Source organism: Corvus hawaiiensis, chromosome 1 (genome assembly GCF_020740725.1).
Source record: "Corvus hawaiiensis isolate bCorHaw1 chromosome 1, bCorHaw1.pri.cur, whole genome shotgun sequence".
Taxonomy (NCBI): Eukaryota; Metazoa; Chordata; class Aves; order Passeriformes; family Corvidae; genus Corvus; species Corvus hawaiiensis.
The window spans coordinates 70314377-70891092 of NC_063213.1; the positions used below are offsets into that span (position 1 = coordinate 70314377).

Genomic DNA, 576716 nt, shown 5'->3' on the forward strand with positions numbered 1-576716 from the left:
TATCTGGAAACAGGAGTAGAAAAAATCATTAGTTATATTAGCAGTTGATACACAGACTGGGGGAGACGAAAGAAAACAAGAAATTTATAGGGAAAATGGAAATCAGTTGGGAAGGATTTGAGAATTAGGTAAGTATTATCCAAATTATACAGATTTATAATTACATATGTCAACAAGCAGACTGGTTACTTATCATGTCGGGATAGCCTAACGCTGCCTTGGAAGATACTTTGCCTGGAACGACAATGGTAATATCTTCTACCCAGAAAATGGATTGTCCATTCTTTATATGCTATTTCAAATGCCGCAGAAATTCATAGAGACATGGGAATCACAGCAGGGGAAAAGCACCTACCAATGAACAGGAAAGAACACAAATGATGGAGAGACTTACAGCACTATTGCATGTGCATTTTGCCTCTCCAGCCTAATGACAAGAATTTAGTTCAACTACTTAATGACCACAAATCATCTGCAATGCTCTGTGCTGCTCTATTGTGTACATAATTTATGGCTTTCTGAACTAAATTTATGACTTTCTGTATATAAAGTATGGTTCACTGCAACCCAGATTTATTTACATGTTTTAGTGGTTTGGTTCAAAATATCTTTTACTTACACTTATTACTTACACTTATTACTTACATTTCAACCCACTACACATGTGCAAAAGAAGAGGAGATAGCTAGGCAAAGGTAGCTGTCGTGCACGAGGTAACTCAGGGGCATCACTCCGTGGTGGAGTCCGTGTGTGTTACAGACTGGGCTGTGTATGTGCTGGATGCAGAACTGAGCCTCCCTCCTGGAAAAGCTTTCCTCAGCACTGTGAGGTCTTGCACTGTGAGTCATTGCAAAGTCCCAGAGACCTGCAGAGGCTGAGTAAGAGGCAGTGAGCACTGTGAGCCACTGCCTAGCTGGAGAGAATCCAGCATCTCAAGCTGGTGTGCATGGGCAATGGGCTCTGTCCCATATCCAGCTTGAAGGCCACCAGACAGGCATCAAATGAATATCTGAGCCATAAATTGCCTATGAAACTTCCTTACTCTGGCTGCAGTCTACTATTTGTCCCTGGCTCACCCTCATCAGCTCATAGTCCCCTGTCTTCCCTGTCCTCCCTTTCCAGTGCCAATGCTGCAGTGGCTCCTGCCCCACACTTATTCCCTTTGCCTCTTGTTTCACCCTCACAGGGTCTCTGCCTCTATCACAATCCTTGGGCACATCCTGATCTTTCCTTTCTGCTCTCTGAGTCTGCAGGACAAAAGTAATTACAAAGCCTCATTTTTTACCAAAACACTCCCAGATCCCTGTCCCAGACATTCACTTCACAATCAGCCAAGCACTCCTGGAAACCATCACACCTCTGAATCCTACATGGGTTTTTATCTTGCAGCCGTAAAGATACTCTGTACAGCAAATATTGCAATACAATTCTGGAGATGTTAAGACGATGAAGGTACAAAAATCATGTCAAAATCTCAGAATGCTACCATAAGGGTCAAGGCATGATTCAAGTGCCTCAGCACATTTTGGACAGAAGTCTTGAGCTTAACCTTCCTTGGTGGATATTCTCCACAAGCTGTCCTGAGTTGCTTAAGCAGAGGTGACACAGTCAAGCCTCCAACTTGTGTCATGGGCAAAGTATTCCATGCCTGGAGAAAAACCACTAGGAATGAGATGGTACCATGGAAAACTCACCTGTTTGTGATTTCCCCTTCTCATAGTTCAGTGAATCAGTTAGGATTTGTACTCATTTGCAAGGATCCTAGGTTGGCAAGGGACAACTGAACACACTGGGCCTTTGGGCACATCTACCCTCACCCTGTTAATGTGTTCCCAAGACACACCTCAGCAGGATTTGCCCCCCTTGTCTCATTTTTTTCTCCTCCAAGGTAAGAAAGCATGAATATTCAGGAGCTTTACTGAGGTATCTGCACAGGCCATCAAATAGCTAACATGCTCCATGCTGAATTCCAGTATGGCACATGTACACCCCGTGCTGGGTTATAGTCAGGCCGTGTCCACAACAGTGTCCCAATTACGGCATTGGGACCAAACCTCCAGGACAGCTGGAAAGAGGCTGGAGAACAGTGTGCTAGTGAATAAGCCTCCTAAATGAGGTGGCAGTCGGCAAACCATCCATTGGGTATGGTCCCTGGCACACTCCTGTTGGCAGACCAGACCCAAAAATTGTTCAGACAGAGTATCAGTTGCAATGTGCTAGCAGTGTACTAGCACGGACTGTCATCTTCCAGGGCCAAAGAAGCCTGCCAGGCATGCTTGGATTCACTAGCATAGACTGAGTCTCAGCATCTGACTTTTCTCCATCTGAATAATTATAAAACATCATCCCAAAATCTGTCAGCCACAGAACTAGAAAAAGTTTGGTTTGCATCTTCTCTCTGGGAAGGTGGAAAGATATATACTGAGTATTTCCTTCCCACTTGATCTCCCCAAGGTGAGATGAAATCCATCAGCACTTTTGCCTTCATCCAGTCTGCTTGGGGTAGGTGTGAAAATATACCTGATTACTTTCGTCAGTAAAATTTCTTTGGTTTTAAGGTTACTTTTGAAGTTTGCTCAGATTCTGCAAGACTGCTTCACCCACTGATCTTTCCCAGTGTAAATGTGTTTTTCCTAAGATGCTAAATGACACTCAGAATTTGCTTCCCTAACCCCACTGAAGTTTAGAAGCAGCTGAATGCAGCTTTGGATATATATATATATGGTAAGGAAAAAAGCTTTTCTCTCACATCTGCAGAGTTACACAGGGAACAAAATATATGGCAGATAGAAATGACTGGCCTCATCTTCCTCGCTTCATTATAATCCATCAGTGATTCTCTTGAAACCAGAGTTGTCTACCCATATAAGACTGGTATCACAAGAGGAGCTGTAGATCCATAACTGAGTCTGACTTTACAGCCAGTCTGGCCAAATGCCCTCTTCCAGACCCAACTGTGCCATCCACAAAAGGTGCAATCTCCACCTCCCTAACCTACATGTCACTCCTACCAGCCACAGGTCTTTTAGTTCAAGAGATTCCTCAGGCGTCCTTAGCACACTGCACCCAAGTAGCTCAAATGATTTAAATTGCGGGGTTTTTCTACACCAGCTCATTTGAATTGAATGGTTCAAGAAGTTTTTACTTCAGCAAATCTTCCAGGAGATTGAGAGGGACATTCAGAAGGTAGTTAGCAATCTGCAGTTGAAAATTGAAATATCTCCCATAGATCTAGTTCTTTGCTCAGCATCCTGGTTATTAACACAGTATGTCCCCAGCTGCAGGACAGCTTTCCTGGGCACCACCTCCTGCACCTTCCCACCACGTGTGGCTGGAGGTTGCAAGGAGAGGAAATGCAGGGCAGGCAGCTATGCCTGAACCCTGTCACTCTCACACATCTCCTCTGCCACTTTTTAGAGCCTCATCTGGCTTTTCAGAGAGGCTGCTAACCTTACTTCCCACTATTGAGCCTCCTTAGGCTACTGCGGCTGCTCCCAAAGGAGCTGAGGCTGTGAGGCACGTGGGAAAGACAAGAGCAGACCCCAGAAGAACAGGGCTCATCCTTCCCCTTCCTCCCTGTTCCTGCCCAGGACTGGTAGCACTTGGCAGCACAAATAACGCAGTCCTGACCTGCTCGTTCCTGCAGTTGGAGTAGTGGCTCAGGGGATGGCAATGACTGAAGAAAAGGCTTTAAGGCAGATGGGGGAGAAGGAAAATGCACCTAGGATCTGACACTTTCTGCATCCAACTCAGACTGTCCTCAGGTTGCTCACAGCAGTCCTGGCATCTACTCAGCCTGGCAGGGAAAGGGAGGCACACAGAGGCAGTGGCAATGGGGACAGGGGATATACCCTCTTTTAAGAGACCCAAAGAAACAGGAAAGGAGAAGATGAGCAAGCTTGAGACCTCCAGCAGCACCTGACACATCTGACTTCTCCTTTATTTACATTTATTTCCAAACATTGTCCTTGAGCTGAGCTCACCCCTCAGAGAGGGAAGTGGCTGAGCTAAGTGTGAAGTGCCCATGCTACAGCTGGGGCTCTACCACTTCTTTCCCCCTGCAGTACATCTATGCACTCACTGCTTTGCCACTTATTGTTATTGCACCATTTACAGTTCAGGATATCTCCATCACTCTCCTGACCTATAAGCTCAGGAAAGCTGTTGCTGTGCTGCCAGGACCCTATTTTCTTGTCTTTATCCACCACTATTTCCAATACAACTTGCATGAATGAATAAAGAGAAATGCCTCAATACTCCTAGTCACTGATGTCCTTTCCTGCTGAAGATCACTGCATATCTTTAGGTGATGGATGACATTTTGGTATCTGAAACAGAGTCACATTCATCTGTATTTCAGACTAACATGACATCAGTGAAATCACAGCCCAGACTGCAAGGTCTGGGTTTGTCTGCTTGCTGCTGGCAACAGGATCAGTGAATAGTTACCTAACCATGGGTCAAAAGCTGCACTGCTGACTCAGACACAGAATGGGGTTTTCAAAGTGCTCAGGGAACTTGTGTTCCAAATGAAAATAGCACTTGTACCCACAGCCTCACTGCCTCATTCAGAGTTGTCTTTGGCTTCAATAGCAGATAGGGACACCAAGTCCTTGCGTTCTCTGACTCACGTGTCTGTCCTGTCCCATAGACACCCTAATGAAGGAAAAAGTCACCCAGAGCCCTAACATGCAACCAAAAGCAGACAATACTTTACAACCACAGACTAGTCACTCTGACTCCTGAGCAGCTCACAAAGGTAACTATATTTTTCTTAACAGAGGTCTCAAGAGATAGGGGAGGTATTATCAAAAGATGGGTTCCTAAAGCACAGACAAACACCTAATGTATCAGACTGTCAGATCCCAGCCCACCTGGGGTTTTATGGGTGAAAAGCAGAAAATAATAGGGGGGGCGGGGGGGGGACCAGCAGGTACAAGTGAGCACAGCTCCATTAAATTATCACTAGATACCTTATCTGTAGACTTGACCCAGCTGGAAAATGACCTACAACTTGTCTATGAAGTTTAAAAAATCTTAATCCATCTGTTTTAATAAATGAAGCTGAAAATGCTTTCCTCCTATTCTTTGTGTATCAAAATTGATGTATACTTTGAACTATCATTCAAACTATGAATTCAAAGTTGACAAGAGACTGAACAAAAGCCAAAGATGTTCAGCCATGAAATCAAGTCCTATAAGATTACTGAAAAGAGTAGGACTAGAGGGTTGGCTGTAGCAAAGTGCCTTCAATCCTTTGAAGCTACTGACTTCCACTTTCTGAGGCAGTTCTTGTTCAAACCCCTCGTCAACACTTTGGAACCTTACTGCCAAGATCACAAAAAGTTCTAGGCCTAACTGGAACTCAAATGAAGCATTGAAAAACCAAACAAATAAAAGGTAGAGGAAACTTGCTTTGTCCTGGGAAATGCAGACAAGCCAGAGGAAGGGAATCAGAAACAGCTTTTTTTCACCACCAAGAAAGAAGGCTGAGACCTCCACTCGTGTGACAGCTGAAGACTCTAGGATATGTAAAGTAGCTTGTGGCAACAGCCTGAAAGTGTCTTGCAATATCGTATCCTCATTTAGCCTGGGCAGATGATGAAACCGCATTGCATTAACCCGGCAGCTCACTGCGGGCATTGTGCTACAGCTCCAGAGGCTATTATGTGGGGTGCTGCCTCCTGCCTCTGCTGCCCACATCTTCAGGGCTGAGTACAAGGCACAGGCAAGGGCCAAACTTTCAACAGGTGTAAAATGGCAGAGCCCCACCGGCTTCCCTGAGACTTCATTGATTTACAGCCGCTGAAACTATGGCCCCTGCTATGCTTAAAGTCTGAGACAGGTTTTCATTGGACACAAAAGAATATGCTTTGGGACACTTTGAAACCTGTGCTGTGTGCAAGCAAGGAGCTAAATGATTCCCAAGATTTTCTGTGAGACATGTACAAGCACACATTGTGCACCAAGTGAGAGCAGGCTTCACCAGACACACAGACACAGAATACGCTTCCTGGGATGTGCCAGGGTGAAGAAGAGTTTTCTAAGTCACTTCATTTTTACTGGAAACTCTGCGCCAGTCCTCCCACATACAACGCACTGTGCACTCCTCGTAACCAGAATTGTCTGAACTTGTGGTATTTTAATAAACCTTCCTGCCAAGCCAAAGACGCTCTAAGACACATCACCTTTGTCCAGAGGAGGATCCCAGCTGCAGCAAAGTCCAGAGAGTGAGAGCTCTGCTACAAACCAACACATAGGTATGTTAAATGAGTTCTGTTAAAAATAACTTCTCTCCGTACTGCCTGGAGTGGAAGGGGGCACAGGCTGTTTTGAGAGTGCACACGAGAGTGACAGATTGCAACAGAAAATCCTTTCACTGTACACAGAGGAAAATGAGGCAGTACAAATGAATGCCTCTTTTTTATTTCATAGGGACAGGTTGGCAAAAGTAGATTATTGGGATTGGGCTGCACAGAAGAGAACAATTTTCTTTTTTTACTGGAATCACAATTCATTTTCATTATTCAGTCACTCAAACTTCCTTGGAAACAGAGTGCCACTGAGTTATGGCAGTCATAGATTAATTCAGCAGAAAAATATACGTATAATAATGAAATAAAGTAAAACTGGTCTTCTTGTGCAGCCCTACCAAGAGACAGCCAGACAAAAGCATGAAAAAATTGACTGTCTGGCCAAGACTGAAATTGTTGGCAAGTCTGGTTTCAACCCTGCTATTAGCTTTCTTGCAGCTGCTTCAACTACCCAAGCAGTACTGAGATAAGTGCATTGTCTGAAGTCCTTTTTCTTTCTAATTGGGGGCAGTATATTTATTTGCAGATACCCGATTTCTGATTAAAACTTCATTTGAAGGAACTTAGGAGCTAACAGTCAGCCACCTTAAACAAAACAAAACAAAAATGAAACAAAATCCAAGGGTTTGATTCTGAACAAGACACTCAGAAGAGTTCCTGCATTTCAGGATGAGCGTCGTGCTTCCTCTGTGGGCAGAGCCCTCTCTGGCTGCATTGTACATGGGGCAATTCTGCAGTGCCAAAGGGGCAGGACACAGGCGGCCGCACGGGGAGGTGGCTGGGGCAGGCAATGTGCTCTTGCAATCTTGTTCCCTTGTGCAACAGAGGAATGGGCAGAAAAGAGTGGCAGGGGTGGATCTGCATCCCCGATACTCCTGTCCTGGCATTGCAGCCACCTCCATGACACAAGGAGCTCGAGCATAAGCGTTATGTGTTTCTCGGGGGAGAGGGGGGACAGGGGTAAAGGCTGGCTGGCACCTTGCCCCTGTCCCAGGAAGATCGCGACTGAATGCTGCTGGATCGGGTCAAGGGAGGTCGTGCTCAGGGTGTGGACCTCAGGGATGTATTTCGGACCTGATCCAATGATAAGGTGTGACATTATGCCAGCCTTCAGGCTCACTCAGCTCACAGGCATGCCATTAAGGTTTCCTCTCTTCGGAGGTGTAAAGCACTTCTGTTGCAAGCCCAGTAAAAGAAGGTACTGTCTCAGGGTGGAACAGAAAAGGTTATGGAAGATTTGCCAAGAAAGTGCCTGTGCTCTTCTCGTTCCAAAACACGGCAGGGCTTAAAAAAAAAAAAAGAAAAGTTTCAAAAGGCATCCAGCGATTGTTTTTTAGGAAACAAAAGAAGCACTTATGGGTTAGGTTTTCCAAGTTAACTGCATTAGTAGATACACTAAACAGACAGCTTGATCTGGATGAGTCACACAGCAGAAGAGGAACAATGACCTGAGTGTTCCTCCAGTAAAAATCTTTCATTTTTTTGCTGTCAGGAAAGACTTTTTTTAATATAATTGCATTTGGGCGGCCAATCGGGAGGGTGTGGCTATCAGAAGATCACCCCCTCCCCCAGGGAGTCAAGTATTTGGCAGGGTGTCAGAATTTCAGGATACCCTAAGGCAGGCCACAGCACCTTAAAATAACTTCAACACACCTCATATCATGCCTGGATGTTGAATCAGCCCAGAGATGTCAATCACATACTGCCATTCATGGCAGAATCACCTCAGTTGCTCTGAACCTCTCTTCTGAACTCACAACTTCCCTTCACAGGAATCAGAGGAGGTGTGAGTATTATGTGTGTGTGCCTGTGTGTGTGTGATTCCCCAGTCTTCACAATAGCAATTCCACCCTTTCAGCCTCCTTGCTGGGAAACAGACCTTGTAGAACAGCAAGTTCCTCTTTCACAACAGCTGCTGAAAGGAGGCAGCACAGCTTGGCAACGGCAGTAGGAGACAGCAAACCTGAGCCTTCCCCTTAGAAGTTTATAGGGCTTTTGCTACCGACAGGCCTGCCAGTGTGATTTAACCCCACCTAGTAATCCTCAACTTGGCCTCTTTAACTTGTTCAGAAGTATCTGTTCATGAGATGAGCAGGTGTCAGTTCCCTGAGAGCTTGGCTTGAGACACTAGGTCTGACTTTTAGAGGGTCTGAGGCTCCTCTGGTATTACACTGTGCTCTGCTGTGGTGGTTATTTATCTGCACTGGAACACTATCCCACAGACCAGGATTCTGCCATGCTCCCTCCATATGTGCTCTAAATCCTTACTGACTTTGGTTCACTCCTCATCTTTCCTGGAGAACAGTATCCACATGCAGCACCCAAAAACAAGGATACAAAAGAGATAGTATTTGTTGAAGTATCTGCCATACTCCCTCATGTCTTGCTTTCTCCAGCTGTAAAGTAAGGGTGACTACAGATGTGTAAAGTGCTGTGGGATGCACAGGTGGGTGCCCAGCACTTTGTAACCACAGCACATTATGCACTGCATTGCTCTTCAGTTTGGGAACACATGATTTTCCTTGCTTCAGCTTGCTGTCACCCCATTCCTGAAGTTGTGATCTAACAAATCACATCGGTTCCCATGGAACTAAGTCCAAGAAATGACTAGCACATACAAATAAAACCCGGATTACTGTGTTATTCTTTCTGGAATTTAAATAACCCACTGCTTCGTATTAGGGCAAGATTCACGGTTTCAGAGATTAACTTCAAGATTTTGTTGCGGACTTAGAAGTCCCGAGGGTGGAGAAATTGCCTTAATTTGTGCAGACCACTAGGTGGAAGTGCTGCTCCACCTCAGCCTTGACATCCTCAAGGCCTCTGGAAGCAGCAGCCAGGGCTAGAGCAGCCCTTGACAAAACCTTTTTCATAAGGAAGCGAAAGATGAGGAACCAGAAGCCTCGGTCCTCCTTTATTCCAAAGCAGAGATTCGGTTCCGGTGCACCCAAGCATCTCAGGAAACATATATCAAAATCAACATATAATGAAATCATAACAACAAGGCTTGTGACAGCATAAAACCTAGAATGTGCCTTCAGAAGAAGAGACAGATGAAATTATCAAGTGTGCCATGACACAAGCCATTTATGAATTATTAGTAAATTATAATGCATTTTTAGGGGAGTGGGCAGAACCTGGGGAAATGAATGGGCTTTCTTGGCTTTTCTCTAGAATAACAAATGTCTTTTCTGTCCCATTTGCCCTCTCCCAATTCCCAGCTTCTAGCCTCTGCCTATAAGCCTGCTTAGTGTGAGGTAACACCATACCTCCTCCTTCTGCTTTCCCCAAAATGAATTATCTCTTATAGCAGCTGGCCAGGGCAGCGACTGCCAGAAGGCAAGTCCCAGGGGTCAAGTCCTGCCCTAAGTTTGTCTGTTCAAAGCCATGTACCCTGCAGTCTCACTCGAGGCTGACCTAGTAAAACCGGACAAACAACTCACTGCATCTCCCCGATCCCTGCTGCCTTCTCCCCCTGCTGCCTCCTCTCTATCTGCCTTCTGTGCTCTCACTCTCTCACCTCAGCAATTTCTTTTTGCTCACTCTGAAATCCTGGGACCACCAGGCACTTCATATGTCCCTCACAGGCCAAAGGCAGAGCAGAGTAATCCTGAAGGGAAAGACAAGAAAAACGGCAACACAGGAGGGTTAAAGTCAGGCTGAACCTAGCAAGCATTGTCTAGACTTTCAGTCTCATGATTCAGTGTGTCTGATGTAAAAGTATTTAAATAAGAGTTACGTAAATAACATGGCAGACAGATAGATTATTTAATATAATCAAAGTGAGATAAGGCCCAGGCCCCAATCCTTCCCTGAAGTAAGGCTGCTTTGTGCCATCCTCACAATGCAAACAGCCCTGAGGCTGGGAGACACAGCCAAGGGAGGATCACCCCAGTGCAAGGAGATCATCTCCTGGCCTGCCACCAGCACAACAGCTCCTGCACAGCTCTTCCATCCCTAAAGCCAAGCAAAGGGGCATTCGTGAGAAACCTCCATATCCAGCTGGTCTCCACTGCCATCCTAGCACCTTGGAGACATCCAAGGGATTGGATTTGGGATCATTTGGAGCAGACTTCCTCTGAGCTACACTGGAGGCTTTTGTCTGCAACTGAGTCAGCTGGAGACTGTGACCAGTGATAATAAAATGAGCAAACTTATTCCTCACCTCTTCACCTTCCAGCAGGGTTAGCCTCAAAAATAGAGTTGAAAATGCCCTATCAGGTAGAATAGAACTTCCCTCTCATTATCCTGTTACCATCTTTAGCATATTCATCTGACTTTTACCTACTTTTTAATGTCCCAGGTCATGTCTGCACCACAGAAGTTGCATGTAGGATGGGCCCTGCTGAGCTAGCTTCTAATCCCCTTACTGGGGGACTGGTGGCAGTGTAAACACAGGAGCACAGGGTTGCTGTGGTCTGCAAAACCTGCTGGAGGAGCCAGCCCTGTGCACAAGCAGCAGGGGCCCACAGCATCGCACACAAGTACGAGGCTTGCTCAAGTTTGCTGACAATGAGCAGGAGCTGCTGCAGTGCAAATGTGCCCTCGTGTGATGTAATTGCCACCAGCTCCCCTAGGACACAAGGCTTCCCACTAACTTGGTTTGTTTTATTTGCACAGTAAGGTGATGCCATTTCCTTGCCCCTCTCTTTCCCATTAAATGTATAGGCCTGACTTGACTGTCCCTACACTAAAACAGGCACACACAGGCAAGTCTAAGTAAAGTTTAAGTAAGGACTGTGCTGCTGGCACTTCCACAGTACCACACCCTCTTACATCTTCTTCCCATTCAGGTCACTCCTAACTCTTCTGACTACATCTTTTTTTCCTTTTTCTTAAGTTACTTGGTATCTACTCCATCTTATCTTCTCATCCACTTTGAATGAGACCAACCAGTTCTGCTTCCAGACACAGCCTGACCCACAGATAATCCTTGCAGTTGCATGATTATGTCAGTTAAAGACAGTTTATTTGTTTTTTTAAGACAGGAGAGTTAAACCTATCAGGGACAGGTGTACTGAGGCATAAACGTGCTTTGTGCAGGTACCCCGTAGTCTCTGTCTCACAGGGAATGGGGGAGTTGAAGCAATGCAGTGGAAGCCAGTGCTGGTCTTTTTTACAGATGCACACCCAGCATGCATGGCTTTTGCACACACACAAAACAGGATGAGCGCTTGTGGGGCCTCTCCCATTCTCCACAGTCACTCAATGGTGGGCAACAATTTAATGCATCTTCTTTCAGCCTGCAGACAACGGTAACCCTCTAAAGGCAGTTTGAACGAGGAACAGCTTTGCTCAGACTTCCTCCACTCCTACCTTCTCCCCAAATTAATGTTGGAGTAGATAAGGCTGGAGAGCACTTCCCTTCCCTTTTTTAAACCTTTCCTTAGTTTAAATGGTCTGACTCATCAACAACACAAAGATGACAAAATGTCTATTCTCCCTCTCTGGCACCCCCCCCCCCTCCCCCCCCCAAATATTTTGGCATGATTTTGCTGTCAAATTAGGGTACTCAATCCATGCCAGTTGGAAAAAAAATAGATATGGGCTCCCAGCACACTCATTGTATATGATTAGGATTTGGGGAGGGTGCGGAGCATAACATCATCATAGGCAGAAAGTGAAAACAGCCAAAGGAAACGCCTACACTCTTCCTTTACAAAAGCTGCTTGTTGTGTCTGTCTGAACAATTGTTAAAAATCCTGGAGGGGAATTAGGAGGAAAAAGATAACCTGCTTTATTAAGAGCAAAAGATTGATTGAGCAATTGATTGCACTTAATTGGAATGGTGCGAGCAAGGGAGATGATTTCAGGGTTGGTTTTTTTTTTTTTCCTCATCTTGCAGACAGTCCTGCCCCAGAACTGTACAGGCAGGAGACTGAGTTACCAAGCTGAGAGCTTAGGTCTGCTCCTTCTCCCAAGGCATTGCTTGCCTGGAAGCAGCTGTCTGGAAGAGCTACCCCTTCCACAGCATTGCCAATTGCAGTAGTTGAGGCCTCAGAAAGAAGGAGGAACTTTAGAGTCACATGGTTAAACTACAGAGGTTGGTTTGTTCATGTGTTTCTTCCCAGGGCTTTTTTTTTTGCTTCCGAGGTATGCTCACACTCATAGGATGCTTTCCTCTCTAACAACAAGGTCTAGAAACTCTTTTTTTAAAGAGAATGGAAAGATTCTCTTCTCATCAATCCACTTCAGGAGTGGAATTCCTAGAAGAAAAAAATTTTATTTAATTCATAGTAATAAAACCCAGAAAAAATATATTACTAACACCTCACTAACCAAAGGGACAGAGACAAAATTCTTATGGGGAATATTTTCATGAAGTAGAGACTTCATTTTCTGGGGCTATGCACATATTAATGAAGCTGCAGCACAAGAGAGAACTAGCTCAGTGTTTCACAATCTTTTCCCCAAAACAATCCTCAGGGGGAAAATGATAATATGCATGAACAGCTAAAATAAAAGCAAACCCTGAGCTAAAGTCTTTGAATGAACCAATTCCTGTTAATGTATTGTTATTACCTTACTATATATCACCTTCATTTTCCTCTAAAGCATCAGGAAGGACAGACATTCATACTGCACAGATAAGAGTGTGATTTCCAGTGAAAACAAAGGTTCCAGCAGTTAGGTTTGTATTTGCTTTGTTTAAAATCAAATTACAAGGTACATGGGCCCCCAACTTATCTAAACAGTGCAGTCACTACACAGACTCACAGGGTCACTGAAGTTGGAAGGGACCAGATCAACACCATCTTGTTTTGCAAGAGTGATCGCCTCACACTAATAAATACAAAACCTTCTTGCCTGTGAAGGAAGGGAGTAGAACTGGATGGTCAGGATGCCCTGTGTAAGGCTGTGCTCTGCCTTCCCAGGTGCTGGCAGCTGGTACCCTGTAGAGCTGCATGCTCTGATGATGCATTTCACATCTACCAATCTCATTTGCCTACTCTAAGCAACAACAGAGGCATTACCCAAGTACTTAGATGAGAAATCTCAGTAAGAAAGCAAAACAAGAAAGAACGGAGGGGCACCATTTCAAGAGCAAATGGCTGATGTTGTAGACAGAGGCAGTAATGGGTGGACAGATGGCCATAAAAATGGTAGGACTGAACAACTGTCTTGTGACCTTCCTGCTCACAAAAAGACTGAAAAGCTCTGTCCTTCTGCTTCACAAAAAAACCCCCAAACATCTGAAAGCAAAAAACATTAAAAGGAGCACCGATTTCTCCACTACCCTTTCTTGTTTTCCACTGTGAGCCAAGAGCCACATGGATACAGCAAAAAGACTAGGGAAATAAATAATGCCTTTTACAGTGACGTTTTTCATATCAAATTGACTGAGACAAACCAAAATGGGGAGGAACCAGCATGGGCTCATCTCTCTTGGTCAGGCACACATCTCCTGTGCCAGCTGCCACAGTTGCCAGCCTCCTACAGGCCTCCTACAAGCCTCTCCACAGTCACCTTCTTTTCTGTCCATCTGCCAGGAGTTACCATTTTCCCATGTCTGATGGCTGAGCTGCTCATCCAAGTACTCCCTCATCCATTCCAGTGAAAACATGCCAGGTCAGCTAACATGGTTTACCATATAGTCTTTCCTAACCAAATTTGTTGGGACTGAGAGGGGTTGGGAAACCGTGAGTGATTCCACCAACAGACCTGAGAAGTCAGTGACTTCTGGCAGGGGGACAGTGATCGGTGATAGGAAAAAATCAACCCTGACAGCCAAGAGAGTTTGTGTCATTGGGCCTTTTCAGCCCTATTTGCTCTGTGCCCACCCTGCACAGGACCACTGGAGCACTCATGCACACAATTCTCTTTTTCTTGCAAACGGCCACATCACTCCGCAGCTACAATTACCTGTACCTAGTGCTCGTTAAGTGCTTTGAAGATTAAAAGCACAGATACAAGTGTTAAATATTGTAATTATTCGTACTACGTAACATTGCTGCACTGAAAGTAGGGAGGGGTTGTTTTTTTGTGTTTGTATGTGGGAATACCATGACAGCTGCTCCTTTCTGTATGTGAATTGCTGCCAAGGACCTTGATAAGGGATTGTGCTTGAAGGAAAAGAACTGAGTCTGGGAGTTTTCTTGGAGTGCTGCATACCACAGTGAAATTAAACTGTGCTCTTACCAGGCTTCTACTGTCAGAGCTTATTTCTGTACGTGCTGATTAACCTGAGCTGCCTCTGGCTCCAGGAGGAGCAAGAGGTGACTCTGCAGCACAGCAGGGCTTGGTCCTACAAGCAGCATGCAGAGGGAAACACACTCACCTCAGACAAACAACTTAGGAGCAGCCCTGCAAGCACCAAATCCTGAAGTCCGTGTTTCTGGTGTATTCAGTTCACACTCAGAGCTTTAGGGAAGAGCTATCCCTGGATGAGTCCAGGGCAGACAGGAGTCTAGTCTCTTCTTTTTGTTAAAGACACCTTCTAGCATGGCAAAAAAGGCTTGAGCCTGACCGTGGCTTTCTCACACCCTGCTCTCTTCTCCTGCACTGTCTTCCTGGCACTGACTCACCGAGCCCAAATGCCCGGGGGGAGCAGCCAGGGTAAAAGCCCCCGGCTTTATCTCATTCTTCATTATTGTCAGAAACAGGTGGGAGGATGAGGTTGTGAGAGCAGCACGTAGTTCATTACCACCTTGCTGCTTCTCCAGATTATGTCAGGAGCTGGGCTTACACCTACCTGGCTCTCTGTAGCCAAATACAAACAAGACTGGGCTGAATTTGGGTCATGTCTGAGGACAAAGCCATGAGTGACCTCTTCAGTCTGTGGCATGGTGTTAAGTGTATTTCTGTGCACTTCTGGTCTCTGTGACACAGCACATACAGCCAAAGGCTGTAGCATTTAATCAGGCAGTGCTTCTCTACATGCACTGAGCTAAGATTGAAAAGAAATCTTAGGAACTGCTGTTTATATCCCTCATACCTTCCCTTCCCTGTTCTGCAACAGCCTTGACCAGATCTGAGCCTCTCTGCATGAGGAGGCAAGTAGATCCCATGGCCCAAGATGAAATGATACTATGACCCATCTCCTTCACACTGTCAGGCACCTTTTGGGAAGAGATGGGAACTCTGAAAGGCTGGGGAACAAGGACCCCCCTTGCCTCCCCTTTCTGCACTCTCACCCGCATATACACAATTCTGAAGACATAAAGCCACAAAAAGGATGGGCTGTTCCCATCGTAAGAGAAAATATCAAAGTGAAGTAAGCACCTGAAAACTTATCCTCTCAAAGAGGATAAGCATGAGGACAGGCAACTGCTGATGGTATGGGCAGGCACACAGTTTAAGAGGTGTTCAAGAGCCTGCAGCTTCCCCTTACTCCCACAGGGCTTGAAGGTGCTCTGGGAAATCTGCCGTCCTGTTTCAGTCCCACAAAAAGCCCATGTTTTAATCAGAAACCTACTGACAGCAGCAGCACTGGATTCGGGATTAGAGATTTGGGATTGTACCTTCAGTGTTTTGCACAGAAAGTAGATTTGTCTGTCTTTTAAAAGAGGTGAGGAGGACAAAAAAAAGTATTAAAATATATATTCACTTTAGAATACTTTTAAGCTCATGTGGCAGCTTGGGAGAAGGCAGGAAGGCAGCAGAGGATGAAGGGCCAGCAAAAAAGAAGCCTGGGTGTGTCACAGGGGAAGGGAAAGGTTGTAGGAGGAAGCGTGGGAGGCAATGCAGACAAGCTTACTAAATTGCAAGGCAAAATGTGGATTTTGTCCCCAAGCAAAACACCTCGGTACTGCTGTCAGGTCAAGCTAATAAAGCCAGCTCTTCAGAGACTCCTCCGTGTGTCTGTATTTCCTCTCTCACTGAGAGGAAAAATAATTAATAAGCACCTTCTGTCTGGCAATCAGCAACTATTTACATCACCCGATGTGAAGATGGCAGCCTTCCTGATCACAAAGCACACCTTCTCTTTAGCAGTGCAGCTCCTGCTCTTTCAGCCCTGTACGTAGCTGCAATCTGAAACACTGCACCTGACTCGGAAGAAGCCCCGTTCAGAAGGGGCTGAAGGTGGGCAGCACCCCCTGTAGAGGCTATAAAGAGAACTCACCTAAGAGGTTTCTAAAGTCTCAGGAGGATGTCTGCAGGCATGAAAGCCAAGCTCCAGTATTGGCAGAGTCTTTACAACAGAAGATTTGCAGTAAAGTATAAGCGTTGCTGTCAAGATGCAAAATTCACAGTGAATTCAGTAACTATTAGCACAACTTCTTTTGTTTACTATGCAGAGGACACAAGAAAATTAACCTAATCTGGTGCTTGTCCAAGCCACTGTTAAAAACATTTTTGACAAAAGCTGACCTCTTTGCTCCTGAATAAATATTAGCAATTTGTTTGCACATTGTGCAGCCAGTTTGGTAGACAGGCAAGAAAAAACGAGCAAAGAATTTATTCGGTCATTTTTTTTCCTGCACCAATTGTCAAATAAATTATTCACAAATACAAGCTTCCATCATTCATCCAGCACTAGACTAAACACTTTCTACTAAACTTAGTTTTCAGCATCATGTTTCAGTTTATAGTTACATTTTTCCCTGGGCAAAGCGAGCCAGTCATTAGACAACTATCATAGGTTTCCACTAAACATGCTTGATTAAGTCTTTTAAGAAGGAGTAGGTGGAGGAAATTGTGCTTTAAAGTCAATGGGAACATTTCCATTCACTTCAATGGGAAATGCGCTGGAAGAGATAACATTATTTTGAAGAGTTAATGAGCATATTTAAGCCTGCACAAAAAAAAAATAACGATGCCACTGCTGCACACTGCACTTTGCGAGGGACAGCTTCCAGAGTAAGAGACCAATTTCAGTGCTGGGGCTGCCTAAACCAGCAGTTTTCCCTAACACCACTGCATGGTTCTTCCTGGCACATAATGTACACACTTGAAATCCAGCAGCATCACCCAAGCTCTAGCCTTGCTCGCTCTTCCGTGGCTGAACTTCCGTGAGTGCATTCAGTGTGGTGGTGCTGAGCTGGTACAGGTGCTCGCCTTTAATTTCTCCAAGCCAGAGCCACAACTGATGCAATTCAGTTTAATGGCTTGAGGAGCTGGCCTCATTTGAAAGGGAAAGCAGAATATGAAAAGAAAAAATAAAATAGAATATTTCAAACATTAATTTCAAGCATTAATTCAAATAATAATTTCTGGACTGATTTACTGCGATGCCACACAGCCATGCAAGGTCAGGATGACACACAAGCAAGAGACCTCTGAGACAAAATAACTACGTGAAACTACTACATTTGGAATTTTTATGGGTAGGCAAATTGAAAAACAGGCACACATCAAGAGCACACCTTTGCTTCAGGTCAGCAAGAAAATTCCGTGTCATCATTTTCTTCGAAGACATTTAGACAGATGCTGCCATTCTCCTAACTTTAGGAGAAAGAGGGACACGATGTGCTACTCAGTCTATGCAAATCCATGATGAACACTACTGAGTGCAACAGCTGTGTTCACCTCTGCAGAAAGTGATCGTTTTACTGGAGTGGTTATCATAAGCCTTTCTCTTCCAAAGGAAATGTTCTGTTTTATCCCCAGTCCAATCAGTTCCAGATGAATCCTTGAAGAGTATCCCCCAAGAAAATTATGCTTATTCATTATTAGCACATCAGCTCAAGATCCCAGGCACAGTCAGCGTATAAATGTAGAACACAAGGCAGTCCCTACCCTGCTGAGATTACAATCTCAAAAGTCATAGGTGAAAACAAAACAAAACAAAACAAAACAGAACCAAAATAGACAAACAGGCTCAGCAAATGTTGAAAGCTAGAGGTGTGGTGGAGGGCTCACATTCCTTCCCTTATTGTGTAGATGCAAGACATGCCCAGCCTCTGGAGGGAAACAGATGCATGGAGAGACATGAAACTGTTCCCATGGCCCAGGCTGGCCATCCCTATCACTGCAACCTTCTTTTGCAGAGCTCTCTCCTATACAGAACAGTTGTTCCAGTTGTAGCTGTGCCCATGGTGAATATTAAGTGCAACGTATCTAGATGTAAGCCTCATAACCTTCTCTCCTTCACTCAGCACACTTGGCAGGTTCAGCTCAGAGCTTTCTAAAGGGCCAGTGTTTGGAAGTCTTGCTGTCTGCATTTTTTTTTCCAGAACCTGTGCTTTAGACCTTCAAGCTCAAGGCCTGAGTAACAAGGAGAGGCAATAACATAAAAAGCTATGTGACTCCTGCCAGAATGTGTCACTTCAAGTCACTCCATCCAAAAGCCATGAGGATCTGGCCTGAGTTGAGACCTGTAAAATACAGAGATATGTAGTGCAGAGGTGATAAGAACCTTCCCTTCAAATTTGTCCCAAAGCCCAAGACATTATCTATTGAATCAGACCCTGCGGGTACTTAGACGCCACTCTGCCTACTTTTTGGATCCCACTGGGATTTAGGCTGAAAGCAGGTGCCAAGATGCTCTGACTCAGGCGGTTGCAGGCATGCCCAGCAGCAGAGCTACCAGTGCTTGGGGAACACGCAGGTAAGAGACGGAGGCACCGACAGAGGCTGGATGCCTTCAAGGTTAGATGGTTGCCTAGCATGGGGCAAAGGGGCATTGCTGTGATTTTGGGCTACGTGGCCTGAACTCCACTTATGCCCTGTTGCAAGTGACAAATCTCCTCTCTGAAGCTGGCCCTTATAAAAAGCCATCCGGGTTTCCTCCACGCTGTTCTCTCCACTTAATTTAAGTGCGCCTAATCAGGAAATCTACTTAATTGGAATATCTCTGTTAAAAATCAGGGGTGCTTACTAACAATGACTGCATCTTGATCAGGATGGTAATATCACTTAATTGGGATGCCTTCAGGTATCTTAGTGGTTTGGGTTTTTTATGTCTCAAGCTCAAGCTAGTTTTGTCTGTCTGCTCCTCATAAAACAGCTTTCAGTTCCTCCTTAGTAATGATACAGGCAAACGATGATGTAAGTTACTTTAACATTTTTTGCTTCTGGCTGTTAGTTGGTGTGGGAGGGGCAAATTACCTGTTTCTGTGGGTGTTCTTGCCACAGGGACGGTTACGGTAGTTGCAGTCTCCATCCCATGCAAACACTTCTGCCTCCGACAGCCTCCCTGTCACACAGCACCTCTCCAAAAGGCTCTAGTGAATAGAGAAGTGCTGTTTTCTGCTACCTGGCAAGATCATCTAAACTGCAGGAAATATCAGCCAGAGTGTCCTGTACCGAGTGTTCCCTTTGTAACTTACTGTTTCAATGTTTGCAGTCTACAACTCTTGAGAGCAAAAGTGTGTGCTAAAGGAAAGCTGTGTATCTGCCTTCTACCTAACAAACCGCACTTATACCCCACAGTTATACATGTGCAATTATTTTTAAATGTAATCCTTGGCTAAGAATCTCTGCCTCTATTTTAGGAGTTATCAAGTTAAATAGAAAACTTTTTTTTCATGAACTATCGAGGGTCCTTTTCTTCATGCTGCACAATCTTAAAATACCTACTTGCGTTTATCAAGTGTAGCACCTCTGAATTGGTCGTCTGCCACTGAGTGTAGTCTGCCAACCTCTTCTGTTTTGCAAGACGGGAGAACTGACCTTGCCTGGCTTGGCTGATGCCATCCTCACATGCAAACATTAGCCGTGTTGCTGTCACAGTTGGCCAGCCGGTCTCACTGGGGCAGGAATTGGGGCATGAGCTGAGCAGGTGAGGTGGTGACATGCCAGAGCCATGCATCCAACACACAGCGATCTAATGAAGGGGGCTAATGCCACCTGGATAAAAAAGAAAGGCTGAAAGCTTTGGTTTTATTTAGTCAAAGAAGGGACTCCGGGGAGCCACTGAAATACATACTGACAAAGCTCTTTTCTTCTTCAGTACAACTTTTCTGTTTACATCATGCCTACCAGTCTGTTTACAGATTGGCAGAAATGGAACTGCATGTGGCCTTATGCAGTTGTAACACACTCAGGAACTGAATGATGACTTCTTTTACCTTTAAATGGCATGCTGCTTCATTTTGAGGGCAGAGACCTACTAGAAAGTGGGGCTCACCTGGGGTCACAGCCCATGGAACTCCCGCAGCTGTAAGTTTCAAGGGCTTGTTACACAAGGTGCATTTAAAACACCACTTCTTCTGTGCATTCCCTGTGGTCTGTGGAAAATAATACTTACGTCTTGAGAGCTCTACTTTTTAAACTATTCTTTCACCTCTTTTTATTGTACTTTGCTTTTTGCAGAGTGACACATTGTTTTCTGTCTGTAAACAAGCAGGGGTTACTTCCAGCAGTGCTCAAATAACTGCAAAGAGAGCATCTGTGGCTTCATAAAAGTGCATGTACAGATATCTAAGTTTTATTACTTATATTACCATAGCTCCTAGGAGCCTTAGAGGAGACTAGTTCTTTGGTGTGATTGTACTTAATAACCATAAATGCCTTGTAAAACCCTTGAAATGCCTTGAAAACCGTGCGTGCATGTAGCTGTGTATGTGCGTGTGTATATATGTGTGTGTACATTTACACATCTCTGTGGCAACTCTTCGAAGGCATCTGCCTCTGGGTTTACCAGACAGTTTTACGAAGCTGTTCCTCGGAGGTTGAACACATCAGTAATTGGACAGCAAGGGGGAGGTTAAAAAACAGAAGTACTTTTCCTGGAAACCAACGCTTTTTCACTCGCAAGTTTTATTGGCAAGCCTGGCAACCAGTAAAGACATTCCTTGGCAGAGGGAAGAATATAATGGCCTGGACACAGCTGGCATCGCTCTAGTGCTCACCTCCGACGCCGAGGTGCGCCCCGCGAAACCCGCCCCGCGCGGCCGCGGCTCCGCAGCCCGGCGGCGGGAAGGGTTTGCGTGGAGTGCCGAACCCCGCGTGTGCCGGGGGACAGAGGGCGCGGCCGAGCCGCGGGGAGCCGCCGCGGGCGGGCAGGGCGCGGGCAGGTGCCCGGCGGGGCTCGGCGGCCCAGGCGGGCGGGCGGCGGTGGCGCGGGCGGCCCGGGAGGGGGAGCCCGCGGCCCGCGCAGTGCCCGCCCGCCGCGCAGGTGGCCGCCGGGGCGGCGCGGAGCGGAGCGGAGCGGAGCGCGGCAACGTCGTCGCTTCTTCCCCGGGGGGAAGCGGCTCTGCGACTTCCCTTGCTTGTCCGCTGTCCCCCACGCAGGCACCGGCGGCTTGAGGGCCGGCCTCCCCCCGCAGCCCTTCGCGGGGGGCGAGGGACTTTGGACTTGCCCCCGCCAAGCGCCGCCCGCAGCGGGGCAGCGCCCGGTCGCGGCTCTCAGCAGGGCTCAGCGGACTGCCCCCCACTCCGCACCCCGAGTTCTTCTGCTGCAAACCCTCCCGAGAAAGCTCCCAGCCCTCAAAAACGAGTATGGGAAAGGCAGGCAATTATGTATCCAGGGGCTGATCTCTATCTGCTACCTAATGACTTGCCAAGTACTTATCACTTCCCAGACTAGGAACTGTCGCTTCATTCTAATGCAAATAAACCCTTTATACAAATAAGTCTCCCTCTCCTCTCGTCTGCTAAAGCAATAGGTGGAGATGGAGCAGGACGGGGCTGCTAAGGTTCATGCTCCCAGCTTCGTTGCTCCCTGTGTGTTTTCATTTCTATGAATCCAGAGAATCCAATGGATTCAGCCCCCCTCCGCCCTCGCTGCCCCTCCCAGAGAAAGGAAGGAAATAAGGGAGGAAAAGGAACACAAAAGGGACGGAGGACCTTGGAAAGTAAAAGAAAAAAAAATTTAAAAGTTCCATGTCTGGCTATCCTCTTGTCAGTCTAGGAGTGAATTTTTAACACCCTCAGCCACTCAGATGATGGTGTTTTACCACGGGATGCCAAAGCTAGAGAACCTACCAAATAATTAAAGGTTTCTTATGCAATTGAGGGTTTTTCTCTCTCTGTGTATTTGTGAATGATAGTACTTTAAAGAAAGTCCTTTCCAGCAGAAACAATACAAATAGTTTCCCACAGCCTGGTTTTTGTCTTTATTCTTGGTACCGCGACATCTCTGGCGCACAACCTGTGCCACAGAGACGAATTATATGTACGACCGCGATAATTATCGTGGGAAGATGAAATGCGCGGGCTCCGAACTCTTGATGGTCTCGGTTCTTCTTTGTAAACTAAATGCAAAATTCGCTTTTAGATATCGAACGTGAAATTAAGGTATTTCTCTCGTGAATGGCACGACGTTGTTGACTGCTGCCTCATTTACTGCAGAGGATAATTTATTTCTCAGCCAAGAACGAGAGGCTAAAGATGCCACGGGGAATGGAGTGCTCATTTTCGTATTAAGTTGTGTTATTTATGTCTCAAGATAAAAGACGCCCTGGATTGGAAAACTACCTCGGCATATTTATGGAATTGTTAACCCACGTTAATAAAATAACAATCACGCCTGTTTGCTTAACTAAGTGCCACGCAAAACAGACCTTGCATTTAGAGCTCGGCTTAATTGCACAGGCTTGAGATGGCAGAGGTGCTGGCACAAGGACGAGAGGGAGGGAGGGAGGTATTGCTGTCACCCATGTCCAGCTGCTGCAAACAGAGAGGAGACTTTCGGCACAATAGATTTTTCTATTGGTGAACCACAGATTTGATGCGATCACTTCCCTCCCTGCCCCTCGAGAGGATGTCAGCGGTTTTCTCCTGTGGTGTCGCCCGCTGTTTAAAGAACATGGAAAGCTGCATCCTGAGATGCAGAGAGCCGGGCTGGATGGGTGGTTTCGGAGTTACAGGGACACGTCTATGATGTTGAAGCCAAAAGAAAGGGAGAGAAGCGAAGCTCTGACTACGACTGAACATAAACAGCCCGGGGCTGGAAAGCAGTTCACCTCCAGGTCTTTGAGAAGAGCGAGGAGGACAACGCACAGCGAGTTGTTTGGGTCCACCTGGGCTTTGCCCAGGTCAAATGGTAGTCCCTCCGCCTACCGCTCCGGTGTCATCTTTCTTTCTGACATTTTTCTAAATAAAGTTGCAAATGACCACACACGCGAATCCTCGGAGGGTTTCAAGACCAACGCGGCTCCCCTGGCCTGGGGCTGCCCGTCGGGGCTCCCGCCCGGCTTCGGGGAGAGGCGGCAGCGGCCGTGTCTGCCGCCCGGGGGCCTGCGGGAGAGGGGGGCCACGGAGGCCGAGGCTGCTGCCGTCCTGCTCCGTTCCTGCGGCAGACCCAGGCGGGGCACCTCCAAAGCGGCTGTCCCTCACGGAGGCCAGGCTGCCTAAGGCGGCAGAGGTAGGGCGCCTGGGAGAGGTGGCTCTGCCGTACGACCGGGTGGGTGAAGACCAAGCGCCAAGGACTCTTTCTGGGTGGTGTCCAAAAACAGCAGGGGGAAAACTGATCTTTCTGCCTCCCTAAACCCGTTGCTTCCCCCCAACACGCACGCACACAAGCCCCAAATTCCACTATGAACCTTCACAATGGTGACTTTTGTGCCTCGAGTAGAGAAATCAAAGTCCTGCTGGGTTGAGGTCTGTAACTTAACACACGTTTGTTGCGTCAGTTCGCAATTATAGCATCAGAGAGGCTATTGCAAAATATATTAGATGCAAAATACTTCGGATTAGTGCCCCCCCACCCCACCCCCTTTCATTGCACTGAAATTTCTCGGTGTTACTCCAACCTTTGCCCGTGAAACAGCTTCGCTACCGTCAACATTGTCCAGATAAAATGAAAAAAGCCAGTGAAGGCTCCGGGTCTCGGAGCGGCACATTACGGACGCTCAAGGGAGCGAGCGGGAAGCCCACGGAAGTTGTTTTTAACGGCAGGTAATACCGTGGGAAAACCGGATGACCTGGGCTGCATGGAAACGTGCTAAAATGCCCTTCTTCTTTCTCTTTCTCCTTTTTTTTTCTTTCTTTTTTTCTTCCTCAGCAAAACAAGAAAGAGGTTTTGAAAACATAAAGTATTGGAATTGACATCTAGTCCAGTGCTTGCACATTTATTAATTCTGCCGTGGTAGGAGGAAAGGGGGGAAAAGTGTAATTAGGCAGGAGCAGGTGAAAGATTCCAGACGATGAAATACAACAGGCTAAACGGGATAATGTATTCACCATTAAAGAACTGACATTTATCACCAAAAAGAGACCCGTTATGTTTGAATATGAAAAGGAGCAGATATTAAGCTACATAAATTACCTTATTCACATGACTTGAGTCTCATTTTAAATACTTTTTTTTTTTTTAATAACCAACAGATCGGTGTTTCAGAGGAAAAGTCATATCTGCTAAAATACCACCAAGCAGATGATGCACTTTTAGCACGCTCCAAAGGCATGATCCCCTAAGCAATCGATCACAGTAGAAAGTGTGGAAAGAGGGTTTCAAATCAGTGAAGCCAAAAGGGTCTTTTAACGTATTTGTAGTGTCACAAGATCAGGATGGATAATTCGTCTCACAAACGCAACACACACACGTCTTTCCCGTACAAATTCCACCCCTTAAAATAGGTGTGATCCCTTTAGCTGATCTATTATTAACACTAATGAAGTTTCAGAGGTATGGGCTACAAAGCGAATGAAGAGTACTGGGTCGTATTTCGAATATCTGAAGTATTGGTAAAATAGACTACTGTGAAACAAGGTATACTAATTTTCCCCGTGTTTAAAGTACGAAAAGAAATTCTTCATTTTTCAAATATAAGAGACAATTGATAGCAAAATTTAAAAAATAAATAACCAAACCCTCACTCTCTCTTCTCTCTGAGCTCCCGTTAAAGTCTTATTAGAGCCCAAATGTTATTTCAGATAGTTAGACAAAGGCAAAGCAAATCAAATCTTCATAGCAGAACCGGCCAAGCAGTTTAAGGAACATTAATTTTGTTCTTCTTTTTCTGTCCCTTTTTTTTTTTTTTTTTTCTTTTGACACACCTGACATACCACGGAATCCACTCTGAAGCAGGCTAGGAACAAAATTGTGCCCTCTCCGTCTCAAATGAGTAAAGAGTTAAAGTAAGGGTCCTCTCTCCGTATCACATCCCACATCACATAAAGATTACCTGAAGGGGCGAGCTACAGACCCCGTTCAGAGAAACGCGCCCGTGTTTATAAACAGCAGAGGCAGCGGGCACTTCATTTGCAGACAGACGGAGGAAAGCCATTGGTGCCTGATTAATAAAAAGGAGCTTTGGAGGACTCGTCAAACCCTTGTCAGCCGGAGGAATGCAATCTCTTCAGAAGCGTTTGGTCAGGCAGGCAGCTGGTTGCAGGCAGGGTGGTGCTGCTGGGGCAGGGGCATCCCACCACACACACACACACACACACACACACACTTTCCTCGCTGTCCCCGCGGGCGTGGGGGGTGGGTGGAAGGCAGCTGGGGTGAGCTTCTGGCCGGGGCAGGCAGGGACCGAGTCGGCACACCGGCATGAAGCCGGCCCGCCGACACGAGCGGCAGCCTGGAGGGAATGGGAGGAGAGAGCCCGACCGGAACGTGAGGAGAAAATAGACCGAGGAGCTTACACACGCCAAAAAAAAAAAAAAAAAAAAAAAAACCCAAAAAAAAAAACCCGAGAAGTAACATTCGTGGGGAAACACGCGTGGCAGAGCGCGGGGTGCGCGCGTGGGTGGAAAGAGCTCCGGGGGAAGCATAGAGCATATACATATATATTGGTGAGGGCATGCACACGGTGCGTGTGCCCGGGGTGCGTGTGCGAGAGCGACCGCGAGCGTGAGGACGCGGGTGGGTGGGTGGGCGAGCGACCGAGGCGTGGGGGAGTGGGGATCGGGCGGGGTCGTCGCGCAAAACGCGCGGGCGCTGGAGTATCCCCGCGGGTGCGCAGAGGCCCGCGCGAACGTGGGGCTCCGCGGCGCTCAAGGCGTCCGCGTGTGCCGGCGAGTGTGTGTGGCCGGTCCCCGAGCGCTACAACTCCCGGAGCTGCTGCGGGGATTTTTTTTCCTTCTTTTTTTTTTTTTCCTCCCTCGCTCTCTCCTTTTTTTTTTTTTTTTTTCCCTCCTCATTCAGAGCCCGGGGTGTCTCCCGGCCCTCATTGGCCAGCCCAGCTCGGCGGGGCGGAGCTGAGCCGCCTGCAAAAGGAGGAAAAGAAAAAAAAAGAGAGGAAAAAAAAAAAAAAAGGGAGACCGAGAGAGTAGAGGGAGGAAAAAAAAAGGAGAAAACTGTAAGTGCGTAAAAAAGTTCTCGCCGTGGTGACGGATGCTCAAAAGTTCAGGAGTTTTTCCGATGCTTCCCAAAGCAGCCTGCGACTGAAAAAGAGACTGAAAAAAGGCGAGAGGGAGAGAGAGAGGGAGACTTTGCACTGGGAGATCGGGAAGGTGGATTTTTTTCTTCTTCTGCTCGCTTAAAAAAAGCCAACAAAACACATCCCTCTACTTTTGTCCCTCCTTTGCAGACAACTTGTTGCAGATCCCCGTGGAACAAGGAACTGGGAGCGTGGGAGCCTCTTTGCAAAGGTTTTATTTTCTTAATACTCTTTCTGCGTTTGGAAGTTGCTTTCTCCGCTGCGATTACTTTTTTTTTCCTCCGCCGTTTTCTTTTTTAAAACATTTTTCCCCCTTTTTTGTCCCCCTCCTTTTTCCCCCCCTTTTTTGATTTTTTTTTTCCCCTCCGCGTGGAGCGCGGGAGCTCGCCGGTGGGCTTTCCTGGGCGAAGAAGAGGAGGCTTTCGGCGCTGCCGTCGTTATTCTTCCTCCCTTTATCCGCGCTCCGCCGGGGGGGTGGGGGGGGTGGGGGTTGCCCGGCCGCCCGGTCCAGCTCGGTCCGCGGAGCGGCGGAGGGGTGGAGGGGGAAGGGACGCGCTGTTTGGTCCGGCGGGGAGGGTGGGGGAAAGCTGACGGGAGGACATGCAGGCTCGCTACTCCGTGTCCAGTCCCAACTCCCTAGGAGTGGTGCCGTACCTCGGCGGAGAGCAGAGCTACTACCGCGCCGCTGCGGCGGCGGCCGGCGGGGGCTACACGGCCATGCCGGCCCCGATGAGCATGTACTCGCACCCGGCCCACGAGCAGTACCCAGCCGGCATGGCCCGAGCCTACGGGCCCTACACGCCACCGCCGCAGCCCAAGGATATGGTGAAGCCGCCCTACAGCTACATCGCCCTCATCACCATGGCCATCCAGAACGCTCCCGATAAGAAGATCACCTTGAACGGGATCTACCAGTTCATCATGGAGCGGTTCCCTTTCTACCGGGACAACAAGCAGGGCTGGCAGAACAGCATCCGCCACAACCTCTCCCTCAACGAGTGCTTCGTCAAGGTGCCCCGCGACGACAAGAAGCCCGGAAAGGGCAGCTACTGGACCCTCGACCCCGACTCCTACAACATGTTCGAGAACGGCAGCTTCCTCCGCCGCCGCCGCCGCTTCAAGAAGAAGGACGCCGTCAAGGACAAGGAGGAGAAGGACCGCCTGCACCTCAAGGACCATGCCCCGCCGCGACCGCCGCCGCCCGCTGCCGCCGCCGAGCCCGAGGGCGGCCCCGCCGGGGGCAGCGCTGCGCCGCCGCCGCCGCCCGTCCGCATCCAGGACATCAAGACAGAGAACGGCACGGCCTCGCCGCCGCAGGCCGTGTCCCCCCCGGGCGCCGCGCCGCCGCTCGGCGCCGTGCCCAAGATCGAGAGCCCCGACAGCAGCAGCAGCCTCTCCAGCGGCGGCAGCCCCCGCAGCACCCTCCCCTCCAGCCGCTCCCTCAGCCTGGAGGCCCCCGAGCCCCCGCCGCCCCCACCGCCGCCCCCGCCACCGCCCCACCACCACGGCCCGGGCTTCAGCGTGGACAACATCATGACCTCGCTGCGGGGCTCGCCGCAGGCCGCCGCCGAGTTGGGCGCCGGCCTCCTGGCCCCCGCCGCCGCCGCCCCGCGCACCGGCATCCCGCCCGCCCTGTCCCTCGGCGGATACTCGCCGGGACACAGCTCCGTCTACGGCTCGCCCTGCGGCCAGGCGGCCGCTGGCGCCGCTGCCGGCACCTACCACTGCAACATGCAGGCCATGAGCCTCTACGCGGCGGCGGGCGGCGCCGACCGGCCCGGCCACCTGCCCGCCGCCGCCGCCAGCCCCGCCGAGGACCCGCTGCCCGAGTACGCGATGCCCTCGGGCGGCGGCGGCGGCGGCGGCGGCGGCGGTGGGGCGGGGGGCGGCGGCGGCGGGGCGCTGGGGCACGGCGGGCTGGGCGGCGCGGCGGGCGGCCACCAGGAGGGGCACCACCCGCACCCGCACCAGGGCCGCCTGGCCTCCTGGTACCTCAACCAGGCGGCGGCGGCCGCGGCGGCGGCGGCGGCGGCGGCGGGGGAGCTGGGCCCGCTGGCGGGCGCGGCGGGCTACGCGGGGCCGCAGCAGGGCTTCGCCGCCGCCCCTCGAGAGGTCTTCGAGGCGCCGCGGCTGGGGCTCAGCGCCTCGCCGGGAGGCGGCGGCGGCGGAGGCGGCGGGGCAGGGGGCGGCGGCGGCGGCGGCGGGGCGGGGGGCGGCGGGAGCTGTCAGATGGCCTTCCCCGGCAGCCAGCCGCTCTACCGCACCTCCGGGGCCTTCGTCTACGACTGCGGCAAGTTCTGAGCGCGCCCCGTCGCGGGGACACCGCGGGAACTCCGCTCCGGTCCGCACCGCGCCGCCGGCCCCCGCAGCGCCCGCGGAGGGAAGCGAGCGCATCGCGAAAAGCTTTTGTACAGAGACAGCCCCAAAGCATGTCTTGGTTTGTTAAAGGACAGTGTTACTCCAATAACACGTAAGTTTTTTTTTTTCTAATTGCTTTGAGAAATACTTTTTTTTCCCGCCCCCCACCCCGCGCTCTTCCCCGTCCCTTAAGGTATTGTCATGCCCCGTGTTTAAAAGGGAGCGAAAAGTCCAGCATAGAGTACCAGCTTCTTTCCCCCTCCCCTTGCTCTTCTACAAGGACTTGTTTTAAAATGTAAATTGCGACATAGTAATTTATTTTTAATTTGTAGTTGGATGTTGAGGACCAAACGCCAGAAAGTGTTTCCCCCTTTCCTGAAAAGTGACGTTAAAATTGACTGAAACGCTGATTTTTTTTCACTATATATAAAAAGGGAAACTGTATTAATCTTATTCTATCAATATTTTTCTTTTTTTTTTTTTGTTGAAAATATTCTGAAGGTATTGCATTGTTTGTTTATTAATAAATTACCATTCAGTTGGAATGATCCTTTACACGTCTGTATATTTTAATACTTTCATTTAGAGAGAGAGAAAGAGAGGGAAAAGGGATTTCATAACTAACTTTGTCGCTGGAACAGCTTGTTCCTCTCCGCACAAATTCCAAAGACCATTTAGGAACTGCTAGGTCAAAAAATCCCTTTTCAGTCTCTTCTGCAATATGTTCCACTTAGTCAGCTCGCCTTATCCACTAGGAAAAAAATACTTTCCCATGGCAGCTCTGAGTTGGCAAATAAACAAACACGTTTTCTTAGCAATTAATGGGCAAGACCTGGAAACATTTGACCATACACAGTAGTATGGCAACATTACGTTGTTTTAAATAATATGCCTATGTAAGGATATATTAAGTGATAACTCCGAGGTAGAAGTGCATGCACTAAATTCCAGACCATGTGTAACTGTGTATGTCGAGCTATCGATCGCTCTGTGTGTGTTTCAAATGTATTTATATCCAGGATTTACATATGTACCTATATTTAAAGAAGGATTACGTATTTATTTATAGTTTCATATACGCATTGCATATTTTTCTAAACTCCACAGTGTATAGCAGATGCCAAATAATCTGTAGTACGTGTACTCTTAAATATAATGCGAGCATATAAATCACTGCTTCTTAGAATTGATAGCAAAGCGTGCAATCACATCTGTGAAGCCGCTTCTGTAACACGTAGATTTAAAGTACTATTTTATTTCGGGGGGGAAAAAAGTAGTTGGATTAAAGGGTACTTATACAGTCTACCCTTACACCTTTATAGCTCTGCATTACTCCCGTCCTTCAGGGACTTCACTGGTCTGTGTCTCAATTGCTCGGACTGAAATTATTTTTAAAATATTTTGTGTGGGTGAATTTTTCTTATTAGTTGTTTGGGTGCTGTTTTGGTTTGGTTTGTTTGTTTGTTTGTTTGTTTTTGGTTTTTTTTCTCCTTACCTCCCTCATTTTTCCTCAAATCGGAAAAAAAGTATATATTACCAGGGTAGCAAATGAGTGCTGCACAGAGTGGCGTCTTGTCATATCAAGAATCTTACCTTCTGGACAATTTACTATTAAGAACCTACGGGCAATGGGGATCACCTTCCCCTTTTGTAAGTAACCACCAAAATGCAATAAATTCATTAACTTAAATGAATCAGCCTTGTCAGTCAGACTTGGAAATAGGTTTATTTGATTACAGATATTTAAGGCCTAAAATTTGCTTTCAAGATAATACAGTTTCCTATCAGAATCTCTTATCTAAAGGCAACACTTAGCAGTAATTGCTGTTGCATTGTTAAGGGTTACGCTGTAAATAAATACAAAGGTATTTACAGTTCAACCTTATTACCTCGCTTTTGAGCTGTGCTTCCCTTCCAAAGCAGTAGTCTAATGTTTAGAAAACACCTTCAGCAGAAGGAATGAACTGGAGGGAGTGTGTCATCTTAGAACGCGTTGGCTTAGGATACGTTTTTTTAAGTCTTTGCTTTTTCGTGCTACTACCTCTACAAAGATTACCGGCCTTATTTACATTTATTTGTTTGCTGAGTTGGGTACGAGAAACTCAAACACTCCATCGCCCGGTTGTGGTAAAGCTGATGAGGAGAACGAGCAAAGCTGAGCGCCTTCGCTCCAGGGACATGTTTTAATTGCTGCTCCCCGTTTTTCACCAGTAAAGGGAAATAAAATGCTACCTATTTTCGGTCGGGCTCACTTTCTGCTCCCCATGGTGCCTCTCCCAGTACCGAGTGGGGCAGCTAAACTGGCGGCTCCCGCCCACCGCTGCCTCCGTGGGAGCGGGACTGCCGGGCCAGAGGCACGGCGAGGCTTTCACTGCCTCACGCCCCCGCTCCCCCTCGCTGGAGAGGAGACCCTCGGTGGGGCAGACCCCTCTGCCCCGGCAAATGGGTTTGCCAGCGGGGCGGCAGCATAATAAGACCATCCTGCCCCCCGTCATGTATTTTAAATAAAATTTAAAGAAGGCGGAGGGTAGAGGAGATTGAGTGTGCTATTTGCCTGTTATTTTTGTTGAGATCAGGCGCCGGCTTTCCTGTAGTTTGGGTTTTCTCAGCGGTCTCCAGCGGTAGGGTGTTTGTGGCAAAAATAAATAGGGAGGAAAGCAGTTATTAGCCCGGCTTGTTTAATAACCCGTTGCATTGTCAGTGGTGCTGCTCGGTGAGGGAAGCTGGGGGGGCTGTGCGTAGCTTAAACAAGTGCCGTGTGTAATTACTGCTAATGCTTGGGGCGGTCCGCGGCCCTCTGCCGCGGGGCGGCCGCGCAACTTGCGCTACCCGTGGCCCTGGCTGCAAAAGGGGCGGGTGGAGTGGGCTCGTCGAGCCGGGAGGGTGGTTCGCAGTCAGGGAGGAGGCGAAGGGAAACTTCCCGCTCGGTCTCAGGTAGGTCGTGTCGGGATCTTCTGCCCCCGGAGGGGATCCCTTTCCTGCAATGACGTGCGTGGTGGCGGCGGAGGTCACCTCCTGCTTCTCAGTGCGACGAGCTGGCTCACCGCACACGCGAGCTTCGTCTTGAGTTTTAAAAACACTATTTTATTTTTGTTATTAACATAACCATAATGGGTTTTTTTTCTCCCCCTCTGCACAGAAATTGATCACAACGAAAATAAGATTAGCAGTGCTGGCGGTCCCCGCGGTAGGCAGTGAAAAGTGCGGGCTCAGCCGCGGGAGGCGGCCCGCCGGGCGCGCAGTCCCGTGCCGCGGGTCCCTGCGCGACATTGCACAGATGGGGAGTCGGCAACTCCGGGCTCCGCCGGGCCGGAGCCGTCGGCGTGAGGCATTGCGGCTGCAGCTGGGATGGGGAAAGGCCGAGCGGGCTCGCTAGAAACCTTCCCGGGCTGGGGCAGTGCAACGAGGGGGCACGGAGTGAGGCGTCTGCCCACGGGACGTCATGAATTGAGAGCAGCGGGGCCCCACGCACCCTTGTTCCTCTTGTGCTTCCCTCCTCTTGAGCACAGGAGGCAAACCCGAGCGTCCCTTCTGACCTGTGATTGTCTCCCAGCAGAACTGGGCCTGCCCTGAACGCCAAAAGAGATGCGGTACGACCTTGTGCAGCGGTGGGCACAGGACATGCGCCCGGGCAGCAGCTGAGAGGTGTCCCCGTAAGGCCTCGACATCTGTGGTGGCAGCCCCTACAGCAAACGGGGACACTTGGCCCCAGCCATGCCTGCGGAGAGGTCATTTAGGCGCCAGGTTAGCACGGCGCTTTGTGGGGTTTTTTTCGCTAAAACTGATTTTTTCCAAACTGTAGCTTTGCTTTTCGCCTATGAAAAAACAAACAAACAAACAAAAACAATTTAAAAAAATCAATTTGAGGCACCATTCAATTTAGGTGGTGGTTCTGGTGGTTTCTTACTTGTACTTGCTCATCTGTCACTCAAACTGTGGAAAACGTGCAGAGGAGGAATATTCTCCTTTCTAAGTTTCCTTCTTAGAATTTCTTCTTAAAGCAATTACAGGTCCTATTATGTTCTGCAAAGGTCATAACAAAAATAGCAGAGAAGTGCATGCAAATAGTCGAGAGGACATGGATTAAAACCCTTTCCCTACCTCCACAGGCCAGGTCAGGTGGAGAACATGGTGGGGCTGTGTTGTGGATGGAGACATTTAAGGGAGTGGTTCCAAACCGCCGTTTTACGATTTCTGGGTCCCTTTCTGACAGCCACGAAATTCGGGAAAGACGTTTCGAAGTTAGCGGCTGTTTTCATAGCCGGGTTCAACTTTGTAACACTGTTGGTAACTCTGGGGCTGCAGTGTGTTGACCAGCTGTCTGTACGCTGCTCTGACCTCCCCAAAACTACGCTGCTGGAGCAGGACGAGCTTAGAGTTTCGCCCTGGCCTCTGGAGACTTGGGTTGGATGTTTCGGGCGAGTCACGCACGGGTACGTGAAAGCCGGTGCGGGTTGTGCGGGTTTTGCGCGTGGCAGCGCGGCAGTGCCGCTGCGCGGAAAGGAGCGGTGGCCCACAGTCGGGGGCTGCGCGCCTCTCCGCGCCCACGTGAAGGTGAGCGTGAGGTAAGGGTGTGCAGTCTTTATTACGTCGTTTGACTGCGTAGGCAGAAGCGTGCAGCGCCGAGGCGCGCACATGGCTCCCCCGCACAGCACAGGAGAGCTGCGGTGCTGCCCCTGGAAGCTCTCCCCTGTCCACTTCCCGAAATCACCCATTTCAATAGCGACGGTTAATTGAACATTAGCTTTCAATTAATTTCACTCGTAAAGTAATTTCAACTCCTCCGCGTACTCAGTCCATTTTTTTTCCCCGTCTCCGTGTGCTGGGATCGGGCGTGTTGACCAAATTCACCCGTACTTCGAGATGCGCTGATCTCCTGATTTTTTTCTTTTTTTTTTTTTTTGGCGGGGGTGGGGGGTGTTGGGGTGGTTTTTGTTTTGTGGTTTTGGGGTTTTGCTTTGTTTTTTGCTAGGAGGGAGATGAGGAGCACGGTGGTGGGCACTGTCAGGGCGTCCGAGGCCGAGTTGTCGCTGCGCGGGCGCACAGGTAGCGCGCCGCCGGGTTAGCGCGGAGGGCGAGCTCAGGTTTACGCGGCAAGCTGCGCAAGAGGCTGGCGGGCCTGAAGTGCGGTGTAGGGGAACTGCTCGGGGTTCCCCGGGGACGCGCGCGAGTTTCATTCCGGTATCTCGGTCACAAGATCACGAGCTGGGAGGGTACCACTCACCCTTCCCGTATAGGTTTCCCCCCACCATTTTTTTCCCTTTTCCCTTCTGCCTCGCCTCCCCGGCGTCTTGTCTGTTGTGAATCCGCCCCAAAGGTGGTGCGGTGCCGCGGAGAACCTAGCCCTCCTGGTTTAATTACGCTGAGGCTCATAAAGCCATTCGCTTCTTTCCAAAGTAATAAACAAACGTCGCGTTAGGTCAAGATTGATGGTGTCCATGCAATAAAAACGGGCCAGGTCAGGAAGGAATAAAATTCAATCAGAGCTCGCGGAATCATTTTTCAGGGGACAGAAAGACAGAAAAGGAGACGGGGGTCAAGGGAGACGATGTCGCCATTCACAACACACCAGCCAGGAGGGAGGAGGGCGAGGGTTAACGAGCGATTGTTTTTTATCAAGCGGAGCCTAATTGAACGAAACAATAGCCGTATGGCGGGGGGGAGGGCCGGCTCCTTACCCGGTAGTTGCGAGGCCGGGCGGCAGCCCCGTACCCTGGTGGAGGCAGCGGGGACCCCTCGCAGCCCTGCTGCGCCCCCCGTTCTCCCTTAAAATGATACACACGCACCTGGGGCAGCGAGCAGGCCTTGTCCTAGGCCGGGGCTGGCAGTGCAGGGAGCGGTAGCGAGCGGTCGGGTGCCTGCGGGCCGAGAGTGGGACACCCCCTCATTTCCTAAGGAGGCGCCCTAAAAGGCCTGCTTGGACGGCCGGAGGAGTAAGCCCCAGATCTTCCAAGGGTAACTCCGGCTGGTCCGTCCGGAGCGGGAGCCCTCGGTGTCATTTGGAACTGATTCCTTGAGTGTAGTTCGGTGGTAACGCTGCTGGTGCCCAGCAACTTGGCAAGCGGCTACAAGGTGGTGTTCCCCGGACAGCCGACGGCCGGGGGGCGTCGGGCTCGGCGGAACAGGCCCGTCGGAGAGTCGCGGTGTTCAGGGAAGAGACAGCAGCACCGCACCGCGGGCAAGTCCCTGCGGTCCGAGGGACATTTTTTCGCCCCGGCCTGCTTCGCCAGTGTTTTGTGCTTCACGGGCCGGGAAAGCAGCCGGCAAAGACTCCCTCCCCCCGTTCAGCAGGAAGGGTCTTTTTGGGGGGTGGGGGGGGATTTCTTCCTCGCCCCCCAAGCCAACGCATCTGTTGCACACGCCTACGCGACCATCTAGGCCCGTGACTTGCGCCTTGCTTGGTCTGCGTGTGCCATAAAATAATAGCTGTTACAAAGCACTGGGATGGAGAGAGGAGGGAAGGCAGCCTGAGCTACCGGTGAGAGCTCACAAGCTCTCCGGCTCAAAGAGAATTGGGTGTTCGGCAATTTTTTTTTTTTTTTTTTTTTTGCCCCCTAAACAAACACAGCTTGAAACGACTTGGGTGGGCAGAAGGGAACAATTTGTGAGCCAGAGAGCAAGTGAGCTGGGCAGGCAGCCGGCCCACAACTTACCTGCTGGAGACTTTCACCTGACCTTTAGGTGTCAGGGGGCTTGGTTGTGCCGTGTATCACCCCACGTTCAGGTCAGCTGTTTTAGATTGCGTTCAGCAGAATTAAAACAACAACAATGAAAACCCCAACCTGGAATCCCCCCTCCTTTCCAGCCCCCATCACCTCTGGGGAGAATCCAGGAAAACCAACACATTTAGAACCATTAACTCTTAAAATAGCTGAATTTCCTCCAGTAGAAAAAACGCAAATTATTACACTCATGAGTTCAGGATATTTATATATTATATGAATCGATGAATAAACAGGTCATATCACTACAACCATCATCCCTCGGAAGGCAAGTACTCGGATCAGAAAAAAAAAATGCCATAAACCTTTTTCCCAAAACGTTCCTGGAATTTATTTACTTGCCAGAACATTTAAGTGCCAAGTTTAATTTTTTTTCCTTTTTATAAATTTTTAAAATAAATATTTTAAATAGGAAAAAGAAGAATATTTTCCATTGAACGATAATGTAAAAGTACTGATAATGTCATCCATAGCAGAAGAGAATTGTTTAAACAATGTCGGTGCTTGCAAGATTGCGCAGTATAAATACATTCTCAATGCCGTTTTGACGCGAGTTTCGAGCGGAACTCTTTTTTCTGTATGTGTTCTGTATGTGCATTTCCCCCGGTCCGATCGTGTGAAGTCAGGCTAAAGCAGTGAGCGGCGGAGGGGCACGTCGCCCTGCCAGCCCCGCGGCCCCGGGCCGGGCATGCCCGGCTGCCCGCGGCGGGGGACGGGGCGCAGGCGGGGACGGGGCCGGGCGCTCGCACGCACCTCTCCCCTGCCAGCGAGGAGCTGCCCGCCGTTTTCCCCAAGCGAGGATTTATGAAAGTGCTGGCGACCAGCGCTTCTAACCTCGCCTCTCAAGGATGGGATGGATTTAAAACCGAATAACGAATTGCAGAAAAATTACGACTTTCTCCCGACGCCATTTCCCACCCCCCAAGCCCTCCGCCGGGGGGGGGGAGGTGGGACGGTGATGGAGCGCGGAATGCACCGGTGCGAGCTCATTAGCAAAGCAAAGGTTGCAATTAGCGTCTGCTGCTGCGAAGCAACCTCTCCCCCGCCCGCCTCTCCTTAGCCCCCATCACCAAATAATTGCAAAGTATCTGTTGATGTTTTTCTTCCACCCGTCAAAACGTTGGAGCCCTGCCTGCTCCAGGGCTCCGTCCTGGTTTTGTTGTGTCTGGAGACAATGCTCCGCCAGCGAACCATCAGAGGTGAAGGGGGGTCACAAGGGGAGGCAGGAGCGCGGCCCTGCGAGCCGACGGGGGCCTCCCCTTGCCACCCACCCCTGCAAACCTGCCACCCACAGGCGGGAGGGGTGGCGACCCCCGTCCGGTGCCCCTCTCCCTGCGCTGCTCCGGGGCAGCCCCGAGCACGCCTTCCCGGCCGGGCGAGCAGCGGGAAGAGGATGTGACCCTCATGTCCGCTCGGGAGGGACGTGGCTGCTTTATGTGCAAGGCGTCGGGGAGAGGTGGTGGCGGCGGCGGCAGCAGACTCTTCCATTCCCCTAGTTTACATCTAAATTTTATTTTTCTAAATACCCTTGCAGCACTCGAGCGCGACCAGAGCCGGCCGCAGAACCTCTTCCCACCATCACCCTAAGCTGGCGTGTTCGTGCCCGAGGAGCGGGGCTGCGCCCCCTTCAGCCCCTGTTTGCTTTTACCCTTCGGGCTGGCGCTCCAAGCTTCGAGGTGTATTTTTAGATGGCGCTGGAGGTTTTAGCTCCGCGACCCCGAGGAAAACCCCGTCACTTTGTCTCGCCGGCCTTCCGCACCGGGGCCGGGGAGGAGGGCGGCGGGCGGGCCGGTTGTGTCGCCGGCTGGCCCTGGGGCAGCGCTGACCCCCGTCCTGGCCCGCTTGCAGAAGTGGCAGGGGCTTATGCTCCCGTGGGACCACCCCACCTCAGGCCGCCGCCGCGCTCCTTGCTGTCTGCAAGCCCACGAGTGGCCGGTAGCCCCTGAAAGGCCTCAAGAGAAAGAAAAAAAATTAAAAAGGGGCTCTTGCGGTACTTTTTCCGTTGTCAAGACAGATTCTGGGGGAGGGCAGCGGCCCGCCTGGCCGAGGCGAGGGGCTGAGTTATGGCTAAGAGACGTGGGACGGCGGCGGCGGCGCTGACAGGCGGCGGGCGCGGGGGAGCGAGCCCGGCCGACGCTGCTCGTAATTCCTGGCGCTGCCGGGCAGGGAGCAGCAGGCAGGGCCAGGCCGGCCTTCCCCACCGGGCCCTAGCCCTCTGCCGCCCGCTGGGCAGGAGCTGGGCCCCCTCTCTTCTCCCTGCCCGCCGGAGTCCCCTCTCCTGACGGGGCGTACTCCCGGGCAGCCCCCACAACCCAGCGCTGCCACTACTATCCCGCTTCTCCCCGTAGCAGCGGCGCAGGGTGAACCTCTCTGTCTGCCCACGACACAGTGGAACAGGCTGCCCGGGCGGGGACTCCCGGCAGGGTCCAGGGCCCATATTCCCGGTCCTGGGCAGCGCAGAGTGTCAGTAGTCTGGCCCCGGCCACCAACCGGCCTTTCCCCTTCGGTGCCACAGCGGTTCCTGGAAAGGTTAAACCCACCTTGTCGTTTGCTTTGTTCGGTGCTGCTGCTGCTGCGGATGGCTGGAAGCTTGCGAAAGGCGCGAGAGACTGGGGCCTGCTCGGTTATTTACTACTGGAGCTGCTGTTTTCCACTAACGAAGCTGCAGTGTCTCCATAGGGGACCAGGGACAGGCAGAGGGGGATATATCTTCCGAACCTGCGTGCACAAAACGCTTGACATGCACGCGAAACTGATGTAGAGAACACAAGTCTATAACTGGTGTATCAGCTACATATACAATATAATCTAAGTCCCAGCTTATTAGTGGTTTGTTTTGTTTTCCTTTTAAGTTATTATTTATTTCGTTTTCAAGATGTGATCCCGTGGTCAAAAAGCAGTACTTTAGGAGCAGTTAATAATGAGGCAGGAAGGCAGTATTGGGGGAACCGAAAAGCAGTTCTGACCTTTGCCAAATGGTAAAAAGCAGTGGAGCAGTGTGAATTTTGTCCTGTCATGACCAGTACCTTCGTTTTTTTTTTTCCCTACAAAGGCAAAAAGACACCCAGCACTAGGCCACCACGAGGGACCGCTTGGTCTAGAATCAGTTTTCGCTTTCTCATCCTTTTCCTAACTTGTTCCACAGTATAGAGAGAGAAACCAGAGAATAAAAATACTTCTCTGGAGTGTGCTACAGTGAGAGATGCCAAAGAAAAAACTCTGAAGTCCAAGTTCCCAGTCCTCGGCAGAGATGTGCAAACTAATATTTAGATATACCACCAAGCCTCTTCAAGTGAATCACTGTAAGCGAAAAAAATAATTCGCAGCAATGCAAAAATGCCTCGTCATAAAAGAATTATTATTATTATTATTATTATTATTATTGTTGTTGTTATTGTTATTATTATTATTATTATTCCGTTCGCCACCCAAGACCCGCCACCCGCAGCCTGTGACCGCCGGGCCGAGGCGCTGCGGAGGGGGCAGCCCTCGGTGCGGCGGGGCAGCCGGAGCTCGCTCCCTCCCCTCCACCACCCGCCGCGGCCCCAGGGAGGGGGAGCCACCGCTGGGCACGGGGCCGTGCGGCCCTGGCGAGTGCGCGATGGCAGCCGCAGAGCACAGCCGCAGCCCTGCGGCCGCACACGGGTGGGTGCCCAGGGCACAGCGGCGAGCGCGTCCTGCAGGGGCTGTGTAGCGGTGCGAACGCTGCGGGAGAGCGCAGCTAATGCAAGGACATGAACCCACGGGAAGGAGGTTTAGTGTTATTTTACTCTAAAAAAAAAAAAATAATAAGACGCAGCAGTGGAGTCGTACTCGTTCGGGGAGAAAAACGCCCAAGGAAGCTTTTTATAAATATACCCGCGTGTGGAGGTGTGCACACGCGGGGTGAGTGGCACTGCGTGCGTGCTGCTGCCGTGGGGAGCTCCAGGCCTCCGGACTGAGTCTCCACGACTCGGCATTGGTCTGTGCTGGAAGAGCCCCGACGTGCCGCGGAAACTGCGTGCGGGTTGCAGACCCTCACACGCGTGGGGAGATGCTTGGAGGGAGAGCAACAGGGACATCCTTCTCTCTCCGCTGCTCCCTCTCCTCCCCGCCCTACGAGGGCTCGTACTCTGTGCACCTGTAGGAAGGGTCTCAAGCAGCGGCTGGGTTCCCACGTTTCTCTTTCCCCACGTGCGCTTTCGAAGAAACAGCCCCAAAGGAAGCGGCTGCTCCGGCTGCCCGGCCGCGGTCCACTCCGCTCCCCTCCGCGCTGCGCAGTTCCCACGGCACCTCCGGCAAATGCCGCCCTTGGACACCGGTGCACGGAGCACCCTCCTGGCTCCTCCTAGGCTGCTCTCGAGCCCCCTCCTGTCACCCCGCATCACTTCCATCATGGGACCGCTTCCGGGTACAGCTACCCTCCCCCTCCCCCCTTACTTTCCTCCTTTTAACATGGGGGTCCCCCCATATGAAGTTAAAAAGAAGGAGACGCACTTCAAGAAAGTGTATCTCCTGTGTGTCTCCCTCCTGTGTATCTTGCTCTTTGCTCATTTCCAGGCATAAAGTTAAAAATGATGGGAGTAATTGGTGGGTGGAAGATCCTAAACCAACGGGAAATGTATGGGCTTGACGACCTCTGGATAACCCAGGTACCTTGGCACAAAAAGCAAAAAAATATTTACTCACCTTGAAGTTTCTATTTTTTTTAAGCTTTTTTATTTATTTTGTTTTTATTTCTTAAGTCTTCTTTTGAAATGGTTCACGCTCCCGTCTGAGGTTTAATTATAGTAAGCAGGAAGAGGGTGGAAGGGGAACGGGCTGATTCTTGGGGGAGGGGGTCAAAAACCAAAACACCCTGATCTCCCCGGATTGAGAAGGTGCTGGACAAAAAGGCTTTCTGTGACTCATGCACACTCTGAAATGAAGATCTGAAAAACATATACAAGCCCCGACTTGACTGGTTTGAAAGCAATTCCAGCAATTAGGAATTAATTCGGCATGGTCAAAAGGCGATTTAGCTGCAAGTTATATCAAGTTATCCAAACTTTTACAGAGTTCAGGTACTGGAAATGGGCTGCTGGGGTGGACATAAGGCTGCAGGAAAGAAAAATAAGGAGTGTTCAGGAAAGGCAGAAGAGGGGAAGCTGTGGAGCAAGGTCTGGAGGCATGGCGAGCCCATGTTTGCACCAAAGGCCTGCTGATGTGGAGAGGGGAGGAGTGGAGGGTAGGAAATGCTTTGTTTCTCATATGGTATTAAATAAAAATATGTTGGAGCTCCCAGATAATAGAAAGATGAGTCTCAATTAAAAATTAAATCAGTGGCTTTGCTAGCTGGTCAATTTTTCAGGTACAGTATGATCCTTCCCCAGTTAATGGCAGAAGACAGAATTAGCCCAGGCAGAGCTAACCCTGGGATGATGTGTGGGGCAAGAGGCACTGGGAGGATGTAGAGGGTGGAGGCAGGAATAAAACCGGTCTTTTACGCACAGGCAGGCCAACAATAAAACCATCACAGGGAGGGGCAGCTGCCCACCCTGGTGGCTCATGGCAGTGCTGGCCATGGGCTGCATCCGTGGCATGGGTCCTGTGACGCCTGCTGGGTCCAGCCAGGGCTCAGGCATTGGGATTGTTCCTCATGAGCTCCACGTCAGCGTCCACCATCTCCCTCACCAGCTCCTGAAGGAGGGAGAGAGACAGATGAGAGTCCCAGTGCAGGAACAAATGAGCAGCATGTCAGGAAGGCCCCAGAGCATGAGAAGCCCCCCTGGCCCCCCAGAGCAGAACAGGGAGTGGATGGGGCTTTGCTGGGCCCAGCATCCCTGGCCCAGGCCCCCGTGTGTGTCAGGGGGCCGCAGTGCGCTGGGGTGCCCATTGCTGCCACAGTGTCTGCTTTCTTCAAAGCAAGGATCCACGAGAGGCACCGAAAATGGGGATTCTCAGTGTGCCCAGGTCACCCCACACACATGTGTCCCCCCTCCTTTCCCCTCCCTGCGAATTGTTTTTAGAGGACATGAACACCCATCAGGTACAAAGCATGCCAGAAAGGCCACTCACATCAAAGGTGACTCTCGGCTTCCAGTTCAGCTTTTGCCTGGCTTTGGTACAGTCCCCTTGCAGAAAATCCTGCGGAAAAGAAGACAGAGGTGCTGCATGGACCATTACCTTCCCCACCCTCATGGCCTCCCCATTGCTCCTGCTTCCCTGTGAACTGAACGTGGGCCAGGCCCACCGCTGGACTCTTCCAAGGGCAAACTACTTCTCTTGAAGATGCAATTTTAGTGGAAGCTCACATGCCTATTAAATCACCAGGAGGCAGCATCCTTTCACCAGGCTGTTTCAGATGGAGAGTTATTCTTTCTTTGTGTGTACACAGAGGGCTTGAACTCCAGCCTTACAGCCATATAACGGTGAACATTTTATAAGAAGTTATTGTACATCTTAGTCATTCTAGTGAATGAGCTGATTCAAATTCTTTTCCCCCCCATTTGTTTAAATAATGTAAATCACAGAGCAAACATGACAACTAGTCTCTTTCAAATAAAAACATGAGCACAGAAAAATGGTGCTGAAAGACTGTTTGGATATGGGTAACCATATGCAACAGTACTAAACATCCAGCTGTTGAATGCGTACATATTTTTTTCCTAGAGTATTTTGAGTATCCACATGCAAATGAAAGTCTAAATATCTCATAAATGAAAAGAAATTAACTTGAAACCATTACAGAAACCAAGACTTTGGTCATGTTCACCTTACTATTCAAGTATCCTTAAAAGTGCTACCATACCAAAACAATCCCACAACCAGTCATCAAAAATAATGTAACAAAATTAAACAAAGACAAAAGCTCCTTTAACTGCATTTCTAATTGAATGCAAAAACTGACTGTATCTTTGTTTAAAACTGGAAGACAGTGTTTAAACAGTTAGCTTTTTCCAAATGTATGTATGTTGATTGAATAAAATATATCATCTCTCTTCACAAGCTGTGTGTCTTAGTAGCAATAAATATTAAAATTATGTCTGTCTAGGTTTAAGGAAACCCAAACAAACCCAGCTTTGTTACAGAACAACAAAGCTAAGGCTGAATTCTCCTCTTGCATTTGACTTCATGGTGGTAACACAGCAGGCTTTCCAGAAAAATGCATGGACTGCCTTTCTTCTCCCTCTTCCACCAGCGGTGGAGCTAAGGAGCATTTTGTGAATGTAGATTTTTTTAACTTGTAATGCTGCATGCTACATTTTTCAGATGCTCTCTGTTGATCATATGTGGTTCAGGTCACGTTAACTTCCAAAATCACCTCATCCTGTGCAGTAAAATGTAGGAAATTCTCCTTCATAATTGTGCACAAGAAAGCTAGACAGCTTTCTTTCAGGAGCAGAGGAAATCCACCAAAGGAAATATGGCACTGAAGAAGGGGATGTGGAACAAACACGTCTGCTGAGACTTTTTCCAGGCAGCAGTTTTACTAGGTCAATCTTTAGGCTAAAAAACATTTCATCCTGCCTTCAGAAGAGAGTAAACAGATGGATTAGAACAAAACGATATGAAAATAAAAAAACGCCATGATTTCCTTAAATTAGACTAAATGATTTCCTACTGCAGCCGTATAATGGGCTTTTGAAACTGCAGCAGACATATGAGGCCAAGTCATGCAAAACCGCATCAACTTGAGGGATCCCCTGGAGGGTCGTGTGAATATGGATTGCAAAATCTGGTTTAAAATGGGAAAGATGCCCACTAACTTTGATAAAATTTGGATCAGACTCTAATGTGCTCATGGAGGTATGTCTTTTATCTGGAGTTCCGTTTAATTTACATATGCGTGTATATATATGTGTCTGGAAACAAGGAAATCCTTCATAAAATAATAATTTCAGTATAAAAACAATTGCCTTTTATTCAGCCCTAATTCAAGCCATTAGCTAGAACTGAAGTCTTTTTATATCACCTAGTTTTAAGTCATAAAAGCTATATCATAAAACTTAGATTTTCATGTTTATAAATGCTGTGTAAGTAAAACTTTTACATCCACAATCTTTACATAAAAACATACTTTGAAACTAAGCCTTATCTAAGATACTGGCTTCCCATTAAAAAAAAAAATCGACTGGGAAGTATAGAATGAATTGCCATGGCCTGCTGTATGTAGCTGCATTCTGCTTTTGAACAGCTTGGGAGCAGTCTTTTAACTGTCTTGGACAAACGCATTTTGTTAAAACAGATTATCTAAAATAACACTTTACCTAATTCCAGCCCTTTATTCAAAAACATAAACATCCATCTAATGAGTAGGCCAAAACAAGGTTAGGGGTAGGCTGCAAATCAGTAAAAGTGAAGTATTTGAAGTTCTGGATTCTATGTAGAGATCACACAAACAACTAGTATATTGAATCCATCTAGGTATAAAAAAAACCTCATATTTTTTCCTTTAAAAGTTCACAAGCTTTAACAATGATGCAGTAAAGGTATTATATCTGTGAGAAAAAAAAAAAAAAAGAGGAAAATAATGGAAGGTTTAAGATATATGATAATACAAATTCCCCAGCTGACTTGAGTTGAAAGATTTTAAGTGGCTCTCCTGAAGATGTTTGTGTCCTTTTGAGAAACACAACTTTGTTAATTTACTTGAAAATAGATTACAGACAAAATGTCTCCTAGGCACTTTCAAAAAGGTTCACTTACAGAAGCTACTTGGTACAGAGGCCAAATGAAACCATAATATTAAACCATATTACACCTAAACTCAAGGTTTGATTGCATTCTTATTAGCCAAAGTTTCAACACTGAATGGAAATGATGACTAGAACAAAGCTATTCCTGATTAAAAGATTGTATTGCACTCATGTTTCCTGTATTTTTCTACAAGTAGCTCATAATATGAAAACAATAAGGTAATTACAATAAAATAAGAATATTAAAAAAAAAGCTTCTCTTGGAACAGAATGACGGCTTGTTTATATTGTTTAAGTCTTTCACTGAAACCAGAGATGCATCTGTCAGGCTTCCAAAAGGAAAAAATCCACAAAAAAAACACCATCCAAAAAACCCCTCTTGTATGTTCATAATTAAAGTGTATTAATTTTTCAATACCAGGGCATCACTTTCTGGAACTACAATCAGATCAGAAAGCAAGGAAAGAAGAAGGAGATTCCACTGGAGAAAACCTGGAATTTTTTTTTTTTTTTGGGGGGGAGAAGGGTAGGGAGGTAGTTTGGTGAAATGGGGGTGGTTCTTGAAAAAGAGCTGCTGCTGAATATAAACGGCCCCACATCCCTGCTCCTGATGGAAAAGCATCTGATGAAATGACACCACTTCACGTTTTGTATTCCTGCAGGATTACTTTTTCTGTGCCATTGTGCTTTACATACTGACAGGAAAACAAAGCCCTTTGACTCCCTGAAAACTCTGAGGATTTAGACACTGAGCTAAGAGTCTATAACCCTGAAAACACTGATTAAGGCTTTCTGTTGCTTTTACAGCCCCCAGATCATGAACATAAAATTAAGTCTTTGCTTCTAGTTATCCATTTTGTAAGGAACAAGTCCTTCTTTTCCATGCGAACAGTTGACATAAGTGACTAGTAATGACAAGTTTTAACAGCAAGCTAGGAGTCAGAAACAATACCCAGGTAAATATTTAAAGGGAAGGAAGACGGAAAAGACAGCAGTCAAATTCTCTGTTGCCATTTAATATGAGCACGTAAATTCTCCTATGGCTTTATATGCAGCTCACTGTCATATGACTGCCTCTCAGAGAACAGAATGAGCTCCTATGGTGTGAGTTTTTCTATTTTACATTTTCTGCAATTGAGGCTGTGTAACTGTGTAGAAAATACCCCATTATTACTAAATTTGCTTTTATGATTATTCAATTTTGTTGTCCAAATGCACACACACTAATGCATACAGATAAGCAGAGAGAAATTTGTTATGCAATGTGGTAAGGCATTTTTAAATTTGATTCTTAAACCATGAGACAAAAATGTGAAATATTTTAATGTAAATATCACATTTCCCAAGCTCTTGTCCTGAGTGACATTGTGACTCCTATTTTGTCTCGTGCAGTGATTGATCTGGTTTCACTGTGCACTGTATCACTGTCTCATTCAATTAACTTTAACTGAAAATTTAAAGCCTCAAGACAATGTAAGAAAAAGGAGATAGTGTGGCCTGAAAGAAGGCCAAGGCTTCCTTTATTACTACAGCTCAGCTGATTCCCTTTCAAATGTGCCTTTACTGAAGTCAGCACCCAGTGCCAGCTTTTGCTTTCTCTTACAGAAGAATAAAACTGAGATCAAGTCCTCAGTAAAACACCTGTGATGGAATTGTGCCCAGCTCTGCTTGCTGAAGCACAGACAAGGCTTTACCTCTAAAAATAAACAAACTTGATCTAAGCACACAACAGTGTAACTGCATCTGAAAAGCAGCCAGGGTTACGTTCACAATCAGTGCAACTGCTTGGAAGATGATTTATTACATCAGAGCTCCCATAAGCAAAGAGCAACGACCCAGCTTGGTGGAGGCTCTGGCTTGAGTGTTTAGTCTTGCACTCTTTTGCTCAAGATGTTTTGCCACTAAAGATTTCAAGAATAGAGGGGCCAAAGTTCCCTGCAAACTCCACTTGTGTTTGATTTTCCTTATTTCCTTCTTAAAACTGTCAATTTTTAGCTTTAACTTATCCCATTAAAAGAAAAAAAACTAAACATAGATACTTGATTAGACTGCAGTTTTGTGTTTTCATCATTATCACAGAATCCTATAATGGTTTGGGTTGGAAGGCACCTTTAAACTTCAAGCTCGTATAGTCCAACCCTTCTGCACTGAGTAGGGGCATCTTCAACTAGGTCAGTTACTCAGAGCCCCATCCAACCTGACCTCGAAGGTTTCCAGGGACGGGGCATCTTCCACCTCTCAGGGCAATTTCCTTTAGATGCTTCAGTGTTTCACCACTCTCATCATTAAAAGTTTCTGCGTCATATTTTGTCTAAATCTACCCTCTTTCAGTTTAAAATGATTACCCTATTACCCTTTGTCCTATCACAACAGGCCCTACTAAAAAGTTATATCACAGTAATGTATACACTAAGGTCTATATTATGAAATAATTTCCCCTTTTGTGTACTTCTTGAAGCATTTTACATAGCATTTTTTAACGAGTAGTAAATCTCAGTGGTAGCACCAGGCCCCACAGTATAGATGTGCATCTGCTGCAGCTTATTGCTTGGAGAACAGCCTTGTTGAAGTGTTGCAAACAGTCAGGAGACTGCATGCATTGCTCATTAGGCAGTTCTTTCACCATCAGCCTTATGCCCCGTTCCCCTGTGTTCTGCCACACTTGCCACCAGGCCCAGGGAGGTCACATCTTAACCCAGATGTAACATTGGAAAACAGTTACTGTGACTTCTTCTGATCACTCTGCTAAGAAAAGTAGAAGTATCTCACTAAACCAGAGCTGTAGAGCCTGTAAACATGCGCCTTACTGGTGCAAAATTCAATGCATGGCTCGGCTGAGCTTGGATCAAACCCCAGAAGGAGTCACAGTAATGAGCACTGTGTCTCCTGTGCGCTGCTCTGCGTGTTCTTGTGGAGATCCACGGGACAGAGAACACTGGCTTGGCTTCTTTGCAGAGGGTAATGTTTGTTATATATATAATAGTAACAGGGATGAAAACCCAGTATAATTATAAAGCAAGAGACTCCTATCTCCATAGTAAATATAAGGAGACTGAAGATAAAACATATTGAAAAGCGAAGCCCAAGCCTAACAAGAAGCACAGTAAACATCTCCAGGAATTTAAGATGAGCCAAAATTTGTTGTCACTCAGTTTTTATTTTTTCTTTTCACTGTTCTTAGAAAAGCAAAGTTGCGGAGCAGTTGGGGTACCAAGGGAATAGAAGAATGCCAGTGAATTTGGTTCCTGATCTAAATTTGTTTTAATGCAGCATGAACAGACTGCTTTCCACTCTTGGGTCAGCAGTCTTTTGCAGAAAGACAGTATTGTTCGCAAAGAACCACAGGAAAAGGCAAAAGGCAAAAGCAACCAATAGGCTGAAACTCACTTATAACTAAATGCCATTGAAAATAAGAGGCATAATGTTTTTTTTTTCCCCTAGCATGTTTTCCTATGCAAATTCCCTCCCTATTCAGAAAGTTTAATCTTTACTAAAATCATGTTGAGGAGGAATGGAAGGGGAAAGAATGATTTGAAAGGACTGATTCTGCACGGCGCTGAGCCCCTGTACATCTGATGGACCTTGGCAGGCTGCGAGTGCTGGGCATCTTTAGGGTAAGGTCTTATCTCGGGACCCTACTGTACTCCAGCAATAAGGCATTAACACAAACCACACAGTCAATAAAACCTCAGCACAATCTTCGCTTTTCCGCCAGGAACCAGGGGCGTTAGAACAGCGGCTTTATCTTATCAGTTTGATAATCTTTAATTTGACCAGCTTCCAAAGGGTTAAGGCAAATGAACTCGGAACAGTAATAAACATTAGGGCGATAATAACAGTAATGGAGCTCCTCTCCCCTCTCCTCCTCCTCTTCCCCTCCCTCCCCTGCGCCTTTTCCACTTCGCTGCTGCCTATCAGCCCCAACCGAAGCCGAAGCCAGACCTCTCTTTCAATGACAGGGGGTGATAAGAGACTCGAAGAAAACAGCAAGCTGTCTGGTCTGCTCAGGAAGTCGGGGACGGGTGGTATTGTCCATCAGCGGGGCCACGCGGCGGCCGGAGGCCGGGAACAATGCTCCGCTCCGGGGAAATGGGCTCACTCAGCGCCAGTCCTGGCAGCCCCACCGCCAGCACCGATAAAGCGCTGAGGCAGGGGGAGCTGGCCCCAGGTGTCTCCGGGGCCCGCAGCCGGACCCGAATCGCTGAGCCGGAGGCGGCGCTCCCGCTCATGGGCGCGGGGCTGCGGCCTGGGGGGAGAGACCTCGGCCCCGGAGCAAGCACCGGCGGGGCTGCAGGCACAAGAGCCCCTCGCAGGGCTGAGCATTATTCACATCTGTCCATTTGCCAAGCGAAGCCTGAGAAAACATCTTGGCCAGTGCCGTCCCTCGAGCCAGATAAAATTCCTCCCGACTTACAGCCCGATATCCCCGAAGCCAGTGCTGAATTTCACTCGCTTTGGATGCGGAGCTCAGCTCACTCATCAGGAGCCGTCCCGCATAGCTCTGTGCCAGGGCATCCCGCTGCAAGGGGAACCATGGCTGCTTTTCAGGTTGCCGTGCATGAGGCAGTCCGAAGAGTGTTCCCCCCGCAGCAGGGAAAGCCCTGCTGCTGCAAACAGCAAAATTCCCGCAGCTGGCTGCAGTGAGGCGGGTGCTTCCATCCCTCGTAGTTTGCCCTGAGGCCCAATTTTGCACGCCTGGGAAGACCTGGAAGTTGTTCCCCAGCTTGGATGTAAGTGCAATTGTAACCCAGCTCATGGCCCTGCAAAGTGCCAAAGAGGCTTCCGAACGGCAAGATCATTTCTAGTTCACAGGAATCCTTCTCCTAAATAAAACAGGGAACTTTTGGAGGAGAGGAAGAAAATTAAACCCACTCCATTTGCCATATACAGACCATAATTATGATAGTTCAGGTATTAGGGCTGGACACAGTCCCAGAATCATAGAAAGGTCTGGGTTGGAAGGGAATTTAAAGATAATCTAGTTCCAATCCCCCTTCCACTCAACACCTTCCAGTAGACATGGTTGCTTGAAGACCAATCTAACACGGCCTTGAACACTTCCAGGGATGCGGCATCCACAGCTTCTCTGGGCAACCTGTGCCAGTGCCTCACCACCCTCACAGTAAAGAATTTCTTCCTAATATCTAATCTGAACCCTCTTTCAGTTTAGAGCTATCCCCCCTTGTCCTCTCACTACATGCTTTTGTATAAAGTCTCTCTCCAGTTCTCTTGTGGGTCCCCCACAGGTACTGGAAGGCTGCTCTATTGTCTCCCCAGAGCCTTCTTCAGGCTGAATAACCTCTCAGCCTGTCTTCATGGGAGGTGTGCTCCAGCCCTCTGACCATCTTTCCAGCCCTCCTCTGGCCTCGCTCCAGCAGAAACACCTTCTTTCTGATATGTTGTACCAGGTCATCCAAACACACACATCACAGCTAAAATCTTTAGCATATTTCCTAAAATGCAAACGAATAATTATCAAAGTAAGATTTTCCTACTCTTATAACAAAATATAAATGCTCTTTGCAAATTCTGGTTACACGTGCTACCACCCCCACTGACTTCCACTGCCCTGTAGCCTGGCTGCTGATGTGTCAATGGACCATTCCATGTTTCAAACTAACCTGGGCATTAAGAATTGTTTGAATAATGTAGATTTTGCATGACATGGGTTGGAAGCATTTGTGAATTTTCCTTTTAGAGCAGAGGTTTTGGGGAGATTGCATATTAGCATGTTTCTTCAGGCTCCCTGGACAAATGTGTCACTGGCACACCACTAAAAATCAAGATCCTGCGAGAGATGAACCTCTTTCATATGGATGGAGATCAGCTGTAGTATAGGAAAGAAAACAGGTTTCTCCTCTTTTCACTGGTACCTTCAAGTCCTACTTTTGCTCACTATCAGTGTGTTTTCTTCTTGCTTTATCTATTCTCCACTCTGACAACTATTTTGGGAGGGAGAGTAAGATAATAATGTCCTCATCATATGTGGTTTTATTGCTGCATTATGTATTATTTAGGTGAGGGCATGGTACCTTTAAAATTATTACATATAACTATCACCTTTTTTTTATTCACTCTGATTAGTTTTGTCATCACTCCCTACTCTTCACATTTTCTGCAACGATCAGGAAATCACTTTGTGAAGTTTTTTGATTTCAGCTGGGTTTATTGTGCAGGAATGTCTTTTTCACTGGAAATGGAACACAGACCCTGGTGTTAGCTGTCTTGGCTGACTGACATGTCAAGATGAATAGGAAAAGTGATAACCCCAGCAACCCATGATGCAAGCCTACTTAATTTCTTCTCTTATTCCACTAAAAATTACTTGATTTATAGTAACTTATATTGGAAATGTAAACAAATTCAGTTATCGTCACTGGTCAAATACAAATGATAAGCAACAAAACAGTAAACATTAGGACAGCTATCTTGCATTCTACTTCTAGATATTTATCTATCTATTTTTAGATATTAAAATCTAAATTTTAGCATTAAGCAGCAATTTAATGAATACAGATGTATGAACTCAGGACATTACTTCTTCATAGAGTTATTCTTTTTCTTATACAGGATACATAGTTTGTGGTGATTTTGCTACCCATGGACATTCACATTTCTGAAAAAATCATGGCATTTGTTATGTTAACATCAAAATTATATTAGTATATTTTTTGGAACAGTGTGCTGTTATACTTGCCCTAATAAAAAATATTAATTTATTCAAAATGGAATTTTTTTCACCTAAAGAGCATGTAATTGAAAAACTGACTAAACCACCTATAACAGCAGTTGCTGTCTTTGCCCTGTGTTCACCTCACCACCCTGAAGTTGGGCAGGAGAGATGACACCCCCGTCCTTACCTCTTACAGTGTTACATGAACCTCTGTCTCTGAAGCTTGTGCTAAGACTTGTGGGAAGAGGACAGAGAGGAGATGGATATTTCTCTCTTCCTGCCTTTCCCCCCTGCTATGGATTAGCTAGTACATAAGACTTAGCATAGAGGATGTTCAGTCATTTCTCAGGGTTCGAAAAGCAGTTGTAAAATACTCCCCCCCTGCAGTATGGGGGATGAAGAAGGGAGCTGCTGCTTCTCTGGACAAAGTCACAATCTGCCTTTTACTGCTGGCTGTTTTTTTAGAAGCAGCCTTCCTCTACACAGTCATAAACCCGACCTAATTTATGGGATGCATCACCTTATCCCCCACCCCTCACTGCATTCCAATTTCTCAATAAAACCCCCATCCAATTTGAAAAGCCTTTTCAAGACAAGATATGTGGAGAGAGTTTAAGCTGTGAAAAGCTTAAAGGGAGATCAAGAACTGAGATCTTTTTACCCAAGGGGAAAAAAAAATTCCAAGTCCCCATATGGAGGGGACTCAGAACATGATACTGTGGGGCTCCTGTCTGCAAAAATGAAGCTATCCTTGCCTGAACACAGTTACAAGACAAGTAAGAGTCCACAAAAGGGTTAAAATAAAACAAGGTAGGATAATTTCTGATGCTGGGTACGTCCCAAATGTATTCTCCGGTGCACTTGATAGAGAAGGAAGTCCAAGCAGCGGCCTTTCACATGACATCATAAAAGCCTAATTTATCACCAGCCACCAAACATCTAGAAAATCATAACATCCTTTCAGGAAAGCCATGTGCAAAATAATCAGACTTGCTTTGATGAAAGGTTTAGTGCTTGAGTCCAAGTAGGACACTACAAAGAAGAACCCTTAGCAGGTAGTAGCACACAACAATGCATGTCACATTTAATGCTTCAAGTTCACACTTTATTTATTAAAAAGCTTGTGCATTTCCTGCCCATAAACAAATATTTTTTTACTCTGCATGCGTGTTCAACCAAACCTGTTAAGATAAAACACAAGTCACTGGTTAAGTCCAGACAAGGCAGACAGCTGAATATCTCTTCTACAGGTGAAACACATGCTATTGCTGCAAATAAAGGCACTGTGCTCCTCATTCCATCATCTCACAGTCCCTTGCAAGTGTGTTATGGATGTGGGCTGAGTATTGCCACAGCTTGTCATAGCTTTTGAAAGGATCGAGTCCTCCCAGCACACTCAGCATCACAGCTACGCTGAACCGAGGGGTGCATTCCCCCTGACAAATTCCAAAACATTCTGCCAAAGACCTTGCCTCTCTATCCAAGGCTCTCACTGTTCTGGCTCATTGGTTTTTGGTGAGTGGTGTAACCTGACTGTCTTGGTGGAAAAATACTCCTCAGCAAACTGTATATTGCCGTAAAATCAATTGGTTTCACATTTGCAAATGAAATCAAACAAGTCTACTGTTTGTGTTGATTAGGCAGACAAAACAGAGCACAAAGCAATTAATGAATGCCTACAAATACCAGCTACACGCTGTTCAAGATTTCTTTTTTGGCTATGATGTAAGTTTGTTGGTGCGTATTTAAAGATGCAGAGATTCCAATTGCCATGCAGTTCACTGATCCTGCTGCTTAATAATCTGAGCCTTAGGCTCCTGCTGGTCAATGGCCACAGGTTCTTCTGGTCTGACTGGAAAAATAACCGGATTTTCCACACAATTCTTGGTAGTTTGTTGTTGCATATTCTCTGATCTTCGTTAATAAAAATAACTTCCTATTACATTTCCTGCACAGGAAAACCTGAGGAAAAAAAATCATAGTTTTTCCTATGACATCTTTCACTTTCAGGGCAGACATTAAAATCACCTCACAATCTTCCAATAAATCAATAAAATGAATACAACTATTTTATTTTCTTTTTAAAGACCAGTATTTTGTTTTCTTCCATCCTTCCATTACTTTGGTATTTAATTCCTCTCACTTTCTCTGTTGTTTAAATCTTTCCTACGTTTTGGTGAATTTACTTTCCTGTAAAATCCCATTTATCTCTTTTTATTGTAAGATATTTCCTTCCCAATTTGATGTGTCTCACAGTATTTTTCTTTCATTCACGCTTGTCCCATTTCTCTTTTGAGCATCAATCTCCTGCTCACAAACATCTTATATAATCTTAAACTTGGCCTTATTTTCCTATTTCTCCTTCATCCTCAAAACATGTCACCCCACACCGAGATTTTGTTCTCTTCTCCTCATTTCTACTGTAGTGCACTTTTCCCTTGAATATTTTAAAAATTTCTTCTCCCCAGGTATTCTTTCTGTATCATCATAGATTTGTTCCTTTTTCTTTTCCAGTGGTACTCCATCACACACCAGTCCCAGCTTTCAGGATTTTGTGTGGAACACTGCAGGGTTCTGGGAGACAACGCATATTACTGGTAACACAGCAGAGATTTGCTTACAGGGCTGAAACTATGTCGAAACAAGTTTTAAAGAAGCAATAAGATCCCCTAAAGCTGAAAGTACCAGTATAAGTAGGGGTAAAAAGCAGATTCATTGACTGCTATTACTATTCACAGTAGCTGCCTATAAAATTCCACAGGTTTGGCAGTGCATTAGTCATATACACTTTAAAAGCATGGCTAATATGCTCTGTTTCTTTCCAAAGCATCACCAAATGTGTATACCACTTCTTGAAATCTGTCCTCTCAATGACCTTCTTCTCTTAAATACTTTCAATTAAAGAAGAAAGGAATTTTGGATCTGTTACCAAAAACTTCATTACTTCACCCTGCAGTGGTCAAACATGAAAAGCGTCATTACAGAAGGAAAACAGTTAGCATTTTCTAATGGTCCTGCTCTACTTACCAAACCTTCATTAGTTCCACAATTAAAAAGCAAGCAAACTGTTCAGGCACACACAGCAGCAGGCAAGGGCTCAGAATACTCCAATATTTTCACCTGTATATTGTTTAAAATGTGAGATGCCTCATCAATCACTTGACTCCTTTACAAGGAAAGTGTCTCTTGAGACCACTCACACAAGAATCATTTATTGCTGAGTTTCAATGTGAAAGACAGAGCTGTTCCTCAGACAAGTAATCCTATTTTTCATTCACGTTTTGGCAGGGCAGAGATGCCAGGTAAGGGTTCCATTATGCATTGTACAAACACAGAAATGGCAGCCCTTTCTCCAAAAATTTATCAAAGTCAAATATCACCTCCTGGAATATTCTGTTAGAATTCACCTACAGCTTGCATCTCCTTTTCAGTGCAGGTCACCGGTGAAACCTCCTGGCTTGGTTTACCTTCTTTGATGTATTCCAGTGTAATGGCAATACATATGAACACACAAAGCCATGAATTACAGAACTTACATGTATCTACCGAAAATCTCAAAAGCAGACGAAGAAAGCTAGACAAACATCTTGGCAGTTTCATTCCACTTGTAACCTGAGCAAGACTTCAGCTAGATGTATGACCACTCAGACAAAACAGAACTGCTTCACAGCAGCACTACAGTGACAATGAAGGGCCACCAGAGAAGATATGGATTTTATATAATTAAGCAACAATAATGACATTATAAATGGGAAGAAAGCACTGTCACCCCCATTTTATGAAGCTAGGAGGCAGGATGATTTAGGGATTTGACCAACACCTTGGAATGAGAGGGAGGAGCAAGAAGAGAATGCAGGCTGCATCCCACCACTTCCCTCTGATGTGTAGCTTACTACAGATGAAGGAGCCAAGCATTCACATCACATTGCATCTGGCAAAATTTGCCCTGAGTGAGTCCTTGCCATTGATCTGTAGTGAGCAGCCCCCCAGAAGCAAACTGCTCCAAGGATGAGTGATCATATAGCACCTTGATGCAGCAGGTGACTTATTTAACCACATATTTCTCATTTGTGTACAGTTTCAATTCCATTTCTGCCCCATGATTTTCTTTTATACTGTCTTTCACATAAAAATCAAATACTCATCCTAGCAATACTAAAAAATGGCCATTGCTTGCTCAACTTTTCCACCCCAGGCTCCTACGATTGACTTGAGAGTAACAGAACTTAGGAGTTTATTGGGTTGTTTTTCTCCTCTAAAGACTTAATTTTCAGATGAAAAACATCCAAATAGACCAACTGTGTCTTTTACAACTAAACCAGTACACATTTTAACTGCATATACTGCAGTAAAGTCCCATGAACTTACTATTCCATACAGGCAGTGAACTGAGAGAGCTCTCACTTTTCATAGCATCTTTTGGCATAGTTTATATTTAAATAATAACAGACAGGATCATTTTCATCAACATGAGAAAAAAAGAAGCTCAGATCTAATCAAGAGACAGTTGTCTCCTGACACTGCCTGCTCTATGCTTGCTTGAGCACGTAGGCAGCAGCTGGCACTTCCACAGCTTGATCATTACTACTGCTCTTCAAATTATGCCTGTCACACAGGTTAGGAGAACATGAGTAATTAAACATAAACAGTGTCATAAAATAATAGTAAGAAAAAAATTAATAATCATCCAAAAGAGTGTTTGGGGCAACTCCCTACAGCACCTTGGATTTCTGCCCCTTCTGCTCAGACAGTTTTCCTCTGTGTACTTTTTAATTATTTCCTTCATGAATCCTTTAAGGCAAAGAGGTTTGTACAGGTGGGAAAAAAACATGTTCTAGAACCGATGAGAACAGTGATATGCGAAAAAGAGAAATGCCAATTAAGTATTCCTCAGCTACTGCAGGCTGACTCTAAATTGCTTATGGCAAGGACTTTATGCCTCACTACGAAACTGATAGTTGGAGACGCATGGATTTTAAAGGATCTTAAATGCAAAATTTCAGGAGCTGCTTGTTCCTCATTTGAGCCGTGCACTACAGCTGGTCACCTGGTGCAGTATCTCTCTTCTGGCGCATCAGCTCCTTATACCAAGTTCAGTATGTAAACCATATGCAGCTCACTGCAGAAATTCTGCAGTCCTGCAGCCATACACGTAGATGTATGCCTGCTTTTGCTTGTATAGTCAACAACCGAACAAATTCCTAGCTCAGTTCTCTTAAAAAACAGCATAAAACAACAAAACAATAAAGACTTAGACTTTGGACCATGCTATTAACAACCCTAAGCAGGCTGTTGTAGCCTATTTTTGTGCACATGGTTACTGGAACTGAGCATGCAATTCTGGTAATTGCATACAAAAATGACCAGCTACATGAGTAACGGGACATTTGTCATCTCCAATTCCTACTGTGTAGGAACTGTGTGCAATGTGTGATCCTTCATGATAGCAGACATGCAAATGCTATGTAAGAGCAGCACTGTTTTCAGCTGCTTTACATCCAGAATAGTTATTCACATATTTAACTAGAAGGTGCAACCAACCCAATTTACTCCCACTCGGTGTGTGTTTTGCGTGGGTATGAATTAGACAAAGTACAATGTAGGGAAGACTCGTGCCTGTCTACATAAGAAGAAAAATAAGTGTAGCAACATACATAATGTTGAACACATTCAAATCCACATATTAAAAGAACATTTAGAGATGGCTCCTGTTCTCATTAGGTAATTTTTGCTCGTGTGTGCCTCAAGTTACATATTTTCATACAAACTTCAGCATCTCTCCGAAATAAAGCTCTTCTTCCCACAAACCCTAAGCACTTCAACTTCTATATTCAAGGCTGAAATTGTTTAACTGACCTCATCAGAGGTGCTAACTAGCGTACTAAAAGTATGCCAGCAATTCAATACACCTGCTCATGCTACCTAACAGAATATTTTTTGGGAGAAATGCTATTTCTGGGGAGGAGGGACTTGCACATTCTCATGCAATCTCCCACTGAAATCATCAGGAGCCTGGCCAAGAAGTGACTGAGTGGGCTAAATACAGCCCAGGCTTGTAATGTTCATCATCACTGCTGGTAGCATCCCACCAGGCTAAACTCATAAATTTGACAGTAGGAAGAAATGAACTGTCCCCATGTGCCAATATTCTTGCTCTTTATATGCCTGCTGGATTTAGTCCTTTTTCCACTAACATGAGGGAAAGACCACTTAACAGCAGATTCTCCTCTTGGCTTCAGGGCTTGGTTTAAGCTTTTTCTTTCTCAGGATCAACAGGTAGCATAGGAGGCATATCCACCTTGGCTCCTCCTTGGGTAAAGTGTCGTTGGACATTCCCAGTATCTCCAATTGCGGTTATTTTTATCTTCCATTTGATGTTTTGCTACTACACCTTTCTTCCTTTTCCACCATTACCTTCCTCCCCATCTCCATAAAGGCTCCATCCATTGTCTTCCTATTTCTCAGCCCAGTGCAATCCCCACCTTCTGCTTTCCTAAGGTTTTCTACCTTTGACATATATGAGTATACTTCAATCTCTGGCCACATTTCTGAAGAGGGCATTCAGTTAAGTTGACTTCCTTCACTAATCAGCTTTTCAGCAGAGTTTGCTTGACAGGACTGGGGCAAATTATACTCAGATTCATTAATTAAGATATAATAAACTCCATGTACTATTCAGCAATGTGCCATATGTGGCAATAATAAAAAACAAAAAAGGTAGATGAAACCAGGAGACCCTCTGGTTGATTTGTGGACTCAAAGTATTTCTGGGAAGGTCACAAATCTCCAAGATATCTCCACAAATTAGGTTTTGCACTCGCATTTCTAATTTAGCTGAAAGATGTGTAAAAACATATGCAGCCAGACAGCTCCTTGGCTATACATCTAAGGAAGCTCAAAGCATAAGTTATTACTTCCAAAGTCACTTGTAACTTATGCTCACTAAATTGGCTCCAGATCCACCCTTTTCAGACAGTAGTATAGGAATAATTTATTCTTCTGGTGAAAAGCACCCATTTTAGCTAAACCACACCCCCATCTGGGAATCTCACCAGCAGAAGTGCCAAAGGCAGAGGGATTCAGAGGTGCAAAAGGGCTATTGGAGGCCGGTGAAACAAGGGTGAATAAAGCACAGTATGTAATAGTGTCTGTCAGCACACTGAAACATATAACCTCTCCCTAACACAGGGGGTCCGCAACACAAATCCGAGAGGAAAATTTGTTCCTGTGGTTCAATCATCACATTAGATGAAGAGGTTTCCTTGCTTTTAACATCCATTTGATTTATACCAGAAGTCCTATGGATAGTGGTGAAATCATTGCAACTTTCTGCGTGTTTTGATCTATGTCCTCAATGTGTATCTTGTTTTCTCCCATTGAGAACGTGCTGTACATAAATATGGTACAAGAGGTTTGAGAGCTCTAATTCTACACATCTACTCCAAATGCCAAGTTACCTGCCTAGCCAGTGCAGATAAAAAACCTACATAAGCTAGGGGCTTTTCTCTCACCTCTTGCACTGGAAACCCGAGTTGAATGAGGTACATGAGTCCAGCCCCTTGCAGTAGCAGCAGTGACTTGAAGCGATCTGTGCCACAAGAGAGTTAACATTCCCACGAGAGATTGCTTCACTAGCCATCTACAGAAACACTGACCTACATACAAGGCTTTTCTTTCCCCAGATGAACTCCTGCATCAGCAGCTACCCAACAGGAACCTCCTCTTGGGAGATCTTTAATAGCAGTAGCTGCTGAACGAAAGGAAACTGCAGAAACACACTTGTTGCCAAACTGTGCGTTTAGTTGGAAGGAGGAGAAACAGGTGGGGAAATCACTCTTCAAACAGTGTTTACTAGCACAATCAGCACCTGAGGCAGCACTTATTCAGGTGCTGAAATTACAGAGAAGTTTTATGATGAGAAATCTATTCCTCATATGACAGCTATATTTCTCATCATGGATCATAAAAAGCAGATGATCCATCGGATAACTACTTGATTGTAACGTGCATCACAGTAAAACCATCAACCTTCTGTTTTGTTTTATGACCCCAGTTACATCTGGAATGCTTTCAAGAAGGATGCTGATGTTCGCTTTGGGTACAAACTGACTCAGGGAACTTACTGATTTGCTACTTATATGGTAGTAGATAATAAGAATAAGGAGGAATGATAGCAGGAATACCTCCTATTTTCCGACCAGGAAGACCACTTTATTACTACCAATATAATTTTATTGAATATCCTTCTTGGACCGGACCATAAAGAAGGTTCTTAATTGTCCAACACTTTTCTTTTTCAGTCTAACAAACTATTCCTTTCAGTTGTCTATTTCCTCTAACATTAGAGATCTTTTCCACAACTACTTATTCAATAATAGTAAGGATACTAATAAAGCCAGTATTTGTAGAACTCACACAGTTCCGCATTTCTATAATAACAACAGTGATTTCTTATCTTTACACAGTATTTGTTGTCAGATAATTTCTAATTCTTGTCCCCTTAGACGCAGAAAAAAAGATGAAACTACTATTCTAAGGTTGCAGAGCAAGCCACAAATGAAATTTCTGATTTATCTAAGAGTATGTAGTAGAAATATGAGCTGTGTTGTAAGGAAACACCCCAAAGAGTCATGTAACCAAAACCAATTTTTTGCAAAAACTTAAAGATCTGCTCTTGGAGATGGTTGTGATCTCAGCAGAGTGCAAAAATTGGAAAAAAAAGTTGTCCTTACTAATGTGCAGTCTGTCTCTTTGCTTGGCAAGATTACAACTCCTTAAACAAAAAAACCCCAAACTAACCCTCCGGTCTTACACAACTCTGCCAGGAGAGCTTGCAATTTCACTGGACAACTGAGGTTGCTCTTGAAGTGTGGTGTTGATACACCAAATATTGAAATCAACGACACTGAGCCATAGCTCAATATTCAAATCAGTTCTCCATGCAGGAACAGCATGTCTGTAACAAGCCAGGACATTGACTAACTTCATTCTTGAGCTTAACCAAATGGTTTAAAGCAATATATATTTCATACTGCCCTGCAAAAGCTCATCTGTGCTAGGTATCATCAAATAATTTCATTCATTCCAAGTACCAGACTTCAGTCGTTTTTTTTCCTGACTGAATGATAAAATTCAGATGTTTTAAAAAATCCTTCTTCCCTACATGTGCCCACCCAAGCAGTAACAGCAGGCCTTCTGCTAAACCTGACAATGAAATTTGGTTTTGGAGAAAGACCAAACACAGAGAACTTCAGTGTAAACAATAATTGTTTTGGAAAATTATGAGTGTACCAGCCTGGGGTAGGGGAGTTGTAAAGAAACACATTTTTGCCAGCTCAACAGACCGTATCAAGCTCCTACCTTCTTAATGGACCATGAGTCCCTTAAGCCTCTTATTGTACAGTGCAGACCTCCTCCACTGCACTTACGGTGGTCTGAGCAGCCCTTCACCTCAAATCTCAGCCTTCCTTCAAGTGGCTGCAGAGATCTCATTAACCTGCATCTATAATCTCGTTTCTGCCCCAATTGATGGGGAATCCAATCCATTCCTTCGTGAGACTAATGAACCCATACATCCTGAACTGAGCACCAAACCCTCCCACTATGTTTTGCGCAGTCACACAAATGCATTTTCCTTTTGCAATAATTCCCGTAGAGATCCAGCTGGATCCTAAGGGGTCTCTGAGTGGCAGATACCTGTCAGCAAAGCCAGCTATGCCTCTGTGTCTGCCGACTCACTGAGCTGGGTAGCAAGAAACAGAGATGAAGGGACTTATCTTTTTACTTTGCTTACGCTACAGATATTGGGGAGGAGCACGGATGAAGAGAAACAAAGATTAAGTGATGGAGGAAAGTGCTTTGCTCTACATCCATAAGGACAAAATGAGCAGGAATAGGGACTACACTTAGGAAATAGATGGGTTGTCTCTCTGTTGAGAAGTAGGTGTGCTCATTGAAGGCCCTAGAGAACCTTATGTGTCATTAAGATGATGAAAGGAACTTCAACACCTGCTTGTCTGTGTGCAAACAATGCCCCTTCAAGACCTAGATCATGCTGCATGTAATAAAGTACTAATGGGATGGAAACAATGCACTGGCAGGGATGAAGTAGGGCCTGAATTACAGAATGGAAAGGAGACAGCAAGCAATACATTGTCTTTCACTCTTTTGTTTTTTATCATAATTACTGAATTTAAGCTTAGGGGTATAAATAGAAACTGGGAGTTTAAAATAAGCAATGAATATCTTGCCTGTATCCACAGAAAGTAAGCCAGATGCTTTCAAGTGTTGCCACTGTTCCTACAATATTTAAGTTATCTAAGAGAACTGTTATTTCACTCTGCAGAGGAGACACTGCTATTTCAAGTATTTCTATTTAAAAATTCATATTTCATTGTAAAAATATAAGACCTCTGAAAAACAGGCCTGTATCTACAAAATCAAGAAATACATTGGAAGCACGTGGTTTTAGATGCTCCTGTTACTGCAAGCACCAGAAAAAAAAAAGAAGACATGAGCCACCTTTCTTCTTCTTCCACCTGGTTATTAACTACTTTTATTCCAGTTGTTCTGTACAGTAAGCAGTGTCCTCACATGTAGGAAGACAGAAGCTTCTGTTTTATAAGGAAAAATTCCTTTTGTCAGATAATCAAACTGGTAATTGACGGTTTTTCCACAGTGCTTTTAAGGAGCTAGCCTCCATTCATCTGCTTATGTCTTCTATTGTTAATACAATAAAAGTTTGGATAGTCTCTGATGAAGGCTAAGAAAAGTGAAAGAAATGTACATGTTTTGTTTTTTTTTAAAGTCAGGATATTACATTATACTGTTTGTATCTGGGGAGGGTCCATCCTGCACCTTTCTTTTAGTACAATGTTAAAAATATGTCTTTCATGATAGCGAATTTCAGTAACAAGACATACATTTCAGTTTTTCAAGATTCTGCTCTAGGGCTTATTACTATACTTTCTCCTTGAAGGCCCTGTCCCCACCCCTGCTGCAATATCTCTCTGCCAAACCAGCCCAATGTTCTCACATTTTAATTGAGGCTAACTGGATCCATCTGCCGCATGACTCGGGGGTTACTCTGAACCTTGAATTCCATTCTTATGCCAGATCACTGAGATTCGAGTCCTCTTTTAAGAGAATGCTGTTTTCTCTTTAAATTCTATATGAGGGAAGTTTAAATTTTAGCACAGATGTTTGCACAGCAGTGAAGAGCTGAACGAGACACTTGACACATCTCTGCCAAGCATTCTAAAGTCAAAGGTGATGAACATATCTGCTATGAGGCTGCTACTCTGCCTCATAGCCTGCTTGCTCTTATTCATGATGCTCAAAGGCCACATTTTTACAACTTGCTTTTTTTGAGGCCTGGACCTGAAAGTGTGCTTTGGCTGTCACAGAGACCATTTCTGTCCTTAAGCATTATGATGGGCAATGCTTACAAACACCTGCAAACAGAGACGAGAAATACTTCTGCCAAGTAAGTGTCTAAAATGGACACTAATGTAAGGAGGCACTTCTACTTTCATTGCTGGCAGCCAAAGAGAAGGCAGCATTTCAAAAGTAGTTCCTGTGAGTGGGTGAGTGTGTGCATGGGGAACAATGCTCACACAAATTGGAGCGTATGATTACTTTCTCATTGGCAATTGAAGAATCACAGTATCATTTTGACACAGCTTGGCCATGGGCTGAGTTTTAACTGAGTAATAAACACATATCATATTACTACAAATGCTATTATAATATTGCATAGAAGTAACTCCTGCTGATTTAACAGTGCTTGGAAAAAATAACACAGCATTTGTCTCCATGGAATAAAATTCTTCAAGATCCTGGCAATTAGTTGAATGAAGCAACAGAAGCAACAAAAATACTAGAAGTGCTAAATAACTAATGGGAACCAAACTTGAGCAGCTTTCCCTATGCCAAGAACTGTAGAAACCTGATTTTGATTCTTGGCAGTTCTGTGTTTAACAGAGCTCCTAGTGGTTTATATTGGTCTAAAAATTAGGATCTCTTTCCATGAGTTCAGTCTTGTCACTCTTCCCAAAATTCGGTTTGAAGCAGCAATGAATCAAAATAAATTGTATACAAATTGAACAAATTACTATAAGTGCAAAAAGTATTTGGTATGTCTTGCTAAATGCTTTGGTCTGGACAAATCTTGGGCGAAGAATTTTGAAGTCACTGTCAAGTGCTGAACTATTCCACTAGAGATTTGTCTTCTGTGCTCTCCAAAAGGCTGAAGGGCAATAGCAAAACATGACACACCTCTCCAAATATTTAAGCAACAACGAACAATGGTATGAGACAATACTGCAAGATAGTGTTGCATGCAGGGAGTGTTGCTGGCCTTGAAGTCACCTCTTGAAGTGTGGTAACACCCTAGGGTGTCTCCTGTCATTGCATCACTTAAATATGAGCTGGAAGAAAGAAACTTTAGACCTTTAAAGAAACCTATTTTAAGAGAGAAATTATTAGCAGATGGAAGCTGGTGGAGAAAGGACTTTGATTTCTGCTGGCTTAATCCCCACCAGGGTTTCATGTATGTTCAAAACAGTGGCACCTCCTGAAGGAAAGGCAATATGTTAGGTCATTGCTGCCTTTAGAGCCATTTCATCTTCCCAGTGAGCATGTCCTATTTTGAGGGCCATCTGCCAACAACTCGACAACAGAGGCAAAGTGGGCTTTGGTCACTGTTCTCCTGCACTGCTTGGTCCTGTGGAATACTTGGATACTACTTGGCAGAAATATCCATGGCTCTGATTCACCGTGAAGTTTGCACAAGAGCTAGTATAAACTCTAAGGTGGATCTACCCAAGTATTTCAATGTCTTCATCTCACTGAGCAAATATTTTCAGGTATCATTCTAACTCAAAGGTTTTCCATGTTTGGTTCCAAACGAACCTTTTCTATAATGTTGTTTATATTTGGCTACCTGCTGAATGAAACTCATGGGCTTCTATGAAGCTATGCTGGGAAGGAATTTGGCCTACTTGTTTTAAAACAGAATGTGCTTGAAAAGATGGGACATGGGATGCAAACTGGTTGTATTTTATCTTGGGTTGTTTCAGATAAATAGGGTCTGTTTTCTAGTAGGCTGAAGTGCATCCATGTGACCACTGCTTCACAGGAAGTAAAAAGGAAATACCTCCCTTTCAACTGCAGCCATCTTACTGTGTTGAAATCCAAACATTCAGAATAGCACCATAATCAGAAACAGGAGATGCACGAGTTTAAATTACGTCAAATTCGACATAGATGTGCAGTGGGTCACCTTGATTAAGAGCATCATGTTTCACCTGCTAGAAACTGAGGACTGTGATTCCCATTCTTTGCAAAGACAACTCTGCCCACGCCTTATGTTTGCTGAAATCATTACTGACAACACTTACTCTGCAAGTGGAATATTGCATGTGAGCAGGGAAGTAAACTCCTGCTTAATCGTGGGTGTCCGCTGCTATACACTTTGAGAGGCACACAGCATGATGGCCCCAGGATGGCGAATAGCTCTGTTATTGGATACAGCAAGCCATGATGCAGGGAATAATGTTTCACCAAACAGCCTAAGTACACCTAATAAAAGCAAACGCTGGGATGTCGGTTTAAGTGTGATTTTGAAGTCAGGCTTTCAAGAATGTGATGAGCTAGCCTTGTTTTGCTGACATCACTGGACTTCCAAGAGGTGCAGGTTGGCGTTTTTGTCCAAAGTCAACGTCTACAGGACTTGTGGATTTTGCTGTGTCACCTTCATGCAACCACACAGGTCTGACATAGTGCTCCACAGAACCAGAGCTGAACACCATGAGTTTATCAAGTCAGGATGCTGGCTTAATTTCAAATACAAAGCTTGGTGCACTTTCAGGTGTTTCAGAGATATTGTACACTGATCTTACATGATATGCAAATTCATGAGTGCTAGCAGTGAATGGATGCACTAACTTCCTTCCCTAAAACTGAAACAAAATTATATAGAAACTCTTCATGGTACAGATTGGCTTTTTGAAGTCCTAAACATGTTTAAATTGATGTAATTTTTGTTTGCCTTAAAAAACCCCTCAACCCACAAACCAGTAGATCTTCCTTTTAGCAGACTACATGCACACCTATATGAGTGAAAGAAGAAATACACCCTGTATCAGCGTCAGGTGAGGATACAGTCATGCACAGAGATACAATCAAAGTAATAAAATGATACAAGCATGTTTTAACATATTTCTGTTTCACTTTTCATGTTTACTTAACATCAGCACCATAAATAATGAAAAGGAATTGCCTGGCTTCAGTCTTGGTTAGCTAATGAAGTATGCTACAGTGATACAAAGTTGTTGGAATGTGTGAAATACAGATACTTTGTACTACATACAGACACAGCAACAAGACAGGAAGAGATAACTAAGCAACATTTATACAGTAAGTGTAGCAGTAAGAAAAGATTTGTTATTGACCTGAAGTTGTAATAGCTCAATATCATTCTTACAAGGAGTCCCTAGGCAGAGCTGAACGGTAACTTTTCATTTGCAAATGTATAGAGAGTTGATAGAAAATAATTTCCCATGATAAATCTTTTTATGATTCTTCCATTGTAATTTGTAAATAATTAATAAATACAAGCTTGCAACAGGCAGGTATCTGTGGACTCTATTAGCAGTTAACAGATAAAGGCAGAGGCATTTCTATTTACAGGTAAAGTTCTTGGAGAAAATGGACCTGAATTATTCAATCATCTTTGGCATGAGAAAAAAAAGATTGTCATGAATTCTAACATTTATTTGCATACATTCAGGCAGTCCTGTATGGTTATTATGTATATGATGTCATTGTGCTTTTAAATTGTAGAAGATATGAATGACTTAGCATATAAAAGAATCCCTAGATGTCATTAGGAAGCTGTGACAGTCATTCCCCCTTTAATTTTCCACAGAAACCACCAACAGCCAAAGTGGTTCTGGAGCAGACGGCTAAGAAAACAGAGAGGCAGTGGGAAAGCCCTGCTTTTGAACTCAGGTGAGATGAAAGATAATTATACTGGCTGCACTGCTGGGTTTTTTTTAACTGCTTGCTTAGCATACAAGTGGTGCAGCTGGAATGCTGCTTGCTGTCACCCCAGTAGGCAGACAGGTACCTTGGGTGCAGAAAACGCAGAGTTCCTGGTGCGTCTGCTTGCACTGCGCTGGCTCCGTGCTTGTTGGGACCTGCACGGTCTGTAGGACACACGGCCTTTGTGTCAGTGCCAAGGGTGGCAATATGGTCCATTTCATGCAAATGTGATACAGCTCTTGGGTTTCTGGCAGGCTGCCAGGGCAGCCCACAGCTCTCTTATGAAGATAATACCTCTGTGATACTTTACAGAGATCAATTAAAATGCTGCAGCCACTTCAATGTTGAAGCATGTGGGATCCCCTAACTCAGAATTCTTAAGTATGAGAAAGATTTATGTAGTTATTGTAGCCACATGCATGTGTGCACAAAAGAGCTGGAGCACAGTCAGTAACTTTTAACTGAAAGTTCTAAAAATGAGAAGATGAATACACATACACAGAATTGGATTTTAATATACTCTGCAACAGGTCAGTGGGACCATTTCCACTCCTGACAAAAGAATGCAGCCCTGCAAATCTATCTTGCTCACTACAGTTTTCTTCTTGTACCATATTCTGCCTTTTCTCCAGGAGAAGCCATAATTTTCTCTAATATCATAGTGGGTTTTCGTGGAAATTAGCATACTACAAAATGAGAATGGCAAATGACTCCATTTCCAAATGCTATGTTCAGCAGCCAGATTTATTAGTGGATTTGGCAGCATTTGCCAACTCCTTTGCACATGAATAACTCTACTCACATTGTTTAAACAAATGAAACTAGGATAAATGAGATTAATTTGCCAATAGCAAATTACTTTCTATTTAAAAATAAGAATTAGCCTGTACCAAATCCACATGCTTTTGTTTATTTCCCATATAATTTATGCACAGAAACACTATAATAGACTATCTGAGAGGATAGGTTTCAGTGCACTCAAGTAGCAGAAAATTAGACTAGTGTCCTACAACAGGGGTACTTTTCCAAGAGCCTGGTGACCACAGAAGGACCTGGCACATGGAGATAAAGCAACCCTGAACTTCTCACAGAGCTTGTGCCACTTTGAGGAGAAAAGAAATGTGTGTTACAGTTGTCTTAGTTAACATGCCCAGCTCAGACTGAGGGAACATAAAGCTGGATTAACCTACCCTTGCAGATAATGCTACGTATCCAGCCATAGCTGGGGATACTGGTTACGCTACCTAGTGGAAGGCAGAGTCTGCTGTAAACATGACATGAAACCTAACCAGATTACCTGTCTTATTTTTTCCTTTGTACATCACATATTCAAACTGGTCCTCCAAGCTCCATTTTGTTCTCAATTATTGCATTCCTCAGTTTGGTATATAAAGTTGATGTAAGTATGGCACTCCAGCTCTCACTGATGGACCGTGAAAATTTTTTGATTAATACGACTTTGTACTTTAGTGCCACAATACTTTTAAAAATGTTCCCTATACCCTTCCTAAGTTTCTTTCCTTTTAAGAAATCATGATCTCTCTTCATTTCCCGGTGGCTGTTTCTGCTTCCTTCAGTGAACACTTCTTTTCCACTTGCCCTGTTCCCCTCTAAATCACCAGCATTTATCTACCTTTCTTCCTCATACGCCTTTCCTTAACATATATTCCATTCATTTGTCCTACTGGTGTTTTCAGACTTTTGCTGCTTCTTCCCTTCCCCACTTCTCTGAAGGCGTTTTTCATTCTCACTTATCCACTGGGGCTTCTCCTCCCACTCTGTTATTGACCATGTGCTAGCTGATCCCTCGTCCAAGTACCTTCAAGATGGGGTCTAATGCCAGTGGTGGAAGAGGGAGCATGAAGGATGCCTTCTGTCCTTGGTCTTTCACCTGGGAAGAGATACTTGGAGCATGACATAAGAAAAGAATGAAGAGGTCTCCTTACTTGGAGATGACACCATGGGTTAGGCCACCCTTCCAGCCGATAGGTCCATTCACCATTGCAAGACCATTCGTCACAAGCTCTGAATAGGGAGAAGAACACAACTGCCTCTAGTGATTAATCCTTCCACACCTTTCAGGGGTGGCAAGGTTTGGGGAGGGATGGTTACTTCCCTTGATAAAGTCCCCTAACTTGGAGGTGGGATGAAAGCATCTTTGCCTTTCATCAAGGTCATCACTTGTCACCAGGAAAATTACATGCTGGCAATTTTAAAGACTTTTTCTTGAAAAGTAATAAAAATAACTAGCAGAAAAGTGATGCCATTTCTGACATTGTCTGTGTGGAAGCCTCCGATAGGAAGTACTGTAAACAATTTCCCAATCTGATTTTACACAGGCCTAGGAATTAAAAAGAAAATTTAAGTGTTTAATGCTTAAACCAAATGTTTAATTTTCAACATCCCCATAGAGTCACACTGCAATGTGGAGGTTGCAGTTAAAAGCCCAGATTCCTTCATCTTCCTGACACTGAATCTACACTATAACAAAAACATTTTGAAATTAATGTAGAAATAGTTCTAACTGGAGCATTAACATAATTTACTTCAGTCACGTTCATCAGGATCATTTATATCTTACACATGTGATGTGTAAGTATTCACTCTGCCTATACATATACAGTTGGATTTTATATATTATATATAAAAAACAGTCCTTTACAAAGTATGATTCATTGGTTTAGCAGTTGGTATTTTAGCTTTTCCAGTATGTTCAAAAGCAGTTTATACATTTAGAAGTATGGTGTATATAATCATTACCACTTTAAGTAGGGCTTCATCCCATCCATATGAGAAGACACACTACATGTGCTAAGCTGAGCACTGAAACCTACTGAGACAATTCAAAGCTGTGGAAGAATTGTGAGCCACACTTTGGCTGTTTTCTGTGCCACTAGAAAGTGGCTTACTATCTGATTTATAATTACTCACAGAAAATATACTTATCAAGACAAAAGAGTGCAAAATGCTACACTTTATCATGATCAAGAGCTGATCTTACAATAGGGTGTGCCTTGGCCCAGGAGCAGAACTATGCTTTCTCATGATTAGAAAGCAGATCCCATGGTCTGTCCTGCCACTGATCTGTAGCAAGTTGAATGGTGTCCCTGGGTTTTGGCTCCTCAAAAGGAATGGCAAATCTTACCAACCTAAGCTGTATGTTGAATTTTCTTACCTAATGAATGTCAGATAAACACAGAGATCTGCTGACTGCCAAGAATGGTCCTACACTCATCTGACATGAATGACAGGCATCCCCACCTGAATATCAGCAAACCCAATGTAAACACATCATAAGGAACATCCTTATGGAAACAGTTCGCATGCATGTGCAGAGAAAATGGAAAAAATGCATGCCCCCATCTAGAGTAAAGCTTGTGCCATATGTGATTACAAAGACTTGTAGGCTGAAACGAGGCTGGGTATATCCAACATTTGGGTCCCACATTGGCTGTTACGGATCTTCTTAATGTTGTCAGTCACAGACAGCCCACCCACACATGCTCTTTGAGACAAAGGAGAGTACACTCCTTTTTTGGGTGACAGATGTAACTGAGAACCTGCTTCCCTGTTTTGTTTGCAACCCAAGGAAATTTAATTGGACCTTTGCTGAAAACAGTTAGGTCAGATAATCACTAACCTTGCAGGCTTTGAGGTCTGTGTTGCCTCAGTGTAAGCAATGCAGCATAAGCAAACTTGGGAAGAGAGACAATGTTGATCTTCTGTACCAAGTCGTTCCTCTAACCACAAAAAATGCCATGTGTTGGCTCAGATTCATTCAGTTCAACTTGATGGTAGGATGGAGGGAGCATGCTTGATGATTCTCAGAAATAATGCATCCCATTTACCACCATCAGAAGGCCGAATATGTTGAATATGAATTAAATACTCTGATATTTTACCCAGAAAAATTAAAGACTTTCTGCTAAATGTGTGCAAATTGTGGGTTTTTTTTCTAAATCTCATAACATACAGTGATTTTCACAGGAAAAAAAGACGTATGTCAGTGACATACAAATCACAGCATCATCGGATTTCAAGTCCTTGCCTCAAAGCAGAATGTTACCAATGTCAATTGGCAACAAGCCATTTAAATTTCTTTTTCTGTAATGATGATTGGAAATTATTTTGACTGAAATTTCCCAAATTCTTCACCTGGGGATGGACATTTAACAAAAGTCCAGCCAGGGTGGAGCCAAATGTAAAGACCTATTCACAAAAGAAATTTAAATTATATGATAGGAAATTTTAAATATAGTACAGATAACGCAAAGAAGGCAATACCTATTTGTTGACAATCCTATTTGGCCAGCAAACCCAGATATATTCTGTATGAAAACGTCTGTCTTAGGGTCTGAATTAGGATCAGCAGACCAGACTTGCCTGTGATTAAAATCCCTCAGGATGTCTTGGGTATCTACATTCTCCTAATGAGTATATATTTTGGGGTCTGCCTGGCAGTAATCTCGAATATTTAAATTGCCACACACCAACTTGGATAGCACAAGGCAGGAAATATGTAATTGAGCATTATGCTGTCTCACGTCAGGAGGGCAGCCCAATCCGTTATTCTGTCTAGCATATTTCCTCAGCGCTGTCCTGGGTCACTCAGCACTCGCTCAAAGTAACGCCTGGCCAGCAATCAGCCACACACGTATGCGCTTGGAAACCACCAAGTGCTGTCCTGGCCCTGACATCCCCCTTCCCGAGCCTTTTCAGTGGACCACACTCCTCACTCCAAGGAAGACATCTCCATCCAGGTTATATTGGAGAAAGGCTCTTCATCAAGTGAATTGATAGCAGGGGTGATCAAAGTCTGGCAGTTGTACCTTATCTATTGGGGATCACAAATCAGGAATGGAGCTGCCCTTCAGTTTGCTCCTCCCCACCATTAAATTACATTCAATCACTGCACAGAGAATGCAGCCCATGCGCTCACAGCCAGATGTTATCATTACAGGCCTTTTCTTATAAACTGATGCTGAAACCCGAGTGGTTGATGAGACTAGCTAAGCAGTTGTACCTTTGACCTGATTGCATTAAACTTGCCCTATCAATTTAAGCTTAGTATAAACACCATTTCCCAGAGTCCCTCATGACTTCAGTAGTGAGAAGAAGCTGACTAAGCCTAAACATTTTTTAACAGCAATCTTGTCTTACAACACCAAGGGGATTTGCCATGTATCTGGGGCTTTATAAAACCATATGAACATGCTGAAAGAATTAAAGTCCTTTAAAAAAGCAAAATTGATGGTGACAGTCCTCTTAGAAAATCAGTTTGTAGAATGTCAGCACAAGAGGAGTTGGAAACAGGACTAAAATAGTTTTTAAAAATACAACAGATTTGTGTTTGTTTCACACTGTTGTTCCTGAATACTGAGATTTAGAGTTAAAAAACAAAACAAATGAAAAAAAATCTCAAGCAGAATTCACCCTCTACGAAAAAGAACTCCTCCCCAGCTCTTCCAGATAAATCACCTGAGATCTCCCATAAAATATCAGCATCTTTACCCTGGCCTTTCAGATTTATTTTTAATAAAGTTTGGTCTATTTCACATTGAGGATAATTCAGATAATCCTATCAAAAGTTTCTATGCAGCAGCACATGAGCTATAGCATATGGTACAACACATGGCCAACAAAGCTTGGCTAGGCTGAATAAAGGGGAACATGCTTGTAACTGTAAGGATAAGAATGAAAGCAACATCATGCTTGACTCAGCTTGACTAATATTGCCTTCCATGGAATGCTAAATCAGTGGTTTGGTACTGCAAATGTTGATAAAACAATGGGACATAAACCAGCAGAACATGCATCTTCACCTTGCTAGGTTGCAAGTGCTCTGGCCCCGATGCAGAAAAACACACTTGAAGTTGAGCAGATTCCTGCTAATTTTAGCATAAGTATAGAAGTAGTCAAAGCTCTGCAAGGCCAAACCTCTGATCCAGATTTGGAAAAAAATTGAAGAAATATCCAGGAGTGGTATGACTCATTTTAAAACAGAAGTTTTGTGCTGTCTGTTGGTTATACTAGTGTAACAAACCAGGCAGTGTAACTGCTGCCAGAAGTGCAAAGAAGAAGAAGAAGCAGCACATTAAGCAAAATGTGATGGTTCCATGACAATAGAAAACATGCTTCAGAGCACTGAAACATTAAGGCACAAAAAGCCAACAAGACTACTAACTTGTTTTACTGTTTTGAAATCTAATAAAACAAGAATATGCATGTAAAAAAAAATTCAGACAACAAAAAACAACCCGAAAACTAACATAAAAACCCAATCCAACCAACAACTACTGTTACTAAAATAATAATGGAGAAGCTTATTTAAGAACTAATTTACCTGAGTCCCTACCTTGATTACTCTTAGAAGCATCAGCATCTGAATTTTGTTAAACAAATGCCACTGCAGGAAGGAAATGCAGGTAAGGAAAAGAAAATAACCTGGTGTACAATTTACATAATACAGATGCACAAAGCAATCTAGAACATAATGTAGAGTTCCTTTGTGTTCAAATTAAAGCAGGGTCCTTTTCTGCAAATAAGTAAAGTACACATTTAAATGACAAAACTGAAACTCAACATTAAAAGAAGATTTGCACAAATTGCTTGCCTTGCAGAAAGCATTTCTGTTTCTCTCCTTTTGGGATCAGATGAGACAGAACAAACCCAATGACCTTGACTATGAATTCAGAGAGGAAAAAAAGAAAAAAAAGATGTCAACTATTTACTTCAAACTTGCTAAACTAATGTTGATTTACCTAGCCATGCCCTGTCATTACAAAAGGTACTTCTGTCTCATAGCTTACGGCACAATATGGAAGCATCCGAGTAGCTTTTGCCCTACATTTGCTAGTAAGAGTGATCTAGCTGTGGCATGACAGGGAACAATACAGGCTGATTTGGCTAATCATGGAGTGGATGGATTCTGGGTAAAAAGCTAACTGGATGGCTGAGCCCAGAGTGTGGAATTAAATCCAGCTGGCAGCTGGTCACAAGTGGCGTTCCCCTGCGGTGCGTGTTTTGGGCCAGTCCTGTTTAACATCTTTATCTATGATCTGGATGAGGGGATCGAGTGCACCCTCATCCAGTTTGCAGGTGACACCAGCTTGGGTGTGAGTGTTTATCTACTGGGGGGTAGGAAGACTGCAGAGGGATAGACAGGCTGGATTGATGGACCAAGGCCAATTGTATGAGATACAATAAGCGCCGAGTCCTGCCCTTGGATCACAACAACCCAATGCAGAGGGACAGGCTGAGAGAAGACTGGCTGGAAAGCTGATCAGGGAAAATGACCTGGGAGTGTCATTTGACAGCAGCTGAACATGAGCCAGGAGTGTGCCCAGGTGACCTTGGCCAGGTGCCATCCTGGCCTGTATCAGCAGTAGTGTGGCCAGCAGGAGCAGGGCAGTGATTGTCCTCCTGTGCTCAGCGCTGGTGAGGCCACACCTCAAATCCTGTGTCCAGTTCTGGGCCCCTCACAGCAAGAAGGATATTGAGGTGCTGAAGCATGTTGAGAGAAGGGAAATGGAGCTGGTGAAGGGTCTGGAACACAAGTCTGATGAGAAGTGGCTCAGGGTGCTGGGGTTGTTTAGCTTGGAGAAAGGGAGGCTCAGGGGAGACTTTACTGTTCTCCACAACTACCCAAAAGGAGAGTGTAGCAAAGCAGGGCTTGGTCTCTTCTCCCTGGCAACAAGTGACAGCGTGAGAGAAAATGGCCTCAGGTTCCACCAAGGGAAGGTTTAGATCAGATATCAGGAGAAATGTCTTCACTAAAGGGGTGGTGAGGCACTGGAATGAGCTACCCAGGGAAGTAGTGGAGTCACTATCCCTGGAAGTGCTCAAAAAATGAGCAGACATGGCACTTGGGGACATGGTTTAGTGGTCACCATGGCACTGATGGGTTAATGCCTGGACTCAGTGATCCTAGATGTCATTTCCAACCTAAACTATTCTAATTCTATGATTTATCTTCTAGTAACTGCAGTAACAGCTAAGCTGGAGAAGATGAGGTACAGCAGGGGAATAATAACATGTAAAAGGGGTGGCAACGGGTCAGAAAAGGGGAAGTCTTTGGCTGGCATGAATCTGTTGGTTGGATTTGTCACTATCAGCCTTAACAATCTTTACAGGCACTTTCTATTAAGTCAAAAATATTACAAACAAGCTAAAGAAGGTGGATGATGACTTAAATTTGAGGAAAATTTGTACAGGGAGGCTCAGGTTAGAAAGAAAAAACTGTCTCAACTTGAAGTCTGCCACCATGGAAGAGTTGAGAGTCGAGAGGAAAAAGCTTGAGATAATTCACTTAGAGACTGAAAACAAAAGGCTCACTGTATTCTGAAACAGCTGGTGTAAAGAAGAACCTGCAGGTATGAGTTCATCACAGGTGACTGTGAATCAGAAGTGTGATGCAACCATGAAGGGAAACATAGTCTTAGTATGTCTAGGATGACCTGTTTCCAGCCAAAGTAGGGGAGCATTACTGCTAGTGTATGAGACACCAATTGATGTGTCTTTTATTTCAAATACTGTGTAGCATTCAAAAACTACTCTTGGTAGTGTTGTCAAAAGAAAACAAACTGGATTTGGGGCAGACAAAGAGAAAAGTTGTAAGGATGGTCAAAGGGTGCGGAAACATCCTATAACAACACAAGGACAAATTTTGTTTCTTTAGTCAACCATACAAAAACCTGGGAGGTGAAACAGCTACACGTTATACCATCACTTGGGGGAAGATGTTACAGCATCATCAAAGGACAGAACTATTTAAGTGAAGGACAGTGGTATAAAAGCAGAGGGTTGTAAGCGTGCAAAAAATGCCAGTACAATGTGAGGTTAGAAGAAAATTCCTAGCTGTAAGATCAGGCAAGTTCTGGACTGCTGTACAGTGGGATTAGCTGGGGCTAAACAGCCTCATGACTTTTAATGTGCAGTTAATGAAAAGGGTTTTGCGATGTGATACCTGCTACAGAGACAAAGTGTAAGTGTCTCCCAACTTGTTAACAGCATGGCTATAACATGAGCATCAGCATCTGGTAATGCTCTTTTTCTTCTTAACGATTTAATATCTTAAATTCATATCATACTTTTCAACCCAAAGGATCCCAAAGCACTTAAAAAATTGCAATTGATGTGCAGTCTGTGAAGAGAGGGCTTAATTCACTGCAGAAACAGAGCTGCAGCACAGGTGAGAGGCAGCAGCTGTTTAAAGCGTGGTTATACTTAAACTATAAAAAAGTGTTTACATTTTATAATAGGAAGACCAAAGTGGTCTTTTGGGGGAGAAAGTATTTTCACTGGAAAAATTTAAGTACTCTGTATTTCCTATTTTCTTCTCCAGGCAGGAGCTCTGCTGTTGATGTCATGGAGGGACCAAGGTGCAGGAGTCCTAGCAGAATGAAGGCAAAAATATTTCCCCTGTTCATGCTTCTACTACTCATGAAAATAAATTTGCTATGTGTAATGTTGCAAAGTCATCACTACCTTTTTATTTTGAAGAGTTTCCTGCCTTCCTCAGGGGATATTATCTGGGGAGATTCATTAGGACTTGTTCAAACTAATCCCTCTAAATCAAGGCGGATACTGAAATATGCTTGTGCAGGATCCATGGGTGGGACAAGTTCAGGCTACCTTCCCTGCAATGCATGAAAATCCTGAAAAATCAGAATGGACCTTTGCAGACTACATACAAAGGCGATCAGCTGTCAAACCCAAACCTTCAAAAATCATGATACTGACTTACGAGTAGAATACTGCTGTGTTCCTTCTACCTTGACTTTGGGATTGTTTTGATTTGCCTGTTTTAATAAAAACCAAGAAATCTTTTTTTTTTTTTCCCCACTGAAGGCATGACATAATCACACTATGTAAAATACAGCCATGACTTTTAAGGACTGTCCTGTGGCTATCCTTCACCAAAAGTGACTGCAAAGGAATGTGTGAGCTTATAAGGCCACCAGTGTAGGAGTTAAAACTTCACATCTTCAGGTTCTGTTTGGCTTTTGAAAACAATCAGGAGAGTACACTGGTCATCCCATTACCATGCACAAGTGAAAAGCGATATATTAAAGTCAGTTTTCTGTAAAAAGAAATCCCAGTGCAACTGTGATTCTTTACAGCTATAAAGCAGGAATAACATATGGAAACTGAAGAGAGAAGAATATTATTACTGGTAACACCTCACCAATGGGTAAATTACTAGTTATCACAAGCTCAAGAAGGTCTATTGCTCTAGAAGCTGCAAAATGAGCTCTTCTTGAAGGATTTTCAGTAAAAACTCAGCATACTTAAATGGTCAGAGCAATCTGAAATCCAGGTAAGGAGAAATCAATGTTGTGTCAAGCTTAGAAAGAACTTTTTAAAAATAATCCAAATTAGGAAATTCCCTTTTAATTGTAAGGAATGAAAGTTTCTCTAGAGAAGACATGAATTAGTCATAGAGGTATCTCTTGCATGGCTTTTTTCTTTTTTTCCCCCCTTTCTTCTACATTCCATAGTTATGAATGGAGAAGTCATCTACAGGTCACACCGCTGCCTCTGGTGCTACTTAAACATTTTCTAAAAATGTATCTTCACACCAGCAACACGCACAACCCATGTAGGTTGGATTTGCATGAGCAGTTGTTATCTGAGCCCCCAGTTGCCACCCCAACCTCCCATCTACTTCCTCCTCCTAGCTGCCCTGTTCCCAAGGCTGGCTGGGCTCAGCTGCCTGGCTGTCACAGAACCGCTGTGGGGCTTTGGAAAATTTGAGACAAGCTCACTCCTTTCCAGGAGGCTCTCCTCCCAGTGAACACATACCCCTGAGATGACTTTAGGCCACTGGCTCGCCTGAACTATCCAACAAGGGCTTCCTTCTAAGCAGCAGTAGCTGATAGGAGACCAGTAAGAATGCTCCTAACCAGTGCGTCACTGAGCAGATTACCAAGAAAATGGCTCACAGGAAAAATACTTCCTTGTTTTGGGCGGCTGGTGGGCTCAGCTTTCTCCCATTACAGAGCTGCCAGGGCCTTATCCAGCCTTTAACAAAGGCTTCCCAGTGGTGTTCCAGCAGCCCTGGAGCTTGTGTGTCCACCTGCACCTCCTTTTTCTCTTCATCTCAGGACAGTGCTGAGAAGCTGTATCCTGTGACTTTGTGTGTTGGAGAGGTTCCTCTTGCCCCCAGTCCCTTTTGGTATGAGTTTGAGTGGAATGGAGGAAGAATGGGACCTGGAGGCTCCATCCCTGGCTCCTGGGTGTCGCTCCTGGGTGCTATTTCGCCATCATGTCTCAGCTACTGTCAAAAGAAAACTGTGGACAGTTTAGAATGCTCTAGTCTTACTGTGTTTTATAGCTGAGACTCAAAACAAGCAGATTTTTTCAGCTTTGCCACATGGATGTGTTCTGCCATTCTGGCGAAAGTTCACCCCAGCCTGGTCAACTCTTGTGCCTTTAAAAAACCAAAAATGTGGCAGTTTGCACCTGCCCAGCACAGATCTGCTGAGGATGGATAGCTTAAGTTTCTGTGCAGTCCAACATCCCTGAAACATCTCACATGCTCACATGGGTATTGGCTAGACAAAGCAAGCAGGTAATCCCTGAAAACTAAGATCTTGTAATGCTTGCATTACCAAGCTTCAAGGTATTTCACCTTGTATCTTAATAAGGTTCCTTTAACTCATGTATGGATTCTGGTTTTTAAATGTTTTTCTGGTGTATTTTCTAGTGTATTTTTGTTTCTCTGTGTACACAGACAGATAAATAGACAGGCAGTTTCTGTTTTGCAAAGCAGGAGATTCCTGCATGCTCTGCTTGCATTAAGAAGAATCTATATTCAAGAATGAACTGGCAGACAACTCTGTTTGTTGGTTCATAATACTGTAAGGGGAAGATAGGAAGTCAGTGATTTTGCCTAAGGGAGCAACTTAAGTATAAAAAGAAGAGAGGGGAAAACCAGACTAAAAACCTTTACAAAATCTTAATTTTGAACTAGAAACAGAAAAGTAATCCCAAGCCATCAATTACTGTGAATACTATTTAGAACACATTTTAAAAATTAAAACTGAAATACCTTGGACTTAATTTTAAACAGGTTTTGCATGGTGTAACACCATTGATGTCAGCAGAATAATTTCCAAGTTATAAATTTGTTAACATAAGGTTAGTACAAGGTTGCAGCACAGTGGATGAGAGTTGCTTTGAAAGTGCTGTACAAGAGGGAAGGCTGTGTGCTGATGTTGAATAACCTGCTAGGAGATTGTTTGCTTTCTGCCTACACAGCCAAGCTACACGTTAATTAATGCTACCACAGAGACTGTCATCTCCTAAGGCATAGAGCAAAACAGTAATATTCTAACATTAATAATAATTAATATTCTCTCTTATGAATATTGTTCAAATAAAAGGATGTTGTATTTTAATACACATTTACCCAGACCATGTAAAACACAAAGCACCTGTTTTATTTGCTGCTCTTCTGCCAAACACAGGTAATGATTAGTAAATAACTTTGAGCTGATGAACAAAGATAGGGGGTTATGTCTTTAGAAAGCAATAGCAGCCTCCTCAGAAATTTAATTTGGCTGTGGTTCAACAAGCCAATGTAAACAGCCTAGACAACCATATTAAACACAGGTTATTCACACTTTCGGCCCACAAGAGTCAATGAAACAGTGTTCAACAGTCTGTTTCTGCCTCCTCAGATACACAGGCACACATGCAGTGCCAACTGTTACACATACAGCACAAGCCTTGGATGAGGCAGGGTTAGAGAGCATCTCTGAACCATTGACATCAACCTGGCATATATTTTACAGGCTCCCTAACTCCTTCAGGACTTTGGGTAGCTGCAGAAATACTTCCAGCTCTTGCAGATTCCCACACTGAGCCAATGAAACAGCATCCAAAATACAACCTCAGCACCAAAACTGAACACTCCAGAGTCGAGCTGGACCGTGACTCAGCTCCAGAGCTGTGAGGTGATGGCTGAGATGGGACAAATACTAGGTCATAGAAACCAAATTAAGAATGGAAAGTGGAACAGAGGCTCAAAGCTCAGTTGTTACATATGTAAACTAGGGCTGCATTTATTACTTGGGAATGAGGAAGAAGGTGGAAAGGCTGTGTTTCCATTGGTTCAGCAACAAGCAGAATTAGGGAAAAGCATACTGAACTTGTAGGGTAAAACAGCCACAGGAGCATGGAGCAGAGTAGGCTGGAGAGCTCACGGAAATAGTGCAGGAATTAAAAACACAAAGCAAAGGAATCACTAGCTTATGCAAAGTGAGAGGGCAAAGCAAAAGAACAAATACTTCATGCTGATACCATGGGAGTAAACAGTAAACCCTGGAAGAGTTGCATGGCAAGATAAACTGAAGAAAAGCCAGGCTTTTATGACATTTTATATAATAGTTTTTGAATGGTGACAATGGCATTTAAAATAAAAGATAGTTGTATTTACAACTGGGCATGCAAATGTAGTGCATTGAGAAAAGCAGGGGACTTTTAAACAAAGGACATCTTAAGAAACAAAACTAGTGCATGTGACATACCAATAATGTTACAGAGTTCAGAAGGCTGGAATACGATAAAATGAAAAGACATTGCCTGAAAAAAATAATTCAGAGAAATATAGAGGATTCAAAAACATAGGAAAAATAATTAATAAATAAAAGAAGGACTAGGAAAAAAACCCCATAGTTTCATAGATTTGAAAAGACAATAGTGTTCTTGGATCAAGAGTACTACAACGCCCAGTGTAATATATTAGAATCTCAGGAATGAAAAATAAAGGGAGATGCAAGTAGTACTGGAAAAAATATCATGAAGAATTGCAAAGATTCAGAGAGGAAAAAAGTTCCAAATCTGATAGATGTTAGAAAGCAGTGGCAAGATTTCATTTCCACCCACTGCTACCACAAACAGTAATTGAAGTAAACAAACAAACAAACCCCTTGTTCAATTATTCAGGCCAGTTAATTTAGAGTTGTTTGTTTGTGGCAGGAGACTGAGATCTTTTGTTGATATAACTGAAATCATGCCAGTTAAAAGTTAAATCCTGCCTGCTAGACATAACTTGGGGTTTGGAGAATCATGTTACATGTCTCAGAGAAAACAACCAGCCCAAACAGCCCTCAAGGATGCCACGGCTGGTGAGGGAAACTCATATCCTCTGCTGCACTTTCTTTCTGAATTCATGCTGCAGTCCTTGTTTCAAGAACACCACAATCCAAATCTTTCTGAAGCCTCAAGATCTCATATCCTTTGTAGTACAGGGACTCTAGTTTCCTGTAGCATTTTGATGTGTAAATAACATTTATTTTTTCATTTCCTCCAGTGTATTTTAGTGTGGCCCTAAATTACCATCCTGACTTATTTTCTCTCTTCCTCATCTATTCTTTAGGTAACTGTACACTGCATATGCTGCACACTGGCTAAAAATAAACATAATGTCAGAATTATATTCAACACTGTCTTTGATTGAAGCACCATGCCCTGCCTTATCAAAGACATCAAGTTCCTACTCCGTAATGTCCCATTTCTAGTTACAGCCTTCTGATGCATATCTCCTTTTTGCACCGAGGCATAATTCGGAGAATACACCTCAGTTTTCTTGCAAGTTGCTAAAAATAGCAAAGAGTCTGTCTACAAGACACACCCCATTCTGGCGAAATTTCCCTGAAGACAAAAGAACAACTCCCATATTTTCACGATGGACTTGTTAGTGGGCGTGGTTGACCATTTCCCCATTCCATCTTTATGCCAGTGTAATTAAGTCAATGGGGCTTACATCAAGATAAAACTGAAGAGCATAATGCAAAGATGAGTCAGAATCCACATGCTACAAAATGTAAGAGAACCGTTTCATAGCAGGATGATGAGAATTTGGAACTTGCTTATCAGAAAACACATGCTTCAAAGTGATTCCTGATCATTTTGGAATTGCCATTACAAAACCAGCATAGGTTTGTTTTTGGAACTTGCTTATCAGAAAACATGTGCTTCAAAGTGATTCCTGATCATTTTGGAATTGACATTACAAAATCAGCATAGGTTTGTTCTATTGTTAGTCAGATCACAACTGGGGAGGAAACATGCCAATGCAAACCTCCTGAAAGATACTTCATATTTACTCTTGAACAATGTCCTGGTCTTCAAGAGGGAAAAAAAAAATTACAAGATTGACAATGGACTACATTGTTCTTTGATGTTGCAGCATGGACAAATCACAGGTGTATTACGTAAATACCTGTCAAACTGACAATTAATATCAATTAGGCTTTAATCTGACATATTACATTGGGCGCAGCAAATGCAAAATCTGTTCAAAGTAGATTGTAGATATGTACCCTTCAATTAGATATGAGGGAGGAGGAAATTCTACTCTCTGGGAAAGCACAGAATTTAACTCCTGACTTGCTAGAGATCTGTGTGGATGAAATTCATCCTTGTGAAGGTGGGCAGTCCAAAACTTTTTTGAACCCTTGCAATTTCAAAAGTGTAAGCAGCATTTAAGTATTTAAGTGAGAAGGAGCTGGTCCTCCTCTCTCTGTGTATACACAGTCTCGAGTGTGCAGTGTTTAGCAGCTTCTTTCTTTGACACATAAAAAGGCCAGTGTAGAGGAAATAAGAGAGGCATCTCTCTGGATAAGACCTCCTGAAGCAATCACTTTGGAGTTGGGAAGTAAGAGAGTATTCACAAAGCTACACAGGAGATGGAAAAGGCACTTTCATGGTGTGCCTCAGAGCTGGAAACTGGACTAGAAGAACACACATCTCTTCATTTACGCAGGTAAGACCTACTGATACAAGCTCCTCAGATTTGGTATGTATGTGTGAACAGCTCTCTGTGTTCAATATACCTCTGGGAATTTTTTCAGGCTTCACAACATCAGACAGATCCCTAAATCACTACAGTCAAGATGGTGATACGATAATTTCTCCTCAAAGTGAGAAACTGCAAATATATGACCAAAACTGAACCAAAAAGTTTATGCTACAATGAATTGTCCTGGGGTTAATGAGACAGAGAAGTAAAACACTCAGTAGACAGATTCTCAGCAAGATTCTCAAGCAAGCCGCAACTGCTGTTATGACTAAATATGTTCAAACCTCAAAAGAAAGCAGACATGACTGCAATATTTTGTGGCATATGAAGAATACATAAATAAGGCCAAAAGCATAACATTTGTCCTCCTTCTAGAGAAAGCATCTAACCTGTTTCATAGCTTCCTTCATATACTATGAACCTGCTTCCCCATTTTAAATTAACCATTTAATTTTATTTATAATCTCATGTATTGCCTCCAAAAGAGGATGCTGACTAAATTTTTATACAGCACTATTTTTAATGCTGTGAAAGTTCTTCTTATCCATGGACTTTTTAGAGAGCTGGCTGAAAGAAAATACACAGCTTCTCAATAGTCCTAAAATATGAAGACAGAATCCTGACTCTTGCCAGCCATCAACATAAGCTAAAATTTTCATTCATCTGACATCCCACCAGCCATGCCTCAAATTCATATGAGGTTTGGAAATGCAAACCTTCAGCAGGATGCCTTTAAATCAGCAGGTATGCTCTGTTAACAGAGATTTGCAAAACAATTACACTTTTAAATAACTCTACTCTCATTTAATAAACATTAAATATAATCTCAATAATTTTAATCAGGGCTGAATGAATGAATATTATTGAAAATATCCCCTTTCATTTGAGAATACTAACACCTACTCTTCCATCCAGTGATTTCATACCCTGAGATGATGCTACACATGGCTTTCTGAACTCAAGGATGGGAATGACTTTCTACCTCTCAGCTCAGAAAGAGTGAAAGGGAAAGTACCAGGGAAATATATAATAGCTTTATTTTCAATTTAAAAGAAGAAGGCAAAAAAAAAAAAAAAAAAGTGTATCCTGGTAATTAACTTATAGTATTTAATAAAAAAAAACTAGATTGGAAAAAAAGGAGTAAAATAAGAACTTCCCACTTGAACAAGAAAGCCACTGCTATATAAGAATATGGAACTCATATTTTCGGTTTTCTGTTTCTACAACAGGTGCTAAGTTCTGCTCTCTTTTTTCTGTGCAATGAGGTATTGTTCACTTTGGTGAATTTCTTATGTGAAAGAAAGAAAGGAGAATTCAACAATTCCCATCATTGTCTCTGGAGATGTTCAGCTCATGCCATGCATGGCTAACACAGTCTCTGTTGGAACAATGGTTATCTATGCTAAAAATGTTATCTCGTGGAATCTTGTTCCACTGTTTTAGTACATAGAGGCTTTCATTCACCTTTACAATAAGCCTTTGACTGCTATCATACAGCACTAGGATTTTTTGACAAAACATTCAGAAACAAGAAAATCCCTCTTCCTTCTTCAACCTGGCATTCCTAACTTCCTTGTTGACTTTCAGTATGGTAGAAAACTTACTGATATTATTTTCCCCTCATTTTAGGAGGTGGACCTCTGGAATATCCACACAACTGCAAATGGAGCATGCCTGTGCCCCTTGAACTTTTGAACAGCACCAGAGTAATCCCTGGTATCACAGAATCACAGAATCACCAGGTTGGAAGAGACCTCCAAGATCACCAAGTCCAACCCATGCCCTAACACCACCTCAACTAAACCATGGCACTGAGTGCCACTTCCAATCCTTTTTTAAACACATCCAGGGATGGTGACTCCACCACCTCCCCGGGCAGACGATTCCAGTACTTTATCACTCTTTCAGTAAAAAACTTTTTCCTAACCTTCTGGAGGCATCTCTCCTGCAGCCTCTGGATAGCAGTGGGAGAAGCTTTTCATTTCACTATTTTCACAAAGCATTTCAAGCTGCTGTCCTGACACGTCTGAGTGAAGCAGGAGGAGGCCTCTTGCCAGACAGCCACCCCATGGTATGCAGCTGCCTGCCGCTCCCTGCTCCGAGGCCACAATTACACAGCCGGGTGGCAACTGCTGCCAGTGGTGTGCATGACTCCCAGAGCACAGAGACCAGGGTGAGGGCAAGCAAGGAGAACCAGGCCATCACTGAGCTCTGCTGTAAATTCATATGAATAAGGAAAAGGAGGAAAAAAAGAAAACAAGAAGAAAAAAAGAAAAAAAGGAAGAAAGAGAAAAAAGAAGAAAGAGAAAAGAAAAAAGGACTTTATTTAGAATCCATGTGTCTTAAGAGTCTTTTTAAAATAAAAATCCCATTCAAATAAACAGGGAGCCACCTAACTAGCTAATCTCAGGGGCTCAGAGCTGGTCACCAGCTGAAGCTAATTAGCTGAAGCTAATCACCGTATTCCAAGTATGAGTAGTAGCGACTATGTCTGTACTATTCCCGCAATCCTTATTTTCTCAAAACCAGCATTATTTCTCTTTCTGTCCTCTGTCTCTCAGTATTATTTTCCAGTATAATGACTGCTGTCACTGATCAAAGTTACAGTAAAAAATAAGCTAACTCACATATATTTTATGACCTTTAGATGTTAAATGAAGAGAAGTTACATGACACTACACTGTGATAGCAGGAGGAGAGAAAGAAAACTCAAAGCTTTGCTACATTTGTTAGAGCAACGTACAGCATCATCTGTTATTACTGTGTAGCTCCATGGCCAAAAAGTAACCTGAGGAGGGTTCATACCACACACTTCACATGAAATATAAGCACAAGTCTAGGTAATGTCCACCCTTCCACTTCATGAAGAGCAGAAATTCTGGGATTCATAAAGGCTCTTGAGCTTTGCTAGTGAGCCGAGAGCCCAAAGCAAATGGCATTCCCAGGAAAAACCCACAACACAGGACAGGCAGTCTGGCTTGCTGCTGTTTCCTACCAGCAAGAGGAAACAGAGCCACGGCAGAGCCATGGTGGTTCAGGTATGAGACTGTGGTTCAGGTATGCCATACAACAGTGACCTAGAAAGAGCAGCGTGAAGGCCTGTCACAGGAAGGAAAGAGGGGATTTAATAAGTTTGGGGAGGAGAAGAAAGGGATTCTTCAAGGCAGAACAGATCAGGGTCCACCTATCATCAATCTACCAAAACTACAGCCAGATCCTGGGATCAGCTCTGTCATACTTCAGGGCCACTGGCCATTGTTACATTATCAGTATGTGACAATACAATGCAAGGTCATGAACAACACACTGCACCTGAGTGGCCTCATCTTAATGTAAATAATTGCATTTATCTGACTTTTTTTGGCCGTGGTGCTCATATTTCAAGTCCATCACCCACTGTGTCAAGTATGAACAACATTTTAAAACAGTTCATCAAAAAAATCAACAGTCCAGTGCAGATATTCTTTTATGTACCTTTCCACAAACTATGACATATATGTCAGCTGGGTTACTTTGCAGATCTCTGCTATTTGGCTTATTTTAATCCTTGCTCCACAAGGTACTCATAACTTCATAGTTGGTTTTCCCAGTTTAGTGAGGGAAAACTGCAAGAGCTTCTCTTCCGTGTTTTGAACAAGGGATGTTTTCTGTTTAACTTGGGATTCCCCAAGAGCAGTCAGCACTGCTTCTGCAGAGATCTGCTGCACCTAAAGGCAAGGTGGTCGCCTTATTGGACACAAAGCTGTATTTTCCCTTTGAGGTGTCTTTTCCTTCAAAGAATTCAGAGGACGAATTGTAACATTCTTAGCATCCAGTGCCAAGACTATTGATTTTCTTACAGCTAACCAATAAACTAACCAAACTATTATATAATTTTTGACTGTACAGATCTAAAGACATGACCCAAACTGATGGATTTAAAGTAGTTCATGGATAGCCATCAACTAAGCTGAGCAGTGATTATGAATAATGGATCCTACCCCCCATCAGTAGCTGAACTGAAATACGTTCACCTAAACCACTTTTGCATTCTAGAAAGGAATTGCAAAGGAAACATTGTTAAGGTTACTATAATTAAGTTCCCTTTTAGCATATCTAAAATATACTAGGCAGGCAATCTTGGGTTACTTAACTGGTACCACCAGTTCAGACTATCACCTATTCTGTGGTTTTGCATGCATATCCCACATCCCTCCAAAGCTTTGAATCCATTACTAGTTATTATTTTGGAGGAATGTGATACATAAATTTAAACATGTCAGACACAGCGTTCAACACTTCTAATGGTCTATTACCCTCATATTATTGAAGTCCCTGAGGAACTTTGGCAGATGTCATTCAATCATCAAACTATCATTACTATGTTCTAGCTTTAATCTAAAGTGCCTAAGAGCTTCATGCTTCTTAATTCATTTTCTATCTCTCTTAAGGAAAAAAAAGGGGTGGGGAGAATGGATGGAAATAGTTCACCTTAAGTGGCCTAGAGTTTGTCATATTTGGGGAACACATTTTCATTTTCCAAACTAGATCACTTTTTCTTGTTTTAGTTATAAATCTATTTCCTCTAAAGTTCTAGTGATATCTCAATAATTTAGTTAGTATTCATCTAGAATATGTTATGACAAAAAAAAAAATACTATGGCAACACAAACAATTTCAAAAAGCAGGAGTTGTTGATCCAAATCTTCCCAATATATAAAAAGAAGTGCAAAGTTAACAGTTTGTGCACAAACATGTTATTACTTAGGGCTCTGTCTTGCTGTGCTGCCTATTTATCTCATTTTCTGATGACCTCTCCCAGGAAATTCAGAGGCATAAAATTATTAAGTAACAGTACCGCTTTATGAATACCTCACTGTTTGGGTACTTTGCTGCCTCTGTTGAAGACAAGATTGAGACTGTTTGTTGTAGGCAGTAATACCTCAAGCAGTGATTCAGGACGTCTGTTTCCCAGAGTTCTAAATTAATCTGGGCCACCGCGGATGTGTATGAGCCCAGTTGCAATTCTGTGGGCTGGAACCCATCCAATCCACAATGAAACTCCATTTCAAGACAGGTAAATGCCTAAACACAGAGACCCTATGGCTTATACACAGCGTGGGCAAAAGCTGCCCAACTTGAAACCAGCACATAGCAGGTGCTGGCTGTGGCCACAAGAGATGATAGCCAGATTTTGTACAACAGCTGAACAGTTACAACATACATTAGAAGACATGGGAAACCTGGGTCCAGTTCCCTTTGTTTCCCAGTCAACCTTGTGGTGGGCAGCATTTTTTTCATATCTAATGTATACCATTTTTTTCTGCAATTTAGGCTTTTATTTTTTGTCCCATTCAATCAATACAGAGAATAGGCCACTCACTCCCCCCTTGTAGCGTCCTTCTATTGAAAGTCTCATCATGCTTCCTCTCTGTACTAAACATACCACCAACCACATCTTTCTTTAAAACCTATGTTTTCTAAAATTCTAATTGGTTTTGTTGCTTTTCCCTGGGTCAAAACCTTCTGCAATGTGGTGTGCAAAACCAGACACCATCCTGTTGTTGCAAAACCAGACACCATCCTGCGCCTTGCCAGCACCGAGTTAGAAGAAACATTTTGTGTTTTAGACACAATGTTCCTGCTCATCAGTTTCAGTAGGATACCTGCTTTTCCACAATACCCTGACAACACTGACAAGTTTTAGATGGCGATTCCCTTATGATCTCTCTAAACTACTTTGTGGAAAATGGCTTTGTATCTCTTGTTTTTCATCCCATATGGCAGATTTGGAATCTCCTCCTTAAGTGCAGTATTCTATGTGTGTTCTCATTGAGTCATACCCTATTCATGTCAGACTATTTCTCCAACAGTCAAGATCACTTTGAACTCTGAGCCTTTCCTCCCACCTTGCTATCAGGTGGCTTTCTGTCCTTGAATGTTAAGATAATCTCATCTAATGCTCTTCAGATTCAACAACTATGCTGCCTGTCCCATCACTCTGAAAATACTGGAGAGACCTTTGTAAAGCCCCATTTGAAACTTGTTTGTAGGTTGATACTCTACACAAAGGCAGAGTAATTGCTCAAATACTTCTTTGTATAGATCTATTTTAAGATAATACAAGTTCTTCAGTAAATCCTCTTCCAACCTACACCCTACCCTAATCACAAATGAGTCAGGATACCACTTAGTCAATAAAAAAACCAGATTCTAGCCAAGAGACAGGATTTATTTTCTCTGGATGGAGAACATTCCTATGAAGGGTAGAAAGCTAAGTCAACAAAATAGTACAAAGGCTCAGCTCTTGCCCACAACTATCCTTTTTATGCAGACAATTGACACCAGGGTGTGATTCTTGGGAACGGCCTGCTGGATGTGGCTCCCAGCCCAGCCCAAGGAGGTACAGGCACTGTTCATGCACCCCATCTTCCAGAGCAGCACACCAACAGGCTTCACAGATCCTCTCTTGCCACCATCACTTCCTTTCAAACAACTGTCTCTCTTTGCTCTTGTAACAGGTATATCCTGCCTGCTATACACGCTTCTAAGAAAATGAGAAAATAATGTGTTGAGTGTGGAAGATCTCTTCCCATTCCCATGGCAGATAATGACAGGGTTCACCTGACAGAGAAGTTCACAGGGCCCTGTAAAGTTAGCTTTCATTTTAAAATTGCAATCCAAAGGGAAATAATAACACTGATTGTGTGTTAAAGACCAGCTTGAACTCTACCTGCAGCAACTGGAAAGGGTACATTGCAAAGGAAAAAGAGGAAAATCCAAACACAAGCTGCTTTCTAGCAGCAAAATGTCACAAGAATCCTTGGGGTTTTACAGTTTCCAGTACTCTTTATAATTATTTAATTAATTGGAAATTAGAGGTAATGGAGACCTGTTGTTTGACTTATTGAAAGTCATAGAAAAGAAATGAAAAGAGTGAGTTGGATTTTTTTTCCTTAGGTTGATCAGTCTGAGGCAGGGTCTTTTAAGGTTGCTTCCGACATCCAGCCCCTTTCAAATTTGGTGTGTGTGGGGGGTGTGTGTGTGTGTGTGTGTGTGTGTTTGAGTTAAAGTACTGAATTTCTATTTTCAAACCAATTAGAATGTATTATAGTATTAGATTGTTGGGAGATGAGGCCTCTCTGGGGCCATAGAGAATTTATGCACACAGATTGTCATTTTACCCTGAAGGAAAATACTTTACATTTAACTACAACACCTCCCATGTGTCCCTTCACATGTCGCCTTACCTTTGTCTGCTTTCACACCACAGGTTCTTTAGGATGAAGACATTATTTATTTTTGCCTTGTATGGTGCCAAATATGTTGCTGGTACTTAAAATAAATAGCAGTAATACAGGCTCATTATCATGCAATTTAAGCCCTGGCAATCTATACTTGACCCAGGAAAGCCAGTTTTTTTTCCTGACACTATCTGTGCTATCTGAGGAGGGATTGTGCTAATACCTTCCATGTGTGTGAAAACAGCCCTTGCTAAGAAGGTTTTCATGCTGGCTCTGAATCTGATTTCACATACCCTGTTTCACACTGATGTAACTGTTTTCTTCAGTACAGTCGCACTTCATACAGAACCTTCTCCCAGTGACCCTCCATGAGCCAGAGGGGAGATATGAACCATTGTTTCTTGAGCCAATGTGAACAAAACCTATGTGACTTTATTTTAAATATTTTTTTAATAATAGATGCTGCAGTTTTGTGATTACTTTCCAAACACCAGCTTCATATTTCCCCTGGTGCCTGAAGAAATTTGTGATTTTCTATTATTCTGTTTCCTACCCAGTACATTAGCAATTTAGGCAAATTTTGCCTTAGTTGTAATTAATTTAAACAACTGGAAATGGGTCTGTGCTGTGTGGATTGTGCTGGAGCACAAACAAGTTTGCAAGAAAACAGGCTTTACAGTACTTTCTGTGCCCTGCAGCCACAGACTCCTGAGACAGGAAATCACAGCATTAACCTGATGATCAAGCTACAGACAGCAGCATCTATGTGCCACAGACTTCTGGTATTCTAAGTAAAAGGCAAAGGCAATGAAAACAGATTAAAACACAAAAATCTGGCAAGCCAGAAGAAATTTGTCTCATGCCTCTCTGTCTATATGCACATGTAGAGACATATACAGACAGAAGTAGCCTCTTCTGTCTATATAAACTAATAGGATGATAAAGACACAAACAGGTTTCCAACTTCTCACAGAAAAAGAAATGCATTCTGAAATGATTCATATTACCTTGTGGCATGGCAACATATTATTTAATAGCAGTATAAAGTGATACATGCTCTGAAGGGGCTACGCTCACAAGAGAAGCTTCTTTTGGAGTCAGTTGCCTGCATTACATCACTCGTGGCCACATGTGAATGTTATTTGTGTATGTACTCTGAAACAAAATAAGGGGGAATAGACAAAGAGAGATTCCTCCCACACCCTGCATGCCAGAATCTCGTTTCCTACCCTCAGCTGGTGCTCAAGAGTCTGACTCCAGCAATAACAGTCCCCCACTGAGATTAAAGCACTGGCAAACACAGCTTATCTTGGTTAATGTATACTTAAGTTTTGTGTGTATTATACATACATATATTTACATATATAGACACACACACATATGTATATATTTATATCTCTCTCTCCCTCTACTGATACACATATTGTGTTTATACACATCCATAAATATGATATATAGGACATCTTTTGCGGAGACGAAATAGTCCCCGGATGGAAAAACACTCGTAGATGTGAGCCCAAGCAGAGATGGTATTTCACTTCAGCAGCTGCCCCCTGCTCCTCTGCACCTCAATAGACACAACCACTCTCAGAGACCTCTGTCTCCTTTCCCCAGGGAATGCGGGGCTCCACTCCTGCTGCAGAGGTGTGGCTCAGACCTGGCCAGTCACCAGTAGTGTTGTTCTCCCACCTCATATGAACTGCATCAAAATTGTCATAAAGCCCAAAGGCTCAGAGACCTATGACAACCAAAGCACCAGACCATGTTTTTGTGGCATCATTGAGCAAATGTGCCTGAAGTAAGCAGCACAGACCCTGAAGAGGCTGCTTACTGACTAGTTTGTTCAGCATTTCTTGAGGCATTGCAGCATTTACCAGATTTCCCCATGGGGACAGTCATATTGGTAAATGCGGTTCACTTGATGATCCTCTCTAAGTTTAAATTAGTCTGGGCAGACACACTTAGCAAGGGAAAAGATGAGAGAAAGTGATCCAGATTTTGTGGACCATAAACAAACACTCTTGTGGACTGTGACCAGGAGAAGATTTACTGGGACATAAACAGCACTTACTTACTCCAGGGTAAAACAACAATAATGTCTCTGAAATAAAGCATAAAACATCTTGGCTAGCAAATGATAGCTCATTAGGAGTGTAAAAATACAGGCATATATGACTATACACATATAGTTGCCAGAAATTAAGGGTTTGTACTTCAGATTTATGTGACATCTCTTCATTATCAGAGTAAATTAATTTACCCTGAAAACTAAATGGATCTGTAAAATGCATGTATGCTGGTGCTTAGAAGATACAAACAAGCCTGCAGGAACCTTCATACAAGGGAAATGCTAAAACTGCCAATATTTACTATTGCATCATTTTGGAAAAAAAAAAAAAGGTAAGGACGGGATGTCCATAAATAAAAGCTGTTATTTTAAATCTACTGAGAAACTTAGGTATAAATAAATACCAGTGAGTCAGAAAGTGAGAGGGAAATAGGTGGAGTTTGATCATGCCCTGTTTTAGGTGGATACAAATGAGACGGAAAAGGGAATTAAAGCCTTTAAGTGCCTGAAATTCCAAGACCAGGATTCAGACCTGTAAAGCACTAAGCCAAAGAAACTACGCTAGCGTATCTGCTGGAAAGAAACAGCAAACAGCAAAAGTACCTCTATGCTAGGATCAGCAAAGGTGGAAAAGTTGTGAAGGACACACACTAAAAAGGAAATACAGTGGATAGGTATAGATAAAAGAAAAAAAGAGATTAAGGCAAACAATTGCTCTTTAACATCAACAAATGAAAACAAGTCTATGAAAAGCTGGGGTTCCTCTGACTTTGCAATACCAAATGCAACTAGAATTCCTTGGGGGTAAATATCTGCACATGAAGCACTGCTATCAAAAATAGCAAAAAATTTTGGCAGGTGAAATACCTCCATAATACCATACATATATATGTGCATAATATATTTTGGAAAGAAGCATCCACATAGTCTGAGAACATTTAACATGAATAGCATCAGATGCACTCGTACAGAACAAGAAAAGAAAAGGAGGGGGAACCTCGGGCTCAAGTCTGCCACTCTCTTCTTAGCAGATAGTCACTCTGCTCCCACCTTCTTCAGATGTTTCCCTAAACTCAGACAGTAAGTGAAATATCATTTTACTCAACCAACCATTTCATCCTGGCAACAGTATGTACACTTCAATGGATATGTCTTGGCTTAAGCACACCATAGTCCACTGCTTAGAATGCATCTTTGGAATGAAACTTATGTTTCCACAGTAGTCCTCACCACTCACCAAAGTTACTGATTCCAAAAACTTTTTCAACAGAATTTATATATCTAAGATCTTGTTTTCTGTGGTGGACTTAATAGTATTAGGCTAATGGTTGGACTGAAGGATCTTAAGGGTCCTTTCCAACCTAAATTATTCTATGATTCTACTTATTTGGGACATTCAGGAGAGATTTTCTGAGGGTGCCATCTGAGCAGCTCCTTAACTGATACGACTTTCTACAATAAGCACCAGCAGAGATGTCTTCCCCTCATTCACTGGCTGGATTTGTTTTCTTCCACCTTGCCATAAAACAGATTTTTCTCCATTAGTCTGCAAAGGTGAACAGCTATTGCAAAATTTTGCAATTCACAGTTTTTCAGTGTGCTCATGATACCACCTCAAAACGGCTGGGAAATGCTGATGGAAAAAGGGATCCCTTACCTGTAAGTCTCAGTTTTAGTCAACCTTGCTGCTTACAAGCCCTACAACTTTTCCATCCTTTAGGATGTCCACAACCTACAGTTTATGAAGTCATCTCTTTACACAGTTTTTTCACAGGGTTTCTTTAAGGTTCTGGTTCTTCAAGTGATAAAGTGAAGATTCTAAGAAAGGCCACATTGCATTGGAAATCACAGCAAAGACGTGAAAGAGATGAATGACTTACATACACGGAAACTGAATGGCAAGCATGGCACTCAGAAGCAGATGTGCTTGGTTGCACTTTCTGAATGCAGGTGGTGTGTTAAACACAGCCAGCCCTCACAGTCAGAGCTCCCTGCTGCAGTCAGATCTGAATTTACCAGCACAGTGCAGTTGAAGTAAAGCAGAGCCTTAATTTTCTTTCTTGAAATTTGTGTTGCCTCTTGAACAGCACTTCACTTCAGGCTGAAAATGCATTCTATAAACTGGAAATCTGAGCCTATTAGCACATTTAAAGAAATAATTGGATTAAAGCAGCACGGGCCAGCAGGGACGGAAATTATCTCTCCTTTAAATACATCTGAGTGACAAAAGTAAAATGTGTGAAAAACATTTAATGCTGCTCCTTCAGTGCAGCCTAGCCATATGAAAGGCAACTTTCAAATTTGCAATGGGCTTTGTGCCACCAGAGATATGACAGAAGGGAGTGGGAGGGAGAAATGAAGCTTAGCTAACTAATGAGTTGGGACTATCCGCTGTTTTTGGCTGCAGAGCTGTTGCTCGGTTAAATATAGCAGTTATTCTCCTGGCAGTGCAGAGATGAACACCTCATGAAATGAATTAGTGACATTCCTCTGGTTTGATTTCTCATGATCTGTAAAATTTTAAAACTGATCCTAATTCCCAGATCTTAGTTTCTGTGCCAGATTCACCAGACAGGAATATATTAATCCGCTGGGATTTTTCAAGGAATTTTCTACATCTAGAAATGCTGAGAACATGTTCCTCCAAAATCAAGTAACAGCTATGCTGCTCTCCTCCTTGCTTTCAAAATTACTTTTAACTTCTGCAAGAATACAATGCCTGTACCACTCCAGTGATTTTTGAAAGACAGAAGAGGAGGTAAAGCTATTCCACTTTTTTCCATGAACCCAGTTCTTCTTGGTACTCAATCTAGCATTGGAAAAGCATTGCCTTCACAGAGTAGGGCCACTGCAATTTCATAAAGATCCCATCTGAGTCCTGCCTGGGACTTTGTGTCACTGCTTTGACTGCCACTTCCCTGGGCCTGCTTTGCACCAGGGAGAAATTAAAACACATTAAAGCTCAGCACGTGTCTCTGCAGGCCAGGACTTCAAGACAAGTACTCACAGGACATGAAGGACAAGGTGGAGGCAACACAAACTACTGAATAACAGGGGGACAGACTGAGCTCTCACTTCTGCGCTCAGAATCTGTATCAGAAAGCATGAAAAGCAAATGTCTGTGACTGTAGCTGTGGCAATCTCCCTTAACCCATGGCTACTTTGGATTCCAAATACACTAGTTTGATTTTCCTACATCATACAAAAAGAAAAAAAATATAAATCATTATAAATGTGGAAGAAATTGATGTCTGAATTGCAAGGTCAGAACATCCAATACAACCAAGTGACATTTGTGCAACTGGGAGGAGGCATAAAGCGTTTAATGACAAGGTTCACAAAGCTTGCTCAGTCTGCGGATATTTTCCAGGAAGAGAAGATCTGAAAGGGTTGTGTCAACAAAACTGTCCCAAATCCTTATGCCTGCCTTTAAAACTGCATTGCAAAACAAGTCAAAGAAGGTACAGCTATTAATAACAGTTAAAGATCATCAGATCTTTTCAAACTGTGATTCTTACCTTGCTTATTTATACATAAGGCGATACGTAAATGCTGATGTCCATGAAATGTTGAGAATTGATGCAGAGCAGTAGCCAAGCTGGCTTTTGAGTTAAATATGCCCATCTGAAAATAATACACAGAACTAGCTAAAGGTTAATACTGATAACAACATTTTGCCTCCTCAAGGCAGACATGATGTTATAAATGTAAAATTTCCAAGTTTTGTGGGGCGTGGGGGATTCCTTAAAACTGACGCATCCCTTCCCTTGGGCATTGTCAAATCTCAAACTGAACTGGGAAGCTAACACTTCTCTTCCTACACTAGACAGACTCAAAAGAGAGAAAACTCTGCTGGAAACATCTATGTTAAGTTCTGCCAAGAAAGCGTGTTTTCTCAAAAAGAGGTGACTCTCTCTACTTGCTTTGTCTCAGACATGTAAACAAATTATTAACTCAACTATTTCACATTTTGGACATAGCACTAATCACAATTTGATAATGAAACTCCCTTCCACTTTGGAGCTTACAGCTTGAGGAGCCCCATGAAATGCATAATAAAATACTTGAGAACCCATTGAGGGAATTCAGCACAACAAATACCTGGAGGAAAGATTATAATCTATTTCCTTTCCACAGAGTCAACAAGACTAAAGACTGCCCACTTGATTGTGTCCCTTTCCTCAGGGCGAGTCAGAGATGCAAGTCAAAGTTACTTTCTTGACAGAAAACACAGGAAGAAAGAAAAAAAAAAAAAAGCAAAAAAAGCCTGAATTTGCAGTCTGGATGGGTCATCTGGTGGCAGATGTGGTAGACTGGTGGTACACAGCATTTCTTGCTGTCTGGCTTTGCATGTGTTCAGCCTAAGTGCCCGGAGCCTGGACCTTTTTCTGAGCAAGCCAAATTACCCTTAACCACATAACCACACCACCCTATCTGTGACCTCTCCTCCTGGATCTGGAAGGACCCACCCTCTCCGTGAAAGACAGTTAATTGCATCTCCATGATAATTTAGCCCAAAGACTTCTAGTTAGTAGAGGCTATCAATTGTGTTGAAGTATGACTTCTGCTTTTTGTGTTCCAGATTACTATCCACCAAGGATTTCCTAAAGCTGTTGGACTTTAGCCCACATATGCAAAGACAATCTGAAGTGTTAAATGAGATGCTGAGTTGTAGCTCTTGTTATGGCCAATGCAGATTTCCACTGAGGAAACCACCTCCTTTCTTAATTGCAGGGAAGTGTTTCACTTGCTCATTTTACAGCCAGTGTTTGCATCGCACACAGAGATAGCTGTGAAGTGTAAAGTGAGAATTAAAAAGTTTCCAAGATTGCAAAGAGCACAGTAACTTAATAAAAACTTGTTTAGGAAGCCAAGCATAATGTGTGTTATATTACACCAATCCCAGATCGAGAGCTTAGGACTGAAAACACAGAGAGAATTTAAAGTCACAAAAAGCTTCTGAAGTTGAAAATCTTGCTGAAACAACAATTATTGTTTTGTTTTTCCAAAGAAAAACTTTTATTTTGAAACTTTTATTTTGGAGAACTATTAACCCTTTCACCTCAAAATGCAAGTAACTTAGACACTAAAAATCTTCAGTTTAATCCTAAAGTGTTCAATGCCTCTTCTGCTTGTCTGCACGGATGTCACATTTCTCCAGCCTATGGTCAGAGCTGTCACTGAATGCATGCAAAATTTTGTACTTGTACTACTTTGTGTCAGCTAAGTAAAACTTTTTATTCTCAGCTCATAGCACCCCCAATTAAAAGAACAGCATTTTATCTGAAGGTAACTGAATATGGAAATCAACAGAAAACACCACTTAGTTGCCACCTCAGCCACTATTGAAGACAATTATGCTTGGGCAAGATTAGTTGCAGTAAATATACTGCTTTTCTTTATCATGTCAACAATGCCTGTCAGTCAGTGTTAGCTGATTTGGAAAATTGAGGTCACTTCTGAGATGCTTATATTAAGAACCTTTGAATTGGGTATGACTGGTGAAATAAAATACTTGTTTTCCAAAGGATGAACATTTACAGCTGAAGTAAGCCTTCCCTCAGTGTCTCTGTCTTTCCACTGCTCCTGGCTGCAGAGGTGTATTTATACCACAGTGCTGCTGAACTGCAGACCTTTTCATAGAGATCCAGCTTTGCTGGCAAGAATTTCAAGCCTATGGGCCAAGACACTGGCCATCCCTTCCTTCCTCTGTGAGTAACCCTGGAGGGGATGTCTCACTTACAAATTCTACCCTGAAGCAGGACTTCAGATCCCAGGGAACTGCCTGCAGTGTCCCTCTAGGCCTCTATCTAATAGCAGTGTGATTACTGTCAGTTATTAATGTGGGACTGAGTTTGGGAGTGAATTAAGCATGCTATCACTGTTTTTTTTTTCTTCAAAGCTGACTTTCTTAATGATCATAGCGAGTAAGTGAAAGCATCTGAGTGGCAATGGAGCTGCAGTACAAGGCCTTCTAATTACAGCATTTCATCAAAGAAAAAGCAGAAGGAAAGAGGCAAAGGTTTCCAAACTGTCAGGACAGAGTGTTTGTGTGTATATGTGTGCATGTGTGTTTCTTTAAATTACCAAAACAAAAGAAAATAATTGTAACTGCAATTCCCATTCTTACACTGCCCAGGCTTAGGGCAGGATCACCATTCCCTCCCCTTGCAGTCATCCCATCAAAAACCCTCACTGAGAGGCATAAAGCATTTTATTGAATGCATGCACTCCCCAGGAAGTAGGATCCCTTCTGTGAAAACACACCATGCAAATGAGACCTGGGCTCCACTGAAGGCTGCTGTGGTCAGGATTTCAACCTCCACCCGACTGATCATTTCCATACTTCACCTCTTCGGCCACTGTATGCTGCAAGATGGTCTACAACAGGCACCAGCACCACAGTACATTAAAATTAATTTCACCCAAAGAATGAATGGCTCCATTTGTAGTGTATGTCAAATGTTAAGAGATCTGTTTCACAGCCCACAACTTACAACCACTTCAATTCAATGTGATCCTAAGAGGATCTATGCAGTTTGTAAGGCTACCTTCTCATTCTCCACTAACAACAGTTCCTAAGGTTCTCATTTCACTAACCTTTTAGTGTGCTGCTTTGGCAGACAATTACAAGCAGGAAGGGTGGGATGTACTTAATCTGAAGATCCCCAAGTCCAAATACCCTTGTAGCCAGAATATTTGTTCTAACTAATACCATCATCAAATATTCTCAAGATCTGCTCTTCTACAACACAGGTATAAATTACTTTGCTATTTTTGAGCATAACACCAAGGAAGCCAGGCAGGAAGCTCAGTAATAGCAATTATGATATCTTTACCACTCAGGAATATCTGTTGTCATTTGTAATTTCTACTGCTGAAGCCATCACTACTTAGCATCTTTTTCTAATGTTCCACTCATTAGCCAACACCCATAAATAGAGGTATTTATTTTTAATAGTGCTCCCTGGTAAAATTCCCTTATAAAATTCTGCAGTTTTCTACACTAACAGTCCCTAGTGCTTTGTTTTACAGAAGTGTTAGGATAGTGCTCTGGGCAATTACTCAATAGTATTGGAGTACAAGAGTTGTTAACCTATGGCTCTGGATCAGCAAAGCTATAAATATACCCTAACACGTTATTTAATTAAAAGAATGGTAAATTTCCAAACATCTGTGTTTCTTCAGATAACCTTCTACAAATGCATCCAAACTGGGACTTTAATGAAAACATCTATCAGGAGTAAAGAACCAAACAGAAATATTCACAACTGTTCCTAATTCTGTCAGGGGAAAAAAAGTTTCCTTCAATAAAAAGAAAAAAAAATTGTTTTTCTTTCTATGTAGTAAACAGCAGGTTTTCTGTAGGTGCTTTCAGTCTACTCTGAAGCTGTGTGAAATACCTTGTCAAACAAATCTGAGAAAGTACCAATTTGGCTGTGAAGTTCTGTCATTTTCTGTTATGTAATCTTGTCCCTGGCTAAGCACAAGAAACTGTACAAGATACAGACTTTGCAGCTCTTAAGAGAGTGTAAGAAACACTTTCCAAAAGGCACTGCTTGAGTTCTCATGAACCCCTTTTTCCCTTTTTTATGGCTCCTCAGCAACTCAACTGGTTGCAGACTGTAGAGCCGTCCCTCCAGCTGGTGTTTGCCTCATGACAGAGCTGCACATGGATTACAACTCCCAGCCGTCACTGAGCACTGTTTAAATGGGATTTAAACAGAGAAGAAAGAGAGAGAAAGCACATGTATACGCACGACACATGCATTTCATCAAGAATGAACACCAAATCAAGTTCTGTTTCACTTACCAATATCTGGGAAAAAAAACCTGACAACAACCTACACCAAGAAGCTGGACTCTTTCCCTTCTTTTCGCCAGTAGAATATTTCCAGGCATGTGCTTTTTTTGTTTTTGCTCTGTGATTCTTGGAGATGTTTTTAAAAGGTGTCTCCTAGAATATAACCTGAAGTTCTGTTTCTGCAAAAAGATTGATAAGACACTTGCATGTTCAGCCAGCTGGGCAGCAAAAACTGAGAGCAGTACAGATGCTGGGCTGTAATAAAAGTGGGGAATTAGTGTTCTGGGACAAGAGTCTCATATTTCTTTTGAGAAAAAGAAAAAGCAATAAGTAAACCAGAATTATTTTAGCTCTGAAAAGATGTAACAGTAAAAATGCAATGTCTAAAATACATTTAAAAGGAGTGGTAACAGACATTTGGGGGGAAAGAAGAAGGAAAATAGTGGAATGACTAATGACGCTATTGGAAAATGGTTCATTAGGCGATCAAAATGCAGAGAATTAAGTGTAAGGCTAGGGAGAGTAATAAAGTATGGAGACAATGTTTCTCAACAGAGAGGTATAAGTCACACAGTGCACCAGCACATACTGAAAAGAAAAAGGACAGGAGACAAGGCTCAGCCCTGTGAAAATAGTGTACATTCTCCACATGACATTGCCATTAGCAGAAATAAGCTGATACCTCAGCCTTCACTCAAGTAGTTTGGTAATAATAAACTTCCCTTGTAAAGCCCATTTTCTTGTAGAAGTATAGGAACGCCACAGTTTAAATGACAATGAGTTCCCAAGCACTCTGCACAAAACTTTCTGAGTCTAGCATCAGAAATCTTATAAAACTCCCCAAGGATCACAGCAAATCAACGACAAACTGATCCTTAACACTGAATTTTCAATTTTTAGTAGAAAAACGACAGGATAGGTGTATTTGGATGTATTAGGTACTTGATGTACAAATTGGGGAATGAGAGGCTGGAGAGCAGCACCGTGGAAAAGGACCTGGGGGTTCTTCTGGCAAGCTGAACACGAGTCAGCAGTGTCCTGGCAGCCAGCAGGGCCAGTGCTGTCCTGGGGGGCATCAGGCACAGCATCGCCAGCCAGGCAAAGGAGGGGATTGTCCCACTCTGCTCTGCACTGGGGCGGCCTCACCTCGAGTGCTGGGGGCAGTTTTGGGTGCCTCAATAGAAGAAAGACATTAAACTATTAGAGAGCATCCAAAGGAGATAACAAAGATGGTGAAGTGTCTGGAGAGGAAACAGTATGAGGAGCAGCTGAGGTCACTTGGTCTGTTCAGCCTGGAGAAGAGAAGACTGAAGGGAGATCTTACTGCATTCTACAACTTCCCAGCATAGGAAAGTGGAGGGGCAGGCACTGATCTCTTCTCTGTGGTGACCAGTGACAGGAACTGAGGGAATGGCCTGAAGCTGTGTCAGGGGAGGTTTAGTTTGGCTATCAGGAAAAGGTTCTTCACTCAGAGGATGGTCAGGCACTGGAACAGGCTCCCCAGGGAAATGACCACAGCACCAAGCCTAACAGAGTTCAAAAAGTGTTTGGAAAACGCCCTCAGGCACAGTGTGTGACTCTTGGGGTGTCCTGTACAGGGCCAGGAGTTGGACTTTGATGATCCTTACGGGTCCCTCCCAATTCAGGATATTCTATGATTCTAGGCTATGATTCTAACTGCATCTTTTTGAAAGAGGAAAAAGCCAGGTACTGTACAATCCATATAAGGGCTGGATGAAATCACATTTACTGCCTACAATGTTTCCAGCATTTTGAATCTAAAATATGTCTTACTAAAGTGCGCCACCAGAACCGTTTGTGAAGATACCTTGCAACTGCTGAAAATATGCACTGGTTTGAAATTTATAGTAACACAGTTACCAGTGTAACTTCTATGATACAGCCAACAAGCCAATACGTCACAACATTTTTTCCACATGAAGAATAAATTTGCAGAATCGGCTAATGAGCTGATAGTGGAGACTGGAGTGCCAGACATTCTCATTTTCTTTGGATCTTCCTTTAACTGCAGGAACATGAGAGCTTTATATTTAAAAAATGTGTCAGTACAACTATGTAAGTTTACAGTTGCAGACCATTAATTTGAAACGCTAATGCAAAGAAAGAAGTGCCTAAAATTTCAGAACAGACTTCCATTGATCCACCAAAGAGTGGAAAGTACTAATAAAAATACTGTAAAACATTTAAAGATGGTATCCAAAGAATTTCCAGCAAGAGGACGAGCTGCTTGGGTCTCAGTGAACTGAAAAGCTGTCTTGTTACCCAAACACCTATCTAGGCTTGGTATCCTTCCTTCAACTTTTGCATGCAGATGAAAGTCAGCATTTATGGAGCAGAATCTTAAAAGATGTAAAAAATAGTTTCCCACACATGTTTATCTAAAATCTTTACAAAGATATAATGGTGATTATTATAGCCTGTTTCTGAAAATCTCTGCCATCACCCAGGATCTTCCTACTCTAGCTGTGCTGCAAATCAGAACCGAAAGAAATTTTCCTGCACAAAACGTTCATAATCCAAGGCCATGCTGCACATTACTGAACCAGCTAACAACATGAAGTCATACTGCTACCATGAAAAACAGGCTTTTATATGAGCTAATTTACTCTGTTTCTGCTGCACTGAAGCGTTTCACACTGTTGCGACTCCATTTTTCTCCTTTGCTCAGCCTAAATCTTTAGATCAAGTTGCATTCCCATGCCCACAGTACAGGAAAGGGAGCACAAATAAGTAGAGACACAGTGCAAGAAGACAACAACAAACAACAGCCATCATCGAGAGGCTCTAGAAGTTACAGCACATCACCACGAGTGTGCAGTGATTTTTGAAGGCAACGAGAGTTTTCAGGAGGGATCTGAGGGTACAGACAGGGGAATCTGCTTTCTTTGTAGCAGCATTCAGTGGGATGTTTTGTGGAGGGGGCAAAAAAGAAGCAACAAAACAGGATGCTTGTAAGCTCCCTCTTCACAAAGCACCACCTTTGTAGGCAAAATAAAAATTAATTTGGGGTATGTGAACAAACCAAAGCAAAACACTCTATGGGACATGAGGAAATGATTTTGTCAGCATGCCTGGAACTTGGTTTTGGAGGGAGTCATCCCTGTATCTATGCCTAAGGCCATGAGAATATTCAAAGGCACTTCATATTCAAAAACATGATACTCAATGGGATTATTTCAGTTCAGGTCCACATGAGGTCTATCAGGCTCAAGGCCCTACATATTCTATTCTTTTGAAGAAGCCTAAATTCGAAGCTGAAATATACTCGATTTGACACAAAAGCAACACAGGAAGAGTTTATCAAAAGAGGGTATTAGTCCTTTTCACAGTGCTAGGCTTAACTGTACAAAGTTTCTGGAAATGTTTAATAGAACAAAAGTATGTAAAAAAAAAAAGAAAAATGAAAAAGCTGCAGGCACAGCTGATGTAAATGTTTGAGTTGTCTTTTTTTTTTTTTTTAATAATAATTTTTATATTGCCTAAATCCCTAAAGTCAGAGTCTGGACCCTGTCTGGAGACTTCCCTAAAATCACTGCTTGTCAACACCCTTTTCACAGAAATGAGTCTGTTTACCTCCACCAGTGCATTGTCAAGTCATCCCTTCCCATTAGCATTACTGTTTAAATTAGTATCCTTACAGAAATGTCTAAACCTCCCTTCCCTTATTCAGGAATTTCTCTAATATCCAAAGTCCATGTTAAAATAATTTACATCAACAGAATGCTTTTCTTCAAGGTGCATTTCTACAGAGATCACTGTAATTGGTTAGATGGTACTTTTTATGAGAAGGCAAAAATATGGCAAGTTGACAGCAAAGACTAAAAGGGAAATGCAAAAAATTCTAATTGGATATTCCTTCACTTTGAACCCTGATACAAAATGAACATTTTCTTGTAGAGGAACTTGGTATAAAGTTCATTTCTCTGCCTTAAGAATCTCCTTATGGCTTTTGGAAGTGACACACAGGTGTGATACATCTATTGGAGCACACCAATCTCCTGAACTGTCTTTAACAGGTTACACAGGAACCCTGAGACAGCCTTTACATCACCCAGTGTTTGAGGACTCTCTAGAGGTTTTGAGGTTTTGCTCTGCAAACACTGTCTCTCTGAGTTCTTGGCAGTTAAAAAAGACATTGCGGGACAACACAGATTCTGCAGGTTTTACAGGAAAAAAGGTAGTTAGCAACAGGGGAAAAATTGGTATACAAACCAAGGAGGCATTCACATCTAATGCATTTAGCTCTTTCTGTCTCTAGCTGTCATTCATTGGCATTCCTTGGTTGGTGTGTGGAAAAAGAGTTATTGATTACATTCCCCTGACCACTTCAGCAGGCCCTTTCCTCTTTCTGTGATAAATAGGAGAATACTTGGTAGTCCCAGCCAAAAGCAACAACGACTCCAGCCACTTTGTCACATTTCTTAATGGGCCCTCCCAGCTCAAAGTCCTGGTAAGTCATAAGTTGTCTGCATGCCAGTGTACAAAATGCCCATTTGATGAACTCTGGTATATAATGCTGATCCTCACAAAACCCACAGCAAGTGCACAAGCTGTCACATACCTGCACGTACGTTTTTCACCCAGCAAGCATGGCCCTGAAACCTGCTTTCTCTGAAAGTATATCCCAGCTGAAGGGGCCGCTGGATGCAGATGTTTGCATCCATGGTATTCTCAGTCATAGCAAGTTATGTTATCAAGGGTATCAAAGATAATTGTCCAGGCATTACTCTGGAGTAGGAAATCCTTCACAAGGCCATATTTAAGATCTTAATGAAGTCAATCTTTTTTTTTCCTTTATTCCGTTCAGCAGTTAAGCCAAAGTAGAATTAATTGTGGTTGCTAATACTAGAAGGCAAAATTAAGAATATTTCTTGTGAGCTTTCCAGCACACAAACTGCCTGTCATCCATCACCAACTCCCTTTGGCTGTTTTTCAAGTGCTCATAAGTTTTCCCTGCCGTGGATCTCTACTGTGGTGAAAAGGGCATCTTCCTGTGTTTTTGTTTTTACTCTTGTGTCCCCCTTCTCCTTGCATTTATTTATGCCACACAGCTATTGAATTATTATAGAGGTGGGTGGTTTACCTATAGGGCTAGTCACATTCTAGTCATGACAACTTCTTGTTTATAATACCTGAGCTATCTCACTCCTGGGATTTATTTCATCAGTCAAGATTAATTTTGGCCTTTATTTTAAGCCCGGAAGCCATCCAGAAGGCATGTAACAAATATGTAAAATACAAAGATAATAACAATAAGCACCTTGGGGAGGAGACAGAGAAAGGAAGGTCAGGAAAAACACCTAAATACTACCTTGGATACTCATCTGCAAGCCCTTTCAGCCAACTATGTGCAGGATAAAAGACTGTGGTAATTTTATAGGATTAGCCCTACAGAAGAATTGTTTTGAGTGAGGAGCAAATGTCACAATGCGTGATCAGTGGTGACACTGCAGTACAAGAAAAGGCCCCAGTAGGCTTCGTTTCACAGCTATGAAAACAGTGGACAGAGCAAACTTGGCCCTACCTGAGCTTTTCCTAAAACCTCACATTTCCTCTGGTTCCAATTTCACCTTCATAACCCACTTTTTAATCTCCACCAACACACGGAAACAGAAACTTGGATCAAGAGGAAAATGCTGCCAAAGATTAGTGGTTTGGAAATTTACAACTGTTATCTAAGGAAAAACTATAGTGGCAGCCAATTACTTTAGTCAGAAGTCTTTGTTATTGTAAAGAAGCTTCAATATATGGGTTTGCTTTCAAAATCAGAAAGTAAAAGTGTAGTATTCTATGGGTCAAACAGAATTAAAAGTAAGCACAAAAGCAATTAAACTCCTAGTTACCCGGTCTGGAAATTTTTAAAACTAAGGTCTGTAACCACTAACTCGGTAACAGATGTAGTGAATTAAAAACATGAACTTGTCATAGATCACTGCAAAAAACCAGGCAGGTGTCCTATTTTAAACCATATTTTTTTGTTTTCATTATTGTTATTCCCCCTTTTCCTTTACGGCTAATCAATACAAAGCATGACTGCAAAGTAGTTCCTGTTCAGCAGTTTGGAAGAAGTAATAAAAAGTAAGAGTGCTTTCAAAAATTACAGAATGGTGCTCCAAAGAGAAAATCTGATTTAAAAACCCATTTCTGTTCAGCAGTTGAGTGGTCTGTTTTGAATTTCAATGGCTAGCTGTAGCACTGAGGTTTCTGTGTCATTGCACACAGAAAAGTTGACAAGGAATGGTGCTGTCTTACTCTACTCCTAACCACAACCTGGTAGATAAAGTCTGAAGTCACAAGGCAGCTGAGAGCTCTACGAAGACTATTAAAATGTACTGGCAAAGCTGGAAGGAAGAAATTCAAATGAGGCCAGGTTAGAGGTTTCAAAGGGATGAGTGACCCTGTTTCATGTTATGCCAGACAATGCTAATAGTTTAAACACTAGCTCTGTCAAACAAGAAATAGATGTATTATTGTCTGTGAATTATTAAAATTGACTTCACCTACTCACCTTTAGAATTTTCTGACTGAAAAAAAAAAAGAAATCAAGAAAGAAAAAGTCTCACAAGAGAGGCATGCACTCTTAATCTATTACTAATGTCTTCTTGAATCCTGTTAATATTTTTCATATTGTCTGCTTTGGTGAGCTCAGAGACTATATGTGAGGAATGAGCAAAAAATTCCAGCTGATCCTAGGCATAAAGCTCTTAATGTTTAAGTCTCTCCTGCCCTGCAGATAATTACTGTCTCCTCTTTCACCCATCCAGCTGGGACATCAGACAATTTGGGGAACATCCAAGATGGGCAAGAAGAACCATTTCCTGGTTCATGACAAATACTGTAGATGTTTATGACACAGAAATAATTATTCTCAGGTTTTATTCAGCAACAACAATTCTTCTTCCCCTCCCCGCACCCCCCCTCTCCCCCCCCAGTTTTAAAAAAGTTGTTTATATCTACAAGGCTCAATTTCCCCTGCTATTCAACCATACAAGGTCTTCTTGAACACCAGGGAAACATTAAGGATACTAAAAAATAATTAATAATGTAAAAGGTTTTTAAGTTCTGATATGGTCCGAATTACTGCTATGGTTTTTTTCTGGAATACAAATATGAGACAAGAAGGTATGGAAGGTGATCCTCAACATCACTCAACAAGCACTCCTCAACATCATCATCATCACAGGGTAGCAATAATAGCAAAGGTCCCACCTCTTCATGCCTCCATCATGAAGTTGTTAATTTACAAATGATGACTCTAAAAGTGATAGAGGGGAAAGGTGAAGATTTATTTTTTTAAACAACCACTTCCAAACTTCCACCTCCTTTCAACTATTTTCCCTCTTGAGAGAAATTGTAAATGGTGAAGGACAGGGATGGGTCTGAAGAAAAACTCCTTGTTGACATTTTGGCGGAGACAGAAGACTTCTAGGACTAAATTAAAATAAACTCTGACTCCCCTAGAAAAGTACCTTCCTCCCCCGCAAATCAGGATTTCCTTAGAAAAACTGAAGGGACAATTTTGATTTTTTTTAAGCAGAATATTTTTTGACTTTTTTTCCCCACAGGTGAAGTTAAAACATCCCACAGTTTCTAGGGGAATAAACTTCAGATAACTAAAGAAATAAAAGAAATTGATAGATGTCTACTGTCATTTTTGGACTGTGAAACACCTGAAAAATCATGAAATGAAAGCTTTTGGAGACAAAACCCCACACCCTCCTCCTTCCTAAGAACTTACTGTGCCTTTATGCATTTCTCCTAACCTGGTCCAAATGGCCCTTTCACACTGCCCTGGACTGTCCCTCAGAGGGACAACTGCACTCATTCTCATATAAAATTGATAAATATATTGCAAGAGGGCATGGGATTTGAGAATCAGTGGCTTGAAGTACTATCTTTCAAGAAGAAAAATATTAGGTGCCATGGCATACCCAGGCTGGAGACACCTATTTCCGCAGCAAACCCCTGACTGGAGGACTCCATGCTGAAAAGGCTGATGGCAAGGCCTCTGCTGACCCAAACCCAGCAGAAACTACTTTTGCCAACTCTACAACCATCTCATGGCTTCTCAGATGAAACACATGAACACTCTGGGGCTGTCATTTTCCTTTGTACACCCACTCACTCATAAAATAAAATACAAACAGCTGAAGGCAAGCAAGCTCCGGCTAAGGCTGGAGAAATTAGAACTAAGCCTAGCCCTTAATTCCAGATTTTCTGAAGGAAACCTTACCTCTGTCTCATATCCTCTGCATTCAAAAGTCATTTTTATTTTTATATAAATCATGTCATTTACAGTTCTCTGCTGCCATTCTAAAACTGTTGCAAGGGTTGAATTGGCATGGCACACTCGAAAGAAAAGGTTACAACGACATGGGAAACACAGTCAAAATGAGAACAGTATTGTTAACATATTGCTTGACTTCTAAAAACCCATTGTAAAATAAAATAAACAGCATCTGAAAGTGAGACAGATCTTCAGACATGCTCCCACTTTTGAATGTGAACAGTAATCAGGTGTGTAAGTGACCTCAAGCACCTCTGACACTAAGGTCTTCAGAAAAGCCTGATGGGAACAGATTTGTGCTGCGCCACTCTGCCAGTCTCACTGGACACTCCAAAATGTGGTCTGAGGCACAGTTTGGCTCTTTTGAATGTCTGATCTCACACAGAAAATGGGGAATAGGCTGTAGGTGGTAGAGATTGCTGGCAGGAGGGAAAACCTAGCAGTTGTGACAAATGTGTCTTGGTGCTGCCTGAGCCTTCTGTCATGGCTTTTGCCTGCTCCAGGCTCTCTCCCACCCTCATGACTTCCCTTCAGAGTCTTTGCATTTCCCACCACATCTGCTGGAGTGTTTGTATGGGACAGGCATAGGATAGGCAGTGATAAGAAAACAAGGGATGGTCCAAATGAGGGTGAGACAACAGAGAGAGATAACAAGGGGGAGGAGGAGGCCAAATGGCAGGCCAAGAGAAGGGGGAGGCAAGGGGATAAGAGGTGAGATTAAAAGAGACTTTCTGTGCATGAATAAACATGAATAAGTGAAGAGGTGGCAGTAAGACCCCCCACTGTCGGGAAGGCAGAGAAGAATTACGGGCTGGAGCAGTTGATTAAAACTACAAACTACATGGACTTGGTATAATTCCTTCTTGCCTACCTACTAAAAGCTACCCTAAAAGAACCTGACTAAAGAAAGTGTCTTGAGCTATTTCAGCATCTCTGCTCCCAGGCACTGTACAATGGAGCAGGCAAACAAGAATAATCAGCTGGCACCTCCTGAGCTCCCACAGTGTTTGGGCTGGCCTTCTCAGTTCCCATTACAGATAAATTGCTGTCCTTCATATTAAGATGCAGCAATGCACATAAGCACACTCTTAGCTACTCGTATGGAAACTGTCCCTATTAACTATTCATGCCCTTGAAGTGAAGCACTTGCTTGGATGCCTGGCTGAATCAGGTAGGGTCTAATTAAGGAGGTAGACAGCCTTCCATCCTCACTCACCTCTCCCTCAGCCTTAATCCTCCAGTCACCTAAGTTTAATTTAAAAATCTGTTTTCAGGAGTTGAGCAGAGATCTGTCACATCTAAGACTGCCACTAATTGCTATGTGTCAACAGCATTTAGAAAAATGAGCAATGAATCAAAACCACCAACCCTTCTGCCTGGATGACAGCTTTATCTTTACACACCAGCTTTTCAATGGAGTTGCAATCTCTTTATGCACCCAGATCGGAAAATTGCATTGCCCAAAATCAGTCAGAGATTTCTTCATCCAGTCTGAACATTTCCAAAGAAAAACTATTTGTCTTGTAAATGAACATATGGTGTAACACCCAAGGTGCAAAAGCACTCCAACCTAGACCCCAGGTGGTAAGGACACCCTCTTCCTCTGGCCAGTCTTGTCAGATGGTTGTGGCATTAGGGGATGGGAAAGAAGACACAGAGAGTCTCAGGAAGATCAGTGAAGATGCGAAGGTCACAGATGACACATCGCTGGTTTCAAAACCACAGGAATGACAGCAGGGAAAGAGGTGGTGAAGGAAGAAGGGGAACAGAGCCAGCTGTAGAAGTTGCCAGAGAAATGTTTTGTTGGAGGCACAGCAGAGGAGGAGCAGGATGACGCAAAGAGAGTAACTGAGTAAAGCACAGTGGATGAGCAGTGGTGTCCAGAGGGATTCCTTTACTGGATGTGCTGGTCTAATACTGATGTAATGAGCTAATTATGAAGGAAAAAGCCAGAATTTGTGTGGGAGAGCTGGAGGGGCACTTGTTAGGTATCTGCTCCCGCTAGAAAGGAGGTAAGCTAGGGCTCCTGCTATGAGTCTGGTAAGAGGATTAAATAAGACACAGAGCAAGACTGGACATGAGCCTGCTGAAGCTTCTCCGGTTTGGTGACCTATTGAGAGGAAAACTTGATAGCTATAATGATCTTCCTTCCTCCTAAGGAAGAACTAAGATGAACAAAATCAGGATAAGATTAAAAAAAATAGAAAGCTACCTGTTCAAGGACGGTTGCATCCCCAGGAATGACAGCAGAACACAATGCCATCAGGCTCTCCCCCAGCTTTGCTGCCACTTCATGATATCACTCGAGCTGTGCTGTCTGCTCTGCCATACACATGTTTGAGAGGCAGACACACAGTGGTACTATTTTTTTAAAAACCCTTTTTCACGTGCTTGTTGAGAAATATTTAGAATATGTTAAGTGCCTCTTAGATGCTATAGAGACAAGTTACTACTAATCATTATTTTACTTGGCTGAATTTGACATGTATATTTTCAGAGATACCTCTGAAATGCCTGATATGTAAGGCCTTAACTAAAACAAACAAACAGTCTACTGCAGGTTTTACTAGCAGGAGGGACAAATAAAAGGAAGAGGATGGCAAAGCAATGCAGAGATAATGCTGAGATTAAAGTAAGGAAAATATAAACATTTCGGCTGAGACAGAAGCAAAGTCAGCTTGGAGAAGAATTAAGGACAGCAGAGGCAATAGTTTTCAGATGTTGACATACATTTTCAGAAGGAAAGAAAACAGATAAGAGAAGACTGTCAGTTTTATGACAATTCACAACTTCATTACCTGACTGCTAGAGGAAAATAGACAGGAAAATCATCTGAAGATTATTCTTCCTTGAATGTTCCCATTTCATTTTCATGAGTATTAATAAAGGCCATATATTGACATTGATGAGCAAAAAGATCCTTGAGGAAGGGAAGCACGTGTTTCCTCATGCAGATATTGGAACAGTTTACAGTCACAGGCAGCTCTGAACTTAAGAGTAGGAAATGAAGCTTGTATGAAAACTAAAGTGGAAGTGTGGGGCATTTAGGAGTTTGTGATCATGGTTTCATTAGACTCTAAATGCTCTTAAGGGCAGGAACACTTAGAGGAGTTCAGAAATGTTTTTGACTTGAAGAAAGCTGACTTTGGGAGAATGTGATATGCCCCAAGGAATTTTTACTGGAATCCTATGAAACATGGGAAACACAGAGCTGAATTTTTAAAAAAACATCTGAAGGAACTGAAATTTAAAGCCATCCTGCTTAATTCTAAGGAGGAAAAAGGGTAACTGAGGCCAAACACAGTTAAGCAAAAATGCAAAATTTAGTATAAGTGACACACATAAGACTTGAGAAATCACATATATATATATGTATATATATATATTTCATTTATATCAGTGCTAGAAAGAATTGGGAGAAAAATGCTTAATTGCTTAAGTCATATAACAAAAGGAAGAAGTTAGCATGCCCTTTTTCCTTTGAAGAAGAATAATAAGAGGCCAGATGACTACTTAAATATTAGCATCACATTGTGACAGTTTCCAGGCTTGCTTAAAAGAAGGAAATTTGCATTGATGATGTATGTACATCCTCAGTTACAGCCATGCCAGCCCATAACAAATCTGATGCATGGATACAACCTGCAGTTCCTATGCTAGGCAAGCTGTAGGACAACTGCAGAAACAGGTGGGAGGAAAGGGGAGGAATTGCCCGTAACACATGCAGAACATTAGATTTGGAGAAAAAACAACATTTACATATGGTTGGGAGGCTTCTTTTATTTTCCCCTTTCAAAAAGTGACGTAAACTCCTAACTGAGAGATATATACATCTAACTTCTGTGATGACACAACAGACCAGTGAGACCTGGAGTTAATCTTCATTGTTGCAGGAAAAGGCAATGAAATGAAGCAAGCTCCTATAAAACTGTTAGCTTAATATCTGCCATGCAAAAATAATAGAAGCACTTTTACTCAAACACCTTAATGTGCAAAATTTAATTAGAAGCAATTGTGCAATTCTTGGGGGAAAATTCATGCATACAAATTAAAAGTAATTGTCCTGCTGAAAGATAAGAAAATTAAAGACAGACCCTAACTCTGTAAAAGTTACCCAACTTCAAGGGTTGAGAGACCTGGTGCCTACGACATTATGTGCTGCAGGACTGCTTGTTTCCAACTCACTGAGGCAGCTCATTGAACTTCAGTTTTGACTTTTGAAAGAAATTTAAAATTATTTTAACATTGTTTTTGTGAATGCCAAATAGGTTATTTAAATCCAAGTATAAACTAAGTTGCCCACCTACAACGTGAACATTCTGATTGTAAGTAGAAAAGACTAGTGAGGTAATTTCTGAAGTACCTACATTTCACTGGTGAGTAAATCTTAGTGGAAACTGATCTTTGCACACCTAGAGCAGAAGATGAATGTAAAGCATGACTTTTCTAGCCATGTGCTTTAAAAGCTTGTAAAAAAAGCTTTATTGTAAAATAAGTGAAAGCACCTTTCATAGTATATCCTCCAGTATAGAAAGCAAACCTGCCATGAAGCTCCTGTGAAAATTGTTCATTTTAAGAAAAGCAGAATCAAAAATTTTTCCCCAATCCTTACAGCAGGTTAGCCTCCAAAAACATTTTTAAAAGGGTCAGAAAATATACTGACAGGAATTTGACAAAAACTGAAAGAAATGATACTGATAGGTTTGCATTTGGCAAGACATGAGGAAGGAAGGAGAGAGACAGGCATTAGAAGCATTAGCAGGAACAATTCCCAAGGCCAGTAAATATCAAGGGGCCCCACAGCAGTCAAAAGAAGAGTGAAAAGATTTAGAGCCAAGGCATTCAAAGGGTCTACTTAGTTTGACCAGAAGACTGTCTCACATTTCAAGGTTTCTTCTTCAGTACAGCTAAGCTTTTCAATGGGAGGCCTTGACCCCAGGGATCACTAACTGAAGAAAACAAATGTGTTTTCAAATAAATGTATTGGCACTGTCAGAACTGACAGTACACAAGATTAAATTATGTTTATTTTCAATTTCCAGAATACCATGTTAAATTTTAGAAAGACAGACAGAAATGTTTCTAAATAAGGCATGAGAATCTGAGCATCAGATTTTCTGTGTCAGCTGTGATTCAACAGCAGAATTCCTGTTAAATGATCTGGCTAAGATCCCTCCCAAAATGTCAACCTCAGGCTTTCTTGCTTTCAGCAGTATGGTACAAGTGGCAGGAGGGGACAGGTGCCATGAGTCCATTTTAGTTATTTCATTGCTTTTCCTTGCTTTCTTGTGACAGATTGGTTTTCGGTCTAGTATTTTGAATTGCACAGATGTGATTCCCTGAATGAAACAAACAGTAGTTTGCCTGCCTTCGACAAGGAATGGAAAACAAATTAGAATTTAAAAAGAAGGAGGAAGTGATTCTGGGTATCCATTCTGAGACGATCGAAAAAGGAAACTGATTGCAAAAAAAGGATATCACATCTCTTCATAGAGGAGTTGCCTCACAGTTCCTCTGCATGCTCCTTAAGACAAAGGTACTTCATTTTGTGCTTCTACCTTGATCATGCTTGAGCAGCTTCACAGCCTTCCTGGGTTCCACAGGAACCAAGTCGGGACTGTATTAAAAGCAAGGCAGGATGGGGGTACTGGAATACAGAGATGGAGAAGGTGGCCTATGACAAACCAGATAATTTCAGATAAGCATCAGACTTCTAATGTGTTTATTTCAAGGCCACATTCCACTCTGTAGTTGAATACCTCCCTATTCTTGTGTATGGACCCACTAGAAATTACAAGTATTCCTGAGGGATGTGTGCTTATGCACTGTCCCAAAACAGTATGTATAATGAACTGAATTTAAAATCCAGAGACCATGTTCCCAAAAGGAGACCAAAAGGGACAGAGACGAAGAAGACCATGGGCAGCACTATTTCAGCAGAATATGTCTGAGCACATGAATAGTGTAAAACTACAGCAAGGACTTCCAAAGAGCTACACACTAGCTATGAATTTTGAGGAGTGAATACGTACTTGTTAGTAAGAGGTATGACAAAGCAGGAAAGTGGGTCTCACAAAGCACAGACTTGTTGGGTCAAGTGTCCTTTTCCTGTTTGGCAAGTCCTTTTGTCTCTGTCCTCCTTATCACCCTGACACCTTACCACAGCACAGAATGACAGACAGCTCTTAATGACTTCCTAGCATTTGATTCCAATGCACAGGTCCAGCCTTTTTAACGTAACATGAAAGTCTCTATTCCCCTCGGAATTTCAGTTTTAGAATCCATGCCCACTTCCACACATGCAGCCCCCCACTCCCACCCTGCAATCTGTGTCAACAACACAAAGGTGCTCTTGTCACCCCCTTGCTTGAATCAGACATCTCTTCTGAATGGACACACTGACAGATGATGCTGTGTCAGCAGCCAGTGGGGCTCCTATCACTTTCCCCAGGAGAGGAGGAATCCTCTCCTGGGTACACCCACTCCCACGTAGCACAACTGGGGCTACTGTTCCCTGTGTCCAGAAACCAGGCTTCATCCTGCACCATCTCAGTGCATTGCCACCATCCTGCCTGACCTGGAAATACTGTTGGTTTTTTCCCTCTCCTAGAATTCGCATTAGGTGATTGGAGCACAGTAGTGATTTGGTCCTGCCAGCAGCACGTGCTGGTTTAGCACCCCTGGTAGATTTCACTGAGGCATTCCTGGGAGTAAAGATGTGTCCTGCAAATGAGCATGTGCTGAGTGGGACCCTGCAAAGCACACAAGCACATCTAAACCAGCATTTTGCAGCACCCACAGTTACAGAGATGTAAGCTGGACAGGGGATACTCAGTGGCTGGAGATGAAATACTACCGTGAAACACAGAAGGTGGTACTTTATAATCAAGCCCATCAGTGCCTACCTTCTGCTTTCCCTACTTGCAGCTGGAGAAGAGATGACCATATTCCCATTCACAACGAGCTGTTTTATGCTTTGTTTTGTTTCCCATATGATGTTTTAGCCCCCCCAGCACTGCCTCTCCCACTCAGGGAGGGTGACCAAAGTGGAGCAGTGTCTCCGTGAGAGGGCCACCCGCTCCTCCCGCCTGCTGCTTGTTTCTTCCCAGGTAGCTGGCTGTGAGGGGCCAACAAGCAGGCTAATTTAGAGGTCTAAAAGCTGGCAGCGGGAGTGCAATTAAGCCGTTTTCACAGACTGCTGGCCAAATGCAGCAATTTATTGGCTGAGTGATTGGATTATTCATTTGCAAAGCTAAGAGAGGGCATTTTCTTACCACTTCAGTTGGCCTGTAGTACTTGTGATTGACTGTCACATGAATCTTGCCAGTCTCTTTGCATCGTCCCACTTCATTTTCATTCTTCCCTTCCCACCTGTAAAGAAGATAAACATTTAATCAACCCATAATTACTTTAGTGCTCTGATCTTACCAACGTTTGGCCTGCTTTCATTTACTTGAGGCTGGTGTCAATTCTCCCTGCAGGACAGTATAAACTCATTAGCTAAAGGAACAAAGGGAGAGTTTAGACTTGAATGGAGTAACAATGGCTTTTGAAGTCTCTTTGTTTTGGTTTTTGATTCAGTGGAAGGTCTAAAATACAGGACTTCCAAATTAAACACACAATGCTAAGGGAAAATAAAATGCCCTGATTTCAGAATGTCTCATGTATCTGCAAATAAATATGACAGTGAGGATTTTCATTTGTGGATTGGTTCAAAGCTGTTTTCTTAAAATATTTTTAATTCTTGTATTTTGGCCAATACTTTCAGGAACTCTTTAATCTGTTAATTTTATAAACGTGAAGGTCTGTTCGAATAGCATTAAGCTGCATAATTTAATTTGTGCTTAACTAGAAAAAAACAAAACAAAAACAGTTCTTTGGGTTTTCGCTCCTACCTTGACATGGCACTCCACATACATGTAAACTCTACTTACTACCTGTGAGCTGAAAGCCAGTTCCCTTCATCCAAATCAGTTTCATATGTGTTGAACAGCCTGCAATTTGCTGTAATTTATGTGATCTGGTTGCATTGTGAACTATTTACCTAGAGACTGTCCTGGTTTCAGGAGCAGCAGAAGAGGAATGGTTTGGTGGGTGACCAGCTCTGCCTTCAGGGAGGTCAGGCTGAAGCTTGGAGGCCTGGGCAATGCTCCCACTCAAAAGAAATGTTTCAGATGACACATGTAGGAACGTACATCGATGCATCAAACTTCATCCATTGAATATACAAAATCCAGAGTTATGATTGAAATTCTATCCTCTCTTTGCTTTTGCTTTTAAGTATATACCATGGGGCTCTGAACCAGCTTGGCTTAAAAATGTGATGATGAAATCCACTCGCTTTTTTTTTTAATGTTTAAGTAAAATCTATATAAATTAAGTCAGCACTGTGATTTACACTCTTTAGCCTCAGTCATCAGCAAGGAAAGAAAAGCATCCCTTGCCTCCCACTTACTAATTTTTCTGCCAGCTCTTGGGATTTTGTCACCGATATGATTTCTCCTTGCTCCCCTGCTCCCTCAAGCTCTAGAAGAATTTGATTCTTTGACAATCTCGCCTTCATTTTCAAGTTTCTAGCCCTGAGGTCTAAGGAGAAAAGTCTGAAAATGTGACCTTTGTGTACCCATGCAGGTTTAAACATTGAAAGGCAGAAGGAAATACCAAATATGCATTATTGCAAGTTTTTAAATCTCACAAATTTTTAAGCACAACTCATGATTCTTCAAGGACTAGCAAAGACTGTAGGATGCTTGATACTGGGAACATTTCACATGGAAATAATTTCCTACAGATAATAGTGACAGTGAAGTCAGCTGTTAATGGGCATGCCATGATGCTAAAGATGATTTATAATTTAAATTTTCTTTCTTTTTTTGCAATTGCTCTGTTGTGAGCTTGAACAGCAAAGTTTTCATTCAGAAGCCAAAACTAACATTAGACCCTCCCTTTAAAGGGCAGAGGGTAAAAATGTGCAGGACTCAAATGAGCTTAATAGAAAACTAACCGTCACCAGTAAAACAACAGGAAGGGCTTAGATCAGGAGACGTCAGTTGTTGTTGGAAGTCACTGAGCAGAGAACCCCATTTAACACCCAACAGGCTCCAGAAGGCTCAGCCGAGCCAGTAAAGACTCACTTAATGTCGCTATCAAAGTTATATAACAATAGAAATAGCTTAAGAAGAAATCTCCACCCATTTTGTTCAGCCCAGTAATGTGAAAAGTTCACAAGGAGGGGGGAAAAAAAAAAAAAGTACTTCTCATTGTGAACAAAGTAACATTTGATAGCTGCACTTCTAATTACTCCTGGCACCTCGATGCTCACAGCTGGGATCATCATACCGCTGAGAAAAGGGACTGTGCGGGGGCCAGCCTGACACCAGGACCAAGACATCCATTTTGCCAACCAACTCCCCCTCCCCTCTCCCTCAAACCACAAGGCAGGAGAAAAAAATCCACCAAAACCATAGTCAAATTGCAGTCAGAATTGTTAACTGGAAAATGTCATGACAAATTATCCTGAAGCACAAGCATGGTGGAAGGGGCACGGGGAACCCTCATGTTGTGCTGTGGTTTCAGCCAGCTCCAGCCACTAAGACTACCCAGCTTCCTGCTCCTCAGGGCAGATGCCCACCTAGGCAAGAAAACAGCCTTGTGTAATTTGGGGGAGACACAAAGAACCCCTGGCTGAAGAAAGTCTAGCTCATCAGGACTGGGCTAAATTTACAGAGGACGGGGAGTGGATGTCCCCAAGCCCAGAAGGTGTCAAAGCCCAGAGCTCCCACGCAGGTACCTGCTGGCCTAGTGCAGGCTGCGCACAAAACGCTGCTCCTCGAGCCTGCAGACAACGAGCCTCGGCAGCAAGGCCACTGCCTGCCCCACATTGTGCAGCTTCACCCTCCTACTGAAGCAAAGGATGTGTATGCTGTCACAGCTGATGGCATCAGCCGTGTTCTGCACCTGGAGAAGAATGGGTGACACCACGGAACTGCTCCGGACAGAGCAGGTTTGATGCCCTTTGCATCTACACTTCCATGTCGAGAGCCTCACTGCTGGAGATGGGAGCTTTGGGATTGCTCAGGACGACAGTCAGTTGTCAGCTCTGGTGGATTCCATTGCTATCAATGACCTCACAATTTTCCATAAAACTAAGATTCAAATGCATGAGAAAGTTTACTTGCTTGTAAAGTTCTTCAGATCAGAAGCTTTTAAACTCTGGGTTTACAGCAGGATGGACTGCATTTAATTTAAGGCTAATTTCGTATCTGGAGATCACTATTGTTACAATACTTATTATCAGTGTTGATGAATGCTCCTTTGGCTTTTTTATCTTTGGAGGTTCCAATTATTTTTCATTTCTTATAACTATTCAGTAAGACAGCAAGCTTCAAGCAATGAAAACTTCCACAGGTATAGAGGATTTAATGAGGATGACAAGCTGGGGTACCCACCTGGTAGGGCGTGAGTTGGGCAGGGAAGGAAACAGGGGAGCCAGGATAATTGAGGAAGGGTGGGAATAGCACTGCCATGGACCAAATGGTCTGGCTGTAATTGAGGAGCAAACAAGTCAAAGTACATTTATTTTTGAGGTGGTTAAGAAATCAAATAAATATGAAATTTTTCACAGAAGCACAGATAAACTGAACAAGTATATGCATTTCACTTCCTTGCTCGATCTTTACATAGAAACACAACCCATAAACATTTAAAAAAAACAATTCAAAACCACTAGAAGCTACAGCTGCTCAGCTTCTTTATCAAAAATAAAACTATCAAGTACACCTTTATAATGAAATAAAAGCAAATAGAAAATATTTTCACATTTGAAAATGAACAATAAAGTAAATAAAAATAAAATTGTATGAAGATTTTGCTTTTCCTCCACAGGTAATATGACATAGAGCTTGTGTAGATTTCTCAGATCTGTGGCCTGATTTCTGCTACACACAAAATTAAGCCAAAGCACTTCATTCTGTCCTGGCACTTTATAAACAGCAAAACTGACACCATGTAACAGACCATTAATATCTTTTGCAACTAATATTTTGTAGGGAAACTTTAAATACGACTCTTCATATGCTCCTTTGCCACCAACTCAACCACAAACTTGCCAGCAGCTCTGATACATCAAAGCAATCATAGATACAGGGATTGCTTACCCATGACCTTGTGCTTAAATCAAAAACATGCTACCATAAAGGAATGTATTAATTTTTTTTTCAAAAGCTCTGATGAATCAGGTTTACAGTGGGTTTTTTTTGTCACTACTCAAATAGTCGAAGCATTGTCAAGCTCAGATTTAAAAAATTTAATTGTGACTCCGTATTACAAGACAATAAAAAGAATACTTGCTAGTCTCCCTATTTTTTGTTTATTTTTTTTCCTTCTTCTTTGCAGTTCCTTGGAAAGCTTTTGAAGATCTATCCCTTTGCTCCAATTTGTGAAAGTTGGTGCTGGGAAGAAAATATTTCTTCAAAGAATACTAATGTTCCTATGAAAATCAAAGCATTATGGAAAGAAAAGTTTCAGTTTCGGGGAAGTTCCATTAGTATCACCTGATACATAATTATATTAATAATACCTAAAAGAGAGGCTTTTACATTTTCAGAATGGATTTTCTTTTCTTTCAGAGTGGCTTAACAAATTCTACATAATTTATTCTTTCTTTAAGTGGAGGTTAGGAAAAAACAAAAGAAGTCCAGCTGGCCTGAAATCAGGTATTTTTCCAAATTGCAATTGTGAAAAATATTTTAATTTAATTTCAGGGGTTCAAAATATGGAATTTCCCATGAAACACCATATTTCATTCTAACCCAGTTGTTCTATAGGAGAAACTCTCATACCTCTTATGTATGCAATCAGATAATTAGATTATTATAGTCTTCAAGCCTTAATTTCAATTCTGAAACAGTTATTGGGTCTGCCTGCAGATAAAACCTTGTACCAATAAGAAAGTAATGAAAGCCAGCTCAGCTGAAAGAATTAATTCTCCAGTTGAGGTGGGTTAAATGCCTCTAAAATATATACTCTATTTTGAGAATGGTGATTTTTGAGAATGGTGATAAAACTGATGGAGTCCTAAGTGAGGATCGCTTGTGTGGGTTCACCCAGGCCACTGACATGGCTGGGCTCCTTTCAACTACCTCTCTTCAAAATGCCTCCAGTTGCTGTATGAGATTCTGTTCCCTTCCTCTTCATCTTCTCATTTTCTTTTCTCATTTAAATACAACACATATCTCTGGCCAGCCAGCAATTTTTGGTGGGCAAAAGCCAGATCTGGAAATAGCAGCTGTTTAGCTGATGACTACTGATGTCTCCTCCTCCATGTCCCCACATGCTTTCCATTCCTACAGCAATCCTTCAAAGCTCATGTGTTTCTGTAACTCAGCCTTCCATTTTAAGATAGAAAGAAAAAAACAAACAAACAAAAAAACCCCAACAAACAAACCAGAAAAACTCTTCTCCCTCAGTTCAATCTCAGTTCAACCTTCCCTGTCACTGAAGAGGCCACAGTAATTCACCTCAGAAGACCTTATAGATTATCTGCAAACTTCTCTGGTTTAGGCTGATCTTTTATAAGACCAGCTAGCATGTTAGTTAAGATAAAATTTGTATGTAGAACCAAATGACTAAAGTAAAATATTCATTTTTTCTGAATTACTTCTAATCCTGGAAGCAATGAATATTTCTGTAACAAATGTGCATGCATTTTTATATTAATAAAAGCCACAATAAATCTTTCTGCAGCTTGAACAGGTTTTTTTTTTCTTTTCTATTTTTTTTTTTTTTTTTTTTTTTTTAGTTTCCACATTTGCAGACAGCATTCTTTGTAGCAGTCTGCAAAGAACTCTGAGTGCTGTAGTGGTTTCAGGCTATCTTTGCAATCCTGTTCTAATTTAATAAGATTAATGGCAGAAAATTAGTCAAGACAAGCGTTTGCCTGTTTCGTTTACCCTGCTGTAGTTCAAATTATAGGCGGGAAGTGTTTCCCCCAAGTACTACTTAATTAGTAATAAGTAGAAGGGAAAGTAAAAGAAAAAAATGTAATCCTTACAGGGGAAAAATATTTGTAGCTCTGAGGCTTTCCTGTTAGTACAAAGGACTGAATTTGAATGATTCAGAGGACTATATAAATATAATTTGAAATTTGTCCCTTGAAAAAGAAATGTAAGAGGAAAAAAGCCACACAAGGTAGATAAATTTCTATGAACACTTTACAGTCCATTTCAGAGAGAGAATCAGTCTCATTGCAGCTGTACATTTCATTAGTTACAAAAATGTAGTAAAATTTCTCTCTCTCTTATTTTGGCTAGAAGACATAGTCCTGACATGTGCTAATGACTGGTTAGGACAAAATATTATGTTATGTTCTTGGAAAGACTTTTTAGGCTGTCCTGGATTTTCAGCTGTACAAGTTAATGTGAATTGTGAGGAAGACAAAAAAACCTAAAAAAATAAAATTAATATTTTGAGTTGGTTGATGAGGCAGCCAGGATTGCTCTTCTTCCTGTTCTCTACTGCAATATCATGATGTGACAGCTAAGATTTTACATTTGCAACTTTTTCTGACAAAGCCCAAAGTGGGGATGGTTAAGAGCCCCTGCACATGTGCCCAGTGTTCTCAGATGTGGTATGAGCTCTGCCAACTTCTGTTTGCCATGACATCTATCCTAGACATTTACTCCACCATTTCACCAATTTTGAAAGGCACATTGTACAGCAGCACCGGGAAGCTGTGCCATCCCTTTTAGCAGTGGAAAAGGCTGGAAATCTCCCAGATAACTTTTTGAGGTTGAAAAATTTCATAATACCTGCAATCCTGCAAAAACCCCCCAGAAACATCAGATAACTCAACCAAACTTTGAGGAACAGTAATAGGAAGAAAGCAGCCATCCTTGTGAGAACTTGTTTAGCAACTGCACTCTGGTGCACCAGTTCTGAGGTGCCTCATAAACTGTAAAGTAACAGATCAACGGGACTCACCAGTGGGGTCTCACAATGATAAAAGGGAGGATTTTTCTGCCAGGCTACTCCTTGAAGAAGATATATTCAGACTGGAGGAGGTGGGAGTAGAAAGTCATTGGGGCTTTCAAGGAAAGCCAGAGGTTACCAGACGGCTGGCTAAGGAGAGTGTGTGTGTGCTGCAAAAGCATGGGTCAGGCTGACACCTGGAAAAGTTATGGAGGTTCTTAACAAAACTTCCCAAATCCTGAGAAATATTTTACAGCTAGTGCAATTTGAAAGATGAGCAATGGCTACAGGATGAGTAGTGGGTATGCTGTAATGTTATTCTCACCTTGGGAGCAGGGGGAAAGAATGGTTGGCTTATCTGAACAGCCTGCATGCAAAATGTTCAGAGTTACGCCATTGTCAAAATGATCAGCAACAAAATTATCGTTAGCACTTAAAATGTCAACTCAGTCCCCATATGTATAGTTATTTATATATCACTTGTAAATGGCTTAAGGAATTAAAAATTTATTCACAGGAAAGAAATATTTCGGAAGAACCAGGGGGACTAGAAACCCAAGCCACCAATTCTAAAGCAATTTATGTTCCTAAAAATCCATGTCACTAGGTATCATGTGAGTTCTTATACAATTTTTAAAAATTATTTTTATTGATTAGTAGTTAAAAAAGGCAACTATGCCTTTGTACACACAAAGTACCTGCTCTACCTTATCGTTTGGAGTTATACCGTGAAGTTTTTCTGAGAGAGTAACTTGTGACTCATTGATTCAATCCAAATACTGACTGCATAAAGCATCAAGATAAATGATACACAGTCCACCATATGGATCCATATGTCAGCACAAATTAAACTAACAGGACACAAAATTATGAGCATTAGGAACAACTAAATTTAAAGTAATCCTTTAATATCCCTTCTATAACAAGCTATTCATAAAAGTACTTTCACTTTTATTTCTGGACTTGTTATTTCCTTCAGGTTTTCTTGAGGGCTTAATTTGCTTTCTGAAAAACGCACCCTGATTTGTCACTCTTCAGAAATGCTGAGACTTCTTAGACCAACACCAAAGTAGGGAGTTCAGTTTTAAACTGATGGATAAATTTAGTGACATCAAAAGAGACTGTGATGTGGGGAACATCTGCAAATAAAGATATCCAGCTAGGTACTGACCTTTACATATCAGTCTCTAATTGTTAGTAATCAAAATTTAAAAAACGACAAAGTTTTTCACCAACACTGCCTCATCAAAGCAACCATTGCTGCTTTGGCAAACAATATTAGACAGGGACAAAGTAGTTCTCAAAATCATCAGAATTTTTACTTATACGGAGCAATTTAATCTACAGCATTTTCCTATCCATTCTTACTAGGGAGAATTAGCTGATAAACACAAGAAATGAAAGTACAAAAAGAGGAGAAAAATTAAGAAAGACAAAGAAATTACTAGAGCTCCTACTATCTCCCCTTAAGCCTCCCAAAACTCACTACTGTTACGGTATATGGGACAATGTGTTATCACAGGGACATCTTGTAATAAAGAAATGCTAAAAATATGGAGAGAAACTTATTCCCCAAACTGAGCTTTTGGGTTAGAAATACTATTTATACGGTCTCTCTCTCCCTCATCAGAATTTTTTTCTGGAAGTTGATGCCAAAAATTGAAACCAGACTAAAAACTCATTGAGGAGAAAATGTTATTAGCTCCCCAGCCACCCACTGGCTGTTCAAATAATATTGTATATATCTGTGCACTTCTGCATATTTATTGAATTTGTCAAGTTTTTGTTCCCAAGTAAAACTTATTGGCCCTGTCAAAAGTTCACCAGCTGCACAAGTGACTTTGATGGCCTGAGGAACAGCCCTGGCGCTAGCGTCATGGAAGAGCCTGTGGCTTTCCTCTCCCTTTTCCAGCTGAGATTGGTATGTTGATGCATGGGGCCCAGAGAAGATACAGAAGGAGGGAAATTGAAAAAATAATAAACAATAAAAATATAAATTACAGAAAGCGCTCACCAAGCCATCCTGATTTTATTATATGGCCTTGAGAAGGAATTTTGTATTTTCAATCAAACTATGTGGAATATGCCTTGTAAACATTCTGCACCCACTGCTCAACATTTCTATGGCTTAGTAGGAGGAGAGCTAATAGGAATGTAGAGGGCTTTGATACATAAGCCTTGTAGTGTGGCTGATGGTCTGTCACCTGGAAAGAACAGGGTTGGTAGGTGTCACCTCCAGACCGCAGAAGATGGGAGCAGGACCATAGGGATCTGGGGCACAAAATATTGGACAGAAAAGCCCCTCTTGCAGGAAGGTGATATCAGCACCCTGATACTAACATCTTTGAAGGTGTTTCTCTGCCCCAAGACAGGGAGTAAACGGGAGAACAGAGAATGAAGATTTTGATTAGAAAATTAAGACTAACCCATCTACATTTTTAACTTATGGTCTAGAGGGCAACGCTAAATGTATCTGCTGTGGCAGTCATTCATGCCTGGAAGGTCTCACATGCTACATGTAGAAAGTGAAGGTAGGAAAAAAAGAAGAATGTAGACAAACAATACTCTGTTTTGTGACACCAAATGCGAGAGGCTAGAAATGTTCAACCCATGGCTGCTCTCTCATCCTCATACTTACACAATGGTTTTCCCAATGTGCTTAAATGACTTCTCCACAAATTCACGGACACTGTGGACCTCCCCAGTGGCTATGACAAAGTCCTCAGGCTCATCTGTTTGCAACATCAACCACATGGCCTGCAGAAAGATAAACAAAGTCAGATTCAGTGCACATGTAAGTGGCCTCTTTGGTACCTGATATTGTATTACAGCATTTTTTGATTTGGAAATAACTACGCGTACACACACATACCCCAAGCCAGAGAAATTAGCACTTTCTTTACACAGTGGCTATTAACCAGTTCAATGCAACTCTGAAAAGAGTTCAATTATTTCTTATTACAGAAAACAATGCTGTATTTGATTTTCAATTTGTTTCACAGCAGGAGTTTCTGCAGGGGAGACTTTAATATGTTTACTTTTGAACACTGAGACTTGGTTTAGTGCTCAAGAGCATGGATTCACTTGTTTAAAGCACTGCATGAATTGACATCGATATGGGGAAAAGAGCAAAATTTTGTCATGTTTCAGTCCAGAGTGCTGTTGCCTGTCTGCTACAGAATGATGTCAAACATACTGAAGCATGAAAATATGGATCCTTTTGGCTGTTTCTTCTGTCACAATTGTTTTGCCTGAGATTTTAATTAAGAGTAAGTATTTAAAAAGGTATTTAACCAAGTTAATCCAGTTTCCCTGCTGAATATGTGCTGAATGTTATATATTAAAGCACTGTAGAAGAAACTTTTTCTTTTGACACAGGAGTAGAGAAAACACTGGTGGAAAAGCGAGACAACCATTAACATCACTTTCAGAGGACTGTCCGTGCAGCAAGAGTTTCGCAGTATCTTTTGAAGCAAAACTTCATCAGATTGTCAACATATTTGCATTTCATGGCAGCAGCTTTTAATTCCCACAGCAATGTCTTTTGCAGAGTCCTCTCCCACAAACAAGTAATGATGGGTAGGCGCCATCTCAGAGGGTTGGCCAGATAAGTCAGCATGAAAGCCGGAAAGCAGATGGAAAAGAGGTACTCCAAGACATGTCTGAGATATCACTGCAGGTATGTTTCAATTTTCTGACATGCAAGGCACTGCTCTAGTGACTGGACTGTTTGACTGCATAGGAGCTGTAGGTGGACAGAATAATTATTACTTTAGATCAATCAAGTTGATGCAAATGCTTCATTTCCTTTGGAGAGGAAAAGGGAATACCTGTATGGCATGATCCTCATTTAATAAATAACCAGAAAAGGGAAACAAAATAGTTCAACTCTCTCTCCATATGGTAAAAAGTACTGTCATCCTCTCACATTGTACTCCACGATGCTATTTGCATTGACCTCTTCACATCAGCTTTAAAGAAAACAACTTTAGTAGGTCCCTTGATGGTAGTGGATATTCTGCAAATCAGATTAATAAAAGCTTTGGGATAGCTCAGTTTCTCTTGGTAAATACCACCTGAAATATTCAATTTTTCCTCTCTATTTTCAATAAATCAGTGTCCTGCATAGAAAGGCAATACATTCAACTTAAATGGTTCTATTTGCGAGCCATTTTTCTTTATTATTTTATGCATCTTCCAAAGTTTTGACAAAATTTTATTAACATGTTCTTTTTGAACCTTTTTACTTCTTGAGTGTGCATGGAGGGCTGGGTTTTGGGCAACTGCAGTGTAAGTCCTTGACATAAATTATGAATTGTGCTTTAGGGAGATGACCTGCTGGGCAGGACAATGGCAGCAACTTTATTTTTCCTTTCCAGGATTGAACATCCTAGCCAATGACGCAGAAATACCCAACTGCCTGATGAAACTCATCTTGTGGGGAGGAGATGTCTTAACTTGTATCTCTCATATGAGCTTTTTTGGAACACTGGGGTTTCCCTGCTGATTTGAGAGGTCACCGTTAATCACTAACTCCTGTTTCTTCATGACTGGACAAGCTTGCAAGACTCACAGTAGTAGCAGCTGCATAGAAAGGTAACAGGAATATCCAAAATAAGCGGTTGACATTTTTTGTTCTCCCAGCCTAGTCCCCGATTTCACAGACCTTCAGGTTTCCTCAAGCAGCCCAGCTGAAAACAACATGCTTCCTCATATGAGAGGCCACTATTTGAGCAAATAAGGATTTCCAACATTAGACAATCAGTCAATCAGGGGCAGTGATTCTCCTCCTGACTTTAGTGGATGTTTGCTGTACATAATGAACTCCTTTTCTTGCCTTGACACTGTAGTGTCAGTTACATTGGAGACAGATGCAACGACAAAACCTCATTTATTGGTAAAAATCACCCCTTTCCCAGAAATGCTACATTGGTTGACCGAATACACAATATTAGCATAAGCATGTGCTATTTGACCTTTGGTAAAGTAATATTAATATGTCTAAGCAGAAGCAGGATCAGACTTCCACCAATTTTTTGCCACCCCTCCACTTTTAAACACCTCAGTATTGTAATTCCTTTGACATAGATATAGTGCAGGCACTTATGCCAAGACATTCAACAATCCAGTGAGTATTTAGAATATTTACACATTACTTTTTGTATTAATATGAAATAGAGTTGAAAGTTTTGCTTTACTTTATACCTACATTGAAGGAGACAGCTGCAAAACACTAACAAAAACCCAGCCTTTGACAGTGGGCCCAAAGAGCATTTGGATGTATCAGCTCTTGTCTACCATTTCAAAAAGCAAGCAATCACTGCCTTAGCAATGAGACTTAAAATGCAGTAAATTTCAACAGGATCAACTTAGAAATGATCAAGCAATGCAGATAGAGTTGCTAAGAGCAATTTTTGCTTCAAACCCTACCAGGAAAGAATGTTTAGATTAATGGTTACTTGAGAATCTATCACAGTGGGTTCTTTTATTTTTTCTGGCATTCAGAATTATTGGCACTTACAGTTACCTCAATCCAATCAGGTATGAAAAAAATTAACATGCTACAAATTACAAAGTAAGTGATAGCTCTGTTTTGCTTTGAGGAAGGAGACCAAATGCTGTTGCTTTGAATGGGTCTGCATGAACAGTGTGTAACAAAATGCCGAGGTGAGCCATAAGAGAGAAAAAACTTTGAATGAGTTCCATAGTCAAAACTACATTTCCTCTAGTACAGCCCATGACAACCAATAAGACATCCATGTACAGGCAGTAGCTATATCCTTTCCCTACACCAAGCGCCAGGAATGTGATTCTCCTCACATCGGACTAATAAAGGTCCTTGACCTATGAATTTCTAGGCATTTCCTTTAAGAATTCATATCGTACCAGACTCCAGGCTGAGAACAAGAGGAAAAGGGGTGATACAGCTCCAGGTTTATTTGTCATTACTGAATGGCTTACTGGTTTTAACAGAGGGGAAAAGCTTTGTTTAAATTTCCACTGAAAGTAATTAATGGTTATTGACTGGCAAATGAAGAACAGGTGACACTCTGAATTAGAAGATAAATGATCTCATGTTCTAGCGTGATAATGGGTTAGTAATTGCTACAAAGCCTCAGACTAGTGCGTCCCATCATAATGCTAGATCATGTCCAGAACACAAAGGCCCCTGTGTGAGAGGTATTCAGCCGTTCACCTCCTGATCCAGCTGCAGAGTGATTTGCTCCATTTATTCTCTGATGGACTGCACAACTGAGGCAAAAGTTCACCCATTCTCACCTTCCTGTTCACATGCTGAACCACATGACCCATGACATGGCTGAACTGGGATAAAAACATTGCCCAGCTTTGGCTCTTGGCTATCTTTTAACCGTTGCAAGGTCATATATTTTAGGAATTTTTCTGGTGCAGGAACTGAGAATTGTGGATTTTCCTGTATTTCTTTGTAAAGGCTTTTATGGACAGGCTGACAGCAAGTAAAGAAATTACTTGTGTTCAGTTCTGCCAGCATTTCCTGAATTTTTTGCTCAGTCCAGGTAACAAAATATGGGCAGATGTTGAAAAGGAGGAGAAAACTACCATGGAAACAATTCAGGCTTCGACTGTCTTAGAATAAGACTGCTCCCTTAATGGCAAAAGTGACAAAACATATTTTTCATATTTGAACTCTTTTTGGCTCTGGTCTAGCGAGCCACAAAGTCTAAAGGCACTTCTATGTCATTTACTTTTAAAGACAGAAACCTAACAGGAGATACACAGCTAGTCTAGCAAGCAGACACACTTTTATGATTATGTGGACTAGGATATCTGTTCTGCATGCCTGAACTCCAGCCTCTGCCAAAATCTTTCCTCTTTCATCTTTCCCCTCTACCCTTTCCTCTATATAAACCCCTGCCAGTAGTAAGCACCATTTTCAAGCAACATATCCAAAACATGAACAGTCTTCTCCCTGCCCAAATTTCTTTGCTTACATGGTGTTTACACTTGGGCTAGTGAGTGGGAAACCCCAAGTTTGACTAACACAACCCCCCTATAGATACATTTTGTGCATGCCACTGCCATTATGGTTGTGATGTGTCTGCTTGTCTCGAGAATCTAGAGTATGTTGTAGATGTGTTTCACCATTAACTTCCAGTCTAGCACCCCAGTAAGAAAACATTTATTAACTGGGCTGTCATCCATGGATAACAAAGACCCGGTAGTTGAGGTTATGTTTAACTCTATAAATTTGAGACTTTTGTTTCACAGTCTGCTCTAGCACTGTGTATTGTTAAAATGGGCTCATAATCAGGTATCTTCCTATTCAAGAGCAAAAATAAGTCCAACTTCTTAAGATTTTAAAGTACAGCTGATGATTTCTGCTCTAGAAATAAAAGACAATTTTTTCAAAAGAATAAGTAAAGCCATTTCATATGTCTCATCCAATTCAAGACCCAAACCAGATATAACTAAACAGGTCCCCCAATGGGATAAATAGGAAGTGCTCCTGTTGGTACTGGTTACTATTGCCCTGCACTGCTACAGAGTAGTTTTTTCCAAGCCCTATACTGTCAAAAAAACCCACTTTCATATGTATTTCTATGTGTTATGCAGAGAAATTCTGACTTCATTGTATTTGCCACACATGGAGGAAAAAAATCAAACCAAATCAGTAATGTTTACTTTAGGAGATGGAACAGATAGTTGCAGCCTGATGCATGGTGCATTGTCTGTGAGTTTTGGAGGCAAAGAAGCAGAGACTGGTGAATGTCTTGCTCTACTTACTTATCGCTGCGGAAGGAATGGGTTACCTCAAGGCTGTCAACAATCAGGGAGCAATTTCTGACTAAGTCAGAAAACATCACCACCTGGAGAGACCCAACAGTACATAATCACCATTTATAGAAATTCCGTCTTTACGGTATTCCATACTCTATTGTCTAGAAGTGGGCAGAAGCATTCAGTGGGTTGGATATGGTACTCTGGAGATCCCAAACATAGCTATCCTGCTGGGGTCACCACTGGAAGGAGAATTGAGCATTTTGGGCCAAAGATGATGAGCCTTTACAGGGATGTGGGAGCAAAGGAGAGCCTTCTCCCCATATGGCAAGCACAAAGGCTTGGCATGACTGCTGTTCCTGTGTGCATCATGAGGGACTGTGCCACAAAAGACAAGACTATTGTACCACCTCCCTCTCTGCATTGTCCCAACTCCACGGCACTGGCATGGAAAGAGGCTGCTTGGCATCTCTCGTGCTGAGCGATGTGTGGAGATGTCATGCCCACGCACTTCCTGCCTGCCTGGGATGCGAAGCAGTTCCAGATGCCATCACCCAGCTCCTCCTGACACAACCCAGCTGACTGGCTGTGGTTTCTCAAGCTGCTACAGAACTGACCACAACTGATGTTCGTGCCTTTGAAAAGTGAGACGGGACATTGACTCAGAGATCTGAACCCAAACTGACTCCCAGTTTATCTATTTACTCACTTTTGGAGGGGCAGGGAAGGAAGAAAAGGTGCTGCACTGAGGGCTGAGTCACCCACACCTCATTGACTTCTGCGACTGTTAAAAGAGTAGGTGTGTCCTGGGTGTACCCAGTAGGCATCAGAGCGTGTTATATAAGGAAATTATATAAAGACACAGTGAGACATATGTATAACACACAACAGAAGGGGGAAAAAAACCTCCTCACACATGTTTTGCACATAACAGGGGCAAAGCACACATGGCTGAAAAACACCAATGAAGCTGAAGTGCAGCACAAAAGTATTGTGATCAGAGTAAATTGCGAGCTGCCTCTGCCTGACAGCCAACACACAAAAGTGTTGGGCATGATCCCATGCTCCCTGCCACAATGGGAGCTCAGTCTAGAGTAATGACTATTGCTTTACTACTTGTTTCTGACAATGTTATAGGTCAAGGCAAGCACAGCAGGGAGACTCTTGCCAAAGGAAACCACAGGGATGTGCTGCCAGGCATGTCGATACTCCCAAGAAGCCAGTGACAGCAGGAATATGGCAGTATGCATAATCAATGTACTGCTACGCTTTTTTCCCCTCTAAATTACAACTCTTCTTGCTCAGCTACTTAAAAACAAGGGTGCACACCCAATAAGTAAGAACCTTACTGGGCTGTCACAGTTTGTATTTGGAAGGCAAACTGAAGTTCAGGATTAAGGTCATTGTCTGTCATTGCCATTGGTGACTTTTCACATGCTCAACCCTTTCTCAAAACCTCCAGCAAAAGAGGTACTTCCCAAGAAGGGCAGGACACATGCCTCTTCCTTTCCTCGAAAGAGTCATCATCCTGTTTTGTCAGATTACCAAAAATCACAGCATTGGTGCAAGATCTGTTGCTCAAGGAGCCTCCATTCATGGAGAAACACTTCTGAATGCCATTTAAGTATCTATCAGATCTCATCAGTTTAAATGCATTTTGATATGCTTCTTCCTTAACTGTGTAATGCTGAACATAAGGACTCCAAAATCTGTGTACAAAGTTTTTCCTTTAGCACTGTCTTTTCTGCTCCCACACAGGAGACATTGAGTACTTATGACATGGCAGCTGCTTCTATTCAGAAGAGCAACATTTGCAAACCATAGACATCGCTGACACAAAAAGTATAAAATGGGAACAGATTTGAGATGAAAACATTTTTCTCTGAGAGAAAAAACACATAATTTCATAAGAAACAATGGAAAATTTACCTTAAGAATCCCAAGAAAGCAAACAAACAGCAAGTCTCCCAGGATATAGTTACGGAGATAGTATGAGATAGGGATTCATTTTATAAACTTTCTCAGAGATTTTTAAAGTTACAGTTGAGAAATTGCCACAGAAGCAACTTGATGCTTGGTGATTTAGTCAAATCTTATGGTTTGGCTCTAGAGGTGAACTTGTGTTTAGGTCCGTGATTTTTTTCTTTCAAGTTGAAAGAGTATAGTTGATACATTGAAAGATAATAATCCAACAATTATAAAGTTACTAAGATAATAAAATACCTGGTAATCTTTGTGGACCATCTCAAGTGAAAACAATATCAATGTCTTCTGAAACAAAAGCCCTCACATCTGTAGGAAATACTAGGAAATACTGTCTAACTTCTCTCTTGTAAGCAGATAGGCCAATTGTTTCACAGATCTCAGGGAGGACTCGTGAAACTTTAGTAGGCACTTTTATTAATAAAAACCACAAGAATTATAATCCAGATAAACCTTAAAGGTCAACCTTCCCTGTTAACGCAACATGATGTTTCTCACATGGACCTCAGGTGAACACAAAGTTCTCATTGTGTTATCAAAAACTAGATTGCTCCTTTTCTTTTTTCCTTGTGTCACTGAATGTCAAAATACTGTTCTTTCAATGCGTGGAAGTATTTGTATACAGTTTTATAGCTGGTCTTTAGTTGTTAGCTGGAGGCAAAAAAGAAACAGTAAAGCTGCTTGTTGGGAAACTTCAACCAACAATGAAAATTAATATAGTCCTTTTTTCCTGCCAAAAAATTTTTGAACAGATTTTTAGGTCCACAATGGTTTGTTTATTCTTCAAATGGTTAGATTGGAAGTGACATGTGTGACACAAAGTAAATTAATGAAAAAATACAGAAAGGATGCACATATGCTCTGTTTCTTTTATTTTAATTTTGGAGGATATTGTCGCAATTGCTAACAAAGTGCTTCCTTAAATTCTGTTTAAGAGAAAAGGGAAAGAAATTCAAAGCTAAAGAGAGAGAGAAAAAGAAAAATCTGAATTGTAGAAAGTATGTGTGAGTTTTAACCATTCAGATTTGTATTACAGAGACAAGAGTATAGAACAAATACATGTTTCCCAGGCTCCACCTAGCAGACAATTCGGAAAGATATTTGACCCGCTTCCCCCTCCCTTTTTACCCTTCCAGAATTAATTTTCCCTGCTATTTTTATATGAGTGTAAGACAAAATACCTCTTCACAAAGAAACAGACTCCATTTTGACAGGATTACTCACCACTAAAATAAAGGGTTGTACCCAGGTTGTGGTGAGGGCAGAGCAGTCTTAGGGACCCATGCCAGGAAGGGCTGGTTGGGGCCACGATCTAACCACAAGAAAACAGATGAGGCTTTCAAGTCAAGTACTGGCATGTTCACTGGAGCAAAACTATCAGCCCCAGAATAATGATCACAATGTAGATATTGATCACAAAATGTTTACAGTGCAACATTTGACTATAAAAAGATCCTGGTTCCTGCTTCTAACACCTGTACACCTCCTATTTCTTTCCTGGATTGCTTAAACACTTACAGCTAAGCACAAGCTGACATATTCCTTTTGATGGATGTCAGAGGAAGAGCGTGATCTGTGGGCCAAAGAACTACTGATCTCCACAGAAACAAAAATGCTCTTATCCATACCATGATTCAGAAAATTATTTTCCCTCTTCAAATCTTCCTTTCTTTCCCTCTCATCTGTCAAAACTGCTTCTGCAGCTTGCTAGCTACTCTGCTCCGGGTTTGTAGGTCTGCCCAGTGCCTATCCAGTAACGGGCCCTGACTCAGGTTAAACCACTAGCTGTATGGTAAAAAAATTGCTAAGAGCAGCAGAGACTGCCAGAGCAGAGGCAGATAGGCTCAGAGATAATAAATCAGCACTTCATAATGTTTATACATGTTTGAGGGTATAATTGGGAAGGAAGAAGAGCAATCCTCTAAGACAGTAAGAGTAACAAAGCAAGAGCACTGAGATAAAATTTATGAACAGTGTTATTGATAAAAAATGAAGGGAGAAAGAGTGAGTTAATAACATAAAATTTAACTGAAATTTATTTTACAATTTACATTTCCCCCTCAAATTTCCAGAGTTCTTGCTTCACACTTTTGAACTTCATGCATTTTCTCCTCAGACTCTTACAAGTTTCCAAATAATGTTACATTCCTGAATATTAATCTAAAATAATTGAATTGAAATGTTAATTTACATCTCTTGAGAAAAATATGTATTATTGATTGGGTTCTTAAAAATTAGAGTAATCCTTGTCTGAATAATCTGTGTAAATAAAGAGCCTGCTATCTTAAACACATCACGGAGCTTCACTTTTTGGTTTTATTGCAGTTTTCAGTGCACTGGAGTTGGAAGTAAGAAAGATTTTCACCATTAAATCATTATTCCTTATGAGACAGTGATAAAATTGCACATCAGGCACCATTTAACTAACTAGAAAAAGCAAGAAGACACCTGAAAAAAAAAAAAAAAAAAAAAAGGATGCTAAAGTAATCTCATTCCTGGTAAAACGGATTTTTTTTCTTTTCCTTTACCAGAACATTTCAGGTGACAACATTTTGGAATTTGATGCTAAATTCTCTTGGCTGAGTACAGACTGAGACAAGCGCACAGCTTTGATGCCTCGGGGATACGGTAATGCAATACAGAGGGATTTATTTTCTTTTTTATTTTTACCTCATGTCACAAGTTCAATTTTAGGCCAACAGTACCCAAAACGGCCACCATGTGATATAGCAGCTTATGCAAAGAGTCTGGTGGTTTTAACCCAAGCCCTAGGACAGAGGAATCTGCCTCACAGACTTGCTGTCTCAGTGTTAACGCTACAGTTGCTCTGACCGAGTTCCTCCGTGCTCAGGTTGGGTACCAGCTCATGGTCTCTGCCATCCCAAATTGAGGCATGGAAATTTCAGCTAGAAAAAGGCAGCAGTAAAATGATCCCAGAAACCAAAGGACGTGTTTTAGAAGTCTGGCTGTGCAGCGCAGATGTGAAAAAGCAATGTGAAGATTACTTTCGAGCATGCTCAAAAATACATTTGGAGGGCATTTTGCATTGACCTTCCCTTGGCTTGCTCTGGTCATTCTGATTCCACCGTCATTAGCAATTACTGCTCCTGCAACAGCAGTCAGTCCTGCATCAGGGAAAGGGAAGGATCTGCATTGAAACCATAGATGTGGCTGCTCTCCACGGGCTAGTGTCAGAACGGAATAGAAAATTTTATTCAGTTTGTTCCCAGCAATAAATACAATCCTGGCATCCTGGATAAATCCTTCACATAACAGCATGTGTTCTTTTATGCACCCTGGGAGCGATTCTATTTAAAGCCATGGAATTGTGGGTGTGAGACTGTAAGCACATCCACTTACCCAAAACAAAATTAAAACCTGTCTTATATTAGAGTCAGGAGAGCTGTTACAAAAAATGCAAACCATATGAAGTTTTAAGTATACTTATGTTTTTTATCTGTCTCTGTGTAGCATATACAATTGACTTTCACTGCCTGAGATGAAGTGATGACAAGTGTTTTACCATATTATTACAGAATACCCCAGTAGCATTATCACACTTCAACTTTTGCTCGCAATAAATCTCTGCTACAGGCATGTCAGAAGTCATTGCTCATATCACATCCAGACAAAGTAAGGGCCCTCCCTCCCCAATGGACATGAACGAGACTCCACACACACTAGGTATCCTGCCATTAAGGCTGCAATAACTCCCGCAGGTCAGACACCGGGAACAACATTCCCACACGCATTACTTGGCAAGGGCCAGAGGTCTGTTCTCAGGCAAATAACAGTGGCACAGGCATGAGTCATTGCAGAATGCAATGGATTTATCACCACAATGACACCATCATCCCTTATATGCTGGTTTCCATATGCAAGTCTCATTCAATTTTTTTTATTCTTCTTCTCAGAGATTTATAACTCAACTGCTGAAACATATTTCACATGAACACAATTCTCTGTTCTGTATGTTTTTTGTAATAGCTATACCATAAACCATATTCTAATTACAGGGATCCAGCTTTACATCCAGCCTGCTTACTGGTTTCTGTTTGGTCCAACCAAATGATGAGCAGTGTTCCAATCTCAGCAGTGTTAATGACTCTCTTTGGGGCCTTCACTAAAGCATTTGATCTTAAAGCCCAAATTCTGCTGTCTATGAAGCTGGAGTCATAATATTTATGCAACTAGAGTGCTCTAAGAAAGTTAAGGGTAGCACAGACATTTCATGATGAAGTGCATTATTTATTGTAGAATTATATTTACTTTTGCACTTTTATAGTGAAAGGTGGGAATTCAAACATTCTTCCTTAATACTGACTAGCTCTGGACTAATTAAAGAAAAATTAAAGGAACAAAGAAATGTAAGGATGAGAGCACACAGAAATCATTATTAGATTACATACTCCAAAACTCAACAAAATAGACATTTCTTGAGATCGTGCACATTTTTGTTATGATGGAAGAAATAAGTGAGATAACTACAAAGGTGATCAAGATACTAATAACCAAGCTACAGTGGTTTCCTGGTGTCTTTTGCTCTCTTGCCTAAACTTCAGCAAATTTATTTTTTCCCTTTTTGCAAAGTAATTGAAGGAAACTTGGAAATTAACTCTTTGAATATTTTCTCAGAGAAATATTCCATCTGCAAATCATGCCTAATTCTGGCTTCATGTGAAATTAATTTCATTAATTTCTACAGCCTACCAGTATAAAAGAGAGGAAAGTGGGGTGTGCAGTTCATGTCAGTGTAAGTAGCTCTCTGATGCTACAGTGTTTTCTGCATTTGACCCAAGAACTAGTTGTAAAACCAGGTATGAAACAAACTGTTGCATCACATGGTGAAGCAATAACTAAACTTAGCATTAAACCTCCTCACTTAGTATTCTTCCCTTTTTCAGCACAAAGAAATTACCAAAGCATGAGACCATGTGGGAAGGAAAGGAAATAAAACCATCTTGCTGCACATCCTGGAGAAGCATCTAAAGCCTGAGACTGCTGTAGTCAGACCTCCCTTGAATCCTGCCCTCTTTAGCTGCCACCTCTCCTCAGTCCCTGTGCTGACCCCCTGAATCAAGCCAGATGGGACTGGCAGAGACATGTCAAGGAAGTGCTGAAAAGGTGACTTGGGTCTCTGGCAGCTAGTCTGGAGCTCATTTCTTTGCAAAATCTCTGGGGGCTGCTGCTTTGCAATTTCTCAGGAATGTTTAATTCTCCTCATCCCTTTGCCGAGTCTCTCTCTGGAGAGGTCATGGAGGCCTGTGACATCCCTGGAGGGCACTGCCTAACTAAATTAGCATGAGATAACTTTGGACTCTCTTCCAAACAAGAAAATACAAGGGAGAGAATTTCATTAAAAGCAGAAGACTAGGTGATCCAAGTTAATCCCAGCCCAGAGCTGCTGCAGAAATGTTCTCTGTTTATATTTTGACTTTACTCTCTGTTACAGAGTTCACTGACTATAATGGAAGCTGTGTTAAGTGCACAACTTGACCTCAGTTGACCAAATCTTAGTTTCATAATAAAGACAAAAAGTGGGTTAGGCGGCTCTAAAAGGTCTGCTTAGTTACTGTTCTGCCTGTTTGTGTGTGACTATGTAGGGCACTGAGTGAATGGTAGAAGATAAGCACCGATGTACTTTATTCTTTAGATGAGCTTTTTAATGAAGAACCATGAACACTTTAACACACAACACTACTACAACACATAGGTGTGTAGGCTTAGCAAATACAACCAAGCCCCAAACTTGCATTTTGGGTTTTTTTTAATGACTTGTGTACATGGAGTTTTATTTAGGTTCCTCCAATGGGTGCTGGAAAAAAATACAACTTGGAGAAGAGGGAATGGCAACCTCTGCACCCTGTCCTGCAATAGTGTTTCCCAGGCAACTCAAGGGCAGGGTGAGACAAAAAGGTAGATTGACACAGCCAGCAATATCCCACCTCATCTTCCAGCAGTGAAGCGATCCCAGCAAACACCACAGCAAATAGCTCCAAAACAAGGATTTGATTATTTGTATACAAGCAGGATGGAGAACAAATTAGAATTTTTTTTTACTTGGGCTGAGGTTGTAACAGCTGTCTCCAGGGAAACAGGAGATGAAATAAAAATGTTCCCAAAAAACCTCATTGCCTGAGCTTCATCTATTGGAAAAACTGAGCTGGTGAGACCCAGGAATTCACACTTCAAAGTACTGTTAAATATATTGGTAGTAATAAAGTGAGACCACCCAACTTAGTACAATACGAATGAAAACCACAATATTCTTACAAACATGAGATTAGAAAGGGAAATCTTTATTAAATGCTGTTTGTAAGCCAGTCCTGCATAACAGCATGCTTTGGCTATATTGGGACAAATCCTTCTCCTTCTGAGAAGACAAGAAGAAAAGGAAAAGGTACAAAAGTTCATGCAGTTCACATTAAGGACAACCCAATGTGCTCTCTCCCTTCAGGAAGGAAATATTAGTATGGCCCCTTAGCTACACTCTGAGGGCAGTGATCTGCTGGGAAACATGATTTCAAGTCAGCAGATCGTGGGGCACCAGCAGGCTAAACCAGGCTTCTTACTCCTGTCTTAATTGTGTCTTTTTCACAGAAGGACTGCTGCTTTGCCACCAAGTTTGTACACACGCAGTTAAAAAGTGAATTTTCCCACTGAGCTTTTCCAGAAGAACTGAGTGTCTGTTTAGTAAGTGCTTTTTCTAGTCTCCCTCAGAAAGATGAAATGATACACCAAAGGAGAAAGTTATTCCAGCATGGGAGAGAGCCTGGAGAAACCACATGAAAATAACTTCCTTCCACAGTGAATATTCTTTACCCACTCCTTAAAGCTTGCTTCATCACCAAAATCACACCCTGAAATCAGGCATGTGGGCCCAAATCCAGCCCCCCTGGAGTCAGTCAAATCTTTGCTATAGACTTCTGTGAGGATGGAATTTCATTCTGTATGTAGGAGCCTGTCACGGCCAAAGGCGAAAAAGAAAGGGTGTTTTCCACGCAGGCTCTGCTTTTCTACTTTTGTGCCCCTTGGGAAACTGGTGCAATTAGATCCCTATTATTATATACTGGAAAGGCATATTTGGCACTGCATGTGAGTTTATGTACTTAAAAAACAGAGGGAAATTTTAAATATAACTTACTCTCTTTCAAACACCAGACTTTATATATAAACAGTTCAAGGCTGCTACAGTCTGGCAAGTGAATAATTAGGGGAAAATAAGCATGTAAAATATATGATTAGCTGGCGGAGAAAGAGTGCTAAATAAGATTCTAACCCCTTTTAAATGCCAAAACAAGGGATAAAAATTCATATTTGTGTCCAAAAAAATAATCAAACTAACTTCAAATATTTGAATCAGAACCACAAGGAAGGAGACTGTAAACCTATAGGCTTTTGCCTTTATTGTTGGGCTTCCTGCAAATAGGAAAATTAATCCAAAGAGACTAAAGGTGTGATCTCAATGAGTCTACTTATATATGCATTAAACACATCCTTTGTCGCAATTAGAGTCACCCTTTTCATCTACCTAAATTCAGAACTCTCTGGTCCTAAATACAAGCCCACATTGGGGTTTAATGCAACTGAATTGATTTACTGTACTATTTCATCCAGGCTGATTTTCCTGGACCAGACCCATCAGCGTACTGCACTGTGAGGAACAATATGTAAGGTGAGTGATAGACTCTTGGAGTTCTTACTGTAAACATTGAATTTTCTTACTTTTTTTTTGATCTACAGACAGCTCAGTTTGTGTTCTGTTTCCTTAAAAATGTACTTTCTCCTTCTTGAGTTTTAACTGGATACATTATTCTGCATTGTCCTCAATTATCAGCAACAGTATTTTGAAGTATTTATCAAATAATCTGTTTTATCTCTTGAGAAAGCAGCAAGTCAATGGTGAAGAAAATCCTTTTTCAAATTCATCATGCAGAGGAGGGCACATCCTCAGATGTCATATGCATATCCTGGTATGTCAATTAGTCTGTAATGTCTTTCAGATATTTCTGGGTAAAAGTATCACAGAAACCCAAATAATTTTCATCACATCTGAACTTTTATATGCCTCACCAGAACACACTCAGATAGGGAGGAAGGATTTTGTCTTTATGTTGCAGGGTAAGAAAGGAAGATGCCTTTTTTTCCAACTCCCCCAGCAATTCAATGCCTGGAGGAGAAACAGGAAAGAAACCATGGTGACCTCTCTGAACTTAGGGAAGCAGCTGCCAGCTCAGCAGGAGTAGCATTGCTGATGGACTCTAGTACCTACCGCTGGAAGAAGCCTTCAAGCCTTTCTCTCTCTCCCTCCCTCCCTCCCCTCTCTCTTTCTTTTTGTCTCTTTGACATCTTCTACCTCTAAGTTATACAAATGGAAGAACAAGAGAGAACTTTCAGAAACCTCAGGAGTCAACTTGTTGTTAGACTGGATAAAGAAGTCATAAAGTTTCCAATTATCCATACAAAATCAAAACAATGTAATTGCTGTATTGAACAAGCAAAGCATAACTTTGTTTAAGGAATGATTTATGTATCATTTCTACTTTCTTGAACACTTTGTCTCTTGAAATATTAATATTATTGCTCTCCAAATTCAAATTCTAAAAAAATGTTTATGCTTCTAAAAAAGATTTAAACTTGGCAGATGTGAAACAAACCTACATCTTGTATGTAGGGAAAAATTTCACACAAAAGGAAAATGCTGACTTTTCTAATTCTAGATTTAAAGGTACCTTCGAAAGTTTCTAGCCAGTTATCACAATGAAGTTCAGCAACAGCTTATTTCCTCTACCTTTGAGAAAAAGAAGTTATTAAAAGAACAGAAAGCAAAATAAACAGATACGGTGAGAGGAATTTTTATTTTTTAAGATTAAAAGTGTGAGAATGTCAGGGAAATCAGAACACAGTTGACATCCCGATCCTGAATATTTTATTACACATATTTAACCTTAGGCATCCAAAGGGGACTTATGCACATATATGAGGGAGAAATACATCCATTTTCCAGTACCAACACCACACAGAGATGCCACATGACACTGAAACATGACAGCTGGTCAGTTAAGGTTTCTTTTTGTTTTCCCTGTTGTGAAGCCAAAGTAAATATATCATCTTAAGACTGTGTATGAAGAGCATTAAGAGCAAGCACTTACACTTGTGATGGGTTAAGTGCACACAGTGAATCTGCTACCTTGGATCAGCTACACAAGGCAATATGCAACTCTGCCTTAAGAGTCTGTTCTTCTTCTGGTTTATTTTCCTTTTTTATTTCTGTTGTTTGGTTTTCCTTCCCCGCCCATTCCCCCCCTTCCCCCAGCCCAAAATCTAGGAGAGTCAAGCACAGGCCTTGATTTCACCAATACTCCACAGGGTGTACACTAAATGGGGCTCTGGCCAGAAGCTTCATCAAGCTCAGACCTTTAAAGAAGTAGTTTAGGCCCTGCAGTTAAAGGAAAGAGTTGATACGGGGCTCAGAGAAAAAGGCAGATGAAGAGGAAGGGGGAGGAGAGGAGAACGTTTTCTGGCTTCTGACCCAGGTTTAAAATCATGTTTCATTTTCTTAAACAAAACCAAAACACTCCTCCAACTTTGGGAAATCCTTAGAAAAACAACAAAAACATTGTTTCAGAAGGCAATTATGGTTGCTAAAATGACACATCATTTATGAATGGAAGTACTTAGAAGAGAGTAAACTAATTCTTAAGGACAATAGCAAACACACATTGGACCTAAATTTGCTGTTTCCTTGGCACTGTTACATCGACAATTAAATTATTCAAGATTTGCACTACTGTAACAAAAAGCAGAGCCAAGACCATTATTTCCATCGCTGACAAAGAAATACTTATATCCTAACTGTGTAAAAGTCTTAATAAAACCACAGAAGGAATGATTTAATCAGTAAATGAAACCCAGATTGATCAGAAAATTCCTATTAGTAGTAGAGGGGTAATAGTAGTAGTAGGAATGGTAGGAATAGTAATAATAATAATAATAATAATAATAGTGATAAGACTGTGGCCATACATTACAGACATACACTAGGTTCAAAAGAATGCCTCTATCAGGTGTGTAAGTCAAGAATTTTATTGCCTTGTCCTGTTAAATGTTATCTACAAAACTTAGAGCTCAACAACTGAATATATGCTTTGAAAAACTCCTGTTGTTAATTACTAAATTTGCATAGGCTAATGTGTCCAGTTTACAGCATCTCAGTAGTACTGACACAGAAATCAAAATAGTAGCCACTAACAATCAGCCATTTCACAAGTCACACTTAGGACTGTATATTGTAATGAAAAGTCCAATTTTTATTATCTGGTAAGAGTAATATGCTTTTTTATCACCAAGATCACATTTAAGGCTTTCCAATGATGTCACTTTTAAGGACTCCAGTTTTGAAAGAAAGTGGATAAATGCTTCCAATTGCATTTCCCCCTAGTCTCCTCTACTGTAGAGCCAACCAAGTTCACAACAGAAAACTTTTCCCCTCCTCTTACATATTTAGTGTAAAACAGACAGATGGATGTTACTAGGTTTTTTGTCTTGTTTACTAATGAAACAAGGCTTATGCACTTCATGTGCACTTGGTTGTCTGTCCAATAACTCTTGATTTCCTACTGCCTTATTTCCACCAAAAGTTGGCAAAGGAACAGCAGTACCAAAAATATTAAATTACTGCAAGTCCAGCCAAAATAGGAGTTGACAAAGGGAGAGATACCCTGTTGGATCACTGAGGAAATGTAATAGCTCCTTCCTGTGTGCATGTAACCAGGGAATGCACACAGGAAGGAGCTATTACAAAGGATCAGAATGTATGGGAAACGTCAAGCAGAGGTTGCAGTTCATATGATACTAGACACCCAGCCATGTGTTATAAAATGAATGGTTTGTTTACAGAGCTGCATCTTCAAAAAATGAAGTTCAGACTTGCCAGCTTTGGAGAAAGATTGTGCAGGAGCACAGGCTCTGGAGTTTTAGAATTTGTTTCCTTTTAAATGTTGCTGGCCTTGCATAAGAACTACACATAATAATTACAAATGGACAGGCTGACCACACCTTGCTCAACACACCTGACCAGCAGTATGAAATTTTGTGTGAGCTTCCCTACCAACTGCTCCAGTCCTACCAAGGGAAGTGCATGGGATGCTGGCATGGAAACCCTTTGCCCCTTCCAGTCAGCTGGATACTTCAGCGTCAGTGTCCCCAAGAGCAGACTAATCTGGGAGAGGCTTAGAGTAGACCATGGCTGGTCTGGTGGGCCACAACAATTGCACATTGCTTTCTGCAAGGGTTAAGCCAGGAAACATCTCCTGTCTTATCACTGCAGTGCATGCCCAGCTCTGCTGATAGCATCTGCTTGCTCACCCCTAATTCTAGGCAGCTTTACACATCAATGGTGTAAATATGACACCAAGGGGGGCACCCACTACCCTTCTGTTTTAAGTGGATTGACATACTGAGGTTATTTTGATCAAGCAGATGAGAAAATGCAAACAAGAAAATGTTGTCTGTTCAAACCGGCTTTCATTTCGTAGTGCTCTCTGACAAAATTAGTTGGGAGAGATTACTTACTTCCCTTGTCCTCCCCACCTCAGCCCAGAAAGATCTCAGTCTCGACAGCCCTAGAGGTTGTACCCACGGCTCTGTCTGTAGAGGCTGGACAGTGGGAGTCTTTAACATTCTGCAACCACAAGGGAAGAACAAATATCTGCCAAAGAGCCATATAAGCTGTCATCAAGGCACTTGGATCAGCCCTGATCTCACCAGCAGGCATTGCTGCTCAACTGGAACACAAATTCTCTGTACATGTGCCAAGACATTTCGTCTCTTAATTGAAGTAAAAAAGTAATATATCTGGGTCTCTAAAGGAAGCCATTCTTCCCTTGTGCAATCCCAACAGACTCCTTTCTAAACACACTGCTTCAATCCTGACTCAGACCTGGGAATGCCACTGAGGAAGAGGAAGGATGCACTGCAGCACAAACACTTGCTAATCCAGCCAGATTACTGTGGGCTATTGGGCAGGCAGTTAGAGGTACACTGGAGAGTGTATCCTGTCTCTGGGGAAAGAGAACGCTTGCAGGTCTTCTATTTTATATCACATTGTGGTATCTGCCAAAATCCCTTAGAAAATTTTTACAACTAGACACTATATAGCATTTTTCCATACATCAACAATGGGAGGAGAAAGTACTCATAGCTATTTGGAACAGTAAGCTATATTAGTGTCCTATAAAACACATTAAGCCATCATCTTTCCATAATAATTTCACAAGTAGGATTTTTTTTCATAAGTATTTTTCTTCAGGTGTTGTCTGTGTGCGTTCAGTTTGCAGCTCTGTGCCATCAGAAGCATACAGAGGTTCTTGTCTCTTGGTAAATACTATGTAAATTTGTTCCTATGATTACAGCACTTGCTAAAATGAGCACAGTAATTAGGAGGCAATCCTTACTTTATGAATTTTCCATAGTAGGTTTGATGCTCCAAGATAAATCCCCAGTTCATCAAAATAGCTGTGCTTGAGCTTAATTTCAAACATACCTTTACTCCATGACAATTAAGCAAAAGACTTGAATACATGCTTGTTGCTTGAAGGGGATTAAATCTGTTGACTTTAATTAGATTTATGCCCAGACTGAAGTTCTTCCCTGAACTGAGGCCTGTGAAGTACAGTGTTTTGAAAGAGGAAGTACTGAATGAAAACTGAGAGAGATTATTCAGATTATCATTTGAATATGAAATAATACTTCATATTTTTCATATTCTGTATGAATTAGCTATTAAAGACATATGCCATCATCCATAAGGAAGACAGTAAATGCTTTTAATTTATTTAATACTATCCAACTCCGTTGTAAAAAATCTCACACTTATATCAAGCCTCATAAATAGCAAGTCAAACTACACAAATCAAACACTTTTCCTTGTGAATTAGTTCTAGGAGAGGATACAGAAAGGCTGTTATAGATAAAATGATATATGTTTCTTAGGCAATTACTTGTGACACTTCAGGACAATGTCTTGATGGACACATGAATCTATTTTAAAAGGTTTGGTGGTAACTTTTCTAAGCACATACTGTATTAAGTATCTAAAAAAATTTCTTTTAAAGATACTTTTTGAATAATGATACGTGAAGTAACCTCCATAAGAGAACTAGATACTAATCATAATTTGAAATCAGACAGACAGGAAATTGCCGCACCCTACATTAGTGAATGCATGCAGGTCCCATGGTAGTCTTTACAGTGAGTTTAGATTGTCTATGGGAAATGAAATCATGTGCCAAAGGCCAAGTAAACCCAAAATTAAAATTCACAGTTATGTCTCCCTGTTGCATTCATAATCCTGCTTATTGCCTCTTACATCATTACAAAGTGTTCTCCAGAAGAGAACAACCCACTGCTGTGCTATGCATACCACTACATGCTATAGGCTGTCCAAGTTCTGCTCCAAAGGCCAAATATCACCCACTCAGTTTTAAAAATCATGCTCAGGATCATCATTCATGTCCATGTAGTGGTCAGACTCTGGGATACTGCGTGCCCCAGAATCATTCCCAGGTTTGTTTTACCACAAGCCCTCTAATTTACTTTTGGATATTATATGCTATACGATGACAACAGCACTTACACTCTACACACTATTACAGAAATAAAAAGTGTCTCTTCAATTCCCCAAAAGTTATCACCACAATCACTTGTAATGACATTTCTGGACAATGTCTTTGTGGACACGTGCACATATTTTAAATATATGCTAACTTTCCTTTTACACATATTTGTAATACCTACCATCTCTCCGAAGTTCACATTCAGTGGTCTCAATTCCCTTCACTGTTGTTTGCAAGAATGGGAATTAGAAACTTTGATGACCTGGTGAAATCACTCACTCAAGAAATTAAACCAAACAATAAAACTAAGTAGCCTAAATATTGTTTAGCAGAAATGTGGCACCTGCAATCCATTACTGAAAGAACTCAGTACAATAAAATATAGCGATCAAGATTTCAGATAGCACAAAAGATGTTAGTAGAGAATGAAAATAGAGTAAGTTTATTTTCTTCTGGTTCTAACTTCATTTAGATTTTGTAGTTGGCAGCATGTCAGGACCAACAGGCTTCCGGCAGGAGATCATTATTTTAAAACATTAACTCCCATGTTAATGTTTGATTTTGCTAATGTTTAAATTGGGATGTATTTCTGAGCAGGAGAACAGAGGGATAAAAAGATCACACACGATGCTTTTTCTCCAGTAAAAGTAGCCAGAGGTGGGTTACAGTAAAAAAAATAAGCTAACATCATGTAACAGATATAATACAATTCACACAGGTAACTGCTAAATCCAAGGTGCAGGAAAGACAAGAAAATACAAAGAAAGAGCTTAGTGATAACAGAAACAATTTATTTGGCATAGGAACCTCTGCCAGATTTCTGCTATCCCACTATTTGAGTGAGGGCTCCTGCAGAGCATCAGCCTCGAAGCTGTGTGTCATTGGAGAAGCAGTGTTCCGGGAGAGACCTAAACCTCCGAGCCTGACTATGGGAAGTCATCAGAGATCCCACCACACTTTTAACGAATGAAGAGGTATCAGAACCTGGTCAAGTAGCACCTGGGTTAAATAACTGGCAAGCTAGCATGGAGAGTGTGAGAGTGGAAAGTCAGAGATGAATCACAAATAAAAACAGATCGTAGAAACAAATATTCTTGCCTCTTGAGTTACTCTCAAACTTAACTCCAAAAAATAGCTGATGATCTCACATAAGTTCACTAATGCACTAGTCAGAACAAGAGAGTAAATTTAAAAAAAAAAACCCTACTGATTTTAGTCACAGGGCACCAAGGGACTCTAAAGTATATGAGCTAACTCTGAGTTGGATACCTCAGACATCAGAGTACACAGGACCTGCTGTGTGTAGTTCCCCACCGTGCCATCCACTCCTGCAGCCACACTTGTCCCCATCCTCCTCGCACTTCTGACTGCATCACATATATTTCACTCTCTATTGATAGCTTTGTGTAATACTGCAGCCATGCTTTAAAATTCAGCTCACAGCTCATCTAGTTTCCAAGTTTTTTCATAACAGGAAACGTGATTCATACATATCTTTAATTACATGTATCAATGTAAAACACTAAGCTGTTGCAATAGAAAAGCCTGGGTACCAAAACTTTTCCAAAATTTCAGGGTGGTTTCATGGAAGAAAGGATTTCATGCCATGATCTTCCAATGCCACTTTATGTCCGCTTCATGAAGACCATGTCTCCAATATTGATAGCCTGCTACGAGCAATCATGGACCTTTTGTCCTCTGCAAGGAGAACTCTGACCAGAATTTCATACTTCTCTTTACATAACAAAGCACCCTGCAGAGAGATACTAAATTCAGATACAAATGAGGCTTCATCCATATTTCAGAGGGCTGATGTTGCTTAGTCATGCTTACGGGCAACCTAACCAATAAGAGACGGTAGAAAACAGTAAACTAGAACAACTACTTCTGAGATGACATGGACTATTCCCATAAGTTTAGTCAGCATGGTGCAAAACACAGACTTTCGTTACACTGCATCAGGAGCAAGAGTAAATATTATAATTTCCTTTCTTGGCATCAAAAAGTACTGATGCAGATTTTCATTCCCGTTGTGCCTTTGCAATATGAAATGACTGGTTATTTGTTGAACAAACTGGTGTGAAATTAAAAAAAAAAATTAAAACATAGTAATCACACAAATACAGAATACTGCAATTTTTGAGGACTTTAATTGCCAGAGGTATAACATTAGCAAGCTGTTTCTACTATAAAATAACTGGTTTGCATAAATGCATTGTGTTAGCTAGTCAGTAGCTCAATTATTACTTTGTTGTCTTGGGTCTAAATATTGGAAGTAGAAGTGTAACTTAAAACAAGAAATATCTGTCAAGCAGGAAAGCTCAAGATACCTTTTAATAACATACCAGAGAGCTGCTTTATTGTGTTGCTGCTGCTGCTTCTTTTGAACTCCTAGATAATATCAGATGAGGAACATTATACTGTTCTATGCACATTTCCCTCATCACCACAGTATCTGAAAAGCTTCCAGTAGTTCATTAAGCAACATGACTAACCTCCCTCATTTGTGGTTTCTCCATTCTCTCTCTCATCCTCTCTCAAAGGGAAGATCTCTGTGCGCATGTGTGTGTGCGCACAGTGTTTTGGTGTATCGTGTTGGTTTGGTTATTTTCAATTTTATTATGTGCATGCTACCCTTCATTTGTAACAAAGACTTTATCTCACTTAACTTCTGCATTTGTATTTGTGTGTTACTGAGTGGAGCCTGCATTCCTTGCCCTACCTCTTTGCTTCAGCACACGCTCTCTTGCTGTTCTTCCACATGCCTCAAGGGCACGCAGCAAAGTGGATGCATAGCATTGAAAAGACCAGCTAAGTCAGAGGAAGAGAGTGGAAGGGTGGGAGAAAGGTCTCATAAATTATGCAGGCCATGACATCACAGCTGCTGACAGGTTTTGCATTTTGTAAGATGAGCAACTACAAAAGTCTCCCTCTCTGCTGTTAAAGTGGATAGTGAGCATTTGAGAGTCCCCCATAAGGGTGCATATGAAGTTGCAAAATCTGCCTACCGTGCGCAAGGCGCAATACGTAGGGGTTTTGTTGCCATTACACAACTGTGTGGACGAAGATGGCTTTCCACATATAAAATGCAGATCGGAAAAACTTCAAAAAGCCAAGCCCGACTCTTCCCCTCCAATATGCTAGCATAGTTATGCAGAGCATAACTTCACTAACTCAGCATATTCCTGCACAAGAAGAGACCACATCTTGGTAGCATATGTGTAATTTTTTTAAAGCCCAGAGTGAAAGACATTATGATAGGCAAAGTATTTAAGTTAGAGTGCTGTAAGGATTGTGCAAAGCTATTGCAATTTTTATGCATTTGTCAAATTTGGTATCAAAACACTGCAGACAGTCTCAGTTCCCCCAGCCAAGATTTCTGGTATCATCACGTCTCTCAATTCAAATTCATACGCATGTCTACCTGTAATAAGCAATATAAAAATTCCCTCAGTTTCTGCAATTTCTTCCCCCAGTACATCTTGAAATGGCTCAAGTAAAAGCAATATTTTTTATTATTTTTTTGATGGTGAAAATGAGAGAAAGAAACAGGAGATGACTCTTCAAAGTTAGTCAACAGATCAAGCCCTAGTCCACAGTGAAACTTCAGGGCTCATACACCAGTCTGCTCCCAAAGCAACATAGTTCTAACCCTAACAGAACCTGCTTTAGGATGAAAGGAAAAATTACTCTAATGTTCACTGGTGTAGATACAAAATTGGCTTAATTTCTTTTTTTTTTTTTCTAAGGACAAATTTCTGTGCAACATATTGGAGATGTAGCCCAGGATTTTCTGCTGTTTGATTGCTGCCCTCCAGAATAGTTGCAGGAGGATAGGAGACCTTATCCTCTCATCCAGAAGGAGACAGCTAATGAACAAGTGAATCTTTAATTGTGTGTTGAGGATACTTCTGGGAGATTTTAGTATCCCAACATTTAAAAAACAGGAAAGCCATAGTAAGGGCTAGTATCCCTTAATATGAAAAAGGCTGGGAATGGAGTTAAGACGCGTGGCTGACGAGCAGGAGCCCTACGTCTTGTGAGACTCTGAGCAGAATCTTCAGGGTTTGCCGGCTGCCTTCAGGCATCAACGCCAGAAATGACACAGAGACCTGCATGTCAGCTGTCACTGCAAAGATCTCACTGAACATTAAAATACTTCTTGCATTGGGCAAATGCAATTTCTGGTGTAAAACCAGCCACTCACAGGTCACCTCAATTTCCCTTCAGCTTACTGCTGCCAGTGAGAGCAAATGGGGATTAAAAATAGGGGCCAATCTTTCCCCCTCATGGTGGCTCTCTTGCTTGGGACGCCACAAACTGCAGTACAGATGTCAACAAGTGCCACAATAAACTAGAGCTTCCTCTTTCCCAAAAGCCAGCAAAGTCATTCTGATGTTGCCTACTTTAGAAGTGTTGTTTAACCCCAGCCAGCAACCATCATGAGAAGAAAATCAATAAATGAGATATTTTGAGACAAGTTTCTTAATTACTTAGGGGTTTTTAGCTAAGCCTTCTAATAATTTGGATTACTTTTCACCTTGAAGCAGTGTTGCCTCTGAAATACCTCTGAAATACTCTTCTGGTCATAACTTATTTTGTCAAGTTGGCTTTTTATTTAAGAAGTTTCCTTGGCCAAAATATTTTTTATGGATTTAAGCTGCTACCAATTGCCTGAAAATTAAAGTGTGGGTAAAATTCAAGATAGATATTTCTTACGACAAATATGGAGTTTGATATCCAGCAGATATGATGGAGACTTTCACAATTGTTTTGGGACCTGAGAAATACTTTCTTTTTTTTTTTTTTTTTGGAACAATAGGGACACAGTTATTTTTCCCACAGGATATAACATCTCAGCCACTTACACCTTCTTTTGGTCTGCACATATTGTAGAGGGTAGGCCAATCCTGTCCTCCTATTCATGGATCAGACTTTTGCACCTAATGGAAAACAAAGCACTGCCTCCACCAAAAGTATCAGGAAAGGATGTTACAAAGATGACAAAGAAAGTACAAGCACAACTTCTTGAGTGGGAAATGTGTGTTGCTATAAAGCAATACAATAATAGATGCAGGAACAATTGTTTTCATAAATAAGTAGGGAGAGAAAGGCCCAAAGTAACCTGAGGTTTCTTGTGGGTTGTTTTTTCTTTTCTTTTTCTTAAAAAAGAAAGACTAAGTTACATATTCTCCAGACATTTTCTGGCTTAAGCTTAAAGGGCCTGCGTGCAGAGTATTCACACTGGGACTCTGCTCTTTTCTCTCAAAAACATTATTTCAACTATTGAGTCGTGTTGCCACTGGGAAAATATGAACATTTCAACAAAGAAAAATAAATTGCATTTGTGTTCTCACTTCAGCTCCCAGATTTTTGCTGGAGAGGAGCCAGGACAGTGTTTGAAGGTGCTGACTATCTCCTTCCAGCAAAACAGAACAGATGGGATGGAGCTAGGCTGGGACCCTGCAGCTAGATGCAAACACATATAAGTCTTGTATCAGAGTAAGGCTCGTTCCTCTCCTTACCCTCTCTCCTTGGAGTACCTTGGGTTTCAGAATATGGACATCTAAACACAGCAGCTAGGAGGGAGCAATGGCACATCTGGCTTGTGCAGCGCACCATGTGCTGCTGCAGTTCAGACACTCTCAGGAAAGGCAAGGTTTGCTTCCCTCCTTTGCCACCTTCAACCTCAGAAAAATCCCTCCAACATTCTCAGATGCAGTTTCCTTCCAATGCAAGAGGAATACCCCCTCTTCCTGGGATACAGCTGTATACCAAAGGCTCCACAATGACCTGACACTAATACTTCAGGGCCATGCAAATGAGGGGGCTCTACAATTTGCTCCCATACAGTTGGTGTCAGTGGGCCCTGCCACTCTGCCAGCTTCTGCAAGATGTGCACAACCACCACATTTGTAAATACAACCCTAGTGCATATCCACACAAACTATTCACAGCAGCTAGTTAAATAAAACATGGCATTTGTTGGCTGTAAGCAGTGGAGGGAGAGAGGGCATGAAACATGAGCCTAATCGGAACTGGGGAGCTGGGGTGAAGAGGGTTACAATCCACATTTACAGAACACTTTTTGAATACCAAAAGTTTTCCTCTTTATAATACAAAAACTTCGTTCACTTCAGTTCACTCACTATGAATAATGAACTGGGGAATTAAAAGCTTTAAACCTGTTAAAGAAGGAATATTAACTTAGGTATAAATATAGCTGAAATAATCCAGACAGTTTTATGACCTTACACCCCCAAATGAAGGTGAAATGCAGAATTCTTTCCCCAGGAATAGTGGTAAACACAGCGAACAGATGGAAGAGCTGAATGGAAATTTCAATAAAGTAGGCCACAAAGAAGCATTTGTAAGTGCAGGGGTGCTCACTTAAAAAAAGGGGGAAAAAAAAAGAAGGTTAAAAAATGGAACTTTGTTTTATTTTGATAGAGTGCCAAAACAGTACTGCATTCCTTAAAGAGCAGAATAAAGGAATGAGTTAGACTGGCCTTCTCAACACCTCAGCAAAAGCCCCCATGGGTCTCATTTTGCTAGGATGACTATTTATATGACAGGTAAGGGAATAATTTTGTTGGATTCAGTTACACTAGGCCTCCCTGACCTCTGGGTCAAAAGAGCAAATGCAAAAGTGACAATGTGGATAATTGCCTGTTTAGGATAATGGAATACTGATTGAGGGTCAATTATTATAACACCTGAAAGATAAATGAGCTGATGTGAAAGGTTCAGCAGAGGTAGCAAACAAGAACTGTCTGCGTGCACCATGCCATGGCTAATAATGCAGAGTACAGACTGCTGCATTTGATAGCAGGGAAGCACATTTCCTCAGCTGAACTACTAAAGCCAAGCAGTTTCCAAGCCCTAAAATATTTTAGTTTGTAAAACATGCCATAAAACAGAAATTCAGCTCCACTGCCCAAAGCTTCAGGATTAAGGTGATATTATTTAACATGCTACACAATTAATTTCCATTATAACCCTTGTCTGTGCCACATATCCCAGACTTATTCTTCTGTCTCCTGAGTGAACTCTCTTCCATTGCTATGCAATTAAAGAAAAACAGGTTTGACATTTGTATTTCTAAATCCAAGCAAAGGGGAAACACCATTCATGCTGTTACTACAGAGAGCCACTGTGGTTCATAGGTTTTTTTAAAAAATGAATTTTGTCCATAAAATGTTTTGAAACTTCTGTGCATGTGACTGTCCTGGTTGTGTTGTTGTGCATTGCTTTTGCATGGTATGATTCTTGAAATGCTTGTTCCTCACTTTGGTCTTCTTCCTATTTCCTGTGTCCCACAAAAACCAAAGATTCTTCTTTCCTCCTCTACACATCAGGATGGTATAGGGTTTAGGCTATTTTCAAGGGGAAAGCACAACTGACCCCTCTTTGGGGTTACAGTCCAAGTAGAGGTCAGTCACTATTCTCTCCACTGAGTGTTTTGTCTAGAGAAAAGGAGGCTCAGAGGAGACCTTCACTCTCTACAACTACCTGAAAGGAGATTGTGGCAAGGTGATGGTCAGTCTCCTCTCCCAGGTAACAAGAGACAGGATGAGAGGAAATGGCCAGGTAAGGTTAAGGTTGCCTATTAGGACAAATTTCTTCACTGAAAGAGTTGCTAAGCATTGGAACAGGCTTCCTAGGGAAGTGGTGGAGTCACTATCCCTGGAAATGTTAAAAAAATGAGTAGATGTGGCACTTTGCAGTATGGTTTAGTGGGCATGGTGGTATTAGGTTGAGGGTTGGACTTGAAGATCTTGGAAGTCTTTTCCAACCTTACTGATTCGAGTAAGCAGACAGAGAGAGTTCAGATACCTAGATACACACACTTTGGTGTGCAAAAAGTGTTTCCAGATAATTTGAAATGTCCATCTTCTTGTAGCATGAGATGAATGAGCAATAAGAAACACATCTCTATGAACAGTGGAGCTCTGATAAAATGCTCTCAATGTGAATATTCATGTCTCAAAAGTATGCCACAGCAAAAAGCATTAGGTAGAAAATATTTCACTCAAGTGAGATGAAAAGGACTCAGGAGATCTGCTGCAATGAACCCACAACTCAATGTAAGCCTCTCCCGGTGCTTTTCCATAGTGGCATAAGAGGATCTTGCCTGCTTTTTCTCCTCAGCCTCTCTGTGAACAGGGATCTTGGAAAGAGCAGGAATGAGCACATCTGGATCTCTGTGACACAGTCAACAGAATACATTAGAATAAAACAGGCTATCAAGAAAGTGAATATATGAAATTATAGCACCTTCAAAGGGACTTGAAGGTGACCACTGCGTGAGTATAGAGGGAGGGAAGGGACATTGCCCAGTTTGGCTAAAACAGTGTGAGTCACTGCTGCCTGTGCCTTTATGCTAGATATGATTTTTCCTTTGGTTGTTACATGAATGTTAATCTTCCAAACTTGTAATCCTGTATTTTAGCACAAATCTATCTTTTAAAAAATTCCAGCTATAATGACTATAATGCAGTAGCAAATTAATTTCTCCCCCTGTCTCTCCAGCTGGCATATCACACTCCTATACTTCATTTATACTCATCATGTAAGCTGGAAAAAGATGAATGACCAGACCATGAGAGGAACTTGCAGTTGGTTCTCATCTCTATTTTATTTGATGAGAATGTCAGTACCTCATTCAATACCATCAGATGCAGGAAGAGTAATTTTGATGCCAAGCAGGAGTTTCAAATCCACAATGAAACTCCCTTTTCTATAAGGCAAAGGATTAAAACTAATCAACTTCATAACAAGCCAAGTGTCCTTCTAGAACTGCTAGAAACACCCCCTGGTAGGAACAACAAGTATGGAGAGAAAGTCACATGATTTCGGGTAAGAAAACAAAACAAAAAATCCCAACCCTGGGCCACCGATCAAACACTGTCTCACAGTGACTAATTTCTGACTAGAACCCTACTGCTTTGGTTTTCCTTTCCCTCAGACGAGATGAATCATTGCATGCAGGCTGACAGAAACAGAAGGCATCCTTTTCCTTCAGCTGCCAAACCCCTCATGATTTTCCTGTATGACAAAAGCCCATCCAGCAGTGATGAGAGATTTCTGAAACTAGTTGAAGTCTTCAAGGCTTAAAAGATTATTGAAATCTCTTCCACTGTGGGGATGAGCTAGCTCTTATTTCAAATATGATGTATTTTCTATTCCACTGCATTCAACTTCTGCAGGGAGCATATTCCTCAAATGTTCCACAGTTCAGAAATGTCTCTCCTTTTACTCTCAAAGCTATTTATCTTCCTTGAAAATTTCCTACCTCTGTGCTTTTGTTATTTAAAACTCCTTGTAGCAGTAAAACCGAAACAAACCCAAACCTCTATAAGATGAGCTTACAGAAAGAGACACACAGTTAAAGAAATAAATCCCATGATGTTTCCAGTTCTCATGCTAACATGGTGCTTTTTGTCTCTTTGTCCCACACTTGGGTGCTGGCATTCTGAGAGGCATCTAGCAAAGAGATGCAGTGCAAGTTTCATGGAGACCTAAAAGTTCAAAGCAAGGCCCCTTCTTTCTTCCCACCTATGTATGAGGCACTTGTGTTGCTACTTAGGCTGTCCTAACAAAGCATCCACAAACAAAACTTGTTCCTGAAAATAATTGTGAAGAACACGCTGGATATTTCAAATTTTCATAAACTGTGATAACTCTTAAACATGGGCTGAATTCTCAGAAATTACAGGAATTGATTACTAGAGCAAAACAGCAGAGAGCCCTCTGGAAAGCACCATTATGTTTTTGTTCTATAAAAGTCCCACAGGGGATTCTTGTTCTGAGGCTTCTTGTACAACGCAATCAAGTCTCCAAGAGTAGCTCTGCATGACTACTGTGTAACATCCACCAGGTAAAACTGGAAAGTGACAGTTAAGATTACATCTGTCTCTTGAAAGAAATGCTGCTGCTGAATGACTAGAGAACGAAGTGCGGAGCCAACTGATTCATTAGCCCAACTCCACAGATTGCAAAGCAAACTTTCCTGCAATAGTGAGACAAATAGCTTAGCCCCAAGAGACCAGCAGTGATTTTGCAAAGTGTGAAAGGGTTGTCGGTGCTCTGATTTGGTGCTGCTCCCTTTTAAACAGCCATGCTACCTCCCAGCCTGTTCTAAAAGGCCACTGTCCTGGAGAAGTAGGATGTGCGGGTAGTTTGCAAAACCGTAAATTTGAATGGTTTTCTCAGAGCAAATGTCATACCAGATTCCACTCTTCATGTTTTGGGAATGTTAGATTCTGCCTTCTTACTTCTTAGTTACTACCTGATTAACTTAAGGGGGATGCTCCTTATGCTGAGGGCCTCTATAACATAGATCTGGGGCCACAGGAGCTGCCTCTGAGTGCTGGCATTTTGGCTGATGTTTATTCCTCGATCAACTGTTCTTTTGCATGGTACAGATGTTACAAATGAACCACTGGCTAATGTCAGTCTGCTTGCACAGCACAAGCCTCACCAGTCTGGGCAATCTTGGACCTATGGGCTCTTCACTCCTTCTCAACAGATGGCCACAAATTCCCTTCCACAGGAGGAAATCTCATCAAGTCCAAATGTCAAAAAACTTCTCCATTTTATTGGGGAAAAAAAAAAATCCCTGAAGGTATCTTTAAAGAGATTCCATAGAGAAAACAGCCCTCCAGAGCAAAGGAGAGAAAATCTGGAGTGACAGCAAACTATAAACCTAATGTATGGACAGTTAAGGAAGCAAATGAACCCTTGAGTGTTTCAAATAGAAAAGAATACCTGCCCTTTAATTAAGAATGAAGGATGAATATGATCTGTTGTATACAAGATACAGCTCGAGTGAGTAACTTTGGAAGAGGTTGATAGCAAACATATCTTCAGTAATAGCCAATGTAACTAAGGCAGACCAAGTGCTGAAAAAACCAACAGGAAGAAACACCAGATTTTCTGCAAAACAGAAATAAATTCTTAACATTATCCCATCTTCAGATAACTTACATGGCTTGAAAGATGGGCATAAATCAAAGTCAAACAGTTCTTTATCAATAAAGAAATTGATAAGTCTACTCTGTAAGCTGGCAAAATTTTGAAGATCACTCATGAGAACTTTACGTAATTTTAAGTAGCCTCAAATTTTGGGGTTTGCTGAGTATGCTGCAAAAGACAATTGATTAGTGTATTTTTAGAGAAGACTTTGCAGAATTATAGAAAAGTAAAAGGGGCTTTTTTCTTTGGTCACGGGCTGGGAAAATTCCTTCCCTATAATTATTTTGATGCTGTTTGGCTTCATGGTAATTATAATGGTGGCAGGAGCTAGGGATTTTTTGCTTGGATGTTTCATTTGGCTCCTTCTTTTTTTCATTTTTTAACTGAGTTGTCTCATTTACATTTCAGTAAACGGAAACATCGTTCTACATTAAAGTTGAGATGTCAAAAACAACATTCCACTAATTAGCCTGAACTCCAAAGTAAACTTTCTGGAAGGAACCTAGAAGAAGAAGCTAAGAACTGATCAGGTTATGTACAAGAAAATGAGAGAAAAAAATTGAAAAACATTTATTTTTTCCTGTAGTTTTTGTCACTGATGCTTTTTCTCCTGGAAAGAAGAGTTTTGTAAGCAGCATCAATGTTATTGAAGACATAACTGAAACTTCACAGTCTGTGTTATTAAAAGTAGACTTACAAGCAGATTCCTAAACAAAAAACATGCTGCATTTATTAAAAAGGACTTAAGTCAAAGGAGCATCCAGACTGTTTTTAGAATTGCTACCAATATTCTACACTTTTTTTCTTTGTGAACAGTTTGATGCTGTTGTGCTAAACTACTTAAAAAACCATGATAATAATGACAGAGGAGAGATACGTGACTGACTCAAATGATTCTCAAAGACACCCTCCCATGCCTTATGTGAAACCAAAACGTCCACTTGTAGGCTGCCTTCAACCATGAGAATTCTCAGTCAACACCACCATAGACTGCAAATGTACTCCAACACCTCTCTAAAGCTTCATCATAAAAAACCCAGATATATGAATAAAGAGAGACATCTGGAACAGCATCCCAATTTAGCTTGGCCACTGCACCTTAATATTTGGCATGACTACTGTCCCCAGGCTCATTTTATATGAGAGATATCCCTTCTCATTCTGAGTCTTAAAATTATACATCCCACACCCTCATACCCCTCCATCTTCTTCCAAGCCTGCCTTCCGTGATCCTTGCATCAACAAGGATCCCAGAAGGCAGGATGGACAAATGTGACCTAGAAAGGAGGCTTTGCCATCCCATGCTTGAGAGACATCAAGAGAATAAACTTGAATGTGATCTGCTGCAGAAGGAAACAAGATTTTCTGCTGTTTTGTGACATCTTATGGGTTTAGGGGTTATGGTGATTAGGAGAGGAAGAAGTAAGGAGCATGAAACATCACATTTCAGAGGAAGAACTAAAATTAACATCAGTAAGCAAACTCCCTGATTAAAGGGAGACTTACAAGAAGAAAAGTTAATTAGCAGTTATAGTGAGCGCTTGAGACTTTCAAGTTTTTAATATACAGATTACAATGAAGACATCTTTCCTGTTGTTCTCCATAAGGTTTATATTCACAGAGTTTTAAAGAAATGGTAACCTGCTCCTGCTTGGATGTGCCATGCATATTCTGAGAATGTGCAGGAGAGGGAAAAATTAATTAGCAATGAACTGACAGCAATAGAAAAGTCTTCTGGAGCATAGGCTTAAGCTTTCACTGAGAAAAGATCAGGGCTGTTTTCATCTATTGTTTCCAAAACAGTATCTTTAAATGGTTTCTATAATAAATAGGATATTGTAACATCTGAGATGTGGCTAGTACACACTCTCTGTTGAAGTATCTAAAATGGACAGGAAACTTGAAAATGATTGGCATGGGCTCCCCAGACATGCCACAAACCATTTTAAAACCAGCATGTCGACAGGGAGCAAGGTAGACAGCAACATACTAATTTATACTTCACATGTAGCTTAATCTGCCATACCAGAAAATAGATGTTCAGTTTTCCCCTAGGGGTAAAAACATTTATTTTAACAATAGTCATTTACTTCAACAGGTCTGTATCAATCCCTTTCCTTATTTACAGAGAAATAAACTGCTTGCTGCTTAGATAACATTCTCTTCAGGGCAGGCGCAGCTTATCGGAGCTGCCTGCTGCGAGCCCAGTCCAGGCTGCAAACAATACACTTTTACCAACTCTACTGCCTTGAAATCTGACAACATAAAGTAAAGCACAAATTGCTTTCTGAGACTTTCTTCAACTTTCCTCGGCACAGCTGGGAGAGACTCGGCCCATTTATAGCAAAAGTGAGACAGATTGAAAGTATGTGTGTGTCAACTGGCTCCTGCAGGGAAAATCCTGGCCATGGGCTGGGCATCCTGTCTAGGAATTTAACCAGCCTCTCACTGAGGTGTGACATATTCTTCCAATGGACTTTTAATCCATTCACTCAATAAAATGCACAGAGATAAAACCAGCAGAAGCCAGGAGAAAGAAACCAGTACTTTGTGCCACTCTGTTCTTTCATCACTTTCCATTCACTCACCTCTAACTTACCCTCTCCTGCAGACTTAACTCCATCACTGTGATCAAGCTCAGTGAGCTCTTGGGACAGGCAAAACAGCTTTTCTCAGTTGCTCTGTCTTTTCATAGACATGAAAACCTGCTGACGTGGTCAGCCTGCCCTAGAGGAGCTGCCCTCCGGGCCTATCCATGTCCGGCAGGAATGGCAGCAGCAGTGAGCGGCAGTGTCCCACCTCCAGCACCTCCAGCTGCCACCAGTCACTGCAAACATGCCACGGATGAACTCCATGCTAGGTGAACTGTCTGGTCTGCCTGTCTTTTTTCTATACCATGACCTGAGCCAGGCTGGCAGCTTTAATTATCATCTTCCCTTCCAGCTGGCCTATATCCACTTACGTTTGAGGCATCATTCTGGAGCAGTATCCAGGTTTTGAGAAGCCAAACTCTTGCCATGGCTGACACCTCTGTAAGGTGTCTCAGAAAAAGATCCCTGGGTTGAAATTCTGCCAGGGCAATGAAGAAGGAGTTGGCCAGGTGGTTTCTAGTTGCACTGGTATTAAATAAATAAATTAAAAAAATTAAAAGAAAAGAAATCACCTTTTCTTTTAGAGAAATTAACCTCAAAAGCCCTTGGAAGTCCTGCAGCAAGAGACTCTGCTTCAGGGCAAGGGCAGACACTCTGTAGAGCTCTCCTCTCTGCTTCGATAAACAGCCTGGTCTTTGCACCTCCTGTACAAGACTAATAAATTCTATAAAATATCAAAATTACAATTACCAGGGGATGCATCAATAATCCAGGGATTTCACTGTTGGCTGTGTAGTGGCTTGGTGTGCTGTGACCCACTGCCTTCAAAATTGTAATCCCTTCACTGAATGAGACACAATTAAAAATAATATAATATTTCAAAGGACTAAGTGCTCCCATATGGAGATCAGTTCTTTAACTGTTGTAATTTGCCAACTCTTAATATGCTGGAATTGTTTTAATGAAATATCCTGTGCTATTATGTAAGTACAGTATTGTTTCCATTCACACTTCTGTTCTACACAACTATTCCAGATGTTCTACCCACCAACTCGAGATGGAAAAAAAAAAGTATATACACATGCATTCATATTTAGAGATGTATGTATGTAAGTAAATATATATGTGCATAAAAATCAATTTAATAAAATAAAACCTAAAATTAAATGGTTTTGCATTTGAAAGAAGTTCTCTGGGCATGACTTAATCTTCTTTTAACAAACCTGCCATCATATAACTCAAACCCTTAAATTTTCACAATCCTAAGTTGTAATAAAAACAAGAATAAAAGTTTACTAGAAGGTCAAAAACTGTCAAGTATGAGCAAAAGAAAATACAGAGATGCAGAAGCAGGAGAAAGGTCAAGTGCTTCTGAAAATATTCAGGTACGGTACCTCCAAGTATATTGCAGCAGTAGGTGACTGGTTACTGCTGTTTTATTTAATAAGGCTTCACATAAATTCCAGCTGCTAACCATGTGATAAGTCCATCTCAGAACAGAAGGACTTCTATTCTCCTGCCACACTGTGATCCAGACTTCCACCCACCTCACTGGGAATTACAGTCGTACTGAGGGCTGATCCCATGGACCGTTTTCCTGTGTTCACATTTGATTATAATGCGTGAGCTGTGTGAACGAACAATCTTAGGATTTAAGGAAAAAAACACCTCATTTCATGTAACTCTATATGTGGTATGGTAATAATTCTGGGGCTTGACTGCACAGCAATTTTCTCAGTGCTTTAATGCAGTGATGGCACTTTTTCTAAAACAAGGAGGGGGGAAAAAGAAAGAAAATGCACACAGGAAGAAGAAGAATTAGATTAAAAGATTATTCATAATTTCTGACTTTTTCTCCTCTTGTTCCTTCCCTCAATCTCTTTTTTCACTGTATTCCAGTTATCCTGCTGCTTAATACACAACTCCTCAATCTGTATTAAGGGTTCAATACTTTGCAAAATGCTGAGGGCCCTAAACTTTCAGCTTTTTCCATCCATTTTACAAAGGAAAAATACTTCTTTTTTTTTTTTTTTTCTGGGCAGACTGCAGCTGTTCTGTAACTCCTGTAGCAGTGTCAAGTTGTGGTGGGTTCTGCCATACAAAAAAAGTATTTTTCTGTGTGAGGAGGAGGAGGAGGTGGACTGGAAGACCCACATGGCATATTTCTGTCCAGCTTTGGCACTATGCGACTAATAGGTACATCAACTAAACAGGAATGGGGAAAAAGACACAATGCAGATGCTGATTGATTAGCAAAAAATTGCTACTTTTTTCCCCTAAAAAAAGGGTACTTTTGTTTTTGTCTCTTCAATTCTCTGTTTTTCCTCTTCTATGTGCAGTTTTTGTACTTTTTGATAGTTAGAAATAAAATATTTACACATGAGAAAATAAGGAGATACTTCCTGTTTTATAGTGGAGGTTTTTGAAGATAAAGGCAGTAACATAGTTTTAGTTACATTTTTCCCCATAAAAATTGTATTTTAAAAATGACAATTCTGATGATGGAAAAAATAGTCTATAAAATATTTAGTTGTGAAAAAAGATTGAAATGAAATATTTACTATTAGTGGATGCTTCTTTCAGAACAAAGTAAAGGTATAAAGTGAACGCCACATTTCGTTTTACTCTTAAAAAGTATACAGACAGTGTTCTATATCAAAGTGGTATGCAGTGCTTTTTCACTTTAACATTTTTAATCTCTTTGCAATGTTCCTCTTAAAGGAAAAGTTAATTATTCCTCACACAGTCTATAAGCTTTCCTCTGGAGACCTACACCAAATATCTGTAACACAAGCTGAAACTACATTTAATAACGTCCACTATGCCAAATTCACTCTTTAAAAAGTAAGAACTTTGAAACCATTACAGCTTTTGTGTTTAAAAAAACATGTGTATTAATGGTAGGCTTTTTAAAACATTGGAAGTGCAACTTGTCAAGAGAGACTGTGACGGCCTGGGAGGGTGGGGAAGACACCCCTGACCAGTGACCACAAGGTCACAAAGAAATCCAGACCTGGAGATTCATCTGTAGCCAGCTAAATGAAGCACACCAAACATGCAGGCACGAACTAAACCATCAAAAACATTCGACCCAGCTATTTGTAGAAATAAAAATAAAATTAAATAAAACAAACCCCAGGTGCTGTTCCAAATTCATATTTCTCTGCTGCAAGCTGAGTTAAGCTCCAGCTGCAGCCCTTCTGCCTGGAGTCAGCAGCCAGGCAGCCCAGCTTTCACTCAGGTGCAGCCTCCACTTGATGCTCTCAGCGTCTCCGAGCATGGGACATTTTTGTCAGGCATGATGCTGGTTTTGCATTTTTTTCCAGGGTCTGCACAGTGAGCAACTGCAGACCATGCAGTGACCTGGTGTAGAGTCATGCAGGGAAAGGGTGGGAAAACCGAAGGAGGCTTGCTGAAAGGGTGACCACAGTAGTTTGGGATGATTATACAAATGGCTCTGCATCTTTTGATGTTTCCTCTTTTCTAATAATAAGATGGTCATCTGCACGCTTTGCTTTCTGAGAAACACTGCTTCATTTCTCTCCCATAAAAATGGTCTGTTTCCTCTCAGTGAACAAATTAGAGGAAGAGACCTATAATAACTTACAGTATGTTAGACTGTTATTACTGTGCAATGATATAAAATCGTGATTATACTAAGTGAGAACTTTAGTATAATCTGGAAACAGAAGAGTAAATTGAGGTTTGGTACTGCATGTCTGAACTCAAACCATCCCAGGCGACATATAAATTCCAAATCCCAATCAACTTACTCATTCATGTAGTTTCATCATGATTATTCAAGCACTGAAAGTGTGTTCAGTCCATAACAAATAAAGAAGATGAGAAATTAAAAGGCTGGCTTATGTGACTGTGACAGGCACCATTTGGCCTCCTGGGCCAGTGCATCATAGTAAGACTCTGGGTCTTGCTATCGTGGCCTTTGCACACACTGAACATTTCTTAGTACAGCTTAGAACAGGAAAATAGGAGAGATAACTTGTTAGTTCCTGCTTACTACCAAAACATGAGAGGCAGAGCTCTGTTAAATGGGACCTGCTTCACAGAGATGATAAAATTCAAGAGTTCAACAGTGTCATAGCCTGGCATCCACATTAAAACTTATTTTTTATTAGTTAATGCATGTGCTACATTTTAATGGATGCTAATGTAAATAGATGTGCTTATTATGACTTTAGTGCACTCACAACAGCTTAATAAAGCATTTTTATTGTCATCATTTATTGCCACATTCTTTTCGCACTTAGAGTGATGCAAGTCCAAAATAGCCCCCTAGAAGTCATGGGTTTACCTAGGTGTAAATCTGTGGTTACTTTAGATGTTTATTGGCCTGAAAGGAGACTCTGGCTCATAGAATCTAAATATCACTTTGATTTAAGCCCTGCTGAGTTTAAGCAGACTGTAACCAGATACTGAAGAATCACTCTAGCTCAGGAGGAGAGAAGTAATAATTTTAAGTAGGGAAGAACTCTATTCCTTTATATAGCTTTTTAAAAAATTATTTTTAATTAAGATGTCTTGCTTGGACTATGAAATAGCTATGAAAGAAAATTAACTTTGAAAAGGTTATCAAATCGTTTGGCATCAGCTTGCAGCTCCTCAGTGCCTTTTACTTACTTTACCATTGAGAAAGCAGAGTCTGCCACAGACCCTTTTCTCCTCCTCATTTTTCAGATCAACTGTTGATGTTAATAGCCCAACACATTGAAAAAAAATGAGAATTTGCATCCCAATAAGGGTTTGTACACAAGAATATGTAATGAAGGTTTTGGGACCACACAAAGCACTGCTGAAATGCAACTGTGCCTTAAATGAGCACAGCCATGTTTAAGAGGGCAAGCTGCTGTCAGAGGGCATGTTATGGCCAGAAGAGAGAAATAAGGGGACCTCTCAGATGCGTGGGGAAGACCAACAGAAGAACATAAAGCATGGGAGGTCACACACAACTCCAACCACAGCTGCAGAAACAAAACTGGCCTGACGTTTTACAAAAAGTAATCAGATTGTGAGCACTCAAAAAATGCTATTAACACATCACAGAAAACAAATAACAATAAAAAAGAAGCAACTCTAGGAATGCTGTTCCCCTGAGCCAGAGTTGGTGCACTGACTAAAAAGTTGGTACCAGAAGATCAGATGCTACAAAAGATGACACCTAACTGAATGCATGACTCCACTACCACAGAACGTGTTTCTGGAAGGACACAGAGGAGCATGAGAGACCTGAGAGGACATGCACTCACACTGCCAACGTTCTTAGTAGTATATAGGGACACAGATGCTGGAACAAATCACCCCAGCACAAATAAGGGCATGGCTCCATGACATGCCGGCGGCACCCTGGCAACAGCACACACACAAAACCACACAGAAAACACTGCGTTGCAGTTATCACAACAAAAAACCCCTACATGGAGGCATTTACCACAGAGTAGCTGAAATGCCGTGGGTATCTTCTGGTAATGCACTCTATATCCAAGACTGGTGCTTTCCACAAACAGTTTTTCCTTGTGTCAGCAAGCTCAGACAGGAGAGCATGTTTTCACTCTAACCAGTCAGGGGTGCTTCTTGCTTTTCTTCTACCCAAGCTTGCTCGATTTAATAGCTCTTTCTTACAAGACTTTGCCATGACTCAAAATTTATGAAGGAAGTTTTCTAAAGTAAAGGGATGAGCAGGTGCATGGTTTTCACTGACTACCACCAGCACCTGGCTCCTACATGTGCTGTTGAACATCTCCCCAAACTAGCTTTGTTAAGTGCCTGTGAAAAGGAGGCTGGAGAACAAGCAATCCAGCTGGCACCTGCTGCAGCCAATATGCCCACAGAGCTGTGAGAAACTTTTGCAGTGAACTCCCAAATATCCTATGGATTTCAGCTTCATTACAAATATGAATTTCAATCCAAGTTTGCCGAAACATCTGCAGAGATCCATGTATCTTTTTGCAGACTTAGCTGAAATGATGACTTCAGGTAAAAGCCACAAGAAAAATACGTGGTTGCTGTTTCTTCCCAAAGCCAGGCAACTGCTGGCAGTTTGGCACCAAACCCACAAGTCGAATATAAAATGCAAGACAGGAAAAGTAAATGAAGGAATATTTCCTATCAGCCTCAGTCCAGAGCTGCATATTGTTACATGCCTAGGAACACCAATTTGAAAGGTGGGGAAATAATGAAATACGAAAGAAAGACAGGAAGCTGAGGTGAGAATCTTCTGATGTGCTAATTAATTCTTGATTCATTCTTCTGCTGTAGGCGAATAAGAAACTATTAAAAAATTGCACAAATGTTTGTGCAAGCTGTGGGCCCAAATTCTGGTTTCTGTTAATCAGGCAGAAACCATTTATGCTGACTGTAGCAGAAATAAATTATTCAAAGTGACGTAAGCGCATGAGGCACAAACATGCCTTACCCCTGACAGAGAAGAACACACCAAATTTTTCCTATTTTTTTAAAGTTTAGAATCCTGAATTTGAATTAATGCAAAACAAGGGGGAAAAAAGCCTGCTTTCAAGAACACCCTCATCAGACTAATCTTTTAAGCAAGCTAACATTGTAACCAGACTGAACTTAACTTTCTCTCTCAGCTTTTTTTCAAAGGGAATGCAGGAATATTGGACAGAGAGGGAATGTAGCAAATCCTCCAGTGTGAGAAGAGCAGTTTGGGGAGCTACACTCAGACCCTTTTCTTCTTGGTGGACTGGGGCTGCACATCTCATCAAAGCACTCATATTGATTACAAGGTCTTATCACCCCCCTGCAGTCAGTTATCTGTCAACAACACAGAAGGTCACACCTCTCATCTGTCAGTAAGTGATGAGACTGAGGATTTCCTCAAATGAGGGATCTCCAGTGCCAGATGGAAGCAGCAACCCAGCACTGCTTTGAACAGGCTGTTTTGCTTGCATTTCTTGTGCTGCCCCACCAGCTTCTCACTCCTGGAGTGCCACAGCACCCCGGTTTGGAAGTAGTTCTGAATTCAAGTCTAGACCTACCACTGACAGCAGGACTTGAAAACTGCCCCAGCCTCAATGCACATTGCAACTACACATGCAAATGGTCTCTCTGGCAGAATACCTAAATGCCACTCTCCCACAGCACAACTAAAAAACCTAAGGTGAAAAAGTTGTATTGATTCCTCGCTCTCACACCTACACAAATCTTTTGTGGCCATAGCTATTGAAGGTCTGCCTCTTCAAGGAAATACTTTGTGCCTGAAACCTATGCTGCCTAAGAGGCACATTTTGTTTCCTCAAAGCCAGCTTAGTTACTCCTACACAAAGCTACAAACATTCCCTAAGTCTTTGGAAATCCCAGCCTTGGTTTGGCTTTGTAGGGACATTCTTGAGAAGGCTGCCATTAAAATGGAGCATTCCCTTTTCGGAGACCCAGGCTGGGACCTGGAGAAACACAGGTCTTTGTGGCCAGGTGGAGAACTGAATATGACCTCTACATTTCATACTACATACGCACAGCTCTCACTCCACAGTACCATTTTGCTCACAAAACAAAGAAAACACATGCCATTCATTCACAGATTTTGCACTAATAATTTCCCAGAAGCACATTTTGCCCTAGGCAAAACACAATACATTTTTCCTGCAAAGAGGCTGTCATGAGCTGCATCATTGGAGACCTTTTCTGAATTGCTTACTTCTTTTAAAAATACTTCTTTTATGCAGTCACATGTTTTCAAACCCAGTTTTAGGGATGCTTTCTGAAATTAATTCTAACAGCAAAAGCAAGTTGGTGTGATGTCTATCACTTTCAAGATAAAAAAGGGGTTTGCCAGATGTGGAGCCATTTAACACAGAAATCTCTTGCATTTAAAATTTTACGAGCATGCATGTTTACTGAATCACACCTACGTAAAATTGAGCTGCAGAAAAAAATTACTTTTTTCACCTCCCAACTATCTCATAAATAGGAAAAAATCTGACCAAACTCACAACCAAAAGCCTAAAACTACTGAAGCTAATCACCCCTCAAACCCCTGCAGTGCACAGATTTCACCAAGAAGAACCTAATTTTGAGTAATTTTTTATCCCTATGGTTCAGCAGTAAGAATTCAACCAAATGTTCTGGTTTTCTTCCATGTCTGGGCAACTTTCCAGAACTTCTAAGCCCAGGAGGCAACTTCTAGTTCTATCTAGGTTGCATTCCTTTGTGCTACTCACCTGATTCCTCCTTGATGCCTTTTGCACAAAATACAATGGCAGTTGCAATGAGAGATTCCTTCACAATAATGGTGCTGCAGTGCTATCTTTAAAAAAAATGAAAATCTTACAAAGAAACTGAGAAAGCATGACAGTACTCGAGGAATCTAGAAAACAGTTACAGGATTTTGCACACTTCATACACATATGCCTTTGCTGAACCAACTGATCCCCCATTTAAAATAACTTCCTCTAGTCAAAACAGTTTCAACACCTCCTCAGCTGACCAGACAGAAGGATGCAAAACATCATTCTACCAAACTTTACCTCCTTGTCATCCGATTATTCTAGGATCTAATTAGCCCTTGTGTGCATATCAAAAGGGTAACATGCACATAAGATGGCAAAAGTCAGAAAAAAGGAATGATCTTGTTTTTAAAAGGGGTCAGACAACCTAAGCAGCTCAAATGAAGACAATATGTAAAATCAGTGCTCTACTTTTGAGCACCTCTAGAATTTTTGAGACAACCAAGACCTGCACAGAACCCTAACACAGCTAAGGAATTTTCTTCATCTCATGATTCACCTATTTTTTTACTCCTCCAGCTTCTTTATCAGGTTTCCATGTGCCTGTTTCACTTTTTAAAACTCTTGTTGTTCCAATAAACAGCTTTCTGTTTACATACCATATGCCTCAAAATCTTTTCTTATGGCATGAAAAAAAATTACCAACAGAAAAAAATACTTTTCCCTATATCCATTTGCTTCTAAGATATTTCATCTTAATCTTTGTAATGGTTCTCTTCTAATCCAAAACCCTTGAGGCATTTTAGAAGGTAAAGAGTGATTAGAGGCATTCCTGCTGTAATTTATATGCTTTGTAAACCCTAATTGTTCTGAGCCAAAGATTTCTTTTTTTCTGAAGTGCCAAGTTTAGTAGGTTTCAAGGTGTATAGCAAGATGTATCCAATAGGTTAGACTTGAATAGATGCTGACCTATCTGTGTGTGTGCGTGTTATGCTTCATAATTCGAAATACAGAGATTTAAGTGGTTGGGGGAAAAAAAAATTCAATTGATAACTGAAAAATGCTTTTCATCAAAATGAAAATTATATTTTGAATTTACAAAAATCTTGACCAGCTCTAATGTTAAGTAATTTCCCTGAGGTCACTTTAGAGGCAAAGACGAAAGAATACAGATATTAGATCTTGTACTTTGCTATTAAATTGTAAAGCAAACAAACCAAAACCAAAACCAAAACATAAAATGAATGTTGCAGATTCAATGACTGCACAATGGAGCAGCATAACATGGGATTTTCGGTGGCACTTGTTTGGAATGATCCATAAGAGCTCACATATTGCTACTCATGTATAATAGGGACATTTTAAACCCTAATTGTTCTGAGCCAAAGATTTTAAACCCTGAACTAATAAAAATCTTTGTACTTTGTCAATGTGCACTCTACATATTCACACACGTGACTAAGGAGAAAACTCTGCAGGCATGATAAAACCATGCAAATCAGCAACACTAGGTGGTGGCTGTATGGCAAGAAGAAATCAGTTTGCATGGAAATGTACACATAATTTATGTGCATGAGCACACACTATGTGTAGAGATGGAATATATCAAACTAACACGCAGGAAATTGAAATAATTTATGTTTTTGCTATAGATACAATATACTTATCTTTCTAACTAGTGAGCAGCTGAAATCTTGTTTCCTCAGCCCAACATAATTTCATGCTTAATTTACAGAAAGAGAATACCCAATGATTGTCTGAAGGGAGAGAAAACATGGGTAGTATAACAGTACAGGACCTGCTACTCTGCTGTTTGGCAACCAGAGGGGCCTGTGTAGTTTCTACCCTTCAGTGCATCAGAGTAAGATTCCAGCAAAACCACATGTTAAGGGGGGGAAGAAGGGAGGGCTGGGTGTTCAGCTGAATGAACTTACTGTTACCTTTTTTTTTCTAACATAAGTCTTCTTTTTCCTGATACTGTCTGAATTTGAAACATCTAATTTAATACATTGAAGGGCCCCGTCTTCCTTTTATTTCCTGTCTGTACTGGAGCAGTCGCCTGTTTCAATTATGACTTTCTCCAGCTCCTACATTTTTCGTGCTCCAGCTGGCTCAAAGTGCACTTCCTTGGAAGGTAAAATGCACTAACTGTGCTGATCAGAGACTGATAGCTGGAAAGTCACAATATTTAATAGCTGAGCTGATAAGTGGAGGGGCTAACAAAAAAAAAAAAAAAAAGATAAAAAAGCCCCAACCCCCCCAACAAAATTTTGAGCCTAAACAAAAGGATATTATATAGCAGCATGTTCAATTAAGGTCCCATATATATATATATATGTGTGTATATATAATATATATATATACACACACATAGAACTGCAGACTGCTTACATAAATTCATACTTTTATGGTAGATTTCACCCACTTCTATGCTTGTGTGTTAAATGTTTCTTTCCTGCTTTTCAGTCAGTTAGTGCTGACTGGGGACTAACTCAGTGCAATTATTTTAAAGCAAAGGATTGTGGGATTGATAGGGCACTACTACAAAACCCTGTCCAGCTAAAAATAAGATTGTTTTGTAGTCAAGATGGAGGGGGAAAAAAAAGTCTCTGAGCTGTAAACACCAGTGAATGTATTTTTTTCTGCTTTATGAAAACCACAAATCTTTTTTTTCCCTTTTCCTTCTTACTCATAGGGCAGTTTAATTACAGTTTAATCTCTTTCAGTAAGCACCCCTTGAGACCTTATTGTCAAAGTACTGTATTATCAAGGCTACAGCTACAATTTACTGCAGTAGGTGGGGGCTCCCTTTAGAAAGGCTAGAAGGTACCAAAGAAGTCAAAAGGAAAAAAAAAAAGAAAATAGAAAAGGAGTAGTTCACTTACTTTATTATTAACTAAGAGTGCAAAGCTTTACTGGACCCTAGAGGTCCTAGTTCAATAATTAGAGAAACTCTGTAAAGGCGATGGCCAACACTCCCCCTCTGTAACACTCTTGTGTCAGTACATCTGAATGAAAACGTGGAGGTAACAAAGTTGTTCAGTGCTCCATTTGCTGGGGCACCTTAGGAACATGGGCCTGGGGAGGCAGGGGAAGACGTTAATGAAGCGTGCTGTGAGGTGTGAAATGCAAAGCAGAGATATGTTGGTTTATAGGGCAATACTGAAAATAAGCAGGAACTAGTAATTTAAATTAAAAAATAATCTACAGATCTTTGCCAGTTTTGTTTTTAAACGAACTTGAAAGTATTTCCCTGAGATGTGAGAATGACTTTGTGTGTAGAAAACCAAACTTAATTCAAGCTAGCAACACAGAGGATGTTGCATCAGCTATTTTCTCCTGCTGTTTATACTGGTACAAGTACTAAGAAACAAATGCAGCTGAGAAGAGAAATGGTCCAGTATGAAATTACTTGTGTTATTAAGGAGAGCACGGCTACCTGATCTTTCAGGTATGGTTTAATTGTATATTTGCATAGGCAATCAAATTATAAGCCATGCACACAGGACATAAACATGGTGTAGTGAAATCTAAGTGATGCGTTACTAATATCCAGGAATGATATTTTTCCAACCACTTTTTGTTAAAAAACCCAACTCTACCTTTCCCCGTCTGCTCTCTCACAAGTGTTTACTGCACATGGCAGGAACTTGTTGCCAAGCACACAGATATGATACGGTATGCAGACAGTGACCTAAAGGGAATATTTATTTCTGTGCAGTGTAGCAGGTTATGGTTACAGCTATCAAGCTGTTTCAGTCACTGATTTATTCACCCAGAAGAATAGAAACAATATTTTGCTAAATCTGTTTCCTATTAACTTTTCCTCCCCCCTGCCACGGCCACCCCCCTTCAAGATTCCTAAAATGGATGAAGTCTCTTCTCAGCCACAAACCAAGGTATACTGTATATAAGAATTCCCTCATCCTTGAGGCGATGATCAAGGAACAGGATATCCTGGTTAATACTAATGCAGGAAGAAGGTTTGCTCATTCTCACAGACTTTTCAACCCACTGGTGCCTTCTGAACCAGCCTAAGGCATGCTTTCCTTTTTGTCTCTGGGAAGGAAAAAAAAAGGGGGGAGGGGGCAGAGATTATTTCAAAAGCTAAATCTGCCATGTGACAAGGTAGAATGGCACTGCAAAGCCATGCTCTGTGACAGAGCACACCATATTTGACGGCAGCAAGGAGACACCTGAGTGCTGCCTGTTTTCCAAGAGCCATATGCATTGGTATGGTGGCCTACCCCTAAAAGTGCTGAAGGCCAGGCTGGATGGGGCTCTCAGAACCCTGGTCTAGTGGAAGGTTCCCTACCCACGGCAGGGAGCTGGAACTAGAGGATCTTTAAGGTCCCTTCTTACCCAAGGCATTCTATGATTGTATGGTTCTTTGATTGTATGATTCTATGAGCTGTGCTCCCATAGCCTGCACCACTTCTGGACAGAACTGCGTCTTGAGGCAAATATTGCTAAAAGTAATAACAGCAGCCTTGACAACAGAAAATGTTCCAATATCTGGCTGCAGAACATGGAGAAACAACCAAACAACCTGCAACTGTGGGTGACAAAAAAACCCCAACAAACCCCCCAAAAAACCCATCCACAAAAAACCCCCATAGAAATAGTAAGACATCTTCTAGTCCCTCTGGTATTTCACAGAGTTGGCCTCTTAAGAACAGAAAAGCAACCCATACAAAGAAAACTCAGTAGTACAAACCAGTGCAAACTATCCATTTTAACACATGCAAACACATACCTCACCATTTCAATATCCACTATCTTCTTGTTTCCTCCCTCCTGTTAAATTGCCATCAATTAACACAGACGTTGAGGAGATAAGGTTTTTAATAACTGCCTTTATTTTCCAAAGCAAATGTTAATGCCAGTAGCACAACACCTTGTTATTTTAATCCATTCAAAGGCATTATGCAAATATCAAGATCTAATCAAGTGACAAATGTTTAGCCACATGAACAACCGAGAAGCTTTTTGGTCTTACTCCTCTTTAACACAGATGATGCAGGGGGGCTTTGGTTATGCTTGTTTTATATTGGTATAATCTCACTAATTGAAGGGGAAATAATCCTGATTTATATCCATATGAGTCATGAGAGCAACAAGAACCACAATCATTTAGGCTTTTAAAAAAACAAAACAAAACAAAAAATAAAACCAGAAAAGCTTTTCCTGCTAGATACAAATCACTGTGAAAGAAATGAAGCCAAACTTATTTACCTACACACACATCTATGAACTCATGCAATGAGATTATATTAATTCCCCACAGTGTTGCAAGACTTCCTTCTAGTGAGTCAAACAACTCCATTAGGAGAATGCAGACAAGGTGAGAAAGGAATTAAACTTCCTCAATCAGATCAGGAATAGTGCTGAATTCATTCTTGCTTATCTCAGGGTGATTTTGCACTACTAATTTTTTTTTCCCCTCAATGTTATTTTCCAAGATTTTTTTATGATGATGTAAGCCACTAATATTTTGGCCATTTTCTGCACTGCCTAGACCTACTAAAAACCATTCCTCATAAAATGAGGATTTAAATCTTCCCAGAATAAATGCATTTTATTTCTCACCCTGCCCCCTCCTTCCCCACCCAAGGTTCCTAGTATAAATGGCTGGTAACAGCTCAATCGAGTGCATAAAAGCAATTGAATAAATAAAACTATGAAGTAAGTGTAAAATATTAGTGTCCAGACATGCAAGATGTATGCAGGTACTACGAAACTTCCACAGCTGTATGTGCCTGGAACTCATGCGGTGCCACAGGTTTAACAGGACCCGCTACCAATAAGAGTTTTATTTGCTTAATAAATTACATTCAAAAGCACAATAGTCCGGGCTCTTAGCTGTAAAATTGCCAAATATTGTCAGTGATTGCTCTCTGGTTATAAATAGTAAAATAATGTATAGCTCATTAGATTTTTGATTCCCTATGCAATTCTTTCTAACCATTACTCAGAAACATATAAAAAGCAACGCTACATGACATTTTATAGAGGTTATAAATTGCTATGAGGAGATGACATGGGATAAATCTGTAGGCAGGGTGAAAGGGACTCAGCCAAACCAAATGTGTAAATTAAGAGTTCGGGCAAAGTGTAGGACTACATGAAACAATACTGAAATCATAAAGACAGACGGATAAGGATTAACTGCAGCAAAAAGAGGTTTACACTGATGGAAAAAACACCAACAGACCTCTCTGCTGAAGACAAGTAAGTTAGCTGTGCCTGGTAGTATTCAAAAGTCTTAAAATCAAACCTATTTCAAGTAACTTTTATGTTTGAAATAAGATCAATCAAACTGGAGAAGCATTGTGCAATGGCCATCTCACTTATATGAGAAAAAGTTGCAGGATTTTCTATTTACTTTTCAAGATGAGTTTTGGCAGCTCTACAATAATTTTACTGGTCCATAGGGAAGATAGTTGTTTCACTGGACAATGTTCCCAGAAAATTAAACAAGTTTCTTGTTTCTTTTTAAATATAAGAACTAAATATAAGAACTCTTTTTTTAAAGACACACGTAACAATGATTTTATTATGCATTTACATACTTAGTCAACATATGAAAAAATACTTTGAAACCTCCCAACACAGGCTTACAGGACCCATCACAGTATTTCCTTTTAGCATTAGGAAATCAGGCAGAGAAGCTTTTCTTTCAGTCCATATCTCAGTCTCCCTGCATGACAATAAGATTCAGAGAGTACTGCACAGGAATTCTTGCAACTTTTCAAAATTCTGGGTGCTTTTCACAGGCTAGAATTGCCTCAGCTCCCTGGATGAAACCCTGAGCCTGTGATCATTTTCTTACACCTTAATAGAGGTCAAAGTCAGTAGGGGCATCCATAAGGGACATGTCCATAAGGTTCAACAGGAACAGGTTTCACCTTAACATCGAGGCACGCAAGTAAAGCCAAGCACTGAGGTTTGTGTATTTGGTTCTTTCTGGATATTAAATTGAATTAATGAAATACAAAATTTCCCTGAGTAACAACTATATTGTCTCCCATGCTTCTCAGAGAAACTTTCAAAAAAAGAGGTTTTTCCTCTAGTATTAGAGCCCTCTTTGCTAGGGCTGAAGTTGGCATTTTCTGTTCAAATTACTCCATGTTCTCACTGCTATGCAATAAATGTGAACCCAAATATCTCGGCATACGTATTTCACTGCTTGGACAATATCTAATAAGCATATCTCCAGTATGAAATGCGACAATTCTTTTGGAAAAAAACCATGGTGGAAAACTGGAAGATATTTTGACAACCTCATTCAAAATAAAAGACTTCACTACACAGCTGTAGTGAAATGAGAGTAAAACAAGATACAGTTTTTAGGGAGAAGCTATAAATTTTATGAAGCCAAATGATTCATTCTGAAAAAAAAAGAACTATTTTTTTACACATACAGGTCTTTTTATAGGTCTTGTTCTACTTCAGTTAGTGCAATAAATGTTACTATGTTCTCCCTGCAAATTCTGCCTCATCCACAAACTTTCAACAAATATGCTTTCTCACACATTCTTCTCCCTTCTTAAATAGCAGAAAAATGCCTCACAACACGAAGCACTTTCCTCTGACAAATTAACAAGACCCAGGAAACACGTTTCCAGTGCAGTTGCACTAGCAGGGTAGTCCAGTGGCAGAACAACAGGCTGAATGTCAAGAGACTTTGTTCTATGTGTAGCTCTGCCATGATTTGACCTTTGGTACCTCTCTAACCCTTCTGTCTTTCATCCTTTATCTGGCCTGTCTATAACAGATTGACAGTCCTTTGGGCCAGAGTCTACTCTCTTCCTACATATTTGTGTAGTGCCTACCACAAAGGAATCCCAATCTGCTTTTAGCACTGTGCAAACACTCAACTGAAAATGCAGCTTCTTCCTCTGGGACCTTGCAATCTCAGCCAAGGGACAACAGAGAGATACATCAAACAGATGAAAAACACAAGTTAGCTCAGCACTGCAACTGGTGTGTCTGAAAAGGAGAAGCTGGTTTGCTTTGCAAAATATGGCTTTTTCCTGATTCTGAAGGCCACCATTAAAACTCTCCGAACACTCCACCAGTGGCCATTTTTCTATGCTCTTTAAGTGAAAACAAACCAACTTTGTGGTAGAATAAATGAGAGTCTCTCTCAGAAGATTTTTATTGCTTGTAAATTTTCATCGTGGAACTCCAAACTGAAAATAGGATTTATTCAGTCTTCTTCCATTTGAGCAGTTGAGTTCCAGCCTTACATTACACTTTGTTGATGGTTGTTTTCATCTGTTGTCTCCTAGATCTAATCTGGGAACAGACTATCCTGCTGTTGTACACATACTGTGCCCAGACACCTGAGATCCAGGACTGGCAGACAGGTCCCAAAGTACCACCTCAACATAAAAAGGGAAAGGCAACAGTTTATGAAAAAGCTCAGTGAAATACCAACCACCATTCTTGTTCGTACACATGTGAGAGGGGAACTAGATTTGTGTCATCTGAAAACACCTGAAGCATTTGAATTCCCTAAGAGCTACAGTGGTTATCTAAAGAAGTCTAGAAAGTCCAAGATACCTGACAAGGAAATCATGTGGAATGCATGATAGATTTATTCTAAGGAGAAAAAACCCTGGAAAAATACCTGGTGTGAGCTGGGACATTTCCTCTGCTTGCACACAAGCCATGAATCCCACCTGAGGCAAGGGCGGCAGTAAGGGCAGCTCTGAGGGAAGAATTTTGTAACCTCCTAGTCGGCTAATTTTCTTTTTTCCATGTCCAAATGAATTGGGTCCTGTCACTCTAAGACCTCAAAAAATCAGGGCCTTTTAGAACTTGCTAACTGATGTCTCTCTCATTCATGAAAAGTGTAATCTGCTTGGCCAGTAAAGAGCTATAAATATAACTTTTACCCTGCTTCTTTTTCATATTCCTGGCTCCTGGCCACCTGGATTTGAATAAATCCATCACCGGAAGATTCCACATGTTTGCTATTTGAGCAAACATCTGTTGGTTAAGCTGCTGTTCCCTTGGGAGTATGGCCTGGCTGTTCCACCAGTCAGCTTGGTGGCTTGATTTCCCTTGTATGCAAATGCACACTGGTTTTATGAGCTCATTCCTTTTCTCTCCAGCTATGGCAGAAGCCACATTGTGCTCTGACGTAAGCCCAAATGCTCAGCTCAGTTCTACTACTCCTTTGGAGGATTGCTAGCTTGCTGATTGTCCTGCTGAGGATTTCACTGACAATTATTTTTTTCATCAAGCGTTTTCTGAAGGATTTACTCTTTTTTTAATGGCAGGGAATAGTCTAGACCAGAAGTCTTTTGGTAAACATGGTAATCTTAAAAAATAATTTTCCATTAATTATATGTAACTGAGTACCACATGAAGTCTACTTTCATGACTGCTCCTAAGGTCTTTCTCCCCTCTTCTGTTACTCCACTGCTCCACCTTCCCTTTTGATTCACTCGAAGCTTCTCCCCCTTATTATCTTTCTGTTCCTTCCTTTACTTTCCTTATAGCCTAGGATCTCATTAACCATCTACCACTATCTAAAATGACTGGTAATAAAGTAAGAAAGGGTTGATTACAAAATCAACAGTTGTACAACAAATCTCAAATGAAACACACACACACATACACACATATCTATACACACACGTGCCTTTTTGAGCTATAGCTTCAGGAAGTTTGCAGACCCAAAAAGACAGGGTGTAATTAGTTATAGGCTGTGCATTCATGAGTCATATCAGTGGTCTAGACACCACTGCTTTAAAACTTTCCTTTGAGGACTATGAATGAAGTTAGGCTCTGTGTACACGGCAACATCAGGTAGACATAGCACAAAGGCTTGTATTGCCTTTCTGGCAAAAAAGAGAAGATACAGTGGGAAGAAAATGTTAATTTTATTCTTCAAATAAATCATTTGATTCTTCGAATCAAATGTTAATTTTATTCTGTCCCCTCTTTTATTGACTAGTCTATACCTACTGTCAACGTGCTACTTCTCCTGTCCATTCCATCTTTTTCACATATGCCTGCCCATTTGAGAAAGCTCTCATGCAGAGGATTCTGACCAAGTTTCTAATGATGAAACACCTACAGCACCCCATTTCAGACAATGGATCCTCCATCTCCCATTACACAGCATGATTTTCAGGTTTAGAAACATGCTGAAATATCTGTTCATTACATGTGGTTTGGAAGTACTGAGAGTGTCTTAAGAGAAGTTTTTAAAAATGCATGGTTTTTCCTCTTAATGTAGTAATGCTGGTTATTGTAATTTCAAGGGAAAAAATGATGAGTTCTTTGCAGAGCTGTTTCTGTTTTATTTTAAAAAGCAATGATGGTCCCCTTCTGAAGAGATTTGGAAGGGAGGAGTCTTCACAACAGAAGACCTGAGGGTCTTCTGATCAACCTGCATTGGAGCAGTCACAAGATAAAGGCCAGAAGCACTGAATGCAGAATTTGCCCCATCAATCAGTTTATCTAAACAAACTCTTACTAGAGTCTGAGAAGGCCAAAGAGCAAGCTTTTATCTCTGTGGAAGAACTATTTTTCTGTTTGTAAATTTTTTGCAGTAGAGAAAAATCTGAAGGAAAGTAAAATACGTAACTTCAATTTCCCCTTTAATTCTTTGTCTACTTTCAAAACATTAGTTTCTGGATTTTGCAGAAGAGAGAAGGAAACAAACTAAAAAAATAATTCCACGAACGATTGACTCACATTTCTTCTAGCTATCAGAAGACATTTGCTAGTAGCCTGGAAATGGAAGCTTGTGTATCTGTATGAATACTGAAGGAAAAATCTCTGAGACATGTATCCCTTTGAGAAGGATACTTCCCCACATGTTTCTTTAGACTCGTGGCCTAATTTGCTGTTCAGCAGGGAGGGAGCTGCATCCAACTTCAGCTAATGTCTGCTTGTCACAATTTTCATACAAGGAGCCAAAAGCTTTGGCGCCCCACAATTCCTCTTCCTCATGTTAACTCACTTTTTGGCAAAGGGTCTTACAATGGTGCAGAAGACAGTACATTAACCAGACAATTAGCTGAATTCCAGAACTGACTGAGCAGGCAAAAATGAAAATTATAAATCCTCACCACCAGCAATGTATTTTGAGAGCTGAGTTGTCCATTAAGCACTGTGGCCACCTGGGTTAGACTGCAATGAGCGCTTGCTGCCAGCTGGCCTTGTCATCACTTTCCCTCTGTGGACCAAGGGCTGTGCAGCCACAGGAACAGACAGATGATAAATTGCAAAAAGAATTAGAGGACCTGTTGTCCCAGCAATTGAATTTTTTCAGGCCAAATAAAGGAACGTTTTTCTCTTTGAAGGGAGCAAGGCAGCACATCTGCTTCAACCTAAGAGCAAGAATAACTGGGAAAATCTCACACCCTCACCACACATACGTGGAAGGGAGGTGCACCTATCAATCAAACACAGCTCTCTGTGCCGAGGGTGGGAAGCTCCAATGGCTGACTCAAGGAGTCTTTTTCTAAATTTATACTAGGTCTTATACTATTTTAAATAAGATCACTGTGGCCTTGTGAGCTGAGCAGATTTAAACCTATTTGGCAATGTATTCCCCCTCCACCCATTTAGGGCCAGACCCAGCAAAGCATTTCTGCTTGCACTTCTCTTTAAAAGTCTAATATAGGTCCCTTGAACTCAGAAAACTATTTTTGGGCTTAAATGCTTTGCTGAACACCAGCTGGAACAGCATCAGCTCAGCTCTGAAATGGTCCTCCAAGGGTTGCAGGGGTGTAAGTGTAGCTTCACTGCTGGCATTGCATTAGATGGACTCCTGGTCATCTCTACCAACATGAGAAGTCATAAGGGAGCCAGAAGATGAGCAGCTAATTTTAAGGGCTACAGTTATACATGGTTAATTGGTCACTACTCACACTACACCTTATACTGCTGTCAGAATGTTATTTTTTTGCCCAGACTTCTTTTTCCAAAAATGCTTTGGCAGAAAATATCACAGGTTGGAAAGAGACACAGAAGCAATGGAGCCAAACTCCTAGAATCCAAATTCCTAAAAGGTGTGTTATGGAATGAAATCTTAGAATAACAAATGAGCGTGGCTGCTTTGGAGATACTTCCCCACAGCTTGAACCGGAGATGTGGGAATGTCTATGCTTGTACTCAAGCTGTTTGCATGTACATTTAGTAGAACTCTAATATTCATCACTCGGCAGAAATTGGGCTGATACTAAAGCAAATATTTCAAGAGAAGATTTATGCCCAAATCTGCTTCTACTTAAATTGTTTCTAAAATATGAGTTCATTCACCACGTGCCTAAAGCAAGGACCAAAACGAAACAGCTGGTGCACGGGCCAGAGGAGAGAAGCACAGGCTCGATGAGCTGTGCTGCATCAGCACTCCTTTACATATGACTCTGCACTTCCGAGCATTTTGCCACAGACATGGCACCAGTGGTGTAAATTCAGGTTGCTTCTACTCCTCTGATTTCCTCAGAATTTGGGATGGGAGGCTAGAGAGAGCAGGAGGAAGGTGCCACCATCATCCCCTTCTGCCACTGGGGTGTAGCAGAGAATTCAGACCAGAGAGAGTCACACATACTGCAGAATGATGGACTTACTTAACCTTTCAGCTGAAATTGATGCGAGTGATTTCATCTGCAACAAGCCTTGATCATTCAGAACGAGCAGAAATCCCCTCAGAACTCCTTTGTGGCGGTGAGATTTACAAAAGAGACATTAAACGCACATACAGTGACAGGGTCTTACTCATTTAAGCAGGACCTAAACCAGGCAAATGGTTGCATTAAGTTGACAGGGCTGCTTGCAGGGCAAGGCACACCACCGGACGAGGACCTTGCCTCACTTCTGGCATTAAATTGTCTTGCACTGTTCGATTCGGCACAGCACCCCTCGCCATGCATACCACTGGTAAATCACTGGCTGATTCATTAGATGGGCACACCTTTCTACTATCTTTTACAATTTTTCTCCTCGTAACATCCACCAACAACGAAGTTTTTCCAGGTTACAAGTTAACCACCTGCTGAGTGACCAAAATGCTGGCCCAAAACTTCAAACACATTCCATTACTTTCATATGTGAGTAATTTTATGCTCAGAAATAATGTCACATGAGTCATAATATCCTTTGAATTCGCTGTCTGAAGGATCAGAGCCCAAAAGTATCCTTAAGTTCAACAGTTGCCATGTTTTCCTCTCGAAGAAAAAAACAAAGAGAGGAATGCACTGCCTGTTTGCCTTTTTCATGAGGTAAAATGGCCAGAAATACTGGGGTTTTTTTTATATTTGACATGCAAGTAATAACTAGAAAAATTCATCCTGTACTTGGAAAGTTTTCCTCTTACTTATGTGGATAAAAAGATTAAAAGAGCAAATTTGATTGTTTTTCTTTAGCAACATAAAACTCAGCTCAGGTTCACATATTAGCACAGAAACAATTTTTCAAATTAATCCAGGCAAGTATTCAACTTATAAAATGTAAGTTACATTGGCATTCTAATAGGAAAACTTTTAATAAGAACATGATATTAAATACTTGAAAATCAGCACTATGCATGCTTGTAACTGTAACAACCTTTATTCAATTGTTTCTTTATTTCCTGTAACTTATTTGACAAGCTGGAATAGATCTTCTTATCTGAACATAGAAATATTCAGTGCTATTTCCAGGCCCTTACTAATACAAATTGTACTGTGAATTTCAGAGCAGTAGTGAGAAGCTGCAATTAATGGGGAAAAAAATAAATTAGTATAGTTCATGTGAGAAGACTGTTCCAGCATGACCTGACCTGGCTCTGATTCAAGTAAGTCTTCAAACATGCAGTTAAGTGCAAGCACAGATGTTTTTGTAAATAGGAAAGGAGTAGGCTACCCTATGAGAAATTAGTAAACTGCATTGCCCAAAATTAGAAGCATTTACCCTGCTCCACACCACTGTTAATACAGAAGCTGGGTATCTGGACCTCTAATCCAGCCATGTCTCCACAAATCAGATGACCAGGTTGATCACCCTAAGAGAGTTTGAAGGTTTAGGGATGCAGCCACAAGGACAGCCTGTGCCACAGAAAGCTATGTGTAGACAAAACAACTACAGTGGCTATTTCTTGCAAGAGTTACTCTGCTCCTGGGACAATTACAAGGTATAAGTTCATTAGCCACACATTCTTTTTAATATCTTCCTGACAAGTAGTAATGACCATATCAATAGTTATAATTAACTTAGTTACAGGATCCAAAGAGGTCCCGTAAATCAGTCATCTGGAATACACCTCACAGCTTAGCTCAGCTACGTCTGGACTTCTTCAAATAGAGTCAGTTTGGAAAAAATCTGCTTCTTTGCAATGTGTGCTACCTTGAACCAAAATAGCTTTCCTCAAAGACTTCTCTTCTTCTCTCTCACCACAAAATGCACAACACAGCTTGACCAAAGGAAAACTCTCCTGCCTAGGATGATGACGACTTGTTGTTCAAATCTTTTGAGTCAAGCTGCAAGTGGGCCTTCCAGGGATGAGAAAACAAATCACTAACTCTAATGCCCTTGAAACAATTATTTTTCTCATTTAATTTCCAAACTTAAACCAACAAATATTTCAAGAGACACACACTTCTAAGTTTCACACAAAATAAATTCATTTGAATGATGTTCTGTGCATATTTGTCTGAAGACTCTGCAAGAGGCTTTGTGTTTTGGAGAGAAGGTATGGGTTACTCTAGCACTGACAACTGAAGCAATATAAAAAAAAAAAGTTATAATTACAAATGAAAATTTGTTACAGAGATTTTATTTGCAGTATAAATGTGTGACTTCTTCTGCCCCATTATGAATAAACGTTTTACAAGCCAAAATTCACCAGAAGCCCCAGGAGGCACACTCGAATGGCCCTAAAACTCAGCTGTGCCATCATATTAGTGTCTGAAGGGCATGACCTTACCATCCAGTGGATGCTTCCAAACTTTTACAGCACGTTCAAGTCTGGTATGAGACAGTTGTATGAGACAGACATGCTTGAAGTTGTTTAGAATGACACTGACAAACCCTCGGCCAACACATACGCCATATTCTAGAGGAGGCACAACCAAGGAAGTTTAAAGTCATGTTTGTGGTAAAGCTGGAAGACAGAGTACCAAACACTTCTCAGACATTTGTCTCCAAGGCAGAATTCACCTTTGTGTTAACCAGTGTACCCTTAGGAGTACAAATGTTGGTATCATGCATTCCAGATGTAAGACAAGACTAACATGCCAGTTCTGTGATGCAAGCCTCACTGACCCTTTAAAAAAGGCTGGGAGGACAGGGGATGACTGAATGACAAGCTAGCATTCTTTCCCTTAAAGCTAAAAAAGACCTTCCAATAGAACCAAACTTCTGAATGCCATGGGTTAGCATAACCCCAGGTATTGTAACCTGTGCATCTTTATTGGTTAGGAGCTGCACCATCAACACCCAAGTTAGAGCTTTATCAGTTGCTTCTAGCAAATATCCCTTGCATAACACCTACATGAAATTTTAACTCCTCAAAAACTATTTGCAAACTGGGCCCATATTGGATGAATAGCTCAACTTGAAACATATTTTCTGCTATTCTGTCGACATTAACAAAACTTAAGGTGGACTTAAGAGCCTCCCTCTATGCCCCAGAGACCAGGCTTAGTGCTATCATGCAGTCATACAAGCCATTAACAACTGTAGTAGATAATAGTGGCTTTGAAAAAAAAATACTTCATGCATATATGCTAGCAGGTAACTGTTCTACACAAAATGCAAAAGTACCAGAAAGAAAAAGTACCTGTGACTTAAATATTTAGATTATATGCTTGAGCTGGGGCAGAGATGTGAACCAAGGAAGCTCAAATAAGAATGCAAGACTCTTGATTTCCATTTTACCAACAAAGAACAGAAGAAGAAAGTATGTTCAGATCAAGCTGCACAAGAACTTTTCTTTTTTTTCCACTTCAATCACAGTGAATGAAGAAAGCATTTTGTGACCATCTAGGAAAATCCCTTCTTTGCAGACATACTACAAATACTTTTGATGGTTGTCCTGAAGCTGCAACTCTGTTCTTGTCTCCTTCATTTATTATTTGTCTGCATCTACTTGTGTTTCTATTCCATGCTTGAAAACTTTCTTGAGTGTATTTGTCCTTTTGTACTGAGTTTAACAGTGCAAATAATGGAATTCCATTCCAGGAATGGGTTCCCAATACTACTGCGAAACAAATAATAAATTAGGCTGACTGACTAGAATAGTGATCTGAACAAAGTTATCTGCATGTTCAGGATGTGGCCCATCAGATATAATGCAAAATGAGATAGCATGTGTTATCATTCTTGAAAGTAATTTATTTCTCTACCCTCTGAAAAAATAAAAAAAGGCTCTTAACTTTCTGTCTCTTGACTTGAGAGATTATGCAGGTTATGCAGGAAAAATCCAGACTGAATACTTTGAAAATAAAAGATTCCCCAATTTATAGAAAAATAAAAAATCTGAATGAGGAGGGCCTTTCAAAGTACAGCCCTATTTTTCAAAAATGCATGTTCCAGGGGATCACTAATACTACACTGTCCCTGATAGGGCCAAACTTTACAAGTAGTCATAATGCAGTAGATCAGAGATGATGGTGATGACCTTAGTAACAGCCATAGTAGTAGTGGAAGCTTGATGATCAAACCAGGAAAATGGATGGGGCAGCAGGCAGGAGAGAAGGATGAATAGGGAACAGATGCAGTAGGAAAAGATCTACATATTTTTGGAAAAAACCAACAAAATTCAGACTTTATAGGCTCTAAGAGACTTTGTGAGAAACTAAAAGAGGTAATTGTTCACATTCCAAACATTTTGATATACAAACTGCACAACCATTGCCCATGAATAGCTCAGCTGTTAACAATATTTTTCCCCCCAAGAAAATAATCAGGCTTCATGCCAAGCAACTTTTCTCAAAGTGAATAATATTTTGAAAGCCTGTTCAAAACATAGCTGTGACACAATAAGTTTTTAAAGAGTGAAAGTGACTCTGAAGAGATCCCAGTCTGGGTTTGAAAGAAGACCCAGTTTATTACCCAATTAGAAAGAAAGCACTTTCAGACTTTTACTCCAGTGGAATTCTCAGAGAGTCTCCCAGAAAAAGCCAGTCCTACACGCACATCTGTTTCCAGTGTGATGCTGGTATGCAAACTATTGTCTATTGGAAGTGTGTTGTGGTAACGTTTGCCAGGGTTAAAGACTGGGTCAATTTGATCAAGAAGCTAAAATTAGCTTCTGTGTGTTTTCCTGAAAAGAAAAAAAAATACTGTAAAGCTCTTTGTTTTCCTTCAGGTCTTGTTCTCAGATTTCTGTTCGGCTGTGTGAACTACCATAAAGCAGACGGTTCCAAAAAACTACTTCTTTCTTACTTGTTGTTTTTAATTGATGCAATAACAGCAGCAGCCATTAGCTTCAACAGAACTGAACAGTCTGATTCTGTATATCATTCATCACAAGAGTTTAAAATTCAATAAGGCACTCAAAATCCCTACAGTAGTAAGACAGATGCAAGGAAAAAGTTTTGGCTGGTGAAACTAAAACAAACAGAATAATTTTAGCTACTAACAGAATTGAGAAAAAAAAAAACCTGTTACATTTCTGACAATGATAAAATTGCACATGTTCCTGGAAATGTTTTAGTGCTTTGTCTTCTAGTTACATGCACTTTGAACCACTTGTATGTGCTGTACTATGGTCATATATACAGGAATATTTTTATGTCACAGAATCACAGAATTGTTAGGGTTAAAAAGAACCTCCGGAGATCATCCAGTCCAATCCCCCTGCCAAGGCAGGGTCACCTTGAGCAGGTGACACAGGAACACATCCAGGTCAGTTTTGAGTGTCTCCAGAGAGGAAGACTTGACAACCTCCCTGGGCAGCCTGTTCCAGTGCTCTGCCACCCTCGACATAAAGAAATTCTTCCCCATGTTGAGGTGGAATTTCTTGTGGTTTCGTTTATGGCCATTGCTACTCATCCTGTTGCTGGACATCGTGAAAGAGTTTGGCACCATCCTCTTGGCACCTGCCTTTGAGATATTTATATGTATTGATGAGATTCCCTCCCAGTCCTCTCTTCTCCAGACTAAACAGGGTCAGCTTCTGCAGTCTCTCCTCATAGAAGAGATGCTCCAGGCCCCTCACCATCTTTGTGGCCTCTGCTGGACCCTCTCCAGAAGTTCCTTGTCTTGTACAGAGGAGCCCAGAACTGGACACAGTACTCTATTTTCATAAGAAACACAACAATTAATTTATACTTAGAGTACTTAATTAAAGGAAACTTCTTTATATGGAAATATTTACTAAATTAAACACTGGTAACACTGTACCTGTTTATGAAAGCCTTTAATTAAAAATATTTAAATTACTTAAAGGTAGAATAATATTTTAAAAATCACACTAAAACTGTACTTTTCATAGATCATTTGGTTCAATTTTTACTGGCTTCAGAATAGCACACTGAGTTTGTGAAGAGGACCCCCCTTCTTCAGAAAGTTAAAAAAATCAAGGAAAAATAATATGCACAAATTGTTCTTACACACACTCTCTAAGTGAGGTTCCTAAAATGGGGAAAATGGAAATGTTCATTTTAGAACACCATAAAGACAAAAATGAAAGGATGAGAACATACAATAGAATTAAAAGTGCCTGGGGCTAAAAAAAACAATCACAAAAGGTCCTGATCCTGTAAGTAATGTCACCTGATTAGTTCGATAAGTATGAATAATCCCAAGAACTCTAGTGGGAACTACTTTACATGTGTCAATATTTCTAAGTTCAATACATCAATGCATTAAGTGTAACTGTAAACACTTACTGTAAATATTTATTGGTTGGAATTTCTGTAACTTACAAGACAAAGTTCTTTCTCTAGAACATGCCCTATTAAAGCAATTGGTCTTTAAACTGGCTTGAAATATGTCAATATTAATGTTCACAGCTTTTTACTAAAGACTAACTAATCTTTTAACACTTAAAAATTGGTTCATTCTCATAAGGCAGTGTGGAATTATGTATTTATTTCTGAATAAGCAGTAATTTAAGAACTCATTTGCTAACTTAGAACTAAAATGCAAAGGCAAAACAAAAAAATGCTAGTCTAACATAGTGTTCAACAGGCTACCTTGAATTTAGTGAATATGTTTTCTATTTAAACAGTTCTAGAAGCAGGACCAAACTGAAGTTAAATGAGGAAAAGAGAGGTCTTTTAAAATACTGTATGCTCATTAACAAGTCTTTGTGTTTGTTTTTGTATTAGCTGCACACATTGGCATACCTCAGTTGGTCCAAGTACAGACTTGTCCTCACACACTCACAGAAATTTATATAAACTTTCCTATAGTCCTTCAAAACTTGCGGGCAGTCTGTCTTTTAAAGACAGAGAAAGCTTAATAGGAAAGAAGTTAACATCTGTTTTTTCTGGCTTTTCCTACTGTATATGCTATGTTTCCCTAATTTTTAAACTTTTACTCTAATTTATGGATATCCCAAGTCTAGTGTATGGATGTGATATACTATCTATGTTAGTTTCACCATCCTTGAAAAGAGAACTTAAAAAACCCCAAAACACCTACTGAATTTTCAAATCTACTCCAATAAACTGGACTGAGAAGTTTACTCTTATCAGAGGTAAGGATTTTACATCTGATGTTGCATTTCTGCTAGTTCTGTGTGAGTCTGTTTGTGGTGAGCATTTTATGGTGTACCTTCCCCTATTTCTTACATAAAAGTTATGCTCTCCAGAGCTGACTGTGTAAAATCACAACACTTCTAGTAAAATCAAAGGCCACTTGCTAAAGGGCTTGAAGCATCTGGCTCTACATGAAACATCTTCCTGCAGAGTTTTCCCATGGGCTCTCTGGGCCACAGATTGTAGCTGTGGGGTGCTTCTCCTTGGGGAAGAGAAATGCAGGCAGCTTTTTGCTTTCCTGGGAATGTTCGCCATGTCCCTGGTTTTACTGAAGGTAAGCCTATGAAAGTTAAGAGAGCCCAAGGAATTCTGCACTACAGAGAAATCAGCTACATGCAAATTTCTATCCAGAAACAGAGCAACATCTTCCAATTTCCCCTTTCAAGATACATTTCAAGCAAGAGATAAAGTTTAACTGTCATTTCTATGCCTGGCCCTGGCCCAGAAAAAAAATCTAAAAAATATATTATGTGGGACAGCAGTGATCTTTAGAGCTGCTTTTAGGAAGAGTTCATCTTTATTGAAATTAAAACAGGGTATAGCACTGATGGAAAATGGGAAACCAAATGCACTCTTTCATATTTGGGAATGAGTTTGTGTACATGAATGATGTACTTCTCATTTGCCAAAACAGTCTCAATTTATCTATCTACGTGCAATTGGGGTAATGAAATCAAGGGACTCACCTTTTTCTTCCGTTGGTCTCATCACTTCAGTTAATCTCAAGATTTCTTTCAGGGACTACAATCACACACTGGCACAGGTACCAGAGACAGCTGTGAGCACCCAAAATGCTCCCAGGTTGCTTGGAGGGGGCACCACGTCCCTCAGCACTACTCAGGTGCTCTATGGTTCATCTGCCTGGAGAAGTACGCTACACCAATAAATTTTCAAGACTAACTGTGATTTTTATGGAGATTTTTGGGACCAGATTTTCTTCTAGACACCACAAACAGGGTATCTGGAGTTCCAAGGCTCAATTACTATTTGCAACCACCATTTTTGTACCTACAGAACAGGGAAGTAAGAAGAAACCTTGAAACTAGACCAAAACCTTTGCTAGTACTTCCAACTAGACTAGTTTGCCTCAGAAAAGCTTATCTATACATGCAGACCTTGTCTAAGCTCAAAGTAGTATTCCAGGTAACAAGACATTCCCTCACACTTTCTCATGCATGTCATGATACATTTGCCTCTTTTTCAGCTACTGAGGAATACGCAGCCATTATTTGCTTTGGATAAGGTACCTTCTCCAAATTGTGCATTTCTCTTTGTGTGCATTGCTCTGTTATTAAGGTAATTTGAAACAGCCACGTGCAAAGTAACAAGAGAAATCTCTCCCAGTCATGTCCTCATCCTATGGGCACAATGGTGTTCACATTATTCAGGCTGACTATTATGTAATTACAGAAATGCTCTTGTTCAAGTGAAATTCAGTACTTCTTAAAACCGACAGGTTATTAAAAGGCAACTTTTAAACTGCGGTATTGGCTCTTACATATAAATACTAAAAAGAAGGGAAAAAAAAAGAAGATTTCTAAATTAGATTTTTTGTATTTAGCCAAAGTAAAACACAGTGGAGTACCAAAGGGAAAGCTAATGTAAAACCTGCTGAACAACTCCTGTAACAGCATCATTTGATGAGGTTTTTGAGAAAAAACATCCTGGAAAAATATTATGTGCCCCACAGCTCCCATCCCTCCAAAAATAAAACTCCCCAAAGCACTCCCCAAAAAATAGGAGAGGAGAGAGGCTATTATTTTCTAAGGAACAAGTCTCCGCATCCACAATACAGATAACCTATTTACACAGTAAGGTGTGAGGGCCACACAAGGAAGGAAGTCTTCAGCTACTGAAGATCATTAGCAGCAACCAGGGAGGCCACTGTCAGGCGCTTTGGACTAGTTTCTCTGGATACTCATACAAAGCACGGAAAATTATTGGCACCACTGGGCCTCTGCCCAGGTCATCCTACAGCTGAACACATGAAATGTTATGCCCTGAGAATGAATGCCCTGGAAGAAGCCCAGGGGTGATTTGAGCCCCTGCACACATTAATCACCCTGAATGTGGTCTCATGCTGGGATTCACAGCCAAGGCAGCCAGCAAGGTTGACTCCTCTGAGAAGGGGAGGCGTCAGAATAATATTAGAAGCATCAAATGTCCTCCCTTTTCCCTGGTATGGAAAGCTCATCTAGGAGGTGTCAGGATAAAACATGAGAGCTGCAGTTGTACTTAGAGACATGAAGGAGTGATTCACTGTTTCATGGCACAAGTGGAGGAGGAGGCTGCAATAAAAGCTTTTACAAGGTGAGATCTAAACCCTGAATGCAGCAGCGCAGGATTACAAAGCCTCTTTTGTCTCTTCTCAGGAAAAAAAATACCAACCAACAACCGGGAGAGCTGAGTGTGTTGTAATTAAACTGTAAATTTCTTGAAATGAAAGCTCAAACTATGCTCCTGACACACCTGTTTTATAAAAGTTACTCACACACATTTTTGTTGAGCTGTACTCTTTATGAAGGAATCCAAAAGACATCAACAGGAAAAGTATGATGCAAACTGCTACCCATGAATAACCACCTTTTAATTATTAAGGAAGTTAACAAACAAGATGGAATCAAGCAAACATGGTAGCATTTCCTTCTTGTCTCCGGGAAGAAAAATAAGCCAATAACCAAACCCTTAGTAAATTTACAGTTTTGAGAAAGAGAAATTATTTTGATTTTATAAATATTAAAGTATAACTGTGGTGGTATACTAACTCTTTACAAATATATGGTAATTAGCATATATTTTTTTTGAAATTCTAATAATGGCAAGACTTCCAATAAGATTACTCAAAATGTAATGGGTAGAGGCAGAAATACATTGCCTGACAAGACCTGATGAGCCAATAATAACATTAATATTTCACATAAACATTCTATTCATTCAGCATTTCAGTCATTTAATGACAGCTAAAAATCAGAGGAAATCATCACAAAATGACAAATTACACAATTAGAGCACTAAATTTTCCCAGAAAAACAGGAGAACCAGAGAAGGAAAAAAGCTTTTTTTGTGACCTGAACATGTTCCCTTCTCCAGCAACAAATTCAGAACTACTTCTTACTTCTGCTGTTCAAGCAATTCCAATGTCAAACAATTCTGTCTTGTCCAAATCTAACAGAAATTTAGCATGAAGCCAGACCTAGCTCCCACTTAAAACCCCACAGCTAAAATGTGCTGAGACACCACTTTGACTTTAGTATAAGAAGGAATGTTTCATTGATGAGAGAATACTGGTTTTAGAACTAGTGAGGGGTAGAACTGAATCATACCATTCTGTGCTTCATCGAGCTGCAGAACAACTTTGGGTGCTCTACAGTGCTCATACAGCTAAAACAAAACAAAACAAAACAAAACAAAACAAAACAAAACAAAACAAGAAGAAAAAAAGCAGCAGCTCACATTCAACACTTGCTGCATGTGTGCAATGCTCTTCAAGATATGTATATTATCTAGTATTGGTTTTAATGGCAACTCACTCAGATAAATAGAATATCCTCCTTTACACAAGATGCTCCTACATCTGTTTTCCCTGCTCAGAAAGTCTTCCAATCTTGGCTACAAAAAATTATGCCAATTTTTTTCCAGTAATCTCACAGAGATTTAGAAATACAATTCCATACATAAGTGCTGAAATAAAGTTAGTCTCTGAAAAATTCACAGATGCTGCACACCTTACTCATTGTGGAGGTTGGGAAGGATCACTTATGAGCTTGTCTTGTTCCTATGCTCTTTTCCCAAGCCTTCATTATTGTCCTCTGACAACAACAGGGTGTTCAGCAAGATGAAATTCTGGTTTGAGCCAGCATGGCACTTCCTATTAATAGTTAAAACACTGTTGAAAGTTCAGTGTTTTTATACTAGCTACTCTTAAGATTTTCTTGCAATCCTCTGTGATGGGACATTTCTCTAATCCTTGTCACTCCATCTGTAGACCAGCTGGAGTCTTAACCTGATACGTCCCTGATCTGATGTTGCTTTAGCATATATATAAACTGACTTGCACTCAAAGCTTTTGCTGACTATTTTAGTTCATCTCTCTGTATTTTACCTCTGGGTAGGAAAGCATTGTCACTTATGACTGTCATTCTGCTGTCTTCATTCAAGCAGGTTTCCAGAAGAATGTTCTGGAAGCCAAATGACTTGCCTTGACTGTAGTGAGTCTTTCTCCTACCTCCCAGTAGAAAACAAACTCTCTCTGGCTCTTTCTGTTTCCTTCCTGTTTCCACTTAGCTTTTTTTAACATTCCAAACTTTTCGAGCTGTCACTTGCTGTGTTGCCAGGACCAAGAAGAGATGGCAGGACAAACAAAAGAAACCTGGCTGATGAGTAAATATTTATGGGTCTCAGCTAAACTCCCTTAGAAAGAAAAAGCTGCTTTGGGTGATTTAGGACTGTCTCAAAGTCCAAAACCTGTTCCCAGCAACTAAAAAGACCCAGACATAGCTGACAGAGTTTTCATCCCGCTACTAAACAGGAATTAAGCACCCTTGAACAACAATGAGGAATGGCGCTCAAGGCAAGCCTGAGACAGGAATTTTAACAAAATGGAGAAAATTCAAACAGAAACGGAAGTGGTATGGATCACAGGATTGACATCCTGACAGAAAGGAACAAGCAATTCTAAAATTACTTAATTCTTTTTAAAATAGGACCAGGACAGAATTGCACTGAAACATTTTCAGACTTCAAAGTCTCTCTTTGGGTGTGATTACCCTTTACTAACTTTATGAATTTTGTCCCTGAAGACCTTTAAAGGCCGGAGAACTGTCCTCAAATATACATTTGAACTCAAAATGACAAAGAGTTTCAGAAGAGGTTCTTGGCCTCAAGAAGCCTGCAGCTGGAGTTTGGCAGCCATCAGACCATAACACATGCTACATCTGTTGAAGAAAGTTTTCAAATGAATAATGTAAAAATGGTAGTGTGTAAAAAAGGCAAAGCTAACACAATACTGATCATTTGACCCCTACATGATGACAGTATTATGTACTTTAATTTTATGAGCCATACAAATACTATTACATATTTTAAAACATGCTAAAAAATAAAATTACACTGTGATGGTGACAGTTTATTGTTTGCAGGTGCACGGTGCTGGAGGGCCCGGCTCTCTGAATTAACAAGTGACAGCACAGGCAGATACAGACAGCTGTCAGTCATTTTGCCTAAACCAGATAAGTACCCCTGAGATGATGCAACAAATATTACAAATCAACCAGAACTGAAAAGCACAGGTGTAGTCTGGAGAGTAGATGCACAGAAATCCAAAGCTCTAGGGAAAGTCTTTTAAAAAAAAATATTTTTCTTGGCTATCCTTGAAAGGATGTAGCCACAGGAAACACAACAGTTCTGCCTGGTATTATCCATATTCCTGTGTAAGGTTACAGTCAGAAATTACCAGGCAAGTGGCATGTATGGGCTAGGTTGTCACAGCCTTAAAAGGTGTGATTGTCGCACAGCTGACAGGAGTATTTCCATGAAGCATGAAGAAGACATGCTGGTCTCCACAATTTACTGATGTGACGTCCACCCTTGCAACAGTATTTCCTGTGAGCAACAGGATTAATGATGCCTGTCTTCTCCCAGATTTGTAATTTTTAATGTCCTTTGCCATTTCAGCTGCTTGCTTCCTCCCTCCTCCAAAAGGTCCTGTTCTTCTGACGTTCACTATAGCACCTGTGAGGCAAGGACAGCCTCTGCTAGAGCCAGGGGAGAGCGCAGGTGTATGCCATCTGACTGGGCAACTCCCGTTAAACAGAAGGGACAACAGCTAAGTTGTACTTACCATTCCCTCAGCTGGGGCATTAGTTTCAGTTCCTCTCCCTTCCCTGGCCACTGATTTTCAGACTTGAAGAAAATTAATTATCTGTGAGACTCTCATTTGTAATTGTCTAGCAAGTTCAAAACCCCCTAGGGAGAAGGAAGGCACAGAAAAAAGAGTGTGATTGCCTAAGCCTTGTTTCCTTAGGAAACCAGCCTAAATACACATTCAAACGAGAAACACCAACTATAGGCTTTGCCTGGTCTGGTCCCTTAATCAGCAAACATGAACACTTGCAAGGAAACAGAGGAGAGTATAAAGAAGTTAATTTCCAGGGAAGGTTATCCCCTGAAGACATCACTACTGTTCTTGGCCTCTTTGACTAACAGCAGTATAAATACATGCTGCAAACGGGTCTTGCTTAGAGCATGCTTAAAATCAGACAACTCTAAATGCACTCAAAACAGCTGGAAGGCTAACTGGAAGATCTGGGTGAGAAATCACTGTCTTGTTACTAATAATAACCTAATAATAATAACCTTTCTGCAATGCTTTAACTTCCCCACTTTACACCTGTATGAACACAAGCCTTTTGAAGTTGAGAGAGGGAAGGCAAACCAAAACAGCATCCTCAGGACAGATCTATCTCAGAACCACCTGTTGCCCAACATGTAGAGAGACTGTACCCATCTCTTAAATCCCTAGTTCACTGAAAACACATCAAGGACTTGAAGCCTAGCCCTTCAGATGTGTCCTTTAAACACCTTAGGGATTATTCTCAGGTTGCACCCATGCATCTGTTTTGTTGGAGTTACGATACTTGTGCATAGATAATTTCCAATTTTTGGACCAAAGAGCATGCAGCTCTACAGACTACAAACCAGAAGTTTCAGGTGGAATGTGGGAGGCCAGGGTCAAGTAATTGCTTGCAAAATTATTCCTACAGAATAAATCCGTGAATAGACTTGTAAATGCCCATTTTAGAATGCTCAGGAATATGGTAAAATGTACTGCTGTAATGTGGGATTGAACATGTGGATCATTGGTCTGTAAAACCCAGTAATGGTAGAGGTAATGAAGACTTGAACCTGTTTTGTTGACTGTCACCAGAATTTGCACATTCCTGCAAACATTTGATTTAAACAGACCAACACTTTTTTCTGTGATAACATATTTTATGAGAAAAATCCTGAACTCATCTAGTAATTTGAAACTGTGCTAAAAACCAATGCCTTCTCACCCCAGGGAATGAGGGTAACACTTCTCCAGCATTCCCATGCTCCTTATGGCACTGTTAGAGGAAAAGTCAAAGATGTAATTTGATTCCTCCAGGCCTGAATGCTGTCCTAGTAGCAGATCACTCTGCTGGCTCCAAATTTAAATTACTATTTAAATAAATTAGAGACATTTTAAATAAACATTAGAAGTTAAAGATTAATCACATCAGTTTATCAGGTAATGAACAAGACTGTGTGCAATTTTTGCTCTAACAGGAATGGACTCAACAGATTATTTAACTTTAATACCCACAGAAACCAGAAACAGATTTGCCATGAAACACCCTCCCTGAACCAACCAAAGTAACGAAGAGAAGGGATGATTCAAGGTGGGGCCGGCAAAAGTGGAATTAATAAAGTCCTTGTATAAACCCATGTTTTTTTCAGTGGACATTCTAAATGTCATTGTTTTTTCTCCCATAAATTTCTAAAGACTCTACTTGTAAACCTCCTATTTCCACCACAGTCATGCTTTAATTCAGAATGGAAGACACCAAAATTACATAAATCTCCAATACAAAGTAACATTTTGTGTGCAAAGTAAGAGCTGTCATGAAAAAGGTAATGAAGAAGAATAGCTCATACAGAGGGCTCTAATGCTATCCAGCTGCTGCTATATGGCACTTGCTGATAAGACTTTGTTTTAACTTTACAATAGAGAAAGTTTGGGAAAGGTTAAAAATCAAAATGCAGGAAGTAAAACTCTTTATACTTCATCTGTTACATTTCCTCCTAAGTAGCATTTATTTTCTTACATAATTTAGTTTTTCACAAAGAACATGTATGTGTGCCTTTTGTTGGGTTTTGTTGCCTTTTTTTTTTTCTTTAATAAAAAGAGAAGAAGCATTTCAAGTTGTGCTTTTTAGGTACATGTTTTTAGGCAGCATTCCTATTTTTCTTGGGGGCTGTAATGGAAAGGGTTGTGGAAGAACAGAGTAACACAAAAACTGCATCAGAGTTATGCTTTTGGGATATTCTAATCATAACATCACTGTGGCACTGCTACCATCCTGTGTCTTCCATTACACTTTAAAAAAGGGGATGGTTCATTCTAAATTAAAAAGTGCCAGAAATGTGTAAATAAACTGCTATTATTATGTGTCTTTCTTTTGCCATTTAGGCAACAACCACTGGGAACATCTTGCTGGCAGACATTTTGCCAATAACTGTGTTGATGACTACATTCATAAACTAATTTTTTCCACAGAACCATAGAAATAATTTGTAAAACTATGTATGACAAATAAGCACAGATGTTAAATGCAGATAAGAAGGATAAACCCAGCTTTTCAGCTTTACAGAGGAAACACTTTCATGTTAAGGTGCAAATGCAGTAATAAGCTTCCCATCCACAAAAAACCAGGATGACCTTGATTAGAATCAGTCTAGAAACAAAAGTGAAACTGACTAAATTATTTTTGTTTCCTAGAGGGGAAAACCATAAAAACTGCAAAAAATGCCCCTAGGGAGAATTTGTAGTGTTAGTATTTCAGTGGCTATATCATGAATAGTTGGCACTTTGAAATACATCTAAAATTAAACAACTCTGCAAATTGCTTATCCTATGTAGCAATGATAAACCCCTTCTCTCTAAGTTTTTTAACTGATGCTTAGTTGAGAGAGGCCAGAAGAGGCAGATAAATACCTATCCTGTGTCAAAAATGGCACAAGCTGACAGCGATTGCCAGAGAGCAATGAGAAGCTCCATTCTTCCCTTGCAGTGCATGTGCAGTATGCCATTAGTGTTTAATATGTAGGCTGAAGGAGAGCAAAGCCTCAAGGAGCAGAGCAAACTGCACTCAAAAAGGTTAGTATGCAAACCCCTTCACACATCATGGCCATTTACTGGTAAGCCAAGCTAACTTGTTCATACCATCCTTTAAAGCACTTTTATTAACTGTGATGACACTAAAGACATATTTCCAAATACTGAAGCCGACATCAATAATCTCTGAATCAAGCACTACTAGCATCTCTCTGGGGAGGAGTGGGAAATATGCTGTTGTAAAGACTCTTAATGGCAAACCTCTGCTAGCAATTACAGCAAGAGACAATGAGCATTTGGGAAAAAAAGCCAAGGCAGTTTTGTTGGGGCAGCTTAATGATGTAGGAGCCAAAGAGTTAAAGTGAAGCTGCAAAGTCGTGCAGAGCACTGAAACCTTCCTGTTGGGAGTTCCTTTCAGAAGGACTGGGAAAGGAACAGTATTAATAGCTATTGCTGGGCTGCACTTTCCCACAGGTCTGGACAGGATCTCCATAGCAGCTTTTGCCTTTCTGAAAGGAAGACCTGAAAGGACTGCAGACATTGGAAACCTCTGGGCCTCACAAGGAGGAAACAGGAGGACCTGAAAGACAAACCAGGGGCTGTGCCAGGCATTATGACTGCCCACAGCTGAATGGCTGCAGAGGAGAAAAAGGCAAGGGTGGGGGGAGCAGAGAGGAACAGTGAGGAAGAGGAAGATAAGAAGGCAGCAAGTGAGCAACAGAAGTGCTGATGTCAATGACAGGTAGTCAGCACTTGGAGACCACTCAAACAAACCCACTTGTCCCCTGAGGAACCTGGAGAAACTTTCTGTCCCAGCAGGAAGCTTGCTGGTACAAGAAAGTATTAAAAACTCCAAGAACCCTCAAACCAAACAAAATTCCCCAAAACAAATAAATAAAATTGCTCAAGTTTGTTATAAATCACCTCATTTTGTACAGCTGAGTCAAGGTTGTTATTCTCAAAGAGTTTTAGCTGTGTGAAGCAAGCAAATGCAAACTGTGTTGTTTTTATTACCATAATTAGGAGGACTCTGACAAAAACTATAGAGACCTGCAAGCACACAGAGATTTACTTAAATTTCGTCATGGTGACAGTAAGTTTCTTTGTCTTCACTGCCACTTACATGATTACCACTCCAGTTAACTTAATCCAAGTTAGAGCTGCAGACCTGCAATGCAGCACAAGTCGCCAGGAGGAACTGCAGTGTCAAACCCCAACACATCCTACTCGGTCACAAGCAGCAGTCAAGCTTTCAAGTCAGTCCCCTATCTCTACCATTGCTGTCACCTTGAGTATAAAGAACTATACTTAACACTGTTGAAAAGAGTCAGGAACTTCTTCAACACTAGACACAGATATCTTTGGTTAGCTTTTTATTCATGACAATTACTTATGATTACATGAATTTGGTGCAGTTCGCATTCCTCCTCTCAGACCTGAAGATTATTAAATCCTATTTGTCATACTTGTGAAAAATTACTCTTCTTGTACCCAAATAGACCATCCTCTGCATGATTACATGATTAGAATGTCATAGGTTAGCATCACCCTTGGTGATGCAAAATTCCAAATGAACTGGAGTCAATGTGAGAGCAGGCAGGAACAGAGAATTTTATCTTATGAGCTTCTCAAAATAATGAGACTACTTGATTAAACATTTTTAAAGCTCTATGCTCTGTTCCAGTATTAAATAATGTTCTCACATCTGCTGTCAAATCTTGCAAATGAATCTGTTCTCTAGCCAGAGCTTGTGCTAAGCACCTCCTTCTGCTGACAAACACAAAAACTATCGAGCAGTGAGTCCTAGTAAGAGGAAATTGGTGTCTAGGTTAGGTGATCACCTGAAACACAACATAGGAGATTTTGTAATTAATAAATCCTGCATCAGATCTGTGCATCAGTTTCCAGTATGTGAAATCACTTTAATTATCAATGATGGTTTTAAGTGTATCTTGAAAATTTTGGCTAAAATGTTCTGTAAAAGCAAGACCTTAGCAGACTACCAAGGAGAGCTTAATCAAGACAGGATTATTCAGTAGTAAAAACCATCTTGGGAGAGGGAGCAGGGAAAGAAAGGAGTTTGTCACAATCATTAAATGCAGACATATTTGTCCATGTTGATTTTTAAATGTAAAACAACTCAAAAAAATACAAAGCCACTTTTCTATTACAACTTTAAATATTCCTTACATTCATCTTCAGGTAAGAGTTGAAGATATTGTAGCACGATTACCTTCACTTTTGAGATTTGAGCAGGAATAGCCTGAGGATGTTTATTTTAAACAGCAAAATGCTGAGTGAAATAAAATGAAGTCACTGTAATGATTGGGGGGACTTCTTTTTCTCTTTAACATACAGAAGATTTAGTCTTTCTTGGTATTGTGATATCTAGGAGTAAGGAATCATTCTACCTATTACTATTATGTTAACAACTGTAAACCACCTACAATTACTAGCATGATCCCTAACCTCTGAGAGGTGGTAATCCAGTATTGGTTGTTAGCTGTCAAATTTATTTCCCTTTGGTGAAATATACCCTGGATTTAATTACCAGTCATTCTTGATACTTTATGGAGTTGAGCTCAAGTACTGTGGCTCTGACATTTAACCCATGACCCTTAAATATTTACCAGCTTTACTGGTTGTGTACAATTATCCCTTCAAGTATATCTCAGATCCATCATTCTGCCCATGACTTACTACTCCAGTCATTCTAAATCAGATACATCTTCTTCCGTCCAATGAAAGGGGAATGCTAGGTTTCCACTCTAAAACATGAAAAAATTAAAAGATGCATTTGCTAGGAATTGTGTGGTGTGGCCAGCATCTGCTAACTGCACTTTTACTGTGTTAGAGGATGCCTTGCATCAGAGAGACAATAAACTTCACTCAGTGCAGTGTTTGTTAACAGAAGCATCAAACAAGATTTCTGTTACCGATTATGAGCTCAGTGCTCCTCTCCGGTAACAGGAGTGGAGTGCAGGGTGAAAAACAACAATTCCCTGACATGCTTAAATGATGACACTGAGCCCACACACACTTTTCCATGAGGTCATGTTCCCATGGGTGAGAAGACAACAGTACCAGGGAGTAGCTGTACTTCAAACAACACAAAAAACTTCTGAGAGTTAATGCTTCTTCAAGTTGTAAAAAACCCTCCAGGTGCTCTGCTTCTCTGGAAGAAGCAGCTGATGGGCCTAGAAGAACCATCCATGCAGGAGGGAAAGGGTAACATGCATCCTCCCAGGGGCAGAATCCGCCTGCAAGGCCTTCAGGCCTGGGAGCAGGGTTTGAAGCAGATACCCAGGGCCTTTCCATGGCCATTGAAGCTTCCAAGTTCTGTGCAGAGCTGGGGAGAGAATTCAGATAATAAAATCTTGTGCAATGGCCCGGGTATGTTGTGCTTCCCTCAAAGGGCTATTGACAGTTAGTACAAGATGATTTTAGCTGATAGGGATAGCAGGTTACCAGATAATCTAAAAACTGCCTTTGTTAGCAGCCAGCCTAGTTTAAGACACACAAACTTTCCACTGCCAGTGTTGCTATAGACTAATATAAATGTGAAGAACCTGGCAAAAAGCACAGAAAAACACTGGTCAGCTGTAAACAGTCACTTTTTAAGTGCAACACGTAACAGTGTTTCATATATACATGTATGTACTCAGCTTCTCATGCAGAATCTGAGCCTGGAAATATTTACAATTACCCTTGATTTCACTCAGCATGAGTTGTCACCTCGAGGGGAACGCTCCCACGGCACAGCATTAAGCATATATGAAGTCTTTGCAGTGGCAGAGCCACTGACACACATAGGGGATTTATAAGTAGTGTTCAGCTTCGGAATATTCCTCTAACACAGTTAATCAGCAACCTGGCTCACTACTGTGTAACCTAACCTCACTGCTTCCCCTCCAAAATACAAGCCATTGCACAAAACACGTATTAAGAAGTTTTCAGGTTAATTATTTATTTGCCTGTAGTTATCTTACTTCCAGAAGTGTTTAATTTACAGGTAATTTGCACTCTAGACAATGTATTGTAAAAGAGCATGATAGTCTAGATGCCTTTAAAATTTGCATATTACTTCTATGCATGATCTCTGAAAAAAAAGCATTCTATAATTATTTTTATTCTCTTATAAATAAATATATAAAGCTTACTTCTAACAGGTAAATGAAATGCCTCATGGCCCTCAAACAGACATACATACTTACCTCACATGCAAAGGAAAACAAAAATGATTATTCAACAGCACTGGAATGTTCCAGAGAATTCAAACTCAGATATTCTCCGTTGAGAGTGACTATGACTCCATTTACCTATTTCTAAAAACCACAATGCAGTTTAAAAAACTGTAGAGCAAGATGACTCTTATCCTACTGAATTAGTATAATTTCCCTTCTTAATATATGGCTTCAAGGAATTCCACTGTATTTGAAAACGTGGTTTTAAGATGCAGAACAGAAATATTAGGACTCTGATAAAAAAGTACATTGTGTGTATACTTTTTCAGAAGTAATTTAAAGAATTGTTCAGGAATCTGTTCCTGGATGCAATAATTTGAGAAGTAGGAAAGGACACACTGGTATCATGGGCATAGCTATAGAACTGCAAATATTTATAGGCTCAAGTCTTTCAGTTGAATCAGACTTCCTGCAAATGCCAATGTAAGCCTCACTCCCAGAGCAAGAAGTCATAGGATGGAAACTCAGACAAAGCCATGAAAATGGTAGAAAAAAATACTGTATTTAATTTTCCCAAGGAATTCCTTTCATTCATCTCAATGGTAGGTGGTCCAATAAGATCAGCAGAAAAAAATCCAGATCCTTCTAGAGTAGTGCAGCATGACTCAAGCAAATATGCCCACTCTCTCTGCTACCTACAGAGTAAGTTCCCTGTAAGACAAGGTTCCTTATAACTACAATTGCATTGTGCACTTCAGAACTTCAGCAAATATAAACAACTTTGGATTCAATTCACACTATTATCATTACATGAGCCTTCACCATCAGATGTTTTGGAAAAACTAAACTAAAAAAAACCCCAAACAACAAACCCCACATTTATTTCTTCTAGACTTCTCTGATTTTAACAAAAAATACAGCCTTCTCTTGATAGAAAAGGAAAAAAACCCACTCCCAATTTGTACAGTGTGTGTCAATCCAATGCATTTTTATAAGCATGAGATATAAAGTATTTAACAACAACTAAAAAAAAAAGACAATTCAATCGTTATTACCAGCATCTGAATTTATTAGTGGGCAACGATATCCATGAGATTATTAACTGCATTGGAGAGGAGAAGTAAGAAGTATACCAAAGTATATATATATCACACTTCTATACCTAAACTGAGCAAATCAAAACCCAAGAAGACGACTCTAATGAGTCTATACTGGTATAGAACTGCCTTTTTAAAGACACAGCACTACGAGAAGCTGAATCTTAAAATATCTGCCACGAGGGATATATCTAATTTTAAGAAAGCAGTTGCATCTAACTGACATAATGATCAGAGAATTACAGAATAATTGAGATTGTAATTGCTCTCTGGACTCATTTAGTCCCAACTGATCTAGCCATATTTTCTATACAGGCATTTTCACTACATCCTCCTTTCTTCTGATTTCTGTGTGGTCACTACATGAATCTTCAGTCTGGCGTTTCACACTTTGCAGGATAATTCACAATGTGTTTGTGTCTTTCTGGAAGTCCAAGAGATGCCTCAATTGCAAGAACACAGCTTCTGACAATGTATACTGGTTTTTTCTGCAATTTCTGAATTCTACATATAAATTTATTTATGGACCCACTCTTATTCAAAAACATGTTCCAATGTTTCCTCTCTGCTCCCCTCTCCCCTCTCCCCCGCCCAATGTGGACGCAGTCTAATTTATTACAGTAGAAGAACAAATTATTGGCAACCATCTTATGCAAGGATAGCTCCCAGAGTACATGACTTTCATTTGCCAAGATTGTGGTGGCTCTCAACATCCTACAGCACAGACATTTCTGAGATAACATAGATGTTCAGTCAATAGTCTCCATCCCAGTATTCTTCTGCATCAGACTTGGGCAGCAATTTGATTACTTACAAAGTATTTGCAGTGCCTAATTGACCCACTGCTGAAAACACACACAAAATCAGGCCCCTTATCAAAGGTAGCAGAAATTGCTACCAAGTTTGGTTTGCTTTGGTTCACCTTGCCTTGCCTAAAAGACAGGTAAAATTCAGTGTTTTGCATTTCTACAGTAAGAGAGTGCATTAATAGATGGAACATATGTAATTCTCCAGGATATGATAGAAAGGTTTAAAGAGTTAAAATAGATTTTAAAGTCCATAAATTCCTGATGTTCCATGAAGTCCTCATATCTATAGTTGTGTGTTCAAACTCTAATTATAGAAATGTAAACCATGTAATGTTTTCCCCTTTACAGCTGGAAGAAATTCTTGACTGAGAGCAAAAAGTAAACATTACAGCAAGGCTTGAGTCTGGATAGTACACAGAGCAATAGCTTTTCAACTGAATAGTGTCCATGTTAATTTCAGTGATACATTAATTAACCTTTCTGACATCTAAATGAATTACTTCATGGTGATCAAAAGCATGAAAGAGAGCATGGGGTCTGCAAGAGAGATACACTTTGAATAGCATTTCATTCTAATGTTAAGGAGATTGGCAACTGAGAAGCTCTTACCTCTTATTTATCTCAAAGATGAGGCCAGCTCTGAAGCAATCATGACCTACACAGTGTCTAGACTGACACAGGGGTGCCAAGAGAAACACACACATCTATTCAACTTCATTAAGAATCAGAGCATTAAAGACAAACTGAGATCTGCAAACCTGGTGGAAACATGCAGCCCTGTTGCAAAAACTACAGAACTGATTAACTTGGAGACAGAAGCAACCTCTCATTCTGGGATTACAAAAACCAATGCAGCTGGATGCACACCTAATCCTTCTCCACCTCCAGTCTGACCCGATCCATAAGGAAAAGTACTATCCTATCTTCTGTAGGTACATCTGAATCCCTCAGCTATTGCCTATATGTCTTAACTAGTTCGTCAATTCCAAAACTCCATTTGTTCTTTGCTGATCACTTGAGATACAAAATCAGAACAGAGGCTGTCTTTCTCTGTGTCTCCTTTCTCTTTTCTTCTTCTTTTAATAGGAACATTGTAGGATGCTCAGACAAACTCTGGAATGGTCTAAACAAGAGTTTAACCAGGGCAGTTCTAAAGGTGAAAAACATACAAAAATTGAAGCAACAGAACAGATAAGATTATGTGAGAAACCTGTCAAGGTAGATATAAGGAGCAGAGAAACCACAAGCAATGAAATCGCCTGTTTGTCTTCAACCAAACTAATCCAATTTGTTCTCTCACAACTTTCAGTGCAACCTATGCCGCCAAAAGATCCCGCAGAGAAGCACAGATATCAAAATAATTTCAGCCCTGCATTGATTAGCATTGATTGAGAAACAAGGAAGGGGAGAAAGTGTACACAGCTGCTGGAGAGCTCAGACTGTCTTGTGATCATCACCACTGCTGATACTGTATATTAACAAAGCTGAATCATAGGACTGCTTGGGTTGGAAAGGATCTTAAAGACATTGTAGCTCCAAAAAATGTCTTTCTCCCTCTTTAGCCTCCAGAGTTGCTTGATTTATGAAAACTACAAAAGGTCTGGGAGCACCATCTACAACCCCAGCTTCCAATGAGGAGTGTTACAGACTTGCACTGGCATCTGGAACACCTAAATACAATTTGGAAGAGGTTATGCAGAGTACAGGTGTGGAGTTCAGTGTTGCATACTAAATGTGTTACATTACATTACAACACCATTCAGCTTTTCACCAGAAAGCTGTTGTTGCCATCTTGATGTTTCTGTCCTATTCCATTATGCACCACTGTAAATGACTCCAGTGTTTCAGACACTAGACAGCAGTCCTACCCATTCTCTGATTCCCTCAAACAATGCCAGTCAGCAAACACTCACAAGTAGAGCACAGAAAAACAGTTTTTGTAATTGATACTGCAGTTACATACTGATTATTCTATAATCCATTACAAAATCTGTTGTCTCCAAAACATCGTAAGGAAATACCCAAAGAATTCTTGCATCTTCCAGCATATCCTTATCTGCCAAACAGAGCAGTAATTATTTTCCGGTCTTATTGAATTCAGTTTTCTAAATGACCATTTAAAGGCTCAGATGCCACAGAATCTGCCTGAAATGACAGATTATTACAAGGTCACTAAACAGCTCGTTGTGAACTTCCTGATATTTTATAAACTAGGCTGCCTTCACATATTGTGACACATGAAGGATTGCAAAACTCCTTGCAACAAAGAACTTTTCCAGGCCTTTTCGTCTTTAGTACTAGAAGTGCTTGGAGGGAGACAGAGTTCTCTGAAAAATTTGAGGTTTAGTTTTTGACAATGACAAAGGTGAACTTTAAAGAGTTTTTGTTCTTACTGTAAAGCCTTTCAATATAAAGTGAAGCTGACTAGAATCTCCTGTAAGTGATCCCTGGATGAAGACATAACACATATCAAAATGCATTTCTTTTTAACCTTTACACCCTCTGCTCCATGCTTGCAAAACTCTTCCAAATTAAATCAGGCAAATGACAGAAAATGCACTTTCATGCATTCTTGATTGTATCATGAATGAAGAATTTCTATAAAAAATCAGTATGTACAGTGGTAAGGATATTTCTGTTTTCCATTTTAAACAAAGGAGAAATCACTCTGAAGTTGAAAAGTCCTCTCTGAGTGTCATATTATCAGCTAATAATGGCTCAAAATGCTATGATTCACTAAAAAGTTATGCTTTTTCTTTTATAGTATTACCCCCTCACCAAATCTGGATCAGAATGTTTTCTGTCTTTAGCATAGATAATAAGATCCTGACATGCTGAAATGCCCTTTTAAAAAATGCCCCCCGTCACTATAAAAATAAATTAAACCCCCATACCTATGTGTTAATTGATACTTTCATCTTGGTAGGTTTTCAATTAATTTACAATACTGTTCTGTTTATCAGAGTGGGAGCTGAGCCAAGCCCTCTGTGCATCTGATGAGCCTCACAATAACCCCGAATGCACCTGTTAATTTTGCCTCTGGGTAAACAGTTGAAAACTCCTCAGCTATTTCCTCAAGTTGGGTGGAAACAAAGAAACATGAGATTAAAAAAAAAGAAAGGGCTAGATTAGGGAATTGGAGATGCATTAATTTAAGAAAGGAACAGGGTCAAACTAGGGGCTAGGAGGCTAATAAGCACAGAGCACACAGCAAGAAAGCTCACAGCAGGGTAAGAGTTCACTTAATTTATTCAAGCGATCTATTCCAGACGCAGTAAATGATACATTATTGGATCCAGACCTGCAACTGCTTACTAAGACCAACCTCACTTAAGTGTCATTACCCTCCCCTTTAGAAATATTGCTGTTACCCAAACCTGTTCACAGTGAGGGCTTTACTCAGCTGGCAATCCACTAACTTTTGTTCTTTATGATGCTCCCCCTAACTCCCCCTCTCTGCTGTGGGAATTAGGCATAACAACCACCATGCTAACCGCAGAACACCCAAGTTGATACAACTCTATGAGATTTTTAGTACTTTATTACACTGAAAACCAATCCTATGGATAGCAGACTATAAACAACAGCAAATGCTCTATCACGCAAGCAGTAAGTGGTTAAGGACTTAAAGGTTTACTAGGGAGTTTCAATCAATCAAAGTCTCCTTTGTACAAATTAGAGAAAGCTGAAAAAGAAAGCAGAGAAACACTTATCATGGAAAATTTTAAAGGAACTTCAATTTTATGTCTTTTTCTTTGAACAAAAGAAATAAAGGGCAGATGGTTTTACTGTAAAAGATTGGCTACTTTTTTTCCCCCTGCTGAATTATGATTAATGCGCTTACTAAGCAGGAACAAAAAGAAGCCCTTTTATGATGCCAAACTTTCCAGTAGCTGGCTATTGATATCCTTAGAATATCATCTAATTCAGTGATCAGGTTACACAAGATTTCAGAATACATTAAAATTGTATTGTACAGACAGAAAGAGTAGGGACTGTGAAGCACATGGGAAGCATAAACCTTTGCTTAGTGGGGACTTTCTTCAGTCCTTGGAAACTGGACAAGGTCACACATTAAGGGCTACTTTTAACTACCTGTCTTCCCATCCCAAAAACACAACCCACCCTCCCGGTTATGCTAGCAGGAACTCTAAGATGAAATGTACCACAGGCCCCTGCAGCTCTTGCTCTGTGCTTGGGCAGTCTCTGAAGATGGACAGGACTTGGCAAAGAGAAGATCACAACCCACCCCTGCTTCACGGAAGGAGAACATGGTCCATAAAGGGCTGTTGTTATGGATTGCACCACACGTTTGCTTGCTCTTGCTTCTGTACTGAATGGCACAGAGGGCAGCTCTGATGAGATTTCACAGCGTGGTAAAGTCCCTCTGTAAGACACCTGCCTTAACTTGCACTTTCCACATGGCAGGGGCAATAATGTCCTTATGCTGATAGAGAAGGAAAGGCTAATCTGTCATGAAAAGGTAACTGCTGCAAAACTTAAAAGTTCCTCCTGACTTCCCCAGGCTAAAACTTAGCCCTTCCCCAGGCTAAGTAACACTTGCTTGACACCAAACACAGGACAGCTGGAATAGTGGGGAGCTACTAAAGGTTTTGTTTGTTAAGAAGTTAATTGAGTGAAACTCATATATTCAGCCATTTGCTTCCCATGTTTGTTAATTTCCCACACTTAATAGCTTTTGCAAGGTCCTTTGCATTTCTCACTAGGAGCAGTCAGTTCTTTATCTCTGGAAATTAGCACCTCTGGAAAGAAAACAAAAGTAACAGGCAGTTCGACAGAAGCCTTCAGTATGAGAGTGTTATGTATCTTTCAGATTTGGTATCCATTTGCAGAACTGATTGCAAGGCTGATGATGGTGTCAGCCATTATGATACTTTATCTGAAGCAGAAGACCAAGGGCTCCTCATAATGCTTTAAAAAAGATGGCCCAGCTCTGGGATTTTAGGCTGGGACACTCTAGAAAAGATAATTCCCAAAGCAGGATTCATATCTGTAAAAGTCAGAAACAACTAGCCCTAGGGCTTTGCTTTGCACTCCTCTAGGAGATAGCATTAATAATGGGAGTCCTGGTGGCAATTTGCATTCCAAGCAGATCTATTCAAATTGATTACATTCAAAGTATTGACATTACAAGCTTTTAAAAGGCCTCTGTAAAAGCCACAATAAAATCAGAACTGCCGTTTCTAGAAATTTTTTTGTTTGTTTAATTGTTATTTTTGATCTTTTAGCATTCAGATTTTCAGTATTTTCCTGAAAACCTCAAGGGCTGCAAAACAAAAAGCTGAGATCTTGAAATAATCATTGAGCTCCAGGAGCTGAGGCTTAAAGAAAACACTAGATATTGCAAGACCGACATTAAAATATAAGAGTTGGAAACACTGTGTGAGGCTTTGGTTTCTCTTTATGTAAAGTACTGAGGAAAAACAGCACGTAAAAAAAGGTGATTAGATCCACCAGTCAGATTTATAAATGTAAGGGGGCTTAAAATAACCAAAGTATATTAGATTGATAAAGAGTATTTACTATATCTGATATATCTGCAATGTGAAAAAAAAAAAAAAAAAAATTAGAGTATCATATACATAGACCTAAAACTAAAGCCATTAATTTAAAATTCCCCCAAGTTTGTATGACTCACATAAGGGGAATTTTTAATTTTAGATTATTTCTCCCTTCTGATATCAGTGCCAACTCTCCCCGACCCCTTAACACAATTAGCAGCAGACAATGCCACCACTGTTTCCCGGGCAAGACATAAGCTAGGAAGAAGTAATATAACAAAGCTGTTTGTGGCTCTACAGTTAAAGGTTATGTCAGCATTTTCATGATAGAAACCCTGTTCCAGAGGTCAGTAACTCTTCTGGAAAAGCTCACTCCACCGAGAAACCTGTCACAGAGGGCTCCTGCCGTAAGATACATTCTTTCATGTGCATGTATATCTGTGTGTATATATATACATGTATGTTGTGGGCAGCTACATGGAGACCATAATTACGGTTGCAAGACACCTCAGCTTCAAGTGGAATTCTCTCTCCTCTCTTTTAACATTCAGACACACAGTGTGAATTGAAAATTTTAAGATTCAGGCCCAGGACTAGGACAGTTCATGGCAATGTGACCCTACTTGATCAAAGAGTTCATACTATACACCTCTGCTTTTTACTTCCCATGATCTGGCTTTTTAAAATGCAAAGTTTATGGAACTCTTCAAAATCTGCAAACAGATTTGTGGAGATGAGCCAACACTGCATGAAATTCTTGACACTGGAATCCTGGGTTAGTATCTTTATCAATGACCTGGAGGAGGAGATGGAGTGCTCTCTCAGAAAATTCACAGATGACACCAACCTGGGGGAAATAGTTGATAGTTTTTGTGCCATTCAGAGGTATCTTGACAGGCAGAAGGAACAGGCCAAGAGGAACCTTGTAGAATTCAAGCAGTGCAGATGCAACTGGGACAGATTAATTGACTGTTGAAATATAGTATGGCTAGGTAGAAGCCCTGCTGAAACAGACCCCACGTCCTGATGGCCAGAAGGCTGAACGTGAGCCAGCTCTGTGCTCTGCCAGTGCTGGGGGCTAACAGCATCCAGGACTATATCAAAAGTCCTATAGCCAGTAGATCAAAGAAAGTGGTAATTCCCCTTTACTTAGCACTTGTTATACTGCATCTGGAATGCTATGTCCAGTTTTGGATCCAATAGCAGAAGAAAAATGTTGAAAAACTGGAGTGAGTCCAATGAAGGACTGCCAAGATGGTCAGCTGGAGCCGGGAAAAATTTTTGTGATGAGGTGATACAAGCAGTAGAACAGGTTAAACCGAGAGATTTCACAATCTCTGCACTTGAGGCTTCTAAGACCCTAAACAAAGTCCTGGGTGACTGGAGTTAAGTCATTGTTGGCCCTGCCCTAAATTGGATTGGATTAAGGCCTGGTTGAATCCCTGGTTGGATTAAGGCCTCCTGAGGTCCCTTTCAACCTAAATGATCCTCTAACTCCACTCTGAAATACACTGGTGAGACTGGGACTTCACCACCCTGACACAGAAAATGGACAAATCCAGGCTGGGGATCTTTGCTTCATGAACCCATGAATTTCTCATTCTCCCTTCACCCTACTTTATAGGCTTTCTGATCATGCTCTCTAATGTGCTGCAAGGTGGCAGATGAAGTGCTAGAGCCATCATGGCATGTCTACCCCTTTGTTAACATATGCCCTCAACATGGGAATAGCACACGCAGGAGGAAAGGTTATTCGAACATCCCAACACTTCAACTCCCTCTCTCCAATTTTCCTCTACTGTCAACTAAGTGAATTGTATCAAGTGCCTTATCTAGTGTTTTAAATTACTTTGTGGATAATGATCTCTGTCTTTCCATCAACCAGGAAGGGAAAATAGATTGACAGAGGCACCTTGCCAATCAGGCTGGGTGCTGTGAATCATGTGCAAGTCTTTTTCCTTGTTGTCCCACAAATCAGTGCTTAGGTGTTTGTATATGTCTCTCCTATCTGTTCTATCCAGTCAGGGATATATATATGAGCCTTTTGAACTCTGAGAGCCCTGTAGGCAGAGTTGACATCCAGACAGTTTCACAAGGAAACTTTGGATTGGCATGAGGCAATGGACAATGAAGCAACAGGTACGTTTGCCAGCAGAGCACCTGGCTGGCAGGAGTATTCAGTGTAGCACTTCTTGAGACTGAGATTGAACCCCCTGATGCAACCATGGAATTACTCAGTTGCATTACTGTGGCATGACCTGGCCTCGGTAGGCTACAACCTTTGCCATAGTAGCTCATGCAGTAGTAGTACATACATAAAACAAAAGGTCTCATACAGATGAAAACAATACAGATGGAATTTTCTCCCAGAAAGACGTAAGAAAACAAGCTTGACTGTTGTGACAGGCAATGCTTGCAGTACATCAGCTGTGAAGACTCCTATTGGCATCACAGACTGAGATTTGAAGCACAGAAGTGATGAAATAGCTTTGAGACTGTTTACAGCAGGCGCCTCCCAAACTTGACCAGTAGCATGAGAAGAAAGAGAGATGCCTGTCTGAAAATTTAACAAGTGGGTGCTGAACATGGGTGTCAGAAGTTGGCTACAGGCAGGAGTCAGCCAGCCAACAGTAGAGAGATGACAGGTGAATAAAAGCCATGAAAGGATGATGAAGTGGAGACAAGTAACCCTGGTCCGATGCCATAGGAGAAAGGAGCCAACAAAGATGTGTGTGACAAGCTGAAAGCAGCAACTGAGGGAAATGATCTTCCCAGAAACATTCTGAGTGGATGTACACTATTTTATATATTGTGTTCACTAAGCCCATAGAAAATGCTGCTGCCTCATTTACAACATGAAATTATTTCAGACCGAATGTGTTAAGTAGATTTACAGAAATTAGTATCTCTTTAAGAAATGATGCACAAAGACTCAGCAAATGTAGACTGAAACTAGTGCATCTGACTTTGTCCACCTTTTTGGCCAGAAAACTTCTTATGAGCTCATTCAAAGACTGGATAAAGAAGCCATTATCACACTTAACGTGTGTCAGCCCACACCTGCAATACTGTGTTCAGTTTTGGTCCCCACATTGAAAAAAAGCTGTGAACAGGCTGTGGAGGGTCCAGAGAATGGCCATGAAGATAATCAAAGGCCTGGGTAGTCTGAGATGTGAGGAAAGGCTGAGAAAGAAATGGCTATTTTCAACCTTGAGAAAAGAAGAATCAGGAGTGACCTTATCACCATGTCCCAGTATTTAGAGGATGACTACAAAGAAGATGGAGACTCCCTTTTTACAGGGAGTCACAAGGAAAAGGCAAAAGGTAATGGGCACAAGTTACTCCCTGGGAGATTCTGATTTGACAAAGGAAGGGAATTTTTCACAATGAGAACAATCAGCCATTGGAATGATCTCCCCAGAGAAGTGATGGATTCCCTAATGTTGGACACTTTCAAGATTCGGCTGGACAGGGTGCTGAGCCATCTTGTCTAGACCTTGATTTTAGCAAGAAAATTTGGAACAGATGATCCTTGAGGTCTCTTCCAACTGGTTTTCCATGATTCCTGGATTCTAGGAAAATACATGGCTTTGGCAGTGTTCGTCTCGCTACCAGAAATTAGGGAAGCAAAGATAAAAACCAAAACAGTGAAGTTCAAATTGTTTGTGTATTCCACACAATTAGAACAATTAAAAATGGTTAAATCACTGAAGCCATTTGTTTATACCAACTGGAATTAAGTAGGTGATAATTATTAACACACACCTGTAACTTTACGTCATTTTTTTCAGAGGAATTAGTATTTGCCATGTTTCCAACATTACAAGGGCTTTCTCTGAAAAGAATCTATAAGCCACACAGTCTATTCAAAACGTGCTCCTACTTTAACTGAAGTCTCAGACTATATTTGTCTTTATTGGTACACGGTCAAGATGCACATTTATTTTTTTTTCTTTTCTTACCATTCACATGGGATAGAACAGAGAATAGATATTCTTTTTAAGCAGGCAGCTTTTAGGAAATGACATCTCAATCCTCAGCTCTGTGGTTTAACAGCCAGTGTAAAACAAAGCCGAGGATTGTTACTTTGACAAATTGCATACTTTTCATACAAACCAGTTCTGAATTGCGAACATAAATCATGTGCCATAATGTGTGCGTACACATATATACCCTCTAAAATTCATACTTGCTATTCTGAGGCCTTTATAAATTCTGGGGACTTGGATTTTCAGGCAGCACGTGTTTACGCTATTACTGGGTCTCGATAACCTGAGGATGGACTGCAACAAAGTTCCATAACGGGTGTGGATGGGTTAAATCTTCTACTATTGCACCACTTAAGTGCTTAGCAGTTAGAATTACATGTTAGATCTCCACTGAAGGTGAGGCCACAGGGTCTAACAAGGCACCCTCCCCTTCTGCACTATAAAGTAGGTGAGAAGCTAAGAAAACATGCATGGGTCTCCCACAGGGGGAGAGAGGTGAGAAGATGCCCTTGAAGACAGCTGCAGTAGTAGCAGAAAGCCAGCCAGGGAATTTTTGAATAGTTTGGGACAAACTGGCAAGGAACTTCTCACCACAGGGTGTTGCAGGACCTGTGGGGTAGTGGAAACAGCTGGGGTGTGCCCTGAGCAATGCTTCCAAGTGGGTGTTCTGCTCCCTCTTGGCCCTGCACCAGTGCCTTGGGCAGAACTAGTTTCATTGGGCTTTACAGAGGGATGTGAATTTGTGAATTCCACCTTCAGTGCCTGTGTATGGAAGCCACAGTAATACAGTAAAGAGGGCAGAGGCTCTCAAGGAGCTGCTGTGGTGTGAAGAATGAAGATCCTCTTAGCATTGCTTACCATGAGAAGCAGAGACATGGCAGGCTACTGTATGAGAGCATCAGAAGCAGGGCTTGTAAACAGCTTTGCAGGTTTAAATGGCCCTCAAGCCCACCCACAAGGCAGCCCAGAATGATTTCACTCCCATCTAACAGAGAGGCAAAGGAATCTTACGAAGTAGGGGGAAGAAATTCATTCATAGTTCAAACTGATATATATGTTTTAAAATAATTTTCTCCTTGACATGGCAAAATAGTAGAGCATGAAAAGAAAACCTGCACTATGAAAGGAGTACCTGGTGACAGTGAGCACCAGGACTCACTTGTTCAATGTGCTGTGACTGCTCAGTATGGATGGGGACTGTCTTGGGAGAGGAGCACTGATAGAGAAGGACTTTTTCTGCCAGTGCTGCACAGAAGCACACCACGTGACATAAGAGTCGTGCTGGTTCCTACACTTCCACAACACCACCATTTCTAGCACTAATTGCAATACTTGGGTGTTGCAGGGGCTTACGTTTCCATCCAACGCCTAATTCCAGGAGCAAGTATAGAAGAATCTGTTTTCAAAGATAAATACGTGATCTTTGTGATTTGCAGAAAAATGCCTGACACAATGAACCCTAAAGGCTTACGAAACAGCAAGAGGACCCTTAGCAATATTATTTTTCAAATCTCCTAATTTTTGTAGGCAATATAGTGATTTTCTTTTTAAATTCAGACTCACAGCTTTGAAAACCTGTGTTTCTGGTTGCATATTCATCTGAAACCAGAATTGTGCTTTGAAATACAGTCTGATAAACACACAGAAATACACTTTTTTAAACAGAACCTCATTTTAATATTCTGTAATCTACTTCATTTTCTAAGGCAATAATAATTCTTTTCAGCACAATTTCTCGTGTGCCTTTCTGTATTTGTCAGTGTTATTTTGGCTGCCAGTCTGAGACACTAATGGTCTAAAGAGAGTTTTTGCTGGTTGTGAAAATCTTTAGTCACCAGACAGATAACACACATGTAATGGACTTGCTGTTAACGTCACAGTCATATACAACTGCCACTTTATCATATACTGTTTATTTTTTAATATCTGTGCATAACTATAAAAGAACATATTTCTAAGCCAGTACTGGGATTGTCATCCTCACTGAGACCATGGATTTGAATATCCCTGTTGAGTACAAAATGCAAAGCCAGACAAAATGCAGTTATAAAGCAATGTAAGCCCTTAAGCAATAATAAAACACAAAGAAACGTACTTGAGATGTTACCCCTCATTTCTTGCAAAGCAAGCTCATATTTAAGTTCAGATGGACCAGGTTAACAATTACTATTTTTAATGTTAAAATGCCCTGGGGAAGTTATAAACTCAGCAAATATGCTGCTAAACTTACTTTATATTGTGTGCAGCTGTATGGCTTCATACCAGTGACCAAACTTCCTAAATGGGCCAGTGAAGTAAAAGACGCTCTCTCTTCCCCCCTCACACCCTTCCCCCCCATCCCCCACAACAATGACTTACTTGTCACAGGAATTTAATTTATTTCAGTAGTTCATCAGGCTACTATTCAGTTCTGACTTTCCCTACCTCTCTTACCCTACATTTTTGCATCTGGTAAGGGCAGGATGAAGGAACAGATAAGGCAGGAGGAGTACTAAACATGAATGACACATTTTCCCTTAGAGCAGTAATCATTGCTGTGAAACATAAAAGTCAGATTTCAACTAATTTTGAATTATGCTATATGTACTCCTTAATGCGGATTTATTTTATATTCACATTAGAAGTCTTTTCCTAGAACCATGCAGCATAAACAATTCCACAAAACTAGTTATCACGCTAAGCCCCACATTCTTCCTGGTTTTGGTCTGGGTTTTGGTTTGTTTTTTTTTTTTCCTTCGATAGATCAACCCTATAAGCCTGCAACATTTTTTTCTTGGAGTAAATGTATTTTCCTGCATATGCTTCTGTAGCCTGCATTGGAGGTCTTAAAGGAGGAGGTCTGGCGTGTGGATTTGGGTTTTGTGAAGTTAACAAGGAGGCCGTTATGAGAAGGAGCTTTGGCACGCCATGGCTCATTGGCAGTGATTAATTGACCGACATAGTTTCACAGGATCCATTCTGACATCTAGACACAGACCTCACCTAGGAAATCGCCAAGTGGATATCGATACTGCGTCTCCAAACTTAGCATCACGAACTCTTTAAGGCTATTTTAGGCTTTACTGGCAGAAACTGGCTTCTCTTGAAGCCTCGGCTAGGATAAATGGCCATCAATGAAATAATTACTTCAAAATGGATTTCAGGCTGGATAATAAAAAAAAAAAATAAATCCATGTGGTCAGAGCAATAAGGAAAAACCGTGCCAGGCTGAAATGCCTTTAAGAAAAACAGGCTCAGTAAAACAGCAGGCTGAATGCAAATTAGATAACTGCTATCAACAGTGCAGCAAGGGGAAAATGGTCTCTTCAGTCTGGTTTGAAAATTTGTATTACTTTTGACCATTAAATAATAATATAATTATTGTTGCCCTACCCCTCCCCTCCCCCCCCCAAAATTCATGCATTTCCAAAGCCCCCAAGACACCTCGATAAATATAGCCAACCAGCTTCTAGCTAGGTTCAAAAGAGATGCTTTAAAAATCATTGGTCAACTTCTATACTTCAGCTTAAGCACAGAAGAAAATATATTTTGCTACATTATAGTAGACCCTTTTTTCATTGTAAAGAATAGCTGTCTTATTCAAGATGAACCCTGATTGAAACCAGATTTTTTTTTTTAATTCAACAAGTTTAAATATACTATTAGTACTTTAATTTGATTTGATTAGAAGCCTTTTAAAATCTTCCCATAAGATACACGTTTGTTAAAAAGTAATTCTGTGAGTCTCCTGTACAAGATCAATCACCTGCCCTGTCCTGTTGGTGACCAAACCCTCAGCATGCTGCTCGCAGAGAAGTGAAGGAGAAGGGAACATTAAGTCACAACGAGGCATCCTGTCACTAAGTAAACACTGTTGTGGAACGACATTAGATGAAAGGATAATGAAATAAATGCAACTATTCCAAGTTTGGGTAATGTGAAAACGTGGTAGGAACAGCTACCATAACGTTCAGTGCCTGGCCTTGAGGTAGCATCAGGTTTTCAATCAGATTAGCTAAGGGCCACTAGCACAAAGAAGGTACTTCTCAGATGTGCACTGACTTGATAAGCAGTTTACAGGTAAATAAGGAGGGCAACCTTTGCATCAGCATTAATGGTGAATTAACAGCTTAGCTCAGGGCTGCTCGTAACCTCAAAGTTCAGTGTGTTGGTTCTTTACATTGTAACTATTCCATGATTGGCTCTGTGAAATATTTAGAATTTATTTATTTACTTATTTATTTATAGGGTTAACAAAGCCTACATAGCAACAAACGTACCACAGACCTCAGGTATTACAGAGAGAGGCTTCTGGGAATACTGACCATCTTCCTTTGTTCTGCGTTAAAACTGAATCAGCATCACTGGAAATGCTGATTTCCTACTTTCCTTGTTCCTATGCTTGCGCTTTTCAGTGCCGTTGTCATACAAAAACATATTCCTATGGTCCAGAAACCATTTTCTGCCTAGAGTCGTTGCTTAATAAAAGTCTACAGATAGAAAAAACTTATTTGCTTTAGAATACCTTTTATTTTAAAGTGCAATATTTCAGGGAAACGTATCTGTTTCAGTGAAAACATTCAGGATGGAATTTCTAGTGGGTATGAGAAAGAGTTCAGCATCAAAATGAACACAAGTCCCAAAGCTCCTCTCCCCTCCCTTAAAATGAAATTGTTGCTCTCTGATTAGCCTTGACTCTGGTGGAGTTCTAATGGGATAATTGCACATTTTGAGAGCTGAAAACACATATGCCAATCCATTAAACTAGATTTAAAGCACCTCTTAGAAGGAAAGACAGAGCTCTCCCAAAGTCTAGTCATCATTTTTATGAACTAAAAGCAAAACTCATATACAACACAAAAATTTATGCAAATCCTGTTTGTCTCAAACTAGATACCAAGAATGAAAGATGAGAACAGGCACATATTCAGCCTTCCTATAAGCAAACCATGTCTATCACAGAAAATCTGAATTCACAAGCAGGCATTGAGGTCACTGGAGCAGGAGCTTAAGGAGCCCAGACTCAGGCAAAACATGAAGCTGAAGACTTACAGTTCCAAGGAGATTATTACTGGCTCTACTTCTGACATTATACCATTACTGCATTATACATAGATTGAAAGTTACCTCTGTGATGTGTAGAGGAAGGAGATTGATCTGGAGGAAGGAGATCGATATGGAGTATAAACAACTATGAAAGAAGGCCAGACAATTAACCCAGTCTATAAAGTTTGCAAAGCCAAAAATAACATGTTTAATTTTATGAGGCAAATTCTTACTCAAATAAAAAGCATCCTGTCTTTTTCAACTGTTTGAACTTCACAATGATTAGAAATCAAATTAGGATTAGAAGACATTGGACAAAATTTAAGCAAGAAGGGCAATACTGCCGAGACAGTGTTGGGGGCTACTGTGCAGGCATGTGAATGTGTGAGAACTCTGTGCTTAAGCAGTAGCTAATAAAAAAAAAATAATTTATGGAAATTTCTTACATGTTGTAAATAGCTCATGCATGTTGCAACTTGTTATAATTTGGGAATTTCATTGGCTATCCCCCAGCTTATTCAGGCAGAGTGTGAAAAGCAGCGTGCAGAAGAAAGTTACAAGGTCCTTTAGTACGTAATGGGGATTTTTTCCATTTTTCCAATGCACAACAAATAAATTGTCTCACTGTGGTAATACTGAATGTAATAGGCAGTAATGAATAGCCCAAGCTGGTTTTGGTTAGATGCTGTGGTCTTGCCTGTGTCCCTGGTGTTAGGCTGCCCCTGCATGTCACAGCTGAGGCGGAACGACAAAGGAACATCTTGGCAAGGACCTGTGCAGTTCTGGGGGGGATGGATCCTGCCTTCTCTGCAATAAAATAACCCTGAAATCCAACCTACACAAAATAGACAAGTGGGGATAAAGGACAGGAATGTACCAAGACTCCAGTATAAGAGATCAGTTTTGCAAAGTTGTGTTCCCTATGTCAGCCAGACATGGGACAGGCTCCTTCTGCCATATGCTTGCAGGTGTATGAACAGAGTGAAGCACAAAGTATTTTTTAAAACTATCTTCCTCTGCCCGCCTCTTCCTAGAGGTTGAATTTCTCTACAAAGGATAAAAAAATGTCATTATATTTGCCAACACTAAAACTATTTGACCCTAGACAAGATGCAGCAGAAAATTTTCTGTATACAGCAGACAATTTCTAACTGATTTCAGTAGGACCTGGATCAGGACTTCACTGAGGAGGAGGAAGACAATAATGACAAGAGGAAAGAGTGGCAATTCTACAGAATACTCCTTCTCTAGAAGTCAAACCAGTGACAAGTGTTCCATCTGATGTCTGAAATGATGATCCTTTCATTAAACAAGGTCAAGCTAATGTAACATTATTGGTATGACTTTAATATGTTAGAGAAAAAAAATTCTTAGTACAGTGGCTTCTATTGTATACAACAAATGTAAGCAAAAAGTAATGGGAAGAGATATACCAAACAATTTCAGTATAGACTTTAAACACGCTTAACACTCCTTAAAGCTTAGTCGATGTTATCTGTGAAATCAGACAAACACTAAATCTAATTTATTCAGCTTGAACCTAGTTACAATCAAATAACAACCAAAATGTTCTATCTTAAGTATTTTTTAATACTTGTACAGAAGAAGTATGATATGTGCAGTTGCATTTATTTAGGAATTAACTGTTCCAAAAACTTGATCCAAGAGCATTTTTCTCCAGTTAGTTATAATAGCTTTTAATTTAAAATACCTATGCCAGTTTCTCCTGGGACTTAGTAAAAGTAACTTACTGTGTGAGTAGCAGAGTTCAATCACTACTTCTGCTTGTGTAACATTAGAAAAGGTAATCTGTGGAGGATTCATGTCTAATGTGAATGTTTCTAACAGGAAAGTGGAGTCGGACAGGGTTTGATAGAGTAGCGTTTGCCTATAGCAGAAATACAGTGACTGTTGTAGACACTAATATTAAGTCACAGATCATTACTTGCAATTTGAATGCTCTTGAGCAGAGAAGATTTTGCTAGAGAGACTAGTACAAAACATCTAAACGAATACCATCTGCAAGAAATGAAATTCAACAAGGTGATAGAGAAGATATTCAGAGTTCTGCAAAACAGTGCAAGCAACCATGCACAGTATCTAGATGAATAACAAAATAAAATGCACCTAGATGAACCCAGTTAAATAAAATAAGTATCTATTCCTTGAATTAGACAGATCACAATGTAGTATTAACTTGGCAACGCAAAGAGTGTAGATCCAAGGAATTGCTCCTTCACAAAGTAGAAAGAAAAATGAGGAAACTCCAATTTTAGACACTAAACTTAACAACTTCTAATTCTTATCTTTAGGTCTTGATAACCTTTGTTACCTTTATAGCTTTCAACTATGCCTACCTACAACCTGGAAAATGAATTAGTTGCCCATTAGTCATTTTCTGGTCTCTGAATGTTAAATCATACTTTTGTTTATTCTAACCTTCACATGAAAACCTGCTGTTAAAAATGTACAGCCCAATGTTTTACTCTTAACAGGGAAAATGAAAAAAAAAAGTGACAGGTAAAATTAAATGTTTCAGATGTTTTCTTTGGAAAGTTACATCTCAACTATTTTGGGGGGGAGGATAAATGAGGCGAGATCATTTTAACATACTACCTCAATAATATATGCAGAGTGCCTCAGGAAATGTAAGAACTGTTGGCCCTATAAATGAAAAATTAAGAGGAAGACAACTATTTATTTCATTAGTCATCTATATTTCTACTTAGAATCACTGAATAACCTGAAGGCTCCAGCTGGCTGAAGATTCCTTGTGATCTCAGAAATCAGGAATACTTAACCAATTTTTTTAAGATAACATCCACTCTATTTTTCCCTCAAGACACAGTTGTATAAGTTTTCTGGAATTTTAGAATATGCTAAGATACATTTCAGTTGCTGTTATTTTCACTTGAAAATATACACAGCGGTTTTATGGGCTAAAAAACTGTATTCCACTTCCCAGCGTGTACCTCTGTTTCCAGCATCCAGCCATTTCTACCGTCTTTCAGTGTAATTTAGGCAAATAACATCTTTTTTTTTTTTTTTCTAATTCTAATAACTGCTCATTTTCCACTCCTACTTTTTGGAATACATTTATCAGTATAAAACAGACTATCTTAAGCACACACATCCACTATTAAAATCTAACGGGCTCCTTGGCAGTAAGAACTGTGACTGCAACCTCCAGTTACACAAATGGCTTCCATGATGGGAAAACACCTTGGACATCTGTTCATGTCTTTCATTTGGCGCTACATTTGTGAAATTACTGGTCAAAATACAGTTTACCTTTTCTAAATTTCAAAGAAGCAGACTATGATAACTGGTTTTGCAATCAAATATTTTGAACCATCATTGCAGGCATTTTTGTTTTTAAGGAGTTACAGTTAGTTCTGAAAGCACAGACCAAATGTTGCCATGACTCTACCTTTTTTTTTTTTTTTTTTTTTTGTTATAATATGCTAGTCATAAAAAAATATCTGAATTAAGCCATATTTGGAGGAGTCTAACATTTTAATGAGTCTTCAAAGGGAAAAAAAAGCAACAAATCTTTCAGAGCTTTTAAAACACCGAAATGACTAAAAAAATCCATTTCTAATAACCAAATCTTTTAAGAAAGATACGCTCCACCTGCAACTCAAAAGGCAAAATGAAATCATATCACCACAGTGAACAAGCTCTGTCCTTACTTGTGTCTTTTAAAGATATGTTTATTCAAAATTAATATTTGAAAATAGTTTCATACGAGTAAGTGTTGATGACTATAACACATATTCAGAATATTTTTTCTAAGTTATAAATAAAATTAAAGATGGATTATAGTATACCTACTTGTGCTGGGAATCATATAAATTTCTTTTTTAACAGCTATATTTATTTTTAACAGCAACAAAGAGCCTTAAGAAATCATGACCATGGTCAAGAGACACATGTGCATCCATAAATTTTCATGCACATTTCATGCCCATGAAACTTAGTACTAGGTGCCTTGTGTGAAAAAAATTAACATGGCTTCAGAGCAAGAAAGGAAAACATATCCAGTGTTGTATTACAAACAATAAGCTCAATATTCTGTGATGCACTTAGAATAAATCATAGAGATTTGCAAGATCTGGCCCTGCAAATCTCCATCAAGCATATTCACCCAGAGTCCCACTGAAGCTACAGGGCCTAATCTTGTGAGCACAGAATAATGGACGCTTTAACTTTTCAGTATCCTATTTTTTTATCATCTAGTACATCCCAGAGCTGAAGGGCTATGCTTCTAAAAGCTCACGGGAGTTGGACTCAATCATCCTTATGAGTCCCTTCAGACCTGAGATATTCTACTATTTCAATCTTTTTACAACACACAAGACCAGAAAGAAAAAAAAAAGACTCTAAAAGAAGTAAATATCACAGCACGTTACACAATCATTATCATACAAGATTTACTCAAAAGAGTGGAAGTCAAGAAACAGAACCAAAAACCGGTGACACTCTTTACTAAGAAAAAGGGAGAAGGGCAAACCTTGGGACTTTTAGCACTATCTTTAAAATGAGAAAAAGACTTATCAGCCAGTATTCCTTGGATACTCACTAATTTGATCTCCACCTTGGCCTCTACTTCGCTGTCTGTAAAACAGATTCCTGTCAGGAATTCACCGAGGTAGTGAATCTCCAGTTGCCTTTTCTAGCATGTTGCTTTTTGACTGGACAAAGAGCACAGAGATAATTTATACACTGTAAATTCAGATGATCTTTCACCCTCCCTCCCCCTTGTTTAAAATATGGTTGCTCATGTACAATTTCATCCAGTTTTAACATAAATGTGATTTGATCTTTGGTACAAGATCAGATTATTTTGCTCCTGTTTCCAATATGTTTGTATTGATATGCATTATGGAGGAATGGGAAAGTTAACTTTGAAACAATTTTTCTTTCAGAAACTTGACATCAGCTGTTACATGCTTTTTCGCAGCTTTCATACTAAGCTGTGGTTTTAACAAACTTTTGAGTGATTATTATTTGAATAATGCCTACATTTAGGACTGTTTTTTCATGTTTTAAAACTTGAAGCAAATCGCACCAGCACTTACTTGTTACTTTTATTAATGCACAGCCCTGTTTTAGGCACAGTTCTGTGCTGCTTCTTACGCTGCTGCTCCATATATGTGGTTTTTTCCCACTTCATTCGTATCCTTTTTGCACTTTTTGCATGCTTCTTTCTGCATTCTCTTTTATTTTCACACCAGTCAGCTTTGGGAAAACTGACAGTGAATGAATGAATGAAAGTGTTGTGAATCATACCTAAAAACACCTGGTAAAGGTTTATTTTATGGCATCAAATAAAAATGCTGAAAAATACCTGTCAAACAATATTTTTTTTTAAACTAGAAAACCAGAAGCTTGAAACACAGTGGAGCAAAAAAAAAAAAAGAAGGTGCAAATTTACAAGAAGGTAGGCAATGGTGATAAAAAGTTATTTTGCAGAAGTTAAAAAAAGAAGAACAAGATTAAATGACATTAAAAATATCCAAGTCTTCATTTGATTATCTTTAATCTAATTATAAAAAGGAGCTGCTTAGTTCCCTGCAAAACAAGGAGATCTTAGATGGTTTAAGCAGAAAAAACAGAGGCTAGCGCAGCAAAAATAGTGCTAAATTAAAGCACTTGGAGGCCAAGGGCTTTGAACCTGGGTTTAAGCAGTCATTCCAACCTTGTGAGGCAGGGACTACAGAAGTTTGGGCTCCAGCTAACAGAGCCCTCATTGTTTCACCAGGCAGCTAGAAAAATGCTGCTTTATATCTGCTCACACCACAAGCCCAGCACACATAGCCTAGGAGGAGAAGGAGTCCGAGGGTGTGCTATCCATTGAAAAGCCATTTTTCCGCTATAAACTACCCCATGCTCCAGCCCTGGCTCGCCAACGGCGCTAGCGGGATGTTATGATGGTGCATAATTTATAGCTGGAAACTTCTGATTTATGTGGGATTTGGGGCATTTGTGTGCCCACCCTCCCAACCTTCCCTCCTTCACTCAACCCTGGGCACGTCAAGGTGAAACCTTCAAACTGCAGAGCCAAGGTATCCACTACGCTAGTGGATAAACATTGCACAGTTCAAAGTTCAGTTATTCTACACCTGTTTAATATGTTTATTCAGTAATTAAAGATTAATGCTTATTCCAGACCAGATAAATATATACTGTACACATGCTTGCATTCTGTAAGGAACAAAGATTTAACTGTATTGGGCTACTTCAGGGTACTAAAACACACAATTTTAAAAAGCCTAAGCTGTGTCACATTTAGGCTGTGCTATAAATTACGATACATACATTGGTAAAAGATGCTAAGTCAGTCGGAAGAATTACCAAAGACAGTTTAGAGACAGGTCACTATTTGTTTGTATGGCTCATAATTACAGCTCTTTGCAGAGACAGCTATGGTTCATTGCTATTCTGCAGCAAACTCAGCTGAAGGTATACGTGATGATGTTTGCATGATTTAGACTTGCTGAACCTGTAATAAAATGTATTAGGCTGAAGTGCTGCAAAATATTTTATTTATATATATGTACATATATATAGATAGATAATATGTATATATTTTTATATGCATAGCTACAGACAAAAATATACTTCATATGTGTATACACAGAGAGAAATTATATATATGTACACATATATAATTTAAGAACTCTGTAACAAGCTTTCCATATGCAAAAAGATACATAAAAAGAGACATCAGTGGATGCATTGTCAAAGAAGTACTTTCACAATGATTGAAACAGACCCTTTTCCTTAAAAATTCTCCAGTTTAATAAATAGATGTAACATAATAAATCTCACCTTTTTTTTTTTTTTTTTAATGCATAAGGGAATGGAGGCACTCTGCTAGCATCCTGTTACATTTTAAGGGAAGCTCTACACGTACCTCTCATATAACTCTTTTGAAAAAGATCTGTTTTCCTGGTTCCAAACTCACTGTGTAGTACACTGTGGAGGCGGGAAGCAACATCTTCACAGTCATAGAGGACCATGGGAATAGCTGAATCCTGTCTGTCTGCTGAATTCATACCAATTATGCTAATTCTATAATTTCTATTACTTGAGGTAATCAAATACAATCTAGTTAACTCTGCTTCTTATAAAGTTCATAGGGTTATAAATAGAAGCACCTGAATACTAGAAGATTTTAATTGTATCATTTGGGATGTTATGGTGCTCAATTAAACCTACAAAGCTGGCAAACTAGTATGCTTGCTGTGCTGAAACTAAACCACTGCTAAAGAAATAATTAAAATATATTTTAGGTGGTTTTATTATTTGTAGCTCCAAATCAGAACAGCAGCTTATGATGTTCTTAGGGTTCAATCAAGAGGTCTTAAGCAAGACTTAAAGAATATACTTCAGTGAAATTACCAGTCTATTTAACACACGTGCTGTGTTGGATTCTGTTTTGCACTGGTAACACTTCCAGTCTCTTTTAAGGAGAAGGATTCAGCCAGTACCAACCTTTTTGAAGCTTTTACTGCATGACTTGACCTTGCTTCCTTTTGGTAGGGGCAGAAAGCTCTGTACACCTGGATGGAGAATGAGGCAAGACCTGCGCAAGATGAAGAACAATCTCCAGCAAAGGGCCCTTAGCCCACTCACCAGCGAGCGGAACAGAAAAGTGTCTGGGCAACTCACATGTAGCAAAGGTGTTCTAAGTCTGGTTTCTTACATTGTTTTTGGATATACCTGCTGATACACCTGCTGATGTAGTTCTTTTCACAGAAGCTGTATATATCTTGCTTTGTCTAGCATTTTCTAGATGACATGCTAAACAGCTCAGAGGACAATACATACGAGTGCCTGTGTTCAAAAAGAGCAAGTTTGCTAAAGAATTACTGTAAATTCCCAAACTGCCTCCTATGTGCAATGGCACAAATTTCTGACCAGTCATCTTGTCCCCTTTCTCAGAAAAAAAAACCAAAAACAAGAACTGTTCTCAGCTTTAAGAAAATACACCCCAAATTGTAGTGGTATACACTTTGCAGACATGTGAAGCACACGTGCATTTGTAGCAGTTTCTGCACAACCAAGTATAGTGGTCCTTCTCAGAATCATAAAGGTAAATGTGAGGATAAAAATCTTTAAATACAAGCCACAAAACCACAAATTAAAATCCAAACAGCAGTATTATTTCATGTTCCAGACTTCCAAAATGATGAACTTTCTTCCATCCTGTCCACAATGCAGTGGGCAGAAGGGAAGGCAAACAGAAAGGAATTATATATCATAGAAGTCCTGACCCATTCTTGGCTTTCACAACGTCCTTAGAACAGCACAGAACATCAGTAACTGGACACAAACAAAAGGTGCTGCAGATTCGAGCCTCAAATCAAGGTTTCAGTCCACAGAATCACAGGCTTGGTTTGAACAGACTTCTTGAGGTCATCTGGTCCAGGACTCTGCTCAAAGCAGAAAAACTTCAAAGTTAATCAAATGTCTTGGTTAAAGCATTTGATCTGGCATAACCCAGCTATTCCAATCTCATTCTGGTCAAGCAGCGCTAGATATCTTCACAGAAAACAGACCCGTAAAGTTATACTGTACTATGTTTCCACATTGAAACAGAATGGCAAAGACATTTTGCTTATTTTAGCAAAAATGAAACTTGTTAGCTCTCTAAATTGTGTTTGATGCAATTAATTTGCATGGAATTAGTGGGAGGATTTGTTTTGTTTGGGGTTTTGGTTTGTTTTTTGTTTGTTTGTTTTGTCTCTGGTAGTAATAGGACTGTGAAAATATAAAGCCTAAATAAAGAATGAGTTCCAGTGAGTTCACCACTAGAGCACATCGTAGTATGAAGTGTGTGGACTAGAGGCAGGTGTAAGTAGAGAAAGCACATCAAAAAGTCTCCAAAGTTCTTCACTTTTGGATACACTTGGATGCCAAAGCTGAGCTTTCCTATGGAAAACTATCTAATTTTAATTCTTCAGCCTCAGAGAGATTTTATTTATAGTAGCATAACAGATCAAACTTTTGAGTATTTTTTTAAAGGTTTACAGGTGAAAACTACATAGGTAAGTGTCTTAAGGTAGGATATGTGACTAGCAACCAGTCACTGTTGACTTTATAAGTCTTGTAAAAATACAAAACAGTTGTAGAAGATGTAGTTCAGAATCAGAGCATACTATTTATTAGTAATTAATTGAATACCATAAAAATATCTCTACCTATCAAACTACTGAGATTTAATTATAAAGAGAACACACAAGGCACAGCACAAAAGGACACTGAAATCAGTCCCATGCTAAATTCCCCATAAATGCACTTGGTACTACTGCTTGCCAGGGCACAGAGGGCATGAAGGGACCCACCTAGTCCTGTTAAGCTAACAAATATGACGGAAAACATTAAATCAGACAGAGATCTCTGCATTACTAGGTATACTCATCTTCTCCACCCTAGGCAAATGCCTCCTATCTTGCCTCATCTGCAGTCAGCTACACTGGATTAAGCATAATCCTGAGGTTTAAACAGAGAAATCACTCTTCACACTAGAGAGGTAACTTGAACAGGCATTTAATTACTGCAGCCATCCAAACTGTAGTGAGGTAAAAGTGCATTCTTAAGGGGGGAGGAAAACAACTAACCCAAAGCCTCCAAACATGTGAACGAGTTAAGTCTGTAGCAGCCTTATAAAAGTCTTATGACTTTTTTGTTTCACTCCTTTAAACTTTCTGTCATTTTTACTGCCTATTATCCCAGTGGTAATATGCAAGCATGAAAATAGATTAAATTGAGAAGGGGGGCAAAATAGGGGCCACATAGGAAGGAGCAGAATTGTAGTAACTGATAAATATCAGTAATTTTCTAATAAGCTAGGAGTTTCTAGGAGTTTAGAAGTGAGAAAATCAATTGTTAAGATAATATTCTGATGGCAAGTCTAAAGGGAAGTATAATATTAGTAAGAGCAAGCATTCAAAAATTGGTGCTTTAAGCTACACTACCCAGCTAAATTAAAAAAATGAATATACATTATGTTCTTTTAATTTTCTTATTCGTTTTGTGCTTTCAGTTTTACCCTACAACCCCAAGTGCCAGAATCTGCTCCTATCTTCCAAATGGCAATTGGGATTTTCATGAAATCATTTGACTCCAGTGCTGAGGTTTTAGGAAAAAAAAAAAAATCCCCCGCACTCTCTGAACTAATGAGAAAAATTTAAAAAGCTGAAAATGTTAGGGTTTGGTTAAAAATATCTCTCATTTAGAACTAGATCTTATCATCAATCTCACAAAGTTTTATGAAAGAAGGACGGATCAGTTTTCTGTCAAAATTACAGGATTTGGATGTGTTGCTTTGCAAAGGTGAACCAGCTGGAATATTCACCATGGTTGTATTTATTTACTTGCATAGCTAATGAAATTATGTAAAGTTCTTTCGTAAACACAAGCAAGTTTGGAATGCCTGAAAGTGGGCCTTTTGCCAAACTAATAATAATAATAATAATAATAATAATAATAATAATAAAAGCAAAGCCTTAAATAAACCCAGACCATGTGGGAAGAATTTTTGATCTGGCTTCATAGGTCCCAGCACTTCACTTTTCTATGAGTTCATTGACAGTGAGCAGAAAGTTATTTTCACTATTCTCCTCAACTCAAAATCTGAAACACAGCCTCAATTCCTTTAAGGAGAAGTTATCATGTGTCTCTCAGTCAAACACTGCCAGGCCCAAGGTAAAAGTAAGGCAGTCACTGGAAAGTACCCATTAGGTGTCATCATAGCTGCCTGGAGCCTTATCTCAAAATAACACTAAGCTCCCAAAGCTGTTGAAAACTAGATAGCAGCAGAGAGGATCTCACAAAAGATTTTCAGATTGATTCTTCAAGCCCTTGCACATAAAACCAAACAAAACACCTTTCCTAATTTTCCACAGGAAATAGATAAAAGGCACAGTGAAACAGCCAGCAGTTCAGTGGGCTCAGCAGCTTTCCCAGGAATGCCAAAGACAGCGGCGCAAGTGCCTGTGGCATTTGATTAAGACTAGAGGATAGAATCTCTTTCTTTGTGATATGCAGTGACTAGCTCAAACACCAGCTCATTAATCAAGCCAGAGCATGACAAGCATTGGCCTCTTTTGCCTACTGACCATAATTCTTATTCTTGTCAAGACTGATAGGCACAACTCACCAACACCTTTCCCTTTTGATGAAAGAACACATCAGATTAATTTCTCACCCTACCATCCAGAAAACACCTACATGATTGGAGATGCAAAAAGATAAAGAACTGTAGGCAAGCCCCTGGCTTGGAAAGCTGTTGCTGGTTGGCTTTGGGGGAAAGCACAACATGTTTAGAAAGAGCCATGGGAACCACCAGGTTGTTCAGCAGCTGCAGCTGAAGGAGAGTCTTCTCTCACATGAAGCAACTGCAGTGGGCACTGCTGAATTAACATGACCTAAACCTAAGTGACTGCCAAGCTGGGAACCAGTTTAACAGCACGAGCACCTCGAAGTTCAAATGGGAGGAATGCAATAGCAAGGGTCACTGCAGGAACAGGCTTGTAAGGGACTGGTAAGGTTTATTAAACACCACTCATCACTCTTCGTTTTGCACAATTGTGGGAAAAGAAGATTTTATAGCACAGTGATCCAGTCCACATCAGAATTCAAATGTGCAAGACAAGTCCTGTCTCTTGGAAAGAAATCACCCTTTAGTTGTGAGAGAAACCAAATTTGCTTCTTTGGCAAAATACTGGAGACTCTCCTCCCACATAGAAATCAGAGAGGACTCCTACTTAACTGAAGATCCCAAGAAGGTATTACTATACACACATATATGTCACTGTGCTACTGCATTCTTTCTAAAGGCATCTCTAACATTATATGTGCACAACCACTTACAACAGCACCATGCTTGTGCTTATAAATTAAGAAGCCCAGCTCCCGACAGGCACGTGTATGGGGATGCATTACCTGAAACACACGATCAGAACTAAGACTGAGGGTCAGAAAAAATATGCTCTACATATCTCGATAAACTGTAGACAAAGCAATCAGATTTGTTTAAAAACCCCACAATGGTATTTCAGAAGCTACATAGAATTTGCTGAGAGGATATTCACTTCAGATTTCATTAGAGGACACAGGATGTTTTCAGCAACTACCAAAGTTAACTTTTTTCTTTCACAACTAATCCTATACGAATTGAAATAAAGACATTCTACTATAAATTTTTACTCAGTTGTTAATTAACTATTCAAGAATAAAGTTACAATCTTGTTTTATGAAGAAGAAATTACTGACATTTTTATTATACTTCAGGAGGTGAGTTGTAGGTTTTTTTTTCTTTTTGTAACCTGCTGCCCTGTCAGGCCTTATTATTTTCACAAAGATCTGACAATCGTGGGGTCATATTTGTTGGCTGCTTGTGACAACATTCAAAAGGGGCACTATATATCACCGAAACAGCTCACAAACTGGCTAGTCACATTATTTATTATGAGCCACACATGTGACAAATTATTTAACTCAGTGACTCCTAATAAGTCAAAGAGCAAGCAATTAGCTAACGCAGTATGAGGCCTGTTTGTGGCAATTTATAGATGCTCTCAAGCTGTCACAGCACTTCAAAGTGCCATTAGGGGGGAACCTCTTAATGACTCACTTGATATGACAAGCCATACACAGCACACATAGTAGCGATGAAATTGGCAGCCGATTCTGTTACTTGAAGCTTCTTCGCCTTTCCCCAACAGCTGTTTACATGTTTGCAGTTTGCACTTCTCTCTTGCAAGTTGTTCAGGCTGGAAATGTGAAGAGCGAGGCACTGTGTTCCTGTGCAACAGAGCAAGAGCTGTGCTCTGTGGGTATGTCCTCAGGTCTACAAGAAACTTGGACAGCTGTATGGCTGTTAACTAGGAGAGATACCGCAGGTAAAATCTGCTGGTTGCACATAATTTCCAGCTCACCACTGGAATGGACTGAACCTCGCGGAAGTTGGAGTCCTTTTCCAGTTAGCTGGGATTACTTTTTGTCATAATTATGCTTTACAGTAAACCTAACAAGGACATTTTTAGGACATCTGAACAAGATGATCCAGACCTTCCAACTTCAACCATTCTGTGAAAGCAAAAATTATCACTTTGGATTCAGTCAGAAACTGGGAAAGATCCAAGATTTAGAGCTCAGATCAGTTTCTCAATCTTAGTCCTTGGCTTTCTGTATTGCATTACAGTAACTGGTGATTGTCTTGCATTTTCTTCTTTGCACCTCACTGAAAAAGGGCATTCTCTTTCTACCTAGTCCCCTCTCGTATTTCTAGTGGCACTCAGTTAACCAGCTTCCCAGTTGGAGGCACCAACTGGGAGTCAAGGCTGAGTCAAGGCTGAATCAAAGATCTCATGGGATAAATCTATTCTGGGTGCTCCTGTTCATATGAGGAGCGTAGTGTATGAGGAGTGTAGGAATTTAAAATAATCTGGCAGCATCAGGCTAAAAAAAGTGGTGATGGTTAGCAGATACTCCATGTTGGAGAGTGGGAAGGTAAGGAGAGGTGAAAGAGGGAACACAGGAAGGGGGCAATGAGATTATTACTTTGCAGAAACCCCAGGTGATAAAAAAAAAGGTCGAAGAGGAGAGGAGAAAGATACAGCTTGAAGTCACTGTTACCCTAAATATTGTACCTGCAATGATGAGAGCATGACAAAGCTGTGCCTGGTGAAAGACAATAATTATTCAATGGGAATGAATGGCTGACTCTGAGAAAACACAACATGCTGCCACAATTGGATGTGACTGTCCTGTTTCAGAGGGTAAAAAAAGCAGATGTCAGACCTGCTTTCAAAAGCAGTCACTCCAAGCCATCCAAGCAAAGCCTCCCCCACACTATGAGACATGTAGCAGGAGCAATTAAACCTCTCTCTGCCACACACATTCCTTTTAAAAATGCAAAGAGTCATTGACTGCGCTTTAGCATTCCTCAGCAGCCACAGCTGTATTATAGCAACTCTGTTATTCCAGATAGCTTGAGGGGAAAGTACCTGCACAGAGGAGTGTTAACCTCTGCCTTTAATTGCATGGTGACATCATCCATGAGATTTAACTTATACTTTTGACATAACATCAGACTTTCAGTGCAAAAGCTTAATTTAGTATATGACATGCAAAAGTGTTGAAATCCTCCTCAGTACAGAAATCAACAAAGTATTTAGCAGGGACAATGCAACTCTAAAAACATAAGGAAATGTTTCGTCTATCAGAAAAGTTTTGTATTTCCAAATTTCTGAATTTGCATACTGAGACTGCTTTAAAATGTAGACAGTAAAAGTTAGAAATTATTTTAAGGTGTGGAGTTTGAATGACAGGAATACTTTTATGATTAAAGTAGCACAAGAATATGTTTTCCAAAAGTATTTGTGTTTCCCAGTTACTTAGGAAGAAAAAGAAACACATTAAAATCTTCATATAATAATATAACAATCTGTAAATAATATGAAGGGAGGATTGGTTTTGGTTGTGGGATTTCTTTTTTGGCCAATGTTCACTAGAGTCCTTAATTACCTGACATTTCATCAATCTTTCGGCACCTTGTCCTTTTTTTCTGGGTTTTCTTTTTTTTTTTTTCCTCTTGGTATCAATTCATCTTTGTCAAGGTTTGCTTTTCATCCTATGCATCTATGCCACACTGCTAAGCTTTTCAGAAGATACAAAGTAGAACTATCTGAACACTGTGATGAAGATCATTTTACTGCATTAATGTAATAACTCATCAATCAAATTTCAGATATGCAGGTATTACTTATTTTGTTATTCTAACTTACAAAAACTGTTATACTCTGAGGGAAAAGTATTTCTAGACAAACCACATTTGGGTAGTGGGGGAGGCTCCAGCTTGCATTAGGCAGTAGAACAGCTAAGCAGAAAAGAGAAGAGGTAAGAGAGTGTTAGTTGAAGTGGCACTTTTAGAACTGATGGGTTATCAATTTGACTGTTTGGCCAAAAGCCACTAGTGGCAGAGTATGAATTTCATATGCTGCAGGACATGAATAGAGTTGTGATTATTGTCATCACTCTCGGGATCTTTGGTGCTTTCCTTAGAGCTCTTCCTCCCAGGGTCATGAGATTGCAGAGGCCTCTCAGCTTTCTTTTTAAAAGAAATAAAAATAAAACAAAAAAATATGAAAGTCTCTCTAGTTTCAAGGGAAAATTTAGAAGCACAACTTGAGTATTCCCTGAAAGTGCTAAAACCCAAAAAGGCAAATAAATCAACACTTACTCTTTTCAGGTTAAATAAATCATGAGGTTTTGTTTTAATCTTCTCATTTTGAAGATCAACTTCACTTTCCATTTATTTATTTATTTAAACACTGGGGAAGAATCCATGGTGAATGTAACAAATCATAATATGGTGGGTAACCTCATACTCCTCACAGGTACTTTTCATCAGGATAACAATTTCCAGCGAGAGTCACAAAATTTAGTCATATTTTAAAATACCTTCTCTTGAATCATCATGACTCCTTTTTCCCAACATCTGATCTCCTAGTAATCAAGGAAAACAAACAGCCTCCTTTTGCAATCCATTTCTAATCTGTGGAGAAAAGGACTAATAGTACAATGGTGCCTATTCAGTAACAGTCAAAATATTATTCAAACACTAAGCACTAAGGCAGAAATCCTTCAGGCTCTCCTGTTTTCTGACAAAGAGTCCTAACTTTGGCAAATGCATGTAAAGTGCATTTCTGAGGTGGGCAAAGTTAACCTCTGAACTTTGCCATTAAGATGCTCATACTTTAAAAGCAAAACATAGTAATTATAGAAAAATGAGCTGAAAACCCGAGGATTTGAAGGGAAGGGTAGATGGCCACATCCATGTAGAAGGGACGATATTCTACATAATCACTCCATTCTTAATTTACAATTTCTATTTTGCCACTTCCATTTCGCAGACATGGGATCATGTCCATGGCGATTTATTAGCACCTGTAGAAGTCAGTAACACAGGCTTATCCTCTGAACTAATATTTAGGGTATGGATTAAAACCTGTCACTAAATAAGACTTGCTGAAGCTTTTTAGCTGAGGTGCAAGGGGCAGGTTTTCAGTGATAGCCTGTGGGATTTACAGTTTGCAACTAAAAGCCACTGGAATTAGAGAAAATTGTTCTTTAAGTTTGGTGGAGTCTTAATCTTCTGAAATAAGCTTTCAACAGACATTATAAGGTCACATTTTCCAATTAATACATGAACAAGAACAGGTTAAGGTCTCCTCTCTGCAATTAAGGTGTTCCATTTTGCCAGTAGTGCTTTAAGCAGAATCATTTGCTGTAATCAGTGAGCTCTTCCTCATGGCCCAAGTGCCTACATCTTCCACCTTTGGAAGCAAAGAACAAGCCCTTCAGACACATCTATAGCCTTTCTCTGTCCTATCAAAACTAGTCATCCTCTCTTGAATGCAATTAGTTCTTCATTACTTATATTATTTTCTTTCCTCTGACTGGGATTTTTTCCTAAAATAAATTTCTTCCTTCCCCCACTCCATCACATCCTTTACCCCATTTTCCCTCAGGCATGTTTTAATAAATGGCCAGTTCTGACTGCTAACAGCATCTCACAAATCCCCATCTCTTTGTTCCTTCTCAGCTCCATTATTCAGACCAAATTGAGTCTTCATCTTTCAGTAACTCTCTGGATATTCTTCACTCTGCATGTTCCTGAAGTGCAATGTCTTTATTTAATGCCTACTGATCTCCTTTCCACACTGCTATATTTCTTAGCCTGTCTCAAATTACCACACTGGTATGTTCACTGGAAATTTGTCATAGCAAGATGCTATCTGCATAAAGAACACACAGACCTTGAAGATTAGGGTAAAAAGACAAAATAGGCATGTGGAAAGCATTGTTAAATGATGTTAAGGACAGTATCCGGTCAAATTCATAGCACATTCAACTTCATGAATGAATCCTGAGAACCTCAAAATCCTTAGCACTGTCTGAGAGGCAATTCTCCTGCATTGCAGTGATAGACAGCAATTCAGCAAATTAAAAGGGCAAAACATCAGCCACTCTTATCAATACAGAAAACTTTCAGGCCAAACAAGGTCTGTGGTTAGGCAGCTGGGCCACATTTGAATGGGTCAGCTAACTTCTAGCTAAATGCATCATAGAGCCATGTTCTCTTCTCTCTCCCATCAGATATGGCTGCTTTACTACCTTCTTCCAAATATTTCAGGATAGTCAACCACAGAAATCATTAGCTTTGCTACCTCAGTGCTGTGCAGAAACCAGTCAGCCTAAACTACAGTAGTAAAATGTCAAGTGCCTGCACAGGAGTTTATTGGCCTAGATAGCACAGAGTCTGCACCTCATTTGTGAGGAGAAGTCTTGATGAATGCAGCTGTCTGCTGTCAGGACATCCTGCTTACAAGAAGTCGTTGCTGCAATGCAATGCTGCACAGAGTAATCTGGGCTTCGAATGGGTGTTGCAGACAAGCTTGCAGACAACATCGCAAGAAGTTGCTGAAGAAACTTCCACGGGTTTTGTTCCTGCATCCCAGCAAGAACAACTGCCTGAAGTCAAAACACACAGAAATAACCAACAAACTTAAAAGGCAAACAGAACCCATATGCAACACTCCTGCATTGTTAGGTTTTGGGGATTTTTTTCTTCTTCAGCAGTTCTGGGTAGAAGAGAGAATATTATCTTCATAAGAAATCCTGCCAGGTCAGACTGAAATCTGAGGATTCATATTACACCATATGATCAAGAGCATCTGCTTTCATCTCAAGCACAGCAGGGACAAGGCAAGAATCATCATTCAAGATTTGAAAAATGAATCAGCAGCAAGTGTGGTGCAGCAAGCACTCTAGTGGGAATGGAAACAGAACAGAACTAGCAAATATTGTTTTGCTTGTTTGCTTTCCTGCTGCTCCTTTAATAAAAGAATCTGCAGTGTTTGTGTGTGTGTGTGTCTAAGAGTGTGCATGCAAAATTATGTAAGGCAGAATGGTTTTTTTAGAGAGAGGTTTAGAGAGAGGTTATTTAGCTGTATCAAATCAACCCTATTCAAACCTATGCTTTCAACACTGAATTTTTTTATGTACGGTAAATATGTCCACACAGAACAGCCAATTTCCCTTATAATGCCTGATCAGCTTCAGCTGTATTTAAAAACCACACAACTGAAAAAAACCAAAGCCAAGCCTCCATAAAACCTTGTGTTTGACTTCTTAGGACATAAATGAAACTCTAAAACAGGGAAAGAGGAAGAAATTTCCTCCATGACGCATTTATTCCACAGCTGCCCACTCCAAGTTTCTTGTCCTTGGTACGCATGGTGAGCTGGCAGCCCTTGACTGAGGGTTGGCTGGGTTGGGCTGCTACAGCAAATCCTATATTTAAATGTACAGGTGTTTGTCCCTTCAACAGTCCGGGTCAGTCCTGCTGTACACAGCAATGCAAAGAAACTTTTAATTTTGCTCTGTTTTTAAAGAACGTGAGCATGCACACGCAGGTCAGAAGGATTTGTACCACACTTTACAGCAGTTTGCAGAGCAGATTAACTAGATTTGTCCCTGCTGAAAGGATTATATAAAGATTAAAACATTCAAAGTAGAGAAAAGGATGTAATACATGAGGGTAATTTACACTAAACCCATTATTAAGGAGATGAACACATTTAATTAAAAAATAAAAAAGACAGGACAAAACCTGAGTCATGAAGCAGTGAGATGATACCCCTTTAAATAAGGACAGCCTTCAAATAAAGCTGTGGTAGAAGTTATTTCTTCACTAAAGTGGCATTTTTGCCAACAAGACTCTTGGCAGCCTTCAAGGGTCGACACTAGCACAATTGACCAAATATGGTTGGGAATTTGAAAACACTGAAGATATTAGCATTTGTTCCTGAGTCTAACATAACACAGTCCAGTCTTGCCACCAGAGCCTATAACTATTAAGTGATAACTTAAGCACTGGAATGCAAATAATCCATTGGTTCACATTAGAGTCATTTTCATTTGTTGATGTTCCCAGTCCCCTCCAAATCCTGGCAGTACCTTACTTGACTTCTGAGGGGAGCAATCTACAGGAAATGTACTAAAAAGAAGTTAAATTACGAGAGCAGAAGTCAGCGGTGGTTTACTTGCAGTGAAGGGAAAAAAAGATGATATATTAAACTACACTGTCCAGAGTTACTTGACCTCAAACTGATTGCTGTTAAATTGCTTGAATTGACGTTAGTCATTTACCTACTGGCAGCTACTCAAGATTTATCTTTACAGGCTACAAGGTTTCATCATTTGTCCTTAAACTCCCTGCCAAATGTTAACTTTCAAAATACTGGTTTAACTGTGAAGTGTGGGGAAGCTTTGCTGAAGTCAATGAAAAATGGACACAAGTACAAGATAAAAGATTAAATACTTAAATAATTTGGCACCTCTCCTCTGTGAAGTTAAAAGGATGCTCTGAGTACTTAATGGATATAGTAGGATAGCATAATAACTTTTGAGGAACAGTCTGTGGTCTGAAGTCGTCTAGCCTACAAATGTCATAATGGGCATCTGCATTGGAAAAATAATAAGGCTCTATAATTTATTAGAATATACTAAACAAAAATTAAATTATGGTGGAGATAAGCTTTATGCTACAGAGATAAGTGCAATTACTTTTCATTTTAAAGAGAAACAAGAAAAGTCACCCCAGGGAAAAACGAAGTCCTCCCACACTTTTAACTACACCTTTATCTAGCACATATATCAGTTTTATGTGTCCACACATCCCAGCAAAGAATTGCAACTTTTAGTTTAAACTTGCATCCAAGCAGATACAAGAAACAGGAAAATAAGCAGCAAAAAAGCCCCCCCTGAATAGCCTAAAACATGGATTTCAACAGGCTCTGTAGTTGTCATCAGGATATTTTTTACTGGGGAAAAAAAAAATGTATAAAATGACAGTGACCTTACTGAAAACCTGTTGTGCTTTCTCCAACACTATATTTTTATGGAGAGTGAGCAGCTGCAGGAGGATTCAGCACTTTGCTGGACTGTATCCTGAAGACATGCCCAAGAGGCCACCAAATTATTCCTCTAATACTCTTCACAGCTGACTTTATTCCTTTGTTATTGAGGCCAGTAAGTGATGAATACAAAGGCAAAATGCAAGTAAAGTGGCTGACACTGAAGCCTGAAGAAACACCCTCCACACCAGCCTGAGCTCTCTCTCCATAACCCAGTCAAGGGGAGCATTAACCAGAGGGACAGCATTACAGCCCAGCCCACAGCAGAGCGCCTTAGCTGAACCATACTTGAAGAGCCCAAAGTTATAAATATCTTCATAGTTTGATATATTTCCTGAGCCAGTGCTCCCTGCAGAGCTTAACAGCTTGGACTGACCTCCATACCTGAAAGACGTACAAGGCCCATTTTCTAGGACCAATAAAAAAGGTTTTGCCTGAGAAATAGGCAAAACTCAATTTTTTCCAGGTATGTGCCACATGCTAGACCCCATTATTTACAATGCCATTCCCCAGAGCACCAGAACCAAAGAAAAACTGAAAATCCCGAAGTCAACATTTAAATCATCAGACACATCAGTCTCTAAAGATCTTCCACTGCATGTTAGAAAACCAGAGTCTGCCTGGAAAATGTTTGGGCTATGTTTTTTCCCCCAATTGTATTAAAAAGTAAGTTAAAGAAACAAGCATTTCTGCATTTTCAAATGTCTCTGTGTCTTCAAAAGCAGCCTGTTACTCTAGGCACCTCAGCTCCTGAATGTTCCACCTTCAGATACTGAAAAAGGACTTTATTTCCTGAACTGCATGCTCCTCACATTTTCAACAGGCAGTTTGCACACCAAAACGGAAGCATTCAAGATCTAGAGCACTAATCTCTTTAATTAATACAAATAAAATTTAGGAGATTGTTACATTTATGTTCTGAGTAGAGAAAACAAAGCATATTCCATCTGCCCCTTCATAAGACCACTGTAGGTTAACATCCGTGTTGCCAAAATGCGTCCCATTCCAAGCCCAGCAAAGGGATTGTCACAACTTCCATGGATGTCCAGTGGTTCTTTTTTTTTTTTTTTAATGGTTGTGTCTGGATGTCTGTAAAGACAACAGAGCTCTTTAGGGCTCAAATACTCTGTAAAATTTTCAGTGAATGGGATGCTCAATGAAAAAACTCAAATGTGAAATGTGTCCTGAAATTACTGCTACTGTACTTTCCCGCAAGCAACATTTCAGTTTCCAAGTAAGCTGTGAATGCCAGCAATGACTTGGATTCATCTATATCAGATAGCTCCATCAGATGGCACTATGCGGATGAAACCGTAACTTTTGGTATAGAAATACCATTGCAACATGAAGCCAAGGTATTTCAAGAGGCATTAAAAAAGAAGTATTAAAAAAAAAAGTTATCTGGGTACACTTTCACACTTAATAAATAATGTCTTAATAAAAAAAACCCCAGAGATTGTTGTAAAGCTAGAACTAAAACAAAAACAAAACAAAAAAAACCCACAAAAAACCAACAAAACCCAAAATACCCCTAAGCATCAAGCCAATAGTTTATTTGATCTAACAGGATCATTTTGTGTCATGCTTGCAGTTTTACTCAATTTACTGAAGAAGTACTTGCTCAAGAGTTATTTACTTGAGTAGTACTCAACCTTTCCCTTCCTTGTCCCCGTCCCCTCAAACTCCTAGAAATTATTTGAAAATGATAACATCACATTCATTAAAAAGCATAAAATAACATTCCCATGGAAAAGGTAACTCTGCTTGATATCTTAATTGAGAGATTAGATTTTAATGCCTCAATAGTTTATGTAAACTTGGTTGTCACAGTCTATACCAGGCTTTAATTTTAATAAACGATTATTTGCATAACATTCCTCTTTCTCTTTGGCATAAAAGCAAGTATATTACTTTTTTTCCCAAGAAATATGCCAATTGGCTTTGTCACAGTTATCTTCCTAATCTATGTTAGCAATTATTTTTAAGAAACTTTGCTTAATGCATAAGAAATTGAATGAAACGATCACATACATTTTGTATATGGGCTTTTAACTGCTTTTCTCATTTCTTTTTGGCTCCAAGATGCTATTCAAAACATTTCTAGAATAACATAGCCATCTTTCATAGATAAGAAAAAAGGGTATATGTGCCTCAGTAGAGAGAGAGAGAAAAAGAGTATCGCTGTATTTTAATGCCAGTATTTTTTCACTTGCTAAAGAAGATAGGAAAAGGTATGCGCCCACAGAATTCAGTGAATCTTGCATTTCCACTTCCCTCATTTCCCTGCCACATATCACAGCTAGAAAAAAATGCTAAATTCCAAGAAAGAGGGCAAATGGGAAAACAGACATGAATCCCACAGGAAATCCAAATTCTCTGTTTCTAAAAGCATACCAAAAGGAAAAAGTCTGGAGTTATATGCAGTTTTAAGGTGCAGATCTTAAAAAGATTTAAAAATATTCTGTATAGAATTTCTGAAATACTTTTGTGGCCAGCACCTTTTATCACAGATAATTTAAGGGACCTGTAATATAAACTCAAGGTATTCAATGGCAAAAACATGCATAATAACATTAACAAAACTAAAAGAGCAATAAAAGGCAACCAAGGCCGTGGTGAAGTATGTAAAGCCACAAATTCATGATATAAAACATATAACTACCTCTTTGCTAAAAAAAAAAAAAATTCTCAGAAAAAGGTTGAGTCTTCTTTTTGCACCAGCATTTTAAAAAGAAACGAGTTTTCGGTTTAACATTATTTTATTCTATCCTCACACTGTCTCTCTCAGAATGTTTTGTAGTGTGCTACTACCTTTCTTTAATTAAAAAGCAGACAAGATCCAACAATTTCTTACTGCTGCTATGTTGTTTCTGGATCAAAATACCACTAGTATTCAACAAAGCATTGCACAATGCATCTTCTACTGAGGAAAGTTCATTGGCAATCCCATTTCAGAAGCACCAGAGGTGAAGCAGTCTCCTCATTTCCTTTGGTCATGTGAACAAAAGCTGCTGAGAGAAAGAAACCAAAACTCACCTGGCAAGATCCATGACAAGCATCTGAAAGAGGGACCTTGGGATAACAGTGTCATCATCAATGTCCAACATTTTTTTTTTAAACCAGCTCTCACATTTTTTTCTCCATGATGAATAGCTGTTCTCAGAGGTCCCCTCCCACTCCTCCCTCAGTCTCTACACAGCAGCCCTACTCAATGTATCTGCTACACTCTACTTTCTCACGTAGTATTTTCTTACCCTATTCTCTGTGCACTCCCTCCAACTTTCCATGTCCCATTTAAAAATGCCATGGTCCTCATGCTGCTCAGTCTGGCTGCATGAAAAAAAGAAAGGACTTGCCATGATCTCCTTCAGGAGTTCCTGCAAAATCGGGACCAGGATCTTGGTCTGGCTCTTGAGAGAATGGGCAGTGCATAAAATAAACAATCTATTTCATGATCTGAAATGTTTGCTCAATCCGTAATTGCTTCTCACACAGAGTCATAGCTCAGAAACAACTCAGTAGTAGGTAGCTTGCAATAAGAGCTTGTTGAGTGATGAGGAGATCTCTAAAACATCTGGGGACATAATTGGATGATGAGCACTTTTGAAAACATGTCCTCAGTGCTTTTACCTCCTTGAAAAAGTGCAGACTATCTGTGCATAATTTTAAAGATGTTGATTCCCACAGTGCAGTACGGGTCAGCTTCTCAAAGTCGACACTGAAGTTAACAACTAGCATGAGTCAGCTGTTCCAAAGTGTCAACTGCCCCAGCACTTCTGCAGCAATGTACTAGATGTCCATATAATTGAGATTACATGGAAAAAAATCAGAGATCATCATACTAGACATTTTTTCTAAATTACATTTCTTCGCTGGTAGAGAGAGTTACTAAAATCCTCTAATAAAAATAAGAATTAACGCAGCACAATAGCCAGAGCCTCTTCTCCACAAGTGCAATAACCAGAATAAACAGTTTACACACATAATTCTTCCCTATAAAACTTGAATGAAATAAACCTACAGAAATATTTGAGGGTTTTTTACTTTAACATATCATACATTCTTAGGGTAATTTGTTTAAAGCTAAACACAGGGGACAAGGAATTTTATTTTTTAATCCTGCATTATTTTTGATATAGTGATTTAACTTACCATTATCATCTTTTACCATTAATTTCTACATTAACAAGAAAGCCTCTTTTTTCTTTCTTTAAAGAAAAAAACCCTTACACAATTGTACATCAGTAAGAAAAAGCATAAATCCACTTCATTCAAAATGCTCATCTACTTAACACTACCAGATAACCACATTTTTTTAATTCTTTCTTACCCATATACAGACACTGACATGTGATTGTCATGACCCTGAACTTCAGTTTTCATAGCTGAGACCTTCTAAAATGATGATGATGAACAAGATTTTAGAGGGAACACAAGTTTTAGAAAGTAAAGAAGGAAAAAAATGTGCATGTGGTGAAGGTAATGATGTGTACAGGCATACTTTTGAAATTATTAGTTAAATTGTCAGTAGTAGACATCAAGAATTCTCTTTCCCCTCCTTTGGAAATCAAATAACACTTCCTAACTAAAAATATCCAATGGACCAAATTTTCCTTTCAGAGCTGCATTCTAAACCTACCCATATTTGCAAAGTATTGGGGAAAAAAATTCCACCCACACACTCAAAAAATGTAGGAATGTAGCTGAGGATGGTCATATGAAAAACTGCTTCTCTTTTCCTTCCTGGTGGAATCTTTGTGACTTACATTAGCCTTAAAAAACATATGTCTCTCCTTACCTTCACTAAATTGTAAATTAGTCATTTACAAATAATAACTTTTAAAAGACTCTTGGTTTTTGGTTTTTTTCCAGAATTCTACTACAAACAGGAAATAATACCATTTTCTTAAATATAAATATGGTTCATTGGACAAGGTGTGGGCAAATAAGTCTTTTGCTCTGTTCCCTAATTATTGTGATCTATATACAGAACCAAAAAATATTTACATAATCACAATATATATGCATACTTTTCGTAGCTGCAAGACCAGACTGTGAGTGTTGCCTATTTTGGAATTCTAGGCTTGCCAAAGGGTTTTCATTAACGTCTGTCTCTATAAACTCCAAGACATGCTAAGGTTTTCTATAAAAGTGCAACAATAAATCCATGCTTAATCAACCCTTTGTTGAGCTGCACACACATGGACTCTGTAAAATACAAGTCAGATCTAATGGCAGGACCTCTGTTCATAGCTTCAAGTTCAATGGTGTTTAAGACCTGGAAGTGTTACTATTTTTTACCCTGAGCCATGTAAACATGAACATTTGATGCCTTGGACTTCTTTGATTAGACATGCATTCTCACCACACAGCTGCAAGCATTTTTTTTTTCCTTCTTACTATTGCTCCCAGATAAAACCAAGCGATTTTGCCTCAATACTAAACTCAGTCCTGGTCTTCACTGCCCGTTCACCTCCAGCTGCCTGTACAGAGTTTCACACTAAGCCCCTTGTTTATATCAGTGCTGCAATTAAGCCCAGGCCAAGAAGAGAAGTCCCTCAGAGGGTAGCAGAAGTGCAAGGCTAAGAATTGATTTTCAACTTCTGCGACATAGTCCATACACATCCTTTCAACCCTAGGAAAAAGAAATCCTCAGCCAGATTTCCTCACAACCCACCTTTTTTTGTGTGTGTACAGTGTTTGCTTTTTGGTTTTGTTTTTTTCTTTTATTTTGCTTTCAGTGGCCATTCTGGGGGCATTTTTCACAAGTTGAATCCTGTTTCCAAATTGGCCAGTGAAAAGTTTTAGCCATGCTGAAATCGTTTCCAGGGCTAAATTGGGAAACCTGAGGCAGCTGGGCAATCTTACAGCTGGCTGAACTGTGGCTTGCAATAAAAGGCAGTGTGAATAAGGTATATTGAAGCTAAATTGGATTCCTGTGAAGGGCCATTTATTCTGAAGGGGGGCATGGGGGGAGGCATTAATGAACAGAAATTAAATTAGCTGAACCAGGCTTTTAAAAATATACTGAAAAATACCTGACCCGCTATGAACCTTTTAACAAAGCAGGAACTTTGGGCTAGCAGGGCCAGCTCAGCTCAGCTTTATTTCCCTGCCAAAGGTACAGATGTCCGAGGCTGTACTACTACTCCACCTGATAAGAAGTCAGGCTTACCGTGGATGGGGCAGGTTTTATTTCTGTAACCTGAAGTCAATGCAGGACAAAGTCACTGCTATGGGAAATCCAGTGTAAACCAATATGCAGCCCAAATACAGAGATCATTTTGGCTGATGAAAATACTTAATTAACTAATCAGCAGATACCTAGAGAAAAATAAACATGCCCTTTCATCCCTCTTCATCCATATCCTCTTCACTGAAATACAAAGAAATCACGGAGTACCCGGTTTTGGAGAGATTATTGATTAACTTGGTAAACATTAATATCAAAATTAACTAGAATAATATTTTACTTACACTCTCTAGTCTAGTCTGGGACCTCTTGTGATGAAAGAAGTGCTGTAAGACTATTACAAGGTGACTGATTTCAGAACTGAAACACTAAATTTCTTCGCGAGGATTCAATTTATTTGTGGGGGTTTTTTTTGTTTTGGTTTAGTTTTTGGGGCAGGGGTATGTTATTTGTTTGGTTATGTTTTGGTTTTTTTCCCCAATTTTTATTGAATGAAATAATGAAACTGCATATTCCTAAAAAGCTGGAGCTACTTCACTGATATAATTAAATCCACCGTAAAAGCCACTTGGCTTTCACAGTTTCCCTTTGAATTGTAACCCACATTACATCTAACTTTTCTTTCTATTACAAGAGCTAGTACTGTTTTTGAAATCCTAAAAATTCGTACATGTGTCTCCAGAATAACAGTACTTGTAATTAGCTATAATAATACCTACTGATGTGACACTTTACATCTTAACTACCACTGCTAGTGAGCTTGGCTTTGTAACTGCCTCTGTTAGCAGCCAGACTGTGTCCATTTTTCAGATACGAAAACCAAGAATGAAGACTGAATTGTATCTTGTTCAGACATTTTTTGCACCTGATCTGCAGCACTTCCTTTTGTGGCCACAGCATTTTCAAAGTAGAGAAAACTCTCCTGAAAAATATGCTTAGGGATCAGATGTTTTCAGTTACATTTGCTGAGGCAAATTTCCAAAGAAACCAGCATTTTGTGCCATTTTTTGCCCAAGTGTGAGAGCTTTTTAGGGTGGGGTGATGGTTTGCCTGTTTCTCCTCTCCTCTTGCCAAGAGGTGCCATTTTCCTCCTTCTCCCCACCCCTGCCCCTTCCATCTGTGAGTCATAATATTATGAACTTGATGATGGGCGAAATCAGATTTTCCATCACTCCACAGTCATCTTTACCTTGGTATTATTCATCATCCTCCCAACCCAAGTTCCAGCCACAGGACAGTCAAAGCCAGTCTCAATAGAGATACCTACAATATATCTGGAAATAAAAACATAATTTATGTGTCTGTTTAGTGACATCTTTCCTGGTATACAAGTTGAAAATTTGTTTGGGGCACTGGGACTGAGTGAGTTGCAGGCATGATGAGCCATATCAGCAGCTCAGCAAACTCCCTGCAAGCTGGCATCGCATCAGATATTAAAATGCCTTAAGTATGGAATGGACACTCTATAGATATTGCTGCAGGCTGTAATCTGGAATCATAATTTAATCAGATAAATTGGGTCACACTATGAATGCAAAACACATTGCAGTTAAGAATGGGCAAAACTTAAAATGTCTTCATTTTATTTTGTTTCCCAGTGGAAATGTATCATTTGTACATTGAGTTATTGCTCAAGTTTTAACTCTGGGCAGAAGGAAAAAGAAAATGGTTTCTTAGGGCCTCCACAGACACTTATATTTGTTGTATTGATTGGCTCCTATGGTCACTGTTACCTGCCTGAAGGTGGCAATAAATGCTTCTAAACTTTTTGCCTCCCCCTGCCTCAAATTCAGTTTTGAAGTTTTCATACAAATTTCCTAGAAGTACAGAGCATTCCAGACAGTCTTTTGTGTATTGAGGATCACCTGACTGAAATTGTGCTATACCTAGAACTCAGTTGAATTTGTCTAGGGAGAGGCTACCAGGCATTTTTCTTTGTGTTCTGAAGAGCACAGAACCCTGTTCTGAGATGAGAAGGCTGCAGCTGAGAAGAAAGCCTGTCCCCAGGACGGCTCTGTGTCATGCTCCAGATTTTGTTGCTATAGCATCCTAAGTGAACCCCCAGTCAGTTTAAATGCATCACAATGCAAAAAGCCCAAATGGACCCACCCACTGCATGTTTCTTCCCAACAGGCTTTCCATGTAGGTCATGTGTTGTGAGGGCTGTGGGACTGAAAGCTCAGGTGCAGGACTGTATAAGTTTGCATTGGGAGCTTGCAGTAACTACTACTGCAGTTTCTCCATGTTTTCATGCTGTGAATTTCAAATTTTCTCTCCCTGAGTAAAATCCAGTTAAAAGAAATGGAATTCATAATAACCTGAGCCAAATACAATTTTTTCAAAAACTGGAACCTCCTTATGCAGGGCCATCAGTGTGTGCCATGGCCCAAAGAACAGTGCAGAAATGTTTGGTCTGGCCCACCTTTCTGGTTTTTGGAAAGGCCCGCACTGCTTTCCAAGATGGAATAGTTGAGCCAGTAGGTTTTATCCAGCAAGGAACCCCTATCTGGTGGCTTGTTGGCTGAGCTGACTGCCAGATCTTCTGTGCCAATGGTAAATTAGTATTTAATTCTTACTACTTTCTATCACTTAATAAAAAAAACCCCAGAACAAATAAAAAACTCCAACCACTACACAACAAGCATGTGGAGGGTCAACTTCCCCAGTGCTGCAAACCAGACAAAAAAACTGCTGAACAAATCTAAAATACAGAGAGGGCAGTTTCCTGGCATCACAGAGACCTCTGAGCAGCATCACTGTCCTCCCCAGCTTCTGGAAGAGACAGAGTGCCTGGAGGGAGGGAAGGAGGGACAAGTAGTCCATACCTGATACCTGTATCACCTGGCTACTGGAAATGAGTCCAGGGGCCTAAAGAAACTTGGGAGTGGTGCAGACTGCAGCCAGCCTGAAAGCACCACTGCAAACAGAAAGATGCTGTTACCCCTTCCTTATGACACAACAGGGCAAATCCTGGGCACAGCCAAGGAGCTTGATTGCATATTGAAAACTAAATACATATGCTAACGACTTACATGTTGAAAAATTACATTACACATTGCAAACACAATATGAACTCAGGCTAAATTCAGTGAAAAACTTTACACCTGGGCTCCAACATTGCTTGTCAAAAAATGAGTAGGGTATTTTTTTTTTTTTCCTATTTTCTTTGTTAGGTTAAAAATTCAAGAAAACACTCTCTGATAATGGAAGTACCAAGGGACTCCTAATTATAATGATATGAACAGGCAACATCGCTGTCATAGGTTAGCAAGCATAGTCCCGGAAGGGATGTCCTTGCTAAGGGGTGCTTACAGTTTCCTCTGGGAACTGATAGAACCTATCAGCTGGCCAGTTTGAATATGGACAATTCTCGAAGCCACTTAAAGTTGTGATCACCTCTGTGATCCACATTTAAGAATAGGCAAACTCCCCCTCAAAGCTCTCTCTCGTTTCCGGCGCTGGGACAGGCAGCTGCGGGCCCCGTGTGGGGGCCAGCGGGCCCGGCCAGGCCCTGCTTGGGCCAGGCCGGGCCGGGCCACGGCCATCCTGGAGCCATGGACCTGTTCCAGCCATGGAACCCCCCCCGCTGCCTTGCCGTGGGCAGCCGGAGCGGCTCGGCTCTCCCCCCTCTCCACTGCGATAAGAAACATTCAACATTCTAGCTGCAAAGCTGCAAGGCCAAGGTGAGATTAACCCTTTTACTGCTGTGAAGAGCTGAAAACCTGAGGGAAGAGAGAGAGGAGATGCTTAAAGCTGAAATTCTGTTGTGAAGCTATGATATATCAGAGTATCCCGTTGTAATTTCATGAAGATATGGGGGGTGGAGTGTTCAACTCGTGAGCAAAAGCACCTGCGCTGAGATAGGCAGACGCTGACGCAGCTGTAATTTCATGAGAAGTTTGGACAGGGAGAGATGAACCAGATGAGGACTTTTGCTCCAAACGGGAAAGGAGAAAACCTCAGTCCCTAGAGATGCTCCCAGAGATAGTCCTAAAGATGAAGATGATGAAGACCCTTTGCTCCCAGGGAAGGAGAAGGGCCTCTGTTTTTGTTTCTGAATGGCTCAACCTTAAAATTGTACCCCAAAAAACTTCAAGAGTGGACCCTCGAAAGCAGTTGTGGGAAAAGCTGCAAGTCGGGGGAAAGGACTCACACGCGAGCAGAGAGACTCCTCTTCCTAAATGGACTGAACAATATTTGGAAGTGGGCGGCTGTCTCGTTGTGATAATGTTTTCATAGCATGAGCAAGAAAAGACTTCTCTTTCTAAATGGACTAAACAAGGTTATTATGGAAGTGGTAAACAGACTGAACATCTTAAGGGTTGTCTTTTTACATTGTCAGTGGGAGAAGGGAGGAAGGTGGGGGGAGGAGGAGAGTTCTGAAGGTGGTATAATTTTTTTCTTTCCTCTTTTAGGTCTGTTAATAAACTCCTTTATATTCTTTCAAGTTTGGTGCCTGCTTTGCATTTCTCCTAATTCTTATCTCACAGCAGATAAACAGTAATGAGTATTTTAGAACAAACCACTACAATCGCGTAAAATTTCTGAAACAAATTTAAAAAGCCAAGTTACTAAATTTAAACAAAGTTAACAGATCTACTTGTATATTGTTCTAATCCCTATATGTTTCATTATTTCACCTGCAATAATTTTCATCACTTCTCTGTTTTGAAAGTAATTTTCTTTTTATATAAAATGCATTACAATCAAATGAAATGCATTGACATGCTCCTCTTTCTCCATCTGAACTACCTTCTCTAAACTGTTGCTAAATTTCTCCTAGTAAAAACATTATTACAAGGAAGGGACTCCTCACCACCCACTCAGCTCCCAGAAGCCAAGAGAAAAAACTCAAAGATATTGTTTTTCTAATTTGACACGGATACTCCTTGGCCCTAAAAAAGTGTTCCAGGTCTAGTGTGCATTTTAAATGGATATTTAAATAATTAGTTCAAGCAATGCCTGAGATAATTTCAAGCTTATGCTAATTTTTTAAAACATGGCATATAGGACAAATAATTAACTACTTTTTTCCATCCTTCCCAACTTTGACATTTAAAATGCTCTTCTTTTTAAGGACAGAAGTGTTCTAGGGTTGTAGAGTAACCTCATTTCCATGGCTTTTAGCACATATCATACTTACTACGGAATTCTGATGTTAGAAATAAGAACAATCAACCAAAAGACCTCAGTCAACTTGATTTGAAGCAGGAATGTGATTTTTTTTTCTTTCTTCTCTCCAGCTAAGGATGAATTATTGTATTAAAAATATATATTCCGACTTCTAAGAAAAGCTAGGTTGTTATAAAACGCAGGCATTCAGAATTAAGTTTGAAAAGATTTGACCTTTTGCACACAAAAACTAACACCTACATGAATGAAGTACTGTAGTAAGTGATGATATATGATGGATCATTTAAAATGTGTGTATGGAACGATGCACATTTTTTAAGGCAGAGGCAGATGGTGGTTACAGCACATCCAACATTTTCCAATTACTTTCTTTTTTCAAAATATATCCAGATCATAAAAATATTAGAGGAGTCCTTGAGCTTTAATAGAAGCAACAATTTTCAATTATAAAAAAACCTCCAAAATATTTTTCAGTTCAAATTTATGTTCAAAAAATATCTTCAGACAATCCCCTTCGCCCTCTCTTACACAGTCCAAGAAGTTTCAAAGGAAGAGAGAATAATGGGGGGCTAGACCCAGAGTAGTATCCTAACATGTTGGATAGAAATTTAACCCAGTCTTCTTAAATTGGACATAGGCACTGAATACAAAATGTTGCTCCAGACTGATCTGCTTTGAATACAGGGCTAGTCAGATGCAGGATTTTGGATTTGCCCAAACTCTAACAAAAATGTTAAGTAATTTCAAACTGAAGACAACACGAAATCCACTACCTGCACAAAGAGTTTAAAAGTAAAATGGGGAAAAAAAAGACAACACTATTAACGCTTTTATATAATGAAATTAATATTTCTTTCAATCTTCATCCAGTTAGATAAAACTCTAGGATGAGATTTCAACAAAATGCACATTGGGCTGATAATGGAGTACAAACAGTTTCAAAAAAAAAATCCAATAAGAAATAGGCTGGAATTGGACCCTAGTGTGAAGTGAAACAAAAGTTCACAAACACACCTCCCTTCCAAGTTAGGCAGTAAACCAGGAACACATGGAGAGAAGAAAAGGCTGTTTGTATTGTTCCAGGAAACTAGACCAAGGATTATTCCATAATTGCATTAAGCAAATACAGTATAATATCTTACACAGTGAAAAGTTCAGAGACACCACAGGCCAAGTGATTGACTGATCACATTGCACTGAAGTTCTGTAAGCCATTAATTCCTTAATTATTACAGTAATAAGCATTTTACACCAATAGAATTGTGTTCAATGGCAAGGAAATGGGGAAATAGTATCGTGAGACATTTTCACTTCAAGTGAAATTTTTTTAATACATACATTTTCAAATTAAGGTCCCATCATGCATATGTTTAGGATGTTCATGATTTTATGAGTTGTATGCAATAAAGTCTGAAGCAAAGATAAAAAATAGCCTTTAAACACTCTTACTGACCTGATGGAGCTGGGAGACAGACAGACAGACAGACACACACACACACACACACTCTGTGGTTTCAAGATGAATGTAAGTTACACCAAGCAATTTCCATACTGTAGGTACTACTTACACCTTCCAAAAATCGCATTATTACTACCCTTAGTGGCAAAAATAACCCCTCAGACAATGCCTTCCCCTGGGTTTTCAAGTCAACAGGAACAGTTCAGCATGTCACCAAGACCGTGATGAGAAAATGAGGAGAATTTGTTTCAGCTTTCAGCCCTGCAAAATTCTTCCTCAGTGGCTCTAACAGAAGTCAATAATGCATCTTCCAAGAAGTTTGGCCTGGGTATGCCCAGGACAAGGTCTGCTACCATGTCTTTACACAGACCTAAGTGCCTCCAGGCTGCAGGGGAGATGGGAAGAAGTACCGTACTACTATAATTATCCTGATTTAAGTGAGGCAGATCTCCCGAGCGGATACAGTTTGATGAAAAGGGTCCAGTTGCTTTCAGAGTCCCACCATGAAGACAAACTAGCTGCACAGTACACACAACTTCCTTGTCTGTCTGCCTCACAGAAACACACCATCCAGGCTAATAAGCATTCTACCATCCAAACAGGATATGGAAAACTGTCCACCTACAGGTTAATGGTTCTGCATCTACCTTACTCTAGAGAGCTGATCAACCATCGTAAATTAGCATAATTCTACGGCTTTGAATGGGTTTGACTTGCATCAATTGAATTGCCAGTTCTCAAAGGAAAGAAGAAAAGATTTATTTCCAAAAGTGCTAAGGACAAACCCCCCAGTGTCCCTGACAGCCAGGACGCATTCCTTGTGCTGTTCATCAGGGCCCAGCACTAAGAGGTTCAAGATTCAGCATTACTTCTCACACTAGAAAGCTGTTGTCTTATCTTCTGTACTGCTCATCTCTCTTTGGTTCTGCAAGTATGAAATAAAGAACATCCCTGGCTGCCTCCCAAAGGGGTCTCAGCCTTCCCAGCAGGAAGGATGGTGACTGCGATGAGAAGGCCTCCTTCACAGGGAGGGTGAAGATGAGGAAAAGGGGGGATGGGATCTCAGAAGAATGGACAGGGATGGTAGGGACCACCCAGGAGATAAAGAAAACATGGGTTGAGGGGAAAGCTGGGGAAGCTTCTGAGCATGTACAGTAGCTAATTGTCAAATTTAAACCATTTAGCCTTTTAAAACTTTTTTCCCCCCTTTCCTTTACACACAGAGCAAAAGCATATCTTGCGTTCAGAAGTAACAGCTTGCAAAGACATTTAAACCTAAAGCAGGTATTTAAATTTAGCAGAGCTTTCTCAGTGTTTTCTAATCCTGGCTCAAAGGCTGAACTTTGTTGAAATTTGTTACAAGCAAGAATCTTAGGAAGTTCCCAGACTTTGGTGGGCTTTGCTAAATTTAAACCTACAGTGAAATTTTTATAGGAAATTACAGACTAAAAATGATACAGCCATGAGGAAAGACCACAGCAGAGCATCTTGTATGTGTTTCTCTCTTGTAAAGCTCTGCAGGATGGGTGTCACAAAACCTAGCTCCCTGTGCAAGCCCTAAGTTTCTTTCCTCTGGTGCTCTCTGGTCCAGGCTTTCCCACACACAATAATGCATTCCCAAACATGACTTTACAGCAGCCCCCAAGAGCAGAAGGGAGCTGGAGCACCAGGGCCAGACTGGCAGCCTGAAAGCCAACCATTGTTCCCAGAGGCAAGCAGCCCCACAAGGCACATTGACTCCCTGTCTCCAGAGCAAATGGACGCACAGGGCTTCTCTCTACCACCCAATAGGCTGGGGCACAGAAACACTGTAATTTGGTGTTAATTGGGTCAACCCCCTACTTTAATTAAAATGAAATGTCAGTCCTTTCCCATTCTACCTCCAGTTACATTTTATTATTGATTAGCTAAACCAAATGTACTCCGGTGGTGGCTCCTTCACTTCCTTCACTGCACAAGTACTCCACAAAAAGTTTCCCCTTCTCCCTTCTTGCTCTGACAACATACTGTCAGGGTCCTGTCCTGTTCTCTGATACACTGGCTCATTCACTGTCTCTCCTGGATTGTCTCTGGTCCCTTCTATTGCTCCTGACTGGAACCCTGGATGAACTCCAAACTTGATTCATCACCTTGCCTTGCCTGGGGCTGTCAATGAGACCTTCATACCCTCACCCATCTCTGCCCATCCAGCTCAGATACTGCAGGACAGTGCCCCAGTTGATGAGGGCACTGCTTGTGCTGGGGTTACTGTCAGCACACAGCCTGTCACCCTCATGGTGCAGCCCCATGCCTACTATACCCTGAAACTAACAACCACTGCAACTTGACAGGGACCTTCTCCTCAGTGAACCACCAATTAAGACTCCTGGCGTATTTACTCTTTTAGCACCTGCAACTAGTAGCAATAATTGCAGCAATAGCAGTGAGATCCATGAAGGGTCTGCCATCTGAAACAGGTGTGGTGAACACATCATCTGGGAGCATGGAAGAGACTATAATTACAGTGGAACTACTGTTGGAAGAAGTAGGGTATGAGGAGGACAGTGTAGGTGAAATCTGATGAACCAAATGGACAGCATGTGAAAATCAAGACTGCTGAAAACACGAAGAGACTGCAGCAAAGTCTTGGGAAATGAGCAGGCAGACTGAAGGTGGCTCGAATAATGCTGAGTGCTCCTTTAGAGACAGGACCATGCACGAGGAAACATAGTGTAATCTGTCCTTTGGTGACCTATGGAGGAGTGTGTACCCAACCAGCATTGCAGATTTCTCTGAGGCGCAATGACTCTGCAGAGGAAAGTACCAGGTTCAGTAGGGTTTTTCCTCACTGCACAGGAGGAGGACTGCAGAAGAGCAAAACCTGTTACTCGCTAACCATCTGACGTGCGTGTCACAGCCAAGGCTTGCCGTGGTTCTGCTTTGCCAAGGTGGCACGAACACATATCTACTATGTGAAGAAAGGACAAGCCACAGAGGCAGCAGGACTGGAAAACCTGACACCAAACTTCCCTCAAGCCCTGGCTTTCATCAGACCTTCTTGGGGCCTTAACAAGGAACTGATAGACTCTTGGCTCACATTCTGCAGAAATAAGACATTAATCTATGCCTCTTGTCCAGCTCCTTATCTCCTGCTTTTCTGCCTGTTTTGCAAGGTGACACTCATTTAATCTGGGCAGAAGCCAGACTAGAAAAGATGTCATGTCTCTAAGAAGATATCTAAGTAAATGAATACACAAGTCTATCACATACATGTGCATAGAAACATCCCATACCTAGGAATATCCAGGGCATCAAAACTGACTGCTGCATAAACTGTGACTCACTACATCAGACTGAAGAGCATAGAACAGCACTGCTTGGCAGATCTCTCCTGCCATCCCAGAACCACTCGCGCAGGTCTAAGAAAACTTAACACTGCATCTCGTCAGAGCATGTGTATGTACTCATTACTTACATGCAGCAAATTCAAAGAAAATGAAACCAATTATGACATTAAATGTTGGACTAATCTTATTCAGGAAATAATTTAATTCAATACAAACAATGAGGTACTATTATTTTAATTTTTTTCCCCCCCAGGAAATTTTATTTCTATGCCTGCAAAAGAGAGTGAGAATAACCATATATTGTGTCCCACAAATGATCTGCAACACTCTTTAAGTGCCTGTCTTTTGTAAAAGGGGTCATTCCATGCACACTGCTCAGTTAAATCACTGTACCTCTGGAACCAAAGCTGGAGTTTTACAAAGGCCATAATGCAAGCAGCATGTAAGTTGAGCGTATTTTATATATTTATATTTAAATATACTGAATTTAGAAACATGCACATTTCCATATCTGTCCCTATCAGAGCCACAGGAATCTTCAGCTAAACTATTTTAGTAAAGATGAGTTTCAGGAATTTAATGTAAAACAGGCACTGAGCAAGCTCAGTCACTGGGCAGGCCAAATATATATATATATATATATATATATATATATATATTTTTTTTTTTTTTTTTTTTTTTTTTTTTTTTTTGACCATAAAAAGTGCAAAAGTTCACTCACTGTGTTGGTTTTATCCCACTCCCGATTAATGCTGAACATTTTAACAATTGCATTCTCTGAGGCTGAAGGCTTTGTATTTTTTTCAGAGGTGCTCTAGCATAGAGCTCGTCTTGTTTTCTGCCAACATAGATGCTATAAAATCATGCTTGATTCAGTTTACTCCTTTCCTCCCCTCCCCTCCCTTCTTCCCTGTTCCTCAGCCTTATCCTCCTCCATGTTCTTGGGTGGGCAGATTCATGGGGAGACTTGGTTTTTAGCATAGCCACCACCAGGCAGTTTGCTACTCTCCTGAAGCACATCTGGGCTTTATATCAGGCCTTTAATTAATCCTCAGTGAAAGCCAAGCTATGACATTTTGACTGGGCAGGCTCCAGTTTTGGACAGGTCTTGATTTATTGCGACTGAGTCTCAACCTACTTTGATTTATTTCAGCTTTGGGGAGGAGGGCAAGAACTGAACAGAAAAAGCACTGTTGGATGCAGAACATGTGATGCACGTAAAGGACCTCCAGAGTACTGTGGACCAAATGACAAACAGCTCAGACAATTTACAATAAAAATAAAATAAAATAAGCACAAGCGATGAAAAGATTTGGTGAAAGAAATCACTTAAAGCAACAACAATTACCCCTATCAAAATGAGCAACAACAAATATTAAAAGACTTTGTGAACTAGGATCAAACAATTCGGCAGAAAGTGCCAACGAAGGAAGCTCATGCCTTATCTCTAAGTAAACAATAAATCCCTGGTCACTCATTAGTGTTAATCATGCCTCTCATCTGCATTCAGCTACATACAGAGGCAGGACCAATGCTTTCCTGATGAGTCGCTTCCAAAGAAAAGGATGTTCTGCTATTGTCTGCCAGCTCGCCTTGGGTGGATGTCCTTTTACAGGTCTCCCTCTCAAACAGCACTGTGCACGACATGAAACGTGCCAAGTCTTCTGGACAGCAGGAACAAAGGCAGTCAGAGCCAAACTGTTCATCTAAATAAAGCAACAACCATCACAGTAACAGGAGCCACTGAATAACAAATCCAATCTACTCAAGGTATAAATCTTTCTTGTTTCTGAGGGTAGGCCTGCTCTCTTAGGCCCTTTACTTGGTCTGTTTTAATTCAAATTCTGTTGAACAGACAACTTGGCAAGTGTTTTCTGAATATTATTGCAGTTACTTCCAATTAATTCCTGCTGTGTATACATGCAAAGGAACTTAGTATCTTGAAAATTCTAATGGGAACAAGTAATTTTGTTGTTTTCCTTTAAGTATTTTTGTTAAAAACTCAAATAGCCTTATGTATCCCACTCTTGTATTTTCTTTTCATCAACTGAAATTCAGTCTTTTTTGTTGTGTTTTTTCTCCTATAATTATGGGGATTTATAGTTCTATCAAAAGAGAAGAAAAAATGAAGTTCCAGCAACTGAAAAGGAAAAAAAAATTAGTGTAAAAAATCTGGTACTTTATATTTGCAGACACCTATCAGGCTTTGATAACAAACCTCTAGCAGAAAAGGATGTTTTTGTGAAAGACTGGGCACCTGATGCTATTAAAATTTCAGTAACACCTCAGATGCTATCCCAATAGTTCCCACACACAGCCTTGCACTCCTGTTATACCCTATAACACAAGACAGAAGGAGCAGCAACCCATGCATGCACATGCAGGCTTGCTTCAAGGCATCTGTGGCATCGCAAAGCAGAGCAGGACACAAACTGGGTATGAAAATATTATATGCATCATCTTTAAAAAGATTACACCCAAGGGACTGATGACATTAATAAAAAGGCATCTATGTGTTAATTTTTAAGTTTCAGGGTGAAATCTGGAAGAAAGGTCTACCGTACATGGTTGATCAGATGCCTGTGTAAGTTAAGGCCACAGTCCAGCTGTGTGCTTTGCCACCATGCAGGTAAGCAGTAGGATTCAAAGCTGAAGATCACTTGGTGTCATGGGTTAGCAAGCATAGTCCCAGAAGTGATGTTCTTGCAAAGGGGTGCTTACAGCTTCCTCTGTGACCTGACAGAACCTATCAGCTGGCCAGTTTGAATATGGACAATTCTTTAAGCCACTTAAAAGTGTGACCACCTTTATGATCCACACTTAAGAATAGACAAACCTCCCCCCCCCCCAGCTCTGTCTCCTTTCCGGCGCTGGGACAGGCAGCTGCGGGCCCCGTGTGGGGGCCAGCGGGCCCGGCCCAGGCCCTGCTTGGGCCAGGCTGGGCCAGGCCACAGCCATCTGGAGCTGATGGGCCCTGTTCCACCTGCGGAACATCCCCACAGCCCTGCTGTGGGCAGCCGGAACGGCTCGGTTCCCCCTCTCCAGTGCTGCCAAGATTCAGCTGAAGCTGCCCTGCTGTCCGGCAGAGATCATGTGACCAACAGCGATAAGCGACATTCCAGCTGCAAGGCCTGGGTGAGATTAACCCTTTTACTGCTGTGAAGAGCTGAAAACCTGAGGGAGAAGAAAGAGGAGATGCTTAAAGCTGAAATTCTGTTGTGAAGCTATGATATGTCAGACCACCCATTGTAATTTCATGAAGGCATGGGGGGCGGAGCGTTCAACTTGTACTTGAAAGCAAAAGCACCTGCGCTGAGATAGGCAGATGCTGACGCAGCTGTAATTTCATGACAATTTGAACAGGGAGAGATGGAAGCAATGAGGACTTTTGCTCCAAATGGGAAAGGAGAAAACCTCAGTTCCTAGAGATGCTCCCAGAGATAGTCCTAGAGACGAAAATGAGGAAGACCCTTTGCTCCCAGGGAAGGAGGAGTGCCTCTGTTCTTAGAGATGAAATGCTCCCAGAGATGGGTGAAGAGAACTTCTGTTTCTGAACGGCTCAACCTTAAATTCATACCCCAGTAATTCAGGAGTGGACCCTCAAAAGCAGTTGTGGGAAAAGCTGCAAGTTGTGGGAAGGGACTCACATGCGAGCAGAGAACCAACCTGGGCGGCTGTCTCGTGGTGATAATGTTTTCATAGCATAGGCAAGAGAGACTCCTCTTCATAATTGGACTAAACAAGGTTTTTATGGAAGTGGTAAACAGACTGAACATCTTAAGGGTTGTCTTTTTACATTGTCGCTGGGAGAAGGGAGAAAGGTGGGGGGAGGAGAAGAGTTCTGAAGGTGTGGTATGATTTTTTTTTTCTGCTTTTAGGTCTGTTAATAAACTTCTTTATATTCTTTCAAGTTTGGTGCCTGCTTTGCGTTTCTCCTAATTGTTATCTCACAGAAGGTAAACAGTAATGAGTATTTTGGACCAAACCACTACACTAAATTGGTGTTTCCGCCCGGCTACAAACCCAACCCGCTACACTTGGGTCTTCCGCTAATTAGAAACAACTGCAGGGGTATTCTCAGTCTAATCTGCAGCACTAGTGACTAGTTTTGTCATCTGTAAAAAGATTATTTTACCAGCAGTAGGCTGACAGGCCTATTTGTGCTGTGAGGTTACACAGAGAACCTGCATTTGCTGTCTTCTTCCCTAACCAAGCGGGCAGTCTGAGCTGGCTCTCTGTGCCCAATACAAAATTACTAATTCTGCAGAAATGCAGAATATTTGTAAGCCAGTAAATGGGATCCTGCAGAGGCAGCCCCTTTTCATTTCAAGAGTAGAAGTCTAATTAGTGTTAAGGACAATTCTCAAGTCAAACTTGTCCACTGAGCACATCCTTCCCTCATCTCTCTTCACTCTGTAAGAAAACAAATCATCAACATCTAATGCAAATGCCTGCTACTTTGTATGTGTGTTTTTGTTTTCTGACCCACTCAGGCTAAAGAACTTCAGTCTCCTTTCACAGGCAGAATCAAGCACAGCGGCAGCTGGTGGCTCACTTTGGCCTGAGAGCAAGGGATGAGAGCACAGCATTCCCCTATAAACTGGGGTCTTATTCCCCATCTTGTATTGCTCTCACATTCCCCCCAACACAAGGATGCAGTGTTATTTCCATCAGCTGTGGTACCCCTGAGTATAAATTTGCTTTTCTCTGCCAGACAGTGCTTCTTTTTGCTGCTGGGGAGTTGGTTCTGGGTGGGACTCCAGATCCTAGCTTTCATCCTGAGCACCACCATTTTGCCATTGCTTACAGGCAGTTTTATTTTCCAGCTTTATCTGCCTTCAGGAAATAGAAAAGTGTGTGTGATTTTTCCTTCCAGGAAAGTGTAGTAACACTGTAAGCTCCAGCAGTACTTTCTAAAACCAAGACAGAATTTGCACTAACAAGTTAGACTGTTTCACTGGAAGAGACTTTATATGAACCAGTGTCCTAGCAAAAGACCATATCTAAGCAAAAAGGATCACTTTAAGATACTTCTAATAAAACTATCAGCTAGGCTAGGAGTCAACTGTTTTTCAAGCAACTCCAGAACATAAACAACCATCCAAGACATTTTTAAGATAATGATTTCAAAATCTGGATTTTTTTCCCCGACTTGAAATATTTATGACACATTGTATTTAAATGATCAGACTGCTACAAATCAGTGCAACTAATTGCCTATCATCAGCATGCAATTTCATGACACAATTTGTTCCCAAACCTCATATGAATAAATTAAGCCAAGGGAACTGAGTCTTGTTTCTCTTGAGTTTAGTGTATTCTAAAAGTAAATGTAAAATGTGCATGATTCTGCTATTATTTAACACTATTTTATGTAATCACTCCAAAATTATTGTGGTAAGAATGATGATAAATTTACTTTCAGTTTAGGAGGACTTTTTACTGAAACTTCTTGTGCAAGCTATACTTTTACACATGTTCCTGTTGGTTTTACACTGCCTTTCTTTAGATGTGATCTTACGAACACCAGCAAGAAAAAGGCCTCCTCTAAGGAAAGTCTAATTTACTTAATTACAAGGAGTGGGCAGTTGTGCACCAATTCCATCATACTGTCAAACTTGAGACTGAAAACTGGCACTGGGCAGGCCAGGTGAAAACTCTTTATTATGCTTCCTGATTTTATTGGTAATGTGTAAAATGGCATTTTAATGTCTCCTGAGGTCACTTTTAGAGCCAAATTGTGGCTGTCCTATCACAGGTGTACTGCGTAAGTCTGGGCAGGCACAGAGCCTCTTTTTCTTCCACTGGCCTCCCTATGCACAAATGTAAGATACAGTGAATGAAGTCCCACCAAAGCCAATAATCATATTATTAGAAGATTTCACTCCAAACCACTTCTTGCAGTTGGTTTTCAGCATTGTCACTCCTCAGGTTTTCCAAGGGGGCAATGAGGGAACTCACAGCCCTACAGTCCTCTTGGGGCTTGAGCACTTCACACATGTCCTTACCCTTTATGGTTATCTGGATCGAATAATATATTTTCTAAAATAGCACCCGTATTTTTTAGATGCCATTAAAGTGCTGTACATAATATTAAAGTCTTAACATTAAGTGTGTTCAGACCATAAGAACTTACACACACCACCTAAACCAACACCAGTTCTAAATTGCCATTACCTGCTCTTAAAACACTTTCAAAGGAAAAAAAAAAAAAGAAGAAAGATTTTCCTGGAGATGAGGCATTAGCTAGTCCAGAAGAGGTTTTTGGTAGGGAAGCTCCTTGGTGCTCCACCTTGGCATTCCCAGAAAACAGAACACAGCAGAGCCCTGCTCTGTGGCAGGCTTCCCCTTGCAACCCAGTACCACTTATGCTACCAATGCTATCAACTCAGAAAAACACATTCCAGCGGTGCATACCATGGATAGGGCATGTGAGTCACAAGGTGTTATGGGTTGAAATAAAACATAAAACATCAAACAAACGTGGAACATGCATGTATCGGTGCACTGGGGAAGTCCATTCTATCTCATACCTCCTGACAGCTCTCCAGTATTCCAAAATCTGCTTGTAATCTGGCAGATGAACAGTTTTAGACTTGGAGTAATTTTAGTATGTATCTACCTTGGATATCAGTAATAATACTGGCAATAAAATGAAAAGGCTATACAAAATATTTTCCCCTTGTCAATTACTTCCCCTTTAAAATGAACATGATGTATTAAAAACCTTATACTTGTTGAATTTAAAACACCTCAGACGAAGAGAGAAATTCCCACCAGACATGGAAAAGTAATGTTGATCTGGAAAAAAATGCAGCGTAATAAATTAATAGGAAGGGGAAAATGTGCCTGTATTGCATAAGAAATATACTGCATTAACAACACAAAGCATTACTTTTTCTTGTAAAATAAAGCACAGAGCAGCAAGATCGTATGATTTGTACCAACTTTTCATTATGTCAAAAGCAACATGTGTGCCTTGTATTAGAGCATTAGGGTTGCCTTGATAAACTATTACTGTGTAGAGTAACATCTCACTTGATAGAGGTTAAGGCAGAAGTAGGAGTTCATGCTCTACTAGTGAAATTTATTGCTCCTTAAAGAAATCTGTAAAGTGCACTTGGAAGAAGGAAAGCCACTTCATATTAAATAAAAGAAGAATCCAACCCATTTGCAGATCAAGAAATAATAATGCACAATTTGCACTAAAAACTATCAGCTTCTAAAAAGTACAGAGCTTGTTATTAGGATCAAAGCTAAAGAGTAAGCCAATGTGCTTGGACTGCATTCAATTCTACAAAAAAAATCCCAATAGTTCGTCCTTGCAGAGAGGCAACATTTGCTCTGAATAGTTATGGATCCCCTAAGTTTCTTCCTCAAATCCACTACCAGAGATCCTTTTATTCCCACTGCACAGCAGAAAATTTGGAAGCAGATACGTTGGCGTACTCACTTCAGAAGCACCACTGAAATCCTTATTCCACTAGAAGCAATGGAATGGCTGCCAAGGTTGCTCACACCAGGAACTGAGCTGTGGATCTGCAGGGTGTGCGAGGAAGCACAACTGCTTGGCTCCCTTGCTTCAGTCAGCCTCGACCTTCTTTCAGAGAAGGAAGTGCTGGAAGGTTTGAAGGAACCAGCAGCTGTTTTGCACAGCCCTCACGTAAGCTACAAGGCACTGGACGATGCCAGGGCCCTACTTTTACTTCATTCTCCACTTTGATGGCCTCAGGCAAACACATCCCAGTCACACTGCCAAGCTGACTGGAAAGAGGGGACAAGAGAACACCAGTGTCACTCACTGACCTTGCAAATGCAATGCTCCTCATACTCCTGAGGAAAGACACAATTGCTCTCACTGCAGAAATCATGTGGATTTTGAGAGGAAAAGAGAAAGGAGTCAAGCAGAAGACAACAATAAGCTTTGTTCACGTACTTAACCTGGTAACCAAGTCAGCTATCTCCGGGGAAAGCTTAAAATGGGCCAAAGAAGGCCAACTGGAAAGTTCAGCTGCTCTATCTTTGGATCATCAATGTTGGTTGTTAGGTCAACGCTTCATCCAAAAACACCTACGGCTAAAATTCAAGTATTTCTGCTACAACTAAAAGTGGCATATTAAGTGCACCCTGTGGGTTTGGGGAATGTTTCCCGTTGAAGCAAGCAAAAAAAAAAGGGTTTTTTTCCTATACCCAGATCAGGAAAGAACAGTCACTCTGCTGATAACCAATCTTCTTAATAATGCACAGAATACTAACAGCTAGAGTACAATAAAAGTGAGCCCTGACATTTTAATTTATCTGAAGCATTTCTTTCAGTGAAATGACCTGAAGTTGGAGGACTAAAAACTTTGGTTTCAGGAATGCATTGCCCATGATGTTTTACTGGCTTAATTTCAAATGAAAACAATTACTGTATAGTGAGGATGTTACCACACAGACATAACAACACCATTAACTATTTTTGACTTCCAGTGTAAATTGAACCATTATAGGGTTTTAAAAATGTCCTCATTAAATTTTAATGATCTGTTTTAAGGGATTTTTTTCCCTCTTATTAAAATTCAAACCAACTATGCTATAGAGCTTTCTCAGAATGTGGCACACTATTCTAAGCTTCAAATAAATCTATAAATCATAAATTAGTTAATAAAGAGAAACTATCTGCGTTATTACAGGTGGGGCTGGTAGCAGTACCTGTTTTTAATGTTGCCTAACATTTACAAATAAAAGATGCTGCTTCCCATTCTTTAAAATATTGCCAAATACCAACTGACTGAGAAAAAATTTCTTGGTTCAAATGTGGACACACCTGGTTGGCTTTTTACCTTCCTTTTTTAACCCCCACTCACGATGGGAAAAGGAGCAAAGAAAGGAAGGAAAAATGTCAATTGAAGTGATTCAGCTGATTAAAAAATACGTTTCATTTGTATTAAACTTCAATATTTTTTCCATGAACTAGGGGTCTCCTTGTTGTAGAGTAAGTATTTGAAATTCTGCATGCAGAAGGCTAGAGAATGTTTATGAGAACATTTCCTTCACATTTTCCTTAAACTTGCCCAATTCATAAACTTTATGTGGAATACAATGGAAAAAAAAAAAGTTAAAATCCTGATTTACAAGCACTGAAGAGAGACTTGTGAGACCTTTGCTGTTAAATTTTGTGAAGATTCACTCTATGGTGAACACGCTCCATTCCATGATGGGGCAGTGGTTTCCCTCCAGGCACAGCTGCAGCCCTGACCAGGCTGTCTGGTGCATCACTCCCTGGGTCCAGGCAATCCCATCTCCCTCATGAGATTCATCTCTTTCCCACAGTCTCATCTAGACTTACCCCAGGTTAAAATCACCACAAGACTGACTGGAAGGTGGAACAGACTTTTTTTTTTTTGTTTAAGTTCTGGCTTGTTTTCACCCTGGTGCAACATTGCCACCAGCTAATGAGTAAACCTTGTCCTGCAGCATGCACTGAGGTGGACTGCAATGATGGTGCATACACTGCATTACGTAGCCTCTCTGCTGACATCTACGTGCTTTCTACAGGCCTTAGAACAAGTGAAAGGATAACTCCTAAATTATGGAGTAATAATTTTACTTGGGTTTTCACACGTTGCCAGACAGAGCAGAAAATTAAAATCATAGGAACACAGCACACATTTACAGTTATTTATGCAAAGTACCTTAATTTGGTATTCTCAAGAAGAACAGGCTGCAAAAGCAGAATTTATCAGGAGGACTCCTGTAATTGTGTTATTGGATGGAAGAGATACTTCATTCAAGCCACAATGGCAAAATAGGTCATTGTCAGAAACATGACAACAATACATAATTTATCAATTTGGAAACCTTATACTTGAAAGAAGCCTTAGTCTAACTTTTCCATCACTCCAACTGAATTGTAAGACCACCGCTGTAACAAGACCACTCAGAAAACCACCGGGGTGGCCTTGATAATAATACACATATCATTGTTGAGGCACAGGAAACTAAACCAGACGGTTTTGCTGAGGAAAGCACTTTTTCCTGGCTTTGTAGAGCCTAAAAACACTAATAGGTCAAACATGAAAGTGCTGAAAAAGAAAGTTAAAGGAAAATCTCTGTAAATAAGAAAAAAAATCTATTTACATATGTGCTTCCCTCACAGAAAATATGTCTACAAGAAAATAAAAAGGGGAAAATGATGCTACAGTTCTGAAATAGATGAGGATAGTTTTCTGAAAGGTTTAACAACAATTACAGTTGGACTTACAGTCCACCATTGCTGGAAATCAATGCCATATGATGTGTATTAGACAGAATACCTATATATTGTAATTAAAAAATTTTTCTTTCCTCATTTTTATGTTTTAATTATGGAGACCATTCATGCCTATTGCAATAAACGACTTACTTTCTTGTACAATCTCTTACTATCAGTGACCTCAAACTTAAAGAAAAAATAACACATAAATGGACCTCTCAAACTACATGAAACTGAAAGTAATTTCCACAGAAACCATCCATGCACAGAAACATACATTCACATGCACACATTTATACAGGCTGTGTATTGTGTGTGCATGCACACATGAATGAAGTGTGTTCAGATTATCTCATTTATGCTGTAGTTATTTAGAATCATATTATTTGCAGGCTTCAGCATTTCAAAAACCACAAAGGACTTGGTTTGGGTTTGTTTTTCTTTATTGTAGACATCATCCACATGAGTAAAACTAAGATGATAGCGTGTTAGTCTGCTGAGAATTGCAACTATTTCTAATAGTCAAGAAGTCTAATCTAAATTACATGCACTGAAAGAAATGCATTATAACGTCCTTTAGCATGCAGTCTTATTTACCAAAATGTAAGCCTTTATTTAGCATTAAAAAGGAAAACTTTCACTATTGAGGTTATTCTAAAACAGTTCTCTCTTCATAAGGGAAGCTTTGCCCATATTTTCAAAATCTGGAAGAAGATGGTTGAGAATTATACCTACATTTTGCTGGCACTAAATCATGCTCTAACGAAAAGAAAACATAACTATTTAAATTTCAACTTTTTCTCTGCTTGTATGGGAGAATGGAGAAGAAATGTACACTGATGAGAGCTTCACTATATGCTTATAATTTGTGGCAGTTCATTTTGGCACTGCACAGATATAGCCTTTGAGAAAATGTTTGGTCTTCAGTCCCACTCTGAAGTTTGTAACTAAAACCAGAGAAATGAAACAGTCGTTTCTGAAGCCAGAAGTCAAGTGGGGCCACAGGTGCCCTACAGAGCTGAGGGAGCCTACCTGGACAGCAATAAAGAGAGAGAAATTACAACAGTGTGTCACAGAATCCTATTTTGATTCTGCATGAGAGACCTGGTGGGGAGACATCTGTTTGGTGGCCAGTGACACCATCTACCACCTCATATCAAGACGAGCTCTTTTGTAGGCTTGGAATATTTCAGTTGAGGCACAACATGTAAAAATAACTTACTAAAATAATGATACCATTAATTGACCTGGAAATCCACTTATCTATGTATTTCCCCTATAGACTCAGTCAGGGAAGACAATCTTTACTTCTGGGATCTGCTCTTCCAGCACTCTTGTTGTGTCATGAAGAGTCTGTATTGCAGTGCCAGTGCCTGTGGGTTAGTGTTGGGTGAACTTCACATCTTTCATTTGAAACCAGCTGGGACTGTGCTGTGACCACTTATGCAGGTTGTATTGTATCCTGAGAACTGGGTCATTATTTGGGTGGATGATTGAATGTATTACTGTGGTCAAATGTCACTTCCTTTATCCTGGACGCCTATCTCCACAAGTCCTAAATATTTACATGAGGAAATCAAAAAATATTCTGCCCTTGGCAAGTGCATAATTCCTTTGGGAAGATGTTGCTTTCTCAAAAACATTTCAGAATGAGACTTAGTTCTAAATTAAAGATTTTTAAACTATTAGAAAAATCAGGGATGGAATACTCATTGCCTCATTGTCTTTGATACACATGCTTCTAGAAAAGGTACTGCTTCAGCAAGTACCTGTCAAGAGTTTTGTGAATGTTCAGTAGTTGTTCCAAAGGAGCACAGTCTATCAAACTTTTCTCCTTAAGGTTCTTGTAAGTCCTGCTGCTCTCACAATTACTTCACCTAGGGGGAAGCAGTTCCATCTAGAGCAGATTTGATTTAATCTGAAGACCAGTTTGGCTTAATAGAGCCATTAGTCATCCCAGGTCAGACAAGCTGATGAGAAGAAAAAGTTCTCATTTGGAAATACACAAAGTACACTTTACCTGGATGGCTATACCCTCATACTGAAACAAGCCCATCACTGAGGGTTTAAAATTATTTTTCAACTTTTGTTAGAAGATATTCACTTTCAACTTAAAAACTACGCAATAAGAAAGGAAAAGCACTTTCACTTCAGTCCGTACCAAAAGGGTAATCCCCATTTAGAAACATGCCTTAAATTCATGAGCCAATCTCATAACTGTACGAGGTATTGATAGTTACACAGACAGATACAACTGACTTTCCTTTTATAACCAACAGTCCTTAACAAAGCAAGACTCTCACAAGCAAGAATTCAGCTGGGGTGGTGAAAGGATTACTCAGAAAAAACTTCAAGTCTTAGCAGACTAAGGTAAAATGTATCTCAAAAGACAACACATCCTTAATGCTACAAGAAAACAACACCACAAAACTAGAAACGCTTTGGCCAATAGTCTTACTGGCTGACTCCTTTTCTTATGCACAAGAGTAAAGTAAAATTTTAAATAATTCTTTCTGGCAAGAGCTTTTATATTTAAACATACACACAAACATACAGGAAGGGATTTCCCACCACAGCAGTGGTAGCAGTTGTTTCCAAGGGTCAGTTTCTGCCTATTAGAATGGTAAACAGAAAAATCATAAGTGAAAGACCAGGTGATGCTGACTAGAGATTTAAACAAAGATTAGATTTTACTATCTAAATTTCAACATGTGCAAAATGGTCTAAGACAATAAAAATTACTGCATATTTTCTTGTGCATTTTAATCACAGACTGAAGTATGAATCAGCACCAGCACCAATTAAAAAAAAAAAAAAAGGTAAGATGGATATTCTCTCTTTAAGCAGTTTCACGGTTTCTCAATATGCTTGGTTGGCCTGTACAATAACTTACTATATTACTTATTTATAAACAGTTCTCTTTTGCTTTGATTTTCTTTTACATTATTTAAATATAAATTAATGGAAGCCAATTCCCATACATTCTAAGTATCAAATGCACCCTGATTTCACCATGAATGTAGGCACATACCTAATTTTAAACATTTGACTAGACATGTAATTAATTGAATTGGAGCCAATTATGACCCAATTATGAGTCCTCTGTAATTACTGCTTGAAATACTACTGGATTGCTGCCTATTGAAGGCAAGAGAAAATATTTCAGATCTCTATGAATACCTAACGACTATTAAAACTGTTACCTTTGACTTCTTTTAGTTTGGTAAGATCAAGATTCAGGGGCTTTTCCACAGCTTTCATGAGTGCAGTATTTGTGCTGTTTGACTGAGGTACGGCCAGTGCAATTGCAGAAGGCAACCTGAGCATCAGCAGGTGATGAAGAGGAAACTGAAGGATGGGAAGAAAAAGCCTCAGCTCAGCAACTGACGCTGGTGTGTCCAGGTGGCCCAGAAGGCCAATGGTATCCTGGCCTGTACCAGCAACAGTGTGGCTAGAAGGGTGATTCTTCCCCTGTACTCAGCACTGTACTCAGTACTTTTAAGGCTTGCCGTAGTGCTAATAATTGAAAATACTCAGCAGGTAGTCTGCAGCAAATAAAGGGCATGTTATCCTCACAAAGCAAAATAGTACACAGAAGTTTCATTATGTCAATAGCATTGATACATTATTTTTCCTCTTCCAACTCTGTGGCATTGATCATCATCTCTAACACCATCTCATGAGATTTGTGCTGGATCACAGCAGAGCCAATAATGGAGAAAGGGAGAGCAAGAGGCAGCAGCAATTTCTGCCAATATGTTGAGAGTTACTAATTTTAGGTTAAAATTTATAATCCCACACCAAAAATTTTCAATGCCTACTTATTTCTATTCTGTTCTCTTCAAACACTGAATGGAATCCTTTTCTTCCAGAGAGCTGGACTTCCCGGTTTTCATTCACCAGCACAATGCTGCTGTACCCTGTTCCTGCAGGTGGCAGTTCAAGTGCCAAGTCAAAATCCTGATCAAACACATTTTCCAACTACTCTCCACTGATATGAATCTATGTTTAAACCTCAAACTTCTGAATCATCTGCTACCCTCAACACATCCCTCAGTGGGCACCTACACACTTCCATGTTTTACTGTATACAAAGGAGTTTGCCCAAAATCACAGTGGCAGTCAAATAAACTCATATAATCAAAGCCCAAGAGTCATGAATTCTGCTTGTGCTTTGTAACCACCAGACATTCTCAAGTCCAACACATACAGGACACTGTCTCTCCATGAAGTCAATGGGAGTTTGCTCATCAACTTTCATGAGGCCAGGAATTGACCCATAATATTTCATAAAACAACAAAAAAAGAATGTATTTATGGTTTTATTATTATTCCTAATAAAGAAATAAGAAAAAAGAAAACACAGTACATGGTCTAGTCTATATGCACATGTGTTACTTGTATTAATGTCGATGGGATTTAAAGCTACATATGGAGAGGATAAGATATACCCTTATGTGTTCAGCCATATGCTTAAGGAAGCTCCCCAAATGCTTGTAAATATGATCATGCTTTCTAACATACTATGTATTTATTTGAACAACGTTAAATCTCTAAGCCCTACTTTCCAGTCCATTAAAGCTTCAAATAATTGTTTATTTCCAGTTTAAAGTTACCTTATTTTTTAGCCATTAGAAGTCTGCCTGTAACCACATTTCCACAATACTCAGGGAATTAGAGAATTTATAATAACTCTCCCATTATCTGAAGGGGTACCTCTCTGGGATGAGAAATACTCAAGATGAGCTATATTTTAGCGAGGAATTCTTTCCAGAAGATTTTGGGACAGGCCCAAGATGCGTAGCTGAAAGGCCTGGAATGCTACTTGCACAAAAATCATGTGTTCATGCCACAGACCTCAGAAAACTACATTCCTTCTGGAGGCCAAAGGCCTTGAAAGCTAGTCATCCTTCTGGATAGACTTGTTCTCATTTCCTTTTTGATTTTTAAGGTTTGAATAATAGCCCTGATAGGCTGAGGGAGCTAGGCCTGTTCAGCCTCGAGAAGAGATGAGTGAGAGGGGATGTATGTCATCAATGGCTATCAGTATCTGATAGGAGTGTCAAGAGGATAGATCCAGGCTCTTGGTGGTGCCAAGCAATAGGACAAGAGGCAAAGAGAAGGAACTGATACACAGGAAGTTCCACCTGAACATGAGGAGGAACTTTACTGTGCGGGTGACCATGCACTGGAACAGATTGCCCAGAGAGGCTGTGGAGTCACCCTCACTGGAGATATTCAAGAACTGTCTGGACACAATTCTGTTCAATGATCTCTAGGATCTCATTCCTGCCTGAGCAGGAAGGTTGGACCAGATAAGCCATTCTGGTACCTTCCAGCCTGACCCATCCTGTGATTCTGTGAACATAGGGCAAGGGTCTAACCCAGAAGGCACGAGAGGATTATTTTGGATTTCCCTTAAAGAATACCTCAGGATTCATCCCTTGATTTATGATCTAGTGCAATTTGTGTTGGAATGAGATAGCTGAAGTCTTTATGAAATATCCAATGCCTGTTATCAAATCATATTCATTATGTTCATGCAACTGATCATTCTATTTGACTTATCTTTTACTTTCTTTCAGCTGAGACTTGGTAACTGGTTTTATGGCCACTCATGACTATAGTTTTATGCATTAAAAAGATGACTGATGGGTTACTGGTTTAACTGCTTCATCTAATGCTGTAGCCACAAATATAAAACCATAGTTGTGGAGGCACAGTCATTACACTCATGGTGCCCTTAGCATCTCATGCAAATGCAGCACAGAACCAAAGACAACTTCATTTATAGCTGGCTGCCAAAAAACACCTTCTTCACTCGCCTGATGTAACCCTTTTGATACCAAGGTGATACGGCTGTTTACCTTTCTTAATGTCATCCAGGACATCATTTTATAGCAAGGTATTACGATTTTATTTTCTTGCTCTTTTTGATGGTAAAGAAGATTTGAGAGCTCAGCTTTTACTCTACCTTTAAAGTCTCAATTTATGATAAAAATCAGACTTTTGCCTACTGAGATACTTCTTACTTTGAAATACAGAAAACCAAAACAAACAGTCGTCATCTTTTTAAACTACATCAATGAATGGTGAAGTCAAATCCGGTTTCCCAGCAAGGAATTATTAAAAGACAGAAATAGTACAGTGACCACAGGAAAACTTTAAGCACCAAAATGGGGACAAAAATCTCCTGGGGAAAAGACAATATTTCCTACATGGTCATTCATGTCTGCTTGTAATACAATACAGGGGTATTGTTTGTTTGTCTGCTTAAGTAGATGGGTAGAATAAAATTAGATACAAATCCTGACTACACAAACATTTCAAACACTAGATGCAGGCTTATGTGTTCCAATTTCTGCCATCACAACTGTGTTGTGATGCTGCTTTATAATGTATAACCAAAGAGGCCTTTGATTATTAACATATACATAATTTTTGCCTTATTTAAAAAAGGTCACCAACCTCCAGCAGGATCTTTCACATCAGGTCATACTGCATCTTGCTGAAATCTTAATATTGGTCATAAAAATTGTCAAAAGAATAGAAGAAATACTCTAAAATAGATCCACATTGTAGTCAGACCCCTTCCCCAGGAATTCAGGCAAGGAATGTAAACCCAGAGATTTATTTTTCTGTTCAGGTCATGCCTGGGGTAGACTGCTGTGTTACTAAATTCCCTAATCTGAAGTCAAGAGCAAGACAAAGTTAACAGACCTCAATAGGCAGGAAAAAAAAAATCTTGCGATAGCCCTCTGTGGACCATAACCTGAAGTTACAGCAATAAGCCTTATCCCCACCACAAAGATGATTCAGAAAAAATCCCACAGCTTACCTCAACATAGTCCCTGGCATGGCCCCAGTCTCTCTTAGCATCCAGATTGCCCAGGCTGAAACAATCCAGCTGTCCAAGGTGAATCTTTGCTACCGATCGGCTAATCTTCCGAGTGACAAAATTAGCCCCTGGAAGAGAAATAAAAGGTAGTATCAGCACAGTCACAGTGGCAGATAGCTTAGCTGGCCACAGGAGACATCTTGTATAGCTCAGCACATGGCATTTTCAGTCTTCACTCAGTCCCCTTACACCACCTAGACCCATGCCATCTTTTATCATTTGAGCAAGCTAAGAAGCTTCCAGTGCAAGTGTCACATTAGTTGCACTTTCACAGCAAACATCTTTCTTTGTGGGACTTCTTAAGCATTCCTAATTTGCTGCCTCAGTATTCACTCCAGGCATAAAGCCAAAGAAAATCGTTTGGAATGTCAGTTCTTAAACACAAAACGCAAAAGGTTACATAAAGAAGACAGACATCTTAGACCACCCTCAAGTTTTCTGTTGCCGTTTCTCTTTTCCTTTTTAATTTTTTTTTCCAGGGAATGCATATATCTAAATAAGTTTGTTTATTAATAAAAAAAATCAGGACTATGCAAATATTACATATTCTCCAAAGAACTGTAATGGCTAAATGCATTCTACTTTTCTAGTTATTTGGGATTCTTTGTCCCTCAGGTTCAGTTAGATCATGAAATTGTGATTTCAACTTTCTCAGTTGAAGGTCGTACTTTATTTTATCATATTTCAGTATGTTGTTCACTGTATTACTTTGGAAAATTTGTGTACCCATTTCTGCTCCCAGTGGAGTTGCTTTAAACAATATTTTTTGTTACTTATTTTCAGATCTTGATTTTTAGATTATGATGGCTGTGTTTCTAAGAGGTGGTCATAGTCTCCTCAAAAGCAGAGGGATTTGAATTTAGACCAGGAGTTTAAGCTAAACAAGCCCAATGGCATTTGCACACTAATGAGCCACAAAAATTAAAATTACATGCCCTTTTAATAGCTAAAAAAGGATATGAATAAGTGGTGACAGATGATACCTCCTCCAAATGAAAAACAGGAAAGTTAGTGAAAATTTCTGCAGTTGTAATATGCTCTTAGCAATTTTCAAAAGTCTTAAGTAGTGTAGCTTATGCATTCAATGCATACATGCAGTTTTTTTCACCATGGAACTCTGCTCTTTAAATATGCATCTCAATACATTCTGTTTCCTGTCAAACAAATAGTAGGTTGCTGCAACATTATTAAATAACATGAAGTGTCCTTTTCAGGTTACTAATTTTTTCCTGTAAAATCAAGAGCACTACAGTACTTTTCTGTGTCATTTGACTCCACCAAAAGTAAAAAAAAAAAAAATTAGAAAAAAAAAAAAAAAGGACACCTCTAAGACCCATGTGGAATAAAGAACTTAAATAATTCAGACCTTACCACAGGATTAAGATAGAATTTTCAATTTTCATCAACTGCTGAACTAATTGCAATTCCAGTTATTAGACACTTAGGATATACCATCAATTTGTGCTTGTTCTTTAAAGGATGAAAATTACATGATTTCCATATCTCCTTAAATATACATGAATATTTTATATTAATATATAAAGGAAGCTTCCTAAATAGTGTGACTTGCAAACTTTCAGAAACAAAATATAGTCCAGAGTCATTTTCAAAGCAAATTTCTCAAAAATTGGACAGTACCAACCCTGTGACTCTGCTATTGTAACTTCTGAAAGCAAAGTACTGTGGTTTCCCTGTTCCTAGCTGGACAGGCTTGCAGCAGGACTGGAGTTCTGGCTTAACAGAAACCAGTGACAGAGTCTCTTTGGCTTAGTCTGACTGGCACCTCTCCAAAGATTGTTTCTATTTTTAACTTATCAAAGTGCTTTGAGACCTTCACACAAATTATTGCTAATTAATTAAAAACAGATTCAATCTATTGCAAAAACTTACTAGGATTAGCTCTGAAACTTCCTAACCTTCTGTACTGAAATTATTTCAGTTAGCATTTTTATTCAGCAAATAAGAGTTGAAGGAACAGGTTTCTTTCTAGGATTAAGTATATGCTTTAAAGTTCCACGCTGTAACTGAGTAATAAGCAAACCTGACTGCTTTCAATGCTACATTCCCATTTGCAGCAAAAGCAATGAGAGTTCTAGTCACCATCTGCATTAAAGCAAGTTTTACTGTCAACCTGCACAACTAATGAATGTCAACTTCCCTTTTGGAGCAAATGCTTTCTCAGCATAAAAAAAAAAAAAAAGAGCATATTAGGTTGTGTGAGAGAAAAAACTATAATGCTATCAATTTAACTTTAAATATATGAAAGATACTGCACAAGAAAGAGCTGATTTGTCTAGCAGAGCGCAACAAATACTAGTAGCTTCTGTCTTCTCACAGAGTCACTGTTAACTGGAGAGAAACAATCCTCAAAGATATACTCCAAGCAAAATCGGAATATTCCTGAAAAGGCTGAGATGAAGAACTAGAGAGCACCACAACGAAAAATGAAAACCTTTATTTTCCATAAATATTCCAGCAAGGGTTCCACTAAATAATACCAACCCTCTTCTTGGAAATGCCTCAGCATTAAAGCTGTGGAAGAAAACTATGCTACCGTTCATTCTGAGAAATGTGATTGGAAAATTTTTCATGCACCCAAAGACTGAATGGCACATTTCAGAAGCATTTAAATGATATGGTTCATAAATAATGTTTAAGTACTGATTCTCTTCAAACACAGTATCTTAAAATATCCCATTACACTCTATGTTTGATCCCATGCCATTAAATGCACATCATAACTAGAATTTAAGCTGGTGCCCACTGGAGTCACACAAAATAGTTAAGGCTATGTCAGCATTTCCACTAAAAAGCCCTGTCCTAGAGGTTTGTAATTTGGCTATGAAATCTTGCTTTGGTATGAACTTCAGCAGAAGTAATGTCTTTTTCCTCAGGATTGATTCTATGTGAGAGATCCAGGCAGAGTGCTACAGATATCTTTGTATAAATGAATGCAAAGTACTTTTTGAGGCACAGAAATGGTTAGCTTCCCTCTTCCTCAGGAGGTAGTGAAGACTTGCTAATGCTGAACATACAGCAGCATTTTTCTCCACAAAATGGCCACTCAGTGCCAGGAAGAGTGTCATCAAAGCTGATGGTGTGTTAACCACTTTACCCTTTATGTTGATTTTCATTGGATCAAGTCGATGCAGCAGCTAAAATGCCAACAGTTATCACAGGTGAATAAGGCCTAATTTGTTATGCTACTAACCTTACTAATTCACCTGGAAATGTGTTGGTAGTAATGACAGAAACTACCTTAGACTGGTGGGAAGGACAGATGTCAGAGTCCCACATTTGTCTCCTGGCTCTGCACTGCTTCCTCAGTTCAGAGAGGTTTCGTAAAACACAACTCATTGCTCACACCTGCTATGAATAAATGTGGAGAGTTCAAAACGCTGTTATATGGTTGATGTATTTTGACTTATTTGAACACTTTTTCAAAATGTATGTGGGTGGCATATGGCTGGGAGCTCACTATCCTGCAGTAACCCAGAGAAGAATCATTCTTGCTGTCTGTGGGGCCAAACATACTGGGCTAAGTGCCTTGCATAGTTATCTGTGCAGTGAATACACCCTAACCATGATGGGCCACATCATGCTCTGGTTTGCATCACTATTGGCAGCACTGGAATTGCTGCAATGCAGCATTAGAGATGTGGCCAGGCAGAAGAGATGTGGCCAGATGTAGCAAAGGATGCTTTGATGTGTCATTTCAGTGGTTCTAAACAGCCCAAATTAAGTAGGGTCTGACAAGTTCCTACATTTTAAGAGGGGCCTTTAACAAGAGTTTTCATGACATCAACAGCTCTTTCAGGAACCCTAGGCATTAGCTTAGATTTTTTTTCAAAACCCAAGCCCTCCTCCTTTTGAGATCGTTAGCATGCCAATAGGAACCATAAGGTGCGATTTACAAACCCGATTTATCCTAGACAGGATTTAAAGCAAGGATTCCTCATCAAGCAGACCTGATCTGTAAAACATATAACTTGTCAGCAAACCACTGCAGGAACAATATCACATTAAAAAGAAATTACAGAGGTATAATGCAATAGCTTTTGCTCTCCAGCCCAGGCCTGTCGCCCAGTGCACTGCCTGACTCAGGGTGGAAACAGCTCATCCCTTTGAGAAGGATGCTGCCTACATATGGCAAAGATGCAGTTTTGAAAGCTGGACACATCTCTCATTAAATAGCACATATTTAAAACTATTGCTTTAGGAGGTAAGGTTTAATGCACCTACAGCTCCAAAGCTGGATTGCCCCAAGACAGGAAAAAATAAGTCTTAGTCTCTGCATCAGTATCCCATTCCTTTTATCAGCACTGGGGTTTCGCCCTTCGTGTATCATCAGGAACCTGCCTGTTGGAAGTAGGTGTTTTTCTCCAGAATCTGTGGTTTAGAAGAGGCAGCCAAATGGATGAAGCATCTTCAAGAGCCACTATTGTAGTATCTGTGTCTTTTCAAGAACCATCATTTTCCAAGCTCTCAAGACCACATACAAAACCCAACTAATGATAAAACTGTGGTCTTAGAAAGACTGCTGTCTCTGTAAAACACTAGTTGTTGCATGCCTAAGAAAATCCATTATTAACCCTAGTAATATCATAGAATGACAATCAATCTTATAGAATTCAATAGCAGTACTTATCTATCAACAGAGATGCAGTCCTGGAACAATCTATCAAGTTCTCATAACACCTTTTTTCTTCATTTTGCATAAAATACGATAAAATGGTTTCTGTCTCTGAAGACGCTGACACAAGATAAAGGTTGGAGTTTTGGGGGTTTTTTTCCTCCAAGTTTCTGCAGTTCTGGCATAGATTCTAGTGGAAGCCTAACATGTTCAAACACATTGTGCACCCAGCACTTCTACTAACCCAGAGGAACATATTTCTTTTAACACATATGTGTTGTAAATGATACACTTAATGAGATCATTAAAACGTTTTGATTCCCTGAAAATCCACACTGCTCATCATTTCCATTCTATGACAACCTTTTCCATTTTTTTGTAACAAGCTGAAAGGAAAAGCAAAGGAACACCCGGATTTTCTAAGAAAAGAAGCCCTGAATCTCCTTACACTGATGAAAATCAATAACAATTATTCCAAAGCAAATGGATTTATGTCACTGTAAACCAAATGAAAAATCAAGTTATAGATCTTTAAATTAACCTTCCCTATTTTGGGTTTAAATGGAATTTTAAACTGTGTCTTGATCAAAACAACTGATAAAGTACTGCATTTTGGTAAAACTAGTAGAGCAGCTACCTCATATATGTTAAAAATTCATGCATTTAAATTGTGAATCCATTCTCAATTTAAAATAACAAATTGTTCTTCTCACAACAACAGTTGTACAAAGTAGAAACATCCCTTTTTGGAAAAAAAGGAAAAATCATTGTTATAAGTGATTTTTTTTCTTCCTTCTACTCATTATAATATCCTACGAATGTTACTCAGCAGGTACAGCTGCCTTTGGATGAGCTTGCCATAAAGTCCACAATCAGATTTTTGCAAAATGAAATATATATGAAATAAGGGTGATATGATTCATAAGCAACTCCTTGTAAAGTCATGCATGGGAAACATCTTCCTGACTGGGGTAGTAAATAATTTTATTTCCTGAAACATGAGATATAGGCCTTTATATTTTAATCCTTATATTTTAATCCTGTATAGCATAGCTGGAAATACTTTGTTTCGTCATTATATTTTCAATCTTTTCCTCTGTTCTTTAAAAATTTTAAAGTACCTTATCGTGGTGGTTTTCTCAGATTTCTAATATACTTGAAATGTTTTTCAAACATTTTCAGTTTATGTAGCCCAAACTATTTTCCAATGGACATGTATCTTTCTCTAAACAGGAAAGATAAATTTTTTTTTAAAAGGTTATTCTACATCAGCCCCCTGGGAAACAATTACGTAACAAAAAAATCCACAGATCCCAGACTGAAACCAGTGGTCCAGTAACATGAGGATGAAATTGCCCCTCCTTATCAAGTGACCCTCATTTGGAACTAATTTGAAACGTGTGATTTCAATAAAATGATGTGGTAGTAATTCCTTTAAATACTGCTAACAAAGACATCAATTGGCGTATCAACTGAATTATTTTGTTTTATAATATATTGATACACATTATAACCTTTCCAATGCCAAAATGTACTAATTCTGCTTGGCCCCTTTTCCCATTAGCATATCAGTTTTCAACAGGGTACCGAATCCTTGGGTGCCCATTCTTTAGGTAATTGAAAATGCACTACTACTTTTATATTCCAAAAGTGAGGAGGTTAAGGCAGAAAGGTAAAGGCACGGAAGGGTGGGAATCAGCAGGGGACGGCAGCACAGGGGAGGGGGTGGGTGCTCTTCAACCCCAGAGCAACTGTGCCCCTGCCATCCACTTGCACACAGAACATTTGGACAGCTGAGGGCAACAGGAGGTCATTGAACTACGCATGGAGAGAACACAAATTAATGACTTTTATAATCTGAGCGGAAAATCAGAGTGAGAGACAGTCTTGTGAGGAACAACAAGGTACAGAAATGCAGAGGGAGCACAGAGAGTAGGAAAATTTTTCTTTTTCCCAGTGGGTGAAAAGGTAGCACAAAGCCTACCTCAGGGGACAATTAGTAAGTCCTGTAAAAATGTGCACAGATGAAGGGGAAGAGACCTACCAACCACCACCAGTGGGTGAGAATCAGAGGTGGTGTTTGTCACAGCACAAGCCACGCTCCCCAGTGATTCAGGGGTGCTAACCCTCCACCGGGCATCTGTCATCAGGGCTTTAGACTCTTCATGACAGTTTTGCATACAAACAGATACAGGTTTCCACCTCCCAAAAACCAATGACAGTATCATTTCTATGACTACACAGCAGCAGTTCTCTAAAGTGACTGTGAAAAAATGATGTTTGATTAGGAGACAATCTGCATGTGTACGGTGTAACACAATGCTTTTGGATTTCACATTAGAAATACCACTGTTTGGGACTGATTACACTTCTCAGTTCTATCATATGGGGTTGTTAAAAGGCCAGGGTGATATACCAGCAATAACTGTTGGCCAAAAGGTGCTATTTTAGTCTATTTCCCCCCATATAATTTTTCTTAAATTCAAATATTTTCCCCTCAGGAAGTGTACACCGAACAGGAAAAGGTGAGGCATCAAAGATTCCCATAAAGGAAAACCCAAACATTAATACTGAAAACAATATGTAAAAGTGTTATTCCTGTTCCCAAGTTTATGTTGCTAATGGTGCTTACATAAACAGAGCAGCGTTTCGCTTACAGAAAACTTAACCTTTTGCTCCAAACTACTCACTTTGGTTTCTTTAATCGCAGTTCATATACACTACATTGTAAAACAAAGGTAAATGTCTTTAGCCGCTCTGATTTGCTAACATTCATTTAAGCTGTGGTTTTTAAATTGTACTACTAAGGTTATTGAATTAAACCTCTCATTTCAGCTGTCACAGAATTAGGCAAGCCCTTGCATGTATGAGCTGTGGGTAAATATGAGTGTGCTTGCCCATCAGTACAGACTCTTTATATTGTTAAAGCTTGTGTAAACAATTGGAGTTAAGTATAATCATTGCTGAATTGGTGGTACAATAGCTAGAACTGTATGCAACCAAAAGGAAAATCTAGCACTTGTACAAAATGGAATTACCCTCCAGTCTTAGGCAACTTGCACAAAAACCTCTCTGATTTTGACTTCCCTCGTTGAATGGCTATCACAGTTCAGACATCTGTGCTCTTAAATTTAACACCCCTTTCCTTTTCTCCCTGTCTTTCCCCTCCTCCATCCTCTCAGCAACCAGTAGCACATCAAAAAAGTTGCTGTTTGATGGTTCAAGCTGAGACGTTCAGCCTTTACCCTCGCGCTCTCTTGAGATGAAGCAGGCAAGGCTTTTAATCTTACCTGGTGACACATGACTGACTAATACAGTTTCTTGGACCTTCTGACCTCTGAGGGACTAAATCTGGTTGGTCTCTCAACCTCTCCAGGTGGCTGGGACATCAGTTTGCGGTGGGTCATGACGTAAACAAAGTTTTGCACAGGTCTTCCGTGACTTTCTGTGCACCCATAATTGTGCTAACTTTTACTGTGCAAATTTTTTGAGTATAAAACGTATCATTTCACTTCAAGTCAGGGGGAAAAAGAATTTTCCTTTACTTTTACTGGAGGTTAAAGACTGTAACAAGAGCCAGCCTTGAAACCAGTCACAGCAGCAAATTTGCTGAGTCAGTGCTGATGTATTTTCTTGGAGCGAGAGAAATGGTCTGGCCACAGCCAAGTAGCTTATTTGAAACTCTGCCTCCCACACAAACTAATAAAGCAGTGCTAGACGGGTTTGACACTTATACAGTATAACTCAAGATGTTCCTAATCCATGTGCCTCCCTTTGGAGCTTTGTTGCTCAACTGTTTTTCTCCTAGGACTTTCTTCTGGTTAGCTTTGAGGCAGTGGTAGTCCTCGAGGCACCCTTTAGGCCCTCAATACATCATTTGGTAAATGTGTTTCGATTTTACTAAACCACTTTTTGCTACAGGAGTCCTGGAATCACCAAGAGGGGGTCCTGAAACACAGCTGAATCATTTTTTCAGGGAGCTGGAAGCAGCTGAAGGGAAAGAGCAGATTGAGAAGTAACAAGGTGAGGGCCAGTGAGAACTGGAGGGAAGCAAAAAAAAAATCTCAGCTTCTGCAAATACAGGAGGCACATTTTTTTCTAGTACGAGGTACATAAAATGCAAGGTGCTACATTTCCTTCCATCTTCCACACTATGAATAGTTGGATTCTCAGCTAGGATGAGGTGAGAAATACATCTCCAACACCACTGATAATCCCAACAAGTCAATGTACAGATCATCACTTGCACAGGCCTACAGTTACAAGTGCAAGGATGAAATCTTCCAGCTACAGACACCCTTTTGGACTCACAACAGACCAATCAAGTAAACACATGGTTCAGACGTAAGAGCCAAAAAAAAAATCTCCACCGTGTGTGCTGTGGCATGCAGTCAAGCTGGTGTGCAACCCAGGGTATAAGATCAGCTCATGGTGCTCCCAGCCTACTCTCCCTGTCCCTGCTGTCCCCATTTCCCAAGCTCTGCTTCTGTATAGGGACAAGTGGTTTTGCTAAAGACAGAACAGGACAACCCTGGAAGTCATTATTTTGGATAAAACCAAAGTAACAACCCTGAAATGTAGTGTCTTAACAACAGACCCCAGTAAAAAAAGCTTCAATTGATTGTGTGAAGCAGGAGCAGAGGGATAACCCAACCCTAAAGTAAGCCCCCAAGTCCTAACAGTTTAAGAAGATAATGGGGTGAAAAGGCAGAGACAAGATGACAGTGCACTGGGAAGACCGCAAGCCAACAAAGACGGCATGTCCCTTCTGGTCCAAAGGACTTGGCCATGTTTGGTCTAGCTATGTTGACCTCCTCTACTCAGAAAGCCAATAAAAACATTATTTCACCTAGCTGTAGTTACTGCTGGTTGCTTAAATTTCCCATAAAAGCTGTGTCCTTACTGCAGCACAGGATATGATCACTCTCAGAGGACCCTGAAGTTAAGCAAGGGTGCTACGGCTTCCACACCCAAGCTCCGAACTGGAAATGCCACCAGACAGAGCGGCAGCTCTCCCACAGGCAGAAAGGGTATGACAGGAGGTTGCATAAAAACCATTGCTGAGAGTGAACTCTCCTCTGGGACAAAGCCTGGGCATGTTGCTAATTTTCACTCTAAAATGAATAAGGCAATGAAAAAAGAAATGGACCCTTATTTAACCAGAAAACATTTTGAACACAACCGGTGAGTAAAATTCTAAAAGCTTTTTGAAATGTACACAAGTTTCAATGAATATTCCTTTTTACTAATGTTGCCACTGAAACTGAATCCCACTCCTAAATTCTTTCTCTGTGGGAATAGAGTTTCTCTAGTGTAATTAATAATAAAAATTAATATGCAGCTATAAACAGAGAACTCAGCTTTCTGGCACGATAAATTGGTGCAGTTTCACTGAAGTCAGATTACTTAAATTTACAAAGAAGAAGCCAAACTTAAACATACCACCATTGACAAGTTCAATCACCACAGAAGTTTTGCACAAGAAAATATGAAACAAAACATTTGGAAAGTGATTGAACTGCAAAAAAAGAGTGTCTAGATAATATGTTCACTTACCACCATTCAGCTTGTCATGCTCACTACTGTTTTAATAACAGTATTTTTAAGAACAGTTCTTCCTTTGTGGACTCCTGAAATTCATTGTTATCCTGTTTTTGTGATATTTCCCATTTAAGTTAGTTTATATTTCCTCTAGCAACAGAAGAGGCAGTCAGATCACCCGCTGTTCTGAGATGTCTACAATACTTGAACACAATGGGGTGAAACCAGGACAGAAAGTTAGCCCAATTCTGAATTTCCTGGCTTTGTATTTTTAGTGGGACCTTTCACATCATTTTAATATCCCCATAGGTAGCTGTGCAGAAAAACACAAATGCACATACACACACTCTGTACGTACTCAGGACAAAGCCGTAAATTCTAGCACCCAAAGTTAGGATTATGTGTTTCAGTGTTGTTTCCGAATGCACAATGATACGGTTTTACAGAACACTTCTAGATTTCATACTGTAATCTTTTTCCTAATAGGATTGTCCCTGGTCCAGAGAACAGACTTACTCTGAGAGCAAAAATTGCTGTCTTGTAAGGAATGAAGTAGGCAAGGGCCCTATGGAGCCTGAAGCTAACCAAAGGTAAAGAACTTCAGAGAAAGAAATGGTAGATTCACAGTTCCATCTGATTAATGCTGTTATAGGAAAATGAACAAAAGCCTGCTTCTTGTGCAAATTCTGAAAGGGTGCTCAGAAAGTCACTTAAATCCAGGTTCTCATTTAGTCACTGGTGTATATTCCTCTATGTGCTTGTTACCAAGCCCTAAGGTGGAAACAGATGAGAGTTTTATTCTGAACATGAACTAATCAATCAAGAAATGCAGACCTTTTTAGGTTTTTCATGCCTTAATTCCACTCCCCATCCCAAAGGAGATAAAATTCCAAAATTTTATGAGAATTTGAATAAGTTAAGTATCTTGATATTTGTGAAACAATGAGATGGAAGGACCCTGGAAGAGTCAAAAAAGACTTTTTTTTACTCAATAGATAAATAAATCTGCTGTAAAAGAATGTTTTTCTTGTTCTCTGCCCACCATTCCACCTCCCCCACCCCAAGACTGAACATCTAGTCATTCCCGTAAGAGCTCTGCATCCCATGCAAGGAATAAGGAAGAGGGAGCCTGTGGGGAGAAAAACCAGAAGTGCAAATAAGGGCTTTATCAAAACACAAAGGCACAAGTTTAAGTTTGTGGAGGCACCCCTCATTTGGTTATTACACAATTTATGAGCTAATCAAATTTTCAAAGCCCCTTTTACCCTTCTTTCATAGTTTTCAGGATGTATTCATATGTACCTCACTTTTTATGCCCACACTAAGGTGAGGAAGACTCTAACAGCTATAGCCACAGAATGCTACAGAATTTTCTGCTTCAGTCTAGAACACGCTTCCAAAACTGGACAAAACTGAACTTTAAATAGTTTCCCAAAGCACACTACAGAGTTCGTCTCTCAAAGGGCAGTTTATCAACGGGCTTGAGCAGCAGAGAGGGAAATCACTGAAATTTAACCCTGAACCCCACGTGAACCCAGGGATTGGGACTGCATATTTTCCACTGTCCTGCCATCTGCTGCTTCACTGCGCATGGTAATCTTTGGCAACCCCACTGAGAGCTGCCTGGGCTATGGCTCTGTTCAGACAGGGTGTAGAAAGAAAAGACACTGAGAATGTCATGGCTGACTGACCAGACTACTGAGATCAGAGAGATTATGCCTCATTTGCTCACCAAGCCCTGCCAAAAGCAACACCATTTAACTGCAGGTACTCAAAACCCAACAGGCATATTTAAAGGAAAAGCAGGCTAAAAAAGAGGACCATTCATAACGTGCATTTGTTTGGGACACTGTAGCTACGACCTTTTGGCAATTACTCATGAAAGTTTTAAAACAAAGTTTACAGTGCCCAGCATTTCAGGTACAAGTGAAATCTGGCAGAAACTATCACACCCAATTGCAGGACATACCAACCTGGGATATGACTCAAGGCAGGAGTAAAAAAAGGGATAATAGCCCAGCAAACAGAGATAAACAGAGAAAAAACTGTTATTTAGCTATATTTAGTTATATTTTAAAGCAGCTACAGTCTGTTTATCTCCTGGCTGTGAAATGCTGCACAGTATGGGAGTGTGAGGGTTTGGTACTCTTGTGCATAACCTTCATATGTCATCTCATGACAGGGGACCTCCCTTGAGCCAAAGCCAAATTTACATTTGTTCCCCAGAGCACCCCCACTAGGCTCCAGATGCAGCAGATGAAGAATCAGCACTCAAACTCTGATTTCCTCTGACCACACTGTTCTGAATAAGGGCCCCCAAACCTTCCAGTGATTAAATATCAAATGTTTACACACAGACTTACTGACTTTCAAAATGATGTCTCTAAAAGCTAAGGAATATTTCAGAAGTGTCCTAGAACTGCCAAGGTATATTTTTAGGGGTATTGGACCTGCAAGAACATTACTGTAGGCTACAGAGTACTGTAGATTTTTTGAGTCTTATCATGCTGACAACAACCACCTGTTATTAATGTATCTCTCTCCCTCAACCTCCCTGCTTCTGCCAGAAGCACTAGAAATAAAGATGTAATTCTATATATGTGTCTACAACAACATCCTGCCCTATTTCTTCACTCAAATACTGATCTTGGAAGTGACAGTGTCTTCTATCTGTTTAGGGAAAAAAAGGCACTTCAATAAGATAAGCTTCTCCAGGGGCTGCAGAACTACGGTTGGCAGACATCAGGGCTGACAAATGTTCTTCTAACTGCAAAGGGACACTGCAAAATTGTCCTCTGTTGTGGAATAGACAATTGCTGTCACCCTTTCTTCTTCCCTGCTGCTCTACTGCCTCCACTCTGTCTGCCTCACAGGGAGATAGGGAAAGAGACAGAAAAAAGCCATGTAAGAAAAGAGAAACAGGCATCTTTTTCCCAGTTCCAGCTGTGTTGGAGCCAACAGGCTCTGTTGTTTTGATGATTCCAGGACCCTCACATCTCATTTGATCCCTGCTTGACAGAAGTGCACAGCAGAGGTGGGAATGCCTTGCAGACTTACAGAGGGAGCTTCTGAAACCCTTAGGCTGCTCCCTCCAAGACAGGGCCCTTCTTTCTGAGAGCTGGAATCAAATAACCTCGACACCAACCTCTGGTTAGTAAGCAAGACAGGAGCAATGTGGCAAAATGAGTAAGGCAAAGAGATTAAACATGCTTTCCACTGTATTTTTCTCTTGATTCGAACACGTATCTTGAAAAAGAGTAGGTTTGAAGTAATAAGCTACCCACTAACACTCCCAGTTTTAATGTCTCTGCTGCTAAGCCCTGCTGAATCAGAGCTCCTGCTCTCCCTCTCCTTCTTGACTCATAACCTCAGTGACAGCCGTGAAGCTGGGCAGAGGCACTTTATAAAATGTACTAAATGAAGCAACTCTCAATAATAACAAGGACTGGCAGGTAGCCATGCTAGAGGAGGAAAGACCTAGTAGGAATGTCCTGCAGCATAAAAGTCTCTGTTGTTCCCATTACTGCAGAGGAAGAAAATCTCTTTAAATCCTTTTGATTCAAATGATCATCTGACAGAAACAACGGACCAGACAAATGGCTGTAAAACAAGGTAAGTGGATTTCCTACTGCTACAATATCTTACTGGGCTCCCATGACACAATTTCTCTGTTATTCTGCCTTGCCATGGTAAAGTAAACCTACAGGCTACCCAGAAAACAGATGAGTGTAATCAGTCCTTTATAAATTATATCCCTTCACTCAAAGAAAGCAAATAACTTTGCCTGCTCTATAATAACTGTTTCTAATACTTCATTTTTTCTATAAATTGTTTATAAAACACTTCAAGAGAGGTCAAGATGAGAGGGCAACAATAATTGGAGATTAAGGAGACTCTCTAAGTATTTTGCACCTGTGAGTAAACACTTCGGTAATTATTATGATATGAGATAGATCTACTAAAAAATCCCCAACAGCTTATTTATGATTTTCTTGGACATATGTTATTTCATCTGAGAGAGAACCCCCATCTTTTCCAGAGCTATTTAAATTCAAATTTAAGCAGCTGCAAATTTGTCTGATGTCATGTGACTGGCAAGTCAATAACAACAGATTTAATGTGATCTCCCATGGAAGGAACATAAAGAAACAATGAGCCAAGGGTAAGTGATATTCTCATTAAGTTTTATCCAAGTCACCTGTGGAAGCAGGAACTTTCCTCCTCAGAGGAAAGCCCACAGAGTCAAGAACAAGCAAAACTGAGCCTGAAGGACAGAGATGTGAATTAACATGCAGGACTGGCGTTCAGGTGGGGTTTCAGAAAGGACTCTCTAACAAAAAGGGGACATGATGTCCTTTTGCAGTCTCTGTGGCACGGCTCTGCCCACTTTGGCTTTTGTTCTTCCTGTGCCCATGCACAGCACTAGCAGTGGTCATGGGACCATTCTGGAAAAGGGAATGGAATAAACTCTGCAACACCATCTCTTGAGCTGCTGAGCATCACAACTGTGCAGATGCCTAATGCAGCTAAAATCCGACATATTGATTAATACTAATCCACACTTTGAAAGTACAAATGAATAAAATTATACTAAATCTTTAAACACTCAACCCAGTGGTTTCTTTTAAAATAGTTACAATTTAGCATGTCAGAAAAAAACTTGCTTCTTTGTAACTTTTCTGCACAGTCCAGAAGAGGTTGCTAAAGAAACCACTAGCGTCCCCTAATCTCCCTACCAATTTAAAAGAGAACCCAAAACAAGTTCCTGAAAAACAAAAAATAATCAAATTCTGAGTAGTTATACAGAAATAATAAACTTAAACATGACAAAAATATTTGCTGAGGAATTTAAAAGTAGCCAGGACTATAGACATACTGGCTTACAAAAATAAAGTTAAATTTTTAAGTTATTCTTAAGAGTTTCAGTGGAATTCAGTAAACAGTATTTGATTCATGACAAAGCACTCTCATTACTCATTTTATATTGTAAGGTTATAAAAATGTAGATTCAAAATTCAGATTTTATATCATTCCCCTTTATTTCTTTTTAACCCACGTTTCCTTGATCTCCTCAATGGCACAAAGTCATGTAGAGCCAGACACAAACACAAGCTCTCTCCAAACTGCTTCAGTCCAATACCAAATCAATACAGATTATTTCCACATAAAATGGTAACTGAACCACAGCTGTTACCTGAACCAAATTCTTTGTTTACCTTAATGAAGAACTGAACCAAGAAGAAAATACCTGATTATTGGATCAGAATAATTAACAGAGAATTTTCAGAGGAAGTTCCCTAATCACTTAAATTTACATTTAAAAATTTTGCATTTTTCAGCTTGAACTAATTCAGAAATACCAGTGCAGATAAATAATTATTGTCCTGTCCAAATTGAACTGACTTGTCAGAGTTTAAGAAAAATCAGAGCTGAACTAAGAAATTTTCATGCTGTTTTACTTAGGTTTTTTTTAGTTATTGTTATTTTTCAAACATCACAAGTCCAGGAAACACAATTGGGTACAGGAAAAACAATTTTTCTTTCATTTTTTAAATTGATTATATTAATCTTAGCAGTGTCTCCCACAAACATTATTGTAGAGTAAAATGGAAATGAGGCTAAACTAACATTTCAAGGTAGCTGCTGTCTACATCACTACATAGTTGAGAAGTTCTCCTTTAGAAGTAGAGAATAAGGCCCTCTTAAAACTATTTTGTTTATGTCTTGAAAGCTCTCTGTGAGGTATCTTTAAAATATGTAAGACTCCCAGGGCTGTGAAAAATCAGAATGGTCTTGCCACTAAACAGCAGCTTTGAAAATCAGATAAAAGCAACTGAGATTTTATTAAAAAAACAACTTACTGCATCTTTTGGCTGCATAAGTATTTCTTTCCTGACAGGCTACAGAAAAATAAGAGGCATTTCTGTTAATCCATTGAGAATTAATGTTCCAATTTTTTGCATTTTGGTAGTCTCAAGGAAAAGCATATTTTAAAAACTGTTAAATCTTTCAGATTTTTTTTAGTCAATCCCAAGCCTTTTGTATTAAATATTAAATTCTCTGATCTTAACCAGTAGAAACTACACCTGAGTTTGACTGAACCCTCATGTACATTATCAGTTAGGACAATTCTGATTTATCCTTTTACAGAAAATTTTACTGACCACACAAATTCTTCCATCAGACTTTCACTTACAGGCAGCCATCTTCAAGCATCATCCACATACTCACACACATGCATAATTTTGGAAAAAATGAATGAACATTCCCTGATGACTCTGTGGGTTTCTTCATGGGTGTTGATGCCTGGTTATCACTGTCTATAAATGTGATGGTAAACCAGATGATATCACCACACCACCAAACCCACAACGAACCTGTAGAACCAAAGTGACAGGAGACACTTAACTTACTTGCAAGTAGACCAGAGTTGTGCAATAACTGCAGCTCACTAATGAAATCAAACCCAGAATTGCTTCATCCCATGATTTCAAAACAAAGAGCTTCTTTAAGTGCAATTTAAGATTATGATGCTTTTCTCAAGAAAAGCATCATCATGAGACATAGCAAAGATTTAATAATGACCTGTTATTCACCGGCCACTTTTCTGACACCATTTTGGCAATAGATCTTGGATTCACCAGCACGACAAAAACTGTTGCCAGTTCTTTAGTAACACGAGCACTTTCAGAACTAGGTAGCAAAGGTAGCATTTGCTAACTGCTGTTACATGAAGCCAAGCTTTCAAGTTCCCAGCCTGAGTTACTGTTACACCAATCTTGCTCTGCTTTTCCTAAATATTGCAAAATCTGCAGGGACCGTGAAATATGCTAAAAATAAAACAATTGTATATATGTTACCCTCTTTTTTTTTAAACTTATTCTTGTGCAAATCTCGAACATCACATACAATTTTCACCAAAATTCAGATGATTAAAATCACTACCTGGCAGGTGCAGCACATCTGGACAGGTTATGGCCCAGGGCACAGGGCAGCTATTCAGAAAAGTAGAAGTACATCCACTGTCTAGTTTTAGACCATACAGAGGGGAGAGGTTTGTCCATAACACATGAGTTGCAGATGCTTTACCCCAACAGAGCATGAGCACCAGTCCATCCCATTCCCCCATTTTCCCTGAAGGGTCAGGACTTGAGAAGAGGAAGGCACATCCCTGCTGCAAAACACATGTTAAAATTGGCAACTACTGGTCTGATTTTCAATGGCAGATACATGCAATACTTATGGAAACAAACAGCATGGGAATAAAAAAGGAGTATTTGCATGACGCCTGTTGTGGTCACAGGGCTGATCTTCACACTACATTCAATGGCACTTCAGTATAAATGTTTAAAATGAAGTATAATACCGGTGCCATCCCAAACCAACAAAGTTTTTAAGACCATGGATAATTTCCAATTTACTCCGTTTTCAAGCATTAAATAAAATTTGGGAAGTTGAAGAACTTTTCTTGAGCTTGGGAAGTTCACAGTGTCTCCATTAATCTTGAAGCAGGGCAAAAATGGTAGCAAAACATTTTGGTGGTAATTTTTACAGTCTGTAGCATATAGAAACTCAGTGTGAGAGCACAGAGTGTACGACACAACATGAGTATCCCTAATGGATGCACACATGCCTACCAGTGACTCAGAATATGGGCATGAGGTGGGGCTGGGAAGAGGAAGGTGTCAGCAAGAAAGCACAAAGAAGATTTATAACTTTAAAAAGCAACTGTTTCAAAATTTTTAAAAAAGAAGTGGAACGTAAAATATTTTTGAGTGTTACTGATGTTTTTTTCATGTCTTCTTCATTTTTCTTAAATCCAAAATGAGTTCTAGATTTTTCCAGACTTCCACTGCCTACACCTGGGATTACTATAAGATTTTGTAAAGTTTTGCAAATACTTTTAATCCACCTATTGACAGATATTGATGCAATGAATAAACATCTTAAATCTCTTTTAATGTAAAGATTGTAATATAAATGAGAAGAAAAAAAAAGGATGCAAAAAAACCCCTGAAGGTCTGAGTTGCTTTTCTGGATAATTCTTAACTACTTATAAGTCACTTCACTTATAATGGCATGAAATCAAGGCCTTGACTTCAAAAATAAAAATCCATCTGTATTCCTGCAACACTTCTATAGCAGTAGTTCTCAAACTCACATGTCCTAGGGCAAAAAACTCAGAGAAAGCAGAGAAAACATGATACTGTATTCTCTCTGTTGGCTTGGGTTTCATTTGTTTTCCTGTACCAAAGAGCAACCCTGAAGGGTTTCACGGGAAACCTGCTAAGACTCTGTCTTAACAGCTATCATTCTATAGGGGTGAGATACAATACAGATCAAAATATGCAACTGATATTGCAACATCTAAATAGCATGGGGTATCTGGTTTAATTACAATGCTTTGGGCCATAGCTTTCATTTGCCAATCATTGCCTAACAATTAAGTAGAACATAATTAAATTTTAAGAGCCTAAGAAAGGCAAATCCTTGAAAAGGAAATATTTTAACACGGTTGGCAAGGTGTGCAAACATCAATAGTGTGGGAAACACGTGTAGCTGACAGTATATACACTGCTAAAACTCCTTGTAACAGAGGTTAAAATCTGCTCAAAAATACTTGCAATTAGATGAATAAAACTGGAACAAATCAGCAGTCTGCCAGCTGTTGGGATTTTCAGCTATTTCAGTGACAACAGGATATAAATGCAAAACTTATATTATAAATGTAAAACTTTTGTGCATTTCCAGAAAGTACATAATGCATGTGATGGTCTGAAATCAAACTACCTGCACATGTAATGTTTGTCTGTGTGGTTTTGCTTCTTATTTTTAAACACATTTCTGGGAACTGTATTTAAAAATGTGTGTTCCCAGTTTCACTTAGTGAAATCAAGACAGAGAAAAGAAAACTGTTCCTAAGTTCAAACCAAGCTCTGACCAAATGCACTAACCTTCTCTCAGATAAAGCAGCTTACCTTCCTACAATTGTTGTAAAATCCCACTGCATGATGAATCTTATCAGAGGTGACATCCAATCACATTGCATTTCTCACTTATTTGTTTTTAACGAATCCTGGTAACTTGAATAATCGGTTGGTAACCAGCTTACCTGGTAACCTGGTAACTGGAATAATCAGTTGGCATTTTCTTCTGCAGTATTTTTTGAACCACTAATGGTGGAACTGTTTTATTGTGAATTAGAGTCCCTCCAGTTTCCCGTATCTGAAATGTCTCAGTGGGCTAATTTCAAATAACTTTCTGAAACAACATGCACTTTCAATAGATTTACTTCTGGTTTTTTTTAAATTATGCATGACTAAGTAGAGGGAATTGTCAACCTTTCAGAAAGCTGTTTTAGGGAAAACAGGATGCACACTGCTGAGAAAATGTTTCAGATACTAAGATGGCCCAGCTAAGTCTGGCAGTCGCTCCACACCTACAAGCTGTCAGTATGACCAGGCTTTCATGTTTCTGCACCTGGTAGACGATGCCCAAAATTTGAAGGCTGGGGAATAAGGTCTACAGAGTAACATACTTAACATCTTTGCAGTAATACCCCAGGACCCTGAAGATGAGTGGTAAGCAATTTCTAATGGTTTTTCCTTCACAGTCTCAGGGGAACACTGATGTTGGAGTACATAACAGGAAGAAGACAAAGCAGTACACTAGTGTATCACATGAGAAATGCATATATTTGACAGAATTTTAATCATAGTAAGACACAGGTCTTCAGAAGTTCAAGAAATCATTAATACGGCAACAATGACTAAAATATTAAACATTCATTACTTGTAAAATATCAACAATGTAAGATAGATTCATTTATGCAACATCTCTTGCAATAATGAGGGGACCTGTGCTCTTTGTGTGAATTTTTTTCATTTCTTGCCTCTGTTTCAGAATACAATGACATTTAATTGAACACAACAAAAAAAAATAATCATGCAGATGCAACTGCAAGCAAAAATGGCTCAAGGAATTTCTTGACAGAAGCAAGAAATACAGAAGAGGTTGGCCATCGCTGAGTCCTCACATCTGGGAAAAACTGTATCCTGCAGTATGCTCGCTTCTCCTAGGCTCTGGGTACCACTGAACAATGACTTAACCATGCATTCAAAGGAGGTGTTATTCCCCAGCTGAAGTGGTGGATCTCACATGCAGCAGCTTGGACTGGAAAAGCAGTGAACTGGGGTGCATCTTTCATGCATGGTCTCTTACCCATCAGCTACTGGGGTCTGAGATGACCACACTGTATCAATACTATCTCCTATACTCTCCCCCAACGTTCCAGCAAAGGCAATGGGGTAAGTCATCTAAATGGACTTTTGGCTGAAACCAGTTCTGCTCTTGCGACCTTCTGCAAACTCTGCATTCACTTTAAGATAGTTTGTAAAATGCAAGGTGTAAATCTCACAATTCTTGCTTGTATTTCAGTTCATGTTCTCATTTATACATATACAAGAAGAGCACAATGGTCACATTTTCCATTGTCCTTTGACTGGGGAGAAATAAATGTAAAAAAGGGAAAAAATAGGGGAATAGGCACATAAAACACCTTATTTCTAAAAATGCTGCTACAAGTTTGTGCATTAATGAAGACATAAGAACACTACAGGTGAGACACATACTCTGCCACTCCATTTCCCATCACTGACTTTCACAAATTCCACAGCACTTTATTTCAAAGTTTTCAGTTGATATTTAATTAGAGAAAAAAAGTCTGCGAATTTTAGTTTACGAAAGTAACACTGATATCTGCTAATATAACTTGAGGAATGTTAAGAATTACTTGGTAACATTTTCTAAATTTAATAGGTTTGACATTTTGTAAATTGTGGGGATACTCTGCCCCCTTTTTTTTTTTTTTTTAGACTAAAAAACAGTTGCAATCAATCATGGAAGATAGCAAAACTTGTAATATACTTTCTTCTCAATGCAGTATAAGCCACAAGAGAGCATATGATTTAATGATGAAAAGATGCTTCTGATAAGATAATAATTTGCTCAAGGAGAGATCTGAGTTGTGAATGCAGCTGTTCCAAAAAATCTAAACCCACAGGCAAGAAGTTTTTGTACAAGCTATATCCATAACTACTTAGATAAACTGATGATAGACCTCAGAAAAGTACATCAGATAGAGAAGTGAAGAATCAGGGCTACTTTGAGACTGAAAAGGAAAAGAGATGGTAAAGATTACCACTAACTATTGTTGCAAAGACTGAATCGAAAAGATTTCAGTAGTCAGACTGTTCAACACAATATCTTACTTCATCAATGACTCGCTTTAGAAAAATATCTTTTTATATTCCGATTCAGTTCACTTACATGGTAGTTTCATTCCCATACGTGACAAGTTCCATGGCACTGACCTGGATTACCTGGATGCCCAAAACTAGGGGCAGGCAGAAATGGTCTCACTCTTCAGTTCTTATTTCAGATGTCTGGTACCGCTTTTAAAACACAAGCTCATGAAGGGAAACCCACTCATATTTTGGTGTGCTCACACTGCCTTCATATCTCAGTATTGGCAAGCACTGGGAAAGGATCGCTAGAAAGATATGGTTAATATGGCTTATTAGCAACATAATAACCAAACAAAAAATCTCCACATTTTGTGATGTGCTCTGATCTGTATTAATTGGTCAGTAGCAGGTTCAACATCATCACAATTAACTGAATTTACTTATTTTGTAGCAGCAGATCTTTTTCAAGGGGAAAACACGTATACTTAGGTAAAACAGAAGAAAGGTATTACCTGGCAATTTTCTATAATTACAGTCAATATTGCTGCAAATCTATTTGTGCAAGTAGTCCCTAATGCCCACATTTATCCCCAGTGATGTCTGACTGCATGTGTAGATAAGGGAACACCTGCATGGATCAGTTAGCAGGATCAGTCTCGCAGCAGGGAGAAAAAGCCAGTAAGAATGCATGTCTTCAGGACACTGCATGCTTTCTCTGTTGAAACACGCAAACTGAAAAGCATGAAATGATCTTGGCTGCTCTATAGCACATAAATGTCTGAGTAAGTCCTTTTACATTGGCCATGGTACCTTTCCATCAAGTTTTCAATGTTCAAGGCAGATGATCCTTGATGACACCAGCCAGCCTGGACTCTTCTCACCCGGGAATGAGTAAGAGAGCCACAAGCAATACTCTGCTGACTTTTCCTATTTAGATATACTCATGGGTTTGGAAATCTTGTAATAAATTAAGGAGATCTAGCTCTGCACTGAAAATTTTACACACTTAATGTCTTTCACAGGCCTCAACTTACCAAAAAAGCAACAGGAAATGCCCTTAGTATTTCCTGTGGTACTAGGTTGACCAAGCTTCTCTTGCACAGAAAGTGTCTTAGGAGATTACCAATTAGTCTCCTCAACCACAGACATGAGAAAGGGAAATCTGCAGATGTTGACTACATCTCTGTATAGTAGATGCAGACGAGCAGCTGTTACAGAAGGGATTGCACGGATTTCTTGTGAAAGTCAGTAGCAGATGTCACCATCTGCTTCTGCCTTCTTTATGAAATAGAGGTAAAAGAGAGACTAAAAGCTGATTAAAAAAAAAGGTAACTACAAAAACCATAAAATCAAAAGACACACACCTATTTACAGTGAGTAGGGGAAACTCCTACCCCCTTCTCCCTTGCAAACCTGAGATCCAGATGCACAATAAAAGGAAAGAACACTCCCCATTCTGTTTAAGATATGATTTCTTTTCATTTTAGTCTTACTACATGTACTTTGACAACACTCAGCCTGCAACCTAACACCTAGCCATTTCCACCCTGGCTGAAAGAGATCACAGAAATGAGCAGTTGTATCCTTTCCCTCTGGCTATACAGCAATGGTCTGATGACAACTGCTTTACTAGAGTTGGTATCAGACACACAAAAATTCCCTACTGAATGATCTACACAATGATGTCATGTATGGAGGCAAAGTATTACTTAGGGGGAAAAAAAAAATACCCAACAAAAACCAAACAAAACTTCTGTTGCATTGTGTCAGGAAACATGCTGTACATGTTTGTACATCCTGGCAGATTAAGATCAGATGAGGCAAGCAATGAAGTGGTTAACCAAATCAGAAAGTTATCTCAGACATCCAAAGGCGCATCTTGTAAACCTGAGACAACTTCTTACACAGAACTGAAGAGAGAAAACAGTAAGGGCTTGTCTGGGATGAAACAAATGACACTGTCAACAAGTAGTTTGCTTTCCCACTCAGAAAAGGAGGTATTAGTGAGATCCAGAGCCCAACAAAAGAACAGGAATCTTTCCAATGAAGTAAAAAAGGTTTGGATCAAGCCCCAGCTTTCCTGAAAACTAGACTTGCTAATTGCCTCACTCTTCCACTGTCAAAACCATCATCTCACTGAACAGCATTATCTTTCCAATACTGCTATAGGGCAAACATTTCCACACTGATAATACTGGGAGCCATCTCCAACTACCACCAGCAACTTGATGGTTGCCACCTCCCCCATTCAGCATCCCATAATGTTGTGGGAGGGGAGGGGAAAAAAACACACATCATTCTGGAAAAATTTTTTAGGTTTTCTTTTGTTTGTTCATTTTTGAATACAGAGACTGCCTTGTAGCTACTGTAGAGCATATTGCTTTTCAGCTCGTGTCATACATAGACAATAAACAAGCTTCAGAAATGGAAGATCCCATTCACCTTGGCATGACCATAAATCAGGAAACTCTTGAGCTATACCTGGATAAAATGGATGAAAGTAACTGAAGAAATTAGCTTTAGCAAAGTATACTGCTAATACAGGTCTTTTTCCCAAAGGAAGCAAGCCATGCTTATCTTACATTACCAGACCATTACTGGAAGTACTATGCCAGACCCTCAGCTGGCATAAATCAACACGACCCTGCTCACTTCAGTGCAGCTGTGTTGATTTATGTGAGCTGAAAAGTATGTACTGGTCAAAAAGTGACTATTTCATCTTACAAAACTGTAAAAGTGACTAAGTGAAATGAAAGGGAAATCAAATGAGAGGCCATATGTATAATAGAAAGAAAATAATAGAAAGGAAAGTACTACAGAAAGGCTTAAAGTAGATGTATATTTTATTAAGATTAGTCTAACATAGCCACTAATTTTAGCTCATATGAAATTTTAGAAAATTTTTCTGCTGTTACATACACATGTATCTCTTGAGTATAGACCCAAGTACTTTTACAATTTAATAATGCTGTACTATTCCCAAATTAAGATAAAAGGTTCAGGCAGTGGGTTCAGCCAACCTAGAATTTATCACTGGTGTTTTTGTAAAGTCACTCTGATTGTCAGAACATGAAACATCATACTTAAAAGGAAGCCCACCAGTGAACTTAAGTGCTCAGCTTTACACTATGGCGTCGCATCTTAGAACTACTCCTGTTACTGTCTTTCTCTTATAGAGCAAGATAAAAGTAGAAAACCAAATGTTCCCAAAGCCAGCACTTCTCTCAAGCCTTTGTAATTTTGAGAAATACGAAACCTTTCATACTAGACTTAAGCACTCTTTACCCTCATGAACTCTGTGCAGACTTCCCTATTACTATACAGGCTACATGAGATTAACTACTGGTGCTCCTTTCTGAGTTTAAGCTGGAAAGGCTCAGAAGAAGAATTGGCATTCAGAAAGAAGAGGTGCAGATTCCTGAACTCCTTTTATAGGGAAGCAGCTCTTGAGATTAGACAGTTCTCATTTTCACTAGGCTCGGGCAGTGCTGCCCCAGCACTACAATATGGTAATGCCATATAAAGAGGAGTTGTGGCAGATGCACTAGACCCCCTTATCCAAACCAGCAATAGTTTGGTACAGGCTCCAAAGGACATAAACACCTGAGCTGGGCCAAGACCTCCAGGAAACCCACAAAGGGGCAGAGTAACCCAGGGTGCACTGATGCTTGGAACACATGAATAGTGGGTGGTTTTTCCAAGACTCAGTTATTGAGAAACAAAGAAAGTTGAAGGTCCAAAGGTTCACACACATACCTTTCCTTTCCCATCACATGTAATTCAGCTACAAGCCAACCACTTTATCCCATAAATATGACCGCCTAAATAAGCCTTCTTTGAGCTCTCCCTGCAAGGCAGCATGGCTGTATGGCAGTGATCTCCCCTTGCGTTAGGACAACTCTCAAAGTTACTCCTTGAGCCAGAGAGACCTTTCTACTAAAAAACAAATCTTTGGATAAATGCAGTTTCAGTCCTCTCTAAATTGCAAGTGGACTGCTTTGCAGTGCCTCTCCCCTTGATCTGGGATTCACTTCTAGGTTTAAGATTCCTTACCTGAGACTGAGGTATCACAGACCCCTTATTCACAACAGATGCTCAGTAAGTTGTTGATAGCACGGTAAATTAATACTAATGAATAAATGAAAGAATTAATTTCTTTAGACATAAATAATTGTAAAGCTCTGAGACTAAGATTGGAACTAGCTGCACCTAAGCTGCATCAGGAGTTTAGAAACCTCATGACTCAACGGATCTCCTTTACAGTTTAGCGCTTTCAGTCTCTGTGCAAATCATTCTAAATTGATTCTAACTCAGTTTTCCTTTGTATGTTTCATCCACGTAGTAAGTAATAGAGTGAACCTTGCCATCAAACTTTGTTAAGTCACATTTTTATAAATTCATATTAAACCCATTTTTGCTAATACCTTTGGGGGTGGTTTTTTGAGCGACCCCGAACACTTATTTACAGTACAGATCATGAAGCCAACTCTTTACAGTTGTTTGTTCAATTCAACATCAGTGACCAGCTCAGCAGACAACTGCAATTCACCATCCTTCAACATGAGTACTCATACTTCAAATACAAATACTTCTATATTTGATCACAGCCCAAAATACAGGCTCCAAGGTATGAAAAATGCATTGTTCATCTTTACGATTGCCTTCCAGTGTAGTGTATTTCATGGGTCTCTGACCACAAGGAATACTAGAGTTTGTCTCTTCACAGTTTTTTCCTACAAATACATTTTCTGTAAGAAATTCACAGAAATTTTCAAAAGTATGACTAAAAATTCAGATATGCTCTGTCCACCAGGACTGATCAATTCTGCACCTCAGCAAGGGGCACTTCTGCAGTCTTCTGCTCTTCTCTGATTCCTGAGCATTAGATTTTGTGTGGACAAGATGCAAATAATACCACCAACAATGGGATGTTATATTTGATCCATTCAGTGTAACCCTAAACCAACTGAAAGAGTGGTATCTAGCACTGGAAGAAAATGTGTATTTATTTATTTAGGTATTCCTAATCTTTGAAATTAGTATAAAAAGTGGCTAAATCATAAAGCTTTTTCAAACTTCCATGGATATTACCAGCTTTACATGGGAGTTCGAAATCCCAGTTAAATCCTCTTTTCCTCCCGAAGTGCCTTTCCAATCTTCAAAAATATTAGGAAAGTGATGAATGGATATCAAGAAGCAATCTCAAAACTACTTTTATTTTGTTTTCTTATCGGTATAGTTTTCCAGACCTTTTCCCATATACACACTATGCAAATGGAACTGGTCTGTGGTTACAGCTGCTTTCATGGCAAGTACTCCTGCTAAGGCAAACAACTGGAAACATTTCTAGGACAAGATTCCTGTTCATGGCATAAAAGACCTAAAACTGCACCCAGCACACACATACACAATGAAAAGTACAGCCTGAAACTTTAAAGCACAGACTTGGGTTCTTCATGGGGGAGTTAAATGTGTTGAAAAGAGACTTCAGATTGGAAACCCTATTGCAGTAATGTTAAAGCAGGAACAAACATCAGAAGGATCAAAACAGCAATGAGTACTGAAGTTTTCCTCCTTCAAAATGGCATGAGTCTATGGAAGAGCAGCTGAAATAGTAAATGTGTTTATGAAATTTTCATCTCATCTTGTAGCTCCTTAGAGTTATTAGAAATCATGCCAAGCTAATATTTTTTATTGCCTATTCCTTCATTTTTTACAATGGTCAGAATGTTTTGATTGCACAGTGATAACTCAGTAATTTGAACACTGGTTTACAGCACACTATGAATACATCTCAATAAACTCTTTAATAGAAAGCAAAGAGTTAGGGCTTCTAAATGAAACAATCTAGTGGATATGATTCTCCTTTAATTTTGAACTTGTGCTTCATTTGCTCCAGTGAAATGATACACCAGCTTCTACCACCAATTACTGTAAATGCTGCCTACCCACTGTATGATGAGGTTTCACAGCTGTTGACTCCCAAAGACTGAAATTAATATTTAAATCCTATTGACATGGACTCCTTTTTTCTCGTCTTTTTTTTTTTTTTTTTTCCATTTTAAGCAGAGTTTGAATTATAGTCTGTTTTATATAAGTATTATATTAGTGTGATTAAAATTCTTATATTTTGTTCCAGGCTATAATTTATATAATTGCATTCCTGTAAAACTTGAATTTATTTTTCATTTAGAAACAGACCACAATAAAAGGCTTCTGCACTGAGAATCCAGTTTTCTGTGTCAATTTAAAGTTTAATTTTAGAGTGTTTTCTACAGTCAGAGTACTTAAAGGGCAGAGGAAAACTGTCATCGTAAAAGAGACTTCTAATCAACCATGGACTCTTACTCAAACTAAATACCAGCATTAATTGTTCATAAAGTACTGCAAGCGGAAAAGGGATGATTAAGTGGAATTTAAGCTGCATTGCTATTAAGGATTAAACTGAAAGGCATTTTAAAGCCATGTGTTAAAAGCCATCTTGTAAAACAGTATGGGCCATAATTCAAATTCTTTTTCAAAATACACCAGGCTGTACTAATTAGTCTCATCAACTTAGAGCATCTATATTTCTGCCTCTCAATTTGACATTTATACACAAATTAAAATCTTGAGTATGCCCCACTTGAAATTGCATCTGTGATGTAGTTGCCCAAATAAATGTTTAGAAAACCTGCCTTTTTTAGTGTGCCATTTTAACATTTTAGTCTTTACTTATTAACAAGAGGGACACAAAGTTAGGTACACAAATTTCCCTTCAACGTTTGTGAGCTACGAAATGGAATACAATGCTCGAAAGGGAAAGCTGCTGTTCTTGAGTTCTGAGGCTGCCAGGAGGGCTGCATTAAATGCCATGAATAGGCTACAAGTCATGACACCTTCCCTCCAGAATTCTGGCAAGTTTAAATGAAACCTGTGGATGCATTGTTCCATTTCTCTGATCAGATATACGCAAAGTTGAAAATGGTTTCGTGTGGATTTTCTAACCTCTCCTGGGGCTCTCATGATTGAAGAGGATGCCATTCACAGCAAAGAGATTGTAGGCTTCTCTGAAGTTCACCACAATCCAGTAGGCATACAATTTGGCTGCCCCTGTAAAAATAATTTTGAAGCGTTATTATATAAATGCTTGGCTCATACACAGTTCAGACACACACAAGTCTCTGTCACATGCAGGGTGAAGTCCACATTTCAACAGCAGAGTGCTTTAGCATTTGATTAGCTCCCTATATGTGTCAAATTTTATATAGAAGAAAAGTTCAGCCCAATAAACAGCAGCTGAATGGGAAAATACTCATATTCTTGCAGCCTCTGAACTGGCTAGGAAACATCAGGGCACTTTCCTACTTGTTTTCTTATGCACACTCATAAGTGTGCATAAGAAGTTGTTTTTTTATTTCACAAAAACACAAAGCACAGTGGTTTTTTATTTCACAATATAATTAACACAGTCAGAGCGTGTGAAATATGCCACTGTAGTGACCTCTGTAAATTAAAAAAAAACCCAAAACCAAAACAAAACCAAAATTACTTTGGAGAAATAAAAGTGAAAATCTGGTGCCTTAACAATCAAATTGATTTGAAACTTTATCACCAAGGTCCTCCATGCTCATTGCTTTAATAAGTGTTTCAAATTTCACACAAATTCATGAAGGAAGAGGAGAGCTCTTGGGAGTTTTTCATTTAGGCAACAAAAAATATGAAACCTTATCACTTCAGCAGTACCTCACAACCCTTTGTGAAGGAAGAGTAACCCTACTCCCCCCCCCCTTCTTCAAGAGCCCTTCACCTCTGAGCTGAATGAACAAGGTCTTGTGAAGTGAGATGCTAATTTCCAACCCCCAGGCAATGGCAGCAAATACTTTTTATATAGTAATTCATAAAGGTATGCCTCTCGACATGTCTAGTCACTTTAGCTCTATCATCATTCTAATCTCACACCCAAATGACTTCAGCCCTGAGACATGAGCAGGGAGAACAGACAGACAAACACTACACACACACCATTAGTGCTCCTCACCGTAAGGCGATCTTGGGTAAAAAGGGGTGGTCTCCTTTTGCGGGATTTCTTGCACTTTTCCAAAAAGTTCACTGGTGGAGGCTTGGTAAAACTTCACAGAGTTGATAAGGCCACAGGTCTTAATAGCATCTAGGAGCCGTAGGGTGCCAACCCCATCAACGTCAGCAGTATATTCTGCTAGGTCGAAAGAAATCTTGGGGAAAGAAATAAAAACCCACCAATTTTACTAGGGGAACCAGAACATGCTGTGATCATGTACAACCAAAGCAATACATCACTTGCCACAGACCATCTAGACACTTCTGTACAGAGTAGATGCTCAGTTTACAAAAGTACCCTCAAAGGATTTCTAAGAATAAATAAGCAGTTCCATAAATAGCCAAACCAAAAGAGTGGTGCTCCCTGGGATTATTTTCCCACGTGAAGTAAGGGGTAAGCCTGCCATGGTGGGAACATTATCGGGCACTCTCTCATTTCCACAACTGCCAATTTCCGCAACACTCACTTGGGCTCAATATCTTTGACACACTTGAATTTGGTTATAATTGCCCAAAATATATTTTTAAAAAGTAATAGGACAGAGAGCACTACAGCAGTACAACATGTATATACCCTGCCCCCCCAACACCCAAACCTTAAACAAGGTCCAAGGTTTTGCAATTTAAACAGACATCAAAGTTCAGAGAAGAGTGGAAATACTTGCTATCAGATGAGGTTCCCAACACCACCTGACCAAGGTGTAGCAGAGCTGTGGCTTTTGCACGGAGCTTAGGGGCATCATGAAGTGTGATGGAAAAGGGTGGAGGTATCCAAAAGAAAACTTAAATCTTCAGATGACACATTCTTCAAAGTATCATAATAAACTCATGCCCACTGGTGGGCCAAGATCCCTTTTTCTCTCCCCACTCCAGTATTTGTAGTTATCTTTATAATGAGCTTGTCTTGTGGTCTATGCCAGAATCAGTGCTCAAGTCTAAGCTTTCAGAGTGTTTCAAAAATATATTAATTTTTTTCTTTGCAGTTACAGAAGAAAAAACCCAAAAAACTGGGAAAAGAGGTCTGTTGTGACCACACCAATCTGCAGACAGGAGAAAACATGCTCAGAAAGGGAGCTCACTCTTTGTTTGGTGGTACAGACTGTTTTTTTGGATGTTCCAGCAAAGTTCCTGGACCCTGAAGAATTTTTTCCCACCAGTGCCTATCCCAGGGGCACGTTCCTCATTCCTTTTACATCCTCTCTCCAACCCAGGGATTTTGCTTATGACAGTTTTTGAAAAAATGTTCCCTGTTTATGCTGCCAGTGTTATAAAAAGTAAAGGTGAATGGGCTTTTAGAGCAGTCTCCTTCATGGCCCTGACCCAAAGAATTATTCTGTGTCCCCTCTGGCTGATTCGGACTGATAGCCCTGTATTCATTTCTCCTGTTAAGCCACTTTCCCTATTCAGTAACCACTAGAGGTTTAAGGCTTATTTACACAGCAGATGGAAAAAAAAGTTTTGATTAATTTGAATTTTCACTTATGGTTAATTTAATACAGGTATGAAATGATCTAAATTACTGTGCTCCAAAATAAAAAGGTTCACACAAAGTTCTGACCTGAAATAGGTAAAGATATGAACAAAACAAAACATTACTTTTTCTTTTTTTTCCACCAAAAGAGAAAAAAAACCACAAAAGGAAACCCGATACTTTGTCTTGTTAACCTGGTATGACCCAGCTGAAATTGAGCACTCATCTACCAAGAAGGGCTGTGCATTTTTTGTTTTAATCCATTTGGCATGAAGATGACAGCCACTTAAGGCCTCTCAACTTCAGTGTCAGAGTAACCCTCAGGAAAGCATCTTAATGAGTAGATAGTACAGTCAATAATGTACTAACAAACATAAGTTGGTGTATTAACCATATGTCCCAGCTCTTCAATGAAAGGCAAAACACATTAACTGTAGCAGAACCAGGAATTTACCTATATTAAGGTATTGTTTCCAACAAATAACCTGCTAAAAACATCACCCTGAAATGCAAATCATTGCTTCCATATTCTACTACAAAGTAACAGGCAGTCTAGGAGATCCCAGATCATAAAACCTCTTAACCAGAGGGAGCAATGAGGCCACAGCAGCAGCACTGGGAACTCTCTCTGGCTGGTGTAGAGACCAGTTTCACAAGAGATGGTTTTCCCTATTGCCTGATGAATGACCTCAGTCTTCACCTTCAGAAAACACTCCCTGGGGTGTGAGGTAATTGCGGCCCCATGATGACTGGGTCTGAATGTCCCCAAGCAGAAACCACCAGTTTTGTGTCTGTTTTGTAATGCAGCCTGCTGTTCAACAGGGTCGGGACTCAGACCACTAAATCCATTTCATTTTGGAGTGCAGGTTAGACAAAAACGGCATTCAGGACAATTTTTAAAATTGTTTTATCCACTAGAACATCCAACACTAAAAATTCTGGACTGTTAAGAGACTCTGTGGAATGTAGGGGCAGTAACATTGCAAATACAGATAAAAGCAACCCAAATTTTAATTTGATTCTAATTCAAAGTTAAAAATGTAAAAGGGTTTTATAAAACACTAGATCAATTAAGTAGTTACAAATAAATCAGGGCAGAGCAGGAAAAGGTGATAACTTATCCCTTACGACATAATTCCCCTCTCCTTATACACATTATTTTGTGCAAGACTAGCAGCAAGACTGGAGTTAAAAAAAAAAAAGAAATTAAAAAAAACCAAAAGCAGGGACTTCATTAAGAGGGATGTGCAAGAGAGAACAACATGCATGCATAATACAAAAACAAAGGACTGAGTTATGGAAACCAAATATAGAATCTGATTCAATAGACGTTACTCTTACAAATAATCTTCACTGAGCTCAGTGGGACTACTTGAAAGAGTAAAAACTTCATGGATATTATTGTAAAGGTAGGTGTATAAAGGCTAAAACCAAGTCATAGTTTAACAAAGATTAAACATTTATTCAGCGGGAAAAAGAGCTTAGCTAATACCTACAGATGAAAGTTTTCATACTGCCTAATTTATGACAACTTTCTTGAGTGCCTGAATTAGGAAAACTGTCTTCCTGTACACCAATAAAGACAGCAGTGGGTCAGAGCAGAAAACCTAACAGAGATTCTCTTGATCATGCTTTGGAGAAACTACTTACACACCCATCTCTTAATTTAGCTAAGATAGATGCTCCATTCTTTCCCCAAAAATCCAAAACTATCTGTTACTCTCAACCATGTAAAGCAAGACCTGCAAATACAACTTGTTTTCAAGGAAACATGGAGTTTTTGCAATGACTGGAAAAGAAGCTTCTTTACCTGGCAGAAACTTTAAATCTGAAAGTTTTCTCAAAGAGTATTGAAGAGTATGGATCCAATACTTCTTTGCCCTCTTTGGACAGATATTGTGCCAAAGGGAAATCATGACATACCAACAAAACAGAAATTGTCTTCTTGGAACGCACGAGTCTGAGTGACCTTGACACTCACTTCCCATGTACAACATGCTTTTGAAGTTGTCATTGCTGACCTCTGGAGACACTATAAAAGTATATTTTTCAGATATATCTATTTATTCCATTCAGTGGGTAGTGATAAGTGTGTCATTAAAAGTGGAAAAAGAAAAATAAGGAGACACTTGACAAAAGTACTTCAAGTTCCAAGTTTTCGGTTTCTGAAACTTCTGCAAGCACAGGACACAATATGAATACACTGTACCACATTATACCTCTTCTTTCATGTGGCTACGATCAGAATGAGTTTTGTGAACTGGTTTCTACCTCTTGAATTTGAACTCTTGTGTTCCCCCCTCCCATTTATTTCTCTTTATAATCACAGATTCAATCTCTACAAGAGATCTGAATTTAATAGAGCAATGTTTTAAATATGATGTTTCCCAACTGATCATTCAAAACCAAGCTTAGCAAGGTCTTTAACAAGATTTAAAAGCTTACTGAAAATTATCTAAATGAAAACATATGGGTCTTATCCTCCACAAGACCACATTCCTATCACGTCTATCAACACTATATACAAGACTGTAGACTTAATAATACTTGCTTCTGACCAATGTGTTGTTGTCAGCAATGGCGATATTCTGAAAGTTATCAATTTAGTGCACACAGTTTTGGCTTTATGAGACTCTTCATCTCTGCTTTGTCATTCTGAAGAATCTAACAGACAAGCTGTGATCTTATTAACTATAAGTTTTCAATCAAAAAAAAAAAAGCATATGCTAGCAGAATATGGTTCAGTGCGCTACCGAAGGAATATAAATAATGATTTGAAATTTCATCTCTTCCTTACAGTCTTCTCAGTTTCAGAAGATGGGATCTCTGGAAGGCTGGTGTTACAAGAAGGAAGGTTATGTGAAGCCCCAGGAGGAAACAGGATAATATAAATGTAAATTATTATTCTTTCACTGTAAAATGAGAGGTGGCTAACCTAACTCTAACATCAATTTAAGCATCATTTCTCTTTTGAAAAAACCTATGGTAGATTCTTTAGGTTTATCAAAGGAGAACATATGTGTATCAGGTCACTGAGAAAGGTTTACACCTAAAAAGCAAATCACAAAGCAGAAAAACTGCTCAGAAATGTTCCAAGTCTCACAAATTTCACAGTGGTTACTTTTCTGCATTCTTTAAAATCAATTCTGTTTGCTTTGAATATTCAGTGCAGCTTCCAATGCCAATAAAAACCACTGGGATCACTTACATCATTTCAGTAAACAAGCTGCTCAATCCCTAGGAACAGGCATGTAAAGCATAAGATTCCAGTTGCTAAATCTAATACAGACTATGTGCCAAGCATTCCTGTAAAGTCCTAACACACCGAAAAAAAATCCTAGGGGTTTTAGGAAATATAAAGAATCTGGGGGAGCTGAGATGTGTTAAGCGGATGGGAAAGAAAATGTCAGGTAACCCTCTAAGAGAATATGATAATTCCTCTTTTGCCCCAACCTCTTAACTCATAATGAATGCTTGCCCTCTGACTCAATAAAAAAACTAGTTGAAAGATACAAAATCCCCCAAACAATTATAGATTTTGCTATACAGAAAAATAATCAATTCAATAGTTCTGAACTGCTTATTACTAAGCAATACTCTTGGTATCTGAAAGCCTTATTCAATTTCTTAGCTAAACAGAAACAGATGAAAACGTAATGACTGAAATTTCGGATAAAATGAATATGCCTTTTGTAGATTTATCTTTTTTCCTATTTATTTCCCTGTTCTCTCATTAGCAAGACAGAAAAAAATAAAGTGATCTGTATAAAATTGGAGTATTTGAACAACATGATTACAAGTGGAGATTTAGCAAAGAAGAGATTTTATAAGTGGAAGCAGAAGTCAACATTGTTTCTTAAAATTTATGTTTCATGCACAATATTGCTGCAGCAAGAGAGCTTGGGTAACTTGGATTTTCAAGCTACTTGTGATACAAAGGAATAAGCAGTGCAGTTGACAAAACCAGTGCTTATTCTTCTACTTCTCTACCAGTGCTTACATTTTGGTCCTATGGTGGGGTTCCACAGTGGCTCTGTCACACTATGTACTGCAGGCTGTGTGACTGCAGAGACTTCTTGAAGCGGTTAAAAGCTTGGCTTTGACACCAGTGGCCCAGCATGTCGCCTTCACCTCTAACTGTGGAGGCCCAAACCAAAGCACAAAAATTACCTGTGTGCTGTTTGGGGATTTGAAATGATCCTTGATGATCTTCAGGTTCTATAAAAACTTCCTTTGTGCAGCTGAAACACTCAATGATCAGGATTAAAAGGCCTCCTAACATACTCCACAGCGTATGTTCACATGGCAGTTTCTCATGGTTTGTCTTGGGTAAGTCTTCCTTACAACTCTCCTCCTGATAAATTTTAAGTTCTTGATGCAAACCTGCTGAAATAATCTTTAAAGAGAACTACCTTGGCATTATTAAAACAGGTTCCATTTATCCCTCTTAGGAGCAAAAACTACTACTTGCTTTTTGTTGGGGGAAAAGGAGAAAAAATAAAATTAACCCAAAGCAGAGAATAAGCATGGAGAAATACTCCCATGAGTAGGTAAAGTTTCATATTTACCTGCCCCCTATCAGAAGGGGTTGAAGTTGGATTCATTATTCAGTTTCTTCAGCAAGTGATTCCTCCCTGGCAAACTGCAGGTGCAGTTGTAAATTGAACTCTCAAGGTCATCATGTTCACTTTGCCTCTAAAGCAGCCTGCTGGTTTATGTGTGACCAGCTAAGAGAAGAACCACCAGCTGCCAACTATTTTCAAAATTCTGATGCTACAATCCTTAATTTGGAATATCCATCTCCATTTTAATAAAACAGTCTCCTGCATCTTGCACAGTTGTCTTTACCATTGGATTCAAAGGTGTGTTTGGAACAGATCTCCAGTAGAGGTAATTTGCAAATTGTTTATTCTTCTGCTCATTACATAGCTACTGTAGTGAATCAAGAGAATTTAACAGACTGGATTAAAAGGGAGTTGCCCAGAGACAGGTCAAAAGGAAATGGACACAAGCTGGAACATGTGAAATTACAATTAGATATTAGGGCAAAAAAAGAGTTCACAACATGGGTGGTCTCACACTGAAACAGGTTGTGCAGAGAGGCTGTGGCATCTCCTTCCTTGAAGATACTCAAAACTCAATCAGGCATCACCCTGAGCCACCTGATGTAAGCTGGCCCTGCTTTGTGAAAAGAGCCAGTCCAGATGGCATTCAGTGATTGCTGCCAAACTCCATTATTGCAGTTTTAAGAAGAGAGGGAAATGGGATTACAGCAGTGTGTTTCAATCTTCAAACATGTAGCAGCATCCAAGGAGCAGAAAGTTGATGTACAGTGTGCAAGAATGAGGCCTGGCCTTGTAAAAAATCAGTGATTTCTACTGGAGGAGTAGAGAATTGCTCACAGCAGCTTTTTGGAGACACACAGTTCAGCTTGCTATTCATCATATCTCCTCCACAGAAGAGCTTCAGATAGAGGAATGCTCAGATCTGATAGTAAAAAAAATACCAAAGCAGAGGAGGAAAAGGAGGAGGGATATCACAGTACATGAGATTCAGTGTGGCCATAAACCTTTGTCACAAAAATGTAACCTCCCCATTAGTTTTGCTTATCTTCTCATCCACTTGTTATTAATTTGATGGAACTGGGGAGTTGTCAGGGTTATGTGATGCAAGGGATTTATCTTGCAGAACAATCTCTGACCCACTGTTCTAAGTCTTCAGTTTCAAATTACAGAGATTAGAAAAGAAGCTTTTAAAAAAGCAGCATTGATTCTTTATTCATTGTGAGCATGGCTTTGTTCAGGGATAGCTCCAACAATATACATATGCACCCAAACTTTTGAGCACATGCCACATGAAGCAAAGTCAGGATGGGTTTCGATGTTTCAAGTATTGTAGCTTCAATAGCTAATGACATTGTAATACCCTAAAAGCTTTCTTACATACTGAAGTCCAGCTGTGCCAGAAGCTTTAAATGCTATTTAATAGAAAGACAAAAAGGGGCAACTTGCAGAGTCACTAGAGAACATTCAAAGGGAGATGTAAAAAGATAGCCAACTCATTTTGCTTTATATGTACCAGGGGAATAGAGAGCTATGAATAACATCCATGCAGGGAATGCAGTCATTTCCAAAGAACTAGCACCATTCTGACTCACTTTCACATATAAAGACATTAATTTAAAACATACAGGTTATTTTAAATTCTAACATGACAGCTATACTATAGCTTTGGGTTTGTTTTTTTTACTTCTGAAGCCTTTTAAAAAACTTTCATTCTTTCTTCCTTGATGCTTTCAGAACACATTGAAAGATGTTTTTCACAGAAGTCATAAAAGCATCACCACAAGCAAAAAAGACAGAAAGGAAAACAACCCCTAGAATGAGCAACCAGACCCTCACCATCTATCTGCTTTATGATTTTGATAGACTTTCAATGGATGGCTAGATAGACATTGAATAAAGCAATAATCTAGTATGGCAAAGCTTTGTTAACAACAGTCTCTCCTCTCTTTGCCTTCCTGGCCAAAAAGACTGCAAAACACAGCTTAACACAATGGATGCCCCCAAATACTGACAGAACTTCTATACTGCCTAAGAGCTAGAATTAACCCAAAACTTTGCAAATTACTCCCTTGCCTGACTCTCTTGTACCTCCTACTAATCCATAAAGTAAAATATCCCTAGGTTTATGGGGCCTGTCAGAAGTTTTGCCTTTTCAACCAGAGAAAAGCTATGTTTTCAGCATTTATTATCACTGAAGATTACTTCTCAGACTGCAATTCTTTATTCCAAGTGGCACTGGTAAAGAAAGTTTAAAAGCAGTTCCAACATCAGCTTCTCAGATGCCTCTAAAGTACCAAAAATACTTCTCCCTTCATGATGAAATAAAATAATATTTCATTAATGGAGATTTGACATATTTCATTGTGGACCAGGGTCTTTTTTCCTTAAAAGAATTTAATCTGGAAAAAAAAAAAGGTACTGAAGCTATTCAGATCCCTTGTAGAATCACTTAAATTGATTTTGAAAAACTTGAGAAAACTTGCTATATATTTATAAACTTTTTTAAAAGAAAAAAATAGTTTTTGTTAGTTTTTCCCCGCTGTCCACCCATTATCGACATCAATTGTCTGACCAGTTCTCCAAGTTATACTTTTCATTATTTTGGGTTGGCTTTCTGTGCTATATCCAACAAGTAAGTGATGCAGCACAGCTCATGATAAAAAGATGAGAAAAAACCACTGACTGCTGTTAAAGTCCTATGATTCATTCTGACCAAACTGTACACACTTTGAATGAAGCATCCATAGACATATGAGATATACTTTATTAAAAAAAACAACCGCTTTCTGTAATGATTAACAGAAGGTTTTACCTTTTACTCTATGGGAATCTCTGTGATTTTTAAATTTGTAAAATTAAAGGCATTTTCTCCTCTGAACGACAAGAATTGCTATCTCCTTCCTAACAGCTAACTAACGGTTGAAAGAGCTTCCCTGCTTCACAGGGATTCTCCAAGAAAAAAAATTAATTAGATCAATGTGCATGTATTATTCATTAATAAGACCATAAACCAAATTAGATAGACTGCCCATGAATATGGGCCCTGACAGGTGCAGACACAACCAAGTCACTGCAAGAAAACAAGTTACCATTTCACTGTGGATCTGAGGTAATGCTGTCTGGAAGCACTCTTAAACCATGCAAGACAAAGCAACTTATCTTAGCTCTCTTTTATTGTCAGCTACTCAAAAATCAAATCACTCCATTCATCACAGCCTAAGGGCAGAGAGGTACCTCAGCTCTGACCACACATGGGAGCTTGTGGTGCTTCAGTTGTGGAGCAGCTTTCAGAACAGGACTTCAGGGAGACAAATGAGAGCATGAGTTTTTGATAAAATGAATAAGCATGTGCATACACACACACACACACACACACACACAGAAAAGTGATGACTTCTTGTCTTGGGCACAACAGGGAAATGGTGGAATCACACATTCAAAAGATGTGTAGATGTGGCACATTTTAGTGGTGAAGATGGCAGTGTTAGATTAGCGCTTTGACCAGATCTTAGATGACTTTGCCAGACTTAGCAATGCTGTGATTCCATCTAGGGAACAACCTCTGCCTTGAAGTACCCAGGGAGGGGAGTTCAGAACTCAAGAGTCTAACACCTGCATCTGTGTGGCAAAAGAGTTCTAAGTACTCCATTTCAGAAGGCAAATGATGTCTGCCCCATTTGTGCACTCAGTTTACTCTTAAAATAATAAAAGTACCACAGAAACACATTTTCTAAATAAACAATATCAATGCAGCCCTATTCCTTGCCCACTCACTTACTGGGGAAAGTCCATATTCTCCCCTTATTTGCAATAACGTACAATGCTTCTTAGTGTTACATCTCTACAGACCAAGTTCTACTTTCTGGTTTGCCATAAATCAACTGAAAACAACACAACACTTCTTTAGCTAAAATTCTTTCAGCATACCTCAGACTTCTATGAAATTAATTAATTCCCAAGCCTGGTTTGTTTTTTATTTTTTCAATTTTACTGCATGTGCATTAAGAATTAAATTGGGATGGCTAATTGCATGGCACAAATTTGGATGGATATGTATGTACTGACAAAAGTCATGCACCCACAGCTGCCACCCTCCCTGTTCCTGCTCCAGTATTTCATCAGGAATGACTGGGAAAATGAATAAACATGCAATAGCATGTCAAGAAATAAGTCACTAGGGTTGTTGTTTTTTTTTTTTTTTCTTTTTTGAACAGGGCAAACAACTGCCTTTTCTTCCAATACATAAGGTCATCTTCTGTGAAATTTTACTCTGAAATTTGACTCAAAGAAAGGACAACAATTCCAAAACCCAGCAGCATTCTTTTCCTTTTACTTGTTCTTGGGAACAGCTACTTAAAGATACTTTAAAACATTATTTAACTATATAAAAGAGTCTGAGGTTTACACTAACCTTGAAAGAAAACCACTGAATCCTTCAAATTTATTAAAATTGCAACCAACAAACCAAAAAAAAACACCCACACCCCTTGAAATGCTAAAGTGGGTGAACCCTAGCAGAGGAGCACTAATGCCCTTACCTGTAGTGCATGTACAGGCACTCCATATGATTAATTTCAAACTATTGGTATTAATAGCATCCACAAATACAGTAGCTGATGATGGCTTTGTTGTGAATGATGTAATAAACCTGTAGAAACTGCTTTCAGTAAACTGAGTGTAGTAATTACATACCTCAAAACTGACTGTGATAGTTCTTCATCCTGTCTAGGAAGCTACTGGAGTAGAATACCCTATTATTCCCACTTTTAGTGCTCAGATTTTAACATGGTTATAACACTTTGGAAACCAGGACCCTTATATCTTCTCCAGTTGCATCCTTTCAGAGAGAACACTGCTGTTTTCTGTGTGACAGTGAGCACTCTGAACTCCAAGGTGATCCCCCACATAAAATGTTCTACTTAATCAACTTGTCTTAAAAGGATGTGGGTGGCTGGCTAGGAAGAAACCTATGGGATGAAATCTGAAAAAAAACACGTCTCAACAGGTATGTGGAGGTAAGGGGGAAAAGGCCAAGGGGCAGAGAGCTTAAAGGGATGAGACCCTCTGGTTAAACTTTATTGAACAAGCAGGGTGATACTCTCAGAGAATAAATCAGTCTGTTATTTTCTCTACTAGTATTCCCTTTGTCCTACTTTATTCTTCCATTTTTATTATGGACTACTAAAGCCTCTTTACTCAACTCTTAGAAAACAATATATAGGCATAAATTTTAAAAGGCAGCTTTGGCACTCATGAGCCATGGTGATCATAAATCAAAGCAGAACCTTGCAACTGATTTGTATACTGTAACCCACAACCCTAACCTCAGCCCTGTTTTTCACCTCTCTCTGGGGTTCTGACATGGAGAAAAGGACTAGGAATAATAGCTGCTCTTCACTTGAACATTAAGGCAAACCATTCATGAAAAATGAATATGGTAGTCAATTAACTGCAAAAACCCAACAAGTTTGTGAGTTTTCCCTCTCACCCCTAAGAACAAACACTATATTTCTTTATTGCCCCTGACTGTGCCCTAAAACAGCATTGCAGTTTTTTGTCTCTAGCAGTGCTAGAAGTGACAAAAGACCACACTGACCTCTACAATACAGTGCTTCTCTTCATCTATACCGTAGTGTGGCACTAGAGGTGCCAGTAAAGGCCCTCTCAGAGCAGCTTTGAGTAAGACTTGAGTAGAGTATAAAAAGTTCCGTCAGCTTTCAAAGTGAACTTGGCAGCCTCAGGATAAGGCATGTTGGGAAAGCAATGTGGAAGACAAGACCAAGTTGCCAAAACGTACTGAACAAGTCATTAGACACAATCAGCAGGAATGTCAAATTTGACAAATAAGGTGAAGTCTGTAAAATTGTGAATGACTGCATTTTAGTTTTAAAAGAATATATAGCTCAGGCAGATGCCACATCCCTATTGTATGCAAATATTTTATTTCAATTAGCACTTTTCAATCATGCTTTTTCTTTTCTGAATGACTCATGGATATTTCAGTCAAGAAATGGCAGGATCACAAGCACATGCCAACAGGGTGCATTTATCTCAAGAGATAAATGTGGAAGGAGTCATGTAAATCTATCTCAGGATTTTTTTCAACCTATCTTTCCTTCCAAACACATTTTCTCTACATGCCTGCAAGCCTCTATAAAACAGCCTACTCAGTTTCCATGTCCTTCCAAGCAGGCCAGTATTCACAAGTATTTAATTGAAACTAAAAAAATTGTGTTTCCAGAGCTTGTCCATCAGGCAAGGAAAAAAAAAATCAAGTTCAGTCTGTAAGTTTTATCACATAGTATTAAGCCAAAGAAGATGTCATTATACTAACTTGCCCACAAAATGCACATACAAAAAGGGGAAATCTTTAGAGCTTCTACAGGCCACTGAGAGAGCCCTGCTGCACAGGTCATTATAAGCAGTGATTATCCATGAGGGAAACATGCTGAACAGCTGTGAAGTACGGCTGGATGAAAAAACACCTCAAGTTAAGATCTGTGATTGCACATAATCCTGACATCAGCTAAGAACGCTACGTCTCGAGGCTGCAGTAGGAGTTTTAGCTAATTTCCAGTGTGCTGACCCCAAGCTGCTCCGGGGCTCTGAGCATCCTCACCTGGGACACAAAGAGTTCTGTCAAGGAACCACAAAATATTGGAAGAAACACACTGGTACTGCCTGTTTGCCAGAGAAGCAGAGGAAATTTCTAAAGTGTCATATTAGTAACACTAATAAATTTACTAATAATTTACTAATTAAATTATAATTTACTAATAAACGTTAGTTAATTTTTGATCCTGCAGCACCAGTATGCCAAAGAAGCTGTGCTGGGAAGACTGCAAAATGTAAATAGTGAATGGTGATGAAAAATTCTATAATTGGCAAAAAAATTAAAAAGCTTTGGCACAAAAGCAAAACCTCAGCAAGTGTTTCACTTTCCAATCCTATAGATTTTAACACCTCTTATGTTGCAAGAGTACTCTTTACACACACAAACTTAAGCTGATATTAACTGCAGTTACATCTGAAAGTATGTATTTTTCATACCAGTTAGGTTCTAGGCAGTAATCCCTTTCTCAGAAACTGAAAGATTTAAATGGAGCCATCATTGCTAAGTGCACTAGTCAGCCATATATCATGTTCTCAGAAGTACAAAGAGTACTCAAGGGTGAAAGTTTTTTATGATAATGTATGATTTCTGCATTAAATACAGAACTGCCATTATATAATTTTAGCATCTTGCCAACCTTTTTTTTTTTTTTTTTTAAGCAGGAGTAGGAGGGAGAAATAAGGAGGTTGAATGGAACTGGAACAGTACTGTTTGTACCCTGGTGAGTATTAGGGAAATGATAAATGATCTCTAGGCACACAGACTGATTTATGCAATAAAAAATAAAATACCGTGGGGTGGAGCCTTCGTGTGAAAATCTCATCCTTGGACAGCTAAAAGGTATGAAATGCACCCACGTATCTCAAACCCCCCAGGGTTGGAATTAACTCATGATAACCACACCCTTGAGAACTGTCTCCTTTGCTCCCCTATTGGGTGGAAGGAAAAGGAAAGGGAAAGAGGTGTATTTCTGAGTATGAAAAACAAAAGTTTGATAGTTTACATTAGTGAACTCTTTAAAAATCAAACTGCTAAGATTTCTTAATTTTTGCTAATTAACAAAAACCTCATCCTGCAAAGGCTGTTAGTCAGAAAATTCAAATAAACCGTGCCATCCCTAAACCAGCAACATGGCTTGACAGGCCCACCTGCATGCAACTACAAATTTCTTTTTCTGTTTCTAGTGCTAAAAGACATCATTCAAGAGCACCAAAGTCTTATACTCTCTGTATTATCTTGTAAAAGTCTGAACTCTTCCTAGAAAATTAAGGCGATAATGCTAGCAAGTGTTTTATTGAGAAAAAAAGTGAGAATCAAACCATCTTAGATTTCTTAGCTATACTGGTCATGCAGACAATCCTCAGATTGGTCAACACATATCCAACTCAAACTAATTGATATCTATTTACATCTTTGGCGTATGGAAATGAGGAGGCATATTTTTATGCTACGAGCTTGCCAAATTAATGGAGAAAACAGCTACTATGCTTGTAAAGTACAGCGATGTGTCAGCCTAGTAAATATTTAAAGGGCATTTTTATCCTGCAGAAAGAAGAAATAAACAATGAATTTTCTTCCTGAGGTGAGAGAGTGCAGAGATACTCGATTCCCTTTACTGAACTGATACTTTTGGCTCTCTGCACAACAAGAGCAAATACTGTGCAATGTAGCATCACAGAAACTTACCCTATGCAGGTTTGAGATCTAATTAGATACTGTGCCAAGGTGACAGCAATCTGATCCCAGGAGTCTTGTATATTCCCAACACTGCCCCAAGACTTTAGTTCCCGTTGACATTTAACAGCCACTAACACTTTTGAAATTATAGCTTCCCACAAAATTCCTAATTCAAACTCTGTCTGATTAATGTATTTGTATGAAATTCAGTATCTAGAAAATTAGCATGGCCATTAAATTGTATGTAAAGATATTTCAGCACACAGTAGAGCAAAATATACACTGCCTCTCAGAAGTCTGTTTCAAATATTTATTATTTTCTTCTTCCCTAGAAATCATTAAACTGAAGCGGTTTAAGGAACAGATGTGATACAACAGTTGCTCTAAAAGGCACATCCTTAACAGTACAAGGTTTACTTCAGATTAATTCTTTGTCTCTTTAAAATCTGCAAATTCATCCTCAAAATCTCTCTCAGCTGAAAATTATTCTGCCTGCATTGGGAATTCTCACCTAACCTTAAAAATATAGAAAATTTTACAGCTCAAGACAGCAAAGGAGGGGATAACAAAATTTTTTTAGCTGTCACATTATTTTTCTCACATTTCCATTTGCTATTCATCAAATCCTTGAATGAAGTCTTTCATTGTAGCTGAACTATGACTTCATGATGTTTCTTCTATTGTTACAAGAGGGAACGACTGCCTTGGCAAGGAGAGGCTGAGCTTTTAAAACGAAGTAGGTATTTCTAACACAATGAGTCTACAGTTCATCCATCATCCATTCACAGCACTGTCTAAACGAGGAAAAAATGTGATGTGCTCGATGGTAAAGATGAACTAAAAATTTCACAGCTGGCAAGCCCGAGGTACTGTTTTCTCAGTAAAGACTAAGGCCACATACAGAGAAACTGATTGACTGCTCACCACGTTTTTTTTTCCCTTCTTACTTTACTGCCTCAGTCTTGAACATTATAGAAACCTGTTAAGTACAGGAATTAAATTTTTTTTATTTGATTTTTTTCTTTGTCTTCAAAACTGTATCAAAATATCCACAGAATCACAGAACAAGATGAGTTGGAAGGGACTCACAAGGATCATCGAGTCCAACTCCCAGCCCTTCACACCACCAGACCCAAGAGTCACATCAATTCCTACATTTAAAACTGGGGTTTGGAATTAGCTTATGATATTCTAGTATAGTTTGAAAAAAGTATTAATCTGTGCTTATTACAAAATTCCAGTTATGATATATGTAAATGTATTTCATATCCCTGTCTTTGCAATCTGAGGGAACATTTCTATTTTTTGAACAAAAGACTGCAGATACTATCTTTGATAAACAGCTCCAAATCTGCCAGCACATTGTCCAGACTGCAACTCCTCTTTAAAAGTATATATTTATATGCAATATGCTACAGAACAATAGGTCAACAAGCTATCTGCCTTATTCTTTATGTGTCTTTATCTGCAGGCTTTTACTGAAAAACAAATACATGACATAAATATAAATAACCTCAGCTTAACTAGAGCTAATTTTGAACCTCAAGTGCATACACAGGTTGAGCAAAGTTGAGAAGGTCCCCACAGACACAGGGTTTCACCCTGGGGGAGTTGATGGTTGGGTCAGGGTCCAAGTTCATGAGAATTCACCTTTTTAAGGAGAACACCATCACCAAAAAATGTGGCATACACTGTCATGATATCACATATGATCATACAAGCTTAAGCACATACAATTGGTGTTGTTCTATATTTTTAAACTGCTGCTGTGACCTGCCCTCCCAAACCCATAACCCTCCCCCAAGTCAGAGAAATTAGTCAATCTGGATCCAAAGCCTGGAGTCATTAGACCATGTTTTGGCAGAACCTCACACCCAAAAAGCTGGCTGGGCACACAACCAGCATTATGCATTGGCAGGATACTGCCAGCCACATTTCAGAAACTCAGTGGTGAGAGTAAGAATCCTGTACATAAATGGGCTATGAAAAATACATACAGCTACATGAGCAGCAGGAGTACTTTCTGGAATGTGTGCAACCTCACCGTATCAATTCACACACTGAAAAAAATCTTAATTGTACAGCGATTAAGGAGCTGCTCCACACTAAGCTAAGGAGAACCATCAGATGCCTTGAACAGCAACATACACCCCAGAGAGGCTGGAAATAGGACTATAGCAAGGGCTTTATTAATAGGTATGAAATGGGCAAACTTCACATGACTTTACCCTTCCATGCCTCAAAAAACAGTCTTTCCTATTGCTTCATTCAAGTCCTGAGAATAAAGAAAATATAATGCTGTAATGTTTCACACTAGTCTGTCTTGGCAGCCTATTGCATTCTGGCCGTAGAAGTGTCTGCTTTCAAACCCTAAGCCCTCGCAGCAATTATCCTGATCTCAGACTAAACCTACAGAGCATATTTCAAAAGAAGTTACATCTAAACAGAGGGAATTCAACAGTGATCAATGTTCAACAGGCCTCGATGGCAATAAACTATTTACTGCCTTAACCTTTTAAGTTTGCACAAGTGAAGCGCCCGAGAGCCCTGTGATGAATTAGCTGAAGTGTTTGGTTGTGAGCGGAGCAGCCGCTGCTTCAAATCATCTGTCCAGCAACACCGCCCGCCTTGCAGTGCTGCAAACAACAGCCGCCTGCCAGAGCCAGCGCCTTCTCTTCTCTTCTGGGGTTCCACGGCCCAGACGTAGCTTCTGCCAACTTTTACTATGTCCACCACCCCTAATAGAGTAATTCTGGAAAATAAAGCACATCAAAAAGCTGGGCACGATCCTAATCATCTTTTTATTGCCCACTTGATTATTACCTTACAGAAGACATAACATAGAGAGGACATCAGAGTGCACTCAGCACACTCGAGGCTGCAGTAGCTGATTTAGATCTGCCTCCCCCCTCTTGCAAGATTGCCAAAATAAATTGAAAGGGAAAAAAAATCACGCCTATTGCATTAATGTCGTTGTCACCAAGGTTTTCCCACCACCACGCTGCTGAAACACAGTAAGAGAAAATAATCCATTACAGATGGCTGAAGACACCTAAGCCTTGGCAAAGTACTTTTGGAAAGGCTCTCTTTACAGAAGTTAAGAGTTAGTTTTTATAAATTTCAAATGGAATTACTTTGCCTGTAACTTAAATGCAAGACTAGCTCTTTTATTGTAGTTGACTTGGTAATTCTGGGATTGTTAGGATAGACTCTTAAAACCAGTGAGACCTCTGCAGGTCTTCTGTTTTTACAGTTTCAGAAGAATTTGATTTCTAACACCATTACCTGGAAATAAACCAGGTGATCACCACCTTGTCCTTCTAGTTGAAACACCTTAAGACATATTTTTCTCTTTATGTAGATATACATGTGTGAAATCTGTAGACTAAGATACTACATATACATACTACAGTTAATTCAGGTTTTCTAAATAATCTAAGGAAATGTAAAATCAGTTTTCTGGTTTGATTTTCCATATAAAATTTGGAGATACAATTTTAATTTTTAATTTAATTTCTAAAGGAAACAGGATTGTTTGTTTTGTTGGGGTTGGGGGTTTTTTTGTTAAATGCTTCTTCAGTGTTTATAACTCAAATGCTTTAGTATGAAGTGTGCCAGTGTAAGAATCTGGAAGCTAAACTAGAAACACCAATAACAGCTTAATTTCATACAGAGCAAAACATAAAAACATAGCTGGTATTATTTAAACCTGTGGATGATAAACTGAAAGAAGCATCAGCTATTCCGCCTGATACATGCATAAATCCAAGGCAAACACAATTACTGCAGAAGAAGCGCATGTTTTAGTTGCTTCATTTACTATCTTCATAAGCAACAATTATACACATATCGTTAATACTACTTAGAATTCTCCTTTTTCTAGTATAACAAGGTCCCACATAACACAGGCCATATGACTTCACTCAGTGATTCTTATATCAAGCTGTATAAATAGCTAGTAGTTATTTATATCTCTTAGGCAAGCATCCAATCTTGATTTAAGGACTGCAAGTAATGGAGAATCTTTCACTTCCTTTGGTAAGCCGCTCAAATGCTAATTGTCCTCACTTTAAAAAATTTGCACCTCTTCTCTAGTTTGAATTTGTTTAACTTTAGTTTTCAGCACTGGATCTCTGCATAATTGCCTGTGAGGTTAAGCACCCAGTAATACCAAACATCTTACTCCCAGTGTGAGCAGGATCAAATAGCTGCTTCACCTTTGCTTTAATGAGGTAACTCTAGTGGTCTCCTAATGTCATTTACCAGCAAGACTGTTTTCCAGGCCTAGAATCATTTTTGTCTTTGCTCTGAGTTGTTTCCTATTCTCAGCATATTCTGGAAAGTGGAAGACCTGAGATGTTCTTATATTAGGTTATATAAGCAATATTGAGTCCTTATTTCTACTCAGTAGCATCCTGTCAGGGTATCAGCTTCACAGCTTTTCTGGCATGACACTGCCTTGTGTATAATCCAGCACTCACTGCAACCTCTAAATTCTTCTGCAGCTCCTGCTCTCCAGCACACCAAACCAAACCTTCTCCCCTCCTTTGATGTAACTAAACTGCTTTCAGAGACAGAAATGCCCAGTCCTGCAGAGGAGGGAGCTTGGCTAAGGCATCTGCTGGACCCTAAATAGCTCCTCACAGAGACACCTTGGGTTCACATTCCCAAAACCTTTTCTTAGCCTAAAAACTGTATCTTACCCAGTGCACTTACCCTTCTCAACCCAAGTCACAAGAGGTATTAAACTAGTTTGATTAAACCTTTTTTTAATTTAAGAACTTAGAAACAGCAATTTTTTCTATCCGCAAACTGAAAAGCAACTCAAAAGTTTATAGCAAGTTACTAAGGAAAAAACCACTAGATTTGTGAGTGACCAATCTATTTGGAAGCCTGATAACCTGTTTGCAAAGAAAGAGATAGACACAGGGTATCTCACATCTCAAGAGTATGTGAGAATGAAGAAATAGGAAGTGTCTCAGCATTATATTATAATTCCACCTTATTTCAAATAAGTAGTTTCTTTGATGATACCAGAAAATATTCAGAGAGATGGCTAATGATTCCTCAGCAAACACTTTAAAAAAAAAAAAAAAAAAAAAAAAGTTATAACACTTTCCAGTAGTGGGTATGGGGAGTGGGAATGTCTGGTTAATGAAACTACAAGTGTTGTTTCTCTAGGGTTTCCAGGAGGGAAACTGGGTAACTTGAAGTAATGAATTCTTGTGTTTTATTTAATCAAATGATATGTTGGGAAACTTCACTGTTCGTTTAGATTTGTGACTTCAGTGGGTCTTTTCGAAAGGCAGTTCCTACACTGTAACTCTACATTAAAGACAAGTGTACACTGGTACCTGGAAAACCTCAGAAAATGGACCTTGAGCTTGGGACCTCGAGAGGTACCACACAGCAGCAGAGACTTACACAGCTGCAGATGGAAAGTCCAATTTCCAGGTGGTCATGACTCGCATCATGGCACAAATCTTGAGCAGAAGTCAAAGGTACATCTCTGTAGCCACTGGAGCTTTCCTTCCTGCAGTGCCACACAAAAACTGTGAGACAGAGCTGAGTCCTTGCTGCGCCTCCCAAAAAGGGCAAATTTGACATAAATAAGACCCCAGCAAAGACATCTGCATCAGACTAACCTCTTCTTCTGGCTCTGCTGGCATCAAATAATCATCCATTCACAAGCAGAAGCGCTTTCAAACCTCTGGAGCTGATTTGCCAGATTAAGCTGCAATGATGAAGATGGCTCACCTTCATCAGCATGTTTATTGAATTAGTGACCTCACCTGGCTTGATCCAAAATGAAAGCGGGGGAAAAAAAAATCTCCTAGATGAAGCAGACAAGATGACCCTCTCTCTCAGGCTTGTGTCATAAAGTTACACTCCTGTTTTTATCTCCTGAGTCACATCACAAAACCCCTCCATCTAGGGTCAAAAGGAAAAAGACAAACAGCCCTGAAGCTCCTGAACTTCATGAAGTTTGTCACAATGCCTTATAAGACCAAAAGGTTCACTAAATCTACCCAAAATCCTGTTTAAGCAAGGCAAATTTTACTACGGTTCATGTCAAGTCTTCTATGTCTATTCCAATTTCATTTGCAGAGAGGAACACACTGGAAGTAGCTCTTTTTACACTGTAGGGTTTCATTAGGTAATTTGAAAGCAAATTAAAAGTTTTCTCAAGCACAAGACGCCTCTCGTCCTGATTTCATTTGCATTAGTTTCGTTGCTTCCATGTCTCTGCCAACATCACAGGATATGCTTTTTGCTAAACTTCATTACAACAGTTTAGTGATTTATCACTCCCCACAAAAGGAAAAAAAAAAAGGTGTTTGAAAGCATCATAAGATGCACTTATTTTCTGAGTTAATGAGAGCAATGAGCCCCCCCTAAACAGGGACAGCCATCTGGTTTTTTTGGGAAAGGGAAAATAAGTCATAAGAAATGCTCCTTTGGCTCATTTTGAGACTAAGCATTGTAGGAGTGAAATAATAAAAAGTTTATTTTCTCCTTCTTGGCTTTTTCTCTCTGGCATGAAGGGATCTGGAGAACACAAATGAAGTAAACTTTGTAATTTCTGTAATGTGGCCAAAAAGCATTAAAGCTATTGTTTTATATATTTATATACACACAGAGGGCCTTAATTCTAATTTACAGAAAGCAACAGCACACCTCCTTTGGGGTACATGGTAGAATAAACCCTAGGTAGAATGTACAGAGACATACAGGTATTGGCACTTACATGTGAGCACACTAGCATCTCACAAACACATCCAATTTGTCTTATTCTGACACCTGCATAAGTCAAAGAATTCATCTGTGTGAATCTGCCAAAAATTACTTTAAAGATTTTTCAGTACTATTGTCTACCAATTTTTCACAATGTCTTCCCAGGTTAAATAGGAAAACAAATGTGTTAACAGTAATTTTTTCAAACCATAATACGCATTGAAAAATATAGAATACCTACTGGACCATTTAAATCATCTAATGGAAAACTTTAATAAACTTATTCACAGGGTTTTTTTCACATCCTTCTTAAAATATACAATTTCGATTAATGGCAATTAGCCTCTAACTATTAGAGCATTTTCTTCTGGAAGCAGTCTCTTTCTACAGATAAACCAAAGAGAGGGGGGAGAATCAGACTTAACATACAAGTTTCCACAAGTTGTATCAACATCCAATATCTGCTTTGGGCTTTAAATATAGAGATATCTAAGAATACATAATGACTTTGTTCCAAAGTAGCAGCAGGCAAGTTCCATTAGCTCAGAGAAAATAAGAGCATCTCTACATACATTCATACACCTTTTTTGGCACTACAAGACAGGAAAAACACATTATGTGATGCGTGGGAGTTTAATTACTCCAGTGCTTTGACTTGATCTGTATAAATACAACTTGTATTGTCATATGTAGTGTGAAAAATAATTTATAAAGAGTTTCCTAAGCTGTATTAAGAAAGAACATTACACATTAATAGGCAAGCTAGTCTATACATATCAAAGGAAAAAAAGAGAGTAATTTGTCACTTTCCAACAGGTGCTAAAAGCCAAACAACAGAATGATACCTGCTGTACTCTGAAACATGCGCATTTTCCACAAGCAATACCTGTTTCCCCAAAGAGCCCATCTCAATTCTCTCAAGGAGCAAAGCCCCCATTGCAAAGATGAGAAGGCAGTGTAGCAGCCCAGTACAGACACCTGCTGACCTGTTCCTTCTTTTGAAACACCATGTGAAGGTCATCGGAGCCTCAGCCAAAATCCTGCATCCCGCAGAAAGTCAAAAGAGGAACATAAAGTACCTGAGGTTTGTATTTTATAGCACAAGTTCATGGAAGTGTCCTTTTGTTCTCTCAATATCTGCAGAGACCCTTGGCTTTTCAGCTGTGTATGCAAGTATCACTTTTCTTTGCTTGATGCAAAGACACGCTGTTTTGGTTGACATATACCAAGATTTTAAATATACAGCCTTGGAGGACATAAAATTTGGCAGCAGCTATTCTCACAGTGTTATGGTAAGCCCCAGTACTCATACGTCAGGTACACTGTTAACACCATTTCTCACGAAACAGTTCCAACATCAACCTGAAAATCTGAAGAAAAAAGGAAGGCCCAGAAACAGAATATCTGGCAAACTTTAGTAGAGGAGAGAAGTGCATGCTGACTGAGACAATTATAGGCACATTTTCCTTCATTTCAAGATGAGAAAAAAGTGTTTCAGGGATGCCTTTAAAAAGAATTTTTTTTTTTTCTGAACTGCCTGCTTTTCTGAACCGTTAAAGTGGAGGTGGCCACTCTGACCCTCTGGCAGGGCTGACGCTCACAGAGAAAGGAGCCGAGGCGCGGATGCCTCGGTACAAAATGCTTGCAGCAGGAGGCCTGATCCAAAGTTTGGGGAAGCCAAGAGAAGCCTTGCTCCCGACTTCATGGCTTGTTGGATGAGGCCCAGGGAGTGCACGAGCGAACAGCCTGTTCCATTGGCTCAAGGCACAGAGGGGAAGCTGCACACACATAAAGCAGTGCTGTGACATGGCTGCAAAAAGCCCAGGAATAATCACATAAGAAGTTACTTCAAGAAATGGCAAAGAAGGAGCTTTGTCTTGAGGTTCTGGGAAGATTTTTGACACTGAAGTAATTGCTGTGTTTTAAGCAATAAACCACTGTGCAACTGTTACTGTATCTACAGCATATGCTACAAGACACTTATTTTTTGTGCTTGGCTGTAATCTGCAACACATTCTACAACTGCATGGGGAAAAATAACTGCTTAACACTTATTTGAGGGCATGTGTGTACTCTGAAGCTTTAAAAAGCTGAGTTTTTTATGGTTTCTAGAGCACAGGAAGAAACCACTGACAAAGGTTTCACATTTTTTCAGTGTTTCCATAAAAAAAAAAAAAAAAGAAAGAGAAGCACGTTCATTGAGGGGCTCTGCGTGAGCTTGCAGCAGTGAGAACTACCACAGCGATCCAGATGGAAAATGCATCTCGGTCTCCATGCTGCTCCTACAGGTTTTGACTTGCTGAAGGTGGGTGGGCAGAACTTGGAGAATTTGGCACCTGCATGACCAGAGTCTGTAAAGTTAGCATTTTGGCTATACTGATGATGAGGAATGTTGAATAACATTGTGACCAAAATCAACTGCCTAGGTCAGGCACACACACGTGCAGCTTTTTCCTATATTCTGTACATTCTACGTGGTTTCTAAGGGGTTCAAATACCAGAGGAAATAAGTGCTTATCTGTCAAAGAGTCAGGAAAACAGAACAACAAAGGTGGAAGGGATTTAAAAAAATTCTTTTGCTGTCCTACCCCCAGCTGAGAAGAGCTTGGTGCTTCCTCTCACTCCCAGCTGTTCCTAGTGCATTTGGCTTTAATCAGGTGCAGGGCAGGAACTCAACATCCTGTTGCCTTGCTCTGATTAAGGGGAGTCTAATTCTACAAATTGGCAGATTTCTTCTTTTAGTGTTCTTTATTTGATGAATCATTTGTTTTAAAGTATGGAAAGAGCCATTATAGAGGCAGTGGACCCAGCTTGTTGCTGCTTCCAAGTCTATTTATAACTGCAGCTCTAAGGAGTTTCAGCAGACTGCAGTTTCTTCTTTAGCACACAGAAAGAACCATCCTGTGAAAGCAATGGCACAAAGGGGCGTGATAAAATGCCTGAGGCACCCAAAAGTGGCAATATGCTAATAAAAACAAACAGAAATTTGATCAGAAGCTGTATCTTTGAGGTTAATGACAATGTCTTCAATGTCCTTCTAAATAACGTCAGAGTGAACATTTAAGCGATTTAAGCTATTCCTCTGTCCTTGCATTTTACTCCTCTCAGACCAAGATTTTGCAGCCACAATTGAACTGACTGAGCAAAGCCTGCCTTCCCCCACACTGTTAGCAGCAGCAATTCTGTAACTCCATAAACATTTGATTTTTGAGGATAGTCACTGAATCAGTTGATACAGTTAAAGATAGCACAAGAGCCATTTGTTAAAAAAAAAAAGTATCCTTTTGTCCAAGGTAAGATAATGGCTTCCCTGACAATACAGTCAAATATACACTTAGAAAAGGTGTACAGAAAATAAATAACATGACCACTAAAGGTGTTTTCACTCCTTCAGTACTGGAAATTAAAATGACGAACAAATGTTTTACTCCTACTCCTTTTCACCTTTTTTTCCCCTCCTATTTTAATTTGAGAGAAGCCAGTCAAAGAAAGGATAACACTCCACCCTGCCCATGCACAGGATTTTCTCTTCCTTCTTTCCTTCTGCTTTGCATTCTTACATTTTAAAACCACAAAAATATAAGATGCTGAATAAAATGGAAGTGTATTTGATTGAAGAATAAACTTGCAATATTAACCTTATTGTTTATAGGAGCTAAGGGAGCACCCACATTTATTAAGAACAGTCTGAAAACCACAAATATCCAAGTCTGACTTGGATACCAATCAGTTTGGGTTCACTACAAAGCAAGGAGCGGCTGGAAAGATCTAGTTTATATATTACTAAAATTCTTTGGAGCCTTGAGACTTTGCTTTAAGTTTTTATCAGCTCCTCATTACAAGCTGCTGCCCAATTTTATCATAAATCATGTGTTTTATGTCTGTAATGATTCAGACCAGTGTCTTCCACACAGAAGTTTTGCTCTTGTGTCTGCTAATGATGAAATGCAATTCTCTACAATGAAAAGTAGACGAAGGATACATCTGTCCTTCAACAAACCAACAGCAGCTTCTAAGAAGGCAGCTCCCAAGTAGAAGATATGCCTGGTGTAGCCAAGTGGTCAACACCTGACAATCTAGAAACCCTCAGAGGAAAAGTGAGATTAAGACCTCTTAGCTGCAGCCCTCTTCTGATAAAAAGCAGCTGCAATACAGAGACAACTACAACCAGGAGAAGAAAAGTTTTCCAGCTCCTGACCTGCACTCTCAGCTGGGTCCTTCATATTTAAAAAGAGTCAGAGTATGCCGTGGGGCAATGAGGAAAGCAGTGTGGTGCAGTCTTTCAAAGAGAAGCTAAAATAATTTTCTGGATCATGTCTGTCCCCCACATTTCACAGACAGGGACAAACAAGGTACGGGAAAAAAATCCTCCAGGGCTCCGTCCACCCTTACTGATAACTTGGGGTTGAAGAAAACAGATTTTAGGAGCAATGAGAACACAAATTACCACACAGAAAAATAAAGATAACTGGTAGGAGACACTTCCAAACCCTCCCCTCCTTTGTTCAGGGAATAACTATTAGAAGCAAGGTTGGTTGCCAGTCTACAATCAAGAAAGAAAATTTAAAAGATATTTTATGAAACCAAAGTGCAGAACCACCATATGCAAACTTTAAAAAGTTGACTTCAAAGAAACTGAGTAACATAATTTCAAAATAAAATATCAAGCTTTATCCCCACCTGTATCTCAGTGAAAACCAAGCAATTACTTATTGCCATTTCATCATTTGAAAAAATCCTATTTATTCCACTCAAATATAGGGCTGGTCAGCAGCAGAATACCACATTAATTTTATTTACTGTGGATTTGAACCCATTTGTTTATGGTACATTTTCATTATATAAAGTAGGTATTTATTTTTGGTATTTTTCTCTTTTTCCAAGACTAATATTTCCTCATTTCGAAGTTCTACAACTGATTTCAGTCCACTGATAAACAACATCCAGACTATACTTAAAGCTTGGTCATAAGAATTACTCTTGTCCTGTTGTGCATATCAAAATCAAGCTTAATTGCAAATTATATTCCTGTTCACTTCCAAAATGTGCCAGATCACAGGACAGTTTTGATATTTGGGGTTTATTGGTTTGGGGTTCTTTTCACTCTGAAGCTCCCAGTAAAATAGCAAAAAAAAACCCCAAAAGCACAAGGGGAGGAGAAAGCTGCAGGGGTTTGGACTTTTTCAGTTGGAGTAGAGCCTCAAGAACAGGAGGGAGGCAGTACTATCCTTAGCATTTCCAAGAAGGCTGAAACAGAGTAAATTTGAGAAGCCTTTGCTACTCTACATTCTTTTTAAGATGGCAGTACAAATTGCAATTAAAGTGTATAATCAGCCTTTTTTTCTTTGGAGGCTTCTTTCCTATGGTAAAAGGTATATCAAGAGGTTTGGTGGCCTTTTTTGTTTTGTTTTAACAAATGCATAATTTAACCATCAGAGCATGTATGTATTTCTTCAGATAAAAATGTCCAATGTTCTACATGATTAAATGAATCATTAAAATTTTAAGTGATGCATATCAAAGGGAATATTTTCTTCAGAGCCAGCACAATACACTTGGTAAATAAAGGCATTATTTCATAAATGTACCTTATATTTATAAATCTCTTTTGCCAACAGAATGAACTGTAAACCAAGACATTCAGCTGGCTACATTTTTACATCCCAGACCATTAAGCTAATCATTCACAAGGACCCTGGAAGCATTTAAAACGAAAAGTACTGATTTTCATCAGTGTAGGGCAAATTCAAGCCCCGTGTATGAGTGCAATATCCTATACACTCTACAGCAAGGCTCCTATTCTTGAAGCAGCAGCACTACTCCCTGCTGTCCTCAACTAAATGGGAAAAGCTTTCTTGTTTTCTGATCCACTGAAATGACCTCTCCAGGCTGTAGAACAAGACCTTAAAAACTTAAATTTGTGTTGCAAGCACTGGCAAGTCCAGCTCAAATAAGTCGGATTTGTATTCTGAAGGATATGTATTCTAAAACTAGGAATTTTCTTATCTTTAAATTTGTGTTGAGTTCCTCTGAAACCTTCACATGCTTACAGCCTAGTCCATATGGTAACATTACATTGTTGAATGAATCAATATTACTTTTATACATATGCACAGCATAAGATCCAAATGCAATATCATTCCACACTCTAGTTTTCTTCACACTGAACAAACGGCCTACAATAGCTAAAGCCCTAAGTCAAATTTAATAGTCTTTACTCATGCAAGCTACCAGCTGGTCTGAGTTGGCTCTTCCATTTAGGAGCCAGAAAGCAAAAATAGCAATATTTTCTGCATTAAATCTAAAAAATAGAATTCTTGCAATACAATTTCAGAAATCATAGCAATTTGTTTGATTAAAACATTCAAAACATTTTCCCCTTAAACATATGATGGAAGACATGAACCCTTCTTAAAGAATTAAAAAAATCTTAAAGGAGAATCTTAAATCCTTCTAAGAATTGGGGGGGAAAAAAAAATCTTCCCCCTGCCTTTTTTCCTTATTCTCCTTCTACATTAAAGCAAAGGGTGACAGAAGTGTTAAGGTCATTAGCCAGCTGGTTTTGGTGTTGCACATGTACACTCATTAGTCAAAGAGGATCTAATAAGATGTCTCATCATCTTGGGGGATGAAGGAGGGACAGAAGGACACACAGACTTCCTTTGCTGCCAGCATCTTAATTCATTCCAGAACAAACACTCACTCAAACCTGTTATAGGAATGACCCTGCTTCAACAGAAAACTTGCAAATCAAGTCAGGATCTCACCCACAACTTAATCATCCACCAACCACCTAATCAGAAAGGTCTCCTCCAAACCACATGTGCAGAAGGCAGCTGTTCCAAAAGGTGCATCACTGTCATTCAAGAAGGCAGCCATATATTTTGTCACATACAGGCTGATCACAAAACAGCTTCAGGGAACTTATAGCACTGAGGCCATAGCAAGTCACATTTCAAAACTGCATCCTTTTCCACCAAGAGTCAGAGAAACCTGCACAAATTTCATGGAGGTACATGTTTTTCCATTCTCATTGTTCACTTTTTTAAACATAGTCCTGGAGGGCTGGCTCAAGGACCCTGCTGTGCCATGAACTTCCATTGCAGGTTTGGGAAAGTCACTCAAAGCAACAGGTTAAGAGCTTTGCACTCAATTATAACATTTCAGTTCATTCCAATGGGTATAAGACTTCATCCTCAATCCCATTGGTTTCTCACTATTCCCTGAAGAATAAGAAGAATTACTTCTCTTTCAACTTCTCTTTATATTGCATATTGAAACCATTTTCTATTTAATTGTCTTCTTTTTTCATACCTCACCCATCTCACTTGTAGCGTACTTGTCCCTGTAACAAACATCTCGAATTCTTGGCTGCTGAAGTGGCTCCCACCTTGGTGTATTCTCACAGGTAAGTGGAGAATGGAAGCCCTCTAGGATGAGGAAGTTTTACCATGCAGGTTTCCCACTTCTGGAGAAAGTATCTTAAGCACCAGGCTTTATACAGGATAAAGTAGGATGCTATTTCAGCTGGGTTTCTGAATAGGTTATGACTATACAGTCAACAAAAGAAACTTCGGTAAGAGGCAATTAAGCACTTTCCCTGCTTCACCCTCTAGAGCAGAATCCCTCTCTCCTATAATTAACAAGGCACCTATGGAGACCCCCTCCCTGGGCTCAAGTCAGGAGAGGGTAAAGTATTTACCAATTCATGTTACCACACTCTAATGTTTCACAGGTATCAACAGTCCACTTGATGGCATCACTCCTGACAGGCATCATGCATGTGCATCTCAGCAAATCTGGGCCAGGAAGAATCCTCATCTCACCTTGGAAGGCCCTGGGAGTCCCAGGCAACTTCAGAGAACCTGGCCTGAGTGCAGACACTGAGGTCTCAGTTCAGGAGAGACGCTGTAAAAACCTTTTAAAAGAAAGTATTTATGAATTGCCTACAGATATGTTCCATAGGATAAAAAAAGAATGAAAACCTAAAAAAACTCCCCGTATAACAAATCGACAAACCAAACCACCAGAAGCAGGCTGGGAAATTTATGGAAAATGTACGTAGCAAGTTTTCATTTAATTTTCATTCATCTCTGATCAGTGAAACACTGTATCTGTCATTAAAGAGAAACTACCTACAATCTAACTTCTATCCAATTAATTTAATAATGCTATAAATCCAGTGCCTGTAAAATTAATATCTCCTCCACAGTAACTGATCTGTGATACTATCAGAAAAATCAAGCACAAGTAGTTCACAGAGTAATTTTCTGTTAAATTTAAATCCAATAAAAGGACATAAATAAATAAAAAGTAAATCTATGCAAATAAACGTGTACTGGAAGATGCATTTGAGTTTTCAAGAGAAATATTGTAGTAGTACCTGACTATATATTGGTGCTTACATACAGAAAAAGCATAGAGGTAAAATTTTATATGTAGTTGAATATATTTGCACAATTCTTGGTCATATGGTTTAAAGGAAAATAAATACGGTATTTTATTTTTATTAAGAATTTAGAAATCCATAGGGAAAAGATCTATACAATTGTAGCAACTGTCCTTGGATAGCTGCGTGAATAAGCCCTGCTTGGTTACTCCCTGGAATTCAGTTCCTCACAGGCTACACCACACTCAACTGGACTTTCATTTATGCTTCATAATGGGAAAATGTGACATGTTTCCCAATTTAATTAGCACAGATTTTTTTTTTCTTCATTTCCAAAGACAGCTCATGTAGCTGCACTGAGCAGGGAGTCGACTAAACAATGCGACTTACTAGCATGGGACAAAAGGTCATTTGGAAGGGATGTGCCTTTAAGGACTTACAAAGGCTTCATCCTCAGTCCTGTATTAAGAGAGGAAACATATCTCAGTAAAGGAAGGATGCCCACTTTAAATAAGGAAATGAGTTTGCAGGATGTACACATGCTGCTTTCTATTAATGATAAGCAAAGTCTACAGAAAAAGCAATAGACTTCTCCAGCTTTGGCAGGAGTCATCTTCTTGTGGATTACCTGCAAAGAAATTTTAAATAAACAGACTGCAAATAAATGTCCTCAACCTCTTTTTTAAACTGATTTATGTATGTATTATGGGGATTAACACACACTGATTACTATACTCTGTGGCAAGAGATATAATTACAGACTGATGATTTTACATGTAGGCCAGAGACGACGGCAGTGGTTTGGGGCAGCAAAAACTAGTGGTTGTAATATTTTTTTTCTTCAAGCTAAACTTCACAGCTAGAGAGACTAGCCAGACTTAAGGTCTTCTAAGGATTTGCAAATTTCTCTCTTCACGATTAATAAACCATCACAAAGTGATTATTATTTTCCATTAAAAATCTATCATTTGTTTAAACGTGTAATAAAAACCAGATTCTGCTTTGCAGCAAGGATTGACTATACGACCACAAATTTTAAATAAAAATAGAAGGTATAGAATGTTTTGCTATACTCTCATTTCACTCTTCTGTGAGCACATATTGCTTGACCACTGAAGCTCAAGAGAATGCATATCATGCATACAGTTCCAGAAAAACTGCTTTAAGACTGAAAAAAGTCATGAGTAACAATGTGCAGAAATCCTTAATATCAATGTAATTAGTTTAAAATATACACAGACACGCACACACACATTCTTTACATGTAAATCTCTTTACATGCACATTCAGATTCAGGCAGAAGGGTGAGGTCACTGCCTTTAAAAAAAATTACCAATTAATGCAAAAAAATCAAGTTTCCTATCACCCTTCAACAATGACAGGATTCAGTGTTCCCATCCATTATTATTATTACATCATAAAACATTTTGGGTTTCAAAGGATGATTTTATCCTGCCCCCTCCCGAGTCTAGGATGACCACAAATTCTGGCTGGCATAGCCATGCAGAAGTGGGCATCCCTCCAAACTCTGAGCAGGCACAGCACGGTGTTGGCTTACAGCTGGTGGAGAGAAGCAGGCAGGCTTGTTCCCTGCAGCTTGGACCCTCACGCCCAGCTGGGCCCAGCTCTTGGTGCTGCTCACTTCTCTGTGTGAGCGAGCCACTTGGCACATCCAGGCTAAGAGCTCCTTAACAAATGCTTCTTAACACTGCTTCCAAGATAAACATCCATGGACACATCGGTGGAAATCCACCTCATTGTAACTGGCAAGAACAAGGCTTACACTCCTTACACCACAAACCCCAACCTTTTCCTCTTTTTTTCATTGCCATTTTTCACACTTTTAAGACAAATTTCCCACCCAGTCTTCAAAACATTAGTAAGCTGCACAGGGAAACTGTCATGGCATGGAGTTATGAACAACTGCATGCCAGAGTGGCCATTGTTCCTTATTTATCCTCTTCCACCACTTTGCAGAAAGAAGTGTAACAAAATCAGGAGTGCAGGCTCAGACACACACTGAATACTAATACTCAGAAATACCACTAGCTGTCTCTTTCCCAGGTGCCAGAGCCTGACAGTTCTAGAAATGGTGACACCTTTTTTGGATCACACGCAACACTCCCATGTTATCTGAAGTGATTTTGGTTTTAAAGAAATGGTTTGAATAAGACTTCAAAAGATCTAGCTCTAAAAAGAAAAAGTCTCATTACACAAAAATCATTTGTTCCACCACCCTTGGAGGTGTCAACATTTCCATTATACACTCATGTGTTTAATCTTTATTATTCAGCTGTAAAAGTTTGCTGTTAGCCTGAAACTTGGCATAAATTTTTTTTTTAAATATTCAGCAGAAGTCAGACTGTGTATTATATTACATAAGTGTTTGGGTTTTTTAAAAAGAAATAATTACCAGGATAAAGCTCTTCTGGGTGCTTGTGTAATTCCAAAACAAACAATTTTCCTTGAAAGTGTCTCTAGGTATTTATAGGAGAGAAGGAAAGAGGGAAATTAAAACTGACCAAGCAATTTCATTTATAAATATAACTTTCTGTATATATTTTTTTCAATCAAGTATTTATAAGGATTTCCAGCAAGCGGACTTTGCACACACGTATGGCAACCAAATGAATATGGATAGACCACAACAGGTCCCAGGAGTTGTTACTGTCTATTGGGTCAACAATATGCAAATTGAGAAGGATTTACAAGCTGGACCATAATGGCTCCTCAGGACCCATTACTTCCCAATGGGTAAATAATACATGTTTTCTAAACTATTGCCATGCCAAAATACGTGTTTGCCCTTCAGGCTGTAAAGATTCCAAATAAACCAATAGGATTTGTCAGATAAATAATACATTTAAAGAAGCAAAATACCTGTTTAACTAAACAAGTAATGCACTTAAATGCTGACCGAAAGATGAATAGAGATGCCATAAATATTGCATATATTTAGAAGTTTATTTAGAAGGGAACCAATAAGCAAGAAAAACGGAAATAAGTTACAAAGCATGAGGGGGGGTTTCTTCCTCCTGAAGACGTTTGTGGACAATTCTTTGAAATATTTGTCAGAAATTACACCTGCATTAAAACAAGGGAAGTGAAAGCTACTGAAACCGTGTGCATACAAGAAGCAACGACAGACATTACGACCTTTTAGGGTTCTAAAGGCTGTCACACTTCTCAGGTTGCCTCCATTTAATGGGATGTCCTGTTATTAAGCCATTTTCCTGACCACATCTCAGCATGCTGCTCTCTGGACTGTCAGATCTCCTCACACTTTCCTCTCAGCTTTGGATGAAGCATGTGAGCAAACCAGGAGGAAAACACTGACGAAAAGTGTGAGAATTAACCTGATGATGTTGGGAAATCCAAACCCAGTGTTTGGGAAGGAGAGATAATGCACAGGCATGGTGCAGAGAGCACCAAGGAGGAAGGAACAATGAAAAAAACCCAGAAGGGAAGAAGCTAATGACAAAGAGTAAAGAAGGAAAGATGAAAGGTCATGAAAGCATAAAAGGCAAAAGGAAAAAAAAAATACCAAAGCAGAACAAGATGTGCTGTAGAATTTGAGATTCTGCAGAGACCTTTGTCTCTACCAGAAGCCTGGTCAACTAAGACATAGTTGAGCAAGGAGAAAAGATAGTGAGTTCAAGTATAATACCAAAACTGAGATTGAGAAGCACTCAAATGGCTCACCTTTAATTTGAACGTTCATTTTCTGGGGACATTTTAAACACAGAGGCAGTCCTGATTATTTTATTATACAAATTTATCAGCATCGGATGTCAGGAATGCAAGAACATGCAACACTCCTTTATCTCACATAGACACAACACAGTCTAATCACAACATTACTGGCAAATCTTAATGAAAATTAACCAAGTTACAGAACAGTGGGTTTGCGACTGGCCGGATGAATCAATCGACAACTGCATGTAATAGGAAATGAAAGAGCAGAAATGACCAGAAACAACCAAAAGACAGAATGTAGCGGGAAAAGGTGCTGTGAAAGGAGCACAGGTGATGGAGTCTCAGAGCCTCTGCTTCCAGGAGAGCTCTAACTTTAACCAGCACCAGGCAGCTAAAAGAAAGGCTGCAGTGGTTGGCGAGGAATTCGGTGTTATTTTTGTCCTGCAGCCCAGGTAAACCTTTCAGTTGGGAGAGGAGTGGGTAGATATTGAAGCAAGCCAAATACTTGAACAAGACCTACATTTAGTCACAGCAGCAAAAACGTTCTTCTGTTTCCCTTTGGCTGTTTGGAGAGCACTTCCTAAAGGGAAGGTGGTGGAGCTTGTAGTGCTACTCTTTTCAAAAAGTAACCTGCTGAATAAAGAATTTCTTTCATATCTGCAGGAGTAAAAAAGTGAATGAGATTCTCCAAAGGGCACTTTGCAACCCTTCGTGTCTTAAGTTAACAATAATTATTGAAACAATAGGCCTGGACAAATCACCACTTGTTTGCTGCTCCAGATACAAAGGAAATTCTGTATTCAACCTCCACTTCCTTCAGCAGCACTCACATCTCACCTTTGACATTCAACAGAATATGAAAAAGAATTTTGTCTCTATTTTAATCAATTTTTTTAGCAGTTTCTTTATATTGCAGGGTAATATTTTAGCAGCTAAAATAGTTCATATTTTATAATAAATTACATCTGGTGATGCATTGGGGAATAAAGCACTTTATTAATGTATTTGCCCTGCAAAAAGAAAGATGAGATTGTTGTGTTTTGACAAGCTTTTTAAAAAGAAATTAATGGTCATGCTCTGGGGTATATAAAAGTTTCAGTTTAACCTCCACCTTTCACAACTTGTCAATAATAAAAATCAGCAGGGCAAAATTAAATAATAAATTTTCCTTTCTGAAAAACATATTAATCTTTTCTGGACAGCTCTTAAGTTAACAAGGTGTTAATAAAACTCTAGGTGTATTGATGCAATATCCAAGCACATGTGTCCAAAGGAATCTACCACCACTCACAGCCATCTTTATACAGCATGCAGAATCATGGACAATCAACCCTCTTGAAGACTTTCCCTGTGCTTTAAATACTCTGGAGAACAACCTCCTGCATGGTGTATATAGCTCACAAATACTGTTCAAAAATGCAGGATTTACCATTACTTTCAAAATTAGATGAATGAATCTATCAGGAAAATAAAATTAAGATTTGCTGTCAGATTTAAACCTTTCCAATTACTAGCTCACACATAATAAAGGAGAAAATGGTTAACATGGGACTAAAAAATGGCAGGCTATAATTTTATTTATAATATATACCCATTATCAGGCATAATCAGGTTACATCTAGATCTTACAATCAGCAAACAACTAAATTCTCTATTTACAATCTGCTGGGCAGGGAGGTAGAAAGGATGACTTCCTGGATCCAGAGGTCACTTACCTAAACCTCAGGGTTCACCAAGTTGCATCACTGTACTTTCCTGCAGTGGCCATGACTCAAGGTGTACCAACCTGCTAAAATCCCACTTACTTCCCGAGGTAATCACCTGGCACTCCAAATCCTCAAAACTCCTGATTATTGGGAGTTGCCCTTATCCTTTAAGATATAGCAATTTAAAAGTACATTCACTTCCCAACAGTCTCTATTCCTCAGAAGTTTCTGATGGAGTCGTGTCAGTCTGAAACTCAGTAGAAAAATCCTGCTCAGTCTCCACTGTGGGAGATTGTCCCCTGCTGCTTCCTCACATTATTAAAAAATAACAGTGAACTTGAAAATTGAGTTTGGCTCCTGAGGTGAGTCCTGGTGCATAATCCTTTTTCCTTGCCCCCCTTTCTTCTAGTTTTCCACCTGGGACTCACCCTAGGGAGGAAAGACTGCTGTAACTCACCTGTCTTAATGTCCTGTCTTAATGCCCTTTCGTCTAGACTCCCCATTTGGTGACCAACTGGGATATTTTCCTTTATGGTTCTATTTCAAAGTCTAGGATATCTGTCAGTTTTATTTATATTATATGTGTATCTGGTGTAAATGAAACTTTTATAAAATCATTAGCTAGAGTTAGTTATATGTGCATCAAACTCATGAAACACATGGACCACCAAATCAAACATAAATTTGAGAGTGCAATGGAGAAAGGAAATACCCACATTCAAACCGCTACACTTGTCTTGAACATCAGACCATCTGGATTAGATTGTAAAAAAATATAATTCTTTGTTCTTCCTGCTTTTCCTAACTTTTGAACACTTTGTTCCTCTGAACTGACAATATTCACCTGCCTCATGGTTATCTCCTCCTGCTTTTGTAAAATGTGTTTGAGCACCTGAAATAAAGAGCAGTAGAACAATCCACAGAAAGTGACCTCCCTTTGGCATGAGGGCTGCTAGCAACTCACCCTGGATAACTATTTCTCCTGGTCTATACAATTGATAAGAATTAAATTGAACACCTCCATCAATTTAAAAGCATACTAAATTAACGTATATTGTTAATAACTATGTGAAGTCCTTTAAATCAGTCATAGATAGCAAAAATTACCATAGCACAGCTGCTTTCAAGTACTGCTTAGACCACTTCCTTGCAAGGGCTGTCCAATCACATCTCCTGCAGCAGTTATGCCACACCAGTACCTGGATGAGGGACATTGTGGGGGATATTCCACAAAAACTCTGAGAAGTTACACTGGGAAAAATAATCTGTATTGAAGCAATATTTCAGGAAGTATCTAGGTAGAAACTTGCCAGCAGATGTAACATCTTTCAGGTAAGAGGTACCTCAATAATCAGAGATGCCTGGGCCTTTTTTTGAGTACTGGTTGTATAGCATTGTATCCTAGGAAAAAAATCTTGCAAAGTATTTCCATTGTAGCTGTGTAAATCCATCCTGTTCAGATTTAGTCACTGATAGCCTCAATAACTCAAGCTGGTTTAAACATTTTTCCACATTCTTCTCCATCTTGTAGGATACAAGGTTTATAAAGAGTTGTATCAAATAGTTCAGATGAGTTCCTTGTATTAATATGAAATTAACATTGCAGGTGTTTCTTTGGAAGTCTTCTGGAACTAAGATGTTAAAAGAATGTTATTTATTTTACTTATAACAGATCAAATAATCAGTACTAAAATTAAAGTTCTCCACTCTTCCACATTTCTTATTAATTTGCTATGTTCAAGGAAAGGAATGAAAACACTGTCTGGTAACAGAATTCATTTGCACAAGTTCAAAGACTGATACATAACTCATTAACAGGATTTCTCATACTCCTTTCAAAGTAAACCAGAGTAAATTCTTTTAGACTTCATTTGTATCCCATGCAAATGCTGAAATTCTGCACAAGTTGAACATTTAACACTTCCTCCTCTTCCTCTATCCCCAGGAAAACCATTCTGATGACAAATTTTCCTCACGCAGAAAAGCAGTTTTGGAAAGTCATCATAATACTGTTCCAGGAGGAGCCATGAACTACAGCCTGAGACTTAGCTTTGCCATCAAGGTGACCAAACAGAAGGTGTTCAGAAGACTGCAGTATCATGATATCCAAAACACTCACAATGGTGCAAGGATAATCTTCTCCTGGGCTCCTCTGGTCTGCAAGGTGAAGCATTACTCTGGAGCATGCCAAAAATCAGCAGTCAGCAAACTTCACCCAGCAGACATGAAAGCCTGACAAGCTTCAGAGGGACACTGGAGCCAAACCTGGCTTCATCACCATCCTGGTGGGATTTGTCCTGGCAGAGCAGCATTCCACTCCTGCCACTTGCCTTCTCCAATTATTAATCTCCTGAGGACTGGGGCAGCTTGGAAGTTTTACAGAGCATTTACGAGCTCACGGCCAGTGTACGAGGTAAGGGGGAGGAGTGGGGAGTGGGGCAGCAGGGGCCAGGGCAACACACCAGCCCTTACTCTAGTGAAGACCCCCAGTGCTGTGGGCACCCGCTGAGAATGAAGCAGGTATTTTCAGCAAGTAACATGAACTTTGCTTAGAAACTATCCTTCTGTATTAACCTCTAGCTAATACAGGAGGTGATTAATAAATACCCAATGCCCACTTGCATCCCAAACACCTCCCTCTAGTAAAAAACTAAAGAAACCCTTTGCTATTCCTCTGGTTTTTGATCCACCCAAGACCCTCTTAACTACTGGGTGGTCTGTTAATCTACCCTGCCACCCCACAGGTTTCCAGATACTTGAGTTTAGGTTTGCTGTGCCAACCCCCTACATCCCCCACACTGGACCTCTGTTTTCTGGGGTCTCCAGGCTCAGCAGCAGCTTGTGGGAAGCTCAGCATTTTCACCACTGCACTTGAATTCTGCAGAGCAGGCATGGCTTTAAGTCTTTCTCCACAGCGCCCCGCAAATTCAGTGCATTTCCAAAGGGTTAGGTTCACCCCCATGAAAGCTAGATATTTAACTCCTGCTTAAGTAAGAAAGCAAACATTGACAGAAATTAGTTTCCCCACCCTAAAAGTGCTCTGAACGTGCCCCTCAAAAATTGTTCAAACTCAGTCTACCTTTGAATCTATTTCTATTTCCTACATAACCACATTAAAAAATAGAATGGAAATAAATAGAAATGTAAGCACACGCATTCACAGCCCATATTTATGTTAAGGATATACCACTCACAGAAAGACTGATTGATCTGGTCTGCTATATTAGCACTTGAAACAGATATGCTGATGCTGCCCAGAAAGGGGAGATGGCAAGGGCTAGGGTTTTACCAGCAAGCAAAATTCCCCGTACCAGTGCTCTGAAGTGCAGTCCGTGGATTTTGCATATATTAAATGTGTACACGTACACACATGCTTAGCTGTAATGGGGAAAACAGGTTTTTTTATTAAAAAAAAAAAAAAAAGTGGAACCTTGAAGTTGTGCTTGGATTCTTTTCCCTTAAAGCTTATAGGAAACGAACCCCAAATGTGAACAAGCCCCATAGTACAATGCTGTTCTTGTCATGAGTTCTGAATCAGCACCACAGCACATAGTGTATGTATTGAAAAACAGCTGTTGGGTGACAGACTGCTAGCTGGGAAGTTCAAGTTGAGTGAAGTGGTTAACCCACATCCCTTTCCCACTGATAAAGTGCTTTGATAAGCAAGCCATACTGGTGAAAGCTAGCAAAAGAGCCAGGACTGAGACTTTCAGGAATGAATGTAAGACTTGTTTTGTGGAAGCAACCTAAATCTCTTGCACGGCCCTCTCCATTTGTATTTTACCAACCCATCCCCAGTTACTTTTAGCACACACGCCTTCTGATTGCAGCAGAACCAATTCTTTGATATGTCAAAGCAATATCCTGTACCTATGGGAAATAAAACCAGAAAACTGCTATAAAGCCTCCCTTACTTCAATGTTTTATCAAAGTATTTTCTTCTATTCAAAATGTTAGTAGTGGTGTAGCATTAAAAAAAGGTCTGTATTTGAAAAAGCATGACTGGACTAACTATAAGCAAGAAACATGTAGGCATAATTTTTTCTTCTTTTTTTATTAACAGAAAATAATTCAAAGGAAAAAAAAGATTTCTTGGGATTAATTTCTGATCTTCAGCTAAGCACTAATAAAATCATTAGTTAAATACAGATGTCATGCAGACGTACAAAATACCCCATTTCCCTTTTCACAAATCTTACAATTTATATGTTCATAATCTGTAGTTGATATAAAAAAATTCCACTAATAAAGGATATCCTTCTCTTAGCATCTAATTTGTCTAAACAGTTCCTACGCACCTACACACATACAAATTAATATAAGGTGTCTATCCTTCCAATACAATAACATAAAATTTCAGTTAATTAGAAGTAGGCAGATACATATAAATACATCATTACCTACATAAAAAGGCTGAAAGAATGCTGTACTAGAGATACACAATGGCACACTGAATATATTTTCTTTCACAATATCCTGGTCTTGGTATGTCTGTAGCTCTGGCACTCAAATCCTTTGAAAACTGAAGAAATAAATTGCCTAACCATTGCTGCTTGACTCCGAAGGAACCCACTATTGCTTTAACATACAGTTACTCATCTGTCTTTGCATCAACATGCATGTTAGCCTACATGTGGAGTAAGACATATTCCTAGATAAAAAATTAAAGCTTCTCCAGATGTATGCTCTTACAAAATCATTTAACTTAACATTAGATTTTCTGCTGCTAGTGCTGAATATTGTACAGAGGTAAGAATAACACAAAATCAGCAGGAACTGTTTCAGAAAGTTTTAATAGTTCTGTGGATGCACGTCTTTAAGAAAATTAAAGGGTTTTTTTCTTAGCCTTTTGACATACCACTGTCTGATCAAATTGATCAGAAGTCATTTTTCTGCCTACATTTAATCTAACAAGTAATTTCTAAATATCTACATTTAGAACACTTGCAAAGGGATTACTAGGCAGGGAATACAGAAATACAGGTAGAATTCTGAAAAGCCAGTTAGGAACTACATAAAGGAAAAATACTACAAGACACGCTCTTCACAATTAGTAGCTAGCCAGAAGTTTTTGTTAGTATAAAGCAAGTTAATTTTTAAGAAATCTAGGTAGAAGTGCAAGTGAAGAGCAGAATAATAACAGTGCTCCCTAGACTTTAACTAAAAGCATATGGCGCTAACATTCAGAAATGTTACAGTGTTTTATTGTGTTCTTACCAAGAAAAAGGAGTGCTCAACCATTTTACTTCCTAAGCTTTCTTAATTGCCTTAATTAAAAACTTGGTACAGCAAAACCAAAAAGTGGTTGAGGTTGGTTTTTTTTTCCTTTTTGCACCAGAATAGAACAAAAATCTGAAGAGAACAGACTGCTTATAGGAGTAATTTGAAATCTCTCTGTTTATTTAGGCAAAATAAATCCCCACTGAACTGATTATTGTTATTAAAGTCAGACAACTGATAGAATCAATTTTATATTGCACAGAGTAACAGAGGTCTTACTGTACAGCCAGCAGTACGTATACTGAAGGTTCTGAATACTCCGATCATCTAGGATGGGCAGTGCCTGTGTCTCCAGACCCTAAACTGTACTCTGGCTTCTTGTCAAGTGCCACCTGTTTCTTGTTTTAAGTAAGATTTTTAATTCTAGGTCAGGGGCAAATGCATTTTGCAAGCCAGGAATGAGGCCTAACAAACTGTCCTGTATATTATTGTATAACAAGTAATGAAGGGCCTCACCAGCTGCTTATAGGACTGATCATATTAGCAGGCAGGATGCTGTGCTGTTCTTGAAACGGCTGAAGTGGGCAGACCAGATGGGAGGGACCACCAAAATCCTGCTACTGAGAGAAGAAAATTCTTGCTGTCATGCAGCTCTTGTGTCACTGGGTAAAGTGGAAAAGACTGAGCAGGGAAATGACACTAAGGTCCTACTAGAGACTGATACTCACCTGTGGAAACACAAAGGAAGGACAGAGATACCCATTACTGGCAAAACCAAATCTTTTTTTTTTAGGAACTCTGTTCTCTGGCCGCTGTGAACGGGTTATGCCTGTGACCCCCCGAACTACTCATATCAAACAACTTGTGATCATGAAAATTTCAGCTTTTTATATAAAATACCATAGTTATTGAAGGGCGAAAAACAGAAGACAGATAATTTCCCTTTTTTCTTACAAATACAAACACGTTAAGTATCTAGAAGAGGCCCAGAAAACCCAAATTAGATCTCCTTTTGAGTCATCACAGTTCATTGAGTCATCAAGACATTGGACTGGACTTAGATGTACTAATAAGTCACAGCACATAATTCAGGGGAATATTCCAGTATCTAGATCACAGAGAGTAGTCCAGGCACCCTAAGGGAAGCACAGAAAGCATGGACTTGAAGTTTCAAGGATTAGACACTGTGAGAAACAAAGCCCTGAGGACACATTAACACTGGAACAAAGCACAGGTCCCTCACAGATTTGAAAGGTAGTCCTGTAACTTAAGAGTAACAGGGTGACCAGCAATGCACTTGACCAGATTTGTTCTTATTGGACAGTTTTCTTACAAGATTTGTTTTCTTGGACAACAGTCATTTTGCTATCAAACTTATTAAGCTCCTTCCACAGAGTTAGGAGTTGCATGTGCTGCAGGAAAAAAAGCTGTCCCACACAAGCATACCCTTTCTTAAACATAAAATGCAAATACTCACTTTACTATTAAAAAAAAAAACAAACACCCAAACAAAAACCAGCTAAAAGATTGAATAACTCAAAACTAGAGGACTACAGAAAACTCTAATTGCTGTGCCACCAGAGGAGATTTTAAAAAACAACCAAACAAAAAACCACAACAGAAAACACAACCCACACAATTGCAATGTCTGTCTTCTTCTAACTCCCACCAACTAAAATAAAATTGCATGGGAAGGGGTTAAGTACAAATTGAATCTCCAAATATTTGCCAACTCACTATTTAATACATTCGGAGGGATAAACCACTGAAGTAAGCAAAAATTCAGCTCTCAAGAAGGCTACATATTTCTGTAAAAATGTATTTTAACAGCCATCTCAGCCCATATTGCGTTACACAAAAAAGCAAGACATGCTACGAAGCAGGTTTTCCATCATGCTAGTGGAACACACACCTTTCAGCTCCTAGTTCTGAAGTTTAAAGCTTTCATTGATGACAATATTACGCTTGGGTGTGAAAGCTGCCCGCCACACACCATCTTGCAAGACAAGCCTCCCTACACTCAAACCCAGCTTTCTGCTCCAACAGCCAAAGACAAGCTACCTGCCTGCTTATTCTGACAAGAATAGGTTTTACTACTGCAATAACTACTGGAGAAATAAGTAGCAAACCAGGTCCAAAAACGACAGAATGAGGATTTTAGTCCATTTTTTCATAGCATCTTCATAACACAAAACTATGTTGCAGCTTAATTTGATGGAATTAGAAGCAAATTAAGAATAGTGTGCAGAGATTGTGTAAAAGCTCTAAAGACCTACCTAGAGACACTTTTAACAAATAATGTGCCAGGATTGTGACATAACTGTTGGGATGTCTGATGGGACTTCTGGAATTAAGACTTGGAGAAAAAAATATCATATGCTCTTAATGAACACCTGCAATCAGATGAGTTATGTGGAAAATGAAGTTTTTCACACATTATGAAAGATACAGCTACATATAATTAAAATTTCAGTAAAATTAAATAACTGTAATTCTCCTTTTGAAATATTATCTTCCCTAGTTCTCTCTTTTTGATCTTATGCAAAGGAAGCACAAAATGCAAAAGGAGCAATAGAAAGCTTGTCCAGTCCACAAAGCAGACACAAAATTCACTAAATATATTCATTCTTGCTTCTACTGAACTGCATACATAGCATACTCTGAGAAGATATATTATTATACTTAATTTCTTCACACTTCATTTCTGATTTTGAACAATTTTTAATTTAATTTTATGCTTTGAACTTCATAGAAATCCGTCATTTTTGGACAAATTAGAAAAAAATTATGACAGCAGCAGAACCAAGATCTCCTCCCTTCAAGTATGTTTGACTCATGTACCCTCTATAGAGTAACTCCACTGCCCACATTCTTTCTATTTCTTAAGCCCAATTAATGATTAAGCTCTTTGTTACACTCTTAATCCTTCATGTAGAACTAAGGGTCTGTGCATGTTCGTGTATAAAATTTCCACTGCATCAATGATAGAATAATAGAAGTTGGAAAAGACCTGTAATATTTTGAGAGCAGGACCAACTTCTATCAGGTCACCCACAGGCATGTTCTAAATATCCCCAAGGACAGAGTATCTGTGTAATAAAGATAAATCTTCTTTCACGTCTTTACAAGAATTGATGAAAGATGCAAAGTAAGCTACGAAGAAAAGAAGGAATTATGTACCTACAAGGAGCAAAAATAACACTTCTTTCAGTGATGCCAGATCAGTTCCAAGATAATGAATACTGACTTTGTAATGTCTCAAGCAGCAACACTTTTGGTCTTCTGAAAACATCAGCTTGTCAGAAATTTCTCTGAAACTTCACAACTGAGTCTAATAAACACATGGAACTCAATCTGAGCTGAAGATGCTATCAAAGCAAATGTTTTAAGCCATTTTCGACAGAAAAACTGCATGCCAAGAACCATGGGGAAAAAAATTGTAAACTTACTAACTTACATTTATTACTCATGAGGAAAATAAATTTGAAGATTAATAATGCTATTACAGCATATCATAATTACCTACTTCATTATTCAAGTCTAGATTCTACATCCTCCAGGGTACTCACACACCTAACTTCCATGGAAATACGATTATTTTTACCAAATCTGGCCACAGGGAAAGAAGTTTCCTCCTGAAACAGTGTTTCAGCTGCTAAAACTCAGAAACTAATTTGAAATCACACCACCTCTTATCACACCACCAGTGTGCCCTCATTCACACAAAGACACAGGATTGCCTCATATGCTCTATTGTCAGGTTTTGTCTTCAGCTGGTTTTTGTCAGACATTAACCATTTGTGAAGCCAGTATTTTCCATATTTGCATTCTACTTAAGGCTGTGGGGGTTTCTGCTTTGTTTTTCTCAAGTTTATCTTAAGATATAGCTCAGGTTTTTTGCAAAATCAAAGCTAGGAAAACTTTTCTTTTCCCCAATGTTTTAAAAATTCTAAACTACAGCCATTCTAGAAAAGCTGCATTGCCTACAGAATTAAAAGTAGCAGCAACAAGATATGAGTATGTGGGTTACAGGCCAGGAACATAGATTTGCTGATCCTACCAAAAATCTATCCTTGCTGAGTTTTAAAACTTTCCAAATGCTAGCACTTGCTTATAATTAACAAGCTTGAGTATTGCATTGGCCCATAAAAAGAGTTTCCAAAATCTCATCAACTAAAGCCCAAACTCAAGCAGACCTAAGTAAAAGGTGACAGTATCTGCAAACCAATGTGCCGGTTGAAGCCTGCAGAGTGAATAGGTTAAAGGAGGAATATCTGGTTTTAGTCTAACTAAACCAGAATAACATCTGTGTACCTCTTTTCACTTGGAAAATGACTGCCATCCCGCTCTTCCTGTTCCCAGTTCCAACTATTTGAACCACTGTTCCTGAAACATTCAAACCACCAAGAGGTGGGGACTCTTCCTTAGTATTAATGGAAGTTTTATTAGCAGAGGTGATGTCTCTCAGCATCCCACCAGGTCCTCACACCTTGGCACAACTACGAGGAATCAAATAGATGAGCTGGATATAACCAGGGCACCATGCACAGCATCACAACCTCTCTGCACAGATATTTTTCTGTTCCCCTCATCCCTACTGCTGACCAGATGACTACACAGTGCTGGTCTTCAGAGCACAGCATGCTTGCACACAGTCTCCATCCTCCCCACATCGTGATGCAGGTGCTTTCATCCTGCACTCCATTAAAATTTACATTCTTCCTTCAGCTTCCCAGTAGCTGGCTGTCACTGTTCTGCAGGAATTCCAGTATCACCTTCATCTCCATTGCTCCCTCTCCTTCCTCAGATCACCAAGGGACAATGTAGGACTCAGCAAGAGAGGGAAAAACGTGGAGAACATTATTGCCCTGGACTGGCAGTCAGGAACAGTCAGAACTCAGATGCTCCACGAGACAGGCTTAGGGCTTCCAGGAAAGGAATTGGGTATGTTTTTCCCAACTTTTTCGATAAATGCCATTATAATACAAAGGTTCCTTTGCCTTTTCCTTTTATCATCCATACAGCAGCTGATTTAAACTTCCCCCAAAAATTACTATTATACAGAAAACAGCAGCTTGGAGAGGAATGAAACAACTTTGTGAAAGTTTAAAATTATTGAAAAGTGAGGAATATCCTTGTTTACATTTTACGACACTTAGCCTTCCTCAGTAATTAAAATCCCCCAATTTATATTATATGCCTGTAAAAAGTGGAATCCTGTAATTACAAGAAAAATAAGTAATTATCTCAATTAAGATAACAAAATTTTCTGTTGGAAAAATACATACAAATAAATAAGTCACAGACCTAAAATTATCATATTTGGTCATGAAAAGAAAATATTTGCAGGATACAACAGTATTAGGCTGCCAGTTTATACTGACCCCAATCCCAGTACAGTTTAAAACTAACTTTACCTCAGTGCAGGGAGATGCTTTTCCAGAAAATCCAGAAAAATTTCCAGAAATAACATGGATTGTTAGTAATGCATCCCAAGCATGAAAGGTTTTTCTCCTCCCTTTCTAAGAGAAATCCCAGGCAGAATCCTTTTTAAGGTGAGAAAAACAACCCAAACAAAAATAAAAAATAAATCAGCCTTATGCCAGCCTTTTAATTCTGATACATGTTTCAGTTACTGGCAAAGAATATGGAGAGACTATGAATTGCTTGGCTTTGTTACATTTGGGAAAATTCCAACAATTGAAAAAAAAATAAATAAGATTCAGAAACAGTTTGAATGTGTAACAAAACTGATACCCAAGACACACCCCAGATTACTGCTCTTATGCAATTGACATTGGCCAGAATCCATATAAAAACATACATCTCTTGGCTTCCTGCTCTGAAATTTGCACTATTCCATTTCAAATCTGTGCTTTTATTCTTAAAGCCAGAGCAAGATTATCATACCACAGTGAGAATACCTCTGCAGAAACTCAATATCACATATTTGCAAACCTGTCCTCCCTTTTCACCCCAAACCCAATATCATTAAATTATAAACCTATTGTAGGACTACTAAAATGGTTAAAAAATACAAACTGAAAAGGTGGGGAGAAGAACACTAACAGATTCTACTTTTTTTTAATGGAATATTTGCAAAAAGCAGTACCATTTGTCTGGCAGCTATGTTTATGATGCAGCTTTTAAAATGACACCTTTCAAATTATGGAATCTCTTTTTACAAATGAAAACTAAATGTAAAATGCTGAGCAGTAAATAGAAGATCCAGCCTGCACATTTTCTAATTTGTCTTCTTTGGGTGAGAGTTTACTACTACCTAAACCAAAACACACAATTTATGCTGATATTAATGCATGGGGGTTTTGCATTGTCTGACAGACTTCATTGTTTTTTTACAGCCAAGGAAGAGTTTTGAAAGATATCAGCCCCGCTATTTAAAATATAAGCCTGCAACATGAGAAGGAAAAATGTTAACAACATATTCAATCCATCATAAAAATTTACCCTATTGCATTTCAGTTTACATGACTTCTCAATCATTTTACAGAATTTGACATTCCTTTGCTGTGAATAGTAGTGGGTATAGTTAACAGCTATTAATTCAGAGTAGTCTATGTATCTGACTACTGTTTTCAAACTTACTGTGTGTTATATGCTGGAAAAATTAAGCATTTCCACAGAAGAAAGCAAAACGACCACTGAGCATGCTGCACATTAAGGCAATATCCAACAACATTTTTAGTCATCCCAAAAAAATCATATTAATGGGACCCATGATTTTTATTGGAAAGCAAAAAATTGCCTCATATGGGTTTCCTTGGAGAAATAAACAGATTTTTAAAAACTTTCTTGGGAAATATAAACATACTTAAGGCCAGAGTTTTAAATATGTTAACACCCAATGCCAGGTGTGAAAGATACAAGAGTCACTTCCAGCACTTGTCTTCCTGCTCATCCAGCATGGAGAAGACCAGGGAAGGAGAACAACACTCCTATACACAAGTAACTTAGGATATTTATGGTGATACTCATATTTGTGATTATACCCAGTTGACACAAAATGCAGCAGCCATACAATAAAACATTTACAAATCCACATACCAAAAAAAAGGTCAAATACAACAAGGAGATCAAAGATAGGAGGTCAGCAGTTGATGGAGAATCTTCCTTTTGGCAGAAGGACAGCTGTATTTTCTTTTTAATGTAAAAAACAAGCAAATAATCTCCAACATCACTCTGCCCTCAATGTACTCTGTAAAAAGGGCAAGGGATATGAAGGGGAAAAAAAACTTAAGTGGTACTGAGCGTATTTTTTGGAGCTGGCAAATTTAAATATGGGTAAGGCCCATATCAGCTAAATTTATGGTTTTTTCACTCACATGTCTGTAACTTATACTTTATAGTTTAGAAATCACAGCATTGCTTTTCCAACACTGACAATATAACAAAATAGATAGCCCTTACAAGTTAAGGGTGAAAAAAATAGGTAAACTTAATAGCAGAATTAATGATTCATATCATAGCAATGCACTGAAAAAGAAAGCTTCTCTAATAAAAACTTTTTTGACACATTAGTACTGATACCTCCAGAGTCTTTTCAGACAAACAGAGGAAAAAACAGTGCAATATTTGAAGTACTGATAGATAAATGTAATTTCACAGAAATTAGTTTGATTTGGTCACTCAAATTATGCTGAAGTAGCTGAAACCAAAAAGTGATCCTATGCACAAGAATGACACACAGGCTTAGCAAAAGCAGCAAACTATGTTCTGTCAAGACGTTCACAATCTTTGCTACCAAACCCAAGTGATGAGGAAGGCTACAACTAGACTCATTTTGCCCATAAAATATCTCAATGCTGTTATTAAAACACATGTTACATTTAACTTTCTATCTAATCCTTCAATGTTTACTCCATAACTTAATAATCATTGCATTCTGCATTTTCAAGACAGGATGCTAAAAACCTAACTGATTTGAGTAAGGAGAAATGAAGAACAATTTTTAAGGTTATGTGCCACAAAATAGTACCAGTCTGAATTAAACTAATAACAAATATAGTCAAACTATTTAACAAATTTCAGGCAAAATGTATTTTGAGTTTCAGAAAATATGCATACATGAATAGTTAGAAGTGTGCACATGTGTACCTCCATATCACCACAACATTGAGTTTGTTACACAGTTCATAAGCACAACTTGTACAGCTTGGCATTAAAACAGGTAGAACAAATATTTATCTTCTAGGACAACTGTCAGAAAGTTTTATTATTACTATTACTACTACTGGTGATGGTGATAACAACAACAATAATAACAACAACAATAACAACAATATCTACATTACAAAAACGTGATCCCAAGTATCACATCGTATAATTTGGAGGAAAACCAGCCCAATAAAACATGCTGTTTTCTGTTTTCTCTGCATACCATGAACAACTTTAAAATTCAGTAATTACCTGAACAACACTTCCTTGCCCTTCCCAGTCTGCTTCCTTTAAAGGTCAACAGTTTCTGTCACCTCAGTCTATGCAAGCCTCCCCAGACAGACACATGCAGGTTAACAGCAAATCCATGTTGCACATGTTAGCAAAGGACATCCAATTCAGAGCCAGTAGCTGAAAAACTAAAAACCTGCCCTAGTCAGAATTTGGGCAGAAGATGACCAACAGGCTAACAGGGAAATTCAGTTGACACATGATGCCAAAAAGGATGCAGGGAGTGCAACAGACCTCCATTCTGGCACATTGGCAAAAAAAAATTTCACAGCACTTAAAAGTGTAATAACTTATAACCTAGTACATAATGTTGCCTTTATACATGCCTCACTCACAGGAACTTCTGCAGGTATTAAGCATAAGAAGTCTATTTCTAAGCCTCTCAGTGTACAACAATTACCCTATTGTCACTTGGCCCACTGTGTGTTGTAAGTCTGATTTCGTGCAGCAATCTTGCTGCATGCTGTCATGTCTGGGTATGACGACTGTGTTATTTTCACTGTGCAAAATCCTACTTCAGGGATGACAGACTCACCCCCACCTTCCTTTTTCCTCGGGTCCCCCTCCCTGGATAGCAGAACATTTTAATCCAGGCACCTTCACAGCAGAGTGATGACATCGTGACCTTTACTTACATTTATTGTCTGAGATGCAGGACCTGGCCAGTGGTTTAAGGCGTTGAAAAGTATCACTGGTTCACTTCAATGCAGGTGTTTCAGAACTGATCCATCACATTTACAGGGCCAGACTCGGTGAAAAGCCAGTCATTTAAAATATTACATTAAAATGTGCTTCTAGTCATCATTTCTACAGCGTTTTCCTCAAATTCTTTTGGGAATAATTTGAAAAGTATGTTTTATGCTCAGAAGCAATAGGCCACCAGGTGGTTTTAACTTTTCTTAATTGGTTTGTTTTCTATTCAGATTTTGTTTCTCCATTGGTTTAAGCTCCACAGTTTGATGACAAGACAAACCAGCCAAGGAAAAAAAATACAACAAAAATAGGATAAAAAAAATATTTCTAAGAAAAAAATAGAGAAATAGCTAATATTTCAGAGGGTTAATATGAAACAAAATTCCTTTTAAAGCTACTATTATCAAAGTACATTTTTTTTAATCCAAGAGCAACAGAAAATAGAATCTTCAAGCAGGTAATAAACTTGCCATAAAAACATATTGGAAAAACTAAGAATTTTTATGAGAAAGCTCATGGTCTTGATTTAAATTTGGCCAAAATGCTGCTGTAGAAGTGGCAGTAGATTAGTTAAAGGATTACCATTACTATACTAATGCAGAAGGAAAATAATAAACTTATTTAAGTTTGAAACTATTAGTAAGCAGCTGCATTACATAAATATTTTTCCTAAACAGGTATATTTAATAAAGATCATTTTGAGGTTCAAGGATAAGGTCAGATTTCAATCTTTTCCTTCAAAAGATTTCATGAATAAAGGTGATAAAGAATGAATCAAGCACTCAAAGTGATTCCTATATTTATTTTGTCCTAAACCACTATGGGCTGTAAATCATGGATGGGAGTAAGAAGTTTCCTGTTTCTGTTAGCAACTGAACTGTTCCTGAGAGAAAAAGCCTAATCAGCCTAATCAGAAGAAAAAAAAAAAAAAAAAAATCTTAACCTCAAATACTGATTTCTAACAAAAAAAGTCTGGAAAGCATACCCCTCTGTTTGACTTTTGCTTGAACAAAATAAGTCAGGGAATTTATCATGCAGATTACTGCAATTTGATTTTTCACAAATAAGGAGAACAAAGTAAGCAATAACACATGACAACTGTTTTTTCAGACAAGTGACAAGAGAAAAGACTCTGTTGACAAAAAAATTGGTGTATTCAAGAGCCATTGCATATTTTCCATTAGTAGCAGGATGTTCATTCCTTTCAGCAAGGAAGTCTATTCATTGTTAAGATTTCCAAAGGTACACCTTCTTTTGGAAATAGGTCTATTTATTAGAGAAATGGAGATAAAGCAACAAACCCAAAGAAAGCATAATGCCCAGCCAAATTTAGTCAAAACCATGCTACAGACCAAGAAATGGTTTATGTTTCCTCAGACAAAAATTAGGGAAGGGCGTCAGCATGGGTAAGCTGAAGCTCTACAGCAAGACGGCAGTTCCACAATCTAGATGGCATTGCCTCTGTCTTTTAAGTTTGGACATCCCAAATTCCCTCTAGTTGCCCAGCAGGTGTTTTAGTCTCTTCACTGAATATATGTCAAGCTTTGCTACCTAAAGCACATCTCTTGATTCCCTGTCAAGTTATACAATCAGAACGAAACAACAGGGCTGCTTCCCACGGCACAAAATTCTCAAGTAATGCTTGCAATACACCTGCAAGATAAAAACCACTGAGGGTGGGTTTTCTACAGAATTTAAGCATCTGAAAGACTTAATGATAATTTTGAAAGTAATCATACTCCTCTATTCTCTTTAACCCCCTGTTCTATTTAACTGAGTGGGATTTTCCCTTTTTAAACTCAAAACTATATGAGTGGGAACATTTAATTTCAAATGCCCAAAGAGATTTCATATCTGATTTTTCAACAGGACATATTTCTCAATGTCTACTGCTTGCAGTTATCACTGCTGAGATTCATTTCAGATTACCTAAACCAGGAAGACCATAGTACACATTCTGTTTCAATTCCAGGTATTCTATTGTCCAGGATTTAGGATTGCAATTATTTTGTTAAGCCACATAGTGGTCTTATTCAATATTGTAAAGGTCTGTATGGCTGAATGCCTCTGCCTTTAAAAGGTGGCCTTGAAGTTTTGAGATGTCAGACTTCTAAAACTACTAATTTTGACATTATGTTTTGATCTGGAAGCTTCATTTTTCATAGCTGTCTCATGAAAACATCATGAATGTAACAGGGTCACTCTCTCAGCCTTGCATTTATATTTTCAGGAAGAACAGACACAGTATTAGATATTCTTTAGAAAGCCTTCTGCTGAGAAGAGAATCAGGTTGAATTTATAAAGTGCTACATACATATTAAACAAATTTCTCCTACCTTGGAGAAATTCACCAATTTCAAATCAATACGAAATTTGCCACCAGGCGTGTTAGACTAGGAAATTTCATTTTCCTTGCTCTCTTACCCCATAGTAATACCTATATGCAATTTATTATACTGTTTCACAAAACATTTTATATCATCTCCTAATGAGTTTAAAAGAAACTGGTAATTTGGTTATTTGTAATTTTCTTGTTTTCAATACAAATACTAAAATAATATAACAAAAAAATTTATCCTCAACAGGTTTCTCCACCCATCTCATTCTTATGACAGCCTTTCCAAGTCAACTCTCCTACCTAAAATATGCTGCCATAAATTAAATTTGTACATAATCCCCATTGAAATAATCTGTAAAATAAGTATTAGAGGACACATTCTAATTTGGTTTTTATGGAAAGCATTCTGATCTGCTTTTAATACATTCCCCTAGCTCTAAGTCAGTAGTTTTTCCTGCATTCAACAGAATTGTGAAGTTTTGCACAGTTGCAAATATGAACCCCAAAGTTCTAGTTCTCATGCCTTTTAACTCCAGGTTATTATTTGTCAGCATTGTTTGCATTGCACAAATCTTTAGACACATTTGTAGACACAGGGAAATAATTTACTTCTCAGATTTATATGATCATCTTGCATGTCACTCTTTCCACTTAGTGATCATCATATTAGTATGGTAAGTTTAAATGTTCTTTGGATATCTAACACACACACCACTCATGTAACTATACAGCATATGTACCATACCCTTAATGTAGATCACATGGAAGGGCAAACAGACATCCCAGCTGCTTCATTCCACCATTTTATTTGTAAGTGCAACAATTTCATTTGAATTCAGCTTCAGTGGCCATTTTTTCCCCCCACTTGATTCTGTTGTTCATTACAAATTATAAACAGCTGCTTCTTTTATTGAATTTATTTCAATGAAAGCCAGAAAAGATTTGTTAAGCAAATAGCATAAACCAAGTACAAACTTCTGCTACATCAGTTTTCACAGGTCAGTGTATGCACCAGTTGCTTCCTTCCAACTCAATCCATGCCGCACCGATTCACGTAACTTAGCACACAAGAGGAGCACACAGCAGTTAAGAAATGCATCTTAAATTCAAGCACTGGCTTATTAAAATTCATTCATCTGCCTACCTCATTGTAAGGAAGACTTACTAAAGAACATACATAAGGTGAAGGCAATCGAGAGAGGACTGTCAGATGTAGTTAGTTGTGGTTTTCATTCTGACATGCATTTGGAGTGTTCCCCTATTTTGTGGATTTTAATAAGAGCAAATGCTAAAAAAACAGTATTAAGAGCATATGAGTGTTCAGCAGAGGAATGGTGAAGCAATTCCCATGTTTTAAACATTAAGTTAGATATAAAGCCTAAGTGAAGTACTTTTCAGGCATTATAGTATCATTAGCATCATTAAATTGAAAAGCTGTAGCTCCTGCTAAGAGATTACAGAATTTGCTTTGACTGAGTCACAATGCTATACAGTTTTGAAAAACCCTGTGGTTGGCTTCTGAATGTTAAACTTTGGCAACACCTTTTAAATTTATGCGGAAAGAAGAATATCAACACAATACACCACAGTAAGGTCCAGATATTTGAAAATAATATGAACCTAACAACAGAAATTTCATAACTAAACTAGCTGTCTACATTTATTCTGAATTCTTAGACAAACAGGATTTATCAAAAGGTTCACAAAGTAACCATCCTAAAATTATCAGAAAGGCAATGCAAGACATATTCTGGGCTGCAACTGTGGAAAACAAGCACACAACAGATACTTAAGACAACAGCAAAAATGGATTATACAGGGATTAGACAATTTCACAGAAGCCAGATTTGTTAATGGCAATTCAAATAAAGAGAGTCTGGACATCTTTTTTTTTTTTTTTTAAATCACCAATTCACTTGCTACCATTTCCTTCTTAATTCAGTGACCTGATTGCCTGGGAGCTCTTTCCAACTCCTTGCTAACTCAGAAATGTATTAATTTATTTCAAGATGCAGATACAGTAGTTAACTGAAAGCTCTGGATTAAACCCAGAGTATCAACATTACACAGTATTTGGTCTTGACATCCAGAGATCCAGAAGACAGCAGATTTCCTGTTTCTCTCTTCCTGTCTGCTTCCTGTATCACAAATCAAAGTTTCTGGTTTGCCTTACCTTCTCAGGACTTTTACTTAACTCTCAGAAAAATGTGTTCTTGCTGTCAAATTTTAAGCTTTACCTTCTTTCTCTTCATAATTGAGAATCTGAAGACGCTAAGTTCATCAAGAAATCCTCTATAGTCTCAGAAGAGTTCAATATCCACCTGAATCTTCAGACTGTCCCTTGCTGCCCTCTCTGCTCCAACATTTGAGCATGTTTTTTTTTCCTTTAAATCTACATTTTTTCCTTTAAATCTTACATTTCTAACGTCACAGCCTAACATAACCTGAACACAAGGGGTCCCGAGAAGATCATTAACATCTCACTAACATCACTGAACTAAAACTTCATGGGTTTTTTTTTTATTTTAAGAGAAAACTACCCTGAATTTCAAAATACCAATATCCTTTGATTTAGGCCATTTTGAGAGAAGTTGTGAATGTTCCTTCCCTGGAAGTGTTCAAGGACAGGTAAGATGGGGCCCCCGGCAGAGTGAAAGGTGTCCCTGCCCATGGCAAGGAGGCTGTAACTAGATGATCTTTAATGTCCTTTGCAATCCAAACCATTCTATGGTTCTATGTGTTTTCTCTGCCAGAGAATTTAAGGTTATTTTAAAAATGGGGACAATGGTTAATGCAATACTAAAACAAGGAGCACAAGAGCCCAGCCCTAGTATGGGCCTACAGATTTTTATTCCCATGAAATGGAGGTTCACCAGAAGTTCCTAAAGCACTTCTGACAGATGTGCTGTAACCCCATGGCAGCCAGGCAGGGGCTGCAGCCCATGATGTATGCTGGGCACCTGGGAAGCCTAAGGGTATGTCAACTGGCAGCCTCACAGAAGCAGAATTTTTGGTTTTACCGGAGTCCAGTGGAGGTGCAGCTGACTCCATACTCCAGGAAAACTAAGTAAACTGGTCCCTTACCTTTGGCATTCTTGACTTACAGAAGACCTTACCTTTGATGTGCCTTTTCAGTTGTGATATACAACAGCAACATACGAACAGCGACAGCCTGAAGAACCATATAGTGCATAAAACTAATTGACAGCATTTCCTTGGTCATCTACTGCCCATCATTTCTTTCCTACTTGTGCTATTATAAACATGACATCATAGCTTGTTTCCTGCTGGGGTACTCTTGCGCAGCGATAACAAACAAGTACTCTGCCAGTACCAAAATCAAAACCAACTGCTTGACTCCAACACACGGACAAGAAAATTCCAAACACTTAGCAAACAAGTATTGAAGTTTCATATTTTAAAAATTCCTTCCCTACACTTAGACTACTCCCTACTCTGCCGTTTTAGAGGCACACTTTTAATAAATGTTGCTGAAGAAAACAGAATTTAAATATTTTATTTATGGCTGTATATTCCACACAAAGTGTGAAAGGGGGAAAAAAAGCATGCACACCTAAATATAATGGGCAATTTACTGTGGAAAAAAACCCCAAACATACAAAAGGAGAACTTTTTAACTCCTGTTGCACAATTTGTTTTAGAAACATGTTAACAATGTAGGAAAAAAGGCCTTGATGCCATTTATACAGCTAACTCTTGCAGGCATGTTCCAAGTCCAATAAAGAAGGTTAATGCTACAATGGCAGTGAGAAACATGCAAGTCAAAACACAATCTGGGAGGAACAAAGCACCCCATACAACCCAAATTTCAGCAGCACTAAATAATATCCCACCTGTCAGTATGTCAAACAGCTTGGCATGTTTCCATTACAAGACAAAAGTCACTTTTGTTTGTGTGTCAAATGTGCTCTGAGCAAAAGTGAAAAAAAAAGAGAAAAGCTTTTGGAGAGTAGAGACAGTTCAGAGAGGTTAAAAAAAAATCAACTGATAAATAACAACCATGCTTACCACCTTTGTGCTTATGTTCAAAAATAGCATTTTGGTCAGCCAGATGTTACAAATATAGTTACAAACACGCATAATGAACAAATTTAGACATCACTGATGCATGGAAGATAACACAGGGTGGAACATGCCCTGCAACTTAAAAAAATTCACTTCAATTTACAAATGGGATCCAAACAGACATGCTTCTTAGTGCCTTTTTTTCCATTTCTCCAGAATTCTTTTTGTGTGCTGATATATAATTTTCCTATAATCAAGAAAGAAGGGAAGGGCAGAAAGAAAATGGACAACATGATTTATTGTTGCCTCTATTGTCTAATACAATTTCACAAAATAAACTGATTTTTAATTTTTGCTTTAGCTTAAATAATTTCTTCCATTTATTTTAAATGTGAACATGGAACTCGGATGGTGACAGAACAGATCATTTTTCTCTCAATACAAGATATACCTTACTAAGGAAACTGGCGATCCATCACTGGTTTCAAAACCCTTTGTTTATTATAGTCTCTTAGAAGTGACAATAATTGCTTTATTCCAGAGCATAGGCTGTCAGACTACTAGATTCAGGGGACAAGAAAAATCAGAGTTGGAAAATGTAAATGGAAAGATAGATGGCAATACTTCACTGTTCTGCCCCTGGATGCCAAAGAACTTTACAGATGTGAATTATAAGCTTAATCGTGGAAGACAAGTAATATTTAATGACGACAGTGATTCCTAATATGAAAAAAGAAGCAGCCCCTGTTCCAAATTCATTGCATTCATTTACAATAAGAGAAAAAAAAGAATAACCATGAGAGAATACAAAATAAATTTTAGAATTACAAGAAAGCATTTTAAGTTACCTAAATTTTACTAAACTTAGATTATCCTTGACTAACTAAGAATTCTGGTGTTGTTCCATCTCCTTTATCTCAGCCATAGGTTTCTGCATGAGACTCAGGGAGTTTTCATCTTCAGCTGAGCCTGGAATCTGCCCCATCCAAGCAGACTCTGCAAGACCCAGAGAAGCCCTTGCTCACAGTTACAGAGGTCCTGCTGCATGTAAGGCTGTAAAAATGTCCAATGGAAGATTTCCAGGTTTGCAGAGCAGCTTAAGTAAAGAAAGGACAATCTCTTGCCTTTGAAGAAGCTACCTTAAATTGTCCTTAATCTGGTTTACCAATTCGGTAAATTTTTCATGGAAACATAACCTGGAATCTTACCTAGCAGGATGGTAGACACTAAGCAGCTGAATAAACACACTAACTGGCATGATCAAATCAATAATCTTTCTAGACACCTACCTTAATTCTTAGATTGAATCTCCTCTCTCAAAGATTACACTAGGAATTTTAGATAGTATTTCTGACCGTTGTTTGAATCACTTTTGGCTGGTTTTCAACAGTTGGATCAAAATTCAGAGTGTCAGATTCACAGAAAAATATTATCCTTTTAATTGTGGAAGTCAAAACATACAAAAATACCTAATAAAATCAATTGCGGGGTATTGACTTCAGTCAACAGAAAACCAAGAACTAAACAAACCCGAGACAAGATTTAATATTGCCCCAAATTCTCTGTTTGAGATAAAAATGCGTTAAAACAAGACAGAATCCTAGACCCTCTAAGTGAGATAATAGCCACCCACAGAAAAATGTCACCTGAGAAGAAAAATAAAATAATCCTCATACCTTGCAAAGTAACTGGGCACAGCTTTGCCAAGTTCTTAAAGCAGATATATCTGGACACCGGTTACTGTCAACTACAGCTCATAACACTATGTAATATCATGCAAGAAGCATGGGTTCATAATAGTGCTCACCTTTTAGCTGGATGTTTTGCCTAGAATATTTTCAGAACATTAGTGACTGTAGAAGCACATATGGAAACAACTCAGCAACAAATACCTGGTGTGACTCTACTTCCCGTGTGAAGGAGGAACGGGGAAGTCAAGAGGACAGTTACAATGGCAGCCACCAAATGGCTATTCGAGATGATTTCACCTACTTTAAAAGGGGTAAAAAAAATGCTCTACATGAATTAATGTAGAAGTCAGGCTCAAAAGCAAAGCCAAAGCACTTTGAGCCTGTCATGGCTCCATAGGAGCAAAACTTGTAGCTGTTTAATTTTTTTATTGTTATTATTGTTATTTAAGATTAGTAGGCAACTCATTCATATCACTGAACTGGATGAAAGGTGTTAGGAATGAAAGAGACCATCAATTATCTCACAAGGGAAGTCAAAGCATTTATGCTACTCCAAAAGAAAACTGCAAAGAGTTAGAACATATGACAGACTGATAAAAAATGTACTTCATGTCCAGAAGGGTAGCCTTCGTGAAATTAATCTCACATCATGAAGATCTCAACCAGAAGGTAAGTTCAGCTGTTCTGCAACTGAGACCTCAAATCAGAAGAAACTTCTGTGGTAATACACAATTAAATTGGGTTAAAAATACTTTTTTTAATAAGCTGTCAAATATTTATTTGCATACTTTCTCTTATGTAAGCACATGCTCATTAACTAGAAGGATCCTAATGCAAACAAATTGTGTCAACACAGGAGAGCACACTTCTCAAAAAAAAAAAAAAAAAGAAAAACAAAACTCCAAAAAGCAGTAACACACTGAGATTCTGGCTGAGTCAGAAGGCAGACTAGCTGGCAATATAGAGAAAAAATCCTTTCAAGCTGCCATTTTGAAGCATGTTAATCTTTCTATATCTATACAGAGCCACATGTTCACGGCATGCAAAAAGGAGTGAGAAAGTGAAATCCCTGGCCCTACAGAGGTTGTTGCGAAGGAGCATGGTGGGAGGGAAGGGAGGGAAATCAGAGGAAAAACGGGAGAGCTCATAAAATGTAAGGTTTAAGGAATGACACTGGAGCACATCCAAGATAAATCTCCATTCTATTTCATATTTTTGGGAGAAGCAGCAGGTTCTTCACACTGCATGGAGTAAGATCACAAAATGCCAAGAACAACAGGCATAATTCTTTCAAGATCATTCCATCAGGATTTTGCAAATGAAAACAGATTGAAATATCTGGGGAAAAAAATAGTTGCTGAAGAGAACAAAATTTTCACTTTGCTTCTCTCTCACCACCAAGTTGACTTTACTTTCCCTCATCTCACAAAGAACTTATAAAAGACAAGGAGAAAAGCTGGCAAGTGAACACCAGACTACCTCATCTAGGTGAAAAACCGAACTGTTCACTGGCTGTCTTTTTAATATTTTATATGAGCCTTTCCAAGATTTTATTGGTTCTCTTTATGTACTTTTACTATCAGAGGCTCACTGATCTTGGAATATAAGCTAACAGTTGTGGTTTTACACCACAATGTTTATATTAGGCTGTCAGTGCACAAAGAAAATGAATACAGCTCCCACCTGCAGCTCCTGCTGTTAACTTATGCACATGGCACACGCGCGCAGGATTCATGAAAAAAACCTCTGCTGCATCCCTGGATTCCCTGGGAGGCCTCTCTCCAAACATCTCTGGCTATATTCACTCTCTGTGGTATCCCAGTGGGGCAGAACCAGGGTTGGCTTTAGGCACAGGCAGCAGCAGTCTGAAGTTGCAGATTGTTGGGGAGCAGCACAAAAACTCCCCATGAGGCTATCCATACCCATACATTCGTTGTGTTGTCAGGCGGCTGGAGAGCCAAGTGGGCTGCTACAGCCCTGAAGGGAGAGGATGAGGCAGCAGCCTTTCCTGGCTGCAGCAGGAGCTAGAGCCATCTCCCACTCCCATCTGTGGAAAATAAATTAATTTCTGCTACACCATGCAGAAATTTTGTTCTACCTCTAGGGTAGAACAATTTACCTTTAAGTCCTCAAAGAAACAATCAAAAAGCCCAAAAAATATTCTGGAACATGTATATTACAACAGGTACAGATGAGACTGCTTTTAGCTGGTTTCAGAATGTCATTCTCTTTATTTCCAGGAAGAGTTATATACTATCAGATTCCCCTGAGTTTTATGCTTTTTCTTAAAATTCCAGCTCATTGGCAGAGAGATCCTAAAAGCTCATCAGAAAAATGTTACTAAGAGTCTTCAAAGTTTTATTCAGTTACAGTTATGATTGCTCCCACAGCCCTTAACTTTGTATGCTTTTGATTTTCGAAGTTTGTATTTGATTTTTAAGTCAGATTCATGATGCACAAGACTGTCCATACTTTAACAATTAAAGGCTAACTTACATAAAGGATCAGAAGACGGAAGCAGCTAACCAGTCTATGACAAGTTTTAATGTAACTTTTCTATTAAGATCTTTTGCTTTCCTCCTTGAAAGTGAATTAAGAAAAAGGAAACAGTTTTCAGCTAAAGACATATTATAACATTGAAGATGTCAAAAAATCTACTTTCATTAAAGAAAGAATTTCATGACTTAGCAGCTGTGACTGTCAAAACAAGTACATGTCTGTCTTCTTTTTTTACCTCAGATTAGAGAGGTTCATCCTATGTCAGGATTCTGAGACCATACACTAGCTTACACTATGCTTGTAGGACTACATTTATAACTGGAAAACACAAACAACAATCTCAGCAAGCTAACATAAGTCAGCTGACAGATATGGTAATACAGTCAAATGAAAATTCATTTTTTAAAAGTTACTTGACTTGTAATACAAATTGCTGTTTGATAAAGTTTAATTAGGACCAAAGCTGCCACTACAGTCTGGTTTTTTTGTGTCAATAAAAGCTCTCAAAATTCTTCTGTCAAGGACACACCTTTTCAGCCGGTCTCAGCTTTTTTTGAGAAACTTGACGGGTGTTTTTTGCATAGAAGAGGGAAGACAAAACATACTTCAAGAGATTAAAATTTAATTCTTAGCATTTTTGGCAACAAATGAAACATATTCATCATGTACCTGTGAACAGGGCAGCCAATTTAAAAGATGGTACAATAATGTATGGGGAAAAAATGTGCTCCAGTAAGCAGCGAAATGAGTTATACTGTATGTAGAGCATCTGTTAAGTTTAGCAGATCTTTCCAAAACATTATTTCTCCCTAACACTACAGTGAGCAGAATATCACCTCAATCTGACAGAAATCAGGGGGATTATCTGTGATAGCCTGAAGAACAGCATTACTCAGAACAAGAAGGTTATTTGTCATCCTTACCCAATTTTAGTGCCTGACATCAAAAAACTCTCTTGAGTAAATAAGGGGATAAATAAGGATAAATGCAAGAGAACTGGGAGACAGATTATTGCTTTTAAACAACCTGTTCTTGGAATCCCATGACAAAAAAGAAGGGATTCCTTCATTTTTAAAAAATCAGAAAACATATCATGTCTACCCATCAAGACTGCAGAGAGGCTTTCTAAGAAAGAACACAATACACAGTAAGGTCTTAAATACCAAAAGACAAAATGCAACAATGGCTAAACCCACATGAATTTGAGTAGCTGAATTGGTAACCCCAGAAAGACTACTTCAAGGTATGCACAATAGGCTGAATTCTAGCAATACTTATAAAGCAGAACTGGGGCACTTCCCTGATGTGAACACTGGCTTAGCAGAACACTGGTCATTATATTTTCTGTTTTAAACGTGGCTACAAGAAAACGCACTATGGGGTAAGACTCCAGCACCACAGGCAGTGCCACCCAAGCATGGCAGGAACAAGCTGCATACGCTAGCAGGCAGTGCACATCTGAATGTATATACAGAAAATAGCTCTGAAACATGGAAATATTTTGCATTGCATTTAACTGATGACCCATGTTCTCTGGCAGAAAGCCTCCTGAAACTATACTGTAGTGCTGTTCAAAATACCCCAAAATAGACAACTATTTTGCAGCTGCTCTGCAGATGTGGCACTGCCACCTTTTAACCATCCTTGAGGCAACAGCCTATGGATACTACAGTCTGCAATCCACCTTGTCCCCCACATTTTACTACCGTCTAAATATGTGCTTCAACATTCTTATTCTATCTCAGTGAGATGTGAACTTGAGTGACAGGCTAGGACCACATAAAAGCTATGAAAACATTGGTTTTCTCTTCTTCGTGCCCTTTCCCCTCTTCTACACCTCCATCCTCCTAAACAAAAGGCATGGAAGAGGAAGAAAACTATTGCTAACCCAAGTTACTGCTTTGGGGAAAAGTAAAGACAGGCAAGGGAACGAAATATTCACTCATCCACACAGTGAAGAGATAACATCATGTGGAGCACCATACTGACCTAATCAGATGAGCATTAATTGTGCTTCTACGGCTGAGGCAGGACAACAGTTGCTTCCAAGTACCATCAAGAAACACACTTTGTCATATGGCAAAATTACTCTTTTCCAGATGTTAAAATGGAAGTCTCTTTACAAGATCTTTAAACATGTATAACTTTCACTTTGCACATTAAAGGCAGCTTTAATGCAGCATTCCAGTGTATTAATAGTAAAATCATACTTCTCTAAACACAACAGTTTTGGCTGATGCCTCAGTATCATTTTGTCCTGTTAAGAAGCTTATATGTTCTTGTTCACCTGCCATGGTCCAAAATACCTGCCAGAAACTTTTCTTGTTCTCTTGGCCATATTTTTTCATGAATGAATTCGCCAGTACATTTCACGGTGATGTTTTGTTTTCAAATCACAAGCATAAAATTGTTTTAAATTTCCCACATCTCTCTTTATATACACAGAGGTTCCCTTTACTCCCTCTTCTCATATATATAAGTTGGCAAGAGAGGGAGGGGAGTGTTTGTTTGGTTTTTTTTTTTTTTTTCAGTTAGCTGGTTGGTTTTTACTTTTCCCATGCATCTGTTGTGGTTTTACTCAAAGTGCCAAACATTCAAGTAAATTGCAGAGCAGATCATTAATACTGTTACAAGATTACTGCTTATTTGTAGAGAAAAAAAAATAAAAGTAGCCTGACATAAACTGAGTAATATCAGAAGACCTAAAAAAAGCATTTTTCTAATGAAAGGAAGGTGTATGTGCTCATCTTACTGCCACAGAACTATTTTCTTCATACCAACTTGCTCCTTAAACAGTAAGTAATGTTTTGTTTTGATTTTTGCAGCTGAGTGAACTGTATTAATGGTTTCTGCCAAAACAGAAAGCTCAGGGGAGGAACTGAAGTCCTAATTTATATAATCAAAATTAATTGGTAGTTTATATCTTCAGGGATTATAACAGGTCATTATATTTGATTGAAGACAAAGGACAAAACAAAATTTTTAATTAAGGTTTCACATTTAGTGGTGAAAAACGTAAGTTTTAATGCTTTGCATTTTAGATAGGCACATAATATCTCTGTGTTACAGTTAAAAGGGGAATCGGTGGGGTGGAAAAACCTCCTAATTACATCTTCATGAAATGAAGCCAAGTGACAAAGCAGTTGCTGCTGCTTATTATATACAGCTGCTTGGCTATATTGAATTAATTCTTTAGCACTTTGATTTTCACACCCTGGTTTATAGGCCTCTGATGAGCCACAAGCTCAAAGTTAACAGTCTACAGGACCAGATCTCATTTAAGTGTTTTTAATTAGAAACTCAGCAGAAATACACACAATCCTCCATGGAAAAGGCAAAGGGTAAACAGTGCCCATTGGTACAAATGCCATGGGAACCACTGTCTCAGCATGATGCTAAAGGGTTCCTGAAACAGTAAATACCAGTACAAATTTCACCCAGTAGACTGGCATCAGGATCTTAGTCACCTGAAATTTAAGGAAGGGTTGGGCTTTGTAGCAGATATCTAGGAACTGCTTTTCCAAACCACCCTAATAATAGTAACAGACTAATTGTCTCTTGTACACCAGACTAACGGCTGGATACTGTCAATGCCTCCTCAGGTCCAGTGGAAGATGGGATTAGCAACAAGCCAGGTATGTGGGAAAAGCTGTGCTGCTCATTACTGGCCTCCACAGAAACACCTCACAGGACTATGGATGCCCAGTTATAGAAAGCCCCTGTCCCTCAGGAACATTTGCAGCAAGCACACTAACATTCAACCAGAGAAAAATGAATCAACATCCAGCAAGTTCCAGCTGCCAGCTCATCACAGAATTTTGAAAGTGATAAGATTATACCCAGAGGATTAGGACACTAATTTTAAAACAGCCTCAAGTTTGCCCATACAGATATAAGACAGAAAAATGCTTGTTCCTCCATTTCATCTCAGATGACTTGTTTAAGAACATTTTGTCTGCTGTGTTCACACGCCTTTACCTTGGTGTCACAGCCAGGGAAAACCCATAACAAACTCCTCCTCATTCATGGAGATCCATAACAACAGCAACTTTTTCGAAGTTTACAAACGGACGGAATTGTCACTGGAACAGACAGTGAAGATGCAGTGCACTTTCATGAGTAGCTAGAGCAAGGGTAAATTGAGTAAATCAGGAGCTGTGACTTTTTGCAGGAGTTTTTAAAATTTTTTTTTTGCCACTTAAAAATATACCAACCCATTTCCAAAACCCACAAAAGCAGAAGAACCCTCCTATGGTACTGTAACTCTGCAGTCCTGCAATTCAGTTCCCTATTGCTCAATTAAAATCCATCTTTAGATTTAAAAACAGTTCCAGTTTTCTTCCTTAAGGTTCCAGGCTTACCTGAGTTACCCAGTGCCAAACTGTTCTACTGATCTTTTGAACAGTAAGAATCTTACTACTAGACAAAACAAGATGAATCCTACCACCAAGAGTGTATTCAAGGGTATTTCTAGCCACAGACTTTCCAGTTAGCTATGCTCTTCCCAAAGAATTAATAAAAATGTGTTAATCCATCTGTGGAAGCTTGATGTCACAGTAGCTTTTCTGTAGGTTAGAAGAACAGAAACCAGACTGTCTGCTTGGTCAGTCCTCTTGTGGGATCTATGCATCTGTTTTTGTATAGATTTGTTGAATCCAGTTGTGGCATTAGGCAGCTACCTATTCCAAACCTCAGGTTGCAGTCACACTGCTCTCTACACTCTCATCCCAAAGCAACAACAACATCACCAGCAACAGCCAGCAGCATCTTCTCAAAAAAATATTCTAACTCCCAGATGGGCTGAGAGGAGGTTCCTAACACATTTTTGCTCTCATGGCTTTAGAACTTCCAACAGCAGGACAAAGGCAGTGTTGGTGGCAGTGGAAAACCAAGAAACGGAGTCAGGTCTTGCTAAAGATAAGTTTCTTCTTTGCCAGATCAATAGTGAGTGCAGAGGTGGAGTAGTGCTGGCACACCTTCTGCCTCAGCTATGTCTTCCCACAGCTAGGTGGAATGAGATGGTAAGCATCTCCAGAAAATTCAGAAACACTCCTAGCACCTCAAGATGGCACAGACTAGATTCATGAGACTGGAAAAAATAGCTAATTTTAAACTTTAATTTTGGAGCACAAAGTAGCTGCTCATAAATGTGTTCACACAATACCTCCAACATTTTTTATCTGCAAGTGCATATCTTTAGGAAGTGACAACTTTTCCAACTCTAGGAACAATTGTCAAGGTTTGTTTTTCCTTGTTTAATTAATCAGGATACCAAGATCCCTCATTTTCCATGAAAAAGGATTTTTTTTCCTTTCTTTTCTGATGATACAATCACCTCCAAAATATTTTAAGGTTTAAGAAAACATTTTAACATTTAGGTAAGACCAGCATAACGTATCATTTTTATAAGCCAAGAGCTGCCTACATAGTGAGCACTTTATTTGGAATTTTGTTAATAGCTCACCATCTGTACCTTACCGAGTCATTGCTACTGACAAATAACAAGGAAAGGAACACTCAAAGATTCTCCAAGAATCTTAAGAGATGTTATGAGAAACAAAATTAAAAAACCCAAAAACCAGAGGCTTTGTTCTTCAAAGTCTGAGTCAGCTTTTGTAGATGTACAGCAATTGCTTGCATACTGCAAACACAAGAGCCAATGACAATAATTTTCAGTCTATTTGTATACACAATAAATCAGTGAAAAAGAATCCTAACAAAAAGACAGGACTTTATACAATGAATTTCAAATATTTTAACAAGCGAGCATTGCACTACCCTGAGTATCAGAACTTCAGCTTGGTCTCACTTCTCAACAGACAATGGCAAGGGGAGAGTTAAAACTCAGGACTGCTACTTTTAGCCTTGTGTTTTAGCCATTAGAACATGTTCTCTACTAATCTCATTTTTGTTCCTAAATATTTTTTTTCAATAGTGTTGATTGCTCAAAGGCTCCTATCTGCAGAACTCTAATGAAACTACAAGAAGTTTTTAAACTTAAGGTTGAATTATCAAGTATTTTCAGGATATAGAAAGCAGGAAACAGCAACACATTATGCAATACAGCCATTATATACTGCCATAATAAATATTTAGAAATTCCAAGACTCTCTAAAGAAGCCTTTCGTGCACAGTATCAGCATTCATCCCTTCAGGGTGTAACATGCAGACTGCTTCTCCACAGGGAATTTTATCTTATTTCATTTTCATACTGCATTCCACCTCTATGTCGCCAACCAAATTGTTTCCTGTTTTATTGTACAGAAGACCAAGAAAACGTTTAGTAGTCACTATCTGCTTTTAATGCATACTGATCAAATTACCTAGGGCATCTAATATATCTGTTGTTATTTAAATGTAGGAAGTCAACTGGGTCACAAAAGGTCCAAAATATTTTATTTTTACATCTAAATTTTATGCCTAATATTGAAAAAGATTTTAACATCTATTAGAATTTCTTTATTTTCAAAGTAAAAACCTCTGATTTATGTTTTTATGATTATCAATTGCTTTGCTCACTTAAGAAAGAGCAGTTTCACTTAATTCAGAAGGTACCTTTTTAATTTCATTTTTCAAGAACGGCACTGCAGCCTTGACTCCAATACAACAATACAGTATTATTATTAACACTCGCACAATCTTCCCTTCAGAAAAGGGACTGTTTCTCTAACTGGATATCATGAGGGGAAGTTAGGATTTTTAAGATTTTTTTTTCAAATAAAGTTATATCAGAAGAATAATTTTGTTAAATTTCTCTATTCTCTCATCAAATCTTAAACAAAAATGTGTTAAACCCCCCTAAGTTTAATTGTGATTAACTGAGTTATAGAGGCTTCCCACATACTAGCACTGTTCACTAGACCAAGTAGCATCTTAACAACACATTAACTCTTAAGGTTTGCCATACCAATGTTATACAAAAGCAACAGAGCCTTAATGGCAGTAACTTGTGGGTTTGATATGTATGATTCACAAATAGCCAATAAACATGAACTGGTAACTCAACAAAGTATTAGTTAGCATGTTACTTTAAAGTAAAATGGAAATTACAGCTCTCAGCGCAAAAAGGACTTAAACAATCTCATGCTTGCTCTGCACTAGAGATGGTTACAGCAAAAGCGTTATTTTTATGTCTATGCTTCTGAGAAGAGTCATTGTCATCTTGACTGCTTGAATTAGCAATTACTACTGGTATATTAAACAAAACCATGTCACTGGCTTATAAAACAACAAGTGTTTTGCTTTCTCTTCAAGAGAAAAATACCAGTTCTCCTACTGACACTGCTGCAAGAAAAGGAGGGAGAAACCATCCTTCTCTCCTCCTGTGAACAGATCAGGCTCTGGCCATGATCAGGAACACATCAGGCAGAGCACTGATCTAACCCAATACAGCAAGTACTGCATGCACCTGTAACACAAACCCAGATGTCCACTACTGTCCCAGAGGAAAAAACCCCAAACACCTCAACATAGAAGTCAAAGCAATAAAAACAAAACCAGGGGATTTTTTTAAAAACAAACTAAAAAAAACCTCAATCCCCTTGAGCTTGGGGTACAGCCACATCATGACTTGAACGTGCTATTAATAGTGTCTGACACAGTAAAAACAGTTATCACATTGCAAAGTCTGAATTATTCCCACAGAATTCATCACTTGAAAAAGTCTAAAGCATTTATTTTTCCAGAACAGTTTTATAAACATAACCTAGTCATTAGAGCATGCAAGCATACTTTCTAAAGTGACCCACGCAATACCTGTTAAGTCTAAATGGCTGTAACACACACATTCTGGCAGGGAAGCACACGCACTTCTGAGACCAGCCCACCTTTGAACCTCTTCACTGTAGCTTATTCTTTGAAATAGGAAACCATAAATGGAAGTTGTTGCTTTCTTCACTTCACATACAAGATGAAAGGTCCTCACAAAAAGCATGTCAGATGCCACAACAACAGATCTCACATGAAAGGCAGCAAAAATAACGCAGAGGAGCTACAGCTCTTGTCACATGGAACTACAGATCTATGCTAGCAGCACAGCCCAAAGGGACACAGAAACACACCATCCTACCTTGGTGATGGAGTTAAATGCTGATGCTTTTCACTATGAAATAAAGCCAATTTTTAAGAGACAGGTGGATACTCTGCTCTGCACAAGTTTGATTCCAATGAGCTAGCTCAGGGAACATCAGCCTCTTAGCTACAGATATGCTGGAATATGCCTCAGAAGTGTGGGGTCTCTACAGGAAGGATTTGAAAAAAGTTAGACTTTTAGATTAAAAGATTAAAAAAGAGGACGTTTTAGTTTTAAATATTATGCACGAAGACACTCCTGGTTGGGTGTAAAAGAGTAGAAAGGTAGTTTGTATCCACTGTCAGCTGCTCAGTAAAGATCTTATGTCATCACAGGTAAAGCAGGATGATGGTTAGTAGGTGGTGAAGCAGCCTGAAGGCAAGTCAACAAATTACACCCAACTTTGTTTTCAGCTTTGAGAAACATACTGTAACTTTTTTTTCCTTAAGTTAAAAATTTTACAATTTATAGGCAAATAATGAAGAACCCTCAACCAGGGGGAAAGCAACTCCAAATCCAGTGCAGTAGACCTTCCTATTTACAAATTTTACAATTAAAGACAAAACCTTAGAATCAAGTTCAGAACAAAGCAAAAATGAAGAATATTAACTTTACATGTACCTTCTTATTAAAAAATCCCAAACAACAACAACAACCCCCAAACAAAACAACCAACCTAACAAAAACCCAATGAGAAAAATACTATTCCTGTATTACTGCAGAGGAGGTTGTAGTTACTGTTTTGGCTTGTTTTAACTAGAAAGCCAAAATCATAGCAGCATTACAGCAAGCAGGCTGTGTTAAAAGCTGTAAGAAGGAATTGAAGCAATATTTTGCTCAGGTACCAACACCAGCTGCACAGCACGCAAGCTTCTGCATGCTTGGGATCTTCCTCTTCTGAGCAATACCTGAGAAACATACAGGAAAAAATAATTCCACAATCTTCTGTGACAGTAACCATGCATGCTAAAAAAGAAAAAAAATCAGGTGGCACTTAAAATATTCAACCAAATCTGGAGTATTTGAAGGTGACCCTGCTTATTGCAGAGGGGTTGGACTGGATGACCTTTAAAGGTCTGTTCCAACCTAAACCACTCTGATTCCATAATTTTATTTAATACACAACCATCATCACCTCCGTGGCCTTCTTCCCTTCCTCATATCTACATACATACAAATACAACTGAACATTCCTGGCCAGGGGACTATATAAGCCTACAGCTAACTTGTACTCAGATTTGACAGATGTACACATTTTTTCATTTTAAAAATTGAATTTAATTCAAAAATTTTGTTCCTCAAGAACAAAAGTTCCTGGAGAACTTTTCTCTTCCAGGAGCAAATAGCACAGTCTAGGATCTGTCTCTTCCTAAGGACTGTACCTAATGATCTGTGGGCATACAGCCGTCACGGAACTCATCCTGTGAAAGGTGAGGCTCATGTCTCCTGGGATGAAGCCCAGATATGCCTTTAGTAAACAAGTCAAATATTCTCAGAGTTGACTTGGCATCAAAAGGAATATCTAGCTCAGGGTGAAGACACTCTTCACATAACTCTGAAAGTTATGCCAGCTTCAGCTTTTGCATACTCTGTGCTGGCGTAGTTACAGCGAGCTGCGGTCACAAATCACTGTAACTGAGAATGCGCCTGCAACGTGCTGCACAATCTTCTGATGCAACTTTAGTTTTTTTAAGCAATCTGACAAAACACAAATACCCTGAAAAAGTATTTTCTGTTCTCCATCATCTTTTAATTATACTGTTCTTGCCAGCTGCTTTATCTGAAAGCTGATTTTGACTAGACAGATAAACCTGCAGAATGGTGCTGTTCACATTTGCCCTTTTTGTTTGGTTGCATTTTTGTTGGGGGTTAATGTTCTGGCTTTGGTTTGGGTTGTGATTTTTTTTTTTTTGGGGGGGGGATTGGGGTTTTTTTGGGTTTTGGGGGAGGGGTTGTTTGGGTTTTTGTTTGTTTTGGGGTTTTGTTTGTTTTTGTTGGGGGGGTTAACTTTGGTGGTGTTTTGGGGTTTTTTTGGAGGTGGGCTAGTATTTCTACCTGTATAATCTCATTGGTCCCTGCAACTATATTCAGAAGAATTCCAAATGGATTCAAGAAGACTGACACAAAACATTAGCCCCAAGGAGCTTCCATTTACATTTAAAACCACCTTGTTGGCAACAGAATTATTTAGTGATGAGGCATATCATGGAAAAGGTATAACAGGATGTTGATGGGGGTTTTGTGCATGAAACCACCACTCAGAAAGCATTATCCCCACACTGAGTCTTGCTTTGATGCTTGCAGAGCATTTATGATTTTCTATTTTAAAAAAAGGTAGTGTTCAGATACCCACTCTTAGTCCTAAACATGAGATAATGGAACACTTTCCTAACTTGCTCTGAGAGCAGGTTTATGTAGAACACCAATTTTTGTCAAAGTAGAAACACAAAATGGTTTGGGATGGAAGGGACCTTGTAGGTTACCTAGTTCCAACCCCCCAACTATGGGCAGGGATAATGATGATTGCAAAATTCATCCTACTGGTTTCATTCTGTTTAACATACAAATAGGTGACTTCTCTCCCATGTGTATCCTGTATCCCCCTTCCCACTAAGGAATTCAGACCTGAAAAACTAACCAGAAGCAAGAGTGAACTGCTGCAGATCACTGAGCTTTCAGTATCTGTATATTTTGTATTTTTACATCTTATTATTGTTGTAGATAGTTCTATCCACTAGCCCCCATGGGATAAGGTTTGGCCTATTTTTCAAGAGCAACTTGAAGATTAGGAGGTGGGAACAGATGGTTTTAGTCAAAGCCCTTTAAATCAGTTCCAAAGTGTAATATTTTCACATACTCCCCATGCTTACCACCCATCCAAAAAATAAAAAGAACAAAAATCAAAAAGTGACAGAAAAGGAGAAAAAAAGATGAAACAGCTTAATTTATTCGGTCTGGCTTTTGTACTTCAACTTGGTAAGTTTTAGTATGTAATAAAACACCCAATCTACTGCACTTGTATCATTATCATTACATTTAGCACATGACATGACAAATACTTAAAATCTTTAGCATTACTAACATACAGAAAATACCTTTGATGATATTCCAAGTAATTAATCTGTGCCACACAATGCAAGCAAGCCTTATAATGATGCAGTTCAACATGGATGAAATGTGGTATCTAATAATAACAATCTAATAAACAGTTAACAGAGCACTCTTTTCTGTTATCCTCTTCTTAATAATTTGAAACATCTTTTGTATGACAGTTTCTCACACAGTGCTATAATGAAACAAACCAGGGAAGAGAAAAAAATTTAGTTAGGAGATAACATACATCGGATAAACAGTACAAAACAGGAGTGCAGTTCGTGTAGCCTTGAGATTTCATTGCCTGTCAGGCAAACGATTTCTCATTCAAAACACAGCATTTTAAAAATAATTACTATATGTTTCCATGTTAAGAGAAACATAATAATTAGAATCCTGTCAGAGAATTACCATTTCATGAAGATCCTTAAAATTACAATCATTGACAAAAATAACTATTTCCCAATTGCCCTCTTATTTTCAATCATTTTTAAAGCACAGGGTTTTAAAACTGGCTCTATTTATGTAAAAGGATAGTCAAAGACAGCAGTACATGTACTAATAACAATTTCAGTGGACAAAAGAAAATGTGACCAGGCCACCATAGATTGTCTGACGAAAAAAAACCCTAGAAACTTAAGTTTCTCCTTATTTATAGCCTATCCTTACAAAAAAACAACATCTGTGCTCAAGTTTTTAAATTAATCCACCCTCATTTATAGCAAACATTTTTAACTACAATTTTATAACATACTGACTAAAATGATATCTTAGATGAGCAGATTTAATTTAGTGAGTATATAGTTTCTGATTTTATGTAAATATAATCAGGTTGTACAGATTGCTTCATACAGGCAAAAAGCTAAAGAAAGCAAAAAATTAGCACTAATTCATGAAGATCAAGAACCTACAGGAACCACCACCAGCACTTTGCAAATACCAGTCCAATTAAAGCTAAGAAAATGCACATCAGAAAGCTTAGTATTAGTGGAAGTGAATCAAATATATATTTCCACTTAACTGTTTCACTTAAACTATGGCCTGACGTTACAGCACAATACTGCTGTCCAGAAGAGATGTTACAACCACAGCAGAGCCCACTTAGGGCTTGGAAGATACGTGGAGAAGCATCCTCTGTGCTGGAGGCCTTGCCTCATACTCAATACAGCAGGTAGAGATTAACACACAAACGAACCCAAGGGCACCTCAGCACCTCAAAGGTGTCTAGTGACAGCCAAATTCACTCACACCCACGTGCTCTCTGAGATGTTCTTCTCAAACTCGTAGGCGTATGAACGAAAGCTACTTCAAAAAGACTAAAAATTACTCGTGACTTTTTTTTCATAACATTTAATGACACTATGGAGAAAGTTCCTCTTCAAATATTAAAGGCAAAGTGTTCATCCTTCCACACCCCACAAAACCAAAAGTGCCAGCTTATATAAAAAAAATAAATCTAACCATAAATTAAAAGTTAAAGTACATTTAAGTAAGTTTCAATTGCTCCCTTGCCTTGAAACGTAATTACATTTTCAATATATTGTCCTCGTAACCTTTAAGTCTTCAAATTATTTATACTCCATGGCATTAGAAAGCCACGTTTCACTTTGTTAACAGTGCACTTTGTGAACATGTTAGCATCTAACAGTAAATATGCACGTGTAACATATCATTAAGAAAGATACCCCTCCTATAAAAATATTAGCATTTGCTTAGAAAAGTCAACTTTAATCTATACTTGCTGACAGAGAGGATAATATATTGCAGGCAATTCTGTTTTATCAATGGGTGTCACTATATTAAACTTTCTTTTGCTTCCCCTCCCCCCTATTCTTTTATTTTAAAGCAAACCATTCATGGATTAAAAATATTTCAGCTTTATTAAGGAAACCATTGATTCAATGGAAAAATTGCCCTGTGAATGAGGACAGGTTTTCATACTAGATACTGTTACATGGACTTTTCAACCATTAAATTCCAACAATATTACTGTTCCTAGATTGCTAAATCTACACTGATACTATCATAAATAACTTCTATTGATCAGTTGCATGTCGTTATTGGGAAATTTTGACTTCAATGTGAGTTGATGCTAATCGTCAGATTTTCAATTGTTTATTTTAAACTGAAGCACTGGAGAAAAAGTTCAAATCATTTGTTTTGATTTATTCAGTAAAAATAAAGAATACCCTACACTAATATTTATAGAGGAATTCTAGTTCAGTACCTTAACCACAAATGTAAGGCAACGAATTACAAGTAATAAACTACTTACACAATTTAAACACAGTTAACAGTAGGCGGATTCTCCGAAAACCACCCAAAGTTTGTCTCCAACTGACTTGTATGACGATCTTTTAAATCCTAATTAGCATTCAGCATTTACAGGCCAAATTTCTAATACATATTCCTTATCATTATAAGCTATTAAAATAATATAATGCAGAAACATATACAGTAGTTGCATTATAAAATGCAACCATTCACTGGAATTTGCAGCATTCAGTAATGGTGCATCTAAATGTGACTAAATGAAAATGCACAACACCTAGAAACACTGGTAGCTGAACAAAATCAAAGTATTAGACAGAGTACAGTAACAAAAACCTGCAAGCATGAAATACTCCCAGGCATTATAAAGAACCCCTGCCAGTGGTGTTGAGTTGCCTTCAGATCACACCTCATGGCAAGTCAATCAGTTTTTTTTCATTAAAAGTATTGCAACCAGCTTCAGGAACATCTAGTACATGGAAAAAAACCCAAACAAAACAAACCTGAAATGTTTTACAGAATTCCCTGCATAGTACTTTTGAAAGTAATTCTCATTTATCAGCTATTTACATACTGCATTGTTTCAATTAAGTTGTAACTTTTGAAATCTGCAGGAAGAATTATATACCTTTTATTTCAGATAAACTTACAAAGACTGCTACTGTAATTCAAGTTTAGACATGGAAGAGATAACAGTATAGATCAGTATCATAAAAATCAGCATCTTACATTATCCTCTACTCAACACAAGTTTTAATCTATTTTTTTCAGTGGAATTGGGATTTTAGATAATGTGCGTTTAGTAAACTAACTGAATCTTTTACTAGCTCCAAAGACTTAGGTATGCTGAATGTATGCAATGTTTCAGGAGCATTTTTTAGAGCTTTGCAATTAAATTTTACTGCCCAGCTAACTAAATACATAGGTTGCATATGCCTTGTAATTAAAATACATAATTTCTGGAGGATGTTCTTTGCCACAGTGGAGTTTTAGAAACAAATCAAAGGAAAAATATTACACCAATATAAAATTAGAAAAGCTCCACAGAACTCACAGCTTGTTACACAAACACACACAGAGCCTAAAAAAAATTCAAGAGTATTAAGCATATTAAAATCTTTAAAGCAGTGCTTAAAGCTTCTAGCATCCTTTAATTTGTTTTTACATCCTTGTTTGATGCTGTAGTCTTTGTTCTGATGCTATGCCAGTGAAATTGCATCACTATGAAGCAATATTATGCAAGAACGTCTGGCTAAAATTAAAATGCTATTTCTCAGCATCACATACTTACAGGAAAAATGCAGTTCAGACATTCACAATTCAATTATGCAAGCCAATATATTTGGTAAATACTTAATGAAAAAGAGGGTAATGGAAAGCTCGTATGCATAGTTGTATAGGAAGATAAACCACCAGACTACTCCTGTTGCTGTAGTTACTCTTTTGGAGTCCAAGTCTATCACCAAAGATGCTCAATACAGCTCCACTTCAAAAAGCTGGAGCACTAAAAACTATTTGAAATCGGGGAGTTCTTAATGTAAGGGCAGACAGTAGTGGATTGTTTTTTAAATGAAGCTTTTTCCAAATAATCAGCTATTACATAAAACACACCTAACCTCTACAAAACAAGTTGCATGTTAGAGCACAAACACTGATCAAGATATCCTTTCTTTCCAGATCCGAGTGTTTTGCACGAGCAGGGATAAGTTCCTATGTTACAGTTCTTCAGTGTCTAAAGAAAACCAAGAAATTTCCTAAATAACTGTTTCCTGCCTTATAAAATGTAACACAGCATCATCACAACAAGATTAAACTGCAGCAACAGTCTTTAAACTGTCCTGATTCCTAATTCAGATGGAGTATCAATAAATACCAGATGTACACTGTTTACAAAGCAAACAATCATCTCATTCACAGGAGACACTCAGTTAAGATACAATATTATCTACAGGTTCCCTCAAGATTTTTGCTATAAAAATAAAATCGAACACAACATCAAGAGATCCTAAACATCCCAAAATAACAACTTTCACTTTTTCCTAGCCATAAAATTTATTAACAATAATGAAGTAGCAAAAAAAAGTCTCACTACAGTTCTGTAACTTATAAACAAATAATGTTTCCTCTTCCTTCAATTTCTAAAATGCTCAAGGAAAAGTAGAAACTTGTGCCCATGGATTATTGTAACAGCGGAATTGATCTCTGTTCTGTCACTCCTGGCCACACAGCCATTCTAAATCATAGAGGTTCAGTGAGTTTGACTGCACACATCTCACTGCAACAGTTCTTTCACAGAAATGTTTTGTGTGATTTAACTTTTCTCAATGCTGTTTTACACACTAAGAAAAGAAACCATATTTTACTGCAGAAAGTCCTTTATTTCTCTTGCTTTGCATGCCTGTAAAACACTGAGAAGCTTTCAGACACACAGCCCATTTCTTCCACAGATGAAGGAAGTCGAGAGGATATACATACATTTTTGAAGCTGCATAAACCACAAAGCCAAACTTGCACAGAACAAAGAACAAATCCAGCGTTACTCAGCAAGGAGACTGGAAACATGCACACACACATACACCCCGACAGTGCTAATGAAACTAAAGGGAAAAAAAGAAATACTGCTTTGTTATGCAAATACACCATTTCAAAATTGAGAAAATTAAATGATGTCATTCAAGCTAATATCCTTACCTCAATGGAAAAGTGGCAAGAGACAACACCACCCCTCCCTCCCCAGCAACCCCCTTGCAAACATTTCAGTGAGGTTTGGCTTTAACAGCAGTCTGTAGCATTTAGCCCCAAGAAGATTTACTGAGCGAGTTTTGGAACTGCTTATTTTAAAAGTTTGCATTTGTTCTGCCAATGTAATTCATCTAGACAATCAGTGCAATTCATGTATTATTGCATAGTCACAGATTTTTCATAGCTTCCATTTCTAGTGTTCAGAACAGCAACTTAGTAAATGGTTTGTAAAAATATAAAAACACAACCATGTTATTTCTTCCAAGAATTTAATATGTCTCCATGCAAGCATATTCAGAGACACAAGGAAAAAGAAATTTAAAATTATATAACAAATCTAACATTTAGCAAAAGAAAAAGTGTATTAAAATAGCTTCATACTATTACTCATCCAAAAAATCACACGCATTTCCTTAATTTAATAGCAGTGCTTGGATGGTGTTCATATGGCAGATATTGCATATAATTGTTACACCTGGATTTTTCTTAAAATTGCCACTTTAAGACATTGAAGTATAATAAAGCCAGAAAATGAATAAAAACCCCAAAACACACACAGACCTGCTCATTCTTCTGCATGAGCAGTAATTTAAGCACAGTGAAAAAGCTCTGAAAGTCAGAGCTATTGCATTAACACTTTCCACAGGGTATGATGAACGATACTGAAAATCACCTACACTCTTGCAGACCTGTGTCACCCTCCAAACTCAGTAAACTGCAGCAGCTAGCACGATTTGCAACACTTCAAAGTGAGTAAAATATAATTTTCTTTAAACCCATAAAAAATAAATTACACAGTGGTTTGGGTTTCTTAATAGCTTGATGAAGAGGGTGAATGGATCACTAAAATATCAAATCTGAGGAAAAGAAACGTAATTATATGAGAAACAAGTTCTTATCAAAACAGAAACCTGCCAGGTATCCCCAAGTTGCTGCAATAGTTTTTCAGGCAGCTGGGTTAAAAAGCACATTTACAGAAAGTAAACCCTTAACGAGGTCTATCATAAATATAAACAGTAAAGCTAATGCTCAGCCAGGATGGTTGCACTCAGAGCTGTAAGAGAAATAAAATATGTTACAAATTCAAGATAATACCCCATACTGACTTTTCTAGCCTTGACATAATTTCTAGACCTATCATGCTATACTAAGATATTAGTTGCTATACTAATTACTACTAATAATAATTTCTCCACTTCTTTTCTATCTTTCTACTATGACATCTTAAAATCTGAGGGCTTGAGCAATCACTGACATCAAAGCCTTCAATTCCACCTTTTATTTTGGGATCGCCCTACCCCAAAATTTTAGATGCAGATGAGCATACAACAAAATATGTTAATGCCTATGATGACTGCAGCTATTTTGCAGCCATTAATTTTGCACTTAATAATACTAAGCCAAACTCTGGTCTAGTTTTATTAATCAAACACTTCTAGAGACAGATCTGCAGCTTGACCCATTTTAATAGCAAATCTAATTTTGGGGATAAGAGTAGAACAGACTGCAGCTCTTTCCCTAAGAATGCTGACATTTAAGTAAACCTTACCAAAGAATGCTTGCCTGATTGAGGACTGACATTTCCTTTCTCTAACTCAACTAAAAAATAGGCTTTCTGGCCAACTCCTACAGTACCCCAAGGCAGCTGTATATCACTTTCAGTTGCAACTTGTGAATACTTTCTTTTTCTTTCTGTCTCTTTATTTTGACATGCATATTATGTTAGCTGATTTCAATCATGTTGCATGAGTGGATGACATACCTTAAAAGATTAAGTTTTGCCACCTGGGACTACTCCAGAAATTCAGTACTTTATAGCATCTCATACCCTTCTTCATCCTCTATGCGCCTGCACTATCAATAGTAGCTTTCTTCCCTATTTTATGCCTAATGACAAGTCTTTCAAGGCTGCAGCTGATACAAGTCAGCTTGAAGTGTCATTCCCCCCCATTCCCATTACAGGACGGAGCTGCTGCATTGTGTACAACTCTCTGCTGCCATCTATTTGACACAAGAAATACAACGCTGTGAATGCCACAGCTGGTTTTGCCTTCCCTTTCCCCCACCTTTCTCTTCCCTTGCAGCAGCTGTTAGAAGAAAACTCTCAGGGAAGTTTTTGATCACTCCTCCCTGCTCATGCCCAGAAGCAGAAACCACTTTTGCACTAAAAAAAAAAATAGCTACAATAACAGCAGAGATTTGATTATTGCAAACAAAAGTAGAATTTTATGATATACCACTCTTTTCTAAAAAGGGAATCCAAATTAACAAACTTCCATTTATAAGCCAGCTCTAAATAAAGTCTGCTTTAAAGCAATTATTTTAAAATTTTCAATTTAATTATGTAGCAGCAGAGCTCCCAGGGAGCTTGATTTCTGCAGGTATCCAGACTTAACAGGGGCCATGGTGCTGAACGAACATGGATTCACCAGCTGTCCCCCTTCACTACACCAGACTTAAAATTCAGAAGTCAGTTAGGAAATCAAATCACAGAGCCTCAAAGCAGAAACCACACACAAAGCATGAGATGAAGGAGGTGGTACTTTATCCGTCATCAGGGTCACAAAGATAAACACCACTTCATTCATCACAGCATTCAGCCTGCTTTGTATGTGACTGCACAACACAAGAACAGCAGCTGAAAAAGGTCCCCAGCTTGCATTCGTGAAATATCATGCAAGAGACACCCGCTGAAGCCGCGAAAAACCTCTAAAGGAATCCATAATCTTCAGTTACAGATCCACGACAGTGTACATTCTGCTCTTTAATTACTAAACCATACGGAAAAGTCCTGTCTCAGGGCTCAGTCTGGTCCTTTTCACATCCCTGATTAAGTACTACTTTTTTTTTTACATGGTTGCTTTCCCAATACACTTAAGTAACATATTTGTAGGAATGTGGTTCAGCATTTACCCTGGAAATGATTCACAAGATAAAACAGCAAAATGAAACACTAAAAAAGCGCAAACTTAGCAAGCTTTTCACACAAATTATAAATAATGTCACTGTGATTCAAAAAAGCATATGAACTCTTGTGCATTTTTCTATAGAGAGGGAAAGAACACCTTAGCTCAGAGCAAGAGTAGGGAGAAAAGGAGGGGCTTTGTTGCTGTAGGGAGGGTGCAGATAAGGAGAAAATGAGAGATGTGGAATAGGAGGGCACAGAGGCAATACCAGCCAGCAGCAGAAGTTATGAGAATTCTTCTGTAGTATTAAAATATACCCATAAACATAATGTCTTAATTTTCCAATTGGTATTAACATAAATAGCACTTGGTTTGGGGAGCAATTTGTTAATGCTTGTATTTACTAATAAATCCTAGTACCACTGAGTGCATTATTCCATTGTTCTTTTTATGTATTCATAACATTTGCAGCCATAATACATATAGTTACCTATTAAAGTTAATCTGTTTAATAAAATTAATAGTTGCATTAAGTTCTTTACTAACACTTGGTTTTAAATCTATTTAGTCTGACAATACAAGCTGCAATTACCAGATTGTGTAAAGTTGCCATAAATATTTAGTGGACCAAGTGAAGAGACATATATAATTCCAATTGTTAACTATTACTAGAATTACCTTTCCTTCCAGGCCACACAGAATCTGTTCGAACAGGTACTGCACATATTATACTAAAAACATTGCCCAAAATATTTTAAGTGTAAAGCTACCTAAAACCCAACCACTCAAAAGGAATTAGATTACTTAAAGAGTTTAAGGTGCACACAGCAAAACAACACATATAAGAATTTGAAAGAATCAGTCAAGAGGCTTATTCTGCCCTCTGGTGCACTCCATCCCACAAGGACACAGCATCCTGCACAAAACCCAGGAAAGTATCTGAACAACCCCAACACTCTGAAGTTAAAGCAGTTAAAAGGGTGTGCTGAAATAAATTAAGACAGTTCGGCACCCTGCAAGAAAATACCCTGTATAATACCAGCATGAGCAAAAGCACCGAAACACTCTGCAGGATAGAAGTTAGCCCAGCTAGTTTTTATTCCTCTATATTGACAGCACAGAGCCTAACTGTCCTGCCTCAGGACCAGGACCCCATCATCTAAACCCCTGTGCAAATACAGTATTTGCTGGTTAATAGAACAATTTTCCAGCGAGGTTGTGCTCACAAGGCTGGTGTTACAAGCTGCCACCACCAGTAACCAGATGACAGGAGACTGACAGGCACCCGAGCACGCCACAGAACGTGGGGCCACAGGCCCACGCAGGGGTCCTACGCTAATCAGTGGCACCCTCGGGCAGTAGGCTCCATAAATATAGCCTGATAACAAAAATCAGGTTTGGAAACTCAGTGTTTGGCTAACAAATTGAACAGCCATACATGCTAAAATAGAAGCAATTTGATATCATATTGAGACAATAAAATATTCTATAAAGCATAGCAGTAAAATTCTCTAATGGCATGAAATTATGGTCTGTTAGGCGTATTTTTTCCTGTGAATAAGTTGTACTACATTTCAACAGAGTATTGCTAATATTCTTTAAAATTAACTAGACTAGATCTTGTTACAATGAACAGCCAAAATTCTTGTTCTAGAAAACATACAAAAAATCCATTCATTTTCTCAGAAGCTGTGAGCTTCTGTGACATTCATAAGTTTAAAACCCATGCTATAACATAACAGCATACTGAATGATAAGAACCACAAGGTACAGTACATAAACCATGAATTATGCAAGCTGTAATGAACAATTATAAGCTTTGTTACTAATGCAATACTGGCAAAGCTTTACAATTAAATGCTTGAACTATTTAGCCTCCAGTTTCATATAAGCAATATTGTATTAAATAATAAAAAAAGAAAAATTTAAGAAGTCTAAATGCCCAACAACAACAAACACCATTCTTTGCCATCAGAAAGCATTGCAGGATCAGAACCAAACTGCGTACATACAGTTAGCACATAAAAACAGAAGTAGCATCATTAAGATTTACTTGTTAATGATATTCATGTGTGATAAAAAAAAATCCACCCAACAAATTAGAGAAGCGTTCCTGTTTAACACATGGACCACATTATCAAAACCCATCTCCAGGGCAAAAAGAATTATTTTCAGAATTAATCTGTCAAATAGACAATGACAGCTATCAGAAGAAGCTGTTTAGCTTCAGTGTTACTGAGATACCTGAAGCTAAGGAAAAACAAATTGAAGTGTTTCCAGCTTTAATAGAGAACTGTTCTGTAAGAAGGTCACATTCCCAAACCTGGCTATTGAACAGCATGAGGACAGACTTTGAAAGGATCCCAGAACTCTGCATCCAGACTTCAGTACTCAGTTCCATGCTGTTATTTAACGCCTTGACTTTGTTCATAGCTAAGCAGTCACTGTACATGTGCAGTGATAATGTCTTCATGTGAGACTGCCTCAGTGTTTCAGCTACACTAACTGCAGGGTTAGAAAAGTGATGGGGGAAGAGTACTGCCCCTACAACATCACTGATAAAACCTGCAGGAGAGAGTGAGCAATATATATTTTTAATTAGCAGATTCACTTGTGTACTAAACAGGAGGATGCCCGCTTCCACGCCATGTTCCAAACACTGCTTTTTTTACTATAAAGTTGCACAGCACCATCTCCCCCCAGCAATTATCACAGCCACAATTACAGCTACAGGAAGAAGCATCCCATAAAAGACTGTGATAGGAAATGAAAAAGATGACCTGTTTCCCTTATGGTTCATATTCCTCAGACCACGAGGAGTCTGGGGATGCAAACAGTCTTTACAATGTTACATAGTAGTAGATAAGGCTTTCTTCAGATAATCTAAGAAAGCTCGTACTCATATATCCTGGTCCTCATGGGTGAATTTCACCATCCTGGTATCTGTTGTGGGAACAACACAGGAAGTGCAAGCCAGAAGGTTTCTGGAGGGCATTGATAACCTGATGTGGGTGACTCAACAGCTCACAAGGGGAATGCTATGAACAGAAAATTACAGTCGAGGAAGAACTGGTCAGGGTAGTCTTAGCCCACAAAAGGCTGAAAGACTGGAGCATCTGTCATAGGAGGAGAAGCTGAAAGAGCTGGGGTTGTTTAGCCTGAAGAAGGCTCAGAGGGTGATCTCCCTGATGTGTCACCTGATGAGTGGGATGGGGAAGGATGATTGAGACAGACTCTTCTCAGTGGTATTCAGTGACAGGAGGTGAGGCAATGGTCAGAAATTGAAACACAGGAAACGTGCCATTTAAAAATATGAAAAAATTTGTGGTGGCGTGTGCTGCATTTTTACTGCAAGAGTGAAGAAACTGCACAGGTGAGGAAATAGGTTGCTCAGGAGGGTGGTGGAATCTCCATCCTACTTAACACTTGACTGGGCAAAGTTCTTTGTAACCTGCTCTAGATGACTCCACTTTGAGTAATGGGGCTGGACTAGGCAGACTCCAGATGTCCCTTCCAAAATTCAACCATTCCACAACTCTGTTGAAATTATATGATGTAAACTTTTGCTTGTGTACTTCAAGTTTCCCCTCTCAGTAGACACCCCACTTTCCCACCAAACAGCATGCAAGCTACAACTTCAGGATGGAGTAAGAGACAAGGGTGAGCACAGACTTTTGCATAAGTTGGAATTTTCCTCCCTGGGCTCTGAAGACCTATGCACTACACCTAAACTGGACCAGGCTATTTAATACGTGTCTACTAGGACAGCAATAGCCATAAAACCAGTCAACATTTAACTGTTCAGATGCTGAAAAAGTTTCACGTGCTAAAAGCAAGGTATCTTTTACTAAGGTTATACTGCCTTTTGGATTTAGGAATTTGTCAAAAAATACTTGCCAGCTTCACCAGTTCAGTACAACTCAAAACAAATAAGCAAAATTTTAGAGTGCAGTCAAACACTGATGAGATTATCTGTCCTTCAAGAAAAAATAGTTACAACTTTATATCTGTGTTTGTGCCTCCTCTGAAAGACTGTGCAAGAAGAGACATTTATATCATTTTAGACAACCTACATTTGGATAATTGATTTTGAAGACATATCAACGGAGGGATATGAATATACAGTTATGGATAACAGAATTTGAATTAAGCCATCTGCATGTTACTATATACAATGACAGATAATTATTTAGAATTGATATACTGTAAACTCCCATAAAACCAAATTAAATGAAAAACAAAACATGGTCAGTTCACCAGTTTCCCAAAGAACTAAAATTCAAAGCAGGAGCACATATAAAGACTGGATAGAGAAAATGAGGCTGAACTGTTTATTTAGTAACCATGAAGTGAATGTGCTACTGTTTTCTGACCATCCCATGGTGAAGCCACGGTGCAGAGAGCTAATCCCTGTTTCTCACCAAAACAGACAGGAATGCACACTGGATAATTTGTTCCTACTGATGATATCATTCTGTGAAGTTTACTGTTTTTAATAAGGAACAAGTTTCAGTCTTCTCTCACTTTCTCCCATGTACAAGATCAGATCAGCCTCTCAGCGACCTACTTTATGAGTCACAGTCCTCACTATTTATGATTCAGAAAAACGTCTTCTCTGACAGTATTTCTCAGACTACTGTGGGTTCATTCCAAGAACCAATTTCATCTTCATTGGTTTCCTACAGGAAACCAGATCAACTTCCTATGATTTTATTTTCCTTCATTTCAGCATGGCCTACATAAACTAACTGGAAGTGAGAGTGATAGAAAACTTTATTCTGCATAAACACAAGCCAATACAAACACCACCAAAAAAATCCTGAAGACGTCACCAGTTCAAAGTGACCAGAATGTGAAGCAAGCTAAGATTAGAAGTTCTTCTCCCTCCTTCTCCAAACATGATGCACACAAGCAAACTCAGTAAGTTTATATAACCACAGTTTAATGTTAACAGCTGTTCAGGTCTCTGGTGACGACATTCACCTGAACAGATGGTCAAGTTCTACTCCCTCTTTCAACACTGGGAATTGTTTTAAAATGGTAAACTCTGTTGGACTGTTTGTAAGTCCTGCCAATAACACAGTCAAGGCCCCCAGCCACCTCAGTCAACAGACTCGGGGTGCCTACCTTCTCTCCTCAACTGCAACAACAGAAGTACTACTGGAGATGCTAGGAAGCAAGCACACCTTGAAGAAGTTCATCTAGGCTTCCAGTGGGACTGCTAACATTGCCTAAGCATCAGCCTGCTGCATCCAGGCCAGCTTCTAATAGAGCCATTTTCATTGTCCTCCGGGACACATTAGATTTCCAAAAGCCAAGACTCAGTGCCAGATCTGCATTGGCTCAGAATCACAGAATAGTTTGAGCTGGAAGAGACCTAGAAGGTCCAACTCTTAAGTGAATGGCCCATATGGGAATCAAACCCACAACCTTGGCATTATTAGCCCCATGCTCTCACCGAGCTAATCATGCAGTGAGGCATTTGGGGAATAATCCTTCCCATATCCCATGGCAGAATCATCCAAAAATCTATAGCAGCAGCAGCACCAGCACCACTATTATACCCCTTCCTTCCTGCCCTCCCAATGCTGCCACCAAGCTGTTGCAGCTGGAGCAGGCATGTGGAGACAGATGATGCTAGCATGGTACTAACATTCTAGTCCCAAACTAAGTGGGACAAGTAATTTCCACAGAGATTGATATACAGTGAATCAATTCAAGAAAAGGGATGCTGGGACACCTAGCTGTGGACTGAAAATACCCAGCATAGTTTGCTGGCTCAGATTTCTCTCTGCAAAGCAGCAGTTCAGTTATCTTCTGGACCATCTTCTGCCCCTAGACTCATACAGCCCTGCTGTTATACGGCAGTATGTGAGCTAATAAACCAGACCCATGTTTAACATAGATAATTCAATCATGTAAGCAAATTAAAAGCAATATCATTTTCATTTCATGCCGGTATTCCGCTCTGTGTGTCGTCAATAAGTGCAGTCTTCCAATGGGATTTCCTCCTGCTGCGTTTCAAGGCTTACAGAGTGATAGGAGCAACACGCTGCTTTTGTGGCAAGGCCTACTTAGAAAACTAAAGCCAAACTGATTCTCATGAGGCTCAAATGAAAGCGCACTTCTTACCTCAGAGAGGCCAGGGAATATTATCACTTTAGAATGCTTACACATTGCAAACAGTAAGGACAGGACATATGACTGATGCACAATTTATTTCAATGACAATTTGCTACCTGAACATCAGCTTCAGTTTGTAATCATGCAGTATGAATGAGGAATAAATAGTGGTCACTTGGTAGTAAACTGACCTTTTAAAGCAATGTAGCTTAATAAATGTAAACCACAAAGTTATTGCCTCTACTATTCATTTTCTATCCTTTTGATGCAGCAGTACTTGCCAGGGTCAAATTACTAGTTTTTAATGAGCTCTTTTTATTCCAGTTTTTCTAACTTGATTTTTGTAATCAAAATCCCAAAAGTGTTGTAATACTGCAAGTAGTAGCAGAGCTGTTTTCCCTGTTTGTAGGTCAATACTTCAAAGAATATTGCCTGCATGAGAACTGGTATAGGCAAAGCCTTTCTAGAAGTGATGCATTCTGATAAATGTATTGATATTAACCAAACCAAATAATGTTGTTTTAAGTACTGCTTGGCCTGCACTGCATAATTTCTCAGCTAGGACTGATCAGCAGCAAAGCCTACAGCAAAAGTTGTTTCACGTGACAGAAAAACCAGATTTTTAAACGTGGATTTTGTTCACAATGGCAGTTTAAACTTTTTTATTCTGACATCTTAATATATATTCAGTAGCAAACTCATGCAGTAATTTAGCACCACAGCAAACATTACTATCGTGACTGAAGGCAGTGTTTACCTGGTGAAGTTAACAGTTGTTAAAATGGCTATAAATGCTGCAGTCTAAAGTAATCAAGGTAATATACCAACACCACCACCACACATTCAGAATTCTCAGTGCTAGAGGAGGTTACTCACCTTGACATGGCTCTGAGCTCCCAGGTTGTAAATCTCAGAGGGTTTGACTTCATTAATGATCTTCACCAGGCAGGTGCTGTCTGTGAGATCCCCATAGTGCAGCTTCATGTCTTCAGAGTTCAAGAACACAGAGTTAATACACTTTAATCTCTAGACATTCTTGGTCCATGTCCTATTTCAGGTTAAGGTCTGAATAAATATTTATTGGAAAAAGTCAAGAGATCACTAGCTAAACTTGGTTTTGCTTGGTTTTTTTTCCTCTGCTTTAAGCACAAAATACATTTCCCCATAGGAGTAATGAATACTATTTCAGATTCTTTTTTCAATAGTCTTATTTATCTAGCAACACTTGTATCATTTGTTTAATAGCTTACACTTCATTTTCCCAGGTTGTATAAATAAGTTTAATGTCAGATACAGAATTCCAGTCACAAAAATAGGGCATTTTTTAGTTTGGGCTTCTAATCTTTCACTCAAAAATGTTTTAATAACTTCTTAAGCATCAATGGCTTTCTTCTCCTTCCCAAAACGTTGCACACGTTTTAGTTTCTCACTGTAATTTCACAACACAACAAAAATGTGTAAGGTACCTACTAGATGAACACTTAGATAACATTACAATACAACCTGCTGCTTTTGTTACTACTGTTTTTCCAATTAAAAAAATACAGATACACACTGGAAGGGAATTTAAGAGAACAATTTAACTGTCAATGAACCATGCTTTGTGATACTACACATCAAAATACCACAATTGGTTAGATGCAGATGTTATTTATTCTTTCCTGACTTCAGTTTCTTTCTAATTTGTGTGTAAAAAAGTAGGTAAGAGCATGAAACAAGCTTCTGTCAAAATTTAAAGAGCAAGTTGCAATGATTTATCAAGTTGTCCTTGTTTTCAGACCCTGATCTGTCGAGAAGATGCTGCAAAAGTGAAATTCCCAACACAGATCTTTTTCCTTTTATTTAAAAAAAAAATTTAAAAAATCAAACAACCACACTGCTATTCACAGATCTTTCCAATAAAAAGTCATAACTATTAATGAATTATCTGTTTACATTTACTTGCTATATTTCTATAGATTTTCATTTGATGTTTATGACCTTAATAACTTTTTTTTTTTGTCCTGAAATACCAGGTTTATTACAAGAGATATGAATCCACAGTAGATTTTTTAACTGCTGTTGAGATATGTGAACTGTTATTATTTATCCTGGTTTAGGTTTTTCTTTTTTTTTTTTTTTTTTTAGCAGTATAAAACAGCAAGGAAGTTAACAGATCATGCAATTCTCAGATGTTCAGTCCTGTACGTTCCCACAAAACATGTGCATGAGGTTCTTCATGTTGATAAAGTAATACAGCCATGGTATATTCTTGAAATTTGTTTTCACATCCACATCACTTGCAAAGGACATTCTGAAGAGACTTCAGACCCAGCTGAAGTTTGGCTAACAGGTAATGCTAGGCAGAAAAGAGATGCCAGAGCCCATGTTCCTCTTCCTACACCAATGATATGCAGTCCTGCCACCACCCCCAGGCCAGAGAGCAGTGTCAGAGCTTCCCAGGGGAAGGTGGCCTGCCAGCTAGGCTGACCGAGGCAACAGGGACACCAGCCCACTATTACCATAAATTTAATGCTCTCAAGGGAAGTGCTTATTTTGGTCCACCACCAAGTCTTCAAAGCTTCTGGCCCAAATGGCCTTTCTGAAGGGGAGAAGGGAATGAAGCTATGTTCACTTCCTGACCCATGGGAAAGAGGTCTTTCAAGAGTGAAAGGCTAAGTGGAAAGACTTACTAGAAATGGGGTTTATTTGGTGCACAGATTTATAAACACAGATCAAATGTCAGAACCTTTGGGGTTTAGTAATATTATCCAATCTAAGAAAGTCCTTAGCAAGCAACAGCTGGAGGGCTTGCTTTAGGATACACCTTGTCTTCCTTCCTGTGCTCCCTACTTTTTTCATACAAAGAGGTTCACTGTCTATGAAGAGCACCATCTTGCAACACGCGATCGATTCCTCACGGGAAAAACACAAATGGCAAAGATAAAATTAGGGTTTGCTCACATCAACCACTATTGCTTCTTTGCTTCCTCCAGTACTGCCTGGAAACCCATTGTTTCCAAACAGTTTCCATGGAGCAGCCTTTCCTGAGATTCCAAGTCCAATTCCTTCTCCTCCTCCCATTCATATGGCTGCATTCTTCAGTTAAAGGAAAATGAGATAAGTGGGGAAAAAAATTAACATCTGCTTTCTCTTTTCTTCCTTCCATCCCTTTCCTTAAATGTTTGTATATACATTTATTGTGATCTACATTGTCTTCTCAAATCACTTTTCATATTCACAAGATGGTCCTCACAATGCACAGGTTCCTGTTTGATTTCATTTTCTTCATTCTACCTTGTAAGCCAAGAATGCAAGTCATGGGAAACAGTTCTTACATTGTTCTTGACAGAAAAACAGGTTTCAGTATTCTTAGCAAAGATATTTTGTTCAATTCTACCCCTCTATTAATCAGATATTTTAATGAGCAATGTAGAGTAAGTAGCAACTAATCAGAGCAATACCATGTCAAAAATGAAGCATTAAAAAAAAAAAATTACAAGCAAAGATCAAGTGAAATCTGTAATTTGCATTATATATGAAACCTGATTAAATTAGGCTCTGTTTAAACATGGTGTGAAGCAGACTTCAAAAACACCACTTATTTACACCATGGAGGTATTTGTTGTTAACAATACCTTAAACTGGATTATTTAGGACAGCATCAGTTTGCACAACTCTACAAAATAGACATAGCATGGAGAACTATATGCTTGTTAATGTGCTCAATCCTTCTGCTGAACTGGAGCCATCTAACATTTGAGCTGTTTCTCACTAAGGGAGCAGTTAATTTCCTTTAAGATAAAATAAACATTTGCCATGTGTACCCTAAAGGTAATAATTCCAACTTTCCAAATTATCCTTGGTAACAGAGAACGAAGTAAATTTTGGCAAGGTTCCAAGAGCAGAGACTTTCCATCAGGAAAAGCAGGTATTCCCTTCCTTGGGTGCAGAAATTCTGAGGGTCCAAAGATTCATTCTTCCTGTCATCATTAAGAGCTGATGATGTCTTATTCATGCTCTCACTCAGGCTGTTTCCAAACCTTCATCTCCATCAGACACCATGGAGCTCATGAGGAAACACAAATGGATTACTCAAGACAACTGCCTCCAAAAAACCCATGTTTTACTATTCTAATATCTCAGTATTTTTAGCCTCACATAGCATTTTGCAGCCATTTTCTAACTGTTACTGCCCAGCTATGTCTGAACTCTGGCAGCATTTCTACACAGCACAAAGTGCTTTCCTGGGTCCCTCTCATATTTTCCACTCTTCAAAACTCAAACAAAGAAGAGTATCCATATTTCATGCCACACCTTCTTCAGAGAAGAACGGTCACTTTTCTTTCCGAGATAGAGCAACTAGATAACCCTAGCAGAAGAAAACCTGATTCCCTTCATGTTCCCAGGGATCTTTCTCCACCAAAAACACAGCACAGGCTAAATATAACATATACCACCTTAAATATAAAAGCAAAGTCTTACTTCCTTCAATGTGAGCTTGTGGGTTCTTATAGAGATGTTCAATCCGGCCTGTATTAAAAGAACTAGACCGACGAACGATGCCGTGCACCTAGGGATTGAACAAGGAAAAATACAAAACAAAAGTGCTAAGCATCAAGAGGAAAGCACTCACTACCATCACTCAAAATTTTCATGTACATAAGCCTAACCCTTTTATCAGATAATCAGAGCTCATCTCTATTCCTAAAGATGGACAGTTATCCAATTCACAAACATAATACTGGGAGATGAGGTCAGGTGCTGTCATATTTACTTTAGCACCCTTGAGTGGTTTCCCCTTCTCCCTTGTTGACACCAGTAGCAGCCCAAATATCACATACAGTACAGACGGCACACTGAATTGCCCCAGAGCACCATCCCCTAGTTAGTGAGACTTGACAACATTACTGGAGTTGAAGAAGCGATGTGTGAATGCCAAGAAAACCAGTGCTCCCTGGTTGTAGAGAAGTCCTTCTGCAGGCAGAGACAGGCATAGAAAAAGCAGCAGCAGAAGATGGGGCTATGGAAAGGACAGAACGGGCAGAGTGGAGAGAAGGAGAGAAAGAAGGGAGACAAGGGAAAGAAGGAGCAGCAGCTGCAAGGCCCAAATGTATTTTAAAAATGAGCTGTCCTTCACTTTCTGGGGTGTTGGAAGAACAGCCAGAACAGTCAGTGCTGTTTTGTGGACCTCATGAGTCACTGTTCTCCAGTGGGTTACAAGAGACACAGACAAGCCTAAGGCTGAAACCCAGCTTGGGAATTTCCTTTAACCTGCCACGATAAATAAGCTGGTGAAAAAAAGCTACACTGGTTCTGACTAACATTAAAGAAAAGAGTGTTTGTGCCTAATACATTAGAGAAATTGTTCGAACACTGACCCTGTTTCCTCCTGCCCTGTAAGACAGCCTGACGATGCCTGCTGCCAAAATTCATGTTAGCTTTGGTTACCACCTACAGAAGTTGTGCTTGCACAAATGAAATCAAGCTTAAGTATCTGACCGTTCTCCACCTCTCCCTGGCTTTTATTTCTGAAAGTGATCCCTTATACTCTGATGCATCCTACACTTGGTTTGGTAAGGCCATCCCTTTACTCTCCCACTTGATGTTAATTTTTGAGAATATAGCAGCAGGAACAGGCAGTCTTCAGGGTTTTGGTTTAGTTTGGGGATTTTTGCTTTACAAACACAAGCTATGGTTAATGACAAAGAAAATGTTTTTTATTTCATCTTAAGTCCAAAATTTAACCACATATAAAGGTGTACACGACTGCAGATTGAGACCAATTTGCTGATTTAAGAATGACATTGTGGTGGCAAGATTTAAAAGAGCTCAATAACTTCATCTTTACAACTTACAAGTCAAATTTATGATGCCAATTTCCTTGCAGAAAATCTCTTGTGTGTCCTGTCACATTGCTTACCACATACCATGTTCTACAATTCAAACTAAACTTTCCAAAACTGAATAAAATATTTGCACTTTCAGGATCAATGAGGCACTGAGAAATGTGTCCCCCAAAAGAAATTTCCATCAAATAATGAATTTATGAAAATAAAACATGTAATTAAAAGCTCTATCAAAATAATTCTTTATAGATTCTGTGGATAATTTACAGAGACACGAAGCTTACAGAGAAACACTTTCAAAAAAAGACACTTTCTTAATAACTTCACTTTCACAAATGATGCTGAAAATATTTTGAGTACTCAAATGAACTACTATTTTGCCAGGTAAAATATCGGACTTTAGCAGTTTTAAAGTAACTAATTATTCTGACGGAAGCTAAGTGAGGTGCTCAACAATGGGGGATGCTTAGATTAAATATTATGAAAAAATTTCTTCATGGAAAGGACTGTCAAGGACTGGAACAGGCTGCCCAGATAAGTAGTTGAGTGACCAGCCCTGTAGGTATTTAAGAGACAAGTAGATCTGGCATTTAGAGACATAGTTTAGTGGTGGACTTGGCAATGCTGGGTTAAGAGATGGACTGGATGATCTAGGAGGTCTTTTCCAATCTAAATGATCCCATAATTCTTCCAGCAAAATTAAATATTTTGGCTTAAAATTCTGATGAGAGACTTCTTGAGCACCCAGTTATCTATCTCTGAATCAAGTCATGCTGAAATTCATGTTCAACTGGACGGTTGACCAATAAGTCAAATCTTGCCAGCTCAAAAGCTTGATGAAAGATTGGACTTGCAAGAGCTTTATATCTGCTAATGACAGTGATGCAAACGTTTGAACAACGAGATGGGCTAAGTGCAATCATCCCAGAACTTCAAAAGATTCAGAACAGACAAACCCAGAGAGCCTGTTAAATCCAGCAATAACAAGAAAACATGCAAACCCTGGCGGTTTTTTTCTTTTCTTTTTTTTCTTTTCTTTTCTTTTCTCCCACTCCTTATTCTGGTATGCACATACAACAGCAAGAAAACCTGCCAAATGCTTAATCCATGACAGCAACGTTACCATAAGAAAACTGATGAAAGGTACCTTTGTCTGCATGGGACAGGTGAAATGCAAACTCTATGACAAGCCAAAATGTGTGCAAACTGGTTAATCTAGTTAAGAATGTATCAGTGGGTTTTTCGCAACAGAGCCAGATCTTTAAACACATTGAAATTCACAAAAAAAAAAAAAAAAAAGAAAGAAAGAAAGTCAAATGAAGCATCCCAGATAGGGAGGCAATCAGTTATCATATGCACAAATGGAATGGAGAAATAGTAAAAAAATAATCAATTTACAACACTGAAAAACCAACTTTCAATAAGCAAATCAATCAATAAAGCAAGAGAAAGGATGGAATAAGCAAGGCAAGATTAACCTGGTACAAAAGTATGGAAAACACAGACTGGCTGAGAAGAGACTTCTCACTAAGCTATGAAGCAGTATTACAACAGAAGTAATAAAATTCAATATTAAAACAAGCCCTACCTTTTACTAAAACCCCAGAAAAGACTACATTGTGGGGAGATTAATTTGACCACCCCATTTCCTTCCATTATCATACATTTTGGAAGCATCTTTTATGACCAAGAAAGCAAATATTCTTACACTTATGCCCACATCAGTTCAAACCCATCAAATCATACCATAACAATAGCAACAATGTGATTGTTGTTTTGCTGGACCACAAGAAATGTGATTTTTGCCAGGGAAAATTATGCAGCAAGATGGAATCAGACTCCCCTTATTTCAAGTAAAAAGTAAGCAAAAATCATGTGCAAAGCAATAATTAATTAACCCAAGAGAAAATGTAGAAAGTAACCATACCAAAGTACAACTTGTTTGGGGTTTGTTGTTTGGTTTTTGCTTTAGGGTTTGTTTTTTTCTTTTTAAACAGAGAAAGCAAAATGCACGGTTTTCATTGCTGAAGTATAACTGCCAAAATAAAAGGGGCTTTACTGTGGAGAGAGAGAGAGTTGGGGAAAGAGAACAAACAAGAGATTCTTATTCCTTTATGTGGTATATTGCATCATAAATTATTCCCTAATTCCTTACAGTTTTGGCTCGCACAGGTCGCTGCTTATCTGAGCTGGCGGGAAACATGCAAAGCAGCTGTACCCCGAGGAGAAGAGGGAATCCACCAGTGGACATTAGATGATAAATAGTACAATAACCTGGCATGATTACAGGCCATGCTGCACATTCCTCTCTGGAGTTTTGATTTGTTATCTAGGACTGGAGTGGAAAACATACACACAGAAGGACAGAAGCAGAGGAAGCGGGCTGGAGCTGCAGCATCCAAACGACTCCATTAGCCTGTAGCCAGTCACCGAGTCACTCACCTCGTAGCCTTTTTCCAACAGGAACTCAGCCAAGTACGATCCATCCTGGGAAGAGTAAGATATAGGAAAATGTTAGAAACACATTGAATAGGCCTGGGAGATTTGGACCGCTTAAGATCTCAAAAGAGGGAAGAAAAAAACTCATAGTGAGTAGACTGGGTAACAAGCACATACTTTGATTTCTCCAGATTCATACACCAACCTAAAAATACTACAGACTCTCTTTAGTTAATGTTAGACTACGAAGCAGTATATTTTAAGATACTTGCTTACAAATGCTGGTTGAGAACTCCCATCTCTTGAATCTCTTCCCAAGTTCCATTATAAAGTGCCTGGGGATTATCTTTCCAAAATATCCTAACCACAGTCATTGAATTTGAACTATTTTGGAGATAGGGAAGGAAAAACATACCAAAAAAAAATAGCACAAGCTTGGCATTCTCTGCAAACCAACGTGCCTCTGTAGCACCTTGTCATGCTGGCATCTCCCTTGCACAGACACTCCTTCCACAAAGCTTCTGAAGGCAGCAATAATTCTGCCTTGCCTGACCTACTGAGTTTTCAAAAAAATCCCTAGCACACCTTATATTTAAATTACAGAATAAAAGCCATTTTCATATTTTATATATATCACTGAAGGTTGAGAATTTGGGTCATTTAATTTCAGGGATTTTTCTTTTTCTTTTTTTCCTCCTTTGAAATCTTTGTCAAACTTAAATGATTAAGCTCCTCAAAAGCAAATACTTTAAAATACATGCTAGCACATGTTTTCCTGAACTAAGAGGATTTTCCTGGCATGACCATTGCCAGGATTACCAAAACCAATAAGTCATACTGTCTTTATAAATGTGTACACACCATCACAAACCCAGCAAAGTTTACCCCTCCAAAAGAGTTCTCACTAGCAGGTCAGTGAATATTACCCACACACAAAGTCTGCAGCTTTCACTGACTTCTTGAATTGGTTGTTCCTTTAATATGCAAATGTATTCCACCAGACCCAAATGACTTGCTACAAAAAGACCATAAAAACAATGAGATGCCACCTATGCTTATAGGTTTAAACTGTTATGTGGATCTGTTCTGTCATGATCATGGCCAGAGATAGTTAAGAGCAAAACTAAACAGATATCTCTCTGATCATCCCTTAAAAGCATGTTGCTCCAGAGAAAAACCTTTTTTTTTTACCTCAGTTTAAATGAACTTTTTTTGTCTCATAGACAGCCTAAGAAGAATAACACATTAAAGTAAGAAATTTTAGATGCACTAGGAGGCCCTACAGGAGCAGGGCTGCCAAGGGAAATTGCTTACTGCATTGATGGCAAAATCCTGGGGTACATGCATGCAAAATGGCACAGTACAGCACACAAGGGGCACATTGCTCTATGTTTAAAACTGCAGCATTAGAAAAAGAATTACTTTATGGTATAAATGCTTCATAAAGTCTCACACAGTCTAGAAGAGGTTGAAACCAAGAAAGTGTCAGCTTATGTTCTTCTCCCACTACATGTACCTGTGTGCGTGCACAAATCTTTACAGGGCTAGAGCCCTGTAAAAGCCGTCACCAGTCTATGACACCAGTTAATTGGGAAAAAAACAAACCACATACCATGGCTTCACTGCAAGAATATGCACATCAAATGATAATAACAAGATTCTACTGAAAGGATAAACTCAAACAATATTCAATGGAAAATCTGGAGAAACATGGGCACCAAGGGCGAGATGACAGTTACTTTTAATGCTTTTGTCATTTTTTTCATTAGCAATTCCTCCAGGATTTAGCAGAGAGGGGAAACTTCCTAGTTCTCCTTGGTTGCTCAGTCCACTGCAGCAAACAAATATAAATAAAATTAAGAAGGAGGTGAAAAAGTGGGAGACCCAGAGAGTGCAAAGGAGATGAAAAAAGAAAGGCTGTGATTACCTAGCAAGTTGATGGGAAACAGACTTAACTAAGATTGAACCCTGTCAATAAGGTCTTGTTCTTCTCACCCAGGCCATTGCTCAAAGTTTCCAGTCGCCCTGGAACATTTTGAACCAGCAGTGGCACTTGCTTCCTCTGTGCTTCCTTTCCAGGTCTATCAAGTGATAGGGCAGGGCTTTACAATGAGTGGGAAACAGGCAGCAAGTGTGAAAGCTCCTGCTTTCTGGCTCTGGCACAGCACAGCTGATTTACTGTCTGGTAATCGCACACAGTGCAGATCCGTGCTGTCCTGCGCTGCGATACCATATCGCACGCGGCCCCGGGGTTCACGTTTCCCTTCCTTTTCTTTTCAGTACAGCAGCCTGTCAGTGTGAATGGCAATCACAATAGCCATCAAAGACTCAAAGAGTTTGCAGCTGGTAAGGACAGCACAGTTTCCATCTTCTCCTAATGAGGTCAGGGAGTAAATATTAATAAATAAGCTCTGTAAAGTGGTTTAAAATTTTATCCATAGGAGACTGTATTACGCATATAAATTCTATTATCAAAGCTATTGATTTGCATTTATACTACAAATAGAGTCTTCAAGGTACAGGAATTCCTGAACCAGAAAAGGGATATTAAAGGAACTAGGTGTTAAAGTATTATATAATTAAGGTGCTATTATACTTTGAGAGCTTAGTTTTGCTAACGTAAAGTACCCAGTTAATGCTACTCAGTTTATAACAAATCAACAAAATATCAGAAGACAGAAGCACATCTCTGTGTGTGGACAAATCAGTCTTGAAAGAAAATTGCCTACAAACTGCCTTTAAGTAGGATTACAATGAGGCCTGGCTCCGTACAGATATGTCAGACCAGCTTGAACGATCAAAACAGCTTAACAAGACTGACTAAATAAACCACCTCAGTTAAAACAGCTCCTCCTCAGCACACTCTGGCACCTCAGATTTGAATCTCTGTGTTGTCTTCAGCCAAATAGTAGTTTGAAAGCTCATACAAAGAATGATACTTCAGCTGGTTTCCAAGACACAGCAGCAGGTTTCCAACTGCAGCTGCCTTACAACATGCCTGTAAAATTCCCAGACAAAAGAAAACAGCCACATAAACTAGTGTGAGACAACTTTAGGATGCAATATTTTATATTTAATACACTAGTTAATGTCAAGAACTTCAATAAGTTTTGACACGCTATCAAAGAAAAACACTTCCAACATGGTGAAGAAATTGAGACAAATGAGTTAGACAGTGCTTTGCCAAAATCATCTAGAATAAAAACAGAATCAAGTCTGACTTGATCCATGGGCAAATAATAGGATTATATATACAGAAAACTGAAAACAAGTGTAACTCAATAGCCTGTTTAGCAATCCAATCTCCTTTATTTTACACCGTTTTGCACAGGCAAGTTCCATTTGCAATGAACTCATTTGGGATTTATATTGACACATTCAGGGAAGGCTGCAAAAGTGACCTGAAATGCAATCCATCTTCATCCTCTTTCTTTGATGTAGCCAGTTCCAACACCCTTCCACAGAGCTCCTGGATTCAGGAACTAGGTAACGCCCTACCTGAGCATTCATTATCCAGAGGATTCCCTCTTCCCCACAGCTCCTCTCTGCTAACAAAGAGGAGTGGAAGCACTAGATGGATGAAGAAACAAGGGAAGAGAGGCCAAGGGGAAAAAAAAGATCAAGATGAGGAGGAATAGGGTTCTTTTACTACTACTCTTAAGGCTCCAGGAGAAGTATATGGAATGCTTTTTCAGAACAAGGGAGAAAGAATTAAAGACCTAACATAAATGATGCAAGTGTATTATGACCATACCACTGAGGAGAAAGGGCTCTCAGTTGCAGAGGAGTAATATAAACATTTGAAAAGAAACATCCCCACAGTATATCAAGTATTCAGAATTCATTACACCTTTGAAAAAAATGTGTAATAGTTTTCCACATACCACGGAAGAGATCAAAGATGCTTATACTTATAAAATTCAAAATTGATTGAGGCTAGTGCCATGCCCTTAGGAATAACTACAAAGGTGAGTTCGTGGAAGTTCAAACCAAAGGTGGTGTGTCAATTATCAAGGCCATTCTCAGCAGTTCTCAATTCCTTTTGAGCTATAAACTATAGCTGTGCTCTGCTGAAGTTTTGATAGGTTCAGTTAATCTGTTTGGGGGAAAGTCTATAGAAAAAAAGAGGCACACTTTCATCCATAGGACACGTGTTTATTTCCTGAAGGCACCTTTCTGCAACAACATCGCCAACAGTGCACAGTTGCTATTTTCATTTAGCCTTGTTGGAATGAATAATCCATCCTCCCATTAAAATCTACAGAACCAGTGCCACTGGTGGCCTTGCACAATGAATTGTTGGTTCATCAACTTTTGAACTTCTGCATAGCTAGAAGCTAATGCTATTTCAGAGACTTATTCAACTGGAGTATGGAGACAGATCCTTTGGGAGAGGAGATACACACCCCTCTAAAGCAACATCTAACTGATTTTAATAGCAGTCCGTAACAACCATTCATTTGCTCATAGCACTCCAGAGCAGTCTTCCTTAAAAATGAAAAATCCATGAGAGTAATAAAGTAAAAAGTTATTTTTGTTGAAAAATGCATACTTCTAATAATTTCCAGTGATTTACAGAGGAAATCAGTCATTTTTTACAGATACTATAAAAAGAACAGTGCTACACTTTGTCTTAAGTCTTCAAGGTGATAATCAAGGTAAAGCATTAAAGCATTCATAAAAAGTTCCCCATACTGAAAACAGGAAAAACTATGAACTCTGAAGTATTTAACTGATTTATTAAAGCTGCCACCCTCCAGATGTAGTAGTTATTTTGCTATTTTGATTTGTATTCTGGCCAAGTAAGAATATAAAAACAAGTGTCCTTTTGTTCCTGCTATCAAAAGTCAAACGGCAATCAATGTTAAAAAAATACAATCTTTGCTTTAAAAGATTGTCTACTTAATCAAAAGTCTTGTAATTCATTAACTGCAGTGCAAAAAATGAAATTAATCAGGAGGAAAAGGTAGTAACAACAAGGAAAGCATTCTACTTGTATTACTCTGTTCTTTTCCAATTAAGACTTGTTTAAAGGCAAAAGAAAAGCAAAGTTGCTTTGGAAAAGTGAATCACTGTTATTTCCTAGCCTGAGCTCCATCTGACCTCATGCACCATTCTGCTGGTAAAGTATTAAGTTATATTAAGAGTTGCAACTGCAGTTACAGAAAACAGCAATAGGTTTTTCTTCCTCTCTCCCTCCCTCCAGTTGTCTTTATCTAAAACAACATTATTCACATGATCAATATTTACAGCTATTCTACTGTGAACCTCAGCATGGACCCCTAGCTTAAAAAGTAAAGCTTACACCACTCTAAGGCTGACACGAGCAGAAAAAACCTCTGTAATTCAAGTTTGCTCCTTACCAACCAGTCTGGCTTAACTTAAGCCAACAACAGGAAGGTATGTCAGTTCAATGTCATTGATTTTTTTTTTTGATATTTAAATATATAAAACCTTTAGTCTAAACCCCATATGATATTCTACAATAATCAAACAGCTTGTATCTATCACACAAACCTCCCCCCAACATTTCAGCTTGGGAAAAACAAATTGCACCAACAAACTGAGTATATAAGTTTTTTTCCTAATTGCAGGAACCTGTGGCACATAGTGTGTTATGTCCAAGCGCACCACAAATTTCCCAGTGACAACAGTCAGGTTCTTGATAGCTTTTTAGAAAAAAACCCCTAAAAATCATGTCCCTAAGCTCTCAGGTGTGGGCTTTAACATCAAGATACTCAAAATAACTGCTAGTTCTCAGATATGTCCGAAGAACTATTACTATAAAGAAGAATAGACTCGGTAGAGAGCCTTCTAAAACTTTTAAAAGTTATGAGCTACAACACCTTAGTTTTTTCTTCAAATATGAATGTCTAGTATTGTATACTAATCTATTAGTACACTAATATAAACCAAACCAGTTTGGAATGCTGAATTTGAGAGAAACCCAGCTATACTTTTCTGTGTCACTAGTGATTGGAAGAATGTGTCTATAAACATGGAAATGCAAATCATATGGGCAACATACCAGACAAAAATTAAAACTTCTAGTGTATGTATGTAATGGGAAACCCATAACAGTTTTAAAAGTCACAAGATTATTGTTTTGCACTACCCTATTTCTTCAAAAAGGTACTGGTATCAGATGGTCTTTCACCCTTCCAAAATTGCAAGAGCAGCTCCAATCAGCAGCAGCTATGAGCATTTTGGATCTGCCTACCCTCAGAGTACCCAGACTAAGCCAACAGCCCCATTAGGTAACTCACTGACTCAGGGGGAAACCCCTCAATATGCAACAAATGCAAACTAACACCAAACACTACCCAGTGGAAACCCAAACGTACAAAAACCTAGTGCAGAAGGCATAGAAACCAGGAAACCCAGGACTAAGCTGAAGGCTATGCCCCCAAAAGAGTAACTTTGACATCAAAATTTCAAAGTTCAGAATTGTCACAGTAAAAATCCATAAAGCCCTGAAATTTTGGGTTCAGAGGAAATTCAGTGTCTTTTATGTTTAGGCAAATGAGTAATTCTGTGAAGTGACACCAGGAAGAAAAATGTGAAATCTTGGCATGCCATCTTTAAACATCCTAGAGTGGAAAACCAATAATAGCAGTAATAACATGGCTATTATTGTAACCTGGGGAGGCCACCTGAACTTATGACCATAGCTCAACACCCAACCTACCAGAAATAATGGAGTCATCTCACTCCTAGACAGAGCCACTTTTTTTTTTTTCTTTCTTTCTCCAGCAGCCTAATGCAGCAGCTGAGGTTAAAGCTGTTTTCATTGTAGCACCAGCCTCTCACACTGATGGCTCAAGCAGGCTTTCTGCCACTCCTGCTCACCTCCTGAGTTTGTTACTTTAAGTTTAGCTCAAGACGTTGTTTCCTAAGAGTGCAAGGTCAGTTATTTGAGACAAAACAAAACACTGCACTTGCTATCTTGTTTGCATGAGATCAAAGCCGAATAAAGGAGAAGTAAATGCAAGTAGACCAGGAAAAAGCTTTTTAATTCATTCTTCTGAACTCAGCTTTACATATGGACATCATAATTTTGTCTGAAATGTAGTTTATTTACAGATAAACACAAAACCAGAAAACATGTTCCAGTTGGAGGATAGAAGCAGTGCACAGTAACCCAACTCTTATTTTCTTAAAAGTTTGCATAACGAGAAATTTGAAAATCTAGGAGGAAGGCTTGTTTAACAGCTCTCAGTCTTGCAATATTCACTTGGGTGGAAGAAAAGTGCTGATCCTGCAGTGATGTGATCTGCAAATCACAGGAGCAAACACTCTGTTTCTGGACATTTCAAGTTCTAGGAGTAAACAGCTTGCCTTACAACTGGTCATAACTCTCTTTGGTATTGCCTCTCTCAGTCAGCATGGTCTGAGCCCAGTTTTCACCGTTCTGGCATCTTCCGAAGCATAAAAAATTTTTTTCATGAATTCTGTTTGTTCATGCAATTTCCACCTTTTTATTTCAAAATTCTCAAACTTCCCAAGTTTCAAAACCAGAGATCTTTAAAAGATGGTCTCTAATACTTTTCAGAGTTGTGGATTCAGAGGGGCCAAGAGACCAGCCAGCCTACGTGTGGTCATCAGCACCCTGAGCTCCAGGCAGCTCAGATTTCTCTTTACACCAGTAAGGGATAAAAAGAACCAAAAGAACCCAAAGACCTGTCACTACTAGGAAGCAATAAACTTCCTAGTAGTTCTGCAATAGAATAGAAAGTGAAAAATGTGATTGAAATTTCAAAACAAACAAACAAACAAGAAAAACCCTACAGAAATGCCAAAGCTATATTCTTATGGAAAGTATGAATATTTGGACCAAAATGCTACATATTCATTTACTGGCTTTACCTAACTATTTGTAACACCTTTTGTTCTGGAGAAATGGAAGAAACAGTAACAGGGGAGAAATTTAGCAAGAGAGCTCTTAGGAGTTGTTCTGCAGAGTTTACTGTACACATATGCTCTTCTACACAAAATGGGGATGTTATGCATTTTGAGTCTTCACTACATAAATCTATACTTTAGTTCATTGAAAAAAACCCAAAAATACAAGAATTTTAAGATGACTCTTCTTATGCCTTCCAAAACACATTCCTGCCCAAAAAATAAATGCAGAAAAACAATTAGGGAAGTCAAAGATGCATGGTCTACAAAGATTTGAATACATTTTTTTTCCAAGGTAACACTTGCCAGAATTCCATGTTTTGCAAAATCTTTTTATTATGCCAAGGAGCAGTTTCATATTTGTTAGTTATTTTTATGCAAGAGTAAATACACAAAGGTTTTGTTGTGCTTTGGGTTTTTGGGCTTTTTGCAGTTTAGGATCTACTTGGTTTTTGTTGGTTTTTTTTTAAATACACAATATATGTTCTATAGTATAACTGTAAATAAACATTAACTCTGTAGTAAAACATTATTGAATGAACAGAAGTATTTATTCAGACAGTGCCTACCTTCCTCTCTAAGCAAAGACAACTCTTAGTGAAGATGGTTAACTATATAAAAACTGCACTCATGTTCAAAACATCGAAGCATAAATTGGCTGAAACTGGACATTAGACCCAATACCTCTGTTCCACGTGTCTGCTCTTGCTAATCAAGGACTCTGACGCCACATGGACTGAGCTTCCTGGTGGCAAGAAGCCAAGCAGGATAAGGATTATCTGGGCGATAGCAAAAGGATGCAATGTTTTTTCAGAGAAGGTTGCAGAAGGTCATCCTTATATTTACAGATACCATACAATGCCTTGTGTACCCAACTTCACAGCTTTCCCTTGTCAGCTTCAAAAGGGGAAAAAAAACCCACCCAGTTTCATTAATTGCCAAGGTTCTTGTGTAAGGGAACTAGAAACGGGAAAGTGAGCAGTCGCATTTGCTTATCCTATCTGTCAGGAGCAGGATTTGGAATAGACAACTACCACAAAACCAGCAGCAAAGCACCAATTCCTTCAATTCATACAGTATTAAAAATCACCTGCAGTCTGAGTTAGCAAAACCCTTTGTATCACCTTCAAGTGCAGTAATCAAAAGAATTCTTTCAGCAAGGTAGTTTTCATGAACAGCTTCCTAATTAAGGCAAGGACAGAGCAAGATCAAGGCAAAGCAACTGTTGAAATAGTTTAAAGATTTCCAAATTTTAAGCAATAGTTTAAATATTTACACATCAGTTTTGTTCCAATGAGTTATGCAGTTTTGCACAGATCTCTGAAAACAGAAGAACTATTTAAAACTTTCATGAAAAAGCTTTTAAGAAGCATCAAAAGAGATTTATTTTAAAGACCTTGCCACAAACAAGCTTGTTTCATTTGCTATTGCACAAAACCTGAACCTAGTTAAATTTAACTGTCTTTGCAGGCTGTGGAGAGATGGAGTACACGGGACACATTTTAATAATTTTTGTCTGTATTCATAGTGATTTCCTCTAATCTCAAGGTTTCTTTGCAGTTCATTTGAATGGCTTTGCGCCCTAGGAACTACAGGAAATTCTACAGAAACCTCCCTGTCTCACGAACTTTGTAAACTGCTCTGTTACATTTACTCCTACCAAAAGCCAAACACCACAGGATCACAGTGTTACTTCTTCGAAATTAATAAATTCTTTAATTGCTATGGGACTTAAGGGTACACTTTAACTGAAAAAACACAGCAGTTTTTGCAAAAAGGCCAATGTGAAGAAAATAGTATCTACTTTTTTTATTACAAAATCCCTAGAACTTAAATACGGCAACATCCTATCTTTTTTTTAAGAAACATTTACAATTTCCATAGCAGGCGCAGTAAGAGAACTCTTGGTTTTGCTAAAAATCCAATGTAAACATGACATCAAAGTGTAAGGGGACCTCATTTTCAAAAACACAGGGACTCAAAACAGCCCATTTCTTTGAACAATACACTAGGAGAAGATAATCAGATGTGTATATATAAGCAGTTTTCCTAAAATGAAGTACACAGGTCCTCCTTTTAATGCTGTTAAGAATTGCAGATTAACACCACCATACAGCTATTTGGAATAGCCTTCAGGCTTCATATTTGCACCTACCATGTGGCTTTTGCCTGAGCTGAGCCAGCACTTCCATCAAATAAGGACAACAAATAGCACCTTATACCATATGAATCTTCTGAAATGCTTATAATGCTTAATCCCTACAATATGCTCCAAGTTGACAGGAAAAGAAGCTTCCATACTGGACTACATCATACATGGAAAACTAATTTGAGCAGCCCTTAAGGAGTTCTTTATCACCACACCAAGTAAGCTACTCTGCATCAAACCATCTGTCTTGTCCCTCTGCCTCACTCCAAGAGAAGGGGCATCATCTGTTTCCCTCCCATCTTTCCCCTTAAGGGTTATCTGTTATTTAGAAAGCTTGAAGAGGGATCATAACAGGACTTTTATTACCTGATTTTATGACCTGTGCCCTGATCAAACTATACACTACAGGGTACCCTTCAGATGAGCATCCTTACTCTTCAGCAGCCGATTGCATTTATTTGGGGCATCAGGAAATACACCGAACAAAGCCTCAAAAGTGTTAGTGAATGCTTTTGTACTAGTGAACATGCTGGCAAGCAGTAGGTGCATACAACCAAACAGCTTAACTACTCTATCCTCACAGAAAAGTCTGGTCACACAACATCACACCAGCAGGCATTTTGGAGGAAGTTATGTGCCTTATTGCAACCCACAAAGAAGTTTACAACAAACAGCTTCGAGGTGATGGCAGAACTCCACCTTCATGATCTAAGGCATCACAGGTACACCCCTTCCTTCCCTGTCCCTCCCAGAGGTCAGTCATGCTGCCTGACACACAGCACTATGTCTCATTCACTCAGAGCTGTGATTAATGCTGTAGTAATCTGTACCATCTGCTGTGTAGAGGCCATCCACAGACACAGGCAGCCTTCCAGCCACACACACACTGCTCTCATGGCAGACTTCCAAAGAAAAACTGTGGCTTCGTGTTTGCACATCTTGTTTGTCAATATCACTTTGTTTCTTCAAGAACCTGGCAAACCAACGGGCTCAAAGGATGCTTGCTAGTGCAAAGCTGCTTCTTTCAGCAGGATATTCGCAGAATGCTTGAATTACAATGTGTAGGTATCTGGATGATCTGTGAGGGAAACAAACTTTTCAAGATATTCTAGAAAGTTTGTTTCTAAACCATACAACAGCTCGAGATACATGTGGAGAACATTCCATTTTTTCCCCCAAGATATTTGTTTTACTTGAGAGAAAGGTTTACACAATGGAATGTTCAAAGAGAACGCTTCCAGGTTTTCTCATGTACTTCTGTAGGACAACTTCAACCTGGCACTCAGCCACCAATTGACTAAAGTTTGCATCCAAAGGTGAACAGCAGGGGTCCCAGGGAGTGAGTGAATAGAGAGGTGCTCATCCTGCTGAAGTGTAACAAAAATTTCTCCAAAATTGCTGGGATGGGACCGGCAAATATTGAGCTTGTTAGTCTCCAGCTGACATGCAGGAAAGGCAAAATTGTCAGCTGTAGTGAAAGTTGCTGTGCTGATCTATTCAGATAAAGAATGCTATGTCTTCCCACAACTCTTGTCAAAACTATTTCCCCAAAGATGCAGGTGCCAGATACCTATTTACTTATTCATAATGAATTTCCTACTAAGGGGATGCCAAGCTTTTCTTCTCCTCTCCATGCACCCATGCTAACACACATATGCTACATTGAAGATGATCCTACCTTGTCAAGTAAAGAGCACTTTACATAATCTTGCAAAAACCAGTCTTCTTAGTAGTTTGTTTAGGTAAAAGCAGTAGCTAGGCCCACCACTAGCTCTTAAACAGCATCAGGAATCATTTGAACACAAACATTTCATGCATGAACTCAAATGCCTTTCTGATCTACGGCAATTCAGTTTTCCCTTAAGGACACACAGAAATAAGTGGGTATATTCCCACTGGATCACCCCATGCCCTCAATAGCTTAATTGTTCTATGCTTCACTGATGCAGAATCATAATGACTGCATAGTATTGTGCTGCTTCCTTTGCCCTTTCTAGCAATTTGTAAACACTCAGTTCATTTATATTTAACTTTCCACATCAAACCAGGAGAAGTTCACCAGGTTGAAGCTCCATGATCCTAATGACATTCTGAAGAAGGTGGTCAGGAACACAGGGACTGGCTGTCCCAGATGCCCACAGGAAAAACAAACAGAACACCTATATTTCATGCACTCTATTTTACAATCTTCTCCATCTCCACATATCTGTGCTTTCCTAAAGTCATAGAAGTTAATAACAAGGTTAAGAGCATCTTTATAAGGTCCTTCACTTTGCCTATGTTTATTCACAGCTCGAGGAAAATCCTGATAAAAATGCATCCTACAATACAACTGGCTAGACCAGTACTCCAAGACACTAAAAGAAATTGTCTTTCTTCCCTTATAATGCATAGCAAGGGTGAATAAAACAAATTATTCTTGTTGAATAAATCGCACTTGAAGTGAAAATTGCAAAGTAGTTTCCACATTTTTTGTGTAATTCTCCTGAAAAGGACTAAAACTCTAAAAATGTCATGTAACAAGAGGTAGAGATTTAGTTGCACTGTCCTGCCTAGTTTAAAGCATGCAAAGAACTGTCCTTTGGGGCCTTGACTTTTGCCTCTGGCATAACTTTTGTTTGATCTCACCCAATCAACTTGGACTTGGTTTGAAGTCTTTTTTGCCAAAGCATAAGATGAATAGTTATGCATAATGTTGCTTATAAAATACTATAGCAACATATCCAAACAGTCCTGAAAACAGGTATCAGGAATGAAAACTGACTAAAACAGGGATACAAGCACAAGTCCCAGCAGAAATTCTTAGGCAAACTTACCCCGTTGTGAGAAGGAAGAAAAGGGGAAAGGTTTTTTAACCGCAGAAATATTGATAAGTGGCACATTCAAATATGGTTTTACAGAACAAGAATAAACATACTGATTAAGATTGCTAGAAACTGTGTGGTGGCTGCACCAACATGTTTTGAATTGAAAAGGTTTGCTGAAATCCAGAAGAAAAGCTTGAGCAAAAAATGAAGAAGCTATTAAGGTAACACAAGCCTTACCAGCCTCTATCAGATCCACTGATCGTGGCTCATTCAGTTAACTGATCTTTGACGTTGTTTTGTGGAACCATTTTCAATCAATTAATCATTTTAATGGATGACTTCTACTGATATTAATAACACTTTATCGAGAGAGATGGAAACAAAGACAGACCTGTGCGGTAACCAACTCAGGGAACAGTACTACAGTTGAAAGCCTCAAAAAGAAACCTTCAGCTTCCCTGTCAGTAATCATCAAGTACATTTGTGGAACAGTTGGCAAGACATTCTACTGCAGCTCATCACTTCTTTTTCTGGCCTTCTCCCTTATAAAATTATTTCCTCTTGATATCACCAGACACACAATAACTAGGCTAAAAAATTAAGCTTGCTGTCTAAAGCAATCCTCCCTGCTTCTTTTCTCCATCTGGAGTTCAAGCCAATACAGGAATATTGCAATATTTTCAGAGGGTCTTCATCATTATTTCTTAAGAAAAGAGACTTCTTTTTAACTCTCTTTTGAGCAAATTGCCCGTGAATTGGAAATATTTTAAAAAATAAGGCAGCTAGAATTTATATATCTCCATAGCTATATATGTTATGGTGCACTACATTTCTTATGCCAGTAAAAATAAAATTGTTCAGGACCTTGCTTATCATACACAAAAAGGCTGCAAGTTATGAGTAAAGGGGACAAGGAACAGAGAGAAATACAAGTATGCCAGACGTTGAACAGGAATGTCTTATTCTTAGAATTGTTCTAATTCTTCAAGCTTCAGTGTCATATTTTGTGTGCACAGAAAGAGTTGTGAAATACTTCACAGTGAATTATCAGGGGTAAAAAGGTTATGGTATGAACTACTCAGTTTAATTTTACTTTCCATACATTGCACAAAAGGAAGGGGACCTACGCTTTGTTTTTTAAAAGCGTACAAAAAGGCTTTTATCCTCAAACCTCAGAAACGGCTAAGAACTACACAGTACAAACACAAATACAATCCTTCAGACTGAAGAAAAGTTTTAAATTTTAATTTTTTAATGCTCACCAGCAATAATAGCTAACATAAGGGCAGTACTAACTACTTCCTCAGAAACATTTCAGTTCAGGATAACTAATATGTGTCTTTCCCCTTCTAGCTGAAGGAATACAATCCTTCAGATTAGAGGAATTCTTAAGACCAAAGACCTAGTCACAAGAAGTTAATAGTCCAAGCAAAACCAAAAAAAATTACATTCAGATAAACTAATCAAGTCTTTCCTTTGTACTTTGAAATATAATGTGATGCTAGCATAACACCAAACCTTTCAGTACCACGGTTAATCAAATTATTTGTGGAAATATAAGGTACTACCTCCAAAATAACCCAGAAGTACAATATCAACACCACGAGTGCACAGCCTTGGTTATCATGGCCATCACTGAGATTCAGGGATGGGACCACGGAGCATTGCACAGTTTAACAGGTCTGCAGCAGAGGCTGCAAGTACCTTCCTGCAAAGCTTCCAGCATCAAGACACCTGAAGCCATTAGTCTATTTTAAAACTTGAATAGACTTGACAAAAATTATCTCACATACCATGGAGCCTAAGAAAGACCTAAGTACCAATGTCAGATCACAGGCACCCTAAAACACTTCCCAGATAATCCACCGCATTAAGAAACAGGTGTTATCATTTTAAAGATGCATATGAAGGCCACATTGTTCCATTTTGAAAGCAGGGGAACTTCCTCCAAGATTTCAATTTAACCAGTCACCTTCATACTGTTCTACAGTTAATTCTCATCTTTATACTCAGGATTAATTGAATAATTCACCAACATGATGATTCATCTGCAGGTAGTTAGCCAGCTCCTTTTCCTTAATCTGAAGAGCATTTGTGTGGCTGTTTGGGAAGAGTTTGTTTTGGTTTTTTGCAGCTTGTAATTTTTTTTAAGCTTCTTTCCTTCACCAGTGGTAGACCACAGGCTGGAAAAGGTACCACTAGACCATGAGAAACAGCAATTCTTCACTAATGTGTCCCCAGGGCAGAAAATGTTTGGCTACAACTTGATGTGACACTTTTGGTTTCAGCACAATATAACAATCTTTCAGTCACTGTTTGAAATTACAGAGAAACAACAAGCAGGTCAAAGTTCAGCTGTAAATTAACACTCACTTTAATAAAAAATAACTTTAAAATAATGACATCAGCTAAGGCACTCTTGTAGACATCTTCTCACACCTGCAAATATAAAATACATAACAGATGCTGGAGAAACCAAACTCCCTCCTCCCCTGCCACAACTGAAATACTGAGATTCTGCAGGAGAACTTATACACTGTAACTGATTACACTCGTATCTTTTCTAAACAGTTGTTTCTGCTGGCATGCATACACATATAAAGAAATCAAACTTGCACAAAAACACGTGAAAACCTTGCTATGATTCTTCTCCAGTTACAGTAAGGGATAGGAAAACTAGAGGAGCAAAGGAGCTCTAACCTGGTGCAAAACCTTTTCACTAACTTGGCAATTGATTAAGGAAATAAAAAATACTGTCTTGATTCTAAAGAGACCTGAACTTCCACAGTTTGCAGCTGACAGTAATTAAAAGCTGTACAGATGGCTTGAGTTAGAAACCAGTGAGAAGGAGCCCACAGCTCCTTCTGGATGTTCCTGGTAAACAACTCATCAGCATTTAAAAGGAAGCCTCTTGTTCCCTCAATTCCTACAGAAGACTGACTGACATGTCAACCTACCTGAACCCAGCCTGACAGCTGAGACTCATCTGTCACAGCAAATAGGTTTGTGTAGGTTTTGTTTGCTTTTTTTAATTAAGAAAACCCTATGCAATACCATTGGCTTTTCAATTAAAATACCACATTGAGGACAATCCTGCCTTCATAAAAATTAGGTGTTGGTAGAGTATGTCATAGCAAAAAAAAAAAGAAAAAAAAAAAAAAAGCATTCTAGTTATTATTGTATCAGATGTGAACTGCACTGAGTACTTTGGGTTTTTATGTGGCTACCCCTCAACAAAGTCAAAAAGATTCTGTAGGACTTCAAATCACAAAGGGAAAGGGGGAGCCAAAAATTGTACGTCTTACTGTCACTGATATTTGTTAGACAAATGCGCTTACAGAAGTTTCTTCAAGCCTCAAAATCTTTGAATATGAGACTTCAGGAATATAAATTCTAAAGGAAACAAGTAATCTGTAAAAGAGACAAAGCAAGCAAGCTCTTACCATTTTACATGTGAGCGTTCTCTGGTTCCAAACACTGACCCTTTAAACCAATGGGTAAACCACAAGTAAACTCTGACATTTTCAACTTCCACTCCCCAGTGTTTGGTTCAAAACAAGTTTGCATGGTACAGAAGAACACAGTATAAGTTTGAAATCATTAATTCAAAAATAATCATACTAATTGAGAAAACGTATCAAGCAGTTATCAAATCCATTTCCAGCTACTCCTTTTTAATCCAAAGGTACCAGAAGTACCTGAAAAACTTCTATTTTTCCCCAGAAGAGGGGTACAACAAGGAAGCAGGAAACTTCTGCATTTCCACATTTCACTTTCAACCCTGCTCCTCAAGCTACAAGCTTCAGTAGAAATGTCTGTTCACTTTCACAGGCAGCAGTGGCAGGAGTGGTTTAATCAGGCTCAGTACTGCCCTGACCAAGCCATCATAGGCACCTGGGACCCTATTCACAAACCACCAGCCACATTAATCCCACAAAGCTTTCATGCTTTGGAAAGGCAAAAAGCAGCAGGATGAAAGAGGTCTCCATCCACAGACTTCAGATAGCATCATTAGAGACTTCTACATTTGGGGGGTTAATTTCCAAGGAAAAGTCAAAGTTATAATGTTAATGGCATTTAATCTCACTGTAAATAAGACAGAAGCTTCCAAGCACACCATCTCTTGGCAACAATTGTTGGAAATCTGCAAGCTAGGGATGCCAGGTCTTTTTATTTATCTCTTTTTTTTAGCATTCAGCTTAGATTACTGATTAAGATCACCAAAGTACAATATCCTCTTACAGTTCTTTCAACCATCTGCACTATCATCTTCAGAATATAGTCTGCATCCACAGTAATTAGTATTGTTGGTATAGACATCAACTAAATCTCAACTTCTAATGATTTTACTAGGCACATGTTCTACAGGGTTTATCTGTTAGGCAAGAGTTGCTTTCTTTATGCAGTCTTTGAAAAAATAATGATTGAATTGACTCAGCCACATGCCAGTGCAGAGTGCAGAATGCTCTGATGCAGCAGCTACTCCTGGGGCATTAAACAAGTCCTCCTGAAGGGAATTTAACATAGTTTACAAACATGCTCTTGGCCATTAAGAATAGTCTGAACAAGATTTCGGGCTGTTGCATTAATTTAGCTAACACAAACACACCAAGTCATCCTATAAAGAAGGTTCAGCTTCCACCCCAGAGAAAGTGGATTCCTCACTGTTTTTCTTTCAGGGCTCTCTAAAACACCAAGGTTCACATACTTGAGTTGCTCTCACAATCCAACTTCTTTCTCCATATTGTTCTTCCCTTCCCTTCAGACAAAGCTTGGTACATCCTAAAAAACTAATGCTGAGAAAAGCTAATTAGCATAATCATCAACTATTAGCAATTAATAGTATCTGTTAAACTCCAGGAAAGAGAATCTGTATAATTTTATGCCTGCTGCCATGCAAAAGTTTTCACAAAATTGGTTTGGTTTTCCTCCCCACCCCCCTCCCCATTAAACTTGCTTCACAGCCAGTTTCAAAACCTTTTTTTATCAGAGCAAAACTTTCAGCACTTTCAAGTTACTGAAATAAGCTGAGCTATCCTGTGAAGAAGGCAAAATGAGAACCATTTTCTTCCAATGAGTTTACTATTGAACCACTTGAGAACATAAGCTTGCAAATCACTTCCACGTTGCTAATCCTAAATATTCTAACTATTTCATGAATGGTATAAAGCGTATCTCCCCACTGGAATTGGAATAAAAAGAGAGGAGAAAAAAAAGCTACAGCTCACACAGTAGCCATTGTTTGAATATCAAAAGTGGAAGCCAGCACTGGCGTAACTCTTAATCTGCCAAACTACTAGTTTATCTTGATGAAATTTAGTTAAACCATCAGACTGCTTTGAAGGTTTATGCTAAGAATATTTAAAAAAAACCCAAAACTCAGCAGTAGCTTCTAGAAAATAGCTTCCAGAAGACTAAATGGAGATTGTAGGCACAGCTTTAGATGGAAATTTAAATGCACCTATGTCTTGCAAGGCCAAAAAAATACATTTAATTAGGAAACTTAAGTCTTACTAAAGAAACGTATGTACCAAATTAATTTTTTTATCTCTACATAAAAACATGTTTGACAAAGAAAGGGATTGTTTCTGAAACTACTGATCCCATGTCTTGATAAAAGACTTATATAAATATTACTAGTTAAGTTTTCACCAAGGTGGAGATGCTGGAGAGAAGAAAGGACATCCATCTCATAAAGCAAAATAAAATTAATATACAATTATATAACAGTCTTCACAGAGCAGTAATGTCAGAACTACAATTCTCAAACACATCAGCAGATGAATATCTTCTTTTAAATGTGTTTTTATTCAATATGAAAGCTGAAACACTTCACTTTTAAGTGATCAGAGGTTAAGTTACAATGAAACGCCAAGAACATACTCATGCTCCAAAACAGAAACAACCAATTCTTCAGTGACTCACAGTCACTAGTATCAGACTTGGTAGATCAGCACAGACTTAAAAAAGTGAGACAGCAAATCCTCAGAAAGGTTGTCAGGTAAAAAAAACTTCATCAATTCATCTGTATTATTCTCAACCTTAATTACTAGATTTACAATAGTTACTGTATTTTAAAAACCCACTGCCAGTCCTTCTTCTTGACAGTATTTAATTTTACTGTAGCTTACACTTACCACCTCATCTTTTCAGGGGGCAGTTTCCAGTGGGAAACACTGCAAAATGATGAGAACTGGGCATGAGTCAGTTCAGGAGGAAGGGAAGGCTCAAACCCACCAGCCAAGAGAGAGCCCAAGTGGTGGTGGTTGGTTTTGTGACAGCAAGCAAATATCTTCCTTAGTGAATGAGGTGAGGTGGGGTAGGAAGGAATCAGACATTTGTCAACTCAAATTAGAAAATGAGAAAATTCCCCCCTCAAGAGCAGGTGTACTCAAGGTATTACTAATGAAGTTGCAAATTCCCATCCAGCCCCAATGGGCAAAGACAACTGTCACAGCACAAACAGACATCTTAAAGCCTGAGTGGGTGCTTGGCAGGGATGGAAGCAGCTCCGTTTATTCTGTGCTGCTGATTCTTTTCTGCAAGCCATAATGCAAGTGAAGCTTCTTCTGAGAAGAGTTAGAACACATGCACTCACAGCCCCAGAGTTGGCCCTTCAGAACTGCATGGGCTGAGGCAGCCAAAAGGCATCCAGAGGAGCACCAGGACACTGACCCACTTCACACAATGGGAAGAATAAAAGGAAAAAAACCCAAAAGGCAGAGGCTGCCCAATTGTGGCTAGAAACCAGCAAAAGATGGTGGCAATTGCAATGAAATTTTGGTAGAAGACTATCCTTAGAAATCTGGAATGTCAGTGAAAACCACCCTGAATTTTTGTTTCTAAGAGAGAGAACTCTAAAGCAGCTGAAACCATGTCTTTGCATGAAAAGAATGGGAGAAGCTACAAAGGTCACAGATTCAAGTTGTCTCAAGTTTCAGGACATTGCATGAGGAACACCAGCTCTGGAAAGGCACACAAAAATAGCTACCTTGTACCCTCTTTCCCTTCCATCTTCTCATGTTCTTAACATAAATGTTTCCCAAATTCTTCCTGAGACAGTAAGACAAAGTACTGACATTGCTATGGCCATGTTAGGCATTGTTGAATGAGTAATTGTCCAGTTTATTCAGCTTATTTTGGAGAATACAGATCACATAAAACATAACTTGTAAAAAAAATCTGCTTTCGTGTCTGCTAACACAATTGCAAGGAAAACATCATCCTTATTTCCAAAGTATCCACACAACTCTTATGCCTCATTCATAGCTTCAGACAACTACAAGGTTTATCAACAGCATCATCAAACCTCAACCAACATTATACTCACTACTCTCTAGAGCTGCAGCAGAAGAGAAAACCTTTCCCTACATCTTTGGCTAAAGCGAAGTAGAGGACTATTATCCAATTCCTACAAGAGTAATGTAATTGCAGAACTTCTCTTTTTGTAACAAAGACAAATTTTTTTCCATAAGCCTAAGTGTTCTTGACCAATTTACAGGCACTCAAACCTGAAATTCCCATCCTTCCCTAGTCAGAACATGTCATGTGAGTACAGGAGATTTAAAATTCTAAGTAGATATCAATAACAGATCCCAGAACTATGTCTATATCTATCTATATCTGTATCCATATGAGAATTCCTTGTAGAGGAACAACTCAGAGCAAAATCAACACCCATTTGATATTGTCTCATTTCTGAACCATACAAAAAAGTCATCCTAACAGTCCACACTGACCAAAAAAACCCTCAGATCTGAAAAATGACAATTCCCTTTTTACTTAAAGTCAGTCAAGTAGGATTACAGGTTTTAAGGTAAACTGTCAAAGCTGGAGCACTTCCCATATTTTACTCCCAAACCAGGTTTAGACTATTTACCCTCTCTTCCCACAATGAAACAGCACAATCAAGAATCTGTTCCCCAAGACACACGGTACTTGTGAGTAGAGTGTCACATGCAAGATGTGGCAGCTCCCCAGGTAACATTTAAAGCCTGACTCTAAGCTTAATAAAATAGGTGACCACAGAGTATGGAGAAAAATGGATAAAAGTTATTTTATTTTAAACATTTCATTAAAAACAAACAAACAACCCTAAAAACAAACCCAAAGCCAAAGCAAACCACAACAAACACAAACAAGACAAAAATAACCAACCCACCCCTGTCAAACCTGAAGCTTGGTTACTTCTAGTGCTTGGCACAGAAATCTGTACTTTACATATATTTTAATTTTTCGGATACCTTACAACCATGAATGGTAAAGCAAGATATATTTGTTTGTAAGGTTAACACATCTACAGCATCATTATTTTGAAACAGCAAAGTACAAACACTTTTCTGTATTTTAAACACACACAAGAGCACAAGGTCAGAGCACTATCCATCTAGCTAGGAAAAGATGATATAACACAACATAACTCTACTGGATCAGATCATACACCATAAATACTTATTGAGTGATAAATACTTCCCAGGAAGCATGGAAAGAAGCTAGTTTGTAGGGAGACCTTGTACTCCAGCAAGATGATTACAGACATCAATTATCTGAGTGTAGACTGTATATGATAATGGTGATACAAGTTTATATTGTACAAAACAGAAGCAACACGTGTGAGTCAGCCAAATTTTCCTACCAGGACTCTAACGTTAACCTGCTTATCTGAAATGAGAAACACCTTTACCACTAAATGAACAGTTACTGTTTCCTTGTAGGAGGGGAAGGGGAATCCCCATTCCCTCCCACACTCCAGCTTTTCCTACAGCATCCTTTCAAGTCTCATAATTTTAATACTGGCTCTTTTAAATGCCAGTTTTTCCTTTCTCTTTTTGCCAAATGACTTGTTTTCCTTTAGCAGACAGAGTAGAGGCTGGAAAATATTCCTTCCTACATACTTGCAAAAGAACATGCCACACTTACAGGAGATTTGAACCTATCAAAACTTTTAGCTACAAAAAACCAGTCTGCTCTAACACAAAATAAACTAAAACCCAAAATAGTACAATTTCAGTTTTAGAAGAAAGTAGATTCCAACCATTCCTGTCACCTTTCTTGGTCTTCAATCTAAGGAGGAAAAGAAAAAAAGTGATTTCACCAGAGGCAAAACACTTCAGGTTTCCATAACAAGGCAGGAAGGTATGATTAAGCAGTTGCCTGTGCATGAGATGCATTTTCTTTATTTTCTCTTACAAAACAGAGAAAGAAAAAGGCAAATATAACACAGAACACAAGTATGAGGCTCTGTGGTTGAGAAAAAAAATGAAGTAATTTTAAAACGTTCGCCAGACGACTCCAAGCATTTCCTTTCTCATTCCAGGAGTTGGCATACAAACTAGGCACACCTTATAAACCCCACCACCTCCTGGCCCTAATGCATTCCAGTTTTTTCTTCATTAAAGGAAGTTAAATAGTGTATGTATAAATATATGTCCAAACATTTACACAAATACATATCTTATCACAAAAAAAAGGCTGCTAGTAGTACTAAAAATAGCTGCACACCTTGCCTAACTGTGAGAATAGAAGCATGTTTTCACTTGCAACTAAAGCACAATGAATAAAGGCACTGAAGGAGATCAACACTGTATTCACAGATTCAGGGCATTTCTCCATAAATGGCACAAAAATCTCCAGTCATCATTTGTTCATTGGCATATTATTTTCTGTCAGTGGTGGTGGTGTGTTGCCACCATAACAACACTGCCTTTTAGCTGAAGATATAGTCCGGCATGCTTACAAGTGAGGAATTTTTAAACTATTTGTTGTTTGAAGTTTTAGGTTCTGATTCTGCAACTTTGTCTTAGAAAAACTGATTCACTGAAAGCAAATAAGTCCAAAATCTTCAGTAAGTTCCAAAATCTTCAAGCAATGATTAAGGAATATATTGATACACTGCCAATCAAGGAATTCAAGTGATACATTTACTTCCCTACTGCTCTCATCCAATCTGGTAATGAATTTCAAGCCTGGCTAGCAGAAGTCTGTTCAAAGGGAGTACAAAGAGGCCATAGTGGCTGCTAATCAAGAGGGGGGGGGAAAACAATGGAGTGGAAGAAGTAGAAGAGAAGGATGAATTTTTCACTTATGTTACATGGAGTAAAGCCACATTAGAGTCCGTTGTTCCGCACTATAATAGGAAGGAATAGCTATTTGTGGCCTTGTTGGACGTGTAACCACGACCGATGCCAAGCCATTTTCAGCTGAAGAGACTTCATTTTGTAAGGGCGGGGAAGGAAATGCTTTTTCCCATATCAGACTCAAATATAAAACCATTTACCATTCATGTATTTCAGCTGAAGCTCCTTGCCCAGTTAGTAAACTTACATTGAGAGTCACCTTCCCTTCACTCCTATTAGAACCTGTATTTTGCCCTTGCCTGGGCAAATAACGTAAGACCCATTCATCTGTGGGACAAACGTGCTTACATGGGGGCAAGTAGGAGACTGGATTTTCCTTGCCTGCATCCTGAGTGGGCATCTAAAATAGCTTTAACTGTCCCACCAGTACCTTCATTAGAGGCCTGGGTTGGGTAGAACTGGCCACGTCAGAGGAGGAAGAGCTGTGGTTTAGTCTAGACACAGCATTTCCCCTTTCCTTTACCATGGTCCTGCTTCCAGCAAAGATCCTTTAGTCAGGAGATTAAAAGACCACATTGCTGTGAAAGAAAAAAAAAAATCAAACCTGCTGGTTCAAAAAGGAGGATCTCAGGACAAAGCAGCTGTGGTACAGCCTGGTATTCACCTTATTTCCCTTCCTGAGGCTTTCCCTATGCTTAAAAAGGATCTAAGCATCCCAGATCCTTAACACTGACCTGAAAAAGGAGATCTTTGTAACTAGTCTATTACATGTGTAACCAAACAAGCTCTACCTCGAAGGCTCCAGTTCTACCTAGCTGCTCTCAGCTTCCAGTTCCTCTAAGGCCCCCACCTGTTTCTTGACCATTGTAACATCACCAGTGCCAAAGCAATTTGCACAGCCTGCATTCAGCTGAGGCACCAGAACCATTCTTTAAACGCAGGCACTGTCCTGGAGAAAACCTTACTGATGGGAGGAAAAGACTGCTGTAGCCTGCTTTGCGAGGCACTGCTGTGCTGACCCACCCCGAGCTGCCAGGCTGCACGTACCACAGCGTCCTGCCAGCAAGCTGCTACGGCGCTGTGTGAATTCTGCTGCCTGCTGTGTATTTTTTAATATATTCATAGTTATAAAACTTTATTATTTATTTCCAGACACAAAATTAAACTAGAAGATTTGGGTGAACGTCATCATACTTAAATCCTGACTACAGCAGGAAGACTTCTCTTTAAAAATACTACTCATTACTGCTGGATGAGCTCCAAATATACACTACATGCGCATTCAGTACCGGAATTTAAAAAAGATTAGTAAGTGCTTGTTTCTGACTCCACTTCTAAGCATGCCATGCCAGTGTGATTCGTGAAACATGACCATCATCATCTTATGTTAGAGTAACAGCACAGCATTTCAGTATCCAAGGTGCCTTTGCTGTTCCTTCTCTCTTCTCAATTTTAACCACACGAGTTTTAGTCCTTACTATGGTAGTCAATATAAGCTATAATCACTTCATTATTTTCCACAGCTACTTGAAAAACTTTAATTTTCTACCAGCTGTGAAGTCTAAACAACCAACTACAGATCAGAACGGTTCAAGATTTTATCAATTGTACGATACCTTTCTTTTTCAGCTTGTTCTGGCCTGCATTCCCAGTGCCAGAAGTATCAGCAGCTGGTGAAAGTCAGATCATCACTACTTCCGTGCTGACAAGATGTGGTCACAACACGAAGAAGCAGGAGAGATAATGAAACCCAGGACTCCCCACCATAGGTCTGTATTTTCACAAGATCCATAAGATCTACATCTTAGTGCTTGAAATGTTCATTTTTTCCTGAACCTTCAGAATCCTCTCTTTCCCACCTGGGTGGCAAAACTCCCTTCCCCCATCATCCCACACTAGAAGCATTGGAAAGCATTAGCTGTTATCAACAGGGGATGAATGTGCTTCCAGTCTAGCTCAGGCACCACCGCCATTTCTGTTTTAGCATTCCTACTGGTATCTAAGTTAGAATTAAAAATAAGTTTTACTAGGTCAAAATGGAAATTGTGTGGGCTTAAAGATCATCTTGTTTTCTGAGAACTTCCCATTTTTATTTCAAAACAAGGTGACACTTTCATAGTTAGTTTTTGGTCCCAGGCATACTAAAAAGATAAGGATCCCACGTATCATATTTCTTTCTGCAGTTGCATGGCCATTTTTACTTTAATTTTTTTGGAACGAGTTCACCTTTCAGTGTCAAAAAATACTATTACTTCCATTTTCTCTCCCCACAAAGAGCAAGCCAGCCTCTACTTTGAAGGGCTTAAGCATGAAGTTCCAATAAAAGCTTCAAAAGCGAGTAACAAGTCACCTTCAGACAAATCAATTCCAAAACGTCGGACCGAAACACAAATCCACCATACTATCACAGGAGTGTATGTGGAGGACACCTTGCTGTTCTCACACGCGTGCAATGCGGCGATGCTCTGAGGTAACTACGTGTTGCTCGAAATGCGGCGCGGCAGGTTGCAGCGCTGCGCAGCACGAGCGCTTTCCCGGGGGTTCCAATCCTGCAGGGGAGCACTGACTGCGCAGTGAGCGCTGTCGGAGAGGTGCTCGAGGTGTTATATTGTTGAGCCACCTCGTGGCACATTCGCTGCATTACAGCACCACCAGGGCTGGGGAGCTGCTGGGGCTGGTCAAATCCACGCAGGAAAACAGCACCTATGGTGTTCAGCTACAGCATCCTCGTGAAGCAGCACTTCCTCAGTAAGGAACACATGAATTCGGCAAGTTAAGCTCCACAAGATCAGCCAAGTGCTACTGTCAGTCACCTTTTCCTAAGCACTTGGTTATTCCAACCAATAGCTCCTTACAAAGCAACCTGCTTTGCAAGTTCTTACAAACCACAGTCAGGCTGTGCATACGTAATGCCGCATGGATGAGACAATTGTGGCCCATGGTATCAGCTGAAAAAATACTCAGCGATATGAAATTCCTCCCCAAAAGAAGGTCAAGAACTGGCATCTTTTAATGTTTTCAGAAGACCGACTGCAAAGTATTTTCACATGCAACAGTTTTCATACACTTTCACACACCATCTTCAAAACAAAGTCCTACAATCCAAAGTTTGCTCTGAAGCTGTTAAACTGTTAAGCCAATGTAACTAAAATGAATCAAAGGCAGAAAATAAGTGTGGGTCTTCTGAGGCCTCAGAGGAAAAGGAAAGCATTTTTACTGCAGAGGATCCTTAGGCATGAATCCATGGAATGCATACACATGAACTCTCCAAATTCCCTGCAAAAATAGGATAGCCAACAAAGATACTGCCAGGGCAGCACTGGTTACTGCAAGTCAGCCCTCATTCAACAACCCATATCATTCCACAGTGATTTATTTCCACTTCTACACCCTAAGACACTACCAAAACACACAGCTGGTTTTTATACAAAATGAGCATTCTGCGACCAGTGGTAATGCAATCTTCTTACCACTCCACTGTAACCATTACTTCAAGAGATCCTTCTTGGAATAATTATAGTTTTACATTGTTGCTCCTTCTGGCACCACTGAAAGACAGTAGCTTTTAAGAGTTAAAAAACCCAAAACAAACCACACACCTCACACACTTAAAGACATTTTAGATCCTTGTTTACCACTATATGTTACCCATAGTGCTCATAAATGGTTTCTGTACATATACTACGTATAAGGCATAAACAAATACCAACATGCTAACTACAAACTTTTAAAAAATTAGTTCCAAGCCTCAAAACACAGGAAAATTCATCACACAAGACCCTGGCAGAACACAACACACCACTTATAGACAAATAAATAACATAGGCAACACAGTCCTTCCATCAGCCCCAGAAGTTTCAAAGTAATGGAGAGCATTTACAAGGCCTTAACCAGCTTTCTAGTCTTTTCACAGACATTAGGAAAATGCTAGTAAGCAGCATTGTTAGGATATGGCACACCAGATACTTCACTGGAACACCCATAGTACGATTGACAGAAGAGTAAAAACCATGATTTATTTACTTACTGCCTTAATTGTTTACCACTCTATCCTTTACTTAAGTCACAAAACTACAAGTATTAATCTTGTTCCTAGTTCCTTAATAGTCTTGAGAGAGATGGAATGTAGATAACCACAGCACAAATACAGAGATGCTCTAACACAGGCTCCTGCCCATTTCCTACCACCATCTTCATTTTGCCTGCTTTCTTCCCTCCCTTTCCAGAAAACTTCCAACAGCTTATAAAGTTTCAGGTTTCCCCACTTCTGCAGCAAGCAGAAATGAGGGTTGGTACTAGCAAGACAAGACACAATCAGCAGCTGCAATACAAATTGGCTTGACGCACATAGCTGAAGAAAACCGCTTAATCGGCTCAATCTAAAAAGGCTTTTCTCTCAACTGGTGGCTTGAAAGCTGGTAAGTGGACAGCTAAAAAGAAAAACTAGGGACAGGTCTTTGAGTGGGCTTGAGGGCAGTCCTAGACACCTTTCAATCTCAAAATATCCAGCCCTATCCCCAGAGCTTCCAACAGCCTTTCAGAAAAACTTGACTTACATTGGTGGAATTCTTCAAAATGTCTTTGCATCATAATCGCATTTAAGGTTAGCAATTTGGAAAATTCAAATTATCCCACGATACAGATATCTAAACCTGGGATGAAAACACTCAGGACAAAAACCACCAAGCGATTTAACTACTTTGTGTTGTGTTTCAATAGGAGGAAAGCATCTGTATTACATTTGTGGATTGAGGTTTTAACTACAATGTTAAAGAATTGCTTTTTCCTAAGGCTGGAAAACACGTGTTGCTACATTTTCAGTCTGGACTGTTCCAATTACCATCAACATCCTGAATCAATGCAGTTTTAAAAATATATTTGCCAAGCATTAACATTAACACATTCACTAACTGATGCATCATTTCCTTGCAGAAAATAGCCAGGTTGATTTTCACACAATTAAAACTTTGAAAAAAAAGAATTCTTAAGATTAACTTCCCCTTTTATCTCCCCTCAAGAGTTCTGGAGTTTGTGCAGAAATCATGGACACTTTACATCACCACAATTACTTGGCTTGAAAGACAATGTCTGCTGCATTCCATGAAACATCTCTACCTGCTCGCAATGATTTGGGATAAAGACTACAGCTACTACTAACACAGTATTTTCACATTTAATAACAGTTAAATAACCTTGGGGTAATAATAACACAAAAATTGTACTAACAGGAATGGATACACACTTTAGGTTTAAGCAGTGAGCAAGCTGAGATGTTTGTGAAGATCCAAATTTTGCAGAGACGCAAATCACATTACAATGATTAGTCAGCTTTGGATTTTAATGTTGAAGTTCAACCTGAATATGTTAACTTTTCCCACATAGGCAGAAAGCTTTAAGAGCTTTATGCTGACATTTAAGACTATATCTAAATAACTCAAGAATATTTCAAAAATGGCAGTGCATGTTAATTTAAGTAAACACTGTATATCAGCATTGGATTCTGCATTGGTCTTTCTCCTAAAATAATAAAAATTAATGCACGTTGATAGAGGGCATGTTTAGAAAAAAAATAATGTATTAAAATGTTAGAACATTAGATTATTACTATTTTCTATACTAATACTATACCATTAGTATATTACTATTTTCAAAACAATGCTCTGTTCTCCAGGTAACTATTGAAATAATGCACTGAAGTGCATTAAATGATGCCTGTGACAAAAGGAGTAAGAAATAATCAATAACAATTTAAAAAAATCTGAAACATTGCTAGAGTGCCCAAATTAAAACTCTTCAGCAGCCAGATTTTTAATCCCAGAGCAGGACTCAATCACCATAAAAGATACTCATCCATCTATATAACCATCACCAAAAAATAGGATTAGGTTTAAACAGCTTCATTCAAAATACATCCACACTTCCCAAAAAGCAAGTCACAGGCAGGCATTGTGAAGGCTGCTTTCACACAAAGGGAGAAATTTGGTTTAAGATCTGTAACTTAGCACTACTGCTCAGAAGAAAAGGGCTCATACACACACACAGGGCTTCTGCACACCAGTAAGTATGTAACACAAAAATGCTTGTTAAACTTTTCTAAAACAGTTGATTCACATCTCATCTGCCTGCAACATCTCTAATCTAGATTTAGAAAATATCCAACTCTCTTCAATAAAAGGAAATGCACCTCCCCTGTCTAGACATCCAATTTAAAAAGAGAGCAACGGCTTTTTTGATTTCAATTAAAGAACACATATGCCAGAAACTTCTTTTATCTAACGTTTTTGAAACTCACACAGTAGTTTACTCATGAAACTAAACCTGTAGACACAAACCAACTATTTATTTTCCCTTCAACAGCAACAGTAAGTTTAATGACCTGTTTCACGTAAAAACTCCACATAATCCTATATTGTAGGCTTCAGCTGTTCATGGTAAGTATTTATCCCAATTAATTTATTGTGTGTTGTTAACTTTTTTTATATACATTATTTAAAATTCTTACTTTTGTTCTAGAACTGAGATTTTTTCAAGAACCCTTTTGATGGAAAGTCACGGTTTCATGAAGAGCACTTCAAACTGGACAATTCTCTGCCATGCTACTACAGGCCTGGATTTTAACACTCCACTGGCAGCAGCTGGGGTTACCTCAAGGCTGACATGTTAATACCAGCCTGCATTTGCACTTGGGTTGAGAAATACAAACTCTTAGCTTTGAAGGGTTAAATAAGCAAAAACATAGGCATTGCTTGCCAAGGGAATACCTGAAAAGCAGCAATTCCTATGGCTGTGCTTTTAACCCTGACTTCTCCATAGCTGCAGAGGGGTACAGGCAACACAAGGCTAACAGTTAACAGATAAAAGCTATTGACATTGTCAGAATAATTTAGATTTTCTTTTTTCCCCTTTTTTACAGAAACAAACAAAACAAGAAACCTATAGCCTGAAACTCTCCTGCTAGAGTTTGTACATTCCCACAGCAATGAAATCTAGTTGATAGCATTCCCTGAATTAAGCAATCTGATCAAGATTATGAACAATCAAATCACTAAACTCAGGGGAGCAGGGGGAAGCTACACATCTGTTTGTGCCGTTAGTGGTTTGGGCTTTTATGAAAGCACAGAAGTAAGAATATGACACACCATGACCACTGCTTCAATCTTATGCTTCAGAAAAGTAACATTAATAATAGAACCAAAAGTAATTTACTGACTTCTCCAATGGCAGGAAGATAATCCAGCAGTTCTAGATCATGACATGATTGCAGATCAACTTTCACGGAAAATCTTATTTATTTTTTAGCAGCTCCTTTAAGTTTTTAATATCACACTTATTTTTCATTTTACTGTACCTACTGAATTTATGCAAAGTTCAAGGAAAAGAAGAAATATTTTTAATTTCTACTCTCCAAGTGTAATTTTCAAGAAGCCAGATATATTAGCATACATATTTACTTTCAACTGGAGCATATTAACATTGAAAAGTATTTTGATTCTACAGTAAGGAATACAGGAATCCAGAAACTAGTTTTCCTTTTAGATTATCCAACTACAACTGACATATAAATACTCAGCAAGGAAGTGTGGTGTAGTCCCAAGTCAATAAATTTAAGAGCAAGTCATTCACCACATTTATTAAAATAGTTTTGTCTTCATAAAATTGTCTTGCCAATAAATTTGATAAAACAGAGCTCAAACTAGAGACAAGCTGTTTTATAAAAATATGAATGGTAGGATGTATTTCAGCAAAGTGAAATCTCCCCACAAGGGGCCTGTCAAATATGTAATTACTTTAAAAGCATCTTAAATGTTTCTAAAACTATATATGGCATGTAAACTAGCCATTTTATTATTAAGACCATACTTGGGTAAAGCTTTATGCAGTATCTGTTTCATTACTGGTTACCAGATGAGTTTCTTTAGGACACAGCACAACAAACATGCTAAAGATGGTTAAAAATGGCAAATTTCAGGGGATCTTTGTGGTAAGAACAAAAAATACCGCTCAAAAACTAACATAATTCTGGCCACAGATACGGATCTTACTGCAAGAATTTTCCTAAATCTGAAATGTTCTCTGCTCCTAGAAATAAAGCCAATAGACCAGTTACAGCAAGAAAAAAAAAAAAAAAAAAACAAACACAATCAACTGGCAAAAAAATTCAACCTTGGAACCAACACTAATCATCTATACAGAATGGGAGTTAGAATTATTCTGGTTTATCCCCATACTTGACAGAGTTTATGTTCTCATGCATGTATCAGATATTATTCAAATGTTCTCGTAATGCAGCCATTTTCATAGTCTAACTTCAGAAGTGTTTTACCATTAAAAAAAAAAACAAACAACAAAAAACTCCCAAAAACCAAAACCAAATGGTTTAGAAAATTCAGTTAAAAAGGTCTGTCCAACAACTTCCTATACTTGATAGGAGCTAGATCACGTAAGAATACCAAGCAGTTTCATTTACTGGCAAAGATAACTGCATAGCAAAAGAGTTTTCTCTCAGTTGAAGCTGTCCAGAGCTTCTAACCATGAGATTGTCATTTAGTTTAAGCAACTATTGAATTCATGCAGAAAAATCTCTGATATTTTAAAAATTGTAAAAGTTATCTCCTGATTCAGTGAAAGAGTACCATTTATCACAGTGTCTCTCTAATACTACTGGGATTATTGCTTGGCATAGAAACTGCTCAACTCGAGCTAATTAGGACTTTTCTGACAAAGCTTTTACAAGGAAAAGTCCAGGTAAATCAAACTTTTCTCGGGAACATACTAGGGAGAACTTGTACCAAGAAAAACATTGTGGTTTGTTGAGAATATGGGCTTTTGCTTTGGCTGTCCACTCTTCCCAAACCTTTGGGGGCACATTTGTATATGTCTTTACAGACAACCAGTAGACACAATATTTAGTTGTATAATCTGAGCAACTAGTGCAAGAAAAATAATTTGGATGATTAAGTGAAAATTTGTTTCAGAGATGCTTTTGTGAGAGAGATGAGGACCAAATTGCAAATTTCACTGAGTAGACCAGAAGGACATATATTACAATTTTAGATGCCTGCAAAGGAAAAATAAGAGAGAACTGATTCTTATCAAGTTGATTACATTACCTTAAAGTGGGTTGCCCCCACTCCAGCAGCCAGAAGCTAACAAAATTCTCTTTGCTTGTGTTGTGATAAAGCTTGTATGCAAAAACACTTCAGCATAGAAATAGAGAGGATGCTACCGCCTACATCATTCTTTGTGGTTTAATCAAGTTTGATTCATGGTTATGCTCTGTTTCAACCCAAGCCCTAGTGTACATGTAATTACAGACTAATGAGATGCTGTAAGAGATGCTTCTGTGATTTAAGGTGGGCATTTCTTAGGTGAACTTACATGAATACACTGTGACAGCAATTAAAGGCTAAATGGAGCAACTGCACTCAAGCAGATGTAGAAACATGTCTTTTCAGATGACCAGCTAGAGATCTCAGCTACCATCAAAGAAAGTATTTATTGCAGTGTTGCCCCTCTAATATACAATTCTATACTCCCTCTGTACAGATCTTCTCTAATAAATAATTTTCTTTTGCATAGATCTGTGAACAAATTGATCTTGAAGATTTGCAAAAGCCCCATCCTTCCTGATAACAGTCAGCCACCACAACATACTTGAAGCCTCAACATTCCCTGCTGTTGCAGGCTCACAGGAATTTCCCAGGCATATAGAAGCAGCATACCCGTGTAGATGTGCTGCCAAATCAAGTGAAGGTGCTGAGCATACATTTTAAAGACAACAGGCACAGTATGAACAGCAGTCTTAGACTTTCACACCCACCACTGCGCTAAGCTTTTATTTAAAAGCCTGTAAATGTAAGCATGTGGAAGGTGACAAATGTGCTGAAGATCAAGGTCTATTAAAAAAATTGTTGCACATAAGAAAAAAGCTTTTTTTTTTCCATCACACCACATTCGCCTGTTAAGCACAGAGAATATTTGATGATGATAGCTTTATTCTAAGTGTTTTCACTTAAAGACCACAAATCTCTTCAAACACTTGAAAGATAAAACACCATTTTTGCTGTTTTAACTTCAGACTACCCGTTACCACAGAAATTGCTACCCAGTTAGCAAGAGAAAATAGCTTTAAACAAGTCAGTAACTGTTTAGAGCAAAAAGTATCTCCCATCCTTGTGGGGGCTTGTGGCAGGGAGTGCATTCTCTACAGAGGACAAATTACAGAAGATAATGAAGATGCTCACAATGCCTAATTTTTTCTGGATTGAGGGAGTAAAAGAGAAAGTTGAAATTGTGACGAAATTCCAAAGTCCAATTTATTACACAAAGATGTATGAACCAAGGTGATGCCACACACAGTGGTACGATATCCTAAGTAAAGAAATGTGGTTAAATCCAGCGAGCAGCTCATGCTGTTCACTACTCCTAACTAACACTAACTACAGTTCTAATGCTCAGAGGACTCACATCACTAGTAAAGGACAGAGCTGTCATTCCACATACACACCCAGGTAAGAGAAGAGACAAAAACATAGAAGAAAAAGGCTGGATACCTGATGCTTTAGGATTTCCAAAGGTAGCCTCTATCCCCCAACCATTTTTCACTCTAACTGGAATCTTTCAACATCTGTAAAACTGAAAATAGTAAACTCAATATGTCCTCAACTCAGTATAAAGTGTTTCCAAGTCGAAAACAGACCTCTGGGACAAAGTAAAATGAAAAAAAGATGTGAGAAACCAAATAATGCAGCATCACTCCATTTATCATCCCATTATAGTGAAAAATACACAACTTGTTAGAAACATCAAGGGACAAACACAGAAGAAATCTTGCATACAAAAAAACAGTACTAAAACCTAAGACTGTAGAAGCCTGTTTCATTCTGCAAGTTTGTTTTCCTCTTACCTCACACAAGTCAGCCTTCCTGTGAAACTACCATCTGCTTTTCAAAACTCTTTATCCTTCAGTGCTGCATTTTACAAAATGCTATCAATAACTCCTTTCAATACATGATTTCAACACAAGAATTCAATATTGTTTGAATAAACCCAAAACTTATATAGCTCAACCTATGCTATGAGGTTCAAGGTTTTCTAGTGTATAACTAGTCAAAGCAGTACTCAATCATAGTACGAAATTTAAATCAGAAAAAAAATTTCAACTTACAAGATTTGAGTCAGTTTTAAAGTATTATTTATACTAATTCATTACAATCCTGTCCCTTCCTTTGTCTAATTAAAAGCTTGCCATTAATATTTCTGCAAGACTTCTATAATAAATAAATTTATCAGCTACAGCCTGTGCTGTCTTGACCTATCCATATCATATCAATTGCAAGCAAAAATAATGGAAACCAGACAACAGTACCCAGCATAGCAGGACTTTCATTCCCAGGCAAGGCTGGAAAAATAAGTCAATAGTGGCAAGGCAATAAACACAGATGGATGTTCATTTGATGCTTGATCATACTGTGAAAATCCACCATGTTATATTCTTGAGCTGTCATAAGACATATTTTGCAGCTAAAATTAAACTACAAGTTCCTCTATGAACACCTGTGAACAATTCACCACAGAAAATCAGTCCACACAGCCAGCACTTCCAGAAAATACAAGGCTAAATTAAATCTCTGGATCCGGCTAGCTGTAATTTACAAGCCTTTACAATACACCCATCAAATTACATGCCTTCTCTATTTTAATACCATTTTATATTTTATTTTATATTTTATCTTAATAAAATTATTCAAAAGCCTTACTATCAAAGCAAAAAAAAGGAAGGAACAAAGTCCTCAAATCCCCCTTTCCAATCTCTAGATTGAAGGCTGTGAGTTGGTCTGATGAATGGTTGTGACCCAAAACAAATTTTGGGAAAGGTTCCGTATTGTGGGAGGCAAGGAACATCACTAAGGGAAACAAATTGACTATTACTCTCCGGTCACAACTTTCACACAACAGTCTTTTTCTCTGTGTTTATCAATATTCCCTTGTTCTGTTACACTGATCCATTACTATGAGAAAAGCAATACTTTCAAGTGAAATTGGAAGGTCTCATTTTTAAATGAGTGTTCCTTTCAGACACCAGAACAGTTTTCAGAATACTTCTGTTTCTAAACTAATAAAAGCTATACACGTTAAAATATACCTTTGCAAGTCTTGAAGATCCAGCTTCTTATTGAGACTGTGAGAGCCAAACCTAAAACCAGTTTTAATTAACTTTTTAAAAAATGCTTTCTAGCATTGGTGACATTTTCCAGGACATTTCACAAATTTTCCATAGCAAGTTTCTCTGCTTTTAGCAATATTGCAAGATTAGAAAAATTATTACAATTTTCAGGTTTTTAAATAACAATCAACAATTCAACTGTTTTTTCCCCCCGAGGGAGTGAAGTTATTAATAATTCAGTAGCTCTGCTATTATATTTCTGATTTCATAGCTCTAGTAAACTGACCCATGAACTTTGGGTGTTGTACATTCCCAGTCTCGGTAATGTAACTTTCAACACTTCAGTCAATGGTCTTAGCAAACGTAGTTCCTTAAATCAAAGTATTTTTATTTAAGAAAGATCTTCCAAAAAAGCAAAAAGAAGCTATGTACACTTTTCTTTAAAGATATGCACACTTATATTAAAACCTTTACCCTAAAATATTACTGTCATTATAAATTATATGCTCATTATAATGACTTAACCTCTCTCTTTTTATTTGGGGAAAGTGTTACCCAACCACTTGAACCTACAGCCTGCCCCTGTAAGACTGAACAGGTGGTCAAACCCTAATTTTGCTTCCCTTTGCTGTATATTTGGAAACCATTAAAATAAACTGTGAACAAAAATATCATTAAGAGTACCAGACACCTGCCATTAAAAAACTCATTTTGAGTTAGTGTAGCAATGTCACCAGGAGCTCTTCAAACTTAGCTAGCTTATCTCTGAGATTTGTTTGCCTCTATTGAGGAGTGGGAAATTACTATTTCCAAGGGGAAAAAAAAAAAGGGAAAGAGGGAAAGATACTCTTTTGTGCTAGTAAAGATATCCTTAACAGCTCTAGTGTGAAGATCCAGCTTCAAAGATGAATCTGCTTGAATAACTAATTTGCTTTAATTCCTGCGTGCTGCTGGCTGTAGGACAACCTCCCATGGGACACTGCTAATTAGAGTGTAGTGTCTGGTTAAGGTAGATTAATTGACCTGTATAGCAAAGGATAAAACAAATAATTTACTGCCTGAATTCCTCCCCCTCAAACATGCATACCTTATCTGCAATAATAATAATAATAAGAAAATATTTCTGAAGAATAGAGAACTAATGTGCTACTTCTCATGTTTTAGCCAAGGCAGACAGAATTTTAGTGGGTTTTTTGTTTGTTTTAATGCAATTTAAGTGTATATATTAAAGTGTTTCCATGTAATTAAAGGCCTTGGAAATTAGTTGTACTTCCAGACTCAAGTTTGCAAAAATTAAAGCAGGATATTGTCGCAATATATTTGAAAGGCTAGAAATCCTAAAAAACTTGAGGAAGCTGCCACCTAGACATCTAGGTTTTTATTGAAAACCTTCCACAACAGCAGTTTCTTCAGCAGGTGCACGGAGAATATTTACCTCACTTGAATTTATTCTGCTCGATAAAGTAAATAACAAGTTTTTACAATGCTAAAGGAACTTTAAATAGACAATCTGGAAGAAAAATAAGCTTTCTAATCTATAAAACATAACTAGAGACAATCTTGCACTTGATGGCAGGAAGGTTTCCACTCTGAACACCTTCAAAAGGTGCAGAGAAAGGAAGCAAGCTATGAAAGAAGCCTCTGCTTAGCTCATTTAAAACCACTGACGATTGCCTGATGGGTGGTACCTTCCCTTTCTGTTGTTTTTCGTCATAGCCCAGCTCCCAGGCTGAAAATCCCATCTTCACTCCTCTCCCCCAAGAGAGTTAAAACTGCTTTTAGTAAAAAAGTTTCCACCTGCTGGTGCATCAGTCAGTTTAAATGAGCACAGGTTGGCCCCAGCCGCAGGAAAATATTACCATGCAGTAAACAAGCAAAGGACTATTAATTCATGATGCCAAGAAGAATAAAACCCTGTGTATGTATATATATATATATATGTCTTTCAAAAAGAGTAACATTCTCCTGGTTCAGAGAAATTATACCAAAAGTAACACACAACCTGCATTTAACCTATATTTAATAGTCAGCATGTGTCATAATATGTAGGCTTTGAAAATTAACTCATTTTCTAAAGCACTGAAGTGTATAGAAATACCAACAGAAGCCAACAAGAATCATTACCTGACTTCAAAACCAAGGGCCCCTGGCACTCCCAATTTTAAGGAACAGATATTCCCATTTATCTCCCAAATAACCCCTGGGTAGATAAGGGGAAAGTAATGTACAGACAGCACAGAAGGACCTGTTGGCAGTTATGTTTGGAAGAAAGCATGTTCATAAACAGAGACAATTTTGCCCATAACAAGACTCCTAGTTCACCATAAGTTTTTTCACATGGAAAAGCTTTGAATGAAATATATTTTAGTTCGCTCAGGAACAATTCCAGCTCTAAGGGATTTCAAATTAGTGCTCAAAGACAAATTAAATGCTTTGTGCATGATGGGAAAGTATTTGAGTGAAGGAAACCTTCAACACTTTCTGAAAAGCCACAGATTTTATCTTTGCAGTTAATATAAATGTGGTTTTGCCTATCCTTGGGAGTTTAAATTATTCTTATAAACTGTGGTGAGTTAATTAATGTCACAAACCTGTAGCAAATATACTTTGCTTTTACACTTCATTTTGATTACACTACAGACCACCCTTTTTCAAAGTGCACCAGTATTACCAAAACCAAGCCCAAACAACTAAGAAGCCACTTATCTGACACACACATCCTCAGTGCATAAAAAAGGATGAGAGGTGACATATTCAAAATACAGTCGCAAAAAGATTTGCAAATGCTTTTCTTGTGCCACATTACTCAGGCCTGTCCAGACATTGGACAAAGTTGATCATTCTCTGAATTGCTTGCAAAACTTGCTTAAGAGCCTGGGGAAAAAAAAAAAAAAAACAGTTGAGAGAATAACCCTAAAAATAAAATAAAAAAAAAATTAAAAATAAAAATCCTCTTCTACAAAACATCACAACAACATTCACTAAAGTCTCCCACAGCAGGCCCACTGTATTGTCTGGTGGAATTTGGCATTTTTCTCTAGAGCCAGTCAATAACAGGAACTCAATCATAAATGTCCTGCTTCCCGATGAGCGCAGCAGCCTCAGCTGCACAGCCTAATGGACACCAGTTTCAGCAACAGCTGGAAGAAACGTCCACCAGAGAAGGTTAAAAGTTTTTTGCTTGTTTTTAATAAATCCAGAATTCTTCCTTTGTTAAAGAAAAAAAAAAAGCCCAAAAAACCCCAAACAACTCATCTCCCGATTCTCTCAATATTGCAAGAAAAGGCAGAATAGAGCAGGGAAGAAGAGCAGAGAAGAACAAAGAAGGGCAAAAAATGGGCAAAGAAGAGTGAGAAACAAAGAGAAGAATGGAAGGAAAAAAAGGTGGAGAAGAGTGGAGATGTGCCGATGTAAAAGAAGGGCAAAGGAAAAACAAGGACAGAGAAACAACGAAAAGTCCAAAGTACTTCAAAGAAAGTCAGGGAAGATGAGGGATGGTCCTTTTTGAAGATGCAGCTCTTCTGCTAAGAGTTCTTGTATTTAGAGCACCACACACATATCTGGTGCAAGCTACCGTGCTAACAGGAACATACTTAACTGATTTTGGAAAATACTAATCTTTCAGACTGGAAAGAAACTGAAAACAGACAGTTTTCCATTAGCCTAAAGATATTACTATTAAAAAAGGTAGCCACTTTGTAACATTTTCTTTTTAATATTCTTCTTCTTCCTCTTTAACTCAACTGTGCTTTCACACAGTTCATTAAGCACACTCATCCATTTATTGGCTTTTGACAATAATCCTATAATATTGAAGGGGAAAATGGAGTATTGTTGAAGGAGCAGTAATACGTAGCTCACTCTTTGTATACCACGTGTGTAAGAATCACTTAAGATCTGAATTAAGAAAGTCTTTATACAAAGCTCCCTCCCCACAAAAAAAAGGCTTGTTATAAATCTAAATAGCTAGAATTCTGACTCCTACTAAAAGTGAAAAATAATCAGTAACTTTAAACATGTGCATAAGTTTGGTATTAAAGATGTCATCTTAATTACAATTAAAGCACTGAGATCATTTCCTAAGAAAAAGCTGTTCAGGTTTATTAGTTCAGCGGAGAGTTTTCAATCTCAATCTTAAACTGAGAATCAAGATTTAGAGCAAAAGCATTTTCTGTGGTTACACAAAGTCTAACACTCAACATATTGCAGTCACTTGGTTCAACATAATAAATCTACAAGAAGTTTCTGAACAGTATCAAAACTGATTAGACACCTGTACACATACCTCATTTCATTTAGATTAGAAATGCCTGTAGCAGCCCAGAGCCCTCAAATATTTGTGTGGCTAAAATCTGTGCTCATTTAAAACAAGACCATTTTTGACTGACACATTTTTGATTAGCACGAGTTCTCTATTTCACATTTGTCAGCTTGCAGTGATTGTCAAGAGGGGTTCAAATCCCCATCTCCATCTGCACACAGTTACAGTGAAATAAGCGATGGCCACCACATATGTCAATTTTAACCTAAAAAAGTAGGTTTTTGTTTTGTTACTAAGATGTCAGCTCAATGCTTCAACTGAAAGTTGGGCATACTTGTAGGTGAAGACAAGTCCGTACCTCAAATTTCACTGAAGTTGATCCCTGTGGGCTCTCTCCATCCTCCTGCTTGACATTGGCCCAGTACACAAAATAGTTCAACACAGCTCCATCCACCTCTGGCAGGGAAAGTTTCAGACAGGGGGAATTGTTTTATCACAGTGCTTTGGAGCAAAACATTGTACTTGCAACCCAAATAACACCATAGGCTATAGCCTCATGGGAAACAGATACCAGAAGATGACATGCAAGGGAGAGACCCAGTAGATCACTGCCCCCAAACCAGGACTGTCTTGCTGACCAAGGCTCTCCAAGGAAGTTGGACAAAGGCTATGATTTCTTTCCTCAAAAAATGAAGGAAAGAATAAAGTACATGCACCAAGATGCATTTAATACCTCCCTCATTGCTGAGAGGATGAGAATGGAGACAGGCAAGCTGAGGGAGAAAGCCTCAGCTAGATTCATCATCCGCCTTGTGGAGGAAGAAGCCCACCTTAGTTGGAAACAGCCAGAAAAGAGGGTCCTCAAATTTTGTAGACAGAGAAAAGGAATTGCAGTGTCTTTCTACTCTTCTCACATTTGTTTCCAAAGGGTCCCTCCTCATCCACCACTAGCACCAATTACAGTGGCCCCAGCATCCTCTATTGTCAGGGCACTCCTGCTGCTTCAGGCCCTGCTTCTCATGGGGTTCTTCCACACCTTTTCCTGTCTCTCATTAATGAAAAGGGTAGACAGTGATTAGAGGACTGAACCTGGCCAACACACCACATAAGTAGCAGCCTGTAAAGCATAAGGTACTTCACAGATATCTTATTTTGTACAGAATATTTTTATGTCTTTTGATAATTATGTACAAGTTGCTTTAAATCGTTAATAAACAGGCATTCACTGTTTCTATTTATCTAGCATTTTAAGAGTCACTTCCAGATTTAATTACCTCAGTACTGGAGACTTTTGCTATCATCCATGTTTACAAGACGAATGAGTAATTTTGCATTCTCAAAATTCAAAGGTATCAAGAGAAGATACTCAGAAATAATACCCATTTATTAGAATTGGAAGAAATTAAACATTGCCAACCTAATTATGCTCAAAACAGAAAAGGTTAGCACTAAGAACCCCAACACACAAGATGTCAGTCATTGTACTACAGCACAAAGACTGCACTTGGCATAACACTCCAACACAGAACTGAAGGAAGGTTATCACTGTAGCACATGTGGTACTTGTGGAGCCTTTATACTTGAACTGGGATAAACAACGTCTGTTTCATTTTTTAAATAGTTCAGAAATAGCAATGAGTAATTGTTTTTTAACAATAAAAAAAATGTCACAAGCTGTTATTGAGAAACCAAAAAGTCATATGAACAGCCTATCCCAGGCAGCTCTCTGATGGAAAAACCGCTGCTCCATTTTAAACTTCAATCAAAACAGAGTATCAGATGCTTCAGTCAGTCACAGCATATTCAAAGATTTTTAAGGATGAATTTAAACACATAGGCTATTCATTTGATAGAGATACATATACCTGTCTCCACAGTAACAAGCCACATAGAACTTGAGGAGTTTGGTGTTCAAACTAAGAACTAACAAGGTGTCCTTAATACTTTCAAATTCAAATGGCAACAAAACACTAGCTCACTTCAAATATAGAACTCCACACTTTTGATATCAGAATTGGCATTCTGCAGTTAATCTCTTCTAAAAGACCAAAATTTGCCTTTTGCTTCTCCACATACTTTGTAGATTTCACTAGCACCACAAAAAGGGTCCTAAATTCTTCCTAGTTTCACTGCTCTGCTAACTCAGCTGCACCAGTCCTCATGACAGCTGTCCTCTGCCCTCTCTCCCTGACTACCACCTCGACTTAGCCAACATCCAGATCCAACATCTTTGCCCAGCCTCTTGTTTAACTAGATCCATGGTGGGGTTTTAACCATCTACTTCAGCAGATGACTTCTGCCTCGGTTTAATTTCAAAACTACCACTCTCCATTTCTCTTCTACATAATGCTGATCTACTTCTAACAGCCCTCACTTAGATTATAGCACAGTTCTGCCTTCTGACCCAAACTACGCAAAACACCAAAAACGAGAAGAGATGCTCTTAGATTTCACTTCTGTTTCCCAGTCCTCAGCTTAGTGAGGAAGAGAAATTCTGTCAAGTCTTAGCTCTGATAGTCCAGAAGATGCTTCACAGACCCACAAGGATGCTGAGTCTTGCAGAAGAAGAAGGTTTTAAGAACTGGAACACAGTCAGCATGGAGAAAAAGCCTTCTCAGGAGTCTGACAAACAAGACCACAAAGTTCCCATTTATCTGCACAAACAGAGTTTTAAAAGAACTTATGAATGTAGGCAAATCATAGACAAAAACCCTTGTCCCAAAAAAGACCTCGAGACCATGCTCCAAACCACTTGCTTCACCCTAAAGTGGTACGAAGATTATGTACCATTGTAAAACGTCCTCTCTCTTCCTCACACTGTTTTCTCTCATAGCTCATTCACTTGGATTGACACATTATGAAACAGTCAGTGCAGGAAATTTTAGGATCCACTGTAAAAGCCTGGCAAGAAACACAGAAGGTAAAATGGGACACTCTTTTAACAGGCAGTTTCTAGGAAATGGTGCTACCAAGCTCACCAGTCATGATGGTAGCAGAACCCTACAGAAGGTCCCCAATGCCCTGCATCAACACCACATTGTGTTGCCAAATATAACCTGCATTAACCACTTCTTTCTTCCCTGATGCATTAATTCAGACATCAGCAATTGAGGCTGATTTAGTGCAAAACTGTATTTAACAAATAGAATACACAAAAGGAATAACAAACTTTAAGCAGTAACTCTTGTCAAGAAATATCACACATATTCCAGCAGTTCCTTCTAGACCTTCCAAATTATAAAGTATGACTTTAATTTGTTTTCACCACTCTCAGTTGCCATGCCAGTTATCCATAAGCAAACCCTCCTCAATGAGAAACTGAGGAGGAACAGAAAAGTAGCTCAGTTCACATGAGGAATCTGAAAATCCAAATGCCAGTGCTGTAAAACATGAAGCAATTGAACACATAAGAAAACTGAAAATCATCCAAGCATATGTAAGAACACAAGGATTTTATCCCACCAACATTAATTTCCTTCTTTAAAAATAAGGAATGAAATTAAGTTTTCTCTCTTTGTCAAGACAACATAGCTTGAATCTTTATAACATGTATTTTCTACAATAACCACAGCAAATATACTTTTTGCCAAAAAAAACCAGAAGCATTTGTATTCTTCATCAGAGTCCAAGGCTTTTTTAAAAAAGGCTGCCACTACAGCAAAGCAATACATACCTTCTGTAACAACCCATTTTGCATCCAGATGAAAAAGATACATATAAAATTTTCAATAGGTAACATTCAGCAAATGACTTGAAATTTTCTTTCCAGAAGATAAGTAAAATTTTCTGCTGGAACAGAAACCTTATCACTTCCTGAAACTACACTCATATGCAATAGTCCCACAGCTCCTCATGGGTGGAAGAAGTATGTAAATCTCTGCACATCTGGACATGCTAAATCGTTAAAAGAAAAGCACCAAATTGTTGTTGGCTAACTTTGTGGCTTTTTTAAGCATGCAAAAAAAGTCAAGTCTGGGAATAAATTGGCAACTTCACAAGTCTCAGAGTAGGACAGATAGAAATATCATGAATTACTTTGCTCGTTGCCCAGCGCTACATCACTGCACAGCACTCCAGCTGTGACACAGTACAACTCTGTCGAGAAAGACACATACTTCATAGTTTCATATCTGAAGAGAAGACTGCCCATTGAGGAGTTTTCCTCTCTTCCCACTCAACTTGGGAAGCTGAAGGGCTGACATCAGCTGTAAAGTCAGCCATCAGTTTCTCTGAATGCTTGGAAAGGGAGGGAGGGGAATGATGGCAGTGACAGCTGCTCGATGACAGTGCTTCTGGCAACAGGTTTCCTAATAACCAAAACCTAACAGCACAGGAGGTGGGCAGCTAATTTTTTTACAAAACAGATAAGGTCCAAATCAGAAAAGACACAGTGGGAGAAAAGATCTGAGGAAAAAGGGGAGAAAGCTTATATACTGGAGGGAGCCAGTTTCTTGCTGCTTAAAAATACCACCTTTCACCTGTGGTAAAAAGCTCAGGTTTAGCCATGACCAGATCTTTCCTGCAAGCACAGTCATGCATTTGCAGCATGTTGGGAAATGCACTTATTCAAGTATTGTCTTCAGCAGACTAAGGTGTGCAGCCACTCTTTAAAAGCCTGCTTTCAAACCAAGGAATGAACAAAGCAAAGACAGTAACTCTAGGCAAGTGAGTTCTTTCAAGGCACAAAAAACCATAATGAGGCCTGAAAAACGTAAGTACTGTTATGACCAAGTTTGCATATATTGCATCCTCTCTTATGGACTAGGAGAGTTTAGGGGTTTTATAGGATACAAAATACCAAGAAGATTATCAAGTTATTACTTGATTTTTCCCCATATTGAAAAAACCTTCCCCATCAATATCTCCTCCATGCAAAGATTTCATCTTCCCTTTCAAGGCAGCCCAGCCAGACCCACTGTCTCCATCCTCCAGGTGGGAAAATTTGTTGTGCCACCACAGCATAGCCCTGCGTGCAGGTGGGGAAGTGGGAGAGCAGTACAGTGCTACTGCATCATCAGTCTTCCAGGGAACAGGAGCATAACCTCCCTTAAGTATCTGTGCTGCACCATGCTCCAGGGGGGATTAAACAAAAAAAAAAAAATCAAGATAGAAAAATGGAGAGTACTCTCTGCTAATTTTCACACCAACAGAAATGAAGCTCAACAAATGAAGAACAGCCATTACAAGACTTCTAGGTCACAACCCTCCTGTCCCTGGCAGGGAAAAAAAGGGAAACAGTGGCCCAGTCCTGTTCCAAATAGTGCTCTGCTATCAGATTTGGGATTTTCTTCTTCTCCCTATACCATTTGACCCTCTCCATTTATGGCAACAATTTCTCATCTTGATTCTTCACACACACAAAGTTTCTTTTCCCATCACAAAGAAAATTGACAAAAGTTTCCGTGCCCATCTCAAGCTTCACTGCATTTAAGAGTTTCCAATGAAGGAGGACAGAGAGTGGACCTGACTTACTCTTCTTCAAACTCCATTCTCAAGAGGTCTGGACACCCAACAAGGTCCTCTCACAGCTGTCCAGAACAGCAGCTCTTCTTGAAAGTGTTTAAAAAAGTGACACAAAGCACCTTCTGTCTGTACAAAGTCTCATTACTTACTAAAACACTCACTACAAAGCTCAGTCACCAGTGTTCATACTTCATCATGAGGAATTCACAGGAAACAGTTTAAAAGTGGAATGCTAAAAACAGCCAGGTACATCTGAGGTACTGAGAATGATCACTACATCAAGGCAAAAAAGCAACCAAGGAATCAAGTCAGAATTTAATGACACCAATCCAGAACTGCTGATGCAGAGCAGCAATATTTTCCTTAAGGAAGCTTGTCATGTTTCACCTTTAACCATTACTTCAGGAATGTCAAGTTTATCCACAACATACTGCAAAAACCTGGACAATGCAATTCAATTATTTAAACCTGTAAACAAGCTTCCTTGAAAAGTACTTTTTTTGTTCATGAACAACACACAGTTTCACTCTTGCATGCTTCCACTGAAAGGGGCCATCCTACTTTTATCCTCCCTTCCCACTCCCAACTATATATTCATGCCGTTTTCCCAGCACCCAGTACACCTTTATGGCCAACCAAGGTCACCTACAGCTGAAGACCAACCAAAAACACCATCAAGAAGGTTTTCAGCTGGAGTAAATTTTAGGAGTTCTCATCTTTACCTAGCTCTTCATCTACTAGCAACCTTTAGCATCGAACACATACAATCTTCCATTTCCTGCTCTAGACACAGATGATGCAAAGCCACCTCTCATGAGCTGAGGATTTAATTTCTTTGGGCTTGACAGCAGCAATGCTGACAGGCCACTGAAATAACCAAAACTAGGGGCAGGAGACCCAGAAGCTTTACCTTTAGAATTTCTTCTCACTCTCTAGTCCCCCCCACCTCCCCAGCATTTCCACTGGATTAGTCAGCCTTTTGCCTCATAACTAACAAACTGTGACTAAATGTATTAGCAAGATAGCAACGTTAGGAGTGTTAGTTCTGCAAGGCTGGTCTCCCTTCTAATTAAGCCATTCCTCCTACAAAATCGCTTAAAGGCCAAGTAAGAACTTTCAACTAAATCCAGATCAAGTTTTTCACTATGTAACCTGTTTAAAGGTGCAGCTGTATACACACGCATACTACAGTATCTGATACAATTTTGAAATCCATAACAAAGCATTATCAATTGCACATAAACTTCATATGCATTTTCCAAATGTCAACAAGCCCAAGCAGAGGCCAGGGAGAAAGAAGTGTATCAGCACCACACCACGTCTGCTAGCCATGTTTCAACAGCAGTCCCAGAGAGGTTATAACCGGAGTTGAACACTGACTTGTTTGCTTTATAGATGCCAGGAGCCACACACACAAAATTGCTCACTTCTGAAACAAATTACTCCCAGTTCAGTTTCTCCAGAGGTCAAGATAATTATGTCCTGGTGTATTACTGCATTAACCGGCACTACCTGGTAGAGGCAACGTGCCAGCCCTCAGCTGCTTTAAAATGAGGCTCAATGATAACCGTACGAGGGAACAACAGCTTTTACAGTTCACTCCGTGGAGGGTGTTTCTCCAAGCTGTCTGAAAAGTGACTATAGCCACCTAAGCTGTTCCAGATTCATGTTCTGTATACAGTCACTCCTTTGTCCTCCCATCCCCACCACACACACCAGCCCCAAAGGGGAGCAACAGAAAGCCCTGCAAGGAGAACTCTGTCTTCCATCACTGGCTCTGCTAAAAGCACATCCCTATATACACCCAGCAAGAACAGAGGAAAGACTTTACTACTGTACTGTTTCCCTTGCTGGTGTCTGAAACAGAAGCATACCAGCTTTTTCTTCACAGTTTCGCTACACCTGGTATTCCCTCAAAGAGAGCAATGCTGCAGCTTCACCTCCTACACTGTCCTGCCAGCCCAGCAGCAAGGGCAGAGCAGTAAAACAGAGATCCATGTTTTTTCCAAGAAGTCTGACAACAGAAACATCAGATAGAGTGGGGCTGCCCACTGTCACAGGCAAGCCAGTTTCTTTCTGCTTTTCCCCCCAACACAGGGCTGCACTTGAAAAATTAAAAGTAATGAACATTTTCAACATATGGATTTTTATGACCAAAAACCTCAAAAGGAAAAAGAGTCAAAAGGTCTCTCTTCAAAAATTAATCCTGGAATTAACATGATTCATTTGAAAACTCACCAAATGTTGTTTTATAAGAATTATTATACACAAACACCTGTAAGGAACCAATGAAACTGTCACACAAAAACAAAGAAGTGCTACTTGTGGCCCTGTGATTAAGGCTGTGTCAGCAGTTTGATTTTCATGACTTTAACACCCAGCTGTAAAAACGGCTTTCAGTAGAGGCAAGCTTATTGCGCCGGTATCCATAGGAGCACAGTTTCTGCTTTCACCGGGTGAAATGCAAGAGTCAACTGTATTTTAATACATGATTTTCAAATAGTAAGATCCAGAATCTGCAAATTGTTTTGGGAAATAATCACTGCCAAATAGGACTACACCTCGAAACACAGTTTAATAAATACTGCAAGACAAAAACTTGGTAGAGCACAAGAAACAGAGAAATAAGAACCTGCGATGTTCTGTTTTGGCATACATTCTTCCAAAGAAACTGCCTGCTAATGCACATTTCATAGCTATAGATCTTCATAACTTGGCCACTTTTTGCTTAAACACAGAACGGCACTAACAGATTTCTGTTTCAAAAGGCACCATTTGAGATTCTTCAAGCAAGAAATCCATAACCAAATAATAAGCAATGATTAGCCCTGTGCACGCACAAAATTAAAAGCTCCACTTACGCTGACACAAGACCCACATCTGACCCAAACAAACAGGAAAAATGCAGTATTTCAATCAAACATGTTGGGGGATGTATTACTCAAGGTCCTGCAATAAGATAGCATCTTCTTTTAAATAAAAAACAGAGTTAAACCCCAAACAGAATGTGACCACAACCCAAATGAACTTCTTCACAGTGTGTTTTGATGCTTCAGGCACACTGCCAGCACTCTGAATTTTATTCTATGTCGCTATTAAGTTTAAATTACAAAAAACATTACAGATTAGCTTGGAAGCCTAACACCCTTGACCGCCTGTCCTGGGGGTGACGTTATGAAGCTGCTTTATTCCTTAACTGCCCGCTCAATGCTGCGCCTTTAGGATGGAGCCGGGGGCGGGGCCAGAGCCAGGGACCAAGGGGGCAGCTGAACGGTTCAGCCCAGCGGCTCAGGGCTCTGGGGCTCAGGAGGGAGCGCGTCGGGAGCGCTGTGCTGCTCTCTGGGTTTCCTTTGTGTTCCGGCGAGCAGGAAAAAGGTTCTGTTGGCTTTTTTCTTGTCCTTTTTTTCCCCTTTCCTGCCCCTTGCCTCACTGCCTCCCTTCCCTCCTCGCCGGTCCGGGGAGCCTGCAGGGGCGGCCCCGGCTGGTCCGAGCCCGGGTGTCTGTTCCCTCTCCGGGAATTTGTTGTATTTAGAGGTTTGTTTTTTTTTTTTTTAATCCTGTTCTACCCTGTTTTGTTAGTGTGTTAATAAACAGTTTGGGGGTTTTTTACCGCTTTTACTTGCTGTGACCCACTTGTCTTATTGGCGGAGGAAAAGGGGAGGTCCTTTTCCCTTCGGAGGAGACACTCATTCCGGAGTGTTTCCTCCTGAAGTTTTGTCTCCAAAACCGAGACACTGCCTCAGTATGGAAAAGCAGTGATGTCTCTTAGCTGCAATAGTACTACTGTAATTTAATTAACACTGAATTTTAACAGTCTGATTCCCTCACACACTCATATACCAACTATGAGCTATGTTTCCTCCACAAGCATAAAGGCAATACAGTCCTGCTGTAAAGATAGAAACAAAGTAGTTTTTCATCCTGGCCTTTCCTACATTTTTTTTTCTTTATCCCACATTAAAACAAAGCCTCTTTATTGAGACAATCAGAAGAACATGTGAAACTAGAAAGACTTAAAGGCAATACATCTGACAAATTCTGTAGATTTATAAACTCTCCCCTTCTTCATCTTTCCCTCAGTCCCAAACACACAAGAGGGAAAGCTGAACACACACATACAAAGTTAAATAATTAGCAAATGCCACTTTCATATGTTCAAATTATTTCTTAGTGAAAGCACTAATAAAAAAAAAAAAAAAAATCATCAAAACCACCAGCACTGAAAGTCAAGAACTGATCTAGATGAAACTGCGGACATTTCACTCAGCATATTGAATGGCTCACAAGATCACAGACCTTCATTAGAAATTCAGGCTTGTACTTCCCTCAAAAAGATCTCTCTTAATTGGTTTTTGGCCACTCTTTCCATTTTCTTACCATCCAGGGCTATGAACTGGCCCTATCCTGCCCGTCAACACACAGACACAATAGAGGAGCTGCCGACATCTGTAAGTAATCACAGGGAGGTTTTACAAGGGGAAGATGGACAGTCACTAATACACCAAAGTGCCACAGTCTCAGTGAACCAGCACCCAACTCACCAAAACTTTTTGGAAGCAAAACCGCTACATTTTTGCTTGGAAGCTTGATTTAACATCAAAGTCACAGTACACACATGAAAGCAACATAAGACGGTACTGAGGCAAACTGGAAAATCAAACACACTGGTCAGTCCCTCAAAACAGAAAGGGGATCAGAAAGAGAGAAGCTGTGCAATGCTGTGCAGATGATGCTCAGGAGGCAAGTAGGGATTTGGGAGCACTGTTCCTCTTCAGATCAACTCCAAAGCAGCAGCCTCACAGAAACAGTACCTGTAAAAGTATGCAGTCCCCATATCTTTAGTTGCACATTAACACATTTACTGCACAATACATTTTTCTTACTAGAAGAAAAAATTCAAATAACCAAATTCTATCACCTTTGTTTACCCTGTAAAGTGCTTTGGATAAAATGAATGCTTCCTCATTGCAAGATGAGGTGCTACTCAGGACACTAAAAACATAAGCCCCATCAGGTAGCCACCCTAAGCACCTTTCACACTCAGCAGAGCAGATAGGGAAGCCTGGTGCTGTGAATTGTATTGGCTATATGCCTAAGTAAGCACCTGCATTTGGCTTAAATAAGCCTGGGCTCGCACTCACTAAAACAGCAGCCTAGACAACATGCTCAGGTGTTGAAACAGTTTAAGCAAGAAGGTTCCCAGCCCAGATGACAGAATCCATCACCAGTAACACCTGCTTGTATAAAGGAAATTAAATGGATTCAGCTAATTAGTGGAAGTTCAGTGTCACATTTTGAAGCCACACCAAGTAATTCTGAGAAACTCAGCCTACATAACCAGTGTCAAGAGTAAGCTCTATGTCCACCACTGAAAGTACTTGTTACACAGCTTTCCCATCAGCTAATGTATTCCCAGTGCATGTGCACACTCTCATTTTCTGCTTTACACACCTTCACGTTCTCTGAAAGTAACTTAAACCATTACAGTTCTTTCAATTTATCAAAATTAAAACCATGGCATCATTAGGGAATTTTTGTAGTCTTGAATTCGCTTTCAATTTGCCAAGTCTGTGTTACACTTGTCTTTAACTGATCAAGACAACAGATGTGAAATCCTCGGGTATGATTAAGACTAACAGAGTTTGTGTGTGACAAAGCTGAATTGCACTCTAAAAGGAATTAGCAATCAGCATTTCCCCATTTGAGTTACTCTCCAATTCTAAGAAAAATCTGATCTCTCCTAATGTTTAAACAAGTAAAGCTACAGAAAATGTAATTATTTGAAATTCTAGCTAGACTGCACATATCAAAAATAGCAGCATAATAATGCCTTTCTATCAAGATGGCTTTTATAACATGACTAAACAGTAATTGAGCATAAATAGAAGTGTGTGAAAACACAAGGATAATACCAATGAAAATACAGCAAGTGTAATTTTGGACACAGAGCCAGTCTTGAGACTCTTATTTTATAATGAATAATGAAAATGTCTAAAATTAGTATAAAATCCTCTTCTCATTTTAAAATGCAGAAAAAGGAATTAAACAGTTACACTATATATTCAACTATAAAGTGCTGCAATAAGAATATAGAAACATTTAATGTATACCAGGTGGCCACAAGAAATTAAACACATGAAGCAAAACCACACAGTTTCAACTTTTCAGTCTCTGATCAGCTGCAAGTATGACTTTTTTCCTAAAATGGACTGGCAAGGGCATAAAGCAAAGTTTAACTCTTAGTCTTTTGTAACTTCCTTGCATTCACATATCAGAATAATTCTCCAACTCTATTTTGCCTTCAAAAATAAAATTACATCTTTTACTGAGCCTGCAGATCTACAACCACAGAGTCCCCACTGCTTTTCAAAGACCAGCCAGATTCTGGAACAGCTTCCAGTATCATTGCAAACACTGAGGGGAACAAAACCACTTTTTAGCAATGAGGCTGTAAAGGTCTGCTGACACAGACCAGGTTTGAGCCTCAGCAGAGCAATGCTTGACCAGTAACAGTCAAATCAGCACCACAAAGAAGCTTCTCAGCTGTGCCTTCTTAAGCATTCCTATGGAGCAGAGAGACCTCAAAGAGACACCTGAAAGATGGAAGAGTACAATATTTTGCACGCAGGCCTGAAGAGTTCTGTATCCCTTTTGTACTGTTTATCTTGTAGTATTTTAATAGTATTTAACTTCAGAGGCAAACAGCATGCTAAATTTTGGCAGGAATACATTGACAGGCTATTACTGTGTAATCATGGAAAGAATTACACTGACATCAAAACCACAATTATTTAGTTGTATGAGACCCAGACAGTATAACCAGAAATTTCAGCTTTCAAAACCAAACCTGCTCCACAGTAATGTGTATGCTCTTAGAGAAGATATCAGTGCTAAAAAAAGCAAGGACAACAACCAGCAGCCAAAGATATAGTGTCTGTTCCTTATCTTTTCAACAGAGAATTCTCAGTTAAGAGGAAGCTATGGGTCATCACCAGTATCACTGATGAAGCCACTCATTGCTAAAGCATCTAAAGAGCGTCTTCATGCACCAACCAAATGCTAGGAAAAAAAACAATAAACAAAATAACCACACTCCTGACAGCATGCCTGTAATTTGACGAATAGCAACCTAAACAGTCAGATATTGCTTCCCAGTTCCAGAATAGCACCAGCAGAAGTCTACAGTAAGACCTAGAGTAAAAGTCAGATGGGACTGCAGCAATCAAACTAGAAGCATAAAACTCAGAAGAAAAAAAAAATTTAAAAGGGTAGGTATAGGAGCAGCCAAAAGTATTTCCTGCTTGACTTTGGGTTTTGTTTTCTGCAAGACATATATACCAATACAGATGCCTTGGGAAAGGCTTATTTCCATTCATAAAGTGGCAAATATGCTACTTCTGGCATGGGTTCAGACACCATGGGATACAAATAAAAGAACTGTCTACTGTTTTCTAAATTGGGAGTTGGGTGGTTTAAGGCTTCCTTTGCAGTATGGTGACATGCTACCTCAGACTGCCTCTGAATACACAGGAACAGTTACCATTTACCTGAGGCACAACCAAGAGCCAAGAGGCACCTCTTTAATAGCTGTGCAGGTGTCAGATATGCAGCAGAAACAAGGCATCTTCTCATGACAGAAAAAGCACTCAACTAGACACTTAACATGGTATAATTTTTTCCTTCTCCATTAGCATTCACCACACAGGCTGTAGGAATTCTCCCTTGATGAGGATTTTCAAACAGCAGTAAATTGGTCAAACAACAGCTGAAGCAAAGCCCTGCAGAAACATTTCATAAAATTTCACTGTATCTTACTACATTTAGTGGTTAGCCAGATTTTTCTAGAACAAGCATATTTTTTCCTGTTATTTCAAAGGTGTTCAGGCCTGGCAAATGCAGCACAAGCTGGTTCATCTACTTGGATACTCGTTGCAAAAGGCCAAGATCTATGGCATTCCACACCCAAGGCAAGCACATCTTTGCAGCTGACATACCTGTTGGACCAGTGTGCTTAGCTGAGCATTGTAACGAAGTAATTGACAGCATAACTTTGACTGCACAATGGAAATTCATCAAAATGGAGTTGCCTCAGGATACACAGTATCTAATGCTCTTCAATGGCACTTATCACTGAACTAACTGCAGCCAAAGTCTATAGATGCGTTCTTAGACTTAATTCACTTACTGTCAGATGACACTGTTGAGTTACAAAGCAAAATTCATGTTTCCCATTAAAAAAAAAAAAGAAAAAAAAAAAGGAGACTTTAACAAGAAATACTCCTGAAGAAGGAAGCCTGCCTTTGGCATACTGCTTTGTGTGTATTTGTGACTAAATTAAAATTGTTACAACATTCAAGTTGCATATGAGGAAGTTCAGTTGCTTAACACCACATGTGAAAAGCACAGGTGACAAAAGATAAGCCAGTTCAGATCAATTTGTTTGGCAGGCTTTACAAAAGCTTCATTGTGGATTTAGGTTGTAAAGCCTGTGAACACCCTCAAAAGGAACAAGCCATAAGGACTTTCCAGTAATAAGAACAGGAAACTGGGGAGAAACTCTTTCACCTCACCTTCTTTAGTTTTGTTTAACTGAAAAATTTGGACAACTGCATCCCCCAGATCATATACATATGACCCAAAGGAATTCCTTAGCTGAGGTTCTGAAAAAACAATCAGTGGATTCATATGAAAGAGGTAGGAGGTGACAAAAATATTAAAGAGAAAGAAAATCTTTTTATTTTGCTCACTTGACTAAAAAGCAACTGAAGTAGCAAGAAGAGATTTAGAGCAAGAGAGAACATACACCTGTGGAAGAGGAAGCTGGACATCCACCATGCTGCCGACTTGCCCTTGTGCTGTCATCCACCCAGTACTTCAAGGAAGCCATGCTCTCCAAAATAAGCCTGAGTTGTGCTGCAACAGCGTAGGAGAAACTGAGCTGACAAGCTTATAAGAACAGTCACTTAATCAGGACTCTACTCCCGACCCAGAAGTCCGAAGAAGTTGGAATAAGGTGGCAAGAGAAGGAAAGTACTTCCTGCCTCCCAGACTGAATGAAAGCATAGGTAAGTGCAAAGAAACCCAGCCTTGGTACTCCTCAAAGACAAGCTATGAGCAACAGGAGGCACCACTAGGATGAACACCAGTATCACAACTGCACTGAAAAGCCTTTTATTCAACCTTTTATTTATTATTTATAGGGATCAGAGTGGTAGCTTTCGATGTGTTTCTCACATAGGCCATCAGCAGGTTCAAGTACTCCATTTTTCCTTGCCCTTCTGCATAACTATCTATTTTCTAAGAAACCAACTCCCTTGTGCAGAAAGCTCAACAGTCAAAAGGATCTGAAAGAGATAATCAGAGGGGGAAAAAAAAAAAAAAGACCAAAATTTAGTGGTAAAAGATCAAGTCACAGGGAAAAGATTTTTAAAAGAGTTCTCTATTCAGGTTGGATTGGCTGTAGGTACATAGAGAAGAAGAGGCTTCAGCTCTTTAAAACTTTAGAGAAATACAGGTTCTGTCTATGCCAGCAGTCACCATCTTAAAATTTAAAAATCCCAAACCAAATCAAGACTAAACAAGCAGCATGCTGCTGGCTATGGGATATTCTGTTATTCTTGTCAGTCCAGGGCAGTAGTGGCAAATAGCCTCCTACCTACAGCATCAGAAAATGAGAAATGTTGCCTGGAAGAAGTCATCCTCCCAAACCCAGTTTGGTTACCTTGCGTAGATCTGTTTCATACCTCAGCACCATTAACATGAACTTTAACATCTTCTTTTTCCTGGAATACTTCCAGCATTTTATCTACTTTCACAGCAGGTACACATCACAGCATACAGTACCTTATAGTTCACTTGCTGTTCACAATGTTTTTGGATCCACATCCTGTATACATCATGTTCAAACACAAGGAATCAGACTGCCTGCAGTGGTCCTTGAATTAAAAGCCTGCTAGCTGAGCCAGGCTACCAGAACTTCCCTCTCCAGTATACAACTAAAGAACAGACTTCACTGGCAGCCACTGAGCAAAGCTGTGCAAAGATGGAAAGAAAAAGAGGAAATTAATTACATCAAGATACACATTAATCCTGTATCAGCAATACTTTTTACGTGAATGTCTTCTAGATAACTTAGGTTCATCACTAACTGCATTATTCTGAAAGGCAATGGAATACAGATGAGCTCCCCTGGGCAAGCACAGAGAGCAACCAAAGTCCTGGACTCCCAGTTCTCAAAGAAGACAAAAGCCCTGTCAATCTGCACTGGTGTAAAGCATAAAAAAGAGAGAGTATGAAAGAGTGTGAAAGAGTATGGCACTGACCTGTGTATTTATAGATTGCTATTAATACAGAAGTTGAATTAGATTATCTGGTAGCCCTCCTCTCTCCAAAATGGAGTCAAGGCAACCAAAATTCAGGCATCTTTCTATAAATAGGACCTCTGTTTTCTCAGATAATACTCTAGTGTCCCATTTCAGTGTTTGTTATACTACTTTTTAGTAAAATACCTTTTTCTTGAGAGTTTTGGATGAAAATCAATAGCAGCACTTCTTATTTATATCCTGTAAAGGGAAAATACCTGGAATTATATTTTAGGAAAGCTTAGGTTTCATGCCAGAGCCACTATTCATCTGCTGCAAATCGTTTTCAAAAAGCCTCTTATGCCATCTTGTCACAAGCTGCAGGTGTTCCACTTCCAATCCTGTGCAGAAACCATGGAATCATACAGCTTCATGTTGAAAGCAACTTCTGTGGATCACATAGTTCAAGATTCCTGCTGAAGACAGGGTCAACTATAGTGCAGGATGCTTAGGGCCACATCCAGTTTGGTCTGGGTACCTCCAGGGCCAGACACACAACTTCTCTGGGCAATTTCTTCCAGCGCTTGGCCCCCTTATCATTTAAAACAAAACAATCCAATAAAAAACATCCCCAAATAACACATACCCTCCCAAGTTTAAATGAAGTTTCTTGCATTTAAGTTTGTGGCCAAATTCAGTGTTCCTACATCTCTGCATCCTCAAACTATGGTAAGGATGTTCAACACACATGAAATCCTCAGTCAAGACAATTCTTGGCTACTTAGAGACAGAAACTGAAATAGAGTACTTGGCTTCAACCAAGACAATATTTGTTTAAATGAAAAGGCAGCAATACTAATATTTAGCTTTACTCAGAAACCAAGACTATTTGTTTTAATGAGAAGGCAGCAATGCTAATATTTACCTTTAGCCAGTTTCAGCAAAGATTATCTTCCTATTTCAATGTGAAAAAGCAATCCTTCCGATTTTATCCTTCTCCTGGCAAACCAACATCCTGTCTCAGGTACAACAGGCTATAATGTTTCTCTACATCTGTTTTTCAGGTATATACACATTCTCCAGTGACACTGAATCCCACCTCACCATTTGATCACAATAGTGAAAGAAGCTTTCAAAAACATTAACTGTTTCCTTTACAACTCTTCTCCAAGAAACATTTACTTTATTTTAGCCACAGAGTATCAAAGAGTTTTCTAGTATATGACTCCATACCAGCTATTCATTTCAGGGGTTTTTTTACTACTAAGCAATGACTCATGTTCTGTTATTACTGTGCTTTGTCCCACCGAGTCTGTCTTGCTCAGTTTCATCTCAACAGCCAAATTTAAGAAAAAACCAAACAACTTGACCTCAATTTACAACAGCAAATCTTGCTTTCTCAGTATCTTCCCCACCCCGATACTGTTAATCTTTTTCAAACTATGAACTGTAACTCTGGCATAAAACCTGCAGTACACATGTACAGAGGTTTGGTGTTTTAGAGGAATAGCAAAGGCTGTAAGCAACTGAACTTCCAATACAAAAGACAGACGCAGACCCCACACTTTACACTCTCTTCAGGCTTGCTTGAAAGTTCTGAGTTTGCTACCTTAAGTTTTGGCAAATGGAAGTTGTATTTGACAGAACTGCAGGCAAGGGAGAAGAGGCTGGGGCTAGTACTGCTGCTGTAAGAACTCTCACAAGGCAGAGATACAACTGCTCCCTTCATCCACAGTTTGCAGTAGCCTCAGGGCATTTACTGACACTGAGCTCTGATGCATTGCTTCATACAAAACTGAGCTTTGAAGTGCCTCCTGAACTATCTTCATCTACCTTACTGTCTCTCCTAGAAAAGCACCAGATGCAGATACATATTATTTACTGCTCATAATCCAGGGGCAAGTGGGCAAAGTAGGAACATCAACATATAACCTCATAGTTAGTCTCAGACAGATTATTTCTTGGTACTTCTCCAAGAAGTCAAATATCTAAATACTTCTACAAGTATCAGTATAAGACAATCAGACATTCTGAATAGATATTTAAATGCAATTTTAACACATATTTAGTTGCATGGTCTAGAAAACAGTGCTTTAAAAACGTACTACTTAAGCAGTACGTTTTTAATAAGAAACTTATTAAACGTACTGCTTCCAGAAATAAGCAACAATCCATATTTGCATATATAGAATTACATGGTTAGTAATACTAGTATTTGATTCAAAACTCCCATTTTTACAGAGTAATTCTTCAAGTTACCAAGGTTTGAAAAGTCCAGCACATTTATTTTGTATTGTGAAAGCATTCTTACAGTAAGAGTCACATTCAAGTTGTTTGGGTTTTTAAAAAACAAGTATTTTCATTTAAAAACATACAGCAGGCCTGTTTAATTTAAAATACATTTCTTTAAATGATGAAAAAAGTGCTATGCACTACTCACAAGTAGTCTGCCAGCAGACCAGTACCTACATGAAACTTCAGAAGTGTTTCATCTATCTAACCACAGCAACTGCCTCACTCTGGAAGTCATTTTAGCAAAACAGTGAAATGTGGTTCATCCCACTGCTGTGGTGTGAGAAAGATAAGAGAAATCTCAATACTGCAAAAGGAGTATATAACACCATTGCCTACATGCTTAGAGTCTCTTATCAGCAATGCAATTGGTAGAATGATACTGATTTCACCATAACTCCAAGGACAAATGCAGAATTTGTACAGGTTCATACATCTGCTTTGATTTAATAGAAACTAAGGTTCAGCCTCTGGAGCCAGAATGCCATTTAAGTCCTGATCATACAATTATGAAATCTGCTTTCCTTTGTGACTTCACTGTGCATACTGCAAACTCCTCCTGTTATTCGGCCAAAGGTCAAACTCACCTTTCTATGTGAGTTCACACAGAAACACATTCACCCTTGCAGATACCTGTCCTCTAAATGTCTTCTATCTGGAAGAAAAGCAAGTCACCAGAATTGGTTTAGTTAACTGGTGCAGTAAGTTGGCAAATGGCACGTGCCTCCAGTCTCTCACTAAAGAGAAGAACTTGTGCAGACAGCCCTTTCTCTGGCATGCTGTAAAGTCATGAATTCCATTAAAGTCCCTTAATCAGAAGTTACAGTTGTGCCATATCTCTATGTTATGTTTCAGTTAAAAGCTGCATCATCGGTCAATTGCTTCATTATCAAAGTATAACCCTATCTGAGCTCAACTCTTTCTCCATCCTAGAAAGAAAATCCCACCTTTTGTCAGTGGAAAAGATGAACAATCCACACATTCATGGCTACCCAGAAGTCTTGAAAAATAGTGACTTGTCTGATTTCAATACCATCATTAAGCACACTTCCCGTGGAATCATCTCAACTCAGGAAGGACTACTACAGTTCAAGCAACACCTCACATGGCCCAAAAGTAGTCTAACAACAAAAGCACTACTCCACAATTGTCCCAAATTGTCCCAAATTGAGGTGGTCCATGTCCAACTCAATACTTAGCTTTCACCTATCCTTATTTCGAGTGCCAGACCCTAAGGGGCATTAGTTCAGCAAACACTCTCCGAGTACAGTGGCCACACACAAACAAAAGCAGGTTCCTTATACAATACAACTGTGCCAGCTCACTTTGTGCAGTAGCAGAAAGGGCACAGTTTAGATAAGGGGAAGTTACCATCCAATTCTGTTCTACACCACCTTCAGTCAGAAGAGAGCCAAGCCTTTATCTCCCACCTTGAAAGAGCACCAGTTAAAGGAAGAATGTGAAACAAAACAATACTCTTTAGCACAGTAGTTAAAGTAATTGCCTGGGAAAGACAAAGCCTGAGCTCTAGCTTGCACTTCAGCATACTTGTACATTAAAAGCTTAAAAACATATTGCACTAGGATTTTCTTCAGGGACGGGGACATGCAAGTCTGCCTTTCTCAGATAGGAAACAAAATCCCAGTCTCCCATTTCTGGGTGAGGCCTCTTCAAAGAGGGGTAAGGAACAAGTAGTATGGTGACTTCCTTTAAAGGTCACCTAAAAAAATAGGTGGACCAGGAATCCTGGCAGCAGATCTCAAAATCATGGAAAGCTACAGCAGAGGCCTTTCCTAGCTCTGGTTCTCCACATGTTCCAATGATAAATAATACACCTGTCAAAGGTTAAGCTAAGAAGGAAGAGCTGCTTTGAAAATAGACAAAGTAATATAGAGAACACAGTACTGAAAGAATCATGGTGTTGTAGCTACAGGCCTCTAACTTTCTACCTTTGATGAAGAGAAACATACTTCTGCCAACAACCTGGAAGACTTTTCACACAGCACCAAAGTAGTCCTTGGGAAAACTCTGACTGTGCTCTTGCTAGAAATAAACATCAAGCAAAAGTGTTAGTACACAGAAAAACTAATGCTTTTCTTCTTCTCAGACATAGTTACATCTCCTTGTCAGACAGCCAGTTGGAGGTCTTTCCCCAGCCTGCTACTGGCAGACAGCTGCTAACCTGTGGGAAGAGCGTGCACCAAAATGTGTAGCAAGAACACGAGACCAGGCATAATGAGGTGAAACATAAGCAGCAGGTGACCGTTCCAAGCACAGTGCAGGTTCTCTCAAATAACAGATTAAAAGCTAGTCTCTGGATTTACTTCCTCACAAAGACACTGTTGTTCTTCCACTATAAAATAAAAAGAGACAGCATTGACTAACACTGTCTCAGAGTGGAAGAGCAACAAGTTTGTTTTGACATGCACTTTTTCACAGTGCTCACGGACTTCTCAACAACCCACACCGGCACCTTGCAGTGGATCTGCAAGCATACCAGGACAAGTCACAGTTGAAGGGGAAGAAGTTCTTCCATGTATGAAGCCGTCACTGACAAAATGCAAGCCATAAAGGAAAAATGCTGTTCCACTGGGATTCCAAAATGAGCAATAATGGTTACTACACATTACGCACTTAACAAGTTATACCCATCACAGGAGATACACCCTCCAAGCAGAAGTCATTCAGTACCAGCACGTTCTTAGACATAAGCAGTGTGTAAGAAGAGGAAATTTTTCCAGGTAGTGGGAGATATCTACATTACAAATAAGATGTTCCTCAAATATGAGTAAGCATGTCCAGGACAACTTTTCATATAGCACCCACTTGCCAGCAAAGACAGAGCAATGCACAAAACAGTCCAACCAACTATCTCAGCTGCCTACTGGAAGTGTAGCAGCACAAGCCACAAACTGCACATATCAACCCTCCTGCACACCTCACCAGGTTAAAACTCACCACCATCATATCTTTTTTCATCATGCAGAAGTTGCTCCAAGGGAAACTGTGAATTTTTTCTCTTTCCATGCCATCTTTCTCCTGCACATTCTGCTCAAAGCACCAGGACTCTGAGAGCATCATTATCCCTATGAGTAATATAGCCAAAAAAATTGGGAGACTGCAATGAACGTCACGAATACAAAACAAGCGGCCTGGGGAAATGCTTTTGTCATCCATTCAGGTTTGATTATAAAGCAGGTACGGACTGTAAATGTATGGCTGCCCAGTGTGTTACAGTGGCAAGCGACAAACACCCCTTCTGATGACAAGCCTGCTCAGCTCACAACCAACGCTGGCACTCTCATACCTGCACTGGTACCTTCCCCCCTGCAGACCGGCAAGCTGAAGAGTCCCAACGCCGGCTCCTTGTACTGTCTTTCCTAGGTGCGGCTCCTTTCTCAGAGATGCTCACTTCACACCTCATCTCTGTACAGGGTTAGCTGATTTCTCAGGAATTTCTGGTACAGGCTACTGTGAGACAGTCCAAACCCGAGACATAAAAGCACTGGATCCCATCTCATTCACACCAGCTGAAGAACACTTCAGACCCCCGGGGCAGCCAAGCCCTACCCACAAGGTGGTCTGCCCGCCTCTGACCCAGCCGAGGGAGTTGCAGCCCGGCGCGGAACTGGCGGCACCAGCTGTGAAGGGAAGCGGGCACCGAGCGGCGAACGCACCCGCGGGGATGTGCCCCGGGGCCCGGGAGCGAAGGCGCCGGACAGACCCACGCCGAGCCCTCCGCCGCCCCTCTCCCACGCCCGGCCCCAGTCACGGCTGCCTGCGGGCGCCTTGGGGCGGGTCTTTCCCATCCCCTATCCCTGTCCCTCCGCCGCCGGGAGGGCACGTGAACAAGGGGAGCCCCCCCCGTTACCTGCCCGGTGATGCCGGTGATCAGAGCCACCTTCCTGCCGTTCATCTCCTCGCCGTCGTCTCCCGGTGCGGCGGCGGCGGCAGCGCAGCCACACTCCTCCTCCGCCGCGGGCTGTGCCATCCTCCCGGCGCCGGGCGCGTCCCAGGTGCGGAGGTATCCCGGGGCAGAGGCGCGGCCGCCGGGGCGAGGCTCCCGGCGCTGGGGGCGGGCACAGAGGGCAGGATGCCTGCCGGCACCCGAGGTTACCTGCGCTGCCCCTGCCGCCGCGGCATTTCCGTGCTCGCCGCCAGCCCGCGCTCCCGCCCCGCCCCGCCCCGCGGCCGCCGCAGGTGCAGCCCCCCGCAAGCGCGCTCCCGCTGCGCGGTCCGGGAGCGCGCCCCGCGCTCGGCACCGCTCCCGCCGCGCGGCTCGGCCCCGCAGCCAATCAGGAGCCGCGGCGCTTCCTTGAAGGGGCAGGACACGCGCAGGGGCCCAAAGCTGGCGCGGTGATTGGCTGAGAGCGGGCGGCGCGGGGCGGGGCCGGAGGAGGAGGAGGAGGAGAAGGAAAAGGAGGAAGGAGAGGGGGAGGAGGAAGAAGAGGAGGAGGAGGAGCAGCAGCAGGAGCGGGGCCGCCCGACTTCCTGACGGCGTGTCTGGTTGGGGGATGCGCCGCCGGTGCCACGTGAGGCGACCGGGGCCGGGCACACAGCGCCCCCCGCGGCGCGGAGGAGTTACCGAGGTACCGCCGCGGGTAACGCCGGAGATCCCGAGCGTTCCCACTCTGGAAATACTTGGTTATAAAGGGACCAAAGGCTTCTGGAAAAAGGGATTTACAACAAGTATTTCTTCTTCTGATGAGGCACTGGATCACTACCGCTTTTACCGAGGCATCAGGGCGCTGTATGTACAAGGAAGAAGGTGCCTGCCCGTGATTTGCTCTTATTCCACGAAGGATTTCGCATCAGTTTCCTCATTGCATGCTTGGATGATGAGGCTTTTGCGTACGCAGATAATTTTTCTATTCTTATGGTGCATAGTCAAAAAGTTTTCAACATCACTGAAAACTGATAGTATATTTTTAAAAGAAACAAAACGGAGTCTATGAGCATACTGCCCTTCGAATGGAGCTGTACTCTCAAATTGTGAACGCTTTCTTGCACGCTGCTCCCCACTTTCTTGGTTTAAATTCCCTTCTTGCAGCCTCACAGTCTGCGATGCCATGGGATTTTTATTATGTCACGGTTACTTAGTTGCAAGATGTCATCCCAGTTGTGCCATTTCTGGCTCCTGTTTCTGAAGCCTTTTCTCGACAAGCACATACAGTTTTATCAAGTTGGCAACATCCGCTGCTACTTGAGCAAAATTACTTCATCCCACTAGTACTTGCTTTATGGATGTACAGTCTCAGATTCAGAGAGGAGGGGCACCACAAATGAGTGCCACCCTCTCAGTTTTAAAATGACACTGGAGAAATAAAAGGATATCAAATTCTGAGAGTTTCAGAATTCTGTGTACCAGAAATAAGGCACAAACCTTTATTTGAAAATGTAGAATTTGAGATTAGAGGGAGTTAGGAGCAAGTTTTCTTTACTTATTTACGTGCATAATTCACTCTCCTGTTAGATCTGAGCTGCATAAAACAGTGCATGAGCTACAGCCTTAAAAATTGTCCTTTATGTGGCCAGATAAGCTTGTCATTTCCACCTTTCCTTGGCAGTCCATTCATTGGCTGGCCTTCTTTCTTGTTCTGCTTAAAAAACTGGTGAGTAGGGCTGACAGTGTAAGTCCTGAAGCTGTGATAGAGGAGCCCCCATCCCTGGGGCCTATGTGTGCAGCTAAGAGCCTTTTTTTGGTTACTTTCTCCGAACAGAATTTCTCCTACCCCAGTTGTCCAGTATCCCACAAGAACTATTTTTCAGATGTAGCATTTTCCTTGACTGTTATTCCCAAAAACACTTCACTGAGGGAGGAAGCTGGTTCACAGCTTTCATAAATTGCCTGGTTAACCAAGTACATCAGTTGATTGATGACCTTTTGCTTTGGTTTTACTCTCAGGTAACAGGCACATCCAGCTCTCCCCCTGTTCAGGGCAGTAGCTCTCCTTCCTACTCAGTGGGTGCACTCCCGAGTGATTCAGACCAGAAGACTCTGCAATCTTTGTCACTTTTGTAAAGGGAGCATCCCAGCCAGACTTAGCTGAGAACACTTTACCAGGGGTTCATACTTGTGTTTTTGGTCAACAGTAATACTAGAAACAGGCTAGTGAAGCCAGGCAGGATGTAGCCCAGTTCAAGTTCCAGCTGACTGAAGCTTGACCGAAGCTAAAAAAAAAAAAAAAAACTGCCAAAAAAGCCCCCTTTAACTTGTTTAAATTTCTGTCCCATTTGTAAGTCTGGCAGTAGTAGTTGCAGACACAGTTAGCCAGCTACCATAATCCTGCTAGGTCTGCCCCTGGCATGCACAGGCACATACCAGGTTTAATGCACAAAGACTGTTCTGTCACCGAAGTCTTCCAAAATACATTTACAGAAGAGACTGAAGGCTCACTTGTGGTCCAGGTACTAGATTTTACCTAAGTTGCTCTGGTGTTGACAGCAATTTATGTCAGGCTGCAGCTGAAAACTGGACCAGCAGCCCCCAGGGACTGCAGGATTAATATTCACTCTGAGTGCTAGGCTGCACCGATGTCTCCTTGCTGCCTCCAGCACCTGTACCATGGCATGTGCTACCTTACTTAGAATTGTGTCTGCCCACACCATAATCACTTTCTCACACGTCCGTGTGGACCCAGCTCCGGCTTCTAAAACTGGCAAGGTCCCACGGAATGAGGAGACAGCAGACTGATGCACATCTGCACCTCCAGCCCCCTTGGATCCCTGGAAGAGGAGATGCTTGTGTGAGCATGGGTGTCCAGTAGAAGTTTTATGCCCAGCGAGTAAACAGTCTGACAAAGTCTGAGGAGACACAAAGAACAGCATGTGTAGCATTACCTTTAAAGCTGCCACTCCAAGAACTGGGGGGTAAAGAGATAAAGACAGATGTAAATATATTTACTTGGTACTGGCAGATAGAAATAGGTATCACAGGGAAAGAAAGGTGGAGAGCATAGCTAATTGAGATTGAGCTGGTTAAACCAGGAAATAATGTAAAATGAGCAAAGAAGAAGTAGAGAGGGAAAGCTGAAAAGAAAATAAATGTCATTGAGAGTAAGGAAGAAAGGGGTAGTAGGAGAAAAGGACTGAAGTGTATTAGATTACAAAAAATAGGACCTTAAATGTTAAGGAAAAGTGAAAAGGGGGGAGAACATCCATACACTGAAATTTCATTACACTTGAATACCACATGTATTACAATCCTGATGATCTCAATGGTTAAATGAGGATGTGATTGCCTTTGGAATTTGGAAAGGTGTGTTGGGTTGACCCTGAGTTGATGGACAGTCTTTAAGACCAATTACGCTTCTCACAATTTACATATTTAAACCGCACGGAAAGGCGGGACTTCCCCTTTTTGGTCGGAGCTCGCCTGCTGGAAGGTGGGGGGGGCTCCGAGCCTCCCGGCCCCGCTGGGCCGGGCCGGGGCCACTGCCCCTTTCCCCCTTTCCCAACACTGCGGCACGGACCCTGGGTCACTGAAGGGGACTGTCCCAGAGCCGCAGGCAGCTAAAACCAGCCATGGACTGCTCACAGCTAAACCCATCCAGCGCGGCTTCTGGGGACAGGCGGGTCCCTCTCCTCTCCATGCGGAGCCGGCGGAGCCAGCGGGAGCCGGCAGAGCCTCCTGTCTGCAGCCAGCACACTCCGTGCTGAACTGAAGAGGACACCACGCAGCCAGCAGCACAAAGGGAGCGAGGCTTTCCCCACCGTAAAGCCTGAACAAGAACACCCTTCAACATGGCGGCTTCAGAGTCAGAGAGAAAGAGAAGTGAGTCACGTGGGACGGAGCTGAGCATGGCGACAGGAGAAAAGAGGGCGGTGCCGCGATTCTGGCGCGCAGCTTAAAAGAAACCTTCTTGCATGCCGTGGTAAGAAACTGTAATACCACAAACTGTTTGTCTCTTTAATCCATTTGAAGAACATGGGGGGGGGGGGGGGTGGAGAATCAACGTGTGCCTATGAAGTTTGTGAAGAGTGCCTATGCCAGGCTATATAGAAGTAGTAAGAGGCTGTTAGAGACTTGTGGCGAAGAAAAGCCTCTGTGTGCAGGCCAAAATAACTTATCCTTAAAAAGATGAATAACCCCATGTGATGGCCCATGTTCTGTAGTGTGAAAGAACTGTGAAATTCTTCATGGGAGAGATGTTCTACACACAGCAGACTGTTTGTTTCCGGGCGGGTCTGCTATTGGTGGCAGTTTGGGAACCACGTGCAACTGAAGGAAAACCCTTTTTTCCTTAAGCATAAGAGAGAGACTTTTCAAGAACTGCAACACTGACTAACATCCCATGTTCTGTTATCCCTTGTGTGAGCTGGATAAAAGGAGAGAAGTGCTGGAAAGAGGGGGGGGGGGAATTTACTTGAATTTTGTTTTGTTGTTTTCTCTTTACTTTTAATTCTGTTAGTAATAAAGCTCTTTCATTGTACTGCAACTGTTTAAGGTTTGTGCCTGCTTTGCTTTTCTCCTAATTCTTATCTCACAGAAGGAAAATAAGTAAATAATGAATATTTTGAATCAAAACCACTACATTTAATTGGTGTTTCCGCCCGGTTTCAAACTCAACCCGCTACAAAAGGTAACTGTGCAGTTTAAGAATTTCATATTAATTGATCGTACATGCTAGCAGGAAATAAGTAGCCTTACTTTAACTTCAGAAGTAGAAACAGCTGATTTAAAATGCTGGTTTTGTTCACTGTGGGACAAAGGTATCCCTAATTTTAGTACAATAATAGCATTGCTCATGCTAGAAGTGTGGTAAAAGCTGACACAATACCACTGCATCCTGTTCTGTACAGGAGTTAGAAGTTGTCATTGAACCAAGTGGAGCCCTCTTTATCACTCTGTGCAACAAAGGGGAAAACTGGAGGTTTTTTTGTTTTTCTGGGGTTCTTCTGAATGATCCTCATCTAATAGTTTAAGCAACTTCCGCATCGTGGTGCTGTGAACTCCATTAGAGCAGCGTCCACGGATCACAGAATGCTGACTAGAATACATTTTACTTTGCTTGTCTGCAGCTACCAAATACATTGGATTCTGTCTCCAACTGTGAAATCCATGGTGGCATCAAAACCCCACCAGGGCTGGTTGCGGACTGCAGAAAGGGAGCCTGTGGAGGATGGGTAGCTCATCCGAGTTCACTGTCCTTTCTGAGGAGCTTTTGGTTTATACAGAAAGGCAATCAAGGGGACTGGTAGGCCCAGAATAAAGTACTGTAGAAATAGCTTCTTTTTCTGCTTTGCTGTTTTAAAGTAATGGCAGCAAATAGTTGTGTTCATTGACTTCACAGAGCTAGAGAACTGTGGAAAGCATGTGGAAAAGGAGGGAAGGCTGAGTCCAGGGGAGATCCATCACAATGTGAAAGAAAGTGCAGATGTTGAAGTGAGAGGAAAGAGCACAAGATCTCATGAGGAAATAAGGAGAAGTGAAGAATGGGCACAGACAAAAGGATGAATGGAGGGATAGACTCATAATTGTTTTTCTAACTGTTATCTTTAAGATTTGAGGGCATGTGGAGTGATCCACAACTTCAGTGCCCTGATGTGGCAACTTAGCAGGTGGATCAGAAACAGGAGGATTCAGGGATGATTCTGAAAAGTGAGCCTCGAGGCCAGGGCCTGGAGATAAGCACCACCTGGGAACCACTTGCTTCTCAGCTGGGCTTCTCATGTGATTCTTGTGTGCCTGACAAATCTTGCACTTCCCCCCACAGGCCGTTGAATTTCTTTCCAATAGGACCTTGTCAGTGGAAAATGAAGTTATCAGTGCTTTAACTAGGCATTACAGAGGGGGGAAAATTCTTGGCAGTACTGACTCCCAGCTGGAGCTCTTTGTGTTCAGCATTTGTGGCCTGTGCTCAGCCCACAAAGTACTAACAGTCTCCTTTTCCTCTTCACAAAGGCTCTCCTGCTTACTTTTGAATGGGTGGGTAAGACTGGTCAGACTTGCTAAATTCTTGGCAAAGATTCATCCTTTGAAAGGCAGAGACCCAATTCCTGTTGGTGCTGTTGTGATGTGATTTTTACAGCACTCTGCACAGCCTGGTGTTTCAAAGGCAGAGACGGTGCCAGTGCCATGTTGCTCTCTCACATCAGTCTCCAACACTACCAAGAAATTGTGCTACCTTGCAGTAAAACTGATGGAAGGCAGGATCCAGGCTGAGCTTGGTGCCACTGTTTATATCCATCCTAAAAGTCTGCTCCTGGGAGACTCAGGTCTGGAACAGCACCATGACCAGGCATGCAAATCTCAGTCCCTCCCGTGCTTGGTGCAGGAACAGCACTGGCATGAAGAAATGGGAATGCTGGCAGAGCTTTATGGAGCAGTGGTGGGCTGTGTTTGGTAGCCTCAGGCACATGGGCGAGGCCGTGGTGAGCTGGAGCCTTTCCCTTCTGCAGCGTCTCTGGGCAGAGGCTGATGGTACGGGATTCTGGGCCATGGGCAGGGGTGGAGGAACCTGTTGGCAAGCAGGGACAGCCAGGACTGTGGCTACCTTTGGGGTTTGGATAGAGCAGCTAGGGATCCAAGCCAAGCCCTGACTCTAAAAGAAATACTGTTTTGTTAAAAAGGAGCATGGCAGTGACAGTCTAGTACCTCCCTGCTTGTGGTCCCCAAGCAAGCCAGCCCTTGGTGTAACGTGTTCCTCAAGCACACGGAAATAATTAACAAATGTTCCTTTGTATCTCAGCCAGCACTCGAGGTACCTAATTATGGACATTGTTTCTGTAAGAAACACCAAATAAATGTCCCTTTTCATTCCCAGAAGGAAGTAAAGAGCCATGAATACAAAAAGCATCAGGCCCAGCAATGTGTTAGCATATGCAATTGTCCCTTACAGCTTTGTGAACTGAAGGTAACTGGACTGGAGCCACTGGAGCTAAAACACCTGAGAGAAGAAACAGGTTTGTAACTGGAAGGAAAAGCAGAATTCTCTGTGCATGACTGACTAGAAACACTTTTGCCCAACATGATTATTTCAGTATGTACTAGGAGTCATGAGACCTTTAAGGGGGATGTTGGCAACTCTTTGAGAAGTCTGTGATTGAAGTTCAGAAAACTATAAAAGCATAATTTTGATAGACCTGACAAGCAAGTGTACATATTTTAGAGACTCACTCACAAAGAGGGAAGCTGAATCCTGAATATCCAACTCCCTATGAGGGTCTTCACATGCAGTTCTTCTAGCAGGATACCAGTGATACAAAAACACACCATACAGAATGAATGCTGTCAAATTTAATTGATAGGTTTGAAAAACAACCAGAAATCACTGGGCCTGGTGAGAATGAGAAACCTCAATATAAAAATGTGATTGATTAAAATCTTATTTGTTGGGCTTGGCTTCTTTTTTTCCTGAAGAGGGTATCAGAGAAGGAACTAAAAGTTATGTGATAAGCCTTAAAAGTCTACCTAAAGAAAAAGAGCAACTACTGGAAGGCCAGGTTCTTCCCAAATGCCACAACTCATACACATACACAGACAAACCCATTTATCTCCATCCCTGGCCCTGATGTGTACCAAGATGCATCTTTTCATTAAAGACATTTTCTTTATGGGGAGTAAGTTTCAAAAATGCAGCGTTTGTACCCTGTTGAAATTGTTTAGTCCACTCACTAATATGAATGAGGACATCAGGGACTGCTGCTCTGGAAAGACATCAGAATATAGTACAGTAGTTCTCTTCTTTCTTACACAGGTTCTTTCTTTTCTTGGCCTCACACAGATATAGTCTATTATCCAGCCAAATCCTTACATAAATCTTGTCCAAAAGACTTCTAATCAGAAAAGAAAACAACAACCACACTATAAAAAAGACCACCTTGGGAAAAAAACAATGTACTCACAGAGTGGCATGGTGTCTGTTTAAGAGAGTTCCCATTTAGCAAGTGTTAGCTATTCAAAGAATTAACTGAAATGGGGTGGTAAGTCAGCATCTGTTCCTTGTCACTGAACTCAGGGCTATAGCAGGGAGCAGAGAAAGAAGTGAGTTATAAAAATTTTTAGCAGGAAAATGGAAAGGAATCACTTCGCTGTCCCATAGTCTGGATTATTTTCTTAGAAGGTGGATCAAAATACCTGTGGTTGTTTTTCCAAATTGTCTCCCCACTCAGAGAACACATGAGTAGAAGAACATAAGAGACACAAGATATGAAGCAGAGAGGACTCTGCTTTTCTAGAACTGTGGGGTTTTTTTTTTAGCAGCACATGTATTTGGCTAGATTTATGCTATTCACACTCTTTATATATCCCTCTGCATTTTATTTGTGGGTAAGTGTAAGGTAAGAATTAATGCTGTTGTTTTAACATGCATATTTCAAGTGGGTAAAAGCAGTCCCACAGCCTTGTGTGCCTGGGATGAATTGTTTTGTGATTAGTTTTGACCAAACCCAGAAGAATTATACACAAAATTACTCTTTTATTACCCCCATTACAATGCATTAACTGTTTGCTAGGTGCTGACAGAGTCAGAAACCCTGGCAGGCCTTCTTTTGGTTTGTCACAGAGTCCCGGCTCTGAACCAACAAACAGAGCGTGGTGGAGCTGGTCAAAGAGGAATGTGGGTGCCAGTGACAGGGAAATGACAGAATTCATATTTCCTTGGGACTAGAAAAAGGCAGCACTACAGTAAAAGTCAACAGGATTTCAGGAGGACAGATTTCAGTTATCCAGGGAGTCATTAGGTAACATTTCCTGGAAGGCTGATCCAAGCCAAAAAAGGGAATTTAAAAAGAAATCATGTACCATGAAAGAAATTTTATTAAAGGTGCAACTGCAAGCTTTCCAGGTGCAGGCAATGGTCAGGAAGCAGAGTAAGTGACCAACTAGGTTATATCCCTTTGATCCCTAACATGGGAGGAAATTGTTCAGGAAGTAGAAACTGTATCAGAGTACTAAAGACTTAGTTTCAACAGCACACAAGAGCAACACCAGATAGGCCAGTGAGATGATAGTCCTAGCAACTATTGCTTGTGAAATCCTTCTGTCAGTGCATTAATATTAGGAAAAACAGAGTTGATGAGCTACTCAATGGAAGAGTAATTATTAGCAAATGACATTGAAAGACAACTTATTTAATGTCTTTTTGCTGAAATGTGACTGACAGTTAAGATCCATAGCAAAGGAATGGATCTATGCAAGGTGGTGTTTTCTGTAACTGTCTAGAAGATGAGATAGAGAGATTTCTGTAAGGCGGAGTGGGAATGTAAATAAGATAGATTACAAACTAAAAATTATCTCCAATGAAATAAATAAATGATCTGTGGAAAAAATCTTATTAATTCAACAGGGATTAATTCAAAATACTGTATTTGGGCAAGGGGGTTGTGGAACTCAGTGTAAAAAATGCAGGATAAGGAACTGTGATGTAGAAAGAGGTATAAAACTTATAATGAAACCAACAAAAGCATATTGTTCCTGAAATGAGGAAACGCAGTACAGATACAGGTGTGTGATCTGTAAGTAGGTGAAGTAATACTGATGCATGGTTTAGTGTTAGTGTCTCAAACAGGGCACTGTGCTTGTTGCAGGGTGTTGAGAAGCTGGAGGAAAGCCATGAAAATTATCAAAATTCTAAATAACATGGAAGGAAAGATTGGAAAAAAAGTGGGGTCTTTTAGCATAGGAGTAAATGATGTTGTTGAGGAAGGAAGGACCAAGAGAGTCTTCAAATGCACGAGAAGCTGCTACAAAAAGTTAGGGGGTAATCTATTTTCTGTGCTCCTTATGGATAGGGCAAGATATAGTAGAATTTTAAGGTTAAGAATCTACAGCACAGGAATAGATTTGCATAGGCAGCTAGTGGCAGGTCCACAATTTAGTTCTCTGATAACAGACTAGATGAATATGCATCAAGAGTGACCTGCAACAGTTGCCCCTGGCCTGGATGAGTGACATTCTACTTGATGCTTCAAGGATGCCTCCAGCCTTACAGTATTTTGATAGGAGTGGGACCTTGACCTCCACAGGGTCAATACCAAAGAATCCCACTGAATTCCCATGAGTTCTCAAGTGCCAGGCAGGCTCTCATACATGGCTCTAGCTAATCCTATAGCAGCCAAGGGTTTATTGTGCTCTCCTGCATTTCATTGACTCTTTAGGGTTACATATAGGCAGCAGAACTGCATTCACAGGGTAGGAGACTGAGTCCTGTAGATTACTCTTGTCTCACCCAGTTCATCACTTCCCTGTTGCTTGACACCACACTGTTTTTTCCAGCCATAAATTTAACAGCTGAACAAATACTTGTGACAATCCCAGTTTGAGGGAGCAGCAGGGGTGAGGCTAGGAGGTGAGGGCTATAGCCAGGCTGGCTGGGCAGCAATTTCACTGATGAGGGGTGCAGTACTACAGCGCCCAGAAACAAAGAGCAGAGCAGGTCCTGTGATAGTAACGAGGGTTAGTCAAGTCTAGTTCACCAGGCAAAGAGGCAAAGCCAAGGACAAGCCAGGATATCAAGTCTACAAGCCAGAGTCAGTGTCCAAATCAGTGACGCACCTGGTCAGGCACAGGGACCATGGACGGGTGCCTTGGGTTGAACAGACCACCTAAGCCAAGGGGACCAGACCCCTACTTCCTCAACTTTTTTTCACCTGTTTCCTTTCCCAGTTCCAAGATTCTGCAGGGGCACCAGATCTGAGCTGGCCTCAGGGACCAGCTACCAAAAGGCTGGGTAGGGCAGTGCCTTTACAATCCAGACAAAAACATTTGCCACAGCACCAAAGAAAGCAAATTCCCCAGCACTCCCCAGAATGACAGATCCATATTGCACTTTAAAGGATAGCCAGGCGCTGATGTAAGAAAGGCCACTGACAAGCCACATCTTGAGGGAAAAAAAACCCCAAATACATATTTTCAACCTCAGTGGCTGGTTTTAACCAGCTCATACTCCCAAGGCTGTTGCCAAAAGAAATGAGGGTATGTTGTTTGGTTTGGTTTGGTGGTTTGTTTGTTTTATGTTTTGTTTTGTTTTGTTTTGTTTGTTTTGTTTTAATGGGCAGATTAGCAGTGACATTTCTGATATCCTCATTTCTGGTTTCTCTAGGCTCAAGAACCCAGATCTGCTAATGACAACACTTCTTCCAAAACATTTTCGGTGTTGTAGAATCCAGTGCTACACCCATAACCTCCCTGAGTGCAATTGAGGTTGTTACCACTTTTTATTGCTGCAGCCCCTTGCCCACCAAAGAATCTGGACCACCAAAGAATCTGGACCAAAATATTCAGTATTTTATTTGTGTTTTATAGTCATTACATGGTTATTGAAACAAAAAAATTTTCTTGGTTAACTGAGGAAAGATTTGTTCGGCAGGACTCAAGCCATCGTGCTTGACTATAGCCCTGGTGACACAATTGGCCCGTGTGTGTGAGGAAGTGACAACATCAGCTGTGTCCCACCTCTGACTCTACCAACAAATGTGAGAATTTTGGAGATTATAATTACTTGATCATCTTTGTCAGATGCTTTCACTGACTCATGTATTATGGACTATGAGGTAGTGTCTCTGCTTTCTGGATCAAATTAGCCATTGATGTGGCTGAGCCAGATGGTTTATAGAAGCATCTGCTTAATTCTGATGGTTAATCCTTGAATACCACCCTGCTCATCATCCAGCCTGTTCTCTTTTCCTTCCAGGGTGTTTCTGAAGAGCTGTCTCTTCTGGCCAGGCAAAGAACAGTTGTACAAAAATCCCTATGGCTTGAGTAGAAGGGTGTGCTTTTGCAGGCATGCTTTGCCTTTCAAACTAAGCTATTAAACTCAAACAGGGAAAGATATTTCACCAGACTTCAAGAAAGTTCCTGTAACCACTTCAGGATGAGCACTGTTTTGGCATTGGGAAAAGAAGAGCTGAGGGACAGAAAAAAGGAAAAGGAAGAGATATACATAACCAAGATGGGGCTTCTATGTCACACATGCAGGGTCCTCATCCAAAACTATAAACAGGCTTTATTTTCCCTGACAGCAACTGAAATAGCATTTATTTAAATGCAAACCTGTATCAGGTCAGATACTGGCTTTCTGCAGAATCAGGAGGGGACTCCCAGCACAGAGCCTCTGGAGTGGCCTCAAGCTTCTTAGGATAAATCTTGTTTTTTTCCATTCCCAACATCACCTCGGCTTTGAACACCTAGGGATGTTTCTGATTGCCTGCTGGCAAAATGGCACTGGAAAGAAATTTGTTAAATTAGCACTTCTTGCTGCCAGAAAACTTTTTGACTGCAAGGTGGGAATGTGAGAAACCTCCCACTTTGCACATGGGGCACACATTCGGCTGCTATGCTCCACTGGAAAAAATCTGCTGTAATTTCAAACAGAAACCACAGAGGTTTGACAAAGCCTGTAGGAGACTCTTGGAACTTCTAACTAAATTGTTACTGTGTTTCTAAGTGGCTGGACTTTTAGTCCTGGCCTGCGCTACTTGTCTAACGAAGTCCTTATCATGACATCCAACCAAACTTCTCATTGACTACTGATGAGATGTTCAGCAATGCACATGTAAAAATGTAAAGGACAGGATCTATACAGAAAAGACTGTTTAGATTTTTTTGGTGGTCTCCATGTTTGCAAAGAGGATTTCACACCCACATTTTTACCATGTTTTTATTTTGGCAAATTTCTGGCAGGTGCAAATTTCACCCAGAGAAATGGAGACCTCATTTAAAATATAGGAATCAAATTATTGGCTATAAATAATGAGGTTATGTTTATCATCTTTTTAATTTTAAGACAGCAAGGTATCTTCCTTTAGGTTCATCGTCCAAGTGTCTCAGTCCTCAACACAGCTGGAACACTCAGGCTTGCTCTTTGGGTTCTGGTGGCTGTACATGCTTAGGGGAAGAATTGCAGGCCTGGACCCTACATCACACCTGCAGCAGAAAACACAGTGGTCCAGATTTATCACTTCCTGAGCTCCATGAGCTTTGAATCAGACTCTCTTTCAAGTTCATCAGAGAAGTAATCAACAAAAACTACAGTAACCAAAATGCTGTTTGGCGGGCTGAATGAAAAGTAATAAATAACCTCATTTCATGAACCCTAACTTCAGTGTAGTCATTTAAACACTGAGCCTGTGAACCAGAAGTTTGGAAGCAAGCTACTCCAGTCAATGGAAAGACATTCACTAAGCTAAATGGCTTTGTATCAAGCTTTTACTGGATAGAGCTATAAAATATTTCCTCCAGAAATTCTGCAGGCTATTTTAGTCTATCCATACTGTGGGGAAGGAAACTAGAAAACAATAGCTGGCTAGACCAGGAGAAAATACATAAATATGGGCAATTGAAATACTGCAAGGTAAAATCTCATTGGTATATAGCCAAAGTATGATCAGTATGCTTAACTATAGCTTGAAGACTGCTCTCCAGTGGCTGTTCAGTTGTACTGATTCGTAACCTTGCATGGAAGTTCTGCAGGGTGCGTAGCATTTTCTAAAAAAGAAAATTTAAAATTAATCCTAGGTGAGTCCTGGCAAAACTGGAGTTTTAAAAAGATTCAAAATATAAAGTATCAAACATAAGGCATCCCATTTCTGTTAAAAGGAGAGTCTTTATTTTTAATCTCTTAAAAAGAGCAGTCAATTAGCCTGCCAAAAAGATGTTTGTACTTTTGAATCTGGGTATCAGCACATAATATATTTCTAGTTAAATTATTGCGTAACATAATTTATTGTGTTAATAAAACACAAAGGATTCAAATCAACTTGCACAATGTCTAAGTGTGAGTGATTCACTCTTTCAGTGTGTCGGGTTCGAATCTTGTTTTAACACCAGGCACGTCTTTTTTTCAGCTAGAATAGAAGTGGTTTGTATTACTGTGTTAATTATGTGAGCCTTTAAAACTGTGGTTTGGAAAACATTACACATCTGAGGTATTTGCGCAAATTAAGGGATTAATAACAAAGAGCTGTTTTCTTTTTTTTTGACTGGAGCCCTTGAAAGGAGTGTGCATGCACGCGGTGGAGCTGGACCAGGACTGGTGTGTGTCTGTGTGCATTCCTCTCCCTCCTCTTTTCCCCTTGCCTTCTCCTCAGCAAGATACGGATCATCTTGTGAGCCTCATGGGTGACAGCTGGCTGGTAGGTTACCTTCTCGGTCAACTGAGCATATCGCCTAAGCTAAAACCTAGTTCTCAGGTGCTAAAAAAGAACATATATGTACTAACACATGCACTCAATTGTGTAAATAAAAATAACAGCTTTCTGCCTCTTTATCTTTCGAAAAAAGATTGCTTGCCTTACTAGAGGTCAAAACAAAAACTGTGCTTTAGCCGAATAAAAGTTATTGAGCTCAACAGGGCAACTAAGTAAAGTTTAATGGCCTGTGACTTAGAGGTTACACCATGTGATCTAGTCCCTTTTGGTTTCCAATTCCACAAACCTAAATGGAATTTAAGCGGTGCTTTTTTTTTTTCTTTAATTAGAACATTGGTGAGACTGGAGGGGCCTATCTAGCTTCAGCTACACGTAGGTGTAGATAGATGGCTGTATTTTCCTTGGGTAAAAACTGCCCTTCTGCATTGTGTTTGGCTTCATTTTTGAGGTGGCTGGATATCCAGTCCAAATACAAATTGGCTCAGAATTAATTTCCACTTCCTATCCTTCCTTTTGCTTAAACAAATATAACCCAGGATTCAGCTTGCAGAATTCCTGGCTTTGTGGGCAGACTTGCAAGGCCATTCAATAACCAAAGAGCACGGTACATAAGGAGCATACAAGATGTATCCAGAAATTCTTTGGTATAATAATCTGACTCAATACCTCCAGTCAAGAAAGTTAATAATTATTTCCAAGTAACTTTTGCCAGACAGCTGTGCAATTGCTTAATAGCTTATGTGCTGACTCAGGAGTGAGACCTGAGAGGTATTACAGAGAAGATCCCTACAGAGAAGAGCATGAAATAGATCAAAGACAATATTGAAATACCCACTGTCATAGGTCCAAGTGTACCTTTCAGGTCAAACTGACAGAGCAGAAACCCTGGAAATAATGAACTTGGATTTTTAAGCAGCCATCAAAATTCAGCGTCTTACCTGGGTCTAGTCAGCTCTTGAAACCTTATTTCCAAATACTTTGCTCAAAGACTGAGAAGCACTTACTATGTGACAATCATTAGGCATCTAGCTTGGCCATAAGGCAGAATTTGCCTGATAAAAAGCCTTCTCAGAAGTTAATGGGATACTTTATTTATGGAACTGTTCATTCATGGCAGTTCCACCTACTTAGCAACAAGTAAGTGAAGAAAATATTTGAAGACTTGTTATCCAGCACTTGTGCCAATACATGGTCTCTACAGAATACTCTGCTTTGAAAACTTCTGTGTTAAAACTACTACCATAGCATATTGAGGATGACATAAGAAACACCTAATGCTTCCTTCAGTGTGGACTTCATTCTAAAATCAAGGCCAGGTCATGTTTTAAAAATCTCCCTTAGAATTATCAGGACTCCCTTCAGGACTGAGCCCTGTGATTCAGAGTATCTTGCATTTGCTCCTTGCCTTTTTTCAGGTGGAAATAAAGACTAATTGGAAAACATCCAAGATCTGCCAGAGAGATAAGACAGCTGTAATTTTTAGTATTAAGGGCTTGCTAAAACTTTCAGTGCTCTGAGTAATACTATGAAGTCATAGAGGAAAAGAACTGGAAGCCATAGCATAGAAAAGCTGAGGTTTGGGAAGCTTAGAAATTTCTACTATTTGCAAAAATTAGTAGACTGCATAGATGTTTACATCCTGACTGCAGCATACCAATTGGTGAATTAGCTGGGTGTAAAGCTGGGTGTGAGGCAGTTCAGTATCTTCTTCATTGCTAACACCGAGTAGCAGCAAGCATGAAATATCCTTCCATTCCCTGATTTTCTTCTCCAGACTATCTTTCCTTCCTTATTGCACTGGTACTTCCTTCTATGGCAGCAACTGGCACATCCCCCTTCCTGGACTCTCCTTCCCATGTCGTGAATGAGGCACCTACTTTGTTCTGCAGTCTGCCCACAGAGTTGGATAGCTACATTTGCAGTTCCCCTTTTAAGTGACTAGCAACCCCTATTCTTTGTGAGAAAATCTGTCTTAACTGTACTGCTTTTGTTGTTCATTAAATCCATCTTCCTTGCCCAGGGCAGGTACAACATTCCTGCCTCAACTACCTTGCCTCTTTATAGATAAAGAGGGTTTTTGCATCCTGGTCTGTGCTGTGCTCTCTAGTGCTGCTCTGTCTCTGTCCAACCTGAATGGCCTTGCTGCTGTTAAACTCAGTGTTTCCCTTTCTAATTGCCGTAGATGGAGGGAAGAGATTATTCCCTTCTTAATTGCAGCAACCTCCATACTCATGTGCTAAAACTCACTCTGGGCTTTCTTAACACTGACAAGAGTAAAAGATTGCTCTTTGTATATTAAAAATTGTACCTGTATTTCTGCAACCCAGCACCACGTTCTCCTGCTTTGCAGCAGCACAAAATGTTGATTTTCACTTGATTTATTGTCCACAGATGCTCTTCATCCCCTTTCTGAAGAAGTGGCACATCATTTGCTCTTTTTCCTGTATGTATGTGTCTGATGGATCCTGTATAACATCCCATCTTTCATTTGACCCACTGAATATCATCTCATTCTTTCCATACCATTTCTGGGATTTGTTGGAATTTTTTAGCCTCCCCAGCAGCACACATTCTCTGCCCCAGCCACCAGCCTGCTTTCACTTGAACACATACTTTTCAGTCTTGCAGACTGCTTAGGAACATCTTGAATAGCTCTGGTATTGGGGCAGATCCCTGTCAAAACCCACTCAGTATGTCTTTCTAATTTTAACAGTCAGCCACTGAAAACTACTTTCCAAGTGTAGTTTTCTATTATTGAACCTTCTATGCTATGCTGCTTACCTTTACAGGTCACTTTGACTGATATTTGAGACAACTGTTTCACTCCAGAAGAAAAACTTGTATTTATTTTCAAGAAACTGCCAACAATATCCAGTCTTCAAAGCCAACTGATAACATTTTAAATATTTAAATGAATAGCAGTTTAACTTCAGTAGTTATTTGGCAAAGCTCTTGAGAAGCCTCAGAGGATCACTGAGGTTTGTGGGTTACTGTCTCCAAGAAATGACATATCTGTAATTTGCAATATGGATAAATAACATGTGACTAATGATTTCATTTTTAAGAGCGCTCAGAGGGTAAGCTAGGGAATTGATTTTCAAGATTACAGCTGAGACTGAAAAAAAAAGCCAAAATAGAATACCTATATTCTGTTAAAAATCAAACTCACAGTGTCGTTAAACATTAATAAGCTTTTACTCATAACATTTGGAAGAAATATGTAGCAGTTTCTATATATGTTACAAAATAACTTCTGATATACGTGGAGAAACATATTTTATCCTTAGTTTAAAAACCACGTTGTTGTGCATAGCCCTTTCCATTCACTTTTGTGAATGTTACTAAGACAATATATTCTGTTTGAATCAGAATTTCATTAAAGAACAATGTGTCAAACTTAAAGCCTTCATAAGTAGATTTTTCCCCCTCACAATATGTATTGCATATTAAGAAACATTTTCCAGCCATATCAGCCCTTACAACCTGCATTTACAGCTTTAAAAATGTTAAAGTGAATGGTGTAGCAAAGTGAAATAATACTGAAAGTGCAAGCATGAAAAATGGGATTAGTAATTTTTTTATGAGTCAAAGCAAACTGCACAGGAAAGAAGATTGGAAAATAACCCAGAAGGTCCAGCTGGACTGAATAGGTGAACTTCATCTGAAGACTCCACTTCTGTGAAGCTGGAAAGTACTGAGATGCTGTGGTGACCAATGTAGCATAAAGCCTTACCCCAGACAGAGGGATTTTGTATAAGCATCTTTAAAATGGTGTAAATTAATTAGGAGCATATGTTCAATGTGTTTCAGTAAAATAGCTACTTGTGAGGCCAGCAGCTGTAAAGTTAGTGGTCTTGAAGTCCCAAATGACTTTTGGAAGTTACAATCATTTAGATACTTTTTAAAAAACACTGCATACTTACTTAAAATGTAAATAGATTTAGGCCTAAACAAATTCTTGTATAAAAATATACAAGAACTACCAGGTCATTTTCTTTCCATAGCAACAACAGGCTGACTGTGGAATATGTATTTTTTTCTTTCAAGTGATTTGTAACAAAAGTTTGAACTGTTTTATACAGGGAATATGAGCTGATTTCTACTCCTGCAACTCTCTTCCCAAGGCTTTAAGGAATAAACTGTAGCTCTTTAATGGTGTGCAGAGGTATTATGAGCCCCCAACTTCCTTGAAATTGTGGTAGGTGGTGGTCATGAAATACACAGGTTCTTCAGGAAGCCTGGCATCACTGAATGCTGGTGAAGATGCTGAAATCCCCTTCTTTGAAGGGGTAGATGGGTTAGATTTCAAATAGAAGCTGGTTTGTCCTTCCTAGTGGGAGGCTTCCAGAGGAAAAAGGTAATCCTTTGAAGGCTCCTGTTGTTTACTGTATGAAACTGCCACCATGGTTCATTGCTAACTGAACTTCTCATTTCAGCTCTCTGCTGTCTTCCTCTTCCTGCCTCTCAAGTCCTGGGATTTATTTCTTTTTATGCCTTTAGTGCAAATGGAAATGTTATGCTCTAAATTTTGTTATTTCAAAATTTCCAGTAAAATATCATTAGAGATGACACTGAAATTGCAAAATAGCCAGAATATGCTCTTTTTGCTTATCAGGAGCTCTGATCTCACTCTGCTCCCCTGCAGGTACTGCATCCATCAACCACCCCAGACAAAAACAAGACTGCAAAGTGCAATTGCCAAGGAAGAACTTGTCCCCCTCAGCAAATAGGAGACATAAGAGGTTTAGAGTTTCATTACTGCCATCCTGCCAACCTGTAGACCCTTTGCTCCTGGAACTAGACCCATTACAAAGGTAACATCTGAACTGTTTTCTTGGCAGGAGAAAAGGTCTCTCTCCTCATACTTTGGTGTGACATCTGTACTTCTTTGTCTAAAGATGCACAGTTCACAGGAGATACGTTTGCTGGTATCAAAAGAAGATCTCTTTCTCCAGAGGGAAGCATCCTTTTGTTGTTCAGCTCCAAGGGGTGCCACAACATGTGACAGATTTGTGCAGACCTCTCTTCTGTGGACAGTGGCTTGGCCAGTGCTAAAATTTATGACAAGCAGGAGTTCAGTGGTCAAAGGAGGGATTGTAGCCTCAGTTTGTCACCAGACAGCCATTGGGTCTCACCCCTGGGGCAGCATGTACTGCATCCAAGGGTGTGACAGCAGCTGTGGATTTGTACATTATCTCAGTGGGCAGTAATGGATCAGATCCTGGGTCAGTCCTGGAGGTCCAGTCAAAAGCAGGAGACAGGGCTGGAGACAGAGCTGAAGACAAGATACAACAGGGGTCTGAGAGGCCCATCCAGAGGACAAGCTGCCTACAGCAAAGGTCTGAGGTGCACCCAGAGACATCCAGGGGCAGGACACACCCATGACGCTGCTAAAGCAGGATCTGGGTGCACAGAACTGAGCAGAAATGGGTCTCCTGTACAACAGGCAGAGGTGTGTAGACAGGTCCTAGGTAGGAGCTGGTCAGGGCTCTTAGGGCTTGTTGGTACAAGCCTGGTAGGGCTACAGGGCTGGAATATGCTGAGTGATGCCAGGCTTTGCAAAAGCAGGATAATGGCTAAATTCCAGCTTGCAGATTCACAGTGGGCAGGATGCAACTTTAACCCACTGCAGCTCGCAGCTACTTAAATATGGACACCCTAAATACAGAGGCATAACAAACTAATGGCAAATCTTGGTGCTAGATGTCTTGACAACCAAAGGAAAGGTAAACTAGAGACATTGGCATTACAGATTACTGAGATCCACTTTCCCATTCTAGCATAGAAATAGCTCTCCTTCCCATGTTTCTCCCCCAGTTTCATTCTGTCACCCTGTTTGAAATCGACCTAGCTTCCAGAAATGTACCTTAATCTCAAAACCAATATGAACATATTTGCTTCTGAAGTTCATATTTATTTCTAAAGCTCCCGTTTTTCCTCCCCAGCTTACTCTGTTTAAGTGTTTTCATGTTCTTCCTTTTTCTGCCACCACTCTGATTTCTTGTAAAGAAAGGGCAGTTGCCAGGGTGAGCAGTAGTTTCCTCTTCATCTCTGAGAACGGTGAGTATCAAAGCTGGCTTAACAAAACCTTGACAAATCAGAATTTCCTTCTATCTCCCAAACAAGACATGATGCCAAAATCAATATATGGACAATACAGTGCTTCTGAAAGAAGGCTTACTTTGGTATGTGACACAAAGGACTATATCTTTTAGAGTAGCAAAACACAGATAAGATTAATTTGCTCATTTCTTGGGAATTACCCTTCTACAGAAAAGAAAAGTTCATCTTAAGGTTTGTGAGTGCTCTGGGATAAAGTCAACACTCCCACCTACTGGTCTCATCTAAGAAAGTTTAATCCTTTTTCTTCTTTTTCTCTTTTTTTTCCCTTTCCTCCCTTTTCCACCTTTTTAAAATTTTCTCTTGTTTCTTTTTATTTTATCTCTTTTTCTTTTTAGTTATTTTCCTTTCCCTGTTTCTGTTTTTCTCTTTTCCTTTCTGTATTTCTTTTTCTTTTTTTTCTTTTCCCTTTTCAGATTGAAATTCCTATTTTCCATCAGAGAATCTACAGATTCACAGGGATAGAAATAACTGTGCCAGCAAAGACATAGTGTTAGAAAATATGCATACTCAGAATGATATATTTGGTTTTTTGTGACTCTTGTGGGGTAACTTGGGGTGCCTTGCTGTTGTCAGTGGAGCAGCTTACATCCCATCACTGCATTCTCATAGAACAAGTAATTGGGCAGAACTGACAATGTCTTCAAAATGACCTTTTGGCTCTTTTTTTTTTTTTTTTAAATCACTACATTGTACTGAAAGTCCTGCTTGTCACTCACTGTAAACAGTATAATTTGGGGAATTATTATTATTATTATTATTATTATTATTATTATTATTATTATGTGGTGATAGTCAGGATCCCCCTGTTTCCCTGTTCATGATCCCACAGTAGGTCTCATGTGTTCCTAAGGACCATTTACAACTCACACCAGCACACCCTGCCTGAGAAAGGGTGCCAGAATGCTGACTCCAAGCAATTTTATTTACTTAAATGACCACTTAATGGCCACCAGTGACTTTGTTTTCTTTTGTTCAAGTAGACACTTGAAAATGTAAATATGGGCTATGAAGACTGAAGGTCCCGCAGAAATTATTTGCTCCAGTTCCCTCAGAATCATCTGTTTTGCTAGTGCAGTTGTCACAGCTGCAAGACAATGAGTAATTCTTACTAAAGAAACTCAGCTCAGCAGAAGTTCATTTTGCCAAGTAATCCTGACATATGCAGGATATCTCCCACACACCTTCCTGTGTACTGTTCTTATTTTTTGCATACAGTAGTTCTTCTGTATTTTTATTTTTTCACTTTTAGTCTGAAAGTCAGTAAAAATAATGAGATACATGGGGGAAACACAATGTTTTCCCTCAAAGCATTTCAATTACTTTCACTCTTTTATTTCCTCATTTCTGTAACCCTTAAAAAATTATAAATTATTGCTAGAAATGTGAGAAAGAAACAGAAACGTAATTTTAAAAAGTCCTCCTAATCTCTTCTTTATAATTGAAAAGTAACTACTATAAATGGCTCTCTATGATTATTTGTGTTACATTTCTGCCTATGGGCTCCAACCAGGAAGCACATGGGGATGGAATGACTTGCCCAGATTTGTGCTGCAAGCAGAGCCAAACCAGCGACCGAACCCACGGCTCAGTCTCAGACTTATGGCCGATCCTTTGGACTGTGCTGCTCCCCTCCCAGCCAAGAAGCACATTTCCAGGGGCCTTAATAGCCAGTTGCGTGAAGCCAGCCACGCTTTGCTTAATGAGCATGAACTCAGAGCAGAGTGCTGCTGCCTAATAAACTATTTCATTGAGAATACTTAAGTGCCTGTAGAAGGTGGATTAATCCACTAAGAACCAGATTTCCAAAGTTATTTAAGCTTCTAAATGCACAAAATACCATTGACCAGGGTTGTCAGAAGTACCTCCCTGTTTCACTCCCCTGGGATATTCATCCGACAGGTTTAAGCAGCTCAGCGCTTTTCATCACCTGACTGGGGTTCTTACTGGGAAAACAGCAAAAAGGAGGCCTCCATATCATAAATATGGTTCACAGCCAGTGCCAAGGGCTGTTGGGTCTTCTGCACACCTTCCCTTCTCCTTTACCTTGGTGTTGTACCAATTGCTGTCTTCAACTCTGCTAGAATTGTGAAGATCCGTATTTTGACCAGGTTATGCTGTCTACAATTCACTTTGTGTGGGCTTCTCTGATGTGCTTTGGAATTTGTCATGACCATTTTCTAACCTCTTTTTTCCCATGGAACAGCACTGACTCATTGGATGGAACAGGCAAGCTGCTTTGCTCGTGTCTCCTCCAAAGTCCTGGGTTTGTTTTCAGTGTGCTGAATAAATACTACAAGCAGGATGTGACATCCATCCATCCTAGCTTCCCACTGCCAGCTGTAGGAACTGAAGACACGTGCATGCTGCAGGGAGTGCTCAAGAATGCACGGGCTCCCACATTTCTTGTCAAAATGCAAGTGGCTTTGGCGACAATGCTCAGGCAGGTACAATGTCACAGCCTCACATGGATTTAGTCTCTCATTTCCACTTTTACAAGAAAGGAGATATCAGCTCCCCATCATCTATGCTGTGACAGCATGGTTTCTTCTTGCTGAAGTACTGGTTTTGTTCTGATGCAACCATGGTGGGAGCTGTTCTTTGACATTGCTGCCCTTAGTAACTGTTTGACACCAGTCTAAGTGGTCCAACACAAGGGGTACTATGACTCCACCAAAAATCTCTAACCTGTATTTACATTTTAAAAACCCCAGTAAAAAAAGGGTGTTCAACCTTCTCAACATGCAGAAACTTTCCTCACCTCTGTTGGTGTCTAAATCTGCCAGTTGGTGTGAAGTGTGTGTAAGTCTGCATCCCTACTGGGTGCCCTGGGATCCGTCTGCTGAGCCTGCCCAAGAGCAGGGAGGTTGTAGGAATAGCATGTGGGTTGCTCCAGGATGAAAGGTATCTTGAAGGCAAAATATTTTGTTTAATTGGATAGTCTTCCAGCTGTATTAATAAAATATTGGTTAGCAATGTTTATATATACAAGATTTATCATGGTAAGATTGGTTCCAAACTTAGATTTATTGTGCAAGAAAATGAAGAGAAATCAGTCATGCTGTCAATCCAATTTCATTTCCTAGCACTTTTTCTTCTGAACCAGACAGGCCCCTGGAAATACACATTTCTTAACCAGAAATGTCCTTCAATCTTAGCCTCAATGCCAATTTGAGGCTCAGCTTCATCAACTAGGTTTTTGATGCAGTGCAGCACCCCAATATTTCTGGCCCAATTGAAAGGGAATCCCTGGCCCTTTTCAAAAGTAAGAAGCAATGTTCTCTTGTTCAAAGAAGCACATTAAAAGCCCTAAGCATGGACTGTTGCTGTAAAGTTGGCCTCCCTACTCTTTTGCTGTACAAGTTTTTAGCTTAGTACTTTGAAAAAGAAATATATATATTAAGATGTGCACATTCCACCACAAACCTTTCTTAGTGAAACCACAAGGTTTTTTTGCATTTAACTGCCAAAACCTAGGAAAAATTTTCCTGGTTCAAGGAAATCCAGATTTTACAGTACAAGCATGCACAGTTATGGGTCACAAACAATTTTGACTTAGGTATTCATTGACTTTTTGGAATAATTGATGCAGTTGTGTTTCTAGATGAAATATACCAATTTTTAAAGACTGTGTTTTTTATGTTCATCTCTCTCTTGGTTTCAGTGAATCTAAATCACTACAGTTTTCTTTTTGGATTATAGGTGTAACTTCCGTGGCTGTCTGGAGGTGGGAAGTCAGTTGCCATTAAAATGCTGAAGCAACTTAGAGGGAAAAAATCCCACATTTAAAAATAACCTTTCTTTATTTTAAATCTGTCAGTTCTAAACCCAGCAACTTTGACTGCCTATATTCTTTAACAAATGTTAAATTAAATAAAAAATACTAGAGACAGTGAAGTTAATTGCTGGAACTGACACATGTGAAATTGTTTAGTCTTGAATCTGACAAGGATGTACACCAGTTTTTGGTAAACAAACATGGTGGGTATTATTTCTAGACAGGATATGTCAAGTTTTATGCGTGAGGGCATCTGCGAGGGCTCATTCATCAAATTGACGAAGGTGTAAAAGGTTTTAATGACCTCCTAAATCTCCTTCCCTGGCTGTCATGGCGAGATGCCTTCCAAGGTCGGTCACCCAAGCTAGCAGGTTCACTTGCATTGTAAACAATCATAGATCAGACTGAATTATAATTGCTGGTGGACTCCAGAGCAGAGAGGCCCATATATATCACAGAACTTTCTTGTCAGGGCAGTACAGGTCAGCTGTGTTTGTTCACGGACATATTAGGCTTCGGTTTTCCTGAGCCTCTGCATCTCTGACAGTGGTCCTGTTTCCCTATTGTATTTGCTGTCTGGACAGGATGTTCTACCAGAGGAAGTGCTCCTTGTGGAAAAGGCGTCAATTATTTGTCCAACTGACCCTCGTTCCTACTACCTCCCTTGCAGGCACAAGATTGATTTATTTATTTAGATATGAGCTTACATTTGTTTTATAGCTTTGCCAAAGGAGTAAAGCTGTAAAGCTTACAAGTTGCTGACTAAAGCAGGCAATAATGCAAATTTCCATTTCCACCATATGTCATCAGCCATTTATGTTATATGTAAGATAGTTTTTGAGTGGAAGAAACATTAAAAAGGGCATGGCTGGTCAACAAGGTTAATTAATTGCTGTGTTGGCAGGCAGCTTTGTTTGAGAAGGCTGTGATGCTGTAATCATCTGAGACTTTCAAGGTTTTGCTGAGGAAATGGGTCATTGAAAAAATACAGGATTTTGCATGAATTGTCTGATAAATAAAAGAGGGGGGAGAAAATTCTTAGCAATCTAATGTAAATACCAGTAATCAGGAATATGATACATTAAAACACATACATGTTTCGGGTACATTTCCCCAGAATAATCTATTCCAATGCATAGGAAAGCAAACGTTAGAATACCACAGGCAGTTTTTAAAAGAGCTCTTGGTCCCTGGGCAGAGTTCTGGCAAGCAAAGGAAAGCTCTGCTTGATCACACAGCATGTGTTATGAACTGCATTTGATTTTATGGCTTTCCAAAAAGCTGTCCAAAAAGAAGTTTGGTTGGTTGTTTTTTGGGCTTTCCTCCCCCTTTTTTTGTGCAAGGGGTCTCAACCATCTTAGCATGTGTTTTTCCTCACCCAGTTGACCTAGGCCAGTGAGGTATTTGCCAAGAGGGTAAGCAGCTCCCAAGGGCAGGGACTAGAGTGCATAGCTCACTGGTTCAATTTGGAATATTTGGAATAGTTGGGCTTTTGCTCTGTCATCTGGGCTCCTTATTTGTCCCCCTCTTTTTGAGATTCTCTTTCTCCTTTATTTCTTTATAACTGCAGCAGCTGAATTTGCACTGTACCACGGTACAGTTGCAATGTACAAAGGCAATGCAAAATATCTTTTTCTAAGATGGCAGCTCTCAGATATTTCTTAAGCATTTAAGAAAATAAGCAAGCGAACACTTGATATGCGGGCAATGTCATTTGAAACCCCACACCTACTGCAACCTACTGGAGAAGAAAGATCCTTTGTGAGATAACCAATGTCCATAAAACCAAAGCAGGATCTTCCACCCAACTGAGCCTCTGGGGAAGGAATGTCATTAACTTCTCCCTACAAAATTCACCCATGCCTTTGACAGTGTAAAAAGAGAGATTTCACCTGCTAAAGAAAATTCAGTCACAGCATATTGGTCTTAGCAAAGCTGCACATGGATCAGACCTTTCCCTCTGGCGTAATGTGAGTGCAGTAAGGCAACCTCAAGCACCATTTATGGTATGTGTGGAAAAACCAGGCGCAAACTACCACAAATAAGAACAATTCTGCTTTCAGAAGGACTGCCAGATGGAAATCTTTTGGAGGGTAACTCTTTGATGAGGCTTCCCTTACTCAGGTTTGGATTGTTTGTTTTAAGCAGAGTGTGTTTAAGAGCTTATAAAAATATCAACGGGGATGAAATTAGGAAAATAAAATGCAATTATTTGTTGTTTGATTTTATATCTCATGTTTCACTTGAAATGTTTTCGATGCTTAGGCTTATTAGGGAACCCCAAATGGCCCAAAACCACGGAGAGTTTTGTGTTAGGCTGCAAGGCTGTCATTACCAGAGGCAGCGAAATGTGTTCAATTTTGTAGCTAGTCAGAAGACATGGCAAATCCTGCAGCGTGATCTGTCTACTGGGTATTTATAACACCTCAGTGCCAGTCGCCTCAGGCAATTTTTGAAAAGCTGTAGTTTTTACTTGGTTCGTCTGTGTTTATGAAAAAAGAAAAACTAAAACCAAAAGGATCTTCTTCCCAAATTACAAAGAAACAACAGAAAAAAAAGGGTAACAGAAATGATGGAATGAAGCTTTCCTTCTGCACCAAAAAGTCATCTGCATCAGCACGCACTGTGAAATCATTTCATTATATTTCTATGGCATGGGTGGGTTGTTTGGCACTCTGTCATTGTTTTATTGCAAAGCCTTTTTCCTCAAGTCCTATTGGCAACGTGGTTTCTGCACATTCTGGACTACCCAGTGGGAGTTTTTAATTTTACCAAGATTTAATTGAAAGTAAATAATTCTATTATTTTTGCATTGTTATAACCCGAACACTTTCACATCTTATGCAATTACACAAATTACTTAAAGGCAATGTAGGTTTCTTCACGAAGATTTATAATGCCTTCAGAAATTAGTTTGTTCTGATGGTTTTTATTTTTAGTTAAGGTGGGTTTGGCTCAGCTTTTGAAGCATAGCAGTTTTCAGGTAATTGGCCAAACAATGTAACAAGTCTCAATTTTAAGAAAGCACTCTGTCTCCCTACTCAGAAGATCAAGTTGTTGGAGGACACACAAATTCACTAGTCATTTTCCTCCATGGCTCGTTTATAATGCAGAATTTAAATAAGAAATATTTGGAAATCTGGATGATTTCTTTGGACTCTTACCAGATTTAAATATGAACATTATTGTATGACCTCTCTAATTACAAAGCCCTATACCTCCTAATAAGATAAAATCCTATTGTCAGAGTGGGATGGATCCCCCTGCTGTTAAAGTCACTTTTGAAAACTCCTACAAGGTGACTTTAGATTCAGACCCTCCTCAGAGGCACCTGAAAGGGGTCACTCTTGCTGTAGAGAATGACACCATTTATAGAAATAGTTCAAAACCTCCTACACAAAATGTCATGGCTTAGGAATGAAAGTTGACTAAATTGAGCTTAACAAGGGAGCTTTCTCTTGGGGCTGGGAACTTAGGCATTCACTAAAGTCAGTCATGAAACAAAATTTAAGAAATAAAAAAAAATAAATGGATCTTGATTTAGCTAGGTGTGCAGACTGTGCAGACTAAAAATCTGCAGGCTGTGTCTTCTGGAAGCCTGTGTGCTTGGCCTCTACATGTACAGGTACAGGGAGCCAAGTACAGAACGCTAGTCTTCCTCTTCTGAATGTATCAGCCATGTGCACTACTGTTTTCTCAGTTGTCTTCTCCTGATATTAAATTCTTTACATTACTTTAAAAGCATAGGAACAAGACAGTTTCCTAATGTCTTTCTCTGCACTTATTTTGAAAACTAAGAAAACAGATCTGCCACCCGGTGCCTGCCAAGTTTGGTTCTGGAACTATTTGTTGAGTAGACACTGCTCTAAAAATACATTTTTTTCATAGCAAGAAATAGAACAAATACACACTCTACACTGTCTACAGTTCTTTTCAACCACAAACACATATGTACTGCTCTCTGGAGGCTCAATAACAGCTATTGGACTCTGGGCTCTTTCAAAAGCCTGGCATAGCACAGGCAGCCTGTGTGTGCTCATATATGCGTGCACATATGCAAGACATGGAAGTATCTCACCTTCTATTGATTGACTACACTTGCATCATTATATACCTTTGCATTTCTGCCTAATTGGATTTTCTAGACTTTCTTTGTAGCTGCTCTATCACAGAATCGCAGAATGGTTGGGGTCGGAAGGGACCCTGGAGATCATCTGGTCCAACCCGCTTATTAAAGCAGGTTCATGTAGATCAGGTTGCACAGAACCAGGTCCAGGCAGGTTTTGAATATCTCCAGAGAAGGAGTCTCCACAACCTCTCTAGGCAGCCTGTTGCAGTGCTCTGTGCTCAAGCAAATGGAGTAGGCAAAGTGCACAGTGCAGTGGCAAATGACGTCCAGAGTAGAGAAAAATAACCAAGTTACATTTCAGTAATCTGGACTTATGTCCCATGTCTTCTGAGGTAGTTTCCCAAAAATAGCTCACGGAATTATGAATCATTACATGATACTGGAAAAAATTATGTAGCTTCCTGTGATGCCAGCAAAACTGAAAGCTTGTCATGAGTGTATACTTAGTAGACATTTACAAAATCTGGGAATTTCCATTTTCCTTATTTCACGGCATATTTGTCTTTCTGGGCATCCCATGACTGTACACCAAACACCACAAGTTGCTGAGGTGTATTCAGTGGAAGATCCCAGTCTACTGCTGCACAAAGGTGGTGGCAAACTTGGTGCATGATGTGTCAATGTGCAAAGTGCACCTGAAGGCTGTGCTTCCCTCGTTCATGGATGTATAGGTCCTTTTCATCTTTCTTTCTAGTTCCAGCCTGCTGGTATGCTGAAGCAATTACTGGTATAGAAATTTGCAGAGGGTGGGGGTGGGAGTGGAATTACTCTAATGAACGGTCAATTGAAATTTCCCCCAGTCATTGGTCAGTATATTTAAAGAATTACTACAGTAATTATATTTTATGAGCATGAGTCATTTTTCTGTTTTTAAAAAAAGTACTTCAATTTACCCATCTCTTTTAGTACATTTCCATTTGGTGTGGTTTGGCTGCATGGAGAAATGCGGCAGCTGGTTACTTGAAAATATTTAACAAAGCACCAGATTCCTCAGCTCTGGCATACCTGTGGACCACATATATGGACATAATTGCAAACATCTGTCTACCCACCCATGTAACAGCTAAGAGGAGTCGTTTAAGAAAAAGAAGGCTAAAATAGTCAACTTTGAGGGTGAGAAACTGCAGAGCTACCTGTTTGTATGTTTATTTATTCATAATATATTACCAGCTAATGGTCTTCAGAGACAAACCCCTTGGCCATTTTCACAGGAGGGATGTCACAACGCAATATATTGCAGTACCAAAATGTCCTCATTAAACCAAGCAATGATAGGTTACAAAAAGAGTATGAAAATTTTAAGAGCCTTCCTATCAGTTAAAGGGCTTTCTATGATGATGTGAAACAGCAAAGAGGAAAATGGGAAATGTACCTTGGAGCTAGTTGTGTGACGAATAATTGAGCTTAGATTTTGTGACCATATAAATTGCTTTAGCAGTCAAAACTGAGATTTTAGATCCAAACCAACCTTCTCACTCTCAGTGAATTGTATACTAGGGAGCACTGATGAGTCTGTGCTAGTCCTGGTTTGATCTGAACCTTAGTCCAAGCTCACCCTGACCCAGGCATCTTGAATTCAGTGGCTGCCATAAGATTAAACAATTAGTAGAGTCACTTCAGTGTATTTTCTACTCTCCAAAACCGGCTGGTTTTAGCATCTCTATTCAGATCTGCTGGAAATTAATCTTTAACAATACCTTGAATATCAGAACCAACATCCTTGCTTTAAATTCTTCAAGCTTTGGGATGCTTAGAATCTAGATCCACAATAAAATCTGCTAATATGTATTACACTCACATCAGTTATACTCACTGGCTGTCACACCCAAAGCATCCCTTTCTTTTAAATCCACCTTTGCCCCTCCGCTAGGCATTCAAACAGCAGAATGGTGGATTGCTGAGATGTGGGAAATCCTCAGACCTGGTAGATGGGACAGAGCCAGCACCACAGTTCCTTCAACTGTAAGAATTGGATATTATAAAGTGAGAAAATTCTGGGCAGCTGTTCTGCTTATGCAGGAGCAGGGAGGAAGCTGCTACTTCTTGTAGACTTTCATCTCCTGGGTTTATAAACAGGGTGCTGATGAGTAGCTTAGAATAGCTCCAAGGCCACTTTAAATCTCTTCTAAATTATGTTAGGACAGACAGTGAGCCTAGGGCACATTCTATACTTGGAGCAAAAGTGATTTGCAAGAATATTCCTCCTTGCCAAGTTAATTTTATATATACTGCATAGATAGTTTTCACAAGATAAGAAGATAAAGCTCATATCTCTTTTTTTCAGTGGGAGACTGTTCCTTGTACAGCATTGCTGCTCTATGAATCCAACAAGAGCTCTTGTTAATGCACCTGAGGCAATTTAAGATCCTGCTGACCACACAGCCCCACTGTCAGGGACTCCTGCCCCTGCCACGGAGGCAGGGGAGTGGAGCACCCCAGCAAGGTTATTCAAACCCCTTCATAATGAGACTTGATCCATATGCAAATATTTTAAAGCTAAAACTGAATGCTCAGTTTACTACATATGCAACCAATCCATGGCGAATTACTAAACTAAATACTGAGTTTTTCCTGCCCATTTATTTTCTCCTTCTCTTGTTGTTAGACTCCAGGCACTCCTGAAAGGAAAGTGACATCTGTCTGAAGAAATTTACCCTGGGCAGAAAAGAGGTTGAGCACATGGCTTTCCCTGCTATGTCTCAAGGCTCTGTGAAAAACCATACAGGTGAAAAAAGATCTGTCAGTGCAGTGTTATGAGAAGAAGAACATGCATGTGCTGCCCAAACAAAAGTAAAATTGAGGATGTGGTGTTGTATGGTATTTTCTTGGACTGGTGATTTCTGGCTGGTCAAGGTCTGAATGCTTTGAATGAACTTCATTTGCCATTTGGATGTACTTCATGTTGATTTACAATTGAAATGATACTGTAACACCATTACTCACTATACAACTCCAAAGGTGGATAAGATATAAAATCTGCACCATGTTAAAAGGCAAGCTGGAAATCAGCTCTAAGCATTTATTTTGTGGCACAAATTCTAGCTTTTTTGCCAAGCCGAAACGCTGTCTCCTGTCATAAATGCTACACATAAATACTGTGTAATGGGAACAAGGTGTCAGCTAGAGGCTTGCAGGTTCTGCTTAGTTCTTAACCTTTTTTTTCCTATTTCCTGATGTATAGCACCACAGTTGTGCTACTATTAGGCTGGCTAAAATGCTATTTTCCAAACAGATGCAGTGAGACCTAGATCTAGATCAGACAGATACATAAGATCCAAGGAAGGGCATGAAACCCAGGTACAGATCATTACTGATCTGGTGATTGCCAGTTTCTTTGTAGAATTGAGCTTCCACAATTGTAATTTCTGTTTATATGGAATGACAGGATATCCTTTACTGTGTCATTTATGGATACCTATTGCTAGAACAACTCCAGAGAACAATAATTATACCTTTGGAGAGATCCTGAGGTGTCTAGCAAGGATTGTGTCTCAAGAGGACTGAAGCTGGGATCCTTCTCCCTATATGCATTGGTTTAGTTATTTCAGATACTTGTAATTAAAGAAGCATTGGAGTCATTGGTCAGTAATTTGATGTCAACCATGATTTAATTGTAAGTAACCATTTCATTAAATGATAGATATGGAACAGAGTCTTTATAATTAACTGTAAACTCCAACAGCCACCTATTGTCTGAAGGCAGGGAGTTCGTGCCAATTCTCCCAGCATGTGTTGCACTTTGGAAACTAAACTAAAGTCACAGCTTGAGGACATAACTGGGCATGAAAAACCTGTATTCAGGGGTTTCAGTGCAGATGTAGAGTGAAGAAAGCATCTTGCCACAGAGAACAATGAAATGCTTCCACAGAACAATTGAAATAACTTTCCTCAGTGGGTGTAGGACAATCCCGTGGGACAAGTCAGCACATGGCATGGATTCAATTCTCTGCTCTTTGAGAGTCTCTATAAATGGGCTGGATCCAGAGTTTTAATTGTTCTTGACATTTATCAGCAAAATACCTTCTTTTTATTTGCTAAAGAGTATTTTCTGTTTCTCACTGGCATGTGGGTAAGAATCTTTAAGACTTTGAGGTCCTCTGATGCCATTTCCAGAATCACAGGGTACTCTCTGCTTCAGAGTTTTCCTACCTTGCTGTCCAGCAGGATTGCTAGATAACACTCCTATAAAACTGGATCATATGAAAGGAACACTTCCAGTTCCTTCCTTTTGCCTCTAAGAGTTCAAGTCATGAATGAAAAAAGACAGATCAGAAGGAGTTGTCTCACATTTAACCTATTTATTGAGTGTGATTCTGACCTCTTTATAATTCCTGAGTAAAGGATGACCCTAATGAGGAATGATCAGTGTCCCTGCCGAGCTGATTTCACAAAAGTCAACAGTGAGCACATCAACATGAATTAAGTTCTGTTGAGGGTGCTGCTGGATATCCCCCTCTTCACCAGCTCTCATGATGATGGGAGCTGAATCAGAATCTGGCAGAAATCATTGCAAAAGTTATTTTCTCCATTCTCCATTCATCCTCTAAGTACTAAGGGGTTAGGAGGATAAAACCAACCAGTTAAAATTACCCCCAACAGGTAGGTGGCCAAGAGAAACAGCAGCAACAACATCACCTGTCAGAAGCAGCACCCAAAAGAGATAAATCAGCAGCAGGAGTTTGTGGACACTTCTCCACAAGTCCCGCCTCTTTGCATTGTGGGTCTTTGCACTGCATTTTGGTTTTGTGGTGAAAGAGGCCCCCCAAATGCCTTGGGAAAGATACTGGTCCTGAGAGAGAACAAGCTGGTATCTCAGAAGTGTGACCTGTTCCTTGGCTGTCTTAGAGCAGCCTCCCAGAAGGAATACTTCTGATGAATTATCCTACGTCAGCTAGGTTTGTCATTTGTTACTAGCCTAATATACTTTTCTGAGCAAGGGCTGAACACCTCTCCCCATCATTTTCCCTCTCTTCTCTTTGGAGGCTTTATTCCACACTTGAATTTCTTCATCTGCTGGTGCCTGTGTTTATCCATGTAGAAGGACCAGATAACAAATCCTACTAAATCATTAAAAGAAACAAGCAAATTTTCTCAGGTACTGTAGAGCAGAGTGGATCCACTGGCATCACAAGAATTGTGCTGAATGATGTTCTGGACTGAACTGTTTTGTGTGGGATCAGGATGGAGAAAATCCTCACAGGTAACTGAGTCCAGACCCTGCTACTTCTCTTTCACAGTCTCACCAATTTACCAAGGAGTCTAAATGTACAGATAGGTGGGGTGTTTTTTCCCTTCTGTTATTTCAGTGTCTGACTGTTCTGATTATTAGAAAACTTATTTACAGATTAAATTGATGGATATTATATCCATGTTAACTCCACAGTCTCTTGTGGCTAGTCTCTTTACCCTCATTAGTTTTCTACTAACTGGTACAAATACAGAAGTAATATAATTGATCCTTGTACTTGAGTTACTGGATTGAATAAATCAATGTCATTTAGGTAGTGTGTCCTCTAAGCAGCAGAGCCCTGACACCACTAGCTGAAGCCCTGGAAGAAACAAAGTTGCATTTGGCTCTGACAATTTATTCCAGCAGCCTCAGCTTGCTATTGATGTGACTGCACAGCTTTCAGCTCTCAAACTAGGTCACTCTAGTGACCTACTTTGCAGCAATTTTTGTTTGTGCCCACAATCATCTTTTTGAAATAGGTACTCTACCTCTTTGTCCATTTTCACAACTCTGTTCCTGATTAAATATCTTTTTTCTTGAACACAAGTAATCAGAATCATGAATTGCATTTCAGATGAAGCCTTGAAATTGTCTTAAAACTGCCATAAAAATATTTCACCTGCTACATCCTAAGATCACAATTACATCCAACTCGGGGATCATAATCATTGTACATTTCAGGCACATGTCCCTTTTCTCCTTTGTTTCCTACAGAAATTATTGTTATTCATCCTGAAGGGCTGGATTTTGCAGTGCTGTTCACTTTCATTCCATTTCTATTACTTCTGTCATCCCATCCAGCTCTCTCTGCATGGTATTCTAGTCCTCTGAATTGACAGTGCCTTCCAACTTTGTGTCATCAACATATTTCATAAGCCCACTCCTACATTTTGAGCCAAAACCACTCCTTGAGGAACTCCATTTATAGCCTATCTCCAGCCCAATACTTTCGACACAGAGTGCTGTCATCTCTTTAACCAGTTTTTGAGCCATCTTACAGTTTCTCTCCTAATCCCCCTTTTCCTTACCTACACAGACGCTTTCTCACATGGCACCAGACCAACTGTTTTACTGAATTCAGAGCACTGTATTTCCTTTGTCTAGGAAAAACAGTCATCCTGAAGAAAGCTATTATTTTAGTCTGGCATGACCAGACTATGACCAAACCAGACTAAAAATGGTGTTTTCCATTTTCCAGCTTATCTTTCTTCTTTTCTATAAAATCTGTTCTACAGACTTGCATAGGGTTGCAAACTAAGTGACTCCAAGATCACCAAAACAGCTTCTCCTCTTCTTATTTCATTTTGACAGTTGGGTATGGTGTTCCTCAGTCTTCTCCTCTGTCTTATGTGTCCCAGAGGGAGAATTTCTATTGAGTTTATGCTCATGTACTGCTTCCTCAAAATTTCTGGAGTAGAGGGTGACCTGTCCCCTCTAAAGCAAGTTTGATGTGGCACTTTGAGCTCTGTTTCTAGCATCACAAGACTAATTCCCTGTGGGCATACTGTGTCTCTCTCCATTGTCAGTGTCATTGTGCACAAAGGGAAACAAAAGGCATGATGTCTTAGTTTTAGGAAAAATCATTATTAATCTCCACCCTGGCCTAGTGCATGGCTGTTCCTGTGCTTCTTTTGTGCTCAATTCCTAGTTACAGGGACCAAATTTTTTTGCTTTTTTTTTTTTTATTTCCTCTGTAAGGTCTAACACAGCTTGACTTTTGGCAATTTGTACTTTATTTCTGCACTTTGACCTCTTAAGATGCTGCATTCTCTGCTAATTAGGCTTCTTCTCATTCTTTTTAGGCTCTCTGTTATTATCCATGTAATTTTTAAGGTGGATTTTTATTTAGTTCCTTCCTACATGACCTCCTCCTACTTTTACCCTTACTTAAGAAACAAGTTCCAGGTATTTTTTGGAATTCTGACTCAATGCAATCTCAATTTTAAGTAGCTGCTGCTTTTCAGCCTCTATCAAGAAGTGAATGACTCCTTCTTGAGGTAATTAATCTTCACATATTTCATGAACCAATCATTACCAATCCCAGTCTTATTTTGTTTCCAACTCTTTTCGTTCAGTGCAGAGCTTGGAACACCTTTGCTCCACACAAGTCTCTGTTCTGTGCCTTGCAGAATAGGGGACCCCAGAGACACAGAACAATGCTGCAGGTAGTAAAAATCACAATAATAACCTTATAAAGACTTTTTCTTCTGAGATACACATATTCATATTTAGAGAAAGAGGGCATGTTAATGCAAGACTAAAAGGGATCCATCAAGCTTAAATATTTAAATCACATTAATGGAACCAAAATATGGTAGTGTGTCTTAGCAAGCCATTGTACCAACAAAAGGAAATAAATTCTCCTGTCTCATAACCCACAGGAAAAAAAAGAGGTTTTTCTTAGCAGTACTAAGTTGGCCAGGGGGGACCCAAGATGTGTTTTGAGCGAACTACTGGGTAAGAAAGTATCATTTTTACAGAGCTCTGTTTCAGAAAAAGTCCATACTTAAAGAATACTTAATATTGACACATTCTTAAGCCTCTGATACCCAAATCCCGTTCTCAGTGTTTAGCTTCTACCATAGCTACTTAGCCTAAAAGTGGAAAACTGATTGAAAGAATTATTCCTTCTGCTTGGCTGGCTGCTACTCAGAAGTTGGTACAAAAGTATTGGACAGCACCACGTGTGAAAGTTCCTGAGTACTTAACAAGAGCCCCTCTTACGAGAGATAACTACTGATAGTAATACAAATACTTAAATTTAATCTTTGCTGTTTACAGCTAGACCTAATCCTAACTAGAACAACGGTGAAGGTCTGAACTCTTCTCCATCTGAAGAGAAATAACATAGGCTAGCACACAGAGTGCCAAAGCCCTGACAGGTGTGTGCTATTTTAAGAAGAAATGTTTAAGTAGAAGTGTCTGAGGTGGAACACTGAGCCTTGCTATACAGTGCAGCCCTTGGCTAGCAGGAGTGAGGTATAGGCAGACAACCTTTAGCAGGATGTCAGGATGAGAAACTGCATTTCTGATGTTCGTAAGAATGCATGGGCTACACTCCTTGGGCTGTACAACAGAGAGGAAGGAGCACAGTGTTGCCTCCTTCCAGGCATGCTGTCCAGCTGACATGTTTGAGTCTTTTCCAAGGACCACACTCAAGGGAATGGTAGGAGACATCCTGCCTCCTTGAGGCATCACAACTGAAGTTGCTCACATGCACAGCAGGAAACACAAGACTCAGTGCAAAGTTGTGCATAAAATGAGATGTCTCACCCCAGAAAAATATCCCCAACTAACTTGTACATTTGCTTAAATCATTGTTTCTTATCACGTACGATGTCTTTGGGACAAGCATTATGAGTCATTAGGATATGAGTTCCAGACTCTTATCAATAACTGCATTGTAGCACCCCATGTCATCATGGCCATGTTATTTCACACAATTCCCCCTAGTTAGGCAAAGCATTATCTTATCTAAGAAGATACCAAACGGTCTCTACTAAAAACAGATACTATAGGGCAGTGCTTTTTTCAGGCAATTTTAAAAAACCAAAAATAGCAGTTCAGCTCTTAAATCTCCAGCAAACCAGTGTTTCCATACCCCTACAGCTTTTTGTCTCCTGAATGTGGGATTTTTTTTCCTTCTCTAGATGTGGAAAGAGAACCAGCACAGAAAATACAGTAAATTTATGTGTCCAGTTATATAGACACCAAGTTTTTATTTGTACCCACAATATGCAAAAAAAATATCTTGCAGCTCTGACACTGACAGCCACATAAATTTCAGACAGGCTCCTGCTCTGAGTCACTCTGTAGAGAAGTGTGTTGAGTGCATGAAATGAGTTTTCTCTCCTTATTTCTCTTCTCCGCCAGAGAAGACAGAGGCCAAAATCAGGATACTACAACATTTTATGCATATACCCACCACCCACTGAAATTAATGGGAGAAGTTTGAGTGACTCCCTGGTTAGAGAGAAATAAGGAGTACTTTTAATTGTGCTTTTAACTGAAGCGTGTTATTTCAGCTTTATGCCAAGAAAGGGTTGATTCTGCTCTCAGGCAACCTCTTATAAAAATGCAATCCAGCTACTTTGTCTGGATCCTGGAAGAATGATTTGGACTCAGGAAGCTGGTTTTGTGGTAAAGGAAAACATCAAGTTCTGCAGTGTTTGAACCTGTCTGCATGTCTGCAGCCAACCTGCATGTCACACATGTGTTTCCTGGCTGTGGAAAGCCAGTGCTGAGCTGCCACGCAGTACCTGTGGCACAGAGCACTGCAGTGACAGGTGCCTCCTATAGAAGCAAACACATTCCACTGGTGTAAACTCACCCAAATGATGTCTGAGAGCAGGGCAAAGAAGCCTGACCACTATTCATCTATCCGTATTTCTGATTTTATTCCTCTAAGCTTTTGATCACTTCAAAATCTGATGGCTTCAAAACAATGCCAGGAACAATTCCTTCAAATTTTAGGAAGCATGCCATAAGAAAACAATGACTGCTGAATATTTTTAATTTGTTAGGGATCATCCTTAATCCATGCCGTGAGCAGGAGCACAGTTGTTTTCATTCAGAACTTGACACTGGCTGAACTGGAGCATGTGCTGATACGTCGTATAATGCTAAACCTTAAGCCTTCTCCCAAGTGCCTCTGAAACTTGAAAGGTTTAAGCACTCATTTTTCTCTCACCTAAGGGGTGGAATAAATTGTACATCTCATCTGGCTTTAATTTCAGGCAGTGTTAGTAGAATCTCCAGCATTGTAGTGGGGACTTGGCTGGAAACACCCCTGTTGGAGCCAGGGACACTACCCTCCCGGAGATTGGTTTGCAACAGCACAGACGTTCTGTGCAGCTGATGCAAAACACTGTTTGAAATATGGAAACATCCAATGTTTTTGCACTGTGGCCAAGATAATCCCTCATTTCTGCCCTTTCACTGAGACCCAACCCGTGGAACTGATGTGAGAGTTTAGCTCAAGTCATGGTGCGAGTCAGACAAGGCCAAATTCTGATCTGGGCTGTACCCACATAACTCTACTAAGGCAACACAGCTGAACAGGTGTAATTCAGAGAAGAGTAAGAAACTAGCTTTAAGCCAGCACTGCAAATTCAAGGCTTCATTTTATCCCGTGTTTTCTTTTTGTAGCCCCATTTTTCAATGACTGAAGTTCTGCTCAGGTTCAGCCACCATGCACAGAGCTCGTTGTGGCATGGGAACTGCAGTTTGGACCTCATGGATCCTGGGCCTTAAGGCTGACCAAAAATATCCTCAGGGACAACTTTGTAAATGCTCAGGATTCAGCTCAGGTGCCAGAGTCTTACAAAGTGCTCATTATAAATCTTGTGGAAAATGTGACAGTGTAGCGAAATGTCTGAACTGGAGCACTTCTTTAGCAGTTGGATTTTCAGAGCGCTGTGCACTGCTCAAATCCTTATTTTAGGAGCATGTATTTTTATCAGAAAGTTGATAGGTAATTAACAGGGTTTGTTTTGGGGTTTTTTTGGTTGGTTGGTTGGTTTTTTTAAAAAACCCAGAAATGTAACCTGCATCCCATCTAACTGATTATCATAGAGAGGAAAAGTATCAAATTAGTTTCCTGCATATGACATGTCAAATGGAGAGCATCTTGCAAGCCAAAGACATAAACACTAACTCACCCACATAATTTCACTTCTGACTAAAACAAAACCATATGATGTTTCTGTATCAGTGCCTGAAAAAATTAGTTCACTAGAGTCTGGCACTATAAAGTGTCCCTAACACTTTTGTTCATACACATATAAAGTCTGATGAAAAATGGTGATAGTTATTTTCAAGGAATAGAGGAATAGCTGGAAAGCAGTTCCCCCAGAAGAGAAGTTACCTCAGCTGTTTGCCATTACTGCCATCGATGTTAACTCAGAAAGCATTAAAATTGTAGTGTCTACAATAAACTAAATTTTATAGGTCTTATTCTATAGACAGTGAAGTAAATTAAAGGGCTCAGATTAAGTTCAGTGGATTTTGGAGCTGTCTCTGTGCTTCACACCAAACATTACAGATACATGTTCAAACACTCTGACACTGTGTATTTCTCACAAAACTTAAGGACAGTGCTACCTAGTTTCAGGGATAACTGTATAGTCAAGGTAACATCCATCCAGAAGACAATTGCTTCCATCTGTTTAAAAGAAGGGCATTGTTTAGTTATACTTGCATACTTTTACAAGAAGAATGGCAGTAGAAATACATGAATTCTGGCTACAGCACTGTTTTAAAAAACTACTGGTATTTAGCATAGTTATATTTTGACAGAGCAAAATATAAGTTACCTACAAAACCTGCTATCTCAACTACCACATTTGAAAATAAAATGCCATGGTTTATGTAATATCTTGTCGTCCAGGGATCTTGAAATAGTTTACAAATAAGAATGACCTTGAAGTATCCTCCCTTATTTCTTCCACTCCACAGAGTGAAAGTGAGGCATTTATTCTGTTTAGCAACTTGCCACGTTTGACAAACAGAGCCAGGAATGGGGACAAGGCAATACTAATGGTATTGCCTTGTTGTCTTTTTCTTCCATGGTATTGCCTATCTCTTTTCACCGAATCTGTTACTACAGATCACATCTACTATAGGTAGAAACAGCTGCTTGTGCACAGCACCTTAAAATTATAAGAACATTGTCAGTCCATGTGACTGACAGGTCTGGAACAAAAGTCTTCATTGTTGAAGCTTAGGAAATGAAATGTAACTGTCGGGTTATAACCTCATCCTGTGGGTGAGGCACTGTAGAACAGCATCACAAACAGCTGTAGGGTGATGTGACAAAACCAGGCTAAGATTTCAAGCTGCATTGCTTGGCACCTGAGGAAGGGGTGGGGATAAGCTTGGTCTGTAACACTAGGGCCTGTAGGCAAGGAAGTTGAGCAGCCCTGCTCTGATGCTCAAGTGGCTGCAGGGTCTGTTGTATGTCCCCACATCACTGAGGAGTCTCCTCAGCTCTGCCTTTGGCAAACGAGGTGCTCCTCCTTCCTCAGGTCTCTGGTGCCCCTCAAACCAACACTAGATGCACACATACACACATGTGCTCCTGTTTGCTTATGTTCCCAGGAGCATGAATCCAGCATCAGGAAGACAATCTGTGTTGAGTCCATGAACTACAGAAAATTGTCTCTTTTCAAAGATGCTCTAGGACTTTTAGTCCTCTGAACCTAAGACCTATTGGATGAACTCTTTTGTAGATGTCACTAAGTGCTACCACTGGCTCCTGTGATTAGCAGTATTGTCCCTTGATGGTTCTGTAGTAGAGGACAAGAGATGTCCTGTTCTTTTCCCCCCAGGCACATGTGGCCATCCATAGAGCAGCAAACACATACTTTAAAAGCTTTTTTTTTTAAAGCTAAGGTCTAATCACAGTTCTATATACTGGTTCATCAAATGCCTGTGGGTGTTTTTTTAGAGAATAATTTTGGTTGCAGCATGTTGATTTGCAGTCAGGAAAATGCTGGTGCTATCTTCACCCACTGCTTCACACTGGCTCTGATGACTTCTGTGTGTGTCTGTTTTGCCTACTCATTCTGGGACGTCACTGGCCTCCACTCGAAATGAGACATGTGATGTTTAAGTACACATGACAAAACTGTCAGACAGAGTTTTCAAAATGAGAGTAAGATGTCCAAGAATCCAGGAGAATTTATAAGCTGTAAAATAAACCAAATCTGGACATTTTCTGAGCCAAAAAGATGTAAGACAGGTCCAATTAACAAGACACAACTATTTAGAATTTTCATTCATAATAAAATGTTCAGTTATATAACCACAGCCAAAAGAAAACCACACAATTTTTTCATTGCAGTTATTTTAAATAAAGTGTGCCATTTTTTTCTCAGCCTGATCTTTGGCACCAAGATAGAATTGTACTTGAAATGGAGCAGTAAAACACAATTAGCCTTTTTATTTAGCAATGGTAGTTTCAAATCCATTCAGCTCTAATAAAAATTTGTGGAGTTCTTGAATTGACAATAAATCACAGATTAAGATGCCTAGCAGAAACAAATACTAGTTCTATATTTTTACAAGAAACAGTTGATAATATAGCTTCTCTGCCTGCTCTTTGTTCTCCTCCTTACCCCTTCACTCCCTCAAAAGATTTGATTTATACCACCATGGTAAAAATTTCATTACCTGCTATTTAACCCACTGGAAATAAAACCTGTCCTGAGCAATCTAGAATATGTGAAAAATCAAAATTTGCTTTTTGATCTTTTAGTTTAGGATATTGAACAGAAACTCTTTTTCTTTTCTCTCAAAAGAAACTACCTTGATTTTTTTATTTGTTTTTAAAATTTCTTTCAGCAACAAGGAATGGAAGATTAAAAAAACGGGATATGGTTTAGAAAACTTTTTTCCATGGGCGTGCCCTATATGACAGACTGTGTCCCTGAAACACCTTGGCTCAAATGTAGTAGCTGTGGGTGTGGTGATTATTTCCTGGCACAAGGAGGGATTTCAGGAAAGCACTGACTCTGCCTTCTCCACCCAGGAAGGTTCCTGACCTCTACTTACAAGTGACAAGAGCCCTCGTGTGCATAAATCCTACAGAATCCTTTAGGCAAAACCACTCACAGTGTTTGCATTGTGAGACTGTTCTCTTGAAAATATAAATGTATGCATAGCATGCCTGAGGGTACCCAGTTTTGAATTATAGAGTGCCTTGTGAGCAGTCGTGGCATTTGGTTTGAAGACACTCCCCCTGCCTCCCTCCCCAGTTCCCACTTCTTATTTGAAATTCAGCTTTTCAAAAGCTTGTTACCAAAAATATTCTGATAGATCTGTGGTGCTGCTGACTAGCAAGAGCTTTGCAATAGAGAGTGAAAGATCACTTTATAGACTTCAGCTCCTTCCTGGAATGACTACTTTTTTCCTTTCACTTCCCTCCCTTCCCCCCCCCCCCCCCCCCCCCCTTCTTTTGGCAGATATATTTAAAAAAAAAAAAAAAAAGGAAAAGAGTGTATGGATTTATTGCTGTGTGGGGCTGTTAGATGGGCAGCCACAGAGATCAAAATGCTCTCTCTGCTGAACAGGTGAGGCATGGAAAGTGCCAATTCTCTCCTTTCTAAGCCCTGCACTGAGGGATTATATTTTTTGGACAAGACTTTACACAACCAAACCTGGAGAGAGCCTGAACTAGAAAAAATTTCACTGAATAGGAAGAATGGACACAGGAGCTGTGTCTCCAGATCAGGCTTAGATAGGTGGTCTGACAGAGTATATAAGTAACACTAAGCTAATTCTCGCCCCATTCCTTTCAACACATCTAGCTTCCCCTGGAATTTTTACAAGGCAGCTTTGATGGTAGTAAGTAGATCATTAGGGAAACTATTTACAAGAGCAAAAGAGATCATTTACAAGAGATTGTAGTGACAGGACAAGGAGGAATGGCGTCAAACTGAGAGAGAATATGTTTAAGTTAGAAATTGGAAAAAAAATCTCTACTGTGAGGATGAGGCTGGAACAGGCTGCCCAGAAACTTTGTGGATATCCCATCCTTGGAAGTGTTCAAGGTCAAGCTGGATGGAGCTCTGAGCAACCTGGTCTAGTGGAAGATGCCCCTGTCCAAATCCGGGGAATTGGAACCAGATGATTTTAAGCTACCTTTGAACACACAGCATTCTTATGATTTTATGATTCTATGATCACTGGGCTACTGATCAGATCTTTGTGGTAGGTTTACAGTGGGTTAGACCAGGAAATCTGTTTGCCTCATACATGGACCTCTTGTTTTCTTTTACTGGAAAAGAACAACAGAACACTAACTGTGGTGAATGCCAAAAAGAAAAACACTGTATCGGTTCAAAAAATGACCCCTCCCTCTTCTTTGTAGAAAAAGACCAAAGTATTCTAATTAATCCTGTCAAGGAGATTGTGGTGGTGAAGAGGAGCCAAGGAGCCACAGGAGCATGAACTGGAAAAGGACAGGCCATATTTTAGGCACAAATCAGAGCAAAACTGCCCAGGGGCTGAAGCCTTTGGAGTCTACTGGTACCAAGTGACACAAGGTTTGAACCGCAGCAGCGGAGCTGTTTCTGAGAGCTTTGATGTCTTAGGAGGATCTTGTGAAACATCTTCACCAGGCAGAACATGGCTTAGGTTGGTGCAGGGGATTCATCAAGGGACAAAGCAGTCAGCCAGCAAGTCTGGTCTTCGGAAGCCTTGATGTTTAAATGGGCTTGGGTAGAGCCCTGCCTTTGTTTAAGCAAGTCCAGGAAAAGGAACATCCTGGAAAGATCAGGCCAGAGGCAGTTGGGTTTGAGAAAAGGAGGTTAGGGGAAACAAAGACAAGAATGAGGTGCTGAAATGGGCTGTGCCCTCCAAAGCATCCTATCTTTAAATAATCTTGGCTGGAACCCAGGATTCCTGATCATTCCTCTGGTTGTCAGGAAATATCTGTGAAACCCGCATGAAAAATCTATTTGATTCTCCTTGAATCTGCAGCACCATCCCTGCTGTACATCACACTAACTCACACCCCTGTATAGTGATTCTATTTACCACTAGAACAGCTTACAATTTCCACAGCTTACCATTATGCATGGGGAAATTTATACAAAAACACCCCATCATCAAAAAGGATGTTACTGACTTCTGAAGTGAAGTACTCAGAAGCAAGGACATTTCTGTGCAGACTACGCTCATGCCCTTACTCATGTGAATGGATTATGATTGGGACTTTAATTGCATTGAACTCAATGGTCTTGGAAGTCTTTTCCAACCTTAATGATTCTATGATTCTTTTGTATAAAACCCCTATCTTACTCAGAAAATGAAGTTGCCATTTCTGCACAGTGAGTATTTATTTGGGGGTATTTGTTACCTTGGGCAGTGAATGAGAGAGGAATCTAGTGAGGAAAAAAATTCCCCATGTGAGTGCCTCTTGTCAGACAACCTCTTAGTTGATGTACATGTGTGGTGTCTGACAAAGACTGTTCTGAAATAATTTAATGTGTTGTATCATGAAGTCTCTTCTGAACGAAGAACATGGACCAGGAAGGCTTGTTTTCTCTCTGTGCATCAGAGACAGCTGATTACACAAAATCCTATCATCAGTTGCAAGGGTACCCAAGCTCTGAGCTCCTTCATTAAAAGGGATTGGGAATTCATGTCAAGGAATCCCGTTTCCCATCTTTGTCTTGGTCTCCCAAATATTTTAGGAAATGTGTATATTTTTGTCAGGCATTTTAGCATAGCTGGGAAGTTGTTCGGGTTTTTTTCCCCATTGTCATACATGAAATCCCTATTTGTGCTTGGTCTTTGCATATTAAGTACTTTAATTAATTAATTTTGAGTTAAATATTTTTAGATTAAATCTTAAAATTAACCCATCAGCCCAGGTACAAAAATCCAGTTCCATTATCAGTGTTTTCAATTGTTCAAAGTAGTTTATTAAGAGAGTTGCACCCTTCCCAGTTAAAAATTCCCCAGTTAAAAATCACTAACTTGCCCCTTTCAAACTTCAAACCACCGATACACCATAAGAACTACCTTTCCTGTGTTTACTGTATACTTTTACAAGTGTTTTGAGATGTGTTGGATGTATTTTAAGACCTTCCTTTTTTTTTTTAAGTGTTTTCACTTGCATTCTGATTCCAAGGCCAAAAAACCCCAGTTCAAATAGCCAGCAGCTATTTTTAGCCTCAAGCCATTACTCTGCAGGCAAGCTCCATGGCAACCTGAATACCTGAATTTTAAGGCATTGTAGCTCCCTTATCTCAACTGATACCACCCCTCTGACAACGATGAGCCATTGGTAGACGGAGATGATCTATCAAAGGGAAAGAACCAATACTTTAAATTGAAGGGGCGGGCTGGGGGGGGCGGACTGGGGGGTGGAGCAAAGACACTATAAAAACAACAAGGCAGAGAGGCGGGGCCTCTTCTTCCTCTCTCTCTCTGCAGGCTAGCTGCAGTAGATGTCGGTGCTGGGCATTCAAAGCCTTACTCCTTTTAAGGGGCCTTTAGTAATTTTTTTAAAGTCAGCCCAGCACTGCAAGTTCTTTTTCTCTACCTGAGGTCTAGTGCTGTCTCAGCCAGAAGATCTCAAATCCCTGCGCTCCTGGGGCATACCATCTACTGAGCCATAGGATCCCAAATTTTTATATTTTTCTAATTTCTGTAATTTTTCAGTTTTTCTGTTTTCAATAAATTAATCTTTTTAAGAGTTGTCCCATTTCTCACACCCATCACGTCTGGATTTTCTTTTTTGTGTTATGGAATGTAAATAGAATGCACCCAACACAGCACCTAAACATGTACTTAACTTCAAGCTTCAGTGGAGCTACTCATGTGTTCAAAATTAATCATACTTAGACTACGTGGGTTTGTCCTCCTAACGAAGGAGCCCAATGGAGAAGGGCTGAGACCTCTATGGAACGCCAGTGGAGTTGGTCATCTGACTCCCCAAACTCTCTCCTAAACTCTTTCAAAAAGCCCTGCAATTCTGGGTTAAGGCCCAAAAGAGATTTTTCAATTCCAGGTCAATACACTGTGATTTAGTGCTCAGATCTGATGTTATTAAGTGAATGAGGCAGCCATGACATTTATTTGCTGTGACTTACAAAAAGAGAAGAAAAATCCCCTGTGTGCAAGTGCTTTGAGTGTTCACTTGGTTGTAAACAGGCCGTTCATTAAGAGTATATCTGTGTTCATTGCACGATTGCTCCACTTACACCCACACTGCACATACAGGATTTTTACCATCACTTGTTCTCTTTTCTTTGCACAGCATTGTCTGCACAAGGAATGCATGTCATTTAGAACATGGAGAATAATACTAAGTAAATAAAAACTTGATAGAAGGAGTACCAAGAGAAGACGTACAAAACATACATTGAGTCACTGGTCCCACGTCTCAGTTTCTAGATTTGGGGAAAGGAGAGCAATGGTACCAATTGCCTCTGAGTATTTATGAAAAAAACCAAATGACATATCTAGGTTCATATGATGGCTGCATGTAAGTGGAAATTGACCTTTGGGTACATATGATTTGGGTAAATCTGAATCTGTTTTGAAAAGGATTTTGGAAGGTACCTGTCTGTTTTACAGACTGTAATCTGCCACTTATCAGCTTTTTGTCTGAAAATATCTGGCCATTATACTTATTCCAAAGAAACTGCAAGATTTGGGAGAAATGGTGGGAAAAGTGTTTTTTCTGTTAAGTTTTGGTTTTGCTTGATTCATGCTCAAACTTTCCTAAAATAGTCACTCTTGGAAAGAGAACAACTCTGGAAAAAGTTCAGCCAAGAAGGCTGAAGTTTATGAAAATAATAAATAACTGAAACTGGGCCTTCAGAATGGAAATGTTTAGATGAACTTAATATTAGTGCTTTTACATATTGGTGCTTCACTGGTTTTTTGTGTCAGAAATATAGAGTGCAGGAAATGAGTGGGAGAATATCATTGGGTTGGTTTTGCTTTTTTTTTTTCCTGCTGGTGTACTTTTAATGAAAACAGGAAGAAAATAAAATATGACATGTACATTATGTGAGACTGATACAGTTCACTTAGGCCAATGACACATCCTTCTGCTACCAGTGAATCATTCTTGGTGAGTAAAGTGAATTACAACTGAAAGTGGAAAAGTTTTGTAAAATTTATACCAAGTATTCACATCATGCTTTAGTACATTAATACATAGTAAACCCACAATCAGGTACCTTCTGCTGTTGTGCAATGAGGGAGATGAAAAGAAAAAATAAAATCATGTAAGTATTTTAATTTTCTGAGGTTTGTAGACTGATGCTATTGACAACATAGGCATCAGTAAAATTTGGAGAACAGTTGGGGATAATAGATAAAATAAGAGGTCATAAAAGTTTTGAGATATCATTTGATATGTTGCAGCTGCATTTTAAAACATGTTTTTGCTTACTTGTGATAATTGCTGCTTGGAAAGACCAGTCTGTACAGCTTTGATGGTTACTTCATTTTCATGGAAATGCTCAGGCACTCCGTTAAGCACTTAACTCACAAAACTAACAAACACAGAGCTTTCAAAATGGCCTTCCAAAAGCATTTGAAGTATATATATTATGGATCAGAAAACTTGTGTGAGATTCTTTCTCTTATGAATTTTCTACTGACAAATATGTTCACAAACATTACTTGGAAAGCAAATAGAAAAGGAGTACTGTTTATCTTGTTTTCCTGAGTTTTACGGATGTGAATGCCTAAGCCTGTTATTTGGAGCCTTTGCCTTCTCTCTGACAACGCTGTTTGATGGTCCACAGTTCAGCATGAATAGTCTCCCCAACAGGAAAGACTTTGGGGTTAACAATGGGTAAAAATGTCAGAGCTCTGAGTTCCTCCATGTCTCTATTAGTGTCTTGAACTGCATAAAGCATGGTCAAAACCTGAAGGATTGCAATTGTTTTTTGTTTTGTAGCCAGTGGCCAACCTCTCTCTTGCTCCTTGCACCCAGATGGAGGAGAGGAGAAGCCTGCATGATACTCTACACAAGTCAGCGGCTGTCTGGGCAGAGCAGAATATAAGATGAAATCTCAGTCACTGATAAACACTGCCTCACCTCCAGAGACACAACAGATATATGGAATAAGGTTATGACAATCACCAGTCTTTCAGCTCAGGGAACACCTCTGCAAATGCAGCTCACATTGCTCTTTCATGGGATTTGAAAACAATTATCACCCATCTCTACAGAAACCAAATATTTCTCAAGAGTCACCTCTTTGGTTTCTGTAGTGGTAATCTTCACAGAAGTTAGCATTTTTTGGGAATCAATCTTGTCACATCTGGCAATGAGTGGAGCTCATCTGGGCAACCCTCAGTGGCCCTCAAGATGCACCCCGATCTTCCTTCTGCTCCTTTAGCATGAACTTCAGCAAAAACCAAACTGACTTGCAGAACATGAGGACGAAATCTGCTCTTACCATTAGCTTTGTCAAAGGTATAAACCAAGAATAACCTGCCAGACACATCTGAAGGCCTTTGAACCTTGGGCCAAAATGGCAGAGTCAGAGGTCTGGCATGTAAGCAGGGAGTGGACTGAAAGCCCTGGCAGCCATCAGGAGTGCTCCTGGACTCCAAGATCCATAAATAATGGATGAGTTAACTGGCATGAGGGTCCAATTTATATGCCCATTATTGGACAGATTTTTCTAGCTCCGTTCTCAGGGCTCTGGATTTTCTGAACAGACTTCTGGCAAAAATTTTCAACATTTAAGATACATTTCATCTGAAACAGAGATAATTGTTTCTATCAATTACTAAATTACTTTTTATTAGTTACTTAGCTGGCACAGTGCAGTTCATAACTTGAGATTAATGTATGAAGCATTCAGGTCACTCTTCCTTCCTCAACAAGGAGGAGATGGAATCAAAGAAGGCAACTGTTAAAGCACAGAAAATAGCATGGTATTGGGAAGAGAATAAACCCTCAAGAGAGTGAAAGGAAAAGAAAAAGAATTAAGGGAAATCAGAAAGCAAAATTTAAAAATTTCAATCTAGTAAATTGCATTTGTGAGGCCAGGAGAGGGGAAAGATTGAATCCAGGTCCAGTACTGGCATACACTCATCTAATGCCTCCGCTGCTGAACATCGCATAAGAAAACTGTGATTTTTTAAAGCCTCTTAAGTGATGTGCTTGCACATTCTTGTGACTTTTATTTGGAGTTGAATGTTTGAATTTCCCCCAGTGGAACTGAAAATCCTGCTCAAAGTACTCTGCTATCCAGACAGGCCAAGCAGCTCATGTGGTAATGTAATGCTACATAGATACAGTTGGTAAGAAGGAGGAGTACCAGAAACACTAATTTGGGGTGGGGGGAGGGAGTGTCCTTCTGAATTTTATAGAAATTCTTCTTTCACCTCAAATACTGTACTGGATAGTCCAAATTTAGTACAGATTTAGGCAATCAGAAGTTAAATGTTGATATATATATATATGTATATATATTAACATAGACACAGAACTAGCATATATTTTCTTCCCATTTACCATTTCTTTCTTATTGGTTAGACAAAGATGTCAATGAAAACATCACTTCTCATCTAATTTTAAAGTACAGCAAGCTCCTGGAAAGAGTAAAAATACAAGATATTTCTCTGACAAAAGTTTTGATAAGTCATGTTGCAAGCCTTCTCCACACAGTCACGCATTGTGCAGGGCACAGGAAGTTCTGTCACAAAGTTTCATTCCTGTTGTGCTGGTAAGACTGTCCACATGAACGTGTCACCTAGTGATTCCAACTTTTGTCCAGATTAATAACATGTCTGTGAAAGTCCTTTGCTTGTATTCTATGCATATAGTACATAGGTTGTAAATCTCTGAATTTACATGCATGTCTTTGCCTGAATTGACCATTTGTGGTTGTGCTCACACTCCCCAGGAGAAGGAAGTAGCTACCAACTCTTAAAAATGAATAGCAATATGCTCTTTTCCCTTTGAGATTTTTCTTCCAAGAGATACAGCTCAGCAGGGACCAAATGCTTTCCCATTAGCTTCTCTACATTTACAAAACATAAATTGATACCAAACACATTAACACACAGTTCTACTAGATCCATTACAAAGCCTGGAATTCCCTCCAAGACAAGCATTGACGCTTTATTTCAGATTAATGTAAATCATGACTGGCCCATTTTGACTTTTGACTAATGAGATATGATACAGGAGATGTCCTTTGACTGGACAGGGTTAGATGTTTAGATTGACTTCTGCTGCTGTTGGCTCTGTTTGCAGCAAGAACCAACACTGCTGCCGGTTTCTGCAGAAAATGCTTGCTTCTTTTATGCTTCCATGGTCCTCAAAAGCTGCTGTTCCCACTGCCAAGAGGTGAGACCATGCAAAAGGGTATGATCTCAAATGATGAAAGTGCAATAAGTAGCTTTCAGAGAAGTGGCAATAAAACCAATAAACAAGACTCAACCCAACAATTCAAACATTTGATTTTCAACTCTTTCTGATTTCCAGCTTCCAGAAGTCCCACATGTTCTACCAACATTGCTTAGTGCTCAAGATCTCTGGAAATAACTACAGAATTTCAGTTTTCCTCTCTAGGGACATATTTTGTTCACTATAGTATAGTTTGCTATATATATTTAGTTTGCTGTAGTACACTTGCAAGTCCAAAACTACTTCTTAAAACAACAGTCTGTAGTCAGAGGCAGAGATCTTAGCTAATCCTTAGAGTCCAAGAAGTTCTATAAGACTGAGTGGACAAGTCTTCACGTTCGCTGTGCGATAAGGCCTCTAAGGATTGTTCTGTATTCATGAATGTCACAAGCAGAGACAGTACGGAAAAGAGACTGAGCATGTATGAACTCTGAACTCTAATATGGATTGTGACAATCATAATAATTGGAGGCCTTTTATTACTGCAAGGATTGAACAGAATGAGTGCTTGTGAGTGTAAGGTCCATATTTACCCCAAAGGAGTGACTCATCACAGCTACACACAGTGGAACACTGACCTTGTCCTGGTTTTAGGGGTTTGTTGGGGTTTTTCTTGTTGTTGTTTGTTTGGTTTTCTTTGATTTTTTAAAATTTGTCTAATCATAACCTAATTAAATCAGTTTCAGAAAGTTACTTACAGTTGGTCTAACATGCTCTCATGCTCTGGAGGCTGTGTTTCATAATGAGTGAGTTCCAGGGTATTTCATATAGTACATCAAATAAGCAAGGGCTTTTTGAATCCAACAACTAACTATTTGTGTATTTCAAGCCATCTCTGAGTTTGCATCCTGGAATTGCAGAGACCTGGCTCAAGGCTTTTCTGAAACTAAGCAAAACTCAGCTGTTCAAGACCTCAGGACTCATGTGGGACCAGGCTGCTCCTTCCACTGGAAAATGAGAAAAGTAGGGCTGAGAAGGGGAGTCCTGGGAGACAGTTGTTTGGGAATGTTGCCTTTCTTCCTGCTGCCAGGGGGGCGATTGGAGTTACCCAGCGCCACATAAACCCAGCCTGTCCCACATGTATAAGCGTCGCTGTCCAAAGCCCTGTCATGACCAAACCACTGGAAACAGATGTTTTACTGCCTCGGCAGGGCACTGTCCTAGACAGCTGCCCCCTTTGCTGATTCCTGAGGCTGGTATTGAGAATGTTACAATTTTTGTGAAATTTACTTACCAATACTTCATTTTCACATACAGAGACAAGATATCCAGTATCTTGGAAGGTAAGTCTTTTTCTGTTTGCTTTCTCAGTGCTTTTGAAGGTACAATGTACAAACAAGGTATCCAGTTGCAGACTATCACCTACCAAGGGTCCACTGCACTGGAACGAAATGCAAAAAATGTATCAAAAGTGAAAGCTCACTGTTGAAAAACTTGGGGTTCTGTGCAAAAACCAATGTATAATTTTCAACAGAGCAAATAGTTTCCACTTGTTGAGTCTCTGCTGTACTTATGGCCATTAGGGACCCAGTATCATTTCTCAGACATGTATTAGTGGATAGACCCTGTGCCCTAAAGGAATTCCAGTTAATGACTCCAAGGTCATTACCTTGTGTTCTTCCTATGTAAGCTCTCAAGTGATTTTAGTTGGCTATATTACCCTTTGCTTCCCCTGCTAAAAACAATCTTGCTGGCAGTGCTGCTTTTCCTCAGTAGAAGTAGCTACATTTCAATGACGGGTGACGTGAGCTCTGCAAATACAGAGCCAAATTCCACGGTAATGCAAGAGCATGTATTTATGACAGCAGTGGATTTGTGCCTGGTCACACTGTGGCTGTAGGAGGCTGACAGATGATAAAATTGTCTGGGGTGAGAAGCATTATAAAGTTTTGCTGATGTAGCTACGGTAGGCAAGTTCTATCACAAATCTGTTTAAGGGTGTCATGCTAAGTCTTTCAAAATACCAGGTATTTACACAAATGTGTTTCAGAATTAATCCATAAGTTATTTGCCTTTCATCCTTCATTCAGTCCATTCTTCCCTCCAAAAAACTGATAGTTCATTATTTTTAAAGCACTGTTTCCTCCATTAAAAGCTATGGAAAATTGATCAGTGGTATACTACAAAAACTAGTATTTCATTTGGAGAGGAAAGGGCCATATCTGCAGCATCATCAGCCCTGGCTTGGAGCTAGACTGCTATAAAATGGGTCCTCAAAAGCGCTTGTGTGTGTGTGTGTGTGTGTGTGTGTGTGTGTGTGAAATTATCCAAGTGAAAAAGGAATTTTTGACATGTAAACAACTATTTGTCTCCTGCAGTCTTGAGCATAGACCCATTATCTTATCGTTCATTAGCAGCCTATTGAATTCACATAATCAGTAATAGTTTCTGGAAGCTGTTTGGCAAGCAGAGATGGAAATTACTAACTCACAGCTGGGTAAGAAAAAATGGCAAATACACACGTTGTGCTTGCTCTCTTCCCCCCCTCTTCCTTGGACACTGTAGATTTATTGCCTCACGGTATTCACAGATGATGTTTTCATAGTCACTAATGAGGTCCCAGCAGTTTTTTAACAATAACAGGACATTACTACTCCTAAGATATATTATGTGTTTTCCCCATTTTTCTCCATTTTGGTTGAATACTCAGAAGTGTGCTAGCTTAAAAATCTCCTGGTTTATTATTATTATGATTGATAGTCCACTCATGTGACATAAACGACTGCTGAGGTGTAACTTTTCAATTGCTAATTTGTGTAAAAATGTAAAATATAATATTTTAACATACTGTTCATGGTTTTGTACATAAAAATGACAAAATACTTGTTTGGTTGTTTTTGTTTCTACTAGCAGAAAGGCAACACAGCAAAGATCAATTTCCAATGGTGTTGTGCATTCATTTTTCCTCCCTGCAAGAATCTGGCTTCAGCCCATCACAGTTGATAGAGATACACAAGGTAAGATGAAAATATTTACTGGAAATAGTTAAAATATGTTTGGAGACCTGTGGTCCTTCTATGCTTATTCAGCAAAACCAATTAATTCAGATACTGATTCAGGAAAGCACATCAATATTTTTTTTATTTTATGCTCGTGTTTTAGTTATGCTAACCTTCAGATAAGCCAGAGGGTTTTCATTTTCATGAATTTGAGCTTTAATGCATAACTCTTCTGCAATACAAAGTAGGTTTCATTTAGAATAGCTGGTAGCATGCTGCTTTCTGATGTTAGATGCAGAAGCTTCTGTCATTTAAGATCGTAATACTTGGAGGCTGTTCAAGATGAAGTCACTTTTAATGTGTGAGTATTTAATAAGCCATAATATGTAAACCTAAGAAAAGCTGAGTTTAGGAGATCAGCTTCTCATCCACCTAGTTCTCTGCAGCATGAATTTTGCCATCTTCTTTGCCTGTGATTTGAAATCCTTGCTCTAAAATGTGAACCTAACAAGTTTTCTGTTAGACAAACACTTGCAGCAAGCAACATTCATAACACCAAAACTGTCCAGTGTCACGACTACACCAATACCTACATGCCTGGTGACTTCATGGATAGGGGACTATGCGCACACCTAAAGTTAACTCTGGATGTGGCTTTTCACAGGTTTGGGATCAAAGAAGCTGTTTGGTGCAAATAAGTAAAGCTGTGGTCAGGAAAACTCCTGGAGCTGCTATTTTCACAATTAGCTCATGTTCCCTTCATAACACCTCCCAAGCCCATTAGGTCTGCACACAGACCTGCTGTGCTCTTCAGAGAGTACCTGAAAGGGAGGACAAAGTCCACACCCACTGAAACCAACAGGAGCTTTGCCAAACGTTTTGGAGTTTTTTCTGTTTCTTTTTTTATTTTAGTAATTCTCCTTAGTCTACATTCCTCTCCCCTTCTCTCTTCCCTTTGCTGATGATTTGGAAGGCAAGGCAGTAGGCCCAATGAATGAAAGAGGTCGTGGCATAGAGGGTAAATTCTCATAATCTGGGAAGCAGAGCAAAGACTTTCTTTGGTCTAATTTCTGTCCCTTTTGGTGTAAACTAGATTTTGCCAGGAATTTTAGTTATTTCATAATACTCTGTTCTATATTTTTGTTCCTGAGACATACAGGGATGAGGAGCTGCAGCTCTGGTTTTGCAAACTTTGATCCTGAGTCTGTCTAGAGATCCTCATGGCCAGGCATTTTGTTCTGTTGAAGCTGGATTAGATGACAGTTAGTTGGATTTTAATGCTATAATTTGTAAGCATGGACTCTTCAGTCCCGCGCTCTTTTTCAATCAGCTGCCAGATTCAGTCAACAAATGGTTCCAATTCTGCCCCACCTCAAATTCTTCTGACATAAATTTTAATGGAAAACTGTCACTTTGAAAACCCAAAAACTCTGTCAAGGAGCTTAACATTTCATTAACAGATATATTTGCAGCCATTATCAGCAACTTGCTCCTGGCAACATCCCCGGGCGCTCTCCTAGATACAGTGGAAGTCTGCCCTTTGTAGCTGTTAAAGCTGTAATATTTTCCTTGAAAGTTACTTTTAAGAGTCTTATCCCCAAGCACCCAGTATCTCCCCCTCTCTTTGAACTGCTTAGACCATTTCTAGTGACTGAAAAAGAGCCAGTCCTTTAGAGCAAATAACTGAAAAGAGCAGAGATGGGGGAAGAAAATCACAGAAACCTAAGGGAAAAAATTTTCTTTTTATTTGGAATCACGTCTCTATCAAGGTTTTTCTGTTCCCCTTAGACATTACATTCTCACAGCTCTTGATTATCTCACCTGCCTGACAGTGTTCAAACACACACCAGGTTTCCATTCCCATTTTGGAATAATTTTTCTTTCCCATGAGGCTCAGCTACAAAGGGGAAGAGAAGAATTTTGAGGGTTTGGTGATGCTCAAAATGAAGAAAATACCAAGTTGTTTAATGAGTGGCAGAACTAGTGAAGCCTTGTCCCCTACAGGATTGTCTTTGTTCTTCTGTCTATCACCCCAAAAATGTGCTCAACTTCCTATGACAGCCCTATCAGAGATAAAGAGCATTTACTGTGGCTAGTTCATGTTAATGCATGGGCTGACCAACCAGCTCTCTGCAACCAAAGAAAATGCACAAAGGGTGAACAGAAAATGATTTCCCCACTGTGTTGTGAGGGGTGGGAGCAGACAGAGAACTCTTCTCCATCCAGCTGCCAGTTTTCTTGAGGTTTGTGAGTTTCCTACCCCTCTTCTACACAGTCCAGGAAATGTGCAGTGGATTCAAAACATGATGACAATTGGTAAAAACTGGCAAATACCATGATTACAAAATCTTCATCTTCGTACACAAAGATGATATTATTACATCAATAAAAAAAAGTGGGGATATAGTTCAAAGTGCCTCAGGTGGTGCTGTCCTTTGCAGTTGAAGTTACCTTGCTCCCAGCAGAGGCAGACACTTCTGGTTCCTGCTGAAGTCTCAGCTCTGAGGTGGAGAGGAGATGCTGCTGCTGACTCCTTCCAAAACTACTTGTCCCACAGAGGCCAGGGCGTCCTCTGGTTATAAGATTGTTAGAGGGAAGTTGTGACATTCTGAAGTTCCAAGCACAAAGTGGTAGTGTGGAACCATCCCACAAAGCACCTGACTTGGATTGCAGAACAAAGTACCAGGAAAAGCAATGCAATGCAAAAGTGTGGATACATTTCCCTGCCCCTTATTCATATGTTCTGTAAAAGAAAAATGCTTTCTCCCATAAAGAAAGCTCTGAATCTCTTCTCACAGAGAAGTGATTTGAGGGGCTACTTTGGGAGGCAGGGTAAATTGTGGAAGGCTGGTCATTTGCAGAACTCTTGTAAGGGAAGTGTAAGGGCCTGAGGTAAATGTTTTGTTGGAAACAAACCCCTGTAGACCAAGGTGTCTAGGAAGTGTTTGCCACAGAAGGATATTGTGATGGACAGAACCTGCCCAGATTAGACCTGGAGGAAAGATGCTTGCATCACTATTTGCATTTTAGATATGAAGGGTATTTGGAGGTGTATGTCTTCCCCTACATGTCATGGGGAAGCTGTTCCAGGGAGGAGATGTTGAGGATGAGGATGTCTCTGTTTCTGGGTGCTGCCTCCCCTTTTTGGTGCTTTGTGAATTACAGGAGCAGAGATGATACGATGCATGAGGGCCACAGGATGGGACACAGCCTTTCCTTGAAGAGCCCTGCTCCTGTACAGCTGGTGCATTGGCTGCCTTCTGTGTCTCCCCTGTCTCATTTCCACTGTGCACAGGCAGAGGTTGCCATCCCATTTTAAAGAGAATACTTTGTTTACCTTCATAGCATACTAAGGAACAGCTGACACAGCCTGATAGTGGGTAGGATCTGTGGTGGGACAGCCGTGGATGTGGAGATTCATCCTGTCCCCATGTTTTCCTCCATTCTGTTCTATCTCCAGTGCTTATCAGCCTTGGCCAGAGGCAGGGGGGTGATAACATCCCCAGGTTTGCTGCAGTATCGGCATGCCTCTACCTATACCCCATGTTCAGCTGCTTTTATCAATTTCTCGACACAGCCACAAATGCTGCCTGCTCCAAAATCCTACTACAAATCCTGTCACTGAATTCTGAGGAAATTCTTCTTGCCTGGAGACATGTTAGCCAGGAAAGTGGCGTCTTGCTAGACAGAAGTAATATTTCAGCTGAAGTCAATCCAGCTTTTCCCTAAGAGCAAAGCAATTATAATTTTCATGTAAGTGCCTAAAAATGTGTTTCCCTGGGGTAGATATCCATGCCTGTTTCTGGCAGAGGACTCAGCCAATCTTCATGGATGCCCGTTGTTCTTGGCAGAGGCATGGGGACCCCCAGTGAGAAGAACCCAGTGAAGGACTGGGACACAGATTTGATGGAGAGAACTCACTCCTTGATGGACCCTGTGCAAGCAAGTGTCCCCCATCAGCCCCACTTTCCCTGAGAGGAAACTGAAGACAAGAAGTAAAGGCTGGATGTTCACAGTGTATTTTAAACCTAAGTGCCCTGATTTGGAAAGGCACGAGGCATCAGCATGTCCCATTGACTGTGGTTGGTAGCATAAGGCCCCTCATATGTCAGATCCTTTATTTAGGGCCCTAAATTTTGAACTTGAACTCCGAACAAGATGAGAAATATTAGCCATGGGTTGTTACTACTATGTGCGCAGCAAGAGTGTACAGCTGTGCTGCTGCTTGCCTTTCAGGCTATTTGTCCTTTTTCGTCCTTCCAGGCAAACTCAATCCTGTCAGAATATTTTTTGTCCTGAATTAGTAACATCAGATGACTATAATACAAGTTCTGCTGTTAGCTACCATCTCTGCTGTCAGACTATGAGGTGTTTTAAAAAGCATCCTAAATGAAACTTCATTTTTCATTTCAGAAGTGCATTTTCATCTTCAGAGTGCAACATCATTCTGCTGAAAGCTCAGAAATCTGCTTTGATTTCAGAACTACAGAACAGGAGAAGCATAGTCTTAGACTGAAAGTTTCTCCAAACTATGCTTTTTCTATTACAGAGTCAATCTGTCTCCAAAGCTCTTTCTTTTGTTTTAACTGGAACAGAGGAGAAAAGATTAATAAGATTAAAATAGAAGAATAATTTTCTCAGGTCATTTACTTCCTCTCTTCAGTTTTCTGTAAGGATGGAGAGCAAGGCAGTTAACTTGTTCTTACTATGAGTACTCAGTAAAATATAGTATTACCCAAGGAAAAATCTTTCATTTCAACCACTCAATTATTTTCTAGTTATGTCTAGTTTAAAAGAAAAGGCAAGACTGACTTGGCTCAGTTTGAAGAATTGAACGTGAATTGACAATTTGCAGATTTGGACACTCCCTGGCCTCCCACTCACAAATTCATAAATACAGGGATAATATGATAAATATATCTGCTGATCATTTGAGAGAATTTAAAACTGGTAGACCTCTGCTTGGAGACTTTCCTTCCCTGGCTGATTCAATATGTGCTGTTACCTAAAGTCCAAATCAGCCTCACACAAAGTCGCTGAAAGCTTTATGTGCTCTGACAACACACCACACCTAATTGCAGTAGGACATGGTTTCCTCACCCTAAAGAGAGATTGCAGAGAGTTACAAATAATAGTTCAATTGCCCAATGTATTTCTAATGGATTAAAATTAACAAATGATATCTTATTTCTGGCCCCTTCTGGTGTAAGGTAATTCTTCCAAAAGCATACTAGATGTTCCAGTTTAGTGACCCTTCCTCTTCTCAGTGAACAAGTATACACGTTTTTGTTGCTCAAGTCCTTCACACTAACCTTCCAAAAAGTAGTTGGAGACAGGACAGCTTTTGTCTTAACTGTATTACCTTTGTCCTAACTGAAATGCTCAGTTCTAGATTTACTTTCTGATGAGAGGAGTTTTGACAGCTGGGGGAACGGTTTTAGGCAAACTGAATTAAGTGGGGAAGATGTCAGACCACCTTCCCAGAGCAAGCCAGGAGCCTGTCAGGGACTACAGCTTCACTCACAGTGATATCAGCTTTTCATTGCCGTCATCCGTGTTTCTGGCCAGCATTGCTGGGGTCTGTCTGCGGCTACACCCGGCCACAATGATCCTAACAGTGGGAGGGAACACCTTTTGTCTTCTTTCTTTTTTTTTCCTCCTTCTTTTAAACCTGACCTTCTTCCACTGCAGTGACCGCTTCAGGCTCCTGCTTCTGGTTGGAAGGGTGGGGTGAAGGGCTTCCTCTTCCTCCTCCCTTCCCGTCCCTTCCCGTCCCATCCCGTCCCATCCCGTTCCGTCCCTTCCCTGCTCCCAGCCCTGCTGCACAGATCACTTGGCTGGGACAGGCAGAGGGGAAGGGTGTTTCTAATGCCAAGTGCTTGAAAAGGACTGTGACAAGAGTTTGCTTGGTTCCTGGTTTGGGCAGAAGCAAAGCTCAAGGCAGGGAAGAACAAAAGGAAAAATCCCCAATCTCCAGTGAGATGCTGATGCCACAAACAAATCCAGTGAACAGCAAAGACACCTATGTATCCTGAAAAATCTAAGAAGCAGTGGGAGTCCCACCAGCTGCTCTGAGGCAAAATCTAGAGCCCATCTCCCAGTTAGAGGGCTGCCAAATCCATTCCAGGCTCACTGCTACACTGTCCTCACCATGTTTCTAACTAGTCAGAACCATTTCCCTCAGAACCCTCAGTGAAAAAGGAATCAGAGCTGAGATGCAAGCACTGGGGTCTACACTGTGTAGCATGAAGTATTTTGAGGGCAAAGGGTGGTAAAAAAAGTACCTTCATTAGGAGAAGACAGAAGAGCACCCTCATCTTTTCATCAACTGTAAATGAAGGTGAGGGGACTCAGCCAACCACTTTTGCTGCTGCTTTGAATGCTGTGCAGCAGTAGAAAAACTAGTTGAATCTCACTCTCACCATTCCTGGGTAGCTGAGGTAGTGACTTCCCTACACAGTCAAATAAAAACAGTTTTGTCTTAGACCTAAATCACAGTTCTCCACTCATTTTCAGGTCAGCCTTTGCAGTCTGATGCAATCGTGGCAAAACTTACTGGCTGCTTCAGTCAAAAGCAGGCTGTTTTGAATCTCCTGGATCAAAAATACAATGTTTTTGAACAAGTACTACCTGTTCACTTCCAAGAACACCGCCAAATCCTATGCATGAGGGATGATATGATCACCTCTGACACAAGAAATGAGGAGTGGTTACCAGAGGCTACTCAGATAATTCTAAATTGCCCACATGGCATGATTCTCTCTTTGGGTGCCTTTCAGGAATGCTGCCATGCATCAAAAACATGGTCCTTGTCTCTGTTCTGCTCCTGGATGCTGGCAGAGGATTGTGCCAAGGGGAAATCTGCTCTCACGGTGAAGCCAGCACAGTCTGCTCTCTTTCAGAACATGATGGAAAATGTACTTCTTTGTTCAACATTTTTACTGAGTGTAAAAGTGTAAAACCCTTGATGGTTTGCCATCTGGATGGAAACTGCTCCCCGTTCAGGGGAAGACAGGTAAAACACAGAGCATGTGTATTCTGAGTTTTGATGTGGAAAATATTCAGTCTCTTGGGTGATTACTGCCATATTTATGTGCAATAACAGTAAATAATATCAAAAGAATAATAACCTGACAAGCATCACTGCTGATATTTTGAAACCAAAGCGAGTCAACAGCTCTCTGAAAGAGGAGGCTGAAAAGGCACCACGTGTTAGGTGCAAAGTGAATTTGGAAATGCATGTCTCCAGTAGGGATAAAAGTAGGAAAAAAGAGGGCAGAAAAAGAGGGTATGTGTTTGTAGGGGGCAGAACAGCAAGGTGGTATGGGAAACTTTGTGGGGAAGATGGCAAGGAAAACGAGAGGATGTAAAACGGAGCAAAGGACTTTTGTGAGCTTTCTGGCAGATTTTGGAGCAGGTGGAATGCAGAGTGTTTACACAGTTCAAATTTCAATATACTAAGAAAACACAAGGAGTCAGGCTCTAAGCTGCTATAAAGCTCCCCTCCCCTCCTGCCCCAACCACTTCTTTAAAATCTGCCTTCAGATCTCAAATGAAACTGCTCTCTGCTGGACTGGTGGCGCTGGGGCAGCGACTGTGCCACCAGCTGAGAAAACAAATTTGAGAAAGAGAGTGTGCACTCAGGTTAACAAGCCTTGGGTGAGCGAGGTGTCCCCCCCCCACCCAGCTTTCCCTGTTCTCACCTCCTATTCCCCAAGGCCCCTGGAAGCAGCGCACTTTGGTCGGAGAAGCCGTTAGGCATCGAATGGCGGCCCGGCTTCAGAGAACCAAGAAGGGAGGAGAGGGGAGATTTACAGTGTTCCAGTTTTGACTTTTTGCATAATGAAAACCAGAGGTCTAATGAAATACAGCAGCAGTGACACTGCAATGGGAGGAGGGAAAAGGAAAACAAATTTTTGGTATAAAATAAACATTGTGTACTCAAGTAAGGGGTCTATCTCTATTTCCATCTATCGATACAGGCATAAACATATTCTCCTTTACTAATTCAACCTAAGAAGATTAAAACCAGGTAAACAGAACACAAGATAGGTGGAAACATTTCCTGTTAGCAAATCGGTCCTCAGCAAAGTAGCTAGAAAGGAACATGGCCACAGGAATATGTGAGAGGCACAAAGTTGTTTTTTCATACTTATTAGCACTCAAACATGTTCTGATCCTGGTTATTCAGAAAGGGGCCAGTTTCTGGAAAAGTTCTTGATTCAGTCAGAATTATATTGGCCATGGGGTATTGCAGTTACACTTTTACTAGTTTTTAGGGAGAAATTCCTTCTCAGGGCTGGAGCAGAAGAAATTATAGAGCACATGTGACTTCCTTAGTGAGCTGGTTTACATCCTGTGGGATAAAAATAACGCTGTACAATATTTTCTATCATTGATACATATACTGCTTTTCATCTTAAAGCAATGTGGAAACATTATGATCAGGGTATATTGGCCAGTTAGAGGAGCTGGAAGACCTGTGCAGCATGCAGAGCAGCTTGCACTCTTCAGAGCTCCTGCACGGTGCATTCACCTCAGGATGCACAACTAAAATTTCTCCATGGTCATGAGTGTGGGGAAAAGCTGAGCGTGGAGAGAAAGGGACTGCAGCCTCTGCCCCTTTCAGCTGACACTGAAGTTCAGTTTCTGAATTGAATTCACAGGTTTGTTTCATTTTCAATTCTGTGATCCTGGGAAAATCATTTAACTTCTTTAACTTCTCCAGTTACTCATCCATAAACCAGGTAGTTTTATTTGAGCTGGGAAGCTCAAGTAAAATTTCTACTTGAAATTTTTACAGGAACAGTAATATTAAGAGAAAACAATTGCCAGAACAGCAGTAGCATCAAGTCATACTTGCAAATCACAGAGGGCTTTTTTGATGCATGTTTGGTAATTCTATGCTATTTACTTGGATTTTGAGATGACACACTCCTTGACCACATGCCATATAATTAGTGATATATTCACTAATAAAGTCACAGTGTCCTGAAGACAGTGAAATACAGCATTGGAAATTCAATAGCTGTATCCTTCATCCTGTTCAAGGACTGTGAGCAGGCAGGCTGACTGACTTGCTGTGCTTCTGCTCTTAGATCATGTTTGGCTAATGCAAACTCAGCTGAAGAGCACGGTGCTGACTTTGGGTGTCCTAATACAAGCTCTCAAATTTGACAGCAAGGCTTGCCATCCATGGATTTATCATGGCTTCATGACTTTTGGCCAGCGCATTGAAGAAGACATACTGTGCTCTGCCTAATTCAGAACATACTTTGGAAAAGAAGCAAGTGCTTAATGGGCAGAGTCTGAACTCCTCTGGCTAAAAACACAGATTTCTCTGATCCTTTTCACTCTCCTCCCCCTCCTCTCCTCGAGGAATTTAGTACAAGATATCATCTGTGGACAAGAGGCGGTAAAACTGTTAAGGAACACTCAGCCACGGAGTCAAAATCCAAACCTGTGTTATTACATATCGCTCTTCGTTCAGTGCCCAAATAACAAACTGAGCCGACGTCTCCTTGTCCTGAGCTCTGTGTGTGGGTCCTGCTCCCTCGCTGGGACACCCTGTCACCCCAGGAGAGACTCAACCTCAAGTCTGTAAGTGCGAGCTCTGTTGAGGAACTGGGAAAGCGGCAAAGTGAGCACGTCCCTTCCTGTGAGCACCTCCAATACAACAGCACCCTCCACTGCCTGCTCGGGGTAGAGAGAAGCCTGCCTGGGTAATTTCCTCTGACAAGATGATAAAACCCAGCCAGCCGAGATCATTCTAATTACCACAGATTATCCAGCTGTTTGAAGAACACAAATTAATATAGATGATGGTAAGTAAGTGACTGGAGTTCCGCCATTCCTTTGAAAAAAAAGAAATTTTAAAAGGGAATGACATTTCAAAAAATGCAACCCACTTTGGAGTAAAATTAAAGATGAAACCGTAATTAGTCTACTGTGTATATTCTACTATGATATCATTCCAAAGAATGTAAAATTCTTTATGGTCAGGATTTTTTCCCTTGTCCTGTTATTTGACGATACTTTTTCAGTCTTAAGAAAATACAAGTCAGATGTGCTTTCTCACAGTAAACCTCAGCCATTTTAAGTTAGAGTGGCTTATAGCCAGGGAGCTATACGCATTCATGAGTCACAGCTCCTTACAGTCACAAATGCAGGACACTAAACATGGCCAACCACTATTTCTAGGCTGGGAGGCCTTTCTGGAACAGCAGTGGCAGGAATATTTGATGAGAAAGTACTGTAAAAATAGACTAGTTTATTCCTTTTTTTTTTTGTTTCACATGTTTCTTCTACTTAAAACACTCATGACTGAGTTACATTTGCCATTAGCATTTCCTGGTGTAACAAGTGGAACAGAATTGTCACTGGGAGAGAGTCACCTCGTAAGCATGGAATGAGGTACACGTACCAAAAAATGTTTGTAAATGGGAGGAGAGGGCAGGACAGTGGCAGACAACTAGCATATCTAGAAGAAGAGGGAAATGGTGGAGATGATTTATATAGTGAGGAAAAAGCAGGTTCCTCCTCCAGCTCTGTGGAAGATCTCTTACCTCCTCCTGTCAGACCCGGAAGCTCTCCTTTTGGTTGTGATTTCTGCTGCACTGCAGCCATACACTCCAATTCCTGTGCTCTGCATGCTGCAAACCCACAAGTACCTCAGCAGCTTCTCAGTTCACACGGCCAAGGAGTGGGAGGATAATACAGATATTACAGACAGGCCTCAACGTCCTCAGAAGTTTCCTGACTTCCAGCAGAGAGCATCAGTTCCCAGCAAGGCAGACATATCCCACTGGGGAGGCTTCCTAGCACCAGCAGCAGGGAAATACAGGCAAAAGTCTCTGTACTGCCCCATCTGGACAACTCGCGCAGAACCTAAAGTAAAGGTGGTCTTTCTGACTTTACTGGTCTGTTGTTTGGTCTTTTTTTTCACATTAGCATCGCTGGAGCTGGTGACAAGAGCATGAAGAGGTAAAAGCAGGGATATAAGCAGCAGTCAAGGCAAAAGGAGGCCCCTAGTCGACACAAAGAAAAGGAGGAGGAAGATGAAGTAGCATTAGTAAGGCTTATCCCAAGAGTTTTGGGGGATCTTGTCTAACCCTTCCCAGAAGCAGAGAGCAGTGAGCCTTTTTGGGGTGTGGATGCTTTCTTAGGGGCTCTTGTCTCCAGACGGGTCGTACCAGCAGCTCCTTACAGATGAGTCATTGCTTTGCTTGCAGACCTTGGGAAGAGCTCTGGGAACAATTTCAGCTCTGCAAAGCAGGGTAAGAGGCAATATGTGTGGCAGTTCAGGTGTGAGGCAGGGTAGTAGCTCTGTGACAGCCTTCCAGGAAAAGACCTGCTGCAGGTGCAGCAAGTGCATGAAGGAAAGTCTGTCGCCACAGCTGGATGGTCACTCAGTCCTCAGGGACAGTGAGTGGGGTCTGGGTCCAGCCCAGGAGCAGGATAAGTGCTCTCTAAGGATGCAGAAGGACACCTGACAGCAGGGGTGTGCAGCTGTGGTGGGAGAGCCAAGAACCACCGTGCCTCCCCCATTGGCTTTCATGAGGCTATGCCTGACCTGTGCCACAGCCAGTGGTAAGCTGGAGAATGTTGCAGAGGCACTGGGGCTGTTTCAGGGGCTGGTAGGTCTTCAGCTGCAGCAATGTAGAGCTTGGCGTGGTTGCTTTGTACCAGTGTTATCTGAAGGGAAGGGGATTCTTGGTTCATGCCTCTGTGAAGACAGAGTCAGGTTACTACAGATACCAGAGAAAAATAAGACATCTCTGCAGCAAAACACACAGTTTGCTCTTTATTTAAATTTCAGGACTGCTGCCTAAATGCTTATCATATGTCCTATTTGTAATTAACATTAGAATTATCAAAGGGAGTCAAGCTCCCATGGAAAGCAGGAAAGAGCAGGAAATAGAATTCCCCATGGCTTCTTTCAAAAATATCAGAAAAAAAAGAGAGAAGTGTCCTATTTGATATTCCAGAGGCTTTTCACATAAACATAGGTTGTGCATCCAAAACTTACTTCCTGCTGCTCAGAAAGCAAAATACATAACTGTGAAAACCCCATGCTCGGCCTGAATTTTCAAAATGCCATTGTTCAAGATTTTTGGCAAGACTTCATCCAGCTCATATTGCCCACATTTAAGAATGAATTTATTCATTCTGGGACAGCTGTGGAAGACTTTAGGCTCAGGGTAAGAAAAACCTATCTTTCTAGAAGAGACCAAAAGAGCCTGTCTTGTCTAGTTTAGAAAAAAAATGAAGGTTGAAATGTGTTCACTTTTAATACATACATCAAGGCAATAGACACCAGGATGGTTGACAAGCTATTTAAGATAAAGATGTCAGAAAAACAAATAGCAATAGACTGGCCCTGAATGCATTCCTGCTGGAAATTATGACATATTTTCTAGCAGAAAGGGCAGAATAATTCTGGTAAATCAGTACTAGTAGTTGAAATGTGAAGCATGATCAGCTTATGGGAAGGATTTCATGACAAAATTGCCTGCACTGACTACATCAAAGATGACTCCTCAGGAGGTCCTTCTTAACCCAGGCTTCTCAGCTCCTGGTGATTTGGTCACCTTCCTTACTGAGTTGTCACACTCAGGTCTGCTGGAAGGACAGTTTCTAGAAAGTGTGGAGCCTTTCTGAGTGTTTTGCCTGGGGCAACCTTAAAGAGACACCCAAAAAAATCAACACCATGACTTGAAAATATCTGGGTTTTTTTCCTCTTTTCTAGAGAGCTATTCTTTTGATCACACAGTCGGGATCAATATTCTCAGACAGACATTGGCTTGAAAGGGGACCATCTGACACACTGGTAGGTAGATGTTAACTTGCTAACAGCAATGAGTTCTGGTGCTCCTGCCCTAAGGCTAATTTAAATGGAGTAATGAAGCATTCCATTGCCTTGAGGAATCTGAGAGAAGTCATTGAACTAGAGGAAGCAAGAGGAGATATTCCAGAACTACATAGGTAGGTCACAGAAGCCTGTATTAAATCCATGTTTCCTCTGGTCAGCAATGCCCAAAATCTATGAGAAGACAGCAAGTTATCTACATATTTACAGCCACTTGAGTGTGTGCACACATTATACACAGTGATTATTACACAGGTTATAACAAAAAGCAAGACAGGCAATCTTGACAGCAGAAATTCAGTCTGTGTTCCACTAGCATCTGCTGCCCTACAATACTGAATTATTTTCTGTTTTTAAAGTAGCTTTGAAACAGTTTTATTATAAAACTGCATATGTCCAGAACTGCCTCCAAGCCTCCTCATTCTTCTGGCTTTTCCATGATTCATAACACTCTTCTATCAATAATTTGAATTACAAAATGGTGGGATCAGTATCTGGGGGAGACTGAAGAAAGGTAAGCTGTGGGTTTTGGTTTGGAAAGGTAGTGCCTGTATCACAAGACTATTTTGTAGCAATGAAAGAAAGCAGGCAGAATTATGAACTAACTATTCCCAGCATTTAGACACTTAGGCTATGTAGACTGGGTTTATGCAAACTCACACACGTATACAGTATCTGAACAGATAGATCAACATGAGAAAAGATGACTGCCACACATGTCCTTGGTATCCTATGATGAAACCCATATGAAAGCCAGAGAGAAGCAACACATTTCCAGGAGCTGAGATTGGCATTGCAGAAAGATCACTCTTTGTTGCTCCAGTTATAATGTAAAACTGAGGGCACTCATAGTTGCAGAAGAAATGTCAGCAAAACATCAGCTGACCGTAGTTCTTATTCCTCTGTCAGCAAATGCACATTGCTGCACTCCCTGCAGTGTGACAGTCCTCCTAATTTATGCTCAAATCAGAGCTCTTAACAACAGTAATGGCCTTGCAGGGTAATTAAAAAAAAAAAAAAGAAAAATAAAAAGGAAAATTATAGAAAGGAAGTTTACCTCTTTCAGACAGCTTTTCAAGCATTGCAGCTCCTGCTTGTTTTATGTCTTTGCTGAGGTCAGCTTGCATGGACTAGCATCAAGCACTGTTTACTGAATGCCAGAACTGGATGAAAAGCTCCAAACCTGGACTTTCCACACATTGAATTAATGGCATTTAAGAGGCCCATTTCAGGGGCCATCCATTGATAGGAACATGCTTAATTTTCTTCCTGAAGACAAGAATTTTGACGTAGCTTTCTGAACATCACACAAAGTTAAATTTTCTGCCCAAAGCAGCCGTACCAAAACGCAATTTACAAAATAAGGTGTCTGTGCATGAATCAATGAATAACTCAGCTGTTTGCAAGAACTGTATTCATCTGAACAATATTGGTCAGCTCCTTATATTGAAGAGTTCTTTACTTTAAAGAAAGAAGCTCCCTCTATGTGAACATAGAGTTATCTTTAAACTGGTTGCAGAATTTATTCAGCCAGGAAAGCAACTGGTGAAGGATGTCTATCAGCTGCAGGCAGTCTGGTGGTTACAAGGCACTGGAGACTTTTGGTAGGTTATAAGGTCCTGCAGGTGACTGTTAAAGTATAGATGTGTTTTTACCCGTCACTGGGCAGTTGATTTGCTCACAAAGAAGCACATATGCAAAAATACCATTAATTTTCTGTTATCACTTAGCAGCTTTACAAACAAAGTATAAAAGTATTGTGACTATTTGGGGAATTTGTTTTCCTTTTCTAATATTGCTTCTAAAATTTAATTAGGATCCGATCTAAGATCAACGGGGATATGATAACAAAATAAAATTATTTGTACCAGTGTGAAAACTTTCTAGGCAGGTGATATTCCTAGGGAAATTGTTTAGATGTTTTTTATAACTTCCAGAAAAGCAGACATCTGTCTATCAATAATAGCTGCACTGTTTCACTGAGTTTCTCTCCTACAGGTGGTCACTGTGGCTCTGCTTTGTGGAAACACTTTATTATCTTCTTTGTTGTTCCCATGCCATCTCTTTAAAAACTAAAAGTGAATCCAAGCAGAAGAGTGGGGTTGATTATTTTTGTCCATGTGAGGGAAGAACAATTCCAAAATACATTATGCACAGAGTACTAAAAAAAACCAACCCCAAAACAAAGCAACCAATCCCCAAAATGTATGGAGCATGTGTAAAGCACCCACATCTTAAACTGGTCATATTGAAGGCCTTCCTTCATGGTCTATTCACTGAACAGATATAATTTATACACATTGATTTCCTGAGATGAGTAGATTTGGCCTGCCTACTTAAGTCAAGACTGGTGTCTTTGACTTAATTGGTGTTTTTTATGTTGTGTCATGATTCTGAGCCCACTGGTATCCTCACATGTTACCTATTTGAAGTATCAGTCCCACTCCAGTGAAGATTGTTGAATCAGGTGATTTTCTAAAATGCAGCTCATCTGGCCCTGTGGCATGCCTGTTCATTATGTTTCAAAGGCAAGATGAATGTCCCATCTTTCCAAAAGATTTGACCTGCTGTCAGGTGATCATATAAGCCTATGGGACGACAGCTTAAACAGTCTTACCTGAAACTCTGTGCACAGCCAATGGATCTGAAGATTCATGTTTGTGTTAGTGTTGTCCTTTCCAACTCCCTTTTTACCAGGTACCTCCTCACCTACCAAAACAATGCAGGCATTCATCAGCACAATAAATTCTCACTTTTCAGTCTTGAGGAATATTCCATATGTCCATCATTCACCTGGAGAAATGTAACCATAGAAAAGTTTGCAACCGGAAAAGAAAATCAGATCACTGTAAAACATAAACTATGTCTGAAGTTCTACACACAGAGAGATTTGATTTGCTCAGGTGAATGTCAGCCTTGTTTAAGATAGTGAAACTTCATTTTCATATAAGAAAAATGGTTTGGCAAGTTTGCTAAAACTGGCTTCAGTTTACATATATTATGCTAGTTTCCTCAGAATGGTGGTTCAAACCAGATCAAGGCACAACACAGGGTAGTCAGCAACCCAGGCTATGCTCTTTTGCTCAGCAGTGGGATTTTCCCTTCTTTAGGCTCATCACATCTCAGAGTTAACAGGAGGAGGAGGTGAGATCATGTTCCCTGTTGTCTACAGACCTAATGTTAGACATCAGCTCTGTTTCTTCACTTCTCACTGATTGCTTTCCTTGGCTATGGATCCAATAAGATTTAGAAAAAAAAAAACAGGTTTAAAAGTGTATTACAAAAAAGGGGCATTTTGATTTCAGCTCTCCCCCAGGTGTAGGTGTGTGGAATTAAAGCACCTGTGGCTTCCTAGAGTGCAAGACCCAAGGTCATCTTTCCTTTATGATTATGCCTTTTGTTCCTTCATTTTAACAAAAGATATTGACTCAGCAATGGTCATAATCCTCAGATTGTGTAATCTGAGGAAGCATAAAATCTTTCCAATCTCTCCTGTGGAAAATGCGGGATAACACAGTTTTACCTTTTTTACAAAGCCATTTCTTTCTTTCTTTCTTTCCCCCATGGCCTTTTATTGCCCTTTTAGCTGACCACATAAAGACAAGATGATGTGGCAGAATTCTCATAATTGGAAGTGCTGTGGAAAACATTTAAAGATGGCTTGGTGGCAAAGAGGGGCACAGCCTCTCAACTGAAGGCCAAGTTCAGAGGCAGGGTTGGCACAGGGGTTTGCACTGACCTCTTTGGAGCCATGCTCGCTTTCTGAATTTGACCCAGTCTTTTTAGCTAGGAAGTCAAACAATGAGCAAAAAACAGTGGTTATGAAACTGTACAGTTATTACAGCCACTGAGAACTCAGTTTGTAACACGCTGTAGTTGCAACAAAAAAAAAATCATAATATTTGACTAAATTACTTCACTTGTTTGACAGCTGATTCCCATTAAGCTTTTGTATGGATCATACCAGTAATCTTGATAAACCTCTGATAAGGTGTCCAGATGTCCTGGGTTTGCCAGTTTCTAATTAGCAGTCCTGGGGTCCTGTCAATTAAAGTTGGTGTTTTGTGCCCAGGGCCATAAAGTGAAAAGTTCTCTGCATCTGATGTCAATTCTTCAAAGAAGGACCCCCTCCTTACCATTGGATATTGAGTCCCAGTTGGAGAGACTGCAAATTTGATCAGCCTAACAGAAATTACAGGCAAGCCTGGAAACAATATTCTCTTGTGTATGTCCTAAGAAAGTGCCATTCTTCCTCCACGCTTCAACTTCGCCTATGGACAGATGTGCTCCAAACTTCCTGGGGAGAGAGAGGGATTCACCTCAAGATGACACACTCTGAAAAGTGGAACCATGAAAATTTAAAGTCCCAGGCCAGAGAGATACAGTTTAAAGACTGAAATGAAAAGGGCAGGTTGCCTACAACCCTTCAGACATATGCTGGGTGGGGGTAATCACATGTGACAATACTGGCAGTGAGTTCAACCAGACCTTTCTTTGCTCTAAATGCCCTGCGATCCTGTAAACCCCTCATCCTTTCCTCCCACAGCTCTACAGGATAGTATTTCAAGAACAAGCTGCCTTGATGAAATGGAGGGCTATCTAACTCTTGCCATAGTGTTTAAAATTTAGAGTTTAATTTAAGAGGTTGAGGTTTCTCAGTTTCTGTAATAAGACAGGCAGAAAGCCGAAGATACAAGCTTTTTCGTGATGAATAAGACTGTAACACTGTTTCAGTGTCACCCTTTGCTTATCCTCTACTGCCTTTAGTTTTTATCCACCATCACATGTGTATGCACATTGGAGTTCCTAATTAAAGTGACATGGCAGTCATCAGAAAATAAAAAAGCAGCTACAGAATCCTAAAAATATCAGCTCAGGCACAGCCTTTTCATCCATATTCATGAGTGGTGAGCTTTTGCTGACAATCCCCCTGTGTTTTCCATGTTAAGGGAAGGTGTGGCCCTGTGAACCTGCCAGATCAATTCCACTGCCACCTTCTTCTCCACCCTCTTTCCATTCTCCTTGCAGCTGCAGAAGAAATGCAGAGATATTACAGAGCACGGAGTCATCAGAGTCGTCTCTGAGATTATCAAGGTTCAACTCACATAAAGTTTTCTCAACCGAGGCTTTAACAAGGGCACTGAATTGTCACAATGAGAAGTAAATTCAGGTGCAATGAAAGCTGTGCTCGGAGCCTGGATGCCCTGTGAGGGGAAAGGAGCAGCCAATCCCACTGGCATTGGCTGCTGCCAGGAGCCAGCACAGCACTGGATACAAACACCCTCAGCTCAGGGGTTTGGTGTGATTCCTCGGCAGACCTGGCTTGTTCCTGTTTAGTTTCAGCAAAAACTTACCCAGCCAACTCCACAGAGGAGAGCCTTCAATAGGAAATACAGCTTGCCAGGAAAGTTAGCTGGTCATGTGAAATCTCAGAAGGAAAATGAGGAGCCCCATTTGTCAGAGTTATAAACTGATAAAATTGGAACCCTGCCTCTAAAATAATATTAATGGTAAATAAAATGCAACTTTTTACCAAGCAGGCAAGCTAAACAAAAAATAAAACAATAAAAGTAAGACTTCTGGATGTCTGTCCCATCATTGGCTCTATGAAGCCTGTTGATGTGAGAAGCAGAAGCCCTGCTCTGTAGAGATGCAGTTTTTCACTCAGCTAGACTGTAATATGTCCTTCGTGTTCACATTATGCCTTGCAAGGACCTCAGTGAGCAATTTCCACTCATGCTGCTGCTGCCTGGTATCAAGCTTGACACAAGTTTTGCATTCTTTTTTTTTAAGTACAGTGAACTGCTGTAGTTCAGACCACAGAAGACTATTGTTGAATGTGTTAGAAAAAGAAAGATTTATAAGCTGTGCCTTCTTTTTTTCTTTCAACGGATAAACGCGAACACCAAAATTATAGCACAAGCTCCTGAAGTCAAATAACTAGAAAGAAAGGTTAGTCCTCATGGCAAGAGGTACTAAGGTCTGCAAGATGTCTTTCAAATTGAAACTGACTGTGCAACTTGAAAATAATAGGGGTACAAATTAGCTGTATGTGATCATCTGCTTCTGTTTACCCAAAGCATATTCTTTTCTTGTGGCTTTTGCATATATTGTGTTTACAGTGTGAATGAGCCACACATTCCTAGTGTTTACCATCCAGTATTTGCCATTGGGAAGGTGGCAGTTAATGCTCGGTGCCTGATTTGACTCTAATGACAACTGCAACTGCTTATCTTGGGGCAAAAGAGGAAGAAGAATTTATAAACCACTTATTTCTCTCCAAAAATATAATATCCACTGAAGAGGAGCTGAAAACCTTCATTAATGCAGTGCCATAAAAAAATAAGCAATTGTAAGACTAAAACACATATTTGATAAGATTTATCCAGTGAACTAACGCCTTTTGATGTCCAAATTAGGTTGCACACCAAACGTGCTCCTGTGAAAATTTCTCGTCCTCCCTGATTTCAAAACATGACATATGAAATACAGTTTTTCTAGTCTTTTCAAAGACATAATTTGTAATTTTAACAAAATTCTAGGGACCAACCCAACCCCTGGATAGACTTACATTTACTATGTTCTTGACTCTCAGTAAAACAAAATACAAGTTACTCTCATGGTATGTTAGCATTTTTTCATCAGACCCTTGATGGATTCAGGGATTAGAGAGCAACAGGAGTTACTGAGGAAAGCTAAACAAAATCCAGGCAGGATCAACAGGCCTTTAGCAGCACTCATGAGCATCTGAGTTTGGATTGGGTTGTATTCATGGGGAAGATTCTTGTTGATTTTCATCTTGGTTGATCCCCCTCCCTGGCACCTCCAGTCTCCAGCACAGCATGGCACACCTACCAGTGCCTTGGCAGAGATTTCTACCACTGGCAGCTGTAGCTCAAACCCTGGTCAAGGTCAAAAAGGAAGAGTGACAGTGGGGATCTAAAGCTATTCCTAGGAGGAATTCTTTCCATGCCATTGGTATGCACACAAATACAGCATCCACCACATGAATTTGGAATTCAGGGGTTCAGAGAATTCCCAACCACTCCCTGCAGCACCAAAGCAACAGGGCTGCTGCTGGTCAGGATGGCATTGTGTTAGCAGAGCTGTGTGGGAGTCTGGCACGGTCCCAGGTGATGCTCTGCCTTGTTTTGAGCAAGCCTGTGAGTCCATCCTTTTCGCTACAGTTACTCTGCCACAGAAGATTTCGCCATAAACAAACATTTTGGCAAAGGCCCCCCAGAAAGTTTCCCAGGCCTTTAACGAGGGCAGGGAATTTGTACAGAGGAGGTTCTGACCCCAGCGCTGGGAGCTGAGCTGTGCAGTGCAGGATGATGGCCTCTAACCAGGAGCACTGGGCAGCAAAGCCTTCCCACCTATTGACACTTCTGACTCATCTGATTCATTCCCAAGGAGACTTTCCCCAGGGAAACACGCTCAACACACTCATATATACACAGACAGTGGCGCTTCATGAATCTGTCTCTGCAAGGCCAGTGGGGTGGATTGAGAACTGCAGTCACACAGCTCCTGCAGAAGCACATGTCCCACTCCTGAAGGGATCAGAAACCCCAGCTAACATCCTTAACTTCCCCTCACCGGCTTCTTTTGTAGCCCTTCCTCTTCCCCCTCCCCCATGTTTTATTTTTTTAATTTACATTTTTCCTTAAATACCTGGGGCTCCTTCTTTAGTCTGACTTCCCTCAGGAATGCTACCAGCTCCATCTCCTTTATGAACTACTGGACCTTGGCATCCCTCCAGCACTACAGAGTTAAGAAAGACATTTTCTATTCAGCAGCTCTGACTCCATCACATATGTCTCTGCAGAGCAGGTCAGAAGGCAAAGCCTGCAGAGTGCAATAATATTTGTACTGCTGTCTAATCCTAGAGGGAAATTGGTAGGAGGGAAGCAGAACCAGTTAAGAGAATGCCAAGTACCTCCAAACCACAGGGCTCTGCAATAAAAAGGGGAACAAAGAGAGATGGCTCTAACAATACCCACAGTGTTTCTTAATCTAATTATATTTTTATTCTTATTTTTGTCATCATAACAAATGTCCCACATAGGCTTTTGTTATCTTTTCCTCTTTCATAGGTAAAGTTGCTCACCTGGTTAAATAAAAACTGCTAGTAAAACAGTCCAAATACATAGCAGATGCCTAAGCATGCCTTGAGAAATGATTGCTGGAGACATAAAATCTGATTTTTTTCCTCCCCCATAGTTCTTTTCTTTTCTTCTTCCTGTGGTGAAAATGTACCTCTCTCAGAAATGTCCCTGTTTTCTCTTGGACTGGTGGTCCTGCTTCAGGCTTGAATTATAGCATATATGAAAGATGGAAGAAGGTTTACCCTTTCCAGCACCCAGTGAGAAGACTTAACAAAACAGTTCACTTATCTATTAGAAATACTTCTACTGACAAATTGTATTATCTTAAAAGTTGAAAGTAGAGGAATGAGCTACTACCAGTAGCTTCCTGTTCCTGAATATGAAACATAAAAAAAAAAAAAAAAATTCTTCCTGATTCTTTACAGGAGGACAAAAGTATCATCTCTAAGTCAAAAAGATCCTGAGTTAAAACTGTCACTTTAATTGTGTTGGTTTGTTGGTTTACGAGAAGAGAATTGAGCAAGAAAGAAATTAGACAATCTCTCCAGTGAGAAATTTCTGTAATCACTGTAAAAATTCTTGCAACAAGATGTTGGGAAGTAGTATCCTAGTAAGCATGACCTTGACTGTTTTCTTCCACTACCCTTCCTTGGAAAAAGCAGTCAGAAATTATGAAATGACATCTTTTAATTCTTCTCATTTCCTCTACAGAATAATTCTTTCAGTTGATTTCAGTAAGTCTTTTCCATCCAGAAAGAGCAGAGAAAGGTAGTTACCTTTCTTCCCTCAAAACCAGTGTGTGGTTTCCCATTTTCACTGGTTCTGATGAGGTGAAATACCCTGGGCTCAGCTCAACTGCCCAAAAGTCTGCCACTGGAGATGGCACTGAGCATCCCCCTCAGCCTCCTATTGCTGGAAGTCTCAGCCACACTTCAGAGCTCTGTTGTTGCATAAACTCTCTAATCCACTCAGCAGGATCAAAATCATTTGGGAGAGATTGCTGGTCCAGAACTATTGAAAATAGATCCTGTCATTCCAGCTACTGCTGGCTTCAGAATCACAAAAAATCATTCAAGAAAGGACAGCCTAGACATGGCTGCAGATCCCTCAGTCTTTGCAGACAAAATGGCCTACACAATTGTACACTCTGCCTTTAACAATGACAGGAGGGCAAGTGTTGGGTCACCTTTTGGGTCTTTTTTCAATGTACACGGCATTATGGAACAAGACAAGAGCTCAGTTTTCAAGGCAGATACCCAGAAAATTTGCTGCAGAAGCCACAAGAATCATTGAAGTATTTATTTGGAGAACCAGCTTCAAATGAGAAGAGCACTTTGTTTCTGAAATGTGGAAACATTGAAAATATTTTTCCCTCACGTTTGGGTTATTTCAAGTACGTTTTGAGGCACAAAAAGTAGGAGCAGGAGAAGAATGTTATATAAATAAAGGGTCTTTTCCCCTTTCCTTCCCAATTCATCTTTAACAAAATCCTGCTCTGAAAATTTCTCAAGAATATGCCACCATTCCCAGCCTGTCCTTAAAATATGTTTGCTGTTCTGCAGAGAAAAAGTACAAAAGCATGAGCACCATGAGGGGTAAGATTAAGCAAAAGAAAGAGGCAAAAGTGTCACAGTCTCTTAATTGAAGAAATAAGAGATTAAATAACTGAGTTATCATCTCCCTACTGAGGTTGGAAAGCTCAATATGCTGATCTTAGACTGCATTACATTAGTGCCTGTGTCGATATGTACCAAGCTATAGAGTCCATTAGGATGTAATGTGGAAAGAAACAGTTTGGTCTGAAGATAATATGTGAAATAGAGCTGTGGTGAAACACATTAAAGTTTTTTTGAGGATGGAGGTGAAAAGCAATCACATCATAAAAGAAAATAAACATTTGAAACTAATTTTCTTCCTTTTTCAAATGAACCCATGAAAACTAGATGCAAACTTTCCTCTCCTGCCAGTCCTGTGAAAGTTTGGCTTCCAAATTAAAGACAAAAAGGAAAAAATAACACCATAGACATAATTTTTATGAAAGATGTGGATCAGGATGCCACGTCTTCACATCCATCTGTAACATTATTAGCATGCAAGTGTAGGTTCATTTTTATAAATCCCTGTTCTGCTCTTACTGGTGATGGCAGATTTTAAGATATGAGATGTGCTGCCCCAGCCTGACAGATGAAGCTGAAATCTTTCTACTGCTTGAAAATAAATCAAACTAGTAAACATAAAACTTGGTGGAGGACAGGGGAAAAAAAAGGTCCAAGGCATGTATTGTACCTGTCCTACTGCAGGGTTTGTTCCTCAGCAGCATCCATATTCTCTAGGATTGACCTTCATTTTTGCTTGCTGGCAATTTGAGCTGAGACCTTTGACTACATGTCATGGGAAAACTGCCAATTCAGAGCTGTCTCAGAATTGTTCTGATCTTCCGCAACAAGAGGAAAAGTCTGGTGTTCTTCCTGAGCTGGACAGAGAAGGCTGCTCCCTGCTGCCTCCTTGACCTGGACCAGAAAAGCCCTGTTGCAGCTGCCTTCCCTGAAACAGCACTACACACAGCTCACAGGATGCCAGCGCAGCCAAAACAGCGTGCAGAATTTATCACAAAGCAGAAATATACATGAGGGTGGAAGGAAAATGTTGCAGTGCTGTAGCCATGTAAGAGCCAGAGCACTGTCCATCTATTCTGCCTTACATTGCACTGGGCTTTGAAGGCTGCAGCCTGCTCTGTCATGACTGCATAGAGAATTTCAACTTGAGTTTTGGCCTAGTTCCAAGCTAGATGAAAGAGACTAATTACTGACAGGTTTTTGCAATACCTTTTACATTTGAGTACACATTTATGTCACAAGTCACCTAGGTCTTCTCAACCGATTTAATTCTCATGATGTTCTGATTAAAATTTAAGAAGGCCTGGTAGATACATGTGGCTTGATTTTTCAAAGATGCTCTGTTTCTCACAAAAGAGACTGCTTGCTCATAAAGCTAGAATAAACACAGGAGCAATAGCAGGCAGGAGCAAAGAGCCAGGAATTACAGCGCACAGCAATCAAACCCAGCATAGAATGACGTGAGGTTTTCAGATGTGTTAGGGTGGCTTTGAAGGCCTCACTATTTTTAGTGAACTGGTAGAACACCCATATCACCACATAGGATAGAACACTTTTTCTTCTAAGAATAAACTTGTGTTCTACAGGTCTCTGGGAGATCTTTTCCTCCTAAGTGCTGCATCACATGAGGAGTTGGGGTATGGACCAGCTCTGCAACCAGATGCCAACTTCTTTGCTGAGTCACTTCACAGGGTCACACAAGAGCATTTTGCTCTGCTAATTGTTGTGATCTCATTAGCTCTTCTCATTCACAAGCATCTCATTCACTCACCAAAAAATGTATACACAGTCCAGTCATTATCCCATTTCAGTTGCCTGGATTTTAAGCTCTGCTCTGTTCCTACCTGTTCTGTGATGGGATCAAGCCTAAAACAAATCTGCTCCTGATTCTTCCTGTCAACAGATGAAATAAAGACTATAAACTATCCTCTTCCTAATCTACTATTTCAGCATATTAGCTAACATAAACCTGTTCCAGTGACCCATGTAATAGCCACACTGACATTTCATGCTTGGTTTCTCAGTTCCATATGTACGTGATTAAAAACTACAAGGTATTTCTTTATACAATTCTATTAATAGCTTGGGGATTTTTTTTTCTTAGTTTTTAGGGTAACATGCTCTGAGTTTGAAGGGCAGCTTGCATTCTGGCATCAGAAGCCACTGCAATATACATTTCAGTTTCCTTCAGTCAGCCACAGCAAGAAAATTGATGGCCTGTTCTCTGGGACTCATGTGCTCCTCCTTGGCTGCTGTCTCCCACGCTGCTGGTGTATATCTGCTGTTTTCACTGGAAAAGAATGCAGGACATTCAAGCTATTCCAAGCAGCATCCTTGATGTCTGGGCTTCATGGGAATGTTTCACACCGCAGTTACTGCTAACTGCTAACTTTCATACCTCGGGCTGGTTCTTTTGGCAGCTCCCTCTGTTTTGTTCTCTGGGCAGACACAAGCCAAAGCAGCCTTTGCTGCAAACACGAGGTTCATCACCACCTATCATGTTGCTGCCGACCGGGAGACCCAGCTGATGGCATCCTGCTATGTGGAAAAAAAAAAAAGAGGGAAAGAAAAATAAATAGAAAAGAATTTTGAAAAAATAAAATCCGTCTTTGCTGTGTTCTCCAGGAAAGGCTTTCAACTCATTCAAAGGAATAACTTGGAAGTCAGCACCTTAGTGCAGTTAACAGGTATTTAGGCAAATGTGTGTGCATGTACAGGAGGAGGAGTAAGGAGACAGCAGCTGTGTCTGAGAAATTCTGACCCTCTTCATCATCTTCTCCATGTAATCAAAAAGATTTTTAAAGCAGTTGCTCTCTGAAGAATGACTGGAAAGTCTTGGAGGAGGTAGGGGGGCCATAAATGTACCCTGCCACCTCTACCACTTGCACATCACTTCTGTGGCTAGTGCTGTCTGCTGTTAGGAGGTCAAAAGTCAGGCTGGGTTAACCATTCTTTATGGTCTTAAAGCTGGCAGCACATCAAAATATCCTTAACACTGCCTTGACATTGCAAGAATGAAGAAGGGGCATGGGAAGAGAGGGTTTATATTTGAAGCTGTTCCTGTAGTTGATTTGATTGATACCAGAGAGATAAAACAAAGCTTGGACTCAGACTGAGCTTGTCAGAGTTCATGGGTCTTCAGATGGAGAGCTGGGTTCAACTCCTCAAACTAGGGGCTAAAAAAAGTTCAGATGCCGATCTGGTTTGCAATTTCCATGTAGACCGTGAAAAATTAGGGCTTTGGACTCAGTTCACATGCTGCACAGAAAATAAACTATTGTTTATGCCACAATGAAAAAACCAAGATAATTATTATTAGGAAGCTGGGTCTACGTTCCATTCAAAAACTCTGAAAAGCCCACAGGCTGTGGTGAGAAAAAAAACAGAGTAGGAGAGGAGTCTTTCAGCAGATTATTTAACCGACTTTTAATGATGTTTTTTTCCTTTCACTTGGAGTGCTTCTTTATACTGAGATAGTTGCAAAGTGTCATAGAAAAATCTGCTGAGCACCAAGTCTTTCCTCAAAACATCTCAAACTCATCAGCAGCTCTCAGAGAGGGGAGCCTGCCTCCAGCCCTGGCAGGTCAACTGCAGCCACAAGCCAGTTGCTTGCATTCTTCCCATCAAGATTTTGAGAGCTGTCATCCTGATGTCACTCTGCAGTCTGGAGGGAGAGGTGCACATTTCCAGAAGGCAAGACAGATATTCAGCTCTGACACAGAGTAGTTCAGCACAGAGCACTGAATGAAGAGTGTGTTTGGGTTATCTACATTCCTCAGGACCTCAGTAAAGACACCCAAATCAAATGCCATTGTTCTTCTGTAAATACTGAATGGATTAGGCATTTTTGTCAGCCAGGAATTGGTGTAAACCCAAAGAATATAAAGCCGTAAAGAAACAACAGATTGGGGGGGGGGGGGGGGGGGGGGGTGGTGTGGACACAAGGAAGGAAAAAAGAAAGAACTGGGTTCAGTCCAGTTCAGATCTTTCCTGCTAGTATAATCATCATCTCACTGACAGAGAAGAAAAACACAAAGGCATTAATGGCTTGTTTGAGGCCACACAGGAACCCTGAGAGAGGACTGAAAACTGAAACCATATCTTTAGCATCCAAATCCTTAACCACAAGACCATCTTCCTTTTCATAGCTGTCTGTCTTGGGGAAGAGAAATAGAGTAATTCTGAATCCCAGGGGCCAATACATTATGTTACCATGACATGCAGAATCAGTGCATTGTGCTGGCGTATTTTTTGTTGCTTGTAATTACCTTAACAGGGATCACTGAGCTGCATTTATTGGAGGACCAGTACATAATTCAGTGGAGGTAATACGTCTTACCATTTCATTTGACCTATAAATGAGCTCAGTGCTCTCTAAATCTACTGTCCAGTGAGTAATGGCCCGTACTGCGAAACCCCTCCACAATTTGTCATCATCTGCAATATATTTTGAATCGGCTTCTGACAACAAAGGCTGCTGCAGATGAGGCTGAATGACACAGCTGGCTAGAGGAAGCTTGGACATACTGCCTCTATGTCTATCTGGCAATAATTCCTCATGTTTCTTATCACTCCTAGCACTTTTAAAGATTGTGAAGGAGTGGAGAAAGGAATGAGTTTTCAGAATTTTTTTTTAAAACACAGCAGTCTACGGATCAAAGGTGAGGTGAGACAAGGCCAGTAGAGAGAGGTAATGCCTTATTTTAAGTGCATAAAATAATAACATCTGGCCTAATAAAAGATACTAGCTCTGGCCTGTAGCCTGGCTGGAGGTCAGTACCAGAATGCTGCTCTGGTGTGGTACAAAGCCTTCGCTACCTCGTGTTGCAGTCATGCACACACCACTTCTTCACAACCCTCAGAAGAATACGAAGCCCTACACACTCACTTCAACATGCAAATCAAGAGGTGGAATTTCATCAGCCCACACTGAAAAACAAGTATGTCAGCATGGCTCAGGAAAATGACATCTCTTCTTTCACATCCAACTGTGTTACTAGAGATTTTGTGAAGCATATTCCCCCAGTTATAGAAGACACATGTATTCATGAGGTCCTGCCCATGTACCCTTTCCTATTAGTTCGTGCTCTTGAGTAATTCAGAGGCATTTCAGGACCTTCTGAAAACTGCAGAGGTGCTGTGACTAAACTTCATGCAAACACGTGACTATTGGAGGCCGTATTGGAGGGCTGGCTGATAGCTTACAACTGTGTCTGCTATTTAACCATAAATCATTTCTCTGTGTTTGAAGCGCTAAGAGAAACCACATGAAATGCAATGAGAGAGATGGTGTCAAACTTTACATGCAGGAAGCACCTTACACTCATGTGAGAATGAAGTAGCTGACCCACACATCTTCTGAGGCATGCAGGGAGTGTACTCTGCCTTTGTAGCCTTCACCTCCCCAGTCTTGTGCCTGTTTCAGGCTCAGGCCTCAAAGCTGCTCAGGAAGCATTTGGCCAGATGCAGAGATTATTTGCTAAGCATCCTGGAAATATGCAGTTTTGTGAAAGTTGTGCCTGGCAGCTGCTTCCACACTTCCCCACCAATGGAAAACAAATCCAAGTGCCAGAGGCTGTTCAGTAAAAGTTCACTAATAAACTTTGAACTGTATGTTATAGGCATCCTTGTTAGCCAGTGTGTGTTGTGTTTGGCAGTAGAGGTACCTCAGCTTTCATTTTATGCAAATGAACCAGTCAGAGCCATCTGACAAAATCTTGGATGGCCTGGCAGTATGGCTTTCTGGACTCTGTTGCACATGACTATATACCCAAATTAAAGTCATCACAGTTTGGTTTCTCTGCTGACATACATTTCACGAAAATGGAAGGTCTCCCCATATAGGCTCACAGTACAGAGACACACAGACACCTGCTCTGGTTCCAGATTAAGAACTTTTAGTATTGAGAAGAAGGCACCTCACTGCCAGACTGCTGCAAGTTTAACACCATATTTCCCATTAACTGTGTCATATTGAGGAAAGCCTTATAAATCTGAAGAAATCTATAAAGGGACGTTGCCTTAAATGGCTGTAAAATTTACATCAGCTTTAAAAAACTTAATCCAGATGTTTGTGACTGGATTAATTACTTGTAAGTGTTCGGGTAGTGCGAGTCAACAATTTCTTGCTTGAAAGTTGTTCACAAGGGAGCTACTTTCTCCATGCACCATTTCTGCTGTGTAATTCATCACTTAGGCCCCATAATCATGTTTCTGATTCCTTGCTGAGTAACTAAACACATTCAGTCCTGTGGATATATTTAAACAGGAACATAGGGAAGAAACAAGTGAAAAAACTAGTGAACAGACAAAAAGCACTTTTCAAACACACTAACAACCTAAATTAAAACAGTCATGGCCCAAACATTTATGCAAATGAAGTCTTTGTGCAATCTTTGAAATCTGTGTCATCAGTTAACCACAAGTTTGGTGGAGCTAGACAGGAACACGAAGAATTTGGATAAAAATGCCACTCTTAGTAAAATCAAAGGTGTCAAACCTGTTCTGCTTCAGCAGAGCACGGTCAGTATAGCTATCTCTAGGCAAAGAGAGAGAAGAAAATAATCACCCTTCTCCTGTGTAGTTCTCTCTCCCATTAGACTGAGGCAGTTTTTGTTACATTGATTGAAAGGTATACTTGAGAAAGGTACCGCTTAGGTCTCATTTCACTATAAAAAGTCCCTGGCATAAGGCTAGCTATAACTCTTCTAAACTATCCATTTTGAATGACTGTCATTAGGAAAGAATTTAGTGGCTTTGCATTTCATATAAGGTAATAGTTTCTAGAGGATTTGGGGGCAGCAAATAATAACTTTAAACAGTCTCAGGAGAAGTCTGGATGACGTACACCATTCAAAGCACCTGAGAGAGTCTGTCTTTTACCACCAAGTTTAAAAGCATCTATTAAAGCATCTATTACTTACCTTCTTGTTCCTGTCTAAGCCAGTTCCTCTAACACAGATAGGGAGAACTCACCCTGTATTGCCCTACCATTGCCCTCTCAGTTACAGCTCACACATATCTTACCCAAGTTACCAGCAGAGAGAGATAGGAGCTGAAAAGCAATAGAGTGGACACTCCTGTAGAAGCCCTGGGGGCATTTTGAAACTAAGCCAATTTTTATAGTATTGCTTCTTCAGCTGATGCTTTACAAATCAACATCTGGTGTGGTGATAGAGGGAACACTCTCAGAAGATTTGAACACAGTTCTTGTGACAAAGTGAATCACTGGATCCATCCACTGACAGTTTCCACAGCCTTCCAACTTTCCATGGTCTCCCACCGAGGAGAAAAAGTATTTCATGCTGTGTGCTGCTAATGGAAGCACTGCACAGTTTTATTGCATGCTACTGTTGAGCTTTCATGGAAATATTGCAGAAGCACCCAGTTCTCTGCATGTGTGGGCACATGTGATGTTCTTTGAATCTTTGGAAATAATATACAGACGAAAAGTCCTGGGAATAAAATGTTATCAACTGAAGGAGAGTCAAATTTTCCAGGCAAGTCCAGGTCTGTCCTTTGAGTAAGAAGGAAAGGCAGGCAGAGGAAGCAGACAGGTTTAAAGGGCCAAGCACTGTAGCATTCGATTCCAGTAAGTTTGCATGGGTTGAAAGTGAGGGCAGTGTTTGTCACATGGATGGTAGTGCTTCAATCATCTCACAGCTCTGACCACAATGAAACCAGTGGGACACACTGAGGAACTTTCTTCACTTCTCATTGCTTAAATACTTTTTAGTACAAAAAGCTCATGATAAGACAGCAGATTTTTAGTATTTCCAGGATGGCTCTCTACTCAAAACCACTTAATCTTAGTTGTACTTGGAAGATGGATAAAAATAAGGAAGAAAATAACTGGGTTTGGAAGTGCTAACATGTTATTTTACTAGTTTTCAAATACTTCAACTAACATAGCTGGATTCCAAGAGCACTCCAGCACAGGCCACAAAACCAGAATAGGCTACACACAATTTCTAGGCAGAGACAGATAAATAAATCTTACTATAGTACACACTAGAATTTGGGTGAAAAAAGTACCTCCCTCTCACTCCATTGTGAGAGTCATAGCCAGAATATGTGTTCTCTGTTCTCGTTCTGTCTTTTTATGATTCAGCCATCTAAATTCTCATATAATGTGAAGTAGCAAGAGGACAGGACAAGGAAAGGCAAACTGGAATTAAATGCAGCATTCCTCAAGGAAAAATGTCTGTTCTGAATCAGGTAAAGATATGATGTAGTCTTTGTTCCTCTTGACTCCCTGATGAATAACCATAGTCCACGCTGTAGGACATAGATTACTACTCAAAAGTCCACTTTCTGTTTTGCCAGCAATTCCAAATATACACATTCACTTTTAAGTCAGCCCAAAACAATTTATTTCTTTTTGCCAGTTGGCCAGAACACCAAACCCTCCAAACCTCAAATTATTTACATTTTCCTTGTCTCCAACAATGAGTCCCACCAGAGTAAGCAATACATCTCCCGGGATTACACTGTTGCCTTCATCCATGACCACTTCATGTACTGATTTTCATCCATGCTTTATAGAGCAGAGTTCAGGAGAACAACTTACGGGAGAAATAAATTTCAGGTCCTACCAAATTATTTCAAAAGAAAACTTGGATGTAAAATCAAGGTATTTATCAGACCCAAGAATCTCCAAAATGACAAGAATCACTTTAAATATGGCTGTTTCATCTTTTGGGTCTTTATTAAGCTGTATCATCAAGATGGAACGAAAGAAATGAACAGTGAAATGAACAGAGGGTGGTAAGGAAGCTCTTCACTAATGATAATATCTGTGTTTGAATTGCCTACAAAGAAGACTTTTAAATAGAAGGAAGATGTGTAAGGGAAGAGAAGAGGTGCAGAGGACAAGAACAGCCAGTTGCAGATAGAAAAATGCTTTTTACATGTTTTTCTTCTCATTCTTGGCCACAGACCTCTGAGGTGATTTAAGAAGGGTCTAGAGCTCCAAAAGGAAATATGCTCTTGTAAAACGGATAGTACAGTTATGGCTGAGCAAGTAGTTCTGTATCCTTGGAGACATTCTACTCTATTCCCCATTACTGAATTTTTCTGTATCTTGCTCTGAAACTCAGAATGTGCTTTAGAAATTTGATTGGACCTGGTATGGTTTTGATTTTGCTCTTGGTCCAAAATTTTCAGCTTGCTGCCTGTTTTGGGTCAGATTTTAACAAAGCACAGGACATACTTCAGTACAGCTGATATGAAAAAAAAGCTTTCTAAATTCAGTTACATGCATAGTTGACCAGCAAACAAGAAATATTGAGATAAAAAAGGGTTAAAAAAAAACCAAACCAGCAAAAGAAGAAAAGAGAGGCAGTGTTTAATACAAGTAACTGTACTTCAGGGGAAAAGGCTACATTTACAATGGTGTTGCAGGAGACAGATTTGCACACTGACGCTGCCTGCCGGAAGCTCTCCATCAGGAGGTGAGCCGTCCATCTCCAGAGGAGATTCCTTTCCAACACATCCCTCAGTTCCCACCTTGAAAACTGTTTTCCACTGCTCTCTTATATAAGAGAGCACCAACACCGAATTCATAACGGAGGACTTTCCACACTTTGGGGTGTCTCCCCATATTTGTCCTCATGCTGCACTATTCTCAGGGTTACCGGACCATCCTTGCAGCAAGTTTTCAACCAGATGGTTGTCCTCAAATATGGTTACTGAACAGCACGTTAAAGAGTTCACAACAGAATATGTACTGCACGTATAAACATAACATGAGGAATGGCTAGGGATGTAGCCAGAAGGAATAATACTGAAACTGAAGGGGATGTCCCACTTCAAAACCTCACTTCTTCCCCCTTCATTTCAAGGAGTGAGAAACAACCTTAAATATCAAGACAGAATTTTAATCTTTATGTGAAGTATTTATTCTTAATTTAAAGTTCAAACCCCTAGACCGTAGCCAACTCTCATTAATTTTTATTTGTAAAAAATTCATATATGACAAAGTAAATATAAAAAAAAGTAAAGCTATGAAGATCTGGATAATTACAGCTGAGTCTCACTGACACCATAAATCAGGAAAAACCCTAGAAATACTTGTAACTATGTCACTCTAAATTTCCCTTTGGGTATTCTGTGCATTATTGCACACACTCTCTCTATAAATGCAGATTTAAAAACCCCATGAGTTTCAAATGGCACTTTATGATGGAGCCTTTAAATCATTTCTGAGAATAAGATCAATTTAAGCATGCAGAATTTTTATTAGTAGCACAAAAGAGGAGTCCAGCTGTTCCTATGGAGCAAGTGTGTGTGAACCAGGTTTCAGAGCAATTTCTGCTGTGCCAGCCATGGCGTTAAATGTTGGCCAAGAGGGACTTTTGCAGAATGGAGTAAACTGAGTCTGCAGCACAGCTGAGGCAACACTGCCTCACATTTTGCATTTCTTATTAGAGTGACCTAGTCCCTGAATCACCCAAACAAGCCTGTCAGAGCTCTTGATCTCACAGCAGCAGGCACTGTGCAAAGCACAATATAAAACGTTCCTCAGGCTCTGAGAACATGAGAGAAAGAAGGTGGGAGTGGGAGGTGTCAAGTCTAAAGTATTTGTCCATCAGAGAAGAGCACCTCAGTTCCAGGAAGCAAAGAGTTCAGCCATTGCGACCAAATCACAGTCTGGCACTTTATCTGTTTTAACCAAATGTGTAAACACTGGATTAGGCTGAATTTTGCAGTCAAACTGATGAGCTCACTCTTAACCACCAGGAATATGCCTCCTAATTTGGGAATCACTATTACAGTGCAGGTAGCTAAGTCATCACAGGGTATCCCCCTGGAGCTACTAGATTTTATACCAGTTATGAATTTATCTACCCCTGGAGCCTTTTTTATTTCCAGCAAAGCATTCTTCTTCCAATGAAATATATGCCTTTTTAAACACATGAGGAACATTTACCAGAATAATTGATCTTTTACTCTGAATGTTAAAAAAAAAAAAGTCAGACAGAAAAATGAACTAGGTCTGCCCTAGTTGGGCCCTGATGGCAATTCCAGAGAGAAATGTTTTAATTGCCAAAGAAAGTCCCTTTTGCCAAAAATCATGTCTTTACGGAGCTTGTCAGAAGTTTTCGGTTTCTGTCCAAAAAACTGCCAGAGTGAAATCCAATCACTGATGACAGAAAGATTAAAAGTGCACAGACTGACTGCCTGAATAGCAGTTAATAATAGAACAAAAATGCTGTGGATTTTACACAGTTGATTCATAGCAAAATTTTTCATAGGACATAGATTTTAATAACAAATGCCCATCATTTTATCCCTCAGCATTTCTTGAATACATAGAAAGTGTTGGACTAGAATACTGAAAAACAGAAGAATTACTTAGAGTACATTTCCTTTTCTCTAGTGACAACTGGACAGTTAATAAAATTAATTAGAAGGGGGAACTTATTGGAAATACAACCTTTGAATACTCCCCAGTCTTGAACTGTGACCTTGAGTCCATACCTTTACCAAGGCTTCTTTACACTTTGAAAGGTTAAAGAAGAGTACTGCTTGGATAGACAAAGCAGTGGTTTTACCACAGAAGTATTAAGAATTAAGAACCAGAATGAAAAATAATTCAGTTGGTACATGTTGACCCCATTATGTCCACATTTATTAAGCATTCTACTTTCAGTGAAACATTAACATAGAACACTGGAAAGCTTATCCCCTGGATGCTATGGATAGTGATATGATGGAGACCAGAAATAGGAACCACTGAGTGCAGAACAGCAAGACAGCCACTAAACCCAAGAACATTAGTAAAGGCTTGTCTATGCATCTTCAAAACCAAACAGACACTTCCCCACAACCAAGAGCTCCTTTTCCTCAGAAGAAGATTTTTGAGAGATAACATTGATTAGCATGGGAAATAACTGCATAGGTTGAAGAATGGTCTATATAAAACATATAAGGTCCTTTGGGCTCCATTAAGAAGAATCTTGGCTGTTACAGAAAGTTGAAAAAAAAAAAAAGTGGCACCCTTCAAGTCCATTGGACTGGAATCATAGCATAGGAGGTTATTGTGTGCTATACTCTGGGGACACTAAGAGGTTTGGGCTCTAGATTTAAAATCACTGAAGAAAACAAGGACATTATTCTTCTTGAAGGCTCAAAGAATCTATTCTTTAAAGCCATGTAGTGGCCATGTAATGGAGAATAACATTAAAATTTCTGCAAGGGAGATTAAAAGGTACCAAACAACAGCAAAACCTTTACAATACTTTAACCTTATTAATTCTTATTCGGCAGCTGAACTGTTTTCAACCCAACAGGTGGTTTCATCTTCTCTCTGTTTTTATTACTGTGATGACTGCAAAGAAAAAGACTGAGGATTGTTATTTTTGTATTTAAATGAGAAAAACATCATCACAGAGACTGCATGTTCTGCAGCACCTCAAGAATTGAGGTGACTTTAAATAAATCATTTATATGAAATAGCAATATTTTGAATCAAGTTAGAAGAAGAAAAACCCCAAACATTTGCAACATCCAGTAATTTCAATTTAGGTGTGCTATCAAATCCTTTCTTTTAGATTCATCTGGTTGAACTAGCACCATACACTTTCAGTGAGGGACTGTGGATTTTCCCTCACACTTCTTCATGCTGTAATTATTTTAATGATGGCAATACATTTTCTGCCTCAGTGCAAACCTTGGTGAATGATGATTTTGATTAGCAGTGCCATAATGCTGTTCCACCACGCCATTTAAGTAATGATTGCTGTTATTTCTTGTTATTTTGCATTACACTTCTCAAAATAATCTGGCCAATCATGTGTCTTGTTTTTCAGGCTTGTTCAGTCTAACAACACTTGGTGAATAATAGCCATTGAGATTTCTTCTTTTCCTAGACCTATCAAACTCATCAATTGATTGTTCTTGGGCATGGCCAAATACATTATTTATATTCCTACATTTTGGGGATAGTGATTGAAAAAGTCAGAAGTTACCAAGTGATCCAGATACTTTCTGTTGTAAAAGACCAGGTAATAATAATTCTTAACAGAACTTGCTCCAAGCCATCCTGTAAGCAAAGCATTTTCTATTCATCTCCTCGGTACAACACCGTGGAAGAATAATGTGACTCATGAAACTCACCACGGACGAAGAGTACTGCTCTTCTGCATATCCTTTAGCTTGTTGGTACCTCAACTGTACTATGTTTTTCACTGAAAACACTTTCCTTCTTCCATTTTCCAGTGTCCATCCCTCAAGAGTGTGTATTAGAAATTAAGACCAAATCATAACATTCAGGTTTCAAATCAAGCAGAAGAGCTGTCAACACAGTATTTTAAGCATTTGCCAGAGAGTGATCTGGTTAAACCCAAATGTGTAGGGCAATGCAAAAGACATTATTGCCTTGATTACTAAAGAATTTAATTATTTTATTACAGTTACATGGCTGGCTGTCATTACTAGATGCCATTACCTTAGATATTACTAGATTATGAACATCATGCAACTTGTCTCTTTCAAACTTATTCAGAGATACTTAAGTAAAAATTCTTCTTTTATACATCTGAACTGCCCTAAAATTACTCATACACACAGTAAGAAACTGTTCCTGTAAGTGATTAGTTGGAAATACCTCTCTTCCCCTGCCCCTTAATCCTACCCCTCATCTTAAGAGATGGAATTTTCTTGGAGATTTGACTCCCACTTTAGTCAACACAAGTTTTAATATTTACCTTGGTGGAGCCAAAATTTCACCCCTCAAGGGTTAGGAAAGGAAACTAAGGGGAATTAAATTACGAAAATTAAACTGAGATTATGAAATTAGGAAATTATTAAATTAAATTATGAAAATAGGCTAATGTATCAAGATACTTACAATGTACCAAGATAACATATTAAACAGAGAGACAATTCTATGCATAGCACTTCACATTACTAATCAAAAGATGAAACACTATTGGAAAATAAGCGCAAATTTGACTTAAATAGAAAAAAAATAAAACAAAAACCCCATTGAATTCAGTTGAGTTGTTCTCCTTTATCCATTAAGGAAGGGACTCATCAATATGTTGCTTGTGTCACTCTGGGATATTGCTTTGCCCTGTCAGGTTTTTTTTAACACAGGGCTCATCCTTACATTTACTCTAATACATAAGACAGAAAAAATTTATAGGGATTTTACTGAATCTTATTGCCTTAATTTTTCACCCATTCAATATTTTCATCCAATTCTGTTATCCACTGCTTGTGCTTTTCTTTCCTGCATGTTGGAAGACAAAAGTAATTGAAAAGGTGACACTCTTTTATTCCTCTCTGTTTGCTGGAGCCTTTGGGAAACCACCTTGGATAGCTGCAAATTAGTTATTTCCCTAGCTATGGAAAATCCAAAAAAAATTCTCAGACCAATTCTAAAAGGATTTAGAAACAAGCATTATGGAAAGCCTGAATGGCATTTCACTTGCAGTATTAGTAATGTGTTATAGACTCAATTTTGCCAACCCCCCTCTTGCTAAAATCCATATTTCTCATTCAGACTAGCAGAGAAAGCTCCAGAAAAAGTGTAACCTTCTTGTCAATTTTCAGACTGTGCTGTACTTACTGGCAATTAAAAAGATGAATCAGTCTCTCTTTGTTCAGTGACTGATCTTTTGCAGGCACTAAACATTTAGCTATTTGCAGCATTTTAAAGGGACTCATCTAGATAAAGAGGACTGTTTATAAGAGGCTTCCTCTCTGTAATACAACTCTAGAGGATACACAAATCCACTAAAGAAACATGGTACTAGGAACGATGGGCATTTCAGAAGAGAATGCATCGGCCTCCACTTATTTTCCACGACAGTGGAAACATTCTCAGAGACGTGCAAACATCCCTGCCACTTCATTCCATCAAGGCAAAAAAAAACCTTGCTCTCTAAGGACATAAATCCAGCTCCTTCCAGTCAAGCACAAATCATGCAGTTCATCACAAGGAGTTTCCTCTAACAGAGTCAGCACATGACTTCTTTCAGCAGACTCCAGCATAGACATATGGATTTACACAGTTCTCTTTCCAATGGCACTGATCTTGAAACCACAGCAGTGTAACTACACACACTTTCACTCTTACTATGTGAGTTCCTTCAGCTGAGGAACAGGTGGTCACTCTATGTATTTTTAAGGATGTGGTGAATCATCCTTTTGAATTCAAGGCCCTTCAAATGAACCAAGGTTGTACTGATGCAGAGTAGGTTAACGCCTTGACGAAGGCTTTCCAACATGAAGAATACAAACAACAGAGACACAAGAGTGCCTAACATAGGAAATAAATGCCTGTCTCAGGTAAGCTAGCTCTTTTGTCACACTCCACTGACAGCATTGATGAGCTTTCCACTAACTATGATAGGATCTTAGATATTAGCTCACATTTACACAGCTACATGCAGGAATCTTAATTTGTGTTTTATCATGGAGCTGAATCCCACATACAGTTTCCATCCTGAGACAGCCAAGTAGCATGTTAACTGTGCCCTGCAGTGACTGAATTCCTCTCTTGCCTCCTCACACAGCCCAGGTTCTCAGCACATCCTTCTATGCCTTTCCAGGAAAGGGCTGGCACCAGGCCTGAGGGTTTATCAAACCCGAGATCTTGCTGGGAAAGAGTCATATCCAAGCCTCAAGGACTCTTGGAGCATGGCAGCATGACTTACAGCTGCAGCATCATTGCACAAGGGTGAGGATGATTACATGCAGGCAGTCTGGTTGTGAGCCAGGCTTAACTCCCTCCTGCAAACACTTGAGAAATCTCTAAGGCACTGAGCAGTACTTCAGTAGACCCTCAAAATGACCAAGTGCTCAGTAAACATGTTGCCACCTCTTTCCCCATGGTCCCAACACCTGACCACTGTGGAAAGTCAGTTTTCTCTGTAACACTGGAGCTAGATCCTCCCAGCAACTCATCACCATTCTAGCCAAGCACAAGATATTTCAGGAGTCCTTTTGAGATGTCTTTCCCTTTGGGCACTCTTACTATCATCTAGAGTAACAGAACTGTTTAAGTGAGAGGCAAAACAGCACAGCCTGGAGACCAGACCTTGGGCTTCATGAAAAATGGCATCATGATGCCAAAAGAAAATAGATGAGTGCTAAGTCTTAGTAGACCTAAAAACCAGTGTGTAACAGCTTAAAGGATTGATCATTCTGCATATGCCAAGCCTTACAATGAGCAAGGGCCTGCTGTTGTGGCAGTGATGTAGCCCACATGGAGCAATGGATCTGGAATCACCTGGCTCATATATCCCTGGTTTTGGTGCAATATACATTGATCCAGCTTGCTCTGTCACATCACTCATCACACCCTGAAATAGGGTACTTGTTGGACTTTTTTTGGTTTCAGCTGTTTCACTGCATAACATGACCTTATGAGACTTTTTAAAGAAATGTTTTCATATATGAACCATATTTTTCAATTTCTGCTTTCAGTCTCCAGACAAAGAATGGCTATCCTGTAATATAATAAGAGCTATTTACTGGTATTGGAACCACAGACTTACTGTAAGTTTCACAGCTTTCAAAATGCAATGTAAATCTTCCCTTTTTTGTTTCAGCCCATAAAAATTTATTGCCATAATCACATCAACACTGTCTCACTTTTTCAAAAAAAAAAATTTTTTTTAAAGTTGGTTGAAAAGCAGACTGTGAAATACTTATTTTCAAATTTAAATTTTAATAAATTTCTATTTAACAGAGCATCAAGAAGCAAGTGACTGAAAAGCAACCGAAATCTGACTGGCAGTTAAATTCTCTTTTTCTTTTTTATTGGTCTCTTTACGTTCTCTCTTCTGACTCAGGTTTCCCCATACACAAATACATACTGGTGTTGACTGCTGAAGATCTAAATTCTGTCTCTGTAATGTTTGGGAAGTAAAAAATCCCGGAGAGCAACTACAAAAGAGAAAAAACAAATCCCACACCTCAAAGAAACCAAAGAAACCACAGATCTCAAAACCCAAACCCTCAATTCCTAAGCACACAGGAGGCATGCTTATTGCTTGGGCATGTCTGCCCATAGTTAGGGCCAAATAACTAACTTTATTTACAGTACATTCCTGAAGCTTGACCCAAAGCACTTTAATATCCATGGGTTCATTCCCACTGATGCTCCCAACAGGATTTGAATCAAATCTTTGCGGTGCTTCTCAAGCTAATCTTGTGCAAGCCTTGCCAGTTCCATCTGTCCTCAAACCAATGCAGATTGATCCACCCTTTTCAGCTCTGTACATATCACTGAAGAACTTGACTCCTCCAAATCAAATCTGTTTAACAACTTGAAATCCTCATCTAGGTTTGTAATTTGATGTGACTGACATATCTCCAAACTGGCAATTTTCTGTAAGCCTCAACATTGTTCCCTATGCCACTTGTTTACGAGGGACAGAGGATTAAGGAGCCCTCTTCAAACCACTCAAATTACACAACATACCCACCCCAAAGTCCCTGCAGTGAGCAAGAAGTGATACCCAGAGATGCATATTGAGATAAGAAGCTCTCCTCTCTGTCACAAAATAACTGTCTTTTAATTATGGCACAGGAGGTGGGCTGGTACTTCTCAATTTGTTTATCACAGAAGTCACCATTTGTCATAGAATTATTTAGCAATTTGAAAAAAAAATAAGCCAGATGTAACACTGAACCAACATGACAAATTAACTCCAAATGGCATTCAATGTAATTTATTTAGTTTTAAATTTACCTGGCCTTACTGTTGAGGTAGTGGGTTTTGCTCACTTTGTGTGACAGGATCAGAGTAAATAAATGGATTTTAATTTGCTTTATACTACAAAGGGATTGTTCTTCATGTACTTGTCAGTCCAACTTCTTTCTTCTTTTGCACAAGAAGATCCTAAGGAAGAGGGGGTGTCCAGAAATGAGTCAGGTCTCCTAAAACAGACTTACTGGAAGAAAATATGTCAAGGTGGTTGCTAATGCATTTTTTAGTTTCTTTTCCTCCAGCTCTTTATTTCAGCTTCTTTTCTCTTCTTCCTTTTTATCCTACTCCTTTGCCCTCTCCCCCAGAGCTTCCATCCTCTCAGCTGAAGCAAATGTTAAGCCAATTGTTTGAGTGACTGCACATTAAAGAAGGAGAAAGTGTCTAGGGAAGGTTGATACAAGGGAGAAGAGATGCTGGCAGTGGGAAGAGAAAGAGAGGGAAATTTCTAAATGTTGTTCTAAAGAGCTATATTTATTGTCTCTAAAATTAATCTATGATTTTTTTTTTTTTAAAGATCCCCTTCAAACTGATTGTAACCAGTCAGATTTTGTTCACTTTTTGTGTCTTGTTCTGGTTAGGCCATGTATATATAGGAGCATATTTGCATTTTTCACACTTGTATTTTCAAGAAATGTCTTTGTTCAGTCGCTAAATTTCTATATTCTGGTGGCACAATAGGGACTCTTACAGTTTGTTGCTGCACAATCAGAAAAGTTTTCAGCTATCCTTCAGCTTTGCACTGTAGAATATAAAGTCCCTTTATGATCCTTGATTTTTCCATCACCTAACTCCTTGGCGAGCATTCCACATTTTCTTGAAACTATTTCCTTTCTTAAGTAGTCAACCTAAATTTAGTAAAAGCTGGGATGCTGATGACCTCTACTCTTATTTATCCACAATTAGGTAATTCCACAGCCACTCTCAGGGCTCCTTCATCAAGTTATTTGTCTTTGTGTCACTGTGTTATATACTAGGAATGAACTGATGCCCGCCTGACTAGCCAGATCTCATTTGGAAGAACAGACCTATCAGACCATTTAACATCAACATTGTTCAATCCTGAGTCACACAAGTTGGTTACCAGGAAGAAGTCTTACAATAATTTAACCTCGTAACATATGAGCACAGTCTGATTTTAAGGTGATTCAACCTTTTCCCACCCAACTCATTCCTCAGCTTATAAAACCAGATCCCAGAAATTGACACTGCAGTGCTCAATCAAAAAGCAGAGAGATTTTGCTTAAACTATTGCTTTAATCACATTGTAACAGACATACCAAGCACAGGGTAGGGGGATAAAAGAAAACAAAAAAAATAAAAGAAAAAAGACATCAAAATAGGAGCAAGTCTATTCTTTTATAATGTGTATGGCTTTCTTATTCAATTCCTCTCCTCAAGCAATGGAAATTCTCACCATAATCCTTTATTTTCCTGCTTTTGGGGTTTACGGGAATAAACCCAGGTTTTTAGAGGACATCATCTTTCACCCTTTCTGTATGAGTCAGTCTGACAGACTTACCTACCATTTTGTGTTGGTGGGAAAACCTAGTCATCTCCATAGGGCAGCTGGAGGCAGAGACACTTATTTCAAAGCCTCAGCCTTATCCTGACCTGAAGTAATAAACCTCAGTGGCTTTACTTCAACCCACACATAGCATGTCGCATAAATCATGCTAGTATTGCATATCTATTTCTGTAGGACCTACACAAAAGGGTTTTTCTTCCTCAGACCTGAGACTCCTGTTTGGCATCTCCCCTAAGACAGGATCACCAGGGTGGCAGCTGAAAAAGTCACAAATGAAGAACTAGCCCAGAATAAGGGAAAACCACACAGAAGCACATAGACACACACATCAGGACAGGATGGGCAGAGACACTGCAAACTCAGCCCTTCCTGAAAAGAAAGGTCACCAGTGAAAGCTGAAGGAGGAAAGAGATTAAGAAATATAAAGTGGTCTTTCTTTCCTGAAATGGCCTTTTTTTCCCTAGAGGACTCAATCTTTCAGTATGTGCAGGCTTAAAACCTTTTAACTCTAATGCAGATTTGTCCAAGAGGCCTACAAGACTCAGCTCTTCAGTCTGAGAGAAGTTATCTAAGGAAGAGCTTGTAAACTACATTCAAATCAAGACAAGTATGATGAACATACACATATTACCCTAACATTATGGATTACAGCTGCCAAATACACATCTTGTAGGTCTGGTGTATTCTACACCCTTGAGTTTCAGTGCTTTGATAATATAAGGTGGCTGAAATACACCAATTATTTGACTGGTCATTTTCAACAAGTATTTCTAACGTCACTAAAGATTATACTCTTGGCAAGTTCTTTAGGGAAAGAAACAGGTATTTTGGCATGATGGCATTTCCAGGATTTTTCACTCCAGTATCATCATATAGGGCATATCAAATGGCATGGCAGACAATAGTTGTGGGATTTATATAAAAGGAGTCCACAACCAATTGATCCTGGTGACTAGGAAGACCACAGAAATGTGTGGGAGCTTCATTCTGTGAGGAACAGAGAGAAGAGTTCCCATTTAGATTTTATGGCTTAAAATACAGCAACAGAAAAGTAGCCATACTTATTGTAGTGATATTTTAGTGGAATTGCTATGTTTCCACTTCAGCTGAGAAGTAGCTTTTAGTCCACCTAAACACACACACAATCCTTCCCTTTTGGGAAGGAGTCCAGGTTCTGAATTAATTCAAATGTAAGTTTTATTTATCCGGCAGGACATGTAAGCAGTAAAATAAGTTACATTTATCCTTTGTTTCCAAAGCCAAATAAAGCCAGGGAAGTCTTTGACTTCCTATCAGCAGCCTTTGCTCTTCTTTCTCCTGATGTTTTCTGGCCAACGGGGAGTTATGTGCCATCCTCGAAGAGGCCTTCAGGGATCCTGGTCTTCACCAGAGGCCCTGACACCTAGAATCACAGAATTAGGACGTAGCAAGTGACACAGGCAGAAACTTGTAACCATCGTAGTGACATGTGATGACAGAATGATGGCTTCAGAAAAAAAAAGGGGATTATTTCCACAGTGGAAGATGACTGGCTGATGAAAATGGAAAGTCTTAAAGAGAAGCCAAGGTGTTAAAACCCCCAAACACTGAGACTTTCTTCTGAGGCAGTCACACTCACAAGCAACAATTTTCTGCCCACACTATCCACTCAGAGTGTCAAACATTTACAGCTAAATTAACCTTCACTCAGCTGGAGCAGAGGTACAAGCAGAACAACAGCAGCTGCTGCTGCCCAGTGCCCTGTTGCAATTACCCCAGGAAAACTGTGAATGCATCTCTCCCGAGACCCCAGCAGCCAAAGTTGGACACAGAGCTGGGCAGGGGAAGCACAGGCCCCTCAAACCCACTTGTCCCAAACACTGCTCAGCTCCCCCTTACACTCAGCTGCTGATTGAAGGGCTCCAGCTCCCCAGGAGGCCCTAAGACCCTTCATGTTAGGTCAGGAAAAAAGCCAAAATATAAAAGAGTTTGATTGCCAGCTGAGAACAAGGGCCTACTGCAGGAGGAATGGAAATAATTCCTTGTAAAGTGGTGTCTCTAATAGGGGGGTTGCTGAGAAATAACACTTCTGGGTGTATTTTTATTTGATTCCTGGTGCTGGGCTCCCTCTGGGAGCTATAGCTATTGCCCCCACACTCGGAGCATCCAACTCTGAATCTCTTATTAATGTAAAGCTCACTGTAAGTTGTTTAAGCACAGCAGATATCTTGAAAGTTCTACACTGCCTTATGCACTTGTTTAAACTGCATTTCCAAAAGCAGTCATTACCCAAGCCTTCATGCAATCCCACCTTGCTAAAGTGCCTCAAACCTTCTGATCCTTAAAAAGAGAAACTTTCACAGAATACTCCCACATGCTATTGCTGAGTGGCATGGAGAAACACAGGGAGATCAAGGACAAAATCCAGAGATAGGACAGTGGAGGCAAGTTTCACCACATAAGAACATGAAACAGCAATCTTGATAGAAAAGAAATGCTGATGGTGCCTACCTAAGGAGAAGGCTCCAAACCGAAGCTCCAAAGAAAGTTAAGGCACCTCCAACACTCAGGAGAAACGAGCAGAGCTGAAGGCTGGTCCCATTCCATTCTAGATCGTGCTAGCCAAGGACAGGTATTTCCCTGCTTGTCAGAGGGCAGGAGGAAGGGGCAATGAGCTTCATTTGAAAGGGCCATGCTGTTCCCACGCACACTGGATTGGGAGCACTGGTTCTTAATATACTGTTCTGGATTTAATTTCTGCCAAAACCTGAGCTTTTCACAGATGACTCTCGGGCACTTAGGTAGTCTTTTGGATCTATCATTACAAAGTTTGCCAAAGGTTGCATAGGAAGGCTACAGCAGTCCAAGGTCTTGAACCCTGGGTCTCCTGTAGTCCATATGGAGGTGTTAATCACCATGTCTTTCTTCCTCCCCAACAGGTTCTTTTTAAGAGTTACGGTCATTAAAAGAGAGAAGAGTTACGTCCCATTATAAAGCACATGACCAATCATATAGCCCAAATTTAATGCATAGCAGCCACTTGCATCAGCCTGCCAGCAAGTTTGTGTGACAAAGAATTATTCACAAGGTGGCAACGGGCCCGAACTGGCAAATGCCTTTGAAATCAGAAGCTGTAATTACATATAGCTTGGTTTGGGATAATTAGCTAAATACGGGCCTCTTCTTGGAGAGAGGTACTTTCCAGCCAACAGTGTATTTGACTTAAACAACAACTACGAAATACAGTAGAGCCCAGAAAATGTACGGTCTCTTCCTCTTCCTGCGTCTAGCTTTTCCAGCTTCGTCCCTCATCGTGAACCTCCCAGCAGGACAGCAGCACGTCTGTCTGACTCCATACACACATTGCCATCCTGTGGCCAAGTCCTGCCAGCACAAGTCACTGTCAGCAGGAGGCTAAAGTAATTCCTGGGAAGGTGCCACATGGCACAAGAAACCTAAGTCTTTACAGTAGTCATAGGCTTGAGATAGAAAATGCAAATCCGGCCACGTTTTTTGAACCTTTGCAGTTCAAGGTGCAGTCGGATTTATGATTCGGGGAACTACTGAAAGACATCTGAATCATTCTGAAACTCAGAATCATTTAGGTTGGAAAAGACCTCCGAGATCATTGAGTCCAATGACGGGTCACCGCCCCGTGAACTAGACCACGGCACTAAGTGCCATGTCCAGTCATTTCTTGGACACCTCCAAGGACAGTGACGCCACCATCTCTGCAGGCAGTCCATTCTGATGCTTAAGAAGCCTTTGCAGGAAGGAATTCTTCCTGATGTTCAACCTGAACCTCCCTTGGCACAGCTTGAGTCTCTGTCCTCTCATCCTGTCACCAGTTGGCTGGAAGAACAGACTGATCCCTCCTTTCTACAACCTCCTTTTAGGTAGACAATAACAATAACAATAATAGTGTTGAGATGCAGGTAAGGAGAAAAGGAGCTTGAGGGAGGGGGAAAGGGAACATCAGGCTCCAAAATCTTCAGCAAAAACAGGAGTAGACAATACTGAATTGAGTCCACATGGAGCATCAGGGAACAAAAACCAACCAGGAAGTGCAAGCACAACAGAAAAGCCTCGACAGATGACCCAAAAGCCTCTGGAAATGTGACCCCCGCCAATAACGAGGCTGTCGGAAGGAGGGCATGACTTGATTAGGGTGAGTGATGGGAGAAAGAAAGCAGAAGCTGTGTGGGAGCCTGAGGGTTGCTGGTCCTTTTAAGAAAGTTACCCTGAGTGTTGCATCCAGCCTGCCATGGCCAGGGCAAGGGAGATGTGCAATTCTAGTAATGCTGTGTTTTGGTTGCCTAATTCTTTTGGCCTGCATGGAAGAGGCAATATTCCCATTGCAACTGCTTAGGAAGGCAAAAGCAGAATGTTGATTAGCACTTAGCAGAGGAAGTGGCTTATTTGGCCTGATTATAATCATGGGAACCTTGTTGCCTCTGCTCCAGTGACCACATTGGTAGCATTAACTGGAAAGCTAAGTAGCTGGTAAGGAAACTGCTGAACCGAGCTTGGTCTGATACTGCTTGTGTAATTTTCCTTGAAAGGATGTACAAGGAACATCAACTTTCTTTATACATCATGCCCTTGGTGGCTTTCCCCTGAAAAAAAGCCATTTTGCACCTCCTCATTGGATCAAAATGTGCCTCTCTTCCCCCTGGGTGGCTGCTTGGACAGTGATAAGGTTTCAACGAGGTTGCCTGGGAGCAAAATGTAGTCCTGGGATGTGCTGTAGTTATCAGTCTATCATCACTAAATACGCTGAACTAGAGAATTTTATCTAGAGAGACATTTCTGGGCAAAGGGTTCTCTGTGTGTGTGTGTGTGTGTGTGTGTGTGTCTGTGTGTGTGTTTTTAAAAAAATTTACAGTGCTATAGGCATTCATTCCAGTGCAGGGTCCCACAGGCCAGGAGAAAATTATGAAATGGTATTTTCATAATTGACATATTTTATGGTTGTATTATTAAATGCTGGAATGCCAAAGTGAGATTTTTCTGTTAAATGAGCAGCCCGAGTCAATGTGCTTATCAATTAATAGCATTCACCTCAGTGTGGGTGGAAACCCTTCAGCACAGGCAGCTAGAGCTTTTCCGGGGCCTGCTTACATGTCAGAGTAGAGCAGCCCGAGGACTGGTTTAGGTCATTCTTTACACTTCCTCTCAGTGGTGCATTTTAGTGCAGACTACTGAAGCTCATTAAAGTACCATGTGGGAAAATGATTTTGTTTGGAAGATGCAAATAGAAAAGAATAATTAAAAGGTAACAGAAGACTGGTCCACTTAGTGCTGAAACAGACACCCTGGGCTTAGGAGCGCCAAATAAAATTACCCTGAAAAATATCCACATAATCCTCCCATCTTCACTTTCTCTTTAGATAAGAGTGGGGCAGAATATTCCAGGGATTTAAGGCATCATTTGTTTACATGGTAATATTTTAATCATCTGCAAGAAGCTAAGGTTACACAACCCCAGCGTTCAAACGATCCCCTACCTTGCTGTTTATAAGAAGTGGGGCCTGACATTCATAATGTTCCCAGGCTGCTCCAAGGGGACAGGAGAAGAGGATTGGGGAGGGAGGAGGAGGAGGAAAGAGAGGAGGGAAAGGTCAGCTCCCTTTTTAAGCATTTCTGAGCTTGCTGGAAGCTTTCAGCGTGTGGGTGGTAGGTGTATCGGCTGACATGGGGAAGTGTAAGCGTGAAGCTGGCCACCCAAGACCTCAGGGTCACTGCTGACACTCCAGATCTCCGAGCTGGGGAAGGCACCTGCTCCCTTGCCAAAACAAACCATCTCCTGCTATGGGCATACTTGAAAAGACCTGCTTTTGTCAGCCCGGGGGGAAGAGGGAAAGGGAGGGGGAGAAGTGGGAGGAATTAGAGAGATGTGGGGGCTTTTGGTTTTACTTAAACAGTCTCAAATAACCAGTTTACAATGCAGCGATGTTCTTCAGAATTTATTAAAGGGGGGGGAAAAAAGGAGCTGAGGAGACTTGACTCCAGATCTGGTGAGCATTAATATGTATCGTGCTAGAATTTCATGAGGCAAGCGAGTTTTGTAGCCCTTGCTCCGGTGGTCCTCTGCTGACAGGATCTCAAGCCGCTATTTGTTATCTTTAGGCCTGATAAGTACATCTGGTTTTGATTCAGGTGGCTGCGAGCTTGTCTCAGAGTTGAAAAGGGTGCTTTGCTCAAATTGAATTTTCTCACAAATTTCAAACTGGGATGAGAACCAGAAGAAGCTGGGCCCTGACACACAAAACTCCCATTTTGCTTGCTTGGCCCTTGGGCTCGTAAAAACCTGGCACAAATCAGTTTCACCTGTTTGGCTAAGTGAGTACATGCTAAAAGTAATAAAGCTATTAGTGCAATCAGATATTTCTCTGCATGTGTTCTGATGTAAAAAGAAAAAGAAAGAAAAAATTAAAAAAAAAAAAAGAGAAAGAAAGCAGGGAGGTGAACTCTTCTGAACCTTGCCTGTCACATATCTCCTGTGTCCCTGTAAATTAGTTGCAGAGAGACTGCTGCTGGTTCTCCATGCCTTTCTGCCTGGGCATAGTCTAGGCTGGCAAGGAGACCTGGCTGCAAAGAGCTGTTCAACTCCATCACCCTCCCTAGAAAAGCACTTAAAGTCACTCTCTGAGGTAAAGAGAAAACCAGACTACTTTTGCTCTTTTCATACTTCCCAGCTCTCTTTGTAGAAATACCAGACTTGCCCCCACCTCCAGAGAGCAAAACCCCAGCAGGCTCTCCAGCTTCAGCATCTGAGCATCCTGAGTCCTTCTGCCCCCTGATACAGTCACTTCCAGCAAGAGGATAGGACCTGGGTTATTAGCTCCTGGGATGTGTTTGAAACAGCACACGCTTCTGACACCACTTCCCAGTGCAGTGTATCATCATGTCCTCACAGCCAGTGTTTTTTATGACTTATGGGAAAGAATCTGGTAAACCTAGAGATGAAAGAATTTCAGAGGGCTTCTGGCCCCTCTCACAGACCAGTGACATCTCTAATTAACTACGCTCTGGCAACACATTTTACTACTCATACATTTGTGGCATTCCAGTGCTGTCTCCTGCTCATGTGAGATGCTCTGTGAAATGCTCTGGGAACTTGCTGAGCAGGAGACACCATAAAAGCATACTCTGTGACTCTTCACCTTGTCATTGTCTATGCTCCACTTGAGGAACCTTCAGGACAAAGCATGGAGCACATTTTGTTTGATCTATTATCTATTTTCCAGGTCCCTTTTTTCCATTTTTGTTGTACTTTGCTTTGTCAACAATTTTTCCTCATTTTATAAGTTTCACCTGCCATGAAGATTAACAAATTACATTTGTGACTCATATTTGTCATGCCATCTAAATGTAGACAGTCTTACCTTAACAAAATTAATCAAAGAAGCACCTTTGTATAAAAGAATAATCCTCACAAAGATATTGTTAAATTGCATCAAAGCAACTCCCTAACCTACATCTGAATAAAGGAATAAAAGAATGATACTGTTGGCATTTTGCATAAGTATTTCTCCATATTTTCCAAAAGTATAGTATAAAAATATAAAACATCTCTATATCTTCTTGCAGAGAAGAGTGTCTTACTTGAGGAAAACAATTATGGAATTTCCCTTAGAATGTTTTATATGTTAGCATGTTTAAAAAAAAAAAAAGAAAAAAGCTGCATGTTCTCTCTCCTAAATGCAAGAGAACTGGCTGCTTTCTGATATGAAAGGTCAAGAAAATGGCAATAGCTGTGACTACCCATTTCCTCCAATATTCAATAGTTATTATTTAACACACAAATCCATGTACCTTTTGGGGTTTCTCAAAAGGGACACCCTATTTGCATGCTTCATCTGTGTACTTGGGGTCTGGGAGGAATTCACTTTTGAAGTGCTATGTAATGAAGATATCACACCTTGCTATTTTGACTGCTCCTGTGGAGCGAGCATTTCTGCACAGCCTGCACACCTGCAGGTTCCCAACTGCCTGAGTGAGCTCCCAACAAAGAATGCTGTCATGAACACTGGCCATAAATCAGAGGAGCAGAATGCTAGAGCCAAAGTCTTTTTGTCCATCCAAACCAATTATTTTTGGGAACTATTTCTGTGAGTGTCACGTTCTTAGGCAGGCCAAGGGAGACAGAAAAGTCATGGAGTATTTGGGTGTCTCCTTCAGTCACTTCTAGGCCCCTTGGGTGCTTTAGAGCATCTGAAGAACCTCCTCTCATGGTCTTCATGGATTTATGGGGTTCCCTACAGCAGCTTTTGACAAATGGAGGCTATGGCATCTTTGTGGGATCCGCAGCCTCCTAAATACAATACCATGAGATATTTCTGTTGGCATTTGGGGAAAACTGTAGAAATTCATTTCTGTGTGTTTTGATAACCGGGAAGATCACTGACCCAACTCATTGACAAACACACAGACAAAGCTTTCAGAAAATGTCTGCACCATCTCTTCAGGCTATGGCTTTCTTTAAAAAAAAAAAAAAAACCTGCTCTTAGCCACATATCTATGTATGTTGGTGGTGTTGTTACTTTGAGCCTGTGATCAGGCTGATTGAGTCCATAGCATTATGAAGGTCACAGTTCTCCTCCATTTGCCTTCATTTACTTGGTAGGGAGTCACAAAGATCTGGGACACAGAGGCAAGACACGGATCAATACGTGTCCACAGCATGCCCACTAGGACATGTGTCTGGCATCCCTGTTCACTCCACTCTGCTCTCTAGCATCCATCACTTGCATATCCTGCAGATGGGAGTAAGGCATGAGCCAGCACAATGGCAAGAATCGTGACAGCAATCTTTGTGACTGGGTAGTACAAAACTGATTGCTGATCTCCACACTGGCTGCCCTGAATGCCTCCTCCCAGTTGTTCCTCAAACTACCACTCCAACTTTCCCAAACTCTAAGCAAATGCAGCTTCTTATCTTCCACCCACTTCTGATATCCTGCCTTGCCTTTGCACCCGACCTACCAAAATTCTCCTCATTCTTGCGGTTGTTTCTCTAGGCTGAGAATCACAGAAAAGAATGGGAAAAATCAAAAAAGAAAACAGTCCTAATTTTTACTGGTGGGATGCTCCCCTCCACCCGCACTGGCCTTGTTTAGGTGGCTGTGCACACAGCACGACCCTTTCTAAGCTGACAAAGTTCACACAGCGTAGCAAAGCCAGCTCACCACAAGGTCACAGTCAAATTAGCATCGGCCGTGTTCCTTGGCCCCTCCACCTGATCTTTAGGGAATAGACACATCAAAGGGAAAGTCATCAAGTTTGGGGATACAAGTCATCAAGTCATGGATACAAGTGTCCCTGGCTGAAGAGCAGCAGGGGGAAGATCAGAGCATCAGTGACCATGGGCAGGCTGAGGAGACAGGGAAAGGATAAAGCCCTGCAAGCAAGTGGGCACCCCTACACCTGCGGGATCTGGGGATCACGGCAGCAGAGTAACATGGGGTGGTTCATTCAGCCTGTGTGCTGCAGCTGACACAACTCCACCAACCACAATTTGTCACTTGCCTACTCTCAAAACCCATTCTAATGCCCACATCAGTTCAGAACAATTTTTCCTAACTCCTTTCTGTTTTCTCAGCTAAAATATAAGAAGGCAGAATTCATTTAAAAACCAAAATCTCAGTACTTCACTGTTTTTTCAGTAAGCTATTTTACAGTGATGTATGCTTTTCCTCTTTACCTTTCTCATCTTTCTTTCCACCAAATATTTTCCAACAGCCACAGTCTAACAATAAAAGCAAAATATTTAAAGTACCAAGAAAAAAACCCCAGCTCGTTTAAACTGGTTGAAATAGATCACATCCACAGATAGGACCTCTAAGCAGTAAGAACATAAAAACTTCAGCAGAAAACTTCATTTTAAAAATTAAGGAGTCGAACAAAACAGGTTGGAATAAAGTCCTTTTTTCAGAGGTTCTGTTTTCTCGGTTTTCTCTCTACAAAATATTGTGCTGTTTATCTTTTGCTCTTTATATATCACACAAGTTTTTGTGCATAATTCTGTAAATTTCAAATATACATATATTATTTTGTATATATTACTTTTTATTTTGTATACATTTTTTGTTTAATAAAATAGAAACAGGAAAAGAAAAAGATCTGGCTTAATACATCAGAAAGATAATGGAAATGGCAGGATACATGATAAGTGCAGAAAGAGTGAAAAACACTTACTTATTCTACAGAGGAATACAGGCAGTCAGTAGTATTATACAGATGTTTTTTGAGTAGTTTTAATTCCAAGATGTGCTTAGAAAATTTACTTTTTTTTTTCCCCCACAGAAATCCACAGATGTTTTACTTTTCTCCATTTTTAAAATAGACCTTAGGGTTAAACACAAACATAATTACTTTTTGAAATAGGATTGGTGTTCAAGTGATTTATAATATTTAAAAGGTCTGAAATAAATCAGAAGTGAGTTTGGGGAAGAAATTACATATTTGTACAACACTAGATAGCCAGAAACTCAGAATATAATTGTTTGTTTACCATACATACTTTCTGTAGAAAAGAGGCAAAGAATAATTTAATATTTCTAAGTTTAACAACACTGTAACAACAAAAAGTATTTATTCAAAAGTCAGCAAATTTTAAGGTATGACAGAGAAGAAAAGGTAGAAAGAAATGGATTTTAGAATGTATTCTGTTTGGTTTCTTTAAGAATGGTGCGGTCTTGTGGTCTGAGGAATTTCAGGATCTTTCAGTTGATTTAATTTCCTATTTCCTTTTCTCAGACCTCAAATAATCACAGACTGTGATTCAGTATGTATTTTGCTTATGCGTTATGGTAGCAAATACCATCCTATCACTTCTAGAGACTTTTATTGGTATAGATCCCTTTTTCCTCCAAGCCAGCTGATCTTCACAAATGTTTGATTTTTGCCATTGACTTGGATAAGATGCACAGCCAATTAGCATCCTTGGTCTCCTAGTTTTGTGCTCAGAAACAGCTAACCTTGCTGTAGAGCTCTGTGAAAAAACTCTGCAGACTATTCAGGTATTTAACTGATCCATATGAATACACTAAAACAGACAATGTTTCTGTGAGATACTGAGCTATTTATCACATTTTTCATAAAGGGGAGCAGCCTTATCAACCTGAGAAGCACAGGTGAGAGTGAAACCAGAGTATCCTAACCTCATCTATGTTCTCTGTGAAAGGCATGCAAAAGATGTGCTACAGATACACAAATTTTATCATGTTCCTAATGCTGACCCCTGCTTTAGTCTATTCTTCTTTGTTGCTTTGACTTAAAAAATATATGTGTGTGTATTTTCCTCCCTACCCTGTTCTTTGCATCCCATCTCTTCTAGCTGTGCTGAGGTATTCCATGAAAGCACCAACCAAACCCAGTCTTTGAGGACTCTCAGCTTACCTGGAGTAAACTCCTCCTGGGTATTGGGTAAGAGATTTTTTCCACACTTGGTAATGTGTATCATTCAGAGGAACATCTGCATATTTACCCTGTAAGCTACATCTGAAGGTTTCATTGGTTAGCCTTGGAACTCTAATTCATGTAGGGCTGGCATGCAAATGCAGCTGAGAAGAAAATAATCTCAGAATTTTTTTGTCATCCTATGTGTCAGGATGGTTCATCCTCGCATGAGCAAACCTCTGCCTTGCTGCAGTTTCTAGAGGGGCATTGAAAGGCAAAGTGGGATTGGTGAGGATTTACCTTAAAATACCATGCTGTAAAGTTTTCAGCAGCTGTTCAGCAGCTTCTCCATCTGCCAGGCAGAGGGTGAATGGAGGATTCAGCCTCTCCCAGTCCGAAAACCCCATCTCCACTTTGCGAGTTGGGGCACAGGAAAATTTATAAATCCCAGATTTAAAGCTAGATGGGAACACTTGCCATTTTAGCCTGGCCTGATACGTATGTTACAAGGCAATCTGCCTTAGCAGTATTATTAGAATTAAACAATTACTTTTTTTCGTTACACCTTGGACACTCCTCACTCACCTGCAGAAGAAAGTTAAGCACATTTAAAAAGTTGTTGTTCTCACAAGCCCTTACACTGAGTGCACTGTAGTACAGGCTGGAGCGAGTTATAGATGGAGAATTGTCTTACCATCCATGTGTTCAAACATTTGCTGATGCTTTTTTTATGGCACTCAGCTCTTTATACTGTTATTTTTGCAATGTCAAAATGCTACAAAAATTAAGCATAAACAGACCAATAGTGAAAATAGTCTGTGATGTATATACTTTAAAGCAATAAAGAACTCCTTGAAGTTAGAGGCTGCTGTGGCCTGAGTATGTCCAAAGCCAAAGCAATTGAGGGTTTAAGGTTGAAAACTTGGGTCCTAAGAAAGTTTGGTAGATTTTAAATCCAAACCAGTTGCAACCAGATACCAACTAACCAGTCTAAAAAAACCTGACTGTCATCTGGGGGCAGCCAGAAGAGGAGTAGTGGAATAGTATAATTTGTGCACTATAAACCTGTCTGGGTATTTCTGGCGCTATTGTTAAATTAAAGTTATATTAAAATGAAACACTTCACTATTTAGTTTTCTGTCTGCCTGGCAGGTTTTGCAAAATAAATCCAGTTGGAGAAAATTGGCCCATTTAAATTGGTCATTGGATATGGCATTTCTGCACCATCAAGAAAATGGCTGCACATTTTTTTAATTGTTTCCCTCGTATATAATTTTTAAGCAGTCTTATAAAAATGTTTTCCTTGTTTCACTCCCCACTGAATTAAGAATGCAGATGAATAGTTGCCAGTTGGCCTGTGTGATAGTCATTCCAGCAGGCAGCAGTGAGAAAGTATGAAGTGGTTTTTGGAAGAACTACCTTTCTTTGCAAAATGCACTAGGCTTTGCATAGCTTGAGCGAGATGCCTTTTATTCCCTGCTGACCACTTCCTCCAGCTTGGGAAGAAAGAAGAATTTCCTAACCGGTGAGCATAAAGGATAAACAATTCAACATCTTGCATGTACTGCTTGTCATCTGCTTTGCCAGTAAACAAACTTTTGCTATTTCATTGAAATTTAAGTGGCTCATATTCTCCAAAAATCTTAGCTGTGCATTGAGACAGAAGTCTCTTGTTGCTGTAGGCACATATGGTATTTAATTCTCTCCCCATGCCCTCCAAACTCTGCCTGTCTCACCAGCACACGCTTGCACACACATGTGCATTAACAAAACGATGATTGCCATGTCGTTTCTTGGTTGCTGTCCTTTCTTAGGGGATTGGGAGCAGTCAGATTTTCCTGGAAGACTTCGTCATACTGACACACAAAAAAAAGGTATGAGATGTATGGAAAGTAAGAACAACAACCAAAACACTTTGTGCTGCCAGCTTATCAGATAAAATCTGTATGAAAAGGTGCCTGTCGCTGGAAGAGAAAGAAGGGAAATAAATTCCCACTGGGGCCGCACTCCCTGCTGATGTCTCTAGAGCTGTTGAAAGTGAATAGATAAGTAGACAGCTATTTTATTGCATTGTATTAAAACTTAAAAATAGTTTTCAAAATGCAAAGTTAAAAAAGAAAAGGTTCGGCAGATGAAATGGAAAAAATAAAAGGATGACCAGAAGTGAGTGGAAGCAGGACAATGACATGATGTGAATGAAGGCACTGCCTTCAGAAGGAAGGGGGGCTACAGGAGCTCCCTGCCCTGCTCCACCCCCTGCCTGAGGGGCACAGAGGCTCCCTGGGGCCCCCAGGGCCACCAAACAATTGCTGGTTTGTTGCAGGGAATGGCGGCTCAGGCCGCCGGGCCCAGCTGGATCAACACTCCCTAGTCCCAGAATGGCCTGGGGAGCTCCTCCACTGAGTAACACCAGGCAAACCTACAGGAAACATGAATAAATTAAGGGTTTTAGCAAAGAAAAAAAAAATAAAGGCTTCACAACTAACTTTCCACCGTGGTGCTTACTTGACGCATTCAGCTCTCGGACAGCCCAAAAGACATCCACACCTGAGGACCAAATCTCAATTCTGATGCCAGCAGAAAAGCAGAGACCTCAAAATGATTTTTAGGAGACATTACCACATAGGAGTATCTCCCTGCTCTGCCCAGGTCCTCCCCAGTGAAGTGGATGGATTGGTAGGCACCACACCAGGGCGAGTACAGTGCCCACAGAAGACACCTTTGTCCCAGGGGTCTGCCTTCAGCACATCAGGGCTTTGCTCTGGAGCTCCCAGCCTGGGGAAGAGTCACCATCAGTTTGACCCTCATTTCATGAACCTCCACATGGCAGTTGCAAGAGGTTCCATAGAAATACCAGAGAAACTTGGAAAAGACACCTTTTTATAGCAATCTTCTCTTGCTCCTGCTTTTGAGGATTAGGTTTCTTTCAGTGTGCTCTAGACTGTGTCATCTGGCAAAAACTGGCTTTATCTAGATCTAATTGTTTTCTCAATTAAGCCCAGAGAGAGAGATTTTGCCTCTTGGATTACCAAATTCATTTTAAGAAGATAATTTATTGGCTTAATTTAGTGACATTAAAATTAAATTTTCACGTCAGTTTTTGCTCCCATGCTGAGTTGTGTAGTGAATAAGTTGCCTCCTGGGAGGAGTAAATTTCTCTCCTGTTTTTCCTTAGTGGGGAAGACACTAGGGAGGAGGGAAGTAAGAGGTGAGTTGAGAAAAACTAATCTTTTCATCTTTGGACTCTAATTCAGAGAATTAAGACTAGGCTAAGAAAAACAGGGTAATCTTGACACCCCAGAATGTAATCAAGTGCAAGATCTTCCAGCTACCATCAGGTTTCTAGTGCCCAGAGAAAGCCGTGAGGAATAAAACAAGTGGTCATGGTATCTTTTACCAGTCTGGGAAACACAGCAGCCTGCAGGAGGCGTGGGCAGCACATTCCCTTCTTTCCTGGCTTCACCTGTGAAGCTGATGGGGCTCTGAAGGTCCAAGTGGAGAGGCAGATCCACTTGCTCCCGGTCGCACCAATGGCCTCCAAATGCAGAAGAATAACTTCAGTTATCTGCCTTGGGCTATTTAGCTTTACCTCTTTCTTCTTTAGGTCCTGTCACCTGTTCTCCTTGCACCAGACCTCTCCTCCATCCCTTTCCACTGTTCTCAGAATTGCCAGCTTCCCAGCAAGCCTCCACACAGCAGCCAACAGAGAAGTCCTGCACCCAATATCCCTACCAGCGCAGAGAAATCCCATGGGCAATTGGGCATACTTGCACAAATTCTGCTCCTCCAGACAGGTCTGGTCAGTAGTCATATGAAGTTAATAATTTCACTTTGCACAATGTACTGGAAGCTTCCAGTTTCGAGATGATGCTAAGCATCCAAATCTTGTGTTAATCTCTGCTGCGGTGGATGGGTTTCAACGTTTCTGAAAATCAGTGTCTGGGTGAGGCGGGCAGAGGTCTGGGGGAGCAACCCAAGAGAGCAGTAGAGCCATCTGCTTCTTCACAAAGAGTTTTAAGGGGACTTATCCTGTAATAAGTTACTTTTCTGGATCCAATTTAGATCCCCTTTCTTGTGCTTTTCACAGAAAAATATGTTGACTGCAGCTGAAGTCAATATGAAATTTATTTCACAAGAATGTTAAGAACATTGAATGTTCCCATACTAAATTTTTCTTTTTCAAGACATACAGTGACACTTTATAAGCAAATGACAATTCAGCTTTAGAAAAAGCTGGTGAAGGGTTGAAGTGCCAAAAAGATTTGTTGAAATCTCCTAAAGAATGGCAATTACATTAATAAAACTAACACCTGAGAGCTGAAATTATGTGGTTCTACTAGCACTGCTATCAAAGGATTAGTAAACACTCAAGAAACAACTATTCTACAAAGCACACATTGTTCTGCAAGTTTGTAAATAGAAGATAAAAGCAATGATGATAGATTGGGCAATGATAATTTTTTAAAATGTAATTCAGAAAGTTTAGATTATACATTTCCTTCCTTACCTGAATCTTTACACATATTTTTTAAATATTAAGACTACTAGTAATGGCTGCCTTACAGAACTACTAGCAATTTTGTCTTCCCAAAAAACTTTGCCTTTAAAATATGGGCCTCATCACATACCCATTTATTCCTCTCTCTCCATCATACACAAAATTTCCTTTTCAGACCTCATCTCTCCCACAAGCAACCCCTCAACTGTAACTCAGACATTGATATAGAGAATAACAGAGCAACAACAAAGCGGGTTTTTCTTGATGTCAAGAGTAAAAAGGATTTTAAGAACTCCAACTGAGGAATATAATAAATTCAATAATTTAAATGTTCTAATATTTTAGAAATAAAGGCAATTAATATATTCACATTTAAACATAAACCTTATTTCACATCTGAGTAACAACTGAAACTAGTAATATTTTCAAGAGAATATTTCCTTAAAAGTTGAATAATTCAAAAGGAAACCTTTCAGTAGCTAATAATTTTTTTTCACTAAGATGAGAAGGTAATTGCCTCAAGAAGAATCTGTAAGACTGTTCTTTCATATTTCTGCTTCTCATCCCTGTCTGATCCTACTTAGGACCAGTTGTACTTTTCTCTAGGTATGCTTCTAGAAATGACACCCATAAATACAAAAGTTACACTTTAAAATTGAGAGTCTAATGCTCTTTGCTAATTTCAGGCTTCACTGTGTAGGCTGAGTCCTTTTCATGTTGAGTGCTGCACAGAAAAAAGCAGGCAAAAATTTCATCTGCCGTGTGACTCTTCAAAGGAACCCCCCAAAATTATTCTGTCCCATAAGTGTGGCTGTTGAATCAGCAGTGGTGGGTTGAGAGGTGCAGTGAGGCCTCTGAAATGCTTTTCAAATATTTTTACAAGAAATGGAGAGATTATGTCCTTGAGAATTCCATGTGCCTTGCAGAGGGCTCATAAATAAACAGCTTTCAGGATAATGTTTCACACTTCAGCAAACTCAAGAAAGGAGAATATGTTACTCCAATGATTTCTAAGGAAAAGTGTTCTTCACAGAGCCCCTTATGATAGAGCAGTGCTTTCTGTCAAGTTTTGCCTCCATATGACTGTGTTTCCTTTGGTGTGGATTAATTATCTGTATTTTCCTGTCCCTTCAGCCACCCTAGACACATATGTACTTATGATTTTATTACTGAGTTTTCAGTGTTTGCTGGTTCCACCCTCAATCTCCTCCCAAAGTGTTTCTGAAAACCCTCAACACTTCTTTTCTGGTTTTTGCTTGGTTTGGGGATTTTTTGACTTTTTGGGTTTGTGTTTTTTTAAAACATTTCCTGTTTCTCTTGATTTTGAATTTGCAGCTCATCAGAGGAGCAAAATATGCACCATAGTCACAGATCACACACACATCTGTTCCCACCGGGTATGAACAAGAAAGTACCAATGAAAAAGGTCCCTTCTCATTAACTTATAGTTTAAGCAGCATTTACAGGGAACACCACAGAAAATCCCTACCACAAAATCTGCCGATTGCCTGCTTAGGTTTTGTCTAAACAATTTGATCAATCCAGTAACAAGATAAAAAGGATTTAAGTCTCACCTTGCTCTATAATTTAAGAAACCTCTGTGCTGGGCATGATGATCCCTTTCAGTGCAGTGGGGGCTCTTCTTAGGGCTCTGAGCTACGACTTCTGAGAGACTTCTATCAACTTTATCAGATTCTAAATCAGGTTGAAGTCATGAATCTTGTTTTTCTTCACTGCATACTGCTGCTCCTAAGTGGGGTTTCCTGACAGCGTCTCAGCTCCTAATTCAGGCTACCTGTGAAACACACAGAAGCATGCAGTAGGGATCAGTTGGCTTCTCGTTTCCCTTAAGATGAAAATTAGCAAAAAATACGAACATTTCTGACCAAAACCGAATGTTTCCTGGATGAATGAGAAAAGTCCACAGCAAATAAATGTGACTACGTGCTGGCTTGTCTTAGTCTTTCTCTTCTGCTCCTTCCAATTTTACCTCCTGGAATTTAAAATCTATTCAAACTATGCTGTCCCATTCCTGTGCCTGTGTCATAGAGTGATAAATGCATATTACAAGTAGCTGCTAACTTCTTTACATTAAGGTATAAATTTTGGATTCATACCTATGTTAATGCAGATACAGCAATCCTAATTAACATGGAATTGTAAAGCTATTTGGTTCTTCAGATCATTGGTAAAAGCACAATACTTCTTTCATCATTTTCACCTTATCCTGAAAATAACTTTTTTTCACCCTATCAAGATAAAAACTGACTGTGAAACAAGTAATTTATTCAAGGAATTTTGTTTCCTGGATTGCCTTGTGCCAATTGAAATTTAATTTCAGTAAAACGTATCTTGAAATAGTTTTATTTTCAGAAGAAAAACTGAGCTGTTTTAGTTTGAGAGTGTCAGTCAGAGTTGTAAAATTTCCTCACATTCTATAGAGGGTTTTGGGTTTTTTTCCCAGTCAAGATCCTTCACCAATAACAGGCAACAGACCGAGCACCAACGATGTGGAACTTGAACACAGAAGTACTTTTAAGTTGTGGCTAAACCATCCTGCAAGATTTTTTGCACTACCCCTGCCTCTATAATTTTTAGTGCATGTGAGCCGAAACTGGGATATTTGATGGAAGAAAACATGTTTTGAATTGAAGAAAAAAACTACAAAACCACTGGCATCTGAGAGGGACAGAGCAGGGCATTACAGGGATGATCCCAATGGCATTCTCTTTTAAAAGAGAAATGGTGTTTTTAGTAACCTGTTGGCTTGCCTGGCTGTTTTCTAAATGACTCCTATACCTATATGTCATTTCACAGAGCTGATAAGGTTGCCTGCGAACACAACCTGCAGGAAAATTTGGAAAACCTTCCTGAAACTCCATTTCTCCCTTAACCTGCAGCCGGGACGCAGCGGAGGGAGAGGGGCACTGGGGATTGCCGTGGTGGCACATGTCGCTGTCGTTTGTCCTAAGGTATGGAGAAGGCCTGCCGGAGCGGTGGTGGCCTCGGCTGGCTGGCTGACCTCCCCCTGACTCGGGGCAGGCAGAAACAGAAAGATTTTGTGCTCTGGTGGAGCTGGGCCTTCCCGTGACCCAGGCAAAACCCTGCAGCCGCTTTCCCACAACGCCGCGCCGAAGCCTGGCTGCAGCTCTCCGTTTATTTTTTCAGGTGAGTAGAGGCTGTATCAAGTACTGGTTTCTCAGTTGCTTTTAATTAGGCTTCTGGAAGCTGCTCTTTCATCTCAGGCGAAGCCTGCGTCACTTCACTCCAGCTATTTTCGGTCCTAAAGCCGCGGGTTCGCTTTCATGCGGCTAATTGAAGGCACACGGGAAAGCAGAAAAGGGCTAATCCCAATGATTTGAGATATTTTATGGTTAGGGTGAAACCACACGTTTTTTAGCTGCAGAGAATCACTTTCTAAATTTTAACCTCCCAACCGCTTCCCCGAGGGGAAGGAGGTGGCTCCCAGGGAAACCGGCTGTAATGACACAAGATCCCCACGGGCTCCCACATACTGTAAGGGAAGGTTGAGCAGGTGATGGAGACCTGATGTGCCATAATAGACTGTCTTTGATTTTAAACTCCTGCCCCTCTGGTCATCTCCTCATCTCCCAGGTACACAGTTGAAGTCCAACAAATTGCCAACTAAACTTCCAAGGCACAGTGCAGGGGAGATAAGGCATGTGACTGCCATTAACACTGGCTGGGCTCCTGCAAAGGGAAGTGCCTTTGTGGGTTTGAAAATGAAGGAATAAAAGGCATTTCATGAGCTCACAGGAGAGATTCATAATTACTGTCTAGGATTGTCTGCTACAATGGCTGTGCCTGGGCATCCATCACTCTGTCCTGCTCAAATCTGCTGCACAACTACACCCTGGTGTGCAAAAGGACATCAGGACTCCATAGCTGCTCCATGTTGTGCTTTGTTGCTGCATGTGTTGCTGTTTGTGTTGTGTGTTGCTGGTGTTCCCTCACTCCTGCCTGCCTGCTCCCTCAGGCAGACACTTGCATCTGTACTGCAGCTGCCAGGGACTCCCCTGCTGCTGAAGTGCTGCACATAGCCCATCTTATGGACAGCTATCGTAATAAGATGTCTTATAATCCCCGAGTTTCTCAATACATTAAGAAATCATTGTAATGACAGCTTTGGAGCTATGCTTATAGGCACATACACTTTAGAGGCAACTGGGTGAAAGCTGGTACAAATTGAGTGAAAATGCCTGTACTGGTAAGTGATTTTATCTGCTGTGAACCCAGCCCACAGTGTGATACACCTGAAATATCTTCTCACACAAACCACTGTTTGCAGTAAGGGTCTGTGACCCCATGATATAGTCACCCCTTTCCTCAGTAGTGCCGCCGAAGTGCATGAGAGATTTTGTGAAGTGTTCCTCATGTAATATCAGTGTCTGACACTTAACATCTTATTGAACTTTGAGGCAGATAACCCAGAGCAATCCTACTGTGTGGATTTTTAAACACACACACACACACACACACATACACACACATCTATAGGTGTGTATACATACACACACACACATATATATACACGTACTAGTTGGCAATCATCTGTTCCTGAATGCGTAGCAGTATGTTTTGTGCAGCAGTTGAATGAATAGCACAAGCAGAGTTAGTAGCAGAAATCCTTTCACCCCAAAATGTGGCAGTGCTGTGAACTGCTAGAGAGGACCCACAAAAGGTTGAAGAAACAGCCATTCTCTGCCCTATCTGTTCCACAGGCCTTTGATAGCTTTTGCCTTTCATATTCTTGAATTTTCTTTTCCTGGCTAGGCAGTAGAGTGCTCAACACATCAAGCATGTGAGCAGCAGTGAAGAAACATGATGCACCAGAGAGATAAGAATACCAATGGTATGCTGGGCTGTCCAAAGGGCTCCAAGTCTGGCCACTTTTCTTCTTCTGGCAGTTCAGAAACATGTAAGGATTCATTTAAAAAATAGATCGTTTATGTTCCTTGTGCCTTGATTAAGTTATCCAGATGAATGTACAAAGTCTCGCTGCTTGTTTAATTTATCTATACACTCCCTGCATGTCATAGAACAACTTTTCCTCTCCAGAACAGGGGTGCAACCTTTTGACTCGTGGTACTGTATGCCAGTATCTGGTGGAAACACAGTAGTCTGCTCAGGCATTGGTGGTGGGAATACCCATGGAGCGATGGGTGTGCTCTGGGCTGATATAATCAGCACAACCCCAAAGGATGCAAATGGGTGGATGGTGCAGAAAGACAGCAAGGAGGCAGATGGGTCAGAGTAATAGATGGCAGCAAACACAGTGCTCTATTTTTGGTCTTTTCTTTCTGCTTCTGAAATATAGATTGGATCCAAAAATGCATTTCTGGGGAAAAAAAAAATAATGTGCTTATGGGAAGATTTTAAATTCTTAAAGGAGTTTGCCCTGATAGTCTTATAAAGCAATAAGTTTGGGAAGCCAAACTTCTCTGTTTGAGGGCTGAAGTGACACCGTGACTTTTCACTCTGAAATGACGTTTTTCACTTCACAGGCAATCTACAGCTTCTAAAGCATTTTAAAGGGATTAAGTAATTTGAAACAGAAAATAAATAATTCCTGTCTTACATTTCAAGAAAATCTGAAAAATTCTGCTTTGGTTTTAACCAAATGTTTTTCCTCTGATAATTCTGTTCAGCAACTGAGCTGAAAACCCACTATTCATTCAGTCCCTACATAGGTAATTGCAGTTTGAAAATGTGAAAGGTTACATAAATTATGCTCAACAGTCCTACTACTTAATTATTTGCTGGCTATTTTCTCATAGCTTCAAAGCACAAGTGGCTCTCTAAGCAGGATTTGAACGATGTGAAGGTACAGAGCTAGCTTACAGTGGTTATGGCTTCATATTTTGCCTATGGAGCCATTATTTCAACTAATAGATCACCACCGAAAGAAGCCATTTAAAATATCTTTATGGCCTATATCCTGACAGGGAAGGAGTTGTAAAAAGGTCATAAACTGTGCCAAGAACCATAAAAAGAAGTTGGTGTTCTGCACTACAAGAAATGCAAGATAAGGTACTTGCACGTTCCAGGCATGGTGGGTGGGTGGGCAGGGGGCCTAACAATATCCAGATGGGCCCTGGAGCAGGGACTGCAGGAAGGCTCTGCAGAGCTGACCCTTCTCATCTGCCTTTTCTTACCCACATCACTGCCTCCTCCTCCCTGGGTTTCAGCCTTTGCCTTGTGTAGCCTGCATGCTCTTAGCCCCTGCTGGGCTTTCTGCCTTGTGTCCCTCGACCTCGTCCTCTGGTGCCTGGGCTTCTCCTTTGCCATTCCCAACTAGCCAGAGGGCTGTACCCTCCAGTGATGCCTGAAGTGGCCACCTAAAAAGAGAGACTAGACAAGAGTAAGGGAATAAGGTAGGTATTTATTTGAAGGGCCTTCAAAGGTACCCCTGGGGAGCCAGAGGCTATTGCCAAGATGGACCCCAAGATAGACCCCAGGTCACGAGTTCTTCACACTTTTATAGGTCTGGTTCATTTGCATATCAAGGTTAATTCTCCAATTAAAGCTTCAGTTTAATGATGTAATTTCCCCAAGCTTGCCCCCCTTAAGAGGCTTTTGGTTTATACTTTTTGGGCCTAGGACGATCTGGGTGTCCTTGGAGAGCAGGCCCGGAGAGGCTTTGTTATGTCTACCTAGCAGGAGAGAGCAGAAGTTAACAGGCTGCAAGGAACTTCAGAGTTACACACTAGGCAGTGCAGGATTTGAAAAATATAAAAGTTAAAACCTAAGGCATCACCAGGGCTTTGCTCCTCTGGCCATGCTGTGCTACAAAAGACACCAAAACCTCAGTCAGCCTTGTAATAGCAGGTGCCTGCTGTCTCAGGGATTCCTTCAGGGGTGGGATATGGGCAGAGGAAGATCAATGGGTCATATGGTTCTGCAGGAGTTTCCAGTGCCCAGTCTTGTCCCCTGACAGCAGTGGGGTCAGGGATTCAGTAACTCTGTCTAAATCTTTTGCCCACATCCTGTCCCAGTTTCTCCAGGGAACCTTTAATGAAAAGTGTGGTGGCTAGGGGCTGAATGGGGCTTGTCTGCTGTCCACAGATTTCCAGGCAGGACACGCTTATGTCCCTGCAGGATTTAGCTCTTAGGTATACCATCTTGTGCATTCCTGCTTTGAATCTTGCACTCTCCCTTTCAAACAGAATCTTATTTTTGAGTTTCTGAGCTGAATAATATTTGGATGTTTTGAGAAAGCCTCAGTGCCCTTAAAATTATTTTTCATTTCCCTGAAGGAATATACTTTTTCCTGCCTTCTTAACTAAATCTGTAAAAAAAAACCTGCAAAGGAACAGATCCCCGTTTATGCTATGCCTATTTTATCTTATGCTAACATATACATACATATATATATATATATATATATATATATATATATATATGAATGATATCCATAGATCAACCACATGCAGAGTAGGTTGCATCCCAGCTTCTTTTGAGGTATCACAACTGTGGGAAAGTGCAAACAAGAAACAGGCTGTAATAACCAAATACTTGGGCACTAATTAAGTCTTCAGCAAAAGTCTCCCATTGCCTTCACTGAGAATTTCCATACACAAGAACAGAGTGGATGCTGTACTCCAGTTTTCATAACCTTTGTACATGCTCGTGGTCACTTATGGAGATGCTTAGTCACACTGGGATGAATGGGATGAGTGACTGCTTCCCCATCTTGCTGTAGGTTGCACAGCCCACTCCTGAGGAAAACCCCCAAAGACCTTTAACTCAGAAAGAACATTTCCATGACTGGGTACCCTCAGGACTTCCCTGACAAATTTGGCCTTCTATAGATAGCTACAGCAGAGCTCTGATTATAGCTGTGTTTTCACAATTCCTGCAACTAAAACTCACTGAATCCAAAGCGTCAGCCTATGCCATGATTTTCTGGCATATCACACATTAGCCCTCTGCTGCAGAGACTCACAAACCCACTGGTGCTAAATAATCACTCCCTTTCAGTCTCTTCCCTTGCACCGCTCCTTGCCAGACTCCAGTAGGGATGGCTTAGCCAGCACCAGACTCTGCAGGAGAGCAGGAGCCTCAACACCAACATTTGTTTCTGACAGACCTCAGCCAATGCGCCTCTCTTTTTCCATCAGGAGGGAAAAACATACTTTACCATTTCTAGTTCTGCTCCCTGCTATGCTGCCTTATGAGCTCTTTGTCTGGCCTATATATTATACAGCTATCATCCTTATGTAATGGCTCTAATGAAACCAGGGTCAGATGAAGCTAATCCAGGGATTTAGGTTCGTTATGGTACGGGGTTGCCTGGAGCCTGTCCTTTCACTTGCAGCAGAGATGGCCAGAAAATTCCCTCACTCCAGTAAAGGTGGGCATTGTAGCCAGAACAACACCCTTCCTCCAAATGCACACCAAGCACAAAGAGCCTTGCCCATTTCACTTGTGAAGTGGATTTTGGCTAATCCAGCTGGATTGGCACCTACAGAAAACACAGCCAGGCAGGGTGATGTCCCTTCACCAACTTACTCCAGGGGCTGAAAGGTTAAAGCACTCACTGAGGAGACCTGGGAGACCCTGGTTCAGATCTTTCCTCTGTCTGCAGTAATTTGAACCTGCATAAATAGCCAGTGTGCCAGAAGGAAAGTGAGTGATAGTGTCACAGGCCACACACAAAGCCTCCCCTTGGGATGAATGATGCAGATCTCTGTATTCCCACAAAATGCTCTGACCTCTGGACTTCTCCATTCTGGTGAAGAGTTATTACCAACAAAGCAAAACAGCTTCACTGGTGGGAGAGACTGGGCCTGGGACACCGTGCACAGCCTGCTCATGACTCAAATACACCTTCATGGGAGGTACATTCAGATCCCCTCAAACAGAAGCAAGAATTAAGCTAAGATTTGACACACCCCAGAGTACTCTTCAGTGATGCGATCTGTACCTCCAGGCCATGGCTGGGACACTCATCACAACTTCTTATCTCAAGGATGCCCATAAAAGCCCTGTGACAAATGTCCTGGCTTACCAGCCATTGACTGCCCAACAAGCAGGCAGGTACAGCCACCCTTACAGCTGTAAGAAAATCCCAGCTTAGATAGCTGTGGTCAGACCTGCAAATCTCAAACAGAAACATGCTTTTCTAGAGTGTATGAAATGTAAATGTTACTGTCCTGAACACTATGACAAGGAAATCTTTTTGAGGATCCTTTGGGTGTGCCGAGATCACAGAAGGAAACCCAATTTCTGCAATGTCCTCTTACAGGAGAGGGAGGATGAAGTGGAAAGGTGGAGCCATGCACATTTCTGATCCTCTTCAAATTTTCCTCTTTTGTGTGTGTGATCCCAGAGACACTGTTACCCCAGTCTGAGTCTTCTGTGCATGCCTGTGCACAGGTGCTCACAAAGGTTTGTAGTGTCCCAAGTAGATGCAGCCAGGTATATCCATTTTGTGTGAACATCCAGCACCTCCTGGTGAGGGGCAGATATAAATACAGCTATAATCCTTCTTGAATCTGAGGAAAAACCTGTAGTTCAAGGGTGTTTGTGCATAATTTCACAGATTAATGTGAAATAACAAGCAAATTCCCATGTGAGAAAAGCTAACCCGAGTGAACTTCAACAAACTCAATTCCAAAGGCTTGGGATTTACTCAGAATGTTGCTCCTAAAAAGCTTTTGTGTTCACTTTTCCTGGTAAGCAAGGTAGCTCTCAGCAAACAGAAGATGTTCATGGTATCCCCGAGCTAATCAGCAGCTGTGAGTTCCAACCTCAGAATCCTTTATTTTCTTCTAATTTAGCTACGATACCTTCAGAGCAAGAAGATTGCATCAGCAAGAGAAGAGCCAATACTTCATTTTTTACCCCTCATCTACTTAGCCAGGCCCTGAAGAACCGATTCCTTGGCCAAACTCCCTGGAGCATGCTCCCAGAGACTGCAGTCGGTGAAAAAAGGGATCAAGCAAATGTGGAGAACAAACTCCAGGACCAATCCATCAAGTCAGAAGTCAAAGTTGTTTTAGCGCGTACATTTGCGCTCCCCAGATGGAAGCACATTCCTGTGCAGCAAGATGTGGGAGCAGACAAAGCAACTGGGTCTTGTTCCTGACTTCATACATGTACATGATCCCTGAAGTGAGTGTCTATGTCAAATATATAGGTAAAACAGCACCCTAATACACAGTGTTGCTGAGGCAATTCAGAGTCCTGGAAATTAGATTGTGGATGAGCAATAACAGAGTGTTAAAATTCTTGGTCATGGAGAGTTAATCTAATGTCTCATCTATAATTCGTAACTACTTTCTATTCCTGATAATATTCTTTCAGTGTGCCTCCGTAAGAATGACCTATGGTCTCTTCTGGTTCCTGCATCACCAACAGAGTTTCTAGGTTCACTCAAAAAGAGAAAACTGCTCCTTCAGTTATGTTTGGAACTGGAGGATGTAACAGAAACAGAGTGCAGAATTTGATTTTCAGAATCTGTACTATTAATAATGTCTCTGAAACCAGCAAGATCTTAGTCTGATTTTTTTAGATCTAAGGTGAATCTAGAGCAAATTAACTTCCTATTTGTTCATCAATACATGTAATTCCACATTTATTTCAGCTTTCAGGGTACAAAGCCATGTCTTACTTTTCAGAGTATAATTGTGCTGTCCAAATCCTTAAAAAAATGCCCTTTCTTTTACTGTCACCCCTGTGCATTAAGTAACAGTTTTCAGGAAGAGAGCGTGTCGTAAAATATAGCATTCTGTTCTGCTAAATACTTTGGTGATTATCTCAGATCTAAAAGCAGCTTTGGCTTCAACCTTTGGTTATAGACTGCTGTCTATTGCTTCTGTGTTGTAGAAAAAACATTTGCCCTGTTCCCTTGATAAATAGTTTTCTTTAGTTTCGTCCCATTGCATTTTAACCTTTTGCTACAGAGTTAGCAGAAATGACTGAAGAAGGAACATTTCTTAAGGGCTTCTTATGTGATAGACTTGGAAAATAAGCCTTCACATGCTGCCAAGACTGGAAGGTAAGGAGAGAAAGGGCATGTTTTGGGCAAGCTCCTTTGGCAGGAAGGGAATATTTTGTGGTAAACTGTCATTTTAATCTGAGGTATTTTAGGCCAGACAGCTACAGCTGCTGTCAAAGAGAAAAGCTCCTCATTTCTGCTGGTCTTGCAACTCTGGAAAACATGTATTTGCTGCTGCCAGTAAAGCCAAGGGTTCTTCCAGAGGGCACTGCTGATCTAGAGGGCAAAGCTATATATAATATTTTTTGGTATGTCATGATATGTTGGTCCTAAGGGAACCTAAGCATCCAGGAAAGATTGAAGTTAGAAACGTGGGTGGAAGCTTTGCAGCCCACAGATATTTCTAAGTCCAAACGACATCCTGAGGAAGTGAGTCTGGAAAGGGGCTTTCTCATGCTGTTCTCTTTCCCAGCTATTCACAGCATTATGTGCTTCGCAGTACCATTCATGCCCCAGAAATGCAATCACTTATCAGAGATGAAGGCTATTTAATCTATTAAGGAATGCAGCCTTTGGATTAATGCACAGCATGCTGCTGCTACTCTCTCTCCAAACATAATGTATTGCAGCCATAAATGGTGAAATTGGACAAGACAGATTGAGGCTTGCAGCCTAACTCCTGCCAGACGGGTTTGGGGTTTGTGTAGCCACCCACACTGAAAAGAGCGTCCTTGGCCCCTCAGATATTTTAGGCACGCTTGGAGCAGTCAAACCTTGAAAGAAATAGTCTGTTTGTAAGAGGCACTGATCAAATCCAGCACTTGGAATGAGATATGCAAATGTATAAGGAATATGCTACTCCAGTGTCCTGTGCGTGTCATTTATGCACTTATCTTTTGAATTTTGACCCAAGTCTATGCTACTAGAAACTGGGCTGCCCAAAATACTTGTTAATAAGCTGGCTAGAGCAGTAACGTCGCCTTCATTTGACTCTTTGGTGGAAATTTCCTTGGGTCTCTCTTTCTTTAGTCAACCCCATTCTGTCCAAATGACATATCTGTCATTGTTCCAGATATCCTAAAAGTGGGGCCATTTTTTTACGTTAGTGTCTCATCTCTCTGCCCCCCAGGGAGAGGAATGAATAGTTGAAAGCAACAAAATGAGGGAAAAGGCAAAAATAGCATCTGCAGCAGAACAAGCGATGAAACACATACTCTTTTTTAAAGTCACTGTGTTGGGAGGGGTCTGTAGCTATGCAGTTGGACTCTGCAGATGACTGGACCTGTAACTATGAGAAAAACATGGTTAGCACATGTTCTGCCTGGAAGACTTGGAAGTATTTCAGATTAAGAGATTTGGAGCCAGTAAACCTCATGAATTAGGGACAGGTTAGAAGGAAAGGGTTGGGTTGATAGCGGCAGCTGTGGTAAGGTGCTCAGACATCTACAAAGCTGAGTATTCTGGAGCCTAGGTGACACCTACCTGTCATAATTCACTGCTGACAGCCTCAATAGAAATGGGAAGGAAAATAAATTGTCCCTCCTCCATTTTAGAGGTCTCCAAAGATGAGATGAAGCCTCTTGATAGGGCAGATGTTTATAATGTCATGTGTGTTTTATTAAGATTTTTTCACTACTTACATTTTTCACAAAAGGGATGTTTCTTCAAAGAAAGGAGCACCAACTATCTGCAAATGACTTAGTAACCTGTAAAAAAATTATAAATTCAGAAACTCTTACAGGAATAGGACAGATTTTCTGATATCACAAAGAGAAACTCTGCATCAGAACAATGTCTTGTCATTACAGATGTGTGACAAGTAGCTCACTTGGCTGCTGCAGGTTTCAAAATGTTCTCACCATTTATTGTGTATCTTTTCAAAGGTTATTCAGCTGGTTCATTAACAATTTACATTCCTTTAGCTGTGCTATTCTCCTGCCTATTGTGGTCATTCTCCATCCTCCTGTTATACTGTGGTAACATCTGCTGGTGGGAAAACTCTCTATTACAGTAAATGATTGTCAAAT

At 40.3% G+C, this 576716-nt stretch overlaps 2 protein-coding genes and 1 long non-coding RNA gene across 4 annotated transcripts; 1 reads left to right on the top strand and 2 right to left on the bottom strand.

The window, feature by feature from the left end:
- Window positions 1–27027: 27027 nt before the first annotated feature.
- FOXC1 (forkhead box C1) lies at window positions 27028–29380 on the top strand. The gene has a single exon (XM_048310347.1). The coding sequence runs from the start codon at window positions 27068–27070 to the stop codon at window positions 28766–28768; it is 1701 nt and encodes a 566-aa protein (XP_048166304.1). The 5' UTR covers window positions 27028–27067; the 3' UTR covers window positions 28769–29380.
- A 10836-nt stretch (window positions 29381–40216) lies between these two features.
- On the bottom strand, window positions 40217–453005 carry GMDS (GDP-mannose 4,6-dehydratase). 2 transcript variants are annotated; one of them, XM_048310367.1, is made up of 11 exons: window positions 452693–453004; window positions 391408–391452; window positions 387602–387689; window positions 384014–384123; window positions 298109–298301; window positions 297076–297180; window positions 268609–268736; window positions 123740–123858; window positions 114408–114504; window positions 41584–41652; window positions 40217–41205 (listed from the first exon to the last, which is right to left on the bottom strand). In XM_048310367.1, the coding sequence occupies exons 1-11, from the start codon at window positions 452810–452812 to the stop codon at window positions 41143–41145; spliced, it is 1137 nt and encodes a 378-aa protein (XP_048166324.1). In that variant the 5' UTR covers window positions 452813–453004; the 3' UTR covers window positions 40217–41142. The 2 variants fall into 2 exon arrangements, with proteins under 2 accessions (XP_048166324.1, XP_048166315.1); XM_048310358.1 differs by lacking the exons at window positions 40217–41205; window positions 41584–41652 and adding an exon at window positions 52024–52839 and having other exon boundaries at window positions 452693–453005.
- On the bottom strand, window positions 445377–448630 carry LOC125329008. Its single transcript, XR_007205003.1, has 3 exons — window positions 446808–448630; window positions 446072–446260; window positions 445377–445572 (listed from the first exon to the last, which is right to left on the bottom strand). It is a non-coding gene; the product is annotated as an uncharacterized LOC125329008 (long non-coding RNA).
- Window positions 453006–576716: the final 123711 nt, after the last annotated feature.

Bases quoted from the DNA above. Each gene is read 5' to 3' on its own strand.
- FOXC1 (XM_048310347.1), top strand. From the start codon at position 27,068: ATGCAGGCTCGCTACTCCGTGTCCAGTCCCAACTCCCTAGGAGTGGTG.
- GMDS (XM_048310358.1), bottom strand. From the start codon at position 452,812: ATGGCACAGCCCGCGGCGGAGGAGGAGTGTGGCTGCGCTGCCGCCGCC. The intron at 391,453-452,692 runs GTAACGGGGGGG...TACTCTTCCCAG, and splicing joins TCACCGGCATCACCGGGCAG to GATGGATCGTACTTGGCTGA. The intron at 298,302-384,013 runs GTGAGTAACCTC...TCTTTCCCCAAG, and splicing joins GAGCTCAGAGCCATGTCAAG to ATTTCTTTCGACCTAGCAGA.